This window comes from Diaporthe citri (assembly GCF_014595645.1).
Source record: "Diaporthe citri strain NFHF-8-4 chromosome Unknown scaffold_6, whole genome shotgun sequence".
NCBI classification, from domain to species: Eukaryota; Fungi; Ascomycota; class Sordariomycetes; order Diaporthales; family Diaporthaceae; genus Diaporthe; species Diaporthe citri.
In genome coordinates this window covers 689,571-1,213,116 of record NW_025064851.1, presented here as the reverse complement: position 1 = coordinate 1,213,116, position 523,546 = coordinate 689,571, and the positions used below count along the sequence as shown (strand labels likewise).

The 523,546-nt window shown below is 51.5% G+C and overlaps 139 protein-coding genes and 1 non-coding gene across 140 annotated transcripts; 68 read left to right on the top strand and 72 right to left on the bottom strand.

Moving 5' to 3' along the window:
- Window positions 1–1,182: 1,182 nt before the first annotated feature.
- Window positions 1,183–2,082, bottom strand: INS49_012351 (uncharacterized protein; the record flags this gene model as incomplete). The annotated part of the gene is made up of 4 exons (XM_043173055.1): window positions 1,183–1,265; window positions 1,322–1,527; window positions 1,611–1,815; window positions 1,893–2,082. 4 exons carry the CDS (start codon window positions 2,080–2,082, stop codon window positions 1,183–1,185), a joined length of 684 nt encoding a protein of 227 aa, XP_043022352.1.
- A 2,468-nt stretch (window positions 2,083–4,550) lies between these two features.
- INS49_012350 (uncharacterized protein) lies at window positions 4,551–5,190 on the bottom strand (the record flags this gene model as incomplete). Its single annotated transcript, XM_043173054.1, has 4 exons — window positions 4,551–4,751; window positions 4,810–4,857; window positions 4,921–4,961; window positions 5,124–5,190. The coding sequence occupies 4 exons, from the start codon at window positions 5,188–5,190 to the stop codon at window positions 4,551–4,553; spliced, it is 357 nt and encodes a 118-aa protein (XP_043022351.1).
- A 2,672-nt stretch (window positions 5,191–7,862) lies between these two features.
- Window positions 7,863–8,880, bottom strand: INS49_012349 (uncharacterized protein; the record flags this gene model as incomplete). The annotated part of the gene is made up of 2 exons (XM_043173053.1): window positions 7,863–8,314; window positions 8,793–8,880. 2 exons carry the CDS (start codon window positions 8,878–8,880, stop codon window positions 7,863–7,865), a joined length of 540 nt encoding a protein of 179 aa, XP_043022350.1.
- Window positions 8,881–11,866: 2,986 nt separating this feature from the next.
- On the top strand, window positions 11,867–14,482 carry INS49_012348 (uncharacterized protein; the record flags this gene model as incomplete). Its single annotated transcript, XM_043173052.1, has 2 exons — window positions 11,867–12,649; window positions 12,704–14,482. 2 exons carry the CDS (start codon window positions 11,867–11,869, stop codon window positions 14,480–14,482), a joined length of 2,562 nt encoding a protein of 853 aa, XP_043022349.1.
- Window positions 14,483–17,751: 3,269 nt separating this feature from the next.
- INS49_012347 (uncharacterized protein) lies at window positions 17,752–20,054 on the top strand (the record flags this gene model as incomplete). Its single annotated transcript, XM_043173051.1, has 3 exons — window positions 17,752–17,786; window positions 18,253–19,975; window positions 20,043–20,054. 3 exons carry the CDS (start codon window positions 17,752–17,754, stop codon window positions 20,052–20,054), a joined length of 1,770 nt encoding a protein of 589 aa, XP_043022348.1.
- A 1,520-nt stretch (window positions 20,055–21,574) lies between these two features.
- Window positions 21,575–22,482, bottom strand: INS49_012346 (uncharacterized protein; the record flags this gene model as incomplete). The annotated part of the gene is made up of 5 exons (XM_043173050.1): window positions 21,575–21,639; window positions 21,721–21,984; window positions 22,047–22,176; window positions 22,291–22,303; window positions 22,466–22,482. The coding sequence occupies 5 exons, from the start codon at window positions 22,480–22,482 to the stop codon at window positions 21,575–21,577; spliced, it is 489 nt and encodes a 162-aa protein (XP_043022347.1).
- Window positions 22,483–23,070: 588 nt separating this feature from the next.
- Window positions 23,071–23,639, top strand: INS49_012345 (uncharacterized protein; the record flags this gene model as incomplete). Its single annotated transcript, XM_043173049.1, has 4 exons — window positions 23,071–23,127; window positions 23,185–23,298; window positions 23,362–23,415; window positions 23,481–23,639. The coding sequence occupies 4 exons, from the start codon at window positions 23,071–23,073 to the stop codon at window positions 23,637–23,639; spliced, it is 384 nt and encodes a 127-aa protein (XP_043022346.1).
- An 861-nt stretch (window positions 23,640–24,500) lies between these two features.
- Window positions 24,501–27,643, top strand: INS49_012344 (uncharacterized protein; the record flags this gene model as incomplete). The annotated part of the gene is made up of 3 exons (XM_043173048.1): window positions 24,501–24,702; window positions 24,801–26,661; window positions 26,734–27,643. The coding sequence occupies 3 exons, from the start codon at window positions 24,501–24,503 to the stop codon at window positions 27,641–27,643; spliced, it is 2,973 nt and encodes a 990-aa protein (XP_043022345.1).
- Window positions 27,644–28,039: 396 nt separating this feature from the next.
- Window positions 28,040–28,443, top strand: INS49_012343 (uncharacterized protein; the record flags this gene model as incomplete). Its single annotated transcript, XM_043173047.1, has 2 exons — window positions 28,040–28,332; window positions 28,440–28,443. The coding sequence occupies 2 exons, from the start codon at window positions 28,040–28,042 to the stop codon at window positions 28,441–28,443; spliced, it is 297 nt and encodes a 98-aa protein (XP_043022344.1).
- Window positions 28,444–30,812: 2,369 nt separating this feature from the next.
- INS49_012342 (uncharacterized protein) lies at window positions 30,813–31,957 on the top strand (the record flags this gene model as incomplete). The annotated part of the gene is made up of 3 exons (XM_043173046.1): window positions 30,813–30,821; window positions 30,904–31,667; window positions 31,723–31,957. 3 exons carry the CDS (start codon window positions 30,813–30,815, stop codon window positions 31,955–31,957), a joined length of 1,008 nt encoding a protein of 335 aa, XP_043022343.1.
- A 1,123-nt stretch (window positions 31,958–33,080) lies between these two features.
- INS49_012341 (uncharacterized protein) lies at window positions 33,081–33,990 on the top strand (the record flags this gene model as incomplete). The annotated part of the gene is made up of 4 exons (XM_043173045.1): window positions 33,081–33,084; window positions 33,300–33,404; window positions 33,480–33,847; window positions 33,913–33,990. The coding sequence occupies 4 exons, from the start codon at window positions 33,081–33,083 to the stop codon at window positions 33,988–33,990; spliced, it is 555 nt and encodes a 184-aa protein (XP_043022342.1).
- A 1,120-nt stretch (window positions 33,991–35,110) lies between these two features.
- Window positions 35,111–36,297, bottom strand: INS49_012340 (uncharacterized protein; the record flags this gene model as incomplete). The annotated part of the gene is made up of 4 exons (XM_043173044.1): window positions 35,111–35,295; window positions 35,361–35,716; window positions 35,772–35,872; window positions 35,947–36,297. 4 exons carry the CDS (start codon window positions 36,295–36,297, stop codon window positions 35,111–35,113), a joined length of 993 nt encoding a protein of 330 aa, XP_043022341.1.
- Window positions 36,298–37,026: 729 nt separating this feature from the next.
- INS49_012339 (uncharacterized protein) lies at window positions 37,027–42,882 on the top strand (the record flags this gene model as incomplete). Its single annotated transcript, XM_043173043.1, has 7 exons — window positions 37,027–37,293; window positions 37,355–39,119; window positions 39,856–39,971; window positions 40,155–40,583; window positions 40,682–40,807; window positions 40,900–41,189; window positions 42,879–42,882. The coding sequence occupies 7 exons, from the start codon at window positions 37,027–37,029 to the stop codon at window positions 42,880–42,882; spliced, it is 2,997 nt and encodes a 998-aa protein (XP_043022340.1).
- A 34,934-nt stretch (window positions 42,883–77,816) lies between these two features.
- INS49_012338 (uncharacterized protein) lies at window positions 77,817–78,794 on the top strand (the record flags this gene model as incomplete). The annotated part of the gene is made up of 2 exons (XM_043173042.1): window positions 77,817–78,395; window positions 78,465–78,794. The coding sequence occupies 2 exons, from the start codon at window positions 77,817–77,819 to the stop codon at window positions 78,792–78,794; spliced, it is 909 nt and encodes a 302-aa protein (XP_043022339.1).
- Window positions 78,795–79,139: 345 nt separating this feature from the next.
- INS49_012337 (uncharacterized protein) lies at window positions 79,140–81,119 on the bottom strand (the record flags this gene model as incomplete). Its single annotated transcript, XM_043173041.1, has 6 exons — window positions 79,140–79,684; window positions 79,749–79,932; window positions 80,067–80,462; window positions 80,527–80,578; window positions 80,639–81,035; window positions 81,101–81,119. The coding sequence occupies 6 exons, from the start codon at window positions 81,117–81,119 to the stop codon at window positions 79,140–79,142; spliced, it is 1,593 nt and encodes a 530-aa protein (XP_043022338.1).
- A 2,658-nt stretch (window positions 81,120–83,777) lies between these two features.
- Window positions 83,778–84,217, top strand: INS49_012336 (uncharacterized protein; the record flags this gene model as incomplete). Its single annotated transcript, XM_043173040.1, has 3 exons — window positions 83,778–83,939; window positions 83,964–84,108; window positions 84,213–84,217. The coding sequence occupies 3 exons, from the start codon at window positions 83,778–83,780 to the stop codon at window positions 84,215–84,217; spliced, it is 312 nt and encodes a 103-aa protein (XP_043022337.1).
- A 1,317-nt stretch (window positions 84,218–85,534) lies between these two features.
- On the bottom strand, window positions 85,535–87,075 carry INS49_012335 (uncharacterized protein; the record flags this gene model as incomplete). Its single annotated transcript, XM_043173039.1, has 4 exons — window positions 85,535–86,142; window positions 86,217–86,702; window positions 86,821–86,910; window positions 86,970–87,075. The coding sequence occupies 4 exons, from the start codon at window positions 87,073–87,075 to the stop codon at window positions 85,535–85,537; spliced, it is 1,290 nt and encodes a 429-aa protein (XP_043022336.1).
- A 6,474-nt stretch (window positions 87,076–93,549) lies between these two features.
- Window positions 93,550–94,319, top strand: INS49_012334 (uncharacterized protein; the record flags this gene model as incomplete). Its single annotated transcript, XM_043173038.1, has 3 exons — window positions 93,550–93,657; window positions 93,712–94,209; window positions 94,317–94,319. The coding sequence occupies 3 exons, from the start codon at window positions 93,550–93,552 to the stop codon at window positions 94,317–94,319; spliced, it is 609 nt and encodes a 202-aa protein (XP_043022335.1).
- Window positions 94,320–95,157: 838 nt separating this feature from the next.
- On the top strand, window positions 95,158–96,452 carry INS49_012333 (uncharacterized protein; the record flags this gene model as incomplete). Its single annotated transcript, XM_043173037.1, has 2 exons — window positions 95,158–96,385; window positions 96,445–96,452. 2 exons carry the CDS (start codon window positions 95,158–95,160, stop codon window positions 96,450–96,452), a joined length of 1,236 nt encoding a protein of 411 aa, XP_043022334.1.
- Window positions 96,453–96,670: 218 nt separating this feature from the next.
- INS49_012332 (uncharacterized protein) lies at window positions 96,671–98,593 on the bottom strand (the record flags this gene model as incomplete). Its single annotated transcript, XM_043173036.1, has 2 exons — window positions 96,671–96,791; window positions 96,864–98,593. 2 exons carry the CDS (start codon window positions 98,591–98,593, stop codon window positions 96,671–96,673), a joined length of 1,851 nt encoding a protein of 616 aa, XP_043022333.1.
- Window positions 98,594–99,230: 637 nt separating this feature from the next.
- Window positions 99,231–102,149, top strand: INS49_012331 (uncharacterized protein; the record flags this gene model as incomplete). Its single annotated transcript, XM_043173035.1, has 2 exons — window positions 99,231–99,560; window positions 100,797–102,149. The coding sequence occupies 2 exons, from the start codon at window positions 99,231–99,233 to the stop codon at window positions 102,147–102,149; spliced, it is 1,683 nt and encodes a 560-aa protein (XP_043022332.1).
- A 518-nt stretch (window positions 102,150–102,667) lies between these two features.
- INS49_012330 (uncharacterized protein) lies at window positions 102,668–103,603 on the top strand (the record flags this gene model as incomplete). The annotated part of the gene is made up of 2 exons (XM_043173034.1): window positions 102,668–103,141; window positions 103,199–103,603. The coding sequence occupies 2 exons, from the start codon at window positions 102,668–102,670 to the stop codon at window positions 103,601–103,603; spliced, it is 879 nt and encodes a 292-aa protein (XP_043022331.1).
- A 595-nt stretch (window positions 103,604–104,198) lies between these two features.
- Window positions 104,199–105,026, top strand: INS49_012329 (uncharacterized protein; the record flags this gene model as incomplete). Its single annotated transcript, XM_043173033.1, has 2 exons — window positions 104,199–104,645; window positions 104,730–105,026. The coding sequence occupies 2 exons, from the start codon at window positions 104,199–104,201 to the stop codon at window positions 105,024–105,026; spliced, it is 744 nt and encodes a 247-aa protein (XP_043022330.1).
- A 40-nt stretch (window positions 105,027–105,066) lies between these two features.
- Window positions 105,067–106,190, bottom strand: INS49_012328 (uncharacterized protein; the record flags this gene model as incomplete). The annotated part of the gene is made up of 2 exons (XM_043173032.1): window positions 105,067–106,040; window positions 106,106–106,190. 2 exons carry the CDS (start codon window positions 106,188–106,190, stop codon window positions 105,067–105,069), a joined length of 1,059 nt encoding a protein of 352 aa, XP_043022329.1.
- Window positions 106,191–107,668: 1,478 nt separating this feature from the next.
- Window positions 107,669–108,565, top strand: INS49_012327 (uncharacterized protein; the record flags this gene model as incomplete). Its single annotated transcript, XM_043173031.1, has 1 exon — window positions 107,669–108,565. The coding sequence occupies one exon, from the start codon at window positions 107,669–107,671 to the stop codon at window positions 108,563–108,565; it is 897 nt and encodes a 298-aa protein (XP_043022328.1).
- Window positions 108,566–109,260: 695 nt separating this feature from the next.
- INS49_012326 (uncharacterized protein) lies at window positions 109,261–110,783 on the bottom strand (the record flags this gene model as incomplete). Its single annotated transcript, XM_043173030.1, has 4 exons — window positions 109,261–109,589; window positions 109,660–110,120; window positions 110,519–110,550; window positions 110,616–110,783. 4 exons carry the CDS (start codon window positions 110,781–110,783, stop codon window positions 109,261–109,263), a joined length of 990 nt encoding a protein of 329 aa, XP_043022327.1.
- A 1,022-nt stretch (window positions 110,784–111,805) lies between these two features.
- Window positions 111,806–112,464, bottom strand: INS49_012325 (uncharacterized protein; the record flags this gene model as incomplete). Its single annotated transcript, XM_043173029.1, has 3 exons — window positions 111,806–112,030; window positions 112,096–112,179; window positions 112,258–112,464. 3 exons carry the CDS (start codon window positions 112,462–112,464, stop codon window positions 111,806–111,808), a joined length of 516 nt encoding a protein of 171 aa, XP_043022326.1.
- Window positions 112,465–114,366: 1,902 nt separating this feature from the next.
- INS49_012324 (uncharacterized protein) lies at window positions 114,367–115,311 on the bottom strand (the record flags this gene model as incomplete). The annotated part of the gene is made up of 4 exons (XM_043173028.1): window positions 114,367–114,570; window positions 114,639–114,702; window positions 114,757–115,000; window positions 115,050–115,311. 4 exons carry the CDS (start codon window positions 115,309–115,311, stop codon window positions 114,367–114,369), a joined length of 774 nt encoding a protein of 257 aa, XP_043022325.1.
- Window positions 115,312–115,363: 52 nt separating this feature from the next.
- INS49_012323 (uncharacterized protein) lies at window positions 115,364–116,921 on the top strand (the record flags this gene model as incomplete). Its single annotated transcript, XM_043173027.1, has 5 exons — window positions 115,364–115,460; window positions 115,514–115,945; window positions 116,002–116,338; window positions 116,416–116,507; window positions 116,587–116,921. The coding sequence occupies 5 exons, from the start codon at window positions 115,364–115,366 to the stop codon at window positions 116,919–116,921; spliced, it is 1,293 nt and encodes a 430-aa protein (XP_043022324.1).
- A 679-nt stretch (window positions 116,922–117,600) lies between these two features.
- INS49_012322 (uncharacterized protein) lies at window positions 117,601–119,901 on the top strand (the record flags this gene model as incomplete). Its single annotated transcript, XM_043173026.1, has 3 exons — window positions 117,601–118,327; window positions 118,385–118,876; window positions 118,952–119,901. 3 exons carry the CDS (start codon window positions 117,601–117,603, stop codon window positions 119,899–119,901), a joined length of 2,169 nt encoding a protein of 722 aa, XP_043022323.1.
- A 735-nt stretch (window positions 119,902–120,636) lies between these two features.
- Window positions 120,637–122,584, bottom strand: INS49_012321 (uncharacterized protein; the record flags this gene model as incomplete). The annotated part of the gene is made up of 4 exons (XM_043173025.1): window positions 120,637–121,260; window positions 121,335–121,600; window positions 121,799–122,079; window positions 122,262–122,584. The coding sequence occupies 4 exons, from the start codon at window positions 122,582–122,584 to the stop codon at window positions 120,637–120,639; spliced, it is 1,494 nt and encodes a 497-aa protein (XP_043022322.1).
- Window positions 122,585–124,156: 1,572 nt separating this feature from the next.
- On the bottom strand, window positions 124,157–127,372 carry INS49_012320 (uncharacterized protein; the record flags this gene model as incomplete). Its single annotated transcript, XM_043173024.1, has 1 exon — window positions 124,157–127,372. The coding sequence occupies one exon, from the start codon at window positions 127,370–127,372 to the stop codon at window positions 124,157–124,159; it is 3,216 nt and encodes a 1,071-aa protein (XP_043022321.1).
- Window positions 127,373–128,239: 867 nt separating this feature from the next.
- INS49_012319 (uncharacterized protein) lies at window positions 128,240–128,887 on the top strand (the record flags this gene model as incomplete). Its single annotated transcript, XM_043173023.1, has 3 exons — window positions 128,240–128,395; window positions 128,492–128,599; window positions 128,660–128,887. The coding sequence occupies 3 exons, from the start codon at window positions 128,240–128,242 to the stop codon at window positions 128,885–128,887; spliced, it is 492 nt and encodes a 163-aa protein (XP_043022320.1).
- Window positions 128,888–130,284: 1,397 nt separating this feature from the next.
- On the top strand, window positions 130,285–131,784 carry INS49_012318 (uncharacterized protein; the record flags this gene model as incomplete). Its single annotated transcript, XM_043173022.1, has 1 exon — window positions 130,285–131,784. One exon carries the CDS (start codon window positions 130,285–130,287, stop codon window positions 131,782–131,784), a length of 1,500 nt encoding a protein of 499 aa, XP_043022319.1.
- A 479-nt stretch (window positions 131,785–132,263) lies between these two features.
- INS49_012317 (uncharacterized protein) lies at window positions 132,264–139,519 on the bottom strand (the record flags this gene model as incomplete). Its single annotated transcript, XM_043173021.1, has 8 exons — window positions 132,264–133,145; window positions 133,205–133,531; window positions 133,585–137,836; window positions 137,886–138,379; window positions 138,513–138,583; window positions 138,645–138,829; window positions 139,043–139,061; window positions 139,150–139,519. The coding sequence occupies 8 exons, from the start codon at window positions 139,517–139,519 to the stop codon at window positions 132,264–132,266; spliced, it is 6,600 nt and encodes a 2,199-aa protein (XP_043022318.1).
- A 1,372-nt stretch (window positions 139,520–140,891) lies between these two features.
- Window positions 140,892–141,871, top strand: INS49_012316 (uncharacterized protein; the record flags this gene model as incomplete). Its single annotated transcript, XM_043173020.1, has 4 exons — window positions 140,892–140,933; window positions 140,993–141,011; window positions 141,074–141,619; window positions 141,684–141,871. 4 exons carry the CDS (start codon window positions 140,892–140,894, stop codon window positions 141,869–141,871), a joined length of 795 nt encoding a protein of 264 aa, XP_043022317.1.
- Window positions 141,872–143,106: 1,235 nt separating this feature from the next.
- Window positions 143,107–148,250, top strand: INS49_012315 (uncharacterized protein; the record flags this gene model as incomplete). Its single annotated transcript, XM_043173019.1, has 18 exons — window positions 143,107–143,211; window positions 143,277–143,382; window positions 143,465–143,552; window positions 143,619–143,673; window positions 143,738–144,242; window positions 144,320–144,338; window positions 144,425–144,508; window positions 144,569–144,926; window positions 145,000–145,254; window positions 145,314–146,001; window positions 146,080–146,252; window positions 146,359–146,891; window positions 146,956–147,005; window positions 147,056–147,081; window positions 147,140–147,179; window positions 147,248–147,456; window positions 147,526–148,167; window positions 148,224–148,250. The coding sequence occupies 18 exons, from the start codon at window positions 143,107–143,109 to the stop codon at window positions 148,248–148,250; spliced, it is 3,963 nt and encodes a 1,320-aa protein (XP_043022316.1).
- A 587-nt stretch (window positions 148,251–148,837) lies between these two features.
- Window positions 148,838–149,737, bottom strand: INS49_012314 (uncharacterized protein; the record flags this gene model as incomplete). Its single annotated transcript, XM_043173018.1, has 2 exons — window positions 148,838–148,995; window positions 149,236–149,737. 2 exons carry the CDS (start codon window positions 149,735–149,737, stop codon window positions 148,838–148,840), a joined length of 660 nt encoding a protein of 219 aa, XP_043022315.1.
- Window positions 149,738–150,903: 1,166 nt separating this feature from the next.
- INS49_012313 (uncharacterized protein) lies at window positions 150,904–151,854 on the top strand (the record flags this gene model as incomplete). The annotated part of the gene is made up of 1 exon (XM_043173017.1): window positions 150,904–151,854. One exon carries the CDS (start codon window positions 150,904–150,906, stop codon window positions 151,852–151,854), a length of 951 nt encoding a protein of 316 aa, XP_043022314.1.
- A 9,983-nt stretch (window positions 151,855–161,837) lies between these two features.
- On the top strand, window positions 161,838–162,566 carry INS49_012312 (uncharacterized protein; the record flags this gene model as incomplete). Its single annotated transcript, XM_043173016.1, has 1 exon — window positions 161,838–162,566. One exon carries the CDS (start codon window positions 161,838–161,840, stop codon window positions 162,564–162,566), a length of 729 nt encoding a protein of 242 aa, XP_043022313.1.
- Window positions 162,567–163,195: 629 nt separating this feature from the next.
- Window positions 163,196–163,681, bottom strand: INS49_012311 (uncharacterized protein; the record flags this gene model as incomplete). Its single annotated transcript, XM_043173015.1, has 2 exons — window positions 163,196–163,236; window positions 163,306–163,681. The coding sequence occupies 2 exons, from the start codon at window positions 163,679–163,681 to the stop codon at window positions 163,196–163,198; spliced, it is 417 nt and encodes a 138-aa protein (XP_043022312.1).
- A 1,847-nt stretch (window positions 163,682–165,528) lies between these two features.
- Window positions 165,529–166,515, bottom strand: INS49_012310 (uncharacterized protein; the record flags this gene model as incomplete). Its single annotated transcript, XM_043173014.1, has 3 exons — window positions 165,529–166,037; window positions 166,140–166,412; window positions 166,446–166,515. 3 exons carry the CDS (start codon window positions 166,513–166,515, stop codon window positions 165,529–165,531), a joined length of 852 nt encoding a protein of 283 aa, XP_043022311.1.
- A 561-nt stretch (window positions 166,516–167,076) lies between these two features.
- Window positions 167,077–167,619, top strand: INS49_012309 (uncharacterized protein; the record flags this gene model as incomplete). The annotated part of the gene is made up of 1 exon (XM_043173013.1): window positions 167,077–167,619. The coding sequence occupies one exon, from the start codon at window positions 167,077–167,079 to the stop codon at window positions 167,617–167,619; it is 543 nt and encodes a 180-aa protein (XP_043022310.1).
- A 3,346-nt stretch (window positions 167,620–170,965) lies between these two features.
- Window positions 170,966–171,610, top strand: INS49_012308 (uncharacterized protein; the record flags this gene model as incomplete). Its single annotated transcript, XM_043173012.1, has 3 exons — window positions 170,966–171,178; window positions 171,239–171,568; window positions 171,608–171,610. 3 exons carry the CDS (start codon window positions 170,966–170,968, stop codon window positions 171,608–171,610), a joined length of 546 nt encoding a protein of 181 aa, XP_043022309.1.
- A 1,965-nt stretch (window positions 171,611–173,575) lies between these two features.
- INS49_012307 (uncharacterized protein) lies at window positions 173,576–174,240 on the top strand (the record flags this gene model as incomplete). Its single annotated transcript, XM_043173011.1, has 3 exons — window positions 173,576–173,782; window positions 173,843–174,140; window positions 174,200–174,240. 3 exons carry the CDS (start codon window positions 173,576–173,578, stop codon window positions 174,238–174,240), a joined length of 546 nt encoding a protein of 181 aa, XP_043022308.1.
- A 223-nt stretch (window positions 174,241–174,463) lies between these two features.
- INS49_012306 (uncharacterized protein) lies at window positions 174,464–178,635 on the bottom strand (the record flags this gene model as incomplete). The annotated part of the gene is made up of 2 exons (XM_043173010.1): window positions 174,464–175,358; window positions 175,418–178,635. 2 exons carry the CDS (start codon window positions 178,633–178,635, stop codon window positions 174,464–174,466), a joined length of 4,113 nt encoding a protein of 1,370 aa, XP_043022307.1.
- Window positions 178,636–179,860: 1,225 nt separating this feature from the next.
- INS49_012305 (uncharacterized protein) lies at window positions 179,861–180,808 on the bottom strand (the record flags this gene model as incomplete). Its single annotated transcript, XM_043173009.1, has 1 exon — window positions 179,861–180,808. One exon carries the CDS (start codon window positions 180,806–180,808, stop codon window positions 179,861–179,863), a length of 948 nt encoding a protein of 315 aa, XP_043022306.1.
- Window positions 180,809–181,474: 666 nt separating this feature from the next.
- INS49_012304 (uncharacterized protein) lies at window positions 181,475–183,161 on the top strand (the record flags this gene model as incomplete). Its single annotated transcript, XM_043173008.1, has 2 exons — window positions 181,475–182,451; window positions 182,558–183,161. The coding sequence occupies 2 exons, from the start codon at window positions 181,475–181,477 to the stop codon at window positions 183,159–183,161; spliced, it is 1,581 nt and encodes a 526-aa protein (XP_043022305.1).
- Window positions 183,162–183,977: 816 nt separating this feature from the next.
- INS49_012303 (uncharacterized protein) lies at window positions 183,978–185,903 on the bottom strand (the record flags this gene model as incomplete). Its single annotated transcript, XM_043173007.1, has 2 exons — window positions 183,978–185,473; window positions 185,672–185,903. The coding sequence occupies 2 exons, from the start codon at window positions 185,901–185,903 to the stop codon at window positions 183,978–183,980; spliced, it is 1,728 nt and encodes a 575-aa protein (XP_043022304.1).
- A 1,113-nt stretch (window positions 185,904–187,016) lies between these two features.
- INS49_012302 (uncharacterized protein) lies at window positions 187,017–187,403 on the top strand (the record flags this gene model as incomplete). Its single annotated transcript, XM_043173006.1, has 2 exons — window positions 187,017–187,336; window positions 187,397–187,403. 2 exons carry the CDS (start codon window positions 187,017–187,019, stop codon window positions 187,401–187,403), a joined length of 327 nt encoding a protein of 108 aa, XP_043022303.1.
- A 2,971-nt stretch (window positions 187,404–190,374) lies between these two features.
- INS49_012301 (uncharacterized protein) lies at window positions 190,375–193,056 on the top strand (the record flags this gene model as incomplete). Its single annotated transcript, XM_043173005.1, has 3 exons — window positions 190,375–190,382; window positions 190,435–190,540; window positions 190,675–193,056. 3 exons carry the CDS (start codon window positions 190,375–190,377, stop codon window positions 193,054–193,056), a joined length of 2,496 nt encoding a protein of 831 aa, XP_043022302.1.
- Window positions 193,057–195,506: 2,450 nt separating this feature from the next.
- INS49_012300 (uncharacterized protein) lies at window positions 195,507–197,073 on the bottom strand (the record flags this gene model as incomplete). The annotated part of the gene is made up of 3 exons (XM_043173004.1): window positions 195,507–195,529; window positions 195,621–196,971; window positions 197,038–197,073. 3 exons carry the CDS (start codon window positions 197,071–197,073, stop codon window positions 195,507–195,509), a joined length of 1,410 nt encoding a protein of 469 aa, XP_043022301.1.
- A 1,364-nt stretch (window positions 197,074–198,437) lies between these two features.
- INS49_012299 (uncharacterized protein) lies at window positions 198,438–200,229 on the top strand (the record flags this gene model as incomplete). Its single annotated transcript, XM_043173003.1, has 3 exons — window positions 198,438–198,729; window positions 198,787–199,610; window positions 199,807–200,229. The coding sequence occupies 3 exons, from the start codon at window positions 198,438–198,440 to the stop codon at window positions 200,227–200,229; spliced, it is 1,539 nt and encodes a 512-aa protein (XP_043022300.1).
- A 1,317-nt stretch (window positions 200,230–201,546) lies between these two features.
- On the top strand, window positions 201,547–202,158 carry INS49_012298 (uncharacterized protein; the record flags this gene model as incomplete). The annotated part of the gene is made up of 2 exons (XM_043173002.1): window positions 201,547–201,843; window positions 201,913–202,158. The coding sequence occupies 2 exons, from the start codon at window positions 201,547–201,549 to the stop codon at window positions 202,156–202,158; spliced, it is 543 nt and encodes a 180-aa protein (XP_043022299.1).
- Window positions 202,159–202,627: 469 nt separating this feature from the next.
- INS49_012297 (uncharacterized protein) lies at window positions 202,628–208,529 on the bottom strand (the record flags this gene model as incomplete). Its single annotated transcript, XM_043173001.1, has 8 exons — window positions 202,628–203,547; window positions 203,640–204,081; window positions 204,169–204,702; window positions 204,785–206,683; window positions 206,742–207,848; window positions 207,898–208,204; window positions 208,268–208,284; window positions 208,527–208,529. The coding sequence occupies 8 exons, from the start codon at window positions 208,527–208,529 to the stop codon at window positions 202,628–202,630; spliced, it is 5,229 nt and encodes a 1,742-aa protein (XP_043022298.1).
- A 769-nt stretch (window positions 208,530–209,298) lies between these two features.
- On the top strand, window positions 209,299–210,317 carry INS49_012296 (uncharacterized protein; the record flags this gene model as incomplete). The annotated part of the gene is made up of 2 exons (XM_043173000.1): window positions 209,299–209,460; window positions 209,538–210,317. 2 exons carry the CDS (start codon window positions 209,299–209,301, stop codon window positions 210,315–210,317), a joined length of 942 nt encoding a protein of 313 aa, XP_043022297.1.
- A 1,454-nt stretch (window positions 210,318–211,771) lies between these two features.
- Window positions 211,772–212,373, top strand: INS49_012295 (uncharacterized protein; the record flags this gene model as incomplete). Its single annotated transcript, XM_043172999.1, has 3 exons — window positions 211,772–211,963; window positions 212,049–212,245; window positions 212,304–212,373. 3 exons carry the CDS (start codon window positions 211,772–211,774, stop codon window positions 212,371–212,373), a joined length of 459 nt encoding a protein of 152 aa, XP_043022296.1.
- A 287-nt stretch (window positions 212,374–212,660) lies between these two features.
- INS49_012294 (uncharacterized protein) lies at window positions 212,661–213,857 on the bottom strand (the record flags this gene model as incomplete). Its single annotated transcript, XM_043172998.1, has 1 exon — window positions 212,661–213,857. One exon carries the CDS (start codon window positions 213,855–213,857, stop codon window positions 212,661–212,663), a length of 1,197 nt encoding a protein of 398 aa, XP_043022295.1.
- A 1,025-nt stretch (window positions 213,858–214,882) lies between these two features.
- Window positions 214,883–215,406, bottom strand: INS49_012293 (uncharacterized protein; the record flags this gene model as incomplete). Its single annotated transcript, XM_043172997.1, has 2 exons — window positions 214,883–215,131; window positions 215,200–215,406. 2 exons carry the CDS (start codon window positions 215,404–215,406, stop codon window positions 214,883–214,885), a joined length of 456 nt encoding a protein of 151 aa, XP_043022294.1.
- A 779-nt stretch (window positions 215,407–216,185) lies between these two features.
- INS49_012292 (uncharacterized protein) lies at window positions 216,186–216,527 on the bottom strand (the record flags this gene model as incomplete). Its single annotated transcript, XM_043172996.1, has 1 exon — window positions 216,186–216,527. One exon carries the CDS (start codon window positions 216,525–216,527, stop codon window positions 216,186–216,188), a length of 342 nt encoding a protein of 113 aa, XP_043022293.1.
- Window positions 216,528–217,515: 988 nt separating this feature from the next.
- On the bottom strand, window positions 217,516–218,054 carry INS49_012291 (uncharacterized protein; the record flags this gene model as incomplete). The annotated part of the gene is made up of 2 exons (XM_043172995.1): window positions 217,516–217,670; window positions 217,865–218,054. The coding sequence occupies 2 exons, from the start codon at window positions 218,052–218,054 to the stop codon at window positions 217,516–217,518; spliced, it is 345 nt and encodes a 114-aa protein (XP_043022292.1).
- Window positions 218,055–218,762: 708 nt separating this feature from the next.
- Window positions 218,763–219,692, bottom strand: INS49_012290 (uncharacterized protein; the record flags this gene model as incomplete). The annotated part of the gene is made up of 1 exon (XM_043172994.1): window positions 218,763–219,692. One exon carries the CDS (start codon window positions 219,690–219,692, stop codon window positions 218,763–218,765), a length of 930 nt encoding a protein of 309 aa, XP_043022291.1.
- Window positions 219,693–220,212: 520 nt separating this feature from the next.
- On the bottom strand, window positions 220,213–221,455 carry INS49_012289 (uncharacterized protein; the record flags this gene model as incomplete). Its single annotated transcript, XM_043172993.1, has 3 exons — window positions 220,213–220,569; window positions 220,629–221,132; window positions 221,231–221,455. The coding sequence occupies 3 exons, from the start codon at window positions 221,453–221,455 to the stop codon at window positions 220,213–220,215; spliced, it is 1,086 nt and encodes a 361-aa protein (XP_043022290.1).
- Window positions 221,456–222,603: 1,148 nt separating this feature from the next.
- INS49_012288 (uncharacterized protein) lies at window positions 222,604–224,267 on the top strand (the record flags this gene model as incomplete). Its single annotated transcript, XM_043172992.1, has 2 exons — window positions 222,604–222,613; window positions 223,039–224,267. The coding sequence occupies 2 exons, from the start codon at window positions 222,604–222,606 to the stop codon at window positions 224,265–224,267; spliced, it is 1,239 nt and encodes a 412-aa protein (XP_043022289.1).
- An 813-nt stretch (window positions 224,268–225,080) lies between these two features.
- INS49_012287 (uncharacterized protein) lies at window positions 225,081–226,977 on the top strand (the record flags this gene model as incomplete). The annotated part of the gene is made up of 4 exons (XM_043172991.1): window positions 225,081–225,289; window positions 225,344–226,479; window positions 226,562–226,717; window positions 226,970–226,977. The coding sequence occupies 4 exons, from the start codon at window positions 225,081–225,083 to the stop codon at window positions 226,975–226,977; spliced, it is 1,509 nt and encodes a 502-aa protein (XP_043022288.1).
- Window positions 226,978–227,044: 67 nt separating this feature from the next.
- Window positions 227,045–227,950, bottom strand: INS49_012286 (uncharacterized protein; the record flags this gene model as incomplete). The annotated part of the gene is made up of 1 exon (XM_043172990.1): window positions 227,045–227,950. One exon carries the CDS (start codon window positions 227,948–227,950, stop codon window positions 227,045–227,047), a length of 906 nt encoding a protein of 301 aa, XP_043022287.1.
- Window positions 227,951–228,388: 438 nt separating this feature from the next.
- INS49_012285 (uncharacterized protein) lies at window positions 228,389–230,321 on the bottom strand (the record flags this gene model as incomplete). Its single annotated transcript, XM_043172989.1, has 5 exons — window positions 228,389–229,089; window positions 229,145–229,325; window positions 229,381–229,716; window positions 229,771–230,031; window positions 230,106–230,321. 5 exons carry the CDS (start codon window positions 230,319–230,321, stop codon window positions 228,389–228,391), a joined length of 1,695 nt encoding a protein of 564 aa, XP_043022286.1.
- Window positions 230,322–231,174: 853 nt separating this feature from the next.
- On the top strand, window positions 231,175–233,719 carry INS49_012284 (uncharacterized protein; the record flags this gene model as incomplete). The annotated part of the gene is made up of 4 exons (XM_043172988.1): window positions 231,175–231,662; window positions 231,736–231,763; window positions 231,834–232,412; window positions 232,484–233,719. 4 exons carry the CDS (start codon window positions 231,175–231,177, stop codon window positions 233,717–233,719), a joined length of 2,331 nt encoding a protein of 776 aa, XP_043022285.1.
- A 374-nt stretch (window positions 233,720–234,093) lies between these two features.
- INS49_012283 (uncharacterized protein) lies at window positions 234,094–234,628 on the bottom strand (the record flags this gene model as incomplete). Its single annotated transcript, XM_043172987.1, has 2 exons — window positions 234,094–234,268; window positions 234,420–234,628. 2 exons carry the CDS (start codon window positions 234,626–234,628, stop codon window positions 234,094–234,096), a joined length of 384 nt encoding a protein of 127 aa, XP_043022284.1.
- A 461-nt stretch (window positions 234,629–235,089) lies between these two features.
- INS49_012282 (uncharacterized protein) lies at window positions 235,090–236,835 on the bottom strand (the record flags this gene model as incomplete). The annotated part of the gene is made up of 4 exons (XM_043172986.1): window positions 235,090–235,370; window positions 235,456–235,723; window positions 235,832–236,533; window positions 236,599–236,835. The coding sequence occupies 4 exons, from the start codon at window positions 236,833–236,835 to the stop codon at window positions 235,090–235,092; spliced, it is 1,488 nt and encodes a 495-aa protein (XP_043022283.1).
- A 612-nt stretch (window positions 236,836–237,447) lies between these two features.
- INS49_012281 (uncharacterized protein) lies at window positions 237,448–239,129 on the top strand (the record flags this gene model as incomplete). Its single annotated transcript, XM_043172985.1, has 2 exons — window positions 237,448–238,084; window positions 238,150–239,129. 2 exons carry the CDS (start codon window positions 237,448–237,450, stop codon window positions 239,127–239,129), a joined length of 1,617 nt encoding a protein of 538 aa, XP_043022282.1.
- Window positions 239,130–240,153: 1,024 nt separating this feature from the next.
- INS49_012280 (uncharacterized protein) lies at window positions 240,154–243,527 on the top strand (the record flags this gene model as incomplete). The annotated part of the gene is made up of 9 exons (XM_043172984.1): window positions 240,154–240,190; window positions 240,262–240,485; window positions 240,543–240,936; window positions 242,207–242,394; window positions 242,480–242,516; window positions 242,575–243,022; window positions 243,090–243,142; window positions 243,201–243,371; window positions 243,520–243,527. 9 exons carry the CDS (start codon window positions 240,154–240,156, stop codon window positions 243,525–243,527), a joined length of 1,560 nt encoding a protein of 519 aa, XP_043022281.1.
- Window positions 243,528–244,548: 1,021 nt separating this feature from the next.
- INS49_012279 (uncharacterized protein) lies at window positions 244,549–246,149 on the bottom strand (the record flags this gene model as incomplete). The annotated part of the gene is made up of 5 exons (XM_043172983.1): window positions 244,549–244,563; window positions 244,864–244,974; window positions 245,048–245,456; window positions 245,588–245,897; window positions 245,951–246,149. The coding sequence occupies 5 exons, from the start codon at window positions 246,147–246,149 to the stop codon at window positions 244,549–244,551; spliced, it is 1,044 nt and encodes a 347-aa protein (XP_043022280.1).
- A 1,095-nt stretch (window positions 246,150–247,244) lies between these two features.
- Window positions 247,245–249,274, top strand: INS49_012278 (uncharacterized protein; the record flags this gene model as incomplete). Its single annotated transcript, XM_043172982.1, has 5 exons — window positions 247,245–247,316; window positions 247,388–247,547; window positions 247,820–248,434; window positions 248,531–248,692; window positions 248,754–249,274. 5 exons carry the CDS (start codon window positions 247,245–247,247, stop codon window positions 249,272–249,274), a joined length of 1,530 nt encoding a protein of 509 aa, XP_043022279.1.
- Window positions 249,275–249,473: 199 nt separating this feature from the next.
- INS49_012277 (uncharacterized protein) lies at window positions 249,474–250,438 on the bottom strand (the record flags this gene model as incomplete). Its single annotated transcript, XM_043172981.1, has 2 exons — window positions 249,474–249,979; window positions 250,045–250,438. 2 exons carry the CDS (start codon window positions 250,436–250,438, stop codon window positions 249,474–249,476), a joined length of 900 nt encoding a protein of 299 aa, XP_043022278.1.
- Window positions 250,439–252,991: 2,553 nt separating this feature from the next.
- INS49_012276 (uncharacterized protein) lies at window positions 252,992–253,630 on the bottom strand (the record flags this gene model as incomplete). Its single annotated transcript, XM_043172980.1, has 2 exons — window positions 252,992–253,145; window positions 253,248–253,630. 2 exons carry the CDS (start codon window positions 253,628–253,630, stop codon window positions 252,992–252,994), a joined length of 537 nt encoding a protein of 178 aa, XP_043022277.1.
- A 1,191-nt stretch (window positions 253,631–254,821) lies between these two features.
- Window positions 254,822–256,050, bottom strand: INS49_012275 (uncharacterized protein; the record flags this gene model as incomplete). The annotated part of the gene is made up of 2 exons (XM_043172979.1): window positions 254,822–255,612; window positions 255,684–256,050. The coding sequence occupies 2 exons, from the start codon at window positions 256,048–256,050 to the stop codon at window positions 254,822–254,824; spliced, it is 1,158 nt and encodes a 385-aa protein (XP_043022276.1).
- A 968-nt stretch (window positions 256,051–257,018) lies between these two features.
- Window positions 257,019–258,454, bottom strand: INS49_012274 (uncharacterized protein; the record flags this gene model as incomplete). Its single annotated transcript, XM_043172978.1, has 4 exons — window positions 257,019–257,675; window positions 257,710–258,069; window positions 258,149–258,180; window positions 258,247–258,454. The coding sequence occupies 4 exons, from the start codon at window positions 258,452–258,454 to the stop codon at window positions 257,019–257,021; spliced, it is 1,257 nt and encodes a 418-aa protein (XP_043022275.1).
- Window positions 258,455–259,669: 1,215 nt separating this feature from the next.
- INS49_012273 (uncharacterized protein) lies at window positions 259,670–260,226 on the bottom strand (the record flags this gene model as incomplete). The annotated part of the gene is made up of 2 exons (XM_043172977.1): window positions 259,670–259,780; window positions 259,834–260,226. 2 exons carry the CDS (start codon window positions 260,224–260,226, stop codon window positions 259,670–259,672), a joined length of 504 nt encoding a protein of 167 aa, XP_043022274.1.
- A 1,016-nt stretch (window positions 260,227–261,242) lies between these two features.
- INS49_012272 (uncharacterized protein) lies at window positions 261,243–264,288 on the bottom strand (the record flags this gene model as incomplete). Its single annotated transcript, XM_043172976.1, has 3 exons — window positions 261,243–261,380; window positions 261,455–263,980; window positions 264,178–264,288. 3 exons carry the CDS (start codon window positions 264,286–264,288, stop codon window positions 261,243–261,245), a joined length of 2,775 nt encoding a protein of 924 aa, XP_043022273.1.
- A 5,917-nt stretch (window positions 264,289–270,205) lies between these two features.
- INS49_012271 (uncharacterized protein) lies at window positions 270,206–271,873 on the top strand (the record flags this gene model as incomplete). Its single annotated transcript, XM_043172975.1, has 2 exons — window positions 270,206–270,209; window positions 270,828–271,873. 2 exons carry the CDS (start codon window positions 270,206–270,208, stop codon window positions 271,871–271,873), a joined length of 1,050 nt encoding a protein of 349 aa, XP_043022272.1.
- Window positions 271,874–274,034: 2,161 nt separating this feature from the next.
- INS49_012270 (uncharacterized protein) lies at window positions 274,035–275,381 on the bottom strand (the record flags this gene model as incomplete). The annotated part of the gene is made up of 1 exon (XM_043172974.1): window positions 274,035–275,381. The coding sequence occupies one exon, from the start codon at window positions 275,379–275,381 to the stop codon at window positions 274,035–274,037; it is 1,347 nt and encodes a 448-aa protein (XP_043022271.1).
- Window positions 275,382–277,374: 1,993 nt separating this feature from the next.
- Window positions 277,375–278,409, top strand: INS49_012269 (uncharacterized protein; the record flags this gene model as incomplete). The annotated part of the gene is made up of 2 exons (XM_043172973.1): window positions 277,375–277,842; window positions 277,933–278,409. 2 exons carry the CDS (start codon window positions 277,375–277,377, stop codon window positions 278,407–278,409), a joined length of 945 nt encoding a protein of 314 aa, XP_043022270.1.
- A 326-nt stretch (window positions 278,410–278,735) lies between these two features.
- INS49_012268 (uncharacterized protein) lies at window positions 278,736–280,435 on the bottom strand (the record flags this gene model as incomplete). Its single annotated transcript, XM_043172972.1, has 2 exons — window positions 278,736–280,150; window positions 280,255–280,435. 2 exons carry the CDS (start codon window positions 280,433–280,435, stop codon window positions 278,736–278,738), a joined length of 1,596 nt encoding a protein of 531 aa, XP_043022269.1.
- An 8,980-nt stretch (window positions 280,436–289,415) lies between these two features.
- Window positions 289,416–289,886, top strand: INS49_012267 (uncharacterized protein; the record flags this gene model as incomplete). Its single annotated transcript, XM_043172971.1, has 2 exons — window positions 289,416–289,426; window positions 289,523–289,886. The coding sequence occupies 2 exons, from the start codon at window positions 289,416–289,418 to the stop codon at window positions 289,884–289,886; spliced, it is 375 nt and encodes a 124-aa protein (XP_043022268.1).
- A 358-nt stretch (window positions 289,887–290,244) lies between these two features.
- On the bottom strand, window positions 290,245–293,947 carry INS49_012266 (uncharacterized protein; the record flags this gene model as incomplete). The annotated part of the gene is made up of 5 exons (XM_043172970.1): window positions 290,245–290,847; window positions 290,923–290,940; window positions 290,979–291,663; window positions 292,838–293,323; window positions 293,385–293,947. 5 exons carry the CDS (start codon window positions 293,945–293,947, stop codon window positions 290,245–290,247), a joined length of 2,355 nt encoding a protein of 784 aa, XP_043022267.1.
- Window positions 293,948–295,614: 1,667 nt separating this feature from the next.
- On the top strand, window positions 295,615–308,420 carry INS49_012265 (uncharacterized protein; the record flags this gene model as incomplete). Its single annotated transcript, XM_043172969.1, has 8 exons — window positions 295,615–296,068; window positions 296,159–296,597; window positions 296,660–297,088; window positions 297,150–297,176; window positions 297,265–304,821; window positions 304,887–305,242; window positions 305,385–308,071; window positions 308,145–308,420. 8 exons carry the CDS (start codon window positions 295,615–295,617, stop codon window positions 308,418–308,420), a joined length of 12,225 nt encoding a protein of 4,074 aa, XP_043022266.1.
- A 901-nt stretch (window positions 308,421–309,321) lies between these two features.
- Window positions 309,322–311,223, top strand: INS49_012264 (uncharacterized protein; the record flags this gene model as incomplete). Its single annotated transcript, XM_043172968.1, has 2 exons — window positions 309,322–309,785; window positions 310,233–311,223. The coding sequence occupies 2 exons, from the start codon at window positions 309,322–309,324 to the stop codon at window positions 311,221–311,223; spliced, it is 1,455 nt and encodes a 484-aa protein (XP_043022265.1).
- Window positions 311,224–314,573: 3,350 nt separating this feature from the next.
- INS49_012263 (uncharacterized protein) lies at window positions 314,574–315,467 on the top strand (the record flags this gene model as incomplete). The annotated part of the gene is made up of 2 exons (XM_043172967.1): window positions 314,574–314,989; window positions 315,053–315,467. 2 exons carry the CDS (start codon window positions 314,574–314,576, stop codon window positions 315,465–315,467), a joined length of 831 nt encoding a protein of 276 aa, XP_043022264.1.
- A 2,068-nt stretch (window positions 315,468–317,535) lies between these two features.
- INS49_012262 (uncharacterized protein) lies at window positions 317,536–320,657 on the top strand (the record flags this gene model as incomplete). Its single annotated transcript, XM_043172966.1, has 8 exons — window positions 317,536–318,419; window positions 318,590–318,813; window positions 318,907–319,006; window positions 319,231–319,279; window positions 319,522–319,614; window positions 319,666–319,819; window positions 319,878–320,375; window positions 320,425–320,657. The coding sequence occupies 8 exons, from the start codon at window positions 317,536–317,538 to the stop codon at window positions 320,655–320,657; spliced, it is 2,235 nt and encodes a 744-aa protein (XP_043022263.1).
- Window positions 320,658–321,926: 1,269 nt separating this feature from the next.
- On the top strand, window positions 321,927–323,030 carry INS49_012261 (uncharacterized protein; the record flags this gene model as incomplete). The annotated part of the gene is made up of 2 exons (XM_043172965.1): window positions 321,927–322,134; window positions 323,026–323,030. The coding sequence occupies 2 exons, from the start codon at window positions 321,927–321,929 to the stop codon at window positions 323,028–323,030; spliced, it is 213 nt and encodes a 70-aa protein (XP_043022262.1).
- A 427-nt stretch (window positions 323,031–323,457) lies between these two features.
- Window positions 323,458–324,861, bottom strand: INS49_012260 (uncharacterized protein; the record flags this gene model as incomplete). Its single annotated transcript, XM_043172964.1, has 2 exons — window positions 323,458–324,435; window positions 324,619–324,861. The coding sequence occupies 2 exons, from the start codon at window positions 324,859–324,861 to the stop codon at window positions 323,458–323,460; spliced, it is 1,221 nt and encodes a 406-aa protein (XP_043022261.1).
- A 3,993-nt stretch (window positions 324,862–328,854) lies between these two features.
- On the top strand, window positions 328,855–329,103 carry INS49_012259 (uncharacterized protein; the record flags this gene model as incomplete). The annotated part of the gene is made up of 2 exons (XM_043172963.1): window positions 328,855–329,067; window positions 329,101–329,103. 2 exons carry the CDS (start codon window positions 328,855–328,857, stop codon window positions 329,101–329,103), a joined length of 216 nt encoding a protein of 71 aa, XP_043022260.1.
- A 2,020-nt stretch (window positions 329,104–331,123) lies between these two features.
- On the bottom strand, window positions 331,124–332,063 carry INS49_012258 (uncharacterized protein; the record flags this gene model as incomplete). Its single annotated transcript, XM_043172962.1, has 3 exons — window positions 331,124–331,749; window positions 331,820–331,964; window positions 332,034–332,063. 3 exons carry the CDS (start codon window positions 332,061–332,063, stop codon window positions 331,124–331,126), a joined length of 801 nt encoding a protein of 266 aa, XP_043022259.1.
- An 806-nt stretch (window positions 332,064–332,869) lies between these two features.
- Window positions 332,870–334,256, top strand: INS49_012257 (uncharacterized protein; the record flags this gene model as incomplete). The annotated part of the gene is made up of 3 exons (XM_043172961.1): window positions 332,870–332,890; window positions 333,001–333,639; window positions 333,774–334,256. 3 exons carry the CDS (start codon window positions 332,870–332,872, stop codon window positions 334,254–334,256), a joined length of 1,143 nt encoding a protein of 380 aa, XP_043022258.1.
- Window positions 334,257–335,094: 838 nt separating this feature from the next.
- Window positions 335,095–335,381, top strand: INS49_012256 (uncharacterized protein; the record flags this gene model as incomplete). Its single annotated transcript, XM_043172960.1, has 2 exons — window positions 335,095–335,268; window positions 335,379–335,381. 2 exons carry the CDS (start codon window positions 335,095–335,097, stop codon window positions 335,379–335,381), a joined length of 177 nt encoding a protein of 58 aa, XP_043022257.1.
- Window positions 335,382–336,685: 1,304 nt separating this feature from the next.
- On the top strand, window positions 336,686–339,444 carry INS49_012255 (uncharacterized protein; the record flags this gene model as incomplete). Its single annotated transcript, XM_043172959.1, has 3 exons — window positions 336,686–337,110; window positions 337,190–339,389; window positions 339,442–339,444. 3 exons carry the CDS (start codon window positions 336,686–336,688, stop codon window positions 339,442–339,444), a joined length of 2,628 nt encoding a protein of 875 aa, XP_043022256.1.
- Window positions 339,445–348,319: 8,875 nt separating this feature from the next.
- Window positions 348,320–349,244, bottom strand: INS49_012254 (uncharacterized protein; the record flags this gene model as incomplete). Its single annotated transcript, XM_043172958.1, has 2 exons — window positions 348,320–348,892; window positions 349,137–349,244. 2 exons carry the CDS (start codon window positions 349,242–349,244, stop codon window positions 348,320–348,322), a joined length of 681 nt encoding a protein of 226 aa, XP_043022255.1.
- Window positions 349,245–356,765: 7,521 nt separating this feature from the next.
- INS49_012253 (uncharacterized protein) lies at window positions 356,766–357,629 on the bottom strand (the record flags this gene model as incomplete). Its single annotated transcript, XM_043172957.1, has 1 exon — window positions 356,766–357,629. The coding sequence occupies one exon, from the start codon at window positions 357,627–357,629 to the stop codon at window positions 356,766–356,768; it is 864 nt and encodes a 287-aa protein (XP_043022254.1).
- A 409-nt stretch (window positions 357,630–358,038) lies between these two features.
- On the bottom strand, window positions 358,039–359,199 carry INS49_012252 (uncharacterized protein; the record flags this gene model as incomplete). Its single annotated transcript, XM_043172956.1, has 1 exon — window positions 358,039–359,199. The coding sequence occupies one exon, from the start codon at window positions 359,197–359,199 to the stop codon at window positions 358,039–358,041; it is 1,161 nt and encodes a 386-aa protein (XP_043022253.1).
- Window positions 359,200–359,826: 627 nt separating this feature from the next.
- Window positions 359,827–363,456, bottom strand: INS49_012251 (uncharacterized protein; the record flags this gene model as incomplete). Its single annotated transcript, XM_043172955.1, has 6 exons — window positions 359,827–360,986; window positions 361,061–361,623; window positions 361,686–362,836; window positions 362,908–363,200; window positions 363,253–363,258; window positions 363,327–363,456. The coding sequence occupies 6 exons, from the start codon at window positions 363,454–363,456 to the stop codon at window positions 359,827–359,829; spliced, it is 3,303 nt and encodes a 1,100-aa protein (XP_043022252.1).
- Window positions 363,457–364,405: 949 nt separating this feature from the next.
- On the top strand, window positions 364,406–366,304 carry INS49_012250 (uncharacterized protein; the record flags this gene model as incomplete). The annotated part of the gene is made up of 4 exons (XM_043172954.1): window positions 364,406–365,163; window positions 365,252–365,453; window positions 365,613–365,843; window positions 366,185–366,304. The coding sequence occupies 4 exons, from the start codon at window positions 364,406–364,408 to the stop codon at window positions 366,302–366,304; spliced, it is 1,311 nt and encodes a 436-aa protein (XP_043022251.1).
- A 9,922-nt stretch (window positions 366,305–376,226) lies between these two features.
- On the top strand, window positions 376,227–380,493 carry INS49_012249 (uncharacterized protein; the record flags this gene model as incomplete). The annotated part of the gene is made up of 2 exons (XM_043172953.1): window positions 376,227–379,224; window positions 379,277–380,493. 2 exons carry the CDS (start codon window positions 376,227–376,229, stop codon window positions 380,491–380,493), a joined length of 4,215 nt encoding a protein of 1,404 aa, XP_043022250.1.
- Window positions 380,494–381,776: 1,283 nt separating this feature from the next.
- Window positions 381,777–382,790, top strand: INS49_012248 (uncharacterized protein; the record flags this gene model as incomplete). Its single annotated transcript, XM_043172952.1, has 1 exon — window positions 381,777–382,790. One exon carries the CDS (start codon window positions 381,777–381,779, stop codon window positions 382,788–382,790), a length of 1,014 nt encoding a protein of 337 aa, XP_043022249.1.
- Window positions 382,791–384,257: 1,467 nt separating this feature from the next.
- On the top strand, window positions 384,258–386,388 carry INS49_012247 (uncharacterized protein; the record flags this gene model as incomplete). Its single annotated transcript, XM_043172951.1, has 2 exons — window positions 384,258–386,210; window positions 386,287–386,388. 2 exons carry the CDS (start codon window positions 384,258–384,260, stop codon window positions 386,386–386,388), a joined length of 2,055 nt encoding a protein of 684 aa, XP_043022248.1.
- A 2,518-nt stretch (window positions 386,389–388,906) lies between these two features.
- INS49_012246 (uncharacterized protein) lies at window positions 388,907–389,362 on the bottom strand (the record flags this gene model as incomplete). Its single annotated transcript, XM_043172950.1, has 1 exon — window positions 388,907–389,362. One exon carries the CDS (start codon window positions 389,360–389,362, stop codon window positions 388,907–388,909), a length of 456 nt encoding a protein of 151 aa, XP_043022247.1.
- Window positions 389,363–391,163: 1,801 nt separating this feature from the next.
- INS49_012245 (uncharacterized protein) lies at window positions 391,164–394,906 on the top strand (the record flags this gene model as incomplete). Its single annotated transcript, XM_043172949.1, has 4 exons — window positions 391,164–391,359; window positions 391,897–393,235; window positions 393,561–394,838; window positions 394,900–394,906. The coding sequence occupies 4 exons, from the start codon at window positions 391,164–391,166 to the stop codon at window positions 394,904–394,906; spliced, it is 2,820 nt and encodes a 939-aa protein (XP_043022246.1).
- Window positions 394,907–395,135: 229 nt separating this feature from the next.
- Window positions 395,136–396,688, bottom strand: INS49_012244 (uncharacterized protein; the record flags this gene model as incomplete). Its single annotated transcript, XM_043172948.1, has 2 exons — window positions 395,136–396,417; window positions 396,489–396,688. The coding sequence occupies 2 exons, from the start codon at window positions 396,686–396,688 to the stop codon at window positions 395,136–395,138; spliced, it is 1,482 nt and encodes a 493-aa protein (XP_043022245.1).
- A 4,021-nt stretch (window positions 396,689–400,709) lies between these two features.
- Window positions 400,710–405,100, top strand: INS49_012243 (uncharacterized protein; the record flags this gene model as incomplete). The annotated part of the gene is made up of 5 exons (XM_043172947.1): window positions 400,710–401,078; window positions 401,132–401,262; window positions 401,741–401,779; window positions 401,842–403,894; window positions 403,982–405,100. 5 exons carry the CDS (start codon window positions 400,710–400,712, stop codon window positions 405,098–405,100), a joined length of 3,711 nt encoding a protein of 1,236 aa, XP_043022244.1.
- An 8,375-nt stretch (window positions 405,101–413,475) lies between these two features.
- Window positions 413,476–413,911, bottom strand: INS49_012242 (uncharacterized protein; the record flags this gene model as incomplete). The annotated part of the gene is made up of 2 exons (XM_043172946.1): window positions 413,476–413,700; window positions 413,759–413,911. 2 exons carry the CDS (start codon window positions 413,909–413,911, stop codon window positions 413,476–413,478), a joined length of 378 nt encoding a protein of 125 aa, XP_043022243.1.
- A 13,473-nt stretch (window positions 413,912–427,384) lies between these two features.
- On the top strand, window positions 427,385–429,687 carry INS49_012241 (uncharacterized protein; the record flags this gene model as incomplete). Its single annotated transcript, XM_043172945.1, has 3 exons — window positions 427,385–427,493; window positions 427,579–428,009; window positions 428,134–429,687. The coding sequence occupies 3 exons, from the start codon at window positions 427,385–427,387 to the stop codon at window positions 429,685–429,687; spliced, it is 2,094 nt and encodes a 697-aa protein (XP_043022242.1).
- A 1,338-nt stretch (window positions 429,688–431,025) lies between these two features.
- Window positions 431,026–434,086, bottom strand: INS49_012240 (uncharacterized protein; the record flags this gene model as incomplete). Its single annotated transcript, XM_043172944.1, has 2 exons — window positions 431,026–433,839; window positions 433,904–434,086. The coding sequence occupies 2 exons, from the start codon at window positions 434,084–434,086 to the stop codon at window positions 431,026–431,028; spliced, it is 2,997 nt and encodes a 998-aa protein (XP_043022241.1).
- Window positions 434,087–435,772: 1,686 nt separating this feature from the next.
- On the top strand, window positions 435,773–438,583 carry INS49_012239 (uncharacterized protein; the record flags this gene model as incomplete). The annotated part of the gene is made up of 1 exon (XM_043172943.1): window positions 435,773–438,583. The coding sequence occupies one exon, from the start codon at window positions 435,773–435,775 to the stop codon at window positions 438,581–438,583; it is 2,811 nt and encodes a 936-aa protein (XP_043022240.1).
- A 1,693-nt stretch (window positions 438,584–440,276) lies between these two features.
- INS49_012238 (uncharacterized protein) lies at window positions 440,277–442,239 on the top strand (the record flags this gene model as incomplete). The annotated part of the gene is made up of 3 exons (XM_043172942.1): window positions 440,277–440,412; window positions 440,563–441,259; window positions 441,330–442,239. The coding sequence occupies 3 exons, from the start codon at window positions 440,277–440,279 to the stop codon at window positions 442,237–442,239; spliced, it is 1,743 nt and encodes a 580-aa protein (XP_043022239.1).
- A 2,466-nt stretch (window positions 442,240–444,705) lies between these two features.
- On the bottom strand, window positions 444,706–445,748 carry INS49_012237 (uncharacterized protein; the record flags this gene model as incomplete). The annotated part of the gene is made up of 3 exons (XM_043172941.1): window positions 444,706–444,778; window positions 444,868–445,412; window positions 445,491–445,748. 3 exons carry the CDS (start codon window positions 445,746–445,748, stop codon window positions 444,706–444,708), a joined length of 876 nt encoding a protein of 291 aa, XP_043022238.1.
- Window positions 445,749–446,409: 661 nt separating this feature from the next.
- INS49_012236 (uncharacterized protein) lies at window positions 446,410–447,682 on the bottom strand (the record flags this gene model as incomplete). Its single annotated transcript, XM_043172940.1, has 3 exons — window positions 446,410–446,693; window positions 446,797–447,454; window positions 447,587–447,682. 3 exons carry the CDS (start codon window positions 447,680–447,682, stop codon window positions 446,410–446,412), a joined length of 1,038 nt encoding a protein of 345 aa, XP_043022237.1.
- A 4,241-nt stretch (window positions 447,683–451,923) lies between these two features.
- On the bottom strand, window positions 451,924–453,182 carry INS49_012235 (uncharacterized protein; the record flags this gene model as incomplete). Its single annotated transcript, XM_043172939.1, has 2 exons — window positions 451,924–452,021; window positions 452,087–453,182. 2 exons carry the CDS (start codon window positions 453,180–453,182, stop codon window positions 451,924–451,926), a joined length of 1,194 nt encoding a protein of 397 aa, XP_043022236.1.
- A 678-nt stretch (window positions 453,183–453,860) lies between these two features.
- Window positions 453,861–456,092, top strand: INS49_012234 (uncharacterized protein; the record flags this gene model as incomplete). The annotated part of the gene is made up of 3 exons (XM_043172938.1): window positions 453,861–453,965; window positions 454,026–454,472; window positions 454,533–456,092. The coding sequence occupies 3 exons, from the start codon at window positions 453,861–453,863 to the stop codon at window positions 456,090–456,092; spliced, it is 2,112 nt and encodes a 703-aa protein (XP_043022235.1).
- A 785-nt stretch (window positions 456,093–456,877) lies between these two features.
- On the bottom strand, window positions 456,878–457,957 carry INS49_012233 (uncharacterized protein; the record flags this gene model as incomplete). Its single annotated transcript, XM_043172937.1, has 1 exon — window positions 456,878–457,957. One exon carries the CDS (start codon window positions 457,955–457,957, stop codon window positions 456,878–456,880), a length of 1,080 nt encoding a protein of 359 aa, XP_043022234.1.
- A 631-nt stretch (window positions 457,958–458,588) lies between these two features.
- Window positions 458,589–459,090, bottom strand: INS49_012232 (uncharacterized protein; the record flags this gene model as incomplete). Its single annotated transcript, XM_043172936.1, has 2 exons — window positions 458,589–458,959; window positions 459,075–459,090. The coding sequence occupies 2 exons, from the start codon at window positions 459,088–459,090 to the stop codon at window positions 458,589–458,591; spliced, it is 387 nt and encodes a 128-aa protein (XP_043022233.1).
- A 960-nt stretch (window positions 459,091–460,050) lies between these two features.
- INS49_012231 (uncharacterized protein) lies at window positions 460,051–461,379 on the top strand (the record flags this gene model as incomplete). The annotated part of the gene is made up of 1 exon (XM_043172935.1): window positions 460,051–461,379. One exon carries the CDS (start codon window positions 460,051–460,053, stop codon window positions 461,377–461,379), a length of 1,329 nt encoding a protein of 442 aa, XP_043022232.1.
- A 277-nt stretch (window positions 461,380–461,656) lies between these two features.
- On the bottom strand, window positions 461,657–461,743 carry INS49_012230. The gene has a single exon. It is a non-coding gene; the product is annotated as a tRNA-Asn (tRNA).
- Window positions 461,744–463,398: 1,655 nt separating this feature from the next.
- Window positions 463,399–464,694, top strand: INS49_012229 (uncharacterized protein; the record flags this gene model as incomplete). Its single annotated transcript, XM_043172934.1, has 5 exons — window positions 463,399–463,416; window positions 463,486–463,612; window positions 463,675–463,798; window positions 463,865–464,310; window positions 464,375–464,694. The coding sequence occupies 5 exons, from the start codon at window positions 463,399–463,401 to the stop codon at window positions 464,692–464,694; spliced, it is 1,035 nt and encodes a 344-aa protein (XP_043022231.1).
- Window positions 464,695–464,748: 54 nt separating this feature from the next.
- Window positions 464,749–465,689, bottom strand: INS49_012228 (uncharacterized protein; the record flags this gene model as incomplete). The annotated part of the gene is made up of 2 exons (XM_043172933.1): window positions 464,749–465,420; window positions 465,495–465,689. 2 exons carry the CDS (start codon window positions 465,687–465,689, stop codon window positions 464,749–464,751), a joined length of 867 nt encoding a protein of 288 aa, XP_043022230.1.
- Window positions 465,690–466,176: 487 nt separating this feature from the next.
- INS49_012227 (uncharacterized protein) lies at window positions 466,177–466,500 on the bottom strand (the record flags this gene model as incomplete). The annotated part of the gene is made up of 1 exon (XM_043172932.1): window positions 466,177–466,500. One exon carries the CDS (start codon window positions 466,498–466,500, stop codon window positions 466,177–466,179), a length of 324 nt encoding a protein of 107 aa, XP_043022229.1.
- A 225-nt stretch (window positions 466,501–466,725) lies between these two features.
- Window positions 466,726–467,606, bottom strand: INS49_012226 (uncharacterized protein; the record flags this gene model as incomplete). The annotated part of the gene is made up of 3 exons (XM_043172931.1): window positions 466,726–466,974; window positions 467,079–467,307; window positions 467,380–467,606. 3 exons carry the CDS (start codon window positions 467,604–467,606, stop codon window positions 466,726–466,728), a joined length of 705 nt encoding a protein of 234 aa, XP_043022228.1.
- A 1,165-nt stretch (window positions 467,607–468,771) lies between these two features.
- On the bottom strand, window positions 468,772–471,560 carry INS49_012225 (uncharacterized protein; the record flags this gene model as incomplete). The annotated part of the gene is made up of 3 exons (XM_043172930.1): window positions 468,772–469,983; window positions 470,049–470,994; window positions 471,070–471,560. 3 exons carry the CDS (start codon window positions 471,558–471,560, stop codon window positions 468,772–468,774), a joined length of 2,649 nt encoding a protein of 882 aa, XP_043022227.1.
- Window positions 471,561–472,580: 1,020 nt separating this feature from the next.
- INS49_012224 (uncharacterized protein) lies at window positions 472,581–473,954 on the bottom strand (the record flags this gene model as incomplete). Its single annotated transcript, XM_043172929.1, has 1 exon — window positions 472,581–473,954. The coding sequence occupies one exon, from the start codon at window positions 473,952–473,954 to the stop codon at window positions 472,581–472,583; it is 1,374 nt and encodes a 457-aa protein (XP_043022226.1).
- A 910-nt stretch (window positions 473,955–474,864) lies between these two features.
- On the bottom strand, window positions 474,865–475,650 carry INS49_012223 (uncharacterized protein; the record flags this gene model as incomplete). Its single annotated transcript, XM_043172928.1, has 1 exon — window positions 474,865–475,650. One exon carries the CDS (start codon window positions 475,648–475,650, stop codon window positions 474,865–474,867), a length of 786 nt encoding a protein of 261 aa, XP_043022225.1.
- Window positions 475,651–477,920: 2,270 nt separating this feature from the next.
- On the bottom strand, window positions 477,921–478,642 carry INS49_012222 (uncharacterized protein; the record flags this gene model as incomplete). Its single annotated transcript, XM_043172927.1, has 3 exons — window positions 477,921–478,137; window positions 478,202–478,284; window positions 478,487–478,642. 3 exons carry the CDS (start codon window positions 478,640–478,642, stop codon window positions 477,921–477,923), a joined length of 456 nt encoding a protein of 151 aa, XP_043022224.1.
- A 5,229-nt stretch (window positions 478,643–483,871) lies between these two features.
- INS49_012221 (uncharacterized protein) lies at window positions 483,872–484,216 on the bottom strand (the record flags this gene model as incomplete). Its single annotated transcript, XM_043172926.1, has 1 exon — window positions 483,872–484,216. The coding sequence occupies one exon, from the start codon at window positions 484,214–484,216 to the stop codon at window positions 483,872–483,874; it is 345 nt and encodes a 114-aa protein (XP_043022223.1).
- Window positions 484,217–484,747: 531 nt separating this feature from the next.
- INS49_012220 (uncharacterized protein) lies at window positions 484,748–485,317 on the bottom strand (the record flags this gene model as incomplete). The annotated part of the gene is made up of 1 exon (XM_043172925.1): window positions 484,748–485,317. One exon carries the CDS (start codon window positions 485,315–485,317, stop codon window positions 484,748–484,750), a length of 570 nt encoding a protein of 189 aa, XP_043022222.1.
- Window positions 485,318–486,394: 1,077 nt separating this feature from the next.
- On the top strand, window positions 486,395–487,481 carry INS49_012219 (uncharacterized protein; the record flags this gene model as incomplete). Its single annotated transcript, XM_043172924.1, has 2 exons — window positions 486,395–486,419; window positions 486,484–487,481. 2 exons carry the CDS (start codon window positions 486,395–486,397, stop codon window positions 487,479–487,481), a joined length of 1,023 nt encoding a protein of 340 aa, XP_043022221.1.
- A 196-nt stretch (window positions 487,482–487,677) lies between these two features.
- On the bottom strand, window positions 487,678–489,030 carry INS49_012218 (uncharacterized protein; the record flags this gene model as incomplete). The annotated part of the gene is made up of 1 exon (XM_043172923.1): window positions 487,678–489,030. The coding sequence occupies one exon, from the start codon at window positions 489,028–489,030 to the stop codon at window positions 487,678–487,680; it is 1,353 nt and encodes a 450-aa protein (XP_043022220.1).
- A 1,606-nt stretch (window positions 489,031–490,636) lies between these two features.
- On the top strand, window positions 490,637–492,661 carry INS49_012217 (uncharacterized protein; the record flags this gene model as incomplete). The annotated part of the gene is made up of 4 exons (XM_043172922.1): window positions 490,637–491,135; window positions 491,207–491,309; window positions 491,370–491,584; window positions 491,649–492,661. 4 exons carry the CDS (start codon window positions 490,637–490,639, stop codon window positions 492,659–492,661), a joined length of 1,830 nt encoding a protein of 609 aa, XP_043022219.1.
- A 780-nt stretch (window positions 492,662–493,441) lies between these two features.
- INS49_012216 (uncharacterized protein) lies at window positions 493,442–495,809 on the top strand (the record flags this gene model as incomplete). Its single annotated transcript, XM_043172921.1, has 4 exons — window positions 493,442–494,326; window positions 494,395–495,121; window positions 495,182–495,220; window positions 495,367–495,809. The coding sequence occupies 4 exons, from the start codon at window positions 493,442–493,444 to the stop codon at window positions 495,807–495,809; spliced, it is 2,094 nt and encodes a 697-aa protein (XP_043022218.1).
- A 262-nt stretch (window positions 495,810–496,071) lies between these two features.
- On the top strand, window positions 496,072–498,600 carry INS49_012215 (uncharacterized protein; the record flags this gene model as incomplete). Its single annotated transcript, XM_043172920.1, has 1 exon — window positions 496,072–498,600. The coding sequence occupies one exon, from the start codon at window positions 496,072–496,074 to the stop codon at window positions 498,598–498,600; it is 2,529 nt and encodes an 842-aa protein (XP_043022217.1).
- A 1,885-nt stretch (window positions 498,601–500,485) lies between these two features.
- Window positions 500,486–502,867, bottom strand: INS49_012214 (uncharacterized protein; the record flags this gene model as incomplete). Its single annotated transcript, XM_043172919.1, has 1 exon — window positions 500,486–502,867. One exon carries the CDS (start codon window positions 502,865–502,867, stop codon window positions 500,486–500,488), a length of 2,382 nt encoding a protein of 793 aa, XP_043022216.1.
- Window positions 502,868–506,537: 3,670 nt separating this feature from the next.
- On the bottom strand, window positions 506,538–508,176 carry INS49_012213 (uncharacterized protein; the record flags this gene model as incomplete). Its single annotated transcript, XM_043172918.1, has 3 exons — window positions 506,538–507,831; window positions 507,893–508,025; window positions 508,083–508,176. 3 exons carry the CDS (start codon window positions 508,174–508,176, stop codon window positions 506,538–506,540), a joined length of 1,521 nt encoding a protein of 506 aa, XP_043022215.1.
- Window positions 508,177–515,767: 7,591 nt separating this feature from the next.
- On the bottom strand, window positions 515,768–516,194 carry INS49_012212 (uncharacterized protein; the record flags this gene model as incomplete). The annotated part of the gene is made up of 3 exons (XM_043172917.1): window positions 515,768–515,972; window positions 516,046–516,080; window positions 516,144–516,194. The coding sequence occupies 3 exons, from the start codon at window positions 516,192–516,194 to the stop codon at window positions 515,768–515,770; spliced, it is 291 nt and encodes a 96-aa protein (XP_043022214.1).
- Between the last annotated feature and the right edge of the window lie 7,352 nt (window positions 516,195–523,546).

Genomic DNA, 523,546 nt, shown 5'->3' with positions numbered 1-523,546 from the left:
CCGCCAGCCGGCAGACTACCGTGACTGGGAAGACGCGTCTTCCCTGCCACGGTTAACCACCTCACATGGATTGCATTGATCACGACTCGTCTTTCATTTCATCTAACACACAACACCGAGCACGCAAAGCTCGACGTCCTATGAACGTTGCCGTCCCACGGCCGCTTCATGCAGTGGATCTTGTGGCTGTCTGATGTACTATACCAAGTGTTTAAGCTTTTGGCCTGTCTCTGCTGCTCTGTTGATTTCCGGATGACCTTACTCATGTGACTCCCACTGCCTAGGCATTTGCATGTGGATACCGATACATGTGTACGGACTCCTGGAGGACGGCGTTCACCATGCGCAGGACATGTGCCGTGTGCGTGCTCAGCTTTTCAACCTGATGATTCATTCCGTGGAGCCAGAGAGCTTGGCCAGGTAAACATGCAGACATGGCACGCGTTGCCCGCTGCGAGATCGACTATTGACAAAGCATGATCAAAGCAGGTCCACAGTCTGCATGCAGACATCCACTCCCAACCAGATGGGTCCGCCTAAAAGGTCAGGCTGAGTAAATATTATTTGCTTGCTGACAGCCTCGCCTGCTGTGCTGCTGCAACGCAGCCCAACAAGATCCTGAGACTAGATGTGAGTGTGTGTGTGTGCGCTGCCCGGCTTGCCTACTTGGCTGTAGCTGTAGCAGAGGCAAGGCTGTTGGCCCGAGTTGGCCAGATCCAGCTGTGGCTCTGTAGGGCTCTGCTACCGTATCGGACATTTCAGTCTATGGTAGTGGGTCCTCCAGGGCTGTCCTCCCAGCTGTGCAGCTGCTCGGCTGAGCAGACATATTTACCACTAGCATGTGTCCCAGGGATGTATTTCCTCATGCAGTCCTCCACACGCAATCTTCCAGCCGGCCTGTCAAGCACGAAGGAGCAAGGAGGACGGTAGGCCTTTCAATATGGTTCGGAAATTTGTATAGCTGGCTGCCTCCCTTCTGTCCCCCTATTTCCCTCGCAATCACGAATGCAGCCTCCTGTACGCCAACGCCAGTCGCGGAAGGATTCCCCGGAGTAGTTCTTCTTGCCCGTCTGCTCTGGACAGTCTCCTTGTCTACTTCTGTTACCAGGCCAAAAGTCCGCTGACATGCCCTCGTTATATCCTGCTGACGCTGTATTTGTTGTCCATGCCGCCCGGGGCTTCTCACATGGCCATTTCGGCTTGCAGCTTCCGCAGCTCTTCCTCTTCGTCGTCCTCCTGTGCCGCAACCGGCGTCTTGCCCTTGACTGTTCCGACTCGTCAGCATGTACAGGCGTCTTGTCGCCCGAAGAGTGAGACTCACTGTCTTGGGGTGCGGCGGGGACCCGCTGGATCTGATCCGACACCGGCACTGTTCCAGTCTTGAGCATCTGCTCGTCCAGCTGCTCCTGCTGTAATTCGTCCAGTTCCGCCTCGAGGTCCCCCTCGTCGATGGGCTCTCCGATTTGGTTGCTCGTGATGGCGTTGACGATCTCTTCGCTGAGCGCGTTTTGCTCCCGTAGCTTGTCCCTGGATCGCGATCATGTTTAGCCATACTTGCCAGACCATTTATGTCCGTGATAGGGAGTACACGGGCGGAGGGCACTGCATACATTGTCTCGTCCACCTTCTCGGGCGTGAGCTTGCCATGTATTTGCTTCATCGCCTCGCTGGCCTTCTCCATCGCCAGGAGAGTCTCCTTGTTGATGTTGGCCGACTCGATGGCATTTATTTGTTGCTCTAACGTTCCGATCTGCGCTTGAGTCTGCTCGAGGCTGTGTTCGTGCTGCTTCTTGCGTTTCAGTGCGGTCTTTGCGGCTGTTCCCACCGGAGGGGCAAGGTTAGCACGTGCAACGACGCGGGCAGCCCCGCCCGTGCAGGGAGTGTCTCCTCACCAGTCTTGTTGTTTGTGGTGACGTATTTCCGGGCCAGGCCATCTTGCTCATCCATCTGGTTTTGCAGGTGCTTCTCGCGCTTCTGCAGCATGTCGAGCTGTGACCGAAGCCCGAGGATGGCGTTCTTGGGGGCATTCTTCTGCTTCTGAGCGGAGGCCCCGCCAAACCAGCCCAGGCCCCAGCCAGACATTTTGCTTCACTGACGTATCGTTGTGCAGAAGGAGGAAAGATTCGGTGGGATGTGCGCCTGGGGATATCAAGCGTCGTGGTCGCTTATCGAGGGCGTCGGGGCGAAAGGTACGTGGCAGATGACCTAGATCTGGACCCTGAGGACTCGTGCGTTGATAGCGGGGTCGTGGCAGCAGCCGGGCTTTTGTCGCAGCCTGAGCCTTATAGATTCGGAATGTCGTCCAGCAGACGCGGGTAGGGGGTCGTCACAGGAGAAGTCGTCGTCAGTGTCGATCGGTTCGCGAAGGCAGTCAAGATGGCCAGGGTTATGGGTAGAAGCCTAAAGAAAGGACGAGGTATGATGCAAGCACGATTCGTCAGTGCTTGGCCTTGTCACGACCGGCGCTAGTCAACAAGCAGCCGCAGGCGTCCGGCATTTAGCCGCGATCTGCTTAGTCATCCCAGCCCGATCGGTTGCTGCCTCTGCTGCCCCTGCTGCCTGTGAGATGTGAGCCTATTCCGACAGACATTGGGATTGGGGATATCGAATTTCAGCGTGACAGGACTCGTCATCACCTTCTCGCTTGACCTTGCTCGACACGCATTGCTTTTTTCCGTAATCAAAGTATCCTTCGGTTCAACCGTCCTGCCAATATCAACCCCTGAGATGGACTTGCAACTCGGCCTGCAGCCTTCCGGAAGCCTGCCGCCTGTCGTCGGGTGTTGAAATGTCCAGCGCCCCTTTGCCATCGAAGCTCACGCTATTGTCCTCTCTCCCCACTCACGACGCCGGTACAAAAGTACGCTTCCTCGGATGGTATGTTTGGCGACCCCTCCAAGATCACATTCACAGAGCCCTCCTGCCTTGGCGCACGTGCTTGCGAATGCTCTCCGGCTCCATCTCAGAGCTCTCAGTGTTGGTTCAAGACCACCTCGGCTGATTCAAATCACAGCGTCACATCATATGCGACAGCTTCAGGGTTGCTTACGCTGCAGCACCAGTTCCCTAAGTCAACCGAAGTCCAGGCATTGGTTGACGTTCGCTTGCTGCTCGAGAAGCTCACAGCAGAGCAGACCTCGGTGGGCGAGTGGGTTAATGTCATAGGCTACATCAACTCACCGCCATCATCATCGGTAAACATGTCTACCAAACGCAAAAGGGGCCTCTCGGCTGTTCATGTGCAAGCATTGATGCTCTGGTCTGCCGGCTCTTTGGATATTGGCCGATACGAAATGTGTCTGGCAGGCATTTCGGCCGGGAGTGAGCCGGTCATGGGTTCAACAACATCAAGAAAGACATGAAAGTCCGCGCAGGAACGCACGCATTGATTTTGATGATTACATGGCGCTCGGTAAAAGGCCTCGCGGCCCGGGCGAGCCATGTCCGTCAGCTGGGCTGGGCGTCAAGCATGCCTATCTGATAGGTGATGCAGACCTCTTTGTGGCTACACGAATAGTAGGTCGAGCACCTGGAGTCGACAGCCAGTCCTTCGATTGCCACCTCGCATTCAAGCACGGAGCTGAAGCCCCAGAACAGGGCTGGAGCGACATTGAGTCTCAACGTGTGACCGTGAGTGTACACGCTGGCGATGACTTGAACATTGCTGGCATGGCTCACGATTTCGTTAGGGCCCAGCACAACATAGACTGCCATGTCGTCTTCAGAGCACTCTTCCACGCATCAGTCACAAAAGAGTTGGGCAGCCTGCCGAGAGACGCAATTCGATGAACCGCGCCTCAAGAACTGTATCGCTGTGATACAGCGCAGCCTTTTGACAAGTTCACACACCCGTGCCGCACCAAGGGCGAGCGATCGGCTTTCGATGCAGCTAGCTGCCAGGCATGGATTAAGTTGAGGCGTACAAACTACCCTCAATCCATCCATTGACCATCTAAGGCAACAGGAGAGCGAGAGGTTCGACGCCAAACGTTGAATCCATGGGACTTGGACATCAAATTACACACGCCGAGACACAAATGATTGTTGCACGAGACCTGCGGCCGGCACAACCCCCTGCACCACAGCTGTGGATTTGCACAAATGAGCTCGAGGGACGTCAATGGTCAGCCGGGTTGGACCAAAGTTTCTGTGACTATTGATTACTTACTGGTACTCCTGCATATCACACCTTCATCTGTATGGTTCATGCAAGCTCAAGTGGAAACGCAAGGTGTATTTGTGCCAGATGGCGGGCTGTCGCTGGCTCGGAAAATTCCTCCACACCAAAACCAGAGCAATGCATTCGCGCCGCTACGCCTGCAATCCGCCCAACAAAAATCGCTTCCGAAATCAGCAGCACTGTCTTGGTGGGTCCTGCGAGACGTTGTTGGGTCAACTCCCATTCAGAAGTCGCCCCGTTCTCGTGCACCCGGTCGCGGTTGTGCTGGCGGCCCAAGCACCATCCACCTCGAGGCTCTGTCTGCGCTGACAATGCACCACGCGCCTGCTCCCTCTCTGCCTCGCAGCCCAACCTACCTTCAAACTAGATGTCATCGGCGGACATCACAATCTCGATTGGAGTCTCTCCGCGAGTCCTCGTGCCTTCGACGGCTCGAGCTGCCCTTCGAGATCACCACTGGTTGGTGCAGTGGCCGCTTGAGCTTCTTGCCTTCAGAGCCGGTTGAGGCTCTGCTTGCGGCTTGCCTCTCCCACATCTCTATCGATTTTATGCAAATGTCGTCGATTTGCTCCTGAGTGCAGGGTCAATAGCGTGGACAACGTCTGTATCGCAGGCCGGGCGACGCTCACATCTGACAGGCAGGGTCCTGGCGTTTGGATCAGGAACCCATCTTCGCCCTGCAAGCGGCCTTGCTGTCAGCAAGATTCTGGACTCGAATAATCGCTGGTGTGGAACCGTACGTCTCGCGTGAACGGCCGAACTGTTGCTTCAGGTCCCAAGTCTGTTCGACAATAGCAGTTAGTATTACCACGGTGGGCGAGGTCTATGGGGGCGTGGCACATATAAGGCGAGAGAGAGAGAGAGAGAGAGCTTTCGACCACCGCCTCGCCACGCGACCCAAGTTGGAGCAAGAGAGTTACAAGTGGCTCTGAGGTTCACCTACAGTACTGAAGCTCCTGGGTGATGACCTTTTTGTGAATATCCTTGTGGGGGATCCAGTATCTGTTCATGTTGGACGGGGACGACATCATCCGGACTGAGCACCTGGCACGGGAATTTCGGAGAAGATCGGCAGACGCCTTTGAGCTTGTCGATCGTTGCAAATATCTGGGGGTGTTGGAGGTATTTATGTTGTCCATGCCTCCGGGTCTGCCGCCTATGGCTTGAGCACCGGTGTGTGCGAGATTATGGCCGCCGCAGCCTTGGTAGCATGGCAGGTCGGGGCTAGTAGGACTTGGTCCATCCCGCACTCACCGCTGGGCCATGTCGATGGACTCGCTGACTGCGACGGTTTGCCGCATGGAATACGTGCAGGCAAGCTAATCGCAACTGCTTGCATGAATTCTCAGGTTCGATGGGATTTAATCCCTGCTGCGTGGGTGCATTTTAGTTGGCCGCACAACGCGAAGCCCGTCCGCCTCACTTTTCGCCCTGGATGCATTCACACACCTACTTCACTACATTCCACCCCTCTCTTGGCCTGGAGATCTTCAATCTTAGGTACATAATATGCCACATATCGACAATGTTGAGACCGAGCTCATCCTCCCTGCTTGAGCGAGAGACGCAACAGCGATCCTGAGCGCTCAGGTGCCACAGATCACTTTTGCTTGCAGGCTCTCCAAGCACGGCCCGAGGTGGCTGTCCGAGCCATGCAGCGCCAGATTTAGCAAAGGAAACGAATTATTGAAAATGTGTACAAAACTGCATATCTACCACTTGGGCCTTGAGCCATAGTCTGAAGCCGCAGCATCCGGATTCTGGAAAGGCAATGTTAGATTGGGTCTGTGATCAATTCGATATGTCTATCCCAATGCTTTCTTGGAGAATATGAAGTTCTGAGAACCTTTCCCCGCCGCAATGTCTTCTCTCCCTCCCAAGCAAACCATGACTTACCCCACAAAAGGTGCGCCATCCAAAGTCAAAAAAGTGATCGTCGCGGTTGGAGAGGCATTTCGACCCTCAATTCTTGCCCGTCACCCCGATGAAGTTGGCTTAGACACCCTCCACCCGCCAACTAGTTGCCGTGCCTGTCCAGGATAATGCCTCTTCCCGAAACCCAGATTCAGGACCCTTATTCCAACGGATCTGCGGAGCCGATCGGATCGGGACTAGGAAAACGCTTGGGCTGTCGGCACTCCCATTATGTGCATTCGATAATTATCCCGTGCTGTCGGGTATACTTCGCTCCCATATGCCATCTGGCATATGTGAGACGTGAGGCTTCCATGCCGATCGCAGGCTTCTACTGGCGACGGTGGATTGGTGATACCGTAACGCACTACCGCACCGCAGCCGCGGCCGCAAGGTAAGGCTTGGGGGCGGGCGAAGGGGGGGTTACTCTTCAGGTGACTTTCCGCGCAACACAAGAATTCGCCTCCATCAACCGATGCGTGCATCGAGGCGGAAGAACAAGCTCGTCCGGGGTCCTACCACGTCGGCGGCTGGGCGCTCGTCGATGGGTCCTGAAGTCTGCCCAGGTTTTGACCAGAAGCAAAACACAGGCCGTCGCAGCGGGCGCGCGCATAACACACCACGATAACGCCAGGGGTCCGGCCTCCCAGGTTATCATCAATTGGCCTCGGAACTTGCCAGGCCAGCCTTACTCGTATCCAGGCACCTGGGACGATTGGGCCCTGCGCCGCGCAGGCCGCGCGCGTGCCCTGGGCCTGGGCCTGGGGGACTGTCGATCATGCCTGGGTGAGGAGGGCGGTTGTATCCATACAATGTGAACATCTCCTTTTGTTTTCTTGGCCTTCCCCATACGTGCGTTGTGCTCGCGAGGCGTGCGTACTTTTGACGCTGTGGCCAGGTGACACTCGAGCCGAGCTGATGGGTTGAGACATGGGTCACTACCAGATGTGAGGCTGGCATGCGAGATTTTGTTGCATTGATAACCACGACCAAAAGATCCCAATGGTTCAGGTTTTGATCAGCTTATTTGCAGTAATACGCTGTGGGACTCGCAACAGCCCTGCGGCTATGGGATGGGCTTCACGCCAGGGCTGTCAATGTTTCCCTGATATGAATTCATGGTTCGTCCTGGCGAAGCCCTGCATCTGATTGCTTGATCTGGTTTCTGGGGCTGGACATTGGACTTGCTTGTCTCAACAGCCAGCTGAAGGGGAGATAGCATTGTTTTAATGGAAAGGATGTGTGTTGCAGAGCTTAAGACACCGATGATGTTTGTCAAGACTTGCTTACGTGGCCTCCTGGTCATCAATTTTGCGCACTTCTCCTCCCTGACTTGGACTTCATTGGGATCGTGGTCTGGCGTCTTTCTTAATGTTAGATAATCAGCCGCGGATAGCTTGTCTCATATTCGTCAGGACTGGCCTTCTCCCAAACCATAGCGGTCCAACGGTCCGTATTACCTTGATACTGGCAACTCTGCTCCGTAAATCATCACATCTGCTAAAAGCACGAGGCAATTTTGCAATGCGTTATTGGTTTTCAGATTAAGGACCAGGGCCGTCCTTCTATCCCACACCAACCCAACTTCTGAAATGTCCATCATGAACCAACCAATTTCTCCTGTCCGCCTTATTTTGAAGCCCCATCTCCACTTCATCATCTGACCCTGTCAAAAATTCGGGCTTTTGCTTGAGAGGAAGGTAATATGGGCTATCATTGCGCCGAGGCGAAAAAAGTCCTGGGAACCCTGCTCACTCACACCAAACCTTCACGTGTATCGAAGCCCCAGCCTGATGGACCCCACGCTCCGGGTCTCTCCAGTGTCGATGTTGTACCTTGCCACCACAATCCCAACGCTCTTGGTCTCTCCAGTGTGAATGTCTTGCCTCTCCAACCTGAACTTGACGTTTGGTGACAGAGGTCGCTCGATCACGGGTCGCAGTACCACCCTTGAACGGTGTGCCTCGGTCGCAGGGATCAGGTACACATATCTGAGAGGCAGCTCGGTCGCTGCAAGCATGAGCACGTATGCATGAGGACCCTCGATCTCTGGAAGCGGTGCGAAGATTGAATGAGGTCGCTCGGCCACAGGAGGCCGTAGCCGGTAGGAGCGAGGGCCAAGGTGAAGATTGAAAACAGCCGGGTGCGTCTGAGCACCGTCAGAGGCAGACAGCGACTCTTCGGGGGCGGTATCAGTCCTCTGAGTTCCCTGGCTCAACTCTGGGGCACGAGGCGATGTCATGGTGAAGGCGGCCTCGCTCGAGGGCTGTGCGTTCTATGATCGAACGAGTTGTTGTGAGCGATGGTCCGAAGCTGAAGCGGATGTGTGAGTATCAAGCTCACCTCTGGACTTGTAATACCGCAATCATTCTCGTTCTCTAACGGGAATGTGCGTCCGGTACGATGACTGATAGTGCTCAGTGCTGCTGATGCAATCCAGGGTCAGCAATTGTTTCTTTCTGGTGGATCGCCGGCTTGCCACGGTGGGGTGAAAGGTATGAGTTTGTGCTTGTGATGCTGTTGTTGTAGGCAGCACCTGGACAGAAAACGCATTCGTGCGGATCGTGACATTGAAAGTAATGGAGTAGGTCAAATACAACATGTTTCTGTAGTGGAAAGCCATGCTGTAAGATCAATGGAGGCGAGCAAACAGTGTGGCATGTGATCAATGATAGCAAAATAGAGGCAGTGAACTTACTGTCCGTGAACAACGTCTCGGTACCGAGGCATCTGCTCTCGTAGTCCGAGATGTCCTCGTCCAGGAGGTGACGAATGTAGGCGGGCATCTGGAGATTATGTCCATTAGTCGATCGAGGACATCGGCTTATAGTCATCGCGTCATTACGACCGTTCAATTGAGGCACTGCCGTAGAGGCATGCTTGCGAGGTGCAGCATTGCTGACTTCACGTACCTTGAGCATGCGCTGGTGAGAGATGGAAAAGAGGTGGTGACGAGAGACAGGCAGAGATGGAGAGGACACTCGAGAGGTGGTCCCAGGAAGAGTTTGAGACGCAATGCCGAGGCATCGATGGCGTAAGGAGGTCTTGACGTGAGCACGACTGGTGCACAAGGACGCGGTGCTTTAAGGATCCCGTGACACGGAAGGCGAGCTTGGGGTGTGAAGGTGGTTGAAAAATAAGGACCAGATTCGAGGATGAGGTCTTGGTATGGCTGGGAGCCTCGTGGCTGTGAGAAAGGGACTCGCTCACAGCCACGAGGCTCCTACGAAGTTTGAGTGGTTGTCAAAGCGGTGGAAAGCTCAGGCAGTACAAGTCAAGTCCCAAATGAAATTCGAGTAGACTCGAAGGAGATCTTTGAACCTCGTAGCTAGCTGCTGGAAGCTAGGTACCTGGGGTTGCCTCACTCGTTCCATGTACCGCTTTTTAAGTTTTCGTGATTTTCTTTTCCAAGCTAGGCACCTGGGCCTGTCGCTAACTGGTCAATAAACCAGATACCTGGCATTTGGGTGACGGCCACAGCACTTTCTATGTAAGTGCCCTTTCGAATTGCGGTTTTTGAGGGCACCCAGAACTTTGAAAGCTGAGATGAAAGCCTCTTAGAGCATATCAGCTCACCATAATGAGGACAGACCCACCTACAGAGCGAATTTGCTTCTCAACCTGTCTCCCCCAGCTTTTCGCAACTGCGGCAACCCCAGATTATGACCAGAAACGAAATTAATCACCACAGCCTTGAATGGGGTGAAGAGATTCGAGTCTTGGGACTTTATTTGGTCAGGATGAGATCGCCTGGTATCAATGCCTGTGTGTTGCTTAATTCCCTATACTCATCCGTGTGGACAAGTGTCAGCTGCATTGGTGTCCCTTGACAACATGAACTTGTATGCTATCACGTACCTAGCCTCTCCGGTTCTGAGCACATGCCCCCTTATCATTCGTCTGCACGTAAGCGGAAAGATGACAGCCAGGCGCATCGGCGCAGTAGAAGTGGAAGTTTCTATGGTGTTTCGAGATAGTTCCAGTCTTGTGCTGGTTATGGTCTCGATAGATTCAATGACCTTGCAGCGGCAGGATTCGGCTATGATTTTAATCAAATTGTCATCCCCGTAATACTGACCGGCCATGCTGAAGGTGGAAGTCTGGGCAGGGGTAAGTGATGATGATGACGATAGTGCGGGCAAACGTTGTCTTCATATTTATCCAGCACAGGCACCTTGAAGACCCAGGTGAAATCGAACCAGGCCGTGGTGGAACTTAATCGGTTCTTGAGGGGTTCGGATATGTTAGATTAATTAAATTGCAATTGGAGTAAATAGTTCAGAAAAGTGAGGGGAAGGATAAACTGTGTACATGGACTCCAGAAGCAAGCGGTCTTAGACTCGAATGACTGGAAGAGAACTCGTAACGCGACACGCCCGTTCTTGGAGGTTCATGATCGAGGTGCTTAAGTATATGATCAATAACACAATTGCCTTCTAATGGATCAATGATGTCCAGCGCATCATTGTGAGTCTCAAATGCTCTATGACTACTTCCCAGAAAACAGAACGCTTCAGCTGATCGAGAGGCGATGGACATCAGACACGCTACTTTTCTTTTAGTTTTAATTTCTTGAATACATCAGAAAATGCCGAGTACAGCGGTTTCAGACAATCTAGAACTATTGGCGAATTTGCAATGGATCTCGAGAGAGTGGAAGAGGAAGTGAAGCATATGAAGAGTCTCATAACATAAAATATGCAAGCTGATAAGTTAGAGATACGCAATTGTTTTAATAGAACAGAACGTCGAGGAAGCGCCGGTAAGGCATAATCAAGAGAGAAGCCTGTCGAACAGTCAGTGTCACTGGTCGGTCTCTGGCTGCAAGATGTCCCTCCATTGAGGTCTCGTCGGAATGAAGCACGTGCACTTGCCAGACGATGAATCTATTGAGTTCTGGCCGTCGGAATTTGGCCGTCGCACAGAGGAAATTAAACTCATTGGCTGACATCGACATTACAAGGGATGGCATAGACAGTTTGGATCTAGCTCAGCCCCATTCGGAGTAATGGAATGCTTTTGTACGTATAGGTATACGTGTCCCGCGTAATTTTGTGACTCTGGACGAGACCCACACAGGGGTCAGCCGGTATTATAGTCTACAATTCACCACACAGACACTGCTACGAATCAACTGCGTGTAATGTAATTTTCGTAGCGGCCATCCCGTATTCCGAACCCATGGATTGACACGCCAAGTATCTAGGCAGACCCATAACATATCCACTCTCGCTTGGTCGGTAACATGTGGAACAGCATAAAATTATTAGCCCATGTCTCTTTGTGTTTCTGCCTCACACTTCGCCAAGTCGCCAAATAAGCACACCGCGGCCGCTTTTGGGTGTGGCAGTGTCAGGTAATGGAACTTGGAAAGGGGGAAAGATTTTCATAACCAAGGCAACGAAATCCTTTGGAACTCTTGGAAGCCACACTCCCGTTAGCCTTAGTTGATGACCGCATTAATTATGGCTGCTACATGAACCAAGGCCAACATTTGCGGGTGTCCATGTGTATCTCTCCCCTTTTGCCTGCGGGTCAGACATTAATATGAACAGCTAGACTTGTGCGGATCAATAAGGACCACAGGAGCCAGACTCCGGCTGCGCCCTATGCCTCGCGTCAATCTCGAATTGGATGCGGAACACTCGCTGCTTTTCTAACCGTCAGACATGGACGCTCACTCCCACAAAACGACATGACAGTACTACACGTGCACCTTACAAAGACCAAGCTCCGCGAACAATTCCAACCCGGCGGATATGGGAGACGACCATGTGGAACGACATCAAGATCATTAAGGGCGACCATGTTACCAGATCGGCTGGCGCAGCACTGCTGTGCAGCATCTTGACTCAACACCTTTCCGACCGCCGACCCAAGCTCCAGTCCTTGTCCGAGACGCTGTGCTGGATTATACTACCTATAGTGTTCAAGGTTGCGGCTGCGAATAAAGGCGGAAATTACAGACGGGAGAAGGCCGATGTCATAGGCTGGAACGCCTCGAAGAGACTACCTGCATCTACCCTGTCGTTATGGGTAGTTGCTCTATGCTTCTTCGCATACTGGTTCTTCGCTGCTGAAAATTCCCTGGTCGCATTCCTTCCGGCACTGACGCCACTACTGCTTGTCTGTCAGAATCACCTTATTTGGCACGATGCAGATGTTCCTGGCGCATCACCACCCAGTTCCCAAGGCTTCTTTTACACATTCAACACTGTCTGGGGCGGCGTCTTGGTGGCTTTGTTCTCCATTCTGACCCTCAAATCGGACTGGAACATCCGAACAGTAGATGCTCTGTCGCTTGTCCCGCTTGTTGCTTTGCTGGTGGCCTATATCGCCCTCGACCCTAGGCCAAGAATATCCAAGAGGTATCATCGATTTCTTCCACCTTTCGATCTCGAGGATGCACTACTCCCTTTATCGCTACGAGTTACACTCGTGCTGGTAGTTGCACTAGGCCTGGAAACTCTGGCTTTCGGCTACCCAGCTTGCTCCGCACATACCCCCGCGTTAGCTTTGACCAAGGCTTTGTCTTGGTACTTCACATTCCAAACAGTACGTATTTCACCAGAAACTTGTTTATAGTTCTAAGACTTACCAGCTATCTAGGCTAGGAAATCTTCTTGGCGCACTGCCGCAGCCATAATAACATATAGCATTGTGTCTGCTCGTGATCCCTTCACAATACCCACAGATTTACGCGCATTCTCTTACGTTGTGGCATCCTTCTTGTCACTCGGCCAGATTATTCAATTGCTTCCAAGGCAAGCGAAATCGAAATCAGCATTATGGGCTTTCTGCCTTGTGTCTCTCGTACCATACCTCATCAATGTGTATACCATACAAATCGAGCAGCCGCCATCACTATTGACGCATCCCCAAGCTCATCCCATCCATCAATTGATACGCAACGCCAAAGAAGACTTTGAAAATTTGATCGACAGTCAGTCGAATACCTACGCGGCTGCTCACAAGGAGTATCGACGCCGATATGGCCTGGAGCCGCCACCCGGTTTCGAGGCTTGGTTCTACTTTGCGACTTCTCATCAGTCACCCATCATTGACGATTTCGATTTAATACACGAAAGCATCGCCCCATTCTTGGATATGAGTGGTCGAGAATTTCTCGAAAGAATGAGACTCGTGCAGAACATCCCAGGCAGCGACTTATGGCTTTGCACCTTTTCTGGTCGCGAGGCCAAGACTGTCTGCACCCACCCCTATCGCGCTTATGATAGACACATTGGATACTCATTCGACAAACTGATGGCAGGGCTTCCTGGGCGTCTTCCCGATGTCAAATTCCTGGTCAATCACATCGATGAACCGAGGGTTCTGATACCTCAACGGAAAGACGCACATATTAGCGGAACCTGCATCATGGACAACATGTCAAGACGGCCTGTCTGGGACACTTTGACCAAGTTTTGCTCCACTCGGGATCTGAACACAACGACCAGCGATACCAGGCACATGAGAGAGGACTATGGCCTTCCATTTATCACAGATCCGTCTTCCGCCACGGATCTGTGTCAACATCCAGAGTACAGCACCACGCACGGCCTCCTCATGAGCCCCGCGTCGTTTCCCCTGCTGGAAGGCTTAGTACCGGTGCTCTCGACAGGCTCGCTATCGACCATGGGCGACATCCTGTATCCCAGCCCAGCTTACCTAGAGGACGAATTCCAATACGCCGACGCGAACGACGTCGACTGGGATAGCAAGCGGAACAACCTTTACTGGGCTGGCTCTAACACGGGCGGGTTTGCCTCTGACGGCGAGTGGCGACAATTCCACCGCCAAAGATTTGTCGAGCTGGCGCAGAACCTGAACAGGCGCCAGCACGACTACCTCCGGGAGACGGGTGGCGTCCTCAGCCGGGTGAAATCGTCCTTTCTCAACTCCAGACTATTCGACGTGGCGTTCACCAGGATATTCCAATGCGAGGGGCGATCCTGCAGGGACCAACGGGCTTACTTCAACTTAAAACCATGGGAGGACAAGGATCGCGCCCTCAGGTCCCGTCTTGTCTTCGACATGGACGGGAACGGAATCAGCGGGCGCTACTACAACTTCCTCGCCTCGCGATCAGCGCCGCTTAAACAGACTCTCCTTCGCGAGTGGCACGACGAGCGCCTCGTGCCGTGGCTTCATTATGTGCCGATCAGCCAGAGCATGGAGGAGTTACCTGAGGTAGTTTCGCATCTCACTTCCACCGAGGCGGGGCGGCAAGCGGCCAGGCATATTGCTGAAGAGGGTCGCGAGTGGTTCAGCAAGGCGTTTAGAGAGATCGACCGGAGCATATATGTTTATCGTTTGCTGCTGGAGCTGGCAAGGTTGGAGGACCCAGCGCGACCGCGCATGGCTCGAGACGTTGGAGGGTGGTGATGTGGGTGTGCATGTGCTACCATATAAAACTTATTTGGTGTTCAAGGGACACATTGGCTGCAAGCTTGCTGAGACACAGACAGCTCAAGGATAATATCGGCTTTTCTCACGTGCTGCTGACAGATATGGAAGAAGGATCTCTTCAGATGACAGACCAGATAACTGCGTAGAACTGTTTCTGGTGAACGCAGCTATTTCCTCTGAAATCTTTTTCGGATCAGCTGCTCAAACACTCAGAATCATTGTGAATAGAGGGACGAGGCGAGACTGAAAACCACATTGGCATTTATTATATACGGTTTTGTCGTGAACTAGAAAATAGGCCCGAAAGATCAGAACTAAAGAAGCTCAAATCACTATCAAAATGATTGCTGTAGTATCCAACTGCTGAAAGCCAAGTCAGTATGAAGGGCACGTGGCAGTCGGGATGCGACTCGAGGCGGGTTGGGGAGGGGACAAGCGGGGAGTCAGGGTTGGTGATGGGCAAATGTGACAAGGCGCCAACGGTGCAAACGAGATCAACAGGCGTGGTTCGAGATCGCGGTGGGCAACGTGGATGAAGAGACATGGTGGCTTTCCACGGAAAAAGAATTGAGGCTGGCTCCCAACTCACCTGAAGATTGCTGTTCCTCCTTTCCACAACTTGTTCCTCGAGTCGCCTCAGGAATTATGGTAGGAAAGACTGGGTCTGGCAAATCTGCAATTGTTGGTATTCGAAGTGGGCATGATGGATAGGTTCTGAGTGCAGAAGGGGCAGAGGGCACCCTTTTTAAAGACGTACGTAGGGCACGCGACCCCCCATTAACTGACCTCCCATTGACTGACCCCCATTAACTGACCCCCCATTCGCTGCCATAGGAATCGACGCATCCCAAGAAAAATGGGACGGAATACTACCAGAACTCCTGCAGGGCAGTTCAAATTTGGTTTATGCCATAGACGTCATTGACACAGACGCCATTGCTGATAGCCCAGTCGTTGGGTGTACTCCATTCGCCGGATACACCCCAATCGCAGAAACCGACCTGGGGGTTTGCCTTCCAATCACAAGTCTGGCTGAAGCTCAAGCCCTCTGGACGGAGATGACAAACAGGCGCAGACAATGACGAGGCCACGAGGGTCAGAATGACCAGGCTGAATTGAAATGACCGCATGATTCGAGAAAGTTTGTATAGTCGAAAGCTCGTGTGGTTGAGAGAGCCGGAGGGATACACTGTTGTGGACTGAGGCGGATGTGTTTGAGCGAGAAGATAGATGTTCGGAGGAATTTTTGGTCTCGAGGATGAGAAAGGATTAGAAAGTCAGACAGAGTGGTCGAACTCGAGGGTCTGGTAATTATCTGTAGGCGAAGGCTATTTCTCCCAATTTCGGGCAATTGTGAAAGAGCTAGATAATTAGCATTTTCATCTGACCTGACAATAATTCCTAGCTATGTAAAAAAATTGGCGATTAGGCTGCCATTTTCAAGCTGTGCTATTTAATTGAGGCATTTCATCCTTGGTCGACCTTAGCTTCGCTCTTACCGTCAGGGTGCAAGACTACCTAGGTGCTCTCAAACAGCATTAGAACATCACGTCGGAGCTGTATCAGCAGTTCTTGGTAGACCGACCATCTGTAATGCAATTATTATGCTAGGCCTTTGTTCGCATGGCCAACCCGGTTGAGTCAGATGCTTTGAGCAGAAGGTGAGATGTTGAAAAACATGACCGCCTGTATATCTTTGCACTTTGCGTAACCAAAGAGGCTCAATGCGAAGATTGGAGGCCCGCACATTACAACACCTGTGTATGTAATTATGAAGTTATGTTTAACGGGAATGATAACCAAAACTGGCCGAGGTGACAGGTCAGTGGCTGTGCTACTCATGAAGCCCACGGTCGCAACGATCAAGCACACTCAACCTAACCCACGAGGCCACAGACAAGGACATATCTCTACGTATCTAGAAGAGTGGTAACACGGGTGTCTAACTTACCTTGGCCACATACATGAGTCCAAAGTCTCAACGTCGCTGATAGAACCTCCACATGATCTCATCTAGGAATGCTACGTCATGAAAATGATCAAAAATTGAACTTTGTGTTGAATACTCTTTGAACAGCCATTTGACTGTTCCTTAAATGGAACCTCGTACTGGACAGAGGCTGGATAGCAGACACACTGCGTCTTCCCGTTAGGAGATATCAACGGATTATCCCACACGGTTCCAGAGTTTATCCCATAGAAGAATGTCCCACAGGATGATGTCCCACAGGATGATGTCCCACAGGGGGATGTCCCGCAGGAGGTTATCCCACATGTTAACTAGATATCTTATTGAAGGTGATGCTACAGGAGGTTATTCTAACAGAGACTGTCCGACTGGAGATTATTCCCGCAGGAGGTTGTCCACTCGGGGCTGTCTCACCGAAGGTCAAGTTACACGCAAGCATTTGGCACCCTTACGAGCTAAAGCCTTCCGCGGAGAGACGAACTTTAACCCGAAACCGTGTCAGTGTGTGCAGCATCGGATGCAAAGCAAGGTGCCGTCGCCATGCACGGCAATGTCATGCGTGCATCAGACCACGGTAGGAACATGATGGCCAATGTGGCATGGCAGACAACTCAACCCGCACTGCCGCCAGGACCAGCTCGACTCAGCATCCGGTTTCTGCTGCGTTGTGCCGGTGATTGACTCCAAGGCTCAACGTGAGGCCGGCAATTGCTCGGCATGATAAACCACGAGCAGTCTCTTGGACGGCGATGACCGCATGACAGCTACATAAGCGATTCTACGTGTAGTTGTTTCCATCATCTACACGTGTACAAGTCGGCGAGCGGGTGGATCCCTGAACAGGATGAACGGGGGAGAGGACGTTCTGGTCCGGGGGCAGCTCATTTCCCTTCAGCGGCGCTAGAGGCTGGTGCCACCCCCCTGCAGGTCGCAACCTGGCCAACGGCTGGCCCCAGTGCCGATGCAGATATCAGAAAATTTGTCAACAAGGTTTGGATCTGCAGGTGGCAGGCTGGGTCACTGGGATCTACCGAATTTCCGACGACAAGGGCCAGCTGCCAGAAGGGGCGAGCCGCGAGAGAGAGGGAGAGAGAGAGAGAGAGAGAGAGAGAGAGAGAGAGCAGTCTCGATCTGGCCTCGGTTGATCTGCTGCAATCTGGTCTCGAATATCGAGAAGCAGATTATTTCCTGTCGCATTGGATTTGGGACAAGTCCCTCTCTTCTTATCCCCTCCTACTGCACGCATCATCCATATTGCTCGCACAACTTGGGAACCATGTCGTCGAGATATTCACTCCGCCAAACGCCTCGGTAAGTCCCGAATCCTGCGTCTTGTCGTGTCTTGTCGTTTCTTGTACCCGTCTTGCCCTGTATATTGTTGTTATGCTGTTGTTTTCTGTCCCTCCTGGTGCCAATCAGACAGCGCTGCATTCCCAACCCTTGCCTGGGGCCCAAGTTGAGGCGCAGCCAGCAAGAGGAATGCCAGAACAGGCAACGGATAGCTGTACTGTGTAAGCTGTCTGTTGCCTGCAAGCATACCAGATTGCTCTGTGCTCTGCCCTGCTCTACCCAACCCAACATTCTGCATTCTCGCATTATGGACCGCCCGAATTGCTGTCACCAGCCAAGCATGCTTGGACAGGGCGCATGTTGAACCGCCTCTGACGGCTCCATGCTAAGCCCGCCCAGTCTGGCTACTACAGGGCACAGGCATCGCGCGCATTTCGGCGGCGCTCATAGCGGTGACTTGATGCTGACCCCAATGCTCTACTCATAGAAAGAAGGAGCCTTTCGATGGCATGGTCGAGACGCCTGGCCGTCGCGTGTCTGGCAAACGCAAGACGCCCCTGACCCTCGACGCATCCGATGCCGATGGCGACTCAAGCTCTGCCGCTGAGACCACCACCTCGCTGCGCACGCGATCGCTGCGCAAGCGCGGCGTCCCCAAGTTCACAGAGCACATAGACGACGACGATACGCTGCCAACATCGAGCGTCCTGTTAGACACGAACAACCTACCTCAGCCGGCCGCAAACGGCAAACATGACTTTGAGGAAGACGTGAAGCCCAGGTCGGTGACCAGTGGTCACGCCAACGGCGCCAACGGCCACAAGAACGGCGCCAATGGCAAGGTGGCCGAGGACAAGGTCGTGGACGGCTGGAAGCCCGGCATGGATCCCAAGATCGACTACTCGGGCAACTTCGAGTTCGGCGGCTCTCTGGGCGTGTCGGCCATGATGATCGGGTTCCCTCTGCTCATGTGGTACATGTGGATCGGCGCGACCTACTACGATGGGAAGTTCCCTACGCGCGCCGAGGGCCAGAGCTGGGCCGACTTCTTCTCACACCTCGGCCACCTCGTCTACACGGGCGCGTTCCCTCACCTCAGGGCGTGGGCCGCCTACTGGATCTTTGGCGTCTTCGAGGTCGTTCTCTACCTCTATGCGCCCGGAGTCTATGCGTACGGCAAGCCCCTGCCCCACGAGGGTGGCAAGCAGCTCAAGTACTACTGCTCCGGCTTCTTCTCGCTCTACGCCACCCTGGCCGTCGCCGCTGTCTTGCACCTCACTGGTGTCTACAGGATCTCGGCCATCATCGACGACTTTGGCCCGCTGCTGTCCGTCTCGATTCTCTCAGGGTACATCGTCGCGATCCTCGCCTATTTCTCTGCCATCTACCGGGGCGCCCAGCATCGCATGACGGGTTATCCCATCTACGACTTCTTCATGGGTGCTGAGCTTAACCCGCGCATGTTTGGCATTCTCGACTTCAAGATGTTCTTCGAGGTCCGCCTGCCCTGGTACATCCTGCTGCTGCTCAGCGTCAGTAACGCTGTGCGGCAGTACGAGCAGTACGGCTACGTGTCGGGCGAGGTCATGTTCCTTGTGATGGCGCACTGGCTCTACGCCAACGCATGCGGCAAGGGCGAGGAGCTCATCGTCACGACCTGGGACATGTACTACGAGAAGTGGGGCTTCATGCTCATCTTCTGGAACATGTCGGGCGTCCCGCTCTCCTACTGCCACTGCATCATCTACCTCGCCAACCACTCCCCCGACGAGTACCGCTGGAACCGCGCCTTCCTGGTCGGCCTGTACGTCTCGTACCTGTTCGTCTACTGGGTCTGGGACAGCTGCAACGGCCAGAAGAACAGCTTCCGCTCCATGGAGCGCGGCACCTACACCAAGCGCAACACCTTTCCCCAGGTCCCGTGGCAGTCCATCAAGAACCCGCGCAAGATCCCCACCGCCACGGGGGACTGCCTCTTCGTCGACGGCTGGTACGGCAAGGCGCGCAAGCTGCACTACACCTGCGACGCCTTCTTTGCCATCTGCTGGGGCCTGATCACGGGCTTCAGCAGCCCCTTCCCCTGGTTCTACCCCGTCTTCTTCTGCTGTATGATCGCACACCGCGCTGCGAGGGACATCGAGCGGTGCAGGGAGAAGTATGGCGACGCGTGGAAGGAGTATGAGAGACAGGTGCCCTACCTGTTCATCCCTGTGAGTCTTACAGCCGCCCTGTCCATGGAATTTGGGTGGCCTGCTTGCTAACATTGCTATGCTACAGTACGTCATCTAGACGCCCTCAGTCTATACGGCCTAAGGGTGGCAAAGCATCCCGTTGTGATTCGTTCGTTGCATGTGTTCGCTTCGATCTGTACATAGTTTTAATACCAGTACTTGCCTTTAATTATTGCATATCCAGAGAGCTTCGGGTCGCGAAAACGGATGGGGCGACGAGACAAAAGCAGGTGGACTACGATTCTGTTCAGGTGGGTTTCATGGGGACGATGCAGGGACAAAGCAGCATATATCCTGGTAGCCTTTTCTTGATTTCAACAGCATGGTAATGGGAGAAGAGAGAAAACGGCATTGCAGTTGCGATCACATTTTGGTGATGTCCTGATCCTTACGTACATACATAATGGACAAGTTACATATGCCTGCGCTCTATGCAATCTCCATGTGAACGGCGTGAAAATTGACGGGATGTTCTGCCTCAGGATCCCTGGAATAGTCTCACTCATTTCAACTTGCCCAACAGCCGCTGCGCTATACCTTCACCAGGCTTTCTTTCAACAAGCTCGCATCCGACCAGCGCAATTCGAAACTCCGAACACTGGGCCCTATCCTAGGCAGCGTGAGAGAAAATCCCAAGTCGCTCTCGAGCACCTCCACATGCGCCAGGCGCACCGATCCGCTGCTCGGGAGGAATCACCGAGGATGTATATCGCGGGTATCGAGTGGGGTCTCCCTGGTTCCGGCTGCAGTGGACAGACAACGCAAGACCGGTCAGCTGCGAGCGATCGAGTCAGAAACGGGAGCAGGCGCTGGCCGAGATCTCCAGGGGAGCTGGCATCATTTACAGAACAGGCAGGCCGGCGCATAGAAGGAGACAGCTCAATGACCGACATGACGTGAGAAAGATGGTTGGGTGTACTGTGTGGGAATGTGGCACTTTCTCGGTTGAGTCTCACCTCGCAATTCAAACCGAGGAGCCGTAGGTGTTGATGCATGGCGAGGGTTCAATACGCTTGGTCAGAGGTAGAAGACGTGTCCATGATCAGCGAGCATTTCGAGTCGAGTATGGCCAAGAAACAGTTAGATGTATGGACCATGTCGCTCAAGCCTATCGCATTGTATCAACAGACGACGTGTCACCAGGAAGAGAAGACGATGCTGTAAAGATACAATACAAAACAAGTGACGGAGTGATGCAGCCATATGAAACCATGTCGCAGGAAACCAAAGCAGCACTACTCCCATCCTAGACTACATTCTTCTGCTCCTCCTCCATCTATGACGAGAACCCAATGCTCCGGAGTCATAGCCTAATGTGACAATGAGTACATGTGTATGTTGATTGGATGATGTCCCTATCATCCATCATTTTCGTTCCATTCGTTCCAGTCCTACCAGTCGTGACCTGACCACATGCAAATGCTCAAGAAAAGTTGAACCTTTCTGTGATTGCAAGCTGGGCCCTTCTTGTCGAGTACGACCGCGATTTCGTTCGTTGAAGCTTTGAGGAAGGCCTTGCGAATCGTCTTGCCAACGCATCCCAAAGTTGGCTCGCGGCCGAGGTTGTCAGCTATGCGCTTAGCAGGAGACGTTAATGGCAGCCTTGGAGTTCATAAGAAGGGCAACAATCAGGCCGTAAAGACCTGCGGGCTGCTGTCAGCATACTGTGAAGAGAAGAGGCAGCTGTCGACAGGTAGGGAGGATTGTTGCTAAAAATAACTCACCCAAGACTTCGGCGAAAATGAGAATCAGAATCATGCCGACGAATAGCCTGGGCTGCTGGGCAGTACCGCGCACACCAGCGTCACCGACAATACCAATAGCGAAACCAGCAGCCATACCAGCCAGACCGACGGCGAGACCGGCACCGAGCTGGATGAAGCCGGTGAACAGGGCGTAGTCAGCCTGCTTGAGGCCGTCGGAGATCAGGACAGAGACGACCAGGCCGTAGATACCAATGATACCAGCCATAATGACGGGAACAATGTCTAAATGTGGGTGAGCGTGCTGAAACGTGGACTCGAGTCCGGTCGAGGTGGTGGTGACGTACTCTTCACGATGAGGTCAGGTCGCAGGACACCCATTGCCGAGATACCAACACCAGACTTGGCGGTTCCGTATGATGCGCCGAGGCATGTGAAGACGATGGCAGATGTGCAGCCCATGGCGCCAAAGAAGGGCTAGAGATGGGTTAGCATCGTGTATCGACGGTGTTGTTCTCGATGATGGGATCGGCTTCGGTAGAGCTCGGCAGGATGACGACGGTGAATACACGTGGTCGAGAGGGTACTAACCGCGTAGACGGGGCTGAGAACACCATAATTAGCTTCGGACACGATTGAGAATGGGGATTAAGATGGGATGGTGGTTGCCACGGATGTGGGCATCCAGACTCGGAGCTTCAGATCGAGAGATGATGGCTGGGGAGCTCAAGGGGGGCCTCCAAGAGCAAGCAACGAGCAGGCTTACCAAAGATCTGTAGACATGTTGGCGGTTGTGTGGAGGGCGAAATAAAATTCAAGAGGAGGGTATGCAGGCGATTTGATGTTTGGACTGGAGTTGTGGCGATGGCAGCTCAAGGTCGTCGAAGTGGAGGCGGTAGCGTTGGAATGTGAAGCTTTGGGTAGTTGAACGAGCAGACGATGGTGACGGGTTCGACTTGCGTTGAGAGGTTGGCAAGGTGGTTCCAGGGCTCCCTTTGATTGGGCGAAGGTTTTGCTCTCTGTGCAGCAGGCGGATCCAGCACAGCACAGCAGACCTCAGCCCAGAGACCAGTTGACCACTGCAGGTAAGCAGCTCGCTCCGCAGCCAGAGACGCGGGCAGGCGAGCACGGGCCAGGCAACTTACCTAAGCAACTCGCGCCGCCACCGCATCAATAAGTTGTCCTATCAGCTAGCTTATCGGCCGGCCCACCTTTTCTCTGGAGCCGTGGCCCGGAGCTTAAACCTTTTTTTTTTCTTTGGCCAGGCGAGCACCAGGTACCAAAGCAATCACCACACCACCGTCACCTCTTCTCACCACCACAGGGCGATCTACGGAAAGGAACCCTGCCAAAACTCGAAACCCCCCCAAAATGTCCAACCAGAACGAGTCCGCCGCCTGGCCCATCGCCGACGCCGCCTTGACCCAGGTACGACCCGCATCCCAGACCCATTTGCCTACTCGGCAGAAGCTAACGGAAATACAGGAAATCCTGGATCTGCTGCAGTCGAGCGCTCACTACAGACAGCTCAAGAAGGGAGCCAACGAGGCGACCAAGGCTCTGAACCGTGGAACGGCTGAGATTGTTGTCCTCGCCGCTGTAAGTCCCAACTTGAAGATGAGCTCTGCCAGTCAAGACAAGAGGCTAATACTGCTCGCTTAGGACACCACTCCTCTCGCTATCCTCCTGCATATCCCTCTCCTGGCTGAGGACAAGGTACTTTTCTCTCCTCTCACTGTTGACGTCTTGCCGCCGCCAGAAACTAAGTCTTGTTCACGCAGAACACCCCCTACGTCTACGTCCCCAGCAAGGTCGCTCTGGGCCGCGCATGCGGTGTCTCCAGGGCCGTCATATCAGCCGCCATCACCTCGAACGAGTCTTCCGACCTCATGGGCCAGATCCGCGCGCTGAAGGACAAGGTCGAGAGACTGGCTATCTAAGGAACATATGGGCTACAACACGGACCCTCGTGCAGGATGGCGATACGAGAAGTGCGCACCAGCAAGAGGCCAAATACAACTCCAGTTGGATCGGAAATGTCTCTTTTCGACAACATTTGCAATGGTAGCAGAGATGTGATCAAGCATTTGGTTCTAGAAAGGCACTGAGATTTCCACGATAATTGAGTTTGGACACCATGCCATCAAATGAATTCGCTGGCTCTGTGACACTTGTTCTGGCGGAGTGACTGTCTTCTGAGACTTGGGAGTCGAACCTGCGGGACCCAGCTATCCAAGTAAAAACGCTTTTTGGTTGAGAGCTGAGTTGCTATAGCGATCCGTATATGCAATGCAAGAGGTACTTTAAATTGTACACTTAGAACAGAGAGGGACTCAAAAGTTCCGAATTCTAACAAAAGCAGCAGCACCGTTAAACTTTTATACGGACCGTGTGCAGCGCATAGTACATATAGTTTTAACGACCCCAAAAATCCATTAACGGTACCTGGTCTAGATCATCCAAAGAGTTTAGCTCGAGATTGCGAGATGCTAATCTCAGACATACGTCATGCTACAGCTGCATGTGTGCAGCGAATTGTGGTTGAGTGATGCTCCAGCTGCTTGTCCCGCGTGGCGTACACAGCAAGTGCCCCGCCAACGCGACCTCGACATCATCGAATCGGCCGAGTCTGAGACCGGTCTTTGACCTGTGACCATGGCCCTCCCGCACCCCAATTATACACCATGACGATGCTCCTCCGTTTATAGCTATGATCCCGCCAAGCCCGCCCAGGAACATCAGTGGACTCCATCTCACCCGTCTTTTGCGTCCCTGAAACTTCTTTGCGACGACGTCGAAAGATGCCATCCCTCGCGCGCAAGGTCATCATTGCTGCTGCAGTGGATGGCCTCCTCATCCAACCTCTTGCGACCAAGAAAGAGCACAAACCCTCGCCTCCTGTCAGGCTGCGTTATGGGGATGCTGCCATATCATTCGTCTCCCGGGACGGGCTTCCGGACCTCTCCAAGCCCAACTCCTCGTTCGAGGCATTCGGAGTCGTCGGTGAGTCTGCGCAGCAAAGCTTGAATCGCATCCCGCAAGCCGTTGCTCTTCTTGCCCCTTTTCTAAAGCGGATGCTAATATCAATATCCTACAAACAGGTCTCATCACAGTCTCCCGCTTCAGCTATCTCGTCTCGATCACCCGCCGCAAACAGGTCGCTGTGATCCGCGGCCATCCAGTCTACGTCATTACCGAGGTCGCCCTCACCCCGTGCTCTTCCTACAACGATGCCAGCGAAGCGGTTGCGAAGACCGCCGTACAGCCACAAAGCAAAGAGGCCGGAGAGTCGGCCGGAGATGATACCGACACCGAGGCTGGAGACGACACCGATACAGACACGGCTTCGATTAAGAGCGACGAGGTACCTACCGACGACGAACAGCCCGATGCAGCAGATGGGTCCAAGCCCTCTGCTACCAGTGTTGCCAAGGATGTCATGAACCGGCGTGGCAGCTACGGCCGTTTTGCGCAACGCTGGTTCAGTAGCAGCGGGTGGACGCTGGAGCAGAAGCGGAGCATGGGTCTCAGCCAGTCCGAGGAGAACGTCAATAACGCCGTGGACAAGGCTGCGGATGGCAACGTACCAGGAGACTCCAAGACTCCTGCGGCCACCAAGGAGGATACCGCATCACCTGAGGCGGCCGGCATTCCTGTAGAGGATGCGAAAGAAGAGAAGCTGGCTCCACCGGCTCTGCTCCCCAAGCTACTGCGCACCACTCAGATTCTATTCGGATCTTCCCAGAGCTACTTCTTCTCCTACGAGTACGATATCACTCGGAGTCTATCTAGGCAACGCGAGGCAACTCCCCAGGGCGACACTCCGCTCCACCGAAAAACCGATCCGATGTTTTTCTGGAACCAGAATGTGATACAGCCTTTCATCGATGCAGGAATTGACTCCCTTGCATTACCACTGATGAAGGGTTTCGTGGGCCAGAGGACGTTTACTGTGGACAACCAACCGGAGCAGCTGGACGAATACAAAGGCTCTGTTGAGATGAACGACTTCGCTAGCAACTGGTCAACAACGGGATCAGATTCCGAAGCAGCTCATACGACACCTCCCGGGGGGAAGACCGCGGTCAACCCAAGGTCATCGGAGAGGCAGTTCGATATCACTGTGATATCCAGGCGGTCAGTGAAAAGAGCTGGCTTACGTTACCTTCGGCGTGGAATCGATGAGGAAGGATGGTGCGCCAACTCAGTCGAGACTGAGCAGATTCTTTCACCAGCTATCATCGACCCAAATTCAAAGATATACTCCTTCCTACAAGTCAGAGGTAGCATACCGGTATTCTTCACGCAAAGCCCCTACTCGCTGAAGCCCAGCCCGGTCTTCCAGCACTCAGATGATACCAACTTCCAGGCCTTGAAGAAACATTTCGATCGACTTCGTCAGCAGTACGGGTCTCTTCAAATCGCCAATCTCGTGGAGAAGCATGGCGTCGAAGCTCCGATTGGACAAAAGTATCAGCAAGGAATGGAGCGATATAACGAGGGCAAAGCCAAGGAGGATGCAGTACCGTTTGAGTGGTTTGACTTCCATGATGCATGCAGAGGCATGAGATTTGAGAACGTGGAGAAGCTCATCGATACACTCCAAGACCAACTCGAAGCTCTTGGAAGCACAGTGGAAGAAGGCGGTGAGATCAAAGAACAACAGAAGGGCGTGATAAGGACGAATTGTATGGACTGTCTGGACCGAACAAATGTTTGCCAGAGTTCATTCGCCAAATATATGCTTGACGCCCAAATCAAGGAGCAAGGTTATGACATGACGGCACAGCTAGACCAGGTGAATACCTGGTTCAACACATTGTGGGCAGACAACGGGGATGCCATCTCAAAACAATACGCATCGACCGCGGCGATGAAGGGCGACTACACGCGCACGAAAAAGAGGAACTACCGTGGTGCCCTGGCTGATGCTGGGTTGGGGCTGACACGGTTTTTCAATGGGTAAGTTTCGCATCCCTAGGGGGGAGGGCCCGAAGAAAATGCCTCAAGTCAACGACATACTGACAGATGCAGCATGGTCAACGACTTTTTCTTGCAGGCCACTATCGATTTCCTACTCGGGAATGTCACATCTCTTGTTTTTGACGAGTTTGAGGACAACATGATGACAAAAGACCCGGCGGTCTCCATCCAGAAAATGCGAGACCAGGCCATCGAGCTCTGCCAGAAGCGTGTCGTTGAGGACGCCAAAGAGGAGTTCATCGGGGGCTGGACATTTCTCAGTCCCGCAGTCACAAACAGCATGATGGGCACGCCGTTTCAGGAAGTTGTGCTCCTCCTCACCGACACGGCGATTTACCTGTGCCGCTTCGACTGGAACCTTGATAAAGTTTCATCTTTTGAGCGGGTCGATATGTCACATGTTCAATCTATCAAGACAGGAACATACGTCACATCCACGGTGTCTGCAACCCAGACCGATGAGTCAAAGAACGTCGGCTTGGTCGTAGTGTACAAGCCAGGCTCAAACGACTATCGGCGTGTCAACACACGCTCTCTTTCCAGCATCAAGGACAATGGATCAGACTCTGCTTCGGATGATACCCAAGCCCAAAACGCCAAAAATGTCCCTGGCTCCTCCGCAGTCCAGTCCAGGCTCACAGGCCTACTGGGCCGGAAGACCGGTGCCGCCCCAGCAGAGACTAAGAAAATCGCCCTGAAGGCGCCATACACCAACTCGTCGCTCGCTGACCGCGGTGGCAAAGCCGACGCCTCTCGCATGACGGAGAGTCAGCTTGTTGCGGCCGTTGCCCACGAGATCGAGCGGCTGGCGTTCCTGAACCACCCCGTCTCTGGCACTGCCGAGGCGAAGAGGGAGAGCATCATCGAAGAAGGAGACATTGTGAGCCTGGCGGAGGCGAAGAGGAACGTGGGTATTTTTGAGACACTGGGATATAACCTCAAGAGGCTGGTTTGGGCATAGAGGAATACAAATGGGTACGAGCGTCGATAATGGGTTGTGGTCGAATGTTTGCATCAGGGGAAGGTGCATTGTTGGGCATGATATACAAAGCATTAGTACCAGACAAGATTATATAATATAAGACATTGTTGTTAGAAAGCAGAGCAGTGACTCGACTGACGCTGGGTCTCCAGCCCGAAGCATACGCTTCGAGAAAGTCTTCACTGCCAACGGCCAACGGCCTTGTCGAACGCACGGTTGAAGAGGGCTGTTTTGACTTCTTGGACAGGCGTATGAAACTTTTGTGAGGACAGGACAGAGTCGATAGCCTACGTGGAGGCTGGATCCTATGGCTCGTCTGAGAACCTTTGATCAGTTTTCGGAGAATCTCTACTGCCAAAGTTGTCAAACACAGAGATGTTGGCACAGGAGGCCGAAACAGAGTTCGACCTGATCGGGTCCAAGGGCATCGTTGGTCACAAAACTGCACATAAGCAGGCGCCCTTACAGGCTCCAGGTCAACCCGCATCGACTTTGCAATCGATTCCACCCTTTCAAGGAGAGACGACTGTTCCGGGGGTGGATCCCAGGGAGGCGTCGCCAGCATTTCTGGAAGCCATGGGTGGAACCCAAGGCCAAGAGGGCTTCTTTCTTGGAGCTGATGACTACGGTAGGACGACTGATGCGTGGCTGGACTTGAACCTTGTACTGTGAGTAACCAAGAGAAAGAAGACTATTGTTTCCATGCGGAAGCTGGGCTACAATTTGACCTGTCTGAATTTCCAACCTATCCAACAATCACAATTTCAACCGCCAGTTAAATGGGAACCTTGGCCTCATTTCGGATATCGCAACTGCTATTCACCAGCTTTGTCTTGTTCCTATCCAAACTTGGATAGAACATGTCACAGTCCTCATCGACACTACCACGCCAGCTTTTTCGTTGCCGAGGATTTGAGCTTAGTACAGAATTCTATGTCCTCCTGAGTCTTTGTCAGACTATACTGTGGTGTTGCACTCTGAGACGGCGCTCTATGCCGTTCAGACCGCAGCAGACTCACTGCGGCCGGAGTCTTTCACTCATCTTCTAACTATGCACGACGGTGTTCTGCCAGTACTAAACTGGTCTTAACCTGTACTTCTCATGGATTTAGACTTGTGTGCTGAACTACGGAGTCTAATAAGGGCAAGTGCATGCTGATTATTGGGGGCTGGCTTTTTTGGCCTGTCAGCAGCACGGAAGCTCAAGTTACCTGGATACGAAACGGTTATTATTGTGGCTATCTCCTGTCAAGAATGGCAGCGGCGAGGATATGTCAAGGGTAATCCGGACAGGCTATGCTGACGAGCTATACTATGGAATGGTATGCAAGGCTTACAAGTCGTGGAGAGAAGGCTTCTATCAGACGGGTGTCACCTGGGGCAGCGGTCCATCTTGCCTTAAAAGACTTTGAAGGTACAGGAAGCACTTGGTGTCATTCTGGACGATTACCCTGCTGTGATTGACTGTCTGTCAACTTTGCCGCGCTACATCCAGGTATCCAGGTCAAGTTGAACGGGCTGCACGTAGTCCACAACTTGAATGCTGGCTGCACAAATGTGGAAGCAGCAGCCATCTAAAGGCTGGCGGCCCAGTAAGACCACACGGATGTCTCATTTGTTGATGGCCCTAGTGTACTGTTTATCTCGATGAGGTACAAGAGCACGAACCGGAAAAGCAACTTGTGGGAGCCAATGTGGCTTAAACTGACCACATCGTAGCTGATCGAGTCATCTTGTACACAGGAGCCTGGATTTCTACGCCTGGTTGTTCTCTACCGCCCGATGTTAGCATGATGAGGGCTTACTCAGCTTATTGGGTTGCTCGGTCTGAAGCTCTCCCGGTTGGGCAGATCTGGTATTCTATCCAGTTGGAAGCCGGGACCCGGCACCGGGGTAAGACTAACAAGTGCTGTCTCAAATTCCGGGGAGCTGAAAGTGCAGATCTCACTTGCACATACCACGGTGCAAGGCTGCCTTGTTTGGTGAAGCTGATGGGGGCTGGGATGAGCAATGCCAAGAGCCAACGAGGGGAGAAAACCAAGACTGGCAATCATATGATCTCAGATTTGGGCAGGCGGTCCTGGATTTGTGCCTTTGGCCGTGAATACATAGACCTCTGGGCTTGATCATCTGCCAGGTGAATAAACATGGACTGGGCCATGTGGGCCACAATGGCCCATTCAGAGGCAGAGAGGATGAGCTGAGGCTGTTCTGCGACAATGCAAAATGTCATCTCATCCCACAGGGGTTATCGGCTACCCAACACGCTAATCGATAGGCCCAGGAGGTCAGAGCCGAGGCCAGGATTGCAACACTGATTGCCGGAGCCGCCTCGATCCATGCATGGATGGCTGCTTTCACCGGCATCCCAGTAGGTATTTACCTACTGTGTACCTGGAGCATCCGGGTTGAGCAGAGCCTGGGTGTTATTGCTCCCCGGCCCTCTATGTTTCTGTTGCGACAATAAACACCGTGTGGAACTATCTCTGTCCTCCGTGTCACTGCAGATCGATTAGAATCTGATCTGACATGTCCACCTGCACAGGCACCTGCAGCTACACCACGGCCTCCTCAAGCTAAAAGGGGCCATCTGTCTGTCTCTGCCCCAGTTTGCCAGCCGGCTGTGGGGGGACCCCAAGGTAGTGCTCTGTATTGCCCATCGCCCATCCCTTTGACGTCAGGCTTTTTTTCCGACCTCCAGGTTTGGACTATCCACCCATCGACCTTCTAGCCACGCGACCTAGAGCCACAAGCTTAACTTCGACAAACCTACGACAAGCTGGGATTACGACTCGACTCGACTAAACGGTGAACCAGCTTATCGATTGGCACAAAAGAAATCCCCAATGTGTCTGCAGCTGCAAAACACCTCCTGACCAGTCGACCATGTCGAGTATCCTCAAGCTTCCCCTCTAGGAGATCACCCCTAATACCCTCACTTTCGCTGTGGTCTTCTCGCGACCGTGTCAATCACTTCAAACTTCCCAGATCGTCGCGCACAATTCATTGGGATGCTTTCAGAGCCGACCCAGCCAGTATCCCCGACAATATCTCTAGTTGACGTTGCCTCCTCCGCCAACCGCCACTCCTCGCGCGTCACCTCCTTTTACAATCGCATCAAGCCTCTTCTTTACATACCCTCTTCATGATGGCTGCTGTATGTCCTGCCCCAGCGACGCGTCTTGTTTTGTGTTTGCGAGACCGACCTGAAGATTTAGCAAGCTAATCCCACCATCAAGTCTCCGACCGACATCCCCACCAGTCCCAGCAATGGCGACCCGCCTCTTCTCCCAGGGCCGACCGACCACCTGCGCCTCTTCATCAGTCAGCCCGTAGTGGCCGCGTTCTGCGCCGGCGGTGTTGCAGGCGCCGTATCCCGTACTGTTGTCTCCCCGTTGGAGCGACTCAAGATCTTGTTCCAGATCCAGTCGGCTGGTCGTGAAGAGTACAAGCTGTCTGTGAGCAAGGCCCTTAGAAAGATGTGGCAAGAGGAAGGATGGCGTGGGTTCATGCGCGGTAATGGTACCAACTGTATTCGCATCGTGCCCTATTCGGCAGTCCAGTTCGGCAGCTACAACTTCTACAAGCGCAGCGTCTTTGAGGCCTACCCCGGCGCCGACCTGTCGCCCTTCATGCGCCTCACCTGTGGTGGACTGGCAGGTGTAACCTCGGTCACCTTCACCTATCCCCTCGACATTGTGCGAACCAGGCTGTCTATCCAGTCTGCGAGCTTCGCCGCCCTGGGTGAAAAGCCTAAAGCACTGCCAGGCATGTGGGCAACTTTGGTGGGCATGTACAAGAATGAGGGTGGACTCCTGGCGCTCTACAGAGGCATCGTTCCGACTGTTGCAGGCGTCGCACCATATGTCGGCCTGAACTTCATGGTGTACGAGCACGTGCGAAAGTACCTGACGCCCGAGGGCGACAAGAACCCGAGCGCATGGCGCAAGCTGCTTGCCGGTGCAGTGTCTGGTGCTGTGGCCCAGACTTGCACGTACCCTTTGTAAGTGCAGTAGCAATGACCTTCTTGGACCATTCTGGGCTGACTCTGGACCCAGCGATGTCTTGCGCCGCCGATTTCAAATCAACACCATGGACGGCCTGGGCTACAAGTACAAGTCTATCGGTGATGCCATGACCAAGATCATTGCCCAGGAGGGAGTCAAGGGACTCTACAAGGGCATAGTACCCAACCTGTTGAAGGTCGCTCCCAGCATGGCATCGAGCTGGCTCAGCTTCGAGATGACGCGCGACTTCCTCGTGACCCTGGCCCCCCAAGAGCGCGTCCTATGAGCGGACGACAGAGGAAGATTCACGACGGCAGGTCTCTATCGAAGCTTCACAACACCGGCAGTGAAGCCGCACAGGGATTACAATCCATTGCTTGACAATAGATGGAAAGCAAGAAGAGGACAGTTTCAATCAATGCGCCACTGAGCCGAGTGCGCTGCAGCATCTCTTCGAAGGCACTCAGGGAACTGACAATGGAAGACAAAACCCATCAGATGAAGGTAGACTGATGGCACTTTTTTACGACTGATAGAACATGCTGCAGGAGGTACAAGATGTCGATACCGGGAAAGGTTGTGGGCTAGGCGGACATAGCACTTCTTGTGTTGATCCGGAAGATGAGAGGGCCCATGGGATTTTAGACTCTAGAGAGCAGCACACCACGCATTTCCAACTGTAAGTGTACCAACACGAGGTATTCATCACATGCTCTCCCTTTGAGGGCTCTATTTGGCAGGGTGGAAGCAGGAACAGGCCAGGAGTAATACGGCATCACAAAAGTTGTGCTTCCTGCAATGATCATGGGTTTGTAACTTGTTGTACATAGACTCCTGCTTCAGATAGTTTCTGGAGATTAAGCTCGTCCACCGGAAATACAATCTTGCATCCAGACAGGATCTTGCTTCAGCCTTGTTCCTACTAGTACTTCATCTTGTGTGTATCAATCCGGATGCATGCGGTAGTACCTTTGTACTGGTTTGTGGGTTGACAGGCACAAGACTGTGAAAGTCTTCAGCTTGCTAGGTCCCAGAAGTAGTGAAAGTTGGAGTATGAAGCCGTTCCGGGAATAGTGAATATACAGACCAACGCCCGGATGATTTGTCCAGCAGTCAAAAGAGACCCAGCTTGAGATGAGCAGTTTCTAGCCTTGGAGCCCGGTGGGCAGGGGTTGAGAGGGTCAGAGCTGCCGCCAGCTGGCGGACCCGCATCTGCCGGCCACTGCCAGCTGCATCGGTGAACAGTCCATTCAACCAATCAGCAGCGACCCACATCCACGCAGCAGCATCTTCCAATTTCTCAAGGCGAACTTTTTCCGCCCACTCACCTTCCCTTCTGTTTGACCAACCCAGCAGGAAACATCCCCATCGGCTCTTCGGATCATCAACATCTCGAGTCAACAGTCAAGATGGGTACGTGAGGCTAAACTTGTTATCAAGCCTTTGTATGCAAGTGGACGATCGGAAACGGTCTCTGCGAATATGAGGGCGCTGCCAGCTCTCCTCCAAGTGAGGAGTTTGGATTGAGCGGGCGGAGGTCGTAACAGACCTCCTCTGCGAGTGCTGCCGTATACCTCTCTGAGCATACTTGAGCCAAAGGCTGACGAGGAAATTTTGTCTCTTTGTAGGTATCGATCTCGACCGCCACCACGTGCGCAACAGCCACCGCAAGGCGCCCAAGAGCGACAATGCGTACCTCAAGCTGCTCGTGAAGCTGTACCGCTTCCTGGCTCGTGAGTCCCACCGCCGCCAACTGCCCATCGCAGACCATGCATGCGGCCCGTTTGCTAACCACCCGCGAACAACAGGTCGTACCGACTCTGCCTTCAACAAGGTTGTCCTGCGCCGCCTCTTTACCTCCCGCATCAACCGCCCTCCCGTCTCCCTGTCCCGCGTCAAGGCCAACCTGAAGAACGGCAACGACAAGAAGACGGTCGTTGTTGTCGGCACCGTCACCGACGACAACCGCCTGCTCGAGGTCCCCAAGGTCCAGATCGCTGCTCTGCGGTTCACCGCCACCGCCCGCGCGCGCATCCTGGCCGCCGGCGGCAGCGCCCTGACCCTCGACCAGCTCGCTCTTGAGAAGCCCACCGGTGCCAACACCCTGCTCCTGCGTGGCCCCAAGAACAACCGTGAGGCCGTCAAGCACTTCGGCTTCGGTCCCCACAAGAACAAGGTACGACTAACCAGAGCACAACTCGACTGGGGGCAAGGCTGGACAGAGCTAACAACTCCCTACAGAAGCCCCACGTTCTCTCCAAGGGCCGCAAGTTCGAGCGTGCCCGTGGTCGCAGACGCTCGCGCGGTTTCAAGGTGTAAAGAATTTGTCTTGCACTCTTCTCTCCGGGATATGGTCATGGGATGCGGTCCTTGCTTGGATGGCATGCCTGGGATGGTTACTGCTACGGCTTCGCGGTGTTTCGCCGCTTTCATGGTTTCACGAGGGCGTTGTGTCTGGCTCGGCGTGGAATGGTATTACCAAAAAGCTATGATGACTGAATTGAGAGCCGACTTTGGGCCAATTTCTACCACTCTGCGCCAGGGGCCGGTGCCAGGCGTGAGATGTGATGCGGACGGCTTGGAGAGGCCGAGTGAACGTCGACGAGTTGTGTATATACCCTCGAGCCCAAGCGATGCCGAAGGCCTAGTACGTCTCGCAGAATCCAGGGACCAATATGCCAGTCCAGACTGTAGATGTATCTCGCTCATGACCTGTGATCCCAGAATTATCGTCCTTTTGCACTCCTCGATCCAATTGCGTTCCTGCCTTCTACAAGAAAATCGTCAACGTCCTATGCTGAGGTCATGGGCACGGTGAATAGTGGCACTCGCTCGACCTTGCAGTCAAACTACTCCGACGAGTATTCGTAGCGGTGGCAAGCCGTCTGATCTGTCCCTTCTTTCTCTTCGGTAGCCGCAATACAGTTCTATTGATCAGCTCACCCCAGGCTACGGTTCATCTAGTTTAATCAACAATAATTGGCAATTATGTTCCTCCAACGCCAGGGCAGCTTCGCATCGCCATCACATTTATGCTCAAGCAGTTGGGGCGAGGCAGTGCGGCTCTCAAAATGTGTTCAGAGACTGATCTACATTCATATGCTCTTGCGAAGGTGCAAAAGCAAGCCAACCACCATCCCACCGGCCCTAGGAAGGTCGATCGCTATGGGCATATCGATTGTTGATTCAACCGTATCGACTGCACTTTTTAACGATCTGTTTATTTTCCTTCTATTTCTCAGATGGCGTGTAAAGAAGAGCATTCAGACTCTAATGGACGGGGCCGTGCCCGCCCCATCCAGATATCTCGGACTCGCAACCTCCTCAAGCGTAAATCCCACAAGACTTTTGATATCCGATCACGCCGTGACGAGTATGACTTCGCTCTCTGGTACCGTGTGGATTGCCTCTCTCCACCATACGAATCCATCTTAGTGATTTATAAGAAGGGAGGCAGCGCGAAGGGATAGCCGCCGTTCTTGACACGGAAGATGCTGAGGAGGAAGCTGTAGAGGACGAGCATGACGCCGGCATAGAGGATAACCATGGTCTGCTGGGTCTTGACACCACCAAGGCGGGGCGCCTTGTCAGCGAGACCAATGGCGCAGAAGGCGAGAGCTCCGTCTGGAAACAGGGGATGTTAGCAAAAGGGAAACCCCATGAGAATGCCCTTGGAAGCGTGAACGTACAAAGAGCACCGATAATCTGTGACTCGAGCTGGAACTGGCTCTGGAAGCCGCCGGCGAAGAAGGAGATATGGCCCTTGCCATCGTGGCCTGCGTAGGGGACGTTCCGAATTATGTTGAACATCGTGCCGCATGTGCAACCCAGGATGGTCATGAGCGAGATGAACTGCCACAGCCGGCGGTGCTGGATGATGGGCCCGACGTACGGCCAGAGCGTCACGAGCGTCGTGCCTATGCCGGCCACCGTTGTGAGGGCAAGGATTATGGCGAACCAGTTTGTGGGCCTGTTGACCTCAGGGACGGGGCGTCCTGGCAGGTAGCGGCTGACCCAGTTCCTGACTGATTCCGCGGTTGGGGCGCTGATGGGTTTTTGTAAGCGTGGGGATGTATATATCTTGCAGGGAGGGTACTCACCCAGAGGTGAAGTCAAATCGCACGGGATCGGTGTTGGCAACAGCGAACTCTCCAGTCGAGGGTTGGAAGAGCAGGAGGACGGGGGCGGTTTGCAGTCCGAGCTGGTAGTGGAGAAATAGTTAGACCAAGTCCAGAGCCGACGGGGAAACGAGAGGAGTCCATATTATGCACATACAGACATGAAGGTCTCCCGACCATCATTGAAGTCCAGAACAGTGAACAGTGTCTTGGAGTCACCAGCCTTATCACCCTTGGCCCAAGACTTGCTCAACAGCTTCCACTCAGGGTCGAAGTCCCGGCACATCTGGCAAGCATAACGACTGTCCAGGGCTGTCAAGAGGACAGCAACCGTGTAGTCACGGGGCAGCCCAGTGACCTTCTTGTAGGAGGCATCTCCAAGCTTGATAGGTGTGCTCGAGAGCGACTTCTGGTGGAAGTCTTTGAACGTGGCGGCCGGGTCGGACTTTGCGGCCAGCACACCTGCGCCCAGGAGGGAGAAGGGAAGAAGAATTGAGGACCAGCGCATTGTGAAAGACCAGAGTCAATTGAAGAGAAAGGAGGGAAAAAAGAGCGCACTGATTTGCACCAATCTCTAATGCCACCAGTATCTGCAAAAGATCCTCGTGGTTGGCAACAAGTTCGGTCAAGTCGTGGCTGGTGATGGCCTGTGGTGGTTGATTACGCACTTCCAATCCAAGCGACCTGTCCTGAAGTTGAAGGACATCTGGAGCTTTGGGAGCTCCCATTCACTTGCCAAGCCAGCCTGGCCTGCACCGCCGTTGTCACTAGCGTGGTCTGCAATCCCACTTGCCCGGATCCACTGTGGCTTTGGGGCTCAGACGCTAGGCCTGATTGAGGGGTGTTTCTGGGACAACGCACTAGGAAAACACAGCAAGTGTCAGGGCCCGGATGCCACCCTCCCCCCCCATTTCATCATCCCTCCCGGACTGACCACAATTCCTATCCATCATCCGCGCTTGCTTGCCTCAGGTTGGACTTTACATTGACTGATTGAATCCGAATACTCACCACAGGTGCACCCCAACTCTTACTTCAGCTCCTCTTCATCTCCATTCACTCGTTGCATCCAACTTACCGAGCCTCTGACCCGCGACTTGTCAACAAAACAGCACCTCAGCGGACCATGTAAACATGGACCAATATCAGGTCAGCCACCCCAGGCCAGCGCATATGGGAATCATCACGGCTGCCATACTGACTGGGCCTTCTGCTGTAGAGAACAGAAGCCATTCATATGCTGGATGTTAAATACCGTGGCGCAATGCATCAGACGGACCTTATAGTCAAGGACGAGGAGGCCCGACGCCTCAAGCTACGCGTCATTGTCCTCCGGGATGAGGTCGCTGTCCTCCGCGATCAATTGGCAGAGAAGGACGACCGGATCAGCAATTTGTCACAGCAGTATGAGGATATATGCGCCCAACTTGGTCGCATGAACCAGACGTGCCAGGACCAAGCTGATCAGCTGCGCTTGCAAGCGCGACAGTACTCAGATCTCAAGGTACTGCCACCAGGCCCAACGCTGTGATTTCTCATGGGAATTGTTTTCTGACAAGCTATAGGCCGAGCTACAGTCATTAAACAACATGTCAGACGATTCCACCAAGACCCTCACAGAGAAGCTGGCCCTCTCTCGAGAACTTGCTGTGCTGAAACCCGAGATCGATCACCTGCGCTCGCAAGTCTCCCACCAGAAAGACGTCCTAGCTGAGAAGCTTGCTCTCGAACGGCAACTGAATTCTCTCGAGACCGAGCTTGCCAACGAGAGGCGCGCAGCGGAAAAGGCGATCCAGCGCCAAGGGAGTGAGGAAAACCAAGTCAGCGAAGAACTTCAACAACGTGTCGCAGACCTTGAAAAGAAACTTGCTGCCGAGAAGAAAGCCTCGCAGAAGGCCAAGAAAGCCCAGGAGAAGGAACAGACCGGCGCAGAAGAGGAATTGCGAAAGCAGGTTGCTGACCTGGAGAAGAGGCTTGCGGCCGAGCAAAAGGCCTCAGAGACTGCAAGGAAGACCCACCAGAAGGCGCAAAGTGATGCGGAAGCTGAGCTGCGGCAGCAAGTTGCGGATCTCGAGAAGAAGCTGGCCGATGAAAAGCGTGCTGCTCAGAAGGCAAAACGCTCGCAGGACAGCGATGAGAAAGAGTCCCAATCAGAGCTGCAACAAAAGGTACAGGAACTCGAGGAGAAGCTCCTCTCCGAAACGCGTGAGGCCGAACGGGCTCGCAGGGCCAGCGAGAAGGAGACTGCCACGGCCAACGATCAGGTCGAAATGCTCACGCAACGTGTGGAAGAATTCAAGAACAAGTTGAAGGAGACCCGCGCCGAGCTCAAAGAAGTCCGGGCCGAGCTTACACAGGCCCAGACTGCACCTGCGCGGACCACCACAACCACTGTACCACTCAAAGACAACGAGACCAAGAGACCGCTCAGCAAAGCCAAGGCTGGAAAGAAGCGTGGCGCCAACGACATCAGTGTCGATGAGATGATGATGGACACACCCGGACACGTCGAGGGAAGGAACAAGCGCCCTCTTAAGAAGAGAGGCGTTGAATTCACGACAGTCGGCGAAAAGTCTACATTCTCCATCACGCCTTTCCTGGAGAAGTCAAACACCATCAACTTGGCAGAGACCATCGAGGAGGAGGATGAAGAGCCATCCATTCTCATCGGTAAGGGAGATCCAGGAGCACCAATTATCGAGCCAGAAGCGGAGGCGACTGAGGACATTCCTCTTGCGACTGCCGAGAAACCAGCGAAGTCAGTGGCCAAGGCTCTCAAGGCCACGAAGCCTAAGGCAACGGACACAGCTCAGAAGAAGGCACGCGGCAGACCAAAGGCGCAAGCTTTGAAAGAGTCATCTCCAAACACGAACGTGCCGTCAGCCGCGAACACCCGTACTTCGCCGCGAAGCAAATCGGCTTCATTAGAGAAGGTGGCCGAGGAGCCTGAAGGATCAGCGAAGAGCGAGAACAACCCAACTGGGACAATCCTCGGCACGAAGAAGCCTGGCGAGTCGAAGGAAAAACCGGCATCCAACTCAACAGCCACCAGCACTGTCGACACAGGAAACGTCAGCTCAGAAAACCCGGAGCCCAAGAAAAAGAAGCGCAAGCTGCTTGGTACTACCAACAAGGGCACGCTGTTTGACAAGGACGAGGATGCTGGTGAGGCAGAGGCCATGGCGGCCCCAAAGACAGCCGCAGCTGCGGGAGGTGGCAAGAGGAAACCCGTTGGCCTGAAGGCTTCGGTACAGAAAGGTCCCGTCTCTGCCCTTGCCAAGAATGCGTTCGGCGGGAAGGCGTTCTCACCGCTGAAACGAGATCGAAGAGGTGTGAATGCCAGCTTCTTGGCATGAGAATGTTCTTGGATCGTCCGCCATAGTCTGGACGAGGGGGGCTAGATTGTTCTGTGACGGTCACCACTATACGGACTCTCCTTTGTTGCATTATGCTGGAGTCATATTGGTATTCCTACACGCCGAGGGACTGGCGTTCTGGAATGGGAGCATATGGGTAACGGCCAGGAAGGTCTGGGGTCTGAGGCGTAGTGGCTTTGATTGAATTCCTGTTTAACCATGTCTTATTTGACTAAATGAAAAAGAAGTCAACCTGATCTGAAGTTCAACATTGGAATTGACTTGTCTGCTTCTCATGCTGATGAACACGGTCGAGTCACCACCACGCCTGCCCTTCAAGTAAGCCTTATAAAATATTTCGGTATTCCACGCTAAGCAAGGAGCCCGAGTTGTGGTCTTGTTGCAGTAATGCGGTTGTATGAAAGCATTGCAGGCGCCCGGCGGGTCTGCGATGATCTTGTTAATGTTGGCAGGGATCCTCGATTGGCGCGAGCTCCCACCCGAGAATTTCGTCCGCTGTGATACCAACTTGATCCAACCACACCTGCCGTCCCTGTGGTGCTGAGACTCACACAAATCTTGCTCAATTGACACCGAGGCCATATCGCCTCTCACAAATCATTCTCTGATCCATGGCGACAGTTTTGGGCGGGCCGCCATGCCGCCAAGTAGCCCTCAGTGAGCGGCTCATCTCACGGGTCCTGAGCCAGCTCACACTGGCGATAACGGCACCCGCGAGCAAGCCCGGGCTATCGAATCCCCACGCGTGCCTGGCCTGCCGGCTGAGGCCGCTGGAGACACGGCGGAGCGCTTCGTCAAGCTCTCAGTGGAAGTCTCGCCAAAGCAGAGACCGCTATGCTCGTCAGGCCAAGGTGCAGGGCCTGAAGAGCAGGGCGGCCTGGAAGCTGATCGAGGTCTGTCTGACCACTGACCTACCATCATCCTGACCTGCCCACAATACACGGACACCCTAGAATTAAGTAGTTGTGGGTGACTAACCTGCCCGCAGATGAATGATAGATACGGCCTCTTCCACCGGAACCAGACCGTCGTGGACCTGGGCTACGCGCCGGGGTCCTGGTCGCAGGTCGCCAAGGACGCCACCGCCCCGAACGGTGTGGTCGTGGGCATCGACCTCATCCCGGCGCAGCCGCCGAGGGGCGTGACCAGCATCCAGGGTGACTTCCTCAGCCCGCGGGTGAGGGCTCTGGTCAAGGATGTCCTCGTCGAGCAGGTCAGACGGAAAGAGAGGGACAGGAAGGAGCGGCAGCAAATCGACGCCGCCTCTTCAGCCCCAGATACAGTAGACGCCGAGGGCGAGAGGGCCGACGGGAGCGTCGTGACGGACCAGCCTAGTTACATCGACCAGGAGAAGCAGGCGACCCAGGACATCGAGGCGGCTTCTGAAGCGGAGGAAGAGGCACAGCGGATGGTGGATGTGAGTTGCGTTTGGGGTCTCAAGACCACTCGAGACTCTTGCTGCCACAGCGGCCTTTCTCTTCATAAGACGACGTCTTGCTAACACATGGGACGCAGGTGGTAATCAGCGACATGTCAGAACCCTGGCCCCAGACGAGCGGCTTCTCGAGCAGGACGCTAAGCAACCCTCACAGGTTGATGAACACGAGCGGAATAAACTTCAAGGACCACGCCGGTAGCATGGTAAGAGAAAGGCCCCATCTTCACCCCCAAAGACATTCCAGTCCGCCGTAGTCTCCCAGCTCACAAATAGCTGACGTGAAACCACCAAACAGGATCTCTGCTACGCAGCCTTGGCGTTCGCCTCGGACACGCTCAAGGCAGGGGGCCACTTCGTCTGCAAATTCTACGCGGGGGCCGAGGACAAGAAGCTCCAGATGCTGCTCGAAGGGATGTTCGCCAAGGTACACCGGGAGAAACCCGAGTCGTCGAGGAGTGTATGTATTGCTGGCTTGACCCTGAGCCAAATTCCTAAACCCCCTATTCCTGCCTCCCACCTTCCTCCCCCGGCCTGCATCCTCTCGCTCGTCTTCTCCTCGAACACCAGAGACGCATTTGACCGCTAGTACGCAGCGACTGACAATCTCTACCCTTTTGCTTGACAGGACTCGAAAGAAGCTTATTTTGTCGCATTGCAAAGAAAAGGAACTGTCTTCTTCACGGAGCCCGAAATAAATTGAGCGGCACGGGGGCCTCCCTGGCCGGTAGGGGAAAGTCAAGCCATCGATACCTATCGCTGCCTGAGCTCAGATTAGCCTCTCCAGAAAGTCCTAGGCTTCTCGCACAAGATGGTAATAAGTGCGGCTGGAGCTCGTGGTACCAGCTGGCAGCTGACCTACTGCTGTATTTTATCATAAGGAAGCACTCGTCTGAAATCTCTCTCCGACGGGTGTGCCACTGCATCAAATACGACTGCTGTGAAGCATTACATTCAAATCAAATTTCCCACCCTTGTCAGCCCTTCTGTATTCATGAAGAATCGAATGCCGAAAGAGCTTGACGACTGTCAACTCCGCTGAGTTTCCTTTCGAATTCTTCAATCTGATAATTGACCAGTCTCGGCGGTCGAGTGATGAAATTATCCGCCGTTCACCTTCACGCAACTGGATGGTAGCCAGCCAAGCAATGGTGATGAAGCCGTTTGACTGCTAAGAGGCCATGGAGACAGGACTGATGACTCTTGTCTTCAGGCTCGACCTGTGCCATCAATTCTTTTCCGAAAACGTTCAGATGTTTGTGCTATTCGTCTAGAATAGTCTGTGAATGGGAACTCGGTCGGCGCACTATGGGTTAGAAAAGTTGCAAGCTAATTGGTTAACCGCTGCGAGCACTGCCTTAAAGTGCAGCGATAGCTATATTGCTATGATTCTTAAAACCCTGCAATTTAATTAATTAAATGCTATAAGTATAATAAAAAGCTAAAAGCTAATTAATAATAATGATAAGGTTATATAATACCCCTTTATAAACCTAAGAAGTTATTATATAATAATGAAAATTATAATTATATAATTTAGCTAGCAAAGGTATTATAATAATAAAACTAAGATTTTAAAAATTAAATAGCCCCTTAATTAAATAAATTAAAGAGATTTTATTATAATTTAATTCCCTTTTAAGCTTAATAAGCTTCTTTTTTTAGCTTAAGCTGCCTTATTTTACCTTAAAAAGGGATCTTTCTTCTTTAAGAATTTTCTTAAGGCTAAAGTCCTTTTATTAACGCTATAATATCTTTTCCTTTATAATAAAGAGCTACTTAAACTTTATATTATAAGGGCTGCAAATATAAGTAATGCTTAAAGCGATTTATAAAGTTCTTTACTTTTTTATTAGATTAAAATGTAAAAAGCTAAATAGTTAAATTTAATATTGCAAGGGCTATAAGTATATTTCCTATATAAATTAAATTTTTAAACTTATTTTTAGCTTTTTTCTTGGCATAAATATAATCTTAGCAATCTTAAAAAGCAATACTTTCTTATAGCAAAGTTAAAAATAAGCATAAGAATAACTATAGCAAAGCTAATAAAAAGTATTTTCTTATAATAAAGTTAAAATTGCAAAGATTATAAATATATTTCCTATATAAATTAAATTTTTAAACTTCTTTTTAGCCTTTTGCTTAGCATAAATATAGCCTTAATAAAGCTAGTAAGCAGCACTTTTATATAATAAAGTTAGAAATAAGCATAAAGATAAGCATAATAAAGTTAATAAGGAATATTTTCTTATAATGCTAATAGGTTATAGTTAGCTAGCAATTTTCCCTTAAGAATGGAATATTAAAATAAGTAATTTAATAAAGGGTAAAGAAAAGGTATTATTTAGCCTTGCTTTATAATAATAATAAGCAAAACTTATTATAAATAAAAAGAATTTATAAAATATTTATTATTCCTAAGTTAATTAATTTATATATAAATTGGTTAATTAATTTAACTTTTATATATACTATATATACTTAAAAAGCAATATTATTAATATTATAATATAATATTAAAAAAGGAGTAACTTCTTGCTTTAGGCAGCTTTGCGCCTTATAAGGTATATAAAAATTGGCAAAGGGAAATATTAAAAGCCTATATATATAATAAGGCGTAAAGTAAATTTAAGCATATAAGAAAACTTAGCTTATTATTTAAAATTATGGAAAGAGTTAATCTTATAAGGAAGGTATAACTTAAGTTAAATATAAATAGGAATATAATATAAATAATACTTTAAGGCTAAGGTATTTAAATATAATGCTTTATATTAATGGCTTATTTTTTTAAGAAAAAGTTTTAGGCTTATAAATAGAAAAGTAATAATATAATAAATAGTTTTAAGCAAGAAAAAATTAATAAAAAAGGAGTTAAATTATTAATTAATAAAATAAGAACTTATTATGCAATAACTTTACCTAAATATTTCTTATTATATATAATTTTAACCTTTTAAAATTACTATTTAATAAATATTAAATTATAAAGCTTATAATAAGCTTACCCCTAATTACTTAGGATTATTTAAGGTATTAATGGCGTCCCTTATCCCTTATTTAGGCATTGCTTTTATTATTAAATAATAATGCTTAGGCAGCAGTATTATGCTTATAGTAATAATTATTTAAATGCTAAATACACTTTATATAAGCATTATCCTTAAATCTAGGGATAATTATATAATTCCAAAATTTAATAATTATAAAGTTAATATATTTATTAACGTATAAATAGATAAAGAGTTTGCATAAGGTAATAATAAATATATAAAAGAGATTTAAAAGATAAATAATTTTAATAGCAAGGAGTTTAATATCCTTATTTAGATATATATAAATAAGGATATTATATAATTAAAGCTAAAGGGTAATTATCTTCTTATCTTAAAAGTTAATTAATGCATAATTATAAAAAATATAGTAAGAAGGGTTTTAAAATAAATATTAATAGCGAGTTTATTTAGCTAAGTATAATTAATATTCATTGCTATAAGAAAAACTATATAAAGCTAGCTATTAATAATGCGCTATATAACCTAATTAAGCAGTATTATAATTAAGAGGATAAGAATAGTTATTATATAATAAAGATTAATTATTATTTATAGATTTTAATATTAAAAGGATTATGCAATATAAAAAGAAGACTTAAATATATATATTGCATAATAAAGAAGGAAAGAAGAAGAAAAAGAAGCAGAAGAGAGAAAGAAAGGGTTTTATATTAATAGGTAAGAGGCTGCTTAAGTAGCTGGAAGGATTACTTCCTTAAATAGCAGTTAATTAATTATATAAGTAACTTATTAAAAGATAATTTCTTTCCTTCCTTTCCTTTAAGTTAATAATATTATAAAAAGTTAAAGAAAAGGTATAATGAAAAACTAGGTAAGTAAAGGATTAATATTAACTTTGCATTAAAAGCTTATTTATATTATTTAAGCATAAAAAGTTATAGCATAATATATAAAGAGCTAAGATAAAGTTTAAAAATTAAGATAGTATCTTTTATTTATTATTAAGTTAATTTCTTTCTTTTTTTTTTATAACTTTTAATGCTAATAACTTTTAATATTTGCTTTTAATAAGGTTTTAATAGCATAGCTAATAGATATTTTAAACTCCTTATTTAAATAGCATGAAATTAGGTAAAAAGTTTAAGATATTTATTAGCTCTTTTATTAAATAACAATCTTAATATATTTATATTAAAAGAAGTAATTTATTTATATAGGAAGATTCCCTATTTAATAGCAGCTATTATGGAAACTATAACTTATCTTTAAAGAAGAGATATTAACTTAGCCCCCTTATAACTTTATTTAAAAAAATACTAAATATAATATAATTTTTGCTCTTAAATCCTTAAAAGCTAAAGATTTTAATAATATAAAATTTAAATTAATTAATAGCTATTTAGCTTTAAAATTTACTAAATTATAAGTAAAGCATTATTTCCAAGATTAATCTTTATATATAGTGGTAAAGTAAGTATATTGCAAAGATATAAGGCTTAGCAAACTTTTTACCTAAATTAAATAAGGAGTTTGCTAATCCTTATATAGCTAGATATAAATTCTCATTATTAACTCCCTATAATAGCCCTAAGCAGTCTTTATATACTTAGCAAGTTAAATATTGCAATAATTAACTCCTACTTAAGAGGGCATTATATATTACTTAAATAAATCGATTAATATCCCTAATTATAAAAAGTAAATATAAAGAAAGCAAGAAATTAAATATAAATTATAAATATTATTTATTTATTTATATAGCAATGCAGCCCCTTAAGTTCCATCCTATATGCTTTATATAGCGTTAAGATAAAATAGTTTACCCTTTTTATTTTATATTTATTAATAAAGCTTACTCCTTTTATAAGCAATCTTTTCTTTTATATAGTAATAAATTAGCTTAATAGCTAATTTATTAAGCTATGCTATCTTTTTAAAACTTAAAGAGAAATTTTCTAACTATTCTTAGCTTTAAAATGCCAAAATGCCTTTAACTTTATTAATATTTATAGCCTTTATATTTAAATTAGCAAATAGCTTTTAACTATTAATTAAAATAAATACTTAAACTAGACTTAAAGAAAGGTATGATAAGCGTAAATCCTTATTAAATATAGCATTAAAGCCTATATTATAATCCTTCTTCTTCTCCTCCTTTTTATTTCTTTTAGTATTATATACTTAATGCTTATAAATAAAAGGCTAAGCAAGCTAAATAAATTAAAATGCCGGCATATTAATAGCTAGCTATAATGTAATTTAATAGTTTTTAGCCTAACTATTATATATACAATTTAAATAAGCACTTCCTAAGATTAAAGATATAAGATTAATATTAAGAGCCCTTATATAACCTTGTTATAAGTTATATTATTAATAATACTTATTATAAGCAAGGCTAAATATACTAATAACTTAATAAAGAACTATAATTAAGTTTTTATTAATAAGAAATATATTAAAGGCAAGGTTTAATGCAAAGGCTGCATTATTTACATAGTAATAATTGCTATTAATAAGCTTATTAATTATTAGTAAATCTAATAACTTCTTAATAAGCTAATTATTTAGCTTTATTATTAAGTAATGCATAGCTATTATAAAAATATTTATCTTAATATAGTTCTATATAAATATTAAGAAAAACTATTAAAAATGCTTAATTAAGAGAATAAGATTAATATTATATGCATCTTTAAGCTAATTAGCAATTCCTTATCTATTAAATGCCTATTTAATATATATTAATATAACCATAAGGGTAAAACATACCTAAGCCGCTATCCATTTCTTTATCATTAACACCATTACTTTTACTATTAATTTAAAAAGAAGTTATTAAATAAATTATTAATTAAATAACTAAAGAAATATATATTATTTAAAATTTAATTAAAAATTAACTCTTATTATTGCTATTGCTATTATTAATACTATTATTATTATTATTATAGCTAAGGAAGGAATAATAAATACTAAGGGTAGGGGTAATGTATTTTAAGTTATAAATATAAGGCTATATAAACTCTTTATTAAAACATAATAAAGAGTTTGCTAACCTTAATTAAGTTAATATAGTTAAAATTATGCTTACTTTTATTTTATTTATAAACTTATATTTAATTACTTTATAGCTATAATATCTTTTAATATCTTCTTAGCTAAATGCTTGCTATATTTAATAGCAATTAAAGTATTTGCCCTTTTTTAAATTACTAAATAAAGCATTTTAAAAAATTTAATACTTATTAAGTATTAAAGCTATGGTATTCTTAAAGATATTTAATAAGTAACTTATAAGTTTATAATAATTTATTCTTATTATTAATATATATTAAACTCTTTATAATGGTAATTAGGTTAAGAAAATTTATGTTATTTAATAAAAAGTATAAGTATTAAAAGTTTTTTATATATTTATAAGGGGACTTAACCCTTTTAAAATTAATAGCAAAATGATTTATAATTTATATATTATGCTATAAAGTGCCTCTATATCTTCTTTACGTTTTTAGCAGCTAACTTGCATTAAGAGTTATTATAGCGTGTAATGCTTAATTATAAAAAGTAAAAGGCAGCTAATAATGTTAGCAAGATAAGGATCTTATATAAGAACCTTTAAAAAAACCCTTATATTATAGCCTATTACTTTTATTATTATTTTAAGATATTCTTTTAAAAGTACCTTATTTTTAAGCTTAATATTATAGCTTATTAATATAGTTTTAAGTAGTAAAGCTGCGGGAGCATTTATATATATAAGGTTTTTTAAGTTAATGGCGCCTTAAAAGTGCCTATAAATAGCTTTATTAATAAGGTTTAAAAGCAGGAGTTTGCTAAGTTTTAGGGTATATATATTTATATGTAAAACCCTAAGCCGGGCTGCTAAATGCCGTTATAAAAAAACAACCCTTTAAAGTATAAAATGGGTAGTAATAGCTCCTTTTTTATGCTATCCCGCGTTATTAACTATATGCAATGCTATATTTGCAGCAAGTTTTATTACTTATGGAAATATAAGCTTTACTATTTATTATCTTTATTAAGATAAGTAGCTATATAAGGCAGCCTTGCTTTCTTAACCAGCCGGAGATTCCTTGCAATATAGTGCCTATCTTCTTAGTATAGCGCGAATTTATAAGGAACATTATGCTTTGCATATATATATAGTTCCCTTATATTATTGCATATATTATTATTATATATAAGTTATAGGGCGTAATATTAGCTAAGGCTATCTTTAATATCTTTAAGTGTAACTTTATTAATAGCCTTATTTATATGGCTATGTCTTAAGTTACTTACCTAGATAGAATTATATTTAATATCTCCTTTTGCTTTATAAACTTATATATTAAGAATAATAATATTAATTTTTTATGATTTAAGAATTATAACTATAGGCTAAGTATAAGTTAAATCCTAAAGTTTAGCATAAAGAAGGGCGCCCTATCCTTATTAAAAAGGTTGCTATTGCCTTTTTAAATATTCTTAAGCTTTGCTAACGCTCTTTATAAAATAACGTTTACTATTTAAAAGAGTAAGCCTAAATTAAGTATATTAAGTATATAGGTAGGGTAGCTAAATGAATAAATAAAGGTATATAATGTTTTTTATTAATATTATATTTATATTATATTTATATATAAGGGTATATATATAAGGGTGTATATATAAGGGTGTATATATATGTATATTTTAATAGTACTTTGCTATATATTTATTTATTAAGATATGCCTTATATACCTTATAAGGCATATATTTAAATTTATATATGCATTTTATAAAGTGCATATAATATAACTTAGTAAGTAGCAATATTTAATATAGGTTGCTATGATAATATTTATTATATTACGTTATACTTAGCTAAGCTAGCTTTAAAGTTAAGCTACTTAAAGAATCTTTTTCTTAATACTCTTTCTTAATGAATTTTTATAAAATGTTTATATTAATGCTAATAATAAATGCCTATAAAATGTCTACCTTAATGCATTAAGTCCTTTATAATAATAATCTAGGATGAGGTTATTAAAAGCAGCACTTTAACAAGAATCTTAATTAAACCTTCCCTTTTTATTAAATTTAACTTTCTATTTTATTTAAGCATTCTTTTATTAATTATCTTTTAATATTACTTGCTATTAATTTAAACTCTTTATATAGTTTTTAATAATATATATATTATGCATCCCTTAATATAATAATATTTGCTATATAATCTTTTAATATAGGTAAAAAGAGAAAGCATTTTAATGCAAATTTTAAGCACTTAAATCGCTTTACAACCCCCTAGCTATATCTTTCTCCTCTTATTAAAGAACCCCCTTAGCTATATTTTTTTTTTCCTATTAAAAAATATTAATTATATTTTTTACCTTTTATTAAATATAAAAAAGTTTAGGCATTAGCTTAAAATTAATTTATATCCTTTTTATATAAAACCTTATATAAAGAGATTATTTAAAAGCTATTAGCCTTATATTTCCCTCTTTCTTTTCCTCCTCCTCCTTCTTCTCCACTATCTTTACCCTTCTCCTCCTACTTCTACTCTTAATCCTGCTAGGGCTGCTTAATAGGTATATAATTTTAAATTTCCTTTATAATAACTAATTAAAATAAAAAAAGTAAGTTTTATATAAGCAAGCAAAGTATAAAAAAGAATATTTATATAAAGAATGCTTTATTAGCTTAAGTTTTATATAAGTAAGCGAAATGTGGAAAAGGATATTTATATAAAGGATACTTTATTAGCTTAAGTCTTGCATAAGTAAATAAAGTATAAAAAAGGATGTTTATATAAAGGATGCTTTATTAGCTTTAACGGCTTCACCATATTATTTTAAGACTTATATTCCTTGGCTTATTATCCGCCTACCTAAGTATATTTTAAAGTACTAAGGCTGCTTAATAGGTATATAATTTTAAGTTCCCTTTAAAGTACTAAATTTAACTTTTTAGCCTAGCTTATAAGGTATTAAAAATACCTTATAAAGATATCTTTGCTTTTTAAATCTTTAGCTAAAAGAATAATATAATTATAGCTATTTTCCTTATATCTTTAAATCTTATTAAGGCTGCTTAATAATATGCTTAGGATTTTCTTTGCGTAAATAATAAAATGGGTTATCTTTAAAAAAGATGCTGATATTAGCTAAGGCACGGGTTGTAATTATTTAAATAAAAAGGGTTAAAAGGAAGGGCATTAAGAAGAAGATAAGCGTAAAGAAGAGAATTATAAGGAAGATAATTATATATAAGGAATTATAAGGAAGATAATTATTTTTATAAAAATTTAGCTAATGCTTATTTAAACTTAGCAATTAATATTATATTAAAGCTTTTAAGGGCAGCTTTTTTATTAGCTGCTAATTATTAAACTTGCTAATAATAAAAATAATAAATACTTACTTAAAGCACCCTTTTTATATATTTACTTAGGTAAATACTTAAGCTTAAATTTTAATATAAGCTTTTTCTTTTAATTATTACCTTTTTACCTTTTATACTTTATTTATAATTTTATATTTAAACTTTTAATAAAATATATATATATAAGGCAGCTTTTTAGCATTTTTAATATTTATTTATTAAGGCTATTATTATTATTTTAATTATATTAATATCTTTTCCTGCTTATATTTTATAATAGCTAAAGGTAGATTAAAATAGTTGCTTAAAAGGCTGCTAGGCTAATTATAAGGCTTTAAGCGCCTTTATAACCCTAAGTACCCTTATAATTATTTACATAAATATTTTAATTTAATTATTACCTTTATTAATTATAGCTATATTAAATATATTTCTAGTTTAGGCGCCCTTTTAATTATTTATATAAATACTTTAATTTAATTATCGCCTTTATTAATTATAGCTATATTAAGTATATTCTTAAAATATTTAAAAGCAAGAGGATTATAAGGAGGAGAAGAATTATAAAGGGAAAGATTATAAAGAAGAGGATTAAAGGGAAAAAGGAAGAGCATAAAAAAAATTATAAAGGGAAAGATTATAAGGAAAAGGGCTAAGAGGAAAGAAAATTACTAGCCTTAAATCCCATCTTAGCTTTATAAATACTTAATTAAAGAACTTAACCTTTTTAGCTATAAGCTCTTTTTTATTTATAGCTTTTTATATAATTAAATAATTAAGAGTAAAAAAGTTAGCATAAAAAGCATTAACTTAAGCATTAAGTTAGCAATGCTTTTTCTTTTTTATAAAATAATTAACATATAAATATTTATTATTAAGCTTTATAAATTTTACTTAAATAGTAATATAATATATAAAGATATATATGCTATAAAGTTTAAAATTATTAAAAGGATTATAAAAAGGTTAGCTAATTAAAATGCATTATAAAATATTTAAAATAAACTATTAGCTATTAAGCTAGCTAATAATAAAAGTAATGAAAGGAAAAGAAGTGCAAAGAAAAAGAATTATAAGCTTAAAGCTTATCCTAGCTTTGTAAATATTTAATAAATAAACTTAATAAAATTAAAAGGAGAACCAAAAGGAGGATTAAGAGGAGGATTAGGAGGAGAATTAAAAGGAGGATTAAAAAGAGAATTAAAAGGAGGATTAGGAGGAATGCCATATTAAAAGTGCAAGCCAATAAATATAAAGTATATAAAAAAAGATTATAAGAGAAAGGAAATAAATATGCATACTTAAGATATTAGCGCTTTTTATTATTATTTTAAAATCCTTAAAATAGCAAAATTAAAAAAAAAAGGGAAAGGAGGAAGATAAGTAATATATTTTAAAATATAAGTATAAGACTTTTTAAGTTATATTATATTATATTTCTTGTAAGATTAAAGATATGAATTATTTTATTTATTTAATAGTTAATATTTAATATATATATTAAAAATAGGTTAAATTAGTAAGAATAAAGGCTACCCTTAAGCTTATAATTTTATTAAGGCTGTTTTAAGCGCTTCTTTATTCCTTAACTTTTTGCAAAGTTAATTATAAAGTTAATTTTATAGCGGCTTGTTAGCGCTAAGTAGTTAGATTTTAAAAGGCCATTACTTTTAAAAAGTATAATAAATAGCATTAAAATAAGTATTTATATCTTTTCCTTAATTTTAATATTTAAGTCTTTTTCTTAATTAATAATATATATTAAGTGTTAAATGCTTAGGTTATTTATAAATAGTTATTAGCAAAGTTTATAATAAAGTTCGTTAAGCTTGTTAATGCTGGCTAGGTTTAATTTAGTTAAATCTTAGGTTTATTTATAGCTAATAAACAATAGAATTATAAGCTTATAAAACGGAATTAAAATAGTTTCTTTATAAAGTAAATGCAATACTTTATTTATATATTAAGGCTATTTATATAAGTAAATAAATAATAATATTCTTAGGCCTATAGGGTATAATGCATAAAGCAGCGACCTTTAATTTGGAATTAAGAAGATTAAATAGCTGGATTTTATAGCAAGATAACATAATTAGGTACTTTTATATTAAATAATAACTTAAAATAATAAGGATTTAATTTATAGTTATGCATATATATTTTTTTATAATGTATTATAATAATATAGTTAACTTAATATAGTAAAAGTTAAATGCTAATCTGCCAATATCTGCGCCTTGCAAGGCATATATTAAAATAAACTAGTTTTAAATATATATTTCATTAATTCCAAATATTACCCAAATCATACCTTAAATTAAATTATAAGCTATATATTAATAATAACTATATAGCAAATTACTTATTAATATAATGAAAAGAAGAGCAATTTAAAAATAAATAATACCATTTAAATCCCTAGCTTTAGCGCATTTAAGAGTAAAAATCGCATTATATTTAGTATTTTTTATAATAAAGTTATAGCATATATAAGTTAGCATATTATAGGTGTAAGTATTTAGGCCTTAGTTTCTATAACCTTTAAGTTTGCTTTTGCTAAACTACTTAATAAATTAATCTTTATTAGCATAAGTTTATATTTAATTAAAACGCTAACTATATTATTAAAATCATTAGGCTTTATTTATTTAAGGGTAAAAGTTATATTATATTTATAATGTTTTTTAATAAAAATATAATATATTAAAGTTAATATCTCTTAGCAGCAATTTGTATAAATAAGGTAATTATATATATAATTTAAGCCTTTGCATATTTTGCAAGCAGAATAGCGCAATGGCTGCTACTTAACGACCCTAGGAATAATCCCCTTTAAGTAGGTTATATATATAAGGGACTTAATATTACTTAGCGTTAATATATAAAAATTTATATAATATAAAAATGCTAATACTTAATATTAAAATACCATACTTTATCCTTTTTAAACACCCTTTATTAAAAACTATATATTAAACTTAGCTATAATATACTTATAAAGATATAATTAATAAAATACTAACTTAACCATGCTTAAAGAAATAATCTTAATCATTAATGCAGTTTTATTAATTTATATTTAAGTAGCTATAAATTAAGAAATAAGGCTTATATTTAGCTAAGTTAAGACTTAATAAGCGCTTTTTGCTAAAAGGCATATAAAACCAATAGCTCTGCAAGCTTTTAAAATAATAATAAGCTAATTAAAAGATAAATAAAGTAATAGGCTAAAAAATTACCTAACGAAACTCCTAATAACTATGCTTTTATAAGAATTCCTTTATTTCGCTATTAAATTATATACTTAAGGGTTTATCTTTTAACTTTCCCTTTTTCTTTAAAACTTTTAAACCTATACTTATAAATAGTAAAGTAAAGGTTATAGCTATAATAAAAGATAGGGTGTAAAGTAAAATATTATTTATAAAGGAACTTTATATAAGCTAATTATTATTCCAAGCTATAGCACTTATATTCTTTATTTTAGCATTATTAAAAAGATCCTTTAATATAAATCTACCTTAGCACTTATGCTTCTTTATCTTATTATATATGGCAAAAATACGCATTAAAAACCCATGCACTTAGGTAATCTTCGCATTATTAGCTTTCTCTAAATCTCTTTAAAGAATTGCCTTTATTTATTAAAGGATAAAAAGGGGGTGATTAATTATGAAATAAGCTAGTGCTAAGAGCATGGGAGCTAAAGCTAAAGTAAGCATAATAGGGGCAGCTATGGGTAAAATGGCTAATTAGCTATTAAGAAAGTATGCTGCTTAGATGGGACTTGCCAAAGTAAAAACTAATCTAATAATTTATTAGCAACCAATGAACTTTTAATTATATGCATAATTAATATAATAGCGCATAAGGATATTATACCCTTAACTTACTTAAGCTAAGTTAATAATGCAACCTACTTATAAATTAAAGCTAAAAGCATACTTTTAGCATATAAGTATCTTAATAACGCCTAAGACTTAAACTATAGCAGTAATAAGATTGCTGGGGTAAATGGAAAACCCATGCATATTTACTTAATGAGATAAGCTAACCATTAAAAAGTAAATAGCTAAAAGGTTTTATACTTATTTAACTTTAGCATTATTAAAGGGCTAACTAGAGGAGAAAGCTTACTATATCTTTAAAATAATAGCTTAAATTACTTATTAAGCGGTTAAGGTTTTTATAAAAGTATTAATAATAAATTAAGCTTTGCAACTTATTAAGTATATAGTAAGGAAAGATATATTTAGGTATATAAATATAATAAAGAGTTAACTTATATATAATAATAAATGCTATAAAAGCCATTATTTCTATGCAATTATATATTAAAACCTATAAATAAATAAATAGAAATGATTTTATTTAATACTTTATTTTAATATAAATAAAGAGGGGTTTAAATAATATATAAATAATAAGTTATTATTATATTATTGCTATTATTATGCAAATATTAATGTAATTATAATTACACCTTTTATATTTATTAATATAAGATTTTATAAAAAGGTTTTATTAATAAGAGGTAGGTAGTTTATATGCTTAATGTAATATACACTTAGTTTAAACATGCATCTTACTAAGTGCATAAGATTTCTACCATTATATAAATAAACCCCTGCTATATTTTATAGCAGCTATATAATTAATATATATTACTTTAAATTTAAAAGTAATATATTTAGCTTGCTTCTTAATTTATATAATATAAATAATAGCTTATTTTTTATTTAAATATATAATAAGGAAATACTTAAGGGCTAATACTGCCTTATAAATTAATTAAGTCTTAATAAAATTCTCTTAATTACGCTTTACTTAAGTTATATTATTTAAATCTACTTAAAGTATTAATATATCTTAATAGCTTACCTTTTATTATAAAAGTTATCTTAATTTACTGCTTAATTTGCTATAATTAAGCTATATTACTTGCTTAATTTATATTATTTAAGCCTGCTTAAAATGTTTTTATTATATTATATTACTTAAATTAATTTATATAAAAGCAGTTTATTAATTATATAAATAACTATATATTATACTTATACTTAGCTTTTTGTACTTAAGATATTTATTTTTAGCATTATTATAAAAAAGCTTTGCTTGCTAGGTTTGCTATAGTTATCTTTATATTTATTTTTAGTTTTATTATAAGAATATATTCCTTATTAATATTGCCATAATTATCTTTATGCCCATTTTTAGCATTATAATATGCTTATCCTTCTCTTAACCCTTTTCTTATCGCCATAAAGCATATTAAATAAAGCTGGCTTATAAATAATATAAAGCTTAAGGTTACCTTACTTAAAATACCATTATAAGTTCCTAGCTTTAACAATATTATTATTAAAAAGGTTAAGTACTTAAATAAAATAATCTTATAATTAAAATAGTATTAATTCTTATGCCTTATAAATAATAAAAAGGCTGGGAAGATTATCTTTAATATACCTTTTTTCATTTTAATAATAAATTTATTTATACTATTATTAGCATTTATTTTTAATTATAATGCTTTTATAAACTTACTTCTTTATAATAAATATATAGGGAATAGCCTTTATATTTAAGGTATTAAAGGTTTAAATCCTAAGATAATTATAATACCCTTATAAGCTTTCTTTTTATTATTATTATTATATATATAAAGCAACTATTTAAATATAATAAAGTTTAAGTAAGGTAAATTATCTTATATTAGGAATTATTATAAGGTACAACTTTATATAAAGTTTATTATAAGCTTTTATTATATTTACTTTATTTAATTATTTAAAATTGCAAACTCCTTATTTAAAATAAATAAAAAGTTTATAATTATAAATATAAGTTAAAAAAGTTTATATAATAAGAAAGGGATTAATTCCATCCTATAATTACCTTAAACTTTCTTGCTTTTTACTTAATTCTTAATAAATTAACGTTTTTTATATATAATTATATATATTTATAGGCTATAATTCTTAAAAATTAGCTTAAACTTAGCTAAGCATAATTATTCATTTTATTTTTATCTTACTATATTATCTTCTTATTATATACTTATTATTAACCTTTTTTAAGCCCGCTTTGCTTTTCATTTTTATTATATAGCTATATTATATTTTTAAAGATTTATAAGTGCTTAATATAATGCTATAAGTATTGCTGTATTTTATTAATTTTCTTTTAAAACTTAATTTAAAATCTTAATACCTATAAAGCTTTTATATCTTAATAAAGATATATATGCATTAATAAGCTTAAACTTCTTTAAGCTTCTTTTTTAACCTATAAGCTTAATTAAAATCTTATTAAATATCCTTCCTTATGTCTTATAATTTATAATAATAAATGCTAATATATAAAGCAAACCCTTTTGCTTATAAATTATTTTAAATGTTTTAAGGAAACTAAACTTATTGCTAAATAAATAAATAATATTTAATTTTAAGGTAATTATACCTTTTAGCAAACCTTTAATTTATAAGTTTTTTATAGCTTTAAATTATAAAAGAATTGCCGCAAGGGATTTAAAGTAAATAAAGATATTTTTATTAATCTTAAGGTTATAAGCTTAATTATTAATAATAACTTTAAAAGCTATAAACTTTATTTTATTTATAACTTTAAGCTTAAGATATTGGTTTTTATTAGTTATTATAAGTATCCTATTTATATAAAAGAAAATGCTTAGGATATTTATTTAATCGCTATCCCCTTAAGTAATTATCTTTTTTTTTTTATTAAGGTTAATAAAGTTTTATATATAAATTAATATAAATATTTAATAGGCCTAACTATGGCTTTTTGCAAAGCAAAGTATAGCATTTATATTTATTTATTACCGCAACTTATTTCATAAAATAATAGCCCTTATGCCATGCTTTTAATTAAGGGCCTTATTAAGTTATATAACTTAGTTTATAAGCCATATATAGAACTTATTTAGGGGTTTACTTATCCTTATGCTGTTTAACATTTCCTGTAATTTTAAGTTACCCTTTGCATATATTTGCTTATTAAGGATAATTATATTTTAAAACTTATTAAATAGCTTAAATCCTATATAATGTTTTAAAGCCTTGTTAACTCAAGATAAGGAGGGTTTTTTTTTAATTTAATTATTTATCTTTTTAAAAGAATTCTTATAATTCTTATTAAGAAATATAAGAGAAATACCCTTTATAGGCTTAAACTAAGCAAAATCTCTAAGAATTATAATAAAAGAAATACTATTAAAAGATTAATCTTTTTTATTTATATTATATAAATCCCTTAAGCATTTAAATATATTATAAAAAAAGTTATTAGCAATTATGCTTACTTTATTATATATAAATATTTTAATCTTTTTTTACTAAAATTTTAAAATTTAAGTATGCTTATTACCCCTACCTTTAATATCTATATTAATTATTAAATAAAGAATTTATTTATTAATATTTACTGTAATAGCTTTAATTTAAGTAGTTATTTATAGCACTTAGCTCTTGCCCTTTATTTAAAACATTATTGCCAATGCATAAATAAAGTAATTCTTATTAATTCCATTATCTTTGCCAATATACAATAGTTTTTAAGGTCTTTTTAATTAAATATTTATTACGCTTTAAAAATGGTTTAAATACCATACTATATAGAAAAGAATAAGGGCTTGCTTAATATTAAGTAATAATAATTTTATAATTTTTTTTTTAATTATAACTTAGCATTTCCTTAAAATAAAGCCTAACTCCATAGTCTTTATTTCACAATTCCCATGGTTAATATATAAGTTATATATATTATTAGCTGCCTATAATATACTATCTTCTTTAACGCCCTTTTCAAAGGTATTAAAGATTATAATATTATTAATATTTTTCTATGCCGTTAAAAAACCCTTAATATCATTTCTATATAGCTTAATATTTAACGGATTATTAAATAAATTAACTATCCATCCTTTAGTAAGTGAATTAAATATAGCGAAAAGGCCTTTAATAAATTTAATTAAGCTCTTTAATTCCTAACTCTGTTTTACTTTAATAAAAAATATTCTTTTAAGAAAGATAGCCTGCTTAACTACTAAGGTTAGGAGTTTTAAATTATTTAAATTATTAGTTATATTAATGGTAAGCAGCTTATTAATATTAAGACACTTCTCTACTTATGCCTTTACATTAACCCTTGCATTTTTTGCTAAACGCTGTAAATATTAAATATTAGCTGCATATATCTTTAAACGTTTTTTTAAGTTCTTATGCTTAATTTCCTAAATTTCTAAAAAGCTTAGGTTTATTTTTCTAGCGAAATATTGCCATAAAATAAATATATTTAAGTAATAAATTGCTACTTAAAATAGCTTTTTATTATCCTATAATGCAAAATTTAAGTTAATATAATTTATTAAAATAAGAATAATAAGTTTTTTTTTTTAAATTTACTAAATTTATTTAAGTAATATAGAAAATCCCTTTAAAAATAAAATAAATCATAGCCTCCTTATATTAATACTTATAGGCTATTTAAGTTTAATAAAGAATATATAATTATATAAGTAAAGATAATTAAAGATTAAGTTATGATAAAGATATGCCTAAATATATAATAAATATTATTCTTTATTTATTAGCATTATAAAGTTATTAAATTTTATAGCTAAGTTTAATTTTATAACCCTTTCTTATATAGCTAGCTAAGTATTATAAATAGCATTATATAGCATATTTATATTTAAGAATGGCTATAAATTATCTCTTTTAAATAATAGCGTTATAAAAAAGTTATAATTTAAGATATTAACAATAACCTTAATAAATAATAATTTATGCTTAGTTAAGAAATAATTTGCAACTCTTATAAGGAATTATTAAGCTATATTTTAAATAGCTATAATCCTAGGTAAATTATTTTTATTATTATTAATAAATTCTTTAAGGCCTATTGCTTAAACTCTTGCTATATATGCAAGATATTTATATATTAGCGTATTAAGCTTTATTAAATATTTCGTTATATAATATATAGCTAAGAAACTCTGGATCTTTATATGTATAAAGGTAAAGTTATGATTATACCTAAATGCTGCTATAAGGATTGTGTTATATTGTATAATGCGGTTATGATTGCATTTTAATTTAATAATGCCTTTATTTATAATATATAACCTCTTAATAATATTTTATAATACTTTAAAATAATATTTCTTATTTTTTTCCTTTTATATTTTCTAGTACTTATAATAGGTTGCTATATAGCTATATTGTTAAAATATCTTAGCATAATGATTAGCATCCTTAAGAAGATTATATTAAGCTATGTTTATATTTTGCAATAATATATTAAGGTAAAGTATATAATAATTTAATTAAGATATATTTATATCTTTTAAGATATTTTTATTAAGGGTCTTTATAAAATTTAAATTATACTATCTTAATAATAATTCCTTAAGTAACTTTTGCTTATTTTAAGTATTTAAGTTAATTAATAAAAGCAGTAAGGCTATATTAAGAAAGATAAGGTTGCTTTAAAGCTATATTATTTTATGTATATATAGCATGCCTTTTTTATTTATTTCCATTGCTTTAAAGTAAAAGGAAACCTAATTAATTAATAATAGTTTACTAATCCGCAAGAATTGGTTATAAAAGATTAATATCTTATAATAGAAGAAGATAACGGCGCTAATTAAATCCTTAATATTAAGTTTTAGCCTTTTATATATATTACTTAGGCAATTAAGAATATCCTTTAATTCTTTTAATAGTAAAAAATGTTTTATATTAAGTTATATCTTAATAGGATTTATAAAATTATTTAAATTAATTATAAACTATATTATTAAAAGATTATAGCATATAACGACAGCCTTTATATAATAATGTATTAATAACCTTAACTTAATTAAAAATGCTAAAAGGAAGCTAAATAATATTAATTATCTTAGTAATTACTAAATATCTTTATTTATTATAATACTATGCAGCTTTATCTTAGCAGCTGCTTTTTTAAGATGGGCTAGCGTTAAGTATAAAAGGATATTTTAAAATGCTTTAAAGAAAGCCTTTATTATTTATTATATATTAATATATTAATTCTTAGCATAAATAAGTATATTATAAATAAGAAATGCAAATATTAAGTGTTTTATAAAATGCTTATTATGCTATAAAAAGCGCAACCTTGCTTATAGCTTTAATTTAAGTGGATAATTATGCCCAACGTTTTTATTATTACTATTCTTATTAAGAATATATTGCTATATATCCTTAGTTCCCTATAAGAATAAATATGGAAAGGTTTTTGCCTAATAAGCTGGGTTTTTTAATATAGTAAAGTTATCCCTGCATTTTATATAAATAAACGGTTTTATATAAGGTATTTCCTTTATATTTATTATAGAATTACCTATTGGTTCTTTTAATAAAGCTTTGCTTAGGATAGTATTAAGTATTATGTCTTAAGATTAAAAGTCTTATAGTTCTTATTTATATATGCTTATTATTATAAAAGCTAAATAAAGCTGCTTTAAATTTATTAAGCTTATTAAGTTATTTATAAAAAAGACATTAAATAAAGTCCATTTTATTATTATAATAATTAAGTTATTAATTAAGTTTATATATAAGTTAAGCTAATATATTATATAAATATGCTTGCATATATTAATATATAATGCTAGGGAACCTATACTGCAAACTCCTTATTAAAATATAGTGGGGAGTTTGCAGTATAAGTTATAGCAATATAATGATATAATAATTAAGATATTTAACCTTTTAGTATTTCTATATCTTTTAAATCCCTTTACGCATTTCCCATTTTAATAAACTTAAAATTATGCTTATTTAGGAATGTATTTTTATTAGAATTATTTGCTAATAGGTTTACCCTTTTATTAATACTTATACTATTTTCTTGGTTTAATCTTGTTTTTACTTTAAGTTCTTTGAATGGAATATAATTCGCTATATAAGCTTCCTCTTTAGCCATAGGTTTAAAGTATTAAATATATTCTTTTAAACATTTAATAATATAATTCTTAATTTATAAAGTTAGCTTATCGTTATTAATTTATATATTTATATATAAAGAGTTATTCTGCCTTAACTATATTAATGCTTTTATAATATAAGCTGGATGAATGCTAAGAAAGAAGGAAAGGTTCTTTGCCTTAAGTTATATCTTCCTACTTTATATTATTAAGACATTTTTAAGCATAAACCTAAGAGCCCTTAGCAGCATATTTATATATAAATTAAATATTAAACTTAGAAATATATATATATAACCTTTAATATATTTTCGGTATTTTAAATTAATTCATTGCAAGTTTATATAAAGCTTTATAATAAAATTATAAGTTATATTAATTTTAATAATTTTCTCTTTAATTAGGGAAAGGTTATATAATTCCTTTAAATATTAATATGCATATTATAAAAGATATTGCTTATGCAAGGCATAATTAAATAATTATCCCTTTTTTAGCTATGCCGCCCTTGCAAGAATAGTAATTATTATGCTTTAGTAATATTCTTTATAAGTTAATTATATCTTTTAAAATTAGCTATTTCCTTTTATAAGTGCACTCTTGAGAAAATATAAGTTATACCTTGTAATATATAAAATTACTTTTTAATTATTAGGTATAAGATTATTAAAATATTGCTGCCATTCCTAAGGTTTTTTTATAAAGTTTATGCTAAGATATATAATTTAATACTATATATATGCTCTTTTTAATAGCATACCCTTTAAAAGCTTTTTATTAATATTTAAATTTATATTATAAAGTTTTTTATAGCATTTTTTTGCAATTTAAATTTAAAGATTAGGATTTGCTATTATAAATTTAGTATTTTGCTTAAATAATTGCTTTTTATTCTTAAATTCCTTAATAATTATTTAAACTAAGTATATTAAATAAGCTTTTTAAAGGTATTTAGGGGTTAGGGCATTATTATTCCTTTATATTAAGGAGGCATATAAACTTACGTAATTAATATTTCTAGTTGTTACTTATTATTTTTTAGGCTAGTAAGCGCTTAAATTTTAATTTGCTTTAACTTTATTTATAGTAGCTATTATTAATTTAGCTTTATGCTTTTTTATTAATTAAGGAGGAAGGTCTTTAAGTACCTTAGCGTAATTTAAAGGAGTTAATGCAAGTCTAGCACTTATAAGCATTTAAAGCCTATATTATTGCTTATTACGCTATTTAAATAAGTTAAAGATTTATAATACTTATGCTTAAAATATCTTTTTTTATAAGATTTAATATAAATAATATATAATCTTATTCTTAACTTATGCTTCTTATTGCATTTTATTATAATTATATAATAATATAAATACTTTAATAAAATAGCTAAATCTTAAGAAATTTAAGAATTAAATTAAACTTAAATATGTTAAAGACTTTATAAAGCTTTTTATTATTAATATTTATATATTATTTATTATATTAATTATATATTATCTTACTTAAGTATTTAAATAACTATTAATATTAACCTTATTTATTAAATAATGCATAATTATTAAAACTAAGTAAAGTAAGTAGAGATAACTTGCAAATAAAGAATTAAAAAAGCCGCCCATAATATCCATAGCTACTTAAAACTTATATAGTAAGTTTATTATTACTTTATAATACATAACATTGCTAGCAAAAGTTTCATTATATAGAATTTAAAAGCACTTAATATATTTATTAGTTTTTAAAATAATTATAAATTTAAGGTAATTTATATAAATTAAGCATATAATAACGTTATAATTAAAAGTAAATAACTTAATTATATGTATATATTATTAAAATATGAAATTTAATAAAATAACGTTTAAATATTAAATAATATTATAAGCAAAACCTGCATAATATAAAAGCTTTTAATAATTATTATATTTTTAATAATAGCGTTAAGAATAATTTATTATTATTTTTAATATCTTAGCTTTTAAAATTAATATAATAAATATTCTTAATTTTATAAGGGCTATTAAAAAAATATATTATATAAAGATTTATAACCATATATTTCGCTGCTAATTGCACTTAAACTAAATTATTAAGCATAATATTATAATATCCTTGCTAATAGCTAATTAATTTAATAATGCTTACCTTAAGTAGGCTAAATTCATAGCTTAATATAGAAATTTTAGCCATAAAAAGAATTAAATTATATAAAGCCAATACTATTAACTTAAAATATCTTAAATATAAATACCCTTATCTTAACTTATATTTTAATAATTAAAATAAAACATTATCTTCCTAAACTATATATAAGCCCATATTATTTATAATTTCCTCCCTTTTTACTTTAATATATCCTTATACTTATTATATTAAATATTAAAATAAACGCTAAATTTAAGGACTTTAAGGAAGACTTTAATATTCCTTTTAATATAAATTAGTTAAATAATAATAACTTAGTTAATAATCCTAAATATACCAACCCTAAGGGAATAATTATATAGCTGGAATTTAAAGCAAAGACTATATCTATCTTAAAAGATAATTATATAAAGTTTAGCAAATCTTTTAAAAGTTTTTAACTATATATATTATTAAAAAGCTAGCAATATAAAAACACTTAAAGGCAATTATATTATATATTTAAGAATTTAAAGGAAATTAAGCTTTATATCCTTATTTAAACCCAACCCTATATAATTAATAAATTTAACATTCTTATAACTAAGAGAGAATCATTATATATCTTAATATAATGCCTTTATTACTTATAAAACCCGCTTTTAAATAATATCTTAAAATAATATGCTTAATTTTATATTCTTAGCTTTTACTTAAATTTAATTTAATTTAAAATAAATGTTATTAATAATAATAAGATAATAATATAATATAAATAGTTAACTATATCTTAGTATAGATTTATATATAAGGATATATTTTAAAAGTAAGTAATTCTTAATTTATTTTAAAGTTACTTATTAACCTTTTTCCAGGGCTAGCCTTAAAATCCCATTTAGGTTAAACTTCTTAAGCAGCATTATCTTAGCTAATGAAATAGCAATAGTTAATTTAATGGTATTTATATAAAAGCCAACGAAAGACTTGCCTTAATGAATAATTATATAAGAGATTAAAAACGCTATAAGTTTTATATAAATAACTATATACTTTAATATATTACTTAAATATAAAAAGAATTAGTTTATGTTTTTAACTTACCTAGGGATAAATAATTATGCATTCTATATTCTTATTATTATTTTTAAATTAGCAATACAGCTTTAAAAGAAATTTAGCAATTTACTAAGGCTAAGAGGTTATTTTTAATACAATGGGAAGAGATACTGCTTTAATAAGTATTTTATTAGCATGCTAAATATAAACTTCTTATAGGAATATACAGTTTATATTTAAATTTTAATTATTATCTTATATAAGATTTTTTAGCTAAATAAGCAGGAAAGAAATATTAATATATTTAGTTTTATAAACCTCTCCCCTTTAAAGCTAAAAATACCTTAAATATTAATTAAAAATAGTTAACCTTTATCTTTAAATAGCCTTTTAGCATCTTTTACCTTAATAAATAATAAGAATGCTAAGATTAAAGCATAAATAAAGAAATAACTTTAAGCTAATATACCTTTTAAAAAAAATATATAATTATCTTTAAATCTTAGCATATAAAATATAATTAGCAATAATAAAAGTAATTCCTTAGGCATAGCTTTAGCAATAATTAACCTAAATATTAAATTTATAAATAAAGTTCCTTAAGTTATAAGTACTAGCTTTAATAATGCAAAAATAGGTTTACTTATAAAATCTATAAATATAGCGCTAACGACATTAAAGGATTATATTGCTTTAAGTATTGCAAAGAATAAAAATAAAGGGAAAGTTATTATAAATAATGAGAAACTTAGTAATGCAATAAGGATTAACTTTATTTAGGATAGATAAAAAAAAGGGAAGAGGAACTAAGAATCGTAAGTTATTATTACTTACCTTGCTAATTTTATTTATTAATATAGTTAATTATTTAAAGTATTATTTATTTAATTCATTATTTATTTATTAAGTTTCTTTATTTAGCTATTTCATTCCTTTTAAAATCTTTTTAAAAAATTATAATATTAATTTATATTTCCTTAAAGTTTATAAGTATTTATTATTTATAACTATAAATAAATTATCTTATAATTTATTTATTTTTAGCAATATTATACTTTATATTCCTTATATTACTTATAATTAAGAGCTATTAACCTAAGCTAACTAAGTTAATATTTTTATATAAATAAATAAGTTAAATTAAGATTGCAAACTCCTTATTAAATTTTAATAAAGAATTTATATTCTTAAATATACTTTTAATTAATAAAATAGCCATTACTTAAGGAAAATTAAATATAGGTATTATATAATTCTTTTTTAAGCATAACCTTATAGATAAATATAGTAAAAGGAAGTTTATTAAATCTTCCTTTAAGTAATACCATAAGAGCTATATAGATTTATAAAGCAAAAAGCCCCTATTATTATAAAACCATTATATTATTAAGAGTATAATTCATTGCTTATAAGCAAATAAAGCAAAGTTAATAAATCCCCTAAATTATTATATATTATGCTACTATGTTTTCATAGCTATATGCCGTTTTTTAACTTTAGGCTTTCCTTTTTTAACGTTAAAATGCTATAATAATAATTATCTTAATTTATTTAATAATGCCCATTATTATATTTAGCATTGCTCTTATCTTTATATTAAAGATACTTATTTTTATTTTTTATATTTAAAAGAAATTAATATAAAGATTATGGCTTAAAACCCTAATTATACTTAAATAAGCACTTTATAAATATTTATATTATTATTATATTATTAAAAATTATTATAAAAGTTAAAAACCTTATAAATATTTAATTCCGGCATATTATGCTATTTATTATATAAGATAATAAAGTTTATATAAGGGCTTAAACACTTATAAGTTTACTAGCATCTTCTTTAGCACTTCCTTTATATTAATTATTTCCCTTGCTTAATATATTATTACTATTAACAAGGGGATTGCTATTAAAGCAAGTAAGAATTGCTTAATTAATTATTTTCTTTATAATTCCTTACATTATATATATATAAACTTATTTATATTAAGGGCCATTTTAAAGCTCTTTTAAAATAGCGTTTTAAAAGATTTCTTATTACTTAATTTAAAGAATATACATTATTATATTATGCATTATAATTTAGTATTTAAGGCAAGCATTTAAGGCAGCAAGCTTTTGCATTTTAATTTATGCTATATTACGCTAAATGTTATAAAGTAGCTAAAACTAGCTATAGCTACTTTTATTTATATTATTGCTATTATAACCGCTATAAGATAAGTAACCCTTATAAGGAATAGCCTGCAAAGGCACTTAGGATTAATAAAGATGCATAATTTCTTAAAACCTAGTGATTTCTATAATTATTAATATTAATTAATATATTTATTATAATATTAAATATAAACTTATTAAGGTTATTATTTACCTTATAGTATTAATTAAAATTACTTAGCAAAATTAACTTTTTATATTGCATATTATGCTTTAACATATGGGATAAATAGCTGCCCATTAATTAACTTAAATCTTTATAAGCTATTATTATTAAAACATGCAATTCTTTAAAAGCATATCTTATAGCTTATTAGCTAAATTTAAAGGGTTTAGCTCCCTATATATTATTGGAAAAAAGCTGGTTATATAGAAAAATAAATAATGCTTAATTAAAAACCTTAAAGCCACTGGATTTAAAGAACTTAAATGAGATAAATCGCTAATAGCTTCCATTTCTTTGCTAGTATATATTAAAGAAAGCTTTAAATAATTAATATATATTAGCAATTATATAGTTATAATATTAGGAGGAAGGTAATGTATATTAATTTTTAGGTTTCTATGAAATAAGTTTAGTTAATTTAAATTTAAAAAAGTTCCTATAGCTATTATTATTAAAGCTAGGGCAGCTGCCATTATTAAAGCTATATTAATTGCTAGCGTTAGAGCCTTGGTGATTATTGGACTTAAAACTTAGGTAATTACTAGCATTAAATGTAAGATAATTATTGCTATTAAAGTTAAGATGGTTATTATTATTAAAGCTACCCCTTTATAGATTATTACCTTAAGCTTAGCTACTTTTTAAAGGCTAGCTATGTTATTATAAGTTATTACCTTAACCTTAATTACCTTAGGAAGCTTAGCTACTTTATTAATTATAAGCATAATTAAGGTTATAGTTAAGCGCGTCTTAATGCTATACTTATTTAATTTAATTAAAGTAATAAGGCTTATTGCCCTTATTATTATTATTATAATTATTATAGTTATTATAGTTATTTAATATCTTAAGTATAGTTATATAATAAGCTCTTAAGTATAGATAAGTAATATAAGGTGTGTAAATAAAGTAATAAAAAGGTTAGTAATGATAATTAAAAGTATAGATAGGTAGATATAAGTAAAATAAAAGGTAAAATATGTTTTATAATAATAAAAAGTAGGAAAGGTATATAAAGAAGTTAAAGATTATAAATAAAGGTTAAAAGTCTTATACCTTTAAAGTTTATTATATAAGTAATTAAAAAGCTAGTATTTTCCTTTATAAACTTTTTAAAATAACTCATTAAATATACTTATAGTAAGTTAATTAGCATTTAATAAAACTATATTTATAAAGGGTTTATTAAAAAACTTAGCTACGCTATTCCTTTTATATATATAATAAAAAGATAATATATAAAGAAGGCTTTCTTTTAAGTAAAGTAAAATAAAATTAGTAAAAAGAACTTATATAAATATATTTAAAGGAATATAATTACTTATATAAGCATTACTTACCTTAAATTATTTACTTTAATTTCTTAAGTTTCCTAGGATAGCATATATAGAAATAAGTTATAATATATAAAGTATGTTAAAGGGAAAGGTTTTATAAAATTAAAGTAAAGCGAAGAAATTCTTAAAGGTTGGCAGGTTATTAAATAACTTATAATAAAGTCTTTTTCCTTTTATATTTATTAAAAGTAATAAGAAAGTTTATATAATAAAGAACGTACTTTATGCCCTTTTTAACCCTTATATAAAAGTTAATTATTAATATTATAAATGCTAGCTTATACTTATTAAGAAAGGGTTAATAACTACTATCTTTCTTTAAATATGCTTATTATTTCTCTTTTTACTTAGCATAGTTTCCTAAAGTAAATAATAAAAAAAAGAATAATTAATAAAATCTTTCTTACCTTTATAAGATTTTATATAATATTAATATAAACTTTAAGGTTTTAATTTAAGTATTTATTATTTATATTTTAAACTATATTTAAATATTTTTAATTTTTATTATATCTTTTTAAAAGCTAAATTAATACTTAATACCCTTCTTTTTATGCCTTTCTTTATTTTTTAAGTTTGCTTTATATATAATTATAAAACTCTTAAATTAATAAATAAATTTATAATTTTTTAAGTTATTTAATTATAGCAATATATTTTCTTATAGCAATATATTTTTTAAAGTAATTTTATAATTGCAAGGCTAAATATATTATATAAATATTAATTCAAACTATAAACTCTTTATTAAAATTTAATAGAAAGTTTATAATTTAAAATAATTATTAAGTTTATAATTTACTTTTATTCTTTAATTATTATTTAAATGCTATTTAAGCTTAGTAAAAGAATTAGCTATATTTATCTTAGCATAAAGACTATGCCTTATAGCGCATTATATTATATTATATTTTCTTGGTATAATTCTAGCCCCTTATTAGCCACCTTACCTTAGGATCTTTATATTGCATGTATTATATAATAATAAAAGGTTAATGCTTATAATATTATAACTTAAGCTAAGCTTTTTTTATTAATATATAGCTTATACTTTATTGCTAAATTTAAAGCGTAATTATAGTAAATATAGTATAAGGTATTGGTAATGAATTAAGTTATATAAGGAAAATCCTTTGCTAAGCATATTTTTATTTTATTATTAGCTAAGAAAGATTTATAAAACTAATTAATTACATATTATTTTAAAATTAATATTATAAGCCCTTATTACCTAACTGCTTTTCTTAAGAATGTGTATAAATATTCCTTAATATTAAATAATTAACTTTTTAAAGATTTAATACCTATATAAGAAAGAAGCAATAGGTTTATAGAACTTCCTTTATAGCCTTAATAGTTAAAAAGGGCAGCAAGGTCGTTCTAGCCTTTAATGGTTTAAATATGTTTGCTAAGTTAACCTCGCTAATTACCGTTAGCAAGTCTAACTATAAGTTTAGCTTTAAAGATATTTTTACTAAAGTCTTTATTGCTAATTATGCTATAATTATTAAGCAAATTAAAGAATTAAATAATTATATTATTTGGTGAAAAACAATATTTAAGTTATTTATAGCGTTTTGCTTACCCATTATCCTTAGCTTTATATAAAAAGCCACCTATATAGTATATTTAATATTGCAAAAAAGGTACTTAGGCAAAAGATATCTTATAAACCTTAAAATTATATAGCTAATATGCCTATTTTTTGCTTATATTCTTTATATATACTTATTAACTATATATATAGCTTAATTTACTTATTGCTTATAAACTTATATTAAATTATTAAAGGAATAAATATATAAAGAAATAATAAATAGGCAATAAATCTTCTTAATAAATTAAAAACCTTGCTGCCTTGCTTATATAAATGGTTAGCAACCCCTTTTAGCTAAGCACTTATAAAAAGTGTATAAATAAATATGGGAATTAAATTAATTATTATATAAATAGATATTTACTTAATGATTTTATTATAAAATCCTTATTTAGCATTACCTATATAAACTATATAATTAATAGCAAGGGCATTAAGTGTAAGATGCTAGCCTTTACTTAAAATTACTTTATTAATTAATTTAAGGCAAAGGCATTATATATTAATACTTTATAATACTTTATAATATAGCCCTTAGCAAAGCATTTTATTAATTTAAAATGGTATTTTTAATGCAAGATTAAAATTCCTTTTTAGTAATTATAATAATTAAATAATTATAAATATTATTAAATTAAAGCTAAAGAATTAAATAATTATATATTATTATATTAATTAATATAAAAAGAATAGGTTTTTATATAATATTTAATTTTCTTTTTTTATAATTATTAAAAGCTATATGCTTTAATTAATAATAAATATTAAATATATAATCTTAAAACCCTTTTATCTTTTTAAAATGCCTACCTTAAATTATATATATTTCTTTTAAGCCTTATTTACTTATTTAAAAGCTTTTAACCGCAGCCTTAACAATCTTAAAATAAAGCTTTCTTAATTAATATATATAAGATCTTCCTTAATAAAAGTTAGTAAGAAAGTTAGTAATAAAATCTTTGGCATCTTTATTTATTTTTCCCGTTAAGTTTATTGCTAAGTTTGCCGCTAAATTTGCCTTAAAGGCAGCCCTTAAATTTATAGAATCTTTAAACTTTTTATTTATAGGAGATTATGCCGCTATAAAGCAATATAAACTGCTTTAAGTTAAAGTAAGAGATTATTAAGTATTAAATTCTTATGGTAAGGAAGCGGTAATAATGTTATTATTATTATTAGTAAACCTTTGTTAAGCAAATTATATTGTATAAATATATCTTAAGTTAATAAAGAATAAAGCATAAGCTAAATTTACTTAATTTATATTTTATATTATTATTTTATTAATTCTTTTAGGAATTTAAGTAGCTTTGCCATTTTAAATATAAATAGCTAATAGCTAAGCATAGCATATATTGTAAAATTAATATCTTTATATGCATTTATATTAATATTAATAAATTGTAAAATGCATATATATTCCTTATGGCTAAGGTTAGGGTGTTATAAGGTAATGATATATAATAATTAACAAAAGGTGGCAGCCTGTTATATATTAAGCATAATATTTATTATATAGTGAAACCTATGTTATCTTTAGTTTTTAAAGTTATTATTATAAGTAGATTGTAATAAGGGCATAAATTATTTTTATATAATATTATATAAGTTAGGAAGGGATAATATTATATTATATATAGTAATGCTATATAGGAAAATAAAGTTAACTTAAGATAAATAAAGTTAAAGTTAAAAGAAGAAATTTATTCCTTATTATAAGAAAATAATATAATAAATAAGTTAATGGAAATTAAGCGGGGTTAATTGCTTTATTTGCTTATTTTAAAATCTTTATAAGTAATGTTAATACTTATTATTTATAATATATAGTTAAGTAGTAACTTATTTTTATATTTTATTGCTTATAGCTTATTATAACTTAGTTAAGATGCATAATACTTATTATTGCCTTTTTTAACGTTATGCTGCTTAAATAAGCTAAGCTATTATTAAATAACATTATTATTTAAATATAGTTAAATGGCTAAACTTTTTAAGGGAGTTTAAAAAGAATGCAAGCATTACCTTAAGTAATAATGCTAATAATATTTAATATATTTAAGATTTATAAAGGTGGGTTAACTTTATGGCATTTTTATTTAAAGCATTTTTAACGTTAAGGCAAAATCATTATAATAAATATAATTATAGCTATCCTTTTTATAAGTTATATATAAATAAAAATGGCTATAAAAATAAGAAAAGATATAAATAAGAAAATTAAAGCAAAGATAAAGGTAATAATAAAGATAAGATTTAAAATAAAGATAAAAGCTAAATTATAATAGCTATTAAATCGCAATAAATAATTATTACTTAAATAATAATAATATTAGCTTTTAAAGCTTATTGCTTTAATAATATAAAAGCTAATAATAAAATATTTAAGGACTTAAAGAAAAAAAAAAGAAAAAGGAGGATAAAAATAATAATAAAAATAAAAATAATAATAAAGATAATAATATAAATAATAATAAGGATTATAAAGTATAAATAACTTTATTTATAAATTATTTTAGCAAACTTATTACTCTTTATTATTATTATTATTACTTTAACTCTTTAAAAGGCTTTGCTATCTTAACCTATCCTTTATAAGATATTATAATTAACTTTATACTTAAAAATATAAAAGGCTATTGCATTTAATTATTTGCAAGTAGTAATTATTTTATTAAAAAAAAGTATAATTAATATTATAAACTTTTTACTTAATTTTAATAGGGAATTTATTATTATAATTATAATTATTAAAATTTATAATAAATCTTAAGTTACCTTAAACTTTTAATTAAAATAAGCATTTTTAATTTAAATAAGCATAATTTAATATATTAATTATTAATATAATATTATTAAGCATCTTATAGCTAAAATTTAAATAATTAATTATTAAATAGCATAATATTAAGGGTTTAACCTTTAGTATAATTAATATATTTTCTTTTTTTATTATAAATATTACTTTTTATTTTTAAATAGCATAAAGTGTTATAAAGAGATATAATTATGCAATAATAAGAGATATTAAAATAATATAGCATGGTAAGGTTTATATAAACTATTAATATTAATATATTTTGCTATATATTTTAAGGTATTATTAAGAGATATATATGTAACTTAATATAAGACTTAAAGATATATTTATAGCTTAAGAATTATAAAAGCTATAATAATTAAATAATTATAAAGTTTAAAGGTTATAATTACTTATTATTTATATTTAATATTAATAAAAATAAAAGCTATATATATACTTATAAGCATTATAATTCTGCAAACCCTATTTATAATTAATTTAATGCTTAATAAATATAAAGTAAGATATATATTATAAAGCATTACTTAAAATTAGTATAAGTTATGTAAAAAGTATATTTAAGGTATTAGTTAATAATAATACTAAGGATAGCTATATAAAGAAAAGTTAATTTAATGCAATAGCTAATTAATATAGCTTAAAGTATAATTAATTAATTTAACTTTAATTAAAATAATAAAATCTTTAAGATAAGTTTAGCTATAATATATATTGCATATATTGCGTAACTTAAAGTATAATATATAATTAATTAATTTAACTTAAGTTAAAATAATAAAAAGTTTAAGGTAACTTTAATTAAAGCTATATTGCTATCTTTAAAATTAATATAATTATTAAGGATAGCTAATTTTTAAAAGTTTTTATACCTTATAAGGCATATTATATATTTAAGTATGCGCCTTATAAAATGCAAGGGCTTTTAAAACTTAGCTACCTTTTTATTAAATTTATTAATTATATTTATTATTATTATAATAATTATAAAATTTATTTATTAACTTTAATTATAATTAAAATAATTATAATATTAACTTACTTTAAGGATAATTTTAATAAGTTATAAAAATATTAAGCTTTTAAGGAAAGAAAATAGCAAAGCTTATTATATGTCTTAAAGCTATATTTATGCTTTTAATATTTTTATTTATATAAAATTTAGCTAGCTTAATAAGTATTAATATATACATTAAATAAAGCCTTTAAGCTTTTAGCTATAAGCATTAATTAATATATATTATATACTTTAATATTTATTTATTAAATAAATACTTAGCTTATTATATTTAAAAGCTTTATATTTAGCTTTTTTATAAGAAAGTTTTGCTTAGCAATATTATTATAGATATTCTTATGCTTATTTTTAATTATATTAATAAAAAGTACTATTTATAAGGATTGCTAGGCTTATCTTTATGCTTAATTTAAGGTTTATTATAAAGTTTATTATAAAAAAGCCCTTTTTATAAGGATTGCTAAGCTTATTTTTATACTTAATTTAGGGTTTATTATAAAAAAGCTCTTTTTATAAGGATTATTATGCTTATCTTTATGCTTAAATTAAACTTTATTATAAAAAAACTTTGCTTAAAAGGATTGCTATATTTATTCTTATACTTAATTCCGGCTTTATTATTAAAAAGCCCTTTTTTTAAAGATCATTAGGCCCTTTTTTATGCTTAATTTAAGCTTTATTATAATAAAGCCCTTTTTATAAGGATTGCTAGGCTTATCTTATTATTTCTTAAAGGCATTTTAAGCCAAAGAAAAACTTAAAAAAAAGCCTAGAAATTTAATTTAAGCGGGAAATATACTTATAATCTTTATGGCGTGAAGTTTAAAGATTAAGGCCTTTTATTATAAAAAAGAATGCTCTATGCTAAGAAAAATAATTCCAAACTTCCTTTAAGAATATTAATACTTAAAAAAAATAGGTTTGCTTTTAAAGAATCTTAGGGTATCTTAAGGTATATTATTTTAAGCATGAAAGAAACTAGCATTTTAATAAAGGGGCTCCTTGTACTTATATAATATATTTTAATTATTAAAACTACTGGCTAAACTACGTAATGCACTTGCATTCCTTTTTAAATACAGAAAGGCGCCATTATTAAGCAACGTTACGTAACCTCCCCTCCGCAGCCTGCCTAAATGAATAGCTCCCAGGGCCCCGATAGGGGCTTTCCACCTGGTTTTTCGTACCAAGGGCCACATAGGACTGCACAGCACGGTAAAGAAGAGCTTGGTCGCGATTGGTCGGCACGTGTAGCCGCCAACATCGCGCAGAAATACTGTCATGCGTGTCAAGACTCTGTCCATCGTGTGATCACGTTGGGCAGATCTATGGACTCCTTCACTGGGCTCCTTGAGTCAGCGTCTCCCTTGGCGACATTGTCGTCCGCACTGCGTGGGAACTAGATAGTCGAGAAATGGCCGGACGATGGCGATCAGTGCCATGTGACCACAAAGCCTCGTGATACTACGTATGACTCTGGCGTCTTCAAGTTGTTGGGTTGTGGCTGATTGTGTGCTTGGGCGTGTCGAACTCCTTGGCAAGCAGGATTCATGATCGCATGCAGCCCCGAGATGATCGATCAGTTGCAGCTTTATAGATGTGTGGCAGCCTGTGAGTGGATTAGAAAGGAGAGTAACGAGCGCCTGGCGCCTTTCCTAAACTATCTGTAGGCCTGTACGAGCCCCATCGGCGGTGCGTTGTCCACAAAGAGTAGAAGTACGATGCCGACGTCATTCAGCATATTAGCGGTAAGCTTTCACGGTTCTTTTCCCGGGCTTGATCTACACGATCGCATATGAATCTCCGCGGTAAGGAGGCCTCGGATTCGCACAATTTCTATAAGTTGCACGGCTGGAGACGGTTGACGGGGAGGTGGGGGCCATTTTCCTCCTGGTGGATATCCAAGTGCCACACGGGTTCGCAGGGGCAACGTGATCCTGGCTGTAGCATGATCTACTTCCTTCGGCCCAGGGACATATGATTCAAACGAGCATGTCTGGCTTTTCCAGGAGCAAAAACCTCGAGCCTTGAGGTTTTTTGTGAACTCGTGTCGTGTTGACGTAGCCCCAAGTATCAAAGGATATCACAGCAATTTGGCTCTCCATCTGAATCATATATGTTCATGGAAATCTTCCGACTCTGTGTTGTAGCCGCTCCAAGAGATGCGTTGTTCTCTTTCAGGGTGCTGATCGCATACCACTTTCGTCGATGTCGAGGTGTGGGAACTATATCACGAGGTATTGGGTGGGTTCCTCGAGGAGGCACCTGCAGGGGGTCACACCGTAGGATTTGGAAGATGACTGGAAGATACATACTGTAGTTCACGCGGATGGGCGATGTTCGGTCTGTTCAAGATTGACCCGATACCGAAAACGGGGCCGCCGTTTCCAATCCAGGGTGAATAGCAATCTTGAGAGTCAGTCCTGCGACATGGATATCTTCTCGGCCAGTATTCTCGACTTCGCGAGATTTCCCAGTGTGGAATAATTAGGCAAGCTGTCAGGATGTTCGCCACCCTAATTGCATGCTTTCTTCCCAGAAGATCTTCTGATCGAGGACGGCATAATTCTCGTCGACTGCCGTGAGGTCGTCTTCACTCCATCGGGGCTCGGAGGGCTAGGGGCGCGCTTTGCGTATATTGTATGTTGTCGCCCCATTCGTGTAGGGATGTCCGGGATATGCTGTCGGCTCTACTTCTAGCAACCAGTGTCTGTGCCCCAGGCTTCCCGGAGACTATCAGACGACCCACCTACCCTAGGGTCCCACGTAAATTAGCAGAGCAGATCAGGAGCTCCACCAACCCCATGAAATCTCGCCAGCTGGGTTCTCGATCCGGGCGCATCGAGCATGTCCATCCGGCTGTCGACAGGATTGACTCGTCGCAAACTTTTACGCGCTACGGAGAGCAGCCCACGGAAGTTCCCATGACAGTGCTGGCTCTACCATACAGTAGCAAAGTATGGGCCCGACAGGAGGTTACATCCGCCATCCGTCCCCATCTCTTCGAATTGGGAGCCGCGCGCTTAGCGTCGATGCGGCTCTTGTGGATTGCTACACACAACATACCAGTATGCACATATGCCGGAACAACCCACGGTTGGCGTCGGACTCGGTTCAGTTACCGATTCAAGATGAGTCCCTCCCCGGGGATGACCTCGATTCATCGTCAGCCGACGATGACGGCGAAACTGAGCAGGAAACAAGAGCAGAGCTCCTCCAATATATTGTTTGAATCAGTCAGCACCTGCGTCTCTCCGCTTTCCCCTGGCACTCCCTTCCCTCTTCGTCAGCGCCAAGCAGCCAAGACCTACACGAGTGGACAAGCTCAATCTTGGTAGCTCCCCTTGCCGAGACTAGCCAACCCTGGAGCTCGATCCCTCACCCGCGCCTTGGCGATGTCGCAAGATAAAGCCCTCTTCTAGAAATTCCACCAACAGCCGATGTGGTGTTTGGGCGCAAAACTTCGTATCAATGCCGTTGGGTGGGGTCGGTGATCGCAATCACGGGACAGCTGCTGAGCCTTGCTGTCGTTCTTGGATCGGAAGACCGCTTGTGTGGAGCGTCCAACTGCCGCCCCTTTCTTGGGCCAGGACCCCATAAGCGACTCCAGGCTGGACACGGTCGGTAGGGTCTCGATGGGGGCGGCGGCAAGTTTATGACCGGTGGAGAACAAATGGGCTGCTCCGTCGTGGCCAACATTATTCCGTCATGATATTTTCTATACGTGTGTAGCTAACAGCCGGCAGACCCATCAGGCCTTCAAGCTGTGGATCTTCTTGATGTTGTTTTTGACCTCATGTGATGTCTTGCTGGAAAAAGGATCTCGATCATCAGTGAGGCTCAACCCACGTGCTGCACTCAAGCAAGATGTTTCGAGCATGAATCGTCGTCATACCCAGTGAGATGCGGCTCAATCACCCTATTCTGCTGAAATACCCACTCTGGTCCAGAAGCCTGGCGCAAATCGGCCCGGATTCACGGTTGATCTGCGTCGTTCACCACACAGCACACAGGGGATCGGCTTGCAGGCCGACCCAATGTTTTGCCTCCCTAGCCCCTGCGCATCCTTGCTGTCGTTCTTGAAACAGGCCGTCCTTATTGCGCATCTCTATTGCGCATCTGTTTTCTGTTTATTGAACCGTGGCCTTGGCAGGCCAATGGAGGCCTGGTCAGCCGTTGGCATGGAGCCATCCGAAGAGACTGACCCATGTGGTTGGGTTGACTTCCAAGGATGGAAAGGGTCAGCGTTCACGGAGCGGGACGACAGCGTCAAGGGATGTATGGACGGAGAAGGTGAGAAACTTGGGATATAAAGACGGTCGTCTTCGTTCAGTCAATAACACTTGATCTTGCTTCAATCATCTTCACCTTCACCTCATCATCCAACCACTCCTTTCCCGTGCTTGATACTTTCGTTAGCAGTTGAACTGCCCAGTCCTGTCAAAATCTGCCGGTCACAGCCCTTCAATTGCCCCTACTCGTCAATATCACCTGTTCAGATATCACCCACTACCTTCAAAATGAAGTTCAACGTCTACACTGTTGCCCTTTCGGCCATGGCTCTTGGAGCCACCGCCCTGCCTTCCGAGCTCAAGGCTGACGGCGCTGCTTTCCGCCGCGCTGGCAAGGGCCTCGTCGGCGACGTTTACCGTCGCGCGGCCCAGACCTCTGGCGGCGCTTCCCCCAGCGCCACCGGCAGCGCTGGCGGCTCCCAGACTACCGGCTCTGCCGGCTCCGGTACCTCTTCCGGTGGCTCCCTCCCTGCCTCCTCCGGCACCTCTGCCCTGTCTGCTGCCCAGACCATTGCCGCGGGCGAGTCCTTCGACGGTGGCATGGTCATGTTCGACCGTGGCGTCTCTTGCACCGGCCAGTCTGAGGGTGGCGACTCCGACGCTGTCTTCCAGATCGAGGAGGGTGGCAGCATCTCCAACGTCATCATTGGACCCAACCAGATCGAGGGTATCCACTGCCAGGGTGCTTGCACTCTGACCAACGTCTGGTGGTCTGCCGTCTGTGAGGACGCCTTCTCCATCAAGAACCAGCAGGCTGGCGCGACCACCAAGATCAACGGTGGTGGTGCTTTCAACGCTGATGACAAGGTAAGCTGAACACGCCCGACTGTACTTCGCAGCATCCGCGACACAAAATACTAACGCGTTGCCAAACAGGTCATCCAGCACAACGGAGCCGGCACTGTCGCCATCTCTGACTTCACCGTCGAGAGCTTCGGAAAGCTGTACCGCTCCTGCGGCAACTGCGACACCATGTACGAGCGCCACGTGACCATCGACGGTGTCACCGCCACCGACGGTGACATCCTTGCCGGCGTCAACCAGAACTTCGGCGACACCGCCACCATCACCAACACCGTCACCACCGGCGTCCAGACCATCTGCGAGAAGTTCGAGGGCACCGAGGGCGACGGCGAGCCCACCAGCATCGGCGAGGGCGCCGACGGCAAGACCTGCATCTACGGCTCCGACGTCACCGAGGGTTAAATGGGTACCTAGTTGGAGACGATCCAGTTGAGGATTTATCAGGAACAGCACCGAGTCTTGGACCAGAGCCAATGACTGACCGACAACCACCAAACATCAAGCATAAAACTGGAGCGTGTTGGATTCTATTGTAACTACTTATTATTTCAAACCTGCATGTATATAGCCCAGGACGGCAAAACATGTTCTTAAAAAAAAGACAAATGGCCCACCTGAAGTGACATGAATGCCTTAACAGTGGACAGAAACGATCAGAGTGAACGTGCCAAGATCACCAAGTAGCCACTGACCCCTGCCTACTGAAACCACAACGACCTTAGACAATATTTAGATATAGTCTGCAGTCTAAATCAAAACCTTGAGCCGCCTGGCAGCCGCGGACTTCGATACCGTCGCCTGGGGTGCTGCAGTTGTACTGGTAGGATTCCCATATGTGCTTGAGAATTGTCCTGCCGGGCTGACCACAACAAAGTCCTCGATGACGGCGACATTCTTCTCAAGAGCAGCCTGCTGCGCCTCGTCACAAGTATAATAGGCATCGTACCAGAAGCACATCGGCCCAATAATAGGTTCCGGTATCTCGTTCGTGACGTTCAAGCTGCTGGCCGGGCCCTGGGAGGCGTAGCTCGAGGACCCTCCCGCGTCGGCCTCGCCCGTCGCCACGTCCCTGCCGGATATCGCCCTCTCGAAGATGCGGAGGACGGTCTCGGGCTGGTAGGAATCGGCCATGTGGCCGGCCTCGAAGACGCGGGAGAAGGAGAAGTTCTTGAACTGGCGGACCAGGCCGCCTTGGTAGCTCGAGTTGGTCGTGATGGGCGCGTAGCCCGCGCTCTGGAAGGAGGGCGCGTCTGCGTATGAGGCTGACAGCGATACGTTCTCTGCGCCCATCCCTGGTTGGTTGTCAGTACTGGCTGTGGACCATCCGCGTATGAGGAAGCATGATCATGGGCTTACAGTTACAGCGGTAGTCGAGGTCTCCGTAGACCATTGCGACGCCGACCCCTGAGTCAAGAACAGACTCAAGGTTGCGCTTGGTGACAATCACTGGATCCCCGGTGGCGCCGAAGAAGTTGTTGACCACCGCGTTAGCGCTGAGGGTGAAGTTCACAGGAACGCCGAGTGCTTCCTGAACCCATCGCTGATTGTAATATGCTATGCTGTAACCAGCTGGGAATGCGGCCGGAGTCGGAAGAGATATGTCAAATGCACTCCTCTGAAATGGGATCGTTAGCATGGGTTGATCAGCACAAATGATTGTGGGGATTCTCGTACATTTGACAGTTCCGTGTATGCTCCCTGGATCTCGCCAAATCCAAGCTGCAACGCTGCCATGCACGCTTCATTGACCTGGTTCACAGCGCCTGTTCCTTCAGGGTCGAGCTCGGAAACAGCAGCTCGGCATTGGTCAATGAGACCATATGCTGTCGACAAGTTGCCCATGGCCATGCTGTACGCCTCTTCCGGGATCGCTTTGATGCCGTAGGTGTTGTTCATGGCGAATGTGGGCCAGAACGAGACCTGGCTTTCCGAGTCAATGCAGCCATTGATAATTCCTAGTGTCCCAAGCTGCAGGGCCATGTCGTTTTCGTTGGTGCTACTTCCGTTGGCGACGAGCTCGTTCTGCTGCTGGATATGGGCTACGGTCGCAGGCGCGAAGAAGCCTCCGTACTTTGATGCTGTTAGCTCCTATCACATCGACGTGCAACCGTCTTCGTAGCATTATTCGACTTACAGAAATTGTCCAGAAATTAATCTCTGGGTTCGTGGTCGAGCGTTCCGGGAACCTGTGCCACACACCCATCAGCAACATCGGACAAGACACGCATCCAAAGACCGCCTCTTACTCTTGAAACCACACCTGAGCGATCTGCCACATCTGTTTCGCAACTTGAGCCGTGGTATTGACAGTGCGGCTCGGGGATTGGCTTGACATCGTGGCCAGGAAAGTCGTCTGATTCGTCACAACGGTTTGGTTCGCATTGTCCAAAGGGGTAAACTCCTTGGTGTTCGTATTGAACGTGCCGTTCTGGATCTCCGTATACGAATAACCAGTTTGTACTGGCATGTCAATGTACAGCATGTTGCTATTGAGATTCAACGACAACTTGTTTAGGGTGCTACTGTTCGAGTCCGGGTTGATGACGCAGGGGAAGTTGCTCTCCCCGCCGTCCAAGAAAGATGCACCAGGTCCCCCCGGCATCCATATTGTCGTTGGCGCATTCGCGGGATTGTTTCTTGCCTCTGCATCGTAATTAGCTGTCTATGCCATTATCGCGATCAAAGAATTGGTCGGCCTACCAAAATACCAAAAGAAAATGCTGGCATTATAAGAGTTGTCCGCGACAGGCAAAGTTACATATCCAGAATAGCTGTTCACACCCGGGGTAGTGTCGCAAATGTCCGTCTAGATATCTCAGAAATTAGTTACAATGAAAGACAATACCTTCAGCAACGAGATCTCTTGCTGAACTCAGGTGCGGTACCTTTTTGTACGAAATTGATGAACCTGGGTAGTTGACAGATTGTACAATGGCGACATCATTTGGAAATGGAACGAAGGACTCGACCGCCACGAAGGCCGAACCAAGCAGGGAACCGAGAATCGAAACTCGAGAAGCGAACATTGCAGGAAGCTTTTAAGTTGCTGAGCGCAGAAAAAGTGCAGTGTAGGACAAGTGAATAAATGCAGTTGTTGATGAATGTGCAAGTATGGCTGGAACAGATCATATGGTCTTATGTTCAAGTTGAGCGTCGTCAACTATTATATGAATTCCATTGTGCGTCGTGCTTGGAGTTTTGGCGACCGGACCAGTAGGATAACACGGAAACAGCCACCTATTTCCAGGCTACTTACCAATTTCGGAAGGGTACCAGCTGCGGCGTACACACGGCCGCAGTAGAGGCAGGAGGCTGTGCAACACGTCAGCCCTAGGGTGGGCGTCAGACGGCACATGATTGGCTCGTTCGCCAAAATCATTCCTCCAGCCAGCAGAGGAGGCTAAACTGGAGTGCTGCGGCCAGGCAGTAATAAGAAGCACGAGCTTCCCTGTCGAGGGATTTAGATCACAATGAAATCCTCATTACAAATAGAGGAACACCAAAAGTTTAGTAAACGCGTGGGTCAACTGGTAAACACGGCGAAAGACGTCAAACCCGAGACACAGTACTCTCATTGGATTGAAACTACTTCAACTAATTATGAGCGATGGATTTGAATCCAAGACCCTAATAATCACTTCAAATAATGAGAATTAAAGCTTTCAGTTTACACTGCAGACATTTCTATGTTTGGTATACATGTGGCACATGAAGTTGCATTTAGTTGAGGCAGACGCAGCCAGCTAGTCTCACAACGAGCATGCACCTTATGGGACCTGGCATTTCTTTGAGTTGCTGCTTTCGTCTCAGACCGTTTGTTCTCTAACCTGCATGTTTATATGGATTTCCTAGTCAAAAGTTGTTGTCCCTTCAAAAGTCCAATTGAGGCTTAGCATTCAGGGTTGAATTTGCTTGTCAACCCCGCGTCCTTCAATTTTGGAGATGGAGATGGACTTGTCGTACTGTCCCAGATGAGTTTTTCCAAGGTGAAATCTGCATATATATCAAACTCGAAATCAAGTTGACGACCAACTTAGAGCATTATCCCTTGTGTGCCTGCGACCTAGCTGCAAGTGCAGTGGCATTTTGCAGCCACACTCACTGTGGCAGGAAAGACCGGGTCTGGCAAATATGCGATTGTTTGTATTCGAAGTGGCCGTATGGCTAGGTTCTGAGTGCAGAAGGGGCAGAGGGCACCCTTTTTAAAGACGTACGGACCACCCTATTCACGTGACCAGTGACTGACCCCCCCAGTGACTACTATACTCACACAGATATATTCATCGAAAATTCGGCCGGGCTGTTCAAAGGAAGGGAAATGGTGTGTTTATTCAATCAAGCCTTTCACGATTCTGTGCTGAGAAACTTGGCATGGATTAAGGCCTCTGTGTAAGCTCCTATCACCCGCCCCCGCCCCCCAGCCCTCAGTATGAGTCACAAGACGCAAAGAACATTACAAGACTCTATCCGTCACCAAGAAGAGACGCGGATTGATATCGAGGGAAAAACAAGCTATTTTCGAAAACCCCCATGACGACTCTAAGTCTTGCTAATGATGTTATTGGCTCGTGGCCACACCTCTTAAGCTGCCAGTGAGCTCCAGTTCCAACCTTGGAAGGACGGATCAGGCCAATTTTCAGCCGAAAAGCCCGGTATCTGAAATTATCTTCATACTCAAAGGCTTATTATTATTGGTGCAAGTCGACTGTGCATTCATTGGGCCGCTTGATACTGGCCAATGCGACCAACACCACCATAAACATTGTCTCTGCCCCTGCCGCCCAATCTATCTCCCCTCACACATTAACATAGTATCTATAAGTGAGGGCATTCAAATGTTTCAGCCCGCTGCGCTGCGCGGTTGGGTTCAGCCATTCCATGTCCGAACCACCGCATGTATTGGCTGGACGCTAGTGCTTCCTCCTCCGTTCAGCCCCAGGAACTAGGTGACCCTGAGGCCCTGGAAATAGACCCAGGGTCACTTCGCTCTATGACAGCCCTGAGAAACGGTTCTCGCCAAGATGAAAACACATTGGCCAGAACGCATCTGAGACCCCTGAATTTAGCATCGTGTGAAAGACACTGGTGCTTGGCAAAGGGAGGTCCAGCCCTCTGCCGAGTCAAATCAATACTGAAGTGTGAAAATTGATCGAACATGCTCAACATTGCAAGTAATTATTTCGTAATCACAATATGTTTTCCAATGAAGCCGTCTAGATATAATCAAACAGCCATGAGTGCTGAGCTTCCGAAAACTATACAAGGGGGCAACGATGACCTCCCAAACGATCTCCAGAGACAGCATCAACCTCATACACTTCCGCTCTCTGCTCTACAGCCTTATCATTCTCATACAAAAGTCTAACCGCACTTTATTATTCCAAAATGAAGGCCACGCTCCTCCTGACCATCATCCCTCTCATCGCCTGCGCGGCAGCGAACCCGGTCCCAGATGCTCAGCCCGAGGCCGCGCCCATCGCGGAGCCCATGACTGAGAGCGACTCTGGCCTCTCCAAGCGTGACAACTGGTGCACGCTTTACCCTACCGTCTCCTCTGCTCCCTGCTACTAGGGCTCCGGCACCAATGGCGTCCGCACCACCATCACGCCCACCAGCGGGCGCTTTGGTGTCAGGTGCCTGGTCAACAACAAGTGGGACCATATTCCTGGCTGGGGATGCTACGTTGACCGCAAGTATACCAACACGGGCTGTGAGAGTGCGTTTTTCTCCGTTTTCTTCCCTTGGATGTTTTACTATTTTGTCGTGTCTCTGTTTACTGAAACCCCACCCTCAGATGGCCTTGGGGCCTGTCGTTGAGAGTCTGAGCCTACTCTATTTTCGACATTCTTCTGTGTCCATAGGATTGAATTGAAAGCAGAGAGAGGTGACAAGGGTCAGATTGCCTGAAAATCTCAAATAAAAATCTATATTGAAGTTGGTCCATCACGCAGTCGTTGTGCAATTTGCCGAAGTGACTCTCAGCTCTTTCTTATCACCTCCACATTATGTCAAAGAGCACGTGCCCAGAAATCGGCAGAAGAGTTCATTTGTTTCGTCATGACGTTTGTTCTACAGGAATTTTGAAGGCAAGTGTAGGCCTAGGAGGTGAGAGCCACATGTACAGGTAGAGTACAGACACTTTCGTTGCATTTGCAAATTGTCCAGTCAACTGGTTCACGCCATCGGAACTCACACTGGATATGGCACTTCAGTTTTTCTTGGATGTGTGTGGAAGCCGCCAGGGCACTTACTTGATTTACTTTTGGCCATAAGGTTTCGCATACACCTACCACGAATATCAACGCTGTGCACGCGAGGTTTTAGGAATCTGCGTTCTCTCCCTACTTGTGTCCTATGTCCCCCAATACCTCATACACCCCGCCAACCTGCCTGCACAGGCCACATTATAGAAGCTTGGGGGTTGCCGGCCCAGGGTGTTGTTTCTGACTTTACCCTTCCCAAGATCTTTCGTCCCATCTCTTAGCCGAACTCAACTTTGTAATATGCCCTGTCACGCACAATAAAGGTTCGTAGGAAAAATTTCGGAACGGTCGGCAATTCTATTCAGAGTTGGAGTAAGCCCCAACCGCCAGTCACGACCGCGGAAGATGAACCGAGATGCGAACTTCCCTACCGGGAGTGATGTCCAGGCGGGTGCTTGGAAATGGAGGCAGTCTCCAGATTAAATGCAAATTTCTTCGAAATGTTGATTAGCACTGTACCCAAAAATGGTAGTCAACCCCTTTGCCCTGGAAGCTCACTCTCTCCAATCCCGAGTCCAGAACTAGGGTTGATCACTGCCTAGATACAGTGGGTTCTAACGAAACCCGTGACAGTAATGGCCATGGGAGTCAGCCCGTATTGGTGATTGGAGTAGTGACAGAGACGTCTGGGAGCAGACTCTCAAGGATAAGGCAACAAGCCAACTAGTTTCTGCTATGGGTTCCACAACGCCGAATCGAATTTTCCTATGTGAAGTTGGATTTATGTGTGGCAGGAAGATGTCCCAAGACCTACGCCAGATGATTGACCTATACAAAAATGTACACCAGACGGGTATTACGACAACCCGTGGAGACCCCTCGGTATGAATCTCAGAAGCCCGATGCTGCCTCTGAGATCAACTGATATGTACACACCCATCAGACCCGCGACCTTTTATCCGTCTTCTCTATCAAAGCCTGGTCAGTCCTCCAAGCTTGGTCTAAAGTGTACTTCTTAACAAAGAAGCTGAGCACGACTGTGACTGCGCTAAAGCCAGCCACGTAATACCATAGACTTTGTAGGCTTTCTGAGTATGCTTGGACCAGCTCGTCCCTCATGGCTGAGGTGGCCGGCAGTGACTTCAGAAAGGCGATGAGGCCCTCTATTTGATGGCTGAACTCATCCGCCAGCGGCCCAATGGTCTGCATACCAACGGCGACTGCTCTAAAACGGTTCTGGAGGATCGTGCCGCCGACAGAGACACCGATGGCCTGGCCGAGAGACCGGCAGAAGGAGAAGAAGGAGGCTGCAGGCCCGGCGTCTTCCGGCCGACCGGCAGCCTGGATGGCAACTGGCACGGTCGTGAAAAGCACACCGGTAGATATGCCAATAGGTATGTTGAGTAGAATCCAACCAAAGACCAACGTGTTGTGGTCGAGCAGGCTCAACAGTACGAATCCAAGGACTGTTATAGCCCACCCTAGTCGAATGAAAGTGCGATATTCGCCGGTCTTTGTTGCTAGAAGGCCTGCTATGATGCCCGAAGCTACGAGCCAAGCCAATGTGTTAGGATTCATCCTGTGTTTTACCCAAGGGACACATTGAGGAGCCATAACTTACCAACAATTGTGATGCTCTCCGGCATTGCTGATAGTGCAGTGGAAATAGTTCCATAGAACTTGACAGCCTCATAGTAAATAACCAAAAAGTAAAGTAAACACCACACCACAGCTCCGTGCGCCATGGCCAGCAAGAAGCAGATGACCATGCTTCTGTTGTTAAATATGGTGGGTATAACGATTGGCTCCTTCGCCAACATGAACTCATACACCATAGTGAAGATTATTCCTTCAGCCCCCTGGACCATTGGGAACCATGTGTGCCAGTCGCCCCATGCGTACTGAACGCCACCCCACGACAGGCCGATCAGGAAGCACACAAGTGACCCGGTCAGAGCTGTGGCGCCGATCCAGTCGAATCGTCGCAATTTAGGTATAACGTTACCGGGGACAGGTGTTTGGTTCAGGTAGAAGGTAATGGCGAGAAATCCAAGTACGGCGAAGGGGATCATGACCCAGAAGATCCATCGCCATGTCGCCTTCTCGACTAAAACGGCACCGAGCAATGGCCCTGAGACCATCCCAGCGGCCCACGCTGGAACAAATAGGAATGTTAATCTGGAAGCCATCCATGGTATCCAACACAAAGCAAAGGTTGCACGTACCTGAGCCGAGATATCCAAGATATTTTGCACGATATCTCAAAGGGACCAGGTCCGTGACCGTCGTCTCAGCTAGCGTAATTATACCGCCTCCTGTTTCTCAAGGATCAGTGCCTCGCTCTCTACCGAAGACTGAGTCTCGGAAGACTGACCGCCAATCCCCATAATAGTACGCCCCGCTAGCAGAACGGTGAAGTTTTGAGCCTGGCCGGAGATGATACAACCGGCACCGAAGAAAACGCAGGATATTTGTATCATCTAAGTAGGGCGGATCAGCGACATACTGTAGGGGTTCTGTTTTGTTTCGGGGAACTAAGTGTATCAAATTATCCAGCCAAGATGGCCCAGGAAGAGAACGGGGATTGAACGAGGGAAGAAGGGTGTTTGCGTACCAACTTCCTGCCAAAAAGGATACTGAAGGAGGCGAATATTGGCTGGGAGACCGCAGAGGCTAGAAGAAAGCTGCTTCCAGTCCAGAAGGCCTCAATGGACGAGCCTTTAAGCTCAGAGGCGATGGTGGGAAGGGCCAAGGCGAGGCATGCCGCTTCGAGAGACACGCAGACGCTGACGACGATCAGCGACCCAAATGCAAACATGAAGGCCCTCGAGGGCCGCCACCCCAATTCGACCTCCGTGGCTAGGCTGGGCTTCAGTCGTGTTTCACTTCCAAAAAGGACCAACAAGAATGGCATGTACCTTGGTTTTCTTCTTCAATTGGGGCACTGGTAGGCTGCAAGTAGCCCTGCTGCAGGGCTCGCAACGCTGACTGTCTCGTGCTCACCCTGTCGGTGTAGGGCGGCGGAATGTATGAGTGTCTGCTATTGCGGCCACCGGGCCAGATATTGAGAGGGGGACGAGGAGTCCCAGGGCGGTCTGCGCCATATTCGCCCGTGAGGATTTCGGTGTACTGAGATTCGTGCTGCGGCTTGTATCGAGGATATGTATCGTCTATTACAGAAGGTAATGCCATGTTGCTAACGGATCATTCGTGTTCGTGTAGCGACAGATGCAAACAAAGCACAATGCTGGCCGGACTAGCCACGACAATAGAGATCGTCTTGCTCTTCTTCATTGTTTAAAGCTATATAAGAAAGCTACAGGCCACTCAGAAACCTCCCGTGTTGATCCCTGTCAACAACCAGGTCGTGAGCTGACGGTGTAAGGAAGGCAAGCATATCCTGGAGCCTCCTCGTCCCTACTTTGGGTTGTTAATGGCATGCTTTGGGCCGGTCATACTGCAGCGACACCTGTCATCTGATCGTCTGAACTTCTGGTGCGGCAGTTGGTTCGGCGGGGGATCAAGAATATACATGCAGGTTGGAATCACGCACCCCTCTCGCTCAATTTAGACAAAACGAGCTACAAATTGCCACGGCTCCAAGTCAACATTGTTACTATCGTCGTCGGCGCAAACGCCTCTTCTCGTCGAACCTTGCGTGGAGGGCGGGCACCACGTCGACGTCCAGGAAGCCCCTTTCCTTGTCGTTCAGAAGCTAGGCCACAGTCCCATTCCGAGCCTGGACATGTGAATGGCTGAGGGGCTGGAATTCAATTCGGATTTTCCAGGGATGAGGGCTGTAACAGATGCGGATTATAACACTAGAATCTTCGGGTTTAAAGTTGAGCCTCAGGTCGTCCGGATGCGGAAAGGAGTGGAAGAGACTCTGCGATCTGATAGGGGGTTGCGTTTGCGGGGATCGACTGTGACCCCGGGAGTGGACGTCGCAGCCGTGTGACGCCGAGGCGTTGGCGTGGAAATGTGATATGCCGCGCCCATTATGATTACCAGATCAGGATGCATTGCGACCTACAGGCGCAAGACAACGCATCCTGCAATCACCAAGGCTCCATTAGGGGGAGGCTGGCACCGAGGCCCACATGGGCGGGAGTGTCATCTCGCAACGACATATGATCTTGAGGGGTTACTTTGCGATGCGGGATCACGTCGACTGGCAGGCTGACTGGCCACCCGGAAGTTCCACGGAACGATGGGCCAGGCCGCGACTGCGTACGCCACTCCAACGAGACGTCATCGTGCCAAGGCTAAGGGTCGCTCAGGTGGTATTCGGCTCGATTTAGACTGGATTGCTGCATGTGCTCACGCGACAGCCTCCGAAGTTTCAAAAGATTTGCGGCTGGAAGCTACCTGCTGCAAAAGGTGCGTGAGCACGTGTGCGATTCATGATAGGTGCTGAACAGAGCTCATGCGTGGAGATTCAATGTCATTCATCCCATGGGGGATGTAATGAACTAAATAGACCGGGCTTTCAAAATAAAGGATGAAGTGAACCAGCAGAGTATCGGGGATGACTTCAGGCAATCGGCCATTGGCCTGGACACTCCTTTCGGCTGAACTGCCCGAGCACGGAGTTTGGGTTTGCGCTCGAGCACTAAACAGCAACGTCCCGGTGCCGACGAAACAGGAACCCCGGAGCGAAGGCCAACTCGCTCGGTTGCTACAAGGCATGTGCCAGCTTGGCGCGTAACGGCTTGTCCCGACCACAGGCGTTTATTGCGAGTAGAGGAGACGTCTGGCTTCGCCAAAATCCCCGGCCCAAAGCCGGCAACCCACCCAATGAGATCTCAACAGCAAACGAACTAGGTAGGTTGAGGATATTGATACATGAAGGGAAATTACTTGAAAATCTCACGGCCAATCAAAGTCGCAGGGCAACTGAGTCCTTCTGTGCTTGGGCCTGATCATACTTTGGAAGGAACCGGCGTCTTAGCATTTCAAAGTTTCTATGCATTTGAGCACACTGCCACCGAAGAGCCACTTCCTAGATACATGTATGCGGGCTTTTGCCTTGCTGAGAAACAGTGGCAGTGGCAGTGGTGTTAAGCACCTCAACACACTTTGCTTTCAGCCCGAGCAATAAATACAAATAGAAATACAAATAGCCCCAGATAGCCCTTTTTGAAGAGACACAAATCATGCATTCTCCTTTCTCAAAAAATCAGATCGTGTCCATTTCTCTTCCGTCCTTAGGAGCACCATGTGCCCACAACTTCTAGGGTTGCCATCACGCTGCCAATAGTATAAAGTGAATATAAAAGGTGCCTATGACTGCTAACTCTTCTGACTTGTAACATGTGATTAGGCTTCTGATCGAAAGTGGGTAAAATTACTTATCTCTGATGATCTTGATCGCTGTTGACAAGCAAACGTGACCTTGTCCCCATAATGCGTGAGCGAGGGACGGCATCGCGTGAGCAATGCCGGTTCGCAAAGTCCAAAATAAAATGGATACAGAATGCACTCAAGGTTTAAGCACGTTGCTGCAATCGGTAGGCTGGTCATTCTACCTGGATACCCTGCTCGCCTGGAGTTCGGAGCAACATGAGGGCACCATCTATCAGTTGGCCCATTCAGTGGCGGATAACTTGGACTGAATGGACTGCGAGTCACAAGCCTTATGGAAGATCCTGACAAGCAGCACATTGTGGCTCATTTAACCCTCCTAGCATCAACTACCGAGTGCTCACGGAATCAATAGTCTCGCGGCGTTTGTGCGTAATGCGTTTTCCACAACTTGTGCGAAACGCGCCTCTGGGTCCCGCTGCATAAAATCTCAAAGTTTGTATCGAAATGGTTTTGCGGGTGCTTTTAAAAACGTGTTTTGAAGGCCGCATAGCTACAAGTATGAAGTCAGCGTAGTATCGAAAGAAATACGTGCATCAGATGAGACTATCTGGGTAAGCTGTTCGTGAAATAAACACAGGAATCGAGCCTCTGTGTCATATCAAGCGGCGCATCGCGCTGATTATGCACCAAGAAAACAATTCAACACTGAGAGACGAGGAGCTGAAACAGTAAAGATAGTTTCAAAATGCCGAATACGCGTGCGATAAGGGACAGTCTCAACGGCACCTCGTGCGTCGCCATAGCGCAGCCGCGTGCATCAAATACAACGATAGGCGCTAAGCCGAGTATGGCCGTGTCAGATACGGCAAAATTGATGGAAACAAATAAGAAAATCTGGAGAAGGTTATCACTCTGACTTCCGGTGGCATTATGGCCTGGTCATGCTAAGCACTGAGATGATATGGCCCGTTTAGGCGCGAGCCTGATAACTAACCCAAAATGACCACTAGACTACCATATGGGAGCATAATCTGTGCAGCCCAAAGCTGCAATGATTCATATTAAATCTGCACGTCAGAGTAGTCTTGCATTATGAATGTCATTTATAAGATCTTATGGTGTGATTCAGCCTAATTTTACAGCACGCTGCGGAAGTCCTGGTTGCAGGTCTGTTTGGGATCTATCCAGTCTGAATTAATTGCCATCGAAGCCAGTAACCACACATAGAGTGGCGAGTGATGGTCATCGTTTGCCAACACGATAAACAATGGGAAGCAGGCGTGTGGCTACATGTGCATGCGTTTCAGCACTCCGCCCAATGGCCTCTAGTCTGGTCTTCTCGCTTACAACAATAAGACGAAGTTGCAAAATTTCGCTATTCAATCAAGTGAATGAGAATTTTGAGATGCGGCTCTAGTTGATCTCCGTTCATAGTTGGTTTCGAGTCCTGCACAGACAGTGCAAATGAAGCCTTGGTAGTGTATTTCCATTTCCATTGCTGCTGCGTTGATTATTGTCCGAAGTCAACTAAGGTCAGATCATATCAGACAGAATGATACAATTTGAAGTCCACCTTCTGAGAAGCTTTGATAATTCTGATTGTGCATAACTCAATCGATCCCACGGTCCGGACTTATACGGCCGTACGTTGCAAGGATCTCTATCTGGCGGCGACGGAAGTATGCTGGGTTACCCGTGCAGGCGATCTCGATCCTGGCTACCATGATTGCGACGGCCGCGAATCAGCAGACAGGACGGGAACGCAACGGCCACCGAACCCGGAAGGTATTTGCGCTCGTAAGTGAATGAGAAGCGGGTAGAGCCCAGAGAGCACCGTGAAGCGCGGGACGCGCGGGACCAAAGCCACGGCAAAGTATTCATGTTCGAACTCCGATAACTTCTCGTCTCGCCGTTCAGATTACCGACCTGCATCAGGTTGCTGTGTCTGCCCAACAAGAATATCGGACATCGAAATAGGACGTTTGAGGATTAAAAACTCCTTTCCCAAGGCTCAGGGCTAAGCATTCTCCTACCAAGATCAAGGGGAGAATTGTAGTAATTACAATATCAGCGTTACGCCACTTCACAGCTCATTGAATGTTTTCTGAGTGCCCAATACTAATTTAGTGGCGGTGTATTGCCCCCCGGAACAACTAACAGGAAAACTCTACACATCCATTGCCAAAGTCGTTGATCGACTCGCAACTCGCTTTCAGGGGTTTTCTTCCTCCCACACACTTACTTCACTTAAAGTCTCGAAAACTACCAGGCCATGAGTCAGACTATGTCAACAGGTGGCCTGGGCCTTGCCACCCGAGATAGCTCGCCGCCACGGGCACGCCAAAAATACGGTGCAGCTTGTGAGGAGTGCCGGCGGCGGAAATTACGATGCGACCGGCGCCGCCCTCAATGCGGTGTTTGCCAGGCCTCTGGTATGCAGTGTCACGTTGCAGTATCTCGTGCTCTTCGGGGCCCCAAGCCTGGATACATCAAAGACCTCCAAGCCCGCATTGGTAAGTCTATTCTCTATGATTCTTGAGAAGCATACCGGCGAAATACATGTACCTGCAAATGACGGACATTTAGCTAACTGCATAAGGATCAAAAGCCGCTCTAGAAGGATCCATTACTCAGGCGAACCAGCAACAAAATTTGACCAGCTCTGATGCTTGTGTCGATGATATGACAGTCAACGTTTCCCAGGCGCCGCTCGCCCTGTTTTACGTTGGTGAGCCTCAGGCTCTGAAGCTCGATATTCCCTATTATCGTGGAGACTCGATTCAAGCACAGCCTGTGACTGCATCTCCTTTAACAACTGTCGGACTACCTTGGGAAAACACTCTCGTTGCAAGTCAATTGTCCCCATCAGACATGATGGATGGCTCATCGGTGTCTGCACTGAACTATAGCTTGTCCACTGGTGAATCGCTCATGTCAAACCCAATTAACAACGTTGCTTATACCTCACCGGTTAGTCCGATTATGGGCAGGAAAATGTCGTCGGTTTCAACAGCGCATTCATCAACCTGGTCCGACGCGTATGCAGGCACATCCCGAGATAGCCCTTGCATGCCCAGAAAAATGTCAACTGTTTCCCCAGCTCGTTCGCCTTCCGGCTCGGTCGATTCCGCCGACTTTCAGTCATCAAGTCCCACTCAAATAGATTTGTATATCTCAACTCTTCTCATTATGTCATAGACGAATGGACACACCCCATGCTGACAATTTGGTACTTTAGAGACCAAGTTTACTTGGAAAAAGTCCACCATTTCGCGCCGATCATCCACCAGCGTCGATACCTATCTTGGAGTCGGAGACCAGACAAGTCTGCATCCCAGACCGCTCTACAATATTCCATGTGGGCCTTGGCAGCTTCCGCAGCACCAGAATACTCCCAGATCAACGTGGACCGATTGTACCACTGCGCCACACGAGCTTTGCAAGCAATAGAAAACACCGGTGGTCCCGGAGGTTTGAAGCAATCGAATGATCTCGAGTAGGTACAGGCTCAATTACTGTTGTCCATGTACGAGCTCAGACATATAGAATTCCGTCAGGGATGGATCACGGCGGGATGCGCCTTTCGCTTGATCCAATTTGGCTGGTTCCAGGATCTTGTTTCGGGACTGAACACTTTTCCTGCTTCCATGGACTGGACCGAGCTGGAGGAAGAGAGAAGAACCTTTTGGCTTGCATATTACCTCGACCGCATTATCAGCCTGCGAAGTGACTCATCTTGCACTTTCGGCGAAGAGGTCAGTTTGGAGCCCATCATGGTCTCGAGCAATGTTGACATTAACTATCATCAGGCCTTAATCCCCTTGCCGGTCCCTGACGCCAACTTTCAGAACGGCATACCCGCCGTCACGGTATATCTCACCGACTTTCTTGGCAATGGGGAACATGCAAGCGAGGTGCTGTCTTCGGACTTTACCGAGAGCATCATTCTGGCCACTATCTGTGGCTATGCATTATCGCACTGCCGGCAACTTCTCCTGGAACAAGCCCAGTGTCACGGAATGGATCGTTTCTGGAGTCGCTACCGTCACATCAACGCCAGGCTGACCAGACGAGCCGACCTCTCCGCGACGTGCTACCCCACACAAGCCGAAGAAACAGAGCCGGCGCTGCTCTTCCAGAGCATCATGTGGCGTACAATCATTTTGTACATGTACCAGACCATGAACTTTGCCGTGGCCTTTGTAGACGAAAAGCACCCGGGCCTGGAGTACTTCCAGGAGGCCTCTACTGCGGCGCAGAACCTGGTGATCTTGACCGACCGCTTACTGGAGGTCAATTGTTCAAAGGTGAGCAAGGGGCCTGACAGCCTCGGACAATGCCTAGTCACGTTAGACCGGGCTGACAAAACATCACAGTTACACCCTCTCACTTTAATACCTCTGAACATGTGTAGTAAGCTTTTAGAAGCATGGCCGGACCTTGCGATGTCATTTGGCAACAAATTTCGTAGCATGTCAGAAGCATTGCGAGGTCCGACCGATCTTCCCCTGGTTTCTAACTTCTCATGGGAAGGGAACAGAGCCCCGGAGATTACAGTTAGAGAGTAGGGCATATCAATGAACAATAGACATCTGACCGTTTCAAGAGCATCAAAATGTGTCCCCGTAGATATTCAGAGTTTCAATATTCCTAAGGCTTAATCCTGCATCTTGTCCCACTTAGTAGGTCCATGTCCATATTACTGGTGTACCATTCGCCCGCTGCCACCCAGGCATTGATTCACCAAGCAAAATGACACTACTCATTTCCTCGTCGTTTTGGTCAGTAATGTATTCGCTGAACGATACCATCGTCTGATAGTGTGGAGGCCCTGAACGTGCCTGACATTCTATGTGATGAAGAGCCGCTTTTCGTGAGCCCCTGAACCATACCAATTCTGGCTTTACAAGCCCCTGCAAAAGGTACCTGGCATTGGTGCGCGCGTCATGGACCCGGAGCCGTTTCTTTTTGAGCCTCTTTAGCGCCTTGTCAGTCCTCGATCGCTGGACCCCTAACTTAGGTCTCTTTCCCCCTGAGCACAGACAGCAAAGTCGTGAGCGTCATAACCTGTTAGAAGTTATGGCCGATTGAAGAACCAGGGCGCAAGTAGCAAAGATATTAAAATCGGCAAAAATCATTACATATCAAGACTTTGTATACTCAAGCTACCTCTTGTCGCCTCATGCTATTCGCTGATGCTCGACGCGTCCTTACAGCCAATGCAATTTTAACCAGTGCACTTTTTAAGAGTCATCATGAAATCTGTGCCATTTTACCACGTGCTTGACTTCTTTTACGATGACGAGGACGGCTGCGCTCTCACGATCACTCGGAATTCGGTTAGATTCCATATCATTGCTGACGGCAAGCAACTAAAGCGTGAATCTGACGCGGAAGAGGGCCGGGAATACTTTCGGCTGCTGCAAAGCTTGCGAGATTCTGAGCGAAATGAGGATGAGCAGACCTCAATCGACAGTGGCGTGGGTCTTCACACGACTGACTCCGAGTCCAAGCGAAGTGGAACGACTTGTGAAAATACTGAGGAGCAAATGCGCAAATGGATGTTAGCACCCGTGTCTGCACACCTCAACAACCTCGCCCCTGACCCATCGCCGTCCGATGAACAGACTCAGACCCTGGAGCAGTGGTACTCTTGCAAGACGCACTTTTTCAACCTCGAAATCGTCGACCAGGACCTTCAAGCCGTCGAATTGGCATCATCAGAGGACCTTGAGGAAAGGATGACGAAACTCAGGCCACACCTCGCGCCTGTACCGAAATACATTAGCAACATTGACGTGCCTTGGTACTCTTCCGCCGACCTCGCAGTCCTTGAATGTGCGGACACACCAGACCCGTACCATCCGTGTCTTGTAAAGCACCAACAGAGCGGCGAGCAAATGTTTTTCAAGACAGTCGATAACAACAACATTCAGCCTATAAAACGAGAGATTCACATTTTGGACAAGATAGAAAAGAGAGGACTAAGACAACAGTTCTATTGTCCGAAACTCTTGGGGATTGTAACAAGCGCCACGCCAGCCGAAGCCGAGAAGAACAGCAGGAACTCCATCATGGGCTTCCTACAGACAGCAATTGATCAACCGACGCCGCTGACCACAAAACTGGACTCGGCAATACCGCAAGATAAACGAGACGCCTGGGCTCGGAAGGCTGACGAGGCGAAGAAGACCTTGCACGAAAACGGCATTATCTGGGGAGATGCTAAAGCGGACAATTTCGTGGTGGACGCGGAAGAGAATTTGTGGATTATAGACTTCGGCGGCAGCTATACCGAGGGCTGGGTTGATCCCGAGATCGCCGAAACAAAACAGGGTGACAACATGGGAGTGAAGAAAATAGTCAATGCGTTGAGAGACCCCGACGAAAACGTTGCTGGCAACGAAACCAGCAAAGACGGCGAACATACGAGAGTCACGTCGACAATTGGCCGGACAAGGAAACGGGTGGACGGATCCCATGGTATACGCGATGGGAAAAGGCGCAAGATGGGTTCATCTGAAAAGGTCGAGAAGGCAGAGGAAAATAGATATTGTTATTGTGGGGGGATAAGTTCTGGACAAATGATAGGCTGTGATGGCCGAGGCTGCGAGATGGAATGGTTTCATGTCGAGTGTACTGACATCACGGCGCTGCCTGCGAAGGAGGAGGCTTGGTATTGCGACGCCTGCAAAGCATAGAATTCTACCCAAGAGACGATAGATATCCGCCAACGGCAACCTCGTGACCCTCAATAAAACACCCAAATCATGCTCTTCTGTCAGGCCATGCATTGTATAGGCCCTCAGTGACCGTGACATCGCTGAAGCTCACATTGCCAGCTCCGTCGTGGAAGAAGCTGATGATTCTTGACGTCTCATACCACGATCTATTGAAGTGTTAGTGTGTGTTCGGAGAGTTTTCTCGATTTTGGTCTTGCAGCGGGAGGCCAATCTCTTACCTTATCCAGGTTCCAAGGGCAAACCTTCCATTGGCGTGTATCTCGACAATGGAGTTGTCGACCACAATCGTCAACTCCAGAGTTTCTATCTTTTCGTCCCCGCCTTCCACGACATCAAAGAGTCGCAATTTTCCTGCCTCGTTCCTAACATCGATGCCGGCAGACGACTCCGCAGCGGCACTCGAGTTGCTCCTGTCCACGATGATCGACTCGTTGGAGAATTGGTAGTAAATCGTGGTCGACTCGTATTCTGACGAGAGGATCTTAAATCCGGCTTTGAGATCGGTTTCTCTTGCAGACTGGGGGAAGCTCAGGTTTGCCGTCACGACAAAGAACTTGGTGTCTGGGGATTGGGCAAATGTTGTCGAGCCAGGGCTGCTGATCGTCTGGCCTGGCTCGGTGAACGAGTTGTTTCCAGCCAGCAACGCAGCCAAGGGTTCTCGCGCAATGTTCTGCTGCAGGGTCCTCAGTTCCAAGAGACCACTTGACGTATCGTTGGCAGAAACACTCCAGGAACCAGTCTCTCTTGAGAGATCGTTGTCGACGACGTTGCTGACAGTACCAAGACTGAGCTCGCGAGGCAATAGTAAAGCTCCAGTCCAGTTTTGCGCAGCTGGGAAGCTCTGAGTTCCGTAGAAGTTGCCCGTGAGCCAGACGTACGAGATAAATCGGTCAGGCGCACCACTATTCGTGGATGCTACCGACGTGGCGGGCAGGACTTTGCCGGCTGCGGCGTAGGCTGAATGACCCCAGTCAAGCTTTCCTGCCATAGTTGGAATGAATTTGGCTTGGCTAGTGTCAGACAGGGACAGGTTGCCAGCTGCCCAGAGCATTTCTCTGTAATCAGAGACCTGGGGCACAATTGGCTCGAGAGACCACTCGGCACCAAGAGTGACGAAAGTCTGGCCGTCCTCGTTATATCCCTCGTCATCAAGAGTGAATACATTGCCGGTTTCGAAGTTGAAACCCCACCGGCCTGCGAAGTCGCCGTTACCCCACGTCGAGTTGGCAGTCTCGTGCCACCACGGGCCCATTTCTTCCCAGTACTGGAAATCCACATCGTGCTGACGGTACAAGAACTGGCTTGGGCCGTCACCGTGAACACCTCCCGAGATGACGACGTACCAGGCTTCTTCTGTGCTGTTGAGGAGGGTGTCCAGCTGTGCACTTTGGAACACGTAGGGGTCGCGGAATCCAGTCACGTTTACCGCAAACGGAGGGGAAGGGATGACAGGTCCCTGCTCGAGCTTTGTGAAGTTCTTGCCCCCATCGCTCGACACTGCCAGGCTCTGCGTCTCGCTTCCGCGCGTGTAGGCGATCGTCCACTGAATTGGCAGGTACGAGACGGAGGTGTACAGCAACGTTGGCAGGCCATTGATGCCACTCGGGATGACCGACCCGTCGAACACGGCTATGGGGTCATTGAGACCGCCAGCCACGATGAATGGGTCGCCGTTTGCATTGATGTCCGTATAGGTGACAAGATCGTCTGTAGTCGCTCCGGATCCGCCGTTGAAAAGATAGCCAACATGGAAGAGGCCTGTCGACGGATCCGTGTAATGCATACATGGATCGCCGATCTGGCCGAAGGGCGGTAATACGTGGGCTTTCGGCCTCCACGTCGAGAACAGTGAGGTATCAGTGAGCGTTGACAGGTTAGGAGGCGCAGAGTTGTAGTCGAGCTGCGCAGCTGCCCAGGAGGCCATGCTCAGAACGACTGCCGATCTCATCATGACAACACAGGCAACGTACCAAGCCTCTACTATGCAGCTAAGGTGTCAGGGACAGAAAGGGACGATGCATCGAGGCATCGTGAGATTTTGACTATACCGCTACATTCTCGCTCCGATAATCAGCCGGACGGTGTAGGGATTTGGACTAAAGTGACCCATCCCTACTAGCCAATTCGGGGCAAGGACATATACACCCTCGGCAGTGAGGCGGGAGTGGAGACTGGAATCTCCTCATCCTCGCAAATATTCGCGGGAAGCCCCCAAGCTAGACGAGACGAAGAAAAACACAATTCGATGTCTCCAATTTTGTTTAGTAATTGTAAATGGCAGTCTGTCACTGCCTGCATGGGATTACTAGTAGTTTTGGGGACGGGCACATCTGCCCAAGGCGCTCCTTTTCTATAACTGTACTTGTTCAAGTCTTCCTGACTTGAAAAACACCACGTCAAGCCTTCAGGAGAAGCACATCAACAGCTGAGAAAAGCCAGCGGAGATCCTACGTTCCGAGAAATATCCTATACGACAGTGCACCACGAGCGTTGCCGTCTTCTTAGGCACTCCCCTCGGCGCAGCAATAATCACGCGCTTCCTCATCCGCCAACTTGCCAGCCCGCGGTGGTACGACGGGGTATTCATGCGCTTTCTGTCTCCGTGGTCTCTCATCGGTCTCCTGTACACCATCCTTCCTCCGTTTGCGTCTCAGGGCCGCAAGGGGCCACAGCAGATCGTTTCGGTCGTCCGCGTTGCTGCACCGCTTGTCGCCTACTTCGTCATCTTCTCCCTGACCCTCTGGCTATCGCGCCGCGTCGGCTTCACCTACTCACTCTCGGTGACACAGAGCCTCACAGCCGCTAGTAACAATTTTGAGCTAGCGATTGCCGTTGCGATCGCGGCCTTTGGGCCGGATAGCCCGTGGGACCCTCGACCGAGGTCCGGGTCCAGATCTCGCTTGTGTAGCTGGTTCGTTCGACATCCAAGCCATGACGATTCAAAGCATGAAGTCAGCAGGGCCTCTCAAGTCTCGTTCTGTTCGGCAAGGTGTGATTGAATCTGATCAAACAATGAGACAGATTTATTGAGGCAACTACTTGAAGGGTAAGAAGGGAAGATGAGAAAGGATTTAATGCAGGTATCTCATACATGCTTGACCTATTCAGAACCATGTTGCTTTTCTACGTCAGTCTTAACCTCTTGACTCTAGATCCGTAGATCATTTCGGCGAGTGAATAATTCGTGATGAATATGGAATCCGTGAACCCTTGGCGGCTCTTTCCAGCATCAATGGTAGTATGCTTGTTCATGCCGGTGAAATTGATGAGTTCAAGGTGGTCACCCCGCGAGTGAAAGGGTGGATATATGCATCCAATGACCAGGTTGCATGACCATAAGATGACGCGGATGAATGGCTTTTTCGAAAACCTCCATGCGAGTGCAACCTGGTCGATGCCACGAGCAGCCAGCTGACCCTGTAAAGATGTGATAGAAGCCAACGAGCTGATTCCGGGAATGGGCTGCGCCATTTATAAGCAAAATCGATCACGAGATCTCGTGTGTTTCTTTCTCACAGTGCAGCCGGACTCTTCATGGTTCCCGCGATACCAGAATGGACCGGATACATTGGAAACTTAGACTGCTTCTTGACAGCATGACAAGCGCATTCAATCCAATTTCCGGATTTAGCCCCACCTTAAAGCTTGTTGCCGCGTGCTTCTTGGCAATGGCCGTGAATACGCTGCATGCTATCTAGAAGAAAATGGAATGTTAATTGGAATACTTGATAAATGGCCTACATGGAAAGGAGGAACTTCCACCTCATTGGGCAAAGATGTAGCAATGGATATGAGTTTAGCCATATGTTTATTCTGGAACCCGAGAAGCTGGGTGGGCAATGCAAAGACGTCGATCCCTTTCCCGAGGTGGAGCTGTCAAGGAGTTTAACATTTAAGGTTCCGAGAAGCGTCCCAATATTTGCTGTGGTAAACTTTAACATCGAAAGGGGATGAACACACCATCTTTGTATTGCTCGGAGAATTAAGGAGGGACCGCTCTGAGGGACAGACACCTGTAGAAGTATAAAGAAGCTATGGCCATGACAGGAATATCCAAAAGCGACACTGCAGCAACGCTTACGTTCTGTCTCTCGTATATGGTCTTTTCATCCCCAGTACCGGCATCATGCGTCCATCTGAGCGCCTCATAGCTTCGTGGCTTCTTCCCCTTTGCCGCGGCGACGCAGTACGCGGACAAGTCCCAAATCAAGACTGTAACCACAGATGTACTGCTGGTTGGCGGCGGATCTTCCGGAACCTATGCAGCCATCCAACTACATGATGCGAACAAGACTGTGGCCGTTGTTGAACGTACCGGTAAACTGGGCGGTCATGCAGACTCGTACTATGGCCCGAACGGCAATGTGTACAATGTCGGTGTACAAATCTTTTACGACATCCCGGTCGTTATTGATTACTTCGCCCGCCACGGCGTACCCCTTTTTACAGCACCAACAAATGCCACTTCAAGCACCGTCAACGCGGACTTCTCACTTGGAGTAGCAGCTCCCGCGTCCAACGTGAGCACCACAGAAATCGGCATTGCCATCCAGAGATACGCCCAGTATCTTGCAGCCAATTTCTCCACTGTCTACCCAGGCTACTACCTGCCAGATCCGGTGCCAGAGGACCTCTACATGCCCTGGGGTGACTTCATGTCCAAATACGGTCTCGGCGCCATCGCGAATCTCATCAACACCTACATCCAACCGGCGGAGGCATGGAAAGAGCCCGCCCTGTTTCCACTCAAGCTGCTCAGTCTGGACCCCTTGCAAGGCATCACGTCTGGATTCAAGGTCACGCGCGATGTCAACGACCTCTACCGTTCTGCCGCCTCGATCCTCGGCGACAGCGTCCTGTACAACTCGAGCGTCACCACACTCTGTCGCTCAGATTCCGGGGTCGAGGCCATCGTGCAGACACCCTCAGGCATCAAGCGCATCGTGGCCAAAAAGCTCTTGGTAACGACGCCCCCAGTGTCTGAGAACTTCGGGGGCTGGGACTTGGGCGACGAAGAAACGGAGCTGTTCAACAAGTTTATAAGCCAACAGTACTACGCCGGCGTGATCCGCCACTCGGGCCTGCCACAGGCGACACTCCAGAACGTCGGCTTCACCACCCCGTTCAATATCCCTGTCCTTCCGGCCCTCTTCAACGTCGCCCCGACTGGATTCCAAGACAACACATCTGTGGTGTACTACACCGCCCACGAGCGCATCGAGCCCGAGGCGGTCAAGGCTGACACCGTCGCCACTTTGGAGAGACTGGCTGCTGGTGGTGTCATTGGCGAGTCGGAAACGGAGTTCCTGGAGTTGTTCGATCACCCTCATGTTCGGATGTACGTGTCGGGTGATGATGTTCGTGACGGGTTTTACTCGAAGCTTTACGCACTCCAAGGCCAACGGAATACGTACTGGACTGGCGCTGCGTGGGTGACTCAGGCTTCGTCGCCGATTTGGGACTTCACAAAGAGTGTTGTTTCCGATCTGCTGGCTGGTTTGTGAAAAGTTTGTGGGCTTGATGGCCATCATCGCGGTCACTTTGGATAATCCAACTTGGAAACCATTTGGGGAAAGAGAGTCAGACCAAAAGGCCTAACGATGTGCAGCACGGTAGACTATTCACACCATTCAGTAGCAACACCATTAATAAAAGCGTAATATTTGAACAGCCTCCATGAGACCAAAGGTGCAAGATTTCGTCATGAAGGCTGGACTGATTATGTCTCACCTTGCTTGAGGATTTGGACAAGATGTCGCTCTATGTGGGTACTACTTGAGAATCTCAACTAAGTTGGCTCTTCCTCCTGCAACAAGTCCTTGGCTCTTTCCCTGTTGGGTTGTTGTGACCCTCAAGTCTGTGAGACGGCTCTTTCCTTATTGATAACGGCCATCATGTTCTGTTCTAATCGCCCTTGCATCTCGATTTTCTGGAATATCAACAAATGCTCCCGAGGTCCTCTTCATTTCCCCTCTCTCAGCTCACTTGATGTCTACACAAAGACACCACACGAGTCCCCACCATGTACAGTGCCACTCTGACTACGATTCTCGCCCTCACGGCCATCGTGGCTGCTTTTCCGAACGCATCCAGGCCGTTCGAAATCACAAGTGAACGCGCCACGCGCACCGATGATCTGCCCGACATCGCCTCAATCATTTCCGTTCCGCCGGCCACATTTGTGAGCTACTCAACGGGAAACCTCGTTCGAGACAATCTCCTCAGCAGCCTCACCGGAGCACGCCCGGTGGCCGCAGCCAATGCTGCGAAACGGTGGACCTGCGCTTCGTCACCGACCTTCACTTGGGGCGACGCGGACACTGGTGGCGTTGGCGTGACGATCAGCAATGCAGATTTCGACTGGCGGGCGTTCTACATCTATCAGAACCTCTGCGACTACGTCCCCCTGAAATATCTATGGATTGAGGCCCAGCACACCGTTTTCGTGTCCCTGCCGGCCGACTTCCAGGGACGCATCACACGTGGCACAGACGAGGTACGCACGCGCTCACACCATCTCCCTCTTCAACCTCCTGCTGACCATGTCGCGTAGTGGAACCTCGGCGGCATACCCAGACCCCTCGGAACATGGCTCGAGCTCGCCGTCGATAACCGCAGTTGGATCTGGGGCGACATCTCGCTGATTCGAGGGTGTGACGGCGCTGCGCTGATGTGGGCTCTCGACGGTTCCGGTGCGTGGAAGGGCTTCACCCAGAACATTGTGGACGGTGCCCCTTCCGGCATAACTCCATCTGGTGCATACGACATCAAGCCCTCAGGGCGGTGGGTCATTGCGGCGACAGAGAATTGGGACGGCTCGACCAACATCATCCCGATGACTTGGGATCTCCAAAGGGTCGGTCCGGAGTACGTCTACGTCGATGATGCTCATGGAAGCCCAGTTATCGCATCCCAGAATGGTCGGTTTGGAACTTATTGGCCAGCAGGCATACTTTAGATGATATCCCCGGCCGGCTTCAGATGTTATTCCCAGTCCACCTTGTATTCTCTGCATTTGGATAAAGCAGTCTTTATGCACGTTTTGGATTGTACATATCTTTCTAGGCCGGGCTGCCAGGGTGTTCGTCGGCGTTTAGATACAGATTACCATGCCATAATGGCAATGACTACTTCACCTTTTTCTTTGTTGAACCAGGGTTCAGACTGTGACATGGCTCTCTCTGTAATAAGGCTTGGTTGCGCTAACAAGTCACCGAAACCGTTGCCGTACAAGCAACTGTCGCCGGGCCAAGTCAGAAGCCTTACTCAGTGGGACCGACCATGACTAGTTCTACAGTAACATTCCACGCTGCGAGAACTACCGCAGGTCTCGCCAGGCAACGCGGTGTCTATGATGCAATGAATATTCGGTATCTGCACTAGCCGGCGGGTGCATCCGTTGGATTTATAAGCCGCTTCTTGATAGACGCTCCATGTCACGCAATAGACTCGAAACACTATGTATCGCACATTGAGGGGGGCTTGGCATTTCAAGTAGACCGCAAGTCATCCCAAACGCAATTCCCATCCGCTGCACAACACAACTCGATAACATGGCCTCCAAGTATCAGAAGCTGCTCAACAAGCACGTGCTCATCATCGGCGGGACATCAGGCATCGGGTTTGGCGTCGCAGAGGCGTCACTCGCGTCGGGAGCCCAGGTGACCGTGTCATCTTCCAACCAGTCCCGGGTCGATGCAGCCGTCGAGAAGCTCAAGGCCGATTTCCCAGACCAGAAAGCGGCCGGCTACGCGTGCGACTTGTCCAAGCCCACCGTCGAGCAGGACCTCGAGGCCCTTTTCTCAAAGGTCGGCAAGGTCGACCATATCGTCTACTCTGCCGGGGACAAGCTCGCTGCTGCGCCTATTCAGGAGATTACCTACGACAAGATCATCGCCGCGGGCCAGGTCCGATTCACTGCGGCCTTGCTTGCAGCGAAGGTCGGGAGCAAGTATCTTAATCCCGGCCCTTACTCTTCCATAACACTTACGACTGGCTCTGTAAGCCAGAAGCCAAGACCGACCGTGTGTATAATTACTTCCCTAAACCTTATTGAAAGACTCATCTGACATGACTTCTTGAAGTGGAGCATGGTTGCAGGATTCGCGACAGGTCTGCATGGCCTGACGAGGAACCTGGCGTTGGATCTGAAGCCCATCAGAGTGAATCTCGTGAGCCCCGGTGTGGTGGAGACCGAGCTTTGGGACTCCTCGTTTGACAAGGAGGCCAAGAAGCAGCACTTAGAGGGCATAGCTGAGAAGCTCCCGACGGGCAGGGTAGCTCAGCCTGCGGATGTGGCTGAAGCGTACCTGTTCCTGATGAAGGACCCAAGTGTGACGGGCACGGTGGTGGATAGTAACTCAGGTGCATTCTTGATTTAATGCATGCTCTACGGAAATCTACCGAAAGTACAAATCTTGGTCAAGCTAGAGAAACAGAGTCCTTCATCTTATGCTCTTGTTCCACGCTCTTGGGGCCAGTCTTCTGGGTATCAACCATATCCTTCTGAGTTTGCCACAGCCTGATGAATTCGTCCCTTTCATGCACCAAGTACGTCAAAAGAAACACAATTATAGTCAAGGGGATAGCAGCTACCCAGTACCACCAGAACCGTGGGCCCTCCAAGCCGAACACATCGAATGGAATGCTGAATATCGAAGCCACGCATGCGGGCGGGGCAAACACCATGGCTACGACAGTCAACGATTTAGCCGTCCGAGCTTCGAGAATAGCTATACGGCCGCCGATCATGCCGTTCAGGGCTGCCAGCGACGAGGTCATGCGGGCATAGTCGGCCAGGTGGGCGCGGAACTCGCGGTGGAGGTAAAGGAAGTCTGGAACAGATGAGAGCCAGTCGCCATCGCCCATCGGAGGCTCCTGGGCTCTGTTTGTCGAGACCGCTTCGACTGTTGATGAGGCGTCAAAATTGTCATACGGCTCATGACCCTGGGGGATGCCAAGAGAGTCCAGCACGGCCCCGAGCGCCTCGAGGTACTCCGGGCATTTGAACTGGCTCCATGCCGTCTCGACCTGGTTGCTCTCGTCGATCTCCTCCTGTGTCCTGCGCTGGGCGGCCCATCCGGACGAGCGCATAGAGGCTGTCTGGTGGCTGACAAATCCGAGGAGCTGGCAGTAATGACTGGCTACCAGCTTCCGTGGAAATATCGCTGCTGAAGCAGGGTCTCCTAGGTCTCCGAGGACGTCGACGTGGTTCTTGAAATAGTAGCCTAGGTCGTCCATAAAGGACTTATGCCGTCGCTCTTCAGACTTCCTCAGTCCAAGGATATCGTCGGGGATGAAACCGTGGTAGCCGCCCTCGAAGACCGTCATCTCCAGATCGACCATGGTTTTGTTCAGCAAGACTGTTTTGGGAGCAGGATCGCACAATACCACCGCTGTAAGATGCTGTCAGTCACAGAACATCCTCCGTGTGTCTCCGCCGATTTCAATGTGCACTTACCTGTCCACCCATCGCCGTCCTGCTTCGACCAGAAGGAGCACTTGCGTGGTGCGACCAGCAGCCATCCACGATCGGGTGACTTCATCCACCTGTAGGACTGGATTTGCCTTTTGGTGGAAACACATTCCACAGTGGTGGGGTTGTGACGATCAAAAAGCTCATGACCCGTCTTGTCGAGCTGCCACAACTCGAAATATTCCAAACTGAAGGACCTTCTTGGGCGGGACGTGGTCGGTAACCTTGGGCAGTTGATTGTCTCGTTGAATCGAAATGTCGTCTGGCTCCACTGATGTCTCCTAAAGATGTCCCCCGACATTCCGAGCTTGTCGGTGAGTATCGATTCGAGCTTTTTGAACGTTGTCTTGTTTATGGCAGTCTCTATGATGCACAGGCGGCGTTCTTTTGAGGTCGTCTTGCTCTCACTGGATTCACCGAGAACCCGCTCGAGCTCTGCAAGGCTGTCTGTTTCTATACATCGCTTGAGCTCACAAGAAGTCTCAGCTTCAGCAACTGAGTGGAAATCTAGGATCGAGGCTCTCAGGTCCATAACGGGCATTTGTTTTGTCATATCGCTTGCATTGAAAGGGGTAGCGCTTTTGGAAGAAAAAAAGGTAATGTTTCTCCAAATACCAGATGGGAGCCTGATTGCTTATATGGCTTGCTAAGCCGGTCAGCTGAAGGTACAACACAGCTGCACAGCTGCAATATTTAGCGTAGGATTCTTTCAGCCACCCCGGGCGAAAAATGGCAAAACGCTATTTGCCTACTAAGGAGTCGATCGTATGCAGTGTAACGCCCCGAAACGGTGGTCGTTCATCCCGGTAACGATGAGTCCGCTGTAAGGTTTGACAAGTGGAAAAACTGCGGCGTGCTATGCCTTGAGTGCAATGTCTCGCTACAAGCTGTGGATGTGCGTCGAGCATGCCTAATGATATTCATGCATACATTCACGACATTGAATCGCGTCAACGCACTTAGATATTTTAGGTATTTGTCAATTTGCGTATACCTTGGGGGTCGAAGGTTCAACCATCGCTCTGCATTTTGGGCGCATAAGAGCTATGGAAACCTTCACCACCCTACATGCAGCAGAGCTCTGCCGCATACCACTGGCAGATTTCCTAGAACTCGGACCTACAGAAGCACATACTCCTGGTGACCATAAATTGGGAGTGTTTTCAGACGGTGGGCACATTACTGTTTCGATTTGATCGATTCAAAAAATACATCTCAGTACTACGCAGAAAGTCAAGTCATCCCGATGTGGAGAACCAGGATTTGGAGGGTGCTGGGGAGAAGCTAGATTGTATGCGAGTTGCATACCAAAAGTGATTTTACAAATGTATTTACACGCGGCCTGGTATTTACACCTGGCCTGCAAGATGACAGCACGGGCCACAACAGCAACGTGCGAGTCATTGTGGCCCGTGCTTTAACGTCAAGCCGAGTCCTGAATTCCCGAGACGCCCTTTATTCCCTCCCGTCTTCTTATTTTACGCGTCGGATTCGAACTCTCTCAAGTGGCCTCAGGAAAATAACCGACATTTTAAGCGAGTGGTCAACATGGTTACTGCCCCGACTCCGGCGGTGATCGCGAGCGCCAAGGCAGACCTTGCAGTGCTGCTCACAAAGCAGTTCCAGGACGACATCAACCAGCTCCGCGACGCCCTGGACAGCGCGAACCAGCTGGTGGCGCTGCTCAAGACGGAGAACGCGACCCTCAAGGGCGCGCTCAAGGAGACCAACGAGAGCTACGACTTCGACGCCAACATCCCGCCCGTCACGCGCGCGAGGAACGGCGCGCCGGAGTCGGAGCGGTCGGGCCTGCTGCGGCCGCCGCCCGAGGGCACCATCTTCTCCAACGGCGGCGCGTGCGGGAGGAAGGACGGCGGGAAGGGCAACAGGCAGCTCATGCAGCAGCTCAACCGCTGGACCCAGGCCCACGGCTACAAGGTCAAGATCTTCCGCAGCAAGCCCTCCGGCACCAAGCTGAAGCTCGTCATCAGCTGCATCTACAGCGGGACCGCGAAGGACGTCACGGCCGCGCGCCGCGCCGAGGAGGAATTGGAGAGGGCCAGGGCGTTGGCCGCGTTGGCGCCGCCGGGTTTCCACTCCGGTTTCCACTCCTTTTCCCTCACAGAAGCGCCTGTGCCGCCGCCGCAGGCCCAGGCTCAGCCCCAGCCCGAGGGTGATCCCCAGGTGCCGGCGAAGAAGCCGAGGAAGAAGATGACCCCGCGGCGCAAGGACTGCCCGATGAGGTTCTACCTGCAGGAGCTCGTCGCCGGGAGCGGGACGTTTGTCGTCAGGCACAGCGAGCAGTCGGTGAACCAGCGGTGCAACCACGAGCCCAACGTCGTGTTCGCAGCTGACGCGGAGGCCTCGACTCAGAGTCCGGGGCAGGAGGAGCAGCCGGATGCGGATGCGGACGCGGACGAGGACGAGGATGATGAAATGGAGTAGCTTGTGGCTGAAGCGTGATGACTCGCTTTGGGACGATGCTGGACGATGATCTGCATGAGATCCATGAACTTCAGCCCTGCGCACGTCTACGAAGACATACTAGAGGCCTCCCTTTTACGTCGGATACACCTTCATGCTTGCAAGGACTGGTGAGGGCGTCATACTCCGTCTGAAGCCCCGTTGCAGATGCGCTTGCTGGGGGCAAAGGCCGGCGCCGGGTGAGCCGTGTGCTCTATTTTCTCATCACAAATGAAGCAAAAGCCCGATGGAAAGGCCCCACTGGGGGGGGAGGGGGGCGGCAATCTGGCGTTTATCGGGGCTCGGAATCCGAGCGGCTACCAAGGTTTCGTTCTGCGGGTGCTCCGAAATCTCGTTCGCAATACTGGTCACGGCCTGGGTGCAGGCCTACATTTGTTCGAACTTTGATGATGACAGGGGCCAGGACGTGTGGGAGCGGCAGCTGATACAGAATTCCGCCCGACAATGCGTTTTGGCCTTTGGTAGAGTAGTAAAATTGTTTGGGTCTCGGGGGAGGGGTGGGTTTGGTCTTTGTGGTAATTCCAATACTACATCGCAGTGTATTTTGCAGTGCCAGTGGTAGCCACAATCCAGCTTCTGCCTCGTGGGACGGAATGGTGCCATCTGGGGCAGCATTTATGCCTTTGGACCGCCAACCTCCAACTTCATGGAAATGGTCACGCCTCCTTGCGCCCCTTCGGCACAACCACCTGGATGCCCTCAGCTGTGTCCTCCAGGTAAGTTATTCTCTGCACAACCTCCAGGCCAGCCGCAGAGAACAGATCATCCCATTGCTTCCGTGTCCGCTCCATGGCCGCAAGTGTCGTCATCATGATATAATCCATCTCCGTCGTGCGTGGGTGCGCCCCTTTATCGGGAATAATGATGTCGTCGATGAGGATGAAAGAGTTGGGGCCCATAGCGGCAACTGTATTTTCCAGGATAGCCAGACACTTCTCATCGGGGTAGTCGTGGAGGATGGTCCGGAAATAATAGGCCCTTGCTTCTGAATTTCAACAGGATGGGTCAGCGTCATCTGTTCGGTAAGGCTATTACCCATTCCCAATTATCCATACCCCTGACTGGCTGCTCGCACCAAAAGTTGTGTGCTGTTATTTCTACGCCTTCCGTGGAGAGCGCGTGTTGGAGCACAACAGGGAGGTCCTGAAGGATCACGCGCCCTGGTAGGTCGGGCAATTTGGCCTTAAAAATGGCGCACTGGCTCCCGATACCGCCGCCCACGTCGACAAAGACTGGCGTCTCTGCATCTACGGCGGCGTCGCCTGGCTCGCTGGCCTTTATGAGGGCTTCGAAGTCGAGCACGTCCAACCATGTCGTCTGTCCACGGAGCGCTGTCATCCACAGGCCAAAGTCTGCGATGATGTCGGGTCGGTTCTCGTGCGTCCAGTCAATCGACGGCTGGTCTGTGTTGTTGACGATCTGGAATGGAGTCTTGACTTCGTTGTTCGGATTTTGGAAGCGGGTTTCCTTGAAGAAGTCGGGCGCTTTAATGACGGCAGGAGCGATGATGTGAAATCTGGATCGAGGTTAGTGACACCAGCCAGAAATACTCGCGCAGCAGCCTGAGGAACCTCAAGGTTGACTAGGTACGTGGCCTTACGTTTGATTCATTCCTGCACGGTATCCATTCACGCTCAATGTCTTTGTGAGCCTGTTTGCCTCAAAGGTGTCTTCCCCTACCTCTGATATTAGGCCGTGTGACGCGAGGAATCTGAGAATGCGAGCTATTTATAAGCTTAAGTCAATAACAAAAGCCCCTCTCTTACACTTTTCACCGTGCCTGGAACCCGTGGCATTGATTTTCAAGATCAGCACGCACCGGTGAAAACAACGTCAGCGCGTGTCGGCCTAGCTAGCTCGTCAACCGTACATGGCACCCCTTTCTCGGTCAGCGTACTGAATATTTTCATGTACGTTGCAGTCTGGGCGCTGCTTAGAAGCATTGGCTTGAGAGATCCGCGGTGTCAGCTTCAAACACAGCATGCCATGATATTTTGAGTGAGTGACCTACAGAGTAGATCACCCTATACACCGTATCTAAGGGAGCTTCTACAGCCAATGTAAGCTTCTGCGCTGCATCATAGAGACGCTGCTGCAGTTCCGGGTCCTTCGGTGGTGAGGATGCAACTGACTCGAGCTGTTCGAGTAGCCTCTCGATGTCTTCAGAACTTGAAGTCATGTTTGTTGTTGGTTCCTGTTCTGCCCTGTCCTGGAAGAAACAATAGCAGAGTGGAAGTGTCAGGGAGAAGAAAACTGACGTGTCATCCGGTTTTCACGGTGGAGACAGGACTTCGAGAAGGCAGCGAATGGAGTTGTGGCTGTCGTTACGATGGGCTTGATTGTGAGCAAACTAACGCAACTAATACTCCATTATGGTCTGCCTGCCTCGGCAGCTAGTCTACTTTAACATCGCAGATACCGGACCCACAGAGAAGGCCAGGTCATGAATATTGGGCAGACGCACGGCCGCATCGCTTGCAGGTTCCACGCATATTACGCGCTTGGGAGATCAAAATTCGCATTTAGATCCACATTGATACTAAAGGGGCACCAACAGATACGACAGAATTGTAACGTCCCGGTGATAGGCTCCACAGTCTCCAGATCGCATGCTACAGGTCAGATCCTTTGTTCGTCGATCAACCGAAAATCTCCCGTGCAGGATTGTGTCAATTGTCCACGTGCCCGCACGTTGTCGGCAATCTTGTCTCTAAAGTCTGACCCTTCGCTTTTTTGGGGAAACCAATCGCCACCTGCTTGCCAATAAGCACCAGGATCACTCACACCAGAACAGTAGTCGAAGCTCCACAATCTGACTGTTGGTAGATGGCGGATCTCCGAGGCGCATGCTGGATTTCTGCCCATGTAGTACTACTATTGGATTGTTCGGTGAGGCTTTGTTGTCCTCACAAAATCTGTCACTTCATCGTAAATCAAGTTAAAACTACAAGATGAGCAATCCTAGGAATAAATCTGCAGTTGTACACAGTGTTGGTTTATAGTCAAGCTGGAGAGACACGAGAAGTAAAAGATCATTTACATGTCCATCAGAGGAAGATCTAGCCGACCATACTATATACAATCTATGGCCGTCCACAAAACAAAACTGAAGATCCACCGGAAATCCTGAATGCATTTATAAATGGTCACAGCTTGACCCGACACACTGGACTAGGATTTCTTGAATGATAACCCGTCGGACTAAATGGCGCCAGCAGCCGCCGCATCATCGGGGCTGTTCTGTTGAAGAGCTGCCAGAATGGAAGCCACGTCGTCCTGGCGCTTCTCCGTATCCGGCTCAACCGCAGATTGGGCAGCCGCAGCGTCGTCAGGAGACTCGCTTTGAAGAGCGGCGAGGATGGAAGCGACGTCGTCATCACGCTTCTCTGTATCGGGCTCAACGGCATCCTGAGCCGCGGCGGCGTCCTTCATATCCAAAGTCAGTTGAGATGATCACCGTTGATAAGAATACTACAGTTATCAACACTTACCTCAGGGCTCTCAGTTTGGAGGGCAGCGAGGATGCTGGCAACATCGTCGTCACGGCGTCCAAGACCCTTAGCGGCTTCCGCGTCCTGCAATCTCGAAACGTCAGCATGTATGTGTCTCGGCTTGGAAGAAGCCGTGGACACGTCGTCCTATGGGACACGTACATCTGGGCTGTTCTGGCCCAGGGCGCTCAGGATCTCTCCAACGCCTTGGTCTTGGCGTTGGTCCTCAGAGACCATCTTAACGGCCTCGGCGTCATCTGGGCTAGATTCCTGGAGAGCAGCGAGAGCTTTGTTGCCCTCCTCAACCTGTGGGTTCAGGGGACCGGCGATAGCCAGGGCGGCAAGAGAGATGATGGCGAGAGAACGCATATTATTGAAGTGGAATGCGCACGAGATCGAGAAAGAATTTTTTATATATACAAAGTCAGTTGAAGAAAATTTACAAAGAAGTGACCGGCACAATGTACTAGTAGAGAGGAGAAGAGGTGAAGGACGTGAGGGAGGACATCGGAGGGTTTTGAACAAGACTCAACCCATCATACCACATGCCCATGCACGAGGCTGGGCAAGGATTTCCGATCAAGACCTCGACGTCTCGGCATCGGATATCTGGCGTGAACCTCATCTCGAAATGCGATTTGGAAATCTCTTGGCCACGCACGATTAGTGCGAAACGATGCTGGTCTCGGGTCGCCAAGGCCCGTGATGCACCGCCCCGGATCATCCCAACTTTTTTCAAATGCTTAAGCGGTCTTGACTTTTCTGGGCAGGTCTGGGCATCTAGTGCTCAACCTCAACACCAAGCATGGCCCAGATGTCGCAGAGTTCGGCCGAATTATGGGAGAGCTTAAGATGTTAACCTCCAACCCTAGAGCCTGGGGACATCATATCCATTTCGAACCCATAAACACAATCACGTTTCTTTCACCTTTTTAGGCAAGGCTTTGAATCCAGCGCTCCCCATTATGCGTCTTCAATAGCCTCGACACGTTTAGCTTATGCTAGCACTTGAGACCTGTCATTGTGTGCAAAATGTTTCAGATCTTCGCTAGACGGGAGCAGCCGGATTCGCGCCGGGACTTCGGTCGCCACGCTTGGAGATTGCTGGGTGAGGATCTCATCCGGAAGTTATTCCTAGTATGCGCTGCTGAGATCTGTACCAGCACTCTTGAGATCGTAATTCTCCCATGGTGCCCGCATGCAGAAGGTGTTCATAACTAGACGCACGTATGGTGCAGGGTAATTTGCTAGGTCATGGTATTGCTGTGATGCCGGAATCGGTTGCGGCCTGTTTTCGATATACATCATCTTGCTTGATGATCTCGCGAAGGGATGATGCGGCAAGAAGGCCCTGGAATCTCCTCTTCTAATCACCGTCCCTGTACATAGGCCTTTTCTTTTGGGTTCATTCATCCAGCAGTCCTCAGCCTCAACCATGGCCAGCACTCCAGAGCACAACAAGCGCTTCGCCCCGAAGCAAACTACGTCCCCTCCTTTTGAAGCCCTGGCCCCACTAATAATGAAAAGCAGCCCCGATCGTGATGTCCTCAACTACCTGCACGCCTCCGCTGGCATTGAGCTGGGCAGAATGATTCACGATAACGGATGAGACAGCGGCTCACTCGTTGACATTGTGCTCGACGCCAAACCATTCCGCTCCCCAAGACTGTCATCAAGGTGGCAAACCTCGAGCTCGCCTTCATTGACGGTACCGGGGCCCACGTGGCGTCCCGAGACTGAGCCGTCACAGTACGGCCGGCCGCGCTGACGGAGAAAAAGCTGTTGATTCCGCAGAAACCACTAGCACATTGCTTGACGGACTTTGTCGACCAGCCGGTGAATACTTTCTGAGAGGAAGCTCCTTGGAGGATCTAGACCTCATTATCGGCCCTTACGAGTCCAGTCAGAGCCACGAGCCGACTTTATGTCGTCTTGCACGGCGAGGTCGACCAGCTATTCCATTTTAGACCCCACTGTAACACCGACGATTGCTACCCTAAACTTCAGGGCTTGGAACATCGTTGGTCAAGTGGTTGGTATGCTTGGGGCCGAGTGTAAGGGATCAAGTGGTCGGGCACGAGAATATAGTAAATTCTGAGTATTACTTTGAAGTAAAAGCTATGAAATAAACTCTATAGAATGAGCGTCCGCTTTCAAGGTTATCCTCTGTCCAAGGACAGCGGGAAAAGAAACCCTACCGCATTAACTACTGTTATCAGCACAGCTCCAAACTTTTCCGACGCTGCTGGTCGCCATCGAGTTGCCCGACGATTATAAACCCAGCCCAAACACCACGAGGCCGATTGCAATCTGAGCGGCGTTAACGAACGCGAGAGCGATGTTTCTGCCGCCGATGCCGATCCTAGTGCCCGTAGCGACGAAGCCTCGGCTGTGCAGGTAGGGCGTGTCCCGGAAGAGCCGCAAGAAGATGTATTTTGCCATCACGTGCGCGAAAATAACTCCGGCGATGATGATCTGTGCACACGGGTCAGCACGACAACACCGAGTCTATGAATGCCGGACCACACTGGGCATGAGCTTACTGTTGGAATAGCGATTCCCCACGTGACCTTGGCCACCGTCTTGCTGGTGCTGCCTAGGGCCGGACTTGCTACGTTCTCGCCACCGTAGCGGTATATGACGATAGAGACCACAAGTTACGCGACCATCATGAACGCCTGCTGGACTAGGAGCGCCTTTGAAAACTCCCGGGGGTCACGTAGCTCCAAAATGAAGCTCACCCACGCCAGGTGCCCGGACCACGCGAACACGATGTTGGATATACTGTTGAAGGCGGTCGGGAGCGAGGGGTGCAGGGTGGCCTGCATAGTGTCGTAAGCGGCGCGGGGCGAGACGGCGAGGGCGATGATGGTGATGAGCACAGCGGACATGATAGACATGAACGCTTGGGTTTGTTCAGCTTTGGCCAGGTGACAGGGAGATGCGGTACTCACAAATAATTGCCAGGAACGAGACATTCTTCAACGTCCGCGGGACGGTCAGGAGGGCGAACACCACGATTCCCACCACACCAAACACGATCGTACACGTCCCGTGGTTTGAGAGCGTGTTCAGCGCGATCGTCCAAGTCAGGAGATGGCTAGCCATGACGAAGATGCCGACAATGACAAACGCTGCCCCAAACATCTCCCTGCCAATCCGGCCGAACAACAGTTGGCCAATATCAGTGTAGTTGGCCACCTCGGGATGCCGCATTCGGAACTGCCACAGCACGTATCCTCCGTATGTACAGAACAAGCCTATCCCGATGAGCGCGAGCACGCCGGCGACAAGGCCATTCGTGGCTAAGACGGCTGGCAGCGACAGGATGCCAAGCGAGATATTCTCGCCCACCCTTAGTACCTGTTAGTCGTCCCCGGCGGCTTCCATCCTGTAGCCTTGGGCGATACGTTCAAAGACGGCCGTTATGTCGTGCGGTACAAGCTTGGGCATGGCGGTTTTTCAACAGTGTGGCTTGCCTCAGACGAGCAACACCGGGATTCCGCCGACCGTTATGTGGCCATCAAGATCAAGAGCGGCTCCTCTTCGAAGATGGGTATCGACGCAGACCCAGAAGTCGTCAGGCTGAGGAGGCTGGAGGAATATCATGTCCAAGGACCACAGGACAAGCCTAGGCCATATGCACAGCTCCTGAACTGCTTCAGTGTTGAGGGTCCCAATGGGCGCCACAACTGCCTTGTCACAGAGCTGGTTGGCCCCTCGCTTGGTAGCGTGCACTCCTTGTATGGCCAGCTTGAGCAGGTGTTGCGCCCCGAAACAATCCTACGAGCTTCGAAGCACCTCCTCCAAGGAGTCGACTTCATACATCAGGCTGGTTTGGTTCATGGGGGTAATGTTATCCCTGTCATTTTCTAACCTTCGACAAAGCTGACCAAACTTCTCCAGACACTTCCGCCGGCAACGTCGCCTTCACTTGCAAGTCTTTGCTGAACAGTTATGATGAGCATCTGTTAGATCTACTGAGCGAGGTCTACGTGGCGAACCCCTGGCCCGACAAGCCCCTGCCTTCGCCACGTCTTCCCAAGCAGTTGGTGCAAACTGCGAGGTGGGAAGCGTGGGAAGATGAAACAGAGGAGGAAATTCGCCTTGTCGACTGGGGTTCTGCCTTTCCAGTTGGAGGGACCGTGTCAGTAGAAGTCATGGCACAGCCAATCGACCTTCGATCACCCGAGACATTTTTTATCGGCGAGTTTGACCACCACCACGACATATGGCGAGCCGGGTGTGTGCTGTGTTCATCCTATTCTACCAACGACCTCCGTTTTTCGTTTTCTTGGCCGACAGCCATTTCTACCTTAGGAGCATGATCAGAAAGCTTGGACCTCTGCCTGAACACTGGCTGCCTAAACTCGAGGAACTGCGCAAGGAAACTATATATACCCAAGAAGTTGGTGAGTAAGAACGAAAACACGACATCTCCGTCTCGATATGTCACCGCAAGAGAAATTCTATTCTGACATTTGACTACAGACGAAAATGGTGATGCTCCTGAGGGTGACTGGGAGCTAATTCCAGATACGTTTGAGCTAAGGCGTCAAGTAATCACCGCAGAGTTCACTTCGGGCGACGAAAAATATAACATACCTGATGAACACACGGAATATGACTTCGAGGCTCTGAAGTCGCTCCGGCGCCCAATGCAGGCTTTACTCCAGTATGAGCCCAGTGAACGCGCCACAGTAAAGGATGCCCTGGAAATGATCGAGTGGATTGATCATCGCAGAGAAACCGGGGATGACGAAGAGGAAGGAGAGGATGAGGATGAAGACAAGAACGAGGAAGGGAATGGAGGTGAGGATGATTAGCCGAGGTGAACTGAATACAATTTGGGAGACAGAGGTGCGATATAGGTACCTGTTCGACTTACTGCTAGCCGACCCCTGCTACATACTAGTAGCAACCATACGCTATAGCTATTATTTATGCTAGGTGGGTAGAGATATGATGGGGGTGGGTAAGTGGTACCTAAAAGCTGGGTAGGTATGCTCTGGCTGGGTGAACAAGTACCGGGGGCGAAGTAGGTTATTAAATTGAAATTTCTAAAGTTGACCTCTCTCCTTTCTCCTTTGCCTCTATAATATGCATTATTTTCGTACCAGGTGCGCTGCCCACGCACTGCGCTGGCATGAAGTACATGCCAACGCGAAGGGCTTCATTCTCGAATAGCATTCCAAGCGCGGGCGCATCGGCCCGCAGGCGAAGTGTGGCATTGGTACCTGACACAAGTCCTGTGGCTAGGTACAAAGCTGAATCAATCGCTAGTGTTAATTAGTGGGACCCCCAAGTATGTTCATTAGTGGTAAACATATATGGCCAGAGCCAATGTCTGTTCAGCTAGACTAGTGTTCGTAGCCTGGGAGGTCGAGACTTGCACATGTCAGCGAAGGAAATCGATGGCTATATAAGAAATGTTGCACATAATGGATCGGCACTCGGACAACTCATCCGCACGGAAGTCATCCTCAGTCCTCCTGTCATCTCATCATGTCGAACCCAAAGAGCTCAAACCCCCGACCAAAGCGCATCATCGTATGCTGTGATGGCACATGGCAGTCGGCCACCTCCGGCAAGAAGAACGTCCCTTCCAACGTGACCCGGCTAGCCCGGGAGCTGGACAGGGTAGGCACTGATACCGACGGCAAAGAATGGCAGCAGGTGGTTTGGTACGACTCGGGTGTGGGCACTACGTCCCTTCTGGGCAGGAACAGCGAAGGTGCCACGGGCTCCGGGCTCGAGATCAATGTCATCGAGGCGTACACCTTCGTCGTCCTCAACTGGGTGGCGGGAGACAAGGTCTACTGTTTCGGCTTCTCCCGAGGCGCGTTCACAGCCCGTTCTATTGCGGGTCTGATTTCCGACATTGGCATTTGCGAACCACGGATGCTGCAGCACTTTTCCGAATTGTGGGGATTGTACAAGGCCAACAAGGAAGACAGATTCTATGGCAGCGCAGCGTATTGGGAGTTCATTGACGGAAAGCTTGAGGAGCCATTGCCCGAGACCCCTGGATACAGAGGCTCCAACCTCAAGTGGAAGCATAGACCCAAAGGCGACTGGGCAAGGACGTGCGAATCGCGGGAGATCGAAATGGTCGGTGTGTACGACACCGTCAGAGCTCTGGGGATGCCCTCGCTCCGTGGCGTACAGGTTGGATCCTGGTTTGGTCTCGGCCCTGAGGCATATGAATTCTATAACGCCGGGCTAAACCGGAGTAGGTCCCCCATTATACTTTGAAGCATGGGACCGACTGACTGACCGTATTTCCCAGACATCAAGCGGGCATACCATGCCCTTGCTTTAGACGAGCGCCGTGAAGCTTTTACTCCAACCCTGTTTCATCTTTCTGATGACTATCCCTTCACGGGGATTGACAATGAACACGCTGCATTCGAGGCCGCATTCGACAGGTGGCACTCAGCGTCGACAGATCGCAAGATATCTGTAGAAAAGAAGCGTCAAATCAAACAGGAATATGATGCAGCCCGGCAGACCGTCGAGAAACTAGAGGCCAAAGCGATCGAGGAACAGAAGGATACCGTTCAAAAGTGCAACAATGACTGGCAACGATCCAACCCCAAAATTCCTCTAGGCGATAGGGAGGCTGCCCATCAAAAGTACAACAATGCCCGGACGAAATTAGTCCAGATGGAGGAACATCACAAGCCACCGCCCGAACTCTCACAGGTCTGGTTTCCAGGCGTTCACATCAACGTCGGCGGAGGTTCAAGTGACACTCTTGACTACCAAGGAGATATGGAAGGTATGTTTGAGTCTTCTAGTGCTGCTATTGGTCGATGGGATATTTCACGTTGATTACTGACTCAATTGACCACAGAGCTTGCCAATATTGCCTTTTGTTGGATGCTCGATCAAATTCGACCCCATCTCAACATTAGCTCGACAGTGTACGAGCAATATTGCACAGAAAGGAACATGCATCTTTCTGACCTCAACAAGGAAGCCAAGCAGGAGAAGGATAGGCTACAGAAAGAGAGTGATGAGCGAAAGAACGAGAGCTACTGGAAAACTGGCTATCGCTGGGCTCGTACTTCTGCTCAAAGTGTCGCTCACACTGCCGTCGAAAATTACAACTCCTACGTTCGCCGCATTGAAAGGGGAAAGCCCAAGAACCAAAGGTTTTTCAAATTTGGCTGGGGGACGGGTACTGTCATCGACAGTTACACGTGGACGTATGTTGCCAATGGATACTTGGCCCGATCTCCTCACGCCTATGATCAAAATAAGAAACAGGCGACACGGGGACGTACTCACGAGTCTGTGCACCCCGTGGTCGGCTACCGCATGTACAGCTCACGCAAGAAGTACAAGGATGCGGTGATTGCCGCTCGCAACGCCGAGGACCGAGACGAGAAAAAGAAGCTGGAGGATAAATGCAAAATGCTCAAGGAACTGATCTACAACCCCATTGGCATGAAATCAGGAGATCAACCAGTGGCCATTCGACGTAGGAACGCATCAGGGGAATGGGTGTACGAGTTCCACGGCAACGGGAAGCCGCTGCCTGAGTGGAACTTGCGCCCCAGCCAAATGTCTGATGTTATATCCTACGAGGGAATGACCTCGATTCCAGAAGGCGACGCGGTTTGGTACGCTGTCAAAACGCCATCGTACGAGCGGAGGGCCCTGCACGAGGACTCTGAAGCCGTGGCCTATCTCCAGAAGCTTGACGAAATCAATGGGTACAAGAGTTCTTGGTCTGTCCCAGATGTTGCCAACCCAGACCTCGACGCCTGGTTTACTCGGGGTGAGGTTTCAACGGCATAGATAGAGTCGGGAGTAATCAACTCGCGGTACCCGAGATGGGTGGGATTCAAAGGTGTATCAAGATTAACATGCTTAGCAGTGAGCTACCAAAGTTGAATCGAAATTGCAAGCATGTTTGCTACGCGTTGCATGCTGCAAGATGCAACTGCTGCTCGCAGTTGCCCACACATGACTCGGGTTACGACACGGATCAGAGTTTCGATGGCAATACGGAGTGAGCTCTGCTGGACCTAGATAGGAGGAAAGGAGCGACGCAGCACTTTTCAAACAATTTCCTCGTTCGTCTGACAGACTCCACCACTGGGCTATGAGAAGCACGTACTCAATCTATGCCGTCCAAAGTGACGTGGCCATCAAATCTAGGTTGTGCTGAGGCTCTCGTCAAACTCAAAGTGGCGTCTACACCGTACTATGCTAGGAAAGTTGGCTGGAAAGAACCTGCAACTTGATGATTTCAACAGCCATACCAAGTATCGCTACTCGATGCCTCCTAGTGGTTGGGAAATAGACTAGTCTCCTTGGTGATTAGATGACTGATATGCTTCATCTCAGACTAGGCCATGGAATGGGAGACGGTATTCGATCCTGAAATGTCTGGTGCATGAACGCAGTCTATATCGCTGCTCTTGAATTTATACCAGATGAGCCGCCCTCATCTTCTCTAAGTACCATCTATCTACGCTTTCTATCATACTCGCGCGCATCCTGGCCTCAAAAGGTCCATCTCCACACGCCTCAAACCTTGAACCTAAACCCATGAGCAGCCGCCGCACCAGGTGCAGCATTGATAGCACCCGGCACATACACGCCCCTCTCCAGCTTCTTGTTCAGGCGCACAAGCATGACCCTCAGCACGGTAGCCGCGCAGATGGCCACAAACGACGTCGCACTGTTGACAATGAACGCAACCGTATACGCCGGCGCGGCGCTGTTGGGGTACATGTAACTCGCATAGATGCTGCTCGAGTTGGAGACGGCGTTGATGAACGCCAGCGCGGCGGCGCGCTTGGCGGGCGGGCGGGGGATGGTGTTGCTGATCCAGGCAAGGGCGACGACATAGCCCGAGTAGACGGAGGGGACCATCAGGCACATGCTGACATAGCGGGGCGCGAGGGACGAGGTCGTCGCGGCGAGGACGAAGGAGGCCACCGCGCAGAGGAGCGGTATCGTGATGTGCAGGTAGCGCTCGCCTGTGCGGTCGGCGTGCAGCGCGTTGCAGTAGGTGGCGATGACGGCGATTACGTAGGGCGGGGCGGTGAGTAAGAGCGAGTAGACATTGGAATAACCCAGGGTCTTGACCACGGTGGGGAAGAAGTTGGTGACGGAGCCTGAGGAGACTATGCAGAAGAGGAGGACCATCTGCACCGATTTGACTTGGGTCAGTGTGTGCTCAAGATCAGAGGTAATCCTCACGTGTTCGGGGGAAGTCATACCAGCACGTAAGTTTTGACATCCACGAACGCCAGCTTGGCGCCCTGCCAAAAGCTCTGATGCTCGCTGTCGACCCAATCGTCCTCGCCAATGTCCTCCTCGAGCCTCCAAACGGCCAGCTGCCTCTCCTCTTCGGACAGCCACATTGTCGTCCTGGGGAAGTTTGGAAGGACAAAGAAGGCGCCAAAGGCCACGACAACGGTGACCACGCCCTCGATGATGAACAGCCATTTCCATGCCCGCATGCCCCTGGCGCCATCCATGTTTCCTGTGATACCGGCTGATATCAGCCCCGAGAAGGCGCCAGAGATGAGAGCCCCACTATAGAGGACCGATGTCCTAAAGCCCAGCTCCTTCCGGGTGTACCAGCAGGATAAATAGTAGAGACATCCTGACCATTTCACAAGTATTAGACATTTGGGATAGCGATAACGAATATCGAATAGGGAGGCCAGGAGGTGCGTACCAGGAAAATAAGCAGCCTCCACAAAACCCAAGAAGAACCGCACAGACAGCAGCCCAGCCGCATTGTAGCACGACGCGGTGGCGGCGGAGATGACGCCCCAGACGATCATGCAGGCCGGCAGGTACAGGGCCGGCTTGCCGAGCTTGTTGAGGAACAGGTTCGAGGGGATCTGCATTAGCAGGTAGCCCACAAAGAGGATGGACACGGCCGTCTCATACTCGGTCGACGACAGGCCGAGGTCCTCCTCCAACCCGGCGAGCTTGGCAGCCGCGATGTTGTTTCTGTTCGCGCGTGTGGCGGTCAGTCAGCGGCAAGCTTTCCTGTTTGTGACGTGGTGGTGGGTGAGTGGGTGGGTCCCACCACTCTCGCGATACCCCGCGGGGGAGAAAAAAAGATGGGACTCGAGTCTGGGGATGCGGAGCCTTGTGCGCGGGGGGAGGGGGGGAAACGGGGTTGGACCAACCTGTCGATGTAATTGAGGATGTACATGAGGATAATCGCGGGCATGAGACGAAGGTCGATCTTCCTTTTGAGTTTTGTCTCCAGCTCCAGCCTCTCCTCCATGGACATGTTCAGTAGGAACTCTGGCGGCTGTAGGCCACGGCGGACGCCGCTACCGGCGCCTGTCTGGGGCGAGACATCTGATGGGTGAGCTGCGAGGACCTTGCTGTCGTCGTCAAGAATGTTGGCACTGCCGCTGCCGCTGCCGCTGCCACTCCCATTGCCGGCGCCCTGCTCGTGTCTGAAGTCTTCAACCTCGGTGACCGAGTCGCCTTTGTCGGACATGTTGGGCGCCCAAGATGATCGACGGATGTCTCTGCTGTCTTGATAACGCTGCCCAGAACGATGATCAAGCAGAAGAGTGGCTTGAAAGCAGAGACTGTAAGGAGCGGACCAGTGGCGAAGATGCAAGAAAAGAAATGGCCCTCGCTCACATCTGTATGACAACAGGGCGCGCCGCGGTGAGTTGGGTATTTATCATATTTATCGCGGGACGTCACAACCCACTCGCGGATCAGGGACCAGCTCCAAGGTAGCAGTGGCACAACACCCCCCTAGTCAGTCCCCCGCACAAGGTTCAGGGTCGGACTTCCGCTATAGGACATACCGTCCAACAAGGGCCGCGGGAGCAGGTAGTAGGCTGTAGCAGGCCAGCCACGGCTAAACTTCTTCTACCCAGGGAAGAACAACTGATGGCGCTTGGGCGTGGAGAAGCAGAGAGCCAGCGCCCGATCAACGACATGCTCATGGATTAGATCAAGCAGGTGTCCATTCTCCACTAGGTATGTTCCAAGAGAGACTAATAGCACTGTCACCTTTCCATCTCCCACGACGGATCTTGAAGAGTATCCAGCTCGTACCAAAGTCATCCCGAGGTCCCCTACCCTACCCTGACCTTCCCTATCGTCAACCCAACAATCTTTTTGCCCGGGGCAACCGGCCTCCGCTTCCGGATAAGACCAATAAGCTCCTACTACCACCAGCAACGGCCCGAATGAACGGGCGAACGAGAACCCCTGAGTCAAGTTACACGGCCGACAGCGACCTGTGTCCCGGTCATACAGGACACCACACACGGGGAGAAGGTGGCAGAACCAAGCAGCGAACCAAGCATGCTCAACAAAAAGCTTATTCGTGCGGCTTTGGTCTAGCCGTTGGAGAAACCGCGGCGATCTCCCACCGGCTGGCGGCACGGCACGCGGCAAGCACATGTCCCCCAGGACAAGGTGCCTGCGACCTGGCCCATCCTTGGTGGCACGGCCGATCCGGCTCGGCGAGAAGCTTGTCTGTGTTGTCACTGTCAGGCATGGTCTCACAGCAGGACCTACATGACATTTCACACGCTCGATATCTCTCCCAACACCACCTGCTGAGAGCACTCGGATCATCCTTTTTATAAGACCTGTGATGTTCTAGACGTACCATGCTAAGATTTTTCTATTATTGAAGTACAGTTGATATACATTGTAAATGGCGCCTCCGCCCATCTCAAAATTGAAACGCCTCGTGGCAACACGGGGCTGACCAACAACTGAGGAATGGTCCATGCTCGATCCCAGATCTTCCAGCCCGCTAAAATGCCCGTGGATGCGTGATTAGTGCACTTTGCTATGAATACCATGCCCGACATCCATCATCATACATGACCACAGAATTTAGCCCTCGCTTTCGTTGCCGCCGATAATTCTACTGGCACCCTCTCTCTTGCCGTACGGGCGGCTTCGTCCCCTCCTCGGATGCTTGTCTGCCTTGCGTTTCATGACACCCGCTCCAGGTGGGCTTGGCGTCCTCGTCATTTCATCGTACATGATGTGTGTCATTCGTCCGGCATCAATGTCCGCGACGCTTCTAATTCGATTAATGTGTAATGACCCGCATACCTTGGAGCATAATACCAAACATTAGTCCTCTTGCCACCTCTTCAATCTGGAGGCAGTCAAATATGCGGCCCAACGCCTCGTTAGTGGCATTCTGCCCCATGACTCCAGACAGGGCAGCAGGAACTCCGCTTTGGATGAGCAGGCGACGGGCCTTCTCTCGAAGCTTATCCTTCTCCTCCTGGCTTGACTCCGGCGGCCAGGCCTTCAGTTCCTCTTCTGTGGGTAGCGTGTTTTCTCGCAACTTTCGCAGGTGTGCGGCGATGCCTTCATCCGAAGAATTCGCCTCAATGACCGAGTCCTGAATCATCTTTTGGATCGACACAAGCGACGGGTTGCCCGGACGGAGCAGGAAGGACTTCGCAGCGGCAAGCAAAGTGCGACGGAAATTCCAGGCCGAGGAAAGGGAATAGAGCTCGTTGATAATGGCGAATACGAGCTCCACGGCTACCCTCGTCTCCTGTTCCGAGATCTTGGAGTGTTGCCTTGTCGGCTTAGGCTGCCTGAGTCCTCCATTGGGGGTCCTCTTGCCTTGTGCACTCAAGTCCAGAATATTCTCCTGAGACCGAGACATTCGAGTACTGACGGGTGAACCCCAGTCATCAGGCATCGCGTCCGGAGGTGGAGGAAGGCGGAGTGCGTCGAGACTAAGTGTTGACGGAGATTTCAGAGGCGAGCGAAGCGGTGCGATGCTGGATGCTCGGCTATTGGCCTTGCTGCTTAACGCACTTGGCGAAGCCCTGTCCCAGCGGTCTGATCGTGCTGGTTGAGGGACCTCGCTGTCCTGTTCGCCCTGAGACTGATAGCTCGGACGACGTTCCATAGGAGGCATCTTCCCAGGCTGTGTTGATATGATGGAAGATCGCTGACTGTCCAAGCTGTCTCTTGATTTGCGAGGGCCATTCATCGTACTGACTGTGAGGGTACTGTCGACCCGTGGGGGCGTAGACACAGACAGCCGATTGGCGCTGACAGTAGCTCCTGCTTCGGGCAAAGACTGTGACGTTGGCTTTCTCGACAGTCCAAAATTGCCAAAGACACCCGTGATACCCCCCGTAATCGCCTTGCCACCGTCCGCTACTCCTTTCGGCGCGCTTGCCAAGGCTCCAAACACGTTTTTGCCAAAGCTTTCGACCGCCTGGAGCCCACTCTTCGACTCCGTCCGTGTATGGCCTTGGTCCTTGTCAAGGAACCTCTTCATTCCCTCACTCTCAGCCAGTGCCTTGTACCAGCACGCGTCGCGAAGGTAGCGCTCAAGCTCGCCACGCAGAGACTCGCGGGTATGAACCTTGAACTGTGGTAATTCTTTGTGTTGCTCCGTGAACGCGGTGATGCCCGAGATTGCTGCTATTCTGCGAAGAACCTCATGTAGCTTTTCGAAATCCAAATATTGTCTTACAATCATCCAACCGGAATATTGCGATGATGATGGTTCAATTTGAATCAGGTAGTCCCATGTAGGCTTCGTCCGAATTTTACTCTTGTCGACGGTTCCATCATCGTATATAGTAATCTTGGCGTTGTGTAGGGTGAGCGGTGCGGGTTGCTTCGGTTCTGCGTCGCTCTGGTCGCTGTCATCCTGGCTCGGGGGAACAATCTGGTCGAAGCTGGTAAATGACTGCTGGTGGCCATGTTGAGTGACCGGTTTCGGGCCGCCGGAGTCGATGCTCTTGGGGGTAGGAGGAAGCTCCTTGCTGGGCCGCTCTTCACTCGACATTGAAGCAGCTTTCTCAGAGGCAGCAGGGCCGGAGACACTAGCAGCCGGGGTATTTATTGTATCCGGCAGGGTCTGTGGTACAGCTGTAGGCTTTGACTCAATGTCAAGTTCATTGGCGTTTCTTTGCAGGGCATCCGCCAGCCTCTGGGAAACCTCTTCTTTGGTGGAAGCTTCGGGCTCCTTGCCTTCCTGGAACGCCCGGAAGTCCTTGGACCTGCGGGCATCCTCGTCCAGAAGCATCTGATTCATCCGCTTCATCTCTTCCAACACCTCCATCTCTTCATCTGCCTTGCTAAGCTTCTTCTTGTGGACTTGGGCAGGCTCCCTCCGTCGGGCCTTCTCCAGGTCGAGGGAGTTGCGATTCCCCTTTGTCAGCCCGATGTTTCCGACATTCCCATCCATGTCTGCAAACACCGCATTGTTGGCCTCCGGGCCTGTCTGCATGCCGACATCGATGGCCTGACTGAAATCAGGTTCCCCGGCTTCGAGAAGATAGACGATCCAGCCGTTGATCCACTCGGCCTTGGAACATGTCTGCAATGACATTTCGAGAATAACACTGGCGAGGATCTCACGTAGGAATGTCCTCGCAGGGTCGCAGTCGTGCGTGGGCCTGTCGAGGAACCCGAGCAAGTCTTCAGCCACAGACTTGAATTTAGAGGCCTGGTGTCTTTGACTCAGGAGGTGCGACAGGTTGGAGTCGGGGTTCGAAGCAAGATAGTTGTAGACGGCATCCGGGGCCGTCATGGTGGAGTCAGGGGGCAGGTCGGCAAAGGCTTGCGACAGCTCGGAGAAGAAGACGATGACGATGGAGGAGGTGTTGGTCAGGAAGTCGAGGAAGCTATCGGCCGGTCTTTTCTTGCCCAGGTAGTTCCCGATGGAGACGAGGAACGAGGTCAGGATCCTGCGACAGGACAAGGGGAAAGACCTGTCGGACGGGACGATCGGGTCATACCACCACTTCACATAGTCCCTGATAACAGCATCGACAAGACCATTGAGCGCATCTTGAGTCTCGGGCTGGAAATCTGCAAAGCTTTGAGCCAGAAATATGGCCTCATCTTCTTCAGTGGTCTTGCGATCTGCGTCCACATCTCTCAGGCTATTCTTCTCGCCTAACAATCGTGTGACTATGTCCACGCCCTTCTCACCGCGGACAGCTCTCGCATAGTCGGGGTTGGAAGACTCCCAGTGTATATACAGCGCAACACCCCCGAATGCGCCGATGAGAAGCAGACCGAGTTGGCCGAGGACAAAATAGGTAACGGCAGCCAGGCCGACTGCGATGCCGGCTAGGGTGCCGGGCGTCGCGGTGGAGAGGAACTGGAAGATACGAGTCGTGACATCGTCTTCGGGCTTTGAGGATTTCGTTGTCGTGGAGACAGGAGACGATGGCTTCGCCTGGGGATCGATCGAGTCGGACGCCCCATTGAAGAGGGCTGTCGGAGAATTTGGATCTATCTTATCGTCGAGGGCCATATTGTCGGCAGTTGAGCGAGAGGGTGCATCACCGGCAGTCATGACAAGAAGCTTGTCTTCATTGCAGGGATAGTGGTGGACCTGGAGATTCGCCTCAAGTGGTCCGGAGCATTGCACGTCGGTGAGGATCCGACAGGAATGTGGAGGAGCGTGGGCGGGTGCAGAGTTGTGAAAGGGAAGGACTGGTCGTCAGCAAAGGGAGGGCCACGTGTCGGTGCGTCGGTGTTGATGAACAGAACAGATCAGGTTCAGATTGAGCCAGCGAAAAGAGCAAGCCGGGTACGGGCCAAAGAGAGAAAGATGATGCGCAGCCGGTCAAGGGAACGTTTCGCAGATTCGTGAGCAGCGCAATCAGGATGAACCCCTGGCTGGAGTCGAGGTTTCGACGCTGCAATCCGACTGCCAAAAACGTCTGTGCTATTTCGGGAAAGCGCGACTCCAGTTTTTGCCAAGATTGCCTTGAGCATGCTGTCATTTCTCAACAGCCGTGGTCCACTGACTGCTGAAGATCCTCAAAGTCTCGGCCACGGCCTGCCCAGCTCCTAACCCTGATGACTTCCGATAAGCGATAAGGCAGATTGAGCAAGTGCAGCAGCTGCCAGTCGGACGCGCTTTCTCCGACGCGTCGCCCCGACCGAAGCGCATGGCAGTGGTGTCAAGCAGAATGCAGCTCCCCTCCCTGGCGGATAGAAGGCAACGAGAGCATCCATGTTGCCGACCGTAACCTGACTGAGGTTCTTGTCCGCCACGACATTCACGATCAATCAATTTCCTTCCTTTGACAACACTGAAACCTTGCCTCTGCCTTTCCACTCAGTTTCCCCAGTCAATCCGCTGACGTCATCACATCTCTGCGCCACCAGCAAAATGGGCAAGCGTAGCTCTAGTTTCGTCGTGAGCGACAACTCCAGCGGTGATGAGCGGCCCGCTAAGTCATCCAAGAAGGCCAAGAAGGAGGTCAAGAAAGGATCCAGCTCCAAAAATGGGACAAACGTCGACAGCGAGGGTAATGCCTTCTGGGATGTAGGTTTTCTTTTTCTACGATCCCTGAACTGCCATGTTTCACTCATATCCCCTCATATAGCATATGTCCAAGATACTGACACGGTCACCATGAAGCTCTCGGGCAAGAGGCGCATCGTCGTCCAGGAGTTCAAGGGAAACTGGTACGTAAATCTGAGGGAATACTACGAGGACAAGTCCGGTGAGATGAAGCCTGGTAAAAAGGTGAGTGGTCACAATGCCAGATAATTTACCAGCGTGTTCTATACACTGACACACATGCAGGGCATCATGCTCTCAGTTGATCAATATCAGACTCTCGTCGGCAACTTCCCCGCAATTACCAAGGAATTGCGCAAGCATGGCGTCAAGATCGCAGGCGGCGATGCTGCCGAGGATGATGCTGAGGAGGAAGACGAAGATGAGAAGCCCGCCAGGTCGAGCAAGAAGGAGTCAAAGGCCAAGAAAGCCAACATCGAGGCCACCAGCGACGAGGCAGAAAACTCGGACTAGGGCCTCATTGATACGTGCTTTCGAAGGACTTGGAGTGAGTTTGGCTTGACTACTTGGGTTTACGCACGGCATTTATTAAGGATATATCTGCTTGCCTGCGAAAAGTTTGCAGGGCCATGAACAGCAGCTTGCACAAAATAAGATGATTTGTCAAGCCCATGACTAGAAAGAGAAGACACTGATTTTCTTCTTATCCTCCCCCACTCCTGGGTTCTGTTGCTGCAAAGGTGCTGCATCAGCGAAGTGACCTACCCACTGAACTTCGATCCAAGCCAGCGCTCCGATCTGGCCCATGTTCTTAATACACACAATCAGGTTGATGCGACGAGTATTTCGACAGACACAACATTTTCAGCCTCATTGAGATTACGGCCGCTCATGCTCCGAAAATTGGCGCCATAACTACTCAATCAGCACACGTTCCGTCCTGGTTGTTTTGCAGACCATGACAGAATTTAAGAAAGTACAGTACATGAAATACACAACTCAAACCACAGGGAGAAGTCCGTTTGACGGGCCCCGTTACCTGAACGGCAAAAGCCGACATGACTTGCTGTTTCAACATGATATGACTTTACAACTGCAACGATGAACGGCCCGGGACGTCCAGTTAGAAGCCAAGTGTTGTCAGAGGGACAGTCATCTCTACGTTCTGAAAGTCAACCCGGCGCCAGAACATTGCTCGAATATTTGATCATGCACCTTGTCTCGACTTGCTTAAATCATGGCTTCATCGAGATGAAAATTCTAATTGAGGCTTCTTTGCGAGTTTCTCCGCATTCTAGGCGGTGTCAATTGCACACCCAAGGGATCACACCACGTGCATATGAACATTGAATGCAAGGCGGATCGCCAGGCTTCAGCTTAATTTGTTGTTTGGCCTCATCGCAGAATCGGTGAAAGTCCAAATGGTGTCGGGAACCTTGCACCAAAATTTCCCGGTGAGATATTTGGATCGCCGTTTTCTGCTCAAAGAGCCGTGCTAGGTAAGCAAGCCGCCCAAGCAGATGCCCAGGTGAGTCTTCCGCGCGCGTAGTATCATCTTGGCGCGGCGACACACCTCCGGCGACCCGAGCCACATAACCAAGAAATGGCCAGAGTCCTTCAACATAAAAGCCCACAAGCCCCTGCTAGTTGACATAAAGTTGTGAACATTTCATCCTACTAAGAAATTGCCCAGACAGCAGAATGGCTTGTCCGGGTGAATTCATGGCGTGCTGCGGGGAGTGGATATGCTCGGTGTAAAGCGCGCCGTCTCAACGCGACGGCGGGCCTTGGCATAGCATCAGGGGTCCTGTTTGCGTATAAAAGGCCGACATAATGATTTGGGTGACCGCGACCGCCTCCCGTGATCCGAGAAGCCAACCCTTGTGTCTTTTGAGGTAATCCGATGCGCCATGTTGCCCTTCCAGCTCTTGTGTCTCACCGCGGTGTGGACCGCCACCTCGACGGCGCGCTACATCGTGCCAGGTGGACGGTGGCGTGACACAGACGGCAACCTGGTTAATGCGCACGCGGGCAACGTGGTCCACGACCCGGCCAGTGGGAACTTTTTCTGGTTTGGCGAGTACAAGCTCGAGGGCCAGGTAGAGGGCGGCGGTGTGTCTGTCTACAGCTCCAGCGACCTCGCAACATGGACTCACCATGGGCTCGCTCTCGCTCCCATCGAGGGTGACCCGTTGCTTGGCCTGGACAAGATCATCCAGAGGCCCAAGGTCGTCTACAGCGAGGTTACGAGCAAGTATCACATGTGGTGGCACGCCGATAACTCTACCTACGGCCTCCTGTTGCAAGGTCTCGCCACCTCCGACAACATCACCGGGCCTTATGAGTTTGTCTCGGCGACCAAGCCTCTCGGCAACTGGTCACAGGACTATGGACTATTCACCGACTACAAAGATGGACGATCATACGCCCTGTACTCAAATGGTGACACTGTCGAAGGACGGGACGACTACATCACGTCGTACAATGACGCTGTCACTGAGCTGGACGAAGTCGTCTACCGCTTCAACAAATTCGACCTCGAGGCACCGGGGATCGTGCAGACAGACAACAGCTATTACATCCTCATGAGCCACAAGACAGGCTACCGGCCCAACGACGTAGTCGCCTTCCGCGCCGACAGCCTCGCCGGACCCTGGAGCCAGCCCTTCACCGTCGCGCCTCTCAACACGCGCACCTACAACAGCCAGAGCGGCTTCATCCTCCGGATCAACGGCACAAAGAAGGTCACGAACCTGTACCTCGGCGACCAGTGGGACAGCAACTCCCTCTGGGAGAGCCGCTACATCTGGCTGCCGATCGAGATCGACGACGAGAACAAGTCGCTCGAGGTAGTCTGGAACGACGTGTACGACCTGGACGCCGAAACGGGCGAGTGGAGCCCCGTGGAGGGCACGCCGTACTACGCCCACGACGCCGAGGTCGCGGGCGACGCGTTCCTGCAGGAGGCCAACTTCGCGAGCGGCGGGCTCATCGCCACGGGCATCTACGGTAACGATAGTACCGTCACCTTCAGCGGTATCGAGGGCACGGGCGAGCCGCAGTGGGTCTCGTTTCACTACCAGAACACGGACGACATGGGCTTCGGCAACCAGCCGGGGGGCACCCCAGACCGCATCGGCGGCAAGTGGCAGCTGCGGCGCATCGCCAGCGTGGTGGTCAACGGAGACACGGAGAACGTCGAGACGCTGTTCCAGAGGGACACCAACAAGGGCATCATCCTGTCGACGCCGCTGCAGTTGACCTTGGAGAAGGGCAGCAACAACACCATCACTGTGGGGGGCCTGTTCAACGGCTTTGACTACAAGGGTGCTGATCTCGAACGTGTTGTGGTGTACCCGCCCGAGACGGCCAGCAACTTGACGGCGAGTGCGACGCGGCGAAGCTTCTAGGAGCGCGCATCTCTTTTAATGTTTCTTTTTCAACGTATATAGGTCTTGGAAAGGGTGGGTTGTAGATAGCTCAATCTCAAAGTGTATTGTCTTCTGCCTCTGTCAGCGCAGGTATGTGAAACAATGTGAACGAGCCAGATCCTCGGGAGTCTCGCAGCCACAAGTCCAAGTTCAGCACGTAGGTACTGGTCCAAGTTGTACATCAAAAATGCTCGACCGCTTCGCTTCTGGGCGGACGAATAGTCCCTCGACGGGTACGTACAACTCGAGGTGCAGCCGAATATGCAAATCGTAGTAGAAAATGAAGACCTCTCAATATCACAGGTCATAGGTGCATTAATGTCATGAGAACAATGATATCATATGTATTCTACAGGTATATAAGCCAAATATAAAACGCCAGACGTTTCTACCTAAAAGTCCATCGAGACCCGAACTCCGGCCACCTGGGCTCGCATCTTAAATCTCTCAAATCACCATTACGCCGCCAGGCCCTGGCACAGCTTACTCTTGGAGCAGACCGCCCTGCTGAGGAACTGGATGCTCCCGCTGCTCAGCAGCTCCAGCACCTGCAGGTTCGCCTCGAACTCTCGAGTCAGGAAGTTGCGGATCTCGATGGCGACGAGCGAGTCGAGCGGGTAGTGCGACAGGCTGCGCGTGACATCAAGGTCGCTCTCCTCCAGCATCAGCAGCGCCGCGATCTTGTGCACAAGACCCCTGCAGATGACGTCCTCGGCCTCGGTCGCGTTCTGAGCATTCTTCAGCATCGCGTTGAATGACAGGGACGCTGCTCCACCATTCGCGGCCGAGCTTCCCTCCTCGTCCTCCTTCTGCTTGATCTGGGCCTCGGCCTCCTGGCGGAGGTGCTTGAACTTTGCGTCTGTGGTCCAGAATGGTAACTTAGTCCTGTCTGGTGGGATACGAATGCCCGTCACGACTTGGTGGTTGCATGCTGAGGTGCGGCCCTCAATGGCCGCGCTCAAGAGGGCGAGGACCTCGGCTTCGTACATGGTGCTTTCCGCGCCGAGGTTTCTGGCAACCTCCGCGGCCCTGTCGGCCCCGTCACTTTCACCACTGCCTGCTTCGGCGAGGTAACCCGCGTCTGCGACGGCGGTGAGATCCAGGGAGACGGCGGGCAGCCCTTGTGACAGGCGGTACTGGACAAAACTGTCCAAGAACGTGTTGGCTGCGGCGTAAGCTGCTTGGCCACGGTTACCAACAACACCGGCCGTTGACGAAATGGCGACGAAGAAGTCCATCTCTTTGCCACTTGTGGCATGATGGAGGTTCCATGCGCCTTGCACCTTAGATTCAATGACTGACATGTAATCGACGAAAGTCATCTTTTCGAACAAAACATCCTGCAAAAGCCCCAATCAGCTGACGTTCGTATCTCTGGACTCAGAAGGGGAGGACTTACCTTGAGCACCATCGAACCGTGAACAACTCCTCGCACGGGAGGCAGGTCAGTCATTCCGGATCGGAACAGAGCATCGACACTGGACTTGTCTGCCACATCACACCGTCGGAGAAGGATATTGGCACCAGCCGTGGATCTCAAGTCATTCATGAGCTCCTTCACCTTGCCCGAGGCAGAAGCACTCCGAGACACAAGAACGATGTTCATAGCCCCGTTGGATACCATCCACCGAGTCATGCTGCGACCTAGACCGCCCGTGCCTCCGATGAGAACATAGGTCGCGTCTGGGCGAAGCAAAGACTTCAGAGGATTCGTTCGTTGTGTTGCCTGTAAGTTAATTAGTATAGTTCAGACTTGGACCGAAAACTTAGACGACGTACCAGAATGCTGCAATCAGTATCCACCGAGACCACGATCTTATCCAGTTGCTGACCGTGTTGAAGCTGCTTCAGGGTATCCTCGACTTCGGACAGTGGCCTGGTTTTGACCATTGGGAGGGAACGCAGCTTGTCATTGCCCACAAGGCCCGCGACCTTGGAGACAACGTTCTTCAGGACATCTGGTCTTTGGGCAGATAGCTCAAAAATGTCGAGGCTGAAGTAAGAGGTATTCGGCCGAGAGGCGTTGTTGCCGACCGGACTGAACGAAGAGCTCCCCTCAATCATCTTTCCTACTCGCACGTCCACCATGCAGCCGAAAGGAGCCACACACGACAACAAGTCTTGAGCCACGTGCATGTTATTCCCCGAAGCACTTGTGGAGTGCCCCACAGATATAACCGCGTCCACACCCTCGGGATGCTCTGGGCCTCTGCACTCATGCAGCATGGAAGAAATGTTACCCCTGCGAGACGACAGGAAGACATGGTCCTGTGGGATGCCATACGCTCTGCCCACCAGCAGCTTCTGCTCCTCGGACCCAACCGCCATATAAACTTGGCCTGTTGAGCCAAGTAGCATCTGTGAGAGACAGATAACCGCATGAGCCACAGAAACAGCGTCAGAGGAGTCACCGTACTGGATGAGGATGCTCTGGCCTTCCTGTACTCGAGCCTGAGTTACCACGGCATAGTAGGCAGTGCAGTAAGCTAGAGGCATAGCAGCAGCATCCTCGAAGGATAGCGAAGCGGGAATATGGATGGCTGTGGCGGTGGAGGAGCGGGCGCGTGTTCTGTACATGCCACCGTGCTGTCGTCCGGGAACGGGGAGAGCTAAGGCGGCGATCCGTTGGCCTGGTGTGAAAGTGGTTGACTTTTCGCCAACCCGGGTCACGATTCCAGATGCTTCGATTCCAAGGTGGTGATTATCGGAATTCACATCGCCTTCGACATCCGAGGTGTTCGTCCCGATCGCCTTGACTTCGAACTCAATCTCGTCTGGCAGGAGAGGCTCGTTGAGAGAGTCATCATCTACGAAGTGCAGACTTCCCGTCGATTCCTTTGACAAGCCATCGTAATTGAGCTTGAGGCATCGACCATCCTTGCCGAAGCTCTGAAGCTCTGGTATGCTGGGGTCCAGCTTTCGCTGGACATAGCTGTTCATGAACTCGTCGTTTTCGATCCGCGCAGTAAGGATCTTCCCATTGCGGCTCACAAACTCAAGTTCGCTGCTGTCCTGAGCTGCCGAAGAGGTGTCTGAAGCCGCACCAAACACTGAACCAAGTACCGAGAGAACCGAAGTCACTGCTGCTGTTTGATCGGTGGTTTCGAGATCGAGAGTTGCAAACGGCAGCAGAGTCTCAGAGCGAATAGTTCTGCTGAGGCCGGTGACCATGCCGGAGTCAGGCTGAGTGGCTCCGTTGGTGACCCAAAGCACGCCATGAGGCGGCTTCGTATCGTTGGTGCCGAGCAGAGCGATCTTCAGCTGCTGGAAACGGGCTTCGGTTAGCCTTGCGAGGAAGGGCTGGTCAACCTCGTCAAGGACGACGACGACCTTGCCCTCGCAGTCAACCTCGCTCAGAGCACCAGTAGTCGCACGCCACGATGTCGCTCTGAAGAGACCTTCAGCCAACGCCTTAGCGAGAGAGTGTTGGTATGTTGAAGTGCCGTGGATGACCACAATCTCTAATTCGAGCTTCGCCAATGACGAGATGCTCGAGTCTTGGGTTTCCAAAGGCTCCCACTCAATCTTGTAGCAGAGCTCACGGGCTGCCGCAATAGCAGTGCTGTCATCCTGTGCTTCTCCACCAGACACAGGAGATACTTTGAGATCATCGACCTGGATCAGGCAACCCGCATCTGAGGTCTTGCCGTCCTCTTCAGCAGAAGATGCTACTGCAATGATAGAAGCTTTGCTTGGACGAGGCTGCTCTCCTCTGCTCATGACTGGGAAGCCTGCTTTGCAATACGCATTTAAAGTTCTCCCGGACTCTTTGGCTAGTGCCACGAGCTCATTTGAGATCTTCAACCCGCCAATTGACGACGGCAGATAAACAGTCGTACCGGCGCCACTGCCCCCGCCATTTGCGAGAGCAACTGGCCAATACATCTGAATGATGGCTTCGAGGAGGTTGGGCTGGATTATCTCGCAGGACACGTGCTCGCTCGGCATGTCGTGAGCGACGTCAATGACTGCAACGTCGGCTGTGGAACACCGCGTTGACGCGTTGGAGTGCTTGATGCCCTGGAAGGACGGCCCGTAGGCGACTCCAAGATCCGAAAGCTGGGCGTACATTTGCTCGCCGTGTAAAGCAGTGAGGGTCTCGTCATTGATGAGCTCTGCGCTGACTTCACGTTTCAGTGACGAGCCGGAAAGCTGTGTACCCTCCAACTGGTGCTCCCGAGACGTTGCAAGCTGAGCGGCAGCCAGACCAACGCAGTGCTTCGTCCAGCCGGCATCCTGAGTCCAGGAAGAAATATGAAACTCCATCCAAGCCTCGGGATCCCGGGGGTCAGTCGGTCTGAGAGAGATAGTCATCTCGGCGTCAGCGTCACCGCCAGAGAAGACCAGCGGCTTGAGGACCTCGACGTCCTTCAGCTCAAACTCAGCGACCTGATCCCGAACGTCCTTCTTCTGGCACCACTTCGCCAGGGCCTCGAGAGCCATGGCTGCGTAGCCGGAGATGGGGAAGATTGTCACCGACTGGATCTCGTGGTGGCGGAGCCAGGGGAGATCATCCAGGCGGACGATGTTCCTCCACGTCGGCTCCAGGTCGTTGGAGTAGATGGCTTCGAGACCTATCAAGTCGTTCCGTGCCGAGGAGCCGCGGTGTATGTGTAATTTTGCAAGGCGTGGCTCGTGCCAGAATTTGTGCTGGTGATTGAATGGGTATGTTGGCAAGTCCGTGAGCAGAGACGGCAGCTTGCCATTGGCGCCGTAGTGGCAGTGACTCGGGAAGTTAATGGCTTCCATGTTCACGAAAGCACCGCGCATGAACAAACTTCCTGCCAGGTCCAGGGAAGTCTGAATAGCGTTCTTGCCTCGTGCGAGCGCCGAGCTGTAAGGTAGCTTGGAGAAGTCGCGATTGGGAGTTGCACCGTTGTCTCCGTTGGTCGATGCAGCTGCGGCCTTGAGAATCTGCTTGGTGGGCCCTTGCAAAGCTGAATGGGGTCCCAACTCCACAAGCATGTCCAAGTCCGCCTCTTTCACCATGTGGTCCAGTGCTTCTGAGAAGCGAACTGGGTTTGTGAGATTGCGGACCCAGTACTCCGCGTGAGCGCATTCCAGACCGTCGACCCTGTGACCGTGCAAGGAAGAAAAGAATTGTGCCGGCTCGTTGCTGTTGCTTTGGGGTCCCTGTTCCATCTGCCTGACGATAGACTCTCGGTATTCGTCGGCTATCATATTCATATGGTGGCAGTGGTATGCAGTATCAACCTGCAGCCGTCGACAGAACATGTCTGGGTGCTCTGACTTGAGCTGATCCTCGAACATCGTCAGCGCCGTGGAGTCTCCCGATATTGTAAGACTCGAGGGACTATTGTAGCATGCTACCGAGACCTTGCCCTCGACCTTCGTGCTCCTCGTGACATCGTCGATGAGTGGCTGAATCTCAGCAGCAGTGCCTCCCACTGCCGTCATGGCTCCGTTGAGGCCCGAATGTCTCCTTTTTAGCACAGGCACAAGACGACCCCGGTGGTAAGCCACAGACATGGCTGACTCGAACGAGAGGAGCCCTGCTGCGTAGGCAGCTCCGATCTCCCCACTGGAGTGTCCCACAACAGCAACCGGCTCTATATCCCACGAACGCAGCAAGTCAACCAGTGCGAGTTGCACTGCTGTGCATGAGGGCTGACTGATATGTGCCTCTCCCACCTTTGTGTTCTTCGCGTCTCTCTGAAGGAGCTCCTGGCTGAGAGACCAGCCCGCCCCGAGTTGGCGGAGGCACTCATTACAGCGATCTATGGCTGCGGCGTAGATGGGGTATTGATGGTAGAGCTCCCGACCCATGGCGTGCCATTGTGCGCCTTGCCCGGTAAAGATGAAGCCTAGTCTGGGCTTATCTGCGGATTGTTTGCAGGGGATGATCTTGTCGCTGTTGATGCTTTCTATCAGGTCGAATGAGCGGTCGGTAGCAATAGCAGCTCGCCATTGCATTAGTGAGCGCCGTTGGCCCAGGGTGTATGCAAAATTCTCCATCAAGTCCTTCTGGAAGATTTCTGGTCTTTGCTCCAGGAACACGACCATTTTCTCTCTTCATGATTGCCAACAGCGAGGCCTTGTCGTTGGCTGTCATAACGAACAACTTTGTGTTGCTGGGGCTGGCGGGCTTCGCTTCTTGCACCTTTGCCGACCGTGCATTTGTGAATAGGCGTAGCATGGATGTGCTTTCTTGTTGTGGAGCTGCTTGAGTGGGCTTGGCGGGTTTAGGCTTTTGGATTGAAGGAGCCTTGCCCAAGACGACGTGGGCATTGGTGCCGCCGAACCCAAAATTGTTGACGCTAATGTATTTCTTCGACTTTGGCCATGGTTGTTGGCGTTTCAGAACCTTCAGGTTCCATTCCTTCCACGGAATCTTCTCATTTGGTTCCTTGAAATCATGGTTGGGGAGCAAGAAGCCTCGTTCAAGCATCATCACGGCCTTGATGACGGCAGCTATGCCCGAGGCAGCCTCCAAGTGGCCAATGTTGGACTTGATGGACCCTATGTATAGTGGGTCTCGGGCTGTCCTGCCCTGGCCAAGGGCATTGTGAATGGCAGTGGCCTCAATAGGGTCCCCAACTTTGGTGCCAGTGCCCTAGATGTGAGAATTAGTACCTGTTCAAAACGGTAGAATCTAGAAGCTCTCGAGCAGCCTAATCTAAGCATGGGGACATGGTGGTCCCGAAACTAGAATTGGGCTCATAAGGGGCTATCCCGGAGGTACTTACATGGCACTCAACGAAACCACAATCTGCTGGCGAGATGCCAGCATCTCTGTAAACCTTGTTGATGAGCCGCTCTGGACGTGATGAATTAGTACTAGACGGCTGATGAGTTTTATTTGGGCCTTGACTTCGTACCTTGCGCAGTACCGTTCGGCATTGTGATGCCTGGCGTCTTGCCATCCTGGTTGATCCCTGAACCATGGATGACAGCTCTGATGACATCGTTGTTCCTCAGAGCCTCGTCCAAAGGCTTCAGGACAATCACACCACAGCCTTCGCCTCTGCCGAATCCAGTACCACGGCTGTCGAATGCGATGGACCTTCCAGAGTCAGAGAGTAATCGGCTTGAAGAAAATGAAGCCCAAAACTCTGGCAGCATGTTGAGGTGGCAGCTCCCAACGATGGCGTGGGTGGATTCTCCAGCTCGCATACTCTGGCACGCGAGATGCAGTGCGACAAGACTTGCTGAGCATGCTGTGTCGGCTGTGAAGCTGGGCCCCCGCAGGTCGAAGAAGTGCGAAATCCTGTTGGACTGCATCGACTGGGCACAACCTGTGGCTTGGTGCATGGGCATAGAGTCGATGTCTCGAGCCAGCTGAAGCTCATACTCGGCAAAGCTGCCGCCGACGAAGACTCCCACGTCCTTTGCCCACGATTGTGTGCTTCGGGATTCCTCCGTTCTCCAGCGCCTCAAATGTGCACTCGAGAAGTAGGCGTTGTTGAGGGTCCATTGACACGGCCTCTTTCTCAGTCAGGCCAAAGAAAGGTGCATCCATCGACTTGAGGTCAACATGCGTCAGGAAATTCCCTCCCTTGGCATGATAGGAGCCCATCTTGCCCGCGTTGGGATGATAGTAGGCATCATGGCTGAAGCGATCCTTGGGGATGGGGCCGAAGCCCGTTCTGGCGCGCGAGCACAGCTCCCAGAACTCTGCAGGACTTGAGACGTTGCCAGGCAGGCGGCAGGCCATGCCCACGATGGCAATAGGCGTGGTATTTTGTGGGGGCATTGGCACTGGATGTGTGCCGTTCAGCCCGTTGGTGTGCCCACGTGCAGATCCACTGTCTGGGTGATGCCGCCAAGATTGGCCATCAAAGGGATAGTCCCCTGGACCGTAGAAGTCAGATGGAGGAGTGACCATGATCGGACTGTCGGTGGTAGGCGAGGAGTCCGTGGTCGAACAAGAATTGACAACAGCGGGCGCCATGGTGCGCTCGCGATTACTGAATTATTCGAAGCAGAACCAGCATTGTCTAAATGTATAAGGAAAAAAGGGGTAATGGCAAGATTGGAGATAGAGAGGGGATGCCGGTGAATTAGAGTTCTCAGATATGACATATGAGCGTATACTCGAGGAACAAAAGTTAGTTCTGCTTCGCCCGTAGATCATCCGTCCACATCGGTCGGTCTATCACGTCTTGGCAGGAGATTTGCAAGACAGAAGGTTTGACCTAAGGAGGCTCGGGAGAGTATCAAATTGGGATCCACTCCTTCTCGCCACTGCCACTGACAACGTTCCCGCCAATACACGGCCTCGGATCCTGTTTCTCTGTGTTCTTCTTCCCATGTTTCCTGGTGTTCTAGAGTACGGGTCTATGTTAGGGGCCACGCGCTAGTACTAACCCGGAAGTCGAAGCGCTCCTTTGAATCGAGGAGCCAGCGTCTGTGTGTATCGAACACTGTGGCGTCCATGCAGCGATCCCTTAGATCCCGGACGTGTGCCTCGCAGTTAGGCTGTTTGGCGGGGGTGCCGTTTACATGACACGGTGATTGTCACCTTTCATCTTGTCGTGTGCTGACGCCCAAACAGCCAAGCGATCATCACAACAAATGCCAAGGAGTTTCGATTGGTGTTGGGTGGTGTGCAGCCACGGGCCGGGCGCGGCCCAAGCTGGAGACACCGGGGCTATGCTAAGTCAGGGGCATCAATGTAAAATCGGCCTAGAAGAATGGCTTGGACATGAGCTGTGTCGCTCAGATGAATTGTCTCGGGGAATGCAGCACCAGTGTTGCATTGTTGCACAAGCCGAATGCGATTGCCTGTGAGACTTGCTCTGTCCAATGGGTTGATTGGACTGGTGTCTTCGGGTGAGATCCTGAGATGTCAGTTGTGCAGTATGCTTAATTTCGGATGGTGGAGAAATTGATCCTATTGCACACAACACTCCACGGATGCCTTGCTATCCTCTCAGCCGGGCGCGTGGGCGGGTATTCATAGAAGCTGCGAGATCCCATCGCTTCAAAGACTCTCAAATTCATGATCTTCTTCCAAAGTACATAGCATCCGCATCCAGTTCCACATCAACACAGCGCTGGCGCCGACTTTAGACTTTGGAGCATTTGCACTTCTCAAGACATCGGCTCCCTCCAATAGATCCAAGATGAGGTTTCTCTGTCTGCCCGGCGCATACGGCAGCGCTGATGTGAGTTCGCTCTTTGAAGAGAGGTGGGAAAGAAGATCCTTTACTGATACGAGTTCTAGAAATTCCAAGTTCAACTAGGTATGGGCGCATCAGTACCTCTCTTAGGAGACAATACCTTCTAACAATCTATGCTTTCCCAGCTCCCTTCTTGAAAGAGCTTACCGATGATGGTACCGCCTCATTCTACTTCTGCCATGGCCCATGCAAGGCGGTTCCCCCTCCCGGCTTCGAAGACTATTTTGGCCACCCACCATACTACAGGTTCATCGAGCCCGATGATAAGCCGGACGCGCCTCGATTCATCAAGAGAGCAAAGAAAGACGATGTGCTCTCTCGTATCCGCGAATTCCCATCCTGGTGCGAAACCCCCGAGGACACCATGCGAGAGCTGATGCGGGAGGGTCTTGCAACATCTCACCGCAGTGCCGACCGCGCGATCAAGTACCTTACGGAGGTGATGGCCAAACACGGTCCCTTTGATGGCATCATCGGCTACTCCGAAGGTGCGACTGTCGCTGCGACAATGCTTTTGCACGAGCAGAGGCTATTCCGCAAAGTTGGAATCGAACCCATGTTGAAGTACGCGATATTTTTCGCAGGCTGGCCACCGGTTGATCCGATCACGCACCACCTGGTGTTATCGGACGAGAATGAGGACAGGATAGACATCCCGACCTTGCACATTGGTAAGGTCCCACTCATCCTCGTCGGAAGACAAACTTATCTGAGCTCAACTAACACGTTATGAAGTGGGCTCTTTGGACCCATACATTGATGGCTCCATGGCGTTGTACAACGTCTGTGACGCAGATACTGCCTATCTCTTCGACCATGCCAAAGGACACACGCTCCCTCGTGACAGGGAGACAAACCGGGAAATCGGGGATATTGTGCGACAGGCCATCGAAGAGATGAGGGATGGGGGCGTTCTACCATAACCAATCGCATGTTTGCTTTCTTTCAGAATCTAGATAATAAATAGGTGTGCGCCATCATGTACTGTATATATTACATGCGGGAAGTATATTGATTATGGCATCAATGACTATATCCATGAGGCTGAGAAACGTGATTTCGCGCCAGGACACGTGTGGAAATAGTTGTATGTGGCTTTGAAAAAGTATATCTGTGTTACTCTTTTGTCTCATATGCAAATTGTCGCGAGTCGTGTTACGGGTGGAGTTTGATGCCCTGGAAATCAAAACGACTTTCCCTAAATGGACGAGAACCGGGGTCATGATTGGCGAAACTTTATCTTCGGGAGTGGAGATCAATATGAGCATCCAGGCGATCAACTCTATTTCAACAACCTCATTTGTGCAAGATATCGCAGTAGCCGGTTGCCAAGATCATATCTGCCATATCACGCATAAGCAATGCTCACTTCAATGAAATCTGGGAGCCTATCGCATCCCAAATCACGCTATTCACAGCTCGAGCTTCTTTTCCGGCACACAATATCTGGGGCTGAAGATACCCCTTTCGTTTTACCCAATACAGTATTCACAACGTGGCTCACCACGTTACATGATCAGAACCTTGCACCTGCATGACTAAAAAATCTGCCTTTCCAAATTGGAGCTTGCTTCAATAGATTACGATTCTTCGGAGTGCAGAAACATGCCGAGAGCGAGACTGGCTGGCAGAACGCCCAAAGACTCAAGAGGTCCGTTCGCCACGTTTCATCACTGACACCCGGGTTCAAGCGCCACCTTCCCCACGGGACGCTACTCACTAAAGAAAAGGGGGGGCCGTAGGAGAAAAACAAATCACGAAACAAACAGCGATCCCCCCTAGCGCTTCCCCCTGGAATCCACCCAGCATCTGGCATGGTTTCGGATGCGTCTCCGGGATGAGGGATAAACATCAGACGATCGCTATGGCACCTGTCACAACAGATATGCCACCACAGCTTATCACATGCCGGCGTGTGTGTACCCAATCCTGCCTCGCGGGCTGAATCTCCCTCGCCACCAAAACGGGCTGCGCCGTGTCCCGGTTTGAGCATGCTCAGCACAGCCTGCCCTGTTTGCCACGACACAAGTGCCGGTCGCCTTTTGGTATCCTGCAACTGCACAAACTGGGAACTATCGCCGCACCGTATTGTCAGTAACCCAGAAACGTCTGATGTGGGCTTGTGTTGAGAATAGCCGCGTGGTAAATTGAAGCCATCATGACTTCCAATGCACCCAACGAGCCGCCCGCAGCGCCGGCAGAGGCACGCGTGTTTGGCATCATTATCCAGCAGAAACATATGACAGCTGCATTCAATTTCGCAGTACGTTTGAAACTGGATTCACACTGAATCTCCATGATAAAATTCTCCAGTGCTAATGTTAATAGAGGATCTTCACGTACGCGACAACATGGGACAAGTTCGTGTTGCTGCTGTCAATGGGGGCAGCCGCATTGTCGGGATTGTCAATGCCATTACTGTTCCTTCTTTTCGGTAGGTTCGGGATCGAATGCGCTCAAATCTGAGGGTCCCCATTCATCGCTTGATACAAGTTTGCTGAAAGTGCTGCATGTAGGTAAACTGACGGAGGAGTTTACCGGTTTCTTCCGCCAGGGCGCCGACGAGACTGAAGCAGTCTTCACAAGCACCGTCAACAAATATGTGTAGGTGACTGTCCTGCTTCATGGAGTGTCTCTACAGAAGCAACAAAGCTAACGTTCTCTGGAAAGTCTATACATAGTCTACATCTTTGTTGCTAAGGTGTGCCTCTTGTACATCGCGAATGTAAGTACCGCCCCTAAACCGTGTGAGCGGCACGTGGCATTGATGACTGACGGCTCTACCAAAGCTTGGTTTCCGGACAACGAGTTTACGGATATCGTCAGCTATCAGACTAGCTTACCTCAAAGCTCTTTTTCACCTGCCCATCTCGACGCTGGATATGATCCCTCCGGGGCAAACGGCTGCCATAGTCACTATGACAGCCAACTCTCTGCAGGCAGGCATCTCCGAGAGGATGGGCCATCTTTGCTCCAGCCTGTCAGTCGCTGTTACTGGAGTGATCCTGTCACTTGTATTTGACTGGGCTCTTACCATCGTCGTCGGCTTGGGCTTGGTCCTGGTGGTATTCGTGTACACGTTTGCCACTGGCGCTGTCTCCACGAAGATGGCCGATTTACAAAATATTGACATCCAGTCTGCGTCCGTGGCCACTGACGCTCTCACATCGATGAAGATGTTAGCAGCCTGTGGGGCAGAATCAAAAATGGTGGATAGGTACTCCGAGGTCGTCGATAAAACTCGACGGATCGGTGCTCAGATGGCATGTCTGCTGGGTGTGCAGCATGGACTGAGTGAGTAGTCTCATCTAGTGGCCTGCCTGTATGTGTCTTTTTTGGTCTGAATACCTGCTTACAGCGTCTTATTACAGTTAATCTGATCATCAACGTGTAAGACCCGCACGCGACCCTTTTACCCTGTTTTCCTTTCCATGCACGTGAGGAATATCTTGCTAATTGGCCCATGCTTACTTCAGCACATTTGCCTTGGCTTTTTGGGTGGCTCTTCAAATGTATCAGTACCAACTTCTAGGCTCGAGCGGCCCTCAATCAGTGATAGTGTATGTCGAGACATTCCCACTGAAATTTCCACATCATTCAAACTAACCGGTATCACCAAGGGTCCTTCTCTGCGTGATGACCATCGCCTCCTCAGTGGGTCAGATTACTGGTCCTTTGACCGCGGCCTCTCAAGCAGCAGAGGCATGCGCGATTTTCCACACCATCATCGACACTCCAAAGACCACATACGGTACAGATGTGATTGGGGATGCCGGTGCTGAGGACCTTGTCCTACACAACGTCCATTTTACTTACGCCTCCCGACCCGATGTGAAGATCTTGGACGACTTATGCCTTCGCTTTCCCGCGGGAAAAGTCACTGCTATTGTCGGACCGTCCGGCTCTGGAAAGAGCACTATCGTGGGAATTCTACAAAGATGGTACGAATTCAATGGTGATCCCGTGTCCAATCCTATGGTAAGCTCTTCGTTGATTAACATGCTCATATGCAATATTACTTCGTCAATATCGGCACCTAACCTTGTTCCAGGTCTTACGGTTCCGGCACGGAATCGTTGCTGTCGGCCAGCGGCTACTATCCGAGCTTGATGTCAAGTGGTGGCGAAACCAGATTGGCCTTGTCCAACAAGACAACATCTTGTTCAACACAACGATTTACAAGAATGTTGAGTACGGCCTGATTGGAACTCAGTGGGAAGACTCAAGTGATCACAAGAAGGCCATGATGATCCGGTCTGCCTGCCAAGATGCTTTCGCAGACGAGTTCATCTCACGGCTTCCAGACGTACGTTCTCTCTTATCAAGGTGTGCGTCATCGATCAAGTACTCATCACAAGTTTGCAGGGTTATGATACCATGGTTGGGCAGTCCGGCCTCAAATTGAGCGGCGGCCAGCGCCAGCGAATTGCGATTGCGCGCGCCATCGTTAAACAGCCCAAGATCCTGATTCTCGACGAGGCAACATCCGCAATCGACGTCCACAGTGAGCAGATAGTGCAAGCAGCGCTGGATCGCGCAAGTAAAGGCCGCACCACAATAGTGATAGCACACCGTCTGGGAACCATCCAGAAAGCTGACAACATTGTTGTCCTGCGCGGTGGCCGCGTCATACAACAGGGTACCCATCAAGACCTCATGAGTGAGACTGGTGGGCCATATCATGTTCTTGCTACGACTCAGTCCGTCAACATGGGGGACGCTCTGCCAGATGAGAACATTTTGACAGAAGCTGAGGTTCGTATTTCAACATCTGAAGAGCAGCTGGATGATGTTGCCGATGCGACCTATTTCGAGGAGAAACGATCTGAACGAAGACCTGGGTTCAAACACGAGCTGGAGAGCGACTCCGGAGACGACGCTGGCTCGGAGGGCACTCTTCTTGGTGATGCTGACATTGAAGAGGGTTCACGCCCAATCGTGATGAAGAGGCCCGAGGAAAATCGCCTTGGGAGCGTCGGCACTTTGCTGTATGAACAGCGATCCAGATGGATACCGTACACGCTGGTTGCAACCGCAGCAGTGGGCGCAGGCTGTAAGTAGCAGTTTGCACCAAACCTTGAGCGAGCTTGCCTTGATCTACGATCAGTACTGACCTCGCCCATAATTACAGCAAGTACACCATTCCAGGCATTCATCTTCGCCAAGTTGATATCCTTGTTTTCATTGTGGGGGCACAGCCTGTCCGCGCTCACCAACTACTGGTGTCTCATTTTCGTCTACCTTGGTGTTGCTGCCGGTGTGAGCCACCTTGTACTTGTCTGGTCAACCGCTTCTGTTGGGTTTGTAAGTATTGTGCCCTGACATTCCCTATCTAGAAACCATGCAAGGCATTTTGACCGTATCAAAATTGCATGTGTTTCACTGTCCACCACTGACCAAGTTCCTACAGGCAATTACTCGTGCGTATCGTAAGGAATACTTTGGCAATGTCCTTAGCAAGCCAATGTCGTTCTTTGATGACAGCCAAGAGAATTCAATAGGGGCCCTGGTCGGCCGTCTCGCCGCAGACCCCTTCCAACTCCAACAACTCCTGGGTGCGAACACGGCAGCCATGCTCGTCTCATTCATAAACGTGCTAGGCTGCGTAGCCATATCCCTGGCCTTCGGGTGGAAACTGGCACTTGCAGCTTTCGGCACCTCCATGCCCGTCATCATCTTCGCCACTGTCTACCGAATCCGCCACGAGCGGAAACTGGATGCGATGGGAGCCGTCGTGTTCGCAGAGAGTGCTGCGTTCGCAGCTGAGAGCATAGCCGCCATGCGCACCGTCTCCAGTTTGACTATGGAGGCGAGTGTGTGCGAGCGCTATGATAAAGTCCTCCGGAAGCATGTTAAAGATGCCTTCCGTGAAGGTGTCCTGTCAACATGGCTGTTCTCGTTCAGCGACAGTATTGCGTTACTTTGTATGGCCTTTGTGCTTTGGTGAGTAGAGCTACCGGAAGACCGTCACGGTGTGCAGCTGAGTCTAATGAACCGTGAATTCTAGGCTGGGGACACGCCTCTTGGCATCACATGAGTATACCCCGTTCCAATACAGTAAGTGTCTCTCTTACCTCTAACCGTGACACACTCACTGACCTTTCCAGTTCTCGTTTATAATGCCGTCGTGCAAGTAAGCTTTCTGCTGTCGCAACCATGCAACGGTGCCGTATTGACGTCTCTTTACTCAGGGCGCTTTATCGACAGGGGCGTGGCTGAGCTTTGGACCAAGTAAGAATACTCTACGTCTGCGCATGGCCTGATTTGTGAGAAGTGCTAACACATGTTCCGTTATAAAGACATTGCCGCAGCGACAGCCGCGGCCGACCGTGTACTAGCAGCCCGTGAAGACCATGACGATGACGAGTTCTCAACATTCGACGGCACCAGCGGCAATGACGAATTCAACGATGAGTCAGAGAAAGGCATCGCATTTGACTTCAGAAATGTGTGGTTCAGCTACCCAACAAGGCCAGACGTCCCGGTTCTCAAGGGCCTGGACCTTCAGGTTAGTCGTTGCGCACTGTTGAATGACCTCTCGATGCCGGAGACTGACTGGTGCATTCGCTGCTTATAGGTCAGGAATGGACAGGTAGCGGCGATCGTGGGGTCTTCCGGTTCAGGTAAAACCACGGTCATCTCGCTCATTGAGCGGTTCTATAGGGCCCAGTCTGGAGATGTGCGATACGACGGAAGGTCTATTGACAACCTAGACCTGGCATCCTACCGCTCGAACCTGTCACTAGTAGCTCAGGAGCCCTGTCTATTCAGTGGCTCTGTTCGCCAGAACATCATGTTCGGTGTCAGTCGACACGAGGACGAGATGGACGACGACGAGCGCGTGCACATGGCGGCGCGCGCTGCCGGCATACACGATTTCGTGGTATCTCTGCCCGAGGGCTACGAGACTGACATAGGCACGGCGGGCGTCGCATTGTCAGGTGGCCAGAAACAGCGCATCTCCATCGCACGTGCTCTCATCCGCAACCCCAGCGTTCTGCTTCTAGATGAGGCAACCAGTAGCCTGGACAGCGAGACAGAGCGGAAGATTCAGGAGGTATTTGATGCTGAGAGGGGCAAGAGGACTGTTCTCATGATTGCGCATCGGCTGGCGACTGTCCAAAATGCCGATGTCATTTTCGTGATGAACGATGGCGTGGTGGCGGAGAAGGGAAACCACGCAACCCTGCTGGGCAAACGTGGCCTATACTATCAGATGGTGAGTCGGTTCCAAACCGAGAAAGCGTTGTGATGTGCGTGCTAACCATTGCGCAGTGCCAATCTCAGGCTTTAGACAAGTAGATTTGAATTTAGGCGGTAAAGAAATGTGGCTCTGATATTTAATTGGCAAAGACAATGACGCCTTAGTAGGCATTTTGTGATGTTTGCTCAGCCACCTTGTATGTGAACTGGGCAAGTTCGTGCCGTTCAGTTGATTAGCCCTGACCTCGGGAGTACTCAACTTGAAGCCTTCTCCTGCCACTCCTTCATCCCACTGAAAGCTTTTTGACCCAGAATACGTTGTATGTGATCTTTCGTCAATGTGCACCACTATACGTTGGTGGAACATGATCTGAACATGGCCCTCTGGTTCGCTCAATCGAAAGTACGCTGGGAGCATGATATAGACGCAACCGATTTGTCGCCTCGAAGACTTTGTAGGGAGTTGCAAAGATGAATTTCTCGCAACTGAAGCCCACACCCGCGAATTACCTGGCCCAGTAACAACCCCCCAAGCGAGGGTATAAAGGCGTTGATGCACTCTCGGGGCAGGCCCTGGAAGAAGACCATGCGCGGGGAATCTGATCTCAGCAAGATGTCTGCCAGAGAGGGCGACAAGACCAGCCGGTAGATCATGCGACGAAAAGGAGCTCGAAGTCCGAGTCGGATCATCTGGTCACATTTCCGGTACTGAAATGGAGGGTCTCGTTCATGCACGTGCTTTTGTCGGCACTGAGGAGGTGCAGGCGCAGGGGCTCGGCCATGTCGTGGGCCATGCCGGTGCCAACAGCCCTCTTCAATACCACCAGACCGAGGGAAATAGCCACTTTGCAATCAGCACACACAGCGTGCAGATGATTGGTCGCCCTCATCAATACTCTCACCGGCCCTGTCTCCGAATCCACGAGCCATGCGGCAGCCTCGAACATCTTCATTCGAAACAAGACGGATCAGTCTGACATTTGTCCGTCGGCCGCATCTGATGAGGGTGATGGTGGTTGAAGGTTTTCAACTGTATCACTAATCAGTCTCTCGTCACCAATTATTCTTGTTGCCAAAGTGTTACCTTTCTTGCGGAGCTTGCGCAGCTCCTCCTTGGCCTCCTCGAGCTCCCAGTTATAAAATCGTTCGGACTGCTCGCGCATCAGAACGTCCCACCTGGCCTGTTTAAGCTCTGCTTTTAAGGCCATGATCTTTGTTTGATTCAACTGTGCATTGAAAAGCCGAATTTGCAAAGATTTGCACTCCTCCAAAGGCAGGGTTATGCCCCCAGTCGCAAGCTTCGCATTCGGCTCTTGTTCTTCTTCACAGGAGTCTATCGAGGGCACAAAGAAATAGTCTTCTTGAGGACTTCCCTTCTTAGATTGAATGTCTGATTGAGTCTTGGTCGGCGGTTCTTCGCTCTTTGGCGTCTCAATGACACTCGTCGGAGGCGTGCCGGTCTTCGTCGTGTCGGTCTTCGGCGTGTCATGGGCCGTCGTCGACGAATGGCCCCGCCGATGCAGCCTCCATCGGCGTGGTATTTTGAACCGGGATAATCTTTCCATGAGGGGTGCGGTTTGTGTCATGGTCGTTGGAGGTGGTTTTTCGGATTTCAAACGCAGAAGGGTTAGCAAAATTTGGAGTCCCGGGCATTTTGTTCTTCTATCAAGAGCGCACACCCTTTATCTTTGCCGAAGGCCTGATACATTCTACTTATTTTCTAGCAATTCGTGCTTGCTGCCCAGCTATAGTCATTGGCCTTGGTGTGCTGCGCTTAACGACCCCGTATCACTTTACTAATAGAGGCCGACGAAGTTAAGTCCCATAAGCCTGAGTCCAGCGGTGTTTTCCTTGGTAGCTAGCTTATTACCCAGTCGCAGCACTCTCCATTGGGCGCAAGACTTGAGGTCACACTTTCGCGACTGCCTTGCAGCGCCACGCTAAATTGGAGCTTCGAGTGCTAGTCTAGCCCGCTGTCAAACTCCGTCAGCGTTCTAGCATCTTTCTAGGGCGTTTCCATGGGACGCGCGTATTTTATGATTGGGTGAACATTGCGCATCGCCAATGTCAGCGGCAAAGTTCGTTGATGGGCGAGTTTAGATTCTCCTGGCCGTAGTCGTAGAAAACCCCGATTATCAGGGGCATATGGACTAGTTGATTCGCCATTCGGACGGGCTCTTATGGGCGGAACGCCGAATTAAAGGCAAAGGCAAAGTTGGTGTCGGCAGAGCCGGGTGCGAACCTCCACTTGCTGTCGACCCACCGCGACGCGATGCAGAACTATTCGTCATTTTGACGACGCTCCTTCTCATAGGTGTCTATGACTGCTTGTCGAAAAGAATATCAGTAAAAAATACTCGAAATGTATTTCCAAATGAGCGTCTATGTAATTGCGCTATGTAGCTCTCGACGCTCGCGATGTGGAGGATGCACTGCGTCTTGGCCAGAACCATCAACACAAAGAGAATTATGAGCTATTCACTAAGTTTCTGGAAGCACGCGCGACAGTGATTTCCTGATCTATAAGAAGATCTGACAGTCATTACAGTTGAGCTTCGTTGGTGCGCTTGCGTCATAAAAGCAGAGAGATACATCATAGGACAACGATGAACCTCCAGAAAATATGAGCCGAGGCTCGTCAATATTCTTCCCTTTTAAGAGATAAGATCAATCTGTGAGTTTGTAAATTTTCGACGATACCAAATTCTTCCGTGGCGTCGATGCATGCTTTCTTCGGGTACGCCTTCTCGTCATGGACTCAGTCAACACGTATCCACCAACAGGACTAGCACGCCTCGTCTCGCAAGCGGGCGTCGCCAAATCCCGGCTCAGCTATCCGGAAATTGCCATCAAGACATTCATGGGCGGCGTTTTTATCTCATTCGGGGCCCTCGCAGACCTGGTCATCGCCTCGGGGTGTCCCGGCCTCCGCGAATCCAACCCGGCCCTTGCAACGATGATCGCCGGCTTCACGTTCCCGCCGGGCCTCGTGCTCATCATTCTCACGAACATGGAGCTAGTCACCAGCAACATGTTCGTGATGCCATTCACCTGGTTGCAGAGGAAGATCACACTCTTCGACGTGATGAAGAACTGGGTTCTCGGCTACATTGGCAATCTCGCAGGCGCCCTCTTTGTGGCAGGCTTCCTCGCCTGGTGGACCGACTCACTGAGCACGGACGCGGAATCAGCCTACGCCGTCACCCAGGCAGAAGGGAGGGTCAACGTCCAGTGGAGCGCCAACTTCCTCCGGGGCATTGGCTGCAACTGGTTCGTGGCGCTGGCGTTGTTCCTCTCGCTCGGCAGCGTCGAGTTCGTCAGCAAGATCTACTGTATCTGGATACCGATCTGGGCGTTCGTCATCCTGGGCTACCAACACAGCATCGCCAACTTTTTCCAAGTGCCACTTGGGATGTTCTACGGGACGAACTTTGGGGTCGGCAAGTTTATATACCAGAGTACTATACCCGTCACACTGGGGAAAATTGTCGGTGGAATGATATTTGGGGCTATGGTCTTTTGGTGTTTGTATGGAAGACACGACGAGTCCCATGAAAAGGAAAAGTCGCTTGGTTCTGACCAGGAGGATGATCACGCTGCCAAAGAGATGGAAGCGGGTACCGCTCTCGGGGTATCTCATGCTAGGAATGGCAGTGTGTATAGAGGGCCTTATGATCGAACTAGCTTGGCCGGTGCTGTCTGATGGCCTGGGGGCGGGTAAGCGGCACTGCAAATGTGACCACGATGATATCATCCAAAGAACTTCGGTGCAAGCCGGGTAAGCTACAGCTACTAGCTAGGCTTCAAATAGGCCAAGACTTCGTCAAGTATGCATTGCTTTGGGGATTTGAGGTGCTGGATGTACAGTGGAACACGGAAGTAGCGAAGAAGACTGAGTCATTAGCTGGGCTTCAACTTGTGCCAATAACATATCTTTTATTATTTCTTAACACTCCAACCTAGTTGAGACTCATTGAAGCTGGACTTTATGTTGGTAGGTCTCTCGTATGTATAATAATCGTATGGGAAGCAATCATATATTGGTGTTGTTCTGTCTAAGTTCTAAGAGGCTATGTACCTCGTAGGAAATAACTAAAGTAGCCTCTTAATAGCAAGGGTTATACTTATTAATACTTAAAGTTTTCTCTTTTTTTAATAAGTATATATAATCCTTATTATAATTAACTTAAAATTATAATTTATTGCATATTATATATATATAATCTTTATTATAAAAAAGCATTATTAAAAAAGCTTAAAATTATAACTTATAAGTTTTAAAATAAGTTTTAGCAATCCTTGCCATTATATCATTCCTTAAACTTATAATTATTATTATTATACCATCCCTTAAATATTATACTTATTATTCTTAATACTTAGCTTTTAGGGTTGCTTTCTTGCAAAAATTATTAACTTTTATATAAGAGCCTTAATTTTAAATCTTTTCTTTATAGGGAAAGTTAATGCTTATAAAGCTAATACCAAACCCTTTAGCTTATATTTATTTTTATTATATATCTTTATAATATAAATATTATTATCTTTATCTTTATTCTTATTATTAAAATATACTTAATATTACTTTAAATTAATTTCCTTTAATTACTTTTTATTTTTTTAAAATTAAGCATTATAAGCAGCCTACTTATTTATTATCTTCTTTTTTTACTTTTTATTATTTTTTTTTAATTTTCTTAATAATTATTTTTTGCTTAAGTTGCTTAAGTAATAATATATATTTCTTAATAAATTTCTTTATATATAAGCCTTATATATACTTATTAATAATTTAATATAAAAAGTTTTAAAGCTAAGTTAATATAATAATTTAATTTTTTAATAGCTAAATCTTTTTAATTTAATATATATAAAAAATATTTAAAATTAAAACTTTTATTAAGTTATTTATTATAAAAATTGCAATAATTTAATATTTAAGATAATAATTACCTTAATAATTCTTATTATTAAAAATGTTATATAATTTTGCATTAAAAGTTTTAATGCTTTTAATATAAATATATAACTTTTTAACTATATTATTAAAAAATATTTGCTTATCTTAATACTAAAAGTTATTAATAATTTAAATAATAATTATTATAATAATATTATTTAAGAAAAGTATTTTAACTTAAGCTATAATTATAACCTTTAGCTTATTAATTTTAATAATTCCTTAAAAGTTTATCTTAATAAGCAGTTTGCTTTTTTTAATGCTTAATATAAAAGTAAAGTTAAAGGTAGTTTTTATAATCTTTATTAAGATTTTATTAACTTAATTTTAATTATTTTTATTATTAATAATAATTAAATTACTATTAATATTAAGTAAATAAGAATTATTATTATTAATATTTTTATTAATATTTATTAAATAAGTAAGTAAATAAAAGTTATTATTATTAACATCCTTATTAATATTTATTAAATAAGCATTATTAGCAATAACCTTACTATAAGAATTAATAAAATTAATAAGCTTATTTTTATCCTTATTAATTAAGATAATTTTAACCCTTTTTATAGCCTTAATAATAATTTTAATCTTTATTTTATTGCTTAATTAAAATATAGTTATAATGTTTATTTTATTAATTAAGGTTGTAATTATAATATTTGCAAGGGAATCTTAATTTTAATTAAGGATTATGGCAAGGCTATCTTTAATATTAATTATATTAATGGTAATTATGGCAATAGTTATATTAAGTATATTTTTAGCATAGGCAGCAAATGCAATATTTATTAAATAATTTTACTTATTATTATTATCTTTATAAGGCATATTAATAAAAGTATTAAATAACTCTTATAAGTTATTATTAGTATTTTTTATTATAATAAAAAGAAAAAGATTTTATAAGAATTTAGCAATTAAAATAAATATTTATAATGCAAAACTTTGCAATTATTATATAATAATTATTAATTCATTCTTTAATTATAAGAAAAGTTAATAAGTTATAAATAAATTTAATAAATATTAATTTTAATATTACTATTAATAAATAATAATAAAAGGTAATAATAATAATAAGGTTAACTTTAAAATAATAATTATTAATAATATTAATAATTATAAGATTATCTTTATATATAATAAGGTATTAAAAAGGTATTAATTAAAGTATAAAAGGTTAAAGTTTATATTAAGAGTTTTAAGTTTAAAAGGTATAAGGTTTTATAGCTAGCAATAGCAAGGTTAAAAGGAAAAGGTATTAGTAATAAGTTGCTTCTTTTTTAATAAAAAGGGGCTATTTTAGGTTTCTTAACTAACTTATTTACCTATATATAAAGCTTATTATTATTAATAAGCTTTTATAATATAATATTTAAAGTTAGTTTTATTATTACATTAGTAAGATTATCTTTTTTATTTATTTACCTTACTTTAATAATCTTTCTTATTTTATATAACTCTTATAATAATATAATATTAATTATAAGGTACTTTTCCTTTATTATTCTTAACTTTATAAAGCATTTATATAAGCTATATAAGTTTATATAAATAATTAAAAGTATATTTAGCAATAAAAATTATTTTATAACTATCTTAATTATTATAATTAAGAAAATTTTAATATTTACTTTATTTATTATGCTATAAATTTTGCTTATTAATATGCTTTAAATAATATATTTATACTTTATTAATAATTAATAAAGAATATTACTTATTATTATAAATCCTTTAGTTTCCTTGCAAGTTTTATTTATAAGAATAATAATATATCTAAGTTAAGATATTAAATTTTAATTATTTATAAATAATCTATTTATAAATATAAAAAGTTTTATTATTTTAAAATTAAGGAATATATATTTAATTCCTTATATAGCATTATTTATTTATTATAATAATTATATATTTAAGCTCTTATAATTTCCTGCCTTTAAGTTTTATACTTATACAGCTATTAAAAGATTATACAAGGCTTTTAATTAGCAAATTAAAGCTATATATACTTTATAGGCTCTTTATTTAAGGTATTTCTAAGAAGCGTCTTTAATTATTGCATTAATAAGGGCAAATTTATTAGCTTATCCCTTTTATTAAGTAGTAATTAAGCTAATGATATTTATAATTATATAAGCCTTATTATAATTTATTAAGTTTTTAGGCATTAGCTCTTATTTTAATTTTCCTTATAATTTTGCAGCCTTTATTTTAATTTCCTCCTTATCTTAAAATTTTAGCATAAATAAAATTAATATATTATTTATTTATATACCTATTATCTTAAAGGGTTATATAAGCTTTATAATTATTAAGTAAGAATTATATATAAAGTAATTTATTTTAAGCTTTTATTAATAATATCTTTAATATATATTAAATTAATAAATGCTAAATTTTACTATATTATATAAGGATTAAATAATATAAATAATTATGCTTAAAAGATATTTATTCTTTAATTTCTTTAATAGCTTTATAAGGATTATCTTGTATAATTTTAACTTTGCTTAAAAATAGGCTTAAGTAATATCTTAAAGTATAAGAATTATGCCTTTTTCTTAAATTAATAAAGAGGTAAGTATAAAGATTATTTATTAGCTTATTCTTTAAATAATTAAGCTTTATATTAAAATTAATTTCTTTTTATTATTATTATAACCTTAAATAATAAATTAAGATTTTTTATATAGTTTTATAGTTTTACCTTTTACTTCTTATATTATATAAAACTTAAAAAGATAATATTTATTATATTGCTTTGCTAATTATTTCTTAATTTAAAAAATACTTTTAATAATAAGGTTATTAATTTCCATTTTATTAAACTCTTTAAATAATAAGCTTAGTATTATAATAACTTTATCTTATTTTAATTTAATTGCTAAATTATAGTTTTTATTTTCTTTCTTTAAGATATATAATATAATAATATAGTTTTTTATTTTTAATAATAATAATTATATAATAAATTGCATTTAAGGTTTTATAGCTAAGTTTTTTGCTTATAAGGGTTATATTTTCTTATTATTATTTTAATAATATAATTAAATAATCATTAACTTAAACATTGCGGCTTTATTTAATATATTTAAGGTTATATTATGGCTATTTATAATAATAACCTTATATAAATTCTTTTATCCTTCTTTCTTTCTTTATATATAAACTTTGCATTATAGTAAATATTTTATGCTAAAGATAGATTTAATCTTAATATTTAATGCATTTTATACTTATTATTTAGCTATAGTTTTTTATAGCATCTTTATAGCCTTTAAAATAACCTTTGCTTGCTTTTATGTTAATAATAATAATAATAATTTATATAATACTTATAAGTAAATATTAAAAATTAAGAGCATAAAAATTAATTTATTTAATTTAGCAATATTATTAATAGCTTTTATAACTATTTATAAAATAATATTATTATTTATGCTATTATATAATTTAATATATAAAATTTTATATACTTATTTAAGGGCTTAATAGTATTTCTTAACTTTCCTAATAAACTAATATACCTTTATAAGAACTTATTTACATTTAATTCTCATTATCTATGCCTTTAAATAAAATTCCAAGGATATAAAGTTCATTCCCATATTATATTTAATAATATTTAATAATTCTTAATATATATTAATTTAAAGCATTTATAATATTTATTATACAGTTTTTATAAATATAAATTTTAAGAATTTTACTTCTTAAAAAGCAATAACTTAATTTATAATATAAAGAATTAAGTATTTGCTTAAATATATTATATTAACTAAGATTTTATAATTAAATTTATAATTATTATATAATATAAACTTAAAATATTTAAACGCAAATCTATTTATTTAATAATAATAATATATTTTTTTAATCTTTATTATTGCTTATTTATTAATATTTAAATTATTAGCTTTTTTAAGCATTTAATATAGCTAATTTATTAATAAGTATTTAAAGTAATAATAAAGTCTCCTTATTTCTATTTCTAAAAAGAAATACATAGCATTAATAATTTAATTTAAGAAAAACCATAAGTAACCCTATTTTCTAAGTATTAATATAATAATTACATTATTAAAGGAAATTATTTTATTTATAATATTATTATAATATACTTAAAGCCTATTTATATTTATTAAGTAAAGCAAGAATAGGGTTTATGCTTAAATAATATAAAAGTTAATATAATTAACTAGGGTAAAAACTTCCATTATACTAAGCAAATTAATAATTATCCCATTACTAAATTTAACTTTAGCTTTTCTTGCAGCAATTATATTAATTTAATACTTTAGGTTTTTTCATTATAATATAAGAAATTACTTATATCCAACTATAAATATTAATAATACTCTTATATTTGGTAAAATTCCTTAAAAATAAGTTTAATTATATTTATTCTTTAAGATAAATTAACTAGCTGCAATAATCATTTCTATTTAAAAGATATTATTTTTTATAATTTAATATATAAATACTTTATTAGCTAAGAAATTAATATTTATATAATAAACCTTTTTATTAAGTCTTATCTTTATAATATAAGTATTATTATTATAATTATTATTTTAATCTTATTTATCTTTATATTTATAAAATTTATCTTTATTATTTATCTTATATTCTTTAAACTTACTTAAAAAAGTATTAAAATTATTATTATAACCTTTATATTTATATTATATTAAATAACTTCTTTTTGCTAAATATTGCTTATTAGCTAAATATTTAATTAATTAGCATTTTTTCTTCTTATAAATATAATATCTTTTCTTTTAAGGTTATCTTTCTTTTCCTTCTTTATAAGCATTATTACTTTAAGCTTTATAATTAATATTATAAGATCTTAATTACTTAAAGCTTAAATGGCTTAAATTTAATTAACTAAATCTTTAATTTCCTTAAAATACTTAAAATTATAATTATTATCCTTTTCTTAGCTTTTAGCTATTATATTTATAATTAATATAATATTAATTTAAAACCTTATTTATAATATAAATTATAATTATATAGCTAAGTTATATTTTTATTATAAATTTTAAATTTAAAAATAATTCTTTATATAATTAAGCTAGCTTAAAAAAAGCTATTTTTAGCTTAAGAACTTCTTTATAAGCTTTAATTATTATTATTTTTAAGTTATCCTCCTTAATATAATTTTAACTTAATACTTATTAATAAAGTTATAGCTTATTAAGCATTAAATATAAAACCTTATATAAATCTTTATTTAAATTTTATACTTTTATCTTTATAAATATTATTATTATTTAATTTATATAATAATATTAATAATTAAGGTTTATATTAAAATATATTTTAATTTTAAAATATATTATTATAAATATATTAATTTAATTTATAAAATAAAGATAATAAGCCTTAGCTTAATCTTTAAGCATTTAAAGAAAAACTATATAAAATTAACTTAACTAAATTTTAATATAATAATAAATATTAAAAAACATTTTTATTTTATTATTTAATAAGTTATATAAATCCCTAATATATTTATAAAAATTATTAAAAATTTTTATAAATTATACTAACTTTATTAAATTTAAGCATTTATTAAAAATATATTATAAGGAAAAAATTTTATATAAGTTATACTTTTTATTTAACAAAGGTATTTTTAAGGCAACTTAAAATTATATTAAGTATAATATATATTTTTAATATAAGCTTTATTTTTATCTCTTTACTAATAATAATAAGCTTTGCTAGCTATATTAATTTTTAATAAATTATATTATTAAGTTTAGGTTTTATAATTATGCACTTAAAGCTAATAGCAGTAATAAATATTATCCTAGGGACTACCCTTTTAATAATTATTATTATTTAAAGCCTATTTATAGTTCTTATAAAGACTATGCTTATAATTGCTATCTTTAAAATTATATATAATATTTATTTATGCTTAATTTTAAGGCTAATAAAATATTACATAGCTTATTATTAATTTATTTTAATCTTTCTTTAACTTAAGTTATAATAATTAATTATAATGCTATAAGTTGGTTATTATATCTTATATAAATGCTTTATATCTAAAGAAAGACTTTTAAGCATTATTAGCAAGAATTTAATAATACTTTAAATATTACTTATATTTATGCTATATAGTTCTTATAATAAGTAATAAAAAAATTATTATTATAAAGGCTTTATTATATATAGCTTGTTAAAGTACTTGCTAAGTAGGTAATTAAGTATTTTATTAATGCTCCTTATATAAGGGCCGTAAATTATAGTTTTAAGTTAATATATTTATAATAAGCTAAATTAATTAAAGTTTAAGCAAGCATTTTATTAACTATATACCCTTTAATAAGAGCTAATAGCTTCTTAGCATTATTAACTATGCTTATAAGTTTTTATAATAAATATTATAAGGAATAAGATTAATAAAATAAAGAGATATTAATAAAATAGGTAATATTTAAAAGTAAGTTAATAATAATAGTTTAATAAAAAGCAAGTTATAATTATTAAAAAAAAAAAGTTATTAATTCCTTTAAGCCTTAAAAGCTAAGGCTTTCTTTTATTATTAAGTCCTTTTATATTAGCTAAAAGCATAATGCATAACTTACGTTTACTTATAACATAGCATTACATTAGCTTTAACAATTATAATAATTATAAGCTTTATCCATTAATAAAATGAAGCTTTATTAAGTTTTACTAGGTTTTAAAGAGAAGTTAAAAATAGGTTTATTTTTAATAAAGTCTTATGCATAATAAATGCATATCTCTTAAATAGCGATAAATATATATATAAATATTACAAGGAATGCTATTTAGTTTATTTAATCTTTATAATATTTACTTAAAAAGTTTAATAATATAAAAAGGCTTAAAAAAGCAGTTATTGCTATATAATGCTTATTAATAAAGAAGATATAATTTTTAAGTTAAGGAAATCCTTATAAAGTTACTTCTTTTACTTTATTAATTTATAATGCTTATAATTATTAATTAATATTAATAGATTTCTTATATGTATGATAATTATATGGAAAGTAATTATGTATTAGTATTGTTCTGTTTAAGTTCTAAGAGGCTACGTACCCCGTAGGGGATAACTAAAGTAGCCTCCTAATAGCGAGGGTCGTACTTGCCAACACTTCAAGTCTACCACACGACACCAGTGGTGTGAGCTACAAAACCTAGCTAATTTCTCCAGCAGTCAAGTTTGCAGCTGTGTAGTGACCTAGACATCGTGGCTTACAACAGAGGGATTGGTTTCGTAGGATCCTCTCTGGAGACATGAATACGCGGTTTAAGGCCAGTAGTACCCATGGGCCAATACTAGTCATGCTTGACATACCATAGCCCGCAATTCGTCAATACTTAAGCATATATGTAGTGACATTGGCGGCAAAGAAAACAGCGGTACTGATGGGGTAGGTGCACATGATGTGTCATATCGAATCACTCGGATTCGGACCAGACGAGGCTCACAGGTCGTGCCGCCTACCCAATCAGAAGACGTGACCAGCAGCTAGTACGTATTCAATTATATTTGTTATTATATATCAGGTTTAATCCTTACCGCCAGCCGGGTGAAGGCTCACCTAATGGTCTGCCTCAGGCATCACAGTCAAGTCAAGTGGCACTCATATCGGAGAATAAACGTGCTTTCTCGACCAGTAGAGGCTCGGTGACGACGGGCAACTGTATTGGACTGCACGATTGAAGTACTAGTGTCCCCACCCCGAGCATGTTAACACAAGGCCGTGTTACCCGCAGGCAGGCATGAGCAGGCTGATGCAGGCCACATGTTGGGTCAACTTCTGAAAACTCTACCAAGTGAGAGCTGCCACGGTAAGGATCTTGCCCACACGGGTGTCACGATGGACTCAATACGAGGTTGGGCGAGCCCGCCGCCACGGAAATTTCCAGTCCGCCCACTCAGTCCTCGAGCGCATAATGAAGGAAGTTCTCCGAGCTCATATCGAGTAAAGCGGCTTCTCGGGAGTGATCCTCCATGCAACCGGTGCCACATAACGCACTGCTAAAACAGGGGAGAAGTTGAAGTTGGTGACATTCTCAGCCTATTCCATGACTCGGACGCCTTGGCGCTCGTAGGTGAAAGGAGGGCGCAGGAAGCGACATCCGGGCTGCCGGCTGAAACATGCAGGTACCGCATGCTGTCCCTCCAGGGCGGCGGTACGTGGGAACTTTTTGCTGGGACGAACTGCCACTAGTCCCTGGAAGAGTGGTTCGCGTTACGGGACGGGCCACAATATTCCTGATCTGTACGTCAGTGCGGAAGCTAGTAATCCCTTTCCGCCTACCGTAATGTGGGGGCATAGGGCCTGGCCTATTCGGCTTACTACCGGTAATGAGGTTCGACATGTCAGATGTCTCACACGATGCCTTCTTTTCACCTCTGTGGCTAAGTTGACGATGCCAGATAGAGATTCTTGGCAATGTAGGCTAAGGCCTAAGGTCGTGGGTTGGATCTCTGCCATCGGATACGGCTCCCAAATTATAAAAGGTGTTGCTTGATTCCATCAGGATTCTCGTCCTTGTCCCCCAACCACCACAGTCTTTTCCGGCTCACTTACACTCATTTCAAACACTCCCTGAGAAATAAGCCCACCAGTTGGCTCGTATAATTATTCCGTCCTTGTCAGTCTCGAACTTCTCACCCCAGGTTTTTTTCCCGTCATCCCAGCTAACAACAGTGGTGCAAACAGACCATGAAGCTCTCGTCCAACATCGCCCTGGCCACCATGGCCGCCCAGGCCTCCGCCCTGGTGCAAATCGAGGTCAGATACAGCGACACCATGATCGAAGTCGGAAACCTCGACCTATTTGCCGTCACCTACCAGGCCATCTACGATGAGGATGGCAACCAGCGCTCAGTCATGATGGACCGCTCATACGGCACCTTCGACAACACTTGCAAGTCCGCCGAGGAGCCCGACCCAGACCTGAACGTGCAGGTCAAGGTCAACGGCGCCTGGGGACGCACGCCCGGGCTGGCGGACAACGAGATGCGCGAGGGCCTGGTGGCGGCCATGTGGGAGGCGCTGCAGGCCGTGACCAACCCCTCGGGCTACGAGGTCTTCTCCGAGTGCCGCGGCCTCGACTGGCAGGAGAGCGTCGGCTACACCGACACCGCCGCCTGCGGGCCCGAGAGCTCGCGCAACTGCGAGGAGCCGTGCAGCAAGGAGGGCTCGCCCGGCCTGGCGCAGTGCATGAAGCACTCGTGGGGCCACCAGGTCCCCTCGTCCATGCGCGTCACCGCCTACATCGACGACCAGCTGCAGGCTGACGACCTGATCATCGAGTTTGCCTCTGCTAGGACCCCCAAGGATGGAGGTTGCGGCATCATCGGGGACATTGCTGGTACCCTTGCTGGGTATGTCATCCCCGTCGCCGGTGGCCTGTTCGCCAAGGGTATCTCCATTGGCTGCAGCAGCTAAGCGGAAGGTTCGATCAACACGATATTCTTAACTGCACTGTGACGACCGTGCTGGAAGAAGGATGAAACTATAATGTACAATATCTAGCATAAAGTTCTTTGGACATGTATCTGGACAGCTCTAGGCTTGAATAGTAGTATCATCATCGTCAAATTGTAATGCCTATTTTAAGATAGCAGGTCTTTTTCGCAAGCGCTTTCAAGATTTGTGTCTTCTGCCATTTGATGTGAGGGTTGGACTATCAGGAGTGCGTTCATTGGTAGAAGGGCCATGAGATGATGTTCAAGTTTAGAGGCTGAGTCAGTCAAAAGCAATCCACACAAATGTACACCTTTATACAAAGGCTGTTATACAATGTCCTTGATGCAGGGTAACTGAGAAGGGTCGTTTGATTGCGCCCGGTTCTGACGGTCGAGCCACATTCGTTCTCTTCAGCCATCAGTCACAAACGCTAGGCTGGTACGGACTTGATTGTTCTGGTCTTTGCTAGGGTCGGGTATCTGAAGACATCAAGAACTCCTGAACTCCATGTCCATGCAAAGCTGACCTGCTACCAAACGGTGACCCACTCAAATTCCTCACCCACTTCCAAAAAACATTCCCGTAATTAGGAATCTGCCGCTCTGAACTTAGCAGACAAGCTTACCGCCCGAGTTGCCGACGTAGGAGTCTGTTGTGGTTTATGTTAGTGGCCGAGGGGTTGCAAGGAAGAAAAGTGTGACAAGGACGTTGGACTTACTCAGAGCAAAGACGTTGTAGGTCTCGCCACTTCCACTGCAGGGGCCACGGCAGCCGAAGTTGGCGCCAAAGTGCTCATCGCCACCACTGTAGTTGTTGTCACACTTCGAGACGGAATCGGTGAAGTGGCCGGAAGGCGGGTAGGTGAAGCCGCAGGAGTCAGCAGACCAGCCGAAGCAGGTGTTGAGGTCCAGCTGGGACCAGTTCTTGTTCTTGTCGTCGACCTTGCAGTTGGCCTGGAGCATCATGGAGCGACCCTTGTCGCCATTGAGGTTGGTCAGGGCGAACTCGGAGCAGGAACCGAGGAAGCCGCTGGCCGCGAAGGTGGTGCCAGCCAGAGCAAGGGTGGCAACAGTGGTGATGGAAGAGGCCTTCATTGTGATGGATTTTTGTTGACGAGGGAGTATTTAGACTTTGTGGTGTCTGCTGTTGATGAAGTGGAGTGGAGTGATGGTGTTGATTTGTGGGATTGTCTCTGTTGCATTGAGGGTGCAGGAAAGGGTTTCGTGTTGCCCTACCCAAGTGCTTTCGTTTTCCATTTACACATTGGCTCCAGTCAGTGTCTGTACTTCAAAACGGTAAAAGACGCAGATAAAAGTCCGAAGGGTGAAGTCAATGATTCACTGCTCCTGGTGACTGTGGAACTTCCGTTTACTGACTGACTAGAGGAAACGATTCACTGGCCTTAGTGCCTATATAAAAGGCAGCAGAGTTTAGGCGTTTGTAGATACTCAGTGCCCAGCTTGTTACATACAAACAGAATCAAAAAGACCAACGCTTGAACGTTCATACACAGACACTACGCAGACGAATCCAACGACGCCAGTCATCACGATGCGAATGATCATCAACCTGATGCTGCTTGGTTTCGGTCTCGGTGGCATGACTCCATCAGGAGGAAAAGACGGAGTTTGCGTGTGTACCAACCCCCCCCCCTAAACAACTTTTGCCTTGGTCCAAGAATCTTAGAGAGCACCTCACAGGCTTCCATTACTGGCAAGGACTCATCAGCCCCGCTTCAGCTGCATATAACGAGTTCTCATACCGGTTATCCCCATCTGCTAGACTGATGTTAACTTAAATCATTCCAGTGCCGACCTGAATGCGTGGGCTGCATCTTCACGCCTTGCGGTGAATTAGTGGGTGATTGCCAAGGCCTCATTGTATGCTTCCTCAAACCCACATTGTAGCATCACGGTCATACAGCCCCACTATTCCATCGTCTACTGTAAAAGGTACCTCAAGACTCAATTCATTTGCTAAACGTGTTCCAACAGTGGACTACCTCCTGCTCCGAGTCTAAGTCCCCTCAGGACCCTGTTTCCTTCGAGGGAAGCATTAACTACCTTGGAAAGTTTGACGTTGGTCGAGCTGATAGTTGAGATTCGCAAATCCGCGTTTCCCAGTGTGATGAGTATTCGTCTGCGCATAACAAGACAGAGACGACAATATTGTGTTGTGGGGACATGGAAAGCCTGAACTGCTCTGGTGGCGAAGAAACATAGACAGACGTAGCTCAATAAACACAGCCATCGAAGCCTGCAACAATTACCTCTACTTCGCATTGTCTTGGCAGTCCTTGACACGAATCTTATTCCCTGGTCGATGTCCGCCATTTGCCTCTGTTTAAAACTACTAGTAGCAATTGCAAGACGACCAGAAGAGCGGTACCCTATATGATGTAAATTGCCTTCAGAGTCCTATACTAAGCGCTGCAATCATACTTTTGGGAAACAAAAACCTCTATCTCTGTTAATTTCTCAATGCCGAGGTCTAACATTCAGAATATGAGCATGGAGAGCATTGAATCAGAGATACTTTGTTGTTAAAGTTGCAACAAGTCCCAGGTCCCAGACTTGAAATTGACAAATGCCAACCAGCTCAATACTTTAATCCTTCCATGGGAACACACATTGATGAATATGTAGTCGTAAAAGTATTGAATAGTTAAGACCTGACAGTAACGACCAGCTTTTCCCCTGACGCTGAGCCGGATTTCATCAAATGCGATCCTCTCATGATGCTGTCGAAGCCCTCACAATTAACACTGCATGACCATGAAAGCCGCTGGCGTGCTATTTGAGACAATTTTCTCGTTTCAGCAGTCACCAGGGGATACTTCAGGTGTGGTAGTAGCGCACGTGGCCTTGGTCCTCGAGGATCTGTATGTATGGGTTTCTACGTTGCAGATTACCGAGGTAGATTGCTCAGCCGTACTCTACGTCTAACCGCCACTCGTGGTTGTTGATACCGTGGTTCCCACAAAGACAACCAGAACCGCCGCGTACGCAGCAGTCACACTCATCACTGTTTCCATCCCTAACTTAGCCCCGTCCACAAACGTAGGGACGATCGAAATAACGGATCCAAAGCCAAACACAAATGCTGTTGTCGTGATCAATGTTGTGTACATCTGGTTTTGCAAGACCATTAGCCACATCGGGCCTACCAGAAATGCACCACCCACGATCGCCATGGCCAGTCGCTGCAGAGTCTGACGGAACTTTTCCTCCTTGCTGAGCTTTCCCCGAGAGTCATCGGCGGTAAACACCGGTCCATGAAAGTTGATGCTCGACCACTCCCCCTTACTCTCCCGAATATGTGACGGAATATGCAGGAGCTCCAATTCCAGGAACCTTGCCTCAAGGTTCCTTGAGCTAGAGAGAATGAACGGGTCACGGTCTCCTCGATCGACACATGACTGAATATAATCGTAGTCACGTACCGCTGTGACTGTAATACAGTAGCTATAGTCAGCTGTCCATACCAAACGGGATCTCCTCCTTGAAGAGCATAGAGACCAAAGAAGAGAGAAAGTCTCAGAATTCGGCTTACTATAATTCTCAAGGAGGTCCTCCCAGTCATTTGGCTCCTCTTCTTTGAAATGCATGGACATTACTCTGTTTGCCAGCTCGATCTGAAGCTTCCGCATCCGCATTCGTTGCAATCCAGCGAAACTGATGACGAGCTGTCTCTTCTTGGGTTGCGTGACATCCTCATCCTTGCCGTAGGAAGGAGAGGTCAAGAATACGTCTCGTTCGAAATGTTGCAAGAGAGCAGCGCTACGATCGGCGAGCCTCTGCTCATCGTTTGGAAGAGAACAGGAGTCTGAAAAGGCTGATCAGCAACTTCGGTACTAACTCGGGGACTCCGAAAAGCCGATGTTTAGTCTTCTCACTATCTGCAGGGCCGTTCGGTGAAATCCAGCCATGGTGCCTTTCGTATGAGTAAAAGGGCCGTTCCATGGACCGGAGTTGATGTTGCTCCATGGAATACCGCCTTCGATCCCCCAGGTCGTCATTCTTTGAGACAGGGCGATGCTTGTCATTAGGATTTGGCTGATGACTGGATACTTTTTCCATGATTGCTGGAATCAATACGTATTGGTTCAATGCGGTCTAATAGCAGCTCATATCGGACAATCATCACGTCCTTAATTGCAGAGTCCAGAGTGTAAAACAAGATCAAGTACAGACCAGCAGCTTATTAACCCCGCTCGCTTTGTGCGACAGCCAAAATTTTTCCACATCGGTTTCATTGCTGATATGCAGTCATCTCCATGCATTTTTGTAACCAATTAAATTCAACATTGCATGACTTGGCTGCACTGAGATTGCTCTTGCATGCATGACCGAACCCCGCCTGGGAAGCCTGGCAGGCAGCAGGCTCTCCCGATACTGTCATATTCGACAATCAACTCGTTCCAATGACCCAAGCACAGCCTGGGTTGAATATTGTCCTGCATCACACAAACCTGCGAAGTACGGTCAAGATGGTTCCACGATTCGTGTTGGATGTGTATTACAACTTTTCCTTGAAAGAGCTCGGGATCCATTTCCACACCGCTCAACAGGCCCAGAAATACCAGGCACTCAACCGTGAGGGCCGCATCTTGGCCGGAAACGAGAAGATGGTGTGGATTCCCATCCCCAGCGGGATGACGGACATTCGGGGAAGTTCGTTCGGCTTTGTCATGTGCTTTGAGAGTGCGGATGCTGCATCAACATGGTGCAAGCGCGTGGTTTTGGGAGTGCCCTACGATGGCCGGGATCACAACACCAAAGAAGCATATATAGTCAGAGAGTGGAGTGAAGATGACTTGGAACAGAAGCTTGCAGGGAGAGCAGGACAGTTGGGGCTGCCCGGACAGATGCCCGAGCACCGTGGACCGAGTCCGGGACGTGAATTTAGGGCGACCGGACGAGTGGAAGGAGAAAAGAAAAAGGATCCTGTGGGCTTTGGTATTGAGCGTCCACGAGACTCAGATACAGCAAGATATGGCATTCCATCCCACATCAACACAAAGGGGAAGTAAGAGTCATGGGTCCGCCAATTGCTACCCAGTCGCCAACTACAAACAGCCTTCTATACCTAGGTAACTACGCAATTACTGCTTTGGCACATTATCCGCTACAGAGAGAATCGGGTCACGTAATCCTTTCGAATTGGGAGAAATTCTTTAAAATCGTGTTTTTTAGGGGATTCCGATTATTTGTGATTGTTTTCTAGGATGCGAGCGTGCATTTTCATCATGATTTATTTCCGGTTCTTGTGATCAGGCGTGCGAATGTAACACTCACATCTCAGCCCACCGTCTCATGAAAGCACGTGCGTCATGGCCAATTTCTAGATACTGACTCTTTCATATACAAGAATAAGTAACAGGCCGATTCGTAATCTTCTTGATCCATGGTTACAAAGCCAAAATCGTTGTGGCCAAACCTCACAGATCTCAGAGAAATTACCTTATGGGCGATGTACCAAAAAGGTTGAAAGATGATCGAATGACTCCAGTGATGTGTCGTGCTCGGTGGCTAGCAACCCAGCCGCAAACGTTGGTAAGCAGCGCTTGACATGGGAACATATCAACCGCGTTGGGAAACGATCTGTATGACCGCATGTTCTTAAAAACACTCGCCTGGCTTGGGATTAGACCACATTGAAGATCTCATCAGAAAGAATAATCCGGCGAGTAGAACAAGCTCCGAGTACAGAGCTCCGCCGGGCTTCCAGGAGGGCAGTTTTGCTCAAAGCTCTGGGCCCCAGAACATTGCCAGCAGCATTTTATGGAGAATTGACTGCGTATTATCCTGTGTAGGACGGTTCTAAACCTAATCGGTATGCACTATCTATGTAGGTCCATGGTTGCTGATTGGGTTTGACATCATCAACTAGAATGTCGCAGGCTGACTTGGATTGCAGTCACCCACTGAGGATGGACAGGGAGTACATGGGCCAGAAGAAGGGCCTCTTGAAATGGCAACTTTCCAGTGGGAAGGATTGAAGGTCCAAAGTTCAGTGGCACATGGATGATGGAGATGGATGGTCAAAAAGATGGGAGGCTAAAAGAGAAAAGACGGTCACAAAAAAAGCGGCGGTCAGAAAAGATGGACTGTAAAACAAGATGCACCCAAAAAAGATGGAATTGTCAAAATAAGTGGACCGCCAAAAAAGATGGACTATCAAAATAAGTGGGCTATCAAAACAAGGGTATTTTCAAAAAAAAAAAAAAAAAAGATGGACGGTTAAAATCGATGGTGCAAGGATGGATGGATAATTGATTGGATGGATACAATAACCTTGTGCAAGAGCTGGCCACCCGCCAAGGAAGGCCAGGGACGAACAGCACGTACCGAGAGCAGATTAAGACACTCTCTCAGACCAGCACTTTCCATTGTCTCTGAGTCTAGTTTGTCGACCCGCGGCGAATTCGGCGACTGCGGCTCTGCTTTGGCGGCAGGGCTCCTCGGAGGGTATGGATGCACAACGAAGTGGGAGTGGCTAGAATTCCGTGCTTCCGAGGGCTGTCCAGGGCTGTGCCGCGCACCAAGTGCTGACAGGCTCTACAATTCGTTCGGCTAGGTGTGTACGCCAGACTGGACGAAACATTACCAGGCGGTAGGTGCGTGTGTGGCCCTCTGGCACCAGGGGAAGGATTTCCGCGTGCCGGTGCTCGCGTCCCTTCCCGTCGGTTTATGTGCATCTCCTTATGCTACTCAGGGGTTCGGTCAAGTCCAGTCAGTCTCGTCGTCCGAAGGGCCATAAGAACCGCCGCCCTCTTCACAGTGGCCATCGTTACGGTGGCGGGATGAGGAATCTACATGAACAGCACTCCCCCCCCTCCCCCCCAAAACAAAATAAGGATAGAGCTGCGTTGGGAAAGCGCAATGCAGACATTGCGCTCATTCATGTGCCGCGTGACAAAGTCCTCACCGACTGCCCCTGTCACAAAGCGAGAAGCTGCTGAAGGGAATTGGTACTGCCATGTTGGGTAGTGGCTGCAGCAGTCTAGTGGCGTTAGACAGGCTGTGTTCTGATGTGCTGTTATCAGTCGTGGGACTTATATCTGTGTCGACAGGACCCGAGACTGTCGATCACTGTTGATTTTGCTGCAACTTCTGTTAGCTTGAGTAGCATGCACAAGCGACCCGCTTGCTATGAGAAGCTGTCACCCACCACACCCAGGCAGAAAACGTGTCCTGGTTTCTCACCCTTCTCACGATACTGCTGAATTCACTGTATTACTGCAAATTTGAGATTGTTTACTTTCGAATTTTTCATCATGAATGCCATCCCCCAGCCCTTATCCTCGGGCATCATCACGTGGCGTGTAGTTGTTGAGCGCAGCGGCATGCACTATTTATACCTAACACGCATGTCCTCTCACCTACCTAGCTTTGTCGTGAATGAAAGAACCCTGGCATTGTACTACTGGGTGCAGCCGTGGTGGTCACGTTGGCTCTGCAGACCTGCCATCGGAATAGTTACTATCGTGCATGTATGTCCACATTTCCTTTTATGTAGCAAGGCAGGACTCGGAGCTGGCTTCATGGAAGCATAGACAACCCGCTGTGCCCGAGTATGACTGAATTTCATGCAGACTATATATAGATAATCCCACCTTAACAATGGGCAGCATGTCTTGGTTACAAGAAATTGTCCATCTAGCTTTGACCCGCCCACTCGTCACATGTTTACTGTCAGCTTCTGTTCTTCACTTGGAGAAAGTAGCCCTCTTAGGGCGATTCTGGTTCACCCTAGGCTCTCATATATTGGCCTCATCCTCACCCCCTTGATAGTGCTGCTGGCTATAGTGGCACCCGGGGTGCTTCTTGGGGTGATGACTAGATTGGCCGAACTGGGGATTATACTGTCGGCCGCCGTTGCCGGGACCTTTGCACTGGCGGAAAATCTTCGCAGGCAGGCCTGACATGGTAGGTGATCGCGTGCCTGTCTGTTGAACATGGTGACGGATATGTTCAGCCGCGGGATTACACATAGGTCAGAGGAAGATTGGAGATGCGACAGAGTTGTCTTCTGATGGTGGAAAGGCTTTCTCAATCAAAGTAATCGCCATAGGTTTGAGTTTCATTCAACCTAAGTCCATATCTAATCCAGTATCTTTTGTGCACCCCAATCGTATAAGTAGGGGGGCCAAAAAGCGGGAGAGACCGCCTTTGCTGAATTCAATAAGGCTCTGTAACCCCTCCTTCTTAACTATATCTACTGCCGCCTACTCCACCAGCCCTCGACACACCAGGCTTTTAATTTCATGCTTGTAAGGAGAAGTCCTCTCCAATATTTTGAATCCTTTCCTCCTTTCCTTCCGTTATCCAGCAAAGGCCTCAGATTTCTGGGAAAGTTCCGGCATGACCAGCACTATGCCCACCGAAGACTCTGTTTCTGGTCTTGGCGGTACCTTATGCGTCGTGTTCCGACACGGCGGCGCCAATTCCTTGACCAGTATTCAACTGCGCCCAGATGTTCCCGTCCACGAAATGACCAACATCCTTCTCGGCGAATATCAAGGTCTTCCGAACGCCGTGCCACGCCACATCACTAGCCAGGTCTCCGAGGTCGCGACTCCGGAGGAGGTAAGTCCTACTGACCATACCTACTCACATTTAGACTGGCCGTCTATAACTCCCTCCCAGTCAGTCGATCTCGAGGCCCAGCCTGTTCAGGGTCAGCAAGCCGCCATCACCAGTCAGGATCCCGTGCGCCCGTTGGATCCGCCCCTCCTCAGCAACAATAACTCTTTCACCCCGGAAGCTCACAGCTCGGGGGCGGCCCGCCAGTTGCCCGCAGACGGCGATATTGGCTCCAGCAGGGAACTGACCATCCGCTCCAGGCCTACCGTGAAGCGGATAGCGGTTCTCATTGTTGCAGCTCTGTCCCTGGTGGTAGTGCCAGGCCTCGTCCTCGGGGTCGCGACGAAGCAGATACCGTGGGGTATCGCACTCTCGGGTGCTATCGCTACCGTGGTCAGTTTCTTTGCAGGTCTTTATTATTACCACAATAAGTGAGACTGGTGGATCTTATCGAAGGTAGGAGGACATGGGCTTGTTGCGGTGGCTTGCAGGACAAACGGCCATCAATTGGACACATTCTCCCAGTCACTCGCCCCCCTGCCCATTCTTCCCTGTGATCTCACATTGAAGAAATTGGAGAAAGACCCATATATTCTGTAGTTGTCTTTTTAAAATATACCCAAAGAGATGGAAGCATTTGCTCATAGTAAATAGACTCTCTTGCCTACCCTACTATAACATCTTAATGGTTTTCATAAGAAAGACGACGAAGAGTAACTGACTTCAGCTAGACCTTCATCTTGTGTTACTCTGTTCAAAGATGAAATTTACTATGGACAACAGAGGGACACAGTCACTGTATTCGATATCCTTTAACATAGGCCATCGGGATGAAGATCACTTGCTTTCCTTGCCTCATCCCTTCTTTCTTCCGTAGCTGGACAGAGTCTTTCCATCACTTGTTCCTGTGCCCAGGCATCAGGGATTTCACAAATTAGTTTACACAAAGAAAAAGGATAATAGGAAGAGATATTTAAGAACACCTGAATACCTTCATGTAACGAAAGAAAGTCATGAAATATAACAAAGTGCAACGAAACATATACATATACTGAATTTGAAGAATGTGCTGCAAGTGACATTAGCTTGAAACTCACGCCACGTGTGTCTTAAGGGGAGCAAGCAATCCATTCGATCCATTGAAAGCCCTGATCTGCAACCGTTAGTGTCCATCGCTACATAGTACAGAGCCAGTTTGCCAGACAAAGGTGCACTTGGCTGCCTGGTTTGATTGAATCCATATGTTGAAAAGGTGATAGCCCTTTCCTTCAATTTTTGACAAGACTTTTATGTCTTGAAACAGAGTAAGACTGACTATCCATTCCGGACGAGAGGTGAGGTATTCGCATAGGGAGAGATCAAGACATCACTGATTCAGTACAATATGTCCACTTTCTTGCACCTACGTGCTCCATGCCTACATCACACCAGCAGCCTGCAGAGGTAGAGATATTAGCCTTATCGGCAGCTCTTGTTTGGAGCAACCGTCAATCGTTGGGAATATCAATGAGGTTCCTAGAACACATGGCCCATCCACCTATCAACAAAACGGATAAGGACCACCACTATGCCAGTTCGTCTCACTGCTCGGAAGCCTGTCAGAACAGTCTGCCGTGATGCCCTTCTGCCAAAAGAACCGTCTGTCACTTTATTTGCTCTGCTCAACAAAGTTGCATTCAGAAAGAATGTCCTTCTTATACTTTTGCCCGTGCAATACTCTCAGCTTTGGTAAGAGCGAATCAATCAGAAGACTATTCTCGATTTTAAAGACTGTTCCTAACGCTGTCTTTCAACCGACTTCCTAAAGTTAGGCTCGCTGCGCTACGTGTACAAAGTAGAACGATTATCTATTATTACAAAAAAAAAAGAAAACAGAAGAAGAAAAAACACATAGGATACCTTTTTGACTAACCTAGCACTGAGCCGTGTGGTAGCTTAGTGCCGTCGGGTGTAACCCGAAGGTCTTCAGTATTGGTGGCAAACCACAATGCCAGCCGGCTCTTCATGATGTCCAGGTCCCTTGTGTCAGCCTTGCTTCTCCCAAATCCACTTCGTAATCGACCGGGGGTGGTGTCCATACCTCACACCGAGCTGATTGGACGGGAGTTAAACGTCGAAAGGATTTAATCCCTGCAGTGCAAGTACCAGGTAGCCTCTAACACTTGATTAGCATGTTTATGAGGAGCGCCGCTGATAGTGAACATATCTGAAGGTCATATCCTTCGATGTAAGTGAGACCGCTGTTGTGGCACCAAGCCTGCATAACACACAACAAGCGTGCGAAGCCCACATTTCCTTCGGGCTCCTGGCCTCTGTACATAATTCCCATATCTCTGGAACTTTGTCCTGGCTGTTCTCTACTAGTATAAAGCTCAAAGTCAAAGATCTTCCTCCATCAATATGAACGACATGTCCGCCGAAGATTATCCCCCAGGCGTCGGCCTTGAAGTATCTCCCGTTGCCCAGCATGACCCTCCGGGACTCGTGCGCAACGTCGAGTCGCGTCCCCATGTCCTCATCCATGAAATGACGGACATGTTCCCCGGCGAGAGTGTTCTTCACCACGGTGTCACTGGCACCGTTGACGAGACTGCGGCTCTGGAACAGGTATACTTGCCACAAATAATTACACCGACGCCAGAAGTCACTAAGTATTTCCTTCTCTAGCCCCTCCCGCTCGAATCTCATGCTGCCATCAGCCAGGAGCCCAGCGCTCCGCCCATTCCTGACACCTTTCCCGCCTTGGAATCTAACGACGCCATCGTGGCCCGCCTTTCGTCCTCAGATGAACGTCATGCTCCTAACAGGGCTCGTTTCGTCTGCTACAAGCTCAGCAATCCATGGTTGGCATTGCTCATCGCTGGGGCCTCGGCGTTGATCACAGTGCCAGGTGTCGTTCTCGGGGTCCTGATGAGGCAGGTGCTCATGGGCATTGCGCTCTCTGGGGCTATCACTACGGTGGTTGGTACTCTTGCAGGCTTGTGTTTTCATTGTAGTAAGGAAGTCTGACAATCGGCGCCGGAGCGGAGGCCATCATCTCGTTGAAGGCCGTGCAAAGGAGGTAATCATTTCAAGCTGTTCCCTTCTGTCGTCTATCTGGGTTCCGTTTCCTGAAGTCCCTACTCAGTCCTTGTTTGCAAAGCTTGGTCAGCATATGTTCGACAGCGAAGGAAGCGATCGTTGTGCACACTCATCATTATGCTGTGCCGTCTTTCAAGAGAATAACATGTCATTATTCACGGAAGAAATGACTGCAGGGTGCACAGGTACACACCTTCCATTCCTCACCTAGACTTGCAATGCGGCATCCTCCCTCGCAGCATGACTCCCCTTCCTCCACCCCGAGGTATGATCCTCCACCTCCCTGTGCCTCTTCGCCTCACCCGCCTTGCCCCACCCACCACCACCGGGAGTGTTGATTATGATCCTGTCCCCAGCCTTCATAGGCGCACTATTCTTAGCCCCAAGGTTGATATGCCTTTCCTCATACTCAACATCCTCCTTGTCCACCTCATTACCACCCCCATTGCCACCGTTGCCGGCCTTAAGCCGCCGCAGCTGCTTCTCCCAGCTAGCCTTCTCAACCTTCCGCACCCAGACATTCAGCCCGCACGCGGCATCCCCGCCGCCCGCCAGGCCATAGGGGTGATACACCCTCCGCTCAGAGAGGATAGACACCTGCACGGGGATGCGGAACTCAATGTCCCGTACGACGCCGTCCCCACCGCGGTGCTGTCCCTCACCGCCGGACCCCTCCCGGATGCTGAACTCGCGCAGCAGCACGGGGTACCTCCGCTCAAACACCTCGCTGTCGGTGATGCGCGTGTTGGTCATGTGCGTGTGCACGCCGCTGGTGCCGTCCCAGTGGGGGCCCGCGCCCGACCCGCCGGCGATGGTCTCGTAGTACCCGAAGCCGCGGACGGCGTCCTGGCCCGCCGCGTTGCCGCCGAAGCCGAAGGTGAGGTTGTTGCAGTCCCCTTGCGAGGCGGCGCAGGCCTGGAAGGCCTTGAAGATGACGTCCGTCACGCGCTGGCTGGTCAGGACGTTGCCGCCCACCACGGCGGCGTGGTCCGAGGGCGAGAGGAGGGACTTGGGCGGGATCTTGACGTGGATTGGTTTCAGGCAGCCTTGGTTGAGGGGGATGTCTTCGGAGATTAGGCAGCGGAGGCAGTAGATAATGGCACTGGTTCAGAGTTTAGCTTGTGCTATATTGAGATATTGAAAGGGAGAGTGAGTGCTCACCTGTAGCTCACAGCTTCTGGGGCATTGATGTTGCCGTATACTTCGGGACCAGTGCCCTCGAAGTCAAATATCGCCTCACCCTTCTCAGGATCAATAGTGACCTTCAACTTGATTGGGCTACCATCATCCATATAGTCCACAGACGAGAGATCCTTGCCCTCGAACTTCTTGCTCACGTCCTTGAGCAGCCTTCGCACACACGACTCGGCATTATCCTGGATGTTCTTCATGTAGAACATCACAGTATCCTCGCCATACTCTTGGATCAAATTCTCGATCAGCGAGATACCCTTCTGGTTGGCAGACACCTGCGCTCGCAGGTCATTGATGTTGTCAGCGAGGCAACGAGTACCACTGCAGCCAGGGAACTTCGCGGGCTCGTTGTAGAACAGCTCCACAACCCTCTCCTCATTAAACTTGCCCTCGCTGACAAGCTTCTCGCTCTTGATGGCAGCGCCTTCTTGGAAGAGATCGCGCGAGTGGGGTGGCATGCTGCCGGCGGTGATACCACCAATGTCAGCATGGTGGGCTCTAGATGCCGCGTAGAAAAGGATGTTCTCCCCCTTCTCGTCGAACGCAGGCATCGTGAGCGTGACATCAGGAAGATGTGTTCCACCATATGAAGGATGATTGGAGATGATCACGTCTCCTCTCTTCAGCTCGCCCTTCCATATCTCGGCTTGCCGCTTTACACAAGTGCCCATGGAACCCAGGTGCACTGGCAAGTGGGGAGCGTTCGCAACAAGTCCTCCAGTTGCGTCGAAGATGGCACATGAAAAGTCAAGGCGCTCCTTGACATTTGTGCTGACACTTGTCTTTTGCAGTGCCCTACCCATCTGCTCTGCGATGGCCATGAACCTGTGACCGAAGATGCTGAGCACGATTGGGTCCACTTCCCGCTTGGACAGGTCCGTCCCCTGAGACTCATCCCTGCCGCTGTCAGCCGCGATGTTGACAATCACATGGGTCTGAAGGATGACTGCCTCAGCCTTGGGCGTGACAACAATAGTCTGCGTCCCGTCGGCCAGCATGGCTGGACCCTTGACAACGTCTCCAACTTGGATGTCGCCAAGCTTGTAGATTGGTGTCTCCAACCTCCCCTCCTCAAAGTAAACTTGAGCACTGGAGTGCTTGTTCTTCCCAGAGACCTCTTGTCTCTTCAGTTGTTTCAGTTGTTGGTCCACCGTCTCCTCGGCATATCTGAAACTCTTGCCAATGCCTCTTACTCGCACATCGTCGACAATGATGTCCCGATCGTCTAATGTAAACCCGAATTCGTATCGATGATGCTTCACAAACGCCTGGTCAAATGCCCATTCTTTGCCGTCAAAATGCTCTTTGGTGTCTTCGTCGCTCGGCTTGACAATCATCAATGCTGATTCTGTACCGCGGTATCTCATGTTCAAGTACTCCTCAAAGACGATATCCTTGTCGCTGAATCCCTGGTCCTGGAGTGCCTTGCGAGACTTCTCCTTGAGCTTCTCCATCTTTTCTTTTAATTCGCTCACGGTCTTGCCATCATCCGACCACACGGCAGAATCTGGCTCTTGTCGCTCATCGACCACGTCTGCCAATGCCATGCCGTATGCTGACAGCACAGACGAGTATCTGTGGATGAGAATTTGCTTAATGCCCAGAGCATCCGCAATAGCAACAGCGTGCTGGCCGCCTGCTCCACCGAATGTGGCCAGCCTGTGTTTTGAAGAGTCGTGACCCTTTGCTTCCGTTATCGACCGAATAGGACGGGTCATGCTCTCGTTCGCGACGGTCAAGAAACCGTAGGCAACCTCATCGACAGACATTTTCTTCCCTGTCTCGTTGTTGACCTGGTCGGTGAGCTCCTGGAGGACCTTCTTGCTAGCCTCGACGTCCAGACCCTCGTCTTCATTCTTGCCGAATATCTTGGGGAAGAACTCGGGCAGAAGCCTGCCCAGGTACAAGTTGGCGTCGGTGACTGTAGCAGGACCTCCCTTTCGGTAGCATGCTGGTCCAGGGTGCGCGCCGGCAGATTCAGGACCAACGACAAAAAGCCCGTTCCTGAAGAACAATCTTGAACCACCACCGGCTGCCACTGTGTTGATGTCCAGCTGCGGCGATTGGATGGTAACGCCAGCCGTTGTGGTCTCGAAGGTATGATCGTACCGGCCCTCGCCGTATCTAGAGACATCGGTACTCGTCCCTCCCATGTCGAACCCAATAACGGGTATCCTTGTGTCCGGGTCATACGACGTTATGGCGTAGCCGACGACACCACCGGCGGGGCCAGACAGGATGGCCTTGAGGCCCGTGAACTTCTCGACATCGACCAGGCCGCCGTCGCTCTGCATGAATTCGCAGCGGGCCCCACGGCTTCCGGATTCGTTCTTAACACTTTGCGTGCCCAGGCCCCCCTCGAAACCCTTCTGGAACCCATCGATGTACTTGCGGATGGCGGGGGTCAGGTACGCGTCGGCGCACACGGAGGTTGCTCTCGAGACCAGCTTGATCATGGGCATGAGCTCGGAGCTCAGCGAGACGTGCCGGAACCCGATCTCCCTGGCGATCCTCCCCACCGCGGCCTCGTGGTCCGGGAATGTGTACCCGTGCATCAGGCACACCGCTATGCTCTTGATGCCCTTGTCGTAAATTTCCTGCAGCTGTGTCCGTATTCTGTCCTCCTCTGGCCGTTGTAGAATGCGGACTGCCTCGCCCGACAGGCCCATGACCAGATCCGCCGTCTTAGCTTCCGCAGTGCCGGCCTTTACCTCTGGCTTGGTAGTGTGCCGTTCCGGGTCCTCGGCATAGTCCTCTAGTGTGACCCGCTCGTCGATCTCCACGACCTCGGAATACAAGACGTCAGGCTTGCGGATAGCGAGGTCAAAGATCTTGGGCCTGGACTGGTTGCCGATGACAAGGCAGTCCTTGAAGCCCTTGGTGACGACCATGGCGATGGTCTCACCCTTCCTCTCGAGCAGGGCGTTGGTGGCAACGGTGGTGCCCATGCGGATGGAGTCGATCTTGGAGGTGTCGAGGGGCTCGCCGCGGGGGATGTCGCGGCCGAGGAAGTGCGACATGATCCTCCGGATGCCCTCGAGCGGCGCATCCTGGTAGTTGGCCGGGTCCTCCGACAGCAGCTTGATCACGATGTCCTCCCCCGCCAGGTTGCCCACGCAGTCGGTGAAGGTGCCGCCGCGGTCTATGGCGATGCGGATGCCCCGCTCATCCTGGCTGGAACCCATCTTCACGTCTGTCCTCGCTGCTGGATAACTGCCTGGCTGTCCAGAAGTTAGGATGTGTGAGGGGTCATGGATGAGACGATTGGGCGGTATGTGAATAAAGAAGTGTGGAATGATGGCAAAAGAAATGTTTTTGAGAGTTCAGATCACTACAACGGGAGTTGGTCTCGCGCCGTCCCCCATGGTATTATTTAGTAGATTACTCGTCATTATTCGCTCCGATCCCGGGCGATAAGGGTATTGGCGGGGTGTTTCGCTGCCGGCTCGGCCGTTGCACCCCATAGGCACTCGGGATGACGCCCGAGAGCTTATCCCTGACGTGCCTGACAGCTCGACAGCACCCCGAAGAGGAGCTGCCTTCCCCACATTGATCGCCGTTGCAGGCAGAGGCTGATCGGGGTGGACGCCCGATCTTGGGCCTGCATTCAACCCACACCTGCGCCACATTATCACCAGGCCACTCTTTTCCTGCCGTACATTTTTGGACATTCCAACACGAAAAAGCACAACAAAAAAAGATGAAAAATTCGATGAATTGTATTTGTCATTTCTACCATTGGGAGAGCTGTCTGTCGATCGACGGAGACATGATCCGAAATATCTGACGCCGCCATGTGAAACTGTCATGGCCCAAGGTATGTTTTTCCATGTCATGTTCACAATAATGAGACCCGTTCTCGATGGGTGGACTAGCAGTTGCCATCTCGGGTGTTCACGACCATGGCGGAATGACACCGTGACCGTGTGGTATTGGCAAGCTGTGCAGCTCTTACATCCTTTCGCCTCAAGTCGCAATCTCCACTCCAGTGTGCGGTTCTCGACCACGACCGCACAACGTTAAGGTGAATTGTAACAGCATCAAGTCCTGCAGAATTTGTGCAAAATTAGCGCAGCCCTAGGACGTGGATCGAACATGAATGTGTAACGGAGATTGACTTCAGACAAGGTGAGAAGATTGTTTAAACGCGGTTTTTGTCGTCACAGTACCACTGCCTGCATGGTATTGGATCCCATGGAGTCGCGATACTTTGCTGGCCCCGCGGCGATCATCATGGTCGGTAAAAGTAAACAACAGGAATGAGAAAGATGCTTACGAGGCATGCCCGACCAACTACTGCCTCTGCGGCAATGCGTATCAACCCCAGCACTTTTTCGAGGCTTATATGTCGTGTGAACATAGGATTTCCACCCGTATTTTCAGATGCAAAATCCATAGACCACCTCAAGCTCAAGACTCGGGCCTGAACTTGCCGCGCTTCTGCCTCAAGGCCTGGACCTTCCTCTTGTCCTCGTCGAACTTCTTGATCAGCTCGGCCTGCTCCGCCTTCTTCCTCTCGCGCAGCTGGAAGCGGTAGAAGTTGGTCAGCTCCTCCTTCTTCTTCTGCTCGCGGTCCAGCATCTTCTTGCGCGCCTCCTCGGCCTCGTCCCTCCTCGCCGGGGCCGCGCGCCCGCCCCTCGTGACCGTGACGAAGCCGTCCTCATCCGGCTCGTTACGCAGCCTCTTGGCCATCTCTGCGGCCTCCTTCTCTTTGCGGTTGAACACGGTGAAGAATGCGTCCACGGACTGCTGAAGGATCTCCGTGGGTGGGAAGGATAGCTTGTTGTGCGCCTGGATCCAGTGAGGCCCCAGCGGTGGGACCTTCTCTTTGACACCCTCGCCCCAGACCGGGTATTTCTTGCTCTTGTGAACCTTTGCGATGGCCTTCAGCACAATCTCCACACTCTTCTTGTCGGCGAGGACGATGACCGCTGTGCTGCCACTCCGGTGCAGCTCTCGCGTCCATGTTGGGGGCAGCCGCGCCACTTGCTCTACCTCGTCCTCGGATTCGGAATCGGACTCGTCGCGCTTGCGTTTCCGTGATGCAACGGAGGCGAGCCGTGCGGCCTGGGCGGGCTCCAGAGAGACTGGCTTCCCCTTTCTGTCTGACTCGAATGATATGGACTCGAACTTGCCGTTACCAGCAAGGGTGGCGATTATGGCGCGGAAGTGCGCTTCTGTGCTGTCGACGGGGACGTTGGTTAGGAAAAGACTGCGGTCGTCGTCGGCGGTGGGACGGTTTGGCGCATGTCGTCGGGCGTAGACATAATGTGTGGTGGTTTGAGGATATGACGGTAAAGGCGACATACTCAGTGGCAAGACCGAGAACTCGCCTATCGTCTTTGGTATTGAAAGCATGGTTGCTGTTGAGGGCGCTGCAGGTGCAGATGGATGATAGTTGCGAAATCATAAATTGCCTTCGGCTTGATGGCAGCTTAAATCGCATCAAGAAATTCACAGCTTGGTTCCTTATCTTATCGGCTACTGGCAGGACCGCACTTCTGCCACGCCGAATCGGCTCCGAGCATGGACAGGCACTGTAACTGAGGCAGGTGCAAGTCAGACTACAACAGGTGTGAGACATTCCACAACACCACGCATTTTTTATTCTCTGCTGCAACGGAGCTGTGTCCAAAGACTTCACTGCCAATTTTTCGACCATGATTTGAATTGACTAAATTCGCCCCGGGCCGGTCCCCAAGGCCTTGTGGTCTACGTCCAAATGACCGCCAAGAGTGTAAATCACAGTACAGACACGGGACTCGCCGACCGTCACATTACCGGCAGTCAATGTCGTCAATGGACAAAGTTTGCTCCATCTTACATTTTGGACTTCACACCTTTGTGGAAGACAACCAAGCCTGTTCTTTGCCATGCTATTGCCATGAACCGTTAGTCTCGCCTAGGCTAACCATCTACTGAGCTCCAAATGGTCTACCGAGCATTTCCTTGGACACACTACGCGGTTGTCGAGCGCCGAGAAATCCTTTTGGGCCTTTGAGCCGCCGCTTGACGCCTCAAACCATGGCTTTCAAGGCCGCCCGATACCTCCAGCACTTCGTCTCGGGCGAAAAGAAAGCGCCAAACTCCAGACCCCCTCACTTCCTGGCTTTTCGGTCGTCTAGCACGTTCATCCTCGCGACCGTTTGTATCGCCATCTTCACCGATATCCTGCTCTATGGCATCATCGTGCCGGTCATCCCATTCGCACTGACCAGCCGAGTCGGCGTCGACGAGGACTCCGTGCAGACGTGGAATGCCATTCTCCTGGCATGTTACACCATTGCCCTCTTCATCGGCAGCCCCCTGGTCGGGCTGTATGCTGATCACACGTCCTCAAGGAGATGGCCTCTTCTCATCGGCCTGGTTTCTCTGGCGGGCTCAACCATCTTCCTCTGCCTGGGGAGAACTATCGCCCTTCTTATCATCGGCAGGATCCTGCAAGGCCTGAGTGCGGCCATAGTATGGACTGTTGGACTGGCCCTGATGGTTGACACTGTGCCAGACAAGATTGGCGAGGCAATGGGATACTCAGCCATTGCCATGTCCATGGGCCTGCTGGTCTCGCCTGCCATCGGCGGGGCCGTCTTTGCTGCGAAGGGTTACTACGCTGTGTACTATATCGCTTTTGGTTGCATTTTTCTTGACATTATCCTGCGCTTGATTCTCATCGAAAAGAAGATCGCGAGGCAGTGGATTAGTGATCAAGAGGAGTCCTCAGGTTCCAGTCCCGGCGCGGCTGGAGAGTCTGCTGGAGAAACAGCCGAGGCTGCCGAAGCGCCAGAGATGAGCGTGATGCACGATGAGAAGCAGGTCGGAGGAGCAGGTCCAGGTCACGATGGTGGCAACAGTAATATTGATTCAGAAGCTACTGCGGTGCCACCAGCAGCACCGTCCATCGTCGCGAGCGGGAGGACAGCGAAGCACCCCAAGCTGCGGCTCCTCAAATCGCGACGTCTTCTGGCTGCAAACTTTGGAATCATCATCCAAGCCGGTGCGATGTGAGTCATCGCCATCCTCGCCACGCACACTCCAAACCCCCGCTCACCGCTCCTCCATCCAAGCTCAAAAGAAAAACTCTGCTGACCATCACACCACCACGACAAGGATCTCGTGGGACACGGTCGGGCCGCTGTTTGTCAAAGACACCTTCAACTGGTCCTCGACAGCCGCGGGCCTGATTTTCTTCGCGATCTTCATCCCAGCCTTCATATCCCCTGTTGTGGGCTGGATGTGCGACCGCTACGGCGCGAGGTGGCCCACGACAGCCGGCTTCGCAGCCTCCATCCCCGTGCTGGTCTGCCTGCGCTTCGTTACCGACAACACCATCGGCCACAAGGTCCTCCTGGGCGCCCTGCTGGCCCTCCTGGGCGTCACCCTGACCTTCGCCAACACGCCGCTGATGGCCGAGATCACCTACGCCATCGACGCGGAGGAGGCCGCCAGCCCGGGCGTCTTCGGGAGGAATGGCGTGTACGGGCTCGGCTACGGGCTGTTCTGCACGTCGTTTGCCCTCGGAGGCTCCGTGGGCAGCCTGATGTCGGGGTACGTGATGGACCGCAACGGCTGGGGCACGCTGACCTGGGTGCTGGCGGTATGGATGGCGAGCGGGGCGGTTGTCGTCGCCTATGGCGTGGGAGGAGGCAAAACTGCGACTGCCAAAGGTAGTCCCGAGGCTGCAGCTGGTGCTGACATAGAGAGCGCGGCGTGATCACGGGTTCCCGTGAGGACTGATGAGAGACGTGGCCAACGCTCGCCTCGCGTGTGGCTGGCTAAGGTGTGCTCCTGCTGTGTAACCACATGCCTCTACCTCACACAGCGGCTTTGCACAGCCTCGACCTGTGAGACACATTAATTTACGGTCCGAATGGACGTCACACTATGGTGAATGTGTCTGTCTTCCGTGGGTCCGTTCCGACGAGGATAAGGCTCTGGGTGTTCACGTGGCGTCCTACAATGCGGGACTGTCTCACTGATCGCCCTCTAATCGAACATGGGACTGCAGAGCCGCATATTGCAAGGCATTCTCCCTGCACACTCAGGAGTTCTATGCGCACACTGCATCGACTGCATGCAGCCTGACCTAAGCTTCATTGGACCACGGGATGCTGGGTCCGCTCATGCGCCCGCCAGAACTTTCCAGCAAAAGTCTAGAACTCTTCAAGAACGGCATTTTCCTATGCCGCTCTTCCCCGTCCCGTCACTTATCGGAGTGAAACATGTTTCCTGATCCAAGGTCGTGCATGTAATGGTTGACGCGGAATTTGTGCACATTGGTTCACACCTACCTACACCCCCTCAATATGAATCAATAGCCCGCCGGAATCCATAGACGATCGCTTCCGGAAGACGGCATGCTCCGTCACAGACCTCAACTCGATGACAGTGATCTGCAGCCTCGCCATGTACGCAATATCCTCACCTGTGGCCCAGCACCACCAGCCTGCAAGGGGCCCTTAGCGAGCCTGCCGAGGTCGACGCGACAAGTCGCTTAGGGCGACAGTGAACCAACCGAAACCCCGAATCATCATATCTCAATAGTAATCCTCCCGACCCCGCGACTAACACAGCTCAGCATAGACCCGGCAGCCTTATCCTCCTCCCCCAGCGCAGAGCCGCGGTGATCCGCCCTCCCCGCGCGCAGCCTGACCACACACGTCCCGCAGTTCCCCACCTCGCACGACGACGGCACCTGGTCAACGCCGAAGCGCGCCTGCAGGGCCTCGAGCAGGGACTCGTCGGCCCGCACCTTCACCTCCGCGTCGTCCCTGTTGGCCACGACGGCCTCGAACGGGTCCCCGCCCGACTCGGCCTGGAACGCCTCGAAGTGCACCTCCTCGGGTGGTATACCCGCGGCGCGCGTCTCCCGCAGAGCCTCGTCCATCATGCGCGGGGGCCCGCAGAAGTATAGCCTCGAGTTCCACGGCATAGCTTTGATTATATCGCGGATGCTGAGGCGCTCGCCGGCGGAAGCATCATAGAGGGTCACCACGTCTCTGCCGAGTCCCAGTACGCGCCCCGCGAAGGGAACGTCGTCGGCGCTGCGCACGGCGTAGTGTAGACTCGCGTCGAAGTTGGACTTCCTCAGCGCTTCGAGAAGCGACAGGAACGCCGTGATGCCCACGCCGCCCGCGACGAAGACGTGGCTGCTGCACGAGGTGACGAGCCTCATCCCCGTGATACGGCCGACTTGGATGACATCTCCCGGCGTGGCTGTCTCATGAAGATGCCGCGACGCGCCACGCGAGTCTGGCTCAAGGGCGACCCCAAGCTCGAGGCGGTTCCTGTCGCCGCCCACGATCGAGTACGCGCGCACGAGGGGATCGGCCCGCCCTGGGACGGGGATGCGGACCTTGGCGTGCGAGCCCTGGCCTATGCCCTCGGCCTCTGGCAGGGGGTCCACGGCCTCGAGGACGAAAGATATGATCCGGCCCGTCTGCCGCTGCTTCTCGGCGATCTTGAAGTCCCTCCACTGGGCAGGGTCATCTTCCTCGTCTTCCTCCAGACCCTGGTCCCGCCTGGCCTTGGCCCTGAGCTTCGCCGCCCTGCTGACGAACGCGTCGTGGCACTCCTTGCCAAATTCAGGAATGGCAGCCAGCTCCTCAGTGGCGGCCAGGTCGCTCGTGTTGCGGTGGAGGTACTCCTGGATGCGCTCGATGGTCCAGCGCGGGTGAGGCCTTTCAACCAGCCGGATCTCGTCGCCGGCCGCGACGTTCCCTTCGCGCAGGACGCGGTAGTACCAGCCGGTGCGGCTTAAGCGCCACGTGTTTGGCGCAAAGCCTTTAAGCTCGAATCGATGATTCAGCTTGAAGCAGGGCTGCCGAGGCAGGCTGACCTGCAGGAGCAACCCCCCACCGTCCATGTCACTGGTGCCAGCCCCGCCAACGGACATGATATCACCAATACAGACATTTCGCTCGTTCATGTGCCGCGTGACAAAGTTCTCACCAAAGCCGCCCGGGATAAAGCGCGAAGCTGCGGAGTTGAACTCGGACTGCCATGTTGGGTAATGGCTGCAGCAGTCTAGTGGCGTTAGAAGGGGTCAGCAAGGTCTCGCGTGATGTGACTATGCAGCATCTAGTGCCGTGTGTGGGCATGTGTGTATATGTGTGAGCAAGTAGTCTCTTTGGGGGCCGTCATTTAGGTACTCATGCTCAACATACCAGCGGAGAAAGGGGACGACTAAAAGGAAAAAGCAGCACGTTTAGCTGCCCAACTCACACCCGTGAACAGCCTTGTCTGGTCCCCCGTGAAATGTAAGGTCGTGCTCGTCCCCGTCTATGCCGAGCTTTCCGACGTGCACCGGCTCGTCGAGGAGCGACTTGTCAATTCCGGACTCGATGTTGAGCCCCTTGTACTTTTTCAACTTCCCTGAGCGGACCTCGAGGATGGTGTCACTCGTGAACGGCGCGTACAGGTCGGCGACTTCTTCCCTTGCGGCCGTTTTGTCCATTTCCAAAGAGTAACTCAACGGTCCGGTCTGTCAAACAGACAGGCGAGAAAAGTGAAACAAAGAATTGATCAAGTGCTTATCCTGCAAACTGGATGAGATACAGGCGCAATGAGTGAATAATTACGGTAGTCGAAGGAGGTGGGGGAGTACAAACTACAAAAGCCGCCTTCCTCGTCGGGATTTGAGCTGACTAAGCTTAGACGCGGAATCCGCGGACAAGAGACTACCGGCAGTCTCGAGATAGCATGAGCAATATGGGACGGATGATGTTTATCATGAACAGTATCGTGCCCCTTACTAAGACTTGTTGTCTCTTGTCCCCAAGGCGTTGTCCCCAAGACGGTTGAGCGGTCACGTTTGGGTTGATGCACCTCATGTTCACCCGAGGTCGGAATCGGGTCCTCTTCCCGAGGCCAGGGAAAAGGGGTCCAGGCCCGTCCGTGAAGCCCGTCTAGCCCTTTTCTGAACTCTTGGACGAACCGGTGGCCCTGGATCAGGTGCTATTTCGCGTGGGTGGCGAGATTGTGCGTTTCATGGTCATAAACACCTGAATGCCTGCATCGCGGGCGGCCATCAACAGACAGACTCGTGGCCTGCCCGAGCGGGTGGGAACCAGTCGGCCACGACTGGTGGAATCCAGTTGGCCTCGAAAACTCCAGACTGATGAAACCGCCTCCAACTGCAACTCGAAGCCACGTCTCTATTTGATTGCATGGCTTGCAGATTCGCTCGCCGCCGGACCCACGGCCTGTACACAAGCCCGACTTCTTCGGGGCCCGAAGCAGTCGCAGACCAAGACATGGCGTAAAGGCCAGGGACCAGACGTGGTCGAAACAAAGTCGTACGAGTGATGAAGAGATGAAGATGGCCTCAAGCCACCAGGAAGTTTTTCAACTCCAAACAAAACGAGTGGTGCTAGCTCGAGTCTCCGGTATATATCCATGGCTCATGCCCGTCGATCATCTCAAAGAACATGTAGATTCAGCAGCAAGCACCTCACTCCCAATCAATCATTTCCAGTCATTCGTTCAATCAGAAAAGATCCAAATAGCCAGGTGCTATTCATTTCCAAATCAAGAGGAGAAAAAGCAAAGTGAAACCAGAAGCCCCAAGATGAAGCTCACGGCCAACTCCGCACTCGCCTGCCTCGCCGCGCTGGCCGCTACGGCAACAGCAACTCCCTTCAGCAAGCGCGCCAGCTTTAGCGGCTACATCACGCCCATCGGCGAGATCAGCAACGCAGGTGCCTTATCAGCCTGCGGCCAGGAGTACGTCACGGGCAGCATGTTCGTTGCCGTCCAGCCGTCGCTGCTGCCGGCCGACTGCTCGCCGGCCCCGATCTCCATCCAGTGCAACGGCGCCACCGTGACCGCCCAGGTCGTCGACAAGTGCATGGGTTGCGGGGCCGACCACATCGACGTCTCTGCTGCCGTGTATGTTGCCTGTGGAGGTAAGGAGGGAGGCATCGACCCCATTCAGGGTGCTAAATGGAGCTTTTAAGGGGTTAGCCCTGTCCTTTGGGCCACGGGAATCATGTGTTCATGGCGCTGGTCAGAGTGTCCTGGTGAGCTCTGAGACACCGGCTGTGCCGCCCTGGGATTTGATGAGCATATTTGATTCCTTACAGAGCCCCTGAAAGCCTCCTCGGCTCCAAGCATCGGGGATGATCTCGTATTTAGCAAGTTGACGCGGTACCAAAAAGATGTTGGGGTTCAGTGAGCTTCCGTGGTGGATCGACGCTGGTTTGGAAGGGCTGGCTTGTACAGCTGGAGTACGTTACTCCTTGTCATTCGTTAGCAAGGGTCGGCGGTAGAAAGAGCTTTGATAAACATCCACGATTGACGACAGGAGAATAGACCAATAGAGCTCTATAATCCGAATGTTTGTGAACCATTGGGATAAACTTTCGTCTCATGAGTAGGGACGGTGACTCCATGTCCCACAAGTGAGTCGTCTGTGCTTTGAACAGCCAAGACACACATGTACTGTGTCAGCAGGTCGGACTCAAACCGTTGAACGCCTCGAAGAGTTCGCGACAAGTTCTCCGGGACGTCCCTGTAACGATATCGCACAAGGCCTGCTTACGCACGACTTCGTGCTCGACCAGCCTTTCCTTTTCAGATCCTTCTTGCAGAACAAAAGCTGCACTTGTCAGCACGGGAAAGGCACGGGGGCAGGAGCAGGTGCGGAACCAGTTATGTCCGACGGCCAACGGTTTTCAGATGCGAGATTTGTACACCCCGCTCACCATGCCGAGCACGCAGGCTGCACACCACCCGCGACTGCATCAGCATGTGTTCGTCTAACGTCGTGCCGTCCCACCGTGAACTGGCTGGGCCCTCCGTCACCTTGCTCCGCAAGGCAGATTCCGCCCTTGCGAGCATGAGCAATGGGCCGCAGGACGCACGCGGTAAACGCGGTCTAACCCTTTGGAGGCTGATGGGGGCTCCCTTCCCCGCAATACGATCATTCTGGCCCAGGAGTTCTGTCCTGCGGGCGAGCGGTGGCGACGATAGATTCGGGAAGCCTCTCCACGCCATCTGCTGCTGCCTGGACGAGCCCAACGGACGGTGAGCTCGAAGTGGAGAATGCCCGTCCTACCCGAATCCTTGCCACAACCTGAATCCGCAACTAGACGATGATAATCAGCGAGCCCGCTGATGATCGTCTCGAGGACCGTGTCTTGCCCCTCCCGGCTCCAGACATCCCCGGTGGTATCGATCCATGTCGTTCCTTTGGGCTGCGGGTGGTCCTCGTCCAACTGGACACATGACCCTCTCCTCTTGACCAGTTCCAGCTTGTGTGCCACTCGAAATACGACACCAGGCGATGGATCTGCCCCATGGTGTGTCTTAGTGTCAATATTGCGGCTCAATATTGCGGCTCAAAACAGCCTCGTCGGGGATAGCCTTCCGGTAGAGGCTGGGAGAGGGTCTCGTTGGAGGGTCGAGCGCATTCTGATGCATCCTCTGCCTTCGCAGCTAGCCACACTTGCCACCTCGGTGGATGGGTGATAAGACCTAGAACGGAGATTGTCGTCGTCTCGATGAAGAGCAAGGCACCCAATGGCCAGGGCCGAAGGGCTCGGTGGTAAGTTGACATTGCGTTTCTCAGCGGGAGCTCTCCCACCGGGAGCCTTCCCATGGAACGAGACGACGCCCGTCAAACCCCCGCTGGGCAAGGATCAGGGGGCGAGCGAAGTTGCAGCTTGAGGCTCTGCTCATACAAAATAAGATGAGATTCATTTCGATGGGGGCAGACCATTCGAGGGGAAGCCCGCGGTCGGTGCATGTCCAGGGCAAGAGGCACAAGAACAGTGTTGGGGGCGGCACAGTTAGTTGAGCCTCATCAAGGGGTCGCAAACAAGGTGGCAGGAGCTGACGTTGTCGGAATGCCTGGGTGTTGCGCTTGGTTGGGTGAGCAACAGCCGAGCCGAGCGTGGAAACCTTGGAAGGAAGGAGTGTGTGTACAGGGTTTATTTGTCTGGCAGGGCTGGGGACTGGCCCTTCCAAGCTTGGTTGTGAGCGAAGCTGCCTCCACAGAGCCGCATTACCCAGCGTGATTGGTTCAGTGAGACTTTCCAATGCGGGCGGAGATCTGGCACCTGGAACGAGCGCCCTGGAATGCCGACCAATTCCACCACCTTTCCGTCTCCTCCGCAACGAGCGAGAGTCAGCTCTGACGACGGGGCTCATATCACCCATTCCCGCCGAGCCACTCCCCGATCGGTTGGTTCGACAGCCTTCCCAATCCCACACCAGCGTTTTGCGCCTTAGTATCAATGTCTGGACATGGAACTCCCTGCCACTGCTTCCCCTCCTCCATTTCGAGGCTCCCCACGCGGAGCCGCATTCGACCATGGCGTGCGATGGGTTACGGCCTTCAAGTTGGCCATGCGGCTCAAGTGATCCTACCTGACTTAGCGAGAGAAGCTGAGAGACAATCGCGAGTTGCTGTTGTCTCAACCCGTGTCATTTCCCACATGTCACACTCCTGGTCTGGTCTGCTGTTCTTGGCGACCTGTCAGCCCTTACACAGTGCTCACCATGAGCTTCTCAGGTGCTGCGTATCTCATTGTCGTTGTACGAGAGGTGACTTTGTTGTCACCAAAACAATCGCCATAGGCTTGAGTTTCATTCCACCTAAGTCCATCTCTGATCCAGTGTCTTTTTGCACACCCCAATCGTACAGGTAGGGGGGCCAAAAAGCGGGAGAGACCGCCTTTGCTGAATTCAATAAGGCTCTGTAACCCCTCCTTCTCAACTATATCTACTGCCCATTCCAGCCCTCGACACACCAGGCTCTCAATTTCATGCATCCATCTCCAAGGCCAAAGTTCGTCCTTTCCCTCCTAAAGCTACACTTTGGCCCTTCACGTCTTCTTTGGGACTCGCAGGCACGCGCGGGATCCACAAGAGAGCCGGGCACCTCTTCATAGACCACCGAGACACAATGGCCAGGACGGTCAAGAATGCCTAGGTACTGAGAGTAGGGTCATGTCTCTAAGCAAACTCCCATATGAGATTATTAGCCTCATAGTACAGGAGCTGGAAATCGACGACGTCTTCCACCTGAGCCTGTCGCCCCGCTTCAACTATCTCATCAAGGAGGACAGAGTCTGCAAGTCAATTCTAGAGGTACTGTCCAAACGAACCCAAGCCCTTTCCGATCCCGGCTCTGACTGAGGGATACGAGGTTCTGGCTTGGGCTCGCCACCAAGGGCAGCACGACACGCATGGGATCAATTTGAGCTGACGAGTTTGTGGCGCAGTCAAGGGCACCCGCAACCGCCGAGGCCGCAGAAGCAAGATCGACTCACAAATATGCCTCCGCCCTGCGGAGGCTGTACAAACGGCGGCAGGCCATACGAACCGCCGCCCCATTCACGGCCGCTATCGTTGCGGTGGCGGAATCATGGATCTACGTGAACGGCACTCTGTGCCACATATCAGAGCGGATGCTGCGAGTCCTGGACTTACACAAGTCTAGCGGTGAAGAGACCATCATCGACGTGAGAGCCTTATTGGACGAGGCCATCACCGCATCCCGGGGTGCCCGAAAATACAAGTTCCAGATTCTTCACTACGCCGAGGGGATCGTCTCATGCCTCTACATCCATTGCAGACCAGTCGTGGAGAGCTGGCTAGTTGTCTTCAATGTCAGCGAGCGCACTCTGTTGACCACCCTCAGTCTGGACACAACATACAAGATATTTGTCCGAAATGACCGCAACTATCTCTACTTCGGAACACACTCGGAGTTCGGCGACGACGGGTTCCGGCGATGGGTTCTCATGGGCTATGACATCCATGGCGGTCGGTGGTTTGACCAGAAGGTTCACCTCCTGGACATGGTGGGCTCCGACATTGGGCAATCGATCGCCTTCGAGATCATAGACGGCAAATTTTATGGGCTGTCCAACCAGACCAGCTTCGAGGTTGACGAGGTCGACTGGACTTCGCACTACCACTGCTTCAGGTTCCCCGTTGCGGCGCCGAAGCCAAAGACAACCGAGAGGTCTGTCAAGGACAAGATGTGGCGAAGACAGCACGCAGAGGGGCCGATCGATGACCGGTGGTCATTCATTCGCCTCCTCCGTGATGAACGGGACCCAAAGCAGCTACAGGTCCTCGAGTCCCGGAAGGAGTGGCTTGCTGGGAGTTCGGGCCGGCGTAATTACTACACCACCCGGCTGGTCTTCCCGGAGAAGGCAGCCGACTCAGAAGACGGAGGCAGCAACCCCAGGGATCCAAACCCCAACACCGTCGGCGGTGGTATAATAATCAACCCAGTCACCGACACCGTCCCGGAGGTGAGACCACATACCGGTTACGACCTACCGCACAGCACGACTCCGCCCCGGCCACGCTGTCCGTTTAGCACACACGCAGGCGATGACGCCTCGACGGCACTCATGTTCACCCTCAGCAAGTGCTTCATACGTTCATACCACCCTCCAAGCCAGACGTTCCTGGACCTGGTCGACGACCCGGAGCCCAGCACCTCCCCAGACGCTTTGCCGAGACTCCGCCTCCGGGCCGGGTCCCGCAAGCTCCGTCCCGCTCAGGCCATTCTGGCGGACCCGGTGGCGCGAGACCCGGCCCAGCCGCACGCACGCCGCGCCGCCAGACTATACGAGTCAGGGGCCAGCAACAAGATCACATTCTGGCCGCCGACGGCCGAGGAAGCTGACGACACGCGCACCGATCCAGCACTCCTGGAGGAGCTCCACCGCGTCGTCAATCCGCCTGAGCACGCGGGCGCCGTGAGGGGCGCGTGGGACGAGCGGTCACTGATCTACTCCACGGGCGGCGGGCACTCCCGGGACGGCTCGATGCAGGCGCTCGTTTTCGTGAGCTTCGATCCTGGCATCTGCCTGCCGGGGCTGAAGCAGTGGGGGGACGAGCGACGCGACAGTGGCTACGAGACTGGCAACGGGGAGGGAGAAGAGAACAGGGACATTCCCTATTGGCCTACTGAGCCTGCGGGTGAGGAATTGAGGTGTCACGACGATACGGGTAAGGGAAAAGGAAAGCAGCAGCAGGTGCCCGCATCCCCGCCGCTGGAAGCGGACGATGGTGACCCGGCTCCCCCCTCCCCTCTCCAGTCCGACGGCTATTGTCCCGGCTGGACGCCTGAGGCGACATTTGACTGGGGCGTCGAGGTTACCGGTGGGGAAGATCGGGCCAAGGAGAAGGGGAAAGCGGCAGGGGATGCTGCAGCCTCGTGTGGTGATGTCTCTGGTGGTGGAGGAGGTGATAGGGGAGATGGTGATCTCAACGGAACTGGGCGGGATGCAGACGCTGGCGCAGACGCAGGCGCAGATGCAGATGCAGACGCAGTGCCGCTGCTGGGTGTTGGCGTCGGCGATTCGTTCAGCTCCACCGGGCAGGCATTCTCGTCTTTTTCCTCGTTTTATTCCGCGGATGATGGTGCGTCAGGCGGCTCGGGCGCGTCCTCGTCACAACAACAGCCGCAGCCTCGCGCCGCCCCAGCAGCAGCAGCAACGCCGACGAACCAGGTTCCCGATTGTAAATGGGCACGCACGGGAATGGCCATGTGGCAGGAGATCGGGACTGGATTCAATGGACTGCCGGATTTCACAAGCCCGAGGATGCAAAGGGGCGGAGAAAGAAATGCAGGCTGGCAATGAGACAGTGGCATACACTCACCCGTCCACCCATCCACCCATCCACACATACCTTGGCCCAACAAGTGGTGGACAAGTGCACAAGGGAGAGAGACAGCATGCAGTGAAACGGAAGGTGCAGGGTAATCATCGAGAACGTGATGAGATGGAATGGAAAGCAGCATGTTCGCGGCGCGAGGTGGTCACACTCTGGCTGTTTCTTCTTCCCCATGTAGAAGGTGAAGAATGTGGATTAGCCCTCGTTGCAGGATAATACTAGGTAATCTCATCACGCATAGCCGAAAGTAACAAAACAAGAGCTATAATTGCCAGTGCCACCCCCCTTTCCCGCCCCTTCTCTCGAAGCCTCGCGCAACAGTCAGCTGGCGCCCGCCAGCCCGGGGATCTCCCAACCACCCACAGAGAAGAGCCTCAACGTTGGGAAATAGCAATGCACCAGGCAACACCTCAACACCCTGGATGCTCCGGGACAAAAGCATCCAGCACCTCATTTTCAAAAAAAGAGGCAGTCCAGTTATATTCACAGGAGTCACCTCCGGCCCAGCATGCCCAGCCCGCGAGAGCCTACATATGTGCAGAGTTGGTGGCGCGGGAAGGGGGCAAGAAGGGCACACCAGGCCCATCCGGCCCTGGGTGTAAGACAGGCATGCACTAGGCCATGTTCTCTTCCGAGAAGACAAGGCATATTTCGTGCGCGCGGGGCAAGGCTGACTTGGGACGATCGCGCGGGCGGGCCCTCGCAGGATTCGACTCCATGGTGCCCCGTCTTGCCTGATGCCTAGGCAGCCTGACGCCGAGGGAGGGTGGTGGGTCGCCCTGGTTCGCACTTGGCCGGGCTGGCTGCTGGGGGCCGTCTTCCGAAGGGACAAAACAACAGAGTGCGGCCTGTGCTTTTTGGAAACCTGGTTGGTCGGAGCCAAAAAAAAAAAAAAAAAAAAAAAAGATACCTAAGGGCGCCGTTGCTGACCAAGAAGGCCAATTTGGCCAAAGGGGGCCGTCTAAGCAAGCTCTGTCAGATTTCCTTTGCAGCAGGGGCCCGGGCTTTTACCTTCGTGATGGGGTCGAGGGTTAACGCGGTAAGATGGGGCTCTCGATGCGGGGGAGGGCCCTGTGCGCCGAGTCTTTTGACAGTTTGAGGCTCCGAGTTTGGCGTGAATCCTTCGTTCGGTGAGGGTGGTGTTCGTCCGATGGTGTGGTTGGGGGTTTATCTCCTGGCAAGGCTCCAAGGTGGGCAACTCTGTTGGCCACTCTGATACCAGGGCGGAATCGTTGACGATGTTCAATAAAAAATCAATTCTTTGTAGTAATTCAATCCATTTCCGTCGAGAGATAATTATTGCTGCTAAACAAATGGAGAGCCCTGACAAATTGCAGCAGAGTTGACCCATATTCCCCAAACCTCACCTCACACCTTTCACGACACCGGACCACCCTAAGCCCACGTACGGCCGTACCTTCACGATTCGGCGAGGCTCTGTTCCAAGTTACGTATCATATATGTACGACAACCAGAAGCATCCTCCCGGGCGGTCCCAGCACGACAGACGATATCGATCTGCCCCCACCCGATCGCCAGCCTACCTACATGTACGTGCACGGCAGAAGCTCCGCGCTGTATGAGGACCGTTCGGGACATCTGATGCATATTGAGCCTACACCATGGGGCAGTCAGACAAAGTCCCGTGGTCTAAGTCTATTCCACCGAGGCAAAGCGGGTCCCCACGCGCAGGCACATGATGGGGTGTGGCCCCCTCCTGTGTCCAACACGCCGTGCAAATGGCCGACTAATGCGGGAAACCCACTCAGTCCGTATACTTCTTCCGACGCACATGACCAACGGCACACGCGAGGCTCTCTTACCCACCGACAAGGTGATCACAAGGGGTTTCCAGAAGATGTGGTAAGAAAAGGCTCCGGCAGCACCTCGCCGTAGATAGATTCTCCTACCTAGGGTGGAGTTCCCAAGTCAACCCAACGTGGCAGGCTCCCCTGCGCTATCTAAAGGTGGAAAACACACCAAACCTAGCCTGATATTCCCCATCACTCCTCAACCCGTCCTGCTTGCACAAGAACACCATTCCCACACCGACATGCGGGTAGGTTCCAAGCGCAAGGTGGAAGAGTGGGTGGGGTGGGATAGGCAGGCAGGCAGGTCCAGCAGATACCATGAAAATGCTTCTCTTCCCCCGCCCTTCTTAGCCCAACGCCGCTCACAGAGAAGACCGAAAACAAAACGCATAACAGCACTTGCGGGGTATTGCGTAAGGACACCCTGTATGCTTTATCCTTTTCTTACTCCATACAAAACGATCGATCGATCAGTCGGCTGGTCGCCAAAAGCCAACTTGCTTCCTACCATCCATCCAATTAATTCCACCACGAGATGGCCCTGCGGTCCTCTTGAAAGGGACAGGGGACAGGGCGGACGTCCCTGTCTGACTTCGGTCATTGACTCAGCCCAGACTGACATAGTTACCTGTAGGAACACTTGTTAGCCATTTTATTCAGCCTCAACACCCCGTGGGAGAGGGGTTAAGGGGAGGGGGAGACCGATTTCATGTACTGACCTGGGAACTGCCCCTGCTTGCCTTGGAGCTTTCCAATCCACCACTCGTTCTCATTCTGTGTCCTGCTCACAATCTCGATGACATCTCCGGCCCGGAAGCTCAGATCTCCCTCTGCTTGCGCCGAGTAGTCATACAGGGCCGTCACCGTCTCGGCAGCTGGGGTGGCACTTAGTCTGCTGGGCTTGGGCTTCGGGGGTGGAGGCTTGGCCTTTGCGGCAGCAGCCGCGGCCAGAGATGCTGACTTGGGGCTCGTCAGCGGCGGAGACGTCGGTCCGGCTGAGTACGGCGGAGGTGGGTTCTCCACGCTTGCTGTGCGCTGGTGGAATCCTGCCTTGGTCGGCGCGGCTGATGGAGAGCCAAGACCCGGCGTTGCAGACCCGAGCCCCGGCGTTGGGGACCCCAGTCCCGGGGATGCGGATCCGAGCGCTGACGGACCTGCAGTTGTTGATGCCGAGGGCGTCGGGCTTGTTGGGCCTTGGGTAAGTAGGCCGGCTGGTCGATTCCCCTCGAGCGCTGCTGGCTTCGGTTGGTATTTGGGCGGTCTCCGCTGTCCGGTTGATTTGAACTTGACTATCGACAGCTTCTCGGCCCGCTCTTGGATGTCACCCCGTTTCTGATGGAAAGCATCCTCAATGTCAAGCGTCAAGTCGAAGTATCCGATGTCGCAGCGCTGCATCCTCTCGTGGAGCGTGTAGAAGATGTTGAGCTGCATGTAATAGAATGACTGGAACAGGGGTTTGATGAACTCCTGCTCCAGAAGAAATAGCTTAGGCAACTCATCCTTCAGCAAATCGTTGAAATAGTTATAGTCCTGGGTCGCCGCCTCCACGTCGTTCTCTGCCTTCCACATGGCCTTCTCATCCTTGATCGACTTGTCCTTCTTGTCCTGGAGCTTCTTCAGGGTCGCCCGATGCCTGTCGTAGTCTAGCTTCTTGTGCTCACGCTTCACGATCTGCTTGCGAATAATCTTGATGACGTCCGTCAACTCGTTGGCTGGCCGGATAACCCTACTCTCTATCATTTCCAACTCGGGCGCCAAGGTCTCCTGCAAATCTTTCACAACAGCCTCGTACTCTTCGCAGGCCTGAATGCCCTCGGGGTTTGCGTGGACCACCAGGGAGTCTGGGTCCGACATCCGGCCGCTGATGGGCTTGTAGATCTCGGCGATCGCTTTGGAGAACTCGATCTGGTGGTTCAGCATGCTATTGATGGCCTCGAAATACTTTTTGCTCTCATCGTGGAGCTTCTTGGTCTCGTTCTCTAGCTCCTGAAACCGTCGTTCCGAATCGATGTAGACGGCATCTTTCGTGTGTTCGCCAATGTTGAACTTGTGCTTGAAAGTTTGCGGCGCCTATAGGATGCACATGTTAGCCATTGTGCGAAAGGGGGAGGGGTGGCGAAGCTGTGCAGCACTGACCCGCGTTATGCTCTTGGAAAACCCCCGAAAACTCATCTTCACTCAATCAAGTGCGCCTGTATCACTTTACGGCTGCGCAGGCTTTGCGATCGAGCGGGACTGTTCGGGTCTGGTTGTGTGTACAGTTCGTGATAATGGTAGTGGTGGTTGATGTGGTTGCGACCGCAGGGAGGTGTTGGTGAGAGTGGACGTGGGGGATCAGGAAGCAGCGTCGATGACCCGCGGAGATGATGATGATGATGCTGTTGGTGGTGGCTTGTCTTGCGACTATGACTTTGCAGCAGTCAGAAAAAGGAACTCGGTGACGGCAATGTGGCTGTGCCGGCACCCGTCAGCTCGCTGCTTCCTCCTCAGGATCTTGGGCCAAGGCCAAGGTGGTAGCGCATCGCCCGTCCAAGAGGATGTCCAGGGAACGGGTCAAATGAGGGTCCCGTCGAACAGAGAGACCGGAGCCGAGGTCGCGCGGGATCGTCGGTCTCGAGGTGCTTGTGGTGTCGGCGGGTTCTGAGGGCTACGTCGGTGCTTTGCAGATGGCTGCAGATGTTTCAGGAAGGGACAGAGGGGTTCAGCTGATGTATTGCTGCTATGTATGGACGAGGAACTGTAATTGGGTGTCGGTGGTGACGATGTCTATGCTCATCCAAAGCCCAGCCAAGTCAGGTCAGGCAGCTCAATTCGGGTCGGTCCAGTCGTCCAGCAACTTCGATTTCACTGCCACCCCGTCCGCGTCCAAAAACGTCAGTGCCCAGACGGTGGGGCTTGGTGGCAGAGTGGACATGCGTCATCGCCTTACCACAGCACAGCGGCTCCTCTCCGTCGCATCGGTACGTACTACTCGTGCACAGCACATGTGACTGGCTGACTGTGCCGTGCAACCGTACTGCAACCAGGCCGTTTCGTTTGCTCCTCTCGCCAGTACTTGATATCCCCTTCGCAGCTTGGCCCATTCTCAACAACAATTTCTCGTAGCTGCTGCTCAAAATACCTGGAAATTAGGTTGCATGATGCACCGAATTGGTTTCGCATAATCGATGTCAGTATCCTGCACAAATCTTTCCTGGTGTCAGTCGGCGGGACCGAGCTGCCGGTTTCGCAGAAACTCTCCAGTGCTCTGCAGATACTCCGTTGGCGAATGCGGGCACTGAAAAGCCCAACTCAGCTAGAGTGGGACTCTGGGGCCCGTTGCGGATTAGTGCTTACTCACGCGGCCATTTCGGCCAATCACACACTTGACTTTATCAGATCTTAGGACCGATCACCGAGGAACTGCCATCCGACTGAATCATCAAGAATCCATCCTGAGAAAATTATCAGATCGAGGACCTCCGAGCTTCTTTTCAACTCCTCCCTTCACATCAACCTACCTCATCTACCTAAAACCCCCCCCCCCCCTACCCACGATGACCAGTATCGGATCATCTGCATTGAGGCAGGCGTCGCGCCTGACCTCCAAGAATACATCATTATCAGCCTCCCTGCGACGGGCGTCACGGACACCCAAGGTGGCGACAGTCCTGCCCCAGACAGCAGCATCACGGCGATGCTACGTCACTGAGACTAAGAGAGACAATGCACAAGTAGCAGAGCCCAAGATTGAGACTGCGATACGCCTGGACAAGGCAGCTCTGCAGAACTCGGGTCTGGCCGTGGGGGCACAGCAGGATGGGAACATGCTCGTCAGTCCCATGGCAGGTAGGAGCTCCCGGATCCGTCGGCAAATGCGTGCGGTGGTTGACTGACCCCGAATAGAGGTTCTGAAGGAAGCCACATTGATGGATGAGGGTCAACGGCCGATATATCTCGACATGCAAGCCACCACACCCGTCGACCCTCGCGTGCTCGACGCGATGCTCCCTTTCTACGTCAATGTATTCGGAAACCCGCACTCCCGAACACATGCTTACGGCTGGGAGAGCGAGAAGGCGGTCGAGGAAGCGCGAGGGCACATTGCGAGGCTCATTGGTGCCGACCCGAAAGAGATCATCTTCACCAGCGGCGCCACGGAGAGTAATAATATGAGTATCAAGGGCGTGGCGAGATTCTTTGGCCGGTCGGGCAAGAAGAGGCATATCATCACCACCCAGACCGAGCACAAGTGCGTCCTGGACAGCTGCAGGCATCTGCAGGACGAGGGCTACGAAGTCACCTACCTTCCCGTGATGGACAACGGGCTGGTCAATATGGACGAGCTCAAGGCCGCGATCAGGCCCGAAACGGCGCTTGTCAGTATCATGACTGTCAACAACGAGATCGGAGTCATCCAGCCGATCGAGGAGATTGGCAAGCTCTGCCGGCAGAACAAGGTGTTCTTCCACACAGATGCCGCGCAGGCCGTCGGCAAGATCCCGTTGGATGTCAACGCCATGAACATTGACTTGATGTCAATCTCATCACACAAAATCTATGGTCCCAAGGGCATTGGAGCCTGTTACGTCCGGAGACGGCCTCGTGTGAGGATTGACCCTATCATCAGCGGAGGCGGTCAAGAGAGAGGGTTGAGGAGCGGTACCCTCGCGCCACCGCTGGTTGCCGGCTTTGGAGAGGCGTGCCGCATCGCCTACGAAGAGATGCCGGTAAGTTTGGAGCGTCACCACTTGTTTTCCCCTCCCACCTGATGATATGCTGTACTTGCATGGCTTTCTGAATTCCCGTGACAAGGAATCTCATGTTGAAAAATAGCACTCTGTCTGATTTGGAACCCTTCCCCACACATTGTCTCCCATGATCCCTATTTTGGTCGTCAGTGCCATGACTGACATCTCAAAACAGTATGACACGAAGCGCATCAAGTATCTCTCGGACAAGCTGCTGAAGGGCCTCCTCGCCCTGGAGCACACCAGCCAGAACGGCGACCCGAACCATTTCTATCCCGGCTGTGTCAATGTGTCCTTCGCTTACGTGGAGGGTGAATCCCTTCTTATGGCTCTAAAGGACATCGCCCTTTCATCCGGCAGTGCCTGCACATCAGCGTCGCTGGAGCCCAGCTACGTCTTGAGGGCTCTGGGCAACAGTGACGAGAGCGCGCACTCCAGCATCCGGTTCGGTATTGGGCGCTTTACCACGGACCTCGAGATCGACTACGTTCTCAAGGCAGTGCAGGAGCGGGTGACGTTCCTTCGCGAGCTCAGTCCTCTCTGGGAGTTGGTCCAGGAGGGTGTCGACTTGAACACCATTCAATGGAGCCAGCATTAGTGGACTAATAGCGTTGCCTGAACCCTCAGGTGATCATCAACCAAGGACGCGTTGCTTGGTGACTACATTCATTCAAGCTGTTGTAAATAATTGTACTGGGAGATACCATGGTTCGGGGCTTGCTGGGGCGTGCGGACATTTTCGTCGACGGTCAACAAACTCACTTTGCGGCGTTATGGCATTCATGAACACACGGGAGGGATCAAGCAAGCACGTCACTCTGGACTGATGAATGATACGGGCGGATATGTACAGGCACGGAAATATACTCTGCGGTCGTTACGACAATCACGGGACAAAGATGGGCATCTCGGCTCTCCCTTCACTGCGCTAAGATGATGCGCCTTTGTATGCTGGTGACGGAATATGGCGAGCTTCCTTGATGCTGCCCGGCCCAACTGCAGCTCGCCTGCTGCATGGGTACGTACGTGCCATGCCGGCAATTGAAAGCTGCTCGCTCACGGACTGGCTGAGATGCTTGACTGCCAAGGTCGGTCAGGACGACGATCTGCCACTTCCCGCTGTCAATTCTGGTGGGTTAGGTTTACTTGTTGGTGTGGTCCAATGGCCAGCCGGTCACAAGGGAAATTCTCATCTCGCAGAGGCGTGTTGTCCAGGGTGTGCATGTGTGTGACCTCCTACGCACATCTACTAAGGGTTTGGGCAGCGGGGCTAGAGACTCTTCCTTCTTCCATTCCGCGACCATCAACACGGTCCGCCCAATTACGTAGGTGTCTTGCACTACGGCCGAAGCTGATACATATCGCCAGATCCAGGCCACGTTCCATCGTGCAAAGAACCAGGAGCCTGTCAAAGAGCCATCTGGTAGCGTGACGGATCTAGAGCAGGTGGTTGGTGCCATTTGGCCGCTAGTCCAAAGCAGTAGCGTGGGCCAGTCTGCTCGTAGAGGCGCGTGTTTGTGTGTGGTGTAAGTGGTGGTGACATCACCCCCTGGCCGTCAAAGGGCTGGCCGTTTTGACGTCATCGCCACTTCCCGCTCCCTCAAGCAGCAGCCACTGGCTTCCTACAGTAGACGCATTGTCTCACGAGCTTCAGGCAGGAGGGGCACTAGGCGACTGGGAAGGTACGTAAGTGCATGTGAATGGCAAACAAGGCTGGCTGCCTTGGGTACGGTGGTACATACGACGAGCTCTGGTCTACGTATTAAAAGGTGCTCCCTCCTCCTACGTCAACAACTTCTGTTGATTTCCTATCCCACCAGCAACACAACACAACAACAAAACTCTTGACACCTTGAGCTCTTCGTCTTCAAGACCAATCTACCCAACAAACCAAAACACCTCACAACCAACCATCATGTCTGCCGACAAGGACAACACCTCCACTCTCCAGGCTGCTATTGACAGCGTCTCCGGCACCGTTCAGTCCGCTATTGGCGCCGTTACGGGCAACACTGCCGACCAGACCAAGGGCGATGCCAAGCAGGACAAGGCATCAGCCGAGCACGATGCTTCCAAGGCCGCCGTCAAGCTGCCCGGTGCCACCGTCTCCGCCTCGGGCGCCACGAGCGACCACCCCGACCGCAGCGCTGGCAGCTACAACCAAACCGTTGGCTCCGCGAAGGAGACCGTTGGCAACCTGATCGGATCTGAGGTAAGCTTGATTGCGATTCAACAGAACACCCACGCCGGATATTCAGCATACTAATATCATATCCCACAGAACCTGAAGACCCAGGGACGCAACCAGAACCTTGAGGGCCAGCAGCAGGAGGCCAAGGGACAGCTCTCGGACCTCGGCTCAGGAATCGCGGACCGCGTCTCTGGAACAGTAGGTGGCGCCGTCGCCGGTATCACCGGTAACACGGCTGCCCAGGCCGAGTACCAGAAGCAGCACGACACTGGCAAGACCCAGCAGCGCGGTGCCGAGCACGACATCCAGAAGCAGGCCGAGGCCGAATCCAAGTAGAGGAATTCACCACGGATGTGGAGCTTGAGCTGAACGACGTTAAGCACATGCGCTCGCGAGAACATGATTTTGATACCCCGACATTGAGGAAGGACATGACGATTCTTGCATTGGTGTGGACGGTTATGTGGAAGCGTTCTGTCGCGGCCCTAGGTAGATAATCTAAAGCATAAATATCCACCCCACTTTGACTTCCCAACCTGATGACAATATTCTGTGATGTGGAATGGCTGCTGTGTGAGAATAATGCGCTAGGACCGACCTCAACTGCTTGATGTGTTGGAATGGATCTCCGACTCAGCTTGAAGCCCCCCAGGAAGTCCAATCATTGGTCTATCAAGACAATGAGAGATCCCAAGCTGCCATGTTTTCCACGACGAGAGACATACACATGAAAAGGAAAACAAAACGCACAAGGCCAGGACAGGTCCACCCCCATCCAAGCACGTCCCCGCCAACAGCCAGCTTTTCAACTATGATACTCCAGCAGCCAGGCCCGCAGGTCCCCGACCGTCGGGTACTCGAGGAAGAGACTGCCGCTCACGGCGATGCCCAGCTGCTCGCGCAGCTTCTCCGCAATCACCAGGCTCATCAGGCTGTCCACGCCGACCTCGGCGAACGTCGCGTCGTCCTTGAAATCCGACGACTCGAGGCCCGTCTCGGCCGCGACCAGCGCCATGGCCCTCGATGCGGCGCTGCTGCTGCTGCTGGCTTCCGGGGAAGTGTGCGCCGGCTTCTCTCCGGGAGGGATTGCCTGTGCTTCGTCGGTGGCCGCAGGTCCCGCGGTTGGCTTTGGCGCTGCCGCCGTGGTCGGTTGCTGTGACGGCTTCGCCGTGGGTTGTGCTGGCGCCGCAGGGCTTGGGACCTGAGTTGCCTCTCTGGCCTGGGCGGGCTTCACCGAGGATTCGCCATGAGGAGCGTCCCCAGCACTGGCCCCCGCGTCACTGTCAGGGTTCTTGACCTCGGCGGCCGAGAAGAACCGGTTCAGCAATACGCGAGGGTACCGGCGGAACTTGATGGCCTTCATGACGCCCACGATATCTCCCTCGCCCTCGACGCCATCCTGCTGCAGCACATAGACATCGCCGTGGTAGACGGTCGGGTCGGTGGGGTCCGGGATCATCCTCACGTACGATCGGTATCGCCCGCCCGCTACCAGCGGCCGCGCCAGGCGGAGCGAGCCCCAGCCGGGGGTGACGCAGAAGTTGGCCCGCGTGTCGATGGTGTCGGACACGTTCATCACGAAGCCTGCCAGGTGGCACACGCTGTCTATGAAGAAAGGCGGGACCGTCCAGGTGCCGCCGCCGGCCCCCGTGCTTAGGGTTATGTCCGCGTACGCCTCGAGGCCGTGGAGGACTACAGACTGCATGCCGCGGTACTTTTCTGCATCTGCGGTGCTGTCAATGGAATATTCATGAATGCGCAACTTCACAAACAATGTGATAGGGCTCTCGAGAAGTGATAGCAGCTCATATACTCACAGTCAACGAGGTTGTTGGCGAATAGGAGGTACGCCATGCTGTGCGAGAAGCGGTTGGCCACGCCAGCATCGGCCAACTGTGCCAGCGCGTCGATACGGCCCTGCACGAGGTGCCTCATCGGGACCCAGCTTGCCAGGTAGTCGCCCAAGTTCCCGAAACGGACCTGGGCCGTGACTATGGGCTCGACACCCTCACCTCCGACAAGCGACTGGCCGTCGTTGGTCAGGTTGTGCCACTCGAGGCTGGCTGTGCCCGAGTCGATGTCCGCCGTCGTGATGGACACCTGTATCAGCTGCGGCACTGTGGTGTTCTTCTGCGCCACCAGACCTTCGCGCACGACGAGGTTGGCGATGTTCATGTCTTCCGTGGTCGTCTTATTGTCCGGTCTGAGCTTGGATATGAGGTACTTGCCGAGCGTGTAGGCGATATCGGCGTGGATGGACTGTAAAGAGCCCGTCAGTTGCGATTTCCCGCATCAGATTGTCCTCATAGGTTGTTCGAGGGCTTCTTGCGCATGAGGATTACTCACCGACGTTACTACACCCGCTCCGTTCATCTGATGGCCCCATGCCGCGGCCAAGAAGTCCGCCTGCATCATGTCTGACTGCACAATTACGCGCCCCGCTGAGCCAAAGAACGTTTCCTCGACAACCCGGTGGACGAGAGACGTCCGCAGGCTGGAATGATGAGTAGCCAGAGGGTTTGATACTTGACCCGACGACTCGGCCGCGGCTTTCTTTTCAGCGTCGTAGAAAGTGTTGCCCTTGGTGAGCGCCCAATCGCCATTGTACTGGATCCAGTGGTTCTTGTTGTTCCACGCATACGTGGGCAGGTCGAGCAGTCGAAGCCCACACGAGCGCTCGAACGGACTGTGGAACTCTCCCCAGCCGACCTGGACGCCGGCCGTGTGCAAGGCTGCCAGGCTCTGGGAGATGGTTTTCCAGTCGTCCTCGCCCCGGCGGAGAGATGGCACCGCGGCGCCCAGAGACGGCAGGGTCGACCGCGCGAAGCCTATACAGACGGGGTGTGGGCCGATTTCTATCCATGCCATCGTCTCGTCCACCTGGATGTGTTGTGTCAGCTCACCCTCTCCGTCTAATTCTCTTGTCGGTTATTGGGTTCTTGGAATTGCATGTCACACTCACCGTCGATATCTTATGTGCTACCTCCAATGCTGTCTTGAAGTCGACTGTTTCCCTTGTCGCCCGTCGTATGTAGGTGGCATTAATCGTCTTCTCGTCAAATATGACCTTTCCCAGCAGCGGCGAGATGACCGGCAAGTTGGGCGGCTGGAAAAGCACCCCCTTACGAGCAGTCTCTTCCAGCTCGTCGAGGATGGGCTCCGTCTGCGCCGAGTGAAAGGCGAACGACACATCGAGGAGGAAGCACTTGAAGCCCGCGCCCTCGAGCTCCACCGCCGCGGCTTCAACATCATCCGCAGGCCCACTCAACACCGTATCTCTGGACCCGTTGATGCAGGCAACCTCGAGGGAGCTACTGCCATCCACGTCCGCCCTGCGATCAATGACAGCCTGCACGTCGCCCAGGCCCGCCCGCACCGCAAGCATCCTGTGGCTACCAACCCGGCACTTTTCCTCCAGCATCTGGGCGCGGCGTCCCACGAGGAAAATCGCGTCCGCGGCCGAGAGCACGCCCGCCACGTGCAAGGCGGCGTACTCGCCCAGGCTGTGGCCCACGACGACGTCCGGCCTGACCCCGAGGGACTCCCAGTACCGTGCCAGCGCCATCTCGGTGCAGGCCAGGGCGAGCTGCGTCACCGTGGGCGGGTGCGCGTGGTCCCGCGGGTGGCTGCCGTCGACGGCGGGGATGATTGAGGGAAACCCCTGGGACTGGCACAACGAGTCCAGATGCAGAATCTGTGCGCGGAAGGCGGGCGAGTGGTGGAAGAGCCCCATGTCCATGGACTTGTGCGAGGCGCCTTGTCCTGTGAAGGCAAAGACCACGGGCGGGGACCCGGTTGATGGGACCGGCTTGTGGGTGTCTGCCGACTCGAGGTATGAGGCCAGCTGTCTCTTGAGATGGGCGACGTCGGGTGTGGCCACGGCCACGCGGTGGTTGTGATGATAGCGCCGCGCTGTTGTCGTGTATGCCAGGTCTGGCAGGGACACATCCGGGTTTGTGTCTAGATAGGCGATCAGGCGCTGGAGGTTCCCCTTCAGCGAAGTCTTGCTCTTAGCCGACACGGCGACGACATGAGTTGCGCGAGGGTCTTTCACTACGTTCTCATCCCCACCAGTGCGGCCTGTCCGGGATGGTCCTTCTTCTATAACGATGCTGGTATTCCCGCCAGCAGCACTGAAATTGTTCACAACAGCAATGCGTTTCCTGCGATCCTGTCGGGGCCACGGCGTCTTTTCGTACGGAATATGCAGGTGCCGTTGTTCGAGATCCTTGGGAAAGCCCGGGTTGATTGAGTTCTTGATACCCACGTGTGGTGGGATGACCTCCTTGTCGAACATCAGAAGCACTTTCAGCAGGGCTGTTGTTCCCGCCACGGCTTCCCCATGGCCGACATTCGCCTTGACGGCACCAATATGCAGCGGCTGATTTGAGCTGCGGCGCTTCGTCCTCCCAAGAGGCGCGAAGACGTCGGTCACTGACTGGATCTCCTGGGCGTCACCTGCCTGGGTGCCCGTCCCGTGCATCTCGACGTAGCTCACGTCCAAGGGGTCGACAGCGGCCTGGCTGAGGATCTGCCTTGTGAGGTAGGCCTGGTGGCCGGCGTGGGGGTGTGTGATCGAGACAGCCTCGGCGGAGTGGTTTGTACCAGCCGCGAGGATCACGCCGAGGATGTTGTCGTTGTCAGCTTCCGCGTCTTCCAGTCGCTTGAGAACGACCGAGGCTACTCCGTCTGCCCGGCAATATCCGTCTGCTTCACAGTCCCATGTCTTGCAGGCGTTGGGGGTCTTGGAAAGGAAGTGGCCGTTGCTCAGCCCCGCGAAAGCATCCGAGTTGGTCAGTACGTTCATGCCACCTGCTACCGCCATGTCTGTGTCGCCGTTCCAAAGAGAGTTGCAGGCGATCTATAAGTATATGTCAGCTTGGACCCATCAATGGAGCTCTGGCTCATTTGAGACTGACGTGTATAGTCGCCAGCCCTGATGAACACGCTGTGTCGATACTATAGCTAGGTCCTGAGAACTTGAAGAAGTAGTTGATGCGACCAGGGCCGAATGCCCGGCATCCTCCGGTGATGAAGTATGTGCCGATCTCTTGAGCAGTATTGACTTCCCGATAGTCGTCGCTCGCTTGACCATAGAACGTACCAACACGGTGGAGGTCAGTGGAGGCAGTGCGATTTGCAACATACCCAGATCTTTCCAAGGCCTCGTAGGCCGTTACAAGGGCTAGCCTCTGCATAGGGTCGGTCTGGAGTGCCTCTCGCGGGGACATATTAAAGAATGGCGCATCAAACAGGCCGGGGTTGTCGATGAAGCAGCCGTATGGCGTGATGCTGGTATTGACACGTTTCCCAGAAGGGTCACAATGCGATTCGACGTCGAATCGATCGGCGGGGACCTTTCTGTGCATATCGAGGCCTTGGTTCAGAACTTCCCAAAAGGCCTCCGTGTCGTCAGCCCCAGGCATGCGACATGACATTCCTACAATTGCAATCTTGGCGTGTTGGTATTCCCTGGGTCCCTGTCGAAGTTTGTTCGGCTCAGTAATCCACGTCGTCAGATCCTTGGTTGTGACATTGAGCTGTTGAGATTCCAAGCTCAGAGCTTCTACGATATCGCGGCATGGCGGCGATGTGCCAAACATGAGCACTATATGCTCAGGAGCTGCAACTCGCTTAGCGTGCTGAGCAACGCCTTTGATAGTGTTGTCCCATCGGATGACCTGTGTAAGGATTTCCTCGACAATGTTGTGGAGCAGGCCGCCGGCTGTCTTGGCGGGAAAGGGCTTCCCGTTGTTGGTTGAGAGAATGGGCACCCGCGGTATGAATTTGCCAGTAGTGTCCAGGTCATCGAGGGAGCTGATTTTGGCGATCTCATCGACGTGTTTCTTGGTGTAGATGTGCTTTGCGTGGCACAGGCCTCCGTAGACCGGCAAGGCGATAGACTTGCTGTCGCGGAAGAACTCGGATTCGTTGAACAGGTGCTTCAGCCTGCCCGGTGGGCCGCTGACAGTGACCGAAGTTTGAATCAGAGCGCTGACGAAGATCTTGTTGGACTCAGGGGTGTTCTACAATTCACAGGTTAGTTGCGTCTCCCAGATCGACAGATTTGCTCACGTCGGCCGCGTGCACAGCATCGAGCTCCCGCTGAACTTCTTCAACCACAGTGTCCAGCACCACATAAGCCCAGCTGTCCCCTCGAGTGTTGCCCTCGCTTCTGTGCTGAAGATTGCGAGAGACCTCATCCACCATGACACCGAGTCTGAAGGCAACGCGAACTGCCTCGGCACCCGCAATTGGTAGGTCGGCGAGCGTCGGGGCCATTGACACGGCAGCGGCTGAAAAGAGGCCCAGGCCCAGCCCAGTGATGGATGAGTCTGCATTCTGAAAGTCAAACTCGTCTTCAGGACTATTCTCATAGAAGCTGAGGTGCAAAATGTGTTAGAAGTAGCTGGCTAAGCAGGGAAATTATGCTCTCTATACTTACCCTATGAATGTGGCAAGCTGGAGTGTACAGAGCAGTACACCGTCAATAGATCCTCCCAAAGGGCCGTTCCGGAGCTCCCCGTAATTGCATAGATCGAAGACGGTCTCGATGCGAGGGACAAGGGCTCTCAGTGTGGCTGGTAGCAGACGAACTTCATCACGCACTGCAAGCGTAGCCTCTTGGATGAATCTGGCTAGTGACGGGCGTCGTCTCTCTTTACTATGACCATAAAGTAGACGCAGAGTGTCTTTAAGATCACCATGTGGGAACTCGTTGCTGAAATGGATGATCTTTGCTTTTCCAGGCTCAACCAAGGACTCAGCTGTGGATGGCGTTGTCGCAGGAGTCGGTGACTGATCCGGGTTGCGATTCCCAACCCACTCCATGTTGGTCAATACCTAGGTAGAGGGATCTCGGCCGTGGTTGAGGTTTGAGAGAGCTTCACTTGCATGAAGAACTAGACAGAATTGTCTGGATGATTTCTGGATTTTTAAAGGAAATGGAAACTAGTAGGGGAAGGTGATGCGACAATTTTATCCAAACTCTCTTCTTCTCCAGCACGGATTCGAAGGGCGGAAATGACATAATCACAAGCTGAAGATATGAGAAAGATGTTGCATCAAATCGGGAAAGAATCGACGTTGTTTGGTTTTCAAACGGCCGTTCCGAATCAATTGCATGTATCTGGCCCGATTTCCGATCGGGATGTAGGCATCGTCCAGACAGATCATGACTTCCGTGATTCAATGTTCCGGGTGCACACACATATCGTCTGGCAACACGCTTCGCGTTTGTCTTTGAGTTCATCCGCGGGTCTTTAGGCCGAGGCTGCGACTCAGCCTTGAACATGACTTCCTGACTGATAGATCTGTCGTTTTGAAAGAGCGCAAGATATCATAACTGCTTATCTCTGCTATTCCATCCGGAGAGCTTTATGCACCTAAGTTCCCATCTGTATCTGCACCAAGGGAACCGAAGCCAGGCCCGGCCTCTATTATCATCACATCTTAACCATTCGCGCATCCGTCATCATGGCGCCCGGGGTTGGGGGCTATCGCCAGATCAACAAGGCTTTGAATATATGTGCATTTGAGGATTATCTCGAAAGCCAGCAGACACGGTTGCCCGAGCTTTTGGACGTGGAGCAGCTCAGCCCGCGTGTCATTCGAGTTCTCGGCCAGAATCCAGGAAAGGTGCGCCCGAAACAACACGGACTAATGTCTATGGTACACCCCCCGTCCAATTACTAACGTCATATTCCAATGTCTAGTTCACACTCCAAGGGACGAATACGTACATAATAGGCACGGGCAGGGAACGTCTCATTATCGATACGGGCCAGGGCATCCCCGACTGGGCGGACCTGGTTTCAGAGACATTATCCCACGAAAAGTTCGAACTTTCGCACGTCCTTCTCACGCACTGGCACGGAGATCATACGGGTGGCGTACCCGATCTCATCCGCCTGTACCCCAGCCTATCACGATCCATCTACAAACACACGCCTAGCAAGTCACAGCAGCCCATCATCGACGGCCAAATATTCAAAGTCGAGGGCGCCACCATACGCGCGGTCCACGCCCCGGGTCACTCAACTGACCACATTTGCTTCGTGCTCGAGGAGGAGCAGGCCATGTTCACGGGTGACAACGTGCTGGGCCACGGTACGGCGGCTGTCGAGCACCTCAGCACCTGGATGGGAACCCTGAGACAGATGCAGTCCCACGGCTGTACAACGGGTTATCCGGCGCACGGCGCCGTCATACCAGACCTCAACGCCAAGATCGCGTGTGAGCTCGCGGGCAAGGTGCGGCGTGAGCGCCAGGCGTTGCAGGCGCTGCAGCAGACACCCAAAGACTGCGGGCACGGCAGGGGAAGGCTTACGGTAAAGGACCTTGTGACGAGTGTGTATGGGGATCAGATGGATACCGGAGTTAGAGAGATGGCGCTTGAGCCCTTTATGGATGAGGTGCTGAGGAAGTTGGCAGAGGACGGCATGGTGGGATTTGAGATGAGAGGAGGTGTCAAGAAGTGGTTTGCGGTCATGTGAGCTCGTGGAAAATGCAGCATGTGGGCTCGCCAGCACCCGCCTGTGCTATGTATTTGATGTAAGAAATGACCCAAATTACATTCCTCATATGCATTTCACATCGCTACACCCATCAATCGAATCGTTTGGTCTTTACGTCACAGTCGAGCGTGTTTGGCATCACGAGCTGAAACTAAAGGGGAGGTGTTACGTTAGAATATTCAACTAATTACTGCTCATCTGGGGCAATTTACTTGATACGTGCTATGTCAGCTCTAGTATCAGGTATCCTAATGACAACTGATGCCAGTGGGGTTGCGCTGCCATTGCTGACCCTACCATGGAAACTTTCCATTCAGCTTGATTGCCACATTGTGAATTCCAGCCATAGGGCGACACGTGCGAACCGAGTACAACAAGGGGTCCTAACAGCGAACCTTGGAAGGAAACCACACCCAGCATCGCTACAAGTAAATTCACCGAGCTGAAATTCAACGGCGCTATACCGCAGCCCTGCAGGATATGGACCCTCTCCGAACCCGAAAAGCTTGTTCCGAGACGCACCAGTACCGCAACACCCCGAAGCCCCCGTGTTCCACAACAGGTTGATCATTATACCGGAACCATGAACACTGAACTGGTGTCCACATGTGTCTGGTTCTATCAAACAAGGGCCCCATTCGAGGCCGATGGCCCCCAACATGCTGCAGGCCGAGGAGGAATGACCAGGCAATGTACAAGCCCGGACATTGCACGACCAATTCATACGGAAGATGAATGAGTGTCGCTGCACCGATCTCCGGCTCCCGCGTCTGGAGTTTGTTTTCATGTCCGATGATCTAGATAGTACCGAGATGACAGTATTCGAACAGCTGCCTATTGCGTTCCGGGGTAAAGATCTCCGAGCTTCTGCCTTATTTGTGTGACAGGCAAGGGCAGAGCGCATGCTGTGATACTTCCAACCCAGAGTATGTGGATGGATTCCATATGGCAGATTCGCACCACATGTACGTGCCATGTCAGAGATCATGGTCGACATCTGTGATGTTGTCTAGGAATAATGGCAGTATAATGGTAGTATAGCGGTTGAAATTCAACTCTGATAGTCTCCTCCTCCTCCACTCAGGGAGAGATTATTCCTTGATTTGCACTGTACGGTTCAGGTACCACAGTAATAACCGTCAGTTCAATGTCTCGGAAAGGTGGAAATGACGAATTAGTTTGCCAGCCACAGCTGCAGGCGAAGAATCTCAGCTCTAGAGGAGCTCCCTCATTTTCCGGTGATAGCAAATCTGACATGCTCGAGTCGATACTACACCGTGCCTGTCCCAATGTGCATGACGAATCCGTGGCAGGTTTAAGCAAGTGCTCATGCAGTAATCGGCCATACTTTATCCAGGGAGCACGCTTTCGCACCGCAAGAAACGTGATCAGACTTCTCTTCATCACCTATCTCCAGTTGCCTATCTAAGAAGATGTCCTCAATTAAGACGCCCGAAATACCTGAACTTCATGGCTTGGCCAAGTCTAGGTTCCTATGTCTCACGATCTGCGGTTACCGCAAGCCAGGGATGAGTCAGGAGGACTACCGCAACCACATGGTCAATATCTCTGCTCCTATGACCAAAGGGCTGATGGTCAAGTATGGAATCAAAAGATGGACTCAGGTGGGGATTCTTCCCCTGCAATTGACCTCGCCCTTCATTTGTCTATGCGAGCCCTTTCATGAGTCTCCGCTGATGTTCTGCTCAGATTCATAACCAGAGCGAGACTCGTGCTTTGATGTCTCAGTTGTTCGATCCCCAGATGGCCAAAGTCGCCGACTTCGACTGTTTCAGCCAGGTTGTATTCAAGAGTGTCGAGGATTATAAGCGAATGAAGGAGGACCCCTGGTACAAGGAACATCTGGTCGATGACCACGAAAAGTTTGCCGACACGAAGAAGAGTGTGTGAGTAGCCCCTACATATTCTGGCTAATATGAGAGTAGATATTCTAATATTGCCTAGGATCACCATTGGGTGGATCGAGGAGTTCGTAAGGGATGGCAAGGAGGTGGATGGTTTTGCGGATAGTTAGCTCTGTGGCAAAAGCATTGGAACGTTCACTAGATGATGTATCTAGTGTTTTCTGTAATAACTTTTCAATTGAGAATCTGGATATTGAATTTCTTGAACAGTAAATTGGTCGATGTTGTCTGTTCACACGCGTTGACTATTTCTACCATGATGGAGTTCCGAATGCTTCCATTTTCACTTATTTTGTCCTTGGCCTGAGTCGATTACGCCGGTTGAAACGCACAATTGAGAATAGTAATTCAAGATCGAATTCTTCATCCCTCCAGTTATTTGAATTTTCAAATCAAACTACCTATATGTATCCTTCAAGTGTTCCGGAATCGCGTCCCACATCGGATCAAATCCGGCGCCCCAAACCCACTTCTTCTGGCCATCAGCATGAGGTATGGTCGTGTCGTAACACAGCTGGGCAACCCTCAACCACATTTCGCCATTTACAGGAAGGAAGTCGACAGAATTGCCGTCCGTAGTGCCGCCGTTGGCTTCATGATGCTCAAATGGCAACGCCGCCTCCTCGCCATTCTTAAGGGCACGAATGAATTTTGCGACATGACCATCGTCATGATGCTGATTCACGTCCTGGTAGATCTGGCCCCAGTCCATGCCCCTGCTGAGCGTTGGCTCATATTCGAGCAGGTTCTCCGGCTGGAGATCAGGCGCAGCAGAAGCCGCGTACCACACGAGGTCGAGGCGGGCCTTCCATTCGACCAGGCGGGCCCTGTCCTCAACACGGATCCATGACTGCCGACCCAGGACAGTGAGGAACAGTGAGCAGGTGACATTGTGCATCAGGAAGAAGTCGATCTTGCGCTCCCTGCCCGGCTTGTGCGCGGTGGCGCACGCCCACGCAGCGCAGCTGATCATTTCGGCCGTGGCGCGCTCGATGTCGTCCTCCGTGGGCTGGACCTGGAACTGCGCGGCCAGCTGGGTGATTTCCCCCATTGCGCGCCCCAGCACGCCGTCGCGGACCTTCCACGGTCCGTCGCTTACGCGTGCGGCGGTCCGGACGGTGTCGTTGGCCCGGACCTGGGTGTATAGCTTGGCGAGAGGCGTGCGGGCGACTGAGCGCGACTGGGCCAGCTTCTCGGATCGTTGGAAGAAGACGTCAATCCCCATACCATCTTGGCTTGCTGCCTGGGCCAGACCCTCGGCTACGAGGCCAGAAAGGTCAAATTCGATACCAAAGCCTAAGTGAATGATTGGGTGGTACAGGCCTTCGAACAGCTGCGCCAACATGAAATCGGCGAGCGGCGTCCGGCTGAAGCAGTATTCATTGACGACGTCCTTCCAGCGTCCCTTTGCTGAGATTTCCTTCTCGAAGAAGACCAGGAAGTTTGGGTACTCATCCAGTATCTGCATGCGCTCTCGGAACTTGGACGGCTGTCTCATCTCATTAACAGCCTGGTCGTCGACGGGAGGCATGGGCCGCTGCATGGACTCTCCGTCGTCGTACGCCCTCCTCAGCTCCTTCGGACCGCCGCCCATGGCAAATGTGCTCAGAATTGCATGCGGAATGTGATTGTGACCGGCAAGTTCACGGAAGAACATGTGCCATCTTTCATGGTTTATGGACAACAAGTTACTTGTTGCCTCGATCGAGCCTTTGGGGTTGGGTCCAAGTCGCCCAAGGCCTAGATTTTCGGATGTGATACGCAAATCGTCAGTGGCCATCGGGGCGTAATGGTTCTGGTTGATTTGAATACTAGATGAACAGTGTGTATTTGGGCAGTGTTTGGTGGATGCTATTTCGCACTCCACACATTGGAGACCTGCACGTCCATCACGCCCCTTTATAGGTAAAGCCCGATTTACTCTCTCATCGCACGGCAAGGGATCTCAGTCAAGAGAAGCGTTTGCATTACACTGCCATCACATCCTATCATACATGATGGGAAAGACCTCAATGGTAGTTTTCGGGGTCAATTAAAGCCCGGTTTTGCAGGACAGGAAATCAGACTTACACCCGAAATTCTTACCTCAAGTCCGGGCAGCTAATAATCACCCGTTGGCCAAATGTCCCGATATGAGTAATTGTGGCTTAAGACCGAGCCTGGTTCTACCGAAAACCCAAGCCCTGACAAGGATAGAAGAAAGACACAGTCCAAGGTGTTAAAAGCAGCGCGACACGATTACAAGCGCAGCGTGAAATCTCGGGTTTGCTTTTACATTTACCACCGCTCGGCCACAAAGTAGCGAGCTCAAGACGCTTGAAGCGCCGGAAATTTCGCAGTGACAAATTATGCATGCATTTCCAGAACGACAAGCTACGGTGCGAGAGCCGATCGATATGTGGTTTGTATGCCAGTAGTGGTAAAACCGAAGGCGAATCGTGCGGAAGAACAAGCATCACGCCAGGGGACAGGCCCTTGACCTGGCATCATGTTGGAACCACCCTCTATCTGGGTCTCAGTTCTGACCGATCCATACGATTTGCAACACAGATTCAATTGCATGCAATAACGTAGCCGTACTTCAATTTATCTCTTGCCTTCACTACATAGATATGTGCCTCACGCCAATTGACTTTGTGCCTTGGCCTCATGTTCAGCTATGTGTTTCTCTAGCTTCGGCATGAAGTCCTTCATGAAAACTCCATCGAACATCTCTTCGATCTTCTCCACCTTCTTTCCGTCTTCGTTAAACCATAAGAATAAGGCATGTTCATTCTGGTAGGGCCCAACGGGGGTGTTTGCTTTAGTAAAGGCATATATGGCCGCTTTCCCATTCGCCACGTCGTGAACGACATTATGGACTGTAAGCTGTCCATTATTGAGTAAGACCTTCGGCTCGAATGAATATGATTGTTGAGCATAGAACTTATCCTTACCTGGAAGTCTGTCAAAAGTGACATGAGAATGGGGAAGAGATGTTCCGTGTGGTCTTTGGTCCGGGTCGGGACATTCGCGCTGAAGGGCAGCGTCTTCTGCGTACATGAATTGGACCAAGTATCCAGGAAACCCCTAGGCGTCCATCCCTCCCACCCCTTGATGAATTCATCAAGCGTTGCCGCCTGGACCTCAGCTGGTGCGGGCATCTTGTTTCGTTTGCAAGACGAAACTGGAAAAGGGTGAGCGAGATGGGAGCAGTGCAATCACAATGTTCTGCAAGCCAAGTCACATTTTGTTGGTCATGGCATAGGCGCTGCCCATACTACAGAATTTATACCCAGCTGTATCGGACTCGCGCTTGGTACACAACAGGGACTTTCCCGCGGCCGCGTGGGCCGGACTTCGGGGATATGCTCAACATGTCCCTTTCCCAAATCGCTAACTTCCGAGACGTCAGCAGGATAACGAGAGATAATGCTGTGCACCTTGAGGTGGACTGATGGATCTATTTTTAACTCAGAATGACTGTTGGTCGCCCATTAATGGTTGACATGAGCTTCCAATGCCGAGGCACGCCTCGCATTTAAGTCAAATGTCCGCATTCGGTGGTTTTGTTCAACCAGGCTTAGCAACAACAAAAGCCGCAGCTAAGTCTCGGGAAATCGTAAACGACGGTTGTAACGTTCATCTTATCTTCCACTCCTTGCTTCACTTGTTGACCCCAAACCGCGTTCCGCAATCTCGCTGTCTCACCAGCCGTGCCTGACCGACCTCGCCCAACCACCCAGCATCATGATCGACCAGCCGAGCCAGGATCACACCGTATCCCACTATTGATTATGGTTCCCCGGTGAGCAGTTTCTTGCCGTCAGCACGCAGAATGCAGCCGACAGGTGCGGGAACACAGGCTGACAGCATTAGCGCCGCTGGGATGCTGCACCGTCCCGGAGTCCCGACGAGCAGAGACACGCCTTAATACAGTCTTTCATGAAGGCAGAGGAGCTGCCTGTCGCTTGGGCGGCCCAGTTTGGACGTCCTGCCCGAGCTTTTCGGACACCGGGGCCAGCAGATAATACACCGAGGCCTGAATGAGACCGAGGTGGCTGGCATCCATGAGGAACTCGCCGAGTTCGATTATGAAGACACGCTGGATCAAGTAAGCCTCATCTTCGACCATATCAAAAAGGGCGCCGCATCTGACAACGGTCCGATTTTCGTCGCCGACCAACAGGCGCTTGACGAGAAGTTTCTCACGGTGTTCTACCTGGACGGCTATGGCAACCGTCGTGCGCCATTCAGCTATGGACCCTGGAGAACTGGGGGACATGAAGCCACGGCAGGAGCTCGGTCGTGTTGTCGACCGCTGGTCGAATGGCAAAATCGGCCCCCTCTACAAGCGGCCGGTAGGATTGGGAACTAGGTACTTTACGCTGGGTGAATAGGTCTGCCGATGTGTCTCGGTAGCGAAACAAAGCGTGTTTTTCTACAGGATGAATAATGAGGTGTGATTTGGTAAACCACGATATTCTACTAAAAGCACAAGAAGCACCTCTTGAACCTTCTATGATGTCAATAATAAATGCGATAAATGTTCCAAGAGTAAAAAACATTATAAGGTGCCACAATCCAGTAAAGACACAAAAGGAGAAAAGGTCGATTCATAGAAAATACACCTAGGATTCGGACGGGACAGACACGTGCCTTGATGCTACAAACGAATCTCAGAGCGGGACGAGTGTAACGTGCATCGTTAACTTGAATGACGTTGCTTCAAGGTATCATGAATGACGCTGGCCACAGACAATTAAAGGGGGGAGGCAAACTCCCATTTCAATGCAGCGACTTGCGGGGGACTTCTTGTCTCTACCATTCATGTTATTACGGCGTACTCCCGATTGTGTCCCTACCAAAGAAGAATACTTACCCGAGGTAAATTGTAGGTTGATTACGTTTTCGCGGATCACCTGTAGCTAAGCCTCGTCTACAACTACACCAAGGAAATAATTGTTCATGTTTTAGAACAATCGCTGACTGTGACTGCATGTAATGTATCATTCCTGTCCCTTGATGTCATATCTTTACCAATTCGATAGCCACAGTCCTATAATTAGAGGCGAATTGCACCCCGTGTGACCTGAACCGTGGCGGTGGCGCCGCTTCGGGCCACGCGAGACAACCAAGGCGACTAGGGGAATGTCTCAGGTGTCTCGCGCATACGAGATTTGAAGATGACGTCCTACCTCATATGATGCCAACATCTGCCTGTGAGGGCCAAATTGCTCTGGTTGAAAGTGATGGGACCCTATCTTCTGCGTCTATGTCTGACTATCTCCATGTCCAGAGATGTGCTTTCGGAGTTTGGGAAAGAAGTCTCGGAAGAAGGCCGAGTCTAGCATCTCTTCGAGCTTACTAACCCTATGCCCGTCTTCGCTGAAGGTAATGAAGATAGCATATTCGTTGGTCCATTTCCCTACAGGCGTGTCAGCCAGCGAAGTTGCGTAGACAGCCGCTGTGCCTTTGGTGACATCATGGACAATTTGTTTTATATCAAGCTTATCAGAGAATTAGTCTTGCACGTGACAAAAGAACTGAATCATTCATACCACAGCTGAGTCTCAAGAGGGGGAAAAAAGGAGAATGACCTAACCTGCCAATTCGTCAGACTTTTGACAAGATTCGGATAGAAAGTCTCAGCCTCGACCCGTGAGTTGACCGGCATGCCCAGCGATAGGGGCAGAATCCTTTGCGTGAAGTCATCGGACCACAACGCCATTGTATTTCCAGGATTGGAATCTTTCCACGAGGCGAGGAACTTGTCCAGCGTAGCTGCTTGGACGTGGGCCGGAGCAGGCATTCTCCGCCGGCTGAATGGAGCTAGTCGGGTGTGATTTGGTCTGAGAGCGCTCTGCGGTCACAGAGAAGATTGTCGTGAGCCGATCTGCCTGTGATGCAACGTTGTTGTCTTATTGATGATGAGTGAGCACGTTGTTACTTTTGCTTCGAGGACAGCCCAAAATAGAGGCTGCTTCTGATGAGAAGAAAAACGCAATTCCCCATTTCTCCGGATAGTGGCGCCCAGATCGGAGACAGATCCATCCGCAGAAGGGCTACCTGTGTTCGGTGGATTAATTACGAAGTTGTCACGATGCTCCCGCGGAAATAGTCTCTCAGGTAGTTACACGTTACGGTAGAGTTTCGGGCCATTAAAGCAGCCAGCATTGCCCCGAGTTCCAGAACGGGAATTTTCCTCAAGCCCATGCATATGTCAGTGGTGAGACCGTCACACAGCAGATCTCGGGACATCCCACGGCGCATGTGCTTACAGGATCGGCGGACAGATCTGCTCGCTAAGATTTCATGACCTTGACCAGTTGCATTCATAGATTACACGACAAATGTTGCCTTTTTGAGGCTTATCACGACGATCCGACGTTGGATTTATTGTGTCGCAATATTTCCATAATGACTTGCAGTACGGGAAGAATAAGACAAGTCTACAATCGACGACTCGAAATTTCTTACTAGGATCTGGCGATCCAGGCAGACTTTCAGCCCAATTGTCTCAACATCTTGTCGCCAGGATGATCTTGGCCGGAAAATAACCCTTGGCTATCCTCTCGTGTGCCATCAAAGCCTCCAGATCCTTGTACAAGTCTTCGAATGCGCCGGGAAACTGCGAGACAAATGGGAATGAGCCAAAATGAGCCTTGACGCCAGCCAAGTCCGCCTCAAACGTCCATCCTTCCTCATTTTCGTAAAGCACGACATCTCCCGGCCCTGTATAGTCCGGCTGGGTATCACGGGAGGTTTCTTCTGGCGGCAACACCCCCTGGATACCACCCTTGTCCATATTCAGATGTATACGTTGCGCCCCCGGCAAGAAGAACTCCGGGGAAAGCGGCGCGATATTGGCCGTGCCCTGCGTCCGACCCATGACCCGGATGGTCTCACTCGGGTCATCGACCCCCTTCAGGAGCTGACGCCCTCCCTCGTGGCTGATGCGGGCCCATAGGTCCTGCAGGTCGGGCTCGTGGAAGCGCACCGGGCCAAACTGGGCCGCGGCAAATGTCCCGCCGGGCCGCAGCTGGCGCGCGACGGTGGCCATGGCAGCGCCCTGCGGGTCTGGGAAGTGCATCACGTTCGTGGCGAAGACCATGTCGACGCTGCCGGGCTCGATGTCGTCCGCGTCCTGGAGCTTGGCGACGCGGAAGCTGAAGCCGCCCCCGGGACTGCCCGCGAGGCGGCGCCGGGCTAGCTCGACGTTCTCCGCCACAATGTCTGAGACGATGACACGGGCGAATCGGGAGCGCAGCTTCTGGGCGTATGGGCCGTTTCCGGCTCCGACGTCGTGGGCTGTCCCGAAGGCGCCGCCTTTGCTCTGGTGGTAGCTGAAAATGCGGTCGAATAAGGACTCTGGTGCCTTTGGCCGGCCGATGAGATAATTGTCCCAGAAATCGCTATCCTGAGCGAAGATCTCGCCGTTTGATTGCATTTTGGATAGTCTTCTGGAATAAGTGGGATGGTGTGATGAAAATTACCCTGGCCCGGGGGTGGATGGCGTGGCTCCTTGTAAACGAGTGTAGTTATTATTGCTCTAATAGTAAATCTCAACCAGGATTCGGTACATATTCTAGACTATCCCCAAGTCATTACGGCAATTAGAGTATTCGGCCGACCAGTTTCGGAGCATTGTGATACGGACAAGATTCAAAAGCATATCTCACGAGGCTTGGTGTTTGACTACCAGAGCCACAATCAGGTTGTTGTGTGACCGGAGCTGACTCGTGACGACGAGCTTTCCAACGGTGTCTCTGACTGCCTCGATCATGCCAAGCACTTCGGCCAACTCCATCTCGCCTTCGTTGGTCAACTGGAGCATACACAGATCGCGAGCGCGCGCGACTGCTTCGACCTCGGGACCGCATAGGCTACCTGGCTCGGGGAGGAGACGTGTGGTCAAGACAAGCATGACACTGCCGTTGGTTCGGAGTAAGTCGAGATAGCTCTGCAGCTCAGCCCTGATCAGCATTGCTGGAGAGCCTCCCGGCGACGGTCTCGGGCTCGCCGCAGGGAGGTGTGTACACCGCGGCATCCTTCACGTGCTGGGGCATGCCCGCGGAGCGATAAGTGACATTGAGGTTGGCATTGGGGCTGGGGATGGTGCCGGAGTTGTCTTTATTTCTGTGCACGGCATCCGATTCCATCCGGCCGTCGCGGCTGTCCCGCAAGTCAATGTCCGTCGGCCCGCTGTGCCATAGGCTGTCCTGGCTCAGCGGAGCGGGTTGTGCGTCATCGATCTGCACGGTGAGCCGCAGGCTGGGAAACCTCTCTGCAAGGGATCGTGCCATCGACGTAGACCTTGCGTTGACCTACCACATCTGGTCAGTCGGCTGTCATGAGCAAATAGACGCCTCGGAAAACAACTCACCTCGACTATGCAGGCGCTGCCAAGATTGGACCAGTTTAGTCTTGAAATCACGTCTACTACCTCCTCCTCCTGGTGCAATCCCGCTGCATGTCGGAGATAAGCGGACCATTGACGGCGCAGCTTAGAGCGCTCCTGAAGGGCCGATTGGAACGGGCGCATCGAGCCCATTGCAGCCTCGGCGGGGCCCTGTGTGGCTCCAAAACGTTGCGTTACTATTGGCATCTGCAGGGCCGCCGGTACGGCCGACTCGGCCATGAAGACGCTGGCGTCGAGTAGCGACTGGCTTGTGATGAATTGGGCCGAGAGGGGGGTGTGTGCCACAGAGCCTGGCTCCTGCTCCTGGAGAAACCCGACGGTCGCAAGCAGGCGGATGGCCCTGAGGAGCTGGCTCACCGGAACCCCTGCCAAGTCGGCCAGGTCCTTTGTCGGTATACTCAGCTCGAGCGGGATGCATGCAAGGATCTGGTACTCTGCAAGCCACTGGAGGCACGCGAGAATCTCAGCCTATGAGGGGAGGGACATGGTCTGTCAGTCACGCCGTAGGACATGTGACGAAAATGACAGATAGGAAAATGAGAAGGGGGGAGAGTGGGGGATGTAACCTGAGTGGCCAGGTCCTGGAGCAAGTCGTCTGGCCCACCAACGAGTGCTTTTATGGCAGCGATATTCGCAAGGATGCTTGCTTTGGCATTGCTTAGTTCTCGGTCCGTGTCTGCACTTGCTCGTGGGGGCTCGGGAGGCTCGATGCTGTGACGGTGGTTCATGAGGCTCTTTACAGCGGTGGAGAGCTGCTCGGTATGCAATTCCAGCTGGGCCAGGCGATCCATCTTTGATCACGGAAGGTTTCCGGCGCGTTGATTCCAGGATCAGGGGAGAGGCTAATGGTCTATTTCAGTCGGTACTTATAACAAAATGAAGGGCGAATGGAGGCGCCATAGCTATATCCCGGCCAACAGCTTCAAGATAAACTACAGAGATAATTAGTTCGAGAATGGCACGGCTCGGGATGCCATCATCCCAACTCCCTCCCCCAGAGCCCCTTGTCAAAAATTAGATCCTCAGCCTCTCCAAGTGGATGGTTTTGCAGCCCATCATGCATGGACGAGAATGAATCAGTAAGAGCCCAGTCCCATCTGACAGCGGAATCCCCACGATGTGAGCGTCTTAGGGTGTGCAGCGTTTCCCAACCACAAGCCAAGCTGCATATCGACGATTTGGGCCCTACGGTAGCATGCGGTAAATGCCGTGAGACACACAGGCTATTTGGGTTCCCCCACTCGGTGACGACGGAGTGGCGGGCTGAAAGGTATGGGTGTCCCACTGGGTGCAGGTACGTGTCACGTCAATGGTACCGAGGGCCTGATCGACTGCCCACGCTCGAGGATTACTACCTAGATGAATATTGCCTGAGCGGTGTATCAGATTTGTGCGTGTTCCAGGCAGGGCCGATCGCTTTCAGAGGGGATGATCAGGGTTATTTATGCAGAACGTCAACGTGTGTGGCGAGAAATAATGCTTACTGCAGATTCGACATCGAATTTCAATGTCGATCTCGCGAGTGCCCATTCTCGCTATGTCGAGAGGTAGGAATTCTGTCATTCTCAGGTCGATCTCTGCAATTCGGCAGCCTTGGTCTCACTGGGACTCTCCCAATGCGGATCAGGTCCTTGGAAACTTTCCCCAGGTAGTAAGTATGTCTCACCATTGCCAGTTGCTTTTCCGTCTGCTTTTTTATTCTTATTTGCTACGGAAACTTCTCGCGCGCAACTCCACGGTGAACAAGGCTTTGAGAGCATATAATTCGACGCCCGATTTCGGGAGGCTTTTTTAATATGCATGTGCCCCACAAGTATTTCTTCCAAAGCAGTATAACGGCCATGTCAGTGGCGTGAGTCGTCAGTGCGGTGAAGGGCCAATGGAGGGATAGTCGCTGATTACTTTCAGAAGTTCATGCATGCCGATCGCTGCCCAAACAATGCTGAACTGTTCGTTGATATCAAGAAATGTCTGGGTGTGTGCACGAGTGCGGTTCCCCCGGTACCGAGATATAAACATAATAAGCAACATTCGCAGCCATGTCAAGACTCAGATCAAATCTGCCGGTTTCAAGACTCCGAGATTCGATCATCTAGACTGGCCTTTACCACTGCCACCCAACTGACACCAATGGCTGGCTCGGGAGCTGACACTGCGAGTGTCCGGACGCCGGGCGCCCCTGGGCAAACCTCGGCAGCAGGCACAACCAACAAGCTTCGTGATAGCTGTCAAGCCTGTGCATTGTCCAAGGTCAAGTGCCCAAAAGAGAAGCCGACTTGTTCGAGATGTGAAAGCCGAAGTCTCCCGTGCCAATACATTTTCACGCGGCGCCCGGGTCGCAGGCGAGACAATAATCGCCGCCAGTCCAACGCAGGTGTCAGCACCAAGTCCGCCTCCAGCATCGATACTGAAAATGGCTTGCCCGTGGAAAAAGACACCATCCAGGCCCTGCAGCCATCCGTTGGGGCTTGCTTCCTGTCACCCAGCATAACGCCTCCTGCCGCCAGCAACAACTACCTCGACATGTCGCCACAGACCTTGAGCATTCCTGCAACACCACGCCCAGACCATGTGTTCGCCACTGAGGCCTCAGATGTATTCTCCGTTCTTGGAGAGGCCGACATGTTTTCTGCACTGGCGGACTTCGGCTCTGATGGCAATGACGTGGACTTCATGATGTCGGCCATGGACTCTCCGTTTGGGATGCCAGTTGTCGACAGCCATGCGATGACGGAGGCACACAATGATATCGGATCACTACTTATACCCCCGCAAGGGATCAACATCGACCTCCCAGCATCCGACATATCATCCTCCATAGGCCCAATAAGCGCCCCATCCAGGACAAACTCGTTCGCACCAGACATACAGGTGCTGGCAGCCGGGAAATCCGAAGTGGCACAAGCAACTGACACGTCGAATTGTGGCTGTCTGACGCAGTCTCTCGATCTCCTGAAGACGCTCTCGGCTCAGCCTGCCTCCCAGACCGGCCTGCCCGGTTCCGAGTCCCAAGGGACATCAGATGCACTCACATACGGCTCATCCCACTCGGTACTCACAGAGAACAAACAAAGTATCGAGGAAGTCAGCGAGAGGCTCACATGCACAACCTGCGCAGGGGATAACTTCCTGCTCGCCGTCCTCTCCATGACCGTCCTAAAGATACTGGAGCGGTACGCCGCCGCCGCGCGGGCACAGTCCAGCGGCGCGAGGCCGAACGACTCGGAGGCGGAGAAGGCGTCCAGGCTGGCCAACAGCATCCTCGCCAGCAGCAAGGACCAGATGATGGTGCTGAGCCGCACGTACAACACGCCGCGCAACCGCGGGCGCAAGGCCGCCCAGCTCGTCCTCAGCGAGCTCCACCGCGTGCAGAGGCTGGTCAACCAGCTCTCGCCCAAGCTCAAGCGGTCCAAGGAGGCGGACAGGCGCAACATGGACCCCCCTGAGCTGGAGCTTTGGGGCCGCCAGAGCGTGCCGCGAGGGTACGACCGGGGGCCGACTGCGCCCTTTTCGGCCACCACTTTGGGCCAGATGGAGAGCGACGTGCGCAGGAGCCTTAGCGCTTTGTCTTCCGAGATCATTAACGGGCTGAGACAGAGCTAGGCCATGACACTTGGCTGGCTCAAATCATGATGATGACTGCTTAAGGAGTCCATGAGATCGGGCAGCCAATGGCATTTGAAAATTTCATTTAGTTGGCTGGGGTTGGTTTGATACTTTTGGCTTTTGGGACAAGAATGGCGCTTCTGCTGCAACCTTGATATTAGAGACCGTGTTCATGAGGGGGTGGGGGCATGAAAGAACTAATTCAAAAGCAACTATTTTGGCACAGAATCAGCATGCAACGGTTGCCATAACCATCAGCCACTTTGCCCATGGCTGATTATAGTGTCTTGATGCTCGGCAGCGACTCCCTTTTCTTCACCTGCACACTTGTATCGATCAAGGATAGCCGTTGGGTATCATAAATCACCTCGATACGATCAGTAGCATAATTCTTAGCCGCGAAGCTTCCCATGAGCTGTTCAGTCTGTTCCGTCTACAGAATTTGCCAGTCTCGATCTCACTAAACCGAAAAATTGCTGAGGTGGATTTCGGGTCGGAGCCCGGAGCTGGCACTCTTCGTCCGTTCCGCCGTGACTCATATCCACCGAAATGCTATAGCTTCCTACTGCTACCCATCGGGTCTCAGGGTCGGTTCTCGATCTTTCGCAGCGGACCGAATCTTCCGGGGCCCAATCCCTTGAAGCCTTGTGCTTGCAGCGCACCAATCTATTCTCCTTTTGCTGCTTGATAAACCTTCCAGTCAGACATCTGGAGCTAAAGAGTTGATGAAATCTTCAGCTTTCGATCAATTTAGGCTTGTTCAAATCCTACTGTACAGTTTGGCCTTAAGTGTTCCACTATTTTGCGAACATGTCGTTCACCTCCCGCGCCAACATGACTGTGACAGAACTTCATATCACACAATGGCCACTGACAGTCGGCTTGTCCACCCTGGCCGCGGTTTTTCTTGGCTTCCTGGCATTCCTGTCTTACACGCCTACAATCCACGAGAAGTCACCCAAATTCACATCTCACACCAGCCCGTTCATTGGGTCTTTCGGATTCGGAACCGATCCGTGGTAAGCCGTTCTAACCCCCTTTATCAATGGCACTGGTGTTGACAAAGATTTTAGGAACTTTTGGAAGGGATCCAGGGACGAGTCCAAGACTGGAAACTTCAGTTTCTGGCTGGGCAGCCGACACATTGTTGGCGTGACGGGCGAGGCAGCCCGCAAGATGTTCTTTGATCATCCACAGATGGAATTTGTGCAGGGCCAGTTTATCAGGGCCATGGGAGTACACTTTTGGCCCCCCGTCCACGACATCTTCAAGCCTGGCTTCCACGGCGGGCGGGCCAACACGTACTTCCTGCGGCGTCTCCTTGAGCTTCAAAAGACTGAGCACTTGAGCAAGTACCTTCCGCGTATGTTGACCGATGCCCGCCTGGGGCTCCGCGCCCTTCAGGAGGATCCCCACGGCATCACGAATACATCCGATTCGTTCTGGCGCACGATTTTCACACAGGACTGTCGCGTGCTTTGCGCCGATGAGATGGCAGACAGCCCGAGGCTTTTCGAGGGCAGCTCAGATTCCGCGCGCACTTTGCTCCACACCTTCACCCATTACAACGTCCACTTCCCCTGGCTACTGTCTCCGGCATATTTGAAGCGCCGCTATGCGCGCTACAGGCTTTGGAGCAACGTCAAGGCCATCGTGGAGAAGCGAATGAATCGTAACCCCGGGTCCGCGGACGAGCCCGTCCAGACCCTGATCAACAACGGCGACGTCAAAGACCACGTGATCGAATTCTTCACATCCTTGCTCTTCATCGCCCCGGCCAACTCCAGCATCATCGTCGGCAAGATCCTCAGCTTCCTCGCCATGCGCACAGACCTGCAGGACAGGATCTACGAAGAGGTCAGGTCCGTCGCCGAGGCACACTCGGGCAAGGGCGGCGGCAGCGGCTCGAGCCTCGTGGAGCAGCTCGGCTCGATCCCGCTCGAGGCCTGGGAGTCGTCCTTCCCCACCATCGGGCTGTGCCTCAAGGAGGCGATCCGCATGTGGACGGCGTTCAGTATGGCGCGCTTCAATGATTCCGACAAGCCCATCCCAATCCCTGGGTCCGATGAGGTCGTGCCTGGGAATACCTTTGTCTGCTACAACACTACCGAGGTGAACTTCAGTGAGAAACTGTACCCAAATGCCAATTATTTCGATCCGGATCGGTTCACGGAGGGTCGAGAGGAGTTTAAGAGGGAGACGTATGGTTGTAAGTATCCCGTCATTTGATTCATTTGCTCTTGATAGTGCAGTCAAAGCAACAAAAATAGCTAACCTCTGCAATTTCATAGTCGTCGGCTGGGGCCAAGGTCGCCACAACTGCGCGGGGATGCGATGGGCCAAGCTACAACAGAACATCATCATCGCCTACTCCTTGGCCATGTATCAGTGGAAGAACTGCGACGAAAATGGGCAGGTGATCACGGATATTGTGTACAAGCGTCCAAGTGAGTTGAATTCCCACCAGGGTACTGTCATCCCCTCGGCGTACTGCAAATTGGCAGCGAGGGAGGCATCTTGAAGGCTTTTGGAAGCAAATGCCACGTATCAAGCACAATACTACATGGAGGGTTGCAAATCATCCAGAACTGCTGTTCTATATTTTGCTATTTGTATGATATCAGAACTTGATTTTAGAATGAAAAGGTCAATCCACAGCAGTTCCTCACGTCATGAACTGCTCATGACGTTCGCAATAGGAGCCTAACTATGAAATACACCACTTTTCATGTGTGAAATCCCAGATTGGTTCTCTTCTACTCCCGCCCACAATGTCACAACACAAGTCCTATGGTCAGAAAATGCGGATCAGTCGCCAGCCTGTCCTTGAGCGCTACCAACTCATCAACATCCCAATTAGCCCACACATGCCGACCATGAAGAAACCCGCTCTCAGAGCCAGCAAGCCAAAGCGCGAAATGCGCCGGCAGGTCCAGGCTGTCCCACTTGACCTCGTCCGCGGCGAAGTGCTCAGCCACGGTGGGCGTGTAGAACGCGCCGGGGTGGAAGGAGACGATTTTCGCCCCCTCATTTCCTCCCCCACCACCTCTCACCTGTCCCTGACCTTGGACTTGCCGGGCGTCCGAGGCAAAGTGCTGAAGCACCTGCGCGGCGGCCGCCTTGCTGGGCCCGTAGCCGACGCGCCGCGCCCCGCTGACCTGCGCCCCGGCGGAGGAAATATTGATGATGGTCCTGCCGCCGCCAGGCCCCGGCGGCGGCAGCGCCAGAAATGCCTTGGTCAGCTCAAACAAGGCGACGACGTTCGTGGCGAACGCATCCCGCACCTCCTCCGGGGTGATCTCTACTGCCCTGGCGCGGCGGTGCACGGCCGCCGCGCCCAGGACCAGGACGTCGACTGTCCCGAGGTCCCTCAGGATCTCTTCCATGCGGCTGGCGTCTGTGACGCACGCCTGGTACGCCAGGATGGTGACGGCCGGGTTTGCGGCTTCCAGGGCGGCCTTGGCTCCAGCCTGCGGCCCCGGCGAGCGCGAGACGATGGCCACGCGGGCTGCGCCGGCTGCTGCGAAGGCCTGGGCGATGCTGTAGCCGACTCCGCTTGAGCCTCCTGTGATGAGGACCGTCTTGCCCTCTCCGTGGAAACCGTGGTCTTTGGCTATGCGGTCGTAGGTTTTGGAGTGGTATGTCTTCACTGGACGAGGAATTGATTCAAAAATGTGCATTTTGATGATGTTCTGATCACTCTCGGGTGTAACAGCTTAGGTTCAAGGTGTCTGAGAGCACCGGTAGTTTCGTTGAACGATAAGAGATGGATTCAAGATATAAGTCTGTCGGGCTCTGAGAATCATTCCGAAATCGCGGAGGTTTCTTTTCAAATGCAAGCCCCGATACTCGTCGGACGCCTCATTGCCATTTCAGACATATTCCTGGGGTCCTTCCCACCATCCAACAAACGGAACTTGCCTTTCAGTTAGTTAAAGAACCGAGACACATCGATAGGTAGTGGGGAGTTGAGTTTCATTATGAGAATTTATGGACTATATGCACTATGATGGTCTATCTCCCGATTGATTCAGTCCTTCCTCTGTACACCTGCAGTCTATGGTACCCTCCAACACAATAGTCATACAGCTTCGTCACGGAACCATGCCATGGTCGCTTTACTTCTTCTCCTCCCCGAGCTTCTTCTCCTCGGCTGCACCAGGATCCTCAGCCGCGGCCTTGGCCACCTTGTTCTTCTTGACGGTCTTCCACTCCAGCGAAAATGTCCCGAGAGCGGTAAGACACGACGGAATCAAGCCGACGATGAAAACAGTCCGCAGTGCTTCGTTGTAAGCCACCAGAGCCGTTTCACGCAGGTTTTCAGGCAATGAATCAAGGAGCGACGTGGCACCTCCCGAGGTGACCAGACTCGGGTCAAAACCGGGAAGACCTGAGAGCCTCCGCACGAGCTGGTTGCTCAGCACGTTCTCCCCGACGGCGACGAACACCGACGCCCCGATCAGCGAGCCGAACAGCATCAACGCCAGACCCGTCGGCACGTCCTTCTTGGGCAGGCAGGTCTGCGCGGCGAGATTCGGTACCTGAAAACACAAACCCAGGCCAAGGCCGTATAGGATCTGGTAGCCGATCCACTTGCCGGCGCTCGTGTCGACCTGGAATGTTGTCAGGAGTCCGGCCCCGGCGCACATGATGCAGGTGCCTATGATGGCGAGTGGCGTGTAGTAGCCGATCTTGCCGTTGATGATTCCTCCGGAGATTGAGCCGACCACCATCGACAACATTAGAGGCAGGGTTTGGATGCCGGATTGGGCGGCCGATGATCCCTTGATGGACTGGAACCAGATCGGGATGAAGTAGACTGCGCCACGGGTTAGTCGCAGGACCGGAGTGGTCATCCTATGGTCGCTACTTACTGAAGACGTAATTTCCACAGTTGACGCAGACATTCGCCCAGAATCCGGAAACGATGCTGCGTTGCTTGAATATGCGCGGAGGGAGCGTCGCTGTTCCGGGGAGGAAGACCTGGGCTGCGGCAAAGGAAATGAGCAACACTCCTGCGAGAGTGAGCAATGCTATGATACGCCCGTTGCCCCACTAGATAGTGTCAATTGGATATCCAGGAGACCGATCATGTGTAAGGGGAGCTCACCGAGTATGTCTGGCCGCCCCACTGTAGTGCCAGCAGTAGACACACCACACCAGGGACCAGCACCGCTGTCCCAGGGGCGTCCAGCTGCTTCAGCTTCTTTGCCAAGGGGAGTTTGGTCTCCTCTCGGTCAGGTATGTCGAGGAAGAGATAGATGACGACCATCGCGGCGGCACCGATGGGCAGGTTGAGGTAGAAGCACCACCGCCAGGTCACGTTGGACGTGAAGCCGCCCCCTATGAGTGGGCCAGCGATGGAAGCCACGCCCATGAGGGCGCCCATCATTCCCTGCATCTGCGGGCGGCGGTGCAGAGGAATCACGTAGACGACGCAGACGATCTAGCGGCGGTTGTCAGCTGCTGTCTGTACGCGAGGAGAAACTAGTGATCTTACAGTTCCGGCAAATATGCCAGCGGCACCGACTCCAGAGATGGCCCTTCCGATTATGAACGCCACGGAATTGGGAGCTGCTCCGCAGAGCGCAGAGGCAGCCTCGAAGAGGAGGACGCTGCTGAGGAGGGTCCCCTTGATTGAGAAGAAGGTGTAGATCCGCCCGAACAACAGCTGCAGGGCACAGCACGTCAGGAGGTATGCGCTTCCGTACCAGCCGACGTCGGTCAGAGAGTTGAAGTCGTCGGTGATCTGGGGTATGGCCTGGGCAGAGCAGAGCAGGTTAGCACATTGCCGTCGGCATAGTGAATTCGGGCTGGTGTTTTGATATTGCGTACAGTGGAGATGATGGTCCGGTCAAGTCCGACAAGGAACATGCTGAGGAAGACCGATACCATGACGAGTATGGTCTTTGACTTGGATGTCTTCGGCTCCGGGTCGTCCAGCTTGGGAGGAGTGTCGTTGGAGTGATCATCGTGCGAGGTCCTCTCTGTCGCTGGGGTGGCGGCTCCGTGGAGGTCCTCAGGACCGGATTTCGAGGCACGGGAAGCCATTTCCGTTGAAATCAAATGTACTGTTTCTTCGGAATATCAGATATCAAGTGGTTAATGCCAAATTGTGAAGTCTGCTTGAGGAGAATGGGGAACGACTGGGGATATTTGTGTTTGCGACTGCACCGTATGAGATGTTGACGACAGAAGGAAAGCCAGACACTGCGAAATTTATGGAGCTTTATGAAGACATTTGGAACGCAGTGGAAGATGCAGGCAAACAAACAAAATGACACCGGCCGGGTATTGGAAAGCCACGAGCTAAGGGGTAGTGAATTGCTGGCTGTGACAGGCCTCTGAGAGCATGTGTCTCGGCGGTTACTAAAACCCGACCTGGCCAGCTAACCCATCCGCGACTACGAATTCAGGCCAAATCTTTCCAAATTGCAATACGGAACTCGGAGATAAAAATCATTGGTTTGCCTCAAAACTAGCGAAGAAGAAGAAAAAAAGACCACTCGTGTGATCTCTGATATCTGCTCGGAGACTTAGACTATAGTCGCGTTTACTCAACAGTAGGCAAACCAAACCCCCCTCCCCTTTCCCCCAGCCAGGAGACTGCCTCACCCCTAACCCCCATCTCGCTCGGGAGTTAGGAATGTCCACTAACAAGCACCTCGGGCCCGAGCTGTAAGGGACTGCCCACGCAACATCAACCTGTTTGGTCTGTTTTCAAGGACCCGAGACGGCTCGCCCGCTCAGTTGTCTGCGGCATGGCTTGACCCCGTCCCTTGTCACGTTCGACGCCCTTCGTGGCAGCACAATACCATGAGACGGAACAGTCAGACACCGAACGTCAAGGCTCACAGACTCTAGCCACAGACACACGCATGCAACCCACGCTCACCCCGTCGCGATGGCTAGCTTGACGACAGGCCTGGATCAAACGGACCCTCTGGTGACTTCTACAGCCACAGCCACAGAGCACACGGTACAAGCTCCCGTCAAGCAGCAGCGGGTGCTCGCTTGTGTGTCGTGTCAGCAGCGCAAGGTCAAGTGCGATCGCCACTTCCCCTGCGCACACTGTCTTCGTGCTGGTACCCCATGTGTGCCGGCTTCCCTCGTGCCCCGTCAGCGCCGTCGCAGGTTCCCAGAGAGGGACCTGCTTCAGCGCCTGAGACACTATGAAGACCTTCTTCGCCAAAACAACGTCGACTTCCAGCCTTTGCACCCCACTTCCCCGGCCAGTGCCAGTGCCATAACGGCCGAGCAACCCTCTCTGGCCGTAGCTGCAGCGGCCGCTGACACAAAACAACGAGGCACTGAAGACTCCGAAATGCTAGACACTCGCTCAGAGGTCTCATCAGTGGACAAGGCACCCATGAAGTCGGATTCGAAACCCGTGTGAGCAACAGAACACTATCCACTCATTTTCGAAGGCAGCTTTTTCTGACTGGTATATTTGATTCCCGCTCAGGAATCTGTGGCACGCTATCAGCCGGGTGGTACGTATCCTTTACTTTCGTGGTTTCTGCTTGGACTGCAGGCCAGCGGCACTAACTGTACAAACAAAAGACATTAGACCCAGGTGAAGACGACACCGATGATGACGACGGTGACGGTAGTGCCGAAGCCAGTCCAGAGAATAGCGGCCACGGCGATGGTGGAAGCGATTCCCAACCAGGAACCCGCAGTGTGCACACTTCTATCAAGAAGAACGCGTGGGATCACGATGATACTTACTCGGGGGCTCAAGGCGACGATTTCGACCATTTATTGTTTGGCGCAACACAAACAGATGTCCACTTATCCACCTTGCACCCAGAACAAGTCCAGATCTTCAGGCTCTGGCAGATTTACCTCGAGAACATCGACCCACTGCTCAAGGTTACCCACACGCCGATCCTGCAGGCACGCATCATCAACGCCGTCAGCAACCTGGAAGGCATTAGTCCTTCCTTGGAGGCCCTTATCTTCAGCATCTATTGTGTCTCCGTCCTGAGCCTCACCAACCAGCAGTGTCGTTCTTTCTTTGGATCTCCCCGGAGGGACCTGCAGGCACGTTATCATTTCGCATGTCAGCACTCCCTCCTGAATTGCAAGGCTCTGCGGTCCGGCAGTGTCGAAAGCTTGACAGCCTTGTACCTCTATCTTGTAAGCCTCACCATATTGGTTCATCTGTCCCGACCCTGTCCCAATTTCAAATCTCATCAATCAATCATTAGGTCTCAGTCAGGTCACAGACAGACCCTCGATCCTTGTCGTCCACGCTTGCCATCGCCATCCGCGTCGCACAACGGATGGGCTTGCACGATGAGTCCACATATGGTGGTTGCAATGCTCTCGACGCTGAGATGCGCCGACGGCTGTGGTGGTCCCTGGTCAACTTTGATCACCGCCTATGCGAAATGACGGATTACAAGACAACCAATTTGACACCGACCTGGGATTGCAAGATACCCCTCAATGTCAACGACTTTGAGCTCCGGCCGGAAATGAAGATCTCGCCGACGACTCACGATAAACCCACTGAGGCCCTCTTCGCGGTTGTTCGCAGCGAACTGGCGGATTTTGTTCGCCATAGCGCATTCCACATCAACTTCATCAGTCCGTCCTTGAATGCCATCGCCAAATCAAGACATGGTCCCGCCCCAGATGGAGACGAATTGACGCTCCTCGAAAAGACCATCGAGGACAAATACCTCAGCTCCTGCGACCCCGACAACCCCCTCCACTTCATGACAATCTGGACAACACGGGCTTACCTCGCCCGAGCCCGCCTGCTGGAGCACTACTCAAGGTTCTCGACCTCGTCCGCGCAGCAGACAGAGTCCCAGCGCAGCGCCGCCGTCTCGCACGCGCTGGGCATGCTCGAGTGCGAGACCAAACTCCGGACTTCCCCCCTTATCAAAGGCTTCCTCTGGCACGTCGACTCCAACGTCCCCGCCCTCGCGTACGTGCACATCCTCAACGGGCTCAAGAAGCGGCCCGACGACGAGCACGCCGACAGGGCGTGGGAGGCGCTGAGCGACAACTACGAGGCCCGCGCCACGTACTCCAAGGCCGGCGAGTACGGCATCTCGGACGTCTTCTCGCGCGTCGTGCTGCAGGTGTGGGCGGCGCGCGAGGAGCTCTGCAGGGAGCAGGGGAGGCCCGTGCAGCCGCCGCGGATCGTGGAGATGGTCAGGAATGTGGCGGCGGGGACGGATTCGGCTGCGCCCCCTCAGCAACAGGTTCATCCTGGACAGCCCAATGTTGGGGCTATGGGCATCAGCTCCAGCGGGTCTTCGCTGCCTATACCTGTGAGCTTCGGTGGTGATCAGGGTCCTGGGCACCAATTCTTTCCTGGTTCTGGGCTTGGAACGTATCCGGAGATACCCCAGCAAGCTATGATGGATGTTGACATGAATCAGTTCTTGAACCCGGTGGACTGGAGGTGGATGCATGCGCGAGGTTGGTGAGGTACTGTTCAGGCTCAACAGCCAAAATGAGTCGGAGTATCTGGTACAGAGATAGTCGAAGCCCGTTTTCAGCCGTTTTTCTCGCTGTCGGTATACGAAAATAGCTTGGTAGGGATATGACAGGCCCTCTTCGATTTGAGTCGCAAAAATGCTTAATGGCATGCGCCCAGCAGCAATGAATTTCCTATGTGATCCCGCGTGACACCATTCAAAAATGGATCGCCACACTCCGCCTCTCGATATCAATGTATTGTGTATCGTTCAGACACCGAACTCGCGAAGATGCAACAAGGCCCGTAGTTGAAATGACGGACCAACTCATGGCCGTCGCTGGGAAGAGTGAGAGACCTGGTCATGGGCCTCCATGCTCTAGCTCACGGCGCCCCGCCCACGGGGCCGCTGACGGCCCGCTCCTTCAACCACTCCAACCTGCCGCTCTTGTCCACTTTGGCGAATATGAAGCTCTCGAACTCGACGGCGACCCCGTCGATGCTGATGATGCCCGTCATGCGCGCCGCCAGCTGGTCGCCATCGCGGAGGAACTCGTGACTGTAGGGCATTCAGAACTGATGTACTGCAGCCTGCCGGCCAATTTCTATGCCGCCTGGAAGGTGGAATGGAGCGCGCAAAGGGGTTCATGTATAACTTCCTTGGAGGCGTTTTTGTTTGGGGGGGGGGGGTGTGTGGAATAAAAACTCACAGAACAGGCTTGTAGTCGCCAACCTTGGTGCGCATCTCCTCGATGTGCTTGATGTAGGCATCGTAGGAAAGCAGTTGGCCGTTCAATATCTGGTAGAAGCCGGGCGTGGAGATGGCCTCTACGAACAGCTTCGCCTCGTTGGGCGGGCCTGTGAGGCTCCATTCCATGGCGCGCTGGAACCCGGCGCGGGTGGAGGTGTATTCGGACATGACTGCGATTGTGGTGGTCTTCGGTATTTGAGATATGAATTCTATGAACAAAACATTTATATCCTGGAAGAGAAAGGAGTTCGCCCAGGACACGCGTATAGCGGAGGATTTTTCGTCAGGATTCGGTGTTGGTTGGAAGTGACCCACATCTCCGTCAGACTCCAGTTAGGAAGACGAGCACCAATCAAATAGTCACATCAGCGATGAAAATCTAATAGGGTTGCTTGTCTGTATTACTTTGCTCGCTTTCCCTGGCAGAAATATTTCCTCTTCTGTCTCGAGAGAGCAGAGGTAAGAGGATGGATACAATGTGACCACCCCATGAATAGACATCATATCCAACAAACAATCGACCAGTCCTCGCACAGGGTGCTCCCACAATTTACGACACTGATCTCTAGTCTCAACCTGCCACATCGATTGAAATGTGACCACGGGGACGAAGTATCAGAGGAATCAGATCACCGGCCCGTCCCGGCCGGTCCTTCGAACAGAACGTCCCCCCTTTTCAACGCCGCCTCAACCGCATCCCAGTTCCGTGCAAGTCTCGTGGCACTGAGCCAGTAATTTCCATGCGCGTCTTTTCCGGTGATTGGAAACATCTCGGTGAACCTGTACGGAGTTTGGGCGCTGTGGATGTACTTCGGCCTGACCGGCCGGTTAGAGCCCTTCACGGACGCGGCCGAGAAGTCGAGGCTGAAGAAATCGGCCTTGGACCAATTCGAGACGCTGATGATGTGCACTAGGTGTCCAGTCAGCAACGACGGCGTGAGTAAAGGAGCTCGTCATTTTCGATGTGTTTGGACTAGATATCCATGCACGCTTACTTGAGCTGTCTCCGAAGAAGGGCGGCAATTTGTTGGGCCCCGATTCCCTCAGGATGGCGCAGTGGGCCTCGACTTGTTCGCGGGTATTTTGCTCCTCAAGTGCCAACCGGACTCTCTGGGCGGTGTGACCCAGGGGCCCGCGCCGAATATCTGTTACCGATAGCAAAGTGGTGAACAGGAAGGCGCAGTTCGAGAAGTACGTCTTGTCCGGAGGCAGAAGTGATTCTGAAAGAGCCTTGCGCCCGGAGAAGGCACTCTGTACGGCGACCTGGACTCAGTCAGCTTGGTTTCAGTGTGGACGAATTGTCCGTCAGCGGGGCCGACTCCCATCAAGCGTGATTGAACACCGATTAGGCTTCAAATTAGAGTCACTCACCGTCCGGTCCGAGTCTGGCGGAAAATTGACCACGGCAAGCCTAGCAAGCCATGCAACAAGGACATCACCTTCTGAGAGAAACTTCTTGTTTCCGCCGTCTTCAATGGCGGCGAGCTCTTCGAGAGCGACGGCGCGGAGCTCCTCGACGAAATTGGCCGGCAGGCATACAACACGCGTCTCCTGTCTCCGGAAAAGGTCCGAGATGTTACCCAATCCCCAGCCGATCATACCGAGTGTACTCATCCTGCGGTCGCTCAGCTTGTGCGGCTCGGAGACGTGCCTCCCAAGCTCGCTGAGGGGATCTTCATGGTGGCTGTACGGCTTCGTGATCTCGTCTTGCCTCCCTTGCATCATCAGTATCCACGCGTCCAGCAGGGCCCTCTTGGCAGTAGCGTCGAAGGCGGCGTGCAGCCAGTTCACCACGACGACTGTCGCGTCGTGGAAGGAAACGACGTGCAGACCTGTTATTGACCGGTCGCTGTACAGGTAGTCTTCGAGCTTGTTTGGGCAGTCAGGTCCCATGTAAAGGGACTTGAAGTCATCTGCATCGCCGACGATGGCGGGTCTCGTGCTTGGTTTGGGCAGATGACGGGCGACCAGGTCTTCATCGACGGTAGTGTCGTGGCTAACAAAACTTTTCGTTACGAGTTCTCGGTCTTTGGATACTCTGGTGGGCACGTGGTACTCGAGGTTTCCTTTATTCTGGTATACTCAGCTATTCGATCCAACGGTTTTGTCATGGTTGGCCCAGTGAGCATTTCACTTACATTCCTCCTGACACGAGCACCAAGCTTCTGCCACCCATTCCGGGACGCCAGGAGTTCCAGAGCATTTCCTAGCTTTTGGGGATCGAGGACATTGTCAAAAACAAACATGGAATGCAGCACAAAGGTTCTGAAGAGCAAAGTGTCATCGAACACGGGCAACGGAACAATCTCGTCGCTGGGTATTCTGGGAGGGATGGATCTCGACCCAAAGAGCATATCAGACAAAACGGTGAGCATCTTGAGCAGTGACGAGAATATGCACGTGGTGAGGGAGGCTGTTGTGGATAGAAGGGCGGTTAGTAGTCGGATTATGGAAATTTTAGGTGCGTGGTAGAGTGAAAGATGAGCCATTATTTAAATGCCCGTGTTGTTTCCTTGGGCCGCCGGAAACTTTGAGCAAGTTCACCGGGCATCCCACGGTCGACGCCTCCGAAATCGATCAATTCATCCAGGTTCTTGCGATATCCGATTACCAAGGCAATAGCTTCCATGGCCAAGCCACTACCTGCTTGGGATTTACATCGAATAGAGAATTCTCTACCCAAAACAATTTTTCAGGCGAGTTGTGGCTGCATTGGGATTTCTAAACGGGTTGATATGCCAATAGGAGTGTACGTAATTCTCCCGAAGGGGTGGTCTCCGTAATCGCCCGGATAGACCCGTCCGCAACCATATTTCGGCCTTAGAATTAGGATCATATATAGTTCAAGCGCGGGTTGCCAGACGTTTGAGGTTGCTGGCAGTAAATATGAGAATAGGTCTGTCACTTATTAGATCAGAACCACATGCACCGGCCGCGTCCAGACTTCTAGATCCCCTAAACTATTGAACCCTTTCACACCAAACAATATGGGCAGAACACTCGACTCGCCTGAGCAGCGCAATTACTTTGCGGTGGGTGACAAACACGAGTTCGACCCTGAAAGATGGACACCCAACGGTGATGCTGCAGAACAAGATCTGCTGCCCAAACGCGAACCAGAAACGCATGTCAAAGTGCTCATCGTAGGTGCGGGTTTTGCCGGCCTGATGGCGGCGCTCGAGTGCTGGAGGAAAGGCCACGACGTGGTGGGCATCCTGGACCGGAACCAGGGCCCCAACTTTAGCGGCGACCTCATCATAATCCAACCTTCGGCCCTGGAGGCGGTGAGGCACTGGCCGCAGATGTGCCGCGAGCTCGAGGAGGACAAGGTCACGGCGGGGACGTACTACTACCGCCACGACGGCGAGCTCATCGACGGGCCCGCGCAGCCCAACTACAATGCCCCGGAGCATGTTGCCGAGCGGCAGCGCAGGCTTGGGGAGTTCCCCTACTGCGGCGCCGTGCAGATCCGAAAGAAGTTCTACCGCATGCTGCTGCGTCAGGTCGCTCGTCTGGGCTTCACGGTTGATTACGGCCGGCGCGCCGATAGCTATTTTGAGGACGAGAATGCCGGGCTGGCTGGTGTCGTCTTGACTGACGGCTCAGTGCGAACGGCTCACGCTGGTGAGTTGTCTGTGGGACATTGTTTGAGCGAAGTGGAACAACATTGACCAAATTCTCATGCGCAGTCATTGCGGCCGATGGGTTCCGGTCACGCTCAGAGCTCCTGATAGCTGGCGAGTACGCGCCAACTCGATCCAGCGGAATGTCGGTCTACCGCACAGCGTTCCCAGCCGAGCTGGCCTTTGCCGACGAGATGGTGCGCCAGCGATGGGGGGGCAAGCATACCTATGAGTTCTGGATGGGCTCGGGCATGCACATCGGGCTGTATCTCTCGCCGGAGGTTGTGGCCTTTGGCATCACTCCGCGGGACGAGTTCCTGGACCCCAACAAGGTCGCGAAAGAGTCGTGGACCCCAGACGTCGACCCGGACGAGGTCATCGAAGTCATGCGCCGGGCGAGGCTTCCCGGGCCCGGCGCAGGGTCCGACTGGCACCCCGTCATCGAGGCCCTGGTGCGCACGGCACCCCGCGGCAACCTCATCCACTGGCCACTGCGCTGGCGCAACCTGAGCCGCGACTGGGTATCCAGTGGTGGAAGAGTTGTCCAGATTGGCGACGCCGCCCACTCCACCGTGCCCTCCTCGGCCGCCGGCGGCACGCTCGCCCTCGAGGACGCCATCACCCTGGCGTCCTGCCTGCAGCTGTCAGCCGTGCCCGGCTCGGCGCCCGGCCCCGGGTGCGGCGCCGGCGTCCCCTTCGGCACGCGCGTCTACAACCTGTTGAGGTACGAGCGCGCGAGCTGCACGCAGAAGATGGCCTTTGTCAACGCCCAGGTGCTGGGCCACACCATCGACTGGGACGACCTGAGGCGGAACCCCGAGAAGGCGCGGGTGCGCTACCCCAAGTGGCTTTTCCGGCATGACCCGGAGGCTTATGTCTACGAGAACTACGGCCGGGCATTTGCACACCTGGTGAGCGGGTCCGAGTTCCGCAACACGAATATTCCCCCTGGTCACAATTTTGTGCACTGGACTATTGAGGAGATCCACAAGCAGATGGCGGGTGGGAAGAGGGTTGAGGATCTATTAGATGGGGACTGGACGTAGCTAGTGGACATGTTCGGACAGAGCTTGGCAATGAACAACTTCTTTTCTGACCACAGATAGAATATCTCTTGAGCCTTCAATTTCGGCAGGATCTCACGCCTATGTGAAGTCACCCTTTTTTTCTAGAACAATGTGGCTAGCCATAGCTGAATCTCTTGTGTGATTCAATCTCGTGACTCTTATCAAGCGATCAGTGGCACGGATTTAACGAAGAGAAATACAGTCTTGATCATCTTGCAATCTGAGTCAGCATTCATTTGAAAGAATGCCTATCGGCCCGACCAAAAATACATCCGTCTGGACCTGTGTCAGTACAAAACCTGGGTTTAGTGAGAGTCCAATTGTCCCGAAGCTTGTCTCGGAGGCCATACCTGCTTTCGGGGGTCCGAACAAGCCGCATCGGGCCTCGGTGCAATTTGTCGGATACGTACAACGGCAGTGGCGTCTCAGTTACTTGCACCGGCAGATTATGCTTGGCTATGTGGGACTCTAAGGCCACAAATCTGAGCAAGATCAAAATGCATCCAGCCTTGACCCGCTGGTTGGATGCGTGTGCTGGAAAAGGTAAGGTCGGCTGTCAAGGTCTCACCAGATATCTTGGACAGCACGGCCAAGTCAAACATCGCCTTGTACCACGCCATACATTTTACGCAGCATAGGTCACTGGGTGGCTTGCTTGCGGGACAGCCAACAGTCGTTGCAGCTTTCTCTGAACACAATCTGGAAGATTTTGTAGTCCATCGCATGGAGATCAAAGGCAATGACGGCTATCGATCAATCTTCCGCCCAGCAACGTTATGTTGGTGGCGCTTTGTAATGTCTCGTTTGACTTATAATAGTATGCAAGCAGGCGGCACCATCATGATAGACATGCATTTTCATCTCATTCTTCTTGTCACATTTGATCGTATCTTACCGGGCCATAAAGCCATATCGACTGTTATCACAGATGTCGGTGAGACTGCTGGGTGGAATTCACTCAGGTAAGGATCCAACAACGTCTAGCCCAAGCAAATCATCCGGGATGTTAGGCAAAACCATTCTCGTACTCGGTGCAACAGGTGAGTGACAGATTACCATCGAAGTCTGAAGAGAACCTTCACGAAATTCAAATTACTCATTTCACGAGCAGGTGCATGTGGAGTGGAGTTCTGCAACCAAGCCCTCAAGGCCGGCCACTCCCTGATCATCTTCGCCCGCGCACCAAGCAAGTTACCGTCGAATATCAAGGACTCGCCAAATGTGTCTGTCATCGAAGGTAAATTTGCAGACGCAAATGACAGGGAGAAGGCAGCCAAGTCCGGCGCCGACGTGTTGATTACATTCATGGGACCAGTGACAATGTCCAGCGGCGCGGTAAGTGTACTGTTCCAGATCACTCAACATCAATGCTGACATCTGTGTGCTATCAAGCCTCCCGGGGCCTTCTACAAGGAGTTCCTGCCCCAGGTCATAGAGAACGGCATCCAGCGCGCCCTGATCTTGACTACCCCCTCATTCCCGCAGCCCCAGGATAGAGGCGGCCTCAAGTGGACTGCCTCAAAGACGTTGGTCAGGATAATTGGCGGCAGCGCATACTCCGAAAAGATAGGCATCGGCGAGACCGTATCGGCGATACCCACAGACAGGCTGAGGTGGACTCTGTTCCGCGTCGGCTGGCTGAATAATGGTCCCGCCCAGCCCGTCAACGCGACGTACACTGGGTCCGGGGAGGACTCACTTGGCATAAGCAGGGCCAGCATTGCGGAGTGGCTTGTTGAGGAAATCGCGGCGGAGAAGTTTGTGGGCAAGGCGCCGTATATCTGCAGTTTTTAACCGCTCCGGGCTGGACTGGCACGCAGGGGCTGGGCAGAACATAATTATTGACCTTTCGAATAGTCTGCTGCATTTAGTTTCTATTTCAAGTGCGGGACCTGCAATAGTGTAATGTTGTGTGACTGCTCAACTTGCTCTACTCCGACAGGACTGTAAATTTAGAAACCGTGCAACCCAGCCCCGTTCGCCCGCCAAAAGTCTTAACTTTTAACCAAACCTTGCTCAACAACTACAACGCGCTTGGTATGATTGACTCTTGTGGAAGAACTGAGACTTGAGCTGCAAATAGAATGATACCATCTTTGTAAAGTTTTATGCATGTGACATTGAACTTTGGCTCTGAATCACTTTGGCCTTCACTCGCAACTCCTACATTGACGTTGTGCGGGCTCTAGATGTGCGTTCCTTGCCCGACTGGGACCTCCTCGTAGTATGTCTCTGCCCTTGCCGACACCATACATGTGCAGCAAGTGTCATTCCTCGGACTTGGCACGATTGGACCTAACAGTGATAGAAGTACTAGGCATACGAGCCAAGATGACGTTTTGGGCCTGCCGCTTTGGCGCTCTTTAACAGTATTTTCCGCATACGTATTTCTCACTGCCGTATCGTCGCTCGTTTCTCTAGCAAGGTTTGAATAGCATAAAGTGGTAATCCACAAGTACCGTTCCCAGACGCCACACCGGATCGCGGGTAAGCGCGGGGTCTCCGTGCGGCTGAGACCACAGAGCACATTAACGTGGGGGCTAGCTCTCACCTCAGAGTCACCTCAGAGCTGGGCGCAATGCCCACTCTTATGGGCTCTAGACGCGTTCCACGCAGGCCTCCTCGCTTTTTTCTTTTTCCCCCGGAAATCAACAAGATGTTCCATTGCGTATCATGTCGGGATTGTTCAGGAAGTTTGCAGCTTTTGCCGCCCTGTTCCTCCTCCTCATCCACCCAGTCGTGTCCTACAAAAGGGATATCACGACTTGGACCACAACCACGTGTGGCGTAAGCAAATCGAGCCTATCACGTTCCTTCATTGAGAGAGAAAAGTTGACCCAGTTTTCTAGCTTTCCTGCTATGAGTTAACTTGCAACTCAACAGAGCACGGCGAGTGCGCATGCGATACCCATCTCCATGATCTCGTGACCTGCATGTTCGATGCGTGCCTTGACGCGACAGAGTATTACAGCAAGTCCACACCAGTATCTTTGAAACTGTTTGGATCCTCGTGTAGCCTTTCAAGATCCGACGACTGATACGAAATGCCTTGGTAGTGAACTGGCGTGAAATCTACTACACATGCGATCTTCCACGCCCAATCTCGACCGTCGATCCCGAGTACACGCTCACGGCCATTGTTCTCTTCGTCATACAGACTCTTGTCTTTATTCCTCGGATAGTGACCCTGTCGTTCGGCCGGGGTCAATGGTACAAAGATGATATATCTTGTGTGGTTGCATACGTCAGTTTCCCTTTGATTCTGTAGTCGTCGTTTACAGACTGAAATCGTATTACGAGGAGGATTCGATGCTAATGTAATTGAAAAGATCCTTCTCATTGCACAATTCGTCCTTTGTGTACTTGGTAAGCTGCCCATTGCATCCCCTTTCCATATTTCCTGACTGGCTGACCAGCTACGCAGAGGGAGTGGTTGGATGCTATGTCCACTTCTGGGACCTGGACTTTGAGAAAATACCGGAATTCTACAAGATCAACTTCGCCCGCGCGCAGCTATACGCAATCACGCTGGCAGTCACCAAGATGTCTATCCTCTTCTTTTACCAGCGTATTTTCGAGGGCCCAAAAGTCCAGCGAGTCCTCCGGGCCACACAATTCTTCAATATGGCCCTGGCCGTGGCGTACTTCATCGCCCAGTGCTTCGTATCCCAGCCTCTCTACTGCGAGTGGACTTTCAATCAGGGACCTGAATGTACTTACCACGACGTCTTTGATGGCTCCGGGGCATATTCGGCGCTGAACGCGGCCTTAGACCTTTGGATGGTTCTCGTGGCGGCCTTCTTGATTTGGAAACTGCAGATGAAGGTCACGAAGAGGCTCGGCGTGATCGCTATCTTTGCGACCGGTTTCTTGTAAGCCTTTCGCTATCCCGTAGTCCATTCCTGATGACACTTATTGTCTGTTAACATGTGCCTTTAGGACATTCTGCTCAGCACTTTTTCGATTTGTCATTTGGCGTCTTTCAGACGCGAGTAAGTACCCTTTAGCCGTTTCTGAACCGAAATACCCTGGTACTAATGCCCATTCTAGCCAAGGAAACCACATTTCCCTCGCTTACTTGGGCAACATACTACGCCGTCTATATTGAACTCACATGCTGCTTCATCATCGCCTGCCTCCCAGCCATAAGGCAGCTCAAGGATAAGAAGATCTTACCTACGATCAAGGGCTACACCACCCTCATATCCAACAAGTACAAAGGTACTAGAGAAAGTACCAGCACAGCAGCATCGCCAAGGCTTGTGGTTAGAAAAACTCAAGAAACCCGGGTCACGAGTAGTAGGTTGGACCCAAATGACAGAAAGGATGATGACTGGAATCTGGACATGCAGGATTTAAGGACTAGCAGACAGGTAATGATTGAGTAGATCAGGCATTTCCAGGCACTGCCAAGACAGGAAAAATGGAACTTTTAGCATTTCAAGTTACTAGTGCTCACCGTCACACACAATAAATTCATAATGAGACCGTCTGAAAAATCAACAGGCGTCGGCTGTCAGAGTACATTTGTCTCGATTCGCTTCACATAAGCCCCTTTCAAAAAGTCATTTGGGACATTTTACTTCCTAGACACACTGGTGGTACTGCTCCACCCAAGTAAAGAAAAGGTTTCAATACCTACCTTTTCCACGTGTTCAGAATGCTTACTATGTGGAGCTTCTCCCATTTCCATTCCTCAACATTGAATCGGCAACATATCTTTGTCATGTTGCTAGTTGTAATTGTTTTCGTTGATCGTAATCGCATCATGCCATGGTTTTCAAGAAAGGCGGATTCTACCGCACAAACTGCGAACCCCTCCCGTGCACACATCGGATTAATGCATGGCGAACTCAACCATGCGAGCCAGTTGGAACCCTCGTGATTACATGTATGTAGTGCATGCACACCGGTCCGACTAGTTGGTAAGCACTAAGAGGCAGCATGTGGTGTCTGACATCTCTGTATGCAAGACGGAACTGGCGGGTCCGCCGGTTTATGTATTAGAAGCGCGGGAACCAATGTTGGGAATGAGACGGCCCATTTGGGCCCCACGTTTCTGACAGGAACCACAAGTTCTTATTTCAACGTACATACATGCATCTCTTGACCTATCGAAATCACCCCACGGCACACCACAAAGAAAAGGAAATGGTGTGCACATGATGATCGGTCTGCTTCGATACTAGCTTCCCGATGCGGTGTTACCAACAAGCAACACCAGCTTCCCGTCCCGCTCTACACAGTGTTGATTCCCAACACGCTGACTTTGATCCCAGAAGTGTTTCTCGGTATCACAACGGTGTGGTCCTTCGCCGGCAGCACACAGTCTACCGTGGTGCCTTCCGATAAGTTCATCTTGACACGTCGGACCAGGTTAGCCGTGAGTATGTACATCTCAGCTGTGGCCATGCTGTAATTCCACGGTGTTAGCATAGCCTGAAGCCGCTGTTGTGGGCTGGTAAGGCATACTTGATGCCGAGGCACGATCTCGTCCCCTTCACGAACAGCGAAAGATGGCTTTCAAGGTGCACTCCCTGTTCCGCAGCTCGGACCCAGCGATAAGGATCAAAAGACCAAGGGTCTGGGAACAGCTCCGGGTTGGTGTGGACGAAATAGGTGGCAGTGCTGCAGGGAGTCTGTTGGCTGGCTTAGTGGCGATCTCTTCCCATATTCAGGATATTTTGTTCTTTTCGGACATAGGGGGACTCACACCTGCAGGAATTGACCAGTCCTTGTATTGCAACACCCGGTCCGGTGCTATGCGAGGGTGTCGTGTCAGTGTGCCCATGGACAGTCGGAGGCCCTCGTTTACAACACCCCTCTGTTCGCCGTTAGTCAGACTTGCCGAGCATTATGTGGCCCTTCCTTTATATTGTTGGCCGCAAGCTTCTTACCAACAGGGCTAGATTTTCCAGCGTCGCCAAGGGCGGACACTCTGCTGGATCAGGCATGACCCCCTTGATCTCATCATAGAGCTCTGAGAAGATGCCAGGGTTGTCCAACAGATAAAACATGGTGACGCTGAGGCTGTAGGCCGTAGTCTCCGTCCCGGCGGCCAGAATCACAAACCCTTCGTCCTCGAGGCGCTCAAGGGTCCGCTCCTCCGCCGGGAGCGACGGATCAGCAAGCGCGGCAAACATGTTCTCGTCGGAGGCTTTGGGCTCCTTGGCGTTGAGCACCTCCAACGCCAACGACCTGATGGTGCGGTGGGTCTTCAGCACCACCACAGCTGCCTTGGGCAAGATGCGCCCCACCAGCGATGGAGGCAGCTTCTTTGCTTCTGTGAACCTGAGGGGTATGAACCTGAGCCAATGGCTCAGGGCGAGCACTGCTTTCGTTGCATCGCTCAAGATGTTTTCGGCCCCGGAACCGTCCCAGACAGCCCAGGGAAGCCCCGAATGAGTAGTGCGAGACGGTGTCTGCTGTGAAAGCACAGGGTGCTTAGGTTGGCCAAAGACCCGCTCTGAGAAGCCTCTTCCAGCCTCATGATAAACCGCTCCGCCTTGTCCTGGATTATGGGCTGGAGGTCGGAGATCGACCGCTTGGAGAAGAAATTGGCCAAGCTGTTGCGGCGCGCCTGGTGGAGGTCATGGTCGACGGCCGCAAACATAGAGTTTGTCGTACCGAGGGACCGTGTGAACCGGTAGTCGCCCTCCACCCTTTTCGGGTTACCCGCGTATATCTCATTATAGAATGAGGGATCGCTAATGTGGAGCTCGCGTGGTGTTATTCTCACAATTGGACCTCCCTCTGTCAGTTCGCTGTGAAAAGCTGGGATACTTTACCGACACACGTACCATATTTCTTATGCAGCCTCTCTAGCACCCAGATGAACTCCCCGTCCCGAATGACGGACCAGTAAAACTCGTACAAGTGGGATGCGGCGGCGAGCTTGGGTCCTGGAAATTTGGCCAACGGATGGAAGTACAGGTTGTAGATCGCCTTAGAAAGGCGGTACAAGGCAAATGCCAGGAACAAGACATAGTAAGCCAGCATGTTCGTAGAAGTGTGAAGGGTGATGGAAAGATTGTTTCGCTTATCTTACAGAGAAGTAAGCAATTTCGGCCGTCTTTTATGTTCCCGCCCAGACTTTATCCAACCCCCCGCACGTATTCTTGTACTGCGTCAGCAACCACATGCATGTGTGGAAAGGAAGAGGATTGGTGGTTAATTCTCTGGGCCCACACTTTATTGCATCTGCAGGAGGTTGATTGCAGAGAGTATCATGGAGAGGGAGTACCTCAACATTTATGTCTCAGCAAGCTGGACGGAAAGCTCTCATATCACACTTAAGCCCTACATTGGAGTTGTCAGAGCTGATTCGGAGGACTGGCTGCAAAGGTATACATTTGTCACTAAGACTTCTTGAATACAAATCTCTGACACTAGAAAAAGCGTAATGTGCCTTTCACAAAGGAACAAAGATTCAATATTGCGACTTCTTTTACTTTGTGACAGTTTTATCACCACATGTTCCGAAGGAGATACTGAAAATCGTGAGCCACTGGGACAACGGGGTAAGCTTCCAAACTATCCATCATATCTGCTCAACTGATGGGCGACACATCTCCATCTTCAGATTAATTAATGAATCTTGGAATTAAACTGTGTCATGGTAGTACTTGATGAAGTGGAGCTGAGAGATAACCTGTAAACTGCGCAATCCATCACTTTCAACTTATTGTCCAGCCATCTCCCGGTAGATTGGAATTATACCAATCAGAATCTCCGTCGAATCGTCGTGGGATTGTGTTTGGTTATTCTCATTGCGTGGTGCGTATCTTGCTCTTTGTTATGCCCGAGTTTATAATCCATTCCGTGGCCGCCAGCTTGGCCAACATGACCAAGAACTCAAGTGTCAACAACTAGGAAATATGTCATCTCCAGGTGATTTGAAACATGAGATTACACGAGCGTCATTCTCTGGGCCAACAGAGAGTGAGATCCTGCAATCCCCTCCTTGTCAGCAGTTGGCTTCAGTATTCCTTCCCAACGGGCTCGTCTGTTTTCAAGCTTCATCAGCTTTCGAATTCGAGAGCATCTTCTTCAATCCTCAATACATCTGAAGAAATAAAAGTATTTCACTTCACAATGATTTCTTTGGACACGAACAATGGTATTCTCGCGTCGACTTCTGGCATTTCCCGCCTTCTGTTGCCCCTGGTAGGTTGCCCTGAATGTCTGCACTTCCTGGCTATGTCTCCGTTGCTGACCTGCCTGTCTGGCTCCTTCAGCTGATCAGCTTCATCAGCTTCGCAGTATATCAGTTGCTATACCACCCCCTGAGGAAATTTCCTGGGCCACTGGCTGCTAAGCTCGCAAACGCCTATGGAGCCGCGCATGTCTGGCGCCGACGCCTCCACCTCGCATCACTTGAGCTCCACGAAACGTACGGTAAGCACAAGTCTTGCAACAAGTAATGGTTGTTGGCTGTGTGATCGAAGGCACACCAAGCTCTAGCTCACTCCATCCTTTTTTCTCTCAAGTTCCCCTGTTACGACGGTCTTCAATAGTGGAATCTAGAATTAACGACACAGCACAGGTCCGGTTGTGAGGTTGGCACCCAACCGTCTCGTATTCAACAGCTTGTCAGCCCTACAAGGTATATTGTATCCCAAAGTCCGTGCCTTTCTTTTTCTACATAACACACAGGCTGATATATCTAGATATATACCTCAACCCACGAGTAACCAAGGGCAGAGAATATATCCAACTACGCCAAGGTGGCCGGGGAGCCCCCAGCTTGCTCAACACGCTCGACAAAGAGGATCACCGCAGGAAGAGGCGTGTCATCGCCCCGGTCATCTCAGAAGGCTCCATGAGGGTCTTCGAGCCCCACATGCAGCTGCATATTGATTCCTTCCTCACTCAGCTGCTACGATCCAGCCGCAAGCGAGACATAATCAATATGACGCCGCGGTGCGAGCGCTTGGGCCTCGACGTAGTAGGCGAGCTTGCCTTTGGGTACCCTCTCAACACCCAGACCGACCCAACTCACCGCGTCATTATGGAGCGTCTCAAGACTCGCAGCGACCGCAGTGCCTTGTATTTCTTCTGGCCTCTGCTTCGCTTGCTTGAGTCGCTCTTCAACGTCGGCCGAGGCAGGCACAGCCTCAACGGTTTCTACGGCTCACTCAAGACCATGATCGCCACACGTATGGCCTTTCCAAAAGATGACAGGCACGACTTCTACTCACTTGCATCACGAGATATTAGTCCCGGTGAACCGGGACTTATAAGTAAGGATCTTTGGGCCGAGGCTGTACTTTTCATCGCCGCAGGTAGGTCTCGTACACATGCCTAAGTAAACCGGTTCTTCTTCAGCGTTACATCTCTGGTGACTTACTAACACCGTTCATAATACTTCTTCTCTCAAGATGGAAGTACCACCTCTACGGCCTTAAGCGGCATGTTCTTCTACCTCTCCCGAAACCCAAAAGCCTACGCCCGCCTAGCGTCCGAGATCAGGACCGCATTCACCTCTGCTGGCGAGATCCGCCAGGGCCTGCTGCTCAACAGCTGCACATACCTGAGGTGCAGTCATCGACGAGACGATGCGCATGTCGCCGTCGACCCTCGCCCCGGCCTGGCGCGAACAAGAGACCGCATCGGCCGCAGCGGGCGAGCCCTTCATCGTCGACGGACACGTCATCCCGCCGGGCACGCAGGTTGCCGTGAGCCAATATAGCCTACAACACAATCCGAAATACTTCCCCGACCCGTTCGAGTTCAGGCCGGAGCGCTGGTTGGCCCCTGAATCTGAGGACGGTGTACCTATTCCCGAGACGGCCGAGCAGCGAGATGCGCGCACCGCCATGAGGCGCGCTTTTATGCCGTTCTCGATCGGTGACCGCTCCTGTGCTGGCAAGTCGATGGCCTACCTTGAGATGAGGCTGACTATTGCCAAAACATTTTGGTACTTCGACTTTGAGAAGGCGCCTGGCGAGGCTGGTGAGCTGGGTGGGGGTTGGGCCGGCAGGACAGACAGCCGTGGCAGACGAGATGAGTTCCAATTGTACGATAGCATTGCTGTGGATCACACAGGTCCTAATGTGGTATTCCTGCCGCGTGGTCGCTACTATGAGGAACTTAGCTCTGAGAAGGTATGGCAAAGCATTTGAATATAGCATAGACTTGGCATCTACCATGACAATGAAAACTCATCGTGAGTTTAAACATGATAAATGGCTTGCCATTTTACCTATCGGCTTGATGTAGCTGTTGGAACATGGCATAACTTGAAGTTCAGAATTAGGCGTCCCCATCTCGTTGGTTTTGATATCTTTTGAAATTTATTCATTAGAAGTAGTACAATAAATTTTACTTGCCAACCTTCATAGCACTATCAGCACACTTGTCTGCGTTCTGCTCCTCCCCGATCTTTGCATGACGCTGTTCTACAGTCTCCATCTCCTGTATGGCCTGTTTTATGCGTTCCAGTGTGGTTTCCTTGAACTCCCATTCACCCCAATTCTCTTTGAGTTCCACCAGCCGCTGTCTCCAGGCCTGCCATTTCTGCAAAGCCGAGCCAATCGGCCTTAATATTTTCCAGGTATCCTGAACTTCCAAGCCTCCCTCCCACTCATTTAATGCAATGTATATAGCATCCGCAGAGCGCAGAAGCCACTCAGTAGCAATCCAGAGCCCGCAGTCGAACGCCATGCCCTTCTCACGAGTTGCCCCAAGGGCGTGGCTGAGCTCGTTTCCTGGCCAATTCATCCACTTCGTGTAGCCGGCACCTGTCAGCCTCGCAGTGAACGAAGTAAGTCTTTGAAAGTTTGTGATTTTTTCTCGGGGAGCCTGTTCCCCAAAGCAAGCGATCGGGTCTGTCAGAAGAATGATTGTCAGCAAAACGTTGATCAAGTAGATTTCTCAAACGGGGGTTTTGTACCTTGCCGCACATCTGTAATGAACATCAACAATTCTGGCAAACTCTCCCAGTCGTCCCAGAATGTGTCACCTTTGCCAAACTTCTCGTTGGGCTCCGTCCGCTTGCATAAGCTGATCACAGCGTCGGTCAGGATGTCTTGGTAAACATGGTCATGGGGAATTTGCCAAATGATGGCAACCACCACCATCGAGAATCGCCACATAACGTCTTGGGACTCCTTTCGGGATCCTACTGAGGTGCAGAGGTAGATCGTGCTGTTTTCGATGGCGCGGGACTTTGCCTGTGAGTCCGACAGTCTTGAGCTTTGCAAAGCGTTCACAATGGTCTGGTAGAAGAATGCTTGCTTTGGAGCAGCAAGCCATTCTGGGGCCGAAACATCAAGATCGATATCCATGATGGTTCAGATTTGTAGTGAAAAATCTTGTTGTATTGAAGAATGAGTTTGAGTCTGGATGATTATCAGAGGATAAATTGTGACTGTTGGCTAGAAGTTGGAGTTCAACAAGTTTGGGAGTTCCGCTGACGTGGTCAAGAGACGTTGAAGTGCAAGACTTGGTCAAGGTTGCAAGATACTTTGAAATAAATGAATGAAAGAAACAATCGCAGACCGTTATAAAGTTCTGCCCATGAATACTCTGTACTAAGCTGTGACCCGGCTATGTGTGAGCCGTCACTATGAATGAGCAGGTGGGCTCAATTAGTCACTAGCCGTGGGTTTGCCTGCCTACCGTCAACTGATGGCTGCAACCGAGTTACTGTAATGTTTGTCATTCTGAATACATGAAATTCCACATAGCATGCTCATTGTGACATTGTGGTATGAAAGGTGTGTACAGAGGTTGTGGTTTCAGGATGCGTGCACCTCACGTGAGCACGGTTTCCGCACACATTGGCATGCAGTATTATTATACAGTACCAGACTCAGTAGCTTTCACAGACGTAGAAGCGGTGTCTGTAACATGCGAGAGCATGAAATTTCAAGTCCCACTACAGAAGGTGATAGCGGACGTTGGCTCAGCTTCAAGTACAGGCCCATCATTTATAGCTAATCATAGCAAACATGGACCGAAATCGCACATACCCAGGGTTTGGTGAACACATTGGGATGAATTTCTACAAGTTAACATTGGTCTTTCAGTACTATTACATGAACATACAGCATTATGACAGGATTGGAACTACCACATCGAAGGATTCGTTTGGCCCAGCGCACCTCAATGTCGCTGGTATTGTTGTAAATAGCTTGCAGAACTGATGGAATGTTCTAGTTTATCAAAATATCATACAGACTCAAATAGTAGCAAGTAAAAACTGGTGAAAGCATGTGCTAGGGCTGCAAGTCTAGTAGCGCATTCATTAGTGCTAGCACGTCCTCAGAACACCCACCCGAGACGTCACAAAGTGACTCGCGAAGACTTGAGGTGGCTCGAGGGTAGTCAAGGGGACGGTATACCAGTTTGGTCCAGGCAGAAGATTCAATGCCTTGTATGCAAAGCTTTGCAAATCACAATGCTGGATATAAATAAACAGCACCTCGGCAGTATGGGGGACCGGGGAAAATTGCCCATAGACATTCTCACTAAATTTCTATCCACAGCCCAGTTATAAAACCCATTTCCGCAATTCAAATTCAAGTTTTACTTGACCTGGTCAATTTCTTTATTAGGATCCAATACTTATCTGCATCCTGCTATGTCTTCCTCAGGGTCAAGGCGTCATCCAGGTTGTAGCCACCGGCAAGGCCAGAGGCGCCGGCCTGCATCTTCCTTGCAGTCCCGATATAGGCCAGACTACAATTCATACGAGCTACTAGCAACCTCTTCCCTCACTTCACACTGCACGTCATACTCTGAATCTGATCATAGCAAGCCTGCCTCGGAGACTCACATTGAGTCCTCGTCAAGCGCAACCGTCAAATCGGAAAGCCCAACTAGGGATTCTTCACACGTAGGCAAGGTGCCCTGATCCTGTTTCTCATGTAGCTCAAAATATTTGTAGTATACCTTCGACTGGAAGTCCCACAAAAAGAAAGACAGGCTAGGACGCATACGTGCGAGTGATGCTCGTGAACAAGTCCAAAATGCCCCAGCTCCCGGCGTGGGTCCTCGTTATCCCAGTGCATATCACAATGCTACACTGAGGGCACAACTGCTCTGGACTTTCAAGTCCCTCGGCCCCGACAACATATACCTTTGTTTTCCGGAAGACAGCAACCACCACACCCGCTCTATAGATGTGATCCCCGTCCTTATAGGGCTGTGTATAACGACACTGACCGGACGACCTTCGACGCAATATACCACGATGTACGGAAGCCCCCACCCAGAAATGGCTATCCCCAATTCAGTTTGGGGAATTTTCATCCTAGGTCTGGACACTGAGATTGCCATGTGGCGGTTCGTGACAATTTCTGTACTCTGAGAATTTGGTAGGAAAAAGTTCGGGGTCGTAAGCTGTGCTAGAATAAACACTAACTTGGAGCACAGAAAAATGTCAATCTTTTATTTCCTACTACTCTTTCTTTTCCTCCAAATCCTGTAAGCTCACTGGTTTGGACACTTTTGTGTAAGTTATAATAATTCTGGGACCTTGGGTGACAGTAATTAGTTTGCTATACAATACTAGCTGGTCCTAAATGTGTGTAACTACTACGCAAGTAGGTGATATTACGGGTACTCCTTTCTACACTCAATGAGGTAACTCGTTTACATTCCTTGATGTATTCAACTCTGCCGGACGATCAATTGCAGGAAGCTCTGATTGGAGGCTGCTCGGAGCTTGCGATTCTGCCGCGGGAGTGCTGTAGGCTTCCATCACCTTGGGTTGTTCTGGCCCTCTGCCCCTTCCTCCCCCAGCACGCCTTCTCCGCCACACCAAGAACACCCCAAGGGCAACAAGAAGTATCCCCAATACCGCACCAACAGTGGCCCCGACTGTTACTCCCAGATTATTGGAATTTCTGGCCGTCGAAACCGCAGCGCTCGAGGTTGAGATCGGTGTCGATGTCGCCCCGGTGGTGTCGGTCACAGTGCTGCTGGTAGGACTCGGAGTGGCTGTGCTGGAGGCAGCCACATTGAGCCCGTTCAGGTGCCAGCCGAAGACTGTCAAGGTCGTGCTGTCAGGAACGACAGTCGACGTGCTGGCCTGGCCTGATAGCCGGAACCACGTCAGCGACTCCCCGGGGGGTGAGAGTTGATGTGCACTGCGAGGGGAACGTAGCCTTTGCGAAGTTGGCGACGTTGAGTCTGTAGTGCGACGGGCAGCATATGGTCTGCTTCGTGTGGCTGTCGAGCGTCGACGTATAAGCTTCGTAGTATGCCTCGGGACAGGTGAAGACTGGGCCCAGGACTGTTGTTGGCAGGGCGGCTTGGGTCCACCATGCTGACGCTTCGGGTGGCCAACAGGTCGAAAGTCTGTTGTCAACGTTCTGCGCATACCAAGGATCCCATCCCAAGAAAATCCCACCGATCTGCTGGTACACCCCTGAAGCGCAGTCCGTTCCAGCAGAGGGCCAGGCTGTCGTCAATGGGAGGTAAGATGTTGTGGCCCCGTTCTCAGTTGTCAGGAAAGGTGTTGCACTTGTCATTCTGTGGTGTTGATGGAGGCGTCTGTGTTGATATTGAACCAGGCCAGCACCAATGTCGTCGTGTAGCCAAATCAAACTCGGCAAAGGAATGCGAGAATTACAGAGCGGAGGTGATCATTAATGAGTTTTGCTTTGTGCTCAGAAAGGTGTTTCATGGGCTGGGGTCCATATAAGAAGACCAGCGCATACATCCAGGCTGAGCCCGACGGACGGCGGCCAAAGTGGCTTGCAGGTAGGGAAATTACGGAGGCATACTCTGCACCAATTGCCTGCAGGCGCAGCCCTGTATCTCGCTTCTGATCCTACTTGTATGGCCCCCAGAGAGGCCTAATGGCACGCCGACCCCACGTTGCATTGAAGGATTCGTGCCTCGTGGATCAAACTCATGCTGAAATGCCATCCTTGGAATCCTTCTACGACGATAGGCCGGGAAAGCCAAGTCACACCACAGCAGATATGGCTTGGAACTTACACCGGCGCGTAGCTCAACAATACTTGAACAACACGGAGACGCACTTGACAGCCACAGGTTTCTATGTGTACCGCAAAACTTCAAATGTCACAAGAAAGAGGTCGCCCACGCGGGGTAGTGCAATAAAATGCTGTTCCAGAAGAGGTCGTCCCAGATCGGGCCTTCCCAGGTCCACCATTATAATCCGCCTTGGTAATTTCTAGTATGCTATCCAGGTTTTAGCAAATCCCGCCGACACTACCAAGGTATAATGACCAATTTCTGCCCTTCTAATAAGCTAGGACAGAAACTGAAACGTCTTCCTTTGCATGACTTGGAATTCTCTCTGAGAGACCCTCCCAATAATCGCCTGCAGAATAGATATTACTTATTTTCTGTGCAGAGCACCCCTTGCAGACGTTAAGGTCATATTATGGTCAGCCAGAATGTGAATTATGAACGCAACAGCCGAGGATATTTATCCCAGGGTTGAAGGATGTAAGTGAACGCCCACATCCACATGTCTATACCCAGATTATGCCGAAGCCAAAATCTATATCCCCTTGGTATGCGGAGTACAGCTAAATCAGGCGAGGCTGCCCCCTACGGTGTTGACAAGCACACGCAAATACACAAGTTGACATCTACAGCACCCTCACAGATGCTTGCCGCTGCAACATGATATCTCCAACGTCTTTGTAAGACAGACCCAGAACATGCGAAATCTACCCCATCAGCTCTCACGAACCAAACAACATCCCAAGTTTATCAAGCCCAACATTCCCCCCACTAAACACAACCCCAACATCCCACCCCTCAGGCCCAGCCTCCCTCTCCACCAGCGCCCGGAACTCCTCGTTGAACAGCACGACGGCGAGCGGCACCGCAGAGCTGGGCTCGACGACGACCTTCATGCGCTCGAGGACGAGCCGCAGCGCCGCCGCGATCTGCGCCTCGGTCACGGCGAACACAGCCTGCACCAGCTTCCTGTCGTGAATGATGCTCCACGGTATCGCACCGACGGGCGTGCGCAGGCCGTCGGCGACCGTCAGGGTGGACACGCTCTCGACGCGCTTGCCCGCCGCCAGACCGCGCCGGCAGTCGTCCGCGCCCTGGAACGACGGCTCGGCGCCGAACACGCGGATCCCGGTCCCCTCGCACGACAGCGCCACGCCGGAGAGCATGCCGCCGCCGCCGCAGGGCGTGATGATTGCGTCCAGGCCTTTCTTCTCCGTGCCCCTGTCGCTCGCCATCAGCTCGTCCACCTGGTCCTGGAACTCAAGGCCCATCGTGCCCTGGCCGAGGACGATGTCCGGGTGGTCGTAGGGCGGCACGAGCGTGGCGCCCGTCTCGGCCATGACGCGCGCCGCGACGGCCTCGCGCTCGACAGACGTCGACCCGCTGAAAACGACGTTGGCGCCGTACCCCTTGGTCGCGGCGACCTTGCCCGGCGCCGAGATCTCGGGCATGATGATGTGCGCGGGGATGCCGGACTCACGGGCCGCGAGGGCGAGGGCCTGCGCGTGGTTTCCTGTGGGTGTATGTGGTGTTAGATGAAGTAGATGAGGCGTGAAGGCAAGTAAAATAAAAGAAGGAACTCACCACTGCTATGCGTGACCACCCCCCTCTTCAGCCCCCCACCAGCAACCCACCCCTCATCGGCCTTGAGCCTCTCGACGGCGTGGAACGCCCCGCGCACCTTGAACGCCCCGACCCGCTGCAGGTTCTCGCACTTGAACCACAGCCGGATGACCGGGCGCGCCTTCGTCTCCCTCTTTTCCTCACCACCGTTCTCATCACTCCCCGCCGCCTCTCTGTCCCCGGGCCTGTCCCCCGCCGGCGTCGACGCCAGCCGCGTCAGCGTCGAGTTGGTCAGCACCGGCGTGCGGTGGACGTGCGGCCGCACGAGGTCGTGCGCCGCGACCACCGAGGCGCGCGTCAGCGGCGGGCAGGTCTTTGGGTCCGCCATTGTGTGCCTTTGTTAATGGCGGGCTTCAGCGATGCCAACACCTGTGCCTGTGCCGTGATGCTCCCGTTGCTGTGCGAGCCTGTGGTGGTATTTAGACACCGTTCAGTTCCGCCGTGTTGTCAGGGTCGCTTCGAGAGTCCCTCTGCAGAGGTCACCGTCCAGCCAGACGGCTCGAGTCTATTAACCAAAGAGTGTGTAAATGTGTATATACACAATATCTACGAGAGGACCAAATGACCCAATGGCGTGTGGCGTGCTGCGTGTAAGCCAGTCGACAACAAAAGTGGAGGTGGCAAGTATGACGGGAGAAGTCACAGCGATGAGGATGAAAATAGAAGGAGACCGACACAGGGGACGGCGCGACTTTAAATGCACACGCAGTCGAAGCGGCGGGCAAAATGATAGATATCCTTGACTCGGTTCGCCTCAATCCGCAGCGGCGGTTGTTGATTCCAGAGGTCTGCCAGACGCCGTCGTCATGCTCAAATGCGCGAGCCGCATGAGGGGAGCGCGGGCCGGCCGAGACCGGAAGCCGGACGGGCACGCACATTCACAATTCACCTCCGGGCTTCATTTGATGGTCTGCAATTGGCAGTGACAGGAGCATGCTCACTATACACAGGCACTATACCACCAAGCATCATGTCACCAATGAGCAACGCGAAGACGAATGATTTAAACCACCAGAACTTTTTTCTTTCTCGAGCCCCAAGATTCCGGGAACCGCGAAAAAAGTATTTCACGGATAAAAATAAAAAATTGGATATAAAATACACAATCCCCATACTTTTTCCCATCTTGCCAGCGCGAAACGCACGCAACGCATTCCCCGTGACCTAGGACAGTTTTCCAGAACCATTCCTCTCGAGTAAATAGACAAGCCAAAAGTGATCAGCAGCCCTCATCAACCACTTCAGACTTCTCTTCCCCTAAATTTTCAGTGACCGAGCAAGACGGATTGATCCATCTTACTTCTGGTTCTCAGGACGCAGGGAGCGGACGGCCTTTCCGGCGCGCCAGATCTCCAGGCCGCGGATCTCCTCCATCTCGGCCTCGAACTTCTCGCGGTAGTCGGGCTGGCCGTTGTAGTCGAGCGAGCGCTTGGTCTCGCTGCCGTCCTTGACAGAGTCGTACAGCTGGTTGAAGACGGGCTTGAGGGCGTCCTTGAAGCGGGGCGACCAGTCGATGGCGCCACGGCGGGCCGTGGTCGAGCAGGCCTCGTACATCCAGTCCATGCCGTTGGCGCCGATCAGGGGGTACAGCGATTGGGTCGCCTCCTCGACGGTCTCGTTGAAGGCCTCGCTGGGGGAGTGGCCGCGCTCGCGGAGGACCTCGTACTGGGCGAGGAACATGCCGTGGATACCGCCCATCAGGCAGCCACGCTCTCCGTAGAGGTCAGAGTACACCTCCTTCTCGAAGGTGGTCTTGTACAGGTATCCGGAGCCGACGGCGACGCCCATGGCGATGGCCTTCTCCTCGGCCTTGCCGGTGACGTCCTGGTAGACGGCGACGGACGAGTTGATGCCACGGCCCTCACGGAAAAGGGAACGCACGGTACGGCCGGAGCCCTTGGGGGCGACGAGGATGACATCGACGTCCGTGGGGACGTCGACCTTGGTCAGGTCCTTGAAGACGGGGGAGAAACCGTGGGAGAAGTACAGGGTCTGGAGTGACGCACAATGTTAGCCTTGGGGGATAGAGCAAGGACTTGTATGTGTTTAGCTCGCTGGAATGACTCGCCTTTCCCTTGGTGATCTGAGGCTTCAGGTGGGGCCAGGTCTCTGACTGGGCAGCATCGGACAGCAGGTTCATGATGATGGTGCCCTTGGAGATGGCCTCGTCGACCTCGAACAGGTTCTTGCCGGGGACCCAGCCATCCTGGATGGCGTCCTTCCAGGACTTGCCGTTCTTTCGCACACCGATGATGACGTTCAGGCCGTTGTCACGGAGGTTGAGACCCTGGCCATGGCCCTGGGAGCCGTAGCCGATCAGGGCGAGGGTGTCGTTCTTGAAGTAGTCCTGTGGTTGTCATCAGCAGACTGGTCGCCCAGAGCAGCGCTGAAGCTGCTGTGAGGTCGAAGGGGGCTAGGTGACTCACCAGGAGCTTCTCCTTGGGCCAGTCGTCACGCTCTGTTGGGGAGGGGCAATTAGAGTCAGAGGCGCCAATGCATCAATTGAGGCGGGCTCGAGGCTCACCGTAGACGGTCTCCTTGTGGCCGGCAAAGTCAACAGTCTTGACACCACGGATCTGCTGCTGGACGGGGCGGGCCAGAGCAGGGCGGGCGACGGCAGAGGTGCGCGAGGCGGCGTTCAGAGCAGCGACGAATGTGCGTCTCTGGACGGTGTTCTTGGTCAATTGACGGGCGGCGGGCCGCAGGGCGGACGAGAAACCTCTGGCAGACATTGTGAGGGCTGTTCTAAGTGGAGATTGGGGTCACGAGAAGGGGTTGGAGAAAAGCAGGAGAGGAAGGAGGGAAGGAGGAGAGGGATGTGGTGTTGATCGAGCGAGCTTCGAAGCTTATACCGGGGCACCTACCACCCAGGCCCCAGACCAAACCCAGAGCTCCGATCTGCTCGACTCACCGAATGGTGTTGGACCAATTTTTTTTCACGTCAGCTCCGAGCTCGCTCGCCCTATCTCCTTTGGGGCCTGCACCCAGCACGGTGCAGCACGGGTAGAGGCCCTGCGTTGCTGTGACAGTGGGGCTAGGGTCCCGGCTGGGGGGGGGGGGCCAAACGGAGCCAATGGAGCAAACCTCCAACTCACGCCCGTCTGGGGAACAGGGGGGGTCACTGCCTTGGCCTGTCTGGCCTGTCTAGCTGCTATCCACCGCGAAGAGTCATCGCCCAGTCAAGTGCGAAGGAAAAGACGACTCTCGTCAGTGTTCTCGTCTGCCGCGTGTCGCCGTTTCAGTCTCAGTCCTCACTTGGTATGCAGAGATATGGTCCAGACGCAGCCAAGAGAAGCCCAATACTCCCGTTTCAAGCTTGGGAAAAGAGCCAGGCAGAGTCGCACAATGCACCGTTCCTCAAGATGCGATACCCATGCGTCGAGCAGGTATCACAAAACACAGAACTTTTCCAGTCCGGAGCATCTGTTTTCAATTTCTGCCGTGTGTGACAGGCCTTTCATGATAATATCAGTTGTAGTAGTGGTAGTCGCTCATGAAGCCCAGCCTTGCCTCACACCTCGTCATTGTTCTCGATCGATTCCTGGTCTATCATGTCTCTTCCTTCCACTCTCCGTATCCGACTTTCTGCCACCTGTAGAAAAAAAAAAGAAAAAGACATCTAGACACTTCGCCGAAAATGGGCGCCTCGCTGTGATCGTAATGCCCACCACGTTTCCGCTCGCCCCATCCTCCCCTGCCAGTCTGATATGTGACAGTTCGAGATGCCTTCTTTCGTCCTCCCAGCTTCTTCACGTGCCCGTGCCGTCCTTCCCCATTCTCAGTGTGTAATGTTCTATTGCTGCAATGACCCGCTGCAAGGAGTACGACCGCAGCGGTGACTCGGGCATTCATTGAAAGGGTGGCGGTCTGCGAAGACTATGCCTGCCTTCGATAGCCTCATCGTCCCTCCTCCTCTTGTTCCCCTTCTTCGGGGTGGCCGAAGCCGCTCACTTCAGCACCCGGTCGAAGCTGACGCCCCGGACGGAGCCGCCGGCCATGCTAGATCGGACGTTGCGCTTGAAGCCCTCGCGGTTGTTTCGCAGGTCCTCGGCGGCCTCCTTGTTGAGCGGGTCGCTGGCGTTGGGCTCGAGGAAGAGGACTGCAGGCCGACGATGACGGCGTTGAGGTTGAGAACGGGCTTCCAGTCCTCGCGCAGGATGTTGAGGCACACCTTGCCCTCGAGGTCGATGTTGGGGTGGTAGATCTTCTGCGTGCAGCGCACCTTTGGCGGCTCGTGCGGGAACCCCTGGTTGATGTCGAAGTCGAACGTGAACCGCCCGCCCCGGTACATGCCCTCGTCCGGCTCGATGGTCAGCACGAACCGCAGGATGTTGTCCGGGTCCGGGAACTCCGTCTTCATCGTCGTCCCCAGGGATAGCTCAGAGAGGTCCTTTTGCACCCGCAGCTGCGCCGCCGTCACCTTCTTCTTCTTGCCCCCGGCTGCCGCGCCTTCCGCCGCGTCGGCCTTCTGCTGCTCCTTCTTGATCGACCATATCTTCAACATCTTGCCCGCCTGTGCGATGGGTGGCCGCCCCAGGAATCTGTTTCCGTGTTCTTGGGTTCAGGGGACGGGAGTGGAGTAGTTGGGTGTGTGTGTGAGAGGATGTCGAGTGTCGCGTGCGAGGCGTGGGTAATGAGGCGAGGGTGGCTGCGATGGTTGGGTTGGTGTGCTTCTGGATAAGGTTACGAAGTTGAAGTCCTGATATCAATACTAGGTATTAACCCAGATGAAGAACAAAGTCGTCAAGATTGATCTGGATAGTGAAGATGTCGAATACCAAGTCACCTGCCTGGAGTGTAGGCCGTATGTTGATCAGTGGCTGGCGGAGTGCGAGTTGGTGCCTGAGAGCGTCGGAGGCGAGAGTGTATCGGGCTTACAGTTCCAAGGTTGGCCGAGCGTGGGGTCACCGATAAGATAAACAACCTGTCCAACTCTCCACCAGGACCGAAATGAGACTCTCGCTTAGTCGTCTCACAGCTCAAGCAAAACATCAATTCAAGACAACCACAAAGATCATTCAGACATACACATCATTGACAGGTCACAAAAAGAATAACACGACAGTTCTGCTGGTTTCAAGATTATGCACTTGGGCTATGAAATTCCTCGTCCTGCCTATAGAGAAGAAAAAACACTCTCGTAGAACGCCATCGTCAATATGCTCCTGTTTTTCTCGCCACCAATGTAATTGTGTCCATGTCCACAGCCTGGAAAGAGAGGCAGTCACAGATGCTCCAGATCCCCAGCCTCCATCCCGCCTCTTTGCTCTAAACCGCCAAACCACGAGAGGAGAGGCCACTATGTAGTAGGCAGCTGAAAGAAATCTCGCAGGGGTCCCCCCACACACAAGACCCAGTGGCCAGCCTGCAATGCCATGTTTTTGGCGGGGTTTCTGCCTTAATATACAACAATTTACCCTTTAACCCAGAATGACTGAGAAGCAGATTTCGTTTCTCATCGTGTAAATGTGTAGATGCCGCACCAAGTGACCTCTGGAAGTCTTGCAGTAAAACAAGCGCTTACCGCCTGGCAAAGCAGCACATGATACCCGTCTTACCCAGGAACCAGCAGAAGCCAATGAAACGAATAATGGACAGGAATGCAGTAGCGTACAGCAGGACCTTGAAGAACCAGGCGGTACGTGCGGTCGAGTTTGTCTAAAATTACAGGTTAGCGTTGAGGGGTCACAAGCAGGTAGGTCGGTTGAAACAGGTTGATGGTGGTAACTTACGCCGATACCTAGTCCGTCAAAGTTGTCCGAGGTGATGATCACCGCCAAAAGACAGTTGGAGAACAGCCAAGACGCGACCAGACCCGTTCGGAAAGACTTGTAACCATCCTCGAGGTCGGGCTTGTCGTCCTCGGGCTCCTCCTTGAAAGGAGCAAGGGCACGCCTGACCGTCTGCTCGAACTGGCTGTCGATGTCCTCTTGTGGCTTCTCGATTTCCTCAATGACTGGGCCATCACCCTTGTCGTCCTTGATGATGTTGGCAGATGGGAGCGCCTCGGCCTTGTCGGATCCCTTGGTACCCCAAGAAACATCGTGCCAGTTGTTGAATGCGTACACCATGAGGATGTTGATGTAGGTTGACATGAGCAACAGGTAGTAGGGGTAGGAGTGGAACATGTGCCATGGGTCCAGGTACATGAACGAGGCCAGATAGTACATGCCGTAGATGGTGAACAGGGCCAGTAGAAGCACACCTCCGGTGGACTCGCCGCCGAACAAACTCTTCAGGAAGTCACCCGTGTTGTCCGTGTCAAGGCCAAGCCCACCGTGGAAGGCGCGGTAGACAAGGTAGCCAGAGTCGAACAGGATGTAGAGCTGCACAAGACCGAAGACGACGAATGAGGCAATGTAAGTGTACCTGGAGCCCTTAGGCCTGTTACCCAGAGCCAAGATGAACTGCAGGATGACGAAGCCCAGGTAGAGATACTTCAGGACAGCGTTGAAGTATGGGGTGACGGTGTTGCCGAAAGGCCACCCGACAGCGTCGGACGCGGCGTTGTCTTGAGACTGGGGGTTGCCCACAAGATCCATAATGACCGAGGTGGTAAGCCAGTACGACGAGAGAGAGAACCAGGAGAAGACCAGGTTGGCAAAGTTGTAGAGAGCCTGGACGTGGAAGAAGAACATGCGGATGATGTTGTGGCCAGACTTGTACATGCGACCAAAGTGCATCGACGAGTACAAACTGGCAGCGAATGAACCGTTGAGCCATCGTCGACGCTGAGAGATGAACTCAGCAGCACCTTCGGGAACGTCAGTCTCACCCTTGGCCGCCTTGATATAGCTCAAGTGCCACTTCTGGCCGGCCTTGGCGACCAGCTCGAAACAGAGGATACGATCCTCGGCCAAGAACATGTTCTTCTTGAAAATGTTCATGCCGTCAATACCCTTCTTGCCGAGAATCTTGGAGAGCGTGTGGTCACCGTGGAAGTACTGCTCCAGGGGACGGCCCATGATGGCTCGGAACCGGTAAGCCGAGAAGGCACCGGGCAACACACTAACGTAACCGAATGCACTCTCCAGGGGCTTGTCCAGGATGTTGGAGATCTTGTACTCGAAGTTCTGGACGGCGACAAGCGGGTTCAGGAGCTTCTTTCCGCCCTTGCCCAACATAGCATGTATCTCACCACAGGCACCGCCAAGATCCTTGTCGTTGTAGAAACCCTCCCACAGGGCGAGAAGCGACCTGGGGCTGGGTTTGGTACCAGCATCAAGCAGGATGCAGACCTCGGGGTTCAGGATACGGCCGAAGCCGTTGAACAGCCAACGATGGGAGTTGATCTTCTTGCTGTTCTGCGCCTTGACACAGAAAATCATCTGCACCGGGGGCAGGGTCTGAGGGCTGTCGTCGAGAGGCCGGATGAGCTGCTGGTTGGGAGTGACAGACAGCTGTGTGGTGTATTCGAAAATGTGGGCAACGGTGGGCTCGCCGTTGACGTCCTTCTTGATGACACCGTCCTGGTAGATACCAATTGTGGCCAGAACGTCAAGCGCGTTCTTGTCTGTCTTTCCAATACCGTCGAAGACCATGCACACGACGATCTTTTGCCAGGCTGGGCCACCCTTGTTCCAGAAGGTGGACTTCTTGAGGTTGACAATGTCCCGGATGTTCTGCATCACACCGTGGAGGGTTCTGGCGAGTAGGACCTTGTCCTCGTTGTAGTAGGTGATGGCAATACAGAGCTCAGTGTGGCGGTTGTACATGCGAGGCCGCAGGTCGTAACCGTTCTTGAGGGTGAAGTCGTTGGGGTCGCATGTTGCGGCCGTGTAACGCATCTTGGTGAACTCCTCGTTGCCGCCCTCGACGTCTCGGTACTTGGGCTGGATAGCGTTCTTGATGGCACTGGGCACGGGGTAGTCGATACTCAGGACGGAGCCCTGGACCAGCTTGACCCTTCTGGTCTTGGACCGGCCCAGGCCGCCTCCCGCGGGCACCTGCTGGCGGTTGAGCCAGCTATCTTCGTCGCCCACGGTAGACGGGGGGTGGCCGGGGTCTCCAGTTGGGAACTCGGCGCCGTAGCCACCCGCACCGCCGTACTCATTGCTGTAGCCACCGGGGCCGCCGGAGCCGGGCACGGTGGTGGCGGCGTTGGGGGCGTAGGACTCGGTCAAGCTGTATGCGGAGACGGGGCGGGCAGGAGGGGTGGCAGTGCCCCCAAGACGATCTTGCTCGTACATGGTCGAGCCTTGACTCAGAAGGGATCGCTGTGCTTCGTCGTCCTGCTCGTTCTCGGGGGGCAGGTGGTACTGCGGCGCGAAAGGAGTGTTAGACGACCGCGGTCACAGTTGCTCAAGATCATCAGGGACCAAAAGTGGGGGCGAGGAGGTTGAGATGGAGGAGCAGGATGGGAATCTGTCAAGGGCACGAGGGAAAGCTGGGCAGGGCAAGGCAAGGCAAGGCAAGGATCGCGGTGGGAATCGATGCGAGGTGCAGATGGGCAGACGGGGGGCAGTAGTAGTAGTAGAAAGAGCTTGTGACGAACGCCTGCTGGGTTTTGGTTGAGGTCCTGCATGCCATGGCTATTGTAGCCATCGTTATGGCCGTTGTACGCCATGTCGGCAACCGTCTGGACAGGAGCTGGCTAGGTGAACGGCCGTTTCGATTATTTTAAGCGGGTCGAGTGACTGGACCGCTCCACGCTTGCGTGTCCGGTACAGGTCCAATGGGGGGCCGTTAGAGTGAATGGCTGGGGTGCGGCAGCGTTGGGATTGCTGGTGATGATGATTGTAATAAGGCGAAAAGGGGGAACCGGCGATTCTGGGATGGGATGGATTTGGATGGGGACGAGTAGTCGCGTGCGGTTCGGGTGACGGAGACAAAGGAGCTCCTGGTCGGTAGCGCTGCTTTGCTGAGCTGGGCCTTGCTGGGCTCTGGCCTTGCTTTGGCAGGCTTGCTGGACTGGGAAAGTCTAGAAAGGAGGCACCCGCTTCTCCACGCCAAGGGCAGGGCGAGGCAAGGTTGCTGGATGGTGGTGTGCCGACCCGGGCAAGCAACAGGCAAGCGATCCAGAGAACAAGCAGATGGGGGGGATCGGTGATGTGCAAAAATCAAAGAGTTTTGGGTAGAGAAGCGAAGTGAAATATCTTATTGCTCTGCCGGTCAAGAAGCACCCGAGAGAAGGAAAAAAAGGAAAAAGGGTCCCCTCCTGGTCCTGGGCTCTGGGCTGGCTGGGGCTGTTCCTCAAGAGGCCAACAACTACGTGCGTCTGGCGTGGTCTGGCCTAGCAAAGGGGAGGAGAGCGAAGGAGAAAAAAAAAAGGAGGTCCGCATAAAAGCGACCACTAGGAGGGCATCGGGACAACACAATTGTGGCTTAGGACAGGGGCGCGTTTGGCCCAAGATACCCAGGGGTCTGTCCCCATCTCAGCCCGGGGCCCGTGAGCCCGTCTGTCAATCACGGCCTGTCTGTTCTCAACGCCGTCTTGGTCACCCATTCATCCAATCTGCCTGGCATAAACTCTGTTGGCGTACCATCCGCTCCGTGCCACCCACCCGCCACCAGCCAGCCCTCCACCGGTGCTGGCGAGACATCACAGGCCATCCCGTCCCATCTCTGCCCGTCCTAAGTATGGGGGAGGCCGCATCTAGCTCGGGGCATGATGAACACCCGGCAGGGGCTCCCTTCTCTGAGATGCCGTCATGACGGGTGGGCAGGCTTGGAGACAAGGCCGGACACGATGACGACGTCACAGCCTCCCAGCCTGCAACCTCCAACACCCCCAGTCCCTACTGTAGATGCTTTATTGTATATGCAGCAATGCAACCGTGCAGCTATGCCGCAGCCATGCAAGCCTGCTAATTGCCTATCCGGCGAGCACTGATGAGATGAAATTGGCAATGTGATACTGCACAGAGCTTCAACGGCGATACACATATGTCCCATCGACGATGACGGGCCGAGCTAGGAGCGGCCCAGACGCCGGCACTTGGCTTTCGACAGCTCGCTCCTTGTCTCGTCCTACCGTCGAAACGTTCCTCTAAAGCCTCCGGCCGTTGCGTCTTGGGCCTTGGGGTAGAAGCCAAGCGCCCAGGAACACCACATACATCATGCATCTTTGATCGCTGGGTGGTGACAAGACAACAGGGAGATGTTGGCGTTATTGTACAGTGCCTGCACGCTGTATTCTGTCTTGCCCATCTTCCATTCTAGAACGGCTCCATAGCTTCTGAGATCTTCACTCGCGAAAAGGACCCTGAGAATCTGTCTGTCACCTTCGGTGTCAGGCCGCCCAGACTGTCCAGGCTGTCCAGGCTGTTCACACGTCTATGTATGTAGTCTATTATCCCTCCGGCCCCTCAGCCCCTCCAACCCCTATGGGCCCCCTATTCCGTGCTGATCCCAACTTGAGATCTGGGGATGGTCGGCCTGCCATCTGCCAATCTCGTTCCGAGGAGCACGCGGTGCCTCCAGGGATCATATGTCAGTGAGCACCCGGTTTCCTGCACGACCTTGGCCACGCAGCCAGTAGCTGCCCGCAGGCCCCCAGCACTGGAAGCCCCCTTCTGAAACAGCCACCCACTTTGGCAGCTCCTCGCTCGTATTTTCCTTGCCCCCGTAATAATAAACCACCCGTCACCCTCACCGCTCTGCTGGGCCGGCGGATGGCTGCAGCCCCCCCCCCGGCTCAGCTAGTCCCCACTGGCACGCAGCCAGCACCCAGCAGCACACATGACAGCACAGACGGCGTCAAAGCGGTTGTCAACCGCGACTAGACACGCACATAAGAGGCAGAGACACCAACCTCGTGGCCGCCGTTGAGCATGATCAACGCCTTTGCCGCCCTCTGCCCGCTGGGGAAAGGATTCCTCGAGTCTCCCTTGGCCTGAGCGGGCGGCCCACATGCGCGGCTCACTGCAGGCCTGTCCAATATCCATTTTACTTGAAATGGCGCTCTCTGTACTATTTGGCGCTGAAATACACTGAGGGGAGTGAGCGACATTTGGCTCCAAAAATAGAAACACGCAGCCCTCTGGCCTTGGGAGGCCTTGGGTGGCTCGTGTCCCGTCGGCAGCTTCCGCCCTATCCCCCATCCGGCATGTCCATCATGAGGCTGTGCTCGCTGCTCAGCCAGGGGCGTTGTGTCTTGTTTTTCTGGATTTGCTCACTCCGTAATAATTCCCGCCGCGTCTCAAGGAGGAATTCTTCGCGGTTGATATCCATCCGTCCACCCATCCCCGCCAAACAGCATCACGGAAGCCCAGTCAAAAAGGGAGACGGACAAAAGAGAAAGCCTCGGCAAGGGCTTTGTCTCTGGGAACATCTGCCGATCGGACGACTCGCGCACGCGGAGAATGCTCACCTCAGCGCATGCGGCGCGATGGATCTTCGCAGCATGTTGGGGATCCAGCGCGACTCCTGCTTCAGCCACTGGCGGGAACCCTTTTGACACGTCTGCTCGGCGGCCCAGCCTGAACTCAGATCCTTTGCTCACAGGTGGCGCTGACCTTGCGGGCCGGCCGGAGGGGTCAGGACAAGCCACAAAGCAGGGAGGAGGTGAACACATAGTAAACGAAACCATCGCGCCCAGACACCACCACCCTACATCTGAGGCCGGCCCCGATCTTCGCGGCGTAGGAACGGGGTGGGCATCCCGAGCCCGGGCAGACCGCCGGCCGGCCCTCCATCCCGAAAATGTTTGTGTTTCGCAGCCCGTCGTTGGCGGGGTGGTGTCCCTCGCTAGTAACCACACTGTGGCTGCGAAGGGCTGGCCTCGTGTCATGTCCCACTGTCCCCCCCTCTCCAACCACTCGCCCTACATCCTTCCCCTCGCTACACAAGCGCTGGGAGGGCCGGAATGGACCTCGTGAGATCTGGGTCGGGAGGCTCGACGCAGAAACCTAATTCGACGACAATCCCGAGGTACCGGGACCCAACGAGAGCCTAAGGCCCAGGGGCTACAATCGACTCTGGCATGGCCTTTGAGCTTGTGCTAGTTATTCAGACGGTGGGCTGGTAACGGTTTCCACGTGCAGTAAGAACAGTAGAGGCATTTAAGGTGTGCCGGATGTCACCAGAACGAGCGGGCTTCGACTCATGCTGTTTTCTGTGACATCGAGAGGTCTTTTGGCCCTGTCGAATGCACCAATCTGACGATCTCCGAATGTGAGCATCGCGCCATCTTGGACTGCTACCAAGGCTCAAACCTCATGACCGACTCGACCGTATATATGCCTGATACGAGAAGTCCTTCCAGACACAAAATCGTGATACTTTCCTGAAGGCTACGGTCAATCTGCCCCGCCGTTGGCAGCAAACTCTAATGCTACGAATGGGATGCCATCCGATATGCCAGTCCCCTCTCCTCGCCTTTTGTCCTCCCACGCCACGCCGCGGGAGCCAAGCCATTAAATCTCGCGTGGGTAGCACGAAGGCAACGCCCTCGCCTAGGACCACGGCCTCCCGCGATTTCCCCGGATTGGATGGCACAGGACTGGCCGCCCGGGGTGATCGTCGCTGCAGGGCACACAACTCTCACGCGCCCACGAGCTCGTGAGCTTGTGAACCCTTCGGAGCATGCAGGGCCGGCTGATTCATCCAACGAAGGGAAGCCGAGCTGCTGACCAGGCCACCAGCGATCCGGGGGCAGGCATGTCGTGCTATGGGCGGGTGACTCGTCATTGAAGATCGAGGGTACGGCCGGGACTTCTGCGCCTCCGGGGTTATCCGGTGCCTGGACATATTCGGCTTTCTGCATGAAGGTTGTACAGTGCCCAGAGTGCCTTGGTCCACGCCGCGCGTGGCTCTTCTGTGAATGCCAGGTAGTGATGACAAGACTCACGATGCGCACTGCAGATTCAGCAGTCGGATCAAGACTCGGGCCGAACTCAACTCTTCTCGAGGCCAGAGCAGAGCAGGCTGAAGACAGCGGGCAAGTGTCACAAGCCTTGCTTTGATGGCCAAGGCAAAAAGGTTCTGACCCTCAGACGGCTGGCGAGGGCTGGGTAGGACAAGAGAAATTGAAATTGCAGGGGTTGGCATTATCCCAGCGACCAGGAGGACGGAGAGGGTGGCTAACCCGATACGAACAAGGTCCGTCCGCAGCCGGGCGCGCCAGGAGGGGAAGGAAGTAGATAGATTGAAAAGGCTTCGGGATTTGTGGTTGCAGGCTTGCTGCCATGGAACGAATACTGGAAGAGCCGTCCTGTCGACCATCCAAACCCACCGACGACGAGAACAGACAATACGACCAAGGACCGGTAGGGCCAAGGCGCTCGCTTGTCGAGCCACCCCTGCCGGAGCAGAGTTCCTGATGAGTGTGAATGAAGGCCTTGTGGCCCAGGTGCTCACCAACCAGAGGCGGCAGGACCAGGAAGGCCAGGAAGGGCGAGGGACGGAGGAGAGGGGGCGGTGGTGGTGGTGTGGCCCCATGGACCCGCTCGGTTGGGGCCAAGGAGTCGTGCCTGAAGCAGGCTTTCAAGGTTTGCAAGCCGGCTCGAGCTAGATTGGGGTACGTATACTAGGTTCGGTACGTATTGGTTGCGTGAACTATCAGACTTGTGTACTGCTGCAGGGCTGTAGTGTTAGTAACCGTTGGTGAGAGGCGGAAAGAAGAGAGACGAGGACAGAAGGAGCAAAGACGAGCTGACAAGATGGCGAGGGCAGGAGCAGGGGCCAAGGCCTAGACTCGAGCATTCTTCTGGTTCTTGGCTTGTCGATTGTCTCTCTGCAGCTGCAGCGCGGTACATGACCCGGTTGTCGTCTGTAGACCCAATCTATATCGGATGTCACTCTGACTGTCGACACACTCGCTCCCACCCCATCCCATGCCCATCCCATCCCCACCTGCCCTGATGATCCGGCCAATCCATTCATTCGCCCTCCCACCCAGCCATTCCACTCCCCAATTCCACTCATTCATTCACCCGCATCGATATTCCCGCCCATCTCATCACAATCTCGCGCCCGTACCTACCCATGACCTGACCTTGACCTCTCCCAACCTGGAGACTCCTCTCGACCTGGCTTGACTTTGATTCTCTCCGTGCCGTGCTCAAACCCAACTCAAATCTCGTTGACCTGCCACCCTGCCGTGCCGTTCCGTTCCACGACGACTGGCCGATTGTCAAAGCAACACATCGCAGCGCAACGCACGCAACGCAACGCAGCAGAACGGCCACGCCAGCTGCCGATGGGTTTCCACTCAGGATAGACTGACTTGACTGTCTCGACTCCTCTGACCATCGCCCTCTATCTTTCTCTTCGCCTTCCCAGGAGCTAGTTCTCCTAGTCGCTCGCTATTTGACCTCAACTTTTTCAGCCCGCTCGTTGCTGGTTTCTCCGCCCTTGAAACAAACTCCCCTTTTCCCGACGACCCCTTTCACGACGACTCCGACGACACACAACACGCTCGTACTCGCTCGAGATACAACACATTCCTTTTTGGCACCCATCCCATTATTCCTCGAGGAAAATCACTCCTCGCCGACATCGACCCGACACACGAGATACCGAAATACAGTACCGTGCCGTGCATGAGTGCGTGCATCCTATTTAAAGAATAAGCAGCCTCGCCAAGCCCCAGCTGAAAGGGTGCCGTCCGTCTGGCCCCCGTGGTTGAACCTGTCTGATCCTCGACCCGGATCTGCGGTTGCTTTGCTTACCTGCTTGTCGATCTTCTCACAAGTCAAGCCCAATTGAACCTACAATATCCAACATCACCTCCGTACCTACCTGTCGAACCCATCCCCCAGTCTCGCATCGTACGTCACGATGCCGATCTTAGAAGAAGGTATAGTCCAGCCCATGCCATCCATCGCGACTTGGCCGACCAGCGCTGCTGCATCACCCTCTCCTCGTCTCCGTTCGCAGCAGCAGTCCGGCCTCGTCAACCGACGACCCATGGCTAACCTCGCTTGCTCGCAGGCTCGTACCACAGCCTCTTTGGTCGTCAAAGCGGTTGTGTACAATGTCAGGAGGGAACGCCGTCATGTCCTGAATGTGGCGATGGCAAGGAGTGCCAGATTTCAGTCCCGCTCGATTGCACACAATGTCCACAAGCCTACTGTGCCGTCTCCTCCACCGCCTCCTCATCATCAAGCTCGTCAAGTTCTAGCCCAAAAGCCAGCGGGGGAGCCATCGCTGGTGCCGTGATAGGAGGTCTTGCCCTGATCGCTCTCGTCGGAGTCGGCACGTACCTCGCATGGAAGCACTGCGTCAAGAACAAGAGGGCGTCATTTGAGCAGGGACAGTGGGAGGACGATGGAGAGTACGCTGGGCAGCGCGAGAAGGACTTCAACGCCATGCGGGACGGAAGGGCGTCGACACAAGCCCGCAACTCGATCGCCTCGACCGTCCTTACCCGCGCCTCCAACATAATCCAGATCGCCTACATCCCCGGCGTCACGAATCGGGCAACGCCAACGTCGCCGACGCTGCTGGTGCCACCAGTGCCCCCGATTCCCATTGCCGTCTCCTCCCAGGCCGGCACGCCAAACTCCACCGAGGACCAACACTTCTTCGTTCCCGGTGACCTGCGCGACTCGATGGCCTCTGGCATGACCGGCTACACAGACCGCACCTCCTTCGCCCGCACATCTTACGCACCCCGCTCGAGCGTCGCCTCCACCATCTACGGCAAGGCCGGTGTGGTCGTCACCCCAGCGCAGACGGGCATGCGTGCCAAGGCTGCCATGGTGAGCGTCAAGTCGACCGGCAGCGGCTCCTCCGACGGCGGATCGGTGCCACCCGTGCCCGCCGTAGATAAGAGCAGGTTTCAGGGCCCCGAGCCCGCCAGCCCGTCAGGCAGCACCTTTAGCATCGGTTCAACGTTCATGAACAACGCCAAGAGCGCTACCGCCGTGCGTGCCCAGGTTGTCCGCGTCGGCAGCAACCTGAAGCAGTCGTCCACGCCTGCCAGCGTCAACACCGCCTCGGCGGCAGGCGCAGACAGCACCGACGACGAGCGAGACGACGCCGTCACCGCACGCTCCGGATTGTCAACACCTAGCACGCTCCCGCCACCGCGGGACGAGCAGCAGAGCCCATTCCGCGACCCGAGCCCGGCGCCGCCGGCAGCGGCTGATGGTGGGCGCCCACGCGGTTCTGGTCTGAGCACCGTCGCTGAGTCAAGGGCGTCGCAAGGCCCTCCCCGAGGCGTCAGCCCCTTTAGTGACGCCCACGCCACACAAGAGAGCAGGTGATGCTTTCGTCCCCAACCCGACGACATGTCTATAACGAAGCGACTGTCTTGGCACGAGACGAGACGAGCAGAACGGGCGACGGCGGCACAAGTTTGCTTCGCTTTGCCTTGACCTGATCTCGTCAGCTTCAGTGCCTGGCAGTGTGGCCGACCAACACCACCTAGTCTGGGTGTATATGCCATTGTCTGTACCATTCATACTCTGGCAGATTGCACGCAGGGCTCAGGGGCTGTCGTGGCTGTCACCTCGATATGATCTCATACCGAGGTCCAGGAAGAATCCTCATAGACCTACCCACCTACTTACCTATCTATCGACTCATCTACCCACCTATCTACGTATCCGGAGGGAGGATTTTATACCCATTCATCTGTCCATCTACTACTTCTTATTGTTTTTATTTTGGAAAAATGGGGGAAAAGATACGTACGAACTCGACAAAGCTTCTTCGACGGGAACGGGGCTACGGCGGCGGCTATGTTACGCTATCTACACGGGAGGACGTTTTCATTTATCCCGGCGTTTTCTGTTGTTTTTATATATCTGGGGAGAACTTACGAGTACCCCACCCCCAATCAACACACTTCCGCACCCTGATTGAACGGGGGAAGCAATTTCCCCTTGACTGAATTTCTCTTGGATGTGGGGGTTTGGCTTTTACTTCGGAACGAATACATGCGGACAGACATACCTCCCCTTTTCCCTGCTTGGAATGCGGCAGCCAGAGAAAGATCAAGGCATCGAGAAGAGGAATTCGAAGTGGGAATGAGGGAGGGAGGAGAGGCATACATATGTATGCTGAGAGGAAGGAGGTTGGGTCGGAGGGGTCGGATCCGTGTTTGATTTTCTTCGCGCAGTCCCCTCCGGGGCCTACGGGACCCACTCGCCCCCGTTTTCTTTTTATATCATTCTCCTGGTATATCTTTATCCTTGACGGAAAGAAAGCCGTCTTTTTTCTTCGTGTGTGTCTTGGTGTGTGGGGGAGGACAGGGAGATACTGTCGATAGAGATGGCGCCTTGTTTTTTGTGTCGTCTGTCTGGCTGGTGCCTAGTCCTATACGCAATGTTATACGACATTACATGCCTCCAACCAAGTGCCTATTTTGACGGCTTTGCATGCTTGCTTGATCGTACAAGTGCCTTGTCTGTCGCGCGTCGCTGGGCACTTGACGAGACACGGGGAAATCGAACGGCGGCCGTGGAGAGGCAGTCCATGCATCCATATGATTGAATGATAATCCTCATCCACCACCCAATATCTATTCGTCAATCTTTCGGACAATGAGGCACCTCTTTCATTTCGGCCCAATGAATGTCCATCCTTTGCTTGCTTTGCTCCATGGGGAAATTCTGCGCCAGGCGAGATGAGCCACCGTGAACGAATAGCAAAAGCGTGGAAGGGGGACTCCAAGGACTCGTCCACACTCGTGTGTTCGGTGGGCGCGTGGGTGCGGGCATGGGCATGGCATGAAAGCCCTCTCAGCCAGGCCAAATCGCTAGATACCAGTTCCGGGTTTCCCCGTCCACCAGCAGCCCAAGCGAGGGAAGTAAAGCCGAAGTGAGTGCTGTGTGACCTCTGCTTTGTCTTCACACGGATGTCCAGCCAGCCATTCCGCCAGCCAGCCAGCCAGCCAGATATTCCCTACTCGGATCTGCCAGCCCGAGAGGGAGAGAATTCGTGCCAGCGTTTGTGAAGAGGGATATTTCACATTCCGGTCAACTTGCGCTTAGCGGGGCATGTAAAGAAGCGTTTAGCAAAGTCTTACTTAGATTGTTGTGTGTAAAGCGACGCCGGTCGGAAGTCATGGAGGAGGGCTCATATAATTAAATCTCATTTTCCTCCTTCCAGCTCATTGTTTACGTTTTTCTCCATCCACCCGAGATGCGTGCGTACATAAATGAGTATATGCGCACGTGGGATATCACTAGAAGATTAAAAAAAAAAAAGTAAAAGATAGACACAAGCACATAAAGAGCAGGTGGTACGCCTGCTGTAACAGATGCCCGTCCACGCCGACGCCAGAACCCGAGTTTTCCTTACACAACCACGTGTCCACCGACAGAGAGTCCACCGCCAGAGATGAGTGTACGCCAGCCAGCCTAGTCTCAACCTGCTCTCCCTCCACGAATTGTTGCCTTGAATCCTCACACCACTCCGAACTCAGTTCTTCTTGGCAGGGAAGTGCATCTCCCCAGGTCCGCCAATGACCATCTTGTCGAGGATGGCGCCGATGCCCTTATTCCGGGGCCGGCCCTCGTCCCCCTCGGCAGCGACCCGATCAATGTCCTCGGCGACGCGGCGGGCGCGGGCGACGAGAACGTCAAGGACGGCGCGGGTGTAGTCGAAGCTCCCCGCGGCCTCCATGTGGGCGACGGCGTAGCGCTTCACCTCGTCGTCGGCGGTGCGCTGGCGCAGGATGTTGAGCAGGCGCAGGTCGGAGGGGTCGGCGCGCACGGCGTGGATGACGGGGAAGCTGAACTTGCCCTCGGTCAGGTCCTCGGCTAAGCCCTTGTTGTCGCTGTACTCGGCCGACCGCAGGTTCTGGTAGTCGTCGCGGATCTGGAAGATGAGCCCGATCAGGTTGATGAGCGGGACGCAGTCGATGGGCGCGCGCCCCGCGGCCTCGGCTGCGGCGCCCGAGCGGGCGCTCTCGGCCTGCATCAGCTTGATGCCCAGGCGGAAGAGGCCGCCCGTCTTGTTGCCGACCATCTCGAGGTACTCGTCCTCCGTGGGGCAGGTCAGTGTGTCGCGCCAGAAGAGGTCCATGCCCTGGCCGCGGTGCAGGTTGAGCAGCTCGTCGGCGAAGACGGCGACGCAGGTGGGGTTGCGGAGCCTCTGGAGCTCCTCGAGGGCGCAGAAGTAGACGTAGTTGGCCGAGTTGATGGTCTGGGGCACGCCGAAGAGCGAGTGGGCGACGGGGAGCCCGCGGCGCAGCAGGCTGTTGTCCTCGACGTCGTCGATGAGCAGCGAGGCCGTGTGCAGCATGCCGACGACCTTTGTGATGACCTCGATGCTGGCGGGCGGCACGTCCAGCCAGGCGTTGAAGGCGGCGATGAGCTGCGAGCGGAAGTCCTTGCCGCGCTGCTCGTTGAGGTACTCGAATGGCCCCATGATAACGCGGTCCTTATCCGGGGCCCACGACTTGCGGCCGCCGATGAAGTTAAAGTCGTCGTGGGCATAGCGCGAGGGGTCCGGCGGGGGCGGGTTCTGGGCCATGTTGGCGAGGATCGACGTCGAGGGCAGCGAGGAGCGGCGCGGGCGCTTGGAGTGGGAGGAGGAGCCTGCGGTCGGAGGGGAGCGGGTGTGGTGGTGAGGCGGCGTGCCGGACCCGATCCAGTCGCCCTCGGGCACGGGGCGCAGGACTGAAGCTCTTGACGAGGGGGAGGCAGCTGCTGCTAGGAGGGAGGGACTGGTGGTGTGCTGTCCTGTGGAGGATGTTCGTGGAGGGATAGCATTGGGCGACTGGAGGAAGACGCTGCTGGAGCTCGAGTTGGAGGGGGTCGGCATGCTTCTTCTGGACGTTGGTGCCTAGGGGTGAGGAGAGCGTTGCAGTGGGTAGAGCAAGGGGTGGGAGCCCCTTTATCGCGTTGGTTGGGTGGATAGGCACTTGTCTGGTGATGTTGGCACGGAACGCTGGGGGCGAGGCCAGGTGGAAGGAGGTGGATGAGTCCGGGCAAGTACAGTTCGTGGTGCGATGCTACGTAACGAATTGGAATACAAGCTTGGTGGACCCGCAGGCTGGTTCGATGGTTCGTCGAGAACTGCTGGCGTCTGCTGCGGTCAGCACGGGGATCTGGTCAAGATCATGGGGTTTTTCAAGCGGATGAGGTCGAGCGAATGCATGCGTGGCCTCGCGGCTGTGCGGCTACACCGGGACCGTCTCTTTTGCTGGGCAGGATCACCATCTGCTGCACCGCACTTGCAAACCAGCGCAACGGGCGGAGCTGGAGCCTGAGAGCTGCAGACTAGCCTGGCCGCTCACATGCTTTTTTCTCGTGCAGCTTGATGACGACAAAGGACCCATCACGGGTTGAGGAAGCTTTGCCCAGAAGGTTGAACCCTGGTGATGTGACGGCGGGGTGCCTTTGTGTGGAGTGGGGGTGGATGGGAAGAGGGGGGGGGGAGCCTTCCTAACCTTGCTGCGTACCCAGGTAGCTGATAATCATCAATCCAGTTCCACCGCAGTCTTTTGCAACGGCTTTGATGATTCGAAAAAAATGATGAAGATATGGGGTTGATTCTGGAGTATTCAATAATCTAGGGAACGCAATATTTTATCCTGAGAAGGTACCAGTCCAGATAGACCATACAGGATGCAAGACAGCACTGCTTGAGTACGCACTTAAAGGACAGGACTGAAGCATTGAAGGTGAAACAAATTGTCCATCAGATGGCTGCAGGTACAGAATTGGCTCTTCGACACGGTCGCCGGACGAGCCCATAGGGTAACGTTGTCACTGCACGCTCTGACATTATCTTCTTTCTAGTTCAGAGCCTAGCAGTATCCATGCGGTGATGGGCCGTTTCCAGACGTGTAAATATGCGCCCCTGGACGAGTGCAGGCAGACTCGTGGGTACTCAACCTTGATTCAGTCAAGCTCGGAACCATCGTGGGGAAGAATTGAAGGGGCAGCACATGCGGCTGCAGATTCTAATGCAGATAGTGGTACCCTCAGACAGGACCCTCATCACGAGGCATGATGGCAGGGTGGCTTGTTACTTGAGCTGTCTGGCCGTGGGGATTGATCTACAGAGCACACAGGAGGATCTCCGCCTGTCACCATGCCCACCCAAAACGGCAACCCAGATGCAGGGTGCATGCGGGTGTAAGGTGGAGGGGACATGCCTGCTGCTGGTGGGAGACGGCTGGCTGCTGTGCGTGTGGTTGCCCTGCCACCTATCGATAGCCGATTATCTCCAAATAATCCAGAAATGCAAACAAATCAATCAAGACAGTACTGTATCCAGCAGGCCAAACTGGATAATTGATTCTATACAAAGGATGGTTCCCTCTCCCTCCCCACGAGGCTCAGGAATGCGAATCCACAGTGATGCAGCCAGGTGCGTCAGGAGCCTGTAGTGTGTTGTTTATTTCCAGCCCAAAACACTGTTGGTATCCACTCTGCAGCGGGTCCCATCATCATCCTCATCCTCATCTTCCTCCACATTGACGTACCGACCCGATCCAGCCCAACTCCGAACACTCGAGACCCTCGACCTGACACGGCACAGCACCAGCTGAAAAGAGCCCAACCGTCAGCTCTGACTCTCATTCATATTCGAGCCGTTGCCTGCTGTCTGCTCATTCAACCAAATTTCTGTTCTACCATTAACCCACCTCATAATCTACCCTTCTTGCTGTCAATCGCCGCAGCATAGATAGTCTGCAGTTCGTTTCCCGATCGCCGACGCTGTCTGGAATCCTCCGTCCTCATCCTCGGACCCCAGCTTAACCGCATCCACACCCGAAACCCAAGCGACCCGTGCTACTAACCCCACGATGGAGACCCTACTCTCTGTCGCCTTCGACAACCTCTCTTCCTATGACGGGCCAAAAGTCAAAAAGGGCCTGCGCCAGGTCGAGGGCCTGCTAGCCCAGATCTGCCTGTCCGCCCACGCGGCCAACCGGAACAAGAACAACAACAACAAGTCCCCAACCACGAGCCCCTCCAATGGCCCAAAACACCAACAACAACCGGAACAACCAGCGGCAGCGGCAAAAGCGGCCTCCCGGTTCCCACTTTCCGACCTGAGCGGCGACGCCGCCTTCCGCGAGTTCTTCAAGCTGCAGGACGGGTTCCAGTGGAACATCGCCACGCGCCTGATCCAGACCCTGGACCGCCTGCTGGCCAAGAGCGACGATGGCAGCATGGACCTGCTGATGCTGAGCGCCCTCGACTCCCTGCAGGGCACCCTGCTGCTGCACCCGCCCAGCAGGCTACTGTTCTCGCGCGAGCAGAGCATGAACGTGGGTCTCTCCTTCACTTCCCCACCGTTGCCGGGCTTCTGCCCACCACCCCTGGCTGTGACAATGTGTGCTGACTCCACCCCCTCCCAGCTCCTCCTCGACCTCCTCGAGCCAGTCAACTGCCCGGCCATCCAGGCCGCCACGCTCCTGGTGCTGGTCGTCGCCCTCCTCGAGACCCCGCGCAACACGCGCACCTTCGAGAACCTCGACGGCCTGCTGACCGTCTCGTCCATCTTCAAGTCGCGCTCCACCGCGCGCGACGTCAAGTTCAAGACGATGGAGTTCCTCTACTTCTACCTCATGCCCGAGACCCCGTCGCTGCCCCGCGCCGGCTCCGACGGCTCCGGCGCCGCGGCGCTGCTGCAGCGCAGCCCCAGCAAGCTCAGCCGGGCCTTCAACAAGAGGAGGGACGGCGACAGCGGCGATTCTACCGCCAATGGGGTCGCCGAGGACAACACCCTGAACCAGCTCGTCAAGCAGGAGATGCTGCGCCGCCACCTTCCTAATGTCGACGAGCTGGTCAAGGACCTGCAGCAGTATGCTCCCTTCGGAGGAGCTGTTGCTTGAGTGATGTTGGTGCATGGGACTGGAGGATACATCCGGGGCTTTTCCTTTTTGTCATGGTGCTTTTCTTTCCCTTGTTTTGGTCGTCATTCAGCGGGCGGCGTTGGGAAATACACGAGATACCTGGAAAGGAGAAATAGTGGTATTTCTTCTGTAATATTACTTGTACAACATCAGGTTCTGCCAAGGGGGAAGGGGATGGAGAGAAAGGCGATTGTTTATTCCATTAAGGACATAATTGATACCACGGTTATGGAGTTTAACATACACTGGAGAAAGACATTAAATATATTTCCGTTAGACCACTTTATATCCTGTATCTCATGCTATCATCCCGCCGCCTTCGGACCACTTTGCTGCTGCTGCTGCTGCTGCTCCTCGTGGCTCATGGGGCTCGGCGTCCCCAGCTCGCTGGCACTCAACTCGCTCCCCGGTGTCCCCAGCGGCCGCGGCGCGCGCGTGTCCACTGCTCCACTCCCACCGCCAACAGGCACGTCGGTGCCATACAGCTCAAACCGCCCGGCAATGCTGTCCCTGACGGGTGGTGAGCTGGTTCCCTGCCGCGCAGCCTGCTGCTGCTGCTGCTGCTGCTGCTGCCGCCGCAGCGCCAGGTTAGTATCCGACCCGTCCAGCTCGCTGCCCTGATCGGACGGCAGCCTCGGCGTGAACTTGTCCTCCTTTTTCCCGCTCCCGATCTCCACCGCGGCCGCGATGTCATCCGGGCCGTGCGGGGTGCCCCCCTCGCCTCGCACAGGCCGCGCGAGGTAGTCCGGCGACGTCCCCGGAGGGCCGTAGCGGTGCTCAGGCGGCGTGGTGTACGGCCCGCTCGCGGCGGCGGGGCCGAAGTAGTCGTTCGTCAGCCCGGGAAGCGGTCCGCCCCGCGCGGACGACGACGCCGCGTACCCGTCCACCTCGGACATGTGCGGGCCCGAGCTGGGCCCGTAGGGGCGCAGCCCGCCGTCGTCGCTCTCGAAGCGGCCCGCGGCGGCGAGGTGGTGGCTGCCTCTGCCACCACCCGTGCCCGTGCCCGCGCCGTTGATCCCGCTGGCCATCTCGTTGCCCGTCGTGGTGCTCCGCCCCGAGCGCCGCCGCCTGATGCAGAACCACGTCGCCGCGCCGATGACGAGGGCCGCGGCGATCACCACGCCCACGGCTATCCCTGCCTTGGCGCCGGCTGAGAGCCCGCGCTGCTGCGGGACGATGGAGATGCCGGACCCCGTGGGGATGGGCCCCGAGGTGGAAGAGGTAGGCTGCACACTCGTGCAGATGGCCTTGTTGGACGAGACGGCGCACGTGTACCCGGCGCCGCAGCACCCCGTCGTCGTCGCGATGCCGGCCCCGCCCACGGAGCAGGTGGAGTCGCCCTGGAGGGAGCAGCCCGAGGGGATCATGGTGGCGACCGTGGGCCCCGCGAGGCCGCTGCTGGTGCTGGTTGCGGCGCCGTAGTCGAGGCACTGTCCGCTGCTGGCGCAGTCCTGGCCGTAGGCGCAGCAGTTGGCGCCCATGGACTCCGGGCAGAGGTAGTTCGTGCTCTGGCACTTGCGGCCGATGCACGCGCCGGCTGTGCCGACGGTCGTGGAGCCGGAGGTCGTCTGCGTGGTTGTTATCTGCGAGTAGAACTGGTTTGGCTGGCACGTCATGCCGCAGGTCGAGCCGAGCGTGCAGCACTGTACGGCCAGGTCGGTCTCGTTTATGATGCAGTAGTGGGTGTTTGCGCAACATTTGGTTGAGTTGACGTCGGAGCCTGGGGAGAGGGGGGACCGGTGACTCGATTAGCTCTTCTCTCTCCCTCTTTCTCTCAAGGCTGCAGGAGCGTGGACGACTGTGAGACGGAGGAGTGTTGCTCACATGGATGCTCGCCTTCATCGCAGCCGCCGTCCCTCTTCGCCAGCGAGGGCGAGCGGGCCACGGCGTCGTAGAAGGGCTGCTTCAAGAGGTCCGGCATGGCCCCGAAGTCCTGCCACTGCTGCTGCCCGGCGACATATTCGACGGCCAGGCCGAGGGCCGCGAGGGCGAGTGTGAGGCGCATCGTGAGAAGGTGATTTAGTCCCCGCTGAAGTTGACCATCGGGGCTGAGGAGTCCCTGGCTCAGGACACAGGGGTTCGGCTTTGGTAACAGCTCACAACATATCCGGCGTAGAGGATAGGACTCATTGCGATGCGGGGCGTTGTGGGAGTGCAGGTGAGAAAGAGAGACAAAAGGTAAAAAGAGAACAAGACATGAGAAGGTAGCACAAGAGAAGGAGGGTCCCACTCCGGATAGACGGCCGGGATGCGACCCCGAGGTGCAGGAGGCGTCGGTCGGCGCGAGGGCACTACCCTCTCGCCATCTGCTGCTGTGTGAGATTCGGGAGGTCACCGGATTGGTCTGGACTCAGCCAGCAAGGCAATGAGGCGGGGCGAGTAGGCCCGGGGGGTGTGTGTGTGTGTGAACACTGGTTCAGGGTAGCTGTCAGGAAGGGTGTACTACGGTAAGCAGCAAAGATGTGGCGCGATTCCTTCGAGCATTTGCCTCTCGTCCTACCAGCCCTTGCCCGGACAGGGCTGGGAGCGAGTGGGGTGTGAGACGAGCTCTACACAGTCAGGCAGTCAGGACATGTCAGACAGAGACAAAAGCTGAGTGCATTCGTTGGGCCAGGTGAGGTGAGGTGGCACTCGCGTATGCGCGTTGGGAATAGATCGGGTTGGCGAGGACGCAGCCCTCGCCGTGCTGCTGCATTAGCGTCGACGAAGGACCTGCAGGCACGCCCACCCACTCCCAACACACAACACCACGCCGGCTGCTCCGATGGGGCAGGTTGTCTTGCTGCAACGGCGATCTTGTGCACATATACGAAGGCAAGGGAAGAGACAGCCGGTGAGCCGATGAACCAAGATCAGGGATCAATTGGTTGATCTGACGTGTTGGCTGTTGGGTTGGAGCAAAGCTGGCCGAGAAGCAAGACAGGCCTGACGTTGAATATATGGACCGAGGTTTACACGGCCGCGTCAGGGTTATACCCTGTTCATGAAGAAGTTCAGTTGGTTGCCTGGCAATCCTTCAGCTGCATGTGTTCCTTTCCTTGACTCGAGATATACTCCCACTAGAGCTTTTCCTGAATCCATGCTCTTGTTCTTGGTGCTGATTTACTAGGTGGCTCCAGAGTCCAGGCGCGTCATGCTGTCATTCCTCAAGCCTGGCATGTTGCTGCAAGGCCGACTCTCATCTTATTCTCTATTGCGGGATCTATACTAGTATCGCTCTGCTGATGACGGTGTCGTCTACATGGCAAAGTACAGGGTTGTAAAATTAGTTTTGAGTTTTAGTTAAACTAAATGTAGTTTTTAGTTTTAGTTTTGAGTTAGTACTTTTTTAAAAACTTAATGTAGTTTTTAGTTTTTAGTCAAGCCTATTAATTAAAACTAAAAAACTACAAATTAAATTAAGTTTAACTAAAAAACAAAAAAATTAAATTAATTAAATTAAAAAGAATAAAAAGAATTAAAAGAATTAAAAGAATTAAAAGAATAAAAAGAATAAAAAGAATTAAAAGAATTAAAAGAATTAAAAGAATTAAAAGAATTAAAAGAATTAAAAGAATTAAAAGAATTAAAAGAATTAAAAGAATTAAAAGAATTAAAAGAATTAAAAGAATTAAAAGAATTAAAAGAATTAAAAGAATTAAAAGAATTAAAAGAATTAAAAGAATTAAAAGAATTAAAAGAATTAAAAGAATTAAAAGAATTAAAAGAATTAAAAGAATTAAAAGAATTAAAAGAATTAAAAGAATTAAAAGAATTAAAAGAGTTAAAAATAAAATAAAATCTATTTTAAGGGTAGTTTAAACCCTTAGCTATTAATATATAATATAGCATATAATTATAAGCAAGGAATTTACATTATATTTATATATTAATAAATTAATAAACATTATTATAATTATTATAAGCAATTATTATAAATTTTATTAACACTATATATAACTATATTATATATATTATGAAATTATGAAATATATATAATTTAGCTTTCTTATAAGTATATATAATATATATATATTATATATAATATATATACCCTATACCCCCCCCCTTTCCCCTACCCTTAGCGTAACTACTTAAATATAATCTTTAATATCTTAATAATTTATAAAGCTATAAATATAAATAAAATATTTTTTAAAAGCTTATATTTTAATTTTTATATATAAAAAACTTTTAAAATATATTTATTCTTTAAAAAAATAAATATTTAACTTTAATTAAGTTTTACCTTAAATAAAAACTTAAAATACTTTTTAATAAAATTATATAATAATATTAAATTTTTTTTAAATATAAATATTATATTTTTATATATATTTAAAAATTTCTATAAATAATAAATAAATTTATTTAAATAGATTTATTAAAACTTATATATCCTTATAAATACTTTAACTTTAAAAGTAGCTATAAGGCTTATTAAGGCTTATTTACCCTTATAAATATTATAACTTAAAAAGTAGTTATAAGGCTTATTAAGGCTTATTTACCCTTATAAATACTTTAAGTTTATAAGTAGCTATAAGGCTTATTTTAGCTTAAAAGAAGTTTAAGGTAATTAACTATTTAAATTAAATAGTTTTAAAACCTAAGATTTTATTATAATAAAAACATATATTATTTAAATTTAAATTAACTATATTTAAATAATTATATAAAAAATATATAAGAATTTTCCTTAAATTATTCTTTATTTATATATATTTTTATATTATTTTAAAAGCTTGTTAATATTTTAAAAATTAAAATATTATATATTTCTTTAGGTAAATATTTAGCTGATTTAAAGGAATAAATTATCCGTTTTTTTTTTTATATATAAATCTTTCTTTTTCTCTTTCTCTCTTTCTTTCTTTCTTCTTTCTTTATTACTCCTCAAGCCTACTTTACTTATTTATTATTTCCTTAAACCTTAACTACCTATATACTTTTATTATTTTATTTATTATATATAAATAAAATATCTTTTTTTACTCCCTTATCTTTTATTAATTCTTTAATAATTTCTATTAAGAATTATAATATTTCTTTTTTAAAAGAAAATTCTTAAATATTTTTTATTATAAAAGATAAATTTAATTCCTTAACTTATAAACTCTCTCTTCTTAAGAAAATAAATATTTATATTTTTTAAAATAATTTATTTATTCATATATTCCTCCTTATTAAAAAGAAAAAACATTAATAAATATTAATATCTTATACTTAATAAGTTATTTCTTTAATTTTAAAAGTATATAACTTAATATAAATAAAATTTATTTTTTAAATATATTTTATTTATATTTAATTATATTTATATTAAATTATAATTAACTAAATATAGCATAAAGCTATTATCTTAAAAAGCATTAATAATAAAAATATATTTAATAATATTCTTTAAGAACATTTAATTATATAATTAATATATAAAATAATTTAAAAAAGATATTATTTAAAGTTTTTTTTATTAAATTAATATTTTACTTAGTTTTTAAATTAATATTTACTTAAATGTTTTTATAAATATAAAGATAATTTAAAGCTTTTTTAAGCTTTAAATTATTAACATTATTATAAAATAAAATACCTTATTATTCCTTATAATAAGGAAAGTAAAAAGACTTAATTAAAAAGTAAGTATTTCTTTTATTTTAAATATTAATATAAATATTAATATAAATATTAATATAAATATTAATATTATATTTAAGGGTTTTTCCTTTTAATTTCTTTGCTATTTTAATAAAAAAATTAAAAAAAGATTTTATAAATAATAATACCTTTAAAAAGATTTTAAATTTTATTATTAAAAATAATTTATTTTTTAATATATTAAATTTAAAGTCTTTTTAAGATTTATTATCTTACCTTAACTTATAAGTAATTTTCCCCTTTTATTATTATTTTTTAAAAAAAACTAATAAAATTTTAAATTTACCTTTATAATAAATCATTTAAAAATTAAAAGTATTTTAAATAATACTTTTAAAATAAATTTAATAAGGCTTAACTTAAAATTAAAAGAAAATATTATCTTTAATAATAAATTTTCTTTTATTTTTAATTATTAAACTTTTAAAGCTAATATAGCTTATTTAAAGGTAATAATTTCTTATATTAATTTAGAATTTTAATTAATATATAAATTAATTAAATTTTTTAAGTTAAAAAAAAGATATATTAACTTTATTCTTTTTAAAGAATTTTAAAAGTTTATTAAAAGTTATTTTAATATAATATTTAATAGCATTTTTAAATATTTAATTCTTTTATTATTTAATAATATATTATATATTAATATTATTTTTATTAATTTTACTTAATATATAGCATATATTATTAATTTAATAACACAAGATATTTTAAAGAATTTTACTTTAAATTTAAAAATTAAAAATTATTTAAATAAATATTCTTAAAATCCTAAGGAAACTATAATATTAAATAATATTATTAAAAATAATAAGTATTTCTTAATTTCTTTATATTTTTATATATTAATATTTTTTAAATATAATAACTTATATATAATAGATAATTATATTAACTTAATATAATATTAAGATTAATAATTTATTATTTAAGGGTATTAAAAGGGCTATATAAAGTAAATCCTTATTAAAGAATTATAAAAAATTTTATATTTCTTTAAGTATTTATTTAATATTTCTTTTTATAAATAATAAGAGAAATTAAATATTAACTTAATATTAAATACTCTTATGCATTAAAATTTTACTTATATAATATTAAAGATTTTCTTAGAATTAAAGGAACCTTTAAATTATATAAGTAAGAATACTTTAAATTAGGAATATAAAGATATATTTTTTAATATATTTAAATTATTTATTCTTATGTAAATTAAAAAGACTTTTAAAGTCTTTTTAAAACCTTTTATTAAATTATAAGGAAAGTTATATATAACTTTTTCTTAAGGGTTATTATATATTTATTAAATATATAATAAATTAAAGGATTTAATAAAAAAGTATAAGAGAAAGTATAAGCAAAAGCTAAACTTTATAAATTACTTTTTATTTTATTTTAAAAACAAATATAATATTAATTATATAAATAAAAAGAATATTTATTTATATTTATTAAAGTTATTAAAATTAGCTTAAATAAATTAAAAAAATATTTTCATTAGAAATTAATTAAAAATAATTTAAAAAATTATAAATCTTTTATTTTAGCTTTAGTTTTAAACCCTAGCTTTAAAATATTTTATTTTTAAGTAAATAAATATTTATACTTTTATTTAAATATAAAAAAAAATATTAAAGCTTTCTTAAGGGTTAAGTTTAATAAATAAGTCTTTTTATTAATTATTCTTTATTATTTTTATATTTATATTAATATTTATTAAAGTTAAATTAAAAGTTTTTAATTTAAATAAAGATATATTTAATTCTTTACTTATTAATTCCTCTTAATAAAATTATAATTTTAATAATAAATTATATATTAATTTTTCTTTTAATAATAATAAAAAAGAGTATATAATTTATTTATAAAAACTTATTTATAATTCCAAAGTATATATTTTTAAAAAAAGATTTAAACTTTTTTAAAAATAAATTTTAATATTTAAATAGCTGGATTTATTAAAGTATTAGAAAAATAATAAATTTCAATACCTTATATTAAATATATTAGCTTAAAGATACCTTATTATTTTAGCTATATTTACTGCTATAAAAAGAATATTTTTTATTATTAATAATATTATTATTAAGTTAAGGGTTAATCTTAATATAAAAATAATAAGGGAATTAATATTATTAAAGAATTAAAAATTTAATAATATTTAAGAGTTAAAAAAGGAAATTAAAGATTTAAAGGAAATAATGAATTAATAAATTTTATAATATATTTTATAAAGTTTATTTAATTTATAATATATATATATATATATATATATATATATATATTACTTATTTTAAATAAACCTTATAATTTAATTTATAAAACAATAAAATATATAAATATTAATAATTACTTTAAAACTATATAATATATATATATATATATAATATAAATTAAATAAACTTTATAATTTAATTTATAAAGAATAAAAATATATAAGTATTAATAATTGCTTTAAAACTATATAGTTATTAAAAGAATAAATAAGATAAATATATAACGAAATGTATAATTTACTCTTAAAATAGCTTATAATTAGAGTATTACATTAATAAATTAATAAATAACCCTGCTCCCTAAAGTTTAAATAATATAATAAAACTTAAATTATTAAGTTTTAAAATATCCCCTAGGGCCCTTAATAATTATAAATTAATATAATATTAGCTATAGCTTTTTAAAGAAAATAAACTAATCTTTTCCTAACGGTAACCTAAGTAATTATTATAATTATACGCTTTACCGCTAAATTACGGTAACTACTTATTAATAAAAAAAAAAAAACTTATAAACCCACTTTAATATTTAAAAAAAAAAAAATATATTTTATATTATTAAAGAAGATTTTATTTATTAAAAATATTTTATATATTATTAATCTTTAAATTTTATTATATTTAATAAAACTTTTAATAAATATTAAATATTATTATATATAAGAATGCAAGGTTATAAAGTTTTATTATTATTATTATTATATAAGTTATATAAGCTTATTAATTAAACCCACTTATTTTAAACCTTATAAGTTTAATTTCAAGTATATTTATTATATTTAAGTTTTAAAAGTAAGTTTTAAAATAAAGCATTTATAAGGGCAAATAGGCCTTAATAAGCTCTATATTTAATTTTAAAATAGAGCATTTATAAGGGCAAATAGGCCTTAATAAGCTTTATATTTAGTTTTAAAATAAAGCATTTATAGGGGCAAATAGGCCTTAATAAGCTCTATATTTAGTTTTAAAATAGAGCATTTATAAGGGCAAATAGGCCTTAATAAGCTCTATATTCAGTTTTAAAATAAAGCATTTATAAGGGTAAATAGGCCTTAATAAGCTCTATATTCAGTTTTAAAATAGAGCATTTATAGGGGCAAATAGGCCTTAATAAGCTTTATATTCAGTTTTAAAATAAAGCATTTATAGGGGTAAATAGGCCTTAATAAGCTCTATATTCAGTTTTAAAATAAAGCATTTATAGGGGTAAATAGGCCTTAATAAACAAGGATAATAAAATTATACATAACATTTTTAAAAATTTCTTTCTATATATAAAAATAATATTATTATATTAAGAAAAATTTTAATATTATTATATAATTATATAAAATAGTATTTAATTTTTATATTTAAGGTGAAAGTAACGTATCTTTTTATATTTATTTTTCTAAAGAGCGAATAATTTTAAATAATATTTTATTTATTAAGTTATAAATAAAACCTATTAAAAAGTATTTTTTATATAATTTTAAATTTCTTATATAAAGAGATATTAATGATTATATTTAGGTGATAACGCTAAGGGTAAGGGGCATAGGGGGGGTAATTATATCTTAAATAAGTAATTGCCATTTAGCAAATTTAATATAAATATATTAAAACCTTTATTTTTAAAAAGCCATAAGTATTTTAAAGAATTAATTATATTAAAAAAAATTATATTATATAAAATATAAAATTTTATAAAACTTAATAAAAATAATATATAGTTTATAAATAAAATAATAAATAAAAGAAAATTTAAAAATCTTTAAAAAAAGAAGTTTATTTCCTTATTATATAAGATATAATAAGCTAATAATAAATATTATACCCCTTAATAATAATTTATTTTAAGCATATTACATCTTATTTTTTAAAAATAAACCAATGCTATATACCATTATGCTATAGCGAGAGTTTGGGTCGTTAGTTTTTTTTTTAAAAGAAATTTAATATATATATTTAAAAAAAAGATATTTATATTAATTAAATAATCATTATAATTAATAAATTAAATATAAAATTAAAAGTAAATATTATAATATTATAAATTAAATAATATATATAAATTTATATTTATTTATTTATTTATTTATTTATTTATTTATTTATTTATTTATTTATTATTTATTTATTTATTTATTTATTTATTATTTATTTATTTATTTATTTATTTATTTATTTATTTATTTATTATTTATTTATTTATTTATTTATTTATTTATTTATTTATTTATTTATTTATTTATTTATTTATTTATTTATTTATTTATTTATTTATTTATTTATTTATTTATTTATTTATTTATTTATTTATTTATTTATTTAATTTAAAAAAAACTTTTTAAGTTAAACTTAATTAACTAAAAAACTAAAAACTAAAAACTAAATTTTTTTAGTTTTTAGTTTTTAGTTAAACCTATTAACTAAACTAATTTTTTTTTAGTTTTTAGTTTTTAGTTAGACTCATTAACTAAACTAAACTAAACTAGTTTCAACCCTGGCAAAGTAAACCTGCCCTTTGGCCGCCGAAACATCAATCAGCTACCGGACAGCAAGCTGAGACTTGTGACAGAAACCTGGAAGACGAACACTGCATTATCAAGAGCATCCCAAATTATTGGCGGCTACAGAACGAGGCTTCAATTCTCAAACGCTACCAACATATAAGCCCCTCCCTCCGACCAGTATTGGATGAGATCTTAGAGCCCGTAGAGCCAGCGAGCATCGTTTTGAAATACCTAGATACAGAACTCCTAAAAGAGTCCAGAAGAGAACGCCTGTCGCGTCCTGATATCAAAAGAGTAGCAAGAACCATTCTCTTAGCCCTCAAGGTCTTGCACAAAGGTGGCTTGGTCCACACAGATGTGAAGCTGGACAATAACTTCGTCAATTACGGCCCTCAAAACCGATCAAGATTTGCAGAGATCCAACTTGGCGACCTTGGCGGAGTGGTTCAACAGGATTCTGACTTCGCAAGAGAGGGCCACCTAATTGGAGCAGGCATAAGCCGAAGTCCTGAAGCCACACTTCAATTGCATTGGGGCACTGCCACCGACGTCTGGTCATTTGGTAACGCGGTAAGCAATGCATTTCTAGTACCACCATCTTTTGATCGATTCAAGATTTGCGATTTATCCACTATTCGCGAAATCAAACTCAATTTCTGAGGATGAAAACAACCAGATTCTAAGCCTCCTCTACGTTGGCGATTACCACCTTTTCAACCCTGCAATAGAAGGACTCACACCAGACGACGATGACTACTTCTTTACTGTGCTCAAGCGCATGTACAAGTTCTTTGGGCCTTTCCCTCCGTCTTATAGCGACAACCCAGACACCATGACGATCATCAACTTCTTCAACAATTCCGGAGCACCCGATAAGCCTTTCCACTTAGTCACCACGAGGGAAATCCCGGCTGCGGATAGGAGGTTCATTCTCAAGGTCATGAAGCTAGATCTCAGAGAGAGACCGACAATGGAGGAGCTATCAGAGGACGAATGGTTCACAGAGGAGTCTGAGGATACGCGGACACCGCTGCAAGGTGGCTCATAGCTGGTTATAGGGCATCGATTTCGCAGCAATAGGACTTATCGTGATACCCCTAAGCTAAATTCTGATGGTAGAAAATACAGGTGAATCCGTTCAGTACTCCAACGGCCGCCCGAGTCCTCATGAATAGGGAGGCGCAGACGGAAATTCGCCTCGGGGAACTCGCACGACAAGAACGAACCTTCACAAGGCCTCGACCTCTGTGTATCTTTAAGGCCACCGCATAACTTCTCAAATGGCTCCTCCAATCCCAGAGTCCACTCTACTTCCATGCTGCAGTGAACTTCGCGTCTCCCCTGATACCACTTGGTATACGGCCCCAGATAAAGTTCTAACTTTTTCTCCCTGGAATTGCCCGATACTATATATGCTGAAACGGGAGCCAGGCGCGTGCCGACGACTGGTGGGCAGCACATCGCCACGGAGAACTAGCCTCGACTCTGGAACGTCGGCAGGCTTTCCAGTCCTCAGTCATCCGGCTCATTTCGTCGTCGCGATTGAAAAGGGCGAGAGTAACGCCAAGCATGGCTGCGCTGGACTGCGCGGTACGTTTCATGTCTTCGTCGTAGAAGGCGGAAATAAGATTGGGAACAAGTCTGTAGAAGGCTTGTAACGTGGATCCGTTTCCAGGTGGAGAACCTGAAGTGGATGCGATGAAGTACAAGGAATCGCTGACTGAGAGGACAAGTTTCGCTAGCTCTTTGTGTCTCTGCGATGTGCGATTGCTCTCTGTACATCTTGCGAGAAAAGTGAAGACCGGCTCCCAAGTCTTGGTGTTATCGGGACGTTTCAGGAGTGGGTCTATTGCTGCAGAATACGTTGTGGGACGAGTCCAAGACTCATGAGATTCGAGAATAGCATCGAGGAACACGTCCGCTGGGGGATTGTCGTAGTCGATTCCGATGTGCTCAAGTGGTGATGTGCCGTCGCTGAGGTTTGCCACCAGGCCGAGTATGCCATAGACCTGATCATGAGGCCTTTGACTTTTGAAACGATTGGAGGTCACATACAACAGCAGTAATCTCCATGTGGAACTCACCTGCTTGCGCCTACATGACTGATAGCAAAATTAGCAAATATCAACGAATATCTCACCTCGTCGAATGTCATGTCCACATCTCCAACGAAGAAAACGATCTCCGCGGCACTCGCAACTTCCTGCACTATCCAGACACGTTCCCAGTATTCTGCCCAAAACGCGGATTTGGCAGCAAGGATTGATTCCTCCGAAAATAGTGTCCTCCATTCTCTCGCACGCGCGGATCCATTCGCCTGAACATAGTCCCGGATGGGGAGTAAATGTTCCCCTTGGCTCGCTGACAGCCCAAGCCAAGCAATCACTCGTACAGCATTGCGATATATGTCAGCCATTCGCGGAATTTGCTCTTTTTTCTCCTCGTCGTCTCTTTGGTTGGGACAAACACAATCGGTCCAAAGCCAGCGGTCGAAGATCTGTCGCCGCCAGATATTGTCCAAGAATTGCCAAAGATTCTCGTGTACGCGAAAGGAAGTCCATTCGTGATTATCGTCGTTGTATATAAGGATGTCTCTTCTTGGGGTGTCATCTCCCCACACATAGGATAATGCATCGTATTCAGCGGTGGACTGTTCGGCGTAGCGAATCTTGCATGCTATTCGGTCTTCCACCTTCAACTCTTCCAATTTGATGAGCCGGACTGTTGATTTGGTGGCAAGACCGTGGTATGTGTACTGCTTGGGCATTCCGTTCGTGCCAGCGAAGCCGGATGACCACGACCTCGGGATTGCAATGCCAAGGTAACTATTGCAGCTTGCTGGAGATTAGATCAAATATGAAGACAATCCATTGGGTTGGTGGGTTCTGCAGAAGGAAGAAGAAGCTATCTACATCCTCGTTGGCGAGGCAGCCTTTAAATAGAGACTGCAGAAGGTGCCTGGCAGAGGATTTAGCCTAACCTTACGTAAACCCATGTGCCTGTCACAGTGGCAAACCATGCAGGTTCCAAAACAAATTCTGCGTCGTTGACGAGGCTGTTCATTAGATAACCTTGAGCAACAGACCCAATCGTCGTATGCCGCTACAGTCGCACAGCAACCCGGCTCAAGAGGTTGCAAACATCCAGGCACCTTCTCCTCCAAACCCCTTTCTGATGAATACAGGGCTGTAGGAAGCATAGCATCCGGGAGAAAGTGGAGAAAATGATACGTGGTGCCAAAACAGGTCCCGAGCGCTTGCCCAGACCTATTCCGCCTGACGCGTAAGAGATGTAGTCACAAGGATACTGAGTCCAGAGGAGCCTCGATGCTCGCAAATCAGGCATGAAACTGGCACACCAACATGCTGGCAGTTGAAAATCGACGATTTCTTGCATAGTGATTTCAGCCAGGGCGAACTTGCTGCTCAACCACAGAAGCCCCGAGCCACTCGAGTCACACCAGCCCCTGATTTCTACATCGTACTACGTGAGTGCCTCCAAGCCAGGCTCATCGAATGAACGCGTGGAGATACTCGTATATTCTCTGGGCGTTCCAGAGTGCCAGCTTGACCTGAACTGCCTACCGGATGTGACAACTAGACGCCTCAAATACTGTCGGCGGCACGTGCCAACGCCGTCCTTGCATGTGTGTAACCACACTATTATTGCAACTGCCATAACCAAACCCTGCACGCCAGTCTCCTCGGCGCCGGAATACTTGCTTCCCGCCGCAATAACTGTTGGATCAGATGGTGGCTCGATTAATCCTCGCTTTTTCTTTATTCCCTCGCTTTCTCCCTTCTAGTCCTGGAAATTCGAATCTAAAATTCGAAGGCCCCAAATAAGGCTGAAACGTTTGAACTGAGATTGAACTTTTGGTTGAGAGGCATTCGGCACGTGGTGATATATTTGCCCGATCTGGACTTTCAATCATTGGTCAATTCATTACAAACGACTTCTCACTGTAGAAGACAAACAAGTTTCTTTGCTGACACAGACCCAGTCCTCAGAAGCTCTATTCCATCTTTGACACCTTCAAGTCCACCCTCAAGCAATTGCACAGGGTGAGACCGCAACTTTCCCTCATCCAGCAGCTTTTGAAATACTTTGTACCAGCTCACGGCGAACTCGTACAGCTCAACACTCCCCTCAGAATCGTATCCCTTGCCCAATGAAATAGGCTGCCCAAATATCTCAAGTGCGTACACAAATTTGGCCTGGACAGCCTTTCGCGTTTGTAACTCCTCGGGACACAACTCAAGCGAGGCGTATTTGCCGCCCATGCGGCCGATGGCAGCATAGCACAGGGTCACCGAATCTTTGTCGGTGATACAGTCGAGTGCATATCGCAGCTTGTTGGCCGTCAATTTTCGAATACTATTGGCCGTCTCCGGATCAGAATAGTCAAAGACGTGTTCAGCTCCGAATGATTTGGCGAGGGAGAAGTTCTTTGGTGAGCAGGTAGCTATCGGCGTATAGCCAGATCTAGACTGCATGTTAGAATTGATAGACCCATGGAATCATTCATGGACTAGGACGATCTCACAATTTCAGAAGTTGCAGGGCCATTGTTCCAGTCGCAGTACTTCCCCCATATACAAGAACGTACGCCGGGCTCTCAGAAGCCAAGGATTGCATCGGCGAAGCTGGCAAGCCCAAGGACTTCCACAAGGCCAGGCACATAGAGGCGATAGCACATCCGTATGTCGCAGCTTCTTCGACTTTCACAGTCGCTGGGACTTTGTACACCAGCTGCGCTGGAGCCCGCACATACTCAGCAAAGGCGCCGCTGTCAGGCGCGGCAGGGTTCGAGCCGTGGATGAAGCCGCAGACCGTGTCTCCCACCGCCAAGTCCGACCGCAGCGCCGCAGCCTCGGCGTCGATGCGCACGATTCTGCCGACGAAGTCTATACCGACGGTGGCGCCGGCCGAAGGGAAATTTTTCGGCATCTTGTAGTCGAAGGGATTGATCGCGACTGCTGTGGTCTTGACCAGGAGGGTCTTTGGTAGAAGAGCTGGAAGTGCGACATCGTTGGCGAGGACTGGCTGGCCAGCTTCGTCTTCCACGATGGCACGTTGGTGGTCTGGCAAGGGTTCAAGTGTTGTCATTCTCAAAGTGTTCACGCCTCACGAGGGGACTTTGGTGCTTCTTCGAAGACGCTTGAGTTGCAGCCATCTCACCCCTTCACCCACCTGTGTAACAATTCTTAGAATTATCCGTGCTCATCAGCGAGGACCCCTATTTTCACATGCGCGTAATCGTAATGAGCTATGGCCAGTAGTAAACGAAACCGATGGAACACGTCTTCCCGGTTGTTACTCTGACTCAAAGAATCCACACTGAATCGTTGGACGTCAATGTGAAATCGCCTGTGGTGGTGCTCGACTCAGCGCATACCGGGCCGGGTGGGGCCGGAGGTCTTAACTCATGAGTACGGCACAAAGGATCCGAGCAATCTTAGAGCAATGACTTCATTAAACCTCCTGTGTGAGCATGTGCGGATGAATACCGGACCTTCAGAGGCGTCTAAAGCCCGTACTAATATTGGAAACGCGATGCAAAGTCAGCATAATTAGCGAGTTGTCATGCATCTTGCCCAGAAGTGATCCACTCAAATGGCTGACAAGTACTCAGTGTGCTTATTTTCTATTCATATAAGATCGGCAAAAGACCCTTCCAAAATGCACGACGCCATGCCAGGATATACGCCGCAACAACACCGCAACCCGACCTAAGTCCATAGGGCTGCCAAGGGGGAGGAGTTTATATTCTGGAGCCTCCGAGATTGCAAAGCCTGTTTTTTGGAGACCGAGGTGAGTCGATGATGGGTCTCGGTGCCCTTGAAACTATACTGAGGAAAGATCGCGTTATAAATCACATCCAGGATCTCGACCACCCAGGTTTTGCGTGATGGATCTACCGGGGAAGACGCAAACCTCACCCACAATTGGTGGATCCCGGGATGTGTGGGGGCGGATCTTTCTAGCTGGAAGGAATGATTATGGGACCCTGAGTTGACGCCAGCAGGTGGGACAAATCCACTACCGTACAAGTCAGTCTCAAAGTCGGTGACGGTCCAGAGTTGAGGTATGAGGGCATCAGGGGCCTAAGTGATGAATGGCATGAGGCTATTGATGATCATCCAGCAGCGATTCCATACAGATAGTATTCATAATAACGCCAATTTGTACAGTATATTATATTTGCCAGTGTAGAAAAAACATTGGTTTTGTTCTTCATACAAGACACATGTGCTCTATCAAGGCTATAAATAAAGATGTGTTCTTAAGAGACTATAAATGGATGCGAGGTCCATATTATTCACATCGTAAGACCTCCCAGGCCATTGACTCGTAATTTATGAGTTGTAATAATCTTCCCAGTAGTTTTATCCCTTACTAGTTGTGGGTTCAGTCTGGGCATTGTAGTCAGCCACATAATTTGAGTGGCACTGGTTGACTCCACGTAGCAGAGCGAAATGTGGCTTGTCTCTACTGACCATAAGACATTGACAATAGATCGCATCCCCTGGGCGAGAATACCAATTCAAATACTTTGGGATGAGCACGCAAAAGAATTTGTCTCACCTAAAAGCCTGAGAAAATCGCCAACAAGAATGAAGACGATCCTGTAGTCAGCTGAAAGATATTCATCGCTTTCGATCGATCTACCACCACACTCACTTGCTCTCACTCACTTGCTCTCATCCAAAACCGTCATCAATAATTGGGCACTATTACTGACACAATCACCGTAACCCATACCTCGCAAGCAAATGTCTTCAACCACAACTTCAGCGCGTGGCAGCGCCGGAGAAGCCATCGCCATCATCGGCAGCGGGTGTCGCTTCCCCGGCGAAGCAGACACTCCGTCCAAACTATGGGAGCTCTTGAACGCACCGCCAGATCTATCAGTCCCAGTACCGACATCTCGACATGGTCTCCTTAACCCGTCAGGCTCTTACCATAAAAGTAATTCTTACCATGGCCACCACAATGTCAAAGACATGAAGTCTTATTTCCTTACCGGCGAGGGAGTGGAGCGCAAATTCGACGCAGGCTTTTTCGGCGTCAAGCCGGTTGAGGCCAATGTCATGGACCCTCAGGTTCGCATTCTGCTCGAGGCCACATACGAGGCTCTCGAGAACGCGGGCCAGACCATCGAGAGCCTGCAGGGTTCGGACACGGGCTGCTACGTAGGCCTGATGCTGGGCGAATATGAGCAGGCTAGTAAGTTACCATCATGATTTGTCGTCTTTTGCGGTGTTTCTCGCCGCTGCCTCGGACAGAGAGCAGTTTGACTAACTCTGAGTATCACAGTGATGCGAGATCCTGAGAGTGTTGGCACCTACCATCTCACTGGCACCTCCCGCGGTCTCATGTCTAATCGGCTATCGTATTTCTTTGACTGGCATGGGCCATCGATGACAATCGATACAGCGTGCTCGTCCAGCTTAATAGCAGTCCACCAGGCTGTCCAGCTCCTCCGTACGGGCCAATCCCGTGTTGCTGTCGCAGCTGGGTCGAATCTCCTGCTTGATACCAACATCTATGTCAGCGAGAGCAACCTGCAGATGCTTTCACCAGATGGACAGTCACGCATGTGGTCCGCCGACGCAAACGGCTATGCTCGTGGTGAAGGTGTAGCTACCATCATCATGAAGCGCCTTAGCGATGCCGTCGCTGACGGGGATGATATCCTGTGTACCATCCGCGAATCGGGCACCAACCAGGATGGAAAGACTCCTGGACTGACCATGTAAGCACAACCACATTGATCAAAAAGTGGCTATGAAACTGATCCATTTTCTCCTCTCCCAGGCCCAGCTCCACAGCTCAAGAAGCTTTGATCCGCGACACTTACCGCCGAGCTGGCCTCAACCCCAAGAACCCGGCAGACCGACCTCAATTCTTCGAGGCGCACGGAACGGGGACCCCGGCCGGAGACCCGATAGAAGCTGCCGCCATCCACGCTGCTTTCTTTGGAGGCGGTGATCCATCTGACACCAGCAACACGATGCTGGTGGGCAGCATCAAGACCATCTGTGGCCACACTGAGGGCACCGCCGGCGTGGCTGGTATATTGAAGGCCGCTCTCTCATTACAGCACTCGACCGTGTTGCCCAACTTGCTTTTCAAGAGCCTGAATCCTAAACTGAAGCCATTTGTTGGGCAGCTGCGCGTTCCGACGACCACTCTGCCGTGGCCTGCTGTAGAGGCTGGAGAGCCACGACGAGCTAGTGTGAACAGGTAGGTATCCCTTCGTAGTCCATGAACTCGTATAGAAGCATCGGGCTGACCAGACCTCTAGTTTTGGATTCGGAGGATCTAATGCACAGTGAGTAATGCGCTGTCATGCAACCCTACTAGGTAATCAGTTTCCTTGTCCTGATCATAGCTAATACAAATCTTCCCGCGCGATGTAGTGTTATCCTGGAAAGTTACACGCCATCAGATGGCGATGCAGCATTAGTCCACGGAGCAGCAAACGTTCCTGTCTTCACGCCTTTTGTGTTTTCTGCAGCGTCTGAGAAGTCGCTAAAGAACTACATCGAGTCCTTCACGGCCCACCTCGAAGCCCACCAGGACACATTCGACAGCCCAGAAAGCCTTCGTCATCTCGCCTACACACTTCACACCCGCAGGAGCAGATTCCAGTATGCGACTGCAGTGGCTGCTTCATCTGCCGCAGAGCTGATCGGAAAGCTGAGAGAGAAGCTCCAGAGTCAAAGTCCCGAGAAGCCGGTTGGTCTTCGCGCAAACCGCGATTTGGACCACCGAAAGCCTGTCATGATTGGCGTCTTCACTGGCCAAGGTGCACAGTGGGCTTGCATGGGGGCGGATCTTCTCGCCCAGTCCAGTGTCGCAGACACTATATTCTCAAAACTCGAGGGTCGCCTCGCCCGCCTACCTGCGGAGGACCGCCCGACCTGGTCCCTGAAGGAAGAGCTCCGACGCTCTGGGCCTGCCTCGCGCGTCGCCGAAGCCGAACTGTCCCAGCCGCTCTGCACGGCTATCCAGATTGTGCTCGTGGACCTTGTACGTGCCGCTGGGATTGAGTTCGGGGCCGTTGTTGGCCACTCATCCGGAGAAATCGCCGCTGCTTACGCCGCCGGCTTGATTTCCGCCGACGACGCGATATGCATTGCGTACTACCGAGGCTTCCACGGAAAACTAGCTGGTGCTACCAACGGCCAACCTGGCGCCATGTTGGCAGCCGGGACATCGGCTGAGGATGCTGCCGAGATCGTGGAAGCATTTGACGGCCGTGCCAAGATTGCTTGCTACAACTCCAGCTCCAGCGTCACTCTTTCCGGTGATGAGGATGCTTTGCAAGAGATCAAGGTTGTTCTAGACGATGAGAGCAAGTTCGCACGGATGCTCAAGGTAGAGAAGGCCTATCACTCGCACCACATGCTTCCATGTGCTGAAGCCTACCGCAACTCCATCAAGGCTCTGAACATCTCTGTCGCTCAGCCAGACAGCAAGTGCATTTGGATTTCGAGCGTGTCTGACCAAGACATCTCCACTGGTGGTCAGCTGGACAGGCTCAAGGATGAGTACTGGGTCGATAATTTGACCAGCCCAGTGCTATTTATGCAAGCTCTGAAGAAGGCTTGTGAAGCTCATGGCGGTGCATATGACATGGCGGTCGAGGTTGGTCCGCACCCGGCGCTCCAGGGACCTGCTCTGCAGACGATCGGGGAAGCCACTGGTCAGGCAATTCCTTACACAGGGCTTTTGAAGAGAGGCGCTGCAGATCTCACATCACTGGCGGACGGGCTCGGACAGGCTTGGGTCCACCTGGGTCGCGGCTCGTCCCTGAATCTGCAAGAATTCGACCGGTTCGTCTCGTCCGGTGCGCCCTCAAAGTTGATCCAGGGCCTTCCCACCTACGCCTGGGACCACGACGCGGATTACTGGCATGATTCCAGATACGCCAAGGCATACTTCTCCAGGAGCAAGAACCACGAGCTTCTTGGCCATCTGGCACCCGACTGTAATCCAGACCAAGAGCTACGATGGCGCCAGATCCTGATACCAAAGGAGTTCCCTTGGATCAATGGCCACAAACTGCAGAACCAGATGATCTTCCCCGGCGCGGGATACGTATCACTTGCGATCGAGTCCTGCCGCGAGCTATTGAAGATGTCTTCGGAGTCTGCGGCGCTCATCGAGGTCCACGACGTCGACATCGTCAATGCCCTGACCTTTGACGGTGACGACTCCAAGGTCGAGACCATTTTCCGTCTCTCCGAGATCGTTCGGAATGAAGGTGCAGGCAAGGATAGCCACGGGACCATCACGGCCAGGTGGCAATTCTCAGCTGCCCATTTCGGTTCCGTGAACAGGCAGGGCGACGCGAACTTGCGCACGCTATCCCGCGGTCTTGTCAAGATCACGCTCGGAAGGGAATCCGCCGCCGCGCTTCCCGCTCGTGGCCCGCGCCCTGATAATTGCCTCCCCCTCAACGCCGATGACTTTTACGACTCGCTTCGTCAGATGGAGTATGAGTACTCTGGTCCCTTCCCTGCCTTGACCGGGCTGCAGAGGAAGCTCGGCACGGTGACCGGCTACGTCGAGAACATGGAAGACCCAGACTCTGAGCTCCTGGTCCACCCAGGTATGCTCGACGCTGTGTTCCAGTCCGTCCTACTTGCCCACTCGGCGCCATATGATGGGAGTCTTTGGTCTATGCATGTTCCGAGGACCATCGATCGAGTCGTCGTCAACCCTCTTCTATGTGAGATCGACAAGATCAGGGGTAAGATGCTCCCGTTGGATTCGTTCCAGGTGCCGACGGTCAACACCATCAAAGGCGACATGGACGTCTTCCCTCCCGAGGTTGAGCTCCCCGGTGCCGCTCTCACAAACGCCCTGATACAAGTTGAAGGGTTGGACTGCGTTCCTTTTTCACAAGCCATGGCTCATGACGACAAGCAGGTCTTTTCCGTTGTGGAATGGAACTCGGCTGTACCTGACGCTGCTAGTGCTGCTTGGGATATGGATCCAACCACCGAGCAGAAGGAACTTGCGCACTTCCTTGAGCGGCTCTCCTTTTACTACTTACAGAACCTGCAAAATTCAATCCCCGAGGACGACCCATGCCGGAGCCCTGACGCACCCCTCAGCGGAATGTTCGGAATGGTGAAGCACATCGAGTCTTTGATTGTCACGGGCCAGCGACCGTTCTGGGAGGCAGAGTGGAACAACGACACCCATGAGACCATCACCGCCGCTTCCCAGCCTTACCTCGACTTCATTGACTTCAAGATGGTCAGAGAAATCGGAGAGAACCTGGTCGAAATCGTCAGGGGCACCAAGTCGGCTATCGAGGTGGCCATGAAAGACAACCTCCTCAACGAGCTCTATCCCAACGCCCTGGGAATGAAAGAGTGCACAGTGTACCTCGCCCGGCTCATCAAGCAAATGACCCACCGCTACCCGCACCTCAACGTCCTGGAGATCGGAGCCGGCACGGGAGGCTCCACGAAGGCAATCATGAGCGCCGTGGGCGACAGCTTCTCGTCGTACACCTACACGGACATCTCGTCCGGGTTCTTCCCCGCGGCGCAGGAGGTCTTCAGGGAGCAGGCCTCGCGCATGACGTACAAGGTTCTCGACATCGGCAAGAGCCCGTCGGACCAGGGCTTTGAGGAGCAGCAGTACGACCTGATCGTCGCGTCCATGGTCCTGCACGCGACGCCGTCCATCAGGCATACCCTGGCCAACGCGAGGAAGCTGCTCAAGCCGGGCGGCTACCTTGTCGCCATGGAGGGCTTCAGCAACGATGTGGCACGCACTGGCCTTGTCTTTGGTGCGTTCGCCGGATGGTGGCTGGGCGCGGACGAGGGTCGTGTCCTGGGCCCTCATGCTACGGTGGCGGAATGGGACAGCCTGTTGCGTGAGACTGGGTTCTCTGGCTGCGACAGCCTAACGCCGGTCGTTGATCCGCTGTTCTGCCACACGACGGTCTTTGTATCACAGGCCGTGGATGCGCGTGTCAACTACCTCCGCGACCCGCTGGCTTCTTTTGCCGCACCAACACCCGATTTGAAGCTTGATCGTGCTTCGGATCTGATCCTCGTTGGTGGTAGGACACCTGCTAGCAACGCCTGTGTATCTCAGTTGATACCTATCCTTCAACAATCTTTCGCAAACATCACGCCTGTCCAAACCCTTGCTGAGGTTGCTAGTCTCAACCTGTTGCCCACAACCACAATCTTGAGTCTTTCAGACCTCGATGAGCCTCTGTTCGAAAAGCTGGCCGAGCGTGATTTTGAGGCCGCCAAGAAGGTGCTCGAGAGCGCCGGCTCTATTCTCTGGGTCACCCAGGGCCGCCGGGCTGCAAACCCAACCACGAACATGACAGTCGGCATGGTGCGCACCGTCCTGCTCGAAGTTCCGACGCTCGCTTTCCAGTTCTTTGACTTCGAGGACGCCAGAGCCCTGAGCGCCGAAAGGATTGCTGAAGCGCTCCTTCGCTTCAAGGCCGGAGTGGCGTGGCAGCAAGAAGACAGCACCCTTGCGAAGTCTGGGAACATTCTCACGACTATCGAGCGCGAGATCGTGCTCGACGAGCGCGGCCGGGTGCTCATCCCACGAGCTTTGCCCAACAAGCACATGAATGATCGTTACAACTCGTCCCGGCGTGCCATCCACAATGATGTGGCACTCTCGAATAACGGCAATGTCAGCCTTGTTAGAGACGAGGGACGACATGAGTATTACCTCGAGCAGTCCGACGAGAAAGCCACAAGCGATAACTCACTGCGGATCTCGCACTCGCTTCTTCTTGCTCTTCGAGTCGAGGGTCTCGGATATAGCCACATCAGTCTTGCAGAGGACAAGAGCTCTGGCACCTCTCAGGTAGTCCTCTCGAGCCATGTTTCTTCTTTCGTTAGGCCCATTGAGGGAGTGCCAGCCGTGCGAGTGAGCGAATCCAAGGTGCTTTCTCTCAAGGGCACAGACTCGAGCGCACAATTCCTTCGTCTAGTTGCGCTGAATCTGCTCGCTATTGATATGGTCGGCAACATGTCGCAGGGCGAGCAACTCGTTGTATATGAGCCAGAGCCCGCACTCGCGCAGGTGCTTCAAAGGGAGGCCAAGGGACGAGGTGTCGGAGTCACAGTCCTGTCATCGACCATGAGTATTGACAGGTGCCATCTCCTGGGTTGGATTCCAGTTCACGCCCAAGTTTCGGCTCGTATTCTCAAAGACACCCTGCCAAAGAGCGCATCGGTTTTCCTCAACTGTGAGCGTGGGCACATGGAGGGTGGCGTGGGCACTGCGGCTCGCATTGTCGCTCATCTCTCATCGCGGTGCAAGATCGTATCCTTGGCAGATCTCTTCGATAAGACTGCTTGGATCAAGCCTGCCGAGGCCCAAACCGCTGGAGCTGATGTTCACAGCCGGTTGGTGGGCGCAGTGAAGCACGCCCAAGAAGATAAGATCTCGACATCTTCGGTCGATATCAACACCACTCCCGTCAATCAAATAGCAGAAGCAGGTTCTACTGACGTGAAGCTCGACGAAAAAATAGAGCGAGCCACGGTTGTCGAGTGGGACCAACTCCTCACTGTCCCTATCAAGATTCGCCCCGTCGACGACCAGCAGCTCTTTGTTGATTCCAAGACTTATTGGCTCGCTGGTCTCAGCGGTAACGTTGGGTTATCCCTCGCCGAATGGATGATCGGCCATGGAGCCAGGCACATAGTCATCACCAGTCGCAACCCCAAGGTCTCTGCCTCATGGCTGGATCGCATGGCCGCCCGCGGAGCCGTGGTCAAGGTCCTCGCCAACAACCTGACAGACCTGAAGCAGACGCAGTCTCTATACCACGACATCTGCTCCGTCATGCCCCCGGTCGGCGGTGTCGCACAGGGAGCCATGGTGCTAGAGGACACGGCCTTCCGGAACATGACGCGCGAGGCGATGGACAAGGTGCTGCAGCCCAAGGTCCAGGGAAGCATCGTCCTCGACGCGCTGTTCCGCCACAACAAGGACCTCGACTTCTTCGTCTTCTTCTCGTCGCTCGTCGGCGTCCTCGGCAACGCGGGGCAGGCCAACTACTCGGCCGCCAACCTGTTCATGACCTCCCTCGCCGAGCAGAGGCGGCGCCGCGGCCTCGCGGCGTCGGTCATGCACATCGGGCCCGTCCTGGGCGTCGGCTACGTCTCGCAGAACAGCCAGGCCTCCAAGGCCATCTTCTCGCGCGCGTCGGGCCTGCAGTTCGTCTCGGAGCGTGACCTGCACCAGCACTTTGCCGAGGCTGTCGTCGCCGGGCGCCCCGGCCTGGATGGGCCCCTGGAGATCGCCACGGGGCTGTTGAGGGTGCCCGCGAGCCCAGAGAAGAAGCCCTTCTGGTTCTCGAACCCGATGACCACGCACTTCATCATGAATAACACCGGTGGCGCTGCGGACTCTTCTTCGAAGGCTTCCGAGTCCAAGGCGTCTGTCAAGGCGCTGCTCCTGCAGGCCAAGACGCCTGGCCACGTGACTGATGTGCTGAAGAATGCGTTCAGGCAAATTATTTGTGCGCTGTTCCATCTTGGCGTTACTGATCTGGACGATGAGACCAAGTTCATGAGCTCATCGCTTGATGAGATGGGTCTTGATTCCCTGCTGGCTGTTGAGATCAGAACCTGGTGGATGAAGGCCGTACAGGTCAATATCTCGGTCATGAAGATCCTGTCGGGTCTTACTATCGGCGAGCTGGTTGCTCTCGCTCAGGAGAATCTGTCTGCCGATCTGACTCCGCTCATGAAATCCGATGGCGAGGCTGAAGAAGACAAGACTGTCCCCCAAGTCAGGGTATCCAGTGCCACGTCCGCCGAGAGCGCCGATGTTTCTTCAAAGGGATCATCCACGTCGGCCTCATCTGAAGCCGGAGACCCAGCGATCATGACTCCTTTCTCGGAGCCCGAGGCGTTCGAGACAACGGCCAAAGATGCTGATACTGTATGTTCCAGTCCACTTCCCACCGTCTCAAAGTGGATGGACCTCTCCTTCAGCCAGCAAGTCTTCTGGTTCGTCCTGACCTTCCTAGAAGACCGAGCGGGCCTGAACCACACGGGGGCATTCCGCCTGACGGGGCCCCTGCGCGTGGGCGACCTCGAGCAAGCGATAATGCGCCTCGGACAGCGCCACGAGTCCCTGCGGACTTGTTTCAAGACGGACGAAAACGGACAGCCGAAGCAAGGTGTCTTCGAGCCGAGCCAGCTGCGGCTGGAGCGCAGACGCATTGCCAATCAGGGCGAGGCTGAGAAGGTGGCCGAGGACTTGCAGAGCTACTGCTACGACCTCGAGCGCGGAGAGTGTTTCCGAGCAATCCTCCTGGAGCTGTCGCCCACCGTCAACTTCGTGGTCTACGGGACGCACTCCCTGGTCCTGGACGGGCTATCCTCCGTCGTCCTCACGCGGGAGCTGCAGCACCTGTACGACAACGACACGGCCCCCCTCACCCCGGCCGGCGCCATCTGCCAGTACCCAGCCTTCGCCCAGGCCCAGCTCGAGGCCCTCAAGAGCGGCGCCCTGGAGCCCAGCCTGCGCTTCTGGAGGAACGAGTTCTCAACCTGCCCGCCGCCCCTGCCCGTCCTCCGCGTCTCGCCCGCCGTCAGCCGGCCCGTGCAGAGGCGCTACGAGAACCAGCGCGCCGACCTGCGCGTCGACGCGGCCACCAAGGCGGCGATATGGCGCGTCTGCAGGGCCCACCGGATCCGGCCGTTCCACTTCTTCCTGGCCGCGTTCCGGGCGCTGCTGGCGCGGTGGGCGGACGCCGAGGAGGTGGCTGTCGGCATCGGCGACGCCAACCGGTCGCACGACGGCGCGATGGGGAGCCTGGGCCCGTATATCAATCTCCTCCCGCTGCGGTTCTCGAATGACGCCGCGCAGGTGTTTGGGGAGGTGTTGGAGGAGACGAAGGGCAAGGCTGATTCTGCGTTGGCGCATTCTGATGTTCCTTTCCAGGTTCTGCTGAATGAGTAAGTCATGATTCGTCTTCGCATTTCTTTTATGCACTTGAACAAGGAGACTGACAGAACATCAGCCTCGGCGTCCCCAGATCAGCTAGCCACACGCCCATCTTCCAGACCTTCTTCGACTACCGCCAGGGCATGCGCAAGAAGCAGCCCTGGGGCAACTGCGAGCTCGAGATGCTGTCGTTCCAGGCGTCCAAGGTCCCATACGACTTGGCACTGGATATCATCGACGACGCGGGCGATGCCGACTGCCTGCTCATGCTGATTGTCCGCGAGGACATGTACTCGAAGCAGGATGCTGAAGTTCTGCTCCGGAGCTATGGTCAGCTTGTCAAGGCTTTCGCAGAGAGTCCTGGGGTCTCGTTTGCGGAGCCGGACATGTTTGAGCCCACCGAAGTGGGCAGGAGCTTGAAATTTGGACGAGGTTCGTGACGTCTTTGCCCCATTTTCTTTCCGTTTCTTTTCTTTCCACCTTCGCCCTGTCTGTCCTCGCTTTCCACTCGTCCTTTGGGCAGTTGAAATTACTCTATCACAAAATAGAATCATTTGCTAATGATCCTTTCCAGGAGAATTCCTGCCATCCCAATGGGCAGAGAAGACTGTCATTGAACGAGTGGAAGCAATCGCGCAGTCCAACCCAGACAATGTCGCCGTCAAATTGCCTCACGGTGGCAAGTCCATGACTTACAGTCAGATGATGGCAAAGTCTCATGCTATTTCCGCGGCTCTCCAGGCTGAAGGCTGCACCCGCGGCAGCGTTGTCGCCGTGTACCAAGAGCCCTCGCCCGACTGGCTGTCATCGGTTCTCGCCGTCTTCAGTATAGGGGCGATCTGTGTTCCTTTCGACGCGGGCACGCCGACCAAGCGTCTGTTAGACATGGCTCGTGACAGCCAGGTCAACATCATAATTGTCGATGCCGAGCTCGAGGCAGCGGCAACCAGCGGGCTCCTTGTGGACGGGGGAGCGAAGGGGATCATCAGCGTCGACCAGTGCGACGCTGTCCAGAATGCAGATGTCAAAATACCTGCTCCTCTTGCAGAGGCCGAAGACCCAGCCATGATCCTCTACACCAGCGGATCAACGGGTAACCCCAAGGGCATCGTCCTCAAGCACAGCGGCTTCAGGAACTGGGCCGAGTTCGTCCCCGCCCAGTTCAGCCACAGCCCTGGCGGGGCCGAGACGGTCCTGCAGCAGAGCTCGTCCAGCTTCGACATGGCCTTCCTCCAGGTCTTCTGGGCGCTGTGCTCCGGGGGCACCGTCGCCCTCGTCCCGCGCGGCGACCGCGTGGACGCGGGCGCGATCACGGATATTATTGCTGCGGAAGGCGTCACCGTCACGAACGGCGTCCCGTCGGAGTATTCCAACTGGCTGAGATATGGCAACAAGGAATCGCTCCTTCGCTCTGCATCTCACTGGAAGACGGCGATGTGCGGTGGTGAGCCCGGGACGCCTGCTATCATGGATCTCTACATCTCCTTGGGCGAGCAGGGACCCCGGCCTCGGTTCTACCACATGTACGGCCCGACCGAGATCACCTTCATCACCTCTGGGACGGAGCTTACTTACCCGGTTGCCGGGGCCAAGGCCGAGAAATCGGCGTCTGTCGGTGGGCCGTTCATCAACTATTCAATCTACATCCTCGACGAGCAGCTCCGACCTGTTCCGCCTGGAGTCCAGGGCGAGATCTACATCGGAGGAGGGGGCGTGGCATCTGGGTATCTCGGCAACCCTACACTGACCGCAGAGAAGTTCATGCCCGACAACTTTGCCCCGGAGGCCTTCAAGGACCAGGGGTGGTGCACTATGCATCGAACGGGAGACATGGGCCGGTGGACCGAGGAGGGCGGCGTCATGATCGAGGGACGCAAGTCTGGAGACACGCAGCATAAGCTCCGGGGGCTGCGGGTCGACCTCCAAGAGGTTGAGAATGTGATGCTCAAAGAGGCCAAGGGCGTCCTGAGTGACGTTGTTGTCACTGTCCGCCGCACATCGCCGCAGAGCCCCGAGTTCTTGGTTGCGCATGTCCGTTTCGAGCCCGCACACTGTCCGCCGGAGGAGGAGCAGCAGTCTGTGCTGAGCTCTTTATTGTCCAACCTGCCTCTTCCACAGTACATGTGGCCCGCAGCTGCGATTGCTGTGAAAGAACTGCCGATGATGGTATCCGGAAAGCTCAACCGCAGGGCAGTCGCTGCTCTTCCTCTGCCGGATATCTCTGCACTCGAGGATCATTTAGATGGAGAAGACAGTAGTGCACCGCCAGCGGTATTCACAGATACCGAGGCCAAGATGAAGCAGATCTGGGAGGATCTCATCTCTCAGCACGTCATCAAGATGCGCCGTGTCAGGCCCGAGACCGACTTCTTCCATGTTGGCGGCACCTCGCTGCTCCTCTTGCAACTCCAGGCCCAGATCAAGCAGATCTTCGGCTTCAGGATCCCGCTCGTGCAGCTCTTCGAGTCGAGCACCCTGTCAGCTATGGCTAGGCGCGTTGACAACAAGTCGGAAGCAGAGAGCGAGATGACTTTTGACTGGGAGTTCGAGACAGCCGTTCCCGAGGCCACTGCCACGGCTCTGAAGACGGCAGTCGATCACGTTCCCGCCGCAAACAAATCCGTCGTCCTCACAGGCGCGACGGGCCTGCTGGGCCAAGGATTCCTGAAGGCCCTTGTCGCCGAACCCGGCATCGAAAGAATCCACTGCGTCGGCGTCCGCAACGCATCTGCCCGGATCTCATCTTTGCCCCTTCTCGGACACGCCAAGGTCGCCTGCTACGAAGGAGACCTGGCCGCCCCGCAGCTCGGCCTCGACGACGCGACGGCCACGTCCATCTTCAGCTCGGCAGACCGCATAATCCACAACGGGGCCGATACCTCCCACTTCAAGACATACCGGTCTCTCCGGGGGTCCAACCTCCAGGCCACCAAGGAAATTACCAGGCTGGCCCTGCGCTTCGGCAGCGGCCGCAAGATCCCCGTCCACTTCGTCTCGACCGCCAGCGTGCTGCAGTACTCGCGGCTCGAGTCGTTCGGCGAGGAGTCCGCCGTCGCGTATCCGCCGCCGCCGAACGCCCTCGACGGCTACAGCGCCACCAAGTGGGCCAGCGAGCGGTACCTCGAGAGGCTGTACGAGCTGAGCGGCGGTTCGTGGCCAATGTGGATCCACCGGCCCACCAGCGTCCAGCGACCTGCTGGTGACTACGAGGGCAGCAACAACGATGGTCCGTCGCTGGATCTGATCTCGAATCTCCCTGCGGTACTGCAAGGCCGCCAACTGCGTGCCCGCCTCGCCGAACCTGCTTGGCGTGCTGAACCTCGTCCCGCTGGAGCGCATCGTCGAGAGTATGCTGCATGAGATGTCTGTCACGGCCGCACCGGGCTCTGGTGTGCGACACGTGAATGAGGTTGGCGAGACCGACATCCCGCTGGATAATATCAAGGACTATATTGACGCCCAGACGGGCGCGAGCGCTGAGGTGCTGCCGCTTGATCAGTGGGCGAAGAGGGCGGGTGAGGTTGGGATGGACCCGATTCTGGTGGCGTTCTTTGAGAACACGGTGGGCATGCCGCCTGTGGTCTGGCAGAAGTTGAGCAGGAGCGCTTAGAAAAATGTTGTTTGCTGTTTTGATTAACATATTCTAAATATATCATCTCCTCTTCAGAGTAAAGTAAACACCTGGACTGAAGTCACCTCCATGGGATTGGTTGGCCGCCTGTCCCGCATGTGTTTGGGGCGTAATTTGGTTATTTCAACGAGGGCCTCCAACTCTTACACCTGGCCGGAATTAAGTACTTGCACGGTGCCCGAGGATCGGTTCTCCAGCTCACTAGCCAAGCACTAGAAGTGGAGACCCGGATGTCACCCTGACTCGACTACCCTCCACAAGCCCTCCGCCAGATCTCACGATTCCCCGGACTTGACACGGCCTCCCGCCGTGAGATCAGGCCATGGGCATGGGGTTAAGATTGATACCGAACGCAGCCAAGGAAAGCATTCGAATTGACAAGCAATGGTCAGCAACTGTCTACATGGCTTATATGCCCCAGACAAGTGCCCTATTGTGCGGCTGACGAGTGGATCCGGTGCCGACATTGTGCATCGTAGAACACCACGACTTTCAACGTCGTACAACACTCACGATGGACGGTGTGGTGCCCCTTTCGAAGCCTCGGCTGGACGCGGCCATGGCTGGTCTGGGCTCTCGGCTCTCCTCCTTGCACTAGGTGCCCTGGCTTATCATCTTGAGACGTGGCTCGTGACTGGGTTGCCGTGGGCGATTCCATCTCCGGTCTTCGTCGAGCAGGCCGGAATGGTTCCGGCCTCACAAGTATATCAAGAGCGGCTCGCTCCAAGCCAGAGAGCGTTTCAGCCCGGCTCACCAGACTCAATACAATCCATCACCACACAACCCGTACCTTGAAAATTATCAATTTTTCCCAGCTTTTCACACATACCAATATCCCTATACCCCTCAAGACACTTACAGCACCACCACCACCACCACAATGGGGTCCGTCACCGTCGACGACAACTTCTCCACCGCCGACTTTGGCGTCCTGGAGGACTGCCGCCCGGACGACCACACCCTGCAGGCCTTCATGATCTCCAAGCCGCGCGGCTTCCTGCCCCGCGCCGACCCGGTCTGGCAGCTCCCTGCCGACTTCGACCCCCTCGAGGACATCCTGCGGCGCATGCCCGTCAAGATGGCGTCCGGGGAGCCCGGGCTGCTGGCGCAGGGCAGGCTGGGCCCCACGGTCGACGCCGGGTTTCCCGACCTCACGTGGGCCGTCGACAAGCACGCCGACGACAAGCCGCTCATGAACGCCCTGTACCGGGACTACTCGTTCCTGCTGTCGGCGTACCTGCTTGAGCCGTGCCACGAGAGGTTCCTGAGGGGCGAGCCGTATGGCCTGGGGCGCCAGAGCTTGCCGGCTGTTATTGCGAGGCCGATGGCTCGGGTTGCTGAGCTGTGAGTTTGCTTGTTCCGTTCGTTCCTCTTGCCTTCCTTCCGTCGTCTGTCTTCTTTCCTTGTCTTCTCTTGTGTTTGGTTGCTGTCCTGTCGTCCCCTTGTCATACGCCTCGCAGGCATGCTGGACTTACACGGCATACTGGACCTCTCATTGGCTTGACGCCATTCGGGACCCGCTTTCCTGCCGCTTCCGTCTTCACTTACAAGTCTCCCTCCAATTGCATTCTGCCTTGCCGTAGCACATTCTCGCGTGCTTGTCGTGATGCACTCTTACTTGTTTTCTCTTGCTTCGATGTCTATTCCTGCTGCCAAGAAGATGCTGCCTCTTTATCCTGTGGTCCCTCATCGCACACATATACACACACAATACTTCCACAATCCTCTCTTTGCCTCCTCATGTCTCCTTTCGAGGGTACTTGTTCCATTATGGTCCTGACAACCCCCTAGTACCGGCTTCATGCCATTCATGGAGTACGCCGGCAGCTACGCCCTCTACAACTACAAGCTGGCAGACCCGGCCAAGGGCATGGACTACGACAACATCCGGCTGATCCGCGCCTTCGAGCACGGCCTGGACCACACGTCCAGCGAGGCCGGGTTCGTGCTCGTGCACATCGACATGGTCAAGAACTCGGGCCCGCTGGTGTCCGGGACGGTGGAGGCGCTGCAGGCGGCGCACTCGAGCCGGGCGGACCTCAACGCCGCCATGGGCAAGCAGCTCGGGGCGCTGCGGCGCATCAACGCCACCATGGAGACCATGTGGATGAAGTCCAAGCCGCGCGACTACACCACCTTCCGCACCTTCATCTTCGGCATCACGTCGCAGTCCATGTTCCCCGACGGCGTGGTCTACGAGGGCATAAACGACGGCAAGCCGATGTCCTTCCGCGGCGAGTCGGGCGCCAACGACTCCATGATCCCCCTGATGGACAACTTCCTCCAGATCCCCATGCCCGACACGCCGCTCACGGAGATCCTCAAGGACTTCCGCAAATACCGGCCCTCGAACCACCGCGCCTTCCTGCAGCACGTGCGCGACCGCTCCGTCGAGCTGGGCCTGCGCGGGTTCGCCCTGCGCCTGCAGGCCGGGCCGGGCGAGGACGAGGACGACGAGACCGTCTGGGAGACCAGGCGGCTGTGGCTGCAGCTGCTGGACCAGGTGCGCGAGTTCCGCTGGCGCCACTGGTGCTTCGGCAAGGAGTACATCCTCAAGATGACGGACCACCCCACCGCGACGGGCGGCAGCCCCATCGTCACGTGGCTGCCGAACCAGCTCAAGGCCGTGCTCAACGACATGGTCAACATCGCGGCCACTGTGGGCGAGGAGAAGCTTGGCGGCGAGGTCCAGGCTATCATGGACCTGGTGCGGCGGCAGGAGGAGACGCTGAGGAAGGAGGTCGAGAAGTACTGCGAGGAGAGGGGGGTTGACCGTTCCTGAGGGCGTCTGCGCGTGTGACGGCTGCTGTTGGGTTGGCCTTGCTGTTTCTTCCCCGGCTACTGATGAAGCGTCCTGTAGCTGTAGCGTTGTGGTTTATTTCAAGATATTTCAATTCGACGTGTGGCTTTCGATTGCGTGTGGCACCCGATCTCATTGTGGTGTGAGCCTTGTAACTGGTTACCCCTTTGTTCTGTCCAATACTTGGGCACTTTGTGACTCTCTACTCATCGCGCAACGGCACGCCGCAGATTCCTCCCTGAAGCGGACTTTGATCGGGCTGTGGTTCAGATCTGCTTTGTAAGTATTGGGATTGTCATACATCCGGTACTTACGTCTTCCATCTGCCGTACAATATCCCAGCGGGCAGCAGATGCCCTACACTTATTGCAGGAGGTTCGAAGGAGGCAGAGAAGCACATCACGAATGGATTGGACTGGGTAGTCCCATGACGGTCGCAGGCTTGCCTCCTCCTCGGGTCTGTAGAGCCCATGCAAACCGCACGGAAAAAGCTGAATCAACCTCATCTCCTGAAGCACCTTCTGCTCTGTAGCTCACCTTGAGTTCCCTGCGAGGTAGTGAAGCGCTGCAGCTCAACTCCATGAATACTACTCGTGCTGCTGGTGGTCCTCCTTGTTTTTGACCACTTCAGTCAACAAGCGGACGGTGAGACTGCCGCGGCGGAGCTTTTATATTCAGTGCAGAAACTTGTACGAGTTGCGAAGAGGTATCGTTCAGGGTCCGTGAAAGCTGGCGGCGTGAGCCAATCTTCCCATCACTGCTGTTTACATGATCAAAATGTAGTGTGTGCACGGCATGTGGGATATAAGTCCCAGCGCCGGGCTGAATTGGTGCCACCTTGAGGATCGAGGCTTTGACTCCATGTAAGGGGGTTATCTCCTGTGGGCTTACTCGGCCTGCCCGTGTGGTCAAATGCGATGTGGGCTGGTTCCTCCTTGGTGTACCAGCTCAGGGAATTGTTACCCTATCGTCACCCAAGTGAGAATGAGCTTTTGTGTTGCAGCTTAGGGTGGGAGTCGCAAGGAGTTTGAACTGGGCTGCATCGCATCGACATATGGAGAATGAATGCTTGACAGGCAAAGACGCAGGCGGTGATCGGTACAGCAACGGTTATGTGTTGATGCTACGACCGTGATGGCAGTGGCTTTCTGCAACACGATTCAGGTATCGTGAAGGGGGAACCAGGGCAGAATGGTGCGAAATGAACCCCGAATTTGGATGTCCAGAAGCAAGGCGGAGTCATGCTGGATGGTGATCCGAAGCATCCCTCGTTATCTACTGTGTACGACCAGGCATTGCCGGTCGCGCGTTACGGGGAAAGTGACACGCCGCCTTCTTGCGTGGTGTTTCATCTTGCGTTGAGCCCAAACCACAGAGCACGGAGAAATTGGAAAAGGAGAGGCCTTTGACCCTGCCGATCAGCCTGATCGCTGACGGGAAATGGCGGAGCTTCGCGTCGGGGTTGGCGTTTTGAATCACCACACAGCTAGCATGGTTAAAAAAAATTCCTTCGGATCAGTAAGCGCCTGGGAAGGTTCTTTGTTGAGGAGGCAGTCCAAGTGGGGATGCTTCGCGAGACGGCATTGATGCAGAAAGTATGGTTGGTGCCGGGTTGGACGGCAGGCGATGACGAATGAAGCAGGCATCATCATCATCTGTTTGCCTTTCTGCGGAAGTCGGGCAGGACAGGTGCGGGATGTCAGTGGGTGGAGTTTGGTTTTGCCTCGGGCTTGCTCGGAAGTTGTGGTGCGCAGCGGGTGGCGCTTTGCAGAATCAAGGGTCGTGGGCGGTGATGGACTCATGACCCGAGCAGGCAACCAGCCCAGGTCGCTGTGCAGTAGAAAGACGACAGAGTTTTCCGGGCATTTGGCTGCTGGTGTGCTTGTGTGGTGCATGAGGCTTGGCGGGCTCGGTTTCTTGGATCCTGCTGGCGATGGATGCTCACTGCGTCCTGGTGTCGGATCGCTGGATCTGACCTGGGACGGCCAGGTTGTCTCTTGTCTGCATGCAGGCAGGGAGACCAACGCCAGCCCCTTTGTGATGAGCTCGGCGGGTATCCGGAGATGAGGGTGAGGGCCTGGGAGGCGACGAGGAGAGTGCAACTGAGCTGAACTGGAGGTGATCCGAACCTTGCCCTTTCCGTCGTCGAGGCTCGAGATGCGACACATCTTGTAACGCCCTAACATGACGCGCAAGGCGCAGGCGAGGCTGTTGGTGCTGATTCAGGGGGCCTGCGATAATGCTGTACCCTGTCCGTCGCGGCAGAGGCAGACGGCTTGGCTGGCGGGCTGGTCGAAGTCAGTCAGTCAGAATGGCCGTCTGAGCAAAGCACACGCAAGTTTGTGACATGCCCTGCCCAGACCAGCCCAGTCCAGGCCATCTCACAGCTGGACGAGATCAGCAAAGGAATGGAGACCACACGGGACGCACCACACCTCGCTGGAGCAGCGTCGCAGAGTGTGTTTAGGCAGCCCACGACCTGCTCGATGAACGAAGGCCCTTACTGTGGAATGAATACGTGCAGCAATACAGACGTGCAGGACCGACTTGAGGGACAGGAAGGTAGGGACGGAGGACGGGTACATGTCCAAGGTACCGATTATGTCAGCCCGGGCGGTGGGCCGTGCTTTTAATAGCGTCCCGCAGAAAGGTACTAGGTAGCTTCTGCTCTGCCATCCGCATTGCGATTGCGAGCGAACCTCCTCTCCGAGCGCGTGTGTGTGCAGCACCACAAGGCACAAGGCCCAAGGCCCAGCACCAAAAGCTGGGTTGCCATGAGAAATGGCTGCAATCACCACAACCGACCATGGCCCGTCCAACCTTTTTTGATCTAAAACCACAATGATGGGATCTGTTCCCATGCCCTCCCTTCCCATCCGCCCTTCTCTCCTCCACCATCAATTCTTCACCCTCAACCATCACCCATCATCATCACCATCACCGCCGCCGTCCACACACCCCGTCGCCAACGCCATGCAAATTCCCACCACACGGCCCAACTAGGATCCCACACACCAACGACCGGCCACGATCCTGCCCTGCCCTGCAGTGCAGTGCACGCACAACCAGTGCTGACTGACAATCAACGCACTCCAACATCCACCAACACAACGCCCAAGCCAAGCCTCGCTCCATTCACCTCATCCTTCTTTTCCCGTCACCGAAACTGGCCCACGGCCTTGGTCTCCGACTCACACCAAGCCAACTTTTGCGTCTGCTCTCTTTGACTACTTCTTTCCTTTCCACACTTTCTTAAAAAGCCGTCAGCAGACTCCGTTTTTGACGGCCCTGATTGTTTCTGCTGCAACACCAAGAAGTCAAAACTCGACACGATGGCTCCATCAAGCAAATCTACTCCTGCAAAGGACCGACGCAAGTCTTCCGCGAGCACCGCCTCTGCAGCCTCCAAGGTCATCACCCTCAAGGTTTCGCCCGACAGGCTGCGAGCCGTCGTCGACCCAGCAGCATCCGACGCCGCCAAGGACGACACCCCCATGAAGGATTCCAACGACTCGCCGTCCACCTCGACGCCTGTGCCCAACGGCGCTGCTGCCATCCCCGACAACGCCTCCGACTCCAACCCAGCGACTCCCGGCAACGGTGGCACTCCTGCACCGTCCGTCATGGGACCGCCTGGCGACGGCCAAGGCCCAAAGAAGAAGGGCGTCAAGAGATCCGCTGCTGCAACAAATGGTGACGCTCCGCCTAAAGTCCGGGGCAAGCCAGGTCCCAAGAGGAGAAAAGTCAAGTATGTACCCTACAGGACCTCACAGAAACCTACGTGCAAAACACTAACCTTTCTCCTACACAGCGACGACGGCACCATCGAGCCTCGAGCCGCGGCCCACCGACTCGGCCCCAAGGCCAACCAGGGCGCTATCAACGCAGGCCTGCGCGCCCTCGACCGCAGCGGCAAGCCCTGCCGCAAGTGGACCAAGGGCAGCTTCCAGCTCAAGACCTTCACCGGCGTGCAGTGGCAGATCAACCGATGGACCGCTCCGCCCAAGCCCAAGCCGTCCGACGAGTCCATCTCCGAGAACGGCGTGCCGACCTCGACCCCAGCCTCCGCCGACGGCAGCAGCAGCAAGGAGAACAAGGAGAACGGGGGAGGCAACCCGGGCAAGAGCGAGAACAACAGCACCTCGGGCGCCGACGTCGAGATGCAGAGCCTGCCCAGCGTCCAGGCCAGCTCGCCTGCGCCCATGGCCATCGCCGCGGGCGCTTAGACAGGCCCATGTGCAGACAGACCTGCCACATACAGACACAGCCAGAGCTGAGTTTTGCCTTCAGCACTGTACAGCTCTATTTATTTTTCTGCGATCATATAGTCAAGGCGTTCCAGGGAGGGGAAGTTCAGGTCAACGGAAAACCGGTTCCAGGGGTTATCTGCAACGGAGACAAGTCGGTTTGTCTTAAAGGGAGAGATACCAGGCTCAGGGCCCTCGTGGTCCCTCATTATGGAAATGTGGACAAAAAGGCATGTTGGGCGGCGTTACTGAACGGATGAGTCTTTTGAGTCTTTTTTTTTTCTGCGGTAGATCTGACTGGATTAAAGTCAAATATTGTTATTAACCGACCTCGTCACTGTCTCAACTATGCCTCTACTGTGACTGCTGTGCTTTTGATCAGTCATGTCTGCCTGCGTGTACTTAAAGAAAATGATGGCTTTGGGATGTGTGCTTCTGGGAACCTTCTACCCAGGTCTTCCCGCAACAGGGTCAAGGTCACTGTCTGGGAAGCTTGCCCGGCCCAAGATCGAGGCCTTCTTATCGGACTACAGCCAAACGTGCCTTCTCGCCACAAAGGACATATTCCTATGTAAGATCTTGCCATATCAGCCGCATCCATCTGCCCTAGCCCAGCGAAGCCTTGGAATCAACGCTGTTACCTGGAAGGGGCCAAATGAGCGGCTTCATTCAAATTACCCAGTGGTAAATAGTTCATGGACTGGTGCAAGCACCCATTGTCTTTGTTGGCCTTGGCCGGAAATAGGCAGCGACACCACCTTTTGAGGCATATTTGCAGCTGTGTCCGCCATATTGGGCAGCAACAACCATCACCGTCACCTCCGTTGAGAGAGCACTCTGGTCATGTTGGACTTAGGCCTTTGGCTGCGAAGGGGCATGCATGGCACCGAAAGAGACATATGCAGGGACACCTCACGCAAAGAAGTCGATAACAAGAGAGATGATGCACTTGACCCTTTCTGGATTTTGAAAGTAATCACATGTTGTTGTTTGCTCCGGGTGCTTGGACGAGTTAGTTGACCTTGGGCTTGCTCCAAGTACAAACCGTTGGCTCGTAGTCTACAGTCAGTGTACAGGAATGCCATGTGATAAGAGACAGGCCTGCTTGGTTCGCAGGACACCTGACACCATTCAGCTGCAAAGGGATTTTTTCCATCAGATCGTGAAGAAATTGGGAAAGAAAGCAGAAAAAAGGACAATGCCCTTGAGTCTCGCACACTGACATTTGATGTTGACAATGGATATATATCATCTTCAGTCTCAGATGCACTGAGGCGTAGAGAGACGGAGGTCAGTCTGATGGCTGCCGTGGCCCCTGAGACTTATCCGGAGATCCCCCCAACTCCACCCCATGCTGGCGTGTTGCCGGCACCGGTCCTCCAGGCTGTAGTGTACTACAGCCTGCACACTGCATCTGGATTACTCCGCAGAACATCCCACTGACGACATCACTGCTAAGATCTCGTGTGGGTAGACGACCCAAGCATCTCGGGCACCCATCACAGGCACAGGCCTGGCCACATCTCTTGCCGTCTCTATCTCTTTCAACCCATCGCGTGCTGCAGAAGAAGAGACCTTGCTGCCCCTGATTTGTGAAGACAAGACGCCGTTCCCAGTCGAGTTTATGACCGACCGCCCATCGAGTCCGGCCGGCCCCTCACCTCTGGCAGTAAAGTGACTTGAGTTCGCGTCTACAGCACTTGTAGTAGCTCCAGGTGCCGCACCCCCGTCAGGTCATCTGTGATTCGGATGATTCCACAGCAGTCTTCAGACACGTCGCCACAGTCCGCCCTCATTGCTGCTCCTGTCGTCGTCGTCGGCTGCCAGGAAGCAGAACGACTCCCTGCGAACCCCAACAAGCTTTCTGCAGGCGCTGTCTCGACCGGGCGGCCTTGAGCAAGCTCCAGCCATCAGCCATCCCGAGCCGGCCTTCGATCTGGACATCACCTCCTTCCTCGCAACCCTCCCACTGTCCTCCTCCCCCTTGCATTCGCCTCCACAGCGACAACCGCACACGACTCCACGCTGAACCACTCGAGGGGCAGACATGACCAGCCCCTTCCAGAACTCCCAGAACCCCCAGAACACCCGACAAAGCAGCTTCTTGCCAGCTCCCCTCTACCCTCGGTCCTCGTATGCCTCTGTAGCCGACACGAGCCCTCGAGCTTCCACAGCAACACACGGAAGCACTCGCACAGGGCCCGGTTCCTTCAGCCACATCCTGAACCCCGTCGACCCAGACTGGGACAACCACTATCCATCCACCGCCAGAGATCACGAGAGCACGGGCACTATGACGCAGAACGGCTCGCACCTGGACCGAGGAGCCCCCGGTGGTCTGTACCCGAGATCTCAACCACAACAACTGCCACACTTCTCACGAGCATTCGAGATGTTCATGAGCCGGACGCCCCTCGACAGCCTCCCTCCCGTCGACATCTTGGCCACCGGCCGGATGAGCCCCACCGCCGCCAGCGCAGGCGCCAGAACCGGCAGTCTCCCCAGGCCATCGTACCTGCAGGGCTCGCACTACCTGGCGAGGTTAGAGCAACAGACCCACCAGAGGGCACTGGCTCAGAGGCAGAGGCAGGATGCGCAAGAAAAGAACGGGACCAGCCTGCCGAGCGACAAGCCCCCAGCGCAGCAGCAGCAACCATACCTGGGCATCGCACGCGACGTGGTTGAGCGCACGCCCCCGCACGAAGAGGACGACGTGATGGATTCGCTGCCCTCACGATGGAGCGCCGTCAAGGAGGATAGGGCCAGCGGGCTTGATGTCTTATCGGATGGTTTGGAGGTCAAATATACGGGGCCTAGGGATCCCAACGAGAGGGACCACGAGGCGCGTGCCATCCGCGCTGACCAGCCCATGCCCGTCCAGTGCGGGCTCTACTACTATGAGGTGACAATACTGGGCAGAAAACATAACGAGTAGGTCTACATTTTGCACCACCACCGCACACCTCACATGCACTACAAACACACATGTCAAAACATCACAGATCGCACTGGGGGGTGATGCAGGAGCCAGAGCCTCGTGGGCGTGGTTATAGGGAGGTCGGAATGAGAGAACAATTTCTGACCGCATTTTTAACTCATAGCACTTTGATCGGCGTCGGCTTCTCAAGTAAATCGGCATCATTAAATCGAGCACCCGGATGGGAACCCGAGTCCTGGGGTTACCACGGCGATGACGGTCACTGTTTCCAGGCGCAGAACGTGGGCAAGCACTACGGTCCTACCTTCGGTTACGGCGATGTGATCGGGTGCGGTGTCAACTTTAGAACAGGGACCGCCTTCTTCACCAAAAATGGACATTACCTCGGTATGTGTGACGAGACCAAGGGGCAGCAGCCACGAGCTTCTCTGCCCCGGTTCTACTTACCCGCGCATGCTGACCGTGTTTACTTTCCGCTAGGCATCGCCTTCAGGGAAGTCAAGGGGAAGCTGTACCCCTCTGTTGGCCTCAAAAAGACCGGCGAGCATGTTCGTGTCAACTTCGGCCAGACACCGTTCATGTTCGACATTGATTCAGTCATGAAGGCATGTTCAATTAACTCCCCATCACTCTCGTTTTCTTATAACCCCCATTCATTCGCTTCACGTGCACACTGTTTCAATTCTTGACCTGCATTCTTTACGACATGGGCGACGCCGGTTACAACGTATTTCCTGCGTGGCTTCTTGAAACTTTCGGTGATCCAATCTGGCAGCACGATCAGGACCCGTGGCGGCGTCACAGTTACCCGGCCGCTGCTCCTGAGGAGTCCTGGGACGACTCCACGGACGAGGTCCTTCGACCTGGTTACCCACACTCAGAGCCTGATCGTGACCCGCCGGAGTGGTGCTCACCCCGATACACCTTTCCACAAGCACCAGAGACTATGGAGTCGTCCAACAACTCAGCAGAAACAACGGTCACGAACTTACGTGCAATCATGGAGCGCGTGGCTGATCCATACTGGGCGGACCGTGGCTGGGTTCTTCATTTGATCATTAGCTGGAAGCAGACAAACACTAACTGGTTGTACAGAAGGAGATCAGACAACTCGAAAAGGAGATCGAGCAAGCAGATACCACCAAACTCGCACCACCACTCAGCGAGACGGAGCTCATCCAACAATTAGTATGCCATGGAGCTCCGGACAGCTAGAAGTTGTAGCTAACTTGACTGCAGGTCCTGCAATTTTTACAACATGACGGCTACGTGGACACGGCACGAGCTTTCGCCCAAGAAATACAATCCGAAAAGCAATCTCTCTGTTTAGATCCCAATGAGGAGATACCCGGCATCGACATAAAAGATGACGAGGATGCCAACAATCGACAAAGTGAGTTGCTTTGCCCCCAGGGCCACACAGCGCAAATCCACGTCCTAACTGCTAGCAGGTATTCGTCGAGCCATCTTGGAGGGCGATATTGACAAAGCACTCAAGCATACCAAGGCATCTTACCCACAGGTCCTCGAAGAGAATGAGCAGGTCCATTTCCGCCTTCGGTGTCGCAAGTTCATCGAGATGATCCGACGAGAGGCCGAGACGAACCTCGTGGGCGCGGGTGGCCCTAAAGGTAACCACGCCACTGCCAACGTCTCCGGCCACAACGGTCACAGCCAGCCCCCAGCCGTCGACATGGAACTTGACGAGGACATGGAGGACCTGGACGGCGCGGCGGGCCAGCGGGATCTCACACAGGACGCGCTGCTTTATGGGCAGACGCTGCAGGCAGAGTACCTTGGCGACGAGCGGCGGGAGGTGCACGCAGCTCTCAACGAGATCTTCGGCCTGATGGCGTACCCGAATCCGCTTAAGGAGGCCAAGGTCGCACACCTGCTGGACCGCAAGGGACGGGTGGCTGTCGCGGAGGAGCTTAATTCTGCCATATTACGTGAGTCTCCCTTGCCCCTGCTATTTTCTATTTACTCCCGGTTTCCCAGACAAATGCCGGGAAGAGAAGACAAGAAAACAGCAAGAAGGAAAGTTTAAGGTTTTCAAGACTGACACACTGAGATTAGAATCCCTCGGCAAGTCATCCCGCGCGGCATTGGAAAACATGTACGCGCAAACCTCGGTGCTCCTAGACGACCTGGCGGAGACGGGTGGGTCCGGCGCATTCGTCACGCTGCAGAGCGTCATTGACGAGATCGAAACGCCGACACAAGATTTCTAGGGGAATGATGGTGACGATGGCGATGACGATGACGTTCGTCGTCTTGACCTGTTAAGGCTGCGCGCCCGCGACCGTGACCGCGACCGCGCCCACGTCATCGAACTCCTCCGCGCCCCAGCCAGGGCCTGGGCGGCCTCTCGAGCACCTCCAGCCTCTGCGTCGCCGTATTCTCCTGACTACGACAACATCCATGATGATAATACTGACGAGCAGCCATTGGAAAATCCTCAACCATAAGGCGATAGAAGGGGCGGTTCTACTGGTGATATTTCCGGGTGGACGCCCAACCCTGCTGCGCCTGTGTTCAGACCACGCTCGGTGTGACGGTGCTGCGGCGGCTTCGACGTTGTCGCTGACGGCCTTGACTGAGGTGGGCGGTAAAATTTTGGAACAACGAGCGACACAGTGATCTGCAAACCAACCCACAGTCGTCTGGTGCCCTCGACCTTTAACTCGGGGCTGTTTTTCTCCTATCTTCAGCATGGCAAGGTGAAGCCCTTCACCCGTGGAGTTGTAATGGGTTCTTTCATGGTCCGCATTACCCGATCTAGCAGGTCGATCACATTACCTTAAGAGATGGCCGCATATCTTCTCTGACAGCTTGAGCTTGGCAGACGATCCCGTTGATCTCTTCGTCTTTTCATTCTCTGTGTCACCGTGGCGTTGGAGTCACCCATTAGAGAGAGCTGTGCGCATCCACCAACATCTATCAACAAGCACCAACCAGCGATGGCTGCAGCGGCTGAAACAGCAGTAAATACATATGTTTTTCTATATCCAATCCCTGACCTCCTCATGAGAGAGATTGGCTGCGTGAATTATCACTGGGAATGGGCTGGATGATATGCAAGACGGATGCAAGCGATGAGAAGAGGAAGAAAGAGACAGACGACACATATGATGGATCAGAAGGCACGGCCAGATGGAGTGAAAGATTCATTTGATTGGTTGGCCGGTTGATTGTGAAGGAGTTTCTTGGGCTCTGGTAAAGGAGAAAGAGACAAAGAGCGCGGCATGGCGGCGTTTTTCTGGTCGTCTTTTGGTCTTTGGTCTTGGTCTGGTCGCTTAGGTAGGTATACCGGGAGGCGGTTCAATATCCTCGCCTCTCTCTCCCGTCAGAAGACTCCTCTCTGCTTCCTCCTACTCCCCCCCTCCCACCCCCCAAACCCATAAACCTTCTCCCCTTTTTCATTTAATGTGAGGGCGGCCCTCGACTCAACTTGAATTCGACTAGACTACACACAAAGCTCTCCTCTCCTGGCTTCCCGGATGGACGGACGGCCCTTTTATTCCCTCTACTACGCGGGCCTGAGGCTCTTCCACTTCCCGGTCGTCTTCATCCTCCTCGAGCTGTCGGTCAAGTGCTTGGCCGTGTTCCTCTGGATCCTCCTCTACCTGGGCTTCTTGTTTTTCCTGCTGTGGCTGGGCCTCGTCGCCCTTGTCGTCTTTGCGTACGCGTACGCTTACGGGCGGGGATGTACGCCTGGGCACATGTGTCTGTGGTGAACGGTCGGCGCGGCGCAGGTTCGGCCGATGATTGACGGGGTGTATGGGATGCGATGGGATGGGATGGGCGTTGAACAGTGTTGGCGGAGCGGCGGCAGGATGGGCTTTTTTACATGGGGCACAAGCAGCGGCTGGGTAAACCGAGGGGACGACGGATGAAGGGGACGCAGGGCTGGAGGGAGCAAATGGGTTCCAAAAGGTTTAGATGGTAGGCGGCTAATGTGCGACAGCACCAACGTCGATAGATAGAGAGGTGGGAGGGGAAAGAAGGGAACAAAAAACATGTATAAAAACAAACAAAATCAGGACTGGATGATATTCATTACAGCAGCAGATTGTGTTTGACATGCGCATCTCCAGCCCTACCGCCATTTATCGCATATCGGCTCCAATAATATTAGAGAAGGACTAATACCTTCATATCTACCTGCCTAACTATACCATCTTAATTAAATGTCTAGAGTGAGACAGCCTCAGGAAGCGTTCGGGCGCAGCAGGTGCGTCTGAATACGCAGACAAAGAGATCTCCTAGCTTGTCTCACCACGCATTATGGAGTATGCCTACGGACATCTGAATGCTCCAAGGTCTGGTTGGAGAGGTTGAGAGACGGGGTAGTGGCAACGTATAAACGACGGCTCTTTTGTTTTTAATCAACATTCATTTAATTTTGAGTTTGGGTATCTGGTTGTATGTATGTCTGTCTACGTATCTGTCCGTCTTTCGACGCCCTGGAGAGTGGTGTGAAAGGTGCTCGACACACCCAGCCAGCATGTACATCCGTACACGGCCACCTTCTGCCATGGTGCGATGACTGTGCGGGTATGAACGAGCACATGTCATGTTCCCGCTGAACCCCGTTAGGTTAGAGAGCAACCCCAACCATTCCAGTCGCTTGCTAAGATGGGTGCGCTCTTGCCATGCTGTGCTGGGTACGCCTTTTGAAATCTGCGGGGGCCAACAGTCGTGAGGGTGACGAGTTTTGTGAGTGGCGTTTATGTATATTTGCGTGTATGGGCTTATATTTCAGCACCAGAGCCAGGAAAAGCAGTAGTCTTCCGATAGCAAGAGGCGGCTCCTACGCTTTATCGGATTCAGGGGAGAAATGCGAGCATACGCGGATGACTTCAGGGCCCGTATGGCCAGGTGTGCTCTTCGGAGAGCTCCCAAGGGAATTCGAGCGGGGGTGTCTCATCTTCCCAGCCCAAGCCATCGGCGCCTTGGAATCGTCGCAACATCGCCATCGCCGCCGCTTCCATTGACATTCTAGAACGGGTGAAGGTCATCTCGTCCCACCTAGTGATCCAGCGAGACCCACCCGCCGTCGTCCAGGTCCCCCCAGTACGAGTCGAGTATCCTCTGCGCGTGGGCGACGAGCCGCGGGCACTTCAGCACGATGCGTCGGAGCGTGTCGTCGCCCCACGCCTCGCGATCGTGTCCTCCGCCTTCGCGTCCTCCATCAGAGGACGCCCGCGCGCCGTGCAGGATCAGGTAGATATAGCTGAAGACGGCGGCGTCGAAGAGCGTCGGGTGCGGCGCGCCGAAGAACCACCCGCTGCCGTCGCCGCCTGGCGGGCCGTCAGCCTCTTCCTCGGCACCGGGGTAGAGCAACGTCTCCAGGGCGTCGAGGGCGCGCCGGGCGTCGGCGTAAATGCGGTCCGGGTCGATGGTCGCGGTCCCGGCCAGGGCCCAGGAGAGCAGGTCGCCCACGTTCCCCGAGAGCTTCCACCCACGACCACCATCAGCCCCCACTGCAGTGGTGGTCGCCTCTGCGGACTTTGCAACCTCCTCCCTGGCGACGGCGCGCACGCGGCGCAGCAGGGCGTCGCGGACGAGCCCGGAGCGGGAGGACGGGTCGACGTACCAGCGGCGCAGGATGGGCTCGTTGGGGGGCGACAGGTACAGGGTGTAGAGCCAGGCGGTGCGCAGGGGCCCGTCGAGGAGGGACTGGTAGGCCTGGCGGCGGCGGGCCTGGGACTGCAGCTGGGGCGTGGGCGCCTGCTGGGTCAGGGTGGGTGGGGGCAGGGCACCGTGCTGGGCCGCGTATGCTTCTAGCCTCGAGGAGGGGATGGGCCGGGTAGCCCTGCCGTCGAGGCGGGCATATTTGTCGGTATTTCGGGGGTTGGTTGTTGTTGTTGTTGTTGTTATTGTCGTCGTCGTCGGCGGGGTGATGGTGGATAGTGCTGGGAGCAGGAAGGGGAGAGCGCCGGTTGGCGAGGCGTGATTTGTTGAGGGTCGGAGGTGGAACTTGACGCCGGCTATTCGGAGGAAGGTCTACCATGTAGTTTTGATCAGCTCGAAGTTACCAAAATGGTGTTGATATTTTGGTGGTGGTGCTCGGGGGCAGAGGGTGAGAGGGCAGGGGCAGGGATCGGAGTGACCGGCATGTGGAGCTCCAAGATAGCTAGCTATAGCTTGAATTGGCGGGACTATGAGGCTGAGAGGCTCAAGACTGACCTGCCACTTGAGACACGAGGGGTTGAAGCTCGGTGCGCCGCGTTCAGCGTCGTGGTGGGTGATGAAGACGTGGGTTGGCAGGTCGGAGGGGCCTGGCGAGCGGCAGGGCAGCTGGTTGGGGCCGTAGGTGACGAGGGGGACGGCATCGAACAGGCGCTGGAGGGGCGTGGGCACCGGTGGGACCCAGCTCCTGTTGCTGCTGGCGCCGCTGCCCGAGGCGGAGGGTGAGGTAGATGTTGTCATGACAGGAGCATTGGAATCGATGGCCTCAGGTACCCAGGTAGTCAGGCCACGGCCGCGGCAACGGAAGCGGCAGCGGCAGATTGCAAGACCTGGAGCGCTGAGCCTTGCTTTGTTGGTATGTCGGAGCGGGCTACGCGACGGACAAAGCTGTTCCGCCCGGGTCAAGGGCCGGGAAGGTCGAGGCTCAGACGGTCAGGCTCAACAAACAAAGGTCGGGCGCCAGAAGGTGGATCCTTGCTGCACGTGTGACGCAGCCCGGCAGCCCGATTGCGAGCAAGGCTAGTGGGCTGTACTGGTATCGGAAGGCTGGGTAATGGGAGGAGGGGTCGGTCGGCGGAGGGGTTAGGCAAGGCTGGTTGGTTGAGAAACTTTGCAGACAAGAGACAATGGTCATGCCTCCAGGCGCCGAGGCCAAGAGAAATTCCAAAAATCGGAATCGAAGGTTCGAACCTTCCAAGGTGTGTCTCGAAGGGGCCTAAGTCGGTGCCAATCGCTACCAATCGCTGCTCCTCCCCCACCTTGCTAGCAGACTTGATCGCGTTTGCAGCTCCCACGCCCCGGCCGCACGTGTGCTGCGAGCCGGCGACGGCGACTCGTGCATCTCCAGATCGTCGGCCCCCGTTTACGTCAGGCTGGCAGGTGTGCAGGCGGGAAGGGTGTCAGGCACTCTGGATGATGCCATTGCCAAGTGACTGACCGACTGGCTGGCTATATTGTGTGTATATGACACAGATAGAAGCGATCATCTGTCTGTCTATCCCTCTCCGTCCCCTCTTCCCCCTCAAGCGCCCAACATGTCCAATTTCGCCGAGCAATGACACGTTCTGTCGCTGGCGGTTGGTTGATCAGATCACGGGACGTTAATGTAGTGTAGAGACGGAAGAGAAAAATTAAATAGTCTTATTTATGCACTCGCAGGTGCAGATGTTCCATTGCCTTACCCATGCGGTTCCATGCAGAGCGGGACATGCAGGTTCTCGCAACCCAGGGGTCCAACTCGGTCCTACTGGGGCCCAATTGAACCCCGGCCCAGAGGGAATTTACACAGTAATTAACGCGAAGGAGAAAAATTCCAGAGGGACCCTGGACCACATCTCACGATGATGGAACTCTAGATGGCGGTGGGACGGCATTAGGCATGAGAGCATGAGCCCACGATCCCGAATATCCCCGGAGAGAACCCGGGATCCTGGTCGGGGGGCCGCTGCCATGTCGCGCATATCGGAACGGTGTCGCGTAGCTAGTTCACCTTGAAATTGCTCTCGTTCTTACTGCTCTCTAATGGTGAGATGTCCCACCGATGCCGCCTTTTCTCTATAGGCGCGGCTGTACTCCCTTTACCCTGCTATGACCTGCCATGCTCCAATGCTTTGTTTTCGCGACACGCCTTCCATACTCCCTTAATGTGCCTCTTGGCGAAATTCAATTCACATCGACAAAATCTCCCCGGAGCTACTCTCCTGTCACATGCAAGGTGCTCTGCAGTTCGCAATGTCGCGAAAGCAGCCTCGAAACTGCCCGGTGAAGCGAGCCCGCCTCGGACTTGACCTTTGACCCCCTTGTGCTTCCCTCCCGTCCATCCCCCTTCCCACCCCCCACCCCCGGGCCTCCAACCCGAATGCTCGGCGATATTGAACAACTCGAGATCATCCCGCTAGTTCGTTGGAGTAGGTTCACAACATAGTCTGCTGAGTAGTAGACAGAGTTAAATAGACTGGTTGAAACAAGGTTCGCGGTTTATCCAGATAGCCCAGAGCAGGGCCGGGGCTGATCAGCATGTGGCCTTTTCCCTTTTTCCGTTGTCCGTCCCTCGGGTCAACTAGCCGCGGCTGCGGGCGCTCTGATTGCCTGATTCGGGTGCGAGGCCATCGTCGATTCGATCCGGTTCGATGCGATGCCTGGCAGTAAGTAGCATAGGTTGCTAGCACTGGCAGTCTCCTCTCTTGACCGAGTCGGTGCTGGCAGGCTGCATGTAGACAGGCCTGCACTCCTGCAGTAGGGACCTACTACGTGCCTGCAGGCCCGGTCGATGAGCTAGATATGTCGTCTGGTGGTATTCCGTGCCTTGCCCTGCCACACCATCTGCACCCCGTCCTCCCTTGGCCGACCACCTACAACACGCAGTCTGCATTGTACAGGAGATACCACAGTAGAATATCTACGCGAGGGTGTATCGGGATGGGCTGATCGACCGCCACCACACAAACCTCCTCCCCACCGGCCAGCCTCAGCCGGCCGGCGTTTCAGCCCACATACAACACAGGCAGACAGGAGGGACATCTGAAGATGTTCCATACATGCAGCAGACTTTGGAGTGGACTCCGTGACAGGCTGCAAGTACGCAGCCAAGCAACATCGTCATGTCGAATGATCCGGACCAAAGACTGGGGTCGCGCGGCAAATCAGAATCTGGGGGTGACGATTGACGACTTACGACTGACGAGTTGACTGTGCCGAGTGGGTACCTCGGTACAAGACAAACGGTATGCCCCCAGGTCTCGGCCGTCCATCGGGAAACAGAAGGTACCTGCGAGTGTGGGGCCCCAGAGCTCTCGTGCTGCAGCTATTGCCGCTTGCAGAAGTGGCAGTCGGTGGCTCTGCGAGCCGTCCATCCGCCGTACCTTCTGATAGGGCCTGCCCGGGCAGGGCACGGAGGTACTTGGCGGGAAGGTACCGTCGGTACGTACCTCCCTCTACCGCTTGTACTTGCGAGAATTCGAGTGCACTCGACTCGAGTCAAATGCCCGAACCGGAACCTGAAGCTGATATCGAGGGTATGAGTGAGTGAGTGTGTGTGTGTGTGTGAGTGCATCCGTCACGAACTAGCGACTTGGCCTATCCGCGGCCGCCTGTCATGGATGGGCCTTTGTGCGAGGCAGTCCAGTCCGTCAGTCTGAGTGTCAGTGTGGCTGTCAGCATCAGCACGAAAGATCTTACGTAGGTAGATCCAAAAGGAAGGAAACGATGATGATTCTCGAGAAAATTCCAAACGAGGCTCCACCACACACTCTCTGTCTATCTCTCTTCGCGCTTTCGCCTTTTCCACACTCTCGCACTCACACGATCGGACCCAGACCAAGACCCAGAAACCAGGACAGGACAGCCAGCACCGGGAAGGTACAAGGCAGGGCAGGGCAGGGCAGGCAAGGCCAGGCCAGGCATCGTCACAACTCGGCATCGTCCGACCCCCACTTTGCCTCGGCGAAATACCGTATCACAGTCTCCCACCTACCGTCTTTCGCTCGAACCGTCAGAGCTGTATGAGACGAGGCGAGGCGAGGCGAGGCCTGAATCTGAACCTGAAGTGATCCTGGATTGGGAACTTCACTCTCCGACCTTTCTCCAATCTCGTCTCGCTCGGCCTGTCCCATATTCACTCGGTCGGTCGGTCAATCAACCAGTCAATCAATCCAAATATATCACCCCAGCCGCCAGCCCGCCTCGGCCCATTCGTCCACACACCTTCTACTCTTTTCTCTTTCTGCTCCCTCGCTTTGTTCCCTTCCCCCATCCTCCATTCTCCAATCCCCCATATTCCTCGAAACCCGCCTGGTCCACCCTGATCTGCCTCTGTCTTCTTCCTCTCTGCCATTCCGGAAAAACAAGACGAGCCTTCAAGGTTACCCTCCACTGCGTGTTATCGTCGGCGAACTGAGTGACGGCATACCTGCTTACTCGCATGCAAACGCACGCCTTTGCGCATACTCGAATAAGTCGCAGCCTTGTCTCCAAGCCTGCTGCTGCCTACCGCTGCCACCACCACACATCCTCTCCCCCAAGACCACTCGCACGACCAACTGATTCGGTCTCCGAGCGATAAGGACATTTCCTCGCATCCTTTCGTCCAACTTGCTCGGTGATTCATCATCATCACCCTCAGCAGCCCATAGCGATCACGACCGGCTTATCTCTATCTACCTCCCTATCGCACGCCTCCCAAGATAGCCGCCACCATCTAAACACTCTCCAAATTCAATACCGCCGCCGCCAAAAATGGACGCCCCACTATCCTCACCCACACAACGCACCCAGACTGCAGCCTCTCACTGGCCCCAGGCCGCGACAAAGGGCTATTCCGCCTCAGCCCCCGCCGTCGCCCCGCGCCAGCAGTCAAAGCAGGCCGCTGCCCCTCCCTCCACCGACGCTTTCCTCAAGGACTTCACCCTCGTCGCCGAGGCTGCAAAACGCGCTCAGGTCGCTGTCATGGTGAGGGACTTTGAGAACATCGGATTGTCATAGTAACCGAATCATTCGCCGAGCCAGAGCATGCTACTCCTCTGTTCTTACTTTCTTACACATCTCTCCTCATACAAGGGAACAAGTTTCATGCGGCGGAGGTGTGGGGGAGTTTACGGGATGGGATGACATTCGCATGATTTGGCTGGATTGTGGGAGAGGTCTTTGTTTCCTCCTTCCTAATTCATTTGGGCCGGGAAACTTCCATCCAACTTTTCGGGGACCTCGTCGGGCCACCCGATCCGGTCAGCCAAACCGGGGTCGCGAATTTCCCTCGCATCTGCACTCAGGGTCCTTTCGGCTCCACCACCATATGGCCACTCGCATACCAGGGCCAGGGGCCGTGGAGCGCAGACCATCTTTTTGACGCAGAGCCGCGGTGGGCGTGTGTGCCCCTGCAACACACTCGCGAGATCATCCTATCAGCCAGCCTAGCCGATCAAAAGGCGCTCTGTCGTTGTACCCGACGAAGCAGTCTTATTCTAGGGTCAAATCGGCACCACTGCTCATCTTGTGTCGGACACTCGGTATGTCATACTCCGGAGGGTTAGTGACTCCACGTCCGTGCACACAAGGTAGCAGCCAGAGGCAGGCCCGTACTTGAAACCAGCGGCATTGGAGAGGACAATCGTGATTTTCGATTAGAGTGTGTGGAAGAGACAAGATACATGGATCTGGGGCGGCTCAGACACACGGGGTATAGTACACGAGGGCGCATCGGGTCAGCAGCATTTACAACGACGACAACAACATTGAAGAAGGCGTACGGGAGTTGGTGGATTTTAGGGGCTTCCGGGAAAGAGGCAAGGCACTGCATCGATATCCCTCCTCAGTATGTTTGTTTAGTTTTCCCCCCGACAAGACACACGTTGCCATCACCACGGCGCCACCCCTCTGCGACCGTTCTTCCCGTGGCGACATGGGCGGTGATGCACTTGTGAAAGGGACTTGGTTCCTGCGATCTTGACACGGGACGATTTGCGATCTGGGCCAGGAGGGGAGGGATGTGGCGGACGGGCAAGGCTGGTTCTCGGCATGCCGTGTCTCGATGCGTCTCGTCTGCCAGGCTGCCTCCCAGCCCATGCCCAAGTGTATCCGCCACACATACACTTCAGCGCCCTTCCCCGTCACCCTCCGGCATTGTTCCCCATGGAGGACGCGACGGATGGACGGTGGTCGCGGCCCGTGGCGGATGGCCCCTCCTCCAGAGCAGAGAAAGATATCCTTATATTAGAGTTAAATGGAAAGCCGTCGGTGGTGAGAATCCACCCGACTCACTACCTCACTATTACCCTAACCGTCCTGCAATTTTTTTGCCGCCTGATTTTTATGGATTTCAGGCTGAAAGTTCATGTGATTTTGAGACGGGGACACCGTTCTGAATGCCACATCTGTGTGTCTTATATATGTGCTATACCCTTATCCCTTTCTTATCTCACATCCAGTTTCGGCCAGGCCATTGCGAGATCACTCCCTGCAAAGGACGACCTACCGCTACAAACATAAATGGTGGCGTGCCTGTGTCTCATTGCACCACATGACGTACGTACCCTGTAGGCATGTATACATGTGTTCACAGAGTGCGATATTTGAACTGGCAGGTACGTACATGCATTCGGGCTCAGTGGGTAAATACGCGAATGGAGCGCCCGTATATGGCGGGGGCATATATGTATACATATACAGATGCGTAACCTGTGAAACGCGTTCGCCGCTTCTTGGGTACCTGCCTCTCCCGCGTCCGTCGCACAGCGGGCGGGTTGAATGGCAGACCATGTGTTTCCTTGCTGCTTGGTCATACGCGCAGACACACACACACACACACACACACACATACATACACCCTGCGTCCCGTCTCTTCTCACTCAACCCCAGGCTTCGGACCGTTCATTTCAGGTTCGCAAATTCCGACGTCGCGCCCAAGCAGCCGCCTATACCCACCCGCCCACGACGCGACCACCACCACCACCACCACCCAGCCTCCTGCGCGCAGCCTCCCCCTTGACAGACGCGACAACTTCGCCCCTCACAGCCTGGCGAGCAAGCTCACGCCCCCATCGAGCGCGAGGGTGGCCCCGTTGACAAACGCGCCGGCCCGCCCGCACAGGAACAGGCACGCGCCGGCCGCATCCTGCGGGGTGCCGATGCGGCCGAGGGGGTTGGCCTCGGCGATGGCGTCGCCGGCCGAGGCGAGCACGGCGCGCATCATCTTGGACGGGAACGGCCCGCACGCGAGGGTGTTGACGGTGACGCCCCTCGGGCCCAGGGCCACCGCCAGCGTGCGGGTGAGGTGGTGCAGCCCGGCCTTGGAGGCGCTGTACGCATAATTCTCCATCGTGGGGACGCGGAGGGCATCGATGCTGCCGATGTTGATAATGCGCGAGGGCGAGGCCGAGCCCCCCTTCTTCTCCAGCAGCGGGATGAGCAGCTGCGTCAGGGTGAAGACGCGCTGCAGGTTGAGGGTCAGCAGCTTCGTCCAGGCGGCGTCCGGGTGCGTCTCGAGGGGCTCGCCCCACGCCGCGCCCGAGTTGTTGACCAGCACGTCGAGGCCGGCGGGCTCGCGCTTGGACAGCTCCGCGGCGAGGCTCTTGCAGGCGTCTAGGGACTGCAGGTCCGCGGGAAGGGAGGAGGCGCTGCCGCCTGAGGGCTTGCCTGGTTGTCTGGCGTGAGTGGGATGGTTGTTACAGGGGGGGGATGAACGGTGGTGATGTGATGTGCATACCTAGGGCCGTGAGCTCCTCGGCGGCCTGGTCGCATGCCTTGCCGTCCCGCGAGGAAATGTAGACCTTTGCCCCGTTGGCGACGAAGCCCTCGGAGATCATTCGGCCAATTCCTTTGGCTCCTCCTGTCACCAGGACGACCTTGCCCTGTGGTGGTGGTGGTGGTGTGTCAGCCAGGGGCGCGCTCTCTCACATGCCGAGCTCGGTCTCACTGACCTTGACATCAAACAAGCTGTTCACATCCATGATGTTCTGGTGTGACGGTGAAGACCGTGGTGGATTGGATTTCTTCAAACAGGAAAATATGTTGTATAAAGGTGTTCAGGTCAGTCTAAGGTTGGACATGTGTCCTGTCCTGTGCTGGTAGTTCCTCATCGTACGTGGGTGTCGTTGCTTGTCACCAAGTAGATAATCATCCGGCGTCTGAGCCGAGGTATCTTTTGTGGCCCACCATCCCTGTCGCAGCGGGCCTTCAGGGATACGGCCTCTATTTCCTTTTCCCGGATCACGGCCGTGATGCATTTCAATTCGCCCTGACAAGACGACTTATTTTGCTGTACTCACTGAGGATGTCACATATCAGAGGTGAATCAAGGGCATCATTTACTGTTTGGCAGTAAGGTAAGATGCAGGTTTAGATGTTGACGTCCGTCAAGGGCAGGGATGGCTGTTGCGGGAGGAGGCCCTGAATGACAAAGGTGGGTCCGAGCTGCCGCGTTCAGCAATGATTCATCGCCGATTTCTCCTCGACATCGCCGACCGTTTGCCAAACACTACCCAATAAAACCAATTGCCCCATATACCAGCACCGGCTCAGCAATTGGGATCCTCTTAATTGCATTCTGTGGCACGGTTGAGAAACTCACTAGCCGGCATCAAGTCATCTGGGATTGAACGTGAAGGCGCGACCAGACCATCACGAGACCGCCTCATGTTGGGGCACATCATTGTCTCTTCTTCGATCAAGACTAAAAGAGCATCGGGGCCATTTGTGCCTTGCTGCCTGAGTAGGTACCTGTGAGATTTTCGTCTGTCTCCTGTCTCTTTCCGCCATGTCTACCCCAAGCCTGCAGGTAAGCTATCGAGCCGTCTTCTTTTCTTCTTGGTACAATCCATTATCTGGCCTGCGTCATTCAAGCCGCCGCCAGCATCGTCTTTGGATCATATTTCTTTTCTCTCCAAGATGGCCGTCAAGGCCATTATGCCCGGCCATTCAGGCCCCCTGAGATTTCCCGCGGATTTTCTGGCTGATGACCTCCAGGACCATTTCAAAGACAAGTCCGTCCAGGAGCATGGTCCGTTATGGGACCAGCTGTGGCAGCAGCAAAGAACCAGCTGGGACCGGGGCGGGCCCAGCCTCGCTCTCCACGAGACCCTCACGACCTATCCTGAGCTCTTTGACGGCACGTATCCCGATCTTGGGCTGCTCAGCGATTTCGTTAGCCATGAAACTGGCCAGTCTTCTTCCTACGCGACCGCTCCAGCTATGGCACCGAGGAAGAAGGCACTGGTGCCCGCTTGCGGCAGGGGTTACGATGCTGTGCTCCTCGCCAAGGTATTCGGGTACGACGTCATCGGGCTGGAGATCTCGTCGTCTGCCCTGGACGCCGCCAGGCAATATTTGAATGGCGTCGACGAGATGCTACAGGCACATCAGACACAGCGGAAGCACTCCGTTGAAGACAACCCCGCCATGCGCTTTTGGGTCGAGAATAAGAGCCCATCTCCAGGACGCGTCCATTGGGTATCTGGAGACTTCTTCTCAGACGACTGGCTGGTCGATGCTGGCACTGAGCAATTTGATCTCATTTTCGATTACACTGTGAGGCTCTCCCAGTTTCTGAAAACACCTCCAACTCCATTTCGATTGCGTTGTCCGGGTCATTCATTAGGCTCCTTTGCCTCAATCTTGTGCTCAGGGATATGTCCATTTTCACAGTGTTGACCGATTCTCAGTTCTTCTGCGCAATTCCGCCCTCGTCCCGCCCGCAATGGGCCGCACGAATGCAGCAGCTTCTCGCTCAGCCCAGCGGCAGACTGGTCTGCCTGGAATTCCCCACCGGCAAGCATCCATCGACCGGTGGCCCTCCCCACAGCGCAGCCTTTTGGTTCTATCAGCTGCATCTTTCCAATCCTGGGAACGACCAGGTCATCACCTACGGCGAAAAGAAAGACTCCGCTTCGCAGGACCCTGGAAGAGATATCGATCAAGCACAGAAGGAATGGACCATAAACGCCACCGCCGGCACATCCACTGGTCCAGGACTCGCCATGATAGTCCGCTTCAAACCAAATGTAACCCACGAGTCTGGCCAGAGCTACCAAGGCTCGTTCGGTCGAGACTGGGTCTCTATCTGGGGTCATTCTCTAGGCAGTGGGCTGCTAAAACCGGGGACAACATCTGAGGGTTCCAAAGAGCAGGTGGAGAAGGATGGCTAGGAAGCCACTTCTGTCTTAGCACCCAGACTTCGTCACGCGTAGACCCGTTGTACGGGAATATACGTACAGGACACTTTTCTTCCACAGTCAAAGATGGAAGCCACGGCCGATAATACTCGTCCATTGGCGCCCCCGGACACGAAAGTGTGGTGGATCAGGATGATCGGGTAGTCCGGAATCAAATCCTTTCATCAACATTCTATCATTAGACAGCCTCTAGTGCGATTACTCGTTACCACAGAGCCTGTGGTGATTAGCGTCCAAGGACAGATTTATATGGGCGCGGTCAATCGCCTTGAGACATCCACCGCTATAAGCCATGGCACGGAAGCAGGACACAATCCCGTCGCCCGCCGGCCGAAACGTCTTCGTCCAGACACTCAGGACTGCGCCAACGAGCAATATTCTGCTGCCAATTACAAACGTCCTCTACATGAAATTGACAGTGGTCGTAGTCGGAGCCAACAAGCCCAGGACTATGAATCGGATAATATTTGTGACTATTCAGGTGACGAGGATCATGTGAAGACAGAGACAACCGGCAGCCGAAACGTGGAGAAGCATCAGAACAGCGGCATTCACGACAAAACCGGGACCACCTCTCAAGTATACGACCCAACTGGACTAGATCATCGAGCCTCGAAAAGGGCCCGGCTCGGCTCAGTATTCACTGAGCCTGCCAGATCTATTCTGTGCACGGCAGGTGAGAGCAGGGGTCGGGTCCTGAAGAGGGCACAGTTTGATGTGGACAACAGCACAATGCCAGTCTCTAGAGCGAACACATCAGACTCGGAGGCGATGTGTAGCCGATTTACGAGCACGGCCCAGCTCTACGAAGATGACACTGGCCATGCCGGCGAAGGATCTACACCTGGAAACTCAGCTGCAGGCAGCCTCCCGGGAAGCGGATGTAATGTGTCTGGTGCTGGTTGGCGCGGCCGCTTGTGGTGTCGTACACGCTTTCAGGGAGACCTTTGAAGTATACACGCCGTCATTTGAGGCCAGGGTGATTGTCAGTGAGGCTGTACGGCTGTATGGAGAATGTGTTATCAAGAAATGATGACGGAAGGCTTGTTTCCGACACACCATGGACTTTGGTGATTATTACTAACACGGGCCAAGTAGAAAGACAGTATACTGGTTGTGTTCGAATCGATACTCGTGTGAAAGCAACTGGAGTAGATACCATGCCAAACGATGGTATGGACCGAGAGGGTTTACGTATAGGCACGCTTCTGTGTCACGAAGCAAGAAGGCCCAGTGTCTAGGTGCGTCAAGATCACGCTACTTCCAACGGCAAGCATTTGTGTGTCACTAGAATTATTACATATCAATACTGCTAGGGCAGCGGAATGCTGAATGTAGAGGGCTCGTTATTTGTTACACATTGACTGCAGGTGGGCAGTGCCTGCACGTCGGAGCTGAATGAGAAGCCATATGCAGCTGACAACATTGCAGTGCTTAGGGTCGTGCCTGCCTGCTGACCTGGCTCATTTTCTCCCCTCATCAAGACTTCTCCCTTCACGAGCTCTTTCCGCACTCGCCTATTCGGTGTTCCAATCAACTTCTGAAAACTTTTCCCTTGACATATTCAGCGCTGCTCGAACCGAAACAACAAGACGGTGTCTTGTACCACTGTACATGCAGCGAGATTGTCAAAAGGTCAGAACTACAGAACATCCAGAGTACAACGCAGTATTGTATTACTGTGCCCGTCAAGACCTCCGGATGGGCCACCTTCGTCCCTCCAAGTGCCCCGCCCCGAGCCCTCCTCCCCCGGCCTCCTCTGCCGGATTTCTGCTTCAGTCAAGCAGGAACTAGAGCTCCATATTTTTAAGAGTCCTAGCTAGGGAGATTCTCTCCTCTACCCATCAATACAACTAATTCTTCTCAACTACTTATAGACTGAGTAGGTACCAACTCCCTTCTACAATTCTTGTTCGGATCACCTGCAATCATGTTGTCTCGCCTCCGTCTTCATCAGCCTATTGCGGCACCCCGCAATCTAAGCTCCGTATCGGCATCGCGCCATCAGCTGCTGCTGAAGATCTACAAGCCGTTTGCTGATCTTGGTAAGGGCAGCCCTGAGTGCATGGAGCTGGATAGGGATGGAAATCATTCTCGGGAACCCAACGCTAATCTGCCCATGGCTTTCTTCTTAGGCGCCGATCCTCTTTCAAAGCGTTGGACCAGAGAATATATCGCCAGCCGGCTCAACACAACACAACGAACAGACCTAAACCTTTCCCATAGCCGAAGCGCCGAGTAGATACGAGCTGGCGACCACTTCTGCGAGCCGTTTTGTTCTGGAATTAAGACGGCACCTTACGCTGTTGCACTAGAGCGGAATTACCAAAAGCCCAGAACTCGAGAATAACTCTGGTGGAACACAGTGCAGTCTTGTATAGCTGTGCCATCACAAGCAGAGGATGGATCCCCTATCTGCCATAGGCGTCGCCTCCGCAATTGTGGCCTTCGTGGATTTCTCATGGAATCTTATCACCGGGACTTGGGAGATCTATCACTCCCTGGACGGAGTCGCCACTGAAAACGCCCGCCTTGAAGATGTGACGGACGATCTGGAGTTGCTTACGCAGGCATTGGAGGCAGACTTCCCCGTCAAAATAAAGGCAGAGAAGAATATACAACGTCTTGCCAAAGACTGCAGGGAAGATGCGAAGACCCTCAAAGACTTGCTCGATGAAATGAAAGCGCCTGGGAGAAGACGGTTGTTTTGGAAAAGCTTGAACGCGAAGTGGAAAAACATTCTGAAAAAGGATGAAGTAGCCCGGCTGAAGTCCCAGCTTCAAGAAAGTCGCGCCGAAATTCAGCTGAATCTCACTGCTATACTAAGGTAATCCAGCACTTGAGTCGGCTCCATCATATAGTAGGACACTTTTGGAATGATACACTAATCATACCTCCCTGCTTAGGGAAGACCAATCAGCTATCGGTCTCCAAATCACGAGGATTGAACAAGATTGCAATTACTTGAAGACCGAACAATCAAGACAGCTCAAGAAGCTTCGAGTTGAATTGCTGGACTTGTTGGAGGAACTCGTCAAATCCAACCAACAGCCCACTCCGGCGCAGCTTGACATTTCTCGGCAGCTTCAAGAAATGCAGTCCTTGATCACCATCATACCAATGCAACACCGTGTTTTACGTCATCTCATACCTGATGAAATAGTCTCTCGTCGGGACCAGATTCTTGAGGCTGACCCCGACACCTGCCGCTGGGTTCTCGAGCCTGTGGAAGGGGACCAGGACTATCGGAAAGAGGTCCGCAGCCGTTTCACCAGCTGGCTGAGGACTGGCAACAACGTTCTCCATATCTCCGGCAACCCGGGAGCAGGCAAGTCCACCCTGATGAAATTTATCGGCGGAAACCCGAGGGCTCGGGAGGAATTGAGAGCATGGGCTGGCAACAGACAACTCATTTTCGGCCAGTTCTACTTCTGGGCTGCTGGCTCAGATTCACAGCGAAGACTCCCAGGCATGTTCAGATCGCTACTTTTCCAAGTCTTGAGTCAACACCCAGGCCTGATTGAGCACGTGTTCCCTCGCCAGTTCAAACAGATCATGACGTCTCGATTCCATTTCGATGCTTCGGTGGAGAAGTTTCAAGATTTCAGCAGCAAGCAAATAGAAGAGGCGTTTGATCTCCTTCTCAACAAGATAGACAAATCTGACCATAGGATTTGTTTCCTGATCGACGGCCTTGATGAGAGCGAAGGTGGGGATTTGGATCATGAGGTCTTGGCGGAGAGATTGAAGGCTTGGACAACTGGAGAGAATATCAAGCTCCTGGTCAGTTCTCGGCCGTGGCGTTCATTCCTGACAGTATTCACGGCCCATCCGACTCTGCACTTGCACGAGCTCAATCGCTCAGATATCAGGACCTACGCCATCCGCCAGTTGGAGCAGGACCGAGATGCTCGCCAGATCGGGGCTTACCTGATGAAGAAGACCATTGTAGATATCGTTGTGGAGCTCGTTGGCCAGGCGCAAGGCATTTTTCTCTGGGCACATCTCGTCATCGACACTGTGCGACAAGGTATCCGCCACCGATACTCTGCCGATCTGCTCAAAGCGAAATTGCGAGAGTATCCCTCCGACCTCGATGACTTGGACGACGCGTTGCGGGAGCCAATCGAGAAGAGTCCCATCGACAGGAAATTGTCCAACCGTATGCTTCTCCTTGCCGCCGCTGCACCAAAAGACTTCCCCTTATTTACCCTGTCATTTTCCTGGCTGCCTGAGGTTGACGAATCTGGACTACTGGACCCGAGCTTCCCACCATCGACAAAGTGTCGGCCATACTCGGAGCAAGATCTCGTAGAAAGGTTACAATGTGTTGCCGAGCGTGTTAAGGGACTGGCAAGAGGCTTGCTTGAGATTACGGAAGCGCCGAAAAGTCTATTTGTGCCACCGGAAGTCAGGTTCTGCCACCGGACAGCCCGGGACTACCTGGTCAACAACCCGAAGCGGTACGCGGTCTTGGAAGAGTCTTGGCCAGATTTTCACCAGTCAGATCCTTACGGACGCATCTATCTGGCATACCTGATCTACTCCAGAATCTCCAAAAGAAATATGGAGCTAGACTATTATCTGAACAGGTCATTCTGTCGGAGTTTCAGTCTCGACACTATCAGCAAGTTTGAAACTCCATTGCAGCCACTCCTCACTCCTATGTGGAGAGATGGTGATAGTGGGTCCGGTTCTCAAGACAACAGCCATAATGAGCCGGTATCGTTCTTGCAGTACGCAGCTTACTGCAGGCTGGACCCCTTTGTGCTCTCTGAGGTCGGCAAAATTCCCAGGGTCCACCCACGAACAGCAGGAGCGAACGTCCTCATCGCCTCCATGTACTTCGCTTTGAAGAGAAAAGACGAAAACTACGATTTGGCTTTAGGCTTGCTCCGAAGCTATGTGACCAAAGACAGCATGGCTGAAGACGAAATGGTTGTGGCTCACGTACAAGTGGATCATGGCTATTCGAAAGACCAGGAGATATCATTACCTGTGTGGGTTACTGCTTTGATCCTCGGTCTTGAGAATATTACGAGTGACTTATCTCAAGGACTACTCGGCGGGAAGGACAGATGCTGCGTCAACCATTCGCTTGTGAAGGTATGCCGTATACTGGTTGAACTCGGCATAGAGCTCGGCCAGAGTGTTTCAGTAACTGTAGTATTGCGAACAAGCCGCTCCGTTCAGGACAGCGGAGGGTATCCTCGTCATGTCGACTACACACAGAGAACCTTCAGTGCTGCCCAGCTTTTGGAGTGGGCGGAGCGAACCCCTTCCAATCTAAGAGTTGTGAATTTTAATGGCTATAAGGTCAAGGACACATTTCAGCCTCTAACTGACGATTGGGAAATGGGCTCATTAGAGAATTCCTTTGGTGGCAACACTGATAGATACTGGATTGATTCATGGCGATGGGATCCGTCAACTTCGTCTGTTGCCACAGAATACTGGTATGGGCGGTTCGACTGCAGGATTTTCTAGTCCTTTAATTAATCCCATGGGATATTTTACTGTCAACAACATGACGGCGCAATGAAATCTGCTTTGCACAACCATAGACCAAGCCTCGCTCCTAGACGATAAACATTTGGTCACTGAAATAGAGATAAGCACACATTGCCAGACGAAAGTATCACAATTCTATCACCTCTTAAAAAGGACCCATGCAGACGATGGTAATCCCCAATTTTGGGCATGCCTTGACCAGTGTAGACTGAACAACTGCTTCCCACTTCCCCTACCCCCCGCCCGCCCCAACAGGATAATCCCTCAGGCTTAAACTTCTACGTAGATTAATTCGTGATAGGACTACCGCTCTAAAGTCCTTATTCCCTAAGATATTCGCTTCAATGTAACCTCCTCCGGGATAACCTCCTCCGGGATAACCTCCTCCGGGATAACCTCCTCTGGGATAACCTCCTCTGGGATAACCTTCCCTGGGATAACCTTCCCTGGGATAACCTTCCCTGGGATAACCTTCCCTGGGATAACCTTCCCTGGGATAACCTCCCCTGGGATAGCGTCCTGTTGGGCAACCTCATCTGGTGTAAACTCTTCTGTAGTTATCTCCTTAAGGAATTCTTCTTTACAAAAGCTAGAGCTCGACGTCTTGTATCACCTTTAGTATATTAGCAGCAATAGAAGAGTAATCCCTCTCTCGATGTTTACGCATCCGATGCTATCCAGCAGGGAAAGCATGCTGTTGCTGGCTGTTCGAATCTTTTAACGAAGACGATTCACTGTCGCTGTCCCAGCTCGATGCTAATATAACCCACCCTGGCCGCAAGGCCGGTAGAGAGGGATGGAGTAGATGCCCGGGTCTCATGTAGAAGATTGAAAAGGACAAGAGCATCGGACTGCTCGAAGCCATGATCATCAAAACCATTGTCCGTCTGCGAACCGCTCGCCCCCAACCAAACCTTCCCACATATTTACGAGCGGTCCCTTTCCGCCTTTCCGGGCTGCGCTTCTCCTGCCCACGGACAACGGGGATTGAGCCACGACTCCTCTTCAAGCCAAGGCATCAACACAGCCGTTCTTCATGAGGAACGCTTACGAGGCGGGTGTGTGGGCAGCATCCTATAGCCTAGGGCCATCTCCCGCCTTGGGCACCCGCGCCAGGTGCCTGTACTCCTTCCTCCCTCGATGCGGACCGGTCGGCGGTGCCGAGGACAGAAGCGGGAGGTAAGCCGAATCACAGCACAGAGGGGGACCGGGAGAGATCCTGCGCGGGTTCCGGGCGCGGCGGGTACAGCTGATGCGGTATAGATGCCCGAGGGGGCTCTTGGCCGCCCGGTGTGAATAGCTGTCTGGCTCGAGTTGCTGTCTTTCCTGTGTCCCGTGTAACGTAACCACCTTCTGCACGTCCGGCCGGGCGTCTATGCATGGCCGCCCTGCGGCGCGACTTAGTGACTGGCTGACACCAGCTTGTATACGACGTGTAATTTTGTATGTATGTGTGTAAGCTGCAAGATGACTGCAGCTTATCACGGGCGCACGAACTGCTTTCCCGACGCGGCGACCTGGAATATGGGGTAATGGGCTAGACTTGTACATATTGGAACCAGACATGTCTCTGAAATTCTTAAAATCTCCCGTCCTTCGTCACGAACACAGACACGTGATTGCAGACGACTCCCATAGCAGTCGACAACCACGTGCAGCAGAGCACATAGACGCGAAGAAATAGCACTTCTTTCCCACGCGCGACTGCAGACGCGCATACTATTACCCTTTCGTCCAAGCCCCCTGCCACCTGTCAGACTGTTCCTGCACGGCGGCCTATCATGCAGCCAAGGGGAGCTCCTGCATGTTGGGGGTGGGCAGGAGTACATATGTATGTAGCCACCACCACCACCACCACCACACCATCATCAGCAGCAGCAGCCAGGAATCTGGCAAGTGAGATCTTGGTTTGCTGCCCCTCCACACCTTTGGGTACGGATGCTTGGTGCAGCAGCGGCGGCGATGCTCAAATGAGATCTGTCACGGCGAGATCCCGACCTTCCTAATAGAGCACATAGCTCCCCCATTCATCCCCCTTTCCTTTGGGCGCCAACGGTCTGCTGGGTGGCAGCGGGCCAGCCTGCGGTCAGCCTGCAGCTTGACCGTAGCTGCAGCATGCAGGGTGCTGCTGCTGCTGCTGAGCCTGAGTCTGAGCCCCCTTTCACCTGCACTGGCAGGAGGATATGATCGACGCTCATCGTTTCCTCTTCTCGCTCACTCTCAGCCCGCACAACGTCCACCCCGCCTCAAAAGGCCCAGCAGCATCCAGCTTCATCAGCTCCAGGTCCGAGAGCGCATTCCTTTTCTCCGGCGTCGAGTTGCACGGCGTGTGATCGACCCGCTTCGTATGCGCGGGAGGCGTGGGGCGCGATCTTGTCAACCGGGATGCCAGCCACACCACCCTGCTGCTCCCCTGGGGCATCTGCCCAGCCGTCTCCAAACCCCAACGTCAACGAGCACCCATTGGAGAGAAGAAGCGTTGACTCGAACCCTTCTTGCATGTGAGTGCTCGGGCTGAGCGCGAACTCTCGCTCCAAGGTGATACCTGACCGGCTGTCACGCCCCGGCCGTCTTCGAAGGAGGTTTCTGCCCGGCTCTCAAGAGCTGTGGCAGTCCCCTATTCTTTCACAGTGCTTTGGCTGCTCTGCCCAGGCAGAACATAGCTTGACCACGCGTTTCGATTTTCAACTTTTCCACTGAGATCTACCTGGGTGCCCACTGGGATAGACCACTTGCGAGTCGGGGATGGCGTCGAGCAAGGGCGAAACGCCGGGGGGCTGCGCGGGCGATTTCGGGGTCGGAGGATTGCAGATCATGGGCGATGCTCGTGATAGCATTGCTCTTAAGCCACATGGGGAGAGGAGCGTCTTTGGCGGACGGCCTCCCCCGGATTGGATGGGGGTGGCTTTGGGGTAAGAGGAACGGGCGAGGGGAGGTCTGGGTTTCATCAGGCACTCCGCTGCGGTTGTCAGTGAGATATATCCCGCGGTTTTTGCCCACTTGTAGAGGCACTAGAGGGTACTAGATATTTACTCGCTGCTACATTCCACATCTCCGCGCGGAACACCGAGGCTCGGGGAACAGGAAGATGCGATGCTCGTGTCCTGGATCCATGCGAAGAGAACGGCCAAGCAGGTGGCCTTGTCTAAGCTCGAGCCGTCGATCTTCTTTGCCTGTACAGACCAGACAGTGTAAGCTTCCAACAAGGGAACCAACTTGTTGAGATGGCCATGATTCGTCCGCACATCAGGATCTCGTCTCCGATACAACAGTACGATAAACAGGGGTCCTCTCAGGTTCTCCCCACGGCCTACGAATCCCACGTCGCAAGGCAAGCGTGGGGGAAGAGAGACAGAGCCCTTGCCTGTGTCCCAACTAATATGTGCCACTCGTTATTATGATGCGCCCAGGCCCCAGGGCCAGGCCTCGGAGATATTCCAACCAAGCAAAGCCGGCCCCACGTGCGGCGGAGACGGCCGCAGGCCTTTTTGACATGTGTCGAGGGTGTCTCAGAGGGGAGCAGCCTCCCCAGCCACTCATCCATCGAGAGGAGCAAGCGGCTCAGACAGGACACAGGCTTCCACATGCTAGCCCTCCCCCTCCCAGATGATAAACACACATGTATATGCACACGCACGCGCGCACGCACGCACATACGCAAGGGCTGCGTAGATGCAATATGCAACGGCACACGCAACTCCCTCCCTCGCGGGGAAAAACCCAAACCTTGCCCACAAGCTCCCGCTCCCACGTGAGCAGCAGCAGCAGCATAGTATGGCAGGATAAGAGCGGGGAGGCCTGGGTCTCTGCCCGACTTGAGCTTCCGCATTCGAGAAGGAGTAACAGGAGGAGGGAAAACCGGCGGCGGGATGGGAGGGGGGAGGCAGGTCCCCGGTTTGGTCCTCGCCGGCTAGGCATCTCGACAGCCGCGACTACGACGCTGCCCAAGGATGTTATGTCGTCAGTTGGTTGGGGAAGAGTATCATCGAGGTGGAGCAAAGCATGAGGGCATTGTTTTGTTGGAGGCAGGTAGGTGGACAAGACAACAGATCGATTAGAGGATGGTTGGATGGCAGAGCACGACAAAATTCGATCTGAGCAGTCACAAATGTCACTGTCGTATGGGCGTGTACCTTCCTAATACCAGTAGTAGACCCGGGCTTGTTTTTCGCAACGTTGCCTGGCACGAGGGATGACCCTGCGAGCCGTTGTAGGCTTGGGTGCTATAGGAGGCAATAGAGGGGACTGTTAGGGGTCTTTCTTCTTCATCCCATGTATCGAGGACCCAATGCAGGCTGAGTTTGACGCCTCGCCTATCTCGCAAGGTCGGATGGGGCCGCGGCACCGAGGAGATCGCAACGGCGCCGGGCACGGCAGATAGGCGCTGGTGTTCTCCGAGCATAATGACTTGGCTCGTGCCTGTCTGTCTTGTCTGCCTGTTCCTCCCATCCTCCGGAGCAGGCATAGGAGAGGGACCAAGCCCCAGCTCCTTTTCCTTGACGTCGCACCCTCGGTCCGAATCTGTAATGATCCCCCTTGTCCGCTGTGCCGCTTGGAAGACTGACCGGTGGACGTACAGAGTAATGAACGTCCCGTCCGCACTTGGAACCGCCCGCCTGTTCAGGGATAGACACACACACCGCCATAGATAGCGATATCCGCGGGATAATCCAGCGTGGTGCTGATCGCGGGACAGCAACGATGTATACTACCTCGGCTGGGCGGGCGATAGCCGAGGGATACACACAGACACACGGACACACACATACGCCAATCTGAGCAGCCCAAATACACGCGCAAGGGGGCAGCGCCGCGGCTAGGGCGTGAACGCCGACGGGGCCAAACAATCGCCCGAAACAGACCCTCGACTGCCAATAAGGTTTGGAGCTATCAAGCCACTCCACGGCTTTGGAGAAAGGGAGGGGGGAAGGGGCCTTGACGTTCGGCGGCAGCGCAGCATGTTGGTAGGGAGAAAAAGGCGGTTTGGGGGAATCAGAACCATGTGGCATGGGCAGAATCCTACGAACCCAAAACTGCGGGACCCGGTATAGGTGCTTGGTCGTGGCTATATCAGAGGGGATTTGGAGAGGGAAGAGCCGGGATCTTTGGGGCTAGGACTGGGGGCCGTGAGCCTGGGGGGCAAGTGTTGTCGTGGTGGTGGTGGAGTGGAGCTCGATTGATGAACCGTAGTCTAGAATGCAGCAAAGAACTTTGAGAGAAGAAAAAGCAAGTGTTCTCTGAGCTCACACTTTGCTGCTAACGTCTAGTGTTGCGTGGGTGAGGTAGCACTTTCATGCCTCTCCCCCGCCCGCCGTCCTTCCGGTCTCGAACCCTTGTTTCCACCCCTCGTCCGCTGGTGCCTTCAGGGACCCGAGAAGCGAAGGCCCGGCGCGGAGGCGGGGAAGGCGAGCTGCTTAGTCGGGGGGGACCGAAGGACCGGGGGATTTGTGCGCAGAGAATAGATCCGACGGGCTTTGTCCCCTGCTCGGCGTCGTTGTGCTAGAATAATATACCAATAGGGTGATCATGGGCTTTTCCCACCCCATGTCCTCAGGCAAGGGAGACGGGCCGAAGGGAACAAGACTCATCCGCGACCCATCCAGATGTCTGTTTTGCGTGTGCAAGGTGAGACAACAACAGCATTTGAGAACTGCTGGGTCGACGGTGAGGCCATCTCGACTAGCAAGGTGAGGATGCGCCTCGCTGCATTGAAGAGCCAGAAGCCCAGAAGCCCAGAAGCCCAGACAAGTCCACGCTCCGCTTGGTCACCGAGGTAGTAACCGTATAAGATTACTAACCTCGACCACCAGCGGGGATCCCAGCCGGAGAACAAGAACGAGCAGGAAGCTCCAAGGAAGCTGTAGGATGACATCAGACCTACCCCCCATCCACAGGAGAAAGGCACCCTGATGTGACGGACGGGTGGAAATCATGTGGCTTGGCTCCAGGCTCGTCTTGAGCACCGTTAGTTAGCCCGTGAGGATAATGATGGTGAAGACGGTAAATTTGATGCGTCCGGGAGCAAGAGCACTGTGTGTGATAAAGCATGAGCTCAAGATTCCGCCGCCCTATGCCCATGGCCACCCCACCTGCCCCACCCCTATTGCAATCTTCATGCGAAAGGGACTAGGAGCTAGCATGCGCCCGCGTGCTGGGCGGGCCACATGGGACGTTGAGCAGCCTGGGGCCGAGGTGGTGTAGTGAGGCTTGCTAGCGTCCAGGGGTGGTCAGTCGAGTTGGGCCAGGATGAATGTTGCAGACCCATAAAACAAACAACAACAAAGTTGAGATGCTGCATTGTGAGAATGCGCGTGGAGGCAGAACTCTCGAGTGAGGAAGAAGAACGATCTGCGCAGTGCCCAACTGGGCAGCTGGGTTGGGTGATCCCGCCTGGGGGTTCGAGACCCGGGCCGCCAGAGGAACGGGGGGAAGCAACCGAGCTAGCTGAGATGATCTTCACGGGGGGTGGACGACGGGGGGCTAGAGTTTGTTGTCGTCGTTGCCTGAGAGGTCGACAGACAGCCAGACAGCGTGCGCAGGCAAGCCATTTGGCAAAGCAAGCCTCTTTCATGTGCGCGCGTGCGTGCGTGTGCGGCGTGCGCGCGCAGCATCAGGCTTGCTGAACCTTGAAGCGGCGCGAGGACGTCCATCGTGTTTGGCTCGATCACTAACCCCTTGGCTCTGTGTGAGGTCTGGAGGTGTGCGAGTCTGTGTGAGTGCATAGAGACTGCTTCGCCCGTTGGTAAGTCGACTTGACGCCTGAGTGTTTAGCAGGGCCAGAACAAAAAAGAGAAGATCACCGCAACCCCACAGTCTGAGCACTCGTTCGGATGTGACCATCACTCAACCATGGTAGCTAGTGCGGTGTGTAATATCTCGGGTACAACATCCCTCCCCTCGGCACCCCTGGCGAAACCCGGGACCGCAGAGCACAATGCGGAGGAAGTGCGTGGGAAATGATCATCCACGGTCGGGGATTTTTACCCCCAGCCCCATGGCATTGCGACAGTAGAAATGAGCTAGCGCCAGCAACATAGGTAGGAAAGGCCGAGGGAGCGATATCCCGCCTTCAACAAAAAACTGCAACTCGAATACAGGGGTGGGCGGAGGGAGAGGCGGGGAGAGCAACAGACTTTCGAGGCTTGCCCTCCGCCGCCCGCGGTTTCTTGTTTCCGTCCGATCAAGTCCTCAAAGGTGACCACCCCCAAGAGCTTGGGCTTCAAAGCTCGTAAAGCTTGAACCGCTGTCGATGATTGCGTATGCTTGATTAGTTGGCTTCCCGAGAGTAAAAAAAAGGGAGCACGCGGTATCCTGGAAGGGGAAAGCGATCGAGGTGCAGTCGCTAGGGCTAAAGTTCAGGACCGTTGGGTTTGATATCTTTCGTCTTATTTCCAGATTCGGCATCGCTGTCGACACCACAACCGCGCAGCGCGTCGTGGTTTTCCCTGATGCGCCATGCTGGAGATGCCATGTGGACTCGCAATCATCAGCTCGTTTAATTAAGGTGTTTCAGGAGACATTTTTCATACCATGCATCTGCGTAGTAGTTGTGGCTGGTCCAGAGCTTCAGTGCTTGAAGCCGTAGGGCACGGGAATATGCCAATTCTAAGCGCTTTGAGATAGTCAAGTGTGCAGACTGAACCGCCGAGCGATTTCTGTGGCTGCAGGTCATGGAGTAGGGGCGGGAATGTTTGCGAGAGGGCGGCAGCATTCTGATTAGAAACTGGAATTTTGATATTGGGTAAACCGTCTATTGAGTGTCGCCTGTGAAAAAGTCGGAATCCCAGTATTGACAGCATGAACAACATGGTAGTCTCGCTGCAGTCCCGTGGTTGGGCAGTCCTCCGCGCGTCTTCTGTGGATGCACTTCCTCCGTAGCTTCATCTTGGTGGTGAGGCTGGCCCGCCCATATTAACAAGGCTGCGGCTTCCTGTCCGCCACGCTACAATTACCGAGGTCTGCCTCGCTCGCCCAGAACCAACCCGCCGCTTCGTGCACCGATCGCCTAGGAGCTGAGGGTCGTTCGATCGACAGGCTGGTATTTTTTTTTATCTTCCTCGCGTCGGGGAGCGCATCATCAACATGTCGTCGCACTTTGGGTCCCAGACCCATGAACTCCGTAAACACCAGTAGCTGTCCTTTTCAGATCTTGAGATAGATGATCACCTTTCTTTCCTGGGTTGGTCAAACCAGATCCTGACGCCCCAGCAATGCCTCTTTTTAAATCGTGCGCCGTTCGCCAGGTCGTCAAAGTGGTGGTTGGATACTACGTGTATCCTTCGAAACATAGATGCCAGGCAGAAAACAGACTCGGGTTTGGAGTGTCTGTGGAGACTGCGACAAAAATCGAAAATTGAAGGTTTCGGAGAAGGCGCCGCAGTGCTGCAACGTTTTTTCTTCGTCGGGTCTTTCTTGGTCCAGCGAACCCCTGTCCTCGCGCTCTCGTACTCCGGTAGCACAATCTGTGACATATCGCCGTGGCTCGGGAGTGGAGGGTGTGGAGCCGTGTTGGTCAAGGGATGTGCTCATAATATCACACATTTCTTGTCTCCCTTCCTCCTGTATCGCCTGTCCTCGGGCATGGTGTCGCGACGGCCCGGCGCCGCGCCGTTGGCCGGCCTGGAGGCGCCGCCGGACGAGTACGAGGCCGCATTTTGTCGCCTTATTATTCTTACAACGTCAAAGAATGCCTTCTCAACATTGATGCAGTTCTTCGCTGACGCCTCGACAAATTCGCACCCGAGCTCACGCGCCAGGGCGTGACCTTCTTGCGTGGATACCTCGCGCTCTGTCACTCGGTCACTCTTGTTGCCAACCAGCATAATGGGCACATTGACGGGGCCACCGGCAGCGGAAATCGGCGAGCCAGGATACGATGGCGAGCCCCCTGTGGACTCCTTGACTCGATAGATCTGGTGATGGAATCTTTTGATCCGCGAGAAGGACGACCGAGAGGAGATGCTGTACACCAGAACGAAGCCCTCGCCATCTCTAATCCATTGGTCCCGCAACGCAGTGTACTCTTCCTGGCCGGCTGTGTCGAGAACCTCAAGCATGCATGCTTGTCCGTCTATGACGACTTGTTTGCGGTACGAGTCCTCGATCGTGGGATCATACTAAAGTAGCAGAAGCGGTTGTTAGACTGATTGTTCATCGACCTTGGGAGCGTTGAGATGGCGATGACGGGGTCTACCGGGGCCAGGACACCCCGAGGTGGAGATTGACAATGGAAAGGTTGCATCAAGGAGTCCTGATGGTTGACGGCGAGACGGAGACGAAGAGCCCGTCGCAAGGGGAGATGCATGTTGCCGGCAGGGGCACGATTGAGAGGGGAGGACTCACAGTCTCTATGAAATGTTGTAGACATAGTTGAATGGTCAGGGCGGTCTTTCCTACACCACCATCGCCGAGCACCACGATCTTGTGCGGCGTTGTGAATCTTCCAGCCATTGTAGGGGTGTTCGTAGGGAGGGAAGCGCGCGAGGGCCTGACGTGGCCGTTTGGTCGTGCGAACCAGGGAGGCTCTCTGCAGGATTCGTCGGTGGTGTGTATGTGCGTGTGTGGGGAGAGAGAAAGTGTGAGGATGTGTGTGTGTGTGTGTGAGTGAGGAGCAGAGATGTTGGGCGACAAAGCAGGAGGTAGCTGCGAAGGAGGGGTTCGCGGTAGATTGAGCGAGGTGGAGATCAACGGCCGGGTCAGCTAGCAGGGCGGGCGTAGGTACCAGGTTGGAAGGGGTGTCGGGTGGCCAGGGGGGGATTGTTCTCGGAGAGACAAAGAGTGGCTTTTCCGTGGTCGCGCAGGTATTTGAGACAATGGGTCGGAGGCGATCCAGAGGGCTGGAGGTTGTTTTTGAACTTGTTGTATTGTCTGTCGCCGGGGTCGGGAGGTGATGGACCGGTTGGTGGAGGAGGGAGGAGTGGTGTGTGTGGTAGGAAGTTGAGTTGGGCAAGGCTTGCCTTAAGGAATTGATTTTGGGGGAGAAGGGGGGGAGGGGGGTGGACTGGACTGGACTGGGCCGGATTGGATTGGATTGGATTGGATTGATGCGAGGTGCGAGATGCAAGATGCAAGATGCGGGCAGTGCGGAAAAAGATCAGGCTGGGATGAAGGGAGCAGGAGCCCGCTTAATGGATTGCTTGAATGAGTGGTCGAGAGATTGAGAGATTGGGTGAGCGAGCGAGCGACGGATGAATTGATTAATGAACCGATCGATTGCTGCTTGATTGAAGTGGTTGACTGGTTGGTCGACCTGATGACCCAGATGACGGGTGGACGGACGGACTGAGGGGCTGAGTGACTGAGTGCTTGCCTTGCTCCGTCCAGAGGTGGCAGGGTAGGGACTGTCTGTGTGTGTGCCCGTACCGTGTGTAGCCCACGCAGGGTAATAAGCAATAATAAAGCGGTGCTCTGCTCTGCTCTGCTGCTGTGCTCTCTGCCTCTGCCACCCTGCTGCGCTGGTGCTGTGCCTGTTTAGTGGGAAGGAGTGTGGGAATGGTGGAGAACCTAGGAGGTGGGCGGGCGGGCAGGCCCAAGCTTTTGGAGGGGGGGGGTTGTCAGTCTGGGACTAGGATGCGAGAGACAAGAGGGCCTGAGAGGCAGGACCAGGGCACCAGAACTGCGGGTGGGAACTGATATGCCACCGGAATAACCTAGGGGAAATCGAAACGGATGTGGAATTAGAATTGGGAAGGGAAAAAAAGGGCCCAGGCCACTCGCGCGAGGCGCATAAGTACGGGTAGGCACTGGCAAGAGGTGAGGTACCTACATGCCTAGGTAGTCCAGTCTACCAACACTCCAGGGCTGTTGAGTACGGTAGGGTTGGGTGCTGCGGCAGACGGCAGAGAAGCAATTCCTCGTCCTGATCCCCACCCACATCCCACTGTCAGTGCCACCTGATTAACAGCTTGGCACCGAATCTCGCAGTGGCCTTGGTGAGGTGATGGTGCAAATTGCCCGTGCCATGTCTGCCTCGGAATTTCTCACTGAAATTCCGTCAACGAGAAGAAGCTATTTGAGGCAGACCTGCCTGACTGGCTGGCTGGCTGGCTGGCTGGCTTGCTTGCTTGGTTTGGGTCTCAATGTGGAGTGGAGTGGACTGGATGGCCTCTGGGAGGAGAAGCACCTGAGTAAACTACCCGGCCGCAGAGCCCATTGCCTCCTTACCTGCGGACTGTACTGTACGGCACGGTACCTAGGTAGCGCACGGCACGGCACGACCACCTCTTCAATCTGGCACTGGCCATGTCCCGTGGCCGTGGCCGACCACCTGCAATCCCTCCTGCTCTGATACCCGTTCGCCGGTGGGGCAGCAGACCACATGGTCTACCCCGTGCCGCCGTATGCACAACAGCAGGGCAGGGCAGGAGGTCAGGTCAGGTCAGGTTGTGAGGTTGTCCAAGTCAATCCCAATATTCAGCTTGATGAAAAGAGCCCGACCATGCAGCCAAGATGGGCTGAGAGGGAGCCGTCGATGTCCACCTCGACCCTTGCCATCGATCGTCTCCTGAATCGAGCTCGTCCTGCCTGGCCTGCTCGAAGACGACAGCCGGCACCCTGGGATATGGGCACGATGGGGCATGGGCACAGCATGGCATTGGCATGGGCGTCGACATGGGTGGGCATGGGCAGGGCATATGTGCAGTACAGTCAGTTCCCATCCCAATCCATCCCGGCATCAATCACAATCACAAGATGACAGCATTCAAACAACACTCCCCCGTCCAGCGACCCTGGCCGCCGAGCGCCTCCCGGAAGGGTAGGGGTAGAGCTCAGATTCTTTCGGCGGCCAGAATGGTATTGGCGGGAGCCAGCACGAGACCCACGCTGCTCAGGGATCCACAACCTTAGGCGAGCTGTTCCGTTTGATGAGCCCCAACTGGCCCCATGATGAGGTGGTCCCGCCCCGTCGGGACATGAGGTGCAAGTGGAGGCGGGAGCAAGGTGCGAGTTGACAGGTGGGCGGGCGGCCGGGCGTGCAGGCGAAGTGGGAGGGCCCTTGTCATGTCTTGTCTTGCTCTTGTCTCTTGCCGTGTCCGGGTGTTTCTATGTAGTGTTTGGCACAACCAGACTCGGGGATCGTTACTGTGTTCGGCCTGATGGGCATGGCATGGGGATGGGCAGTGCAAGGCTCGCTTGCAGGACCCGAGTGCTCTCCCAAAATTGCGACACCTGGCAGGGGAGAGGGCTGGCCAGGCCGTTGAAGCCTAATCATAAGCCCTGGCCCAAGCCCAAGCCCTCGTCTGGCTTGTTTGGGGATGGCATTGGCACCCGAGGAGAGGAGAGAGTGCCGCGTAGTCTCGGTCATTTTGGTCACAAAAGGGGTTGATGAGTGTGTAGTGCAGTGTACTGCGTGCTGTACAAACACGAAATGTGCCGTGCACGGTGCAGGAAAGCGAGATGTGTGGACGTGGGCACGGTGAGGCAGACGTTGACTGGCACCCAACAACGGGCGAGTCGAGCTAGGCAGCACAGTCTGATATTCGTCAAGAGGCACTCAAAACCGCGGGCGCCATCAAAAGCGTGGGCCATGCACCACTTTGCACTTGCACTTCATGACTGCACTGCATTGGCGGGGGGAACGGGAGCTGGGTCCCCAATCTGGCAGGGAGCAGGGATGGAGGCTGCTCGCTGGGGATGCTTGCCGCAGGGACTAAATGAAGATACAAAGTACTGCCGCAGTAAACAACACCACCACCACACGTTTTCTGGGCGTCTTGGAGTTCGGCACCTCACCTTTTCTCGAGATTTTGCCGAAGGACCGAGGGACTACATGGATGCCGACATCCATACCTGTTACGCACGCGCGCGCACACAGGTACAAACACATCCAATTCCAGTCAATATTAGTACTGCAAGATACGGCGATAGCTCCATCGCACATCCAGCAGAACACAGAAGGCAGGTCTGCCCAGGCAGCCAGGCTCGAAAGGGAAACGACAAAATTGCCTGGCAGAGGGAAGTAAGCTGCGGGCCGGGCAGAGGAAGGAAGGAAGGAAAAGCGCAAGGTGCCACCGCCAGCCCAAGCGAGAAGCTCAGGCCATGCTGCCCACGTGGGAATGGGGCTCTCCCTCGCATCGCGAAACATGGAAGAGACGGGGAGACAATGAGATAATCAAATCAGCCGGGTGGAATGACAGAATGAATCGAAGCCCACGAAGGGTGATCTGCTTTGATTGTCGTGTCTTGTCAGGACCGTTGGCTGGGCCTGGACACGAGGCGGTCACGACATCTCAATCTCCATCAATTTCTCGACCTCGTCCATCTCCGCCATCTCCTACTAAATTTTCTCCTCTCCTCTTTCAGGGCTACCATCGGCCGTTTAGCGACCGCCGCGGACGCCATCACGATCTATCAATACCAACACCCGATAATAATAACAATTGTAATACCGGGAACTGGCGCCATGTTCCGCCTTCCGCCCACCCGTACGGAGTAGCAGTCTACTGTGTACGCGGCACGGGTCAGTACGGGCCCAGCGTAGCATCGTCAACGTTGCTTTGACCTGGATACACCTTGATCACCGCCGCTGCACAGTCTCGGCCTTTTCCACACGCAGCATCGCATGCCCTCAATCAAGCATCTGTCGCTCCCTGTCCCTTCAGACCTCCTCCCTGTCGGCTACCTTCCCACCCCCCCCCAACTCTCCCTCCCCTTCCGTGAGCCTCCCCCAACCCGGATGCAGGGTGATTTGTACCCAGAACGCCAAGATGAACGTCGCCGCCGTCGTCGTCAACAACGAAGGTGCATCGCTTGCTGCTCTGGGTAGAGCCAACCGACGCTGTCGAGATGGCCATACTGCCTGCTAAAGTACTGCACACACCGGGGCTTAGGACAGGCACGCAAGGACCTAGGCCGATTGTCCCGAATCTATCACAACGTTTCCAATCGAGTGTTGGCTGCTAGATCTGATCAGGCGTGGCTGCCGTCGAAAAGCAAGGGGTGGTGTCAATCTCGGCAAAAGAACCATGCCTGCATGCCTCCCAACAAGAACAATGACAACCACCGCATCGCCGGCACCCTGCGGTCCAGCCTGTCGCACTTCTCATTCCATCCAGCCTCGACGGTGTTCTCGGCCCTGGCTTTCAAAATCTCGACTCATCGGCCCGGTCTCGACCTTTCTCACACAGCCGGTCGACACGCACAGCCACCACGTTGGCACGGAGGTAACATGCCAACGCCCAAGAACATCCGGTTCGAGGTTTGAACACACGCAGCGGCGCCATGTCACGTGGGAAGCACCCTCCACGTCGCCAAACCTCGAGCCGAGACAGGGGCCAGGGGCCAGGGGCCTCGGAGATTAGCATGCGAGAAGGACGAGGCAGAGATTGCCAAAGAAGACGAAACGGACTCCTTCTGGAAGACGCCCATTTACCTGAGCCTGGCCGGACTGCCGTGGCCAAATGTGACACGTCCTTCCTTCGAACGGCTGCCGGCGACTCGTCCAAAAGCATCGACCGAGCGGTTAAGCCCGCTACGAGGCAGGAGGGTGTGGAAAAGCAAGCGACGCATTACGCAATCCACTCCTACTGTCACTACTTCCTCTTCGACAGACTAGCCCGCGGACGACCGACCATTGCGGTCTATGTTGTTGCAAACCTCGGTCATATGCTTTCAGCGTGATGAATTTCACATGCCCATAAGTGACAACAGACGCGCAGGGCGGCTGAGGCCGGATACTCAAGACACCCACTTTGTTTGGGCAAGCCTGGTGCGAGTGCTCAAGACCGGCCGGATACCCCCTATGAGATCCTGACCGAGAACCCACGTTCGAGCACCTCGGAGCTAAACGTACTTGTGTGCGTGGACGGCCTGTATGGATGGACGGCCGGCCTCCTCCTCATCAGGGGTTTTCCTCTCTCGGGTGGCTGCTTCTGGGCCGGCCGTCACACACGTCGTTGTCTTCCACCGATCTCCCGTGTGCGAACCAAGCACAGAAATCTTGATCCTCAGGCCGGCTTGCTGGCCTTGCCCATCCCTACTCCGAAGGACTCTGATGGACTCAACCCGGGTACTGCATGCTATATCGCAGACACTGCCGTGCAAGGCAAGGTGGTCAATAGATTGACGACGAATTGCCTCCGTGGGTGATGGGCGCGTGGGGGTGGCTTCCGGGCGCATAATGGCCATGCGATATGCCAGTATGGTCCAGGAAGTACGACGCATGCACTGCTTCTGATGCCGGAGGTGGGCAGATTCGAGATTTTCTCCACCCTCACAATATCTCTCTTACACCGAGACACATTCTTTTGTGTATGCGCGCGTGTGTGTAGCTGCCTGCCTATCTTTCACCCATTTCGCTGTCACCCCATGTTCCAAGAAGGGTCATCCTGCTTATCAGACGTCAACATTGCTCGGCGGAAAATTCCCTGTCATCGAGTCAGTCAGTGCCGGCGCGGGCACCCGTCAAAAAGTCTCACCCGTGTGTAAGCGTGCCACCAGCAAGCATGCGAGACAGGCAGCGGTGGCCATCGATCAGTGGGATTTTATTATATGAGGCTCCCCCTCTAGGCGGTCTGCTGATGTGCTGCCGCCCACCCGAGAGATTGTGCGTTGTTGTGTGCGTGTAATGGATGCGGCTTGGCTTTTTGTTCAGGATTATCTCCTGTCAACTGCCCATCGGTTAGTCCCGCGAGTGCAGGTGGACGGTGGCGCAAGTGCGCAGTGAGGACGATCTGTGCAGTGGACAGTAGGGTGCTGTCGCCGGAGATGTCACCGAGTCCGGCTGAATCGTCGTTGGACGGCGTTTGGGCGGTGCTGTTTTGATGTAGTACAAGGCCCTATCAACGACAGGCGGGCAGAAAGTCCTGTCCCACTGCGAGGCTCCAAAGGACCCCTGAGACGTCACACTGCTCCACGAGTCCTAAAGTCCTACTTCCAGAGGCATGTGGACAGCGAGAGCAAACTGCTGTTTTCCCAGTCCTTTCCTTGGGCCGCACGAACTTGTCCATCCCAACCCGGAACGGGCATCCAAGTTTCCCGAGCCGCTGGGGTCGTTGATATTTGGTGTACAAGTCATTTCCCAGGATGGCCGTAGGAAGTTCTTCAGATAGACCTGGGTCCAGAACACCCGGATTTCTGGACCACATTGGGCGGGGACGCCGGCGCGGGACCACTTTGTGTGGCTAGCTGTGCATCGCATCACTGCCGCAACGGGGGGCATTTGATGACTCGATACCAAAAATAGTGATCATTAAATCTTCCGATGTCATTTCGACACCGCTTCCCAGCCGGTGTTGTGGCTGCCGCTCGCTTGTGGTCCTTCCAAAAGGCGGGAAGGCGCCAAGGAAGGTCTGTTCTCATCGAGGAACATGCCGATGGAGGATGGGAGTTTACAGGCGTTTCCTGATGGATGTGGTGTGTCCCGTTGGAAGACAACACGGACGCTAGCAGTCCTTTCTTCTATCTTGGCCATGATGCTTGCGTAAATACTACAACTTATACCTGAGGGTGTAGAAATTGCTCGTGTCACGCTTGGCTGCCCTACAAACCACCGCCCATCCCCCCAAACCCACCCATCCACACACAAACCGTTCTAGGTGTGTTGCTGATATATGGTGGTGGATGGGTGAGTGTACGGGGATTTGACGACTTCATCCGAGATCACAATCCTATAATGTTCCATTTCAGGTATTCGTGCCGCAAACGTTCCGATGCCTGAACTGCTCTCTCATTCCCATATCAAATGGTCTTTGCTGTGGACCTGACAAGTTTGCAGAAAAGCCTTTGCTGGCCATATTCAACCACCTGCGCCTGTCTTACAGAATGCGACTAATAATTCCTCGCAATACAATCGCTTTTTCAAGCTGATGCAGTCATATTCTGACGCTATCTCGCGTCAGGCGGCGTGATGATACCTATCTACTTCGATGCCTAGGACGAGCGTGTTCGAGTAGGCTGCGAACAGCAACTTCAGAAGCAGAATTTGAACGGATATCTGGAAGAGAGAAGACAATGAAAATGAGCTCCCCCTCCTCATAGAACATCGCGTAATCTTCTCGAAACCTCAACGAAGCCACCCTCATCCGCCCCAACCCAAAGATCAACCCACCCCTTCGCAGCCTCATACCTCTCACTCCCAACCTCCCAGTCCTCCTCCCCGTCCCGCTCCACATACACCGTCCGCAGCCCCAGCCTCCTCGCAGCATCGAGGTCGTTCAGGTGCGCGGCAACCATGGCGACCTCCCCAGGCCCGACCCCGAGCCTCTCGGCCGCGCCGAGGTACACGCCCGGGTCGGGCTTGTACACGCCAAAGTCCTCGGCTGAAAACAGATTCCCGAACCCCAGCCCGCCGAACGCGTCCAGGTCCGCCAGCAGGGCGCGGTTCCCATTCGATAGCGTGGCGGTGGCGAGGCCGAGGCCGCCGTCGCCGCCACTGCCGAGCGCCCGCAGCCCGGCCGCCGAGTCGGGCCACGGCGTCAGCCGGTGCCACACGAGGCTCAGCTCCCGCACGCCCGCGGCATCCAGCGCGCCGGACAGCCCGTACTTGCGCAACAGCTCTACCAGGCTGTCGTGGTGGTGCGCGTCGACGTCCTTCCACGGGTCGGTCCCGGGCCGGAAACCGAGCGTGAAGCGCTTGTAGCCGTCGCGCCACTCCTGCGCGAGGGCGGCGACGTCGGCGTCGGTCAGGGCGCGGGCGCGGGCTTCTGCCTCCGCCCTCTCTGCCGCCTCGTCCTCGGTGGAGGGGGGCGATGCCGAAGAGTACGGCCGCTTGTTGATGGGCCTGAGGGCCGCGGATAGGGCGGCCTCGACGGGGCGGCGCCAGTCTACTACTGTGCCGAAGACGTCAAACGTTAGGGCTTTTATGCCCTTTAGGGCTTGTAGGCCGTGGTCTGGCATTTTTGTGGTGGGTTTTGTGTTAGCATTCCTTTTGGCTAACGTATAGGGCGGCGACGATAGTTACCCGATACTGGCTCCGACTGCCGAGGCTATACTGTACAAGAATGTGTTTGGAGTTAGCGGGGCCCTCCTATAAAGTCTCCTCCACTAGGTTGTATTACGTCAACTATCGTGATGCTAAGACTTCTGGGACTTCTTGATTGGCTTTGAAGTAAATTCTTAGAAATCAGAACAGCCAGATCGTAGTGACTACCTAGTTAGGAACAAAATGCCTCTGAGCTGCCGTGTTATTGGGAGCAGGAAAGAATCATTAATGCACCTTATTTACACCCTGCCTGCCTCCTCCCTCTATAACATGTGGTAGATATCAGTTTCCCAGTGGGGAGTCTCAAAGCAGAACGACATATTGCTACAACGCGTTCCAGCTTAGTTTTGCGGCGTCCAGCCGCCGGTCAAACCAGTCGTCCACGTCCGCAACCCCATCCGCACCCACTGCCCACGTGCCAGACTCGACGAGCGATGCCCAATGGGCCAGTATCTCGGCAAGGCGAGGCGGCCGCCTATGCCCCCAGGGACAACGGCCCGTGAAGTCCCCCGCGTCCGAGACCTCGGCGACGACGTAGAGGCCGGCGCGGCGGCCCACGGTGAACTTGCCAAAGCCCCAGGGCCTGTCAAAGTCCTGGTACCGGCGCGGGACGCTGTCGGCCACGGGCCGGGCCGCGGGAAGGACGAGGCTCGCCCACTCGTCCCCGTCCGGATCTCCTGCGCCGGTGGGGTGGGAGCGCCGGGGCGCGTGCTGGCTCTCGGACGCGTACAGCTCGGCGAGGCTGTCGGTGGAGAACGCCGTGATCCCCGGGGCGACAAATGTGAAACCGGGCCGTGGGGCTCGCGAGAGGAACTCGGCTGCAAAAGTGCTCATGCGGAAGGCCGTCCTGGTCTCTGGGTCCAGCTGGAGGGGGTCGCGTCTCTGGGCGGGCTGTGGAAGTCTCTGCTCGATGCTGTTGAGGAGGCGGTCCCATGACGAGAGAGCATCGGTCAGGTCGTTGTCGGTCCAAGGCCGCACGTCAATGATGCGCTGTGCGGCATCCCAAAAGTATTTCCCAGAGTTCCACTTGTCGATGGATTGCTGCAAGGCGAAGTCGAGGGCGATCCATTCCCCGTCGGCAGGGAACGGCCAGGGCGCCCAGTGCCAGACCACCCGGCAGCTCTGGAGGTTGAGAAATAAGCCGCCATCCGTAGGCTCGCCGGTGTTCTGGCCGTAGAGTAGGATGATCTCGGGCCGTTCATAGACGGCAAAGGTGGGACTCCAAAAGCCCAACGGATCGGGCTGGAGCATGTGCGGCGTCAGCGCGCCTGGACCTCGCCCTGGCGGCGAAAGGGTCGTCTCTATGGACGAGAAGAAGCGGTAGATGGGCAGCTCCTCAAGGCCGTCTATGTTTGCGAATTCGGGGGCAGCCTCCAGAAACCGGTTCACCAGCGTCCGCTCCGTGACGGCGGTCGGGTCGTGCTCGGTGGCTCGTCGTAACAGTGCATTGTGCATATCTGCACAACGTTCCGGGACAAAGGCCATGGCTGGTCGATGTCGATACAAGCATGCTGCTACATCTGCCGATAACGAGTGACTTGCTTAAAGGACGGGCTTGCTGACCTTGTATCTGGGTTGCACGGGAGTTGTGACTTGGTCACGGCTCGGAAATTTGGACAATGCACTAATATAGCAAGTGTGCGGAGATAATCCGGCACCGTGCACGGCGTGTGGTCTGGCATTTTGGTGATGGGGTTGCTGCTATCATTCCTTCTAATCATGTGTAGATTAGGATGAAATTTGTGATATGCTATCTTAAATTTTAAATGACCAGGTTATGCTATACACGAATATCTTTAAAGTCAATGTGGCATTTACGACATCGCCCTCTAGGCCGTACTAACGTTAACTATTACATTTACTCAGACTTCAGGGACTTTTTTCTTAGCCTTCAAGCGAGATCCTAGGAATTTTAACATCTGAATGGTATGATTTACCTAATCTGCCAAAGAATCGCTTGTGAACTGCCGTGTTGTAGTAGTAGGTCTAAGAGAAGAGAAAAGCTATTGGGCTAAAGGAGGGAGGGGGTCAGCCTTTCTTGGACCACGATTAGTCTCGGACACTTGAATATGGCCCTTAGACATCTATAAGTCCCCCATAATCCGCTATGAATCATGAATGCCCGCCGTCCGATCGCATTAAATTCTTAACCAGCCTCAACCTCAAAATAAGACCACCAATGTCGTGGTCCTCCTCTAAGATGGCGAGTGAACCGTCGTCCCTTAGGGACATCATCTTCCCGCGCAGGGCACCCTCGAGGAAGGCATGGCGGTCCACTATCACCTTATCCAGCTCGACCCCGTCCGGGTTGGCAACAACGCCGTATTGGACAAGAACATCCTCAGCCGGGTCCAGGCCGGCTTTCTTGCGCATCCTCTGCACGCGGTTGACAATGTCTCGCGCCAGACCCTCGTCGAGAAGCTCCGGGTGCGGTGCCGTGTCGAGCAGGATGACCACGTCGCCCGAAAACGCGGCTTCGTATTTAGGAGCAACACCCTTGCTTTCGCCCGTGGTATGCGAGGAACAAGAGGAGGCCTTGGGCGCATCTGCCCCGAGGACGCGGACGATGGACAGGTCCGCACCCTCGAGCTCAATGCCCTCGATGGTGATCCTTCCCTCCCTCTGGAACAGCCGCAGTTGCTTCTGTGATAGCCCTGGCAGGGCCCTCCGGATCACCTGGACGTCCTTTTTGAGCTTCTTCCCTAGCGTTGGCCAGTCCACGCGCGCCTGGAGCTGGATGTTGTAGCGCGCCTCGTCGCTTGATAGCACCAGGTCCCGGACGTTCAACTCCTCCTTGATGTATGACTGCAGTGACTCCACATCGGAAAGGTGCTCTTTGCCTGCAATTACCACCAGAGAGAGTAGCGGCGTCTTGAGGGGTGTGCCGGCTCGTTCCCTGGCGGTTCTGCCCAGCTGGATGATGTTTTGCATGGTTCCCACCTTCCTCTCGATGGTCTCGTCGAAGAGCGAGTCCTGTATGACAGGGTACGGAAGGAAATGCACGCTTCTGGGGTCCTGGGACCCGGATAAGAGTTGGGTCAGGTAAGGTTTGAGCAATCCGCAGATGTGCTCAGTGATGAAAGGTGTGAATGGCGCCAGTGCCCTGACCAGAGTGAATAGAACATGGCAGAGAGTATTGAGTGCTTGTTGCGTGTCATCGACCTCAAGCCCGGCGGCTCCTTTCGGTCTCTTTCTGTTGAAACGGATGTACCAGTTGGTCAAGTTGTCGACTAGTTGAAGCAAACGCGGTACGACGGTGTATAGGCGGTAGCCTTGGGAAATCAGTCAGAGATGATAAAGCCACGGCATATCCAAGGGGAGAAGTTAGGAGCTGGCCAATACTCACACCGCATTTCCTCTTCAATGAAGCGCAACATGCTCTGGACATCTGCAAGAATCCATCGGTCCATGATGTTGCTCATGCTGGTGGCGGCCGGGAGTGGCTCTGCCAAGAAGCTCTGGCCGGTGGCCTTCTTGTACAATATGGCTTGTTCGTGAAAGAACCTGTAGCTGTTCCACAGAGGGAGCAGGACCTTGGAGACAACCTCCCTCACGCCGGATTCCTTGAATCGCAGTGGTTCAGCCCGAGCTACTGGAGAATTGATGAGATACAACCTTAGGGCATCGGAGCCATAAGAATGAATGATTTTGCTTGGGTCTGGGTAGTTCTTCAGGCTTTTGGACATTTTCTTGCCGTCTTCTGCCAGGACTAGCCCGTTCACGATGACGTTGCGAAACGGGAGACGCTTGAATAAGTGATGCCCGAGGACAGTCAGTGTATAGAACCAGCCACGGGTCTGATCGAGTCCCTCGGCAATGAAGTGTGCCGGGAAGAGACCCGTCTCGAAGGTATCGGCGTTTTTGAATGGGTAGTGGTTGGAGGCGTAAGGCATACATCCCGACTCGAACCTGTTAACAGTTACCACCATTAGCAAGTTCTGTCGGAAATATACTAGTAGAATGTCACATACCAGCAGTCAAAAACTTCATCAACCCTTCGGAGCGTGCCCTTCCCTTGCCGAGAAGGAATCGTAATGTAGTCAACCTTGTCCTTGTGTAGATCTCGTAGCGGGCCGGTGAACCCACTGAGCTCCCTCAGCTCCACGACGCTTCCCACGCAGACAACCTCCTCGAAGTCCTCACTGACCCAGAGCGGCAGCGGTGTCCCCCAGTAGCGGTTCCTGGAGACGTTCCAGTCATGCGCCCCCAGAATCCAGTTCCCAAACCGCTTCTCCTTTACAGAAGATGGAACCCACGTGGTCGAGTCCAATTCTTGAAGTATCTCCGGTACCGAGTCTGCCACCCTGATGAACCATGAGGAGACAGCCCGCCGGATAAGCTGCGTGTCGGAGCGCCAGCAGAACTTATCCACGTGGGTGACATGCGATTCGACCAAGAGGCGCCCTGTCGCCCTGAGGTCTCTCAGGATCGCCTTGTCTGCCGCCTTCACATGCTGACCCGCATATTCCGGGACTTCTGATGTGAATTCGCCCTTCTCGTTGACCGGGCACGGCGGCAGGCGCCGAGGGGAGATGAAGCCAGCTGCCCTCGCCGCGTCATAGTCCTCCTGGCCGAAGGCCGGGGCTTGGTGGACAAGGCCCGTCCCCTCACCCGCTTCCACGTAGTCGGCACCAATGACTTGAAAACAGTCGGAGAAGTCGTTGGAAAAGTATGGGAATAACGGTAGGTATTTCCAGCCGATCATGTCTCTTCCATGCATCTTGCTGTGGACACTGAACTTCGCCCTCTTGGGATCTTTGTATAGAGCGGCAATCCCACTTTCCAGGAGTATGTATTTCCGTCCGGAAAGCTCGTCCAAAATTTCAACATATTCTAACTCGGGGTGAGCCGCGATAAAGAGGTTAGATGGGAGTGTCCACGGGGTGGTTGTGTGAATAACCAGAGATGTTCCCTCAAAGTCTGGCTGGCTGACAATGGGGAAAGAAACTAATACAGCTGGATCCTGGGTCATCTTCTCATTCTGCTTGGCTTCGATCTGGCTTAAGGGAGTGCACAGCGCCGTTGAGTAAGGCATGATCTGATAGGCTCGATATACCTGGTCCTTGTCGAAGAGCTGCTTGAATGCCCACCAGCAGGATTCCATGAAAGTTACATCCATTGTCTTACGAAGCATAAGATGTTAGCAGTCGAGTTCCACCATATGGCTGAAGATTCCTGTTAGATTTGACATACCTTGTAATCGTTGTCGAAGTCTACCCATCTACCCAGACGCTCAATGGTCTGCCTCCACTCTGTGGCGTATGTCATGACAATGGCCCTGCACTCATCATTGTATTTCTCAAGGCCTATCTTGGAGACTGCATCTCTTCCCGACATTCCTAGCTTCTTGTCAATTTCATACTCGATGGGCACGCCGTGAGTATCCCACCCAAAGCGGCGAACGACGTGGAACCCTTTCATCGACCAGTATCGAGGGATGATATCCTTGATCGTGGACGTGAGTAAATGTCCGTAATGGGGAAGACCTGGTGAAGCATCAGATAAGTTCGTTCCGAGGACCAGGAGGATAACTTGTACCAGTCGCTGAGCAGTGACAGTTAGTAAGGCGAACAAAGCTTGAGGCAAGACTGAATATATGTGGGTAGACGTACCAAAAGGCGGGCCATCGTAGAAAGTGAACCGCGCACAACCTTCTGTGAGGCGCAACTGAGTTTTGAATGCATCGATTTCCTTCCAGAAACGGAGGACCTCCTCCTCAGCATTGGGGAAGTTGATGTTCATTCTGACTAGGCAGTACTTGTCTTTCTCCGCGTTGGAAAGTGTACTCGTCTCGTGTCCTAACTCTAGGACGACAGATTTGACTCTCTAAATCAAGTCGTTCAACCCACCCTATTGACAGCCCTCATTGAGACCTCAAGATCGGTGAGTCACCGCAACAAGGTATCCTCAAGAGTCATATTCGTCGGGAAGCTGAAAGGATCTTGGCTCTTGATGCACGACGTGGTGTGCTAGCAAAGCAATACTGCGGCACAGCCTTGAGGGTTTAACCCTCTTCGGTACCGGACCAAAGCCCCTCCCAGACGAAAAGCAGGTAGCACACAGGAGCAGGTCGGCGCAACGAACTTACCCCTGGAATTTCCAGGGGCATCTGAGCTAACCATGTTCAAAAGACATTGACAAGCGAACAGTATGCTCGATGCTCCGCACGTCATGACGGGTCGAAACAGGTCGGATGCGCGTCAGTTCATTTCCGGGTCTTTTACCGGTACCAAGTCAACGCCTCCCACCTAGGTAAATGTTTTCTAGTCTATGGGCATGAGTAACGAACAGACGTCCTCCTCTCACACTCTGTTTCGTTTCCGCTCCAGTCTCCGTCGACCTTGCTAGGGATCTAAACGCGACATCGGCAGATATAGCCGTGTGAAGCTCATACAGCGAGGTCAGGACTGAGAAGGCCTCGCAAACAAGACACTGAGGCCATCAGTAATCACCTCTTTTACTCATCAGCAGGACGCGGCAGAAAGACCTACGGTTTCATCCTGTTGGCTTTTCCGTCCAAGATCAAAGACGGACTCCGGACCGGTCCCCATAAGCCCCGATCCACATCGCCGCCTTGGCTTCAACGCCAAGCACCGCGTTCGAATCCACTCCGACTCCATCAGCCTCCACCTCGCCCGGGCCCCCGCGCCGCAAGCCCTCTCACACGCGAGGCCGGGGACACTCGGGCACGATGACGGACCGCAACACCACCCACTTCCACGGATGGCACTACGCGGCAGACCACGTCACCGGCCCAGTGCCTTTCCTGAACCCCACCAAGCGACTTCTCCCGCTGCAAAAGACCCAACATCCGGGCGGGGACGAACAGGTCGCACCGCAGCCCTTCACAGCCGGCGGCGATGAGGACGGAGAGGCAGCCGAGCCACAGAAGCAGCCCTCCTCCACGCGAGTCCCAGCACGAGCAACTACCGCCACCCCCGGCGGCATCTACCACATCTGGCGCTCCCGTGACAACCGCAAAGGCCGCCACACGCTCGCACTAACCCCCTCGGCAAAGGCCTCGGCGGGGTTCTCGGGAGTGCACCAGCCCCGACCCCTCAGAACCACCACAACCATCGGGGCCACCCTGCGAGGCATCTCTCGTATGTTCCTGCGCTACCCGGTCTGGGACGTCTCGTACGACGTCGCGACGATATTCACCCTCGGCTCGGTGGTCTGGGTGCTCAACGGCTTCCTCGTGCTTCTTCCGGCCGTGGACCCGGCGGGCTCGTGGCCGGGAGAGAGCGAGTGGGGCGGGGGTGTATCTGCTTGTGTGGGCGCAACCGTCTTCGAGGCCGGCAGCGTGCTGCTGATGCTCGAGGCCGTCAACGAGAACCGGTCGGACTGCTTCGGGTGGGCGCTCGAGGAGGCGCTGGGCGGCGGCCACGGCGGTGTCGATGGCGATGGTGACGAGGGGCCGCTCGTGCTGCTGCGCAGGGAAGAGCAGGTGTAGGCATCACCACCGCGACAAGAGGGGTTTCTTGGCGGGGAAAGGCGTCGATCGTGGCGCCGGCGTTGGTCATGACGAGGTGGGCAGCACCGCGGCGGCGAGGAGATGGACGTGGTGGCCGTCCTCGAAAGAGCTGAGGACGCACTACCTGCGCGACATTGGCTTCCTGGCATGCCTGTCGCAGATGATCGGGGCTACTATCTTCTGGATCTCGGGCTTCACGGGTCTGCCACAGGTTCTGGGCGTGCTAAGCGTGCCTGCTGAGAACGGCATCTTTTGGCTGCCACAGGTTAGTATTATCACTGCTAGATGAACAACCCGCACCTTCAGTTGGGGTCATGGAAGATGGCACAGGATGAACATATTCAGCCTGCCATCACCAACTACTCCAATTCATCTCATTACCCGCCAGCCAACAAGTCCACCCACTAACACAAGCATCCCTCAGGTCGTTGGCGGCACAGGCTTCATAGTATCCTCATGGCTCTTCATGCTCGAGACACAGCCAAACTGGCACACGCCGTCCCCCAAGACACTGGGGTGGCACATCGGGCTCTGGAACCTGATCGGCGCACTGGGCTTCACCCTCTGCGGCGCGCTGGGCTTCGCGAGCGGCTCGTCACAGGCCTACGAGACGGCCTCGCTGTGGTCCACCTTCATCGGGTCGTGGGCGTTCCTGGTACGTACTTTCGCGCAGATGCCTACCTCCCCGCTCAAGCCCCATTCCCGTCGTCATTGCCATCATCTCGGAAGATATACCCGCATGTGGGGATGGGCAGCTGGCCTACATGTTCGCTCAGCCCCAGGAACCAGAGAGGGTCGAAGCGGAGCAGGCCCTACCAGCCCTGTCCCATGGGCAGATGGGCATGGGCAGGTTGGCGGACTGCGGACTGTGTGGCCCGAGGCCCTTGCGGGCGATCCGTCGCGAGGCAGGGCTCGAACAAGGCCCATCAACCGAAATTCGAATGCTGCGACGGGCGTGCCGAAACCTTACTGACAGATATTCTCACCTCGAAACAGGTTGGTTCCATCATACAGTGGTACGAATCTCTCGACAAGTACCCCGTCGCCGTGGTCGACAGGAAGGCAATGTTGGGGCTGGGGTCATCTTCGTCTGAGGTTTTGGACAAGACGATATAAGGGCAGGGCTGTTCATAACACCCGGGAATTGGAAACCCACCACGAACGCAATGCTTGCCATCTTCCGCCGCGCCCAATGGTGCTCATCTGATGAACGATGTGGGTGCCCAATTCGATCCACCATGCAGTCGCCATGCAGTCGTAGTCCCTTTAGCAAGACAATAGCCCGGTCCATTATGCCGAGTACTACGAGGCCCCCCGTCCACCCCCAAGAGTGCAGGGCGGGCGCTCATGCGGCGTCTTCTAAAACATCACATCACGTTGACAGTGGCCCTTCATAAAAAAAAAGCAACTCGCAAGAACCGGCGCTCGTGATCGATCATGATGAGCTCGCATCCGCCCCGCCATCATATCTCGCTTGTGCTCCTGGCGTATGGCCAACATTGTTAACTTGGAAGGCTGCGGCACAGCCCATGTCCAATCACGCGGGCTGAAATTGGGCGACTGGGTGTGGAGAACGTGATTTCCAAGGCATGCGGGCAGATTGAGACGCCAGACGCAATATGACCAGACGTTGTGTTGCAGAAGTGCAGCTTGTCTCGCTCGTGGTCACCTCCTCCGGGCCCACAAACCGTGATCCCTTTGAGCCTCCACGAGACCAACAGAAAAGCTGCCGAATCTTTGCACCCCGTAGCCAATCCCCCGTTTGGTGATCATGCAGGAGGCAGCCACATCCGGTGCGCAGTTCAGTGATCAAGCGAGCGAGCCAGGCCTGCATATGTGGTGGACCTTGGATGCAGAGTGCACATTTCGCACAGATTGCCTGTAACGTGAGGCGGCGCGCGAGTCCACCTGCGACTCGCAGATAGACCAGTCTTCTCAGCCTATATGCCGCTCTCTGTATACATCCAGCCTGTCTATAGGGGCCATCTACCGCGGCAGTGTAAAGTTGCTAACGTGCAGTTAATCCGAAACAGGCGACACGTCCCGTCATCAGCCTCTCTGCTCACCGGTGATCCTCCCTCCCTGCTGCGCTAGACAGACAAGCGTCTCTCCCCTCTTTTCCAATTGAATATCTCTTACGTATCCCGGCGGCCCGAGCATGCTATTCCGAATTCTCGAAATGAGCCGACCCCGCGGCGCTGGAACCCCAAATGCGACGTCTGACCCGAAGGTAATCGGGAAGATGCATATACGCATAGCCAGACTTGATGCCGAGGTTCTGCGCATACGGCTGGCGCGTGTGCGCGCGCCAGCGCGTGGGAAATGCGTATTCGATACGAACACAGTCGTCCGTGCTTGTATCGTTTGTCATAAAAATAGTGTCTCGACCATCTGGCATTCAAATTGCCGAAGTATAACCAGGCCACGAGACTTCCCGGGCAGTAGCATCAGTCCATCCACGAGTCGAATGTTTGTCGAGCACCAACTCTCATGGTCGTAGAGCAGCTTGACAGCAGCAGCCAGCTGAAACCTGCCCGATGCGTAGGATCCTCGCCAGAGAAGGCCTGAGGTTTACGCCAGGAACGCCAGGAAGATAGTATACCCAGCTCACCTGACCACTGGCCGAGGCAGAGGGCCTTCCACGAGCGTCCAGTAATCTAATTAGCCCTCGCGCCCTCGCGCCCAGTCCTCTTGACAACGCGTGCGTTGCATTAGCGACCATACATGTGCCATCCGTGCGCGGTGCTGGATTTGGGTTTCTTTGGGGGTTACCGTTGAGGTGGATAGGCGCTACACGCACGGAGAATAAAAGTAGTAAACTGCGTTCGTTCTGCGACCTTGCACGGCTCTCAGCCCGAGGTTGCATGGGATGCGACGTTGCGTAGGCGTAACTGCAGCCATGAAACACGGTCTTCTCCGATCGGTCGACTCACGAGCGAGATTGCCGTCTTCCGCCTGCCGATGCCCGGGGCAGGTGGGCGGGGACGCGCTATTGACGGGATATGAGCAGTATGGGTGTGATGAGGCAGTCGAAGCCATCACGGCTCCCTCACAATGAGACGCTGCTAGTCTTCAGATTTCACCCACCCATCCAAGACGTGGCAGATGAATCAGCTCCCAACAGGAGCGGGATCGCTCCTTGTCCCGTCTGGTAGGGTGACCACTAGTCTCTGGCAGCCCAAAATCCCGCAGCCCGTTTGAAGTGAAGCGATCTGCGTGACGTATGCTGTGACTTGGAAATGGCACGCTAGGCTGGTTGAGCTTCCCTGGATGCAAAGTTCCTCTGACGAGTCCTGGAGACCTCAGAAGCAGACAACAACCTCGCCACCACAAGGTGTTTGTTCACAAAGCCAGCCCCGTGATCGCGTCCAATACCCGCCGGTACATCGGATACCCCAGCGAAGTGACCTCCAGCCCACCGAGCTCACAAACACGAATCTGGATTTCGTTTCACACTTGTGATACCCAACAGGCGCTTGCCTCTGTTCATGGCGATCTGTGCAATTTGCCCCCGGGGCGAAATGAGGTGCGTGCCTTGCACCACACCCGACCAGGAAACGAGGGACGGTAGATACAGATCCACACTCATCAACCAGGGCCTGAAGGTTGGACGGTACCCACAGCCAGCGCGAGCGAGCAGGTGGCATCCGATCGGTGAGATCTGGCCGTGGGTTCCGCAGGGACGCAGCCGCGACGCGATGGACACCAGTGGGCTCGAGCATCCAGGTGTGCGTGAGGGAGCGAACCGGCATGGTAGCCCGGAGCTCCATAGCGGGATTAATGCCCGCCGCGTGCCGTGAGAGCCTGAGTGCAGGGCAATTACATGAGGCAAGGGTGGCAGGGCTGGCTGGCTCGTGCTGACAACTCGTTTCGCTGAGATTGACAACCGGAATTGAGCGCCAGCGTGCCTGAGTGCTCAGGTCGAAATAACGTCGGCGTATCCGGCAGATAGTGAGGCGATAGTGAGGCCCCTCGTTTGCGGGTATCACCAGTGCGGAACAATGCTGCATTCGCCGCACATGTGCATGTACTCTGCACACATGTGTGCTGGTGTGCTAGAAGTGTTTTGAGATCGACCGGCTAGGGTCGTAATGTGACAATATGAAAAGCACCCAGCACTTATGCAATGCCCCATTACCGCTTTGGAGCTTGCCGATCCGCAGAGCTCAGGCTGTTACAGTATCCCTCGACCGCTCGGACATGTGGATTTGGGTATCCATGGCGTCGGGCGTTCCCTACTAACGCACGCGCGCACGTACTGAAGTATTGTGTAGTGAGGCTTTCCAACGCTGTGGATGAGGCGCAACATCGGCGTGCACTAGCCCAGGCGCTACTCGGCCGGATATTGGACTCTGAGCCGCGAGCCGTTGAATAAGATCCTCCAATATCCTCCCACATGGTTTATCGTTGGATGGGTTGGTGCGCGGGGGACGGGCCGGCAGCCAATTAATCGTTCCTTAGCGTTGGGACGAGATGGACGCGACTTTATCTCTATTGCGGCCTGATGGGTGTGATGATGATGTTATTGTTGTAATCGCCTGTCTGTCCATGTACAAGGGACTTGATAATTGTAGCCAAGGCCGTTGTAGTCCTTCTCGAGGGGAGTAATGGCGACTTGTTGATATTTCAAGCCCGGGAGAGCAACGCCGCAATCCGAACATCGATTGATTGGTGATTTGCATGCTCCGTGCAGTTGTGCGGCGGGCCTGAGGACACAGTCAACTTCCTTGACTTTGTCCTTGCAAAGACGAAGGCTATTCACGACCTCTCGACCGTGACGCCCCGCTTTCGCACAGAATACTTGGTACATCATCAAGGCCATAGCGACACTGCCGGACGACAAGCCGATGGCGCCACCTGAACTGCAAAAAAAACAGACGTTCCCGAAGCGTCCTTCGCTTGGAAGAACTCGCGTCCTGCAGCTACTTACCGCGGCGCCATGGCTTGATCCGCCCCGCTCAACCCAGGCAGTTGGGTGGTGTGGGCTGTCTGTGGGGCTCTTCAGCTGCAGGATTCACCAACATCCGCCAAGCCAGGGTCGGGCTTGCATCCGAACGGACGCCATTGCGATTCAGAGCAGAGGCATTGCGCTCGAAGTGGCCTTTTATGTGGACAATGGTAGGCTTGAACGGCGATACTCGGAGAAAGGAACGAAGTGGCTTGCGCTTGGTCGGCTGGGCTGGCCCGGCCCCACGCACGCCCGCACTTGCGCCGTCTGTCAATTCGAGGAGGAGCACCTATAGCTTGAAGCTTGCTGGACGCCATGACAGCTTGTTTCTTGTCGAGGGACGGCGAAATTTACCACGGTGACCAATCTGGTATAGTAGCTCAAGGCGATCGCTCATTAATTGAGGTTCGAGCGGGGCTGAAAGTTAACGGCCCACAGCCATGGATGTCGTCCCAGTGGTTGCTGATCAGCGGCGCGATTCGATGACATGCGCGTGCCAAGAGACGCCTGGCTTGGGCCCGCTTGCAGCTTGTCGCATAGCGAACAGATGGGATTCCTCGCCGAAATCTCTCGACTTTGCTGCAGCCTGTCCATGTCAGTAAGGGCTCGTATCTATGCGTGTCGTGACGGTATCCGGGGAAGCACTGAGCGTTAGCATCGGGCGCGTAAAGCTTAGACGGCTTGTAAAAGCCCTAACGATCTAACGACACCCCTCCACAGCTGCCTGCGTCCGACGGACGTGGCGTCGATAATCAATATTGATTGAACGGAGGAAAGAACAAATTCTGCACATGAGACAAATTTTGCCGCGCAGGCTGGCTAAATGCTCCGAGTGCGATCAACTGCCTTGCGGTCGACGTACTCGCCATGCCGCTACCTCGTGAGAACCTGGCCGCAAGCGCCTAAGGAGGTAGTGTCCGAAAACACTTTCTTCACATACAGCTATTTTCTCTCCTCATCCGCCTCTTGTGTCCAGTCATTATCTCGTGGGAGACACATGCGAAGGCGAAAAGATCGCCCTGGGAGGACGGCAGGGGCCCAGGGTAATCATGTATGGCCGGGACTGCAATTAGGAGAGGCGAGCCGTCGATTGACGACCCCGGGAAGTCGGCGAGCTTGGCCCTTTGATCCTTGCCCAAGTCCTCGTTGAAGACACCAGTGTACTAGACCGTCTATTGAAGTCATTGCTGCAGGTTAGCTGCCTCGTTGGGCGTCCTGAGGTGGTGCTATAGAGAGTGTTCCCAAACGAATCCCCGAATGAGGTATCATGGTCACGTAGAATCCCCCGTGACCCCCACATTTGGTGAGCCGCTCGTAGCTCTGCTCCCTTGAGACGAAGTGTTATCATCAAGGCGAGTCTCGATGACGGTCAGATGAATCGTCTTGAATAACGAGACCAGTGATTGCCCGCCCAGCGACGTCTCTCAAGCCAAAACCAGGTGGATATTGAATATCGTCCGTGCCCATCTGGCCAAATCGACACTTTTCTCCTTGACGACTGTAGCTTATGAGAAGGGCATTGGATGGCGGCGCGCTCGGGCACTCGACTAGAGCCAGCTTGCGGTAAGTAGGGATGGGTACATTTGTCTGTGGGTACTGGAGCTTTCGGAGCACTGCCTGTGGACAGCGGGCGTGCACCTATCAGGAAAGCATGTCGGCAGCGCGCGAGAGCGGCATCCATCCGCCTGGGTGGCCCTTGTGCCTGAGACGATCCGTGCACACGTGACAGCGATGACCATGTCACCAAGGCTAAAACAGTAGTTGTTGGAATCAGCCGCGGTGGGGGCCTCTTTTTTTTTTTGGATAGTGCAAGGCAGAGTGCAAGTCATTGATTCAATTGCGATGGCGACGCGGCGTCACCATACGCGTCAGATGCCCTATCGGTCTCTGCAGGATGGTGGATCGGGGACCGGAGTTCGCAACTTGATATGGCCAAGCTTGTATACTGCCGGAGTGAGTATGTGTATGTGACGACGCAGTGTGCGACGAGGTGAGGTAGTTCCATGTCACGCCGTGCTGTTGTGGGAGCGGCAGTCTCTAAGCTGAGGCTGAGATTCGACTCGACGGGTTTCAAATTGACACATGCTGAAGGAGGGCAGTCGGGCACGAGTCTCCGAGGAGGGGCATGACCTGATGATTGACCACCGCAGCCGCCGAGGTTGGTGATCAATGGGGATCTGGGAAATTGGGCGCGTCTGATGCAACAATCCCTGCAGACAGACAAGAGGCACGTAGCCAGATAGCAGAGGGCCAGGCCAGAGGACTCGAGTTGAGCCAGACAGACCGGAGCTGCGACCGGTGGGCACATGCACGTTGACTGTTGCAGGAAGCCAGCCATCCCTGGCCAGCGTTACATTCCGTCTCGACCAACGCTATGCTTGCATGCTGCAGCATGAGTTGCTCTGCTGAAGAACGGGACACCAATCGAGGCCGAGAAGGTGGTCGTACCAGGCTCGACGGACCGCCGCAGAAGAGAGGACGGGGTCTGTCATTTTGGTGGTGTTTTTTTTTTTGGTCCTTCCTTTTCTTTTTGTTGTTTTTGCTGGTTTGGTTTCGTTCTTGGTAGACGCAGCCAGTCGGGACAATACGAGACTAGACGAGCAGAGTGTCTGGGTGCCATCCAATTAATCAGAGAGGAGCTCGGGTCGGACACGGTAGGTCTCTCGTCGAGGAACACAACAAGGAGCGGTGGCCTGGCGGTGGTCGAATACGAATGCACGGCATTGTTGGATTCTGTTGCTGAAGATGTGGGAAATTGCAAGGTGATGGCAGTCAAGGGCAGTGCAGCACCTGGCATTGGGCGCCTTCGCCTTGCCGTGTCAAGCTCAAGAAGGAAATGAAGGGTCCCTTTTCCGTGCTGGTCCATCATCGTGCCCCTCCTGCCCCCGGCTGCTAGCGGGCCCCTGGACCTTCTGTTCTGGAGGCTTGTGGGCGCTGCGCGTTCCCCAAAGAGGAGGAGGCAGTTGGAATCGAGCGTTCCATCCTGCCTTCCTGGTCTCCTCCAATCCGGCCCAGGCCGTTTGGGGAGGTGCCACTGCCACATCGCGCCCGTGCGTGCCCGGTTCTGCCTGGTTCATGTTGTGTGCTCCGTACCTGGGTACACGAGGCTAATGCAATGCACGAGGAACCTGGAAAGAACGTTCCTTTCCGTGCCCATCCCACCCCACCCCACTGCACCTGCAGGCTGCAGCTGCAGCAGCAGCGGCCAGTGGGCACCTGCCATGCCTAGACAATCCCTAGTATCCATGTGCACACCTTCGCATCGTCGGAGGCTTCTTCCACATATCCAGACAGTCTTGTGCCGCCCAGCAAGGCCTTGACGTAGCAATCTGGAATCTCCCGGGTCAAGAAGGCACGCAGGTAGACACGACTGTGGTCCCCAGCCTGTTGCTGTCGATTGAACCGAGGCAGCCGAGCCGGGAACGGCCCGTTTTGGCTGGTCTGGATTCTGGATCTCTCTGTGTGCAGTGAGCGGCCTGTGTTGCTGGAGATTGCAGTTGTACCCGCGACGCCTCGTTTCGCACCGTCAGGTACAAGCCGCCCTGCGTACCAAGATTGGCCCATCCACTAGATTGTGCCTTGCACGGTACCTAGGTACTCTGGTACCCGTCAACAGACTAGACTCAGTTTTCTCTGTGTGGTTTATTCTTCTGAAGCCTCCCTCCTTGGCCGGCCACAAGTCACCGATGTGACAGCTGCCCCTAATCTAGCCCCTTTTCTTGGGCTTCCTCGTACCAAACTGGGTACCCAGTAGATGCCAGACAAACAGCCAGCCAGACCGGATCTCAGAAGATTCCTCACACAGCCTATGTGGCTTCTATGCAGCTCCCAGGCCGAGGCTGGGCCGTCCATCCACTCGCCTGCGGCAATCGATCTCTCCCATTTACTTGCATATGCGTGCGCCGCAGTGCAGTGCAGCCCACTGGCTGCATTGGGCGCAGAGCAGAACGAGCAGGCACTGCATGACACGGACGACGCGACACAACAGGAAAAGACGAGCAACGGTTCGTCACGGCCAATGTCACCTCCATCCAATGCATTTCCAAGCCCTGGCCTGCCCTGCCTGTGCCCATGCCCTGCTGCCCAATTAATTCGACGTCTGTCCCCACGTATCGGCGAGCATCGGGTTTTCCCCTCCTTTTAACAAGCTTGATCTCGGCTTGTGCCAGCCAGCCAGGGCTAAATAATAATCGAGCAGGGGCGACGACATGGCGTATGATGGGTCCCAGGCTTGTGCACCCTGCCTTACACCTCACACCTTACAGCCAGACAGTCAGACACCCTGCACCTTGCACCTTGCACCTTGCACCCTTGTGCCTGTGCCTGGGCCTGTGCTCGTCGCACCCCAGTCCAAGCCAAGGACGATACCCTGCATCTTCCATTCTGCTACAGAACCGTACCTTGACGCTACGACGGTACCCACTCTCTCAATCTTAAACCTCGTGGTCTTTCCATCCACCGATGCTGATCATCCATCTCTTGGGTTTGGCCTCGCTCGATCGTCCGTGGGCCTGGTCGACTAGAGTCTTGTTGTTCTCCCACGATTTCTTCCTTTCTTCTCCTCCATATACCGGCCCCCCGTCCTCCCCGCTCTCCGTGGCCCCCGAGTCTTCATCGCCGTCGACCACCGACCACCGACCGCCGGCATTTGCACCTCCATCGTCGTCCCTGTGTGGCCTTGTGATCGGACGACCTTAATAAACAGGTCGAGGGGCATCGCTCTGACTCTGTTCGTCTCAACTGTCCGCCCAGCCAAAGGCAGTCCGCCCACGGCCTCGACCTCGACTCGGCTACATCCGTCCCGTCTGCTGTGCAAGTGTCTGTGCCTGTGCTCGTATTTCTATTCTACAACTACATGCCATTCAACGTCACTCCACGCCTCGCATCTCCAATCCCAAGCCGGCTTTGTTGGTACTTGGATTCTTTTCCCAGTCTAGAGTAAGTGGTTTCCCCTGCTTGCAGTCTCACCATGTCCTTCACTGTGGACAATCGGGAGTGGTCCCTCAAGACCTGGGAGGGGACCGGGCGGTCAACGCTATCGATTCCCATTCCCGGCAGGTCCGTGAATATTGTCAAGGAGGAGCATGTCGTGATCAGCCTGGTTCCGTGATGCTGATCTGGCTCGGCAGACGCAATCGACATTTGATGGGCTGCTGCAGTGCCAGCTTATAGGGGCTTTTCTATATCACATTTGCATCGCACTGGCATATCTTGGTCACGATCCCATTCCGTCTCCCAATCTCGAAGCTTTGCACTGTTTGGGAAGGCCGTATCGCCTGTCAAACACACAGGCTAAGCCGGATACGAGTCCAATCGCAGGTACTTTCAACGATCTCGCCTATTTCCCCTGACGAAGCAATTGTTGCGCAACCTGCTCCCGCTGCCACACCACATTCTCAAACTGTCAACCAGGCGGTAACTTAACGCATGACTCGAATTTGATCTTCCGTTCCGCAGCTCATGCCTGTGAGGCCTCGGAGAGATTTCAAGGTTGGCCGACTTTCGTTTCCAATATACCCCGGCCCAGACTTTGGCTCATAACCCGATCCGCTATAATCAGGGGATAGCAAGGGGCTCTGCGTGGCCGATGAGAACCCGAGCTAATTTTGTCGAGCAACCCCAGACACAAAGTTGATATGCCAACCCTTCGGGCGCGCAATCTTCTCCATTCTTTTTCTCTGACAAATAATTCATCTGATTGACTTTCGAGCGCAACTGCAAAGACCCTGGCGCCGTGCCATTGGTTTCCACCCTTTGGTACGTCGGTTTCGGTCTCCACCCGCCTCCTTTGGATTCTAATCCCCATTTCATTTATTGAATGACTGGCATTGCGTGACTCTTGTTTGCTGGCAGCCCTACTGACCGACCAACAGGACGACACTATAGGACGCGACTGCGACTGTATGCGGCGTCATTCGAAGTAGCCTCCGCGCTACGTATCTCGACAGGGGTTCCCCCTTTTGGACCTGGTTTCCTGGCCTCTATCAACTAGATAGTAGAGGGGGTACGACGCATATCCAGGTCAAACCTGATCTACAACATATCTCCTTTTTCTGTTTAATCTCTATTTCACAAGAACCCCCCACCAACATGGCCATGTGGGAAACCGAAGACGAGAGGAGCGGGCCAGCTAGGCCAGTCCTGTCTACTGCCGTGGACGCACAACGACCGCGGAGCTCGAGGACGCCGTCGCGTGGCTCAAAACGATCCTCACGCCGCTCAGTGACTCCCCCAGGGAAGATTTCTTCGTCACCGCCACCATTGCCTGGAAGCGACAAGACCGACAAGAGTGACCGGGTCTCAAAGGACATCGCCACAGACAACAATATCAGCATCCTGGATCCGCGGAGATTCACACCCACTCTGCATGCTAACCTGGTTTCTGAAATATTGAATCTGCGGAGAGACCAGGAAGAGAAGCTCAAACTTATTGAGAGCCTAGAGTCCACGCTGCAAACGACGCGCGATGAGGAGGATTCAATCCAAACGACACTCGTCAGCACGGCCAAGGAGAACAGATCACTGAAGCGCCAACTGGCCCTGCTTGAGGGCGGCACATCGTCAGCATTGGGCGAGCTCGCCCGCGAACGAGACGAGGCAGTCGAGGCAGCTGCAGAATCAAGAAAGAGGCTAGAAGCAGCACAGAAAAAGCTGAAGACGCAAGAGGACGACTCGGGAAGGACGCATGATCAGTGGGCCAAGGAAAAAGATGACTGGGATGAAGAAAGACGAAAAATGGAGCGGAAGCTCCATGTCGCCGAGACACGGCTGAAGACCATCCTGGAAGAGGTGGCAGCATTCCACGATGCTCAAGCGAATACTGAGGAAGAGAGTGGTGGCGAGGACAAGGGCAAGGACAAGGATAGCGATGCTGGCAGCGTTCGCTCGATGAGCATCCGGGAAAGCCTGAGGTTCTCCCTGATGAACAAGGCGAACGGTTACTCCCTCGCCGACGAGCTCGACTTCGACGATGATTCAGACTACCAGACGGACCCGAACGGCCGAGACAGCGTCATGTCAGCTCGCAAGCACGCACGGAATGACAGCCGTGCCAGTATCTTATCCAAGAGCCATCGTCGTCATCGCAGCAGCGAGAGCTTCATCAGGCCCGGCAGCGTGGCGCGTGGGAAATTCCAGTCGCAGATGCAGGCCGAAGGGAATTTCGCGAATGACATAATCCAGGAGATCGAGGAACCGCCATCACCTGCACACGCAAAACCAAAGGTCAGCTACACAGACACAGGGGTGCAGTACTCACCACCGCCGTCGCCGAAGCTGCAGCCAGGTAAACCTTCCATACCGGAGCCGAGTGGGGTGACAGCACTGGCAGCGCGATGGGAGAAGCACCATGAGGCAGAGGCCACTGAAGCGAATCAAAGGAGGAAGCGTGTCGCAGCTGCTGCTCGGCCAATGTCGATCCAAGCCGCGGCGCCCCAGAGCCTAATGGTCTCTACCTCTGCGCAGACCGTGGACGTTCCTCTGAGTCCTCCCAAAACGCCCAAGATTGAGTCGCTGGAGCCGACGCAAACGCCAAAGCCTAAGCCAGCAGACATGGTTTCCGCTGCTACCCAAACGGATACTACCGTCCCGCCTCCTCTGCTTCGGCCAGCGACACCTCCCGTTCCAGCTATTCCTAGTATCGCCATACATCCTCCCAAGAGTCGGCCCTCGACGCCCAAGAAGTCGCTTTTGCCGCAGCTCTTCAAGGACTTCGGTTGCCAGGTGTCCATTTCGAGTGTGCCGATGAGCTCTAGTGGTGTACAGACTGAAGAAATCCGAATTGATCAGCGACTAGACAGGCTTCCTGCTCACCTACACCCCTCAGCTATCAATTCAAGGCCGACATCCCCAGCACAGGGGACTGAGATCCCGAACGACCCAGACCGCCACTTTACCCCAGTTCCTGGCAATCTACCGCCTCGTAACCCTAGGAGGCTCACAAACCAGAGAAGCATTGGCGAACTTGCGACTTCGGCTCGCATGTCAATAGAATCCGAGACGAAAGATGCATATCCGGGAAACAATGACGATGGCCCAGTGTCTCAGAAAGCGGGAGTGCGGAGACCTCATCGGATCAGCAGTTTGTTTGCCGGCTTCGATGCTGTCAGTTCAGCGGATGAGGCTGATGACTTCGCTGACGCCGACATGAGCGACACCGAGTACAGGACCGCTCTTTCGGCTCCTCGGCCAGTCAAGACGCCCGAACCTGGTCGAAGCACCCCGGGATCCGTGCCGTCATCGCCGGAAGAGGTGGCACCGAAGAAATCTGCCCATAAAATTTCTGCTCGTCAGACCGGTAAGAACGAGATCCCGGCATCTCCCAGGCTTGCAGACAGCCCCGAAGGCTTTGGGCCAGCCAGGAAGGGTTCAAAGGGTCACATCCGCGGCTCGGGCATGGGCGGAAAGTCTGGAGGAATGCGAAAGGCCGCCATGATCCAGAATGGCATCACGACGCATCAGGAAGACGCCAAGGACCCACCGTTCCCCATTCCGACAAGAGCCAGTTCTCGCAAGCCTCTCAATGGCAGCGCGCCCAGCGACGGCAACCGAAGCCCTACAAGAAATGAGCCCTGGAAGAAGAATCGTATGCCACTCCATCGTGCCAACAGCCTCCGTAAGAGCAGGTCGGGTGCTGCTGGGCACAGTAAGAGCAGGGGCCGGAGGCAGAACAGCAGGTCACCCCCCTACACTCCTGACCTGGCCCATGACCCAAGCATCCCCCCTCTGCCACGCAATCAGCTCACCACGCCCAAAAACGATCGTGGTAGGGCCAGGGGTCACAGTCACCATCCTTCCACGAACACTGCGACGACAGAAGCAACCGGCTTCCAGTCCAACGCCAGCACGCAGCCGGCTGCGACCACGGTTGTAGACGCCATCGCTCAGACAATGGTTGGCGAGTGGATGTTCAAGTACGTTCGCCGGAGGAAGTCCTTTGGCGTGGCGAACGACAATGTCGGCAAGGATGACTCGAGCAATGACAGGCACAAACGCTGGGTGTGGTTAGCCCCATATGAGCGAGCGATCCTCTGGAGCAGCAAGCAGCCTTCTAGCGGCAGCGCACTGCTCGGCAAGTCCGGTCGTAAACGTAGGTCGCTGGCTCTTACCCATTAGAATTCACCTCGCTGACAGTGCTCCAGTCACCATCCAGTCCGTGCTTGACGTGAAGGACGATAACCCGCCACCAAAGGGCCATACCGCTGTCTTCAACCGCTCGATCCTCATCCTAACCCCCCAACGAGCATTGAAGTTCACCGCAGTGAACGCCGAACGTCACTACTTGTGGCTGACTTCGCTGTCCTTCCTCGCTCACTCTCAGCAGCAAGTACCTGATTTACCAGCACCACCAGCGCCAGCTCCGGCCAAAACACCAGACTTTGATATCCCCCCAAGTAAGGCTAAATCCCGAAGACCACGCATCCGCGACTCCATCCGCCTTGCCAAGGGCCACAATACCAACATCGCAGCCAACAACGCTGCCGCGGCCCATCCCAGTGGAGGCTTAGGAGGAGTGATGACATCCCAGCTGACAAACGGAGGTCACCAACCGGCGCCCATGCCCAGTATTCCAGATGTCCCTTCGAGCCTCATCCCAGGATATAGGTCCCCACCCCCGCCAGCAGCCAGCGAGAGCGTCGCCTCTGGATGCTCGAACCCGTCAAACCCGTCGAACCAAACCAACCCGGGCCAGCACAGCCGGGACTGGTCCGGCGATGCCGCAGAACCACCGTTCATCCCCCGCTTCCAAGATCGGGACCGTCCGCAGGTTGGCGGCGGTGCCGTGATCCACGGACGCAAGAGGAGTAATACCGGCGGCCACGTGCCTCCACCACTTTCATTTCGCGGCTTCTCCGGGCCCACCAGCTACCACGCGCCGACCAACAGCCAATCGACGGGCACGGGCTCCTCGGAGGTGTACTCAAATCCTAGCAACAACAGCCACAGCACGCCGTACTCGGGTCCGGCGTCGGCGGGGCTCAGCAGCCAGGGCTGGGGTGGGATGAGTGTCGTCAGTGGGCGGACCAGCGAGGCGTCCAACAGGACCAGCGGGGCCAACTTCTTCGACGCGATCGGCACGGTGAGGATGGAGGCGTTCATCAGCCCGCTGGCTTTCAGCCAATTCGGCCCCGAGGGTGACAACGGCGGCGGCGGTATCAGCGGCGGCAACTTCCCAGACCCCCTTGAGGATTCGAGGTACCGGGCGAGGAGAAGATCCAAGGAGATCCGTCGGCGGAGGAGCAGGAGTCGTCAGAGGGACAGCTATTCCTCGCGCGGTGCGAGGAGTGACTACTACAGCGGGAGCAGGACGGCGGGTGAGGAGGAGTACATGAGGGACGACCCTTTTAAGGGGTTCTGATCAGCCCTTACAGCCGTACCTCGCTCCCCCACCCCCTCGAGCCCTCCTCTCAGGTCGCGTCTCGTTGCGCGCATTATTCATGATGATCTTACGCGTCGATCTCATCCTCTTCTTTGTTCCCTGCATTTTATTTATAACCTCACATTCATCTTAGCCGCCAGATCTTGCAGTCTGGTTGTGGCTGCTGTTTAGCGTATTTTCTTGACGCACCTATTTTCCGTCGCATATGCGCGCAACTCGCGGGATACCCCAGTCGTTTCTGCTTTGTTATTGGTACATATATATTGCTTCTTCTTGTGTCATATTTCTAATGAGTGCGCTTACCTTGGTTCATTTGTGTTTGGGTCGGCCTATCATGCGCCGTCGATTCTTGACTATAATTGTGTTGTTATACCCGTGTGGGTCTGGCGTCGTCACCTGAGTATTCTTACGATCTCAGGGCGGGCCGCAGGCTGGTGGACTGGAGCCTGCGAGGTTACTGAATTAGGAGACCGGTCCAGGGGATGGATGGTGAAAAGGCTCCGGAAGGATAGCGAGAAGGAAGGGAAGAGGGGGGACAGGAATTGGGAGAACTGAAATTGTACCACAGAGCAAGGAAAAGCTTTAGGTGGGAGGACAGGACCACAACAACGACAGTGGCTGCAGACAGGCACGGACTGTGGGTGAGGCGTATCTACCGGGATGATTGGTTCTCATGGTTCGCTCTCCATGGCTTCTGATCCAGCTGGCGTATATCATGGTGTAATTTGGATGGCATGAGCTCGGTGCTCGTTATGTATACTCTTCGCTTCTGCTGTATATTCTAGGGAAAAGGATCACTCCAAGGGAGTGAGCCACACTGCCGGAAGAGACGAAGGGACGCACAGCTAGCTCGATCAAATCGACACTGTCATGGTATTTCAGTGCTTGGTATCCATGAAACTTTGGTTCGCCTTGATGAACCAAGATGGTAGACTCATGCGTCTGGATTTTACCCGTAAGTCGGTAAAGAGTGCAAGGTTCATGCATGATGTGTTTGCGTGCTCAGCAGCTGTCGAGGTGGGCTGCGGTCGAAAGTCTGCCGAGGCCGGCCCGAGAATTCTGACCCTGCATGCAGCTCGAAAAAGCCCCACCACCGTCATCCTGGAGCTTCAGGTTTGACTACAAGGCTACTCACGCACCTGTACTCAAGCGGCGAAAACACAATTCTTCCCACCGCGCCCATATCACTACCGACCGAAGCACCTCCTACAAGCTCCACGACTACCAGCCGCGTCCACCACCACTACACAGCCACCGCAATCATGGACGGCGGCGGCGCCGCCGAGACGGTCGAGCAGATGCAGGCCCGGCACCGCAAGGAGGCCAAGGACCTGCAGGGGCGGGTGACGAGCAAGAAGAAGAACGCGACCAAGAAGACCCGCAAGGGGGTCAACGACGAGTGCGCCGAGATGGAGAGGCAGATGAAGCAGAGGCAGGCGGAGGAGCTGGAGGGCCTGGCTGGCGGAGGGAAAGACGGCGGCGACACACAAGAAGACGACGACGACGTGCAGGGGCAGGACGGACGAGGAGATACGACACAGGGAGAGCTGGCTGCCAAGATGCGGGCCATGGGCGTGAACGAACTCGCTGCGAAACCGCCTCAGCAACCGTCGAAACCACCAGACGAAGGCAGCGACGGGGCAGCAGTAGGAGGTGGTGGAGCAGGGCCAGGCAAGAAGCGCAACCGGCAGAAGGAGCGCCTCGCGCGGCGCGCCGCAGAGCAGGAAGCAGCGGCCGAGGCGGCGGAGCAGGAGGCGGCGGGGATGACGGACCACCGGGGCCAGGAGCGCGAGCGCATGGAGGCCGAGTTCTCGCGGCACGGGCTGGAGGAGCACGAGATCCGGCCGGACGGGCACTGCCTGTTCTCTGCGGTGGCGGACCAGCTTGGTCAGGCTGGGGTGCCTCTGATGCCTTCTGGGGCGGACGGGGAGGCAGGAGATGGGAAGGAGCCTGGGTACAAGACTGTGCGGCGGGCTGCGGCTGGGTATATCGAGGCGCGGGGGGACGAGTTTGCTGGATTCCTGGAGGAAGACCTGGGTTCGTATGTGCGCAAAATTAGGGATACTGCTGAGTGGGGCGGGCAGCTTGAGTTGCTTGCGCTGGCGAGTGTGTACGGGGTTGAGGTGTGTGTTGTGCAGGATGGACGGACCGAGGTCATTCAACCGAGTGGTGGTGGGGAGCAGGGTGGCGAGGACAGGAAGAAGGTATGGCTTGCATACTACCGGCATGGGTATGGGCTGGGAGAGCACTACAACTCGCTGAGGAAGAAGGCATAGCTGGGACGAAGAGCGAGAGGACTAATGACGCGCTATGCGAGGATGGTATGGTGTTCGTGGACCTGGATGGATATCTATCATGAGCATCACCGCGCCTAGTGGCTGGCGCACCGGGACGGACGGACGGACTAGGGAGACCTGCAACAGATGGACTGGGGGCCCTACTTGCCTGGCTTGCCTCCCTGAGAACCTTGCTGCCCACACGAACAACTTTGGTCCCATGTTATAAACAGCCCCAACCCAGCTGCTATTGCGTATGTGGTAAAGAACCACCGTGGTTGAATTGGTAGTGTCTAAGAAACCTTTCGAGGGGCCTGGCTATCTCAGTATACTACAGGAGCTCCCGGTTCAACTCCGGGCGTACGCCACATTTTTTGCCCTTTTATTTTCTACTTTTGCTCAATCTTTTCGGTATGCCCGCATGCATGGTCAATCTTGAGGGTCTGTCTCTGACCTCCACATCCACCATGGCTTTCTCTTTGGCCCTCGTTGATGTTGTTTGCAACCATTTACTCCTCTTCCTCCCTCTATCATCATGTGCCACTGATTTTACATGCCTTGCAAGCGCCTTCTTGTACACCACCTCCTCGCTTGCAAGTGTAAAAGCGTTCCGCATATACCTCGCTTCTTCGCTCCGCTCCATGACATAATTCTCGACAACAGACAGATAGGTATCCTGCGGCACGGCGGATTGGCCGATGTACGATGCACTGCAGGAGGAATTTCCCAGAGCTGGACAAGCTGATCCTGATAGAATTTGAATACTTGCGTCGTTTGCCCGAGTCTATGAGTTGGTCTATTATCATATTCTCTATTAAGTTCCACACAGAGAGTTGAATCAGCCATGTGTCTTTTGGGTGATTTTGCTTTCTGACTACACACTCGAATTGTATGCTGGCCTGTGGACTGGGCTTGTTTGTAGTTGTCTCTGGCCACAATTGAATTTAAAATGAGGCTAAGTGGAAGCAGATCCCGCTGCTGGGTCGGAACAAGAAGGACAACCGCGAGGATGAGGCACTGGCCGGATAAATCAAAACGGATGCGCGCAATTCATTGCCATGATGGAATGAATATTCCTAAGAGTTGACCTTCGAGGATCATATATGGGCGTTGTTAAACCACGGTAGGAACCTCTGCCGCCAGTCACTGAGTGCTTTTCACTGGGCACCGTTGACAAAATATTGACCCATGGCCATTCACAGGCTACAAACACTCCTGTCCAAAGTATTTAAACCCTCGTTAAAATAAACCCACTCTTCCTAACTCTTCCTATCGACGACAACACAACTTAAGTGGACCAAGCCAACGCCCACCCTAGCTGTTGCCTAGCTGCTCCCTGGACTACCTGGTAAGAGAACTCATCTCTCACATTTCGTCTAAGTCTTCTTATTGACCCTTGGCCCTCAGCCAGACCTTGGACGACAGACTCTATTGGCCACTGTCAACAATACCACCACACCGGCCAAGATGTCCGATATTGACAGCGACACGGTCTCAGTGCCTATTGAGGAGCAACAGACACTCGATCTCGTGCACCAACTTCTCCGATCATTTCAAAATGGTCGAAGCGGCATGGTCTTCGCTTGCGGGGGAAAAGTGCCCATCCCCGTTGCCAACACCACAGCTCAACAAACTCCAATGAATATGAGCTCAGCACCGATCTGCCCACCCGTCATTCTCCGCTGGGACCCCGGCTCGACATCTATCCCTGCCGCGGAGTGTAAGCTCGAGTTCCCTCTGGACCACTCTGTCAACACAACGGTGAACAACATGAAGCAGTTGCTTCGGGACATGCAGCCTGCCACCTATGGATACCAAGGTCAGGATGTCCTAGACGAGTCATACCGCAAGGCCTCCAAGCTTGACCCTTCTCACTTTGCGTGCACCTTCAGTCCCCACGAGCTAGGCATCATCGACGAGGTTGCGCGGATCCTTCTGCCTGGATTCGAGGATAAGACCAAACCGAAAAAATACGCGTACACGCTTTGCGAGCCACAGATCCAGCCTGTTAGCGTGATGCGATCTGAGCTGTACAAGCTCAATGTGTACGCTGGGCCGTCCGGTCACTTCAAGGCCCACGTCGATACGCCTCGGTCGACCGAACAGATCGGATCCCTCGTCGTTTGCCTTCCATGTGTCCACCAAGGCGGTCAGTTGGAGGTGCGCCACGAGGGTCGGACCATGACGTTTGATTGGAGCATGCCTGAGACTGCCAGACCTGAGATCCAGTGGGCTGCCTTCTACAGCGACTGCGAACACGAGGTCATGGAGGTCACCTCCGGCCACCGGATCACCTTGACATACAACCTCTACGCGAGCTCAATCACCGGCTCTCCACAGGTCGGCAATGGCCTCCTGGATTCGACTCAGCTCCAGTCCCATGGCATCCTTCACTCGCTTTTCCTCCAGGAGAACTTCATGCCCGACGGCGGCTATCTGGGCGTCCATACTTCTCACGCATACCCGCACACAAGCAAGTCGTCACGACTCCCTTCCACACTCAAGGGTGCTGACATGGTCGCATGGGAGACGTTCCGCTCCCTTGGCTGCGGTGTGAGGCTTCGACCCGTCGGCGAGCTGTCGGAGTTTGACCACTACGGACACAAGTATGACGAACCATGCCCTGCGGCGGACTTCACCGATACGTCGTCTGAAGGCGATCGCAGCCACACCGACAACGAAGAGCTGATGTATCCTCCCAGCGAACCGGAAGACAAAGAGGCTGACTCAGACGACGTGGACTCGGACGAAGTGAACTCGGGCGACGTAGACTCTTCCAAGGGAAGTGATGACGACCAGCCCATGGCTGAGAGTGGACCTCTGGCGAGCGGGTCTGACACGAACGCCGTGCACGCCTCGCAGCAAGATGAAGGTGACCAGCCCATGGCTGAGCAGCCGGGACCTCCAGCGAGCGGATCAGATCACTTGGTGACAGACTCGGTCGACACGCAAGCCGCACAGGTAGGTTACGGTGATCAACCCATGGTCGAAGTACCCAAGCCCTCGCCAATCGGGCCTGAACGCTGGATGATCGACGCGGATGAGGTGGAGGCTCTCCAGCAGGAGCTCAAGGAGTACCAGTCTCTGCCCAACAACGACTTTCAAGGGCTCGAGCCCGCAGGCCGTCTCATTCCAAGACGCAAGATAGACGAAAAGGACGAGGAGGTCGCCGAAGCCGAGTTCGAGAAGATCGGACTGGAGGGCGGGTGCCGGGTCCTTGGCAACGGCCTATCGTTCCACATCGATCGCAATCTCATCGAGGACGATGTGGAAATGGGAGCACTGTTGGATCGTTGGATTGATCGAAAGGCATCGAGACAGGAACGCACCGCGAAGCAGCCGGGTCGCGTGCTTTACGAGGAGGTTGCGTGGCTCAACCACTGCGGGATTCACAAGGAGCCACAGATCTCCTATGGAATTGTAAGTTGTACCCGATAAGGCCTCTCCCTTTTGTATTGGTCTCTTACTGATTGTTTGGCTGCTCCCCCCTTTATAGTACGGCAACGAAGCCGAGACTGCCATTATGTACTCAACTTGTGGTATAGTGGCGGAGGTTCCTCCGTACACCACGCGCAAGGCACTGCTGCGAAAGGAGTAGTCTAGACGATCGGAACTGGAAGCCGGCACAGGCCAAGTTTTCTTCACGCTGTGGCCTACGCTGCCTCGAAGACGATCTGCTACGACATTGCAGGTGTTGCAGATAAGAGTGAGGACCTTTTCAGGGCTGGGTCTAGAGCTGCTTATTGAGGTCGACGATGCTAGCTTCCAACTAGCTGGGTGAAATTATCACTGCGCTCGGACTTGACTTGAGAGACGAAAAATACATTGGTATAGCATGAGACGCATAATAGAGCGTATATAGATCTGCTTCCTCATACCGTCTTTTCCGGGCTCGTGAGATACTGTGATATCATACGCATGATCCAGCGAATCAGTGCCACCAAGGTCAGGTGGGCTTACGAAAGCTTGCTGATGTCCAGAATATTCTTGAGCAGTCACTCTGGCACTCACCTGGAAGCCTAGTCTAAGACACGTATGTTTCGTTGTCATAATATCACTGCCCCACGAGATGGCTACCTTCGAGGGCTTGGAGAAACGTGTCGGTTGCTCCTGTAAGGAACGGCTCAGACAGCATTCAGTTTCGGGAAACGGAGCCACTTCCAGCTTTTATGTGCACTTTTCTACGGGTCTGACTCTTCAGCCGCTCCCCAAGGCCCCCTCAGCCGAGAGGTGATCTTGCTTCAGTTCAAGATCACCCCTCAAACATTATCTCACCCACGTGTAACAGGCTGCTGGCTAGAAGTAGTACACTCGCTTCGGTCTCAATGCTGACTGCATGCAGATCTTTTCGGCTCAGTGTGACTTGCTGCAGCTCGCACATCTGCGAGCAGCAATGAGAAGATTTGGGATGCTGACTTTAATATACCTTGCAGGAAGCCATGCCGCTCCTAATGCGTTAGTCTGCTTCGTGACTGGTCGATATGTCGTTTGTGCTAGTAGTATGCTGTGGAACCCAATATTCGGACTATATTACTCAAACAGACATGAAAGTATTCAAGCTACCTGAGTTGACGGTATTAAAAGGCTGGAGTGCCCATGGCCCCTGGGTCGAGATCTTTCGCCCAGCTTTTCTGTTATCGTTGTGTCGAGCCTGATCAGGCACAAGCACTCCGCAGCTCTGAAGATGTTTTCCAATCGTGTCATGGTGATTGGTGCCGGACTTCTCGGGTACACCGCAGGCCTGGGTGTCCCGAGGATGGAGACTGACTTCTTTGGAGCTGAGCATATCCAGCCGCGATTCTCTCCATTTCAGCCTCATCAAGTTGACTTTATGAGGAGGGATGGCAGTTGCGGGTCTGGGAGGCATCCATGTAAGTGTTCTGCACGGCGGACGAGACTCCCTCGACTCGCACTAGACTACTTACCAACGCTCGCGAGCCAGGCTCCGATATCAACTCGACACTATGCTGTGCAAATACAGAATACTGCATGATCAACGAAAATACACTTGAAGCACGGTGTTGTGATTTAGGCTCGACTTGTGGATCTTCATGCGGCCAGGACGAATACTATTCTGCCATCACAACCACGCAAACGGCTAGTGGCACTGTAACCACGGGAATAGCAGGTGTCTGCATCGGGCGACCGTGCTTGAGTACCAATTACTTGTGCCCTGCATCCATGGGTGGCAACTGCTGTGCTTTCGGCCAAGAATGCGCCAGCTCAGGGCAGTGCTTGGATTACGGGACGGCGGCGACCATGTCTATATGCACAAGCGGCCTTTTCAATTGTGGAATAGCCACCCAAGGAAACAGGTGCTGCCCAACGGGTGCTGCTTGTACATCTGCTTTCTCATCAGGATATTATTGCTTGAGTTCCGTCCCAGCAGCGCTCGCAGCCACACCGACAACCACATCGGCGACAGCTAATCCCTCGGATGGGAAATGACAGTGTTGCACTCAAAGTCGGCCTTGGGGTTGGAATCCCGGGAGGAATCATCACGGCCGCTGTCATCGTCTTTGCGTGGCGAATCCGCCGGGCAAAGAAGCAACGGAATCAGGAGTCCGAGACCGATCAAAAGCAAGACTACAGGAAACCGGAGCTGGCTGCTGATTCAAAAGTCGTCCCTGTTGAGCTAGACACCTGCGTCCCAGAGTTGCCGGCCCAAATTCTAGCGGCTGAGTTACCGGAAGAAGGCATCGTGGCTGAATTACCGGAAGGAGCTCCGTCGCAAATGCCAGCGCAGTCGCCTGAGCCCAGACGTTCGTGATCCGCACCAGCACGAGGGTCAGAAAACAAGCCGACGGACGATCAAGCCCCTGCAAACCTAATGTCCAACACATCAAGGCGAGGCACTACCTTCCCTATGCAATATTCTCAGGATTCGGGTAATGCATATGTGACACTGATTGGAGATGGATATGTTGTGATCCAACATAGACAAAGTAAAACACCGGATCCCGTCCGCTCTCCCATAGTTAGGCCTGTGACCGCTGAACCGCTAGGCAAGTCGTCGTCGCCGTCTGGGCCCTCCTTCCCGGTGTCTACGACTACCCGATGTGAAAAGTAATCCGTCCCATCTCTATTGCAACTGGGATTCGGGGAATTTTATAGGCCTATGTCTCATAAATGGGCCCGCACGGCGGTGTGAAGGCGTCTCGCCAGTTCTGAATCTTTTGGTCTGTAGTGCAGTCGGTGTGGCTGGTGGCTCTCTGAAACTGGGCCCGCTCCTGTTCCCGTCTGGCAGAGTCGGCTTTGATGTCAACCAGCATGGCAGTGGTAAGTGCTCTGTAGGCTGTGATGAAGTAGCCCTGGACGAGGCGGCCGGTTTCCTTGTCACCACATGTCCCCGGCCTCTGTGAGACGTCATTACCGAGATATAGAGGAAGCTCTTCTGCCAAAACCCCGCCGTCGATGCCATCGCCCGGGATGAAGAACTCGTTTTGCCGTGTCAATCGTCCGCCAATGACCATGGCCACGTGCGAGGGCTTCGGATCCGTGGTCAGCCAGCTTGATTTATCACTGTCTGGTGGAGATGGTGGCGGTTGACAGCTCTGAGGCAGCATATTCATGGCTGGGTTGGTTTGAGTAGGACGAGGATATCGGGAGGTTAAGCCTGGATAATTCGTCTTTATACAGCCGACGCCCTTTGAAATCTTCGTCGTTGTCGCTGTCACAAGTACTAGTAGCATCCACTGGTCTGGTTCTGTGTGGATGAATGACTGGATATATAGCAAGGGTCAAATCGTCCTATGATGTTCAACTGTGCCCGCTGTGCCACGCAGAGGCGGATCGTATCTTATATACATGCTCTCAAATTGGCCCCGTACGACACCCACATGGATGATGGGTGACTGTTTCGACTCACTAGAAACCCAACGCGCGGTCGCACCCACATCACATCTGTTTCACATGGTGGTCAATTGAACAAAGACCGCTTGCGCCGCTGCACAGGAGAACAAGCTGCTCCTGTTCGTGGCCATCATCTTGGGCCGGGCCATGGAAGGTCACACCGACACGACCCACAACAAGGCCTCTTTAGTACCAACAGTCTTGGGTCTCATTTCGAGGTTTGGAACGTACATGACCCGCAAGCACGCAGGCCGACCCGCCGAAAGATGAAGCCGACTCCGTCTGAAAAATCTGACGACCCCTGGGTCAAGGAAAATGTCCAGTTCTCCATGCGCACAACAGCGGATAATCGATCTTGCACAACGACAAGTTACGCGTTAAAGTCCCTCCTTACCACTGTAATAATGAGGCAGGTCTCCAATGATACCACGAATCCGCATCGCGAGGCAGCTTTCAGACTTTTGGAAACACAGCAACTACATAGCCACCGCGTGGGCCGTTTCGACCTGCTTCACGGCTTACTGACCTCTCGCTTAATTCTTGTTCCTCCTCCTCAGGTGTCACTTTACTAATTCAAATACCGACTACGCAATGTGTTTCTGACGCCAAAAAAGAAAAAAAAAAAAAACCATTCAGAGCTTCTCCAGGCAGACATGGCCTTGAGGATCGTCCTAATTATGATGCAAGTCTTTTTCCAGAACTAACAAATCTATCACATGGCTCGTCGCCTAAACGGATAAGAACAACACAGCTCCGTGAAGGTATTTATGATAGCTGGACACGGATATCAAGTTAGCAACCATAATTAATGCTAACCAAGAACATCTATTATTATAGAAAGGAAATACATAAATCTCCTAGTATTTATAATAAAGTGGGCTTTTATATGCTCAAAATTCCGGCTCTTGTCCCCTGCAACTGTATTCATTTGATTTGTCCTGCTTCCCTTGACCTGCTTCCAGTGCTGAAGCTCACTGCAAGCTTCTTGTGAGAAGTCCTTGGCCGTTCTTGAAGGCGAAACATTTTCCTCGTAAGCATTGTAACGTCCTGCTATTTCTACATACTGAACCTTCTTCCTTGATTTTGATTCCATGTGAGCGTTGATCATTCCCATTCCGCGCATTGCGCACCCACAAGTCTGCTACCTAGATATGGCTCTAAGCCCAACCTGATGGTATGCATGTGCATCTGTGTGACCATCCACTATCCCATTTTTGAAATTCTTACTGGCCCCCTAATGGCCCCCGTGATGCAGCCCTGCGATGCAACAACGTATTGCTGCCTTGCTGTAAGATCAACGTGCTGAAATCCCGCATAGTTTGTGCAGGCGTGTGGACTGAGTTCGACCTCCCACAGTCCACTTGACTGACTCCAATCCCCTCTTCCCTCCTTCTTCTACTACCCCTTGTCCTTCCTGTGGGCATTCATCTGTTCATTCATCGAAATCTCATGCTTCGGACTACTTGAGATTCCATTTGACTGCAGCTCGAACCTGGCCTTGGCTGTTTCACAACACTTAATATGTCGGGCCTTGAAGGAATCGCAGCCTTGGGCTTGGCATGTAGCATTTTCCAGGTCATCAGCTTCGGTCGCGAGACGCTGGGTCAAGTCAAAGGTGTATATCGTGATGGCACCCTCGACAAATCACTCATGCACAAGATCAACGCAATACAAGACGTGGTGTCCAATATCATTGACGTCAATATCCCCCAACCAGGTAAGCAGGAACGAAGAGTTGTCGACGTTACAAAGAAATGTGTAGGTGTTGCAAGAGGTATGGAGTCCGATTGCGCCCCCAAGTAGTTTGAATCCTCCCTAACAGATAATTGCAGACTTATAAGAAGAGATTGCCTTCCTTTTTGGTCACCATGGGCAGGCCAGCCTCCGTGAGACACTGAGGATAGCAGTCAAGGCAAATTGGCGTAAGCGTCGTCTCGAGAGAATGGAAAAGGATTTGGCCGAATCTGAGCAGTTGATGCAAACCACTTTGCTCGCCTGGATTTTGTGAGTGCTCTCTACACTTCAGACCACGTTGTCACAATGGGCAGGAAACCCGAATAATACGATGCAAGCCACGGTGTGTGAGTCATGGCCCAGCTCGAAACAAATGTCTGTCATGACTAGATTTGTTTTTTTTCTGCCTTGGGAATCCTGGTGGGTTGTAGCACGGGACCTGTTCTGGGACATCCCTTGCTCCATACTTGCATCACAACACTACTGACTATGCGTCTCTATAGTAAATCCCTGAATACAGCAAGCATAAACATTGAGTCTCTCGGACATGAGCTGCTGCAGTTCATCATTAGGTATGAGCAGGGGTACAGAGCAGCCTCTGACCTCGTGTCAAAAGAAGCCCTGCAGGTGCGAGAGGTCATCGTGAGACAGTCTGCAAAGACTGAGGAGGTCCTTCGGGCCCATTTCACACAGACTTCAGCAGAATTTGAACAGAAATTCGAGAGACATATCGAGCAGGCCAGCAGAGAACGGCTGCGAGAGAGACTACTCAAGAGTCTCAAATACCCCGGCATGAACGAGCTCACCAATCAGGTTGAGAATGCCCATGCGCGCACATTTCGTCGGCTGTTCGCAGATGCGGACGACTTCAGCTACAGCGACGACGAAGAACCCTGCAGTGGATCCGAGGAGCTGGACGAACGAGATGCATGCAGCGAAGACACTGACTATTCCACGGACAGTAAGCACAAAGAGAAGCCGCCCGAAATGGTCTGGGACAGCTTTACCGACTGGCTACAGTCAAATCTCAGCATCTACTGGATCATGGGGAAGCCAGGGTCAGGGAAATCGACACTCGCCAAGTTTGTCTTGTCTGAGCCTCGCACCAGAATCGCGCTGGAAAAGTGGCACCCCGGTGCGATTATAGCGAGCCATTTTTTCTGGCGCCCAGGAAGTCTACTGCAGCGAAGCATCAAAGGCATGCTCTGCTCACTTGTCCACCAACTGGTACTCTCCATTCCCGAAGCCTTGGAGTGCGCCGCGGAAAATGTAGCCGGACTAGATGAATGTGGCCCAGAGGACAACCACCAGAAACTCCTGGAAATTTTGGAGAAAATCAGGTTACCAAATGTCAAGATCATCGCCTCGAGCCGAAATGAACCAGTCTTGGAAAAACGGTTCAGACACGAGCCACAGCTTCGTGTGCAGGACCTGACGGCTGGAGACCTACGTATCTACGCCAGAGATGTACTATCCCATGAGATCCAAGAGCTTTTCCGCGAGGAGTTGGTCGAAAGGTCTGAGGGGGTATTCCTATGGATGATTCTGGCGGTTCAGAGCATCAACCGAGGCTTGAACAACGTAGAGACTCACACAGACCTTCGCAGGAGGGTGAGGAACTTACCCAAGGGCTTGAACGACTTGTACAAGGACATGTGGGAAAGGATGAACGAAGACGGTGATCTTTACCGAGAGAGCGCCGCTCTATACTTCAAGCTCGCCATAGCTGCTCACGGCGAACAGCTCCAGTGCCTCAGACATGGGTGGAGTGCTCTCGAGATGATGCTTGCTTCATTCGCCAAGACTCACTACGCGTTTTCAAAAAGTCCCGTCATTTCAGCAAGCCAGCTACTGAAAGAGTGCGAAGAATTCCATCGAAGGGTCGGGATCCGTTGCGCAGGGTTCCTCTGCTTGGACAGTAGCTCAGGGAGTACCTTTTTGAAAGAAGACCTGGCAGATACGCAAAGGGAGCTTATTGAATATGCAGATGAAGGGGTCTTTCGGGTCTTTCGGTTCATCCATCGGAGTACGCACGACTTCCTGGTCGACACTGTTGAGGGGCAAAATATTCTGAGACATGACGGGACATCCTTTGAGGACATCAGCATACGTATCATCAGCAGCCGTTTGAGGACTGTCGAACTCCTTGGTCTGATGCTGAAAAAGCTAATCAAAAAACCGCAGGTGGCGTCTCTACAACCCTTCGCAAATGCTGGAAGATTACCTTCCCGATCTGTCCAGCATTGCAGATGCCAGAGACAGCACTGCGAGGGAGCTTACTTCGCTTTGCTATGAGCTGTACAGCTCATCAGGTTTCCCGGTTGTCCACGAGGACGCATGTACTACACGCATCGCCGGCTTCTTCGGAGCCGTTGCAAGTTACCCCGGTCTGAATCGGTTTGCTACTTCCATCGTTCAAGAGCAGCTCAGTGGAAGTGATATCAGGTCAGCAGTCTTGTTATCCGTGGCATCCGCTCGTTGCAGTTGGGATTGCAACTGGACCGATCCGGCTCATCCTCAAGCAACCTTTCCTCTCGAACTGGTGCGAAAGTTGCTGAGCCTACCCAAGGTCGATGTCAACCTGAACTGCCCTCTGATCGGAGTATCGAATCGGAGAAAGCGTATTCTGGCAGTTGAAGAGATAGGTCCGCTTGATCATATCAAGGTATCACCGTTCGCTAGGCTCCTGGGATCTGGCCTGCTAAGACTAGATTGGAGACAGGCTCAATCGAACCGGCACCAGCACAACACGACGCAATTCTTACGACTTGTCTCTGATTTCGCCCTCCACGGAGCGGACTTTCGCAGTACCCTGTTTTTGGCCTTCCGTATTGACTACTTGACAAGAGCCCGCCCCAAAGGACAAGAGGTCTTGCCCGGATTCTTTCAGATCCCTGAACTGAAGGGTCCTGAGTGGAGCTATTTTCACCACAATAACGACAGTCCGCTGGGCGTTGTAGCCCTCCATGCAGCAACGGTAATTGAAAGAATGCTAGCCAGCTTGCCCATGACAGGCTTGAGCCGCACCGACTGCAGCGCTCGGGAGGATGGGGAAAGTTCCATCGAGAATGAAGATAGGTTCGCGGATCTTGAAAAGGCGACATCATCATTTCTGCCCCAGGGGTCTCAAGAGTACAGCTGTGGATCGAACGATCGCGTAATTGGTTTCCTCCAACCGGGTGGGAACTTTGCTGACATGCCATATCGACAAGTCAGTGATCAGGACTCTGCCCGGCTCATGGAGATGATATGGGCATGCATTTTCAAGGACGGATTGCGTAGGAATGACCTGGAAATCGGTCGTGGAGAAATCGTCGCGAGGAGCCCATTCTCCAGTATCGGCTTCAAGGACTATTTGAGGGACATGAGATGTTTTGACGAGCTTGCTGCTCACAAGCTACAATTGGAATACAAACACGGTACAGTCAAACCACCGACCGCACACACATTCAAATTCTGGCAGTGGCTGATGACAGGTCACAAATTTCAGACATATGTATGCTTTCCGGCCGCTGAGGGGAAGATTATAGGAGCCCCTGAGTGCAGCATGAAGATATGCTTATTGCTGATTATCTGCGCATGTGCAGAAGGCACGTCACACAAGAATTTAACACCGGACGATCCTCCTCCGTGGGCAACGCGCGGCTTGTATTGCTTGTGCTTCATCACATTCTTATTTTGTCACAAAGTAGTGGTGAGATGAATCGAGAAGGTTTCAGGACTGGTTTCCAATTTACTGGAATTATACAATCAATATTCTCAAGCAGCCGCAGCCTGAGCCTTCCTCCTAACCAACCTAACCCATCTCCTTCGCCTCCACTCCCCGCGTCTCCCCTCACCCTCCTCGCCCTCCTCCCAGCTAAGGTTCTTCCTCCTAAGCAAGTTAGCCCCCTCACTCCCATCCTGCTGCTCCTCCCGCACGCCAGACGCCCCCTCGCTCTCGTCATACATGTCATAGACCCACCGCTCCCCCTCGGTCTCGACCTCGACGCCCGTGATGATGCGCTCCTCGACCCACTCGCGAGACCACAGGTCCAGCGCCCACTTCTTCTCGCTCCACTCCCAGCCCTCGGGCGCGCGGACGTCCTCGAAGAAGCGCGTCCCCGAAGGCCGCTCGCCGGTGATTCGCGCCTGCGAGAGCGGGTCGTAGGGCGACGGGGAGAACACCCAGGGATCCCACTCGCCCGACCCGCCCGCGGCGTCCAGGTGCTGCAGCTCGAAGATCTCGACCTCGCGGGTCTCGGGGGCACTGTCGAGGATGATGTCGCGCGCGACAAAGGCCTCGAGGGCCGTCTGCGCCCGCTCGCCCTGCCGGTCCGCCTCGCCGCCGGGTGCGAAGTAGGCCCGCTGCTGGTCCTGCAGTGCCTTTGCCACGGCCGGGTGGGACGATACGACGACGGCCCAGCCGCCGCAGAGGGCGATGGCGCGCCAGGGCAGGAGGTGTGATGCGATGGTCATGAAGAGGGTGACGGCGAAGAGGCCGACGAAGAGGGCGGAGCTGAGGGCCTCGTCGCTGAAGTTTGTCTTGGGCACGAGCCCCGTGACGATCTGGTCGTGGCCGCGCGAGAAGTCCTCCATGCTGTTCTGCAGGTCGCGCATATTCTTGAAGAAGTCGCGACTGAGCTCCTTGACCGGCTTGACCGTCCTGGCCGGGGCGCGCGGCGGGCCGTGCGGGCTGTAGCCCAGCTCCCTGACCTCGGGCGGGTGCCTGGCCATGAAGGAGGGGATGAAGACGCCGACGAGCAGCAGGGCCATGGGGAGGACGGTGAGCAGGTAGGGGTCGAGGCACACGAGGGTGTAGACGGCGAGGAAGGAGAGGGTGTGGCTCGGGCGGCGCCAGGAGAGCAGCTTGATGGCGCGCGACTGGAACTTGAAGACGACGCCGATGCGGGCGTTGAAGCGGCGGAAGTTGTTGGACATAGTGGGCAGGGTGAAGGGCGGGCGTGAGGCCTCATAGCTGCTGAAGGAGTCGGTGGGGATGGGTGTGTTCTGGGTCTCTCCGCCGGGAGCGAGGTCGGTCGGCATCATCGAGGAGAGGAGTCTGCTCATGTCTGGTTAGAGGGACGGCACGGAAGGCTGGTGACGATGATGGTAATGCCACCATGACCTTACTTTTCTAGCATCTTGTCTTGCATATTGGCTGAAGCCGAGAGCGCAGACAGACCGCGCCATCTGCGCCCCTTGGTCTTCTCCTTCTTCACCTGCTCTGGCGAGGAGATGTTCTGCGCATCGGCATCGGTGTGAGTGCTCCCGGTGGCGTCATCGTCGGTCTGGACGGCGTTGAAGAGGAGGTCGTCGGTAAAGTTGTCCATCTTGGCCCACCCCGGTTCTCCGGATTCAGAATGCTATTGTTGGCCGGGATCTCATTCTGAGTCAGGGTGTGCCGGATTTGCGCTCGGATGCGCGAGCGCAGTTGATGCAATGCGATAGGTTGTATCTACTAGGTAGGCGCTGGTGGTTGATGTGTGAGGAGGTGAGACGCGTGTTCAGACCCGCTGCGGGCAGCTGACGACTGAGCTTGATCAGTGCAGTGCAGTGCAGTCCGGCATGTGACGCAGCCCACCTACCCGCTGCGCCTGTGCAATGCAACACAAGCAGGCTGAGCTGGTGGAGGGGACGAACGACCGCGGGCCGCTCCCGCCTGGTGGCGTCTTGCCTGATGAGCGAGCGCGGGGTGAACTAGGTGAGTACTTTTCAGTACCGTTTAGGTGCAGGCGAACCACCTACAGTGAGCTGGACGGATGCATGATACATCCGGTTTACTTGTAAGCCTCAGATCCAATGGCACGGCCGCCCACTCAGCCCTTGGACTGCGCAAGATCGGATGTCGATACTTTCGAAACCGACGGCAATGTGAACCCCGCGGTTAAGGTTCACACGGCTTGTGAGACCCTTGCCATGTCGTCATGCTGGCCTTGACTGCGGGGGTGATATCGTGAGAGTGTCAGATTGCAGTGACTGAACGGTGGGCGGACGAGAACTCCACAAGCAGCAGGCCGGACCAAGCTGCTACCAGCACGTAGACCGGGCGCGGACAGCTGCAGAGTTGCCAAAATATGTCGAGGCAGATGAAGGATGGCAGGCTGACCCGTCAGCATTATCGGTCCACGAGATTGGCAATTTCCATGCCAGAGCGCCGGAATGCCAGAATGCCAGCAGCACAGGCTGCGATAGCCCATGTTTCAAGGAAAAACAAAGCCCGCCTCTAATGTTATTAGCCCCCTTTTGATCTCCCAATCTGGGGAAGAAGACCCTCCGAGCAGGCCAAGCCATTTCGGTGATCCCCTGACCCAATTGCCACCGAGATTTCTTATGGACCACATGCATCAAAAAACTGCTAACCAAGAGTGCGCGGCACACATGTCTGCGAACCCGCGAACAGAACTTTAACCGCCCATTGCCATTCGTATCAACACAGCCCTAAATTGCGCGTGGCCATTGAACGATGTGACGTGACGCCGGCGTAATAATGGGAGAGTGAGCGCCTTTTCCATTTTCAAGCCAACCAATGATCCACGGCCAGCGTCTGTCTCTCCCGTTCGTGTCCGGGGATTAGGCACTGGGAATGCCGTTCGCGGTGGGCGAGGATCTGCTCCCGATCTTTGGTGGCAGGGTGGCAGGACGCTGTCTGTTGGAAGTAGGAAAAAAGGGTCCTGACTCTTCTGGAAGAATTGGTTGGCCGTGGATGTCCGGCACGATCCAGGTTGATGGATGAACGGGCTCGCAATGCGTCTCCACTACTGGTCGCAACTTGCAGGCCTTGTTGCCCCGAAGATGCCCAACAAGGGCCCCGTCGTGTCGTCGTGCCCGCGTGTTGTTGGCGGTATATACCAGCCCTCTTATACACACGGCAACCATGCCAAAACACACCAAAACAGAGACGCGGTCCTGCCAGTGGCGGCGAGCGGCGGCCCGTTTCAGATGCCGCTGTTTATGCCCCAGAGCAGTGGAAGATAAGCCGCGCCGGACCCGGACTGTATGTTGCTCTGATATAGACAATGTGTTGTCATAGTCCCTGTTCTGTCCTTGGGCGTCGTCGAGGCTCGGACGTGTCTTGTTGTTGCAGCGTGTGTTGCGTGCAGCAGTGTGTTGACTTTGGGCATCTGATTGCTACTGGATCGGATCCCGCTCAGATGAGGGTGGGGGCCAGTGACACCCATGCCCCCTGCCCGTCAGACACTCTGATGCTGCTCATCATCAAAGTTCATAGTTTGGTCTCTGGCCTGCCACATGTCTTCGCGACTTCTCAGGTTGTTCCCTGGTGCTGCAGGCCATCGAGGATTGGGTTGATTTCTGAATGCCCCGGTTGATGAAATGATGTCTTTCGTATTAGGTCTCGCTCGCAATATCTACTAATTAATACCTGATAGCATACTAGGTAGGGACCTACAGAAAAGCCTTGACTAATCAATGCGCATGCTCGTGCTCGGGCGCGTGCTCGAGTGCCCCTGCGTCAGTCCGTCCGTTCTGTCCGCCCGTATGCAGGAACAAAGAACGACTGTCGGTCCCTCGGAAGATGAGTCGTCAAGGCATGGCAGGTGCAGGCGCGGGAACGGAGTACGGAGTACATACGCACTGCAAATTCGGGCGAGGCTGACACTGAAGGAGCATGAAGTGCTTGATTGATTGGGCAGGATGCTGGTTGCTGTGTGCACCCAATCTGTTCATCCTGTGCCATAGGACCCATCAACACACCACAACAAGCGTGTTGGAGTGGCTGGAGCATGGTCAAAGTGGCCGCATAACGGGTCCAGTTTCTGAGGGAACAGTCAAGGTCCAAGGTTTTGGGTTTGGTATCTATTAGTTGCCTGCTGGCAGTCCAATGATGGCTCATTCTCTCTTGCTACGGCTGCCTTTCAAGCCTCTCTGCCCACCTAGGTAGGTACCTACAGTAGCTAGGTAGGCAGGTGGAGGCAGGTGGGGTGGGGAGCAGTTGGTCGGGCAATTTTCTGGTGTTGGACTGGCATATTGGGAAGGTCTGAGGTACCAAGGTACTAAGGCATGTACCTTCCCCAGCTGGACCACCTGGAGCCTCCTACTGCTGCTGTAGGTACAGTGCTTTGGTTATCAGATGGATGCGTGCAGTGAAGAGCAGTGAAGAGCAGTGAAATATGACCTTTCGCCATGCCTTCCCTTCTTATATGTGGGCTATAATGTGCATCACTGTTAGGTTCTTCACAGCCAACAGCAGCTCACGACCAGAGCTCAGTGCCTCACGCCAAGAAGTACCTAGTGTGCCTGACACCCGTCCGTCTGGTGTACCACGGTCTACGCTTTACAGTCTACCAGCAACAGGCTAATCAACCGAAGCAGCAGGCCGCCTGCCCTTTCATTCATTCATTCACCTTACCCTTCCCCAACGTCCAATCTCACCTGTGCCTTCCTTGCCTTGCCGTTCTGTGTGTGCGTGCGTGTGTGCCCAGCCTGACCTATCTCACCTCCCTCCTGCCCGCATTCCCACAACTGGCAAAGGCACAGACACCCGACACTGACGTGCAACCAACGTCGACTGTCAAATCTCCCTCTCTCCAACCAACCACACCAACCGAACCCGTTCAATTGTCCTGCTCCTCATTATTCCTCTGCGTGAATGCACAATCCGGCCTCTTTTTCCTGCTTCTCCTCCTCATCGACGCATACACGGGACACGGAACAAGGAACGCGGACGGGATGTGGTAGCGCTGCCCTCACACTCAGATCCTCATCGGACTGAGTCCGCTTTTCGCGACCAGGGACGAGGGAAGGGAAAATATCGCCTCCTTCCCCATCCAAGCCCACACTTCCCTGCCGGGGTCGCATCGTTACGAGCATAGCGCTTCAATTGACCGCCGCCCACCTGTCGTTTGAAGCAGCTCAACTCCATCGTGGCAGCGTGGCCCCCGCCCACTTCTGTGCAGCGCAGCTCTCTCTGCGCCCGTCGCCCGACCGCCTCCATTCGCCTCGCTTCGACTCGACTGTCTCGATACAGTAGCGAGGACTTGCCCCCTCAATCTCCATCCCCATGAGACGGGAGCACAAGGTTCCTGCTGGTCCGCGACCAGCAACCGCCAACCAGTCTCCAACGCGGTATGTGGTTGAATGAAGCCAGCCTCCTCCCTCTGCTCGCATGCACACACATCCACGCACTCAATCCACTCTCCCAGCCCACCCTGCCCTGTGCCCTGCGCCTGCACCGCACCTGCAGTTGTACGGTGTGTTTTGTTCGCTGTCAACTGTCGGTTGCTACAGCAGACTACAGCGCCGGCAGCTCACTGCACAAGCCACCGTCCACCCGCTCGCCACCCGGTTGACATGCAGCGATGACATGACACGACCCTTTTCCGCCCCTTCACCATGGCACCTGTCACTGACAAGCTTGCCCTTTCTTGTTTCAGGAGCAGGCAACCCAGCAGAGAAGTCCCCAGTCCCACCAAACGCCTCCACTCGAAACGCTCCTCCATCAGCGGCGCTCCAATGCTCAGCGCTTCCTCCCAAAACAACCACTCTCTGTTTTCCTTTGGCCGCAATGGTACCGCTCCCAGTCCTGCTCCGCTAGAACAGGATCCCTCAGCCGCCCACCACGACTTCCTGCCCCAGGTCAGCTTCGATGATCTCCAGAGCAGCCTAGAATCCGCTTCGGGCGACTTCACGTTGACCCAGTTTCCCTCCCCCACCGGCGAGGGTAGCATCCTGGAGTCCCAGGGACTGGCGGCGGCAACCAGCGTACGGGACGAGTCCAACGTCTCACACCACGGGACCATGACGCGCATTGCCAGCACCCAAACCAGCAGCCCCCGGCCCCGGCCCAGGCCCAGACGCATACGACGCGGTCACGCACAGGCTCCATCCTCAGGAGGCCCAGCGTGTCTAACCGGCAGACCAGCATCTCCTCGACCGCGTCCAACATGTCTACCGCCAGCGAAAACACCAGGGCTGGGGGCACTATCCGCCCGCGGCGCCAAAGCCAATATCCCCCAGTCTCAAATAGTCACATTCCAAAACACCAACCGAGAAAATCAATCGGCCCCGGCGTGTTTGACTCATCCGACTCGAACAACGGGCCCTCTGTGCGTCGAGTCCCTAGCCAGACGACAAATGTGGACCGGAATGGGCTGGACTCTTCGCGGTCATCAGTAGACGGGGCAAATCATTATGTCGATACGTCTCGCAATATGACCGCATCGAGAGCCGCAAAGCTCAAGACAATCTCGCAGCCCCCGCCGCCTCGGTCGGGTCACACGAATGCGTCCACAGAGACCAACACCTTGTCGGTCGATCAGCACAGAGCCTCAACGGGATTCCCGAGCTCCCCCAGGGGTAACAAAGCGGGATCCAGCACTCCAGGGTCGGGATCAAGGCGGATGTCGATAATGCCGGGCCAACAGCCACATGGCCTCCATGCGTCTGGACTCGGTGCGAGAACCGTGAGCCCCACTGATGCGCAACGAATGAAAAGACTGTCCATCATGCCCAATTCCGCTAACAGCTCCATGATCTTGGAGCCCCTGCCTCCTCCCCCGTTGACCGAGCCCCGGCCGTCTTCACGATCGCCCTCGATGCTTCCGCGGAAGACAGCGACCCCTTCCTCGCAAAGAACGACCCCCGATCCCAACAGAAAGTCATACAGCTCCGGCATGTCTGTCGGGTCAACAACGAGCTATAATACTGTGAGGACGTCAACAGGCTCACTGCAGCCTCGCGCTCCTCCGAATGGGGGCTCTCGTCTACCGGCTCCCAAGTCGGTGAACAACCTCCCGCCTCCCAGCCAAGATGAGCCTGAGGACGTTCCTCCAGTACCTGCAATCCCGAAAGCATACGAATCGCCGAAGGACTCGCCTGCCGAGCTACACTTCTTGGACAAGAAAAAGTCCAACCTCACACTTGATGCGAGTAGTATTCGCAGCACGTCAACAGGAAGTCTTTCTGGTGCGCCGGTCCACGAAGCAACGCCGGTGCAGCGCAAGCCGAGTGCTCGGAGGATGGCCCCAAGAACAAATCCAGAGCCAGAGAAGAAAGCCCAACCTGTGCAACCTGCGCAACCTGCGCAGCCCGCACAGCCCGTACAGCCCAGGAAGAACTTCAAATCGATGAACCTGCCACCACTTACCGTGGGACCGTTGAGCACCCCGACTGTCAACAAGATAGCCAAGTTACAGAATGACCAGCAAGGTCAGGCTCCAAGGAACATCAGCTCCCCGCCGGCGCGGCAGACGGCAAAGACGCCAACCACGCCAATGACGGCCTCGAGGAGCACTTTCTTCTCCAAGAATCGGGCGGACAAGGAACTCTCCCACTTCCGCAGCAGCAGTTCTGTTCATCAAGGCCGGATAGAGAGCCCGCTGGTCCCCGACACCAGTAGCTCGGAATCCATCAGCGGCAGTATGATGAAACCCTCAGTCTCTCCTTACCTTTCCTCGTCCGTCCCCAAAGATGGGGCATTCGAACAAGCATACTTCAAGAGGTCCCAGACCGGCACTGAAATCCGCGACGCAGAAGAAGCCCCAAGCAACCCTCCCATTGCCCAGTCAAAACCATCTGGGCCTCGAGCTCAAAGACAGCCATCCAAGTCTATATCGAAACCCCCGATCAAGGCGACCCCGAAGTCGCCCACACAACAGTCCAGTCCTGAGGAGCCGGCCACTCCGTCGTCGATGACGTCTTTGCGGAGGAAGCTGAGCTTATCTTGGAAGCGCAGCAATTCTAAGGCGGCTACTCATGCACAAGAGAAGTCGGCCGACAACGCAAAGCATGACGCGATGCCTCCCCCTCGACTTCCGATCTCTGCCACAACGGGGAATATGACGCACAAATCCGGGAGTCCAGGCATATCATCGAAGCCGAGCTCGTCTTATCTCGATTCTAAGAGGCGGAAGAGCTCTGGGTCGAGCCTCAACACTGTGATGGCTCACGAAAGGAAGCGGAGCGATGCTACGCAGGCCACGACGGTCAGGACAGTCAAAAACACTGCTGACGGTGCAGGGAACCGCCCAGCGGTGTCGCATTCCTCGTCGGTCATGCACAAGTTTCTCCGATCTAAGCCATCGACGGCATCAGTACGACATGCGGATGTCTGGACCGCCGATCTGGATAAGGATGACCTGATAGCAGAGGAGGAAATGAAGAAGCTGGGCAGTCGACGTAAGGAAACAGAGCTTGCCGCAAAGACCTTGGACGCTCTGCGTAAACGTGCTACGCCGAAGGAGCGCGTCAGCCCCCAAGACGCTATTCGAATAGCGATGTTGAACATTTACGAACGAGGCGAGATCATCGATTACAACGACATCTACTTCTGCGGCACACAGAATGCGCAGAAGGTTATTGGAGACCTCAACTCAGATGTGCCAAACTTTGGCTATGATGATGAACGTGGGGACTACAGCATCGTCACAGGAGATCACCTGTCCTACCGCTACGAGATAATCGATATTCTTGGAAAGGGAAGCTTTGGTCAGGTCGTGAGGTGCATTGACCACAAGACTGGTGCTCTTGTTGCCGTCAAAATCATTAGGAACAAGAAGCGGTTCCACCAGCAAGCTCTCGTCGAAGTCAACATTCTACAAAAGCTTCGCGAATGGGCAAGTATTCCTTGAGCTGCTTGTGGACTCATCTGCTAACATTTCTCCTAGGACCCACAAAATAAGCACAGTATGGTCAACTTCACACACAGCTTCTATTTCCGTGGGCATCTTTGCATTTCTACGGAGCTTTTGGATATGAATCTTTACGAATTCATCAAGGCGAACGCGTTCCGCGGTTTCTCCTTGAAGATGATCAGACGTTTTACGAAGCAGATGCTCAGCTCTCTGAATCTGCTGAAACAGCACAAGGTCATTCACTGTGATCTCAAGCCTGAAAATATCCTCCTACGCCATCCCATGCACACAGAGATCAAGGTTATCGACTTCGGGTCGAGTTGCTTCGAGAACGAGAAGGTTTACACATATATCCAGTCCCGGTTCTATCGATCGCCTGAGGTTATTTTGGGCATGTCTTACGGAATGCCTATCGATATGTGGAGTCTTGGCTGTATCTTGGCTGAGCTCCTGACTGGTGTTCCGATCTTCCCGGGCGAGAACGAGCAGGAGCAACTGGCTTGCATTATGGAGGTGTTTGGTCCACCAGAGAAGCACCTCATCGAGAAGAGCACACGCAAGAAGCTTTTCTTTGACTCGATGGGCAAGCCTCGTCTGACAGTCTCGTCCAAGGGCCGAAGAAGACGGCCCTCATCGAAGACATTGCAGCAGGTGCTGAAATGTGACGACGAAGCGTTCCTCGATTTCCTCGCCAGATGTCTAAGGTGGGACCCAGACCGACGAATGAAGCCTGACGAGGCTATCCGCCACGAATTTATCACCGGCCAGAAGACCTCTGTACCCGTCGCACGAGTTATGAACCGCGAACAGTCTCCGATCAAGCGTCACAACACGATTTCTACCCCACGCCCACTCCCAGAACCTCCAGCGGCAGCCACATCCATGAGGGTTTCCTCGAGCATACGCCCCAAGGATGCGACGAGCATCCTTGGCTCGCCTGCAAAACCAGGCGCGGGCACCGTGCCAGGCTCTAGGAGAACGTCAGGTGCGGTTGGTGTTCCTCCCAAGCGGACCAGCACTGGCACGACTGGTTCCAATGGTGGACCCCTGGGCAGCAATCTTCCCCGCGCTGCGGGCCGGACGGTTAGTGCTAAGCAGGATCTTGCGAGCGCAGGGGCTACAGCCGCGATGAGTCGGAGAGCTGGGGTTTGAAAGTGCCCCTGAGGAGATACTGGAGCACGCTTGGGAAGGGCTGGTGTTGAAGCCGTTTCGAATTACTTGAGAATACTGTCCCGTTAGACGAGCGCAACTTTCGGGAAAAAACGCTTTTGCTGGGGCTTAAGGCTTGGCCTGTTTTCTATATGCTGTGGTTGGAAGTACTGGCATGGGTTTAAAGGAAGCACAGGCGTTCAACTCCGAGCAAAAGGGCTTCAAGCACTTGAATTAGAAGCTGCTGGATTATTGTTCACGTTTGTCCCATGTTGGAGAGAAACGATGTAGGAGGGGTTCCTGGGTTGGCACTCCTCCACCTTTTCGTTGTTTATATGGCATACTCACACTATGCACCACACCACCACCACCCTTCTTCACCTCAACCTCCTGTTGTTGAGGGGCGCTATATCTGGGGAGATGAAGGGAACTCAGAAGGCGGACCAGGGCGGACCAGTGCAGGGTCAAGTTGAGCGCGGCTGGTCGCAAGTGAAGAGGGACGGGAACGGAACTTAGGGAGCCAGGCATCATACACTTATGGTGGAATTCATGTTGAGCGAGCGGAACAGGAAGAGAGAGAGAGAAAGCATTGCAAACACATACTTGAAAGATAATGATACCACTTCTTTGTAGCCTCACTTCTCGCATATGGCCTCTCTTCTTTTCTTTTCTTTTGTTCCTATTATTTATACTACCGTTCGCTTATTACCTACCTATTTCACTTTAACGAAACCCTTTTCTTTTCTCTGTGCTTTTTGTTCAGTTTCTCTCTTGTTGGGTTTTGGATTTCGTCCCTTGGTCATGCATTCCTCGAGCGGGACCAGCCAGGTTTGTGGGTGGAGGGAGGAATGGAGCGCTGGGGTTTGAGACCAGCCCTCTCCTCTGGCATCCCTATCCTCTTCATCCGGTGACTAGGTGCTTCCTTTGTATATGCGGTCGGTTTCTTGTGTCCTTACTTCGGGGGAAGGCGCGAGATGGAACATGCCAGCCAGTCAAATGTGTATAGACAGACGGACGGTTTGAGGGGAAAACGGAAAGGGAAGGAGTAAAAACGCATAACCGGGGCGGGTGGATTGTGTACGACGTGACAGGTGAGAGAGAGAGGTGTGGACCAGAGCTTGAGCATCCTCTTGGTTGAGTAGGGCCGGCTATCTGGCTATGTCGCGGTAATACAGTGTTCGATAGACCTGACGGCGCCGTTGCATGGGCGGGCCCACATGACGGGACCAGAAAATGGTTTCTTATCATGAGAATATGATAATTGGGGGACTACAAACCCGTCTCGTTCCTACGCCCAGGCGCTCTCCCTCTGTCCGTGGCTGGTGTCCAGAGCGACGAGTCGGTCTAAGGAGCCCCGTGTGTGTGTGGCTGTCTATCTATGTTGTCGGGGTGCTGTGGAGTATGGTTCCCATACGACATATACGAAGGAGGAGCGCAGGGGAGAGGCAAGGGGAAAGCCAATGCTCTTCGGGACATCAAATTCTTGCCTGTGTATCTTCTTATGAATTACCTGCCACGGTATCATGATATAGGGCTTGAGTAAAGAGAATCTGAAAGGGGACGAATTTATCCAGTGGCACCCACTGCCCATCCACCAACTCAGTGTTGCCGTCAATGATGACTATACCTGTATGACAGTATAGAATCAAACGCATATGAGGGTTGGAGATAAGCAAGATGCCGCCGACTCTGCCTATGCACCGAGGAAGATGAGACGGTAGGTGATTCCAAGGGTTGAACACATAGGCAGCGAATATGCCCAGGGAACTAGCCAGCGGCGACGGCAGACAGCTGGCGAACACAAACCGGTGAGCTTACTCACACTATCTGGAAGGCCGGCGAGGTCGTATGAACTGGCCGTTCCCACTGTCCGACCTCCCAGGAACAACATCTCCGGCAATACTGTCTGCCAGTCCCGCCTGCATACCCATCCCCGGGCTGCGCAGAGCTCATGACACCCCAGCCGTGACCGGCGACCAATCCAGCTTCGCCTCATGACACCTCACATAGGCGCAGCGAAGGGGTAAGGCATCAAGGAAAGAAGGGGGTGTACTGAGGCCAAAGACTGTCCTTCCTGTCTGCCTGACTGACCGATAGCCAGCAGTTTAGCTCGACAGCTTGCCGGCGAGTTTTGGCCCCATTCCTACCCAGAAGAAGCAGGAGGAAAAGAAGCAGACGTATGATATTGCTCACCTTCCTGCCTGCCTGCGGTCAAGAACGGCAGGCGACAGGTGAAAGGGAAGGGATACATCGGCGGCCAGGCGCGGATACAAAGCGGGCCCCCATCTGGGCGGCCGGCCATGTACACCACCACGACGGGACAAGTACCTGCCTCTTCCCTCCACCCAACCCTCCTCCTCCTAGCCGGCCGCGGGTCTCGCCCACCCCTCAGCCATTCCTCGTTCGACTCGAGCAGCACCAGTTCAAGCCACAGTCTGGGGATGGCGAGCGTGGGGTCTTTGGCGAGCCAGGTCAATCCCAGAACCTTGAATCCTTCCTGCCGCTGCCGCTGCCGCATCGTATTTTTTTTTTTTTTGGTGTCGATGTTTGTGTGTGTGCCTTGCCTTGCCTGCCCTGCCTCGCTCTGCCATGCGATGCCAGTGGGGGTCCGGGATGAATCCTTTCGCCGGCACAGACGCTGTGCGACACGATTGTGGCCGATCAGGCGGAAACATCAGTATCGTGACGGGTGGCCCAGCCAGCACTGTCAGTTTCTCGTCTTGGTCACAGTTCTGTTACACAAAGCACGACTATCCCTCAGCAGTGGCCGGCCCGACTCAGCATTGAACATGAATGTGGCCTGGAGCGGCTCGCATCCCGCCTCGGTGAGCGGAGTCTGGGCACATCAACACCATGCCCCCTCAATCTCGTTGCCACCACGGGCAGAGAATGCCTGAGCTGTTTCCCTCCGCCTCAGGCTCCAGAATTAAAGTCAAGACCGGTGGCAACCGCTTGATTGGCCATTCCGGCAATTGTGGTGAAGCGTGTCCGTGCAGGCGGCCCGGCAGCTTGCTGGGACGAGGCCCCAACTAGGGCCGGTCCAACACATATGCACACCCTCTTCTTTTGAGAACAAGTGGCAACGCGTACAGAGGGGAGATGGTGTCAATTGAGATCATCCAGGCCGACCAGGTTCGGGCACGGCCCGCTGCGCCTTAGATTATTGCCTTGTAGCACGCTGTCATCTGTCCTTGTTGTTTATCTGTTTGCCTGGAGGTCGCTTCCGCTGGCCGGCCTGAGAATGGGCGTGCTCTGGGGACTGGAAGCGGGTTGCACACCCCTACTCGAGTCAGCAAGTCCCCAAATAATCCTTGGTCAGCAGGTAGCAAAAAAAAAAAGATAAAGCGTCCACTCTTCGAGTAATATTACCATTAAAGGACACGACAGGCGCGAAAAGCACGCCTTGCGCGCCATGCAAGGACGTGCAGACAGATGAAGCAGAGTGTGGCAACAGGCCGTCGTCGATCCGGCCCGAAGGCCCCAAGAAACCAAGAAGGATGGTCGAGTCACTCGACGACTTCCCGAAATAGGAAGCGAGAGTCGGCCACGGTCAATCCTCATCGTAAACTCGCAATTCAGGAGTGCAGAGGTACCCACAAGCGCGTGATACGCATGTCGTCGAAACCCAGGTTCTAGGCTGCCTTGATCGGCAAGGCATACTCGCGGCTGTGGCCTGCTGTCTGTCTTAAATGAAGTGATGCCCCCCCCTTGTCGTTTTGGTTAGCTGTCCCCCCCTGCATTAAAATTTGGCTATGAACGTGAAATATGCATTAAGATTCTTATGAATACCCTTATTAATGTTACTTAATATACTTAATTTAGTAAAAGAAAGGTTATTATAATAAGTAGTTATTACTTATTAAGCATAAAATTGTAAATATTGTAATTTTATTTATGCTTAAACCTATTGTTGTTAAATAAGTAGCTATAAGTTGAATTTTAATATAATAGGGTAATGATTTAATAATATTAAAGGAGAGTTATAATTATAAATATTATAGCGCTAAGCATGCCTTTATTATTATTATTAAATGCCGTTAAATTAAAGCAATGGGTTTTAAAAGTATATAATGTTTTTTAGCATAATAGGCTCTTTAAGCATTGCTAATGCCCTTTTATTACTATATAAAAGCTTAAAGATCTTTTCCTTAATAAGCTAAATATATACCTTAATAAAATATAATGCTTTCTTGCTAAAATATATTAAATTAATTGCTTAATAAAGATTATTATAAGGGCCTTTAAGATATATAATTAAATTAATAAGTAAGTATATATATTAACTTAGTAATATAATAAAAACTTTTAAAGTTATTATTTTTTTAAAATCTTTAAGTTATAATATACTGCTAAAATATTTATCTTTTACAATAAATTAAAACTTAATAAGTATAATAATATAAAAAGAATAAGCTAAGTATTATTAAGATATATTCCTTAAATTAAAAGTCTTTTTAAGCAAGGCGCTTATTTTTATTTATTATTAATAATTATAATTAGCAATCTTTTTAATGTTATAATATATAAGGGGTATATAATAAAGGAGTTCTTCTTAATATAGCTTTTTAAAAAGGTTTTTCCTTAAATAAATGCTTATTTAAGCTTTTAATTAATCTTTATAATAAATAATGCTTTATAGCATTATAATTATGCTATTTATATAGCTATTAAGATAAGGGGTATTTAGCTAATATATTTATTATTATATTCTCTTAATTTTAATCTAATTAAGGCGTATTTTAAGGATTTAAAAAGGCATATTTATTATTAGTATTAATATAAGATAAATAATTATAATAGCAATAAAAAATTTATAGGTTTTTTATACTTAAGTGCTTTAAAGGTTGATTGGCGTATAAAGATAATTAAGGAATATTTCCGCTATATATATATATTAAAGAAGAAATTTAAGGGTAGTAATAGCAATAAAGAGTAATAAAAATGCTATATAGTTAAAAGAAAGGTAAAAGAAGTAATGTTAATAAGAAGGAAAAAGTATTATAATAAGGTTATTTATAATAAGTTTTTTAATAATAAGGAAATTAATAAAAAAAGAATATTATTAAAGTAATTAAAAAGGGATAGCTAATAATTTATTATAAGAAATATACTTAATTTTCTTAATTAACTCTTTAAATACTTAAATAAATATTCTTTTTTTATATATAATTACTTTATTAACTTTTTTACTAATTATATTACTTTTTTTTTTATAAATAATATTAATTAAATGCTTAAAATTTATTAAAAAATACCTTAAATTTACTTTTTAATATTAATGCATTATTAGTTAATATTAAGGGGCTTCTTACCTACTGGAAATTATAATTTTCATTTTATATTAGCGTTAATAGCGGCAGCAAGCCCTTCTCTTCCTTATTACTCTTAAAAAACTTAAAAAAGTTCTTTCTTTCCTTTAAGTATGGCTTTATAAGCTTTTTAATTAATTTAATACCATTTAAGCCCTTTTTATTAAATTAAATATTCTTTTTTAAGTATAAGGCTTAAAGATTAATGCCTTTATACTTTATAACCTTTTGCAACTTTATTAATTACCTCCTTTTTATTAATATATAAAAATGCTTTCATAAGGTTTTAAATATAAAGTTTTTATTAAGAGCCTTTTAATTACTAAGTACTTATAATAGCGATAATAAAAATATAAGTAGTTAATAATAACGTATAGGGCTGCTTAAGCAAGAAGCTATTAGCGCTGGTAGTATTGGCAGCCCTTTAAAGCCCCTTAATGGGTATGCTAATAAAGGCATTAATAGCGCTAATAGCGGCATTGCTAAGTACTCATACTTAAAGCTAAGGGTATAAAGATTAATTAATGGGTTAACCATTATATTAATGCCGCTTTCCCTTTACTTATTGCTTTTCTTAAGCTTTTTTCGCTTATATATAAGGCTAATATTATTATTATTAAGTTCCTTATTACTTTTATTAGCTTTAATAACATTTATTTACTTAATAAAAAGCTTTTTTAAAGGCTCTTAAATGGTAGCCTTGTTATTAATTATTGCTTATGCCTATATATTTAAATTAGCATTAATAATGTTTATATATATGTTATCCTTTTTAATATAATATTATTGCTATAAAGAGTTTCATTTATTATAATGATAATAATTAGCCTTATAATAAGGACCTTTAAAGCATTGCTATATTTACATTAGCTTTTTATAAGCCTTAAAGATAAGTAATTAATTGCTATTTATTATAATTATTATATAAGTAGTAATTAACCCTTCTTAAAGGCCTTGAGATAATGGTAACTTTCTTATTAAAGGGATACTTTTTAAGCATTTAGCTATTAATAAATTATTTACTAAGCTAGGCATTAATCTTACTAATAAAAAAAGCTTAAAGATCTTAATACTTAGTTACCTTAGCATTGCAATACTATAAAGCGTTATTTATGCTATTAAAAATATTACTTTATAAGTATATATAATTATAAAATAATAAAAACCCTTGCTTAATAAAAGCATTTTTATAATCTTATTATTAAAAAGTTCTTTCTTAACATGCCTTTTAATTTTCTTTATCATACTTAATTAAATTAAGAATGTTTTTATTTATAGCTAATAACTTACCTTAAATAAAACTTATAATAGCTTAATTATTATATCTTTTATATTAATAAGCTTAGCCTTAACTTAATCCTTTATTTTAAAGAAAAGCTTGCTAAGCAATAAATTAATATTAAAAGCCTTATACTTATTATTATTAAACTTAAAGCTTTATTATTTTATTAATGGCATTAAAAAAGCCTTTATGCCAATAATTTTTATATATAATGTTAAAAATGCTTTCTTTAGTAACTTCCTTAATAAGGAATGGCTTTTTAGCTTCTTAATATTGCTATTCTTAGCATTGCTAGCTAATGGCAGTAATTTAAATATATTTAATATCTTTTAGCTAGCATAAGTATTTTTAGCTTTATTTAAGCTGCTTAAAGCGTTATTCTTATTAGGGATGACTTTAAGGGTAACTTTCTTAGCATTCTTAGCAATATGCTAGGTAATATATTAGGTAGCTATTTGCTTATCTTAAGAAGGCTTTAATTAAGCTATTAGCTTTTATTTTATAATAATAATAGCCTTTACCTTTATTATTAACTTCTTTATATATAATAATGTTATTAATTAATTAATATATGCTTTATTAATAAAGTAGATAATTTAATGTTATAAATGGGTATATAGTTGCAATGGCTAGGCTTTTGCTTTTTAAGAGCCATTAAAATAAGTTACTTACTAATTTAAGTAAGCTATAATTACCTTAGGTTAGGGCTAATAAAGCATGTGCTTCTTAATATAATAGGCTTAAATTAATTTTATTATTCTTAATTATTTTAAAGATATATGCAAAATGGGGTTATAATAACCTTTCTTTTGCTAAATTAGGTATATAGTGATGTTAATAAGGGTATTTATAAGAATCTTGGTATGTATTTCGCGTTTATAGCTAAATTTTGATGCGGGGGGGGATAGCTAACCAAAACGACAGGGGGGGGGCATCACTTCGTTTAAGACAGACAGTGGCTCCGGAAAAAGACAAGCGCCGACAACGAACCCCAGTTTGTGACAGGGGCTGGGCTGGGCTGGGCTGCATGTACCGTTCGGTGTACATGGCAGTTCAAAGACATGTCTTTTTCATTTTGGGGGCGAGATCTTGCCCTGACGAATGTCTCTGATGGACCATACCCATGGGTAGGTGGGTCCATTGCGATTAGGCATGCGATATCATGCTCCTTTTGTTCCCTTGTCTGCCTTGTATAGGGCTAAGACAACCGCTTAGCCGCGCTGTGTCACATTGGCCTTGCCTGGGTGGAAAGCGGTACCCAGTCTTGCGCTTGTGTGATGCTTGACGAGATGGACGGAGTCCCAACTTGTCGGGAACCGACGCCCTGGATGTCAGGTTACACTTGTGTAACACTTTGACAGTCTGTCACCTTCGAACAGCTCCAGTATCGGGAACACTTTTCTCCAGGCAGCTTGAGAAACGGGGTACGTTGTCAGCGGTACGTGGCCAGCTGAGAGGTTCACATTTCCAGCACATTACAACACCGGTTAGGGTTTAGAAGGGAGAGAAACAGGCAGAGCCCGAGTGTGCTAACGATAGTCACGCTGTGTGGGCTCCTACTTGTACGACGTCGACGAGTATTGGCATCTGATTGTGGCCATAACCTTCTGACTGGCACACCCGCTCAGTCGATTCAACATGGTGGGATTCTGGTCTTTTCGGACACGAGGCATACGCCGTGGCTTAATCTTGGTGCCTTGCAATGCCAGGCCAAGGGAATACAGGACAGCATTACAGATTGTCGTGGAGCGTGCAATCCTGTCCAACGGCACACGAGAACTGTAAGCCTACGAAGGCGACGGCGCACGGCATAGCCAGTTCCCGTATCTAGTAGACCGCGCTCCGAGGAAGGGAGTGAAGCTGGGGCGAGGATGTATGGCATTGAAGGGAGCTGGGGCGAGTGCGTCGCTGTCGACATCTTGGCTGGTAGTCAAAGTTGTGTAGCAGGATAGAGAGCATGCGAGGCGGACATTTTCCATGGTCTTAAGTCGGGGTGTACGATGCAGGTCATGCTGGCAGTGATGCATGATAGCATGAATCTGGCTGCCGTACGATCACTTCAGCACATACAGGGTGGGCGGACTGCGGCCCATCCCCCACAAAGAAGCGGGAGAACACGGCCGGGTCCAGGTACGTGGGCGTGCTAGACCTGAGGCCGGGCGGCCGCCGTGGCACTAAGAGATCCGTCGGGCTGAGCTCGAGACGTTGAAGCTGCTCTTTCATCTGATGATTGGCTGAGCTCGAGGGTCCTTTGAAGGAACGATGGTGGAGCAGGCGTTGGCCTCATCGGCTATGGTGTGATGCTGGATTGTGGCATAATTAGAGCACGATGTAGGGACCTCTCTACCTTGAAGAGGCGAAGACACAACGGCGATGACTCTCGTGGGGGCCAAGTTTCAGGCAATAGTATGAGGGAAGCCTGCCTGCTCCCCGGCTCAACGCCGTGGTGTCGAGAGGCGAAGGATCGCGATGGAAAGCGTGGCAAATTCCCTGACGCAGAACAGATCGCTGATAAGCTTTGCTGGCCAGAGATGAGTCGATTTGGGGGCTGGACCTCTGGTCAACTGCTCCGGGTCTCCTATGATCTACCGGAGGATGAGCACACCCAGAGAGGCGAGCGTGACGGAAGGGGTCGAGCGCTGTGGCTAGGTGGCCGGGAATCTCGGCCCGTGCGTGCCATAGAAAATCCAGGCCGTCGAAACAATCTGAGAAGATCGCTTGATCATTCCATTGGGGACCTGCTCGAACGAAGAGAAGATGTGAGCAGAGTGGGGGCCGGCGCAAATCACAGCGAGGAGCATCGTGTGGGGATTGCGGTGCTGGCTGAGCCTGGGCCAATGCCCCTGGCGCGGAGGAGTTGGGGGGCTTTGTTTCAGTGTTTCAGCTTCAACATGAGAGAACAATGGAAACTGGCACTCTTTCTCGAGTGTTGACCTCTTGGTATGCCGGTAGAGCAGATGCAGTCAGTCCACCCAAGTGGGTCGTGTTACGGAGGAGAGGCGCAGACGGACAGAGGTGGCTGACGAAACGGAGCCATGAGGACCATCAATGGTGCCTCTTCAGGAAAGGTATGGTAATTGAGCACGGCAAGCGACCATGTGATGTGTCATCGTCGCGACAACCAGGTTGAAAGGCGCACGTGGGGTCTCTCGTGGGAGAGTTGGCCAAGAGCTTCAACCGTTGTCGTTTCTAAACACGGCATCGCTAATCGGACGGAGTGCTAGGGTCCCCGATCTGTCACGGGCTTGCGTGAGCAGGGCAAGAGACTGCCGGATCTTCGGGCGTCTGCCTGGATGCCTGGCAGCGGGAGGGAGAGTCGAGCCTTGGTATCCAGGTCATATGAACTGTGCTGTGGGTGGGAGGAAGGAAGTAGAATATCGATGATGAGATCATAAGCTGCTCCGAATACTAAGATAAAGCGCGATCGACGGCGACCCCGGGTGAGTTCGTAAAGTGGGAAGCCTGATATTGGCAGACCGTTGTGCGGTGAAGAGAAGGGGTAGCCAACCAGCCAGGGCCCCAGAGCGACGGTGAGATAAGCGCAATGATTTGACTGGTTGCGCATAGCATTTGGGTGTTGGTGTTGGTCGTAGCACAGCCACTGCGAGCAAGCCGCAGGAGAACAACCAGCTACCGCAGTACACACAGTAGCTCGGGACAGGGGATATATGTGCCGGTAAGGCAAGCGATTGGGCCGTGTCCGAAGCAAGATGCAAATCCCCCGCAAATTGCGCTGCGCGGGCCATTTGACTGCACAGCATCTGGGCTCGAGTGGATGGTTGAAGGAGCGAGATCAAGTCTCGAGATCCCGAATCCATGGGATTATCTTGGTCCGGTGGAACCCTGAATCGGAGCTGAATGTCGCGGAGACCGCCCGGGCGGGTAAAACGCCTTCCGTGACAAGAACCGGGAGGCAGCTCCGGTGGGTCCGCGGCACCTGGTTTCGGTGAGGATTTCTGATGGATTACGGGAGACCTCAGTATCCCTTGCTCTTGCTTGCCCTTCCCTTAGAAGGCACACGGCCGATATGTAGGCAATGGATCACGGAACCAAGCACAACCGATCCTGCCACACTGCAACTGGTGCTGCCAGAGCCGTCACCAAAAGGCGGTGGCGATTTAGGGCTGACATAAATGGTCAGTTGCGCTGCACTGTAGGAGTCGAGCTGCATGCCGAGGCCCAGTGCCTTGCAGCACGGGCGCAGGTGGGCTACCACTGCATGCGAGGAACTTGAAGAGGCCTCGCTCGATGCGTCTTTGAATTTTTTTTTTCAGCTTGTTTCAGGTTATTGTCCATATTGACGCTCTGCACGGAACCCACAACCCATCCCGTATGTGTGTCGACAACATGGACTAGCCTCATCAAAGGTCGAGGTCCGCTGCAGGAGGTTGCCCGCTCCGGCAGTAGTGATGCAGGTCAGACTCATCGTGACCCATTGTCAATACATCGAGGCGAGGCCTGCATGGTGCAACGTCGGCTACGCTGTTAAGTACGATCCGGCCAGGGATGCTTGGCGCCGGAGGTTGTGGGCGCTCTCAGCACGTTGGCATTGCCGATGCATGTAATCCTCGTCATCGGCCCTTCTCCTTTGAAATAGCATGACAGTGTCCTGGCCGCAGACATCCAAGACACTGCTTCCTGGATGCTGCGGGATGTCGCATTCGTAGTCGTGTCGCTATCGCAGTCGCAGCCGCAGCCGCCGTGGCAGCCGCCGCACTGCTTGGAGCCCTTGATCGCAAGGCAACAGTGTTACCTCAGCCGTCCGTCGAGTCATCCAAGCGTTTGCGGAGGTTTGCGGTACAAGCCGTGAGCATGGAGTTAGGTTGTTAAGACACTATGGCCGAGGCTTTGCTTTGACCCCGAAATATTGATCGCGTGGCCAACGCAGTGTCGTGCAGTCTTGCGGGGACGTGAGGTCGACGACGACCGGACGGAGTTAAGTCGAGATAGTTGGCCACTGCCGGTCCGACCCGATGTCTCAACACTGCAGTACTAATCCACGGCAGCAAAAGAGCTTGCTTGGCACTGGTGACACATTTTCGCCACTCCGCTACGGGGCCAAAGCTCGGTCAGCCGATGGAGGATCGCGATTCGGTTCAACTCGTCGTCCGGTTCCCTGGGGCGGTCATATGAGTAATGGCGAGCGTGTAACGTAATCCGTCCAGATGTGTCAAGGCAGGGCAATTGCTTGCTGACGGCGAGGGTTGAAGTGGCGGGATTTGGAATGGCAATTGACGCATACGGGCTCGACGACGTGTGTTATGGTGAGCAGCAAGGCGCGCGGGTCGAGGTGGAGGTTCTGAGTGCAGTGTTTGCAGTCATCACTCAGAGGCCAAGGTGAGAGATTCTCTCACCTTCCCGCTGCCCGCTTTACTCATCAAGGTCAACGCTCGAAAGTGGGGGGAAGGAAGGCGTGCAGGCACCAAGGCAGGCACACGAGGGCAGGCAGCCAGCATGATAGCGTCATTTCTTGCTTCTCTCTGCCCGCTCCTTCCCTTCTTTGTCTTGTCTTGGATCACTTGGGATGCCATTTTGGGATGTTTCGTCAGCTTCACCTCTGGTTTCCATAAGGGTCCATCTCAAAAGGTAGAGTGCCTTTGTCATGGTCATGGTCATCATCATCACCACCACCACCAGCCACTACCAGTACCACTACCACCATCATGACCACCGCCGCCGTCGCCGCCGACCTCTGCATCCTGGACCCAGCCACGCACGGGCTGCAGCAGTCATCCTCCGCTTAGTCGGCGAGGAGTCGACAACACTCGTGTCGACCAAAAACGCCAAGCTAGACCGTCTGGGGAAGCAATCGTGAGTCGAGCTGGGTTGCATCGCTTCAACAATCCTAGACCCAGCAAGTTCCCATCCGTTTCCGTATGACAGCCAATGCAACGGCTCACATGCCATGTACTGGGCAAGGATCTGGCCATCTCAAATCAATCTCCATTCTCCATTCTCCATTCTGCAATCCACCGTCCAGAAACCCACACAACCCACAACGTCACCTACAGCCCATCATTATTACATGCAGAGCCGTCGATGTGGCCCTTGCAGCTCTGTCTGACTGACCCCGGACGCTGGAGACGCACAGGGCGTGTGCCACCTGCTTTGGCCTGTCTGAGACCACGGTTACCCAGCTCTCTGGCTCAGCCTTATGCAGTCATGCTGCCCTCCTGCAAGAGACTCCCAAGGATTCGAGAATACACGTTTGCGCAGACGACTGTATCTGCCATAGCACCACCGTGCCAGCGTGCCGCCGTACTACCGTATACGCACGCTGCTCGATCCTTCTCCTGATCACATTGCGTCATCTCACCAATCTGAGTCGCTCCCCTACCCATCGACCGACCTCGTTGTTCGCTTCTTCTGAACCTGCCATGCGATCCGCGATGCAGCCTGCAGCTCACACCACCACTAATCCATACCTCTCCAGGTACGCAGGCAGGGCTCACCCCGACTCCCCCCCTCGCATTAGCTTCCCTGGCAACGGCCCATCTGGCTGGTCCAGGTGAGCGAGCTCGCCAATCGATCTGCCTCTTGACCAGATCGTGACCCAGTTGGGGTGGGAGTCCAACAATAGGCTACCTATCCTCACTGCATCTTTCGGTAGCATGTGCATACCATTTTTGCTCCCGCTCCTCGACATTGGGCAAAAAAAAAAAAAAATGGTGCAGCGCCTCTTCGTCTGGGTCGCCGAGGCACTCAGAGTGCGACTGAGACATGTCAACAATGGTGGTTATGGACCAGGGTGGGTAGATGATGCCGTTTCGGGCCTGCGAAGTGACAGGAATGAAACAAACAAACAAACAACCAAATAGACGGCTGCTCGAGTTGTCAGTACTGCATTACGGCAATGTGCGTGGACCCCAGAGAAAGTCCCTTGCATTGGCCTTCCTGCACCACCTTCTCTCGTTTCCAGCCACACCGAACCCTCGTTGTAAGCACAAAGTCTTGGCTTCCTCCTCGTCCGACCAAAGCCATACCTCAGCCACGACTCCCGCCAAAAAAATGTGAGCATCTCCCAGACTTGGCTTGAAGGAACAGACATGCCCACATATTCGAAGCCACACCAAGTACTCCATAACGGGCCGAAAGAGGCAGGGGCCTCACGAACTGCCTCCGTCACGCTCCGGGACTAAGCACCGGTCTGTGAGGCTTCCAATGGCCTCAGTACGTCCGCACCGAGTCTGCTATTTCGGCCGCTTCCCTTGGGGCCAGCCCTGACCGTCTCGTCTGTTCGGTCTGGATTAGTGCCTTCAGCTGCGCAGATGACGAATACAGGCCGTCGTTTCCAGGCATCTCAGACCTAGGCATTGCAGTCCCTCTCCAACGGGCGGGAAAAGTGCCTTTGATGAGATCGCACCTACAGAGCCGAATGTTTCTGTCCACGTACACAGGGATTATGGTCTGATCATCCTCTGAATCAGGGTCATTGGAGTCACCCTATGTGACCTGCTGGGCCCGCACTGCTGGATTTACGGGCCCTGGGAAGCCAAGCGGGAAGGAGTGAGATCAACTCTACCGCAAGGCACAATAAGGCCAAACAAACTCATCCTCCCGCGATCAGTGGACGTGTCTTCTCGAATCCCTGACCATGACTTGGCTCTGACAGAGACTGTGCACGATCAATACATGTGCTGCACGCGTTCGATTTTGGACGTCTGCTTCAGTCGCCGATGGACATGTGCTAGTCCCGTTCAACCGTCGATGCCCGGCGTCCTGTACAACGAGACACAAGCAGGGCTGAACATGCATCTCGGCCTCTGTTCGAGGCCGTTTCTTAGTTGCAACCTCGTCGCCCAGTGGCAAATCTGGGAGCCATACTCAGCGACCGGTGCGAGTCCAGGCAGAGCTTTGGGGATTTGTCTCTTGAGGATTGTCGTCAACACACCCTGGCTCAAGAAACGGACGGTAGAAACAATCCTGGACGAGGTGCGGCACGTTGCCAAAACGGAGTGGCTAGAACACTGCCACTTCGGGCTTAGACCGAAAAGTTAGCGAGCACAGCTGGTGGTTCCCATTTATGGAATCCCTGCAGGTCTGTCGCTCTGAATCACTGGGCAATCCGGTCGGATCTCACCTCTCTCACCCCCCCGCAGCTCCGTCTCTTGTTCCTCAGCGCACCAATCTATCCCGTCGAAACATGCTACCTACAGCACCCGGCTCGAGTATCGCCAGCTCGACCTCGAAGTCGAAGAGTGCTCCTGATGTGGTCCAAAACGCCCCTCAGAACCCCCAATTGCTGGACTGCGCCCGATCCATCGTCCGGGGGCGCCCTCTGTCCAGTGCCCGCAACAGCAGGCAGAAGGTTGGGGGTGGTTTGATCGCAGGGCATTCTCGGTGGTCGACGGTCGAGGTACGGGGAGTCTCGTATCTCTGACAGGCCGGAGAAACGCACACACACACAGACAGAATGACAGACAGCACTGACAGAACAGATCGCTCCTGTTTCTGCCACACACGGGCACATGGCCATGCTACAAGGTGTACATGCGGTCGCAGGCCTGACACCTCGTACTGCGTACCTCTTCCACACGCAGGACGCTGCCCCTTCCCCACGTACCGTTCCCAATGTTAGGGCTCGTCTACTTTCAGGGTCCCATGTTACCTGCCCTCCCGACTGACCTTGCAGAAGAGCAACACGCCCTGCGCCTCATCTACATTTGTCCACAACCTGCATCTGCTTGCATTGGTCCTTCCTTTCCCCTTCCTAAGTACTGGCCGACCTTTGGACTGCGCATTCCCAAACTTAGTCGGATCAGTCATCCCCAAGGTCAGACTCCACCCGCGTCGCTGTCCTCCTGCTGCTGCTGCGCTGCTGCGCTGCTGCTAGACAGACTGGTGCGTGCTGCTGCCTTAGACGGCAGTCCACCTCTCTCGGATCGGTACCTTGTACCATGGCTTAACCTTTTCCTTTCCTTCCCTTTCCCTATTCTCTCCCCTGCCCTTGGTCTCCAGGCTCCAAACCTATAAGGCTGCGATGCCTTCCCCCTTGACGGCTGTCTAATCTTCCTTGTCACTATCATCTTCTCCTTCGTTCTTCGCCCAGGTCATCTGAGCTGCTCTCACTCGCTAGCTTTCCTAGTCTGGCTTTTCCTTTTCGTCGCCTGTTCCTCTTCTCCTTTGACTCATCTGTATTATCCCCCGTCGGTCTGCCTGGCGTTCGATTCTTCCTTATATCTGTTCCCGCCTTCTTAGAGTGCCTGAACAATCTGCTCAGCAAGCCACTCGACACTCAAAGACAACCTCAGGCCTACTCGATCTCACCTGACCTCGAGCTTCCAACCCACACACAACATATATCAAACCATACAACAGGAGTTCAATCTTTTACCTCGTCATCATGTGTTATCAAGTCCTGGAGCTCTACTCGGCATGCCGCTGCCTATACTACCAACACGCCGTTGACCGATGCCCCAGATATGGCACACGAGGCCACGGTATCACACAGAGGACGATATTGGTCGGATACGCCTGCATGGACCACTCAAGTCATTCAGGCCAGTACTCGTCGCAGTATGACGACCACAGCTATGCAGACTCTGGTTATGCAAGCCGTTCATCCAAGAGCTCGCACCGCAAGTACCGATGAAAAGTCTCGTCTTCGGTGATGGGCTGCTGTGCATGGCATTCGCCGGCCCTGGAAAGATTTAGCATGGGACTGTGGATCGATTACCTCTACTCCTTCAGACGGAGGCCGTCGTCTCTCGCGCAACCCCCTTCCCAGCTATCTTACCTATTCGTCGGCCACGACAGTCTGATGTCGACCTCCGCGCCGCCAAAACTCGGGTGACAACATCATCCCGAACGGAGGCTCGGCCGCGGCCCGGATGTCAAGCTGCCACAACCACAGGAGTCTCTTGTCGAAGACGCAGAGCCTGGAAACTTCAAAGCGCCGATCCAACGGACCACCCACAGCCAACAATCGAGCGTTAATCACGACAACGACCTTTCACGACACGAGCCAACTCAATTCTATCGATACCCGGCTGAACTCCCCCCGCGCGATACCGGCGGCTACGTCTCGTCATTGTGGACCTTTGAGATTTCTTGCCCTGCCGGTCTCTCGCGACTCCGACCATCTTCCTTCCAATTTTCTACTTTGGTTTGAATTTTGTGTGTATTCAATGCTTGAGCGAGCATAGCGATGGCTTGGAGCGGCCTGTTTTTGTTTGGAGCGAATGGGGCGTTTTGCATGCTAGACCCTGTCTCACTTCTCTGGGGTTCGGGCTATATCTTGCCTCACGGCGGCCTTCTGATTTTGTTGGGTTTTTTCTTCTTGGATGATCCTCCTGGGGGACCATCTCTTCACATCTGGTGTTCGCGTCTTGTTGTTGTTCCCTTTATTTCTCTGTGTTGTTCTCTCATTCTCATTCTCTGGGGCAAAGGCTGGGGGGGGGGTTCGATTTCACACTGTATGATGAACTGCATTGGGCGGAGGGAAAATACCAGGCGTTTTGGCGGGACGGGAAAGCCGGCGACAACACTGAGCAGGGCGGTAAAGCGTTTTGTTGGGTTTGAGTTTCTTTCTGTTTCACGCTTTATCCATGTTCTCTTTCTGATTTCTCTGCTCAAGTCTTTCCTCTGGTCTCGAATTTCAAGTTGCTACTGTCATTTCACTTTCTCACTCACTTGCCTGTGTCAGTATTGTAACTAACCCTGACATCATTCCCTTCTACATGCTTGCTCTGAGAGCAGCTATCACACTGCGGCACAGTTGCTGGGGCTTGGGAAGCAATAGGAGCCGAGGCTGGGAACTCGATTGCGGCTTCAAGGGGACATTCGCTTATCACGTCGTGGGGTCCGATTCCACCATTTTTCGATTCCTTCTTCCCCTCTTCCCCTCTACTTACTGGCTCTGGGAGCTGGTCCGCGAACGCCCCGCCGTCGGAGGATCCTGGGCCTCGACTGGGAGGACCCGCGCCGGATCAGGCCATCGGGAATGGCTTGGTCGTTGCCGGCTCGTTCCTCCTTTCTCGGGAAAGCCCCCCCCCCCTCCCTCTTATTCTCCCTGTTCCTGGACGGAAGAGAGGACAAATCTCCGGACGGATGGTTTCCACAGCAACTCAGGGAAGAACCATTTCCCACCCAAAGACACCCAGCATGCTTGCGCCAGCACATCCGTGACGACTCCGCCAATCGCGCCGCATTAGAGCTGGGTTCGCGCCATCTTCACACAGCAGGGTCTGAGATATGTGGCTCGTTTCCTCTGGTGTGCACGGGCCGCTGTGGGTCGTCACAATGATACAGAATTCAAGTACACTGGCAGACTGGCTCGGCCGGTACCTTGATTTCACGACGGGCAAGCGCACCGGCGCGGCTAGGTGGGATGGGATGGGACGGAATCGTCTACAGGGCCACGATGTACACAACAGTGTGGCTGGGCCACCGGGGCAGACTAACTGGTTTAGTCGAGATCTTGACTACTTCTCTCACAATCAGTCAACCAACAAGACCAGATTAATCCAAAGAAGTTAGAAAATAGATATGAAATTCCCATTCTACAAAATCCTGCTGGTTGATATGCACCAGTCGTTTGTCCGTGACGCATGTGAAGCCGGGAGCGGTGGGCCGAGCACGCGCGCTGAGGTACCCCGGCAGATGTGGGTCTTGTCGAAAATAGGCAGAGCCCACGTGGGGTGTGCAGGGGGTGCAAAGGGGGGGGGAGGGTGTGGAAGGGAGGGTAGCGCAGAATGATGCACTTTGATGTGCATTGTGTGTGTGTGTGTGTGTGAGTGGATGTGTGCAGGGGGGTGTATTTGATTTTGATTGAAACATAAACTCGAGTAAGACACCGCTGGCAGTGTACCTTACATACCAGGGTGGGTATTGTCTTGAATGCTGCTGCTGCTGATGGTGCAGTCTATTGTAAGTAAGCTGGCAGGCAGGCAGGGTACTTGGTGGTGCGCCTCTTGTTGTTGCAAGGCTCATCAGGCGGCGTCGTTGGTTGGATGGCGCATTAGCTAGTCTGTTGTTTACTTGCCAAGTCTACCCAGCAAGGTACGTACATCCTTAGGACTGAACAAAGTATCATTTGGGGGCCATTTTTAGGAAAAGAAAATCGCCTGGTAGGATCCTGAGGGAGAGAAAACCATGGGGTGCGACCCGACAGATGGACCGACCGACCTGGCCCAACATACAAGAAATGCGAAAAGTGACAGGCCGGCCGGCCGCTGTTGCCAAACATCCCCGTCCGGGCTTCACCACCACCACCACCAACGGGAACCGTTGAACTTTTCGGCTTATTTGGGGAAAAGACGCGGGCGGGAGGATGGACGATGGATGGAGGGGCCGTTGTGGGTCGTGGAGAGGCGATGGTACGTCGAAATCAATCACGATGGTTCAGTTAGGCTCCTGCTTTACTTAGACATGGGCGCTACAGTTTTCACTTTCCTTGTGATCCGGTATGGATGGTCAAGGGATGGATGTTCAAAAGCGAGGCTTGCGGGCTGACTGCCGTGCAACCACCCCGAAGCCGATTGAACCTGGTAAGATTTGGAAAGGGGAGAGGGGGGGCAAAAAGAAAAGAATTGGCTCAGTTGTTTTTCTGGAACAATTCCCCATTTGGAAAAAAGAAAAAAAATTGACGAGCCAATTGGCGAAAAAAATGAAAACTGAATTTACTTGCACGACAGTGCCTGGTTTGGGCGGACGTCGGGATGGTGTACCCGTGCCGTTGCCCGACCGCCGAATGGGGACTGCGGGATAAGCGCGACAACGCGCCAAGGCAAGGAGTACCAGAGAAGGAGGGGGACAAGAGCGAGAGGTGCACAAAGAGAGAGAAAAAAAGGGACACCTCATGCCGTGTTACCCTTCCCAGCCTGCATGGCGTTTGACAGCTTGCTGGGGAAAAGGACGCACGGGAGATGAACGCACGCGACCCCATCACTGCAGCCGGGCGAGGCCAACCCCTGAGCGTTCGTCAGTTTGTTCTTCCTTCCATCTCACCCTCCTCATCCATTGCGACACGTGCATGATTTTCTTCCGAGCGATCCTACCCAGTATTTGACATACTTTGGCGTATTGACAAGGGGGGGAAAGAAGGGGGGTGAGAGCGAGGTGGTTTCTTGGTAGATGGAGATGACACGGTGGTGCCGTGCCATGTGTGCCGTAAGATCTGGAGGACAGGGCATCAAACCAGAGATGCAGCACCTAACCGAGGGGGATCTTGCCCTAGCCCTACCATCGGCAGATCTCCGCCACCCTACATTCATTGTCATGGCTGCGCGAACCGCGTTTGTGTGTGCGTGTGTGTGCGCTTGTGTGTGTGCTGGCTCGTCCCGCGGCTAATGGGCCAATCGGGCGGCTGCTGAGTACAGTTATTTTTGCCACGCTCCGCTGTTGGTGTTGCGCAGCGGATGCATCACATCGACGCAACTACCGTGGGGAATTGTGGAAGCCAGTGTGTGTGGGGGGATCTTGTGAATGCGTGTGCGACAAAAGTGTGTGTGAAGATGGGTGGGTGTGTGGGCCATTTAGTCTTCCCTCGTGGCCGCAGCGCTGTTGAGGTGTACTGGATATAGAAGCCGGACAGTCATCATGTGCGAAACAGCACGTTTAGCCACGCTCGCCAGAGGGATTTTAGAAGCCGTCATCTCGCCGACATAGTCGCTGGGCGGCGTGATTGGCCGGCAGGGCGTGCGAGGCGCGGCCAAAGGAGCTCGACTTTGCCAGGCTGGTCAGATCTTTGGTCTTCCTTCCGTGGGTCACCGTGACCGTTTGGCCATGCCCCATGCCCAATCTCAGGGGTTGGGAGAGGAAAAAACCAGGATAGGGCCTCAAATGGTGAGGTGGAAGCGTCGCGGCAGCGAAAGGCAGAGGGAGAAGGGTGGAGCAGGTGAGGTCAGGGCAGGTCAGCAAGCCGTCCGGGGCCCGAAGATTGCCAAGTCGCGGTAGCGTGCCTGTCAGATTAGCTAGCGGGGCTCCGAGATCTAAAAATAGCCCCCACCCACTGCAGTGCATCACGTCCCGAGTCGACTCGCAAAAACACACGGGGACGACGCAGGTAGGTTGGTTATACTGTCACACTCGAGCCTCAGTGGAGCCCAAGCGTCGAGACCGTCACGATCCTTTGCAGCGTTGCCGACAGCCTTCGGGGTCTCTGTGCCGTGTGGTGGTGATGCGCAAGCGACGGGGTGTGCTTGCCGCAGCGGCACCGCGACCAGTAAGCCGGGCATATAGACAGGGGTCCAGCCACATGGCCACGGTGCCGGTGCCGTAGGATCTGGTGTTGGGGGCCTAAAAATATCAAAACAAGGCCCGCGACTAGAGTGCGGTGATGATGCTGATTGCTGCTCTGCTTGCTGATGCTGATGCTGATTGCTGATGCTGCTGTTTTCCCCCCCTTGCAGCGCGGCTGTACAATCCCAAGAAAGATCTCGCGCCTTGCTGGTTTCGGTCATGTTCCGCCCCCAAAATTAAATCTCTGAGACGCTTGACCACGTTTTCGTCTGCCGTGGTTGTTGCACAACATGTCCGGAACCTGAGCCCCGGCTGCGTCCTGAGAGACATTGGTCTGTGGGCTTTTCTTTCCTCTCCTGGGGAACGGTCACGCCTGTGAGCCAGAAACGGTGGCCGACATGCCTTTGTGCCTGATGCACGGGCCTGCCCGCCTACCTATGTGCTGTATTTTGTATCGCACAGGTCCAGGCTGGTACCGTGGGCTGGCGCCGACTCTATCGGACCGCAGCGTTTTGCACTCTCCCCCAAGTTCTAAATCGGAACCCGCTAGTGCCAAGGCTGTCATTTCTGCTCAGGCATGTTGACGACATGTCGTCCCATGTCTCAGCTACGCACCGGGCCAGGGCACTGCTACCTCGATTGACCGAAGCCACAGCCCCGGGGAGGCAGGAGCTTACTGCGGCAAGGCACTCACGCCATGTTGCCATGTGGCGGCTCATATCTGCGCTGTTTCGCTTCTGGTGCCCTGTCTCAGGTTGGGGCCGGCGCTGTTGTCATGGAGGGCTGCAGAGGCTGAGATAGAGAGAGATACTTCGGGGCCACTGGCAGCTGTGCTGTGCTGTGCTGTTACGGACCCCCAAACCGGGGCGGAGGGGCTCGGGGACGGCGATGGCTGCAAGGCAACGCTCATTGCGGCTGTCTGTCTCTCTCGTATGGGTCTGTGTTTCGGAACACGGTGCCCGATTCATATCGGAGAGGCCGTGGATCCATTATTGTAGATGACGCTATCCGTGAGGTTCCTGGCTACGGAAAAGCATATGTGATAGAGTTCAATAACGGCTTGAGCACGTGGCTTGTTTCTCTTTGTGGAGGAGGACAGTGCGCTGGTGACCTTCCAATGAGCATCGAATTGTTCTTTGGATTGACAGGAGGTACTGATTTTGACACGTTGGATCTTCACTGCTCATTTCGCCATCAAAAAGTATGATGTTGGTGACACAATAAGGTCGTGTGTTGAAATTGTGCAGGTGAATGAATTGTGGGGGAGAAGGCAGCAGGGGTAGAAGTGGTGCCCCACGTAATGGCAGGGGCGGCCGGCGCGAGCACCGTGTGTGTCACGGCAAGGACGCTCGGCGAGGACGCTCGGACCATGAAGGGGAGCTCATCAGTCCCAGACGCGTCCGGCGCGTCTCCCTCAATCCAGACATCGTCGTCGACATTGCCCACACTTCGCCAACGCCGAATTGAGCTGTGACACACCCCACAACAGCCAATACCTCAGTGCGCCACACCAAGATGTCTGAGGCAACGGTTGCTGACCGCCAGAAGGCCTTTCTGGATAAGGCAAGAAAGCTCTACAGTGACGGCAAATTGAAAGCGGCCCTGGCGGCCTTTAAGGAGGCAGGTTTCCAAACATACTCTGAAGCCCATGACAAACGACTTGCTGACCCACTCCCTCAAGGCCTTGCTGAGATGCCCTTGCACCAGAGATGTCATGGTGCGGTCAAAGAAGCTGGGATTGAGTCTTAAGGAGATTCAAACCTCTCGCTGCCACTGCAAGGACTTCGAGTCATTGCCGACTTTGAATTCCCCCAAACTCGCCATGTACACACTGGCCAAGAGGGCCTGCACTTGTGGAAGTGACGTCTTTCATTGCAATGTACCCAGCCACCTGAACGCCCTTGATGGTATCATTGCAACGTACGAAAAGCTCGAGGCTCCTGTCAAGGCTCGCCAGTATGCAACACTGCTCATCATTACTTCCCCACGTGCCCCTGAGGGATATCTGAGATTGGCCAAGGCTCTACGCCTGTGTGACACCAGTCAATCACCAGAAACAATCACGCGCTGCAGGTGGATCTACCGCCAGGCCATTCAGAGTGTGCAGACACACGGCGATAAGGACCAACCCAAGTTGAAGGTATGTTGGCCATCCTATGATGTGCATCCATGTGCATTTCATGCAAATTACTAGCTGTGCCTGAACCTATGGCTGCTATATGACTTTGATACTCCTAACAAGCCGTGCTGATTGGTTATCTCAGATCATGGCAGATCTCTTGCGAATGGATATCCTCACAAAGCTGCCAGCTGAATTGCGAACTATGATCCTGGAAATCCTGGGCCACTCTGATCTGTGTCGTTCCATGAGAGTCTCCAAGACTTGGAAGGAAGCCTGTCTGGATCCCAGTCTTTGGAGGCATCTGACGTTTGTCGGGGCGTCTCGTCGAAATCTCCGCAAGGGTGTCTTCAACAATATCATCTCTAAGCGAGCACAGTGTAAAGTCAAGAGCCTGGATCTATCGGGCGTGAGCAAACTCAACATCGACCTGCCAGTCCTCAAGGCCACGCTCAATGTTTTGAACCAGCTAGAGTCTCTCTCCCTGCACGGCAGCATGCTATGTGAGGGAGAGAACATGAGTTTGGAGAAGGCACCCCCTAGCGACCCATGGACCATGACTTTGTTCGAAGAGGCTCCTGCATCCCTCAAGGTACTTCGCATCACAGGATTTCACCCTGACGATGTACCTGGACTTCCGCCAGCGACTTCAGTGATCCCGATGGCCCAAACCCTGGAAGAGCTTTGTCTCGGCTACGTGACAACTGCCTCGATAGGCTTGACCTTGCTTTCCTCAACAACGTGGCCAAATCTGAGGAGCCTGACTATGTGGGGATTCTTACCAAGACAGGGCTTGGATGTTAACTTGGTGAGACTCTTCACTCCTAGCTTGGTTGTGCAAGCTCTGATTGGTTTTCAGGAACGAATCGCCCAAGTCACACCATCACTCAAGTATCTATACATTCACAGACTCAGACCACTCCAGAAGCAGTCCACGCCGTCATGGGAGACTCTAGAGCGACTGAAACTCACACTTCAGATCCAAAGCCAAGGCAGGATAGATCACATGCATTCCCTCCCTCGATTGGTTCCCACAATTCGGTCCTTGGAATTTCCCGACAGAGCTCTCATGGCGCTTCGTCACTATCAGAAAATTTCCCAGGAATACCCAGGCATTGCCCTCAGCAACCAAAACCCCCCAAACAATCAAGTCGTACTCAACAACCGTGTTCTTCCACCTGTGGCGGTGCTTGAACGACTGGAGCATCTGTACATGAGAGATTGCAGTATTATATTCGCTCATACTGTTAACGGTCTTGAGAGCCTGACCTGGTTTATGGACCTCATCAAGCCAAGCATGTCCAACGGCTCACTCACCTCGCTTGCCGTCACATTCTTTCCGGAACTCCGAGTTGAACTTGACAGGGTCCTCAACAAGGACGCCATTCGCACGCTCAGTTGCTTTGATTTCGTCGACGAAGAATCTGGTTCACAAGCTGGCGACTCCTTCGCCAACTGGGTTCAAGGATTCCACAACCTCACCACGGTGGGCGTGTTCCCGCAGGCTTCCGAGGGCTGCTGGATGCACGTCTCAAAGGTGCTAGCGAAGGAGAGCAAGATCGAGACCATCTACACCAATATTCTCACAGGACAAGCGCGCGACTGGGTCCTGGCGAAGGCCCAGGAGAAGGGTGTCAAGATCATCGATGCAAGCCGCATCCCTGAGCCGGTCCTCCAGCCCCGAGACGGATTCAGCTGAAGGACATGAAGACTAGGGACACGAACGTCCCAGGAAGAGATGCCGACCGGGAAAGCAGAGCACGGCTTATCTGTCCTTAGGAAATGTGAGAGAGGCAAAGACCAAGACAAATTCCAAGAGGAAAAAGAAAAGGAAGAAAAAAAAAAGACTTGGGGAGGGGGGCTACTCGACAACGGTGTCCGCATGATGAACAGGCTTCACAGAGACTCCGTCAATCTCAAAAAGTTACCTGCCGCGGTCGAACGCAAGGATGACTAGGGTGGACGGTCCCGATGGATTCATGACTTGATGATTTGCAAAAACTGCATAGCCCCGGAAACGGAATGATACCCAGGCGTTTTACTCGGAAATCGGCCAGGACGGTAACCTGGTCGTCGCAGTGCGTGTGATGTCGCAGAATATCTTTTTTTTTTCAGTTTTCTCTCCGCCGCAACAGGACATACGGAAATGTGCACACTCCTTTACGGTTTTGAGAGGGGGAAGAATAGTCACAACTGCAGCCTTTCCACGGTTGGTGGAAGTATTTCATAGCTGGGCTTTATGGGTGCCGTCGAGGGCTTGAGCATTGCTCGGCCGTGTAGACGGTGCCATTTGAGGCATACGCTGTCGCGATTCGACTGCAGATAGATACACAACCCATGACTATAAAGACATTCTTGACACCACTTTAAAAAAGGATGAAATTGCGTTGTGTGACCATTGTGTATTACCGTCTATCCCTAGACCGAGCCCACACCCACGCCCTGAATTCACAAACGGTTTCGTTTTTCGCCTCTAGGTGGTATAGGTAGCCCTCACCGTTGCACAACAAAAAGATTCCACCGAGCATACATGTACACGCACGCAATCATAATGTCGTCAACCACATAAAGTCATCACAGGAGCGTACAGCCGTTCAGTACTCATGAGGTCGTCAGGTCGTGATGGACGTCAGGGGGGGGGGGGCATGTAGGACTCATAACAGGACAAGGCCATGAACGTGACTCATTATTTCCATCCGCAATGCCAGAAAAACCAAAGAAAAAAGAAGGAGAAAATGAAGAAACCAAACGGTCTTTTGTTTCCAACAAGTGTAGTAGAACCCAAGATTTGTTTCGCCGAAAGGAGGAAAACACCAGACACTCCACACCGTCTCTCTGCGCCGTATGCATGAAAACACACGCCAACGCGGGGGATATCTCCCCTTTCAAAAGGGTTTCAAGCGACGTATTGACAACTCGTGAGCGCCAGAGGCAAAGCAGCGGATGAGATCACCTGATGTCTGCCTCTCCGCCTCTCCCCTCCACGAACAACCATCCCCAACAACAACAACCGACCTCTCCCACTCCTCACCAGTATTTACTCCCCTTGTTGCGAAGCCACAGCCGGAACCCCCGGCGTCGGCGGCACGACCTCGCCCGCGATGAGGCTCTGCAGCTCCCACGGGCTCAGCGTGCTCCGCCGCCTGTTGGCCGCCTTGGCCGCCCTGCTGCGCACCTCGCGCTTCCGTGCGGCGGGCTTGGCCGGGCTAGCCGTAGCAGCAGCAGCAGCAGCCGCAGACGCCTTGGTCGGGCTCATCGCGCTCGCAGCTTTCCTGGGAGACGACGGGGCGGCGCCAGCGCGCGGGCTGCGGTCCCTAGCGGTAGGAGCAGAAGCAGCAGCAGCAGCAGCAGCAGCGGTGAGTGACGACGAGGCCGACTCGTCATTGTCGTCGCCGTCGCCGGCGCCCCCGAGCACAGACACACCGCCCCTCAGCCCGTTCTCGTCGGTACTAAAACTCGCCCCGCTGCCGCTCATGCCCGTCGCGGCCGACTCCCCGGACACGGCGCGGTCCTTCTTGATGGGGTCCCCTGCACCTGCGTCGCCGCCGCTCGGCACGCGCGAGCTTGCCACCGTGGACGTCGAGGCTCCCGCCGCCGACGGCGCGAGGCTGTTCGCGCTGCTGCCGCCCTTGTTCAGGCGCGCGGCCCTCAGCTTGGCCCTGACGCGGGCGGCGTCGGCCTCGCGCTCCGAGGCCGCGAGCTTGGCGGCTATGCGGGCCATGGTCAGGGGCGACTGCTGCGGCGCCGGGGCCGCGTTCCGCGGGAGTGGGAGTCGGGATGATCCGGCTTTCCCTGGGGAGCGGGTCGGTGACTCTGGGGCTGCTGGTCGTTTGGCGGAGGACGATGACTCGGTGGGGGCGGAGGTGTTTACGGGTGTGGGCTGCTGCTTCTCTCTTGGTGACGGCTTCTTCTCGTCGTGCTGTGGTGGTGGAGGGCGTAGGGGCTTGTCATTGCTCGGGGTGGACTTGCTTGGCCGGGGTGGAGGAGGCATCTCAGCTCTGCTGCTGCTTGATGCTGTAGCAGCTCGTGCCTTTGATGTTTCTTGTCTTGAGGCGGCGGACCGCGCAGACGAAGCACTCGTGGCAGCGACAGCCCTAGTTGATCTTTGCCGGGTGATTGCTCTCGTCGGTGTGTCCTTCTTCTCCTGGGCCTGGGCCGCCCGGGTGGCCCTCGTGGAAGGCTTGCTCTGTGTTGGTGTGTCTTTCTTGGCCGACACATCAGACCGTGTAGACTTGACCGTAGTCTTGCTCGAGGCCTTGGAAACTGAGGACTCTGGGGTCGCCTTCGCCTGCAGGTCGCTGCCCAGTGAGGACCCGGGATCGGTGAAGATGGCAGAGTTTGGTCGCGACTTTGGCTTGTCATTCTGTTCCTCTGCAGAGATCTTCAGCCTCTTTTGTGGTGACTCGCCCTCCTTGACCCGGTGAGGTGGTGGTGGCGGAGGTGCCTTAGCAGTGTCAGTCGAAGCGTCCCGCATGAGTTCTGATGACCGTTTCCTCGATTTCTCGGTCAATCTTGCCGATGGCTTGCGGTTCCCTGCGATGACTGTCTCTTCTAGAGGTGTGATCTTTGGTGGCGGCGGAAGTGTCATGGAGTTGGTATCGTCTGGTAGCCCGGTGGAATGCTGCAGGATCTCGATGTTTGGCTCCGATGCTTGCAGCTCGTCCATATCGATGTCTTCAACGTCGTCTTGGAAGATACTAGATGCCGCATCGCTGTCGTCGTCACCCTGGGCTTCCTCGTACTCGGGCGCCATGTCCTCATAGCCAGGGGCAGGAACAAGATGCAACGATCCTTCTAGGCTCGGCGGCTCTGCCTGCTTGAAGTCCATTTGGTCTTCTTCCTGGGCGTACTCTTCCTCCTCCTCCTCATCATCGTCGTCGTCCTCCTCTGCCTGTCCTTGCTCCTCCTCTTCCTCCTCTTCTTGAAGCGTTGATAGTTGGAACGGATCATTCCCACCAATTTGCCCCAAGTTCTGCATCTTGACCGGACTGAGACGCAACCCCATCTTCAGGTCCTCCATGTCGACCGGGTGCCCGCCGGCAGCCATTCTACGGCGCCAGCCGTCGATGAGATGCACGGCATCCCTCCACCGGGTCTCCATCTTCTCCCAGCCGTCACGCAGGCGGAAGATCTCCTCCTCCCGGACGACGACCTCCTCGAGGGGCACGAACGACGGGTTGGTGAGCAAGGTCCGCAGGTGCTCGAGCACGCTGGTCATGTCGTTCGCCATGTCCTCGGGGCTCGTGGCCAGCACAACGGCGTTGCTGTCGCCCTTCTTGCCGGCGAAGTCCTGTTGCTGCTTGTCCCAGCCGCTCATATCCTTCAGGCTGTTGCCCGTCTTGTGGATCAGTGAGAGCAGGGCCTCGTTCTCCTCGCTGAGGCCTTTAGCCAGCTGTGCCAGGAACCCGTTCGTCTCGTGCCGCAGGTTGTACCCCTCGTCCATCGTCGAGGCGCCGGCGTTCATGTCCTCGGCGCCAATCTCCCCCGCCACCTGTATCGTCGTGATGGTGTTGCCCTTCCGCTCGCCCCTGGCGCGGCCCGCGTCCGTGACGGCCTTCTTGAGGCCGTCGATCTGCCTGTCCCGCTTGCGCACCTCGTTGGCGCAGGCGGCCCTCGTCTCGGCGACCAGCTTCTTGGCGCGTGCGGCCTCTTCCTTCAGCTTCTGGATAGTAGCTTCGGCGGCCTTGAGCTGCGAGCGCAGGGCGGCCTCCTCGGCCTCGTGCAGGGCCACCTTGCGCTCTGCTTCGGTGTACCTGTCGTGCAGCCGCGAGAGGTTGTCGGTCTGGCGTAGTGAGTCGGCGCGGACGGAGCGCAGGGTGGTGGAGAGGGCCTCGCGGTGCTCGGCGTCGCGCTTCATTTCAGGTTAGCGGTGGGAAGTCGGCCTTCATTTTTTTTTGGGCAGGGTGGTAGCATACGTCGCGGCGCAGGATCAGGTCATTGACCACGCCCATGATCCGCCCCATGGTGTCTGCGAGGTCATGGTCATTGTAGCCCGGGTCTGCGAAGTCGATGGTTCGCCCATCGCGCAGCAGGCCCCGACAGAGTAGCTGGTTGTTTATGTACAGCGACGCTGTCCGTAGGTTTTCGGAGTCTATCATGATGTCGTTGTGTGTCTGGCGATCATAACGCCAGAGCCGATGGCCTCTGTTGGGCGGTTCGAGGAGGTCGAGGAGGAAGCGTGTGGGAGTTCGAGTGCACACGGTAGGGACAAGGGCGCAATGTTGAAGCTGGCGGCGGTGGGCGAGTAGTGATAAGAACTTGGAGGCTAGATAGATGGTGGAACAATGCCGTGGTTTTGTTGTTTTGCGATCCCAGGAGCTCCGAACCGAAGCTGGTCGGCGACTGTGGCCGTCACACACAAATTACTAGAGTCGCTGGGCGGATGAAGTCAGCAGCACCGGACTACTACGAGGTGCGAAACAGTCTATCCAGTCCGATGGGACGAGGGAAACGAGGAATGGGCAGGCGCGCAAGGTGTGAGTGAGAGGTGTGTGGCCACCCTTGTTCCCGCCCGTGGCCACGGACGGCCGGCCTTGTTTGGAATCGCGTGGGGCGGGCCCGTTACCGGGGCAACACACACGTATCTCGCCCATCAGTGCATGAATTTTCATTTCACATTCCCTGCGCGACTCGCTCCTCCACTGCTCAGGCCTTTTCAGGTCCAGCTGTCAGCAGTCCTCGTGGCATGCTACTATTGGGATGGCATCCCGGCTCGTCACGCTGGTCGCGTCGGCCCAGGCCAGCTCCTGTGCTCGTCACATCGCGATGCTCTCATGCATCGGTGGAGTGCTGGTGCCGTTGAACGAGGCAGTTCATGGAGAGGCGATGGGAAAGAATATCAACTGTCGTCTCAGAAAGTGCTCACTTCGTGACTGATTTGTCTGACTTACAGATGAAGGAAAGCCGCTTCTGGTACGTTTGAGACGCAACTCTCACCAACACTCGATCACAGCCCGGTCACCATCCCTCAAGACATTCCTTGGACTCACTTGATCCTCGCAAGCCTTCACTCTGCATGAACATCGACACGTTGCCCTACGGATTTGACCAGGTCATGCTAACAAGTGTTTCTAGTTTCTGCTGTGCAACAGTGTGCACGAGACTTGCTCTTCCGATTTTGAGTTCGCCGGCCATCGCTGTCTGCACCGACAGAACCCAAGGCCAAATGCATGGTTCTCACTGACCTCAACTGAAGGTTGTGTAGAGAACCTTGACCTTCCACTCGTGGCAAAGTGTCTAAGCCGAGTTTGCTCGAGGTCACAACGGGGAAGCCTGCGCCGGAGAGGGTGTCATGGACGAAAAGTGCCTGCCACACCCGGAGCCCTCGCCGAGACATTGGCAAACTGCATGTCTGAGATTGGAGATGAACAGACACGCCCAAGCTCATGATCATGATGCTGTCAGCCGATGGCCAAGACCCCGTCACGATCCGCCGGACTCGGCACCAGACGTGGACATGAGCTGGCGCCGAATATATGCAACGTAGATCCGATTCAAGAACCAGGGCAAGGCAGGCAGCGGATTCGTCGCCGTTTCCGACAAGGACAGAACGGCGTGATCATTCCTCTGCCCATGTAATAAATTGAGTTGTGGCTGCTTGTTTCAAAGGTCCCGAGACCCCGCGTCATCCAAGCCCGCCATGAACAAAAGGTGGGGTTATAAGCTCCAGGGACATCATCTCGACCTCCCTTTGCTTGGTTTTGTTTCCGCCATTCATATGTGGTAAATGAATTGGATCGTCTAGGAGATATCTGACATCTGCATCTGGCATTGTTCCCCTCACCATGACCCTCGTCGACCTCTCCGTGAAGCCCAGGTCACGCAACTCCGTCCAGCCCGTGGACATACGCTTCGAGCACCACCCCGATGGCTTCGGCATAGGAACCGACAGGCCCCGCCTGTCATGGCGGCTGTCAGCCAGCACCGTGCCCCACAACTGGATGCAGAAGAGCTACCAGGTCCAGATCAGGAGGCACTCGGGCAAGACGTTGTCCGACCAGAAGCCCGACGTGCAGACATGGCGCGTCCCTTCTGACAGCTCCATCCTGAACGAGTGGCCCGGCCGGCCCCTGCAATCTCGCGAGACGGCATCCGTCCGCGTCCTGGCCTCTGGCCACTCGCTGCCCGACGACCCGGGCCCCGTTGCCAACTCCGACCTGTCCGTGTGGAGCGAGTGGCAGGACGTCGAGGCCGGGCTCCTCCGGGTCTCGGACTGGAAGGCCAGGTTCGTCACCTCGACGGAGCCGCCGCCCAAGAACGGCGTCCCCCACCGGCCCACGCTGTACCGCAAGGAGTTCACCCTGGAGCCAAAAGGCAAGCACACCCGCGCGAGGCTCTACATCAGCGCACTGGGCCTGTACGCCGCCTCCATCAACGGCCGCCGCGTGGGCGACCTGGAAATGGCCCCCGGGTGGACGAGCTACCACCACCGGCTGCAGTACCAGGTCTTCGACGTGACCGACCTGCTAAAGGACGGCAAGAACGTCATCGGCGTCGAGGTCGCAGAGGGGTGGTACGCGGGGCGGCTTATCTGGATCCCCGGGCTGCGGAACCTGTACGGAGACAAGCCCGGGTTCATCGCCCAGCTCGAGACCCAGGATGACGGCGGCAGCTACGACTACTCGGCCCAGGTCGTCTCGGACGACTCGTGGGTCAGCCACCCCTCGCCCCGGCTGAGCTCCTCCATCTACGACGGGGAGGTGTATGACGCCCGGGAGGAGCTTTCGGGCTGGGCCAGTCCGGAGTTTGACGCTGCTGGTTCCTGGGATGCAACACGTATCCTGGACGTCGACCTCGAGAAGGTCAAGCTATTCTCACCTGACGTGCCGCCCGTGCGGGTCACGCAGACCGTGGGGGTTGTTGACATCTTCAAGAGCCCAAGCGGCAAGCTGCTGGTGGACTTTGGGCAGAACCTCGTGGGCAGGGTCAGAATCCAGGGGCTGCAGAAACCAAGGGGACATGAACTCCAGATCAAGCACGCAGAGGTGCTCGAGAACGGAGAACTAGGCACGAGGCCGCTACGCGACGCCAAGGCGACGGACAAGTACATATTCTCGGGCGACGAGAAGGCAAAGGCATCGTGGAGCCCCGAGTTCACCTTCCACGGGTTCCGCTACATCGAGCTCACGGGCGTGGCGGCCGAGGAGCTGGGCAAGGACAGCCTGTCGGCGGTTGTGCTGCACTCGGACATGCGGCGCACGGGGCACTTCAGCTGCTCGAACGAGCTCATCACCAAGCTGCACGAGAACGTGGTGTGGGGCATGCGCGGCAACTTCCTGTCGGTGCCGACGGACTGCCCGCAGCGGGACGAGCGGCTGGGCTGGACGGGCGACATCCAGGTGTTCTCGCCGACGGCGTCCTTCATCTACGACTGCTCCGGCTTCCTGGCCAACTGGCTGCGCGACCTGGCCATCGACCAGGGGACCAACGGCGGCGTGGTCCCTTGCGTGGTCCCGGACGTGCTCAAGGGCTACTCGGCGCAGGACTCGATCCCCGAGGCGGTCTGGGACGACGCCGCCGTGCTGGTGCCGTGGACGGTGTACAACTGGTCGGGCGACGCCGAGGTGCTGCGCCGCCAGTGGGCGAGCATGCGCACGCACGTGGACAAGAGCATCAGGCGCGGCCCCGACGGCCTGTGGGACGAGGACAACTTCCAGTTCGGCGACTGGCTGGACCCCAACGCGCCGACGGAGCAGGCCGACTTCGCGCGGACGGACGGCACCATGGTGGCGGACGCGTACCTGGTGCACATCACCGAGGTCATGGCACAAATCGCGGTGGTGCTCGGCGACGCCGCGAGCGCGCAAAAGTACCAGGGCGACTACGAGGTGCTCAAGGGCAAGTACCAGGACAAGTACATCGCGCCCGGCGGGCTGGTGGTGGGCGACGCGCAGACGGCGCTGGCGCTGTCGATCCGGTTCGGGCTGCTCGAGGCGGGCGACGAGGCCAAGCAGGCGGTGGCGGGCCGGCGCCTCGCGCGGCTGACGCGCAAGGGCGGGCTGCTGGTGGCGACGGGGTTCGCGGGCACGCCCGTGGTGCTGCACGCGCTGGCGGAGAGCGGCAACCTCGACCTGGCGTACGGGATGCTGCAGCAGAAGACGTGCCCGTCGTTCCTGTACCCGGTGACGATGGGCGCGACGACCATCTGGGAGCGGTGGGACAGCATGCTGCCCGACGGGAGCATCAACCCGGGCAGCATGACCAGCTTCAACCACTACGCGCTGGGGAGCGTCGCCAACTTTTTGCACAGCGTCGTCGGCGGAATCAGCCCGCTGCGGCCCGGGTGGGGCACCTTCCTCGTGCGGCCCAGGCCGGGAGGGGAGCTGAGGCACGCCGAGATCAGCTACGACGGCCCGCACGGGAGGATCGCCGTGCGGTGGGAGCTGGGTGAGGCCGAGGGTGACGAGACGCAGGAACCTTCTGGGGCTGGGGAGGACGACGGGGCGGGCGGTCAGAGCGCGACGAGGGCGTTTCAGCTCAGGGTGGAGGTTCCGCCCAACTCGAGGGCGCTGGTGGTGCTGCCCGGGCAGGGAGAGGGCGACGGCGAGTGGGTCGGGAGTGGGATCCACGAGCGGACGGGCCTGGTTCCGGCGTAGGCTCTGGGCTGGGCTGGGCTGGGCTGGGGACTGATGACTGATGTCTCGTGATTCTCAGGAGAAGAAAGCATAGGCTGGTTGACGTGATGAGGCGAGAGCGTTATGTGTGGCTGGAGCTACCTATAGAAGGGCGCGGCGATGACCGAGAACATCTTTATGTGGTACGGATGGGCCGGTTCTATTTGGCAGACTATCTAGTCTGCTGTTCGCACTGGGCACAAGGAACAGCTCTCGGAAGGGCGGCATCTGCTGGGCGAGATTGTGTGCATGTGCATGTGTGTGTGTGTGTGTGTGTGTGTGTGTGTGTGTGTGTACAACTACCTAGGTACATCAGTATCTAATTACCAATTATCTGCACATTATAGCTGTGACAATGGCTGTGACTATGGCTGTAATTATGTTGATAACTGTGGCTGGAAACGCCATGACATCGCAGAATGTGACATCTCATAGGTGACACCGATCGAGCGCACTCTCTCAGGGGCAGCACCAACCAGGTGGTCTACCTAGGTACTGCACGGGGTACCTATACGGGTACCACAGCCAGTTGCATCGGTAGTTGGGCGCAGGCGAAGCGAAACCCGGCAGCTTGGTCCTGAGCCGGGGACAGGCGTGCGCTCTGCATGGCTTGCATGGTCCTGCATGAGCGGGAGGTGGAGCCGGCAGCAGCAGAAGCCCATGTCTGTGGGTGTGTTCCGTATCTGTGTCCCCGTGTTGTGTGCAGAAGTATACGTGTATGAGGTGAGGTGAAACCTCGACGGGCCTGACGGGAGGGACCACAGGGCCAAAGAGGGGAGGGGCGCCCCCACAGCACATCAGACTCTGGTGGGCCCTACCTCTCTCTCACCTTGTGCAGCTTCCCTGCGCCTTCTGCCACCTTCGCTCGGCCTGGGCGAACCAGCCCAGAACACGCCCCAAACCCTGAACCTGACCCCGAACCTGCACCCGGGCCAGATCCGGACTGAGGTCATTTCAGGATCGTCACTCGACCCGACCGGGTCTGGGATTCCTCATCTCAACGCTCATCTCGTTTTCCCATTTCAACCACCTCACTCTCTTTGACACTCGCCCTTCCCGTCAACCAACTTCCACCCGTCCCCTCTGTCCCATCTCCCCACTCCCTGCCCGACGGATGATATGTTTGTTGTCTTGGCACCAACGCACGGGATTATGACTTTTGTGATATAGTCTTTTTTGCCCGCCGTCTCTGTCCTTCTAGTTCCTTTTCGTTCTGCCCCTGCCCGACTTGACGTGTCTTAATTGAGATATAGATACGAAAGCAGTTCGACCAACCGACCAACCGACCGACTGACCTCCCGTCATTCTGCCCTTAAACACCGAGGCTCACCGCCGCCCATTCCCTCTCTCTCACCTTCTCCTGCTCCGTCTCTCTGCCTCTCGCTGCCGCATTCTCTCTGCTTGCCAGCTAGCCTATATCTGTCGACCAGGACCACGAACGACCACGACATCATCATCATCTCGGCACCTCGGCACTTTCCATACTTCGCAGCCTAAATTTTCCACCCACCTGACTCATCAGTCAAGGCATTTCCAACGTCAACAACGGCAGCGATTGCCTAATTGCAACTTTTTTTCTCACATTCATCCTCACACTCGCAACCTCTCACTCTCTTTTTCACTCTCACCGTCTTCCTCTCCATATTTACTTGTAATTACCATCGCCACTGCCATAATGGCCTTGTCCAATATGTCCAAAGAGGAATGGGAGGAAATCGCCCAGACCATTCCCAGCAAAGACGATGCCTTCATCCAGAAGTACATGACCGGCCGTGAGGCCCTCATAGCAGAGGAGAAGAAGCAACGAAGTGGTATGTGAAGGAGACGAAGAAGAAGAGAGAGCACCCCTTCATTCCCTACCACTAGAGCCACCCAACTCGTTCCTCCCACCATCCCTCCCCCCTTTCCGCCACCAGCTCATGCCTCATGGTGAATCTAACATTCATACCCTCAACCCCCAGACCACTCATTCCGCCAGAACCTCTCGCCAATCGCGCAAAAGGCATGCCGGATTGTGGAAAGGATCCGCGAGGAGGAGCAGCGCACGCTTTGGACGCCCGAGTACGAGGACCGGCTGGCGGTGCGCGAGGGCTGCACCATGCACAGCGGCATGATGTTCACCCTGGCTAAGGGCCTGATGGAGCGCACCAAACTGTGGCGCATCGTGCGGCGGATGCCCAAGGGCTCCATCCTCCACGCCCACCTCGACGCCATCGTCGAGCTGGACTACGTCTTCGACACCCTGCTGTCCGAGCCGGGCATGCACATCTGCGCCCCGGACGCCCGCCTCGGCACTAGCGAGGCGAGGGCCGAGGCCGTCGTCAACTTCCGCTTCTTCGCCCGCGACAGGAACCCGTCCATGTCAATATGGGACGACGCCAGCTACCAGCCCGGCGAGTTCGTCCCGCTGGCCAAGGCTGCCGACACCTTCCCCGACGGCGGCCGCGAGGGCTGGATCCGCTGGATGAAAAGCAAGACCACCATTTCCGAGACCGACGCCGTCGAGCAGCACCACGGCGTCGACCACGTGTGGAGGATGTTCTCCAAGTGCTTCGTCATCATGGGCACTGTCATCCACTACGAGCCCATCTTCAGGAAGTTCCTCAGGAGGATGATGAAGCAGTACTATGAGGACGGCGTTTACTGGGGGGAGATAAGGTAGGTGGTCCCCTGGACCGGTCTAACGGTCACGTTCTATTCGATCCATTGCATGCTTACAATGAGATAGGTTCACCTGGCCGCTTAATTACTACCGCCTCGGCCAGGAAGTTCCCGAATCCAACTACAGCCACATGTTCACGGTCATCGACGAGGAAATCAAGGCGTTCCAGGCGTCGCCCGAGGGCAAGGGTTTCTGGGGCCTGCGCATGATCTGGACGTCCCTGCGCATCTGGGACCAGAAGTCGATCGTGCAGAACATGGACCACGCCATCACGACCAAGCTCGAGTTCCCGCACCTGCTGTCCGGTTTCGACCTGGTGGGCCAGGAGGACATGGGCCGCCCGCTGACGGACGTATTGCCGGAGCTGTTCTGGTTCCGCAAGCAGCTGGCCGAGGAGGGCCTGTCGGACGGGGCGATGCCCTTCTTCTTCCACGCGGGCGAGACGCTGGGCGACGGCACGGCGACGGACCAGAACCTGTTCGACGCGGTGCTGATGGGCACCCGCCGTATCGGCCACGGCTTCAGCCTGTACAAGCACCCGCTGCTCACCGAGCTGGTCAAGGAGCGCCGCATCCTGATCGAGTCGTGCCCTATCTCTAACGAGGTCCTGCGCCTCTGCGGCAGCATCATGAGCCACCCTCTGCCCGCCCTACTCGCCCGCGGCGTCCCATGCGCCCTCAGCAACGACGACCCGGCCATGCTCGGCCAGGACACCGCCGGCATGACCCATGACTTCTGGCAGGCCCTGCAGGGCTGGGAGAACCTCGGCCTGGCAGGACTGGGCAGTCTCGCTGAGAACTCGATCCGCTGGAGCTGCTTCGAGGACCAGACACAGGACGAATGGGCCCGCGACGTCAAGGAGGCCAGCCTCGGCTCTGGGATCAAGGCCAGGAGGCTCAAAGAGTGGGAGATCATGTGGGAGAAGTTCTGCCTGTGGGTATGTGAGGAGTACGGGGAGGAGTATGGCGACGAGTAGATGAAGAAAACACAAGGTGGAACAGGGGAGACAAGGAGACAGACGCGAAACCGAGTCGAGTCGAGGCCGAGTGTTCGACTCAGGGGGATGGCTTGAGTGCGCCAGATGGGGCCAGTGAAGTGACTCCCAACGGCAACACCAGCGCCAAGTGTGGCCCGCCGACTCACAACCCCCACGACCGACTCGACTCTTCAAGAGTGGGAGTGACAAGTGGACACTGCGTCCCCGGCGGAACCCCCAGTTCAGCTCCTATTGACTGGACAGAGAGGAAGTGTGCACATCCCGCACGCTCAGGCCCCCGACCTGAATGGGAGAGGAAGTCTGTGGAAGGAGGGTGGGGTGATCCAGCGCCAACTCGGGCATCGTGGCACCAGACGATGACAAGTGCGTATGGAGGCTGGATGGGTTACATTCAACACCCTCTGGGGAGGGAGCTGTCAGGCCGGGTGCTGACGTTGCCGACGGTGCGACGCAGGGAGACGGAAAAGACAGGGCAAGCGAGGCATTACAGCATTACCGGGACTGTTTTCAGGCGTCTCTCGGGTTCTCGTGGGGTGGCTTGCCTGCATGGGCATGACTTATATCAAAAAAGGCCAAGGGGGCGAGAGGGAGTTTTTTATTAGACGGACCAGGCTCAACCCACCACATGTGGGATATACATAGATACGTAGATACACATAGAGAGGGGCACCCCAGCAGCGCAAGAAAAGAAGGGAAAGGAACGGGATGGAATGGATGGAAAGGAAAGGAAGGAAAGGAAACATTGATACACCAATACTCACTAATACAAAATACCCATTTGACTCAGAAGCCGTGACAACGACGTGCTTTGTGGAAGGGTGGGTGCTCAGGCAGCATTGTGATGTGTCGCCTCGCAAGGTATGCCTCTCCGGCCGGCGGATCGTCGCCAGGACCCTCGTGTCACCTCTGCCTCGACTCGCTTGGTGGGTGGCACTGCTTGCTCAAGCGCCAGCCGTGAGCCGAGAAAGACATGCAGTGTAAGTCTAGCGACAGGAGGGTATCATCGAGAGCTCCGAGCTGAGCTGAGCAGAGCAGAAATTTGAGCAGAACAGAGCAGTTGTTATCTGCCAGCAAGCACGTCACGCCGAACGTGCCGCGGGCTGAGCTGGGATTGTGATTCCTCTTGCTAAGCAGGCGTCGCGGGGCAGGCAAAGGGCGCAGACGTCAAGAGTTTCCCCGGAAGTCAAAAATGCCATGCCCTTTTTTGTCTCACGGTTACGACGTCGTGTCCCGGCTCGCCGGGGCCTTGGTCGGACTGGGTTTGTCAGTTCGTTGTCATCTGCAGGCAGGCAGGCAGGCAGGCAGCTCGGCAGCCCGGCAGCCCGGCAGCTGTGCCACTTGCGTGGGATGTGTAGGTTTGTCTCTATTCTCTTCTGCGAAGGTGGGATCTCTCTGGGATGGATGCACGGTAACAAGTACATGTATCTCGTCGGGCATGCTGCAGCTACGTGTGTTACACCACACCCCCACCCCTCCTCGCACAGGAACTCGACGTCTCCCTGGTGATGGTGGTACCAAGGCGTGATTGGCTCGCAAATTATCAAATAGGATCCGCGGGCGGTGAATCCTCTTCCCGTATTCCGACCTTCATATATCGAGCGGGCATCCTGATTCGACCATTCCTTGCACCTTTTTGTCCCCCTCCTCCCCCAAAAGGGCTGAGTTGCGTTCCTCATTCGAGCCGCATATCGCCATCGCTGGAATCAAACTCACTCCTCCGCCCCCCCCCCCCGGAAGGAATGCCTGCCGTACGAGGGGCCCACGCACGCGCGCAACGCATGCACTTGGCCACGTTTCTCGGGCTGAGGCTGTTGCCACGAGGTCAGAGGAACACCCCCTGGCTGGATCCGTCCGATGGGCTTCGGGGTGGGAGTGGGAGAAGGGGGGGGGTTTGGGGGCGTGCCGGCCGGAAATAATCATGGCCCTGCATGTACGCGAGCTTGGAGGAGTCTTTGATGACGGCATCTTCGGACTCTGTTTCAAACATTGCTGATCGTTCAGGGGCGCGAGTGACTCTATTGCTTGGGGTCTGAAGGGAAAATATCAAGATATCCAGGCATAGTATGCGTCGAAAGCTTTGATGATTACCTAGGTGTATTCGCTACCAAGTATCATGCATAATTTGGGAACAATTCAAATTCACTCTCCAGGGGAGCTGAGTTACGGATGGGACACCGCGAAGTCTGTATTTCCAAAATGTCCGAATATCTCGTAATTACGCAGCGGTACGTATTGCAAGACCCTACATATCAGCCCAATATAAGCCTACCGAATCCAAGAGGTCGTTTGGGTATGTCATCGGACTCCCACAGGCGCAAGCTGCGAAAGAGATATCCCGTAGATATGAAGGAGCAACTGCAACACAACCGGTGCAGCACGAGGCTGACATCTTGCAGCGGTCTATTGCCTCGCCACACCCAAGCATACTGCTCACGGATGTACACCCTACTTGCCCCGCCTCAGGGTGTTGAAGGACCGGTACATGCGCTCCTCCTGCAGAGGCGTGAACTCGGTGATACTAGGACTGTCAGCACGTTTCAAACGAGCAAGAAAAGCAGATACGACCACAAGAGAAAAAGTGGTACGAGGACCAGTCGCATCACATACCAATCACGGCTAGCATAGTCCATATAGTTATGAACAGGATCCAGCCCAGGCTGGTCAGGGCACGAGTCCTGCCTCACAGGACACCCAACGGTAGCGACGCTGGTGGCGGGCGTGTCGTCGATGAGGTCCCCCTCGCCGGCACAGTCAAACCCATCGAAGACGTGAAACAGCCCCAGCCAGTGTCCCACCTCGTGCGTCGCCGTCTTCCCCTTGTTGTCGCCCGCGTCCCACGGGACCCCGGGCCCGCCGGGCATCGCCCCGGGGCTGACGAAGCACCCGTCCCACACGAGCCACGAGGTCCCGTTGACCCCCGTCCCCGCCGGGTCCTCGACGGGGAAGCTGCACAGCCCCGTCGCGGACCCGGCGTTGGTCATGAGGCCCGTGTCCAGGTACAGGTTGAGGTCGTCGTAACCGCCCCGCCGCAGCGCCAGGGCCTTGTCGCGGATGCGCGCCTGCGTCGTCCAGGAGTCGTTGACGCTGTGCGACACCTCTGCCACGGTGAACTGGACCCCGTGGGGTGCGTATGTCTCGTTTAGGACCCTCATCTGTGTGCGTGTGCTTGCGTCAGTCGTCCGGGTGGTCCGGATCTCTCCGTGTTTGTGGACATGCCAAACTCGCCGTACCTGATCGGTGATCATCCCATCCGTGACAAACCCGGCGTTCTTCGTGTCCTCGACGACGTGCACGTACGTCGTGATGAGCAGGCCCTCGCCGTCGCGCCTCTGCAGCGCGCCCTCGGCCCGCTGGGCGTCTCGGAGCCTCGCGGCGGCCTCGAGTGCCTCGGGCTCCGGGTCGCTCGAGCCGCACTTCTCGCGCGCGGCCGCCTGCGACACGAACGCCAGGCTAGCGAGGTTGGCGACAAAGAGGGTCCCGAACTTCATGGTGTCGCCATGGTAAAGCTGAGGTGGTGGTTTCCACCACCTCCGCAGGCGCGCATGGCGGCTGGCGTGGGCGCGAACGTCTTTTTAATTAAAGAAGCAAGCAACTCGTATTGGTCAACCGTTGATCTGCAGCAGCTCTGTAGTAGTCGAAAGGGGAAGGTGACGGCGGCGATGGGTTCATGCCAGTGCGCGCGTGCCCGGGGCCAAGGCTGTTCCGAGGTTGGCAGGCCGGGCTCCCAAGCCCGATGCGGACAAGTATGCGCCCCTGCCGAGATTCCCGCGAGGGTTGACCAGTGCGCGATACGACCTAGATTTGTGGATTTGAGCTGCAGTGGTCCTGTCTCCAAGATTCGAATACGATGCGGGACCGTACGCGATTTGAGAATGAGGTGGTGATCGGAAGAAAGACTGGGGATACCTAGAATTATACCGTGCATGATCGCCCGGGATAGAGAAAAAAAAACAACAGATAATGTCCATTACAATCATATCGTAGTGACAACAACAGTAATAATACATACTTTTTGCATGCCATGCCAGGCCATGCCCGTGCCCATGATTTCCAACGCTATGCAATGCCATCCATATTAATTCACACACTGTCCACATAGGGAGAGAGAGTGGGCTGGGGGGAGCACTTGAGCCCTTCCGACCACCCGCTTCAGTCTATTTCCATCACGTTGGTTTGGAAATGGGGCTGAATCTGAGGCTGAGGCTGGCCCCACGACCGCCTCAGCCAGTCCGCGAACCTCTCGGGTACAACGCTCACGCCCGGGGACTCGTCGATGAGGTCATTGAGGTTCGGCCGTCCCACGGCGTACCGCCCGTCCGCCGTGGCCAGGAGCTGATGGAAGTAGAACCAGCGGCGCCAGTTGCTCGTGTCGGTGGGATAGTGGATTTGCGCCTGGATGTAGCCGTACTCGTGGCTGATTAGATTGAACGGAACTGTGACGGCCCTGAGGTTAGCTTGCAACATACATAATTGGTCTACCAGTGGGGGGCGGGGCCTGCACCACCACCGAGCTCGACTCAGCTCAGATCAACTCACCTCCTCGGACGCTCATCGCCGCGGCCACGATGTCCCGGACGCTCAGCTGGTCCCCCCGCATCCGCAGTTCCCTCGGCCAGCGCTCCGGCCCGATCTCGATGGCGGCTGCCACAAACCGGGCCACATCGAAGACTGAGGTCATGGACACGGACACCGTGGCCCCCTGGGCGTTAGTCTCGACGATCTCAGCCGTCGCGTTGCCAATGTCCGCCAGGTAGTCTCCCTGGTTCGCGAGGGTCTGCCCCGCGCCGATGTTGAAGGCGGCCAGGCCGCCGGGTGCCAGCCTCTCGTACAGCACGCCGCACGAGAAGACAGTGAAGCCCATGGGGGGAAGGGAGGTGGGAGAGGAGAGCGGCTGCGAGTTCTGGGGTTGCGGCTGCGACAGCTGCCTGAGGCGGTCCAACGCCTGCGCAGAGCCGCGGTCGTCGAGGGGATAGTTGGACGCCGGCGGCCTGCGCGCCAGGGCGCCCTCGAACTCGGAGGGCACAAAGGTGCGGACGCGCGCGAGGTGGGCGGCGTCGATGAGGTGAAGTTGCGACGGGCCCGGTATTGTCGATATGACAAGGTCAACGCCCCGCAGCGCGTAGCGGAGCTCGTCGACGTCCGCGAAGTTGACCACGGCCACCTGTGCCCCCAGAGCCTCGAACTCCGGATGCTCCTGGTTGGGTCCCCTTGTCAGCAGATTATCTTCTAACGGGCAAGGCTGCGTGAGGTTCGGACGGGTTGGGATGGGTTGGTTGTATTAGGTTGAAATGGGAAGGAGATGGGATAGTGCTTGCTTGCTGCTTACCCTTGTGGACAGAACAAGCACGGCATTGGCGGTCTGGGCTATCTCCCCGGCTAGAACATAGGCAAAACCGCCTCCGCCGGCGATTGCTATTCTCATCATGTTTGTATGTGTGTGTTATGTCAACACCGGCTCACCCCATTTTGCCCGGGATCCAGAAGAAGCCTTGTTAATAAGAAGCGCGCCTGCTATCCTCTTGGTGTGGTGAGGCTCCGCCCTCCCGCGTTTGCCTCCCGCGGTGTGCCTGGAAGGGGGTTTGTTTGAGAAAAAAAAAGAACGGGGCAGACGTCGACCCAGTGGCACGGGGCGAGCGAATGGCGTCCACGGGGAGAGCCTGCTCGGGAGAGACCACCCATGTGCAAAATAAAGTGATCTGCCTGAGTCAGGGGTTGCGCACGCCGTGACTGGCTGGACCGAGGGATGGAGGCCGGTGGCCGGTGTGGTCGTAGGGGGAAATTTGGTACCCTCCCAGGGCGTGGTGGGAGCCGTGTACTGCGGGTGGGTGTGGGAGTGGGTGACAGGAAGAGGTGCCGCTGCTGGCTGCTCCTGGCTGCTGTCTTGGTATTCAGCACTAGGGGGGGAAGGGGACTTCCATGTGCCCTCATGCAAGGACCCCGGGCTGTCTGGCTACATTTGATGATCTTGATGTAGGTACGTACTCGGACAGGACAGGGGGCCAGGGGCAGACAAGACATGGATGGACACAGGACGAGCTGGACCGGCTGCAGCTACGGCTACAGCCACGGCCGCGACAAGCACACAGGAAGAGCCCACGAGGCATGACGGGGCGCGCGACGACACTCGTACAGCCGGCCCCATAGGGCTGAGAGTAGTAGCCACCGAGCAGGCGGGCTTGCATGCTCCCGCATCGCGCCCGCATGTCTCGGCAGTCTGCAAGAACCGACCACATTATACGGCCTCACTCGAACGTTTCAGTGGCCTTCTGACCTCTGCCCTCTGCCCTCTGCGTGCGGACCTGGCCCCATCGCGGAGACCCCCGCAGGGACCTTGGTCGCAGACGGCCCACGCAAGCTGGGCAAGCTGAGATTCTTAGAAGTGCCGGGCCCCCTCAGACTGTGTCCTGGTGCCTGAGGGCCTGAGGACCAGAGGGGCAGCCTGACGGAGAGGTCAAACCCCCATCCAGGCTATCTCCCAACGAGCGTCACTCGGCCGCAGGAGACCCCGGGAGTAAGCAATGTAAGCAAGGGCACCCTCACTATCCACCTCGGTATCTGGCACGAGGTGGCAGAGCGGAGTGAGACGTGGGGTAGGGATAGACAAGGTCAGCCGCTTCTGCTGGTGGCTGGTTCCCTTTTCGAGCTAGGTCACTCGAGACACAGGCAGGCAGGCAGGCAGGGCATGGGGAAGGAAAAAAACAGAGGAACTAGGCAGGGGAACGGGAGTGAGAACTGTGGTATGTGATTGCGATGTTGCAGGGGAGGGAGGAGCTGTGAGGAATGCTGCTTGGCAGGTACTTTTCTTATCTGTCTCCTCTCGCATGCATATGCTAGGTTGTGCATGCGAGAGAGGTAGAGCAAGATGGTCCGGCTGCGACTGGGCGCCGCGAAGATGCAGGGAAATCAGGTGCTGAATGACGAAATATCGGCGTGGAGGGATGACGGAGGAAGAATTGTGGAAGCCGATAGGATGCGGAAACGACCGATTAGAATGAGGGCAGAGTCACATCGCGTGGGCGGTCCCCCGTTGAGCCGGTTCGGTCCTCGTCACCCCGTTGGGTGTGACGGATGAAAAGACTCAGTGTGTGTGTGTGTGTGCGGGGCAGCATCCCAGAGCGCATTATCCTTTCCAAGGTTTCGGTTGGGGGACCAGACAGAAGAGAGAGAGACAGGCAAGACAAGACGGGGCAGAGCTGGAAAGAGCTGGTCCTTGCCTGTCTGCTGTGCCTCGAAAGTTTCGAGCAACGGCGACCGACGAGGCTCTGGTCTCGCGTCATTGGAGGGGCCGGATGCTGCCCTGCATGCAGCAGTCCAGGCTTCCTTACCACCGGTTCAGCCCTAATTTTCCAAGAGCTGGCAGGATGTAACCCTGATCTGCCAGGATGCAGAGCTTCCAGCAAGTTTGGGGGCCGTACAGCGGCCAATGGGCCTTGGAAGAGGACCTCTGGACGACTGGAGAGCCCGAAGCGAGGTTGAAGTCATCTCAAGTCCCTGCCCATCGCGTGAAGTCGGGGGAACAGGGGACAAGGGACAAGGACAAGTGTGGCTGGAGACAGTGTTAGCAATTGCCATCTCACAGACGTTGACTGTGTTCGTGTGGCGATGCTGTGGCGTCGACCCCAACGGCCGAGGACAGTCAGCAACAGATCACCTTCCATGTTGAAGACCGACTGGATGAATCGCGACACACAACGCCCACCCAAGCCCAGCCGCACCGCCGCTTGCACCACACTCACTGATGTTGCGTCGATCCAATGACTCGAGCGCGACCTTTTTTTGGTGAAATCATTTGGCGCTTTACGAGTGGGATGGGCGTGGAGTCGGAAGAGTTCCCTTGGGTGTGCAGGAGTGGGATTGCGTGGGCGTTCTGCAGGTTCCGAGGCGCGAAAAAGGATCGAACCCGCATGAGGTGATGACTGAGCCGGCGATCCTCAGCCCTACGACGGGAAGCAAGGGTGCAGATCCCATCGCCCGTGTGTGGACAGGTCGGACAGACAGGGCCAGATGCCAGTGGTCGGTCCTCCCAAGATGATTTGATTATTTAGCTATGTATGCAGCAGTTCCACAAAGGTGTCCACGCACGGCATAAAAGTCCACCACCGGAAGCAACGGCCATGGCCAAGATACACAAGCCCGATGCAGCGCTGGTGCGTCGCCGTCGCAGCCATTCCAAGATTACCTCATGCTCCTGTCTCACCTGCCTGCAGTGCAGTTCGTCAGCCGGATTACTGTTGCCAACCACCCGCGCGGCAATGGTGTATTACGAGAGAACCAAGACGGTCATCACTGAATCGTGGCAATTCTGCTCGCCTGGGGCTCAGACCGGGCCATGCTGCTCCCAATTCGTCATTTGATCCTCAATATAGCCCCTCAGACTCTTCCGTGCAATCCGATCTTGAGGCTGGTCGCTGTCGATCAAGTCTCGAACGCCTCTCAGTCGCAATCTGGACCCAGAAATGTGGACGAGAAGTACGTGTTGTGCGATGCTGACGGGTCCAGCCTGTCACCAGCCGCCCGTTGCACAGGATTCGTGTATCACAAGGCGTATCACAAGGCTCCGAACCCGTCTGACAGAAGCGTTCTCCTTTTACTACCGAGGTTTCACAAACACAATCAACAGTCATCTCGGCTCCATCCAACGTAGTCAAGTGAGTCAAGACGTGAGGACACACCCGAGTCATTTTGGCTTCTTTGGGTAATTGATTCATTAACATCGATTAGTTAAACCGGATACAGGCACTGTTATGGATGCCACATGCATCGCCGTATCTCTTTCTGTTTGTGTCCTCGTTCGGACAATATGTCACCGAGCCATGGTGACGGCGCTCTTTCGGCCGTTCCACCGTCGCACCGCATGCACCTTCGTCGTGGCTTGGCTCAGCTCAACCTGCCTTCCAGTGTTCCTAGGTACCTAGGTACTCTGAGCACCTCCTCTAGTTTCGGTTTGTGGCTGGCCTCAAGCTAGCGTTGGGTTGGAAGATGCATCATACAGATTTCCAGAGGTTTTCCTATAGGTAATTATCCCATAAGCAACAAAAGTTATCCCACAGGAGACTATCCCACAGGAAGGTATCCCATAAGAGGGTATCCCATAGGAGGGTATCCCATAGGAGATTATCCCAGAAGAGGGTCGTGGCTACTGCAGTCAGATGAGCAACCGTCGGGTAGTGACCAGACATGGACCATGCTCCTCTTCAAACTCTATCAGTGCTGCTGGCATCGTTGCACCCTCCCGGAACGAACACACTCCGACTTCTTCAACCACACACGACACATTTCGACAAACAAGATGATTCTGGAGCTGTGTATGGTAACGTAGTCAGCAAGAAGCAAAGGTGTTTGAGATCGTTGGGACCACATACTAATCTCAGTTCTAGAATCAAGCATTTACTGGGCTCCTTACTGACAAATAGCGACTTTGTAGTGTGCCGATGCTGTTCTCGTCTGTCAAAGCGAGAGTCGCACGACCGAACCAGCCGGGAGGCGTTCAGCACCTTTCCGTCAGAAGACGTCGGCTCTCGCACCTCTCAAGTTGAGAAACCCCAGCAAATGACACCCTACGCAGAACCTTGGCAGCTAAGTGTTTCATACTTCGAGAGACCGAGTTTCCGGGAGAAACAAGCCATTTACATGCACTTCGCTTCAGAACGTGCTCCAAAGCAATCAGAAGTTGAGAGGCGGTAGTGATGGCGGATAAGCCGGCGAAGCCGAAGGCTTGCCTGGATGAACGTCCTGGTAGACATCGAGGAAGCTCTTCGCATCTGTGCGTCATGGAATCAGCACACGTGTCGTGTGGTAACAAGAACTCATGGCAGGATCTACCTACCCTTCGCATTGTCGAAGGACAAGGACAACTTGCTGGACCCATCCGTCCTCCAGATATCAAGCACCTTCTTGTCCTTGGTCAACGTCACGCTGCGGTCGTACAGCCTCACATCCAGCTCGATCTGCCGGCCCTCGACACGATCGTGGAAGCCCAACGTGACCAGAGGCCGAGGGTTGCTGGCACTCTCGTTCGACTTCCTCCACACGCGAAGAACCTTTGCCCTGGCGCGCGTCTCGCCTCCGCGGCGGATCTCGCGCGGCAGGAAGGTCGCGACGAGCTCTCGCTCGCGCACCTTGGCGATGAAGCTCGCGCAGTTGGCGGAGCTGCCGAAGACGTAGGTCGGGTCCACGGAGTAGATGCGGAAGCCGTCGCGGTCCTCGACCGTGACCTCGTGCTGCGCGAGGAAGTTGACCCGCCGCGCGCGCACGTCGCCGTCCGCGTTGGGCTTGGTGCCGAAGGGGATGCGGTGGGTGACGATGACCTGCTTGTCGCCGCTCTCGTACTGGAGGATGCGGGAGGCGTTGTCCCGCTCCAGGATGTTTACGTGCTGCAGCGTGAGCTTGGGGCCGTCTTCCCCAAGGGAGATGGTGGCTGGGAGGTCGATGAACTCCAGGGAGCCTCTGCGACTGAGGGCTGGAGTGAGTGCAGGCTCTGGTAGCAGTGCATAGGGCGGAAGGGTAGGTGTCCGCGCTGCTTGATCCTGTTGACTGCCGAATGAACTTGGTGTCGGAGGGAAGTCGACGCGGTGTAGCAGCAGCCTCGTGTACATCCGCGTGAGGTCTTCGTTGATGATCCGGATCTCATTCTCGAGACTCGCCGGCCACTTGAAGGTAAGGCCGCGCGAGGTTCTCAGCTTCGGGTCGTGCTCCTCGAGCAGGTTCCTGCACTTCTCCACCAGCCGCACCACCCTCTCGACGTCTGGATCATCCTCGCCGATTCGGAGCCTCAGCTGGGAGAGTTCTTGAAGTATATCCCGGAGCCTGATCAGTTGTCCTCCTTGATGTCGCGAACGACGCAAGTTCCCCGCGAGATCTGCCACAAAAGACCCCAGCTGCACGATCCCCGCCACGAGCCCGAAAGCCGTGACGGGATCCATCGGTGGAGTATGAAGTGATGTGGGCTCTGGGATGTTACCCAAGCTTCATCTGATGTGTCAAAAAACGCATGCATCTCTTACGATGCTTGCGGGTTCATGGTTCCAGGATGTTCCGGGTGACCTTTACCGAGCCAAGTAGATGGGACGAACGGGAGGCTCGCATGTTGTAGCTGGAGCAATCCCCAACGCGGGGAGGCTGGTCACCCCGATTTTGAGGGGGGAGCCTCAACGCCTGGAGGTCTGCCTCGGTGTCTCATGGAGGGCCGTGTCCACCCTGCAGTTGCAGAATCCTGCTGCAATATTGGGACGGGTTCAGCTGCGCCACCCAGCACGTGCAGAGACGACGGGCAAATGGCTGCTGCAGCTGGGATGAGACAGGGCACTTTTAGGAGGCTAGCCCGCGTTGGGTGGCGCCACCAGGGCGTACTTCCCACCCACCGGGAAATGCTGACACGATTTGGCACTGGCTGCCTTGGTGCTTGATCCAGATGAATTGGTTACACAACCGGGACTAAGACGGCCCTGGGAGGTGTCATATAGCGGTGATCCGACCGGACGGCAGCTCATGATCGGAACAGAAGGCTTTCCCAGATGAAGCGCTCGAGCAGGTGCATGCACCGTCAATATCGAAGACCACTCCCATCTCAGCTCTGAAGCAGCACTGCTTCTGCTGACAAGATGCTCGACGGCATCAAGGCCGAGCAGAGCTCGAGGATATCCCGGCTGAGGCTGCCGGATCCCATGAGGCAGGCCGATGTCCACCCCGACGTCGGGCACATCACCGTGAGTAGCCTCCCAAGGGACACAGTCCCTCGGAAACCCTGGCTCACAACCTCATTCTAGGACCGACACGAGCGGGAGATCGCCATCCTGCGCATCCTCGACTCCATCGGCTTCAACTGGCCCGTCTTCTGCGCCGTCGCCATCGGCTTCCTGGCGTCCTCGTACAGCCTCTTCGCCACCAACTTCGTCACGCCGGCCCTGCTCTACGTCTACCCGCCCGAGGGCTTCACCCACGTAGACGTCGGCGAGATGCTGGACCTGACCACGTTGAGCGCCACCCTGTTCGGCATGGTTGTCTTCGGCCACTTCGCCGACCGGGGCGGGCGCAAGAGGCTCTACGGCTGGGAGCTGATCATCTTGATCCTGGCCACGGTCGGCTTGGTCTTGTCCTCCCAGGGGTTCATGCAGACGAGTGTGGATGTGGAAGGCGTCCCGAAGTCTTCGATGAGCATCTACGCGTCCATCATTTTCTTCCGCTGTATGCTGGGATTCGGTATCGGAGCAGAGGTAGGTAATATGGCTGATCTGGCACCGTCTCTCCGGACCAGGCTGATAACAAGCTCCCAGTACCCCGTTTCGGCTGTGATAGCAGCCGAATTCGCGTCCACGGATACGCGAGCCGTCATGATGGCTGCCATATTCCTCATGCAGAGTATTGGCCGCTTGATGGCCGTCGGCATAGGTCTCGGCTCCCTGCTAAGACTCATGAACCGCTACGACCTCGACATGGACGACCCAAATGTAGGGACGGCTGAAGCCAAGGCCAAAATAGTCATCGACATAGTCTGGCGGATCGTGATCGGTATAGGCGGTATTATAGCGCTTATTGCGGTCGGCCTTCGACTTATCATACCTGAGTCTCCTAGATACTTCTCCGGCATCCAGAAGGATCTAAGAAAGGCTGCTCTTGCGGTTCAGCAGGTCGGAGGAAAATTGGAAGATGACCAACGATCCGAAATATCCGTATCTTCGGGTGTGCGCCACCGTTTCCACAAAGACCAGGATCCGACGCCGTGGTTCAAGGCCGCGCGCAAGTATCTGGTGAGGGAAGGTGGGTGGAAGCCCCTGGTGGGAATGTCCACGATATGGCTGTTGCTAGATGTGTGTTTTTATGGGACCAGCCTGGACAGCCCGAGGACGCTGAACACACTGTGGCTGGACAAACCTGCGTCCGACGCAACGCTGAGCATCTGGAACGCCGACCAAGGCTCGCCCAACGCCACCATCCAGCGGACCCTGGACAATAACGCTGTGCGAACGCTCATACTATCTTCTATATCCTCACTCGTCGGAAGCATCGTCGCCATCCCAGTAGTCCACTATGCAAACCGCAAGAGGCTGCTCATAGGGACCTCCCTGAGCCTCACGCTCCTCTTCATCGCCACCGGCGCCAGCGTCGTCAGGACGTACGCGACGCCCGACCACGAGGTCAGCATGGTGTTCTTCGCACTCGCCCAGTTCATGTTCAACGTCGGGCCCAACACCCTGACCTTCATCATGGCGGCCGAGATATTCCCCACCGTCTTCCGGGGCACCTTCTACGGCATCTCGGCCGCGGCTGGTAAGCTCGGCGCCATAATAATCAGGGCCATTGTGGCGGGTGCGGGCGACGGGAACAAGCAGCTCGTTGCCTACCTGTTTGTGTTCAGCGTCATCATGCTGATCCTGGCTGTCATTGCTGTCCTGCCTGGGGCGCTCCCTGAGGTTCAGAGGGATACCAAGAAGCCACTCAACCAAGCTGCGTTATCCAGGATATCTCTAGAGGCGGCTGACGACGATTCGAACCACTCGGCCCCGGAGAATTGGTGGGACAAGACCCTGCCAAGGCGGTGGAGGAGCCTGGCACTCGAGGACATTGCGCGTTATCCCCTGCCACAAGACGAGCTTGCGCTTCGGCGCGACGACACCTCCGAACACGAGGATGAGTATCCTGTGTCGAGCGGGCCTGTTGTCGGGAGCGGGACCCACGCGCCAGATTTCTCATCATTCCCGTCTGACTTTACGAATGCGGCTGTGGCGCGGGCAGATGTTGAGGATGGCACGAGGAAGTTTGAGGATGAGGTCACGCAGAGGTTCTCTTCCCCTGTCCCACGCGAGGCTAGCCCGTCGAGGAAGCAAGGTGTTTAGATTGAGTCAAGTCTCATCTGGGGATTCAAATCATCATCGTTCTGCATGCAAATTGGGTCTTTAGCAAGCTTTTCTCCACCACTTTATACGTCTCTGGTTTTACAAATGGCACTAGATCAAGATGGGACTAAAGTTTAGGAGTCTGGATTTGTTGTGCATATCTTATCTTGCGAGATATGATTCCCATCGCCAGAAGAACCTTTCTTTACTAACTCGTATCAACAAGTCACTGAACAGTATCGTCAGTTATTTTGACGAAGAACCACATCCAGTATTCAACACGAGCCTTGCCTGGGTACTGTGCTAGATTGGATAAATTTGTCAGCGCCGAAGACAGCACCGGATTCTCCCAGCACCTTAGTATATGTCGCCGTGGACGTATCCATGCGGACATGACTGATTGCACGGGATAGGAAGTCAGGATTTCCGGTCCGAACGGACATCAGCCAGCTTTTGAAGCTTAGCTTATTCATGCTAGAGCCGAAACGGTCCAGATTCCCTTTCACGCCCTTTACAATTCGCTGGGCATCTGAATGCGAGGGATTTGTTGGAAAAAAGACGACAGTCGATGCCGTCCAAGTTCACCACATCCTGCCCAAGGTTGTCTGCCGGGTCTATTTGGTTGGTTGACGAGTGGTCAACCCCGTAATTTGTTTCTTATACCTCTTTAATGCCCATTACCAGTAGGGTGCAAGTCTTGTCAGCACTTGTAATATTTATGTAATTGAGCGCCCTAAAAATATGTACATTGAAAAAGCGCGCTTCCCCCGCAAGACCAACGAGATCTAAGCAATGACATCCTCAATAGCCGCCGTCAGGATCACAGCCATGCTCTCGTGCGTCGCCGACGAGGGGTGGTAATCACAGCCGATGTTGTTGTTGCTCGAGTCCTGCGCCGGGAAGTCGACAAAGTGCGCGCTGCCGCCGAGCCGGGCGACGGCGTCCTTGATGGCGTTGGCCTGCGTGGTGTGCTGGGCGTCCTCGGCGGTCGGGTAGCCGTCGCTCAGCAGCGGGCTCGACGTGATGAAGAGCTCGGCGTCGGGGTAGTGGCCCTGGATGGTCTTGCCGAAGGCGACCAGCCCGTCGGCGTACGCGGTGGCGTTGAGGCGCGGCCGCGCGTCGTAGGTGGCGCCCGTGCTGCTGTTGGTCGCGACGTAGCTGAAGTCGTTGGTGCCCAGGTTGACGACGACGACGTCGGGCGTGTCGGCGGCCGGGAAGGCGTAGGTGCCGTCCGCGTCGGCGGCGGCCCAGCGCGTCCAGATCTGCGGCATTACTACGTCGTCCTCGTAGCCCGGGTTGACGGTGTTGCGCAGCAGTCCCTTGCCCGACGAAGCAATGATATCATACTCGGCCGAGAGGTTCTTGGCCGTCAGCGCGCCGTAGGTGTTGGGCGCGTCCTCGAGCGCAGCCGAGTTGACGCACGGGTACGTGCCGTCCATGCCGTAGCCGACCGTGATGCTGTCGCCGATGAGCTGGATGCGCCTGCCCGCCGGCGCCGTGTCGTTGCCCAGCGTCCCCGAGGTGCTCACGTCGCCGACGTAGATGCTGCCGAACTGGGCCTCGGAGCGCTTGCGGATGGAGACGGTGTGGGGCCCGTCGGCGAGGGCGGCCGGCGTGGCAATGCTGGTTCCGTTGACGCTGTCCAAGACAAGAGGCGTGCCGTCGTCGATGGCCATCTCGATGCTGTTGGTGCCCCAGGACGAGGCCACAGCCACGCTGGCGGAGGAGCCGGTGAAGCTGAAGGTGAGGCCTGTACCGGACCATGAGAGCTCCCTGGTGGCAGGGTTCACTCGCCCGAGGAAGCGGACGCCTCTGGCACAGCCAAGCGCCGAGAGGGTCGGGAGCAGAGTTGACAAGCGGACCATCTTGTGACAGGATGTCTGTATAATCTTGGCTACTTTCTCCTCCTCGTGCTGCTGGCTAGTTTAGCTGCCGGATGCGAGTGTACATGTAAATATGGAAGGAGAGGTAAGTGGGTGGGCCACTCCAGAGTCTTATATCCATCAGGGGGCATTTGACCCTTTCATATTTGAGGTGAATATAGTTTTTGCGTGGCCACTAAAGCTATGCATGGTTGTGACGATGTGTTGCTCGGCCTAGTCCCGGCGCGGGCGGGACAACACGGAGGGCACGCTCCGGAGGCCTGATCAGGAGGTGGAGAGGGGTTTGCTGAACTCAAATCAAAATTTCGTACATCTCTAAAAAAAAAAAATGGAAAAAATTTAAATGAAAAAAAAAAAATTTAGGTTTGCATGCTTGAAAATGGACTTTCTTAAACAGGACTTGCCATTTAGTAAATCTGCAAGTATGGGGAGGATGAATGCACCTGTCTCTTTATTCTTGTTTGAAATGCCGGATGACACCTAACGTTGAAACATCGGTAAACATTTAGCGGACTTTTTAGTGCGACATAGGCGGCTGGGTTACGCGACAGGTAGTAGAAGACGGTGGAAATAGCTGTAGCTGTAGTTGTGCCACCTCGTTGCAGACGTAAAATTAGCACTGGCAGTCAGTAACGGACCAGTGGCGAAACTTGCCTAACACGCCCGCCTCGCCCCAGATCTCGCTCTTCCGGATGCCCTCCTGCTTCGCCTGATCGATCCTCTCATCGCTTGCGACGAATGAGAAGAGGTCGTGCTTTGCGTCTATGGGCAAGGCCATTCGATCGGAGATCATCCCTGCCAGGATCCTGCGGAACTTCTCCACCCGCTCCCTCACCAGCCACTGCACGCCCGGATTGATGCTGTGCGTCTTTGGCCAGTTCATGGACAAGTACACCCGGGGATTCAGGGCGGCAAGCACCTTGGGCACGACTCGGAGCGTCTCCTCGGTCTGCGTCTTCCAAGGGCTAGATGGTGGTTCGATTCCTCCACCGTGTCAACATTTTGATTCTCAGTCCCATTGTTAATAGTTTCTGAGTTGTGAACTATCGGTATGTTTTGCTCGAATTCTTCTCTCTGATTCGCATCATTAATCAAATACTGTTCTCTGCTGTCATTCTCTCCCGGCAAACGGTCTCGATTTGTATATTCATGGAGGGCTCTGAAGGCAGCGCAGCCAGCTACCGGTATCGCAAGGATAGGTAGTACATTGAAGACCGCCAATGGTCAGCGGGGTGGAAACGCCCCAGCCGTATTGACGTCGCCATTGATTCAGAAAGAAGGCTGTCTGTCAGCTTTCAATTCGTGCCATCATGGCTGAATGCGTGTACTGCACAGGAGCACCAAGTACCTAGGTACCTTCGGCAACCAATCAGGCAGCAGTACAGCGCGCACGTTCCCATGTTCACTGGCACCAAGCTCCCCCAAATCTCCAGCCTCCTGACTTTTGTTGCTGCCTCTGCCAGCCCCACTCCTAGAGAGCAGCCAATAAGAGGTAGCCCGCCCACTCTTTTTGACCTCATGTGTTGCGAGCAAGGACGTTCTTCAACCTTCACCTTTTCGCTGTCATCACCAAAGCCACAACGCGCACGACAGGATCATCACAGACACGCGCGCACGCACAACACACAACATACGGTCAGTTCAAAGGTGTCCACTTCTTGAGGATCACCGCGCCGCCCGCCTAACCTGACGAGCGATGCACGCGTTACGAGCCGCCGAGACCGACACTTGCCGACTTCTACCCACTGTCCACGGCCAGTGGAAGAACCGGGGTCTTGGGAGAAGACATCATCTGTCGGCCACATGATTCCTGCTCTGTGGCCCTGGATGATGCCTCTTCTCATGGCAGTACCTGTGCTCGCATGTCTCGTTGCGCTGAGGCGGCGAGGACTCCAGCTCGTAATCGTCGACTTTCAGTTCGTCACTGTATCGCCGCGACAATCCAGAGTCAAGGCTGCTCTTTCCAAGCCTGGGTGGGCGGGATCCTGTCCATTTACCATGGATAGGGGATACGACGACTTTTTTACTCTTTCGTACGTCTTCAGGACATGCAATACTGATTCTTCACAGATTCAATGACGACGCCGTTCGATGACGATGCAACCACAGCTTCCATCGAATCGGCTCACGACGATGATATCGACATATCAAAGGCACCGATAGTAGTGTCCTGGACCGGCGGTGATGACCAAGCGCAATCGTTGAGCCATTCGTCACTCACCCACGATCACGTCACGTTCGACGTCCACTTCGACGCAGAATCCCATACTGCCTTCTTCAAAATCACTGCCAACCTTGCTTTCAAGGGCAAACGCAGCAGATCCAACATCTTTCTGTTCATTCACCCCGAACGCATCCGATCCCTGGATTTTGTCGAGCAAGATGATGAATCCGCGTCCACGTCCAAGATCCTTGGCACAAGCACCTACTCGCTGCACTTCGTTCTAATCGAGCCTCCGGCGCTCGTCGTGCCGAAAGATGACTATGTGCCCAAGGGCGAAACGGCACGCAATACACTTCAGGCTCTACAGGCCCTGTCTCGAGTGACACGCTTCCGCTTGGATTTGCCGTCGAATGTCCTGGCCAAGCAGCGTTTGCTTGCGCTTTGTGAGAAGGCTTCCTCTGGCGAATCTCTCAAAACACTGCCTGGTGCCGCGAACCTGGCAAAACTATATGGCGGAAAGGGAGGTCAGGTCATCCAAAGCGGGCAGCCTGTGACGACTGAAGTGCGGTCTGGTGGGGAACCGTCCGGGAGCGCTGAAAGGGCATCCCAATCAGCCCCTCCCCACGGATTCCCACGGCAAAAGGACCCCGCGCCCAGTAGGCCTGCGGCGGCTGAATTTCCTCCGTCTTACGATGACCTCGGCCATTCTCCACCAGTCTATCCGCCTCCTAGCAACAAGCGCCGTCGTCTCGATAGTCCAGAGGATACGAGTCAGTCTGGACTGAAGATAGAGGAGATTTGTAGGCAGGGGTTCAGCGAAATCGGTCGTCGGCTGGACCATATAGAAAAGCAACTTGGTACTCTGGGATCTCGTCTGGATCGGGTTGAGCAGCGCATGTCTTCAGTAGAGGGCTCCTCGGGTCAACAATCACACCAACGCTCGAGTGAGCACAGTGATCAGGGTGGAGATGGGCTCGACCAAAGGGTGGGGTGCGTGGAAGAGCGCGTGACAAGTCTCGAGGGAAAGCTAGAGTCCGGCTTAAGTGAGCTGGCAGAGAACGTCGACACCCAGGTCACTGAGCTGAGGTATGATTTTGACACCACCACCTTGATTCGCATAGAGGATGAGATGGGCGTCGCGCAGACGCAGCTTGAGGAATTTGTGCGAGACGAACTCCGCAATGTTGCTGAAGAGATAGATGATACAATTAGGGAGAAACTTCGAGATGCATTATCATAATAATGAAGACAATTCCAACAATCATCCCGCCCCACAAGTGAATGAAGTGTACCAACCTCACCCAAAACGGCATCCAAGACAACGCCGTCAACTTTGTGATAGCTGGTCTTCGCTGGCCTGCGGCCCCCTCTAGTTCAGGTCATGGTACCGTTGTTTTCTTCCATTTTCCTTTTGGATATTTTCTCGCTGCAAGCTTTTTTGCCCTCTAAATCTACCTTATAAGCAATCTACACCTCTGGTATGACCAGTGATGAGACCAAGCAAAAGTGAAGATATGTGCTTGGCGGAGGAGTCGAACCCCCCTCTCTCGAGGCTGCTGCCCACAACCAACACCTGAGCGTCTTACCGCTAGACCAGCCAAGGCAAACGTGGTTGATCAAAGTAGATTATAAACCTTGAGCGGGATTCGTAGCGTCTGCTAGTGCTGAGATGTTCTGAAACTGGCTCCTCACGAGATGGATCTAAAGCGAGTCCTAGGTCTACCAAGTAGTCTGAGGTTAGCGAGGGGCGAATCGTTTGGCGCCGGTTGATCCAATAAGTGAGGCATAATTTTGTTTGCACAACACTTTTACAGTTCAATTCAAACACGACCGTCTAGCGTGAAGGCTAGGCTTATGTATCAAAAGTAATAAAAACCAGGATGTGCAGTGCGCGCTCTATATAGCGAAAGGTTAAACAATTTTGTACAGAACACTAAGTCCCAAATAGCTATTAGACCTGGAGATATTTAATTAGTCCCGCCCTTGTGATAAGCAAAATAACTGCACCCTGTAAAAACCAACGTCTTGCTCACACGTGCCTGGAAGAGCCTTGTTTACTTTTTGATGTTGGTTATGAATCTGAGGGTGTGGAATCTGGAAGAGAACAGATTGTTGAAAGATATCAATCTGTCTGAACAACAATTCCAATTTGGCCATATTTTCGAACTGAAGTCAACCCCCGGAAGCTGGAAATGCCACCCTTCAATTAATTCTTCCTGGAATATGCTGGCAAGGCAGACAGTTCAGAGGATATATCCCAATACTTGGCAAGGCTATTGGATACTGCATCCATCGGGTGGACAACTCGAAGTCTTATGCTCTGCAATGCGGGCAGCATCCTGGACTCTGCGACGAGCATGGCTGAAGTTGCCGTCAGCGCACTCAACGAGGTGGGATGCATCCAATCCTACGATCTGTACAATCTGAGTTTCTTTTGAGCTGTATTTATCACGCATAGGAAGAAATCAAGCCACAATCACGACCATCATATTCTGCCTCATTTTCATTAGCATCGATGAATCGATTATGCGCACCGTATGGTAGTCATGACTGGTCATAGGCGCTTGAGTGGATCAATGAGCAGTTTGGCCAAAAGTATTTCCAGCGCTTTCGGAAATTGTTTCCCGTACATCATGCAAATAACATTTCGGCATGGGCAGAACACCGGCACGTAACCTCTTCTTGGCGCTCCCCAGCCTTGCAAGACAGGGGCATGTGGGTTTCCGCTTGGAAATCCTTTTTTATCAAGTAGCTGCTTGGCTTTCTGATTCAAGCCCAGTACGTAATCACCGAGGTTTGGTTCTAGGTTGTTCTTATGTAAGGTGATTGAAGGAATGGGATACCTTGGTATCATGAAGAAACACCGAGTCTTGAGTCTGATAGGATAGCGCTCAAGTTGTGCCTGTGTCGGCTGCACGGTTGTCTCGGGAGTATGATACCTAGGTACAATGCACGGAAAGTTCCAAGGTTCGAATAAGCCTTCAAACCGAAATTTAAATTTGCTTATGAAGCACCTTTCCAGCATCTGATACTAATGTTGATCTGGTCCGCTTCATTCAACCCAAAAATTGGTCAACGCCCACCTCACCCCACGAACAGCGCCTGAACAATGACGCACCAAACTACTGATCTGATTCACCAGCTGAGCAGTCTGAGTTCCAGGCTGTCTTCGGAGGTCGTTTCGCAGAATGATAGAACTGAGGCATTGCGACTGACTAGACTACCTACTGCTGGTCTTGAACCTCCTGAGACCGCGGCGATGGATCTCGCGTATTCGGTACGCCCTTGCATCCTTTACGCCCTGTCCTGAATAATGAGAAAGACGGCACCTATTGACGAGTGAAAGCCATTTCTTTCATTTTCCGCGAGGATCGCAGACGGCCTCAATCTCTTCAAGCTTATTGTGGACCATGAAAGCCCGATTTCGTCTCAGAAGCTGGCATCCATTTCAAAAGGCGAGGAGCTGTTGATTGGTAAATATGGGTTGCACCCACATTAAATTCTAAAGACATGTATGAATCTGACAAAAAGTGAGGGCGTATCCTGAGGGCTCTGGCTTCCATTGGCTCTGTGGACGAGGTTGGCCCTCAGAAATGGCAACCTACGGCTATCACCAGGGCCATGGCGAAGGAGGAGATCGCGGCCGGGCACCGAACTTGGTATGTCAAGCAACATCCTCCTCGCTCATATTTCTCCTCTAAAGTGCTGATCAATACGCGGAGAAGTGGAAACACGATCGTGGAGGCTGGACAAAAAGCATCCAAGTACTTTAGCGAGGCCGGGTACCGCTGCCCGACAGATCCTCGTGACAGCCTCATGCAGTACGCATTCCAGACGAAATTGACGACCTTCGAATACATGAGCTCGATCCCTCGGGTCTTGAAGGATTTCAACACCTTCATGGGCAACACGATGGGCGCGAGGAAGTACTGGACTGACTGGTACCCGGTCAAGGAGCGCCTGCTTGATGGGTCGAACGAGACGTCGCCTTTTTTGGTGGACGTGGGCGGTGGTAAAGGCCATGATGTTCTCGAATTCCAAGCTAAATACCCGCAGAAGGGGAGGCGTCTTGTCCTCCAGGACTTATCCCCCGTTACCAGTGATCTTGCAGATCTTGGTCCTGGTATTGAACGCATGACTTATGACTTCTTCACTGAGCAGCCTGTGCAAGGTAATGTCAACTCCTTTATCACGCCTCAACTCTTACAAATGGCCCGGATATTGAAATTTCATAGGTGCACGAGCGTATTTTTATCATCATATACTCCACGACTGGCCCGACTCGTACTGCTTGAAGATCTTGGAGCAGGTCAGAAAGTCCATGACGCTTGGGTACTCAAAGCTCATCATTCACGAGTTGGTCCTTCCAGAGCAGAATGCTGACAAGACTTCTGCCGTCTTCGACCTGGCCATGATGGCTTTCAATGCTGGCATGGAGCGCACGGGGACACAATGGAGGGAACTGCTTGGGCAGGCTGGTTTCCAGAACGTCAGGGTCTGGACAGCCCCTGAAGTAGGGGCAGATGGTGTCATTGAAGCAATGATCGAGGAGTAAATTAAAGGCCAAAGAGGCAGCAGTATTTCAGAATGCTCGGTCTTCAAACCGCTATCATAGCCTCTCCACCTCGAACATAAGCCGTCGAGCCCGATCGTAGCCGAATTTCTTCTTGACCTCAAGTATTGCCAGTCCCTCGTCCAGTGAAGCCCTGCAGTCAAACTTGACACCCGTACGCTCAGAGATGTCCGCCCACATCGCCTTGAACGTCTCATAACTGTGCAGGTAGAAGCCCGCAGGCGCCTGGGTGCCCTCGACGTCCCCGACCGCCGTGCCGAGAATCATACTGCCGCGCTCAGGCCTGAGCAGCGCGATGCAGTTCTCAAGCAGAGTCCGCTGCTTCTCCGGCCCGAACACGTGAAGCACCATGCCCAGGTGGACAAAGTCGACCTCGCCCTTGAGCTTGGAGAGAGGGCTGCCCGCAGAGAGGACTAAGGCGTCTGCCTCCATTAACGTCGACGCCAGCCCGTGGTCTCGGAAGAGCTCGTAGCTGAGGTCGATGAAAGGCGCGTGCAGCTCGGCGCCGTAGAGGTTCTCCGGGGTCGCGCCGTCCATGACGAGCTTGCGGATGTCCTGGCCCAGGCAGCAGCCGATGTCGAGGTACTTTGCGCCCTGCTTGAGGCGGCGGACCACGGTGGCGTACGAGGGCTGCCCGTAGAGCCTGAGGGCGAGGAATTTGAATTGTCCGATGCAGGGGTACGGGCAGATGTCCCATGCCTTGTCCCTCTGATCCAGAATAATGCTGGTCAACTTTTGGAGGAATGACGGGCCAAGCAGGCATGAAGTTTGTCTTGACCTACCATAGAAAGCACATGGGGCTCCACCTCTTCGGGAGGTATTTTCGAGTATTTCTCAAGCAACTCACGGGCATCCGCGGGGACCCCCGAGAAGGTCTTGTCGTACCATGCCACGCTTCTGTCCTTGGAGCCAATCTGAGAAGCAGGCGAGTAGAACTGCCGCCCACCGGGCAAACGTGCTTGTTCGTCTTCACTCATCTTCTCGTATGGTTATCAACGTGACCGCTCCAGTGGTCTGGGCTCGTGTGGTTGTCTCTGTGGTGCTTTGGGGGCGGGCCACAACACTGTCGTAGGCCAGGCTTGGCGTTGGCGGGGAAGGTAGGGTCGGGAAATGCAGTAGTTTCGGAGGGGTATGTGCTATAGTGGCTAGGATGCAAGTTCTCGGTATTGCAACCATACTACTGCATGCAATGTCAGCGCCCGGAATGCTTGTCTAGAGCCTAGAATTCCGTCCCGCTCACACCCCAGGGGTGAAGCTTCGGGGCACGTTTGCGTCGGGAAGAAGCTTAAAACCGGCGGGGAAAACACATTGCGAGCCCGATTGGACATCGTGCTCCATGCAGAAGCGTCGTATTCGATTTACCCCTATAAATCCTTCGAAAGGGGCCGATGCTTCCGGTATATTCTTGTTACCGTGCCACTTGCATGGTCTATCGTCAACATCAATCTACTTTGAGAAAAACCCCTACAACCACACCTGGACGACCTGCTTGCCGTCGGGTGTGATCTTGAACACCGAGGATGAGTGCACGGCGACATATGCGTTCCCCACGCAGTCAAATGCGAAGTCGTCACATATCTCGGCGCCCCCGGGGGTTGAGGGTGGACTCAGCAGCAGCAGACTTTCGGAGCAACGACACATGGTTTGGCGGACCTTGATAGCCAAAAAGCACGGCATTGTCCAATGAGGGCCCACGCGCAGGAACACAACCAACACATCAGCTTGCTCCTTGGTCCGCTCCCCTTCCACGTGTGGCGCCTCAGAACTCAGGCACATGCGATCCGTCATGCAGTGTAACCAATTACACCTTTCACTCGGAAGGCCCCAAGATGGTGGGTAGCTCAAATAATACGGTATACAGGAACACAGATGGAGGATGACGTCTACTTGCACGTGTTTTTATATACTGGCAGATAAAGGATCCAGTCTTGCTTGAATTCTAAGCGAAGAGGACACTTTACCTCTACTTGACGGATCAAGATCTCCCGATACAATTACGGGAATTCATACGCTCTACTGTTCACCCAGGGCCTTCTTCCCAATCCGAACCAGATCATCATTGGAGAGGGTATCCTTCTCAAACCCGTTGACGACCTGGTCCAGCATGGCCGCCGCAATGTCCCGCAGCTCGACCAGGGGTAGGCCGGGGACGTTGGGCGCCACCCTTCCCGGGGCGTTGATGAAGCCGGACTTGGTGACGCACGACTGGACCAGACCCCTGGACTCATCGGAGAACGCTAGGATGCGGGATTCGGCCTCGCCCTGGATGGAGTGGAGGGTGCCGCTGTCAGCCATCGGGGGTGCTGTATTAGGCGGGAAGCTGGCGCCTCGCGGTGTACCAGGGCCCGCTAGGGGAGGGAACTTACGCGCACATAGCCGTATTCCATCATGCCATGGTCGCCTAGAACCTTGACCTGTTCGGTCCGCTCGCGGGGGGCAAAGTGGCCGCTCATGTAGATGAAGCGAAGAGGTTGGTCCTGCTTGCGGGGGAGGCTCGCCACGGTCTGGATGGCAGTGATGGCGAAGTCCTTTGAGATCTTGACCGTCTCCTCCCAGGGCAGGGTCTTCAACTTCGTGGGCGTCACAGCAATTGTCCTGAGGTGTGTTTTAGCAGCTGCATACGCGTGGTCGACGGGTGACATGAAAGCATAAATCAGTATGGCTTACCAGATGAATGCATCCACATCTTCGAGCTCCTTTTTGACGCTGTCAGAATACTTCTCGAAGTCGTCGACGACGATGGATTTGAGCTTGGCGGCGTTGGCGTCCGAGGACGGCACAGGGGTCTCGCGGCGACTGAGACCAACGACGGAGGTGATGGCTGGATTTGACAGAGCTTGGCGGACGAGCTCCGCGCCAACAAAGCCACTGGACCCTCCGATGACGAGCTTCATGATGACAGGTAGAGGCGGATTTGGTTAGCAAGTTGAAAGTCGAGGCAAGGAGGAAGAGAAGGATTCTGCCTCAGCTGGGTACAGACGTTACGGCTTTCACCCCTTTGACATGGAATATAGCTGCCATTTGAGGCGCGGCGCAGCAGGAGAAGGCAGCTGGCGTTAACGGACTTACGAAGTTGTTTTCTGCCAACGTTAGGTGGGTAACGGCATACCAACCAACCAGCCAACCAACCACTGAGCAAGCTTGTGCACTTGTCCTTACCTATTATAGGTAGCCCGGCAACAACCAAGCTTTGTCACTTAGATAAATTTCGATCGAGACCAGTCAAGCAATCCTCCTCGAGCACGGGACGAAAATGCCACACATTTCCAAGTTGCCATCTCTTCCGAGACTGGCTTGCACGGAGCTAAGAGACAAGAGGTTTAATAAAGTTCTGTGAGACGACAGACGGATATCAATGAGACGATGCAACTCTAACTCTGGAGCTGGGTATCATCATTGACTAAACTCCGAGGTACGTTGATATCCGGGGCCGGCCAGTACGCCGTTCCGGCTTTTATCATGCATGGGACCAAGGATGAGGTGGCTTCCTTCGCTGGTGCTGAGAGATTCGTGGATGAGATGCATAGGCAGGCGCTAGGTACACGGTTTGAGCTCCTTGCTTGAGTTGGGGCACGACATCTATTTGATTTGGGGCTGGAGCAGGGCTCATCTTAGTGAGAACGTCTGGTTGAACCAGGGGATAGATTCTTATGTGACGTTTTGGTGACTGATCGATTTTATGATTTGCTTGCAAGCTAGGAAACCTGACGAATTCTCGTTTGTACACCCTTCGCCGGCATGGAGTTCCGGCTTTTGCAGTAAATCTGCCCCTGTCTCTAGGAAGAAAACAAGTACATGAAAGTGTGGCCTTCACATATAGCGGCCGAGAGCAAAGTCCCGCACCTTTCCGTATGCCCCTTGTGATGGAATGATAACCAGTGACCGCCTTGTTGCTATTGGGGTATCGACTTGTATTGTGTCGGCATGCGGAGACACAGCTCAGTGTACACGTTGCCAAGTCGGAACAATGCTGTTTTTCCCCATTCTCGCCTCTCAATCTTCCGTTTAGTGTCGTTCAGAAGTGCCAGTATTGCATCTTTGTAAGCCTCAGCATCAAACTTATCGATGTGTCCTCCAGGATACGACTCTACCAATCGTATCAAACTTCGAATCCGCCAACATCCCCGACTGAAAAGCACTTTTCGGATCCACATCTTCCAATATGAACTTGACAAGCTCTTTTCGACCATGGAAGGTGCTCCGGTCTCCGATCAGCCTCTCAAAGCTTCGTCTCACCCCAGGTTCGCGACAGAAATACTGAAATCCAAGCACTGCGCATGACAAGAGTGCCGGGGCTAATGGTCTGAAGAGTTCCTCATCAGCTCTGTATTTCAACCTGACATAAGACTTCAAGCCGAACTGAGTTGCTAGGCCCACAAAATTCACGTTGCTTTGGGTGAATTGGGTGTCCAAGAAGGGAGTCTGTAAATAGTGAATGTCTGGTATCCACGCCCTCCCCCATACCGACTCCTTCCTTTGCCCGAACATGGCATGAGATTCGAGTGCTGTGGAGTGATACTCATTGTATCGACGCAGCATGAAATCGAGTTCGGTTTCTCCGACACTGGTGGTCATCTTCCCTGGGTGTGTGGCCCATATCCTGGTCATGTACAGATCCAAACTGTCCAATAGCTGTACCAAGGTGTCGATGGTAGCATGATTGTCTCGAACTCGGATGGAATGATTGAAACAACGGGAAAGAATCAGCCATGTCGTTTCGATGAGGGTGTCGTAGCGGCCAATAGTCCATTTCTCAGAGGCAGAGCGATAAGTGGCCAAAGCCCTCAAGAGTGCGAGATGCGGTTCGAAGTCGGACGATGCCCTGGAGCATATCTCAGGCCATTTCGGCTCAATCCACTCCCTCACGGTCCTGTGAAGATAAGTGACGTAGCCATCTTTATCTACCTCTAGGAGGCCTCTCGTCCGACTGTCAAGCATGCGCTTGACAATTTGTGTCACATGCTTTCGCCGTGTTCCCATGAATGCAGATATGTCTTCATCCTGGGTACTTAGTTCTTCGTCCGCAAGATATAATAGGAGTGCCTCTATCCTTTCATTGCTGTCGATGGCGCATTGGTGAATCTGAAAGATTTGAGAGGAGTTGTGAGCGTATGACGGCTTGATCCTTCTCCATATGCTGTCATAGATGGATGATAGATCCTTTGGTATGTCCTCCAGAACAGCTTGCAAGTCCGATACCTTGTCACCTTCACTCAAGCCCAGCCGGATCTGAGCCACCACGACCGAGACCCACAAGAAGACTCCCTGTGCCTTGGTGACGATATCAAGCATAAGCTTTTCTGCTTTCCTGGTGTCTGTTCGAGGACTCCGCGAACGTAAAGGTATATATCTCCCGCTGTCACTTGGTCCATCTTCAGGGTGTAGTTGTTGTGGAAAGTGTCTGTGAACGTATTCCAAGGACGACTGCTGACACAAATCTTGGTGCCATTCCTCAAGTGCAGAGCTTCGATGAATTCAATCAGTTTCTCATGATCTCCCTCAAATTCGTCGAGTCCATCGATTAGAAGAAATAGGTTGAAACGATCTCCAAGAAGCAGACTGAAGAGCGAGAAGGCTTCCAAGAGCTCTTCCCACTGCCAATCTGGAGCGCTGGTAATTGATCCTGGTCCAAGGGCTTTACACAATGCCCACCTTCGAGGACAGATCTGCCGCAAAATATCTGGTTCCTGCTCGATAAATTGGAAGAGGAGAGCTCTTAGCAACCCTTCTTTTGACTTTTGAATGGCGTTACCGGCATTCCAGAAGAAGAAAGAACCCCAGAGTAGTTGGCGAGCCGTGACCTCATTCCATTTCGTGATCTTTTCCCGAGTGAGAGGGTGATGCAAGATGTACTCCATCATGGTCGATTTGCCTGCGCCTGCTTTGCCACTGATCCAATATATATCCGACGACGGACCCTCCAGCCACGAATCAAATTGTGGCAAGGGCAGAACTCTGCCGTTGGATGCTTTGGTTTCAGTGAATATCCATTCGAATGTCTTTTCATAGGCCTTGGGAATGGCTCTCTCGCGCTGGTCAATGTGATGAACTTTGAGGCTGTCGATGATTGCCTCAGTACATGATTTCTCGTCAAATTCTTGTGGTTCCATAGACACGGTGGCAGAACCTCGGGGCAGTGGCAGAGGCCATAGTTTCGATGTTTTCCCCAACTGTTGTCTCAAAAGCATTGTGTCCTCCCTAATGTGACCCAATGTACGATCCGCGCTGATCTGCCGCTGGGAAATGTTTTCCAAAGTAACAGTTTGAGTTTTCGACTGACTCCTGTAAGGGATAATATCAGGAGTCGTTCTCTATAGATTCAAACCCAAATTAAAGACATTGTTTGTGTTGTCTTACCAGAGGACATTCAACAAAGCCTTCATAATCTGCTCCCTCGACTGTCGCAGCTGATCCTGCCAAGCGCGTATCTGTTTCGATGAAGCAAGATTCTTCAGTGCAATCTCGATGCTCTGAAAAGCACGCGTAGCGTCAATTTGTCTTCCGAAAATAGAATTTGGCACTGCGGACTTGGGGGATTTGACTCGGCCCAGGCTCGAAACGGCAGCTTGTATCTCGGTACATGTTTGCAAGCAGTTGGCACAGACTCTGCAGAGATTCTCTTCAGTGAGGTCGTATGACTTTTGTGTGCTTTTGGCCTTATCAGATGCTTCCTGGATGCTCTTGCTGAATTGAGAGAGGTCATAGACAAGGGTGGTTAGCTGGATTATGTCTTGAGGCTGACCAGAAGCTGACTTGTACATTTCCCGTGCGCCCGAGAAGAGACTCGTGCCGAAGTCAACGAATTGAACTACAGCCGCAGCAATTGACAGCACAGTCATAGGATCCATGGCGACTCGCCACGCCCTGATAGAATATCTGTGGTGAGAATCAGGTAGATTAGGCCAAAGATTTAGGTGGACAATGTGACTCACTTTTCAGCTGGGGGAAATGGAGCGGGGATCTCAGCCTCTTGAATTTGGAATTCACGTGAAAACGTTCTGTTACACAGGAGGCTGAAATCCCTTGCATTGCATGCAGCATTAGGTCAGATCCTCCTAGCAAATAGTACCCAACGGACTCCATCGCCGGTCTTTGCCGTTGCAGTTCTGACATACAGCCGTCTCAAAGTGGTAAATGTCTGTGAAACTCATTCCGCGGCCCACTTCTCTCATCTCGCTGTTCATTGACAAGCAAGCGTTGTGGACGATTTGCAAGTATACTTCGTTTGAGAGGCTCATTCAGATGAAGTAATCGAAACACCATGTCAGCCGGGAGGGGGATCAACAATCGTGTTTTTGTCGCGGTGGACCGTGGGGCAGGACGGCGTTGTCTATGCACTGCTTTGGAATCGATATGTATTGGAACAAGCTAGTAATCTTAGAATTAGGAAAAAGAACGGATATTCGCACCGGTAGAAACGGATGGTACAGCGGTATATTACTCGGGCCATAGCTGCAGCTATAACACTCACACGCCTAATTCACACGCTTAATTTGCATTAGGTATATAGGTGCTGGGGAATATAAATTAAGTGTGTGTGAAATAGATATGTAGGTGTTAGGCGTATGGGTGTTGGGTGTATGAGTACTAGGTGTATGGGTGTCAGGCGTGGGTGTTAATTTAGTTAGTGCTGGTGATGAACCGGTGTACCATCCATTTCTACCGGTGCGAGTATCCATTCTCTTAGAAAATGAGTCTACGTAGAATAGGATACCGTTTCAGGAAGCTTGCTATCGTCACTGCCCTGCTCACAACCACAACATTGCAGCAGATACTTCTACAGCTCGAGAGGATTTAGAATTAAAAGTATATGTTGGTTCACTTCCATTATTCATGGTTGATATGCAGTATGGATATTCATAGAGATATCAAGACGCTGAACCATGATCCACCTTCAACAAAGATTCCGAAAGACGACCCGCATCTTCATTCCGGCCGACTCTCTTGTATAGACCAGCCAACGACATGATCCAAGAAGGGCGAACGGCAGATACATCAGGCAGCTCGTCGAGCACCTTTTCCCTCACGCCGATTGCATGCTGTATCTGACCGTTTTTGACATATGCATCTGCGAGATTTCGACCGAACGCGCAATACTGGTGGTCGCGTGGAGACATCAAGTCAAACACTTCTGCCTGAAAGGCAAGACTTCGTTCCATCGCACCCTTCTTCCGGAGCAGCCAGATAATATCCCTGGCCCAGTCGAGATCGATATCCTGGAGGAATATTCCTCGTCTGTCTTCTTGTAGCCTCGCCCAGACCATGAACACCCCGGCGAGTCGGTCGTCGTGGCTGTCCACGAAGAGATGTGACCACGCATTAAAAGCCATGCCCCTTGGCTGGATACTCTGCCATACTATCTGTAGATGAGGCAGACCCGGCTCAACAGCGCCATGAGAATGTTGGGCTCCTTCGATGAGTAGCTTGGCAGCGTCAAGACATCGGTAACAGAACATGCCAGGCTGGTGGACGGGGCCACCGCTCGCACACTGTACGCGGAGGAATTCCCAAGCCAAGCGGAGCGCTGAATTGACCTCTTCCATGGATGATGGATTTGCGGTTCCAACACCGTCCTGATGGTGACAGAGTGTCGAGGTGATCCTGACGAGTGCGAGCCCATCCAATCCAGGCTTGTGGCGATGGTCCGGACTTCGGTCAAAGCGGGACCACATGTCCTTGCATATGTATGCTGCGTAGCCGTAGTCGCCGCGATTCGTGCAAGCGGCGATGGTTGCCTGCAACCATATAAGCCATGGCTCGCTCAAATAGATGATATTAGCAGGGACAAGCCGTAATGTCTCTGCTTCGACGCGCCTCGCTTTGGCCTCATCGTGAAATTGTCGGCAAGAGGAAGCAAGGTGTTCAGCCCACGAACAGAAGACCTCTACATCCTTGCCACTACTATAAGTGCGCTTGTACTGCTCTTGGTCGGCTATTAAGTGGGGCCAGATGGCTTCTCGGAGGATGAGACCGTCGTATGCATCTTTCTTTGACAAATAATCGATCCAGCGATTAGCGACTGCGAAAGAGCTGTTCTTTCTCTTCTTTCCAGGGCTTATTTCCGCTTCGAGATCGTGGTACTGGTTGAGAAATACGCGGTGGCGAATAAAGCGTCTGGAGGCGACGTTCGCGACAAGCAGGGCTCGGCTGGACAGGCTTGCCGACTGCAAGTCTCGCAGCGTGGGCAGCCCTTCCAGTATGCCCTGGCGCACCTCTATTGGAACAGCGAGAAACGGATCCATTGTGTGGGTAGTCACAGCCGACGCATGGTTTCCGAGAGTGAGGGCGCGGGAAATGAGGTGTAAAAGCCGAAGTCCCGTGATGTCTGGGGGGCGACTAGTTGGGGCTCGCTCCCGTTCCCCCTCTCCTCCTTCTTGGCTAGACAAGGATTAACCAATGCCTATGGCTACGAAATTGAGAAGGATTTTAGCGCATTGCCTCTGTATTCACCTCGTGTTAGGCATTGCAGCACCTGCATTGAAGCCAACATCGCTTTCGCTACCACGGGGCTGCATCCCTACCCATGTGTCGTTTGTGGCTCGAGATCAGATTGGACCTCACTGTGGCGATTCGGAATTCGGATCGGCGAGCAAAATGTCACTGAAGACACCAGGGACAGGTTGTCAAAGGTTAGGGTTGCTTGCTAGGGTTTGCTTTCTGAGATGACCGCTCAAGACGTGTACATAAAAGTTCATTTAGTTATGTATTGGCTAAGAACTACGTAAATCACTTTAAGCGCTGTATACCGTCTTCTGACAAAACACGACTTCATCTGCTAGCAGCATGCGAGATATTGGTCGCTTCTAGAGACTGTAATTGCATTCTCTGCCCCGAGCTACAGCGCTGCCAGTGGAGCAAATAGTTCTGTCATCCCATCGACACATCATAATGCTATGGTCAGTTATCAAGTGCATCTTACCAGTTTTGGAAAATAAGGAGACCTTCTGGTGTGAACGGTCGACTGATTTGGGGCTCACACCATTGGAGCTCGCCACTGAGGAGTATTTCCCTGGAAGCAATGCGGGAGACGGATCGGCAAGTGAGTTCAATGTGTTTGCTATGTGCCCGTGAGCCTCGACAGAATGCAATTATCTTTATTGACTTACTGAACCCCTCTCTCACAGGACCGAAACTTCGGTCCTTCCCCTAGGACTATACCAGGAGTCTTCCCCCATTTGACTCTATGATACTACCAGTTACGTAACCATCCTTCATCAAATAGAGATAAGCCTCGGCAATATCCTCCGGTCTGCCCAACCTCTTGATCGTTGTCGCCCGGGCAAGAGCCTGAAGAGCTTGCTGTGGTACACCCTTCATGGCCTCCGTCTTGATAACACCCGGCGCGACCAGGTTTACTCTGATAGGTGCCATGTCGACGGCGAGACCCCTGGCTAATCCCTCGATGCCAGTCGCTGCGTGAAGACCAAAACCAGGCGGTGGTTTGGAGAAAATAAAACCTCCAGTAAGTGTGTAGCTACTATCGGGGGTGTTTTCCATGTACTGCGGTAGATGCTTCGCGATGATGATTGGAGCAATGTTGCGGACCACCTGATTCTTCTCGAACTGCTCAACCGTGACTTCCGATAATGACTTCAAGGAGCGCGGGTCGCCAGCCGTGAAAACGACGTGGTTGATTTTGCTTTTCGTTTCGCGAGTGACGACGGACAGGAGCCTTTGAATGTTCGACTCGAGTGCATCCTTGTCGGAGAGATCACAGGCGTGGATTATGATCTGAGACGACTCAAGATGTGGATATGAGTTTCTCAGGCGGAGGACAGTGTCGCCAAGCTTGGGCGCGTTCGAGCCCGAGATGATAACGGTGCAGCCATGCTCGACGCACGCCTCGGCGACGGCGTAGCCGATGCCAGAGGTGCCGCCAAAGATCAGGACACGTCGGCCTTGGAGCTTGTTGATGAATTTGAACTGGGGCGCCGGCATGATAGCCCGTCGTTTCGGATACGGACCTCCACGTGTGGCGTGAGCAGAGATGGTGGAAGGAGATCGTGAAGAAGTCTGGAGGAGTGGGGCACGTGGATAACGTGATGGTGGCTGAGGTTTGGGGGGGTGTGCAACGTACAATGTCTTGTTTTCCGTGCCGCACCAATCCTGCAGCCTGGAGGTACCAAGATCTCACTGCACACAGCTGACGAAAAAGGTTAGGTGCTGCTGCAGAGCCACTGCAACTGCAATCAACTGATGCTTACCTGCCTCTCGTGGCAAACGTAGGTGCAAGTTCTGAGGGCATCCGGAAAGAAGATTCTATAAGTTCTGTGCATTCTGATCAGTGATTGCTCAGTTGGTAGCTTGTTTCTGTTATCAGATTTGAATCCCCGAGGTCACTTTCTATGATATGCTGCCAACATGAACAAAGATGGGCCATCGAAGAAGATAAACGGTACCTTCCCGCCTTAGGTAGGATATAATGTGATAGTGATAGACAACGTAAACTGTTTACAACAACTGTCTGATCGAGCTTACATGTATGCGCATTCTTTGGATGAAATCTCGGCAGGTCGAGCCTTCCAAACCGGGAGCGTTGTAGTACATTCGGTTATTTGTTCAGCCCCTTGTCGGCTGGTAGACATTTGCGCTGACCTAGTACTCTATTCCTGATGCACAGTCTGCGATCAGCGTGAGGCTCAGTCCGAGCTCGCGAGAGACAGTACCCTTTCAGCACGCTTTCGAGAGACGGCAGTATGCCCAGGCGATGAAGCATGTACGTTCCATATCCAAGTGTGGAGAATTCAAATATATTCGCTGGCCTGTTGACGAAATAAGAGACTCTGACCTCTCTCCGGAGAGCAGACTTGCTCCTCAACGAGCATACCTCAGTTTGTGGCGACATTATGCCCCGTGGTTTCCCATTATTTCACCATCCACCGGACAGCCCAGTGACTTGAACAATGTGGAACCGAATGGCAAGCTACTCAACCACTTCAGATGACAACTTGACCTTCTTTCTTCTCCCAAAGGCACTAAGCATGCATGCCTTGGTCCAAGGTGGTGGAAGGGGGTGGGTGGTAAGAAGAAACCAAGCATGACCAAATCTCTGCGGACGCCTTGGCCCGGGATCTAACAGGCTGGCTAGCTCACATATTCGAGTCTTCTCCGGCTCGGCAACCTCGGGGGAATGGGTAGCGCGTCAGTCCAATATAGCCACTGGGCCTAAGTCTACCTGACCACAGAGGTTCTTTTTAATTTGCCACTGGGGTTGAGAGTGATCTTGTTTGGTGGTGCCCACCGATCCAAGCGCCCTGCTGCGGCATCCCGCCTGTCTCCCCTTGAGTGCTCCATCCCGCAGCCACCAGCGCCGCAGTCCCTTCCTCCCTGACATGCCGATACAGCAGGCAGACAGGCAGCATTGATATGAAAAACCTTGTTAGAAGGCAGGAATAGACGAGCAAAAGTAAAAAGACAAAGACATGGGCGCATGCGGCCCGGTCTGTGCCGTTCCCCCAGACATTTTGCTTCAAAAGCAACATGTCTGCCCAGAATCATTAACCAGTCATTGAACATTACTCACCGTGGTAGCACAGATCTACCGTGCCCGAGACATGTCCCTGACAAAAACAACCAAGTGACTATGCTCGCAAGACGGAGAAGAGGGACAGGAGTCATCTCTGTGCCGGACCAAAACTGGCCTCCCAGCAGTGTATAATAATACGTCAGCCACCAGATCTGGGCTACCCACCTATCTAGGAAAGACATATGTACAGACAGTCTGGTGCCGTAATACACTGGAAATTGTACATTGAACAGGGGGCCATAAAAACGTCCAGCAGCAGATTCTTGGAAAAGATCAGCAGCTTGTGGCTGTTGAAAACGTATAGTGAGGAACGAGTTTAGAATTGTCAAAGTCTTCCAAGAAGGGGAACATGTACCCTCCGTTGGTGACCCTTTGGGGATTCCTCCAGATATCGAGATCGAGAATGGTATCTTTCTTGCCTTCCTCTGGCCTGACACTGGCAGGTTAAGTGCTCTGTCAAGATCGAAGGAAAAGATCAACAACACAACAATCCTCCATCCGGAACAAATTACAGAGAATCAAAGTACCCTTGTCCTCCCTGCAACGCGATGGCCGTCCGAACTCCAAATAGGCGATGCAGAAGAGAAAAGTAAAATCCTTGGTATCCTTTTGCCGCTCTAATTAGGTCATCACGCGTGGTCTAACCGGTCCTCTCACCCTCTCCCCGTCAAAAATTTGAAATTTACAGGAAGAAAGCGGCCAGACCCAGAGCACCGGCCAGGCCGGCGCCGGACAGGGCAGCGGCCCTGCCGGCACCAGCGGTGGCGATCGGCGAGGTGGTCTCGGGGCTGCTACCGGTGGTGGTGGGGACGGAGACACCACCAGTGCCGACAGGGGCAGTGGTGGGGACGGCGACGGGGGCAGTTCCGTTAGGGTAGACTGGGGGGCTGGGAACAGCGCTGTAGGTCACAAATATCAGCATGGCGTTCTGGGGTCTCATTCGTGTCGGTTGTGAAAACTCACCAGGTGACGCAGGCGACCGAGGTCTGGGTAGTGACCGGCTTGGTGATAGTGCAAGGGCAGTCGGTGATGGTCAGGGTGGTGGCCTGCCAGGATATTAGCCATAGGTCCATAGTTCTTGGATTTCGAGGAATGCGCTGCTCAGGTCGGAGGATGGAATTTCGCAATGAGCGGAGTACCATGTCCAAAGTCTTGCCGAAAATCTTGCGACATTTGTTCATGGCTTCCCTGGCTCATTATTCCATAGTCGCCCCGAGTCAGGTCATGCCCCTTTCGTCGCAAACGTACCTCGGAGACGGTGTAGGTGGTGCCGGCGTGGGTGAGAGTGGTGGCGGCAGGGCAGAAGGTGGTGATGGCAGTCACAACCTCGGTGGTGTATGTGACATTCTCCCAGGCGGAGGCGCCAGCGGCGACGGCGAGAACGGCGGCAGCGGAGAACTTCATTTTGACGGTCGGGTCGGGTATTAGAATTAGAGACTCGGAAGAGTGACTTTGTAAGTTGTCGGGTTGGAGTTTCGTGAACTGTTGTTCCTTGGTCTTGTTGAGAGCTGATTAACGAATGAAATTGACTCGAGAGTCAGGGTTTTAGCGAGTGGTAGTGAGTGTGAGGGTGGAGGAGAAAGGAGGAGGGAGGGAGGGACCAGGAGCCGACAGTGCACGAGGCCGTAGTCTTATATACAAAAGGCGACGATGGGGTGGTTCTCGGGAGATTAGGTGGGCTTGAGCCATGGGACGGTGCAGGCGAGATGGCGGAGAGCAGTGAGCAGGGGTGGCCAGTAGGGGGGTGGGCGCTACTGGGCGAGGGTCTGTGCAGGATCCAGTTTTCGCTGCTTTTGGCCGGCAGGTTATTTAACGGCCGCCGAATCAGAAGATGGGATTCCTGCCAGGCATGCCAGGATGGGATGCCCCACTAGCCGTTGACGGGAAGGGGTGCTGCCCATCCATCCATCAACAGAGAAACAGAGAAAGGAACCTCGGATCCTTCATGGTGAGCGTCAGCAGTCAGCCCAATAGTCGTGTTGTGCCTGGCCTCCCACCTCCTCCAGAGGTTGACTGGATAAGGTGGCACGACTGTCTCCATGGGACTGAGGAGAAGGGAAGAGAAGTGAGGTGAAATTAAAATGAAGTGATGCGTAGCGAAAGCTTGGCAGACGGAAAGCCAGGGCCATGATCTCGAAAATGTCAAAGAGACTGGAGAGACTGAAAGGGTGGATCGAGTGGGCTCGGGGCCGTGCCTGATGGATGGGTCCAGCTGGGCAAGATCAGGGCAGGGTGGAGCTGCCATGGGGCCCATGGGGCCCTTCTCCAGATCTCGGATCACCGTTGACAGACAGCCCCTGGACCAACAGAAATGCGGTCGATAGTCTACTCAGTTGAGAGGGAGGGCATGTGAATTACCCCTCCTGCCTGTCGTGTGGCGGTGACGACAGTCATAGGGACCCGAATGTTCAGCCATTCCACGGGCGGCGAACGGACAAGCGACCCAAGACCTGCCACGGTCGTGACAAGCTCACAGAGTCAGAACCTTCGCCAGTCAGCAGTCAAAGCGCTGAGACAGGTCGGCCAAGCTGGTCTGACTGACGACTGAGGAGTGCGCACGCGCGTGTGTGCGTGTGCACCGTCTATTCTCGGGCCACTCGCAACAATGTCGGGCGACAAGACAGTCCGAATCCATCACAATGCCCGACTTCCAGACTGCCGGTGACAGCAAGGCAGGGTAGGGGTGTGGTCTGCAATACGACCGTTTACCCGAAAGCTGGGGTTTCGATGGAACCTTGGAAGAGGGCTGACACGTTGACTGGATGAACTGCTGGCCCTTCCCTGTGCTGCAAGGCACGGCTGGGCGGGGAAGAAGGCAGAAGAAACAAGGATGAGATGAGATGAGATGAAATAAGGGGGACATGCCGCTTGGCTGCCCGCTTGCCGCTGCGGCTACTGCAGGATTTTCTGTGCCTGGCTGCCACCAACTGCCCAGGTGGGCAGCTGCAGGCTGACAGGGGAAGGGGAAGGCGCAAGCTGGTCGAATCGGACGTCATGGAAGAGAGGAGGAGGGCGGAAGGCGGAAGGCGCAACACAGCCCTGGGAGCTAAATGCAGGAACCAGAATCCAGGAACCAGGAACCAGGAACCAAACGGCCATGATTCGGCAAGCCTGGCAGGCTAGAACATCTGCTAGTGACTAGCCCGCGGGCTAAAACTTGTTCGTAACTGTGCAGGTGCGCATGGCCCAGAGGCTTGGGAAATTACCCTCAAGTCCTTAACAAGAGTCGGCCGTCACTCATCCTTCTGTCCGTCAGTCGGCCCCCATCTGCGATCGCATGGCAACACGGTCCGGTAGCACCCTAAGCGATATGCAGGCACAGCAGCACGTCAAGCCACTTGTGTCACTGTCTGCTGATCCGAGGACCCCTCTGCTTGTCTAGTTGTCTGGGCTGTTGTGTTCTTGGTTCGGACAATATTTCGGCCCCCAGTCCGATCAACAGTTCTAGAACCCCAGAACCCAGGTACAGGCAGGGTCGGATCTTGCGCGTGGCCTGCAAGGCGAGGCGAGGCGAGGCGGCGATCACTGCAGCTGGCGGAAGAGATGGCTGCTATAATCGGAAATGAACAGTGGTGACGGGCGATTGGGTGTGCCCAGTTCTGCTAGCAGTGGTCAGCCAGCCCACCAGTCCCTCGGCCTCCGAAAAGGGATGCAACCAGTTCGCCTGCCGCCCATGTCGGACCACAGGCTCTCGTGAGGAGTCAAGTCAATTTCAACAAGTTGGCGTCTCTCTCTGGCCGGTCCCACCTCCACAATCGCTTTCTCGCTCACAGATGCTGGAATGCAAGAGAGCGCATGGCAAGTGTGTTTAGGGTTCCCGCCATCCAAGACCATTGCCGAGCGACCTGTCTTACTCACATCTCCGAAGAGACCGTGCCCCAACGGCACAGACAATCCATCGCCCCTCACTCCCACTCAAAGTCTGCCAGTCTGCCCAGAGTTGACAATTGTTGAATCGAAGCCATTTGCAGACTATCTATTGACCACGGTCTGGCGCAGCGATCCGTCGGCCACCTGGGCATGCTCGGATGGCTTCGTACCTGCAGATACAGTCAGATAGAGCAGCTTACGCGGTCAAATTCCGCTTCACACTCCCAGAGGTTGAGAAATCATGGCGCCCCAGTAACCTCTGCCCCTTTCCTTCTCCATCCACCAGATAGCATTCAACAGCAAAGACTCTGGTGCCGCGGAGGATCCAATCGCTGCTCAGTGGGTCAGTAAGCACATCCATCCGTCCACCAAGATTCCTCATCGTATTGATCCCAGCACCTGGGCGGATGCGCAATTTCCCCCAACCCGCCCGGCGGGGCCAAGACACCATTGTACATCTTCCAAGACGGTCATCCTCCTGATTCATCAGTAAACATTCGCCCAGCAGAACAACGATTTCTTGGGAGCAAGTAACGCGCCAGCACGCCAGGGAAGTTATTCTGGTGAGTCTTGTATTATCCTCGTGTTGTCCAGGCAGGTTGGGGACTGGTTATCAGGCCCACTTTTGCTGAGAAGTGCGGGCGATCACTCGTCTGCCTCTCCTCGCTCCAGCAACCACGCCATGTCCAATATCAAACAGATCCCACGAGCCACCGCCCGTCTCTAAGACGAAAATGAGGCGATTTTCTGGACAAGAACTAGGGGGTCAAGGGCTCCTCTTGGTCCTGCTGTGAAAATGCTCCCTGGGTACCAAATATCCATCAACCGGTCTCTACTCAAGCTTCTGTTCACCTTGTCAAACAAACGCAACCGCAAGTCTTTGTGGACTCTTTGAGTGGACAGGTCCCTGTCAGATGGCCACACCGTTTCATCTGGTTCATTGTGTTGTCACTGCGTGGTTCTGCTACTAGATTCCAGGCCCCCAAACCACATATCTGGGTAGATAGATCAGCTCCTGGAGCTCTTGGTCGGTCTCGGAAGCTGAAATAAGGGATAAATGAATACCAATTCCATTTGTTGGTCATTCTAATGAGTATCCTAAGTTAGCTGCCCCAGTGAGATATAGTTCTTTCCAGCGATGTAGCAGACGATGTTCACCTGATTTAGTTGAAATACCTCCATTGAAGTCTGCATTTGCATATAAAATGAATGTCCATTGCTATGCCATCTAGTAAGTTAAGCTACGTAAGTCCTTATCATTTATCCTCTTTCTCTCTTTCTCTTCTTTGGAAAGCTGCTGACTCCCGTATCAAGAGCCTTTTCTTGGTCTGCCGCCCCCATCTCTTGAGCACTTTCTACTCTAGCACTCACCGTCTGACCTGGATCACCGAAAGCACCCGCAGCAACGTCGAGCTGGCCTAAGTCGCCACTGATCGACTGCGACAGACTCAAGGCACTGGACTGCGGCCCATGGTGACCTCTCGGGCCATTGCCCGGAATAGGAGTCTGGGGCCCATTCGTAGGGGTCTGAGTGGCCCTAGGAGTTGATTTTCCGCTTTTCCTTGCAGGCGGCACGGCTTGGTTGTAGGAGTAGAACAATGGACCTCGGCTCAGCACACGGCCGCTGTCAAGACTGTAGTCACCGAATTTCTTGTCCATCTTTTTGATCGCACCTTTCAGAAGGCCCGCAAGCTCGTTGACTTCGTTGATAAAGACATTTAAATATAATAGTATTAAATATTAACCTTTAAGGAAATATATTAAACTTAAAGTATAATAACAAAATATAATCTTTCTTAAAATTATAAGAAAAAATGAAATAAAAAGCATAAAAAAGACTTAACAGCTTTAATAATATAAATATATATAGCTTAAACTTAAATAATTACTTTATAAAGGATGGCAAGTTAATTTTTATTCCCAGTTATTATATAAGTAATGCAGTCGCGAAATCTTCCGCTGCGCCAAAAGGGAGAGGGACCCACTGGTTGCCCAGGGGGCTCTTTTACAGGCTTATTAGGGGCATAATAAGCCTACCACGCTAGGCTTCAGGGGCATACTGCATCAATAAGCTTTATATTCATTAATAAAAGAAAGAATATCCATTCTTTATATAATAAGACTTAGGCTTTAAAGTTATAATATAACGTAATATATATATTTTTTATTTAATCTGCCCATATGCTGCAGCTACTTAATATGGCGATCTTTGGCCGGCTAAAGATAATGTTTGCAAAGTACTTTTATTAACTTAGGCAGTATGATTCGTTCTTCATAATGGCAAAAGCGCGGTTCCTTTAATTTTATTATAGGGCTGAAACGGAGGTTCTTATGGAGGTAAATATTTAATTTGGGTGGCGGGTAACGGGTAATGGGTTTTTGGCCAGTGTCTAAGCATCTAGCACTTGGAAGTTACCTTATCAATGAAAACCGCCGCAAGGAGCGAGATCATCAAATTTAAGTGCCAGAAATCACCTTAGCAGTTAATTCTGTACTAATTAATAATTTTGCCGGCCAAGAGGGACCGTTCTTTTAACCCCAAAGCGTTCACAAGAGATACAAGCTGCCCCATCTCTCCATCAGGATAGGCTTGGTGAGCAGTTATCCTCGTAGACCTTCACACATCAAGTGTTGCCACAGCCTCGCCTGGTAGTGATCGAAAAGACACGCAAAACCCATAACGCCACCGTGCCCATGTGCTTTTCGTATGACAGAGTATTACGTCCCCATAGGAAGCTCTGATGCCCAAGTAGGCGACGCGGGTCAAGAAGCGTGGCTCTTTTCCTTGGCAAGGCTTTCGCGCCATGCTTGCCACATGAGTGCAAGTCCTGTCAACGCCGCGCCCGCACCCTCCCAGACCGCCGCTTCCACCCAACCCTGCTGCCAGAACACCGTGGCCGACAGCGAGCGCATCGGGACGGTGGCGATGAAGAAGGCACGGTTCTCCTGGTAGGCGGCCAGCGGGTAGTAGATACCCATAGCAATCGCAGCGAGCGAATTAGCTTTCATCTCGGGTGTTGTTGGGCCCGAGAACAAGAGAGTATGTGCTCCGGCTCCAAAGGCCGTTACTCCAAAGAGGTAAATGGTGAGGGCTGACAACGAAGCCATGGTGCGTTGGGCAATGTGTGGTATGATAAATCGGAAGGCTTCAAGCTTTTGACAGCCGAGACGTCACTTGGGCTTGACGGCACGGAGGCTCGAATTGTGCACCAAATTATGTGGATTTGAAGAGTAGGCTGGCCTAAAAAGAAAAGGAAGAAAGGAGAGGTTTGCCCTGGCCCTCTGGGCTGCAGGTGTAGACAGGAGGGGCTTATCGATAAGGGGCCAGTGCAGGGATGCCTTGGCCCAACCATCGAAACTTGTGTCAGCTGGGCTATATCCAGAAGTTAAAATTTACCAACGGCGGATATTTTGGGCCTCAGTCAGGGCTCTCCTTCTTACCCGAGCCTATCTCTTCGATTTTTAAAACCATGCCGACTGGCGGCCATCCCGCCTGCTTTCATTTGTGGATTCTCTATGTTGCCGATTGGGAGAGGATGTTGGATCATATGATTATCATTGTATTACTTGGGCGGTCTGTACAAGTACACCTCACTGCCTGTTGGCTTGTGACTGTATTGCACGAGCTTCCATCCCAAATCATTCCGTTGGTCTTAGATACACTTCGTGTAGCCATTCATCCCACGGCCAATCAACAATATCGCTAAAGGCATCCTCATACATGAAAGCATCGCCTGACCATCTTTCCACGATATCAGAGGGTGGTTCAGGTTCAAGTTCGGCATCTGGTTCAGGCTCGAACAGACAGTATGCGTGGTCAAAGTCGATTAACTTGATTGAGAAGTGGTGTCCAGGCTGGCCCTGGAGGATCACGTTGCGCGGCACCAAATCTCTTTGGAGACCGCCAGCTTGCCGCATCTTACTATCACCATCAAGAATCGCCTTCATGATGGCCTTTCGCTCAGCCCGGCTCCACTCGCAGGCGTTGATTTTGGAGAGCGTGGCTCCTGTGTATCGGACGCATGTCTCCAAGGGGTGCTCGTTTTGGAGCTCCTGATCGAGCTCGCCTTCGTCCCAAGCGTGACCATCGGGAAGGCCCTCCAGCGGAGGATCCCAAGTGCGAGCTGGGAATGTCGCGCCGGTACGGTACGGGAGAGGCGGCTTCTCTTCATCCTGGTGCTTGGCCAAGTAGCTCCATTCCATGAGCATGCGCGCTGGTGAGAGGTGAAGGCGCCTTGAAGGTCCTTGTAAGGGACGGAACTGAGAGCAGACGAGCAGCAGCGCGACCGAAGCAGGCTTTGGGATCGTAATTTTGATTGAATGTCGAAAATTGATGTAGACCACCTGCGTGATAGACATGGACCAAGACATGCTGGCCCAAACTGATGGTGGAGGGGATAAGAAGTTCGTGGGCAATGGCAGAGCTTCAAAGATCCAAGTTGGCTTGCAGGCCCCCAACGGAAACCCGGTACGCCAGAATTAACCGCTCGATCATCTCATGCAGGCTTGGCATTCAACCATAGCGTGAGGATGAGGTCCAAAGCTTGCCCGCTGCGCCGCATACCTGGGCCGCTTCGACCAGGGCGGATGAGGCTGTGATCTGGGCATCATTGGGCAGACTGCGGTGGTTGGAACGAAGCGGCGAGCCCAAATCTCAGGCCGGAGCTGAACATGGAGCTGGCCACTGCCGTATCACCAAGGCGGCGGTGAAGTCAAGTGGTTGGCCAGCCAGAGCTGCCTAGGACTTTTCTATTTCGATCGCTCATGCAACCCGTTTGACCGAAATCGCAAGAAGAGAAGAGAAAAAGGGCAACGTAGGGGTGAGGGGGCGAGCCTGTTAGTAGAGACGGTGATGTATGAGGGGGGAGTAGCTCGTGCTCCGTCGCCAGGCGACGTTGATCCGACGCGACCGGGGTGCCGAGGCTCTCCTGCCCGTGCTCCGTTCTCCGTTCGTCGACCCCACTTTCTCGGTCGCCCCGGTACGGAAACGTCCTGAGTGGTCTAAATGCTCGAATTGCTTCAAAAACCCGCAGGAGCGCAATTAGTAAGCGCAGAAAGCGAGGTCGTGATAACGTCATGCGTGTACCAGTCTTCGGGTTAGGACATAACGTACAAATTCAACTACATTCCCACGTCAAACCCACTTGCTAACTCTCACGTCGACGTCACTACTCATCCGCCTTGGCGACACCAGTGACGGCACGAACAATCGGCAGTCAAATTGGTCAAGACATCAAGAGGGAACAAGAGATATATACCTCATTAACTCACACAAAGAGAGCCAACATGCCTGAATACATGAAAGCAGTCGGTAAGTGACCCCCCGGCCAGGTTGCCAAGACCAATCGCGAGTCCCGCACTCACATCCGGGCCAGACATCAAGGGCGGCAAGGGCCCGATCGACAACCTCTTCATCAACGCCGAGGTGCCCAAGCCCACCCCCGCGGCACACCAGGCCCTGGTCAAGATCAAGGCCTTCGGCCTCAACCGCATGGACCTGATCCAGCGCGAGGGCCACTACCCGCTCCCGCCGCAGGCCGGCCCCATCATGGGCGTCGAGTTCTCGGGCACGGTCGAGGCCCTCGGCTCGGAGGAGGCCCACCACTGCCGCGGCCTCAGGGTCGGCGACGAGGTCTTCGGGCTCGCGTACGGCGGCGCCTACGCCGAGTACATCGCGGTGAGCACCAAGATGCTGCTGCACAAGCCGTCCGGCCTGTCCTGGGAGGCCGCGGCGGGCGTGCCCGAGACCTTCATCACGGCGACGCAGGCGCTGCACTTTGTCGGCGGGTTCGACGACCTCAAGGGCAAGACGGTGCTGTGGCACGCCGGCGCGAGCGGCGTCAGCATCGCGGGGATCCAGCTCAGCCTGCGGGCGGGCGCGGCGCGCGTCTTCGCCACGGCCGGGAGCGCCGAGAAGTGCGCCTTCATCGAGAAGGAGTTGGGGGCTACCAGGGCGTTCAACTACAGGGAGGAGGACTGGTCCAAGGGCGTGCTGGAGGCCACGGGCGGGGCCGGCGCGGACCTGATCGTCGACTACATCGCGGGCGACTACGTGCAGAAGAACCTGGACTGCGCGGCCCGCGAGGCGCGCATCGTCCAGCTGGCCTTCATGGGCGGCGCGCAGCTCAAGGACCTCAACGTCGCGCAGATACTGTATAAGCGCATCCGCTGGGAGGGCAGCACGCTGCGCGCGCGTGACGAGGAGTACCAGGGCCACCTTCGGGACAGGCTCGACCACTACGTGCCGGAAATGGTGAGCGGTGACATCAAGGTGTTTGTGGACAAGGTCTTCAAGATGGAGGAGATCCAGGAGGCGCACCGGCTGATGGAGAAGAATGTCACGAGGGGCAAGATCATTGTTACTGTGCCTTGAGTCAGAAAGCCAACCATCGAGGGCTGCGGGTAAGCTGTGAACTAAATTGGGAATATCAAAAGTGTATTTCGGAAAGGCCCATTCTCTGCTACTCCTCCATGTCTGCAACAATGCCCCTTTTGAGATCCAAGACACTTTTCTCCATCCTTAAACGCCACACCTTGACCAACATCCCGTAATACCAACCACCCAAGCCTTACAAAGGCAACTTCTCATGCAGGAAACGCTTCTTGCCCTCCCCCTCACCGTACACAGCCGACACCTGGCCCGTGCCGCGCACCTTGTACTTGTAGATGGTCAGGCCCTCGAGCCCGACGGGCCCGCGGGCGTGGATCTTGTTGGTGCTGATGCCGACCTCGGTGCCGAAGCCGTACCGCATGCCGTCGGCCATGCGCGTCGACGCGTTCCAGTACACGCCGGCCGAGTCGACGGCCGTCATGAAGCGCTCGGCCTGCGCCTCGTCCGACGTCAGGATCGCGTCCGTGTGGTGCGACCCGTGCGTGTTGATGTGCGCCACCGCCTCGTCCAGCCCGGACACGGCCTTGACGGCCAGGATGAGCGCCAGGTGCTCCGTGTCGTAGTCGGCGTCCTGAGCGTCCTCCACCTTGCCTCCTCCCGTGGTGGACAGCTTGCCCGCCTCGGCTTTGGTCCGGGCGTCGCAGCGGAGGGTGACGCCCTTGGAGAGCAGGGCCTCGGCGACTGCGGGGAAGACGCCGTCAAGGGCGCCCTCGTCGACCAGAAGGGTCTCGAGGCTGTTGCAGGCGGCTGGATAGCTCGTCTTGGAGTCGACGGCGACGGCGGCTGCCAGCTTGGGGTCGGCGGAGCGGTCCAGGTAGGCAGAGCACAGGCCATCGGCGTGGCCCAGGACGGGGATCTTAGTGTTGTCCTTGACGTAACGCACCAGGTCGTTGCCGCCGCGTGGGATGACCAGGTCGATATAGGCGTCGAGAGCTAGCAGCTGGGGAATGACGTCGCGGGTGGTGACGAGCTGGACGGCAGCCTCGGGCACGGCGACGCTGCCGCTGGCCAGGGCGGCGGAGATGGCCGTGGAGATGGCGACGAAGCTGTGGGTGCTCTCCTTGCCGCCCTTCAGGATAGCGGCATTGCCAGACTTGATGGCCAGACTGGCGATGTTGGCGATGACCTCAGGGCGGGCCTCGAAGATGATGAGCAGCACGCCGATGGGGCAGGTCAGACGTTCCAGCACCAGGCCGTCGTCCAGCCGCGTGCGCAGGTCGACCACGCCCAGAGGGTCGTCCAGCCCGCGCACGTCTAAGATGCCTTTGAGCATATCCTCCCACTTGCCCGCCTTGCCCAGGTCCAGGCGCGAAACCAGGCTCTGCGACAGCTGCCCATCAGCCGCGGCCTGTCGGGCTGCGTCCATGTCCTTGGCATTCGCGGCCAGGATGGCGTCCTTGGAGGCGACCAAGGAGTCGTGGATGGCTGTCAGGGCGTCATTACGGGCGCTGACGGGGAGGGTGGCGAGGAGGTGCGAGGCGGACTTTGCAGCCTGTGCGGCCTCACGGGCACTCGAGCTTGTCAGGGACATCTTCTGGTCCTGCCGAATGTGTGGAGTCGATCTACGGCTAAGAAATGTAACCAGGACTTGAGAACACAAGTCAAGACGCAGCAAGGCTGAAAGTAAAGATGGGCTGTCTCGTGGTTGTGGAGTTGAGGCTGTCAATGAGAGATGGGTTCGGTTCAGTCATCCGAGTTGAGGTCATTTTCAACAACTCCATGATCGGAGTCGCTTCCCGATCGAGTTCTAGACGGTCATCTTGCATCCAAATTCGAATGCAAGCAAAAGGAACAAGAAAAATGGGTTGACCACTCTCAACAGCCTTTGTCTATTAATTCAAAAGAAGGAGACACTTTGTAAGTGTTTGTCTCATACGGACTCTCACCAAACTCACCGTCATCTTCTGAGTTGTTTTGCAGGGAGGAGTCAGTTCCGGCAGGGGCAGCCGCTGCCCGGGCCGGTCGCGGCCGGGTGTGGTCTGTGCGTTGTTCGGCATCAGTCTGATGGCGAGAGCCGAATCGGTCAGCCGCCAACCCTGGCTGACCCGACCAATTGTGAGAAGACAAAACTACCCAGGAACATTTGGCGCGCACAAGCCTGGAGAACACGTCTTCCGGAGCAGCAGAGACGGAATCCTCCTGCTACGGTCGCAACTGCGACTGCGAAGGAGGCATTGCAAAGCCAAGGACTCAAACTGGGGCGGCGCTGCGGTTTCCGAGCACCTCATCGTGGTGGTAGGAACCACCCTCGGAATGTATGCGACAGACAAGACCTCGGCACACTAGACGGAAAGGAAGAAGCCCGCCCGGCGGATCAAAACAACGTCAGGCTAGGAGATGCCGTCTTTGCCGATCACCTCCCAGTCTAGTTGTTTTGCAAGTCCCACACAGCTGGTCTCTAGTCCCTCTCCTTCAGCACCGCTTGCCATTATAGTCTGACTCGCGCGAGTTCGGACCGTCACGAGGCTACACAGCACACAATTGCCCCGAATCCAGGCAGTGAATGATGTCCTCCTCCGACCAGCAGGGGGGGCACACCCCTCGGCCAGTCGCACGACATGCCGTCGAAAATGGGGCGGACCAGGTATGTATGCAGCCAGCGACTCGGCCAACTCCATCATGCCCGGCGAAAAACACCCGATTGCACCTGTCGGTCTGCATCAAGCGGCGCCGAGGAGGTAAAGTGGGTATAAAGAAAAGCCGGTGCACCCCTTTTCCCTAGTGGCCGTTTCTGGTGCTGCAAAGTGTGCCTCGGTCCTTATTTCCGGCCATCTACCGACGAAACATCTATGCTAGGGCCCTTCAGATCCTGCAGCTACTGTTGCTGTTGCTGCTGCTGCTCTCGTCGTTGAGTCCTCGTTGCCACTTGCCCTCTCCCTGTTACCCAAACACACAACTTTTGTTGCTCGCACTTATTGCTTGCTGTCCGGGTTGAATTGTTCAGCCCATGTTCTTTGTATCTGCTTCGGGCTGCTATGGGTTTTCAAAATACTCTTTGCCATATCCTAATGATTTAATCTGAATTTTTCAAATTTAAATAGCACCGAGTTCCAAGAGGTCTCTTGGCCCATCCCGATTCCTAGTTCCCCTCCCGGCGCCGGTCGCGGCCTCCGAATTGCTAGGTTCCGGGCTTGGCTATGGCAGCAGCAGACCCAGAAAAGAACGAGGGCGATGCCGTTACTCATCAATCCCTTGGCAATGCGGACCCAGAGAAGAAAGCAACCAGAAGTGACAATACACCATCACTGGGGAACGCCGGCAGTGACACAGATTCGCACCTCGCCGCAGACAGCCACGCCGAAGTCGACAGTAAATCCCGCCAGAACTCTGTCGACGAGGACGACGAGGAAGATGATCGGCATCGCGACCCAGAGCCCGAGGGCCCAGAGGGTCTCAACACCGGCATCCCCCCGGAAGATGGCGGGCCGAGTCGGTCTCACTCCCGGGCCTCATCGGCGAGATCACGGCCCCTCGTCATTGTTCCCGGGAAGGAGAGGAGAGGCCTCTTTGCACAACTCACACTCATCCCGGAGGTAGAACGCCCATATGATTACTCACGGAAGACCAAATGGATGATCACGACCATTGTGGCTGCTGCAGCAGCAGGGAGCCCTCTCGGGAGCAACATCTTATACCGTATGTCTCACACGACCTTTGTCACGTTGCGGTAGAAGACGCCCACCTTGCAGTTGCTGACTATGCACTAGCCGCCCTGTCGGAAATGGCTGAATACTTTCATACGAGTGAGACTATCGTCAACTTGAGTGTAGCGTTCTACATGCTGGCAATGTCAATCTTCCCGCTGTGGTGGTGAGTCCCTAGTCTCCATACCTGACCCGGATCCAAGCCGTCTGTCTCACCACTCAACAGGTCATCATTCTCCGAGACACTGGGCCGAAGGACAATTTATGTCGTCTCCTTCAGCCTGTTCGTCGTCTTCAGCGTCCTCAGCGCCGTCAGCACGACCATCTCCATGTTGATCGTCTTCCGCGTCCTCGGGGGCGGCGCTGCGGCATCTGTTCAAGCTGTGGGCGCGGGCACAATTGCAGACCTCTGGGAGCCATTTGAGCGGGGCAGGGCAATGGGTGCGTATCGATCACTACTTGCAACTGTGAGACCTAGACCTGCCTGCTAATTCAGAGCCCACAGGCATATTCTACCTTGGCCCTCTCGCCGGCCCGCTCCTCGCGCCCATCATAGGAGGCGCCCTTGCCCAGGGTTTCGGCTGGCAGAGCACCATGTGGTTTCTAACCTGCTTCGGCGGCCTCAACTTCCTCAGCATAGTCTTCTTCCTGCCCGAGACGCTGGCCCGGCGCAAGCCAGCAGCAGCAGCCACAGGCGGTGCTACGACCAACACCGACAGCGGCAACCTCGACAGGACGACCAGCCTGGCGCGCATGTCGACGCGCCAGTCCGTCGCCGTCAAGACCAGGCGCGGCGCGGCACTGCTCCGCAAGGCCCTCATCGACCCGCTCTCCTGCATCGTGTACCTGCGCTTCCCGCCGGTGGCGCTGACGGTCGGGTTCGCGGCCATCGCGTTCGGGTCCCTCTTCGTGCTGAGCATCTCGATCCAGGGCACCTTCTCGCGGCCGCCCTACGGCTTCCCCGTCATCATCGTGGGCCTGCTGTACATCCCCAGCTCCCTGGGGTACCTCATCTCGTCGCTGTTCGGCGGCAAGTGGGTCGACAGCATCATGCTGCGCGAGGCAAAGAAGGCCGGGCGGTACGACGCGCACGGGAAGCTCGTCTTCCTGCCCGAGGACCGCCTGCGCGAGAACGCGTGGCTCGCTGCTAGTATGTTCCCGGCCGCGATGCTGTGGTTCGGGTGGTGTGCGGACAGGGGCGTGTTCTGGCTTGCGCCCATGGTGGCCAACTTCTTCTTCGGCTTCGCAACAATGCTCATTTTCGGCGCTGCGACTACCATGCTCACGGAGTTCATGCCTAAGAAGAGTTCCAGTGGTGTTGCGCTTAACAACTTTATCCGGAATATCTTCAGCTGTGTTGGTGTTGTGGTTACGGAGCCGCTGATCGGTGCCATGGGCGTGGGGTGGTTGTGTACCATGGTGGCATTATTTGCGTGGATTACTAGTAATCTGGGCATATGGTTGTTGCTAAGGAACGCCTCAAAATGGAGGAAAATGATGGATGAGAAGATGAGATGAGGCACATATATATGCCTTAAGCTGTCGGAGATGGCTTCAAAGATGTGGCAGCCCGCCCGACTCCCCCTTGGCGCCAGGGCTTAACCCTGGAGGGTCTGTCAATCTGGATCACCCTCAGTGCCCATCAGTCACTTAGATGGGCCATTTTCAACATCTCTCAGACCCCCCGAGTTGCTACCACAAAAGATCTATAGTCTGCAGCTTAGAATGAAGCCTCTCTACTTACCCCCGACGAACGAGGTTACTCACTTTCACAACCTAGAGGAAACCGTGAGATCTGGTGAGACACGATGGTACTACACGTGTACTAGATCCGCAGTCGTGCGTGCTTCGGGTGGAGCAGGACCCCTGAACCTTAAAACCCCGATGAAGTCACCGTCCCGGTCGCCCGTCTGGGGTAAGCAACCCGGGGCTGGGGACGAGGATGCGGGGAAAAGCTTCAGCCCTCCATTCGCCCTTGCAGAACGGCAACCTCGGTGCACGCGGGTAGATGTCGGCAGTATATCTTGCAGGTTCCCATTAAAGCGTATTTGAGCCTCAGACCTACCGCCTTCTCATCATCCAAACAGCCTGGTTATATAGATCAATCGCAGGTGTGTGCCAGTGTGCCATCCAAACCCCGGATCGTCTGGCCGTTGACTTATACGTAATCGCAGGCATCCGGACACCCGGACCCCATACACCCGGACTTGATTTTTGCCTCACAGCCCCCGTTCTCACTCTCCTCCTCATTCTCACTCATTCTATCATTCAGTCACTCATCTCCTCTTCCGAATCACCATGTCTCACCCACAGGACCAGCTGCACACCTCATCCCTCAAGGACCCAGAGTCCTTCTGGGCCGAGCAAGCCAACCACCTCCACTGGCACAAGAAGCCCTCCACCGTCCTGCGCAGGTACACCAAGACCCTGCCCAAGTCGCACAAGACCCACGACCACTGGGAGTGGTTCCCGGACGGCGAGATCTCGACGTGCTACAACTGCGTCGACCGCCACGTGGAGGCGGGCAACGGCGGCAGCCCGGCCATCCTGTACGACAGCCCCGTGACGGGCACCAAGCAGCGCATCACCTACGCGGAGCTGCTGGATGATGTCCAGGCCCTGGCGGCGGTGCTGCGTGCCGAGGGCGTCGGCAAACGCGACAAAGTACTCTTTTATATGCCCATGATCCCCGCCGCGCTGATCGGCTTGCTTGCTGTGTCGCGGCTGGGTGCCATCCATGCTGTTGTGTTTGGGGGCTTTGCGCCCAACGCGCTGGCGCAGCGTATCGATGCTTCGCGACCCAAGGCTATTCTTACTGCGTCTTGTGGGATTGATGGGAATAAGCCGCCGATCCCCTACCGGGATTATATCGAGGAGGCGGAGAGGCTTGCGTCGTGGAAGACGCCCAGGACGATTGTGTGGCAGCGCGAGCAGCTGGCCTGGCACCCTCTTGATAGGGCGAGGGGCGAAATGAACTGGAATCGCCTTGTGAGGAGCGCGAAGTTGAGGGGTCAGAGGGTCAAGGAGTGTGTCCCTGTGAAGGGGACTGATGGGGTGTATGTGATTTATACCAGTGGCACGACTGGGCTGCCCAAGGGAGTGGTTCGGGATGCTGCGGGCCATGCGGTCGGATTGAGTCTGTCAATGAGGCAGATGTTTGGCATCCAGGGGCCTGGTGATGTCGTGAGTATCTTTCAAGCTTTGCTTTCTGGGGATGGGTTTTCGGAATTCACTGACAATGTCTGGAAAAGATGGCCGGCTTCAGTGACATCGGCTGGGTCGTTGCTCACTCCTATACGTTGTACGGCCCTCTCATCGTCGGTGCCGGCACCGTCTTGTACGAGGGCAAGCCAGTCGGCACGCCTGACCCCAGTTCGTTCTGGCGGATGATCGAGGAGTATAATGTAAACGCCCTATTCACTGCACCCACTGCGCTCAGGGCCATTCGCAAGGATGATCCGGAGAACAAGCATATCAGCAAGATTGGTGAGAGAGGCGGGTTGAGATCGCTCAGAGCAATGTTCCTTGCAGGCGAGCGGTCTGAGCCGGCCATCATCACCATGTACCAGGACCTGCTCGGTAAGTACGGTGACGACAAAATCGGCGGAGGCAAGGTCATCGATAACTGGTGGTCTTCCGAGTCTGGCTCGCCCATGACAGGAGTGTCGATGACACCACATGTTGTGAATAACCTTCAAGCGAAACCACCACTGTCTATCAAACCTGGCAGTGCTGGAAAGCCAATGCCGGGATTTGACATACGGGTTGTGGACGATGAGGGCAATGAGCTGGGGAAGGGGAAGATGGGAAACATAGTGCTTAAGACGCCTCTGGCCCCGACTGCTTTTCGGACGTTGTGGGAGGATGAGGAGAGGTTTTACGGAGGGTACCTGAAGAGGTTTGATGGCAAGTGGTTGGATACTGGTGATGCTGGTATCGTAGACAAAGATGGGTACGTCCATATCATGGCCAGGTCAGGTAAGTTGATCCTTTGGGCCCCCTCCTGTTGCAGTGACTTTCGTCTGATCATTTTTCCAGACGACATTATCAACGTAGCTGCCCACCGTTTAAGCACAGGTAAGTTTCTGGCCGTTGACCTCTATCTTCCTCCTTACAACCCTTTCTTCCAACACTTTCCTCCTACCACTACCTTCCTTCCTATCCTCTCTTTTCTCGTCTTTGCAGTCTGGGTTGCTTCCAACCTGACTCACAACCACTTCCAGGCACACTCGAGCAGGCAATCACCTCCCACCCCCAAGTGACCGAGGCGTGCGTAGTCGGTATCCCCGACTCCATGAAAGGCCACCTCCCCTTCGCCTTCGTCCTCAGCTCTTCCACCAGCACACTTGACGACACACAACTCCTCTCCGAGATCCAGAAGCTCGTCCGCACCCAAGTCGGTCCAATCGCGTCACTTGGTGGCATGATCAGGACCACTACGACCGCAAAACCCATCATCCCCAAGACAAGGTCAGGCAAGACCCTACGGAGGGTACTGCGCGAGCTGCTCGAGAACGCCGTCCACGGCGACTTTGACAAGAACGTCAGCGTGCCCAGTACGGTCGAGGACGCTGGTGTTGTTGACACTGCCAAGGGCGCTATCAGGCAGTACTTTGAGAAGAAAGGCGATACGCATCGCGCTATTGAGGGGAGGCCGAAGCTTTAAGATTTGTATCTCGACTTTTCAGAGCCTCCTTGGTTCAGACAGCCCAAATTTTCATCGAGTGTGCGGTTTTCTGCTCGGTCACCTTGCCCCCGAGAGCCAATTCGTCGCCTGCAAAGCCCCAGTCACACGCACCCATACACCCATACACCCATACACCCATACACCCATACACCCATACAAGTTGCTCGTCATCCAGGTCGCGCAAAGTCGCTATTCCGTGCGATCACAGCCATTATCGCTAAACGAGCGGTATGAATTCAAAATGAGCTCACAGGCTCCTCGTCAGTCGCCGCTTGAGCGGGCAAAGGCTGAGATGAATACGCTGGGCCAGGACTTTCAGAAGGATCTCGACAACCTTCGCAGTGCCCCACTCATGGAATACGAAACGCGCATCAACTCACTCGGAAACACATTCCAAGCAAGCCAGAAACTGGCCATAAAAAATGTCAACAATGCTATGAATGCTTCCGACCAGCGAATCCATGATCTCGAGAACCATCTACGAGCGGAGAAGGCTCTTGTGCGAGACGCGATGAAGAGCTTGCTGGCAGAAAAGACTCTTGTGCAAGATACGAATAAACTTCTGCGAGCAGAGAAGGCGCTTACGAAAAAGCTTTCGGCCGAGAGAGAAGCTTCTAAAGCCAAGGACGAGAAAATGAAAGCTGAACTTGATACCGTCAAGGTCGAGCGTGAGGAGGCGAGGTCTGGGCTTCAGAAAGCACGAACCGAGCTGCAGGAGGCGAAACGTGGGCCCGCAAACCTTCAGAGAGATTTGGTAGCTGTCAAACAGCAGAACGCTGACCTTCAGAAGGTGGCCGACGCCGCCGAACAGCGTCGCAAGGGGCTTTTGAACGAACTCGCCGCTGTCAGAAAGCATGAGGCTGACCTTCAGGCCGAGCTCAAAACTGCCGAAGAACGGGTCTCCGCAGTTGAGAATAGATTGAATGCTTCTCAGTCCAGCTTCAATCGGTTCAAGGAGGCCTTGGATGATTTAGTCGACTCCTACAAGCAACAGCTGACCAGGGCTCGGCCTGTCTCTGCGCCCGCCCAGCACAACAATCAGCAGGACAGTGCAGCTGAGGGAAATGGCGGCCCCCGGAGAGGCGGCCATCACATTCAGACTCAGGCCCTTGACTTCAACCTTGCGAATAGCATGAACGGCAACAAGCCTGATTTTACGCTTTGTCAAATTGTTTTGGAAGAAGTCATGCACGAGAAGCATCGGCGATACAACCGCCATTTCCTCAAGCCTGTGGATTCGGTCACCCCGGTTATGCCCACACAGCTTAATGCGACCACGCAACCAGTTGATTTGGACACCATAAAAGAGAAGCTTGCAAAAGGAGTTTACGCTTCGGCCGCCTCATTCAAGACGGATCTCAACCAGATGATTGCAAAATCCAGGTACCGCCCTTCCGGCGACCCTGCCCGAATCGCAGGCCAGCGATTGCTGGAGATATTCGAGGAGAAATGGTCTGCCTCTCGCGTCTCTGACCACGGTCCTGGAGATCATACCAGCCAGGATCAACAGAGCCGCGGTCTCAAGCGGAAGGCCAGCACTGAGCGTCCCATGCCGTCCGAGGGCACTGAAACTGCCACGCGAGCCGTTAGTGTTCCTCCCCTCAACAATCATGCTCCTCAGCCTTCGCGACCTTCTTCTGGCGGTGGCCTCACTACCCGCCAGACTCGGTCCCAACAGGCCTCTGACGCTTCTGCCAGCTCTACAGAGACCGCAGCAGGGGTTTGGAAAGGCCAAGTCATAGTCGGGTCCAACATACAGGTCGACGCTAAGGTGGATGTGGTCGTCAAGAAGGTCAGTGTTGTCAAGCCTGTCAATACCTTCGATGCCTCTTTCAAGGATTTATTCCCCGACAAGCTCGAAGTTCAAGGCCATGTTACCACTGGCTGGTCGGAAGAAGAGCTTCACCAGCTGAACTTCACCCCTGACAGCGACATGATCACATTCCGCATTGAGCAAGCTCCTGATGCCAACAACACAGATTTCACCCGGCTCTTCGATTACTTCATTCTCAGGGAGCGCCATGGTACGGTCAGCTATGCAGGTGGCAACAATGTCAGCAAGGTGTACCTCATTCCCGTGCCGGCAGGATCTCACTATCCCCATTACATCTCCAGTCTGGACTACAAAGAGCTTCCAGGCGATCTAGAAGAGAAAGTCCTCTTGCTAGTCGTGGTGTTCCAGATCAAAGAGCAGGTGAAGGAGAAGATCCGAATTGCTCGGGATGCGGCCATCAAATCAGTCCGCAGTGCTGACGTGAAGGATCTCGCACTCGTGCGCAACCATCTCAGACACCACCCGCTCCCCATCCTTAAGCCAGGCGCCTTTGTAGTGTCTGGCTCTGAGCAACACATGCCCATGCTCAACAAAATAATGCATTCCCGGACGCCGGCGGGACCAAAGGTAGCAGCCTCTCCTCAGGGCTTCTTCCGTCTTTCCTACCCGAACCTCGCCCGGAGCGGGCAGTCCAGCATCGACGGCGTCGAGCTGCCGAAGTGCATTTTCATCCTGGGCCGGGTGATCAGTCCCACAAAGCGTTGGGCGCTCCTCGTCGTGGACATGGAGCACGACGACCGGCCTCTCTGGGGGATCTTGAGCAACAAGATAAACGATTCGCGGCTGGGAAGAGTCATGATGCTGATGAGAAGCAAGTTTCCCTCCTCTTTGGACGAGTGGGAGTCCACCATCACCATGGACCACCAGACAAACCAACTCAAGAAGCGCCTCCAGCTCAACGGCCTGAAGATCGAGCGCTACAGAAGTTCCGACTAGTTACTGTGTCACGAAGTAACATGTACAACAGAAACGAGAATCACCGGCAACAGATCATCGAGAACCATTTCTACAAGACGAAAAAGCCTACCGAGACTCATGGTGCCCCCGTCATGGCAGACGAACTTTCAGAAGCTCGCGGCGAGGATGGACGTGGACTCGGGTCACATTGTATTCCGAAGTGGATCAGGCGCCTTCAAGAGCGATACGGGATGATCATCAATGCGGTGTCTTTTACTTTCTCGTTAGTTCAGTAATATACTTCAATTGTAACAAGCTGCATCATAAATGGGCAAAGACGGGCATGACCAGATCCGGGACCCATCACTGCCTCGACTCCTGGTTAAGCGGGATTGTCTGTATTCCTACCTCTCCGCGCTCGACTGAGTTGCGACCAACAAGAGGCTGAACATCAAGGCCTCTGGTTGAGTTCGTCTGTCACCAGAGGCAGCTCGGTGAGTCTGAACAACATTAGTTAACACCAGAGGTGTAACTCAAAGCATCGCCAGACCCAGGCATACATGAAGAGAACGGATATTCGCGCCAGTAAAAATGGATGGTACACCAGTTTATCACCAGCACTAAGTCAACACCTACGCTTAATTCACACGCCTAACACCAAACACCCCATACGCCCAACACCTATACGCCCAACACCTATACGCCCAATACCCATACGCCTACTACGCACACGCCTAATTTACATACCTAGCACCTATACACCTGATGCAATTCAGGCATGTGAGTGTTATAGCTGCAGCTGTGGCCCGAGAGATGTAAAGGTATACCATCCGTTTCCATCGGTGCGAATATCCGTTCTCTACATGAATGAGACACTGAAGTGGCACAGCCAGACGAGATAGACCGCATACGAACTTCCAGCATCACAACCCAGTGCGATCAGAACCGAATCGCAGAGCTGATTAAACTCCACGGACGTAGAGATGGCTCTAACAGTGGGAGAACATCGTCATCACACGCACAAACGGGATGGCAGTCCATGAACGAGCCTCTTCACATCGATGCGATTTTGGTCTCATCACGACTCATGCTATCTTAAAATTATCTCCGCTGCTCACTGCAAATACACATAGCAAGCCCACAGAGCTCACTCAAATATCGACGCCGACACAACCAGCCGTGCAGATCGCAAGCCCGGAACAGACCAAACGCCACCCAGCCAGTGTCTCAAACCCAGCAACTAACCACCATGAATACGTCCAGGCTGGATATGATATGTACATGTAATAATACATACACACGACTCAAAGGAGACAGGACGCGGCCGGAGTTGGGAAAAGTGCGCAGGCAGAAGAGGAACGGCAGCAGTGAAAAGTAAAAAGGATCGGGTTGAGTAGAAGCAGTGTAAACATGTAGGTATCCTGAAGAAGTCGAAACAAAAAGGGGAATAAACAGAAAACTCCTAGAGACCCAACGAGGCCCGGGGGAGGGGTGTCCGCTCAAGTATCTCTATGTACAGTCCATTCAACGACCAAGAGTGTGTGCGTGCAACCCGGAATCCATCTGTCCGTTTCACTCGGCCGCCCTGTCAGGCTGTCTGGTCTTGTCTCTCGCTTTCTTCTGCACTCGCCCGCTCGATGCTCGCTCCTCCTCCTCCTCCTCCTCCTCCTTCCTCACGCGGCGCATGATAGGGGTGTCTGTAAAACACGCCAACGATTCATTCCGATCTTTTTCTCCCTTTCATAACGACATCAAATCATAGTCATTAAGCCCGTCAAGGGCCCCTTGGCACGCGCTGCTGCATAGCAATCAAATAGCCACGACACCGCCCGCCACCTTCAATCAGGCTCTCACAGCCCCCCTTCTGTCCTCCCCATCCAATCCATCATTAGCGGTTCCAAGACGCAGGCCGGCGCGACGCTCCCTACTCCCCGCGCCCACGGTAGCTCCCCATCTGCTGGATGGAGCTCATCAGCCCTCCCGGCCTGGCGAGCCCGCTGCCGGGCCTCGCGATGCCGCTGACGTTGCTTTGCGTCCGGCCGTGCGCGGGGGCCACGCCCACGACGCCGCCGCCGCCGATCTTGGTCTGCCCAGGTGGCTTGAGCCCCGATAGAGGAGGCGGACCGCCTGGCCGACCGATCATGCTGTTGCGGTAGCCCGACTTGGTGGTGCCTGGGATGCCACTGGGGCTGGCGCCGCCGGCCTTCTTGGGCGTCATGGTCGAGGGCCGCGAGAAGCCGCCGCCGGTGGTGTTGCTCCTGGCCGGCACGGGCGCCGAGGCCCGCTGCGGCACGCGCTTGGGCGTCACGGAAGGGACGTGGTGCTGGGCAGGCTCCTGTTGCTGCTTCTGTTGTTTTTGTTGCTGCTCTTGTTGCTGTTGCTGCGCAGCTGCAGCGCTCTGCTGCTGGGCCTGCATCTGCATCAGCTCCTCGGCCAGGGTAACCAGCTCGCCCTTCTCGACGCGCTCGCTCTCGAGCTGCTGCCTGAGGTCGGCATTGTCGTCCTGGACGGTGCGGACCACCGCCTCGAGCTTCTCCACCTCGGCTTTCAGCTCCTTGATCTGGGCCGAGTCCCTGATGGCCTGGGCCTTGCGCTCCTCCTCGACGGCGGCCCTCTCGAACTCGACCTTGGTCATGGTGGCGTCGCGACCGAGCTTGAGCTCCTCGTTCTCCTTGGTCAGGTCCTCGATGCGGCCCTCAAGCTCCCTAATCTTCTTGTCCCAGCGGCCCTCGTAGGTCTTCTTGAGCGCGGCAACCTTGTCCTCGTGCTTCTTCTTGTACGCGGCGTGGAGTTCCCTAGCCACCTTCTCCACCGCGATCTCTATTTCGCGCTGGGACGCTCGGCTGCCGGGGCTCTTTACACCACCTGGGGAAGCCGCGGCCTCGGCGCTGGCCTCGCGTGCGCGCATGGAAGCCATCCTAGCCTCTGCCTCCTGGGCCATCATCTCGGCGGCCTCGCGGCGGCCCTCGGACTCCTCGAGCTTGGACTCGAACTCCTCGCGTTCCCGGCTCGTCGTCATGATTTCCTCCTTGACCTGGCGCAGCACCGTCTCCATCTCGCGGCCGCGCTTCTCCCACATGTCCCTTTCCTCGCAGTACTGCTCCCTCATGCTGCGCTCCTCGCGAAGATGTTCCATTGTCTCGCCGGCCCGCTTCTCGGCTTCGGCCACGGCTGTCTTCAACGAGATGACCTCGGCATCTTTGCCGCTCAAGGTTGCCCTCAGGCCGCTGATCTCGGACATGAAGTTGGATTTGAGGCTCTCCAGCTCCCGGGCGCTGATGCTCGGAAGGCTGCGTGGGGTAGGCATTGGAGGGATGTCGAAGTCCAGCAGGTTCGCGATGTTTTGCCGTTGGGGTGTCTTTTTCGCGTCGGCCATGGCCAGATTTTTTGTGGGGGAGGTACGGCCTCCGCCAGGGAAGCGTAGGTTGTCGGTAAAGTCAAGCAGGTTAGTGGAGTTGGACTCGCGACGTGGGTCTTCTCGTGCTATCTGAGTTGGCGTGCGGCCGCCCAGGCGGGCAAAGGTGGTCATGTTGGGAATGGCAGAGAAGTTGCTAAAGGTGCTCATCATGGTCTCGTCGCCTGCAGTCTCGTCCTGGCTGTCGCTCGGGGGCGTTTGAACATCCATAGGGCCCTTGACGGTGCCGCCTTCCCCGTCGAGACCACTGTCGTCGTCGTCCTCATCTATGCTACTGATAGAATCCTCAAATATCTCGATCGCGTGTTTTACGCCTGGGTTCTGTGCAATAGCCTCCTCGAGGGACATCTCCCTCTCTTGAGTCGTTCCATTTGTGGTTGTGGTTGATGATGTGACAGCAGGCGGGGTGGGCGGCGATGGGTCTTCGGAATGGCTCATCTGGCGCTCCCGTGGTGCAGCATGCATGGACTGCGGTCGGGATCTCGGAGTGGAGTCGATGGAGGAGTTGTTGATCTTGACGGGGAAGCGGCGCATGGGAGAGACGGACTTTCGCGGGCTCTTTGGCGCCGGCGGGGCGAGCTTCTCGTCTGCCTCTGGTATTGGGCCGTCTGTGCTGGAGCGCTGCAGCATCTTGAGGGGCGAGATCTCGGAGCCGGACATGATCCTGGAGCGGCGCTTGTCCTTGGAGGGCGAGACGTTCTCCTGGTTGGAGGACTGGCTCTGGCCGTCGACGCTGGCGACGAAGGGTGAGCTGGCGCCTTCCAGGCTGTCCTCGCCGGTGGAGCGGCGCTGGGAGGGGGAGGAGTGGGTATGGGACTCGACGGCGTCTTCGAATTGGTCTTCCATGTCGTCAACGTACGTGGCAGAACCATTAGGTGCCGCGTGGTGCATTGGCGAGAGAGGAGATCCCATCAGAGGTTGCACAGCTGGGGCTGGCTGCACAAGGGAGGAAGCGTGGGTGGGTTTTGTGTGTTGTTTTGTGTTGCCTTGTGTTGTGTTGTTTGCCGGATCGGATCGTTCGAGTCGATTGACAGATGGTCGGAGGTCGAAATGTGGAATCGAATCTCGGCCGTCTCGACTTGTCTTTCGTCTCGTCTCGTCTCGTCTCGTGTGCCGCGTCAACTGTGTGCAGTTGGCTCTTTCCTCCCTTGAATTCGGGGGCGATCAATAGGGGAGTGTCGTAGTCGGCGATGCAACTCGGTACACAGAGTGGACTACGGCGCAATGTAAGGTGTGGGTATGGGTATGGGTAATTAGTGCGGGTGTCCGCTAGATTAGATTAGAGGAGTGAGGGAGGGACACGGCGGCGGACAGAGAGCATGTGCACGTAATATTGGACGATCTCAGGGCGGAGGACCGAGTGGGAGTTAGGTGGGAGTGCAGGAGCAAGAGTGGGAGCGAAAGGGTGGGAGGGCGAACGGCTTGCGCTTTGACGGTGACGCGACAGACAAGACGGAGTATCCTGAGTCTACTGCCCTCTCTACCATACTACTTCTTCTACCTGCGACTTACCGTACAGTAGCGCAAACCAGAACAGACCTGCCAGACCTGCCAGACCTGCAAGGCACAGGCACAGGCACAGACAGGAGGCAGGCACATCATAACACAAACCATAACATGCACACACACAAACACGCACTGCGACCCTGGAAGCTTGGCCCCCATTCTGGTGGCGGCGCCCTTTAAATTCAGGTGGGGCCCCCATCCCCTCTCCGCCCCCTTGGCCCCCTCTCCTCTCCCGGCCTACAGGAGGCAGGAGGAGTCATCCCAAGAAAAACAAAGGAGACAGCGGCATCGGCACGGCAACGCTAAGGAGCGCTGCAGCAATGCATTGCAACTGCACCACCTGCACCTGCAACGGCCACGGCAGCGGGCGACAAGCAACGGAACGGAATGAAAGGTGGCACGTGCGTCCATGCCATCTGTCAGGTTGTTTCTTCATCTCATCTTATATTTTGGGGGGGCATGAGGAGGGGATACGAGCCGTCAAAACAAATACCGTACCTGTACCGTACATAAGCACCTTGTCTCCCTGCATCACGCATTAGCCGTTCCTACATTGACAGTCGGGAGACATACATACACACATACATACATATATCACACATGATGCAATGCAATACAATACAATACGATACCAGCCAGGCCGACTGCTTAAATGGCCATCCACATTGCATATCTACATGCATGCACACATGCACACACACACGAGATGAGATGAGCACACACCAATCCGGCCGCCCATCATCCACTCTCTCACATCATCAGACTATCAATCAAGTCTAAGCGGGCAGACTGAACAGACATCGGACAGATGAAAATCAAGAAAATCGAGAGAGAGAGCAAGAGGACATGAAACACCCAGAAGCTTCCCCCAACAACGCTCGGCACGAGCAAACCCAATAGACACGAAACACTCGCAGAAAGCATGTAGCCCAGCCAATCCCGTCACACACGCGACACACTCCAAGCTCCATCTCAGACACAAAGGGGGCGATGTTTTCTTTCCCGGGTAGACTACCCGAAGCGACAAAGAAACTCCCCTACCAAACAGGATGGAATGGAACCAAAATGTCAAAGCCCCCCTCTCCCACTCTATCCCACGTGCCGACTAAACCTAGCACACAGCAGCAGCAGCGCCCCGCCACCCTGGAATGCATTGCTGCATGAGGGGGGGGGGGCTGTTCTAGAACCGGCAGGAAGAACAAGGACAAAGGAAACAAATGACATGGACGGAGACGGCCAGCGCACATGGCAGTCCCAACGGCCCGTTGCCCACCCGTCCGCCCGTTCCACCAACCCTACCGTGTTCCCGCATGCGTGGGCTGCGAGGCTGGAATGTGACGCCTGGCAACGTCGAACCACCAGGCTCTCGGACCATTCGCATGTATCTGTTGACTTACATGTACTGTACGCAACAGCCGAGTGCTCAACCATGCTCTACTCTGCTCTACTCTGCTCTACAACGTACAGGTCTGCTTGGACGGGGCCTACAGATTCACATTCTGTTCTACCCAGCCCTTCCTGCTGACCGCCAAAAAGAGGGGGAAAAATGCAACTCGGGCATCTCACGGTTCACACAGAGGCCGGCCAAGGGCAGTCGGGACATTAGATAATTTTCAAATCGTCTAGGTCTTGTTTGTATTTGTCACTGGTCCCCAAGAAGAAGAAAAGAAGAGAGTCGAAAAAAGAGGGCCCGCGGGCCTTTTTCCCTCCCTCCCCCGCCTCTCCCGCGGTCACAAAAACACAGAGCAGGAAAAAGAAAATAGAAAATCGGAAAAAAGAATAAGTACTCCCCGTCATAAGCTCGTTACATGAGAAGGTGTTGTGCCAGATAAAACCCAACCATAAATAGATCAGCTTCAACACGTCCCATGTCCAGACAGCAGCAAACTGTGGAAAATCTTCCCGCGAGGTGGGAAGGGGGGTGTTTCCCCGTCTCTGTCCCAGCCCCCCTCCTCCATCCCCTCGGACCATCCATGCGCACCTCTCCTGCCCCGTCTCTGTCTCCCTTGAAAATAAGAACTCACTGCTTTTCGGTGTCATCGAAGAGAATCAAGAATGTCGTAAAGTCATCACCGGAGGCCGATTTAAGACAGAAACATAAACATAAAAAGGAAGAAGCCGCCAACGGAAGACAAAGTAGTGGTGAATAAAGCACCCCCAGGCCTTCTTTTCAGAAGCCCTGAAGCTCGATCGGACATTGCGCACGCGAATCTCGTCCCTGCCAGCTCAGTGATGATGCCAAATGGGCGCGTGAAACTCTGGGGACGGGAACGCCGCGCTTGTTCGTCGAGATTGGCCCCAAAACATGCTGCTGGGCTTGATTGGCTGCTTCCGCAGGTTTTGGCTGATTGTCCCGTTGCAGCTTGGGGCCGCAGATCTGCTTTCTCGCACAAAACATAGAAAGAGCAGGAGAAAGGAAAGTGTGGTCGCGGTTGGCTCAGTGGGAGGGCAGATCGATTGGAGCTGGAGATCCAACAGAGGGTGTCCTCAGGGCCCGCGAGGGGCACGGCACGGTTTCCCTCTCCCACCCTCCCCATGGTGCCAGCCGAGAAATGCAGCTGACAAGGCTCTCTCCTCTCTGTCGCGGTGATAAAGACCTCTCATGCAGATTCCATAATTCGTCAACCGTGTACATCCATCATGGTAGGCGTTTAACACAAAGTTGTTCGGAAATGATACTTTTCTTTCCGTGTGTCGTAAGCGTCATCATCGCGTCTGGTGCAGAGCGGAAAATGTCGATGAATCGTATGTGTGCTTGCTTGCTGTGGTGTTGTTTGTGGCGCCAAGAGAAGGGAGAAAAAAAAAATACAGATGTTGGCCAAAAGCCAGGAAACTAAAAGGGAGTGTTCTGGTGGCGATTCTCCAGGTCGAGTTGGGGTCGTCGGTATAGACCAAGGTTGTGTGTGTGAGAGAGTTTGTGTTTTTAGCATTAGCCATTCCGTCATTTCATGAGTTGGAACGCCCGAAAAGAACTGCCACAACGCCTCTATCGTTTTAAACCCAGGCCGCAGTCAAGAACGTCGCAAACGCACGCCAGTCTCAGATCACCCAAGTCCTATCGCCGCCGTGTAGGAGCGGCAACTGCGGGTGCCGGCTGGTATACCCCCTGCGCTGGCGCCGTGTCCAGTGCCAGCGTCTTCCGTCGCTTCATGTCCATACCGGGGCCGCCGCTCAAGGGCCTCTGCTCCTCGTCGTCGTCCCGGCCGCGCTTCATCCCGCCCGATGCGCCGTTCATGGGCGCAGGCGCGTAACCGTTCTGCATCGAGCTGTTCATGTCGGCGTGCGATGCATAGTCGCCATTTGTTGGGCCCCGGTCATTGCTCACGACGTTGTACATGCCGGACTGCGTTGAGGTCCGGGGTGAGGTGTTGTACCCCTGTTGCGGGTAATACGCTTGAGGCGGGGCAGCGCTGCGCGGCGTTGACCGGCCCGATGCTGCCTGATGGCCTGCAGACCCGGCCATCTCGGGTGAAAGATGCGGGTGATCAGACTGGATGGGGGCAAGAGGTGGGGCGCTGTAGTTGTACTGGCTGTTCCCATTGTCGTATGTACTCCGGTCATGAGTATACTCGGCCTCATGCTCATGATCCGCCTCGTCATCGGGGCCTTGTTGGGTGACATGCTCACTGCCTTGGCTCGAGTAGCCATTGGCAGGCTTGTTGTCCTGGTCGCCAGGGAGACCTGATATCGAAGGACGACTTGAGGGTGGGCCCATCTCGCTCTTGACGTAATTGCTCTGCGCGTACATGGAGCGATCCTGTGGGCTGGTATTTGCGGGCTGGTAGGGCGACTGCAGTGGTGGCGCGTTGTACTGCCGGGAGTTGTCATACGGCTGGGTCGCGGGAGGGTAGGAAGACATGCTCTGTATGCTGCTTCCAGGAGGGGTGGTGGCTGGAGTTGCAGGCATTGAGCGAGTGTTGCTAAGGCTAGTATCGATGGACATGGGATGAGTACCTTGAGAACCATTCATCCCCTGTTGTTGCGGCCATTGGTAGTTTTCTCCTCCCATGCTTCCCATCACACTGGAGGCACTCGTGGGAGGGGTGGGGAAGGTATGCGCACGGTCGAGGGAGGGCCGGCCGTGGGATGAGAGAGGAGGTTGCGGAAGGCCCATTGAGTGATGGTGAGTTTGTTGCTGCAGGGACGGAAGTGGTGCCGGCGGCTGCGCGTTGCGCATTTGCGTCTGCTGCTCCTGCTTGCGGCGCTCTGCAGCCTGCATGACCTGGGTGGTCCGGTTCTGGTTGGTTGGGTGGTAGAGAAGCGCACCGATGTTGTGCACAAACAAGGGGTACAGCAACTCGGTGATCTTCTCCTTGTTGGCGAAATCCAGAGCTCTCTCAAAAGGGATCCTGTTGTGCCGTTAGAGATCATTCCCAGCTGACGGGTTTTGAGCCGTGATTTCATGCTTACCAGACACCCTTCAGGTGCATAGGACCGATTTTCACGACATGGCGAACCTTCTCACTCTTCAAAATTCCATCCCGTCTACCGCGGGTCATGCCCGCAACGTTGAGCAACTTAGTACCGTTGATCATGTGGTTGTCTGCGAAACAGTTAGTCTCGATGCTGTTTTAACAAGATATTCATTGCAAGCACCTACCTTCTCTACGCGCTACACAGATACCTCTGGCCTCGACCTGAAAGCACAAGCTGCCCTCGTCCTCCCAAAGCGTTGCTGTCACTCTGGGTTTCATGCCTGGGGGTGCTACTTGACCAGTGGTGTCGAACCCACTGTACTGATTAGGCATCCCAGGCTGCCCTGGGAGCGGGAGCACGTTTTGTGGCATCCCACCTGACACTGGAGCCGCAGGTGGAGAAGTGAGCCCATTTGCGTATCCGTATTGAGAATATGGGTGAGGAGGCGCCGAGTACTGAGCCGGGCCAGGCTGCAACAGGGGAGGTTGCGCACTAGGATAATGTGCCATTGATGAAGTAACTGGGGGTGGAGCGGAGCCTCCAGGCATATGCGGTTGGGGCGGATAGTACATGTTCGGATCTGGGTGCGGTGCCTGGTTCATCGCTGGGTACGCCTCGTAGCCGCCTCCGGCAGTGACGGATCCTGGGATGGCAGGATACTCTGAAGACACCGGTGTCGGCGGGGTCTTGGCTCCGAGTGACGGGGCAGCAGACGTATAAGAGGAATGGGACCCTGCGTGAGAGCTCGTCGAAGAACCCAAGGAACTGCCCAGGGGAGATCCCGTGCTGGTTGAATATGCCTGCTGCGAGTGGACTGGAGGCAGGGAAGGCAACCTCTCGGGCATGTACGCTGGGCGCGGTGCGTTGTAGTATGGAAAGTCGGCCTGACCCCGGGTCGGTACCTGGGAAATCGACGGTAGATCCAGCTTTTCGGTGTTTCTGTCGTTAAGCATGAAAACTAATGCGTGACCAAGAACGGTCAGGCGAGCCAGCTAGGCCACAAAATGGGTTGAAGACAAACGTGAAGACGACCAGGTCTGGCGAGTGATGGCGCAGAATGACACAAAACCGCCAGGAAATGCAATTGGCCTGGGGGGACGTCCAGAGCGTGAATTGGCGTGGGTGCAGGGCGGACGGGCGTGAATCGCAAGTTATGGCAGCGCTGTATCGTAACGGGTCGTGACGTGAACGAGGGCCCTCAAGAACTTCTCATGGAAACTCGCAGGTTCTCAGAAGTCACCGGGACACAGCAGAGTTGAACTTGGCGCCGAAGGAGGGGAGGTTGAGACTCATCCGCTTCCCAGAGCTCCGTTATGGAATAGGGATGCAGTCCTTCGGATTGTTGGGCCCGTCGCAAGCTTGGGCGCCGACTATCCAATTAGCAACACCACCGTTAGATGAGCCGTTGTCGAGGTCTCGGACTTCGCAAAGGCGAGTAGAGAAAGCCTAGAACAAAGTCTGGTCTCTAGAAGGATTTCCAAACGGTGGTTAGCTCCCAGCTCCGTGGTGCCAATGCGATGAGGGGGAGGACAAGTGCGAGCGCAGCTCGAGCAGGCGACGGTTGGCAAGCTGTTTGTCTGTGCATATGTGGGGGCGAAGAGGTAGTTGGATCTCACCTTTGGCCGGGCAGCTCGATTGTGTCTTCGCGCGAGCAATTGCGGAGGACAGCCAGCTCAGGGGCGGGGGAGTGAGCGAGAGGGTGTTGAAGAGGTAGAGGAGTATGGGACGAGATCTCGAGGAGGACTCTGGCGGTGGTGAGAAGAGAGCTTGAGGTTGATGGAGGATAGGATGTGATGGGCAGGTCGAGGTAGATCAGAGAGAAAACAGAACTAGTGTAAACCTGGCCCGGACCACTACTCACTCTCGCTCGACCAGGGTGACCTCTGGTCAACGCTACCACGGGTGGTCTTAGATTAGAATTGGCAAGTCTAGCCCCAGCAAAAAAGAGAGAAACCACCGGGGTGGTTGAATCCTCCACGGCGAGCCTTGTTGCGTGCTGGGGTAGGATAGGATGTGATGGGCTGGGCTGGGGACAAACCGGCACAGTGAGCGCGGGAGGAGAGGGGCCCAAGGCAGGCCCAGGTATTCTTGCATGCACGTACTGCGTACCTATGTACCGTACCGTGCCACGGCACTATGTGTGGTAGCGAGAGCAGCCCCAGGTGGCGGGCAGGTAGGCCGGGTCGGCCAGGCGAGGAGGGAGGTGGCCGCTGAGATAGTGGGTGGACTTGGGTGGGTGGATGGATGGGGTCAGGGTAGCAGGTGGGAGCGCGAGGGGGTATGGACGGTGTTGATGGCACAAAGTGGCACCTGCTCCGAAGCTGCCCACTCACTCCCTCATGTCAAGGACAGGGTTCACAGTTTGCATTCACCGGCGGGCAGAGGCCCTGGTGGAGTTTGGTGTCATCAGGCCTGTCAGTAGCAGCCTCTTTTGCCTCGCTGCCTCGCTGCCTCGCTCAGTCGCTCAACCTTCGGGCTCTCTCCATTGGGCCTGCAGGGATCAGAGGTGGGCGGGGAGTGGGTACGAAGACGACGTTGGGTCCCCTGGTCCAGGTTGAGCTGCGGCCCGGGCTGGGGGGGGGAGGAGAGGAGGGGGTGTGGGCGTGGGAAAAGAAAAGAGAGACAGCTGCTGGTATCGAGTACTTTGTCGCGGACGCGGTACATGGTACCATGCACCATGCAGGCAGTACATGGAGATGCAGGGTTGCTGTGGGCGAGGAGGTGGGTGATGTGGGTCCTGCGTTGGGACCCATCATCCGTTCGCGATTCCAGCACTGCAAGCAGCGATCCGTACCTTATTGCTTGCATTGATCCAGTGTCTCCCACCTCAGCTGAGAAGGAGTCGGCACGAGGCCGGTGATGGATCAACCTTATCCTGGCCGTTGGCTTCATGTGCAGGTAGAGGCCGGCAGAAGAACTCAGTTAGCCCGCTCAATACAGCCATTGCCCGCGGTATGCCTGCGGGAAATCGTGTGGCAACTCGGCAGACCTCAGGCCTCTCCCACCTCCTCCAGGGGACCAGGAGGAACAGCAAGAAGGGGGAGGCGTGACACTATAGCGTTGCACCGAGGAAGAGGGGTGAGCGACTTTTGTCCTGACTTTTTTTCTGCTGGCTGGACTTGCTGGATCAAGTGGGCGGGCAAGGATGTCTGTGGATATAAGCGTGTGGGGGGGCCTGTGCCCGGGATTTTGGGCTCGGCCACAACAACGTCCACGGACCCGGTAAAGTGCGAATGTGTCGCCACCGCTCACTGTGTCCATCCCTCCATCCCTCTGTCGCCCACCGTTGCGGGCTCGCTCCTGCTGCTGACGTTCTTACCGTTGAACCGCCCGCATCTTGTTTGCGTTTGCCGGCATATGATTTTGGCGGCTTACCCTGGATGCCGCGCAGCTGCGGGAGACGGGGGCGGCTTGATGATTAGAGAGCAGTGAGCACACCTCGATAAAGGTGTCGTGCCCTGGAGATGATCATGGCGGTTGGTCCAGAGGGCGGCAGCCTTTCCTTGTCTAGTCTCGGTCGTCCGCTCCTAGTAAACTCTGCCATTCCCGATTCCGTGGTAAGAGAAGCGCTCCAGAAAAAGCCAATTGTCCCGGCTCTTTCGTTAGAGTTATCTAGCCGCTCACTGAAATAGCGCGCGTACCGGCCCTCGCCCGCACACCTCCGTGCTACCATACACGCATGCTTGTTGCGCTCTCTCCAGACTTTCCAAGCCTGGAATCTCCGTGGCCTCGAGCATTGACAAATTGTTGTCCGTTGCCGGAAAAAAAACCTCACGCCCCGACCTTCGAGGGCCAAGCCTTTGCCACTATTCTCTTGTGGGCTACGCGAGTGGTCCCTTATCTCTTTCTGCTGATAGTTGGCCATGAGTCGCACTGTCCCGTGTCGGGCGAAAGCAGAATCCGTCAATTGGTCTGTTTCCCGCGCAGACGGGAACCCTCTGGGTAGGGTAGCCAAAACACCGTCAATCTGATCGGATCTGCGAACAGGGCGGTTCTCAACAGGAGACCTCAACACCCCCCACAGGCCGACAGAGAGCAAGACGGCTGTCGTCATTGCGTAGGCGCTCTCCACCTCTCACTCCCGCGTTCGGCATCGTCACTGTCAGCCACCTTTCTGAAAGACTGGCTGGAAGCCACCTCAGCCGCGACTCTGAGGTGCACAAACACAGTCTTCTCTGCCTGCAGCTTCACTGTGCCGCTCTTGCGCCTGGAAGGGATCGGCGTGCCATCCCGGCCAGCTTTTGTCTTTATCAGCGAATCACAAAATTCGAGCGGTCCGAGACGAGGACAGTGACGGCCAGCCCAAAAGTACACGGTCGCTTCTGGACGGTGGCTGCACCCATTGGCTATTGCCTCGCGGATCGCTGCAGAACCCCGTTCGTTTTGACACCAAAAGCGCGTTGAGAGACTTGCACACTTGGTCGCGTGGAAAGAGTGCCTCTTGATTAAGGACAATACACTTGTTCTCGCGGGTTCAAGATCATCCAATCGATTCTCGCTGGCCGAGCGCGAGCAGTCGTCGTGGTCGAGTTGATTAGGCAGCCATGAATCAATTGCGGCACCTATTAAGGTTCCTTCTTGAATCGTGCTGCGGGACTTGCGGGCGCTCTCGAGACATTGCAGAACGGCTGGCATCGGAAACAACGGACAAGGCCTCGAGGAAGCCCACAACACACAGTACAAGCACAAATCCATGGTCCTCCGTCGGCGATGAGTGCAGGCCGAGTGGGCAGGATGGGGCGTGCCTCTCACCCCGTCCATGCAGCGTCGCATTGCCATGCCGCAGTCGCCTATCTTCCCTGCTTGTCGAGCACAGGCCCTCGGCCCAGACAAAATAGAGCGCACTCACATTAAGTCACCTTCCCCAAAACCTATCACCCGCTACCACAACCTATCGACTTAACAGCCTCGTTTCTTTTCAAAAGAATTTTTAAATAAGCCATAAACTAGCTATATTGATAGCTGGGCTTAAATATTGATTGATGAGTTATTTAAGAGTTCAATTGAAACTTTGGTGATGGGATGTTTGATGTAGCTTTTGCAGAGCAGTTTGTGAGTGCGCTCTTTTTTGTCTGGGCCGAGAGGCCAAAGCAGGGGCCGGGGCCGCGAATGTTCTGATGAAGCCAGCATCTGCACGCCAGCCTCCCCGGTTCCTTGGCTGCTTCAGTGATCCTAGAGGCCAGTGGCTGGGAGCATTGGCTCAGCCTTGCCAATTGTCGACAGCCGTTCAAGAGCGACGTGTTGTCGCATTCAAGCTTTGTGTTAACGTAGAGGGACGAGTCGTAGATGTGTTGGAGGGTAAGGTGGTCTTGATGGTGTAATGATTTTGCTCTAGCGTCCAATGAAAGGTCACCTCAGAGAAGAGCTGCTCCCCCCTGTGCGGCACAGCACCAGTGGAGCGGCCAGATTCATTTTCGAGAGCCCCTTGTCAGTGCGAGTGTCAGATGTGGTGGGATGGGACCACTGGCTTTGAGCTCGCAGCCTGATCCCACAAACTCGGACCGGTCCTGGGCAAAGAGTTGAAGTGACCGAAGTTCTCGATATTGTTACACCACCGTCAGTTTGCACGTGTGGCCATGGCAGGGTGGGCTTCTTGGTGCGGTAGTGGTTTCCGAGTGCAATGAATGCAGAGAGCAGGCGACTCAATGTTAGAATTGCGAGGCCACATCAACAGCGCTTAGTGCCCCATGTCTCCATTGCACTCCCAGGCCCGAGGCGCGAGAAACCCTGCCCCAACTGAATTTGTTTACCGTATGTACATTACATTGCAGCGGGCAGGATCTCCAGTACACACAACATGGACGGTCTGGACGGTCCATGTTGCAGTGCGAAGGACTGGGCCGCTCGTGGGCCGCTCAACGTGGGCCTCTCCGGCTCGGTATCCCGGCTTCTCTCTTGGCTGGTGATGACGATGGTCAACAGGATCCACCACGGGGTGACGAGTGTCGAATAGGGTACCTGTACAATTAATGTGAGCAATGCTGTATAATGGGTCATTGTGGATACTGCGCGGACGCGACATCCACAGACAGCTGCAGAGCTGCAAGAAGCCCTGGGCGCTTCTGCTGCGGGACGCACAGGCGTCCGTCCATATGCCAGATCCAATAGCGGACAGGCCCGCATGTGCTGCCGGCAGGTGGCCCTTGATGCGGAGGTTGCTCGCCTCCACGCTGCAGAAAGGACCGTGCCTCTTGTGATGGTGGCAACTCCCAGATGGATTTGCTCTGCAAGACATCGGACGCAGCGCGCGCGGGCTTACAAGTCGGTGGACAAGGCCAGGCCAGACCGGACGAGACGAGACGCCATGGGGGAACGGCAGCCAATGGGACAGAAGACCTGCCATACAGTCCAGTACAGTGCGGGCTTCAGTCCAGTCCAGTTCTGGCGACCCCAGGATCTTGCAGGGGAGAGGGGTCCGAGATGAAAAGGTCAGGGGTCACGGGTGAGCGCACTGCGGTGGAGGATGCAGGATCCATTGATGCGGGATGATGCTCTTTGCTGCTGGTCGACTGTTGACTTGGTGTTGCAGTGCACCACATTGCAGGTGCTGCAGGTTGGCCGCCCTGCGCTAAGCTCTTCAGTGCTGTGGCTCGTTGGGGAGATGTGTGTATGTATCATCGGACAACATGTGAGATTTGTGCACGGCAAAAGATGCACGCGAGAGAGACCTCGATTTCGACTTCGACGTCGACGTTTTGAGGAGCAGTGGTGACTTGCTGCACATTGAGACGGCCTGGGAGCACTTGACAAAAAGACGACAGCGGCAGGAGCAGACGGGGCAAAACGCCTCAGTGCAGAAACGGGCAGGAGGAGCACCTGCAGTCGACTGACAGACTGACAGACTGGCCGTGCAATACAATGCTGTGCCTGATACGTCATCCAAACATGACCGCTCCTTCCCACACAGCATCAGCAACAGCCTTATTAGGGGACGAACAGCAACCGGCAACCAGCACATCCCAAACCTCGAAGCTTCACGATGAGTTTTCAAGATCCCACTCTCCTCCCACAGCCCAAGACGCCATCAAAACTCTGCTGAATATTGTCAGCTTCTAGGCTCTCAGAGGCACTGTAGACTTTTTCTTTCTTTCTTCCCTGTTGCTGCCACCAACGCCGGACTTGTCTTCCCTGCTTCGTCTTCGGCGTCGCCTTTCGCCGTCTGCTGTCGCACTTTTTCTGCCAACCCTATCTGATGCAATGCACAGTTGGTGCAGATGCGCGACGCAAGACACGCATGTCATGTGAACGCTTCTTCTTCGTTCCTGGGTAGCTACGTAGTACTGTACTCGTATGCCACCTTCGGCCTGGCTGGGAACCCACTCGCTGTCGCCGATTGCATTGTCTGTGCGTGCAACAGGCTTGGGCTTGGGACCTTGGACTTGGACTACATGGTCTAGTCAAGAATTCTCCGACCCGAGCCAACATCTCGCTCCGTGACCTTGGTCTTTTCATCTACACTACGCACAAGGAGGCCCCGAATTCCAACTGCGGTGGTTGCGAGTTTGCCTTTCGCTTAGCAGGGCGATGATCCGAACAACCGAGTCCTTCGCAGAACCGCCCTCCTTTCGGCACGCTGCAACGCAACAAATCAGAGTTTATCCCATCGCGCTGGTTTGCCCCTCGGGCTCTGCTGAAGTCGCCTGCCTGGGGATCACGGCACCACCGTCCACCGCCATGTCCGAGTACATCACTGTATCACGTCTGCTCAGTTGCAACAAGAGCCCCCGGGACGAACGACATCATGCAAGAGCTTGCCTCGTACACGATTTCTATTCAGGCTTTGCGCTTCGGGGATTTTTCTCGCGTCGGCCCTTGTGCGTGATCCCGCCTATGTCAACAAACCTAGCCATGCGAAGCTTAAACAATAGTTCATCGTCCGTTGCCCTCATCCAGAGTCAGGTCAACATGCTTTAGCTTGGAGCCAAAATCTCGGTCGAATCGGTCGGCCACAAGGGCAGATCCGTGGCATGCTTCATCCCGGTGCTTATTCACCGTGACCGTCTTACCGCCCCTCCCGTCCGGGGCAATCCTGATCGTCTTACGCACCAGTACTTGTAGATCATCGCGCTTACGGCTGCCGCAGCGCCAAGTTAGCGGGGCATTTGGGTTCTCGCCCCCTTGAGGACGGCGCGATTCAACGCTCTCACCAGCTGCCAATGGCATTGTTACAACGGGTCAGACGCTGTGGCCGCGCTCGTGTCAGGGACAACGGGCTAGGGAAAAGAAAACCGCCGGTTCTATTTACGCCTTTTGCCATGGGTAGCTGCCTTTTGGCTGCAGAGAAAGCCGTGGCCATCTCTTCCTTTACTATTCAGCATCAAGCTTGTGTGGGGGCCCCGGGCTGGTCGTGGAGCTGCACTTGTGGGCTTCCATGCAAGATTCCGGGCGCTTGCGCCCACAATCGATTTCCACGATGCAAGCCGGCACTACTAATGTGTGCATCCTCTCCATCTGTGGCGTAGGGCGCAGCTGCAGGTGCAGTGCAGGTGCCAGGTGCGGAGGCACCTCACCCAGCCAGACAAGCAATTTTTGCAGTCGGGAACGAGTCCATGCATGAATTGCAGAGTTGATCACTATCGGTACGACCGCACAGATGAAGCTGATTGAAATGCCCTCCAGCTCATCGAGAAGAAGCCTTTTTGCCAAAGTCGTCGAGTAAACACCGCACGCGGCATATTCATCAAGGTCAGCTCTTCGTGTCGTTTCCCGCAGCATTCGCCGGTGGAGGGCTCCTCCCTGCATCCAGGCATTGTTCTCCCGCGAGCCAAGATCGGTACAAGCTCAGCAGCGGGTTGACTGTGACACCTCAAGGAGTCGACCAAGAATTTGCACTTGGTCGATCCCGCGTCCCGTTTGGAGTGGCTCCCAGAGGACTGCCAAGGATTTGCGAGGAGCAACTGTGCAGCAGTTGACAGGGACAAACTCCCCTTCTGCGAGACTTTCACAACGTCCCACGGTAAATCCGATGTTTTGATCCGTGGGCAGCGCTTTGGTCATCGCGCATTTATCGTACACCGCAAAGTAACATGTCGAAAACAGCGTATTCAACGGCAAGCCCTTGTCGCGGAAGGGAAAAGACAAGAAAATAGGGGAACCATAATAGCCGGACAGCGTGCTCCTTCGCCACGGTCTGGTCGGGGTCCTGGCCGGCGCAGACTGGTGGGTTGGCTCGACAAGCAATTTGTCACTTGTTGGACGTGTGCTCTGCCGCAATCACGCTACGAGAATCTCCTGCGACAGCCGAGTAGGGTCAACTTAGCACCAACCCATCCAGCCCTCTCTCGAATGCAGCTCGGATCTTGTAGTACCGGTGTCGATTTAATTATTGTTCGGTCGCACTGCTACCTTCTCAGGCTGCCCTTGACCCTCTTTCGAACGTATCTTCAGCCGCGACGCAGAGTGGCCCGAGCCCCCATGACAAGGTCCGCTGAGGTTGAGTGGGCCGATGGGTGGGTGGGCCGGTGGGCTCGAGGGCTTGTGCGTCCTTTTTTTCGCTCTTCTCGACACCCCTCCCCAGCCCAGTACGGGTTACTTTCGTGACTTGGTACCGGCGACTGGCTCGATCATCAAGTGGGGACGGATCTGTACTCTTCCCGCAGTACATTAGCGGGACACTGACATCGCACACTTTGCTCAAACACAATTGGCCAACGACGTCAGACAGGCAATGTTGTTGTGGTCAACCTCACGACAAGTAGAATGTTTCACTCCACACCATTTCATGGATGGATGCTACCATTGGTACAGCAGCTCGACTGAGATCACTCTGGTAATCAATTCTGACTTGATTATCCATGCCAGCCGTATGAAAAGAGCCAATTGGATGGGGAAACCTCAAGCTCGCAAATTTTATGAAACTAAGTCCTTCTCACTGAGGTAGGTGGCTGTGGAGGCGTCAGCCAGATGAGCGTCAACCCAGAACAAGCTGCCGACCCTTCGTGAAGTGCAGCGTTGGCCGGACCCCCCCCCCTGGGTCTGAACAGTATTGCACTGTCCATGGGGGTATTAAGTGGCGAGCCAGGGTGTCTAACTACCAGTATATATCCCGCACAATCAGTCGCTCAGTTTTGCACCATAATGGTTGTTGGCGTGCCTGCAACAAGAGGGAGCGCGACCCCGCAACACCTGCGCGTGAGCTTGCTCGTCATGTGCTTACAGCAAGCCGTGGACTTTGAGCCTCACGCCTCACATGCATGACATCCGGGCAACTACATCAAGCATGACACCGAAGATCGTCCACACGAAAAGGTCCAGACTCTGTTTTACGACACTTGATCTACCTTATTTCAACGATTCGATCCAAACCATATGCAGTGCCAAAGCGATTCGATCATTCGGGTTTGAGGGGTTGTGAGAGTCATGTCCGTGTCGAGGCCGTCGTTTTACTCGCAGAACTTCGGCAGATCTGCCGCTGGTTGCCGTCAGACAAGGTTGCGGTAAGCTTTGTTCGGAAGCCATCATCAGATGATGGGGGGGTCACAGGTGGCTCACACGGATGGGTGCGAGAGATGCCGTAGGGTTGAAGCCTGCGATGGAAATGGAAATGACTCGCGAAGGCTTTGGCCGGCTGTCATTCGTAGCCGAGATGGGTGAATTATTGCACGCATGGCCAATGCCGACCTGGCCTTTCGCAATGGTTTCATCAGCATAGGCACGACGGACGATACGAGACAACCTCCACGGAGTCCAGATATAGGGGACTCAAGTCGTCAGGAGGCTGATCCGAAACTTCAGTATCGATAACCTCGACAGCAACGGGGACATCTCTAGGATCACTACCTGCCACCTTCGCAGAATGTTGTCGTTGAAATGTCCAAATCTGGCTTCAGCGATCTCATCACATTGCCACACCGAGCCCCAGGCGTCGGTGCGATCCTCCTGTCCAGGACCCTGCTGTGGTGCAGCAGGCCATCCGCCCTCACAGGGAGCAGGGTACCTCGGATCCAGAGAGGAGCGAGCAGAAGATCTGTCATCCCGTAACCGGAGCATGGTCCCCCTTCCTCCTATTTGGGCGGCTTGAAAGATCACAGCCACCTCTGCGTGCGATCTGGTTCCCTCCGAATGCCTTTGGAATCTGAAGACGACGATGATTTTGGACGAGGTGCATCTGTTGCTGCTTGTGCCTGCGTCCAGTTGCGGGCCTGCGCAGGTACGGGATGCGACTGCACCTTTCCTTGACTGGCCCATCCCGACGGACGTTCACTGAACCCTGCAGCCCTCTGAGTTCTCATCGTGAGATGCAATGGGCAGGGGTAGAAGGTGGGTGGTCTTCAACACTTGCATGCAAATGCACGGCGGCTATGTACGTCTAGAACTTGTCCAATCAATAGCCCCTGATGGGGCGCGAGCTCCACGGTGCCAAGCTGGGACGTTTCAGCTGCTCCCCCTCATGGCTATCTCTATTAGCCTTTTCGAGTTAGGTCGAGCCGTCTTTGTAGCGGTTACATCCACGGCATGGGTCTCACTGGATCCTTCCTTTACCCTCCTCGCATTCTGGACATCCCACCGCTCTGGGCAGGCTTCCTCGGATCATCGGTGGCCAGCCAGGACAGGCACTCTCTCGCAATTAATATCACAATCGCTACGGCACACTCTGTCATGCACATTCGGGTCGCCTGCGGCGGGAGCACCAAGGCTGCAAGACTTATCTTATCAGCAAGATGAGTGCTATATGGCGGTTGAACTCCGTATTGCACAAGCACTTACGACATGACGTGTGGATCAAAGCTGACCTTTCCAGACCCTGGAAGCTGTGAAGATGGCTGCGGCCATCTACTTGCCGTGTCTTGAAGGATTGAGGGCAGTTGTCGACGACAGGTCAGGCGGATGCCCTCTCAAAGGCGGTTATGTCGATCCCGCGGCACGTCCTTCACCTGAGATATCAGCTCTGTCTGCAAGGCATGCTCCTGAGCCCGAGATACGAGCTCTGGAAATCGCCGGACAATCTGCGGGCATCGATGCCCAGGCACGGTGCCAATCGTCCAGACCACACGGGTGGCATCGCAAAGACATGAGATGATGCCCTACAACTGACCTCGCGGTAGTCGGTCGTTGTGTCTGGCAACTCAGAGACTTGGTATTGACAGGTTGACAGGCTGACATCAAAGACACTCCATCTCAGGAAGCTCGGTTGGGTCTGGATTCATTGGGGGCCTCTGAGCTCGCGCCAGCCTCCTGATGTCGTTGATTGCGGTCACGAGTAACGGCCAGGAGTAATCCAATCAACGAGAACCACGTCTTCAAGCCCACACCATAAGTTTTTCCACATTGGTTCGTTGGCGCCTCCCGTACGGCCTCAAGTTGGGGAAGTATCGATGAGGGGAATCCAAGAGGTTGGGAAGTACGGAGTACCTATGGATACGTCGTCCCAAAGCGGGTAACAGGAAGATGACGGCAACGGCTGCATCAAACGACAATTTGCGTCGAGCCGACCTGGTCGCTTCTATCTTTACTTTTTCCCATGTCAGCAAGACTGTCAATGCGTGTCACTCGGGCCCGAGTATGTGCCACGGCTGGAGAGTCAGACCATCCCATGCAAAACATATGGTTGGAGAGACAGTGGACAATGCCCAATTTGCTACAGAGAAGGCTGCAAGACGGTCCGCCTTCCGCTTTTACATGGTATCAGACGCTGCTGTCTCTTCTACCTGCCGGTGGGCTGGAGGGTGGCACTCTGAAGCTAGAGAAATGTGGCTTCGGTCCTAGCTCTCACAGTGCACCTTCTCTTTCTGTCTTCGAGGCGGTGACGTGATCAAGACTCCAGGCCGTCGAGGACTTGAGATTCGCGGGAGAGCACGACATGCTGATGACTGTGATGGCTTGGCGGGGGACTTGACGGCGGATCGCCGTTCAACACCCTCTGGAGACGAGAGTCAAAACTCCCGGCCGATTTGCATTTGCCGCGATATACAAGGCATTTAGTCTTTCGGGTTTGCCAACCTTCTGCAGCTACTCAGACTAACCGTCTCATGTAAAAGAAGCTTCGGATCTCTCCTTGCATCACGAACTGCCTCTGCACAGAGGCTACCGTGCAGCAGCCATCGCAGAGACGGTTGGATGCAGTCCGAACGGACGACAAGGCACGATGGCACGCCGAGAAGATACCCGTGAGTGGCTCACACGGAAGGCCAATCTTGCATGGCAGAAGCGTGCCGATATCATGAGAGGGCCCTCCAGCATGAGATCTCGAGCCTTGCGTCTGCCTCACATGTCAAAGCCACCGATTCTATCTGACAATTGAGGTCGTACCGGGCCATGTACAATGTACTCACTCTCTCACCCGCCCACCCCACAGTGCCGACAGGGTTGGTCGCTCGATGGTTGCCGCACCGTGGTCTCTGTTGCGGCGCCTCTTAGTGAGGTGATATCCAGATACCGAAGCAGTTAGCGGATATCTCACCGCTCTTCTTGAACACGGTCGGGGGCGGCCCTATCACACGCTCCCGAGGCGTCGAAAAGAGCCGATAGGGACAACCAACTTGCAACTGGGCCTCCAGCCAATGGAATTTCAGGAAAATGCACCTTTTTTCCCTCTTCCTTTTCCTCTCCTCCCTGGCCGCCGCCAGCGTCCCGTTCGGCCTCTGATCCTTGCCCCCTGCTCGTTGCGGTGTCTATCAGTCAAACAAGAAGGGGAAGCTTTGGCCGCTCGGCCGGCGATGATGAGGACCTCACGTGGAAATGGATGGCTGGACCGCTTCAGAATCGCTGATCTCGGTCGCCCAGGCTTCCCACTTCACATGGACACCGTTGGAACCCCAACCCTGTTCCCACGGCTCCCAATTGGAACAACCGGTGTGCGTCGGCTGTGACGTCGAGGCGATCCCTGCCAGCCGCCATGCATGGCTCGCGCCTTGCTCCGCTTGGAGCACTGGAATGAGCCGAACAAGCGATTCAAATCTGGCGATACTGTCAGTACAGCACAGCACTGTACATAGTGAGAGATGACCTCTGTCTCTCTGTCCCCTCACAGGCCTCTTGGGAAACATTGAATCCTTTCCTCTCTGGACTCACTCGGCACGGCCACCTGACCAGGGTCGCGGCTGGGTTGGGAAGGTCCCGCTCGTGAAGGATCTCGGGTTTGAGACAATTGACGAAAAGTTGAGGGGGGGTGCACACCCTTTGTGCAACCGTTCAGGGCCCCTCGTCATATTGGGACTTGCTTTTTCTCGCAACGGTCTACGCACGAAATACCCAGCCTCAAGACCCAGCCACTCTCCGTCTCTCTCTCTCTCTCCGCAAGGAGCCTTCCGGACGTCCATCTCAACCTCGCCTCCCCTTTTCGGCAAGCTGGTCGTCGTCGGTCCCAATGGGATACTTGCCCGGGTCTGTACGGCAACAGTACCCCGTCCAATGTACGTGCAGCCCTGGGCAGCAATGTACCGCGTACTTCGCATGCTGGGCGTGTGTGGACTCTGCCCATCTGCAGGGCCCAGGGCCCAGGCCTCCCCTCCCCCCCGCCAGCCCGCCTGCCTGCCTGCCTGCTGCCCATCACGTTGCGGCGACGGGGCTGATCGTCAGACCGCACCAAACCAAATCTAATGCCTCCGCCCGCAAGCGTGGGCATTCGGGATAGCTGCAGTGCAGCGTCGTGGCAGCAGTAGCCCCCGTCCGGCGCGGCAGGGTTGTGTTGTGCGGGCGATCTGGCTTTGCGCCTTTCCTGCCTTAATTCCCACATGCAAGAACAATACGGGGTGACATGTTGGCACATTAGCCTGCGATACACTCAGAGCTACGACATGAACATGACCGGTGTTGAGTGTCACTCTAGCGGCCTGGACTGCCTGGCCATACACATGCCCCACAGCTTCTAGCAGCGGAACATGGCTGCCTGCCAGCCCTGCCTGCCCGCCTGCTCAATTCTGGCCTGCGCTGCCTGCAGAGCCACACACACGCACGCACACACAACACACATATACACACCACCCAGCCAGTGGCAAGTCATGCACACTTTGCCACGGCTGACTGACACCAACTGCATGTTTCTGCTCCGGCCATGTATGTCCGATTCAAGACAGCGATCTCGCGGCGCATCGCGTCGTGTTAGATGACAAGCATGAGGAACAAAAAGGTTGCGGAACAGCTGCGAGCGCGCGTGTCTGCTGCAGCTGCAACGAGGGCCTGCATGTTTGGGCGGGAGGGACGACACCAGCGTGTCTTCCCTTGAGGGCATGCAGGTATCCTGACCCCTGTCGGGCTGCCAGCAAGGCGGGAAGGGGTTGTCCTTTTTTGACTCTTTTCTGTCTTCTTATTCTCCCGTTTGAAGCAAGGTCCCGTCATTTCTACGTGCAGCACCACCCTTCACTTCTGACGGAGTTGCGCCGCACTCGTGCAGGGCAGGGCAGCAGTGCAGGGCATGCCAGAGCGTCAGGAAAAACGGGAAAGGGAGGGTCGGTGGCCACCTGGCTGCACAAGCGAGGCCACCGGAACTGCACAGGACATTTGGCCGCCTGCACCTTGTGCAGCGTACAGGAACGCTACTGTACTGGGCGGCTGGCTCAGGGAAGATGGTGGGGGGAGGGGGTCCCATATAATTCCTTCGCACCCCCCTCCCATTCGATCATTTGGCGATGGGGTCTTGTCTTGACTACATACAACTCACCCAGCTGCCGGGCCGGGAGACGAAAGAGGGCGACAGAGAGGGAAAAAGAC